Source organism: Prionailurus bengalensis, chromosome B3, assembly GCF_016509475.1.
Source record: "Prionailurus bengalensis isolate Pbe53 chromosome B3, Fcat_Pben_1.1_paternal_pri, whole genome shotgun sequence".
Lineage (NCBI taxonomy): Eukaryota > Metazoa > Chordata > Mammalia > Carnivora > Felidae > Prionailurus > Prionailurus bengalensis.
This window is the reverse complement of record NC_057355.1, coordinates 144,609,578-145,135,780: the sequence shown is the minus strand read 5'-3', so window position 1 is coordinate 145,135,780 and position 526,203 is coordinate 144,609,578. Positions and strand designations below refer to the sequence as shown.

General features: G+C 50.9%; 9 protein-coding genes, 5 long non-coding RNA genes, 2 other non-coding genes and 1 pseudogene across 37 annotated transcripts; 6 read left to right on the top strand and 11 right to left on the bottom strand.

Moving 5' to 3' along the window:
* Positions 1 to 43,265: 43,265 nt before the first annotated feature.
* Positions 43,266 to 47,449, bottom strand: LOC122469571. Of its 2 annotated transcripts, none has more exons than XR_006293536.1 (3): positions 45,502 to 47,449; positions 43,640 to 45,267; positions 43,266 to 43,362 (listed from the first exon to the last, which is right to left on the bottom strand). It is a non-coding gene; the product is annotated as an uncharacterized LOC122469571 (long non-coding RNA). The 2 variants fall into 2 exon arrangements; XR_006293537.1 differs by having other exon boundaries at positions 45,545 to 47,449.
* A 12,763-nt stretch (positions 47,450 to 60,212) lies between these two features.
* On the top strand, positions 60,213 to 67,164 carry ANKRD9 (ankyrin repeat domain 9). 2 transcript variants are annotated; one of them, XR_006293535.1, is made up of 4 exons: positions 60,249 to 60,449; positions 61,463 to 61,534; positions 61,997 to 64,166; positions 66,480 to 67,164. XR_006293535.1 is itself a non-coding variant. In XM_043557058.1 (3 exons), exon 3 carries the CDS (start codon positions 62,062 to 62,064, stop codon positions 63,022 to 63,024), a length of 963 nt encoding a protein of 320 aa, XP_043412993.1. In that variant the 5' UTR covers positions 60,213 to 60,449; positions 61,463 to 61,534; positions 61,997 to 62,061; the 3' UTR covers positions 63,025 to 67,164. The 2 variants fall into 2 exon arrangements, 1 of the variants encoding a protein (XP_043412993.1); XM_043557058.1 differs by having other exon boundaries at positions 60,213 to 60,449; positions 61,997 to 67,164.
* A 1,777-nt stretch (positions 67,165 to 68,941) lies between these two features.
* TECPR2 (tectonin beta-propeller repeat containing 2) lies at positions 68,942 to 176,350 on the bottom strand. Of its 3 annotated transcripts, XM_043557056.1 has the most exons (21): positions 176,233 to 176,331; positions 164,324 to 164,419; positions 162,412 to 162,702; positions 147,130 to 147,258; positions 146,616 to 146,747; positions 143,276 to 143,433; positions 133,687 to 133,999; positions 131,751 to 131,883; positions 128,487 to 128,801; positions 126,735 to 127,717; positions 124,988 to 125,171; positions 122,035 to 122,208; positions 119,708 to 119,888; positions 118,425 to 118,566; positions 115,584 to 115,824; positions 114,769 to 114,858; positions 112,981 to 113,214; positions 104,935 to 105,083; positions 71,641 to 71,782; positions 71,086 to 71,235; positions 68,942 to 70,760 (listed from the first exon to the last, which is right to left on the bottom strand). In XM_043557056.1, exons 3-21 carry the CDS (start codon positions 162,628 to 162,630, stop codon positions 70,609 to 70,611), a joined length of 4,221 nt encoding a protein of 1,406 aa, XP_043412991.1. In that variant the 5' UTR covers positions 162,631 to 162,702; positions 164,324 to 164,419; positions 176,233 to 176,331; the 3' UTR covers positions 68,942 to 70,608. The 3 variants fall into 3 exon arrangements, with proteins under 3 accessions (XP_043412991.1, XP_043412990.1, XP_043412992.1); XM_043557055.1 differs by lacking the exon at positions 164,324 to 164,419 and having other exon boundaries at positions 176,233 to 176,350; XM_043557057.1 differs by lacking the exons at positions 68,942 to 70,760; positions 71,086 to 71,235; positions 71,641 to 71,782; positions 104,935 to 105,083; positions 164,324 to 164,419 and adding an exon at positions 112,024 to 112,283 and having other exon boundaries at positions 176,233 to 176,350.
* TRNAQ-CUG lies at positions 102,834 to 102,906 on the bottom strand. Its single transcript has one exon. It is a non-coding gene; the product is annotated as a tRNA-Gln (tRNA).
* Positions 176,351 to 176,386: 36 nt separating the features above from the next.
* Positions 176,387 to 200,100, top strand: LOC122469570 (cyclin dependent kinase 2 interacting protein). Its single transcript, XM_043557059.1, has 5 exons — positions 176,387 to 176,495; positions 187,901 to 188,069; positions 190,932 to 191,061; positions 198,064 to 198,193; positions 199,621 to 200,100. The coding sequence occupies exons 1-5, from the start codon at positions 176,489 to 176,491 to the stop codon at positions 199,821 to 199,823; spliced, it is 639 nt and encodes a 212-aa protein (XP_043412994.1). The 5' UTR covers positions 176,387 to 176,488; the 3' UTR covers positions 199,824 to 200,100.
* Positions 200,101 to 203,762: 3,662 nt separating this feature from the next.
* ZNF839 (zinc finger protein 839) lies at positions 203,763 to 220,576 on the bottom strand. The gene is made up of 8 exons (XM_043557054.1): positions 220,236 to 220,576; positions 214,022 to 214,825; positions 211,095 to 211,334; positions 209,341 to 209,433; positions 208,549 to 208,698; positions 205,692 to 205,838; positions 205,462 to 205,555; positions 203,763 to 204,769 (listed from the first exon to the last, which is right to left on the bottom strand). The coding sequence occupies exons 1-8, from the start codon at positions 220,536 to 220,538 to the stop codon at positions 203,901 to 203,903; spliced, it is 2,700 nt and encodes an 899-aa protein (XP_043412989.1). The 5' UTR covers positions 220,539 to 220,576; the 3' UTR covers positions 203,763 to 203,900.
* A 3,221-nt stretch (positions 220,577 to 223,797) lies between these two features.
* On the bottom strand, positions 223,798 to 223,871 carry TRNAI-AAU. The gene has a single exon. It is a non-coding gene; the product is annotated as a tRNA-Ile (tRNA).
* A 2,458-nt stretch (positions 223,872 to 226,329) lies between these two features.
* On the bottom strand, positions 226,330 to 234,137 carry LOC122469565. Its single transcript, XR_006293533.1, has 3 exons — positions 233,937 to 234,137; positions 227,159 to 227,323; positions 226,330 to 226,771 (listed from the first exon to the last, which is right to left on the bottom strand). It is a non-coding gene; the product is annotated as an uncharacterized LOC122469565 (long non-coding RNA).
* On the bottom strand, positions 232,454 to 233,266 carry LOC122469564 (annotated as a pseudogene).
* A 93-nt stretch (positions 234,138 to 234,230) lies between the features above and the next one.
* Positions 234,231 to 304,046, top strand: MOK (MOK protein kinase). 7 transcript variants are annotated; one of them, XR_006293526.1, is made up of 14 exons: positions 234,231 to 234,469; positions 257,199 to 257,313; positions 270,410 to 270,499; positions 272,053 to 272,123; positions 281,582 to 281,660; positions 281,787 to 281,835; positions 288,360 to 288,538; positions 290,056 to 290,157; positions 291,146 to 291,319; positions 291,842 to 291,956; positions 293,363 to 293,563; positions 293,648 to 293,978; positions 294,231 to 294,398; positions 301,347 to 304,046. XR_006293526.1 is itself a non-coding variant. In XM_043557053.1 (12 exons), exons 1-12 carry the CDS (start codon positions 234,463 to 234,465, stop codon positions 293,726 to 293,728), a joined length of 1,263 nt encoding a protein of 420 aa, XP_043412988.1. In that variant the 5' UTR covers positions 234,231 to 234,462; the 3' UTR covers positions 293,729 to 294,197. The 7 variants fall into 7 exon arrangements, 1 of the variants encoding a protein (XP_043412988.1); XR_006293525.1 differs by having other exon boundaries at positions 298,289 to 304,046; XR_006293524.1 differs by having other exon boundaries at positions 294,231 to 304,046.
* WDR20 (WD repeat domain 20) lies at positions 297,678 to 362,794 on the bottom strand. 8 transcript variants are annotated; one of them, XM_043557045.1, is made up of 4 exons: positions 362,477 to 362,775; positions 320,733 to 320,915; positions 308,151 to 309,410; positions 297,678 to 298,516 (listed from the first exon to the last, which is right to left on the bottom strand). In XM_043557045.1, the coding sequence occupies exons 1-4, from the start codon at positions 362,723 to 362,725 to the stop codon at positions 298,463 to 298,465; spliced, it is 1,746 nt and encodes a 581-aa protein (XP_043412980.1). In that variant the 5' UTR covers positions 362,726 to 362,775; the 3' UTR covers positions 297,678 to 298,462. The 8 variants fall into 8 exon arrangements, with proteins under 8 accessions (XP_043412980.1, XP_043412982.1, XP_043412984.1 ...); XM_043557047.1 differs by lacking the exon at positions 362,477 to 362,775 and adding an exon at positions 322,328 to 322,518; XM_043557049.1 differs by lacking the exon at positions 362,477 to 362,775 and adding an exon at positions 321,315 to 321,369.
* Positions 362,795 to 362,854: 60 nt separating this feature from the next.
* Positions 362,855 to 391,986, top strand: LOC122469562. Its single transcript, XR_006293530.1, has 2 exons — positions 362,855 to 363,075; positions 388,646 to 391,986. It is a non-coding gene; the product is annotated as an uncharacterized LOC122469562 (long non-coding RNA).
* Positions 369,993 to 373,474, bottom strand: LOC122469563. Of its 2 annotated transcripts, none has more exons than XR_006293531.1 (3): positions 373,365 to 373,474; positions 371,962 to 372,113; positions 369,993 to 370,258 (listed from the first exon to the last, which is right to left on the bottom strand). It is a non-coding gene; the product is annotated as an uncharacterized LOC122469563 (long non-coding RNA). The 2 variants fall into 2 exon arrangements; XR_006293532.1 differs by having other exon boundaries at positions 373,361 to 373,469.
* Positions 391,987 to 399,226: 7,240 nt separating the features above from the next.
* Positions 399,227 to 406,199, bottom strand: LOC122468126 (basic proline-rich protein-like). The gene is made up of 2 exons (XM_043554560.1): positions 405,435 to 406,199; positions 399,227 to 399,427 (listed from the first exon to the last, which is right to left on the bottom strand). Exons 1-2 carry the CDS (start codon positions 406,197 to 406,199, stop codon positions 399,227 to 399,229), a joined length of 966 nt encoding a protein of 321 aa, XP_043410495.1.
* HSP90AA1 (heat shock protein 90 alpha family class A member 1) lies at positions 405,678 to 411,546 on the top strand. Its single transcript, XM_043557044.1, has 11 exons — positions 405,678 to 405,883; positions 406,268 to 406,429; positions 406,524 to 406,890; positions 407,251 to 407,384; positions 407,675 to 407,995; positions 408,203 to 408,368; positions 408,525 to 408,715; positions 408,830 to 408,977; positions 409,212 to 409,480; positions 409,873 to 410,206; positions 410,356 to 411,546. The coding sequence occupies exons 2-11, from the start codon at positions 406,268 to 406,270 to the stop codon at positions 410,463 to 410,465; spliced, it is 2,202 nt and encodes a 733-aa protein (XP_043412979.1). The 5' UTR covers positions 405,678 to 405,883; the 3' UTR covers positions 410,466 to 411,546.
* A 12,500-nt stretch (positions 411,547 to 424,046) lies between these two features.
* LOC122469557 lies at positions 424,047 to 438,215 on the top strand. Of its 4 annotated transcripts, none has more exons than XR_006293523.1 (7): positions 424,047 to 424,173; positions 425,145 to 425,214; positions 432,568 to 432,654; positions 433,436 to 433,566; positions 434,280 to 434,330; positions 436,742 to 437,281; positions 438,100 to 438,215. It is a non-coding gene; the product is annotated as an uncharacterized LOC122469557 (long non-coding RNA). The 4 variants fall into 4 exon arrangements; XR_006293520.1 differs by having other exon boundaries at positions 424,048 to 424,173; positions 432,568 to 432,627; positions 438,103 to 438,215; XR_006293521.1 differs by having other exon boundaries at positions 424,048 to 424,173; positions 438,103 to 438,215.
* A 1,241-nt stretch (positions 438,216 to 439,456) lies between these two features.
* On the bottom strand, positions 439,457 to 516,967 carry DYNC1H1 (dynein cytoplasmic 1 heavy chain 1). Its single transcript, XM_043557043.1, has 78 exons — positions 516,486 to 516,967; positions 507,892 to 507,979; positions 505,575 to 505,748; positions 505,084 to 505,339; positions 504,509 to 504,695; positions 502,648 to 502,919; positions 502,329 to 502,556; positions 493,849 to 494,925; positions 493,013 to 493,192; positions 491,415 to 491,564; positions 489,046 to 489,192; positions 486,439 to 486,579; positions 485,912 to 486,088; positions 485,664 to 485,774; positions 485,459 to 485,578; positions 484,728 to 484,967; positions 478,000 to 478,155; positions 477,759 to 477,872; positions 477,206 to 477,316; positions 476,920 to 477,129; positions 476,596 to 476,742; positions 476,222 to 476,388; positions 475,949 to 476,122; positions 474,843 to 475,008; positions 474,573 to 474,761; positions 474,286 to 474,480; positions 473,377 to 473,659; positions 473,052 to 473,152; positions 472,362 to 472,521; positions 471,070 to 471,313; positions 470,712 to 470,895; positions 470,212 to 470,424; positions 469,232 to 469,470; positions 468,904 to 469,060; positions 466,948 to 467,175; positions 466,241 to 466,471; positions 465,827 to 465,967; positions 465,166 to 465,399; positions 464,869 to 465,075; positions 464,669 to 464,790; positions 464,010 to 464,175; positions 462,898 to 463,061; positions 459,662 to 459,791; positions 457,980 to 458,113; positions 457,431 to 457,545; positions 457,168 to 457,329; positions 456,872 to 457,086; positions 456,565 to 456,769; positions 455,133 to 455,306; positions 454,900 to 455,019; positions 454,636 to 454,756; positions 453,329 to 453,524; positions 452,886 to 453,003; positions 452,582 to 452,797; positions 451,766 to 451,978; positions 451,528 to 451,655; positions 449,780 to 449,933; positions 448,967 to 449,113; positions 448,722 to 448,872; positions 447,971 to 448,224; positions 447,752 to 447,886; positions 447,568 to 447,662; positions 447,221 to 447,395; positions 446,983 to 447,058; positions 446,258 to 446,418; positions 445,949 to 446,060; positions 445,786 to 445,846; positions 445,575 to 445,698; positions 445,340 to 445,453; positions 444,277 to 444,447; positions 443,878 to 444,095; positions 443,680 to 443,783; positions 441,860 to 442,071; positions 441,330 to 441,483; positions 440,585 to 440,727; positions 440,300 to 440,468; positions 440,029 to 440,156; positions 439,457 to 439,808 (listed from the first exon to the last, which is right to left on the bottom strand). Exons 1-78 carry the CDS (start codon positions 516,739 to 516,741, stop codon positions 439,680 to 439,682), a joined length of 13,941 nt encoding a protein of 4,646 aa, XP_043412978.1. The 5' UTR covers positions 516,742 to 516,967; the 3' UTR covers positions 439,457 to 439,679.
* Positions 516,968 to 526,203: the final 9,236 nt, after the last annotated feature.

Below are 526,203 nucleotides of genomic sequence, written 5' to 3'. Positions count from 1 at the left end.
AGACATCCCTGCCTGAAGTGTGATCACCCACCAGCCCGGGGGCTGCTTTACCGCTGGATGGGGGTTTGGGGGGAGCGTGGGACTCCCCTGGAAGTCCTCGTCAGTCCCACCTCCACCACCCCCCCCCCCGCAAACAGCGCGCTGCTCCTGCATAATTAGGAGACAAGAGAAGGTCTATAAATAATTTTTTTAATGCAACGGATAGCTTTTAAGTTACTTTTAAGTTGCTTCAAACCTGAGCTGTATAAGGGGACAGTTTACACCAGCTCAAGATATAAATAGCTACAGGGAGAAATCTGGAGTTTTATGTTTTTAAAACCTTAATAAGCAGAGTGTTCTCTAACACATTTTATGCAGGATGAACCATCGTTATTAACTTCAATGATGTGACCACGATCACTTCTGCCTCAATGGCTAGGAGCCCTCCTGGAGGAGGAGCCGGCTGGCACCAAGTTCAGGGTCTCATCTCCAGGACTCCCCTTAAAAGGATGCCCCTCTCATTGGAGCACCCCAGGCGGTACAGATGTGTGCCCTTGGGATACTCCTCCACCAGCTGGCCTGGGTAGGGTCCAGACGGCAAAGCCCAGGGTTAGGAACCAGAGGAGGCATTCTGGGGCTGGGCCACCTGGCTGAGGGCCTCTGTGACTCATCTGGAGGTGAGCACTGTGTAAGGAATGAGGTTAACACCACTCTGCCCTGCTCACTTGGTGTCCTATGAAGTTCTACCATCAGACCCTGGAATGATTAGCCTACAACAGCGCAAAGGTGATATTGAGTCATTTATTAGGGCAGCAAGGACAGCATGACACGGGTCATGAGTGCCACCCACCAAACCCCAAGGTTGGGCTACTTCCTGGCTGTGGTTACATCTTTGGACTATCCAACCATTCACTTTTTTCAACAAATATTAACCCCTAAGTTACTTCAACATATGCCAGGCCCCTTTCTAGTTTGAACCCAAAGCCACATGGATACCATACTGACCTTGACCCTCCCAGCTTCCTCATCTGAAAAACACAGATAATAGTTAACTACTTCCTGGCCTAATGGATTTTTATAGAGTCCACCTCCCCGGCCCTGATCTTCCTCCACCGTAGGGAACCCTGCAATTTTATGAAAAGACCCTTCCTGCCCCTACCTATTGTGTGGGATATCCACGCGACTCTTGAGATTGGGAATTTGTGACCTCAGACTTCAAACTGGCCCGCCACACAGTCAGCAGCCCGACCATGTTTTTCAGTGACACTCTCTCCCACTCTCTGAGACCCATATATCCCCACCTTCTCTCCTTTCCTTATACCTCCCACAGCTCCTCTGCCCTCCGCCCTCACTCGGAGCCAATGACCTCTCCTTATTCTTCAGCGAGAAATCTGAGGCCATCAAATGGCATCTCTCTCCTCTTCTGGCCTCCAGACTGGCCCAAGTCCCCACCTACCACCACCCCCCCCCGCCGCCCCCCCCTCCCCGCCTCCGCTTTAGTCTCTCCCACTGTGATCTTGATCTCAGGCACCCACTTCCCACTGCCCTCCCCTTGCTGGTCTCCTGTGCCCTCAAGCTCTCTCTTTCCCCTGAGTCAGCATTTTCCAAAGAAAGGGAATAACTCTCCCTTGCTCCCAAGTCCCATGAACCTCCTCCCCATTTCTTTACTAACCCCACAGAAACCTCCAAAGATGTGTCTATACCTGCCTTCTCCACCCCCTTCCTTCCTTCCTAGTCTTTCCTTACCCCACCCTAGGAAGGCTGTGTCCCTACTCTTAATTCTTGCTGAGGTCACTCACAACCTCCAGGCTGCTGAAGCCAGCAATCATTTCCTGGTGTCCCTGAGCTCTTCTTCCACAGCACCTGAGTCCACTACTCCATCTTCTGGAAACTCCCTGACCTTTCTAGACCTCAGGATGCCTGGTTCTCCTACCCCACAGGCCACTCCCTTCCGGTCCCCTTGCAACCTCCATCCCCTCCCTGGTTCCAGGCTCTGTGCATGATGCGTAGCAGGTGCTCATTAAAAATGTGTTGAGTGAAAGGTGGATGATAGAGGAGACAGAGTGCTGTTGGTGCACAGAGCAGGAGCCAATCCCGGTGAGGGGAAGATTCCTGAAACAAGAGAGAGGTCTGACCAACACTTGATACAAGCCCTACAAGAGGGGGAAAGGCCTTTGAATTTTATCAGCCCGGCATCTCCCCAGCATAAGCTCCTCCCCAACATCCTCCTTCAGGAGTTTGGCTGGGGGGGGGGCGGGGGTGGGGGGAAGAACCTGACAAGCACGTGACCCAGGCCTGGCTAATCAGACCTCCCCAGCCCCTTGGCTGCGGTGAGTGCCTCAGGCATTGGCACATGACCGAGCCAGGCCAATCACTGCCCTTTCCAGAACTTTTTCAGACCCTCTTAGGAGAAAGCCTGTCTCTAAGACCCAGAAAAGCTTGGAGCCTCTCGGAGAGGACCTTGATTGGAGCAGGTGGGCCAGGTTCCCAGGACTTGTGCTCAGGCGCCCTGTGGTATGTGGCCCGGGCTAGTCTAGGCCCTGCTCAAGGGAGCAACCCCTCCCCAACCAGCCTGTGGAAAGAGGAGAGCTGAGGCCTGATGGGAAGTTTTGAATTCTTCTCCCTACACCCTATCAACCAGGCCTAAAATGCTGCCCTTTAAAGTTGAGCATTTGGGGGCACCTGCGTGGCTTAGTTAAGTGTCTGACTTCAGCTCAGATCGTGATCTCGCCGTCTGAGTTCAAGCCCCGCATCGGGCTCTGTGCTGACAGCTCAGAGCCTGAAGCCTGCTTCAGATTCTGTGTCTCCCTACTCTCTGCCCCTCCCCTGCTTGCGCTGTCTCTCTCTCTCTCAAAAAATAAACAGTAAAAAAAAAAAAAAAACCTTTTTCAATAAAAAAAAATTTTTTTAGGTTGAGTATTTTGAGTTTCTGTTAGAACTTAAAGATTCTTGGTACAAATAACTGGGCATTAACCTGGTGCAAAACAAGGAAAGAATATGTAAGCAGAGGAAACAACACCCTCCCCCTCCCTTGTGAAAGACTTACTGATAATAGCTGGTCTTGAGGGTGTACCTGTGTGCCCGGTTCTTCACTCAGCCTTGAAATCCTGCACTGATTCAATCAGCCCACTAAGCCCATCAGGTGAACACACTTATGACTGGTTCCATGCCTTGCAGGTAAGCAAACTGAGGCACCTAGGGGTCAAGTCATCCGGCCAGTGAAGGATCCCGCACTTCTCAGCCACACAGCTGTGCAGCCTCGCCTTGTTAGAAAATTCTGCTAGGTGAGAGATAGCTTCCCCAAGCCTAGACCCAGGCAGAGGACAAAGGGAACTGGAGCTGGGGTGGCAGGAAAACAGCCCAGAAGCCAATCCTGGGAGGGTTTAACCCATCAAGACTATTCAGAAACTGAGACTCGGGGCACCTGGGTGGCTCAGCCGGTTACGCGTCCGACTTTGGCTCAGGTCATGATTTCACAGTTCATGGGTTCGAGCCCTGCTTTGGGCTCTGTGCTGACCACTCACAGCCCGGAGCCTGCTTTGGATTCCGTGTCTCCCTCTCTCTCTGCCCCTCCCCTGCTCATGCTCTGTCTCTCTCTGTCTCTCTCTCAAAAATAAATAAACCTTCGGGGCGCCTGGGTGGCGCCGTGGGTTAAGTGTCCGACTTCAGTCAGGTCACGATCTCGCGGTCGGGGAGTTCGAGCCCCGCGTCAGGCTCTGGGCTGATGGCTCAGAGCCTGGAGCCTGTTTCCGATTCTGTGTCTCCCTCTCTCTCTGCCCCTCCCCCGTTCATGCTCTGTCTCTCTCTGTCCCAAAAATAATAAAATAAAAACGTTGAAAAAAAAATAAACCTTTAAAAAAAAAACCTGAGACTTGAGGCAGGAATTTTAGCCATCCCAGGAGTTCTTAGCTGGCAGTCTGTGGATAGAATTCAGGGGGACTGTGAACCTGGGAGGATAATTATGAACCTTTAGCTGAAATCCAACATTTTCTTCAGTTATGAATGTAGGTGGTATTAGCAATGGCTGTGACTCTGACACTCATAGAATTCATGGTACTGTTTCATCACATTACAATTGTTGGAAAGAGCTCAGAATAGAATGTACACTCATCTCCCAAATCACAGAGACGTTAGACCCACCTCCAGATCTTGTTACTTGATGTGTTCATAACTCAACAAATAAATCAGGATGGATCATACACCTAACTGTAACAGCTAAAACTATAAAACTCTTAGGAGAAAACACAGGAGCAAGTCTTTGTGTCCTTGAGTTAGGCAAAGGCTTCTTAAATGCATTCTGAAAGCATAAGGAACAAAAGAAGTATATAAATCAGATTTCATCAAAATTTAAAATGTTTGTGTTGCAAACAATACCATCAAGAAAGTGGAAAGACAGTCCACATGATGGGAGAAAATATTTGCAAATCACACCTGGTAAGAGACTTCATCACGAATGTATAAAGAACTCTCACAGCTCAACAATAAAAAGACAACCTCATTTTAAAATGAGTGAAGTGGGGTGCCTGGGTGGCTCAGCGGGTTGAGTGGCCGACTTCAGCTCAGGTCACGATCTCACGGTTCGTGAGTTCGAGCCCTGCGTCGGGCTCTGTGCTGACGGCTCAGAGCCTGGAGCCTGTTTCAGATTCTGTGTCTCCCCCTCTCTCTCTGACCCTCCGCCACTCGTGCTCTGTCTCTCTTGCTCTCAAAAAATAAATGAAACATAAAAATAAATAAAATGAGCGAAGTATCTGAACAGACATATCTCGAAAGAAGATGCATGAATGGCCAATAAGCACATGAAAAGATGTTCAACATCAGCTATCAGGGAAGTGAAAATCACAACTCCTGTGAGATGCCACTTCATACCCACCAGGATGGCTATAATAAAAAAAGAGATAATAACAAGTGTTAGTGAGGATGTTGAGAAATTGGAGCCCTCACACACTGCTGCTGGGAATGTGAAATCGTACGGCCACTTTGGAAAACAGTCTGCCGTTCCTCAAAAAGTTAAATACAGAAAACAATAGGGGAAAAAAAGTTAAATATAGAGTTACTATATGACCCAGCAATTCCACTGCCAGATATCTAATCAAAACAATCAGGGGCGCCTGGGTGGCGCAGTCGGTTAAGCGTCCGACTTCAGCCAGGTCACGATCTCGCGGTCCGTGAGTTCCAGCCCCGCGTCGGGCTCTGGGCTGATGGCTCAGAGCCTGGAGCCTGTTTCCGATTCTGTGTCTCCCTCTCTCTCTGCCCCTCCCCCGTTCATGCTCTGTCTCTCTCTGTCCCCCAAAAAATAAATAAACGTTGAAAAAAACTAAAAAAAAAAAATTAAAAAAAAAACCAATCAAAACTAGGGGCACCTCGGTGGCTCAGTTGGTTGAGTGTCTGACTTCGGCTCAGGTCATGATCTCACGGTCCGTGAGTTCGAGCCCCACGTAGGACTCTGTGCTGACAGCAGCTCAGAGCCTGCAACCTGCTTCGGATTCTGTGTCTCCTTCTCTCTGCCCCTCCCCCACTCACGCTCTCTCTGTCTCTCTCAAAAATAAAATAAAAACATTTAAAAAATTGTAACGAGGGGCGCCTGGGTGGCTCAGTCGGTTGAGGGGCCAACTTCGGCTCAGGTCATGATCTCGCGGTCTGTGGGTTCGAGCCCCGCGTCGGGCTCTGTGCTGACAGCTCAGAGCCTGGAGCCTGTTCCAGATTCTGTGTCTCCCTCTCTCTGACCCTCCCCTGTTCATGCTCTGTCTCTCTCTGTCTCAAAAATAAATAAACGTTAAAAAAAAAATTAAAAAAAAAATTGTAACGAAAGACCACATTATATCTGATCACCTTTCTATGAAATGTCCAGAACAGGCAAATGCAAAGAGAAGGAAAGATTATTGGTTTCCAGGGGCTGGAGGAATAGGGCAATAGGAAGTGACTGTTGATGGGTACGGGGCTTCTTTTTGAGGTGATGGAACATTCTAGAATTGATAGTGGTAATGGTTTTGCAGCTCTGTGAATACACTAAAAACGACTGAACTGTATAGTTTAAATGGGTAAATTGTATGGTATATGAATCCTATCCCAATGAAGTAGAGATGATTAAGCAACAAAGGGGAATTGGGAGGAAGGAAACACAGAGAATACATCACAGGTATCCTGGCGTTCCTACAGATTTTGTTTTGTTTGCACCCCTCGTGTGCAGGGGGAGGCTGGGAGAGCCTCCCTTCAGGGCCTGGACATCTCCCCATCTGGCTCCACCACGGCCTCCTTGGGTGCTGCTGGCTTCACCAGGTGACCACAGGACGGCCACTCGAGGACCCTCATCCCACAGACCTCTGTTTGGCCAGGTCCCCATTGTGCAGTTACGGGAGGAGAGACCGGAGCCGGAGTCTGTCGGCAGGGCAGGACTCGGGAAGGGAAGCAGACCCGGGCCCTTTCCGGCCCAGGCCACCCCACTCTTTATTGAAATACCACCTGGAAGCTTTTACTCTTTGCCTGAGAAGCCCCCCCCCCCCCAGAGGACTTGGGGGGTAGCTGCAGGCCTGGGGTAAGGGTGAGGCCTCCCAGGGTGGCTCCCTCAAGGGGCCACATGCACATGGAAGGACCAGCAGAGACAGACCCCCACCCCAGGCCTCAAAGGTGGCCAAGGCAATGGAGCACCCGGGTGGCTCAGTCAGTTGAGTGTCTGACTTTGGCTCAGGTCATGATCTCTCCGTTCTTGAGTTCAAGCCCCGCATTGGGCACTGTGCTGACAGCTCGGAGCCTAGAGCCCGCTTCAGATTCTGTCTCTCTCTCTCTCTCTGTCCCTTCCCCACTCATGCTCTCTCTCTCTCTCTCACACACACTCTCAAATAAGCATTAAAAAAAATTTTTTTAATAAAAAGTGCACTTAAAAGCACGGGCTCCCAAATGAAACAAACAGAATAAGATGAAAAAAAAAAAAATGTGGCCAAGGCAAGTCTCCACATGGAGGCCACGGTCCCCTGGCCCCAGGTCTGTGTCTACAGTCCCATCCTGGAGACCTCTGCCTCCACAGGGCTGCCCAGGAGATGCTCCCCTTACCAGGCTGTGTACCCTCCATGGTCAGCTCACAGGCCACCTTCTCCGAGCGCTCTTCTGACCTCTGTGACCACCTCAGGCCCTGTCCCAGCCCATCTGGCACTAATCACGATGGCAATGACCGATGGGTGGCACTTGCCCTCCCCCTGGAAACTAAGCTCCATGAGGCTGCACCTGTGGCCCACGGTGTCTGGGATCCGGGCTCGGCACGGAGCCTCACGCACGCGCAGGGGCTCATCAAATCACCACTGCTGACTTGGTCGTGGGGTCAGCCCGGGACACCTAAACGACACCGAGCCAGAGCATAAACATATCGCTGGGGACAGACACGGGGCCTGGCTCTGGCTTCCCAGGTAGCCCTGTGGCTGACAGAGGCCGGCTGGCAGGCTGTCTTCTGGCCGCACCCGGGCGTTTAGACCCTCAGAGAGAAACCGCCTTCCAGCCTGCGGTTTCCATTGTGAGGACCCACCCCTTACCCACAGGAGTGACGGCGGGAGTGACAGCCCCCCTCCCCCACAGGACAGCAGATGAGAGAAGGCCGACCATAGATTCCCCTTGAGACACAGCAGAGACGGACGGTCCTGGCAGGTGGGGGAGGGGGGTGGGCCCGTGCTGAGAGGTCTGTTAACGTACAGTCCTGGGGACAGGTCACCGCCACTGGGCCAGGCTCAGGAGAGCCACGTGTCTGGCCCCCACCTCCAGCAGCCCGCCTCCCTCCCTCCTCCCTCCCCGCCGCCCCCCTCTCAGCCTTATCTCCATGACAGTTACAGCCCTCTTTGTCCCCTTAACACTCCCTCACTAGACTCCACCCTGGCACAGGGGCCAGCTGTCTGTCTGCCCAGGTCTGTCCTGCTCAGGGTGTGCTTCAGTCCCTGGCCGGTGGCTGGCCTCGGGGACAGTACACCTGTGTCCCCCTTATGGCGCCAGCGGGGGTGCTGCTGGGGGAGACGCAGGTGGAGGCAAGGCCCGCTGAGCCTCTGTGGCCACTGGCGTGAGAAGGGCTGTCGTGACCCGAGGGGCCACCCCCAGAGTCACTGTCCTTCCTCTCTTGCTGCCCTCACGGCTAGCTCACCGGCATCTTCCCCTGCTGGCCCGGCACACGGGGGGCCTCAGTGCAGGTGGCTTCTGGATGGGTGTCCCGGGAGGGAGGCGTCCTTTGAAGGGGTGGGGGGCAAAGTGAGGGACATCAGAGCCCTTTCACCAAATGCCCCGCATTTTCTGAGCAAAGACCGAGGCCGGCCCCGCTCGGTCACCTGGCCACGGCCCTCTCCTCTGGGAGGCCTCCCTGCCCCTACTTCCCCTCCGAGGAGGGCATGAGGCCCGTCCCAAAGGGCTGCTTCGGAAACCTCAGAAGTTCTTAGAAGGAAAGGAAAGATGGTGGTAGAGCCTATCCATTTACCCTCAGTCCCGCCCGGGGCCCACAGAACCAGAACAGACAGAGACAGCGGAAGGACAGACAACGGCAGCAAACCCCGGAAGCCCAGATGGCCGCGTGGTCACCGACCCCCGCCCGGGAGGAAGGCTGGCTGACGGCGAAGCTGACTGCACGACCCCCCCCAAAAGCACCCACGAGCCCCTTTTGCGGCTCCTGCCCATGCTGTGGGCGCCGACCCCGCCCCTCTGCGCTGCGACGCGGCTACCTGCTTCTTCCTATCCCACTTAACCATCCTCAAGGCCGCCTGATGAAGCAGGGTGGGGACTGTCCAACTCAGAACCGGCCAAGAATGGGGGACCGAGTCCTGACAAGAAACGAACCACGCCCGACACAGGCTGCGTCATGGATGACCTTGACCCGATGCGATGCCGCAGGAATGGAACCGGCCCCACGAGGTCACACGGGGTCTGGCTCCACTTCCGCGAAATGTCCAGAGTAGGCAAATCCACAGAGGCAGAAGCTAGCTTTGTGGTCGTCAGGCCCTGGCGGGGACAAATAGGAGTCATGTGTAATGGGTACGCGCGGTCTTGTCCGACCGTTGACGACGAAGTTCTACAACCAGACAGCAGACGTGGTGACCCAGCCCTGTGAATGTCCTAAACGCCACTGCACTGGACATTTCAAAATGGTTACAATGGCGAATTTTGTTACGTGGATTTTGAACACACACACACACACACACACACACACACAGGCACGCACAAAGAACGGAGGGATCCAAGTTGGAACTCAGCCTTCCAATTCAATGCAGGAGCCCACCCACAGGGGATGCTGGGCCGTAATGGGTAGCTTAGGGTGACCCTGAACCTAGACACAGCCTCACACCCTGCACTCTGTCCCCTGGCATTCCCGCCCGCCGCTCTTGTCTAAAGGACACGCCCTGGATTCTTGGGTGGTGGCCCAAGGTCCCGGAGGAGGCAGTGGTCTGGGATGGAGGGGCCTGAGCACCCCCGTGGCTTTTGTGACGATGTGGAAATCGGCGTCTGGGCCGAGCCCCCCTAGGTGCTGCCCTGTGCGGGACAGAGGGATGCTGCCGTCATGGTCCCAGCCCCAGGCCTCTGCTCTCGTTCACCCCTCAGTGACCTCAGGCGGGCTCCTGGCTTTAAAGAACGCCTCGACTCCAGTGACTCCCGAATCTGTGTCATCTCCAGCCGGGACTCACCCTCAAGCCCAGCCACCAGCTCCGGTCCGCCCAGAGTTGTCCCACGGGCACCACACACGTCACAACACTGAGCCCACCCCGGGCCCCATCTCGGGGACACGTCCCCTCTTCTCCCACATGCTTGTGCCAAAACCCAGAGGAATCGTGGCTTCTCTCTCTCACACTCCACATCCAACGTCCACTCTGCCACGGAAACATGTGGAAACCAGCCCCTCTCCTTCTTCCACTGCCTGCACCCTGCTGTGACCCCGTCACCTCTCACCCGGGCCCGTCTGCCTCTGCCATTGACTCATGAGCACCAGAGGGACATGGTTAAAGCAGAAAACAGATCATGTCATTCCCCTGTTCTAAATCTTCCAGTGGCTCCCACCTTACTCAGAATGAAAACACAGGCTTTCCGGTGGTTTACAAGGCCCTCCGCAGCAGGCCCCTGTGACCTGTCGGACACCGTCTTGTCATCTCATCTTCTCTGTGTCACCATCCAGCTCTGGCACCACTGGCCTTCCTGCTGATCCTCAAACAAACCAAGCATCCCCAGACCACAGGGCCTTTGCACCTGCTGTCCTCTGTGCTAGGAATCCTTTTCTCCAAAAATCTGCTGGGCTCACTCCTCACCTCCTTCAGACCCTGACTCAGATCTTACCTTCTCAGTGAGTCACCCTGACCACTCTCTCGAAGAAGGCCACGCCCCTCAACCCAACACCCTTTATTTTTCCTTTGCACGCTCCCGCAGCTAGCCTACCTTATTGATTTGTACTGTCTGACTCCCTCTTAGGACGGCAGCCCCTTGAGGGCAGGGATTCCTGTCTGTTTTGTTCACAGTTGTTCCTCCAGAGCCCAGAGAAGTACAGGGCACACACCAGGCTTCCATAAATATCTGAAGAGTGAATGAGCCAGTTTAGGGTAGGACACGAGGCCCAGAGGGCAGAGTGTTGCAGCTGTGGCTGGCGGCACCAGGGATTCCTCCGGGCCTGTCTCCCGAGCTCCCAGATCCTTCTAGCTCACGGTGCTTGTTATTTTTGTTAGTATCCGCCCGAATGGAAGACAGAGTGTTCTCACAGCATCTACTTGCTGAGAAGGCAAATATTCAAAAATACTTTGACAATGACATTCTCCAGTTCCCCGAGGCTGTGTGAGATGCCAAGAATGATGTGACTAATTAGCGGCACCAACTCCCCGCACGTCCTGGCATCTGTGTCTCCCAGGGACAGGGCACGGTGGCCGGGACTCTCTGATGCTGCAGGGGAGTGTCTGGGTGGGACCCTTGGGGAAGAATCCAGTGGAGCCCCAGCCTGGGCCAGGACCGGCCTGCCTCCGGCTGCCTGAGAGCCCCTGAGCCCATCCCTGACACTTGCTGGCCTCAGTTTCCCCACTTGGAAAACGAGGGGGCCTTCCGGCTCGGATTCAGGCCCAAATGTCATCTGCCACAGGGAGCTCGATGTCCAGTTCCTAGAGAACAGGGGGCACGGCGCGTGCGGACGATGCCACGGTTTGCTGTGGTTCTTTCAGAACAACCTCGCAGAGATCCAAGCCGCTCCCATCCACACCCCGCTTCAGGCCTCTGCACCCTTCACGCCAGTGCCGCACACCTAGGGTGCCCAAGTTGCGCCAGGGGCCGGGGACACGGAAACGGGCCAGCTCTCTGCAAGCCTGTGCCCTCCCCCTCCTGGCCTTCACCACCCCCGCGGTGCCTAGCACATATCAATACCCACTAACGAGACTTCTGTGCCGTCAGCATCATCCTTCAAGACTGCCTCTCTGCTCTTCACATGTCCTTCGAGACAAGGCTTTATTTGGCCCTTTAGAGCAAACCCAGGAGGCCCCCACTGCAAGGGTCGTTGCTCCCATTTGACAGATGTGGAAGGTGAGGCCCCAGGAGGAAAAGGCCCTCGCAGGAAGTTGAAAGGCAGAACCCGAACTTGAACGTGGGCCTTCCAATGGCTTGTTCAGGACTCTCATCTGGACACTCCAAGGAATGCCTCAAAAGCCAGGAAGGGCCCTCGCCCCAAATAGTAATACTATTAAGCCACTCTTCTGCTCAAGAACCCCCAAGGCTCCCTACTGTTGAACTACACCAAGCCTCCCTTCCCTAGCATCACCCTGAAAACCCATGTATCATGTCCCCCTCCCATCCAGCTGCGAGCGGACTAACCTCCCGGAACTTGCGTGTTCCAAGCCCGTTCCCCCCGTCAGCATCTTTGACCAGGCCACCGAGTCCCGTTCCCTTCACTCGTCAGCAGCCCTGACCCCATGAGGGTCTCCCTCCCTTGGGCCTAGAGATCAGAATTCTGGAGGGACCCGTCCTCTAGAAGCTCACCTCATGGACTACCTGGAAACAAACACATTTATGAGAATTCAGAGGGGCGCCTGGTGGCTCAGTCTGTTAAGCATCCGACTCTTGATTTCGGCTCAGGTCGTGATCTCACGTTTGGTGAGTTTGAGCCCCACATCGGGCTCTGTGTTGACAGCATAGAAACTGCTTGGGATTTTCTCGCCCCCTCTCTTTCTGACACGAGATAATTCCATGAAATTCAAGTGTCAGTACCTACAAATAACCTCATATTGGCACACAGCCACACCCATTTGTTTACATATTACATTGGCGGCCTTTGCAATAAAACAGCAGAGCCCAGGGGTGCCTGGATGGCTCAGTTGGCTCGGTGTCCGACTTTGGCTCGGGTCATGATCTCATGGTTGGTGGGTTCGGGCCCCGCGTCGGGCTCTGTGCTGGCATCTCGGAGCCTGGAGCCTACTTCGGATTCTGTGTCTCTCTCTCTCTGCCCCTCCCTTGCTCGCGCTCTCTCTCTGTCTCTCAAAAATAAATAAAAATGTTTTTAAAATTTTTTGAAAAAAAAACAACAGCAGAGCCTAGTAGTTTCTCTATGTGGCTCACAAAACCTAAAATATATACTAGGTAGTACTTTTCCAAAATCTGCCCTCCCTGCTCTAGGAAGTGCACCAGCCACCAGCCAAGGCAGCTCTTCCCAAAGGGGGTTCCAGGGAATGCTCATCCCATGAGAAGCTCTAGGAGAAAAGAGTTCTCCAGTTGAGTAAGTCTGGGCTGCTCTGTCTGCTGCATCCCACTCCCCGCCCCCCAGAACGGGACAGTGAACCACAGCACAGTAAACGCACTGAGAAGTCCTGCAGGAAAGAACATCATTTCACTCCTATGAGTCATTAAGAGTGTTTACTCCTTGCAGACACATGGGAGGATTGCACATGTCCTTGGAGCTAGGTAGGCTGGGAGACTCCTTTTGCCACTGAAACGTGAGTGGAAGTGACACGCATCATCTCTGGGTGGAGCTCTAAGAGCAGGTGACTTAACCCTTCCTCTTTCTCTCCCCCCTTGCATGGCAACCAGTGAAGCCACATCCGCCTGAATCCTGGAGTGAGAGGAGAGACCCAGCCATGGTAGACACAGAGCGAGAGCAAGAAAATGACCCTTAGTTATTTCACCATTAAAAAATGCATGGTAACGGGGCGCCTGGGTGGCTCAGTCGGTTGAGCGTCCGACTTCAGCTCAGGTCATGATCTCACAGTTCATGGGTTCAAGCCCCGCGTCAGGCTCTGTGCTGACAGCTCGGAGCCTGGAGCCTGCTTCGGATTTTGTGTTCCCCTCTCTCTGCCCCTCCCCCGCTCATGCTCTGTCTCTGTCTCTCAAAAATAAATAAACATAGAAAAAAAAAATTTTTTTTAAGTGATGGGTTGGGGAGGGGCACTGGGGTGGCTCAGTTGGTGGAGAGTGTGCCTCTTTTTTTAATTTTTTTTTTTAATGTTTATTTATTTCTGAGAGAGACAGAGACAGAACGCAAGCGGGTTGGGGCAGAGAGAGAGGAAGGCATAGAATCCGAAGCAGGCTCCACCTCTGAGCTGCCAGCACAGAGCCTGACGCGGGGCTCGAACCCACAAGCCGCGAGATCATGACCTGAGCCGAGGTCGGACGCTCAACTGACTGCAGCGCCCAGGCGTCCCGAGAGTGTGACTCTTGATCTCCGGGTTGTGAGTTCACACCCCATGTTGGATGCAGAGATTACTTAAAAATAAAATCTTAAAAAAAAAAAAAAGCATATGCCACAATCTATTTTTTTTAACACGGGCACCTGGGTGCCTCAGTTGAGCATCTGACTCTTGATTTTGGCTCAGGTCATGATCCCAGGCTTATGGGATTGAGCCCTACACCCAGGTCAGTGCTGAGCATGGAGCCTGCTTAGAAATTTCCCCCCCCCTTCTCTCTCTTTGCCCCTTTCCCCTGTTCTGTCTCATAAGCGCACTCTCTCTCTCTCTCTCTCTAAAAAGAAATCTTTAAAAAAAAAAGTGAAACAGAGTTACCATAAGACCCAGAAATTTTCCTCCTAGGTATACCCTCTAGAGGAATGAAAACATGTCCAGGGGCGCCTGGGGCGGGGGGGGGGGGGGGGGGGCTCAGTCCGTTAAAGGACTGACACTTGGTTTTGGCTCAGGTCATGATGTCATGATTCGTGGGTTCAAGCCCTGCATCGGACTCTGTGCTGACAGTGCAGAGCCTGTTTGGGATTCTCTCTCTCTGCCCCTCCCCCGCTTGATCTCTCTCTCTCTCTCAAAATAAATTAATAAATTATAAAAAAAAAGGAAACTCGGGCGCCTGGGTAGTTCAGTCGGTTAAGCGTCCAACTTTGGCTCAGGTCATGATCTCCTGGTTTGTGAGTTCAAGCCAGGCATCGGGCTGTGGTAACAGCTCAGAGCCTAGAGACTGCTTCGGATTCTGTGTCTCCCTCTCTCTCTGCCCCTCCTCAGTTTGCGCTCTGTCTCTTTCTCTCAAAAATAAATAAACATTAAAAAAAAAAAAAGAAACTCAGAATCTATTTTAAAAAAGAGAGAAGACATATGTTCACATAACATTTATATGTGTTTACACTGTATATATGTGTGTATGTAACTTGTATGCAAATAGTCATAACAGCATTTTTCATAATAACTAAAAAGTAGAAATAACTGAATGTGCCTCAACTCACAAATGGATGAAGACAATGTGGTCTATTCATATGATGGCACATCATTCGATCATGAAAAGAGACGAAGCATTGATACAGGCTATAGAGTGGTTGAACTCGAAAACATTACACTAAGGAAGTCAGTCAGAGGAAGACAAATATTGTATGATTTCACTCAGGTGGAATTTAAGAAACAAAACACATGAACATAGGGGAAGGGAAGGAAAAATAAGATTAAAAGAGAGAGGGAGACAAACCATAAGAGACTCTTAAATACGGAGAACAAACTGAGGGTTGCTGGAGGGGAGGTGGGGGGGGCTGGGCTAAGTGGGTGCCGGGCACCAAGGAGGGCACCTGTTGGGATGCAAGTGATGAATCACTGGGTTCTATTCCGAGACCAATACTACACTATATGCTAACTAACTTGGATTTAAATAAAATTAAAAACAAACAAATTAATTAATTAATTTAAAAAATTTTTTAAATAAAACATTATGCTAAGGGAAAGCGTTTAGTCACAAACAGCCATGTATGATTGCATTTATATGAAGTGTCCAGAATAGACAAATCTATACAGGCAGGAGGACTGGTGCTTGCTGGGGGCTGGGGGAGTAGGGAAAATAGACAGTGATTGCTAATGGGTACAACGATTCTTTCTGACGATGAAAATGTTCTCAAATGGTGATGGCTGCCCAGCCACTGGATCATACATTTTATTTATTTATTTATTTATTTTTAATTTATTTTTAATGCTTATTCATATTTGAGAGACAGAAAGAAACAGAGTGTGAGTGGGGGAGGGGCAGAGAGAGAGGGGGACACAGAATCCCAAGCAGGCTCCAGGCTCCCAGCTGTCAGCACAGAGCCCGACGCGGGGCTCGAACCCACGAACCGTGAGATCATGACCTGAGCCGAAGTCAGACCCTTAACCGCCTGAGCCACCCAGGTGCTCCTGTATCATACATTTTAAACGGGTGGATTTTATGGTATGGAAATTATATCTCAATAAAGCTATTATATAAAAAAAAAAATCTGTAGGCAATAGTTTAAAAACAGATTCTGGGGGCACCTGGCTGGCGCAGTCAGTAGAGCATGGAACTCTTTTTTTATTTTATTATAAACCAGATTCGTTATTTCTTTTTTCTTTTTCTTTTTTTAATACATTGAAGTTGGTTAACATACAGTGTAGTCTTGGTTTTAGCAACTCTGGATTTCAGGGTTGTAAGTTTGAACCCCACACTGGGTATAGAGATTACTTAAAAATAAAATCTTAAAAAAAAAAAAAAAAAAAGGTTCTGAGCCTGTTACTGTCACGTATCCTAGCCCAGGCTACGTGACGTTACTTAGAAAGAGGAAGTGCTTGCCCAGACCACACAGATCACAGGGAGCAGGGCTGGCCGCTGGTCCCTGGCCTCATTCCCCGCTTGGTGGGTCCTGGGCCCCGAGTTGCCCAGTGCTCTGAGAGAGCTTCCGAGTGAGTGGGCAGGCAGCCCCCCTGTACCCCACCTGTCCCTCCCTGGAGGACAGCTGTGGCTTCTGAGAGAAACTGCCTGGCAGTTGCTACGCAGGGGACAGCTGAATCCCTAAACACAATTGCAGCCTTGATCGAATCCAGATGATCTCCCAGTGGACCAAAGACACGGAGCCCCCCTCCCTCAGGCTGTGGGAATCTGGGGCTGTGGGAATCTGAGCCCCACCCCCAGAGCCCCTCCTGAGGCACTTTCGCCGGGACAGGTGGGCCCACCTCCCTGGTGGCCCCAGTCCTGAGCTCAGGCCTCCTGCTCTCTTCCATTCGTTCACTCGTCCATTCATTTGTTCCTTCATCAAGTGGCTGCTCCGTGCAATCCCGGGCTGGGCGCCGGGGCCAGCGCTGCATTGACCCGCAAACCCGCTGGTCCCGGAGGCCCCTGCGCCACTCACTCACCTTCCAGCAGACCCTCCAGTCCAGCCCCCAAGTTAGGCGACAAGGGTCCACCTCCGCTCCCAACATTCCATGACTCGGACTCCCGGCCACTTCTAGACTCCTCTGCCGGGCACTGGAGGCCCCGCCGGGTTCTCCTACGTGCGCCTGGAGCTCCTGAAAAAGGAACCTGATCCCAATTGTTCCCAGAACGGGCCCTGCACCAGCCCACACAGTCCTGTCTCTTTTTGGGTTCACTGCATTCCCCCAGCTAGTCCTGCTGGTTGGTCCAAGCCCTGACTGCTGGGGGGTAGGCAAGGGTGGGGAGGGGAGAGCAGAGAGGCCCCTGGCTCTGCCTCTGCCTCTGCCTCTGCCTCTGCCTCTGCCTCTGTCTCTGGCTGGGGCGGGGCGGGCTGAGAGGAAGTCAAGGTGGTAACCAAGGCTCTCCAGGCGGAGGGGCCCGCCCAGCTGAGCACTTGCTAAGTGCTTCCATGGATAACCCACTGAGCCCATGGGGCATCACCCGGGCCTGACCGGCTTTGTGCACAGGAGTGACCTGAACCCAGAGGGAGAAGTGACCCGCTTAGGGTCCCAGGGTGACAAAGTGGCAGAGCAGGGACTCGAACCTAGGGCGCCAAGACCCTAGAGCTGCCCTACTGACTCTCAGAACCACCCTCCCTCACCTGGGGGACCGCTCCGGCTGAGGCCCCAGCTCTGGTGGCACCAGAGGCCTCGGGACCCATCATTTACCACCGCAGGGCCTCAGTCTCCCCTGTGCACAACGGGGAGGATGAACTTGGGCTTTTTTGTATGCAGACGACCCTCCCTATTGATTGTTCTGCAAATATGCCAGGCCAGGGTCACCTGTGCCAGCCAGTCTGAGCATTGGGACCTAGGACACAGACACAGTTCCCAACCAGAATGTCCTCTACAGGCTGTCGGGGGAAACAGACCAGTAAAGAGACAGTGCCAGTGAGGCGGGTAAGGGTGCTGTTGGTCAGCACAGGGACTGGAGGAGGGGACAAGTGAACTGAAAGGTAAAGCACAACTAGAGGTTTGCCAGACAGATGAGAGGGAAGGGCATTCCAGGCGCTGGAAGAGCGTGCGCAAAGCCTCTGGCCTCGGACACCCTGCAGCAGAGAGAGGCACGCCCACTCTCGGTCTCCAGGGCAGCATTGCCAATGACCTGCCGGTGGGTTCCTGAGTTCCTGAGACCCGGAAGAGCCGGGTTAGCCTGGGCACAGAGGTCCAACTGGACACCCTGGGATCACACAGCAGGCAGGGCCCCGCAGGTGTCCGCCCAGCTCACAGCTGTTTCTAATCTGTTCCAGGGAGTCCTTCCACGGAAAACACGTGCTGCCTGAGGTTTAGAACACAAGTTCATTAGAGGGCTTCTTCCTGGGAATAAGTGTGAGTCTCCTAATTGCCCGACACACTCCCCTGGATCGGCCCATTCTCCTTTTATGCCTTGCCTGCCGGGAGACTCATAGCTACTTCTGAGGCCCAGTTACCTATCATTAATGCCCAGGGATTGGTAAACGCATGTCTCCCCACATTCTTGATTGTTCAATATTATCTATTCCAATTGTTACGAGTTGATTGCTTCTGACTTTCTGTAGGTTGTTGCTAATTCTCTCTGGAAGAGAGAGTGGTTTAAATCACAGATTAGGCAGAAGGGAAACCCAGCATATACTTGACCCCTGTGAACGGATCCTGGGAGGTGTGGCTGCGCAGGAAGGAGGGGGTGCTGGAGGCCCCCCGCCACCCTTGCCATCGTCCCGTTGAGTCCGCCGGCCTCAGTCCTGGGAACTTAGCAAAGTCTGTCTCGGGGAGACCTATCTCCCTGCCACTGGCGAGAGGTGGAGGCCCGCTTGCTGGGCCTGTGCTCCTGGCTGGGTGCCCTCCTGCTGCTTCAATCCTGGCTGGAGAACACTCTCACCACAGAGCCCGCCCCGACCACCAGGGCCTAGTGTGAGCGGGGCGGGCAGGGCCGCACTGTGGGTATGTCCTGAACGTCCACAGTGATTCCAAAGCGAGGTCTCCTTCACAACTGGCACCAGAGCGTGTGGACCTTTTAGCCTCGGTACGTGCAGGGCAGCTGGCCTTACTGGTAGGGCAGGGCTTGGGGGCCCAGGGCTGCCCCCAGTGAGGAAGAGAACCCCCATCCCAGGAAAATCGGGCTAAGGATCTCTGAACTGTAAGGAGGGGTTGGCTGGAGCACATTGCAGGGCCCTCCTCTTCCCCAGCAGGCCCTGCCCCCCGCCCCCACACGCACCCCATGCGCTGGGTGAGGCTCTTTGATGAGCTGACCCATCCCTGGCAGGGCTGCCCCCAAAGCCCCCCGCGCCTCCTGCCCCTGGGTTGGGCGGGAGTGTGGCGTCCAAGGGGCCCCCAGAGCCTCACAGTCAGCTCCTCGCACATTGCAAGCAGCGTTCGGGGCGGGATAGGATGTGAAGGAACTTGGAACGACAAGCCAGGACGCAGGGGGCCCGAGGGCTGCGAGCTGGGGGGCATCGAAGGGCAGGAGGGCACTCGCCGTCCGACACAGTTTGTCTACATCTTGGGCCGCTACAGCTGGCTGTGCTTCCTGGGCAGAGCATACAGCCTGGGCAGGACCTAGCTCAGGTCGCTCGCAGGGAGGACGTCACCTCTGGCAGAGCGCCCGGTGCTCTCGCTGAGCCCATCCGTTCCCTGAGCAGGGCTGGCTGGGCCTTTGTTATCACCCCCAAGTGACCGGTCACTTTTCCCTACCCTGTTAGGAACGGCCTCTCCTCTCCCCTCTCGGTCCCCATCCCCCTCACTCAGAATCCCCACACACTGGGAGGAGCTGGGATCGCCCCTGAGTGTCTGTCCAGTAAGGAGATCACTCCCTGGGGAGCTGGCTGACCCTGGACCTGGCTTGCTTTTCTTGGTCCTGGGACTGTGGGCTCTGGGGTCCCAACCCTCACGGTGACCTGGCCCCTGCCTTGGAGTCTGGCCCAACGAGGCTGAGCACAGAAGGACAGTACTTTCCACCTGCAGACACTCCTCAGGTGCCTGAGGCACAGCCCCAGGGGGGACCCAGGGTCCCATGGCACCTCCGACCAGGTGACGGTGGCTGGACCGACGTCTTGGAGATCCTAGGGCTGGGGGAGGCTGGAGTCTAAACCTCTGTTCATCCTCTTTTACAGATGGGGAAACTGAGGCCAAGCTTGTGGTAGAGAGATGACGGTGTCCCCCAGCCTGTGACTGCAGATGAACTGGGCTCTTGGGAAGGAGGTGGGTGGCCAGGCAGGGCCTTGCCTACCCACCAGGAGGGGAGGGCAGTGAGGGCTTCTTCCACCATGACTTTATCGCCTGGTCCTGTCGGGGACCCTTGGGTTGTGGCAGATCCCAGAAGCAGAGCCAGGCCAAGAGAGGGGCATCATCCCCGTCACTCCCCAGCGCGCCCCCCCCCCCCCCCCCGAAGCCTGGCCCCAACCTGGAAGGGGCCACCCTGGGCCTCAGCAGGTGCCAGGTGACCCTCCCACCCCTCCCCACCAGCCAGGCCTTTGTCTGGAGGGAGGAGCCTGGGCCCCTCAGAAGTCAGCACACGCCCCAGGCCCCCCACTTGCTAGGACCTTCAGATCTATTTTTGCTGAGAGAAGAGGCGAAAGGAAAGAAAAGAACAGGCACACCCAGCAAGAAATCAAGAAGCTATTGCAGCTCCTGGGACCCTGCCCCATTGTCCAGATAAGGAAACTGAGGCCCAGAGAGAGAGAGGGCCAAGGCCACCGGAAGGCCAGGGCTCACAGTGAGGCTTCCATGGGGTCCCTCCCCAGGCTACTTTGCCGGTGTCCTTTGTCTCCCATGGTCACCATGGCTACAGCTCCCTGCTGGTGCTGATGGTGGAATTCTGGGAGGGATTTCTCCGCTGGGCAGCAAGGCAGGTGGGAAGTCGCTGCCAGCAGAGTGAGAGCGTCCGTTCTAAGGTCACCTGCAGGCCAGGCTCAGTCTCCCAGCCAGGCAAATGGGCACACTGCAAAGGAACAGCTGAGAATGTACCTCGGGTGGAGATCCCTGGTGGGGGTGAGAACAGGACTCAGGCCCAGGTGGCTGAGTGTCCTTGGGCTGGGCCGTCCCCCGCCTTTCCCCACCCCATTCCCCCGCCCAGGGCACGGGAGTGTGATTCCAACTACTTGCTAGCGACTGTCATTATTCTGAATAAAACGTGGTGACGTGGTTCGAGTTGATTCATTCATCCGATGCCCCAGGAGCGGTGTGTGGGGGGCAGGCCGGGGCAGGGCCAGGCCGAGGTCCGACTAGACTAGACGGAGGCGGCCCACACCAGCTGAGCTTGTAGGAAGCTGCTGGAAGAACATTTCCCGCCCACCCTCACCGAGCAGCTTGGGGGGGGGGGGGGCGTCTGGAGGCCAGGAGTCTGGCACCCTCTGCCTGGCTGAGAGAAAGCCCTCTCTCAGGACGACCCTGCAGAGCAACCCAGCCGCGGGCCGGGCTGCAGCCTCCAGGAAGCCCACCGGCCTCGGTTTAATGCTCTGCTGTTGCCACCGTGAAATTACTAATTTTTAAAAAAAAATTTTTTTTTAACGTTTATTTATTTTTGAGGCAGAGAGAGACAGAGCATGAACGGGGGAGGGTCAGAGAGAGAGGGAGACACAGAATCGGAAACAGGCTCCAGGCTCTGAGCTGTCAGCACAGAGCTCGACGCGGGGCTCGAACTCATGGACCGCGAGATCGTGACCTGAGCCGAAGTCGGACGCTGAACCGACTGAGCCACCCGGGCGCCCCTGAAATTACTAATTTTTAAAAATGTTTATTTTGAAAGAGAGAGAGAGAGAGAGAGTACAGGCATGTGAGTGGGCAGGAGCAGGGGGAGGGGGAGAGGGAGGGGGAGGGGGAGCTGAAGAGGGACAGGGCCAGGGCCAGGGGGAGGGCCAGGGGGAGGGAGAGGGAATCCCAAGCAGGCTTTGTGCTGACAGTCCCTCCCCCAACACGGGCTCCAACTCAGGAACCCTGAGATCCTGACCTGAACGGAAATCAAGAGTCCCACGCTTAACTGACTGAGCTACCCGGGAGCCCCAATTCCTCACTTCTGGACAAGGAGACCTGAAATTTCATCTTACGTTGGGCCCCACAAATTATGTAGCTGGGCCTGCCACAGAGCAACACAGGGTTTGTTGCTTAATCCTGTTTTTGGGTTGTGTTAAAAATATACATAAAATTTACCATTTTATTATTTGTTTTTAATTTTAAGTTTTATTTATTTATTTTGAGAAAGACACAGACAGCTTGAGCAGGGGAGGGGCAGAGAGAGAGGGAGAGAGAGAGAATCCCAAGCAGGCTCCACGCTGCCAGCACGGAGCCAGACTCAGAGCTCGAACCCGTGAACCGTGAGATCATGACCTGAGCCGAAGTTGGCTGCTTCACCGCCTGAGCCACCCAGGCACCCCATTTATTTATTTATTTGAGCCCTGATTCGGGGCTTAAACTCAGAAGCCGAGACCATGACCTGAGCCAAAGTCAGACACAACCCACTGAGCCACCCAGGCGCCCCTGACATTCTCTCCTCTTAAACAGCAACTCCCCAGCTCCCTCACCCCCAGCCCTCGGTACCCACCACTCCACTTTCTGTCTTTAAGAATTTGACCACTCCAGCGATCACACATCATTTGTCCTTTTGCGACTGGCTTATTTCAATTAGTGTAATATCCTTAAGGCCCATCCATGTAGTAGCACCTGTCAGAATTCCCTTCTTTGTTAAGGCTGAATAGATTCCACCGTGTGGATAGACCACATGTTGTTTATCCAATGATGTGTCGATGGACATTTGGGTTGTTTCCATCTTGAGGCTGCTGTGAATAATGCTATGAACACGGGTGTGCAAACACCTGTTCATGTCCCTGCTTTCAATTCTTTTGGGTGCATACCCAGAAACGGGATTTCTGGGTCATACAGGTTTCTAACGGAAGGAGGGTTTTCTGTAGAGAATGCTTTGATCCGATGGGGCAGTCAAGACACTCGCTGGCTGGGTGGCCCCATAGTTGGAGCAGGGACTGGGGACGGAAGTCCAGCTGTGAACTCAGGCCTGCCACGTGCTGGCTTCAGACTGGGGAGCCATCACTCAGTACTTCGTGACCTCAGGTGTAAATGGGGACCACTGTACCAGAACTCGCACACTAACTAGTGTGCCAGACCCTGGGGCAGTGCACGGTAAGGGTGCAATGGTCGTTAGTGTTAGCCCTGGAGAGGCGCCTTCGGGAAAGAGACGCTGCAGCCTTGAGGAGCTCGCGCGCTCGGAACCGGGAAGCGGCTGCCGGGCGGTCCTCCATCGGGAAGGGGATGGGGCCTCCCCTCCCCCAACCCCCAAGCCCTCTCCCCTTCCAGGCTCACCTAGCGCAGTGCCCGCTCGGGGAGCTCTCTCTCTCTGGCCCACGTAAGCACTCGGTTTTCAAAACTGGGGACACCTGCAAGCATCCCCTCAACACCTCCCTCCAGAATCCGGCGTGAAAAGCTGCTGGGGACACGGCTGATGCACAAGGGGGTGGCATATCGGGGGGTACAGCAGCGCTGCCCCCTCTTGCAGAACCAGAAAGCAAAACTGTGAGCACAGGGTTAACAGGCAGTGGGGGGGGGGGAGGGTGGCTGTTGGGTGCCATGCGGGCGGCGGTGGCCCCTCAGTGCCAGGCCCGTGAGTTTTATTTGCTCCACTCTGCTTTCTGCATATGGAAGACCTCACAGCCGTTCACGATGTCCACTCCGCTCAAGGGGAGATGGGGGCAGGAGGAGACGGCTGCAGAGGTGGCCGTGGGAGTGACCTCAGCTCCAGGACGAGGGAGCCTTCATTGAACGAGTCAGGAACAGGGCGTCAGCCAATCAGCGGGAAGGATTTCTGAGCCCACCGATGGGATCAGGAGACTCCCCAGCGCGCTTCTGGGCAGTTCTGGCCCTTCTAGACTTGCTCAGGAGGGCTTTTCCGGGAGAAAGCCAGCGGACTACCCTTCACAGCCTGGAGCCCAGCCCCAGCCTCAGCTGACACTACCCTCCCTTGCCCTCAGCATTAATTCTTCTCACTCATTCATTCAGTGGAAATCTACGAGGCGTCAGGCACGGGGGTACGTCACGGAACAAGACGGGTGGGCAAAGAGCTCACCTCCAGAGGCACTCAGGCCACAAGGGCCCCAGTTCTCCCCGAGCACCTCATGACCCTCCTACCTGAGTCCTTGCTCCTGGAATTGTCTCCCTCACCTCTTTTGTTACCTTCTGTCACCCTCACCACCAAACTTCCGCAAAGCGGTCTCCCCGCCTCGCCAGCGTGGTGGGGTTCTCTTTGCAGACATCTGTATTTTCCTGCCCCTCTTCTCCACTGATGTGAGCACAGTCAGGATAGTGGGCCGCTGATTCACTAAGTAGGCCGCGAAATCAATTGTTGGAACAACCGGCATTTTCTTCCCTTTGTGCAAAATTAGCAGGCAGCGCGACGCCCCCACTTAGAGTATCTGGTTCTATACGTTTTGACCAACGCACGCCTCAGTCACCACGTAGAGCATTTCCGTGGCTCCCAAATGTGCCTGAGGCCCCTCCCTGTCGGTCCCCCCGCTGCAGGCAACCGCCGATTCGCTTTCTGTCGCCAGAGATTAACTCCGCCTGTTCTAGGACTTCGCGTAAATGGAATCATCCGGTGTGCCTTGGTTGAACGCGGATCCTGTCACTCCGTGTGCTGTCTCTGAAGTTCATGCCCGGTGCCGTGCGTGTCTGTAGCCTGTGCATTTTCACTGCATGGCGGGTTCCCTCTTACAAATGCAGCCCACGTGAAAAAAAAAAAATTAAAAAAAAAAAAAGAAAGAAAGAAAGAAAGAAAGAAAGAAAGAAAGAAAGAAAGAAAACCGACTTCAGCCAGGTCACGATCTCACGGTCCAGGAGTTCGAGCCCCGCGTCGAGCTCTGGGCTGATGGCTCAGAGCCTGGAGCCTGTTTCCGATTCTGTGTCTCCCTCTCTCTCTGCCCCTCCCCCGTTCATGCTCTGTCTCTCTCTGTCCCAAAAATAAATAAACGTTGAAAAAAAAATTTTTTTTAAAACAAATGCAGCCCACATGTTTATCCAGTCACCAGGTGTTGGCCGATCGGGTTGTTTCCAGCTGGGGGCAATCACGAAGAAGGCAACCAGCGTCTTAAAAAATGAAATAAGTTACTCTAGACCGTGGTGTTTTTCTTTTAATTTTACTTGTATTTGAGAGAGAGAGAGAGAGAGAGAGAGAGCGCACACACACATACCCACGAGCGGGGGAGGGGCAGAGAGAGAGGGAGAAAACGCTAAGTAGGTCCCAAGCCCAGCGTGGAGTCCGATGTGGGGCTCGATCTCAGGACAGTGAGACCATGACCTCAGCTGAAACCAAGAGTCAGACACGTAGCCGACTGAGTCACCCAGGCGCCCCCAGACCGCGGTATTTTGTAAGAGGAAGCGCTATTCGTGTTGTAATTGAATGTGTGTATCCAGGATGCCAGACAGAATGCAGTTCTTCCCGAGGCCCCGGTGGGCATGCTCCGGGAGGCCAGGGGTACCAGGTGACGCTGGTCTAGGGTGTGTGGGGATCTGCACGAGAGCCCAGCTGGCCAAGAGTGGGAGTGGGTATGGTGGTCCATGCCTAGAAAGAGACACGATCTCAGTTTGTGAATTCGAGCCCCCCATCGGGCTCTGCGCCGACAGCAAGGAGCCTGCTTGGGATTCTCTCTCCCTCTCTCTCTGTGCCTCCTTGCCCCCTCAAAATAAATAATAAAAAAAAAATTTTTAACAAACTTAAAAAAAAAAAAAAACGAAAGGAAGAGGTGAAAGGCTCCAGGAAGGAGCCCAGATACCCACTAAGGCATCAGACTTGGTGTCACCCCTTGTCTCTGGAAACACACCCGTGTCAAAATCAGGTTCCCCAACAGAATAGCAAACGGGACGTCCCCAAGAAGAGGAGAGGGCACTTGGCCTGGGCCATCCCAGAGCTGAGGAAGCTCCCAGGCATGCAAGGCAGGAATGAGCCGAGTTATTAGTTAACAGCCTTGTCCCTCCAAAGTGGGGGCTGCCAGGCCCATTATTTGGTTGAGGAAACTGAGGCTTGGAGGTGAGGCCCTGCCACAGGAGGGGCTGGAGCCACAGGGTAGGCAGCCCAGACCCAAATTTTGCCCCACACCCCCCTCCGCTTCCCTTCATAGTCCAGCGTAGTCACCCCTCCTCTGGGAGGGCCCCCAACTGCTCTCTCTGTCCTCCCCAGCTGTCCCCTGCCCCCTCTCCTGTGATAGGTGGGCTGAAGTCAGCTCCATATTGCAGATAAGGAAACTGAGGCCCAGAGGGGTTAAACAAGTTGCCCAAGGCCACTTAAAAAAATTTTTTTTTAATGTTTCTTTACTTTTGAGAGAAAGAGGGACAAAGTGTGAGCAGGGGAGGGGCAGCGAGAGAGAGGGAGACACAGAATCCCAAGCAGGCTCCAGGCTCTAAGCTGTCAGCACAGAGCCTGACGCGGGGCTCGAACTCACGGACCGTGAGATCCTGACCTGAGCCGAAGTCGGACACTTCACTGACTGAGCCCCTCAGGTGCCCCGGGCCACTCTAAAGTATGTGCAAGGAGGAAGTGGTAAAGCCAGAGTCACCCTCCAGCCTCTGTGCTCTAGGCAGTATCTCGTCCGGTGCCCAGCCCCAGACGCAGCCCTGCCCTTAGTGGTTGCCAAGCACTGAGGAACCCCCAGAAATCCTTTCTACCCCCACCCCTCACTGCCCGTCCTCTTCCCCACCTCCCTCCACTACACCCTCACCCTCCTCAAGCATTCGGGCCACTCTCCTGCTGGGCCTGGGACTCTAGCCTGTGACAGGCGTTCCTAGCTGGACCCGGGCTCCCAGGGCAGGCTCCTCCCCGACAAGGGGAGCACAAGAAAGCCTGGCACAGTGCGCAGAGGTGTCCCGTCTGCAGCTGAGCTAATAAGAGCAAAACCCTACACCCAGTCTGGACACCCACTCCTGGGTACCGGGGGCACCCAGTGGGGCTGTCCAGGCACCGCTGGGCCTCCTGGGAAAGGAGTCAGGTGGCTCTCCCTGTGTGCCTCGGCCAAGGAAAGAGCGCCCAGACAGGTGCCTAAGTGAATGAAGCAGGATGCAGACCTTGGGTCCAGAGTGAGAGAGACCTCTGTGTGGGAGAGACGGAGGGGGCCGGATGGGGGAGGGGCCAGGTCAACGGGGGCCAGAAGGACAGGAGCAGAGGTCGCTGTTGCTGGGTGATGCTTTCCCAAGACATCTCATGCCTCCACCCCACCCCCGTTTTTACCAGAAGCATTTATTCCTCAGATAAAAACAAATTCTACATAATCTCCTGAATTTAAAACCAAACCAGACCACCCTGAAGCCTTCAGCATCTTTCCAAGCCATGTCTCTGGAGAGGTGGGGTAGGGGGCATCTCTCACGGGCCTGTGGTTCCTCCCCCATCCCTCGGCTGGGATCCCGAACCCCCCCCCCCAAACCAGGGTCTTCCTCAATCCTCCCTGCCCCTCCAGTTCTGGGCTTCCACATCCCCAACAGTCACCTGTTATTGGATTCTCCCTGGGCAGCTCTGGTTACCACATTCCCTCCTCAGTGGGTGTTCCCCCCTGGATCCCTGGGGCCCCTTCCCCCAGGTTAAGGAGAGGCTCAGGAGAGCTCAGGACCCCGGGGGACTTCGCTGTTCACTCTTAGGGATTTTTTTCCCCCTCCACCCTTATCTCCTTCTCTTTTCATTGATTAATGTGCATTTTTATCCAAGCAACTTAACAGTACCAAGTATATGCACATGATATGCACAGAACTTGAAAAGATAAACAGGCCTAATAAAGATCGGCAGCCCCTCCCCAACAGCCCCACGCCCCGTCCTCCCCCCCAACAACCACACTCAACTCTTCTGGCTTTTTCTGGATTTTATCTCCATGTTTATAAACAACGCGCTTGTGCTGCTGTTACTTGATTTACCAGTTTGAACCATTATCTCTTGACTCCCTTTTACAGAAGATAAGGGTGTAGCTCTCTCAGAGCCCTCCCTGCAAGGCACCCACAAGCATGCTCTCCCTGTGTCCCCTCCCATTACCAAAGTGTAACAATTGGCGAAACCGGTATTGAGTTGTCTCATATAACGATTATGTAAATATCATTTGCTACTAAGCCGAGTAATGTACTGCGGTATGTTTCCTTTCTCGTTTAACTTTTAGTTTTGTTTTTTTTTTTTTAATTTTTTTTCAACGTTTATTTATTTTTGGGACAGAGAGAGACAGAGCATGAACGGGGGAGGGGCAGAGAGAGAGGGAGACACAGAATTGGAAACAGGCTCCAGGCTCCGAGCCATCAGCCCAGAGCCCGACGCGGGGCTCGAACTCACAGACCGCGAGATCGTGACCTGGCTGAAGTCGGACGCTTAACCGACTGCGCCACCCAGGCGCCCCAACTTTTAGTTTTTCGTGAAGTTAATAATTAGCTTTCTTTAAGCCGCTTCAAAAATAGCCCCCAAAGATCCCACCATCACGTGCTCACACCCTTTTGTAGCCACACTGGGGGTGGACTCTGCTGAGAGGCCCACGTGGCAAGGAGGACACGTGGCCTCTGGTAGCTGGGGGCAGCCACTGGTCAATAGTCAGCAAGAAACTGAAGACAGCAGTTGACTGCAGTCCCAGACTGAAGTCCCAGGCAGCAGGGATCTGAATTCCAGCAACAATTTCAGTGAGCTTGGATATAGCTCCTTCCCCAGTCGAGCCTCAGATAAGACTGCAGTCCCAGCAGGCACCCAGCAGGCACCCAGCAGCCTTGTGAGATCCTAAACAGAGGACCCAGAGAAGTCATGCCCAGACTCCTGGCCCACACAAACTGTAAGATAAATTAATCAGCAATAGATAATTAATAGCTTTCTTTGTATCCATCTCTAAGATCTCCCAGGGCTTCAACAATCTCCAGGTGCTGTCGACCGCTCATCCCAGAATCTGTCCTCACCCCTGTCCTGCTCATCCCAGAATCTGTCCTCACCCCTGTCCCAAGGCTTCCTCCCCAGGAACCCCCCTCCCGCAGCAATCCATGCTGGGGCATTCTCTGGGGCCTGCAACACAGCTAGTGTTGACCTGGGTTTCCCCTTTGCCTCTTTCTTCCATCGGATCCCCGTCTCCAGGATCCCACGTCTTTCTCTTTCTCAGTTTCCTTGTTTTGCTAGGGAACGTCCTCCGGCAGCTTGGCGCCTGGAAGATTGATGGGTACAATCTCTGCACACCTGAAAAGCTCTTCATCCAACCTCACGTTTTGTGATGGCTTAGTTAGGTACAGAATTTCAAGTTGCACGCGGCCTTTCACACCTCTCCTCCCAGGACCCCTGGACTTGCACTGTAGCACTCCTGGGCTCATCCTCTACGTGGGTTGGTTTCTTCTTTTCCTGTCTTCTATTTCTTTGTCATTCAAGTCTCCTCTTCAGGGGATTTCCCCCTCTTTCCCCCACCCTTTATTTTGACTATCAACTTTTACATTTCACAAGCTCTTTGCTCCATTAAAACAAATATCATTCTAGGGGCACCAGGGTGACTCAATGGGTTAAGCATCCGAGTCTTGATTTCAGCTCAGGTTGTGATCTCACAGTTCGTGGGTCTGAGTCCCGTGTTGGGCTCTGTGTTGACAGCACAAAGCCTGCTTGGGATTCTGTCCCTCTCTGCCTCTCTCTCTCTCTCTCTCTCAGAAATCAATAAATAAACATTCTATATATATATATATATACACACACACACATATACTTCTGGAATGTATATATATTTTTTTGAATGTTTATTTTACATATGTGTGTGTGTGTGTGCGCGCGCACATGTGTGTGTGTGTGTAAAATTCTGGTTTAATGTCCTCTCTGAGGAATTGGGGTTTGACATTTGCTGCTGCTCCCAGAATCAGCTTTTTTCATCCCACTTCTTTTTCTCTTTGTTTTGGTCTCTGTCCTTCCCACTGGAGGGGTTTCTCTCCGGCTTGGTGAGCCTTGGCTGCCACTAACACCAGAGTGGGGCATTGGACAGGCCAGTCGGAATTCCTGTGTGTGAAAGAACTCCCTGCTGAGTTGTCAGGCATCCAGGCAGCTTTTCTGATGGGTGTACCAGTCAGCTTTGCTAAATTATGCTGCATTAACAAACAGCCCCCAAATCCCAGGGGCACGCACAACAAAGGCTTATTTTCACTTGTTATATGATGTCCGCAGGCATCTCCGGCTCTGCCCCGTGTGCCATTTGTGTCCTGGGACGTAGGCTCAAAGAAGTGCCTGCATCCAGGACGCACTCTTCTGAGGCAGAGGGAAAAGGGTAAAGGTGGGGCCACATGTCACTTCCACTCTATTTTCATTCGCCAAAGGAAGTTACGTGGCCTTTACAGCCGGGGGTAGTGAGTCATCTGGAAACTTCCAGGGGTGATGCTATTGGGTCTTCCTAGAAGTCCCATCCAGTCTTTTGCCTGGGGATGCGTGAGTGGTTCTTGGAGCAGGAGTGTTCCAGGAGCAGGGCAGGGAAGAGATGGGTTACTCCAGCGCCTTTTCCTGCCCCACACTCATGCCTGCCTCTGCCATACCTGATGCCCTGATTCTGGAATCTCACAACAGGAGGATGGGTGGAAACAGGAAGCAGATGACCTACCCAGCTGAGCAGCTGGAGGACTGGGGAGCGTATTCGTTCTCTATGCTGTATAACAAATCACCCCAAATCAGGCACCCTAAAACAGCACACACTTATTATTTCATAGTCCAACTGAGATGGTCCTCAGTTCGGGGTCTCACGTGGCTGGGGTCAAGGTGCCATCACATGCTCATCTGGAGGGTCAGCCGGGGAAAAATCTGCTTCTAACCTCATTTGGCTGCTGGAGCAGGATTTATGTCCCCATGGCTGTGTGACCGAGGGACCTGGCTTCTTGTCGACAGGAGACTCTCAGTCGTATCTTAGACAGAGGCATGACAGCTCATCACCTGTGCCATATTCTGTTGGTTGAAGACAAATCCCAGGTCCTGCCTACACTCGGGGGGAGGGATTCACGTGTGCGTGTGCGTGTGTGTGTGAACATCGAAGGCAGGAAATCACTGAGGTTACCTTGGGGTCTGGCTACCACGGGGTCTGTCTTCTGACCCCACCTGGCCTCCCACAGTGTCCAGCCCAGCCCCATCAGTTTCCGCTGGTACGTGGGTGTTTTTCTCGCGCCCGGGGAGGCCCAGCGCTGCTTCCTCTCCTCTGCTGAGTCCGGCCAGTTTCTGTCTTCCTCATCCATGGTCATCTCTTCTCTCATTGATGCCTCTTTTTATTCTTTGCCATCATTTTTATGAAGTTTCCAGAGGAAACAGACATAAGCCCAAGGTTGATTCGCCTCTTTTAACCTCTCACTCTGTCCCCCCCCTCCCTAGCCCACCCCGCACCCCTGCCGACAGCCTCAGCTTTGATGTGGTCTTCCCTGCCCCTCCCCCGCCCATCCTCCACCCTCGCCTCCTGCAACCACCACGTACACGCAAACACTGGAGGCTCTCTGCTCCTCATCTGCACCTTAGCAGGCTCAGAGAGAGACAGACAGACAGATGGGCAGACAGACTCCAGATTCTCTATACTCAAGTTCTGATCAGGGGATCCCAGGCACACTGTGCTCTTTCCTGACTCTGTGCCTTTGCACATGCTGTTCCCTCTCTCTCTGAAACTCCTCCAGCCCCCAGCCCTGCCTCCTGGCATGTTCTCTGGCGGTGCCTACTCCTCTGCAGCCTGGGAGCCCTCCCCTGGGAAGCCCTGTCTAAGTGGTACAGGCAGAACTGGTGCCCTTTGTCCCGATCTGTCCGTCACAGCCAGGATCTTACTGCTGTCTACAAACATCTGCAAAATGGGTGTTGCACCGGTTCCCCTCACCAGCGTCCCCTCGCGTCCCCAAAGCCACACCGGGCTGGGAAGGCATCCTTGAAGTGTTGCAGGATGAAGCAAGAAACTCTTTCCTTCCCAAGCTGGCAGAGCCCTGGGAAGGCACCGAGGTCAGAGGGATCCGCTAAAATCCTAATGGCCACACTTTTCCCCCAGCTTAAAAACCCATGCATGGCTGCTCAGTGCTGCTGGGCTAAAATCCAAAGGCCTGCGTGACCCACAATGCTCCGTGGCACTCAGTCTCTGCTCTAGGCCCCCACCTCATTTTTCTTTCAAGGGAGCCAGAGTCTCCCCGGCGTCCAGACTAATTGCTTAGCACGCTTTTCTTTCTCTCCACCTGCAGCCCCTTCACATATCCTGGCACCTCGCAGGTCTGTCAGTGGCTCCTTCTCAGGGAATCTCTGTGATATGCCCCTCCCCTGAGTTCTGTGGCACGGATCACCTCTGTGAGGTATGTCTTCCCTCGTGGGGCAGGGCTGTGTCTGTGTCATCCCAGGACATGTCCTGAGGCTATCTCAGAGAATAGGTGCTGAATGAATGAAGGACTCTGAAAACTGTGATGGCAGTACCCACCCTTCAGGTTTAGGGTAAACAGACAAACTGAGTCAGGTGAGGACCTGACGACCCTAACCAGCCAGAAGCCAAAAAGCCAAGGGGAGATAAGTCAAGTAAGGACCCAGCCTCAGACCCAACCCCGGGACTGTGACACCAGGCTGCTCACCCCTCCCTTTTCCATCCCCCGCCCCCCCCCCCATGAGCTCCCGGACAGAGGCAGCTGCAGGGTCATCAGGACCCCTTCCCCCCCACTGCTGGGCGGAGTGCTTTCCCCAAACCAGTAGAGGAGATGCTGATTTCCAGGCTCAGAGCGGGGAGAATAACGGACCACTCACCGCGCGGGAAGCCTGCAGGGTGGCTGGGTGGGGTTCCCCTCCCGGGAAACCAGGCCCCTCCTATCTGAAGACGGGTGGAAGTGGGCAGAGGAGGCCTCGGGATGAACCCAGTGGAGCAGGAGAAGCCCTCGGGCCCGGGAGGTCCAGGCCCGGAGAGCTCTCACAGGCCACTGAGCCCAGAGCGCGAGTGCCAAAGAAATCGAGGCTGCAGGCCTGCCGTGCTCCACGCCCCTCAGTGGTCCAGCCCAGGCAGCGGGGCTGGGGACCCGGAGAATGGAGCGGTCAGGAGTAGGCCCTCCCCATCGTGTGGCCAGGGCATTGAACAGAGGACCCACTCCCGGCTGGGCGGTGAGTCACTAAGAGGAGAGAAGGTTTCCGGAGAAGGTGGGCCTCTCGACCCCCAAGAGTGTGTGGGGAGGGAGGGCGGGAGAGGAGGGAAACCACATGCACAGGAAACGACACTGGAAGTCAGGCTCCTGGTCATGGCACTGCCTGACCCCATTTGCCGCCCGTTGAATGGGCCAACAGTCCTCCTCCCCAACTGGCCAGGGGGCAGTTGCAGGAAGAGTTGGAGGCCAGCCAGAGAGAGGGGGCGGGCAGCCTGGCTGCGGGAGGAGTTTACAGGGCGAGGCCAGGGTTTGAAAAGCAATCGGATTAATCCTCTCCATCAGGGTTCAGGGGCAGGGTTCAAAGTTCCCACTTAATCTCCTGGGGTGGGGGGGGGGGGGCGCACGCTCAATGGGCTGGGGGAGCCCGATGCCCGCGGGTCCCCGAAGGCGCAGAGCCTTAAGTCCACAGACTGCGCCTGCGCACACGACACCCTCACCCGCAAGCCAAGGGGGCGTCGAAACCGGCAGCCCGGTCCCTCGGCTGTGCGGCATTGTCCCCCAGGCCAGGCTGGAGCAGGTGACGCGATGGCGGGCGTCCTTACGGAGGAAAACCCCTTGGGGGGAGGGCGACCGAGGGCCCCCGGGCCTGGGTTCGAAGACCTCGGAGGCCGCTGAGCCGCGCTGAGCCTCCCTCCCTTGGAGGAGACCCGGGACGATGATGACACCTGCTGCGCCCGGCCCCGCGGTAGTGGCTCTGGGGGTGGAGTCCAGGCTCCAGAAATCTTTGGGGATTTGTCTCGGTCCGTTTGGTTGTGTTTTCTGAGTTTTCCCCCGCGACTGCGTAGCTGTTGCTATGGGACCACAGAGCGCCCTCGCCAGGCCCGCGGCCGGGACTCGGCCCGCGGGCGCTGCGATCGGCCCATTCCCCCGACGCCAGAACCGAGGCTCGCGGAGCGGGCGCGCTTCGGCTGCGCGCCCGCTGCGCAGTGGGGACCCCCGTGGCGGGGAGGGAGCCCCGCGGCTTCCGATTTCTCTCCGCCCCCTTCCCCCAGCACCGCGCAGATGTTCTCCCGCGGGGTCTCTCGGGCCTAGTTTCAGGGGCCCTTGGCGGGTTCCAGGGAGCCGGCATGGGCCGCCCGCGGCGCCGTCAGCACCCGGCGAGGTTAGCGAGCAGCGGGCCGGGCTGGGCGGATGGGCCAGGAGGGCCTCGAGGCTCGGTGGGGAGAGGGGGGGCTTATGCCAGGCGCCCCTACAGGCCGCGCCTCTGCCCTCCTCCCAGCCCCCGCCGCAGAGCACAGAGCCGCTTCCTGTTCCAACCCGGGAAACTGAGGCCCAGAGAGGTTACGTTGCTTTTTGAGCCGAGCCTTGAAAGCTGGGAGAGACGTGGGCATTTGGAAGAGGGGAGGGCTGCTTGGTGGGCAGGGGAACGACTTGGGCATGGCCTGGAGGTGGCCAGGGTGCCGGGGGTGCAGGGGGCTGCGCAGTGAGCGGGGTCCGGCCGGATGGTGAGGGCCCAGCAGACGATTCCATCTGCCCAAGGGTCCTGGAGGTTTAGCCGAGCCTCTGGATCGCTGGATGGTCAGGTGGAATCGAGGAGAGCAGCGAGGAGGATGCCCAGTGTTTGCTGGAGAGATTTTGAGGCTGGTCAGGAGGCGCTGGGAGGACCCCCCGGGAGGAGGCCAGGCCTCCCGGAGGCCGCGGCGCCTGGCGAGTGCTGGGAAGTGGGTTTGGGGGAGAAATGAAATATCTGTATTTGATGGGGGCGGGGGAGGGGAGCTGGATTCTTGCAGCTGTGTCTGCACAAATCCCTCAACGGCGCGCTCGAAAGGGCTGGGAATGGTTAGGAGGCGTGGTGGGCTCCCTGCAGGAGGAGGTGACTGGCAGGGTGACAGCGCGGCCTGAGGGGCTGGGTCGCTCCCCGGAAGCCGGGCGGCAGGGGCTCAGGACTGAGGACCGCCAGCAGGGCGCCGGGCAAACGGGTTGGACCGGCCGAGGAGGGGGCACAGCCCCTGGGTGTGGCAAGCTTGAGGAGCTCCGGACTCGCCGCCTCGGGGCTGGTGACCTGGGAGGCCACATCCGGGGCGTCAGCCTGGGCGGGGTCTGGGGCGGTGCCGGCCCCCGCTGGGAGAGCAGGGGGCGTGGCCACAGCCGGGCCCCGGGCCCCACCCCACCCCCCACCCAGCCGTCCCAAAAGGGAACCTTGGCCCCCTCCGTCAGCCTTTGTCCCCACGCCCCCTCAACAACTGTCCCGTCCCCTCTGCCTTTCCACAGCCGCGCTGCTCCCCAGCGATGCCCCCCCCGTCCCCGCGGCAGCCTCTCTTGGGGGGTCTCCCTCATCCTCACTCTGCCCTCTCCTCCCGTGCTTCCCCACCGCCCCAATGAAGCAGAGGCCACCGTGGCCACGTTGGCCACCCTTAGCCACCCTTGCACAGAGCCCTCTGTCTGCAGCCACTGTTCCTGGAGGTGAGCTCCCCTCCCCATGATTCATCAGTCCCCTCCCCATGCCAGGCGAAGGGCACCCAGAGTGCCGGTTCTGACCCCTCTGCTTCCTGAACTTCAGCCCCAAACCTCCGCTGCGGGGGGGGGGGGGGGGGGGGGGGGCTTGTTGCCTACGTCTTGCGGCTCCTCTGGCACACGGTGCCCAACCCAGATGCCCAGCCCCGCCTCCTCCTTGGGCTCAAACCATGTGGATTTGAATCCCAGCCAGCTCCAGCCCTTACTGGCTGTGGGATTTGAGAATAACCTACTTTCTCTCGACGTGCCCCATAAAGTGGGGATAATAGCAGTGCCCACCTCCTAGGGTGGCATTGAGTCAACGGACAGTTCTTGGAACGGTGCCTGGCACAGCGTCAGCGTTCAGCCACCAGTGTGTTTCATTCTAAGGAGAAGACCCCTTCCTTCCCCGGCTCAATCCCGGCGTCCCTGGGAGGTGGCGGTAGGCAGGCTCCAAGGAGGCCCTCCGCCGCCCCTGCCATCCCACCTCCGGTATTCACACCCTGGTGTGATCCGTGCCCTTTGAGTGTGACTGGGAAGTGATATCTGTGGCTGGTGGACAGAAAACGGCTGCAGCGATGGAACTGTCACTTCTAAGACTAGGTTATAAAAAGACGGGCATGTGCGGGGGGGGGGGGGGGGGGGGGGCTCGCTGTCCCTCTCGCTCTGGTTCTGGGGAGAGCCAGCCATGCCCTGAGCAGCCCTACGGAGAGGACCTGAGGCCACCAGCAGCCGGGTGGGTGAGCATGGAGGCATATCTGAGCTTCAGGAGCCTTCCGGAATGTTCCGTGTTTCCCTGAGTGTACAATCGTCTCGTCTATACTAAACTCAACAGCAATTTTTCGAATGGATTTACTTTTAACAAACATTTCCAAAACCTCAACTTAGTGTTCATGGACACGGTGACCATCTGGCACTCATATTTTGGCAGTTTGTGTACTAGTCAGTTAAAGGACCCCCATTAATATGTTTGACGATATAAAGAGGTTGGGGAACAAGCGATGGGTAGAGCAGAAGCCAGCAGGCATGGGGGGGGCAGTTCCTGGCTTGGAGTGGGGTGGAGGAGAGGCTTAAAGGTTCCAGGAGCTCCTTGAAAGTGTACCCACTTTGGGGTGCCTGGGTGGCTCAGTCTGTTGAGCCTCTGACTCTTGATCTCAGCTCAGGTCATGATCTCAGGGTTTGTAGGTTTGAGCACCCCCCCCCCCCCCCCGTCAGGCTGCGTCTGGCAGCGCAGAGCCTGCTTGAGATTCTCTCCCTCCCTCTCTCTGTCCCTCCCCTGCTCCCTCTGTCTCTTAAAATAAATAAACCTAAGAAAGAAAGAAAAGAAGGAAGAAAAGGAAGGAAGGAAGGGAAAGAGAAGAAAGAAAGAAAGGAAGAAAGAAAAGAGTATCCCCTCCATTGGCACGGATGGGTACGTCTGGGTTGTGCAAAGGGTCAGTAGCACCTGTCGGATATTTTCCCATGTGCTTTGTGATTGCATGGAGTGGCCTTGATCAGTGATCCCATAAGTACCACTGGGCTAAGAAAGCTTCTGCTGCACTGTCAGTGTTTAATTACCTACAGGTGCTATGGTCTTTCCAGTTTCCGGGCCTTTAATGGCTAAATGTGGAGAATATCCCTGCCAACCCCACCCCACCCCCTTTGCCTCCTCTCCCATCAGTCACCAAGTCTCCTCGGCTGTGCCTCCTAGATGTCTCCTGGGTCCCTTCCCCCCCCCACGCCCCCAGGAGCTCTGTGCCTCCCAGCTCTGCTCCTGTGGGAAGGCCAGCCCGAAGTGGACTGTCCCTACCCCCTGGGCAGCCGGAGAGGATCTCCTGCTCCCCCCTCCATGCACCCCTGCCCCCCACTTCTCACCAAAAAGCCCCCTCCTGCCCTTTGAACTCCCACCTTCCCACCTCACCTGGCCCCCCCACCCCCCCTCCGGGTGCCTTTCCAAGCCAGGCCCTTGCTTGCCACCTGCTCCCTATCAGTCAGACCGCTCAGAGCCCGGGGCTCTGCTCCTACCAGTCAGACCGCTCGCTCGTCCTCTGCGTCCTCTTGTCCTAGTTGTAGAAAGGGGACAGCGATGGCTGTCCTTGCCCTGCCCTGGGTTGTTGGCAGGATCGGAGAAGAGAGATGAAAGGACTGTGTGATGAACTCATCATCTTTGTTATTATTTATTATCGTTGTTGTTATAACCACTTAGAAACAGGATGCTCAGGACCACAGAATGGCTATTAAGAGAGGCCAGAAATGGGCAAAAAGTCACCTGGCCCTTCTCCAGAGTGGCAGGGAGGGGTGCAGTGGCCTGGGGTTCAAGGCCCTGCCGGTCAGCTTCCGGTGGGAGGAGGCTGCGGGGCCAACTCTCCCTTCTCAGACCCAGCAGACACAGTGCCTAAGGCCGCCATACTTTTAGAGGCCCGTGAAATGCTTCCATTTTGTTTAAAATCAGGAAGAAATGGAAATTTTAGGGTGAAGAAAATGTTTTATTCATCTTTATACCAATGCGATCATAAAATAAAACTTTCATACATTAAGAAAAACTTTTTTTAATGTTTATTTATTTTTGAGAGAGACACAGCGTGAGCAGGGGAGGGGAGGAAGAGAGACACAGAATCTGAAGCAGGCTCCAGGCTCAGAGCCTGATGCGAGGCTCACGAACTCACAAACTCACGAACAGTGAGATCATGACCTGAGCTGAAGTCGGACGCTTAACCGACTGAGCCACCCAGGCGCCCCTCACACATTTTTTAAAGTTTGTTTATTTTGAGAGAGAAAGAGCGAGCCCGTGGGCGTGTGAACACAGAAGGGGGGAGGAGCAGAGAGAGAGAGAGAGAGAGAGAGATAATCCCAAGCAGGCTCCACGGTATCAGTGCAGAGCCTGACTCGGGGCTGGATCTCATGGCGATGAGATCATGATCTGAGCTGAAATCAAGAGTTGGATGCTTAGCCGACTGAGCCACCCAGATGCCCCAGGACTTTTGTATTTTTCATGGAGGAAGGAGCCCAGGAAGGTAAAATGCCTTGGGCACATGAAAGTCAAATGCAGCCCGGGCCCTGGGTCCTTGGTCCTGGGTTCCAGACAAGGTTTTCATATTGTGAGCCTCAGTTTGCTCACCGCCAGAGTGGGTGTGATTATACAAGCCATGTGAGAATCGGTGAGCGGATGAAGGCTGGGTGCTGGGCTCGGGGTTCCTCCATCCATTGTCTAGTGGGGTCTCTGTTGTTCTGCACTTGAGACAGCATAAGAGAGGCAGGCAAGGTCTAGGCCTCGTGCAGCTTAAAGGGGGCAAAAGGAACGTAGGGTGAGAGGCAGCCGATACAAGGAAACGTTTGAAGAAGACAAGACTGGCTGAAGACACCCTTTTCTTCCTTTTCCGCTGGGGAAACAGAAGTTGGGGAGCTCCGGCGCCCCCAGTGGGGCAAGCTGCCCAGGAAGGAGCAGAGAGGGGCGAGGGAGAGGAGCCTCCCCAAATCCTATCAGCAGCCCCGCGGCCTGGGCTGAGCGCTTTCCCTGCATCTCTGTGATGTGGGGGCAGGTAACCCACCTGCCTTGGGTGGAGTGGAGGGGGGGGGAGCTGGCGCCCAGAGAGGGAAGGTGGTGGGTGAGGGGCTCCATGCGAGGACTGCCTTCCAGGCTGGGACGCGGCCCCTCCCTCTCAGGGCGTGTGTGGCTCCACCCGGAAGATGCTCGGAGGAATTTCAGACACCCTGATGAAAGGGGCGTGGGGATATTAGGGGCAGGCTTCCAGGTATCCTGGTGTGTGTGTGTGTGTGTGTGTGTGTGAGTGACAGAGATTTTTTCATCCAGGGGAACATCTCCAGCTCACGCCCTCCCCTCCCCACCCCCCCCCCACGCCCCAGACAGATGCACAAATACGCCCTAGCAGTTGTCACCCAAGACGCCCCACCGACATGCGGGCATACACTTAGGCCCCGCCCGGTGACACGCGTACACGACCCGTGGACAGACGCGTGGCCGGTGGAACGAATGCTCCAACCCTCTCGTTTTTGGCCTCCTCCATTCTGAAGTCGGACACCACCCGCCTGAGCGCCGCAGCCGCCCCCAGCCCCCAGTCCCTCCTCAGTGCAGCCTGGGAGTGTGCAGGGGACAGGACCTTCGGGGCAGCCCTGCACCCCTCTGGGCCCTAGCGCCCTTCCTAGTCTGTGGGGAGAGTCGTGGTATGGATGGGGGGGGGGGCGAGAGGTGGGCCGAGGGGGCATTAGGAGGGAGCACCGGTGACCTCGGAGGAGGACGGGACCCCGGCCAACCACCGCTGCGGGCTCCCTTCACGCTAATGGTTGAAAAGAAGGTGGCGGGGAGACCTTGCTGAAGTACAGTCTCCAAAGTGTGTCTGGAAACTCCTTCAGGCCCTCAGATGCCAGGGGTGCGGAGTGGGGGCGGGGGGGGGGGTGGACGGCTGAATGCCTCTGGGCCTCAGTTTCTCCCAGGAAGACAGGCCAGAGGAGCTTTGAGGACGAGGGTGGGGTCAGGCGTGTGCTTCCCTGCCTGGCCCCTGGGCTGTGGGCGTTCTTGGCAGGAGCCGCGGCTCTGGAGGAGGAGCCAGATGGGGGAGGGAAGCAGCCAGCTCGGGGGAAGGAGGAGAACCAGCCCGTCCTCCCAACGCAGGGAGGCCGGACCCACGTGGAGCCCGCTCATCGCTGATGGAAGAGGGAATGGGGTGGTCTCAGGTCTCGGGTGGTGGCCTACCCCTCTCTGGCCTCCGCGGCCCCTCCTGGGACAGATCGCCCCCCATCTCTCAAAGGCCTGGGCCTGTCTCCACTTCAGTAAATGGAGGGGCTTCTGATCCCGCCCACCAGCTGGGGGGCACTTGGGTCCACTGGTCTCCAGAGGCCGCCCCTCCAGCCACTACTCTCACCTCCTCCCCGGGTCGCCAGAGGGGTTGCCAAGACCCTGGACCCGGGAGGCCAGGCGGAAGGGAGCATCTTCCCAAGGAATCTTGGGTTTCCTTCCCTGGGACCTCCCAGTCTCCAGCCCTGGGTGAGTCCTGCCATCCGCGGGGGCTGAACCCCGTCCTGGAGTCTCCTTTCGTTGCCTTGTGACGTCACCAGGAGGGAGGGACGTCCCCATCTATGGATGAGGAAATGGAGCCCCACAAGCTCACCCACCCAGCCGTCTCAGAACAGGACGGTAGACTCCTTGGGGATACCCGGGCCCGGGGCCCCATGAATCATCTGCCCCAGGCGGAGGCAGGCAGGGTCCTTGGCGGCCCAGGACCCAGGCCTCTGGGGCTGCCCTGGGTCCGGTTTGCTCACTGCTCCAGCCCCCTCATGCTCAGTGGCTGCTGATGCCGATGGAAGGAGACATCCCCACCCCCACCCCTCTGGGCTGTGTGAGAAGCCGGGCCAGGAACCCTGTACACACCTAGGCTGGGGCACCTGGGGAACTGGCACATGCCCAGCCTCCAGACAGCCACGGTCACGGGCAATAGCACACGCCCAGGGCCCGTGCCGGGCCAGAGCGGGTGCTGCACCCCAGATGTCTCTGTAGGCCCTGGGAGGAGCTTCCTTGACTAGAGCGTTGTGATATCCTAACTGATCCTGGACCCCACAGAGCCTCGATGAGCCCCAAATTGGGGCTGAGGCCCGTCCCAGAGGAGGGGATCTGAGCCCCCAGGGACGGGCCTCACTAGGCTGGCCTCCCGGCATAGTCCCACCCTGGGGCCTGAGGGTCTACACGACATAAGATTGGGGAACCGAGGAAGCCCCAGCATTTTACAAGTCCCCAAGGCTCAGTCTCCAGACTGTGTTGGGGACCAGCTGACACCAGCCTGGTGTGTGTGGCCTGCCCAGGCCCTCCTTCCCCGCAGAGGCCAGGTGGCCTTGGGAGTGTGGAGGAGAGAATTTGGCTGGAGCCAAGAAATTCAAAGGGGTGGGGCTGGAGGCTGGCATTTAAACATCTGGAACCTTCTGCAAAATCGAGCTCCACTGGTGCACCGGGCTCTGGGAACTAGCCCTCCCACCCCCAGTGGCGGAAGGCTGGGCAGGCAACGCAGGCCACGGGAGGGCTGCGGCCGGACCCGAGGGCAGGTCCTGCCCATGGCCTGTTTCTTCATGGGTGTCCTGAGGGCTCCACATTGGCCCGGATGGCCCAAGGTCGCCCTGGACCCCACCTGACCTCCTGGGCCAGTCCCTCCCCACAGCCCATTCCTCCGGGCCCAGACTCCTTCTGTCCCCCCCACCAGCCGGGTCCTGCACACCGCCCCACCTCCACGTATTCACACGTCCTGCCTTCGTTGGGGCTCTGCCAGCTGCCAGCCAGCAAGGCTCTGCCTCCCCGTCCTGCCCCCCACCCCCATCCGTCCTTCAGATTTCCTCCCACATTACGGCCTGGTATTCATAGCAGCCAGAGCTATGGGTCCCGACCGCCTGTCACCTGCCATCTCCCCCACTGAAGCGGGCACCCCCTGAGGGCCAGGCGGGCCCTAGAAGCTCCCCTCTGGGAGCTGAGGACGTGGCACCAGGGGCTGCCCAGCGAGTGCTTGTGGAAAGCAGGAAAGTCTGAACGGATAGAAACACACAAATCAACAGATGTCATTCACAGCCTCACAAGAATCCCAGTTATCCCCGGTTTACCGATGAAGTGAGCTCAGAAAGGGTGAGTGACTTGTCCAAAGCTGCACAGCCTGGAAATGGCAGAACTGATTTGAAGCCCGGTCGATGGGCCTTGAGCCCTGGGCCTCCCTCCGTGGACCCCCTGGGACCCTGACAAGATGCAGGTGGAGACACTGTGGCCCTCACAGCCAGCCTGACACAGAGGGGAACGGAGAGACGCCGGGTCCTGCCCTGGGAGGAGGGCAGCCGGGCTGCTTCCTCTCCCGCCTGAGGGAGGAAGTCGTCCTCATCAGGAACCCATGGAGAGAGGGGTTCAGATACCAAGAGAGCAGACTGGGCCTGGGCCTGGGCGCGCTGACACCGCGGAGGCCCCTGAGGGTCTCGGTCCGGGGCCGGCCGGGGGCAGGAGTGGACGGTGGCCCCAGGCCTGGCAGCCCCAAGAGGAGGACTGTGTTGGCTTCCCGGTGCTCGAGCCCCAAGCAGCGCCCTGAGGCGTTCCAGTGTTTACTCCGGCCCTGGAGGCTCTCCACAGCAGTTGAGGCTTCAGGGATCAGAGGGACCCCAGAAGCCTGGGGCCAGCCCCGCCCCCCTCAGGGCTTGGGCTCGGTACCACGGGGAGGGTGGGAGGGATCCCAGAGGGCAGGAAGGCCGGGCGGGGCCTTCTAAACAAGCCTCACCACCCCACCCTCTGCTGTCTCTGCCTCGCCAGGAGAAGCCAAGGCTGTCTGCCCTGTGGCCCGTGCCCTCAGCCATAAAGCAAGAATCCCTCATATTTCCTGTCATTGTCACTGATCATACTCAGTGCTGATCACACTGATCGCCTTCACTGAGCACTTACTTCGGCTGCCCTGAGGCCTGTTATAAAGCCTCTCGCTTCACCTCACAACTCCTGGGTTTGCAGATAAGGAATACGAGGCCCAGAGAGGTTATGCGACTCGTTGGTGGTCACACAGCTGGTAGGTGTGAGACTCGGATTTGAGCAAAGCTTGTCTGACCCAGAATCCTGCGCTTCACCACTAAGGACACATGTCTTTTGTATGAAACAGCTTGAGCCCCATCTCGAAATAGACTGTCCTTCTTGCCCCCTGGCTCAGTCCTCCAGTAAAAGCAAGCCCCCCATGGGGGCTTCCTCAGGCCGGGAGAAAGACGGGGAAATCCGCTCTGTCACAGGCACACACTTCCCTGCTGCCTGACTGCTGGGGCCACTTCACAGAGGTGGGGGCCGAAGGGACAGGAAGGGAGCGGGGTGGGGACCTCACGTGCTGACTGCCTGTATATGCCCTTTGCTTCCAGACACGTTCCCCCGCGCCCAGCCCCAGGCCTGGATCACAGCAGGGAAAAGAAAGCCATAGAAGGAGTTTCGAGGAAAAGAACATGCTATCCTCTCCTCCCTGTCCCTGTCCCTCTCCACCAGGCCTCCATGTCCCTTCCCCATAGAATCCACCCCCGGTTTGGGTGCCCTATCCTTGCCACCTCTGTGGCCTTTGTGTCTGTCGCCTCAGCTGCCTCTCGTCTCAGAGGACCTGGGCCACCCCCTGCAGGCCCCTGTCACCTCGTCCTCCTCCCAGCCCGCCCACCCTGTCTCCGGGACTGCTTCTCTTCTTTGTCTGTTAGGTTCCAGGCACATTCCAGCTCATCTTGTGGACACTTCCAGGCTGTGACAGTCAGCTTGCAGGTGGAAAATCAATCATCACGTCGAACGCTCGTGGCGATCTGTAAACCTGGGAACCAGCAACTTTAAAACAGGATCATCTTCTGTCCTTGGTTTTAGCCTCCCTGGGCTCCCTGCTGCAAGGTCACAAAATGTCCGGGCACGGAGACATGCCTTCCTGTACCCCCATGGGAGACACCACCCTACACCCCCAGACAGGAGCTCAGAGAGGTGAAGGGACTTGCCCAAGGGCACACAGCTCGTTGGTGGTTGTAGCAGAGACTGCTCACTGTCCTCCAGGTTCCTGTCCCCACCCCACCACCTCCCGTGGTCCAAGGGATTAGAACCCCTGCTACGTTACCTGGACATTTGCTGCTCAGAATCAAGATACTTCCTAGTCTCCATTATACTTAGGTGTGCCATGTGACTAAATTTTGGCCTGGATGTAAAGATAGTGTTTGACATCAGGAAAGGTTCTTAAAGGGCAAGACACACCCTACTCCCCTTTCTCCTTCTGCTGCCTGTAATGCAGATCTAATGGCAGGAGCGTTAGCAGCCATTTGGGACCATGAGGTGATGATGTTGGAAATGAAGACTGCACGGCAGAGCCACAGTATACAAGGAGCTCAGGGTCCTGGCACCGTGACACTGCTTGCCGCACGAGCCCCGGCCACCTGTAAACGTCTTGAGAGTACAAGAAAACGAAACTTTCATCTTTCTCGGCCACTGTTGTTTGGGGTTTTCTTCCGGGTCTGTTTGACTTAGTCCAATGCTCTTCTGTCTCAAGGGGCCTTCTGTAAGGAGGCCCAAAGAGGAACGATGAGGTCTTGGTGCAGTGCAGCCCTGGGGGTCATGACTGGACACCTCATGGGGGGGGGCGGGGCCTCAAATGGTTTTTAGTAGCTTAATCGCTCGTCAGGGGGGGTCTTACTGAGGAGCCCAACAACAGCCCTCCTTAGAGAAGAAGGGAGTCCCACCTGCTCAGCCTCCCCTGTGGGTCCTAGAGCTCCTGAGCACACAGAGCGTCTGCCAGGGCTATCCTCTCAGAAGCACCTTCCTGTCCCCCTCACCCTGGGGTGGCCAGGTCCCCGTGTGTCAGATGGACAGACTGATGGAAGGGTGCAGGGACTCAGCCTGGGAGGCACAAAGGACCACTACCCCCAGGGGCCGGGGCGGTGCCTCTGTCATCCCTGGGGCGCCCCAGGCTCCAGCGCCTCAGGGTGTTGCTGCACCCCTCTTTAGGCCCTCTCCCTGCCGGGGCAAGTGAGAGAAGCAGCGGGCGTTCTCTCTCCCAGACACTGCCTGGTGATGGCTGGGTGGCCGGGATCAGGGTCAAGTCCAGAGAAGCAGGAGGCGCCGGGGCCACAGGGCACCCCCCCTTAATGCAGGCTGGCTGGGTCTGAGGACCCAGAGGGGGTCTCACGGAACCAAACAAGAGGGTTTGATGTCACAGGAGTGACATCAAATTCGGGCCAGCAGGAGGTGAGAGTGGAGTTTCTTGCAGACACAGAGTGCAGGGACAGACCGTGTCTGGGAGACTCGGAAAGGAGAGAGAGTCTTTGCTTGGACTCTGGGGTTTTTCCTGAGGACTGTGGTCCTGTGCACACGTCTTCTCAGGCATCCAGGAACAAAGGCGAGTGTTTAGAGGTCCTCTGTAAGGCACTAATGCCCCGGAGCCAGGGGTCTCGGTGGCTCAGTGGTCTTGGGAATGATGCCCAACCTGGTCACTCCTTAGATGTTATCTGTTGTGCTGGAAAATTCCAAAGAAATCATTAACTCCTTGACCTTTCTAAGGAAGACATATATTATCTGTCCTAAAAGGCATGTGTAAGGCAGGGTGTGGGGCCCAGCCAGAATAGAGGCAGCAAAGGGCGCCTGGGTGGCTCAGTCGGTTAAGCATCTGACTCTTAGATATCTCAGTGTAAGTCTTGATCTCAGGGTTGTGAATCCAAGCCGCGTGTTGGCCTCTGCAGTGGGCGTGAAGTATACCTAAAAGATGGAGGCACAAAAAAGCAGTCTTTTCGGGGGTCTCTTCACTTTTCCTGTGTCACACTTAACTACTTCCCCCCTTTTCGTTCTGTGCATACGGGCCCCTGGCCTCTCTGGGCTTCAGCTCTGCCTCTGCCACATGGGCACATGGCTCCCTGCCCTGCCTGCCCCCTCCCACCCTGCTGTGACTCAGATAACAAATGAGCGGGACCTTGGGGCGTTCATATTGCCAACCTGGGGGGCTTGGGAGGCAGCCACAGAGGACACGCGTGCCGACCTGTTCCAGCGGACTTATCCTTTCATTTGGTGAGTCGTCGTGAAGCACGTCACAAGATGGGGTGGTACTTTCTCCCCAAAGTGGCAGATGGAACATAACCTTCTCGAACTTTTCCACCAATGTTTCCTTAATTGTGGGGGCCAGGGAACTCAGAAGATGGGACGGATGCCAGCCCGAAGTCCCTGGGTTTACTGAAGAATCCATACGGGTGTTGTGCTCTGCCCCTTTACTATGGGGATGAGGTAATGAAGTTGAGTAATGAAGACGTAAGATTTTATCCATTGGCTTGCTTCCCCACCTCCCACCCCAGATGTCTGAGTAAACCTAATGCTCTGGGGGCTGATCCACGTCTGTCTTGGGGCTCCTCTCCACACACTCACTCACCCACTCCTAGTTGAGAAACACAGTTGTAGGAGAGTGTGAGTTTTGTGGTCAGAGTGACTGGTTTCCGGTCCTGGCTCTGAGGTTATCAGCTGTGTGACCCTGAGCATGTCACTTAACCTCTCTGAGCCTCCTTTTCCTTTCTGCTTTCACTCTCTAGTGAGGCCACAGTGGGGATGGGGTAGGGCCAGTGGTCGGGATGCTGTGTCCTTCCCTGGGACAGAGCAGACCCCCAAGAACCTTAAAGAGGATCTGTTGGAGGGCTTTGCACTGCACAGGGGCACCGTGTCTGTCCGAAGCCGTCTCAGGCAGACTTGGGAATCTGGAAAAGCAGCATCACTGTGGCTACAGTGAACAGCCCCTGCCCTCTACTCCCTGCTTCCCGGAAGAGGAGCCTCTGGGAGGCCGCTAGGAGGGGGTACTGCCCGGCTGTGAGGCTTCTCTCCAGGAGGCCATGGAACATTCAGGTCCTCCCCCCACCTCCTGTGGCCCTGAATTCCAAGCCCGTAAGGCCCCGCAGGACAGTTTGCCCGGCCACTCGAGTCTTGAGCGTTCTCACTGGCCACTGTGATGTCTCTTTGCAGGTAAGTGAAGTGCCCAGATTTCACTCACTGGCCTCAAGGCCCAGCTGCATGAGGCTATTCTGGCCAGGCCCACGCAAGCCCGCCCAGGAGACAAATACTTCTGGTCGGAAGGTGCAGGGGCCTTCCAGGTAGTCTTGGTGTGTAGATCCCCGTGCAGGATGAGCTCTTGGGTGCATGGAGGCATTTCGGTTTTCTTTTTGTTTTTTGTTTTTTTAAATCGTGGCAAAATGCACAAACATAAAATTTACCATTCAGCCATTTTTAGGTGCACAGTTCTGTGGTATTCATTACATTCACGCTGTCGTGCAACCACCTCCAACACTTTTTCATCCTCCCAAACCGAAAGTCCGTCCTCATTAAATAAGAACTCGGCTGTCCCCCTCCCCCCAGCCCTTCCCCCCCCCCCCCCATCCCATTCTACTTTGTGTCTCTGAATTTGACGATCTCCTATGAGTGAATGACACGGTACTTGTCCTTCTGTGACTGGCCGGTAGCACTCAGCATCCTGTCCTCGAGGCCCTTGCTGTAGCAGGTGTCAGCGTTTTCTTCCTTGTTAAGACTGAGTGATGTTCCACTGTATGGACAGACCACGTTTTGTTTGCTGATGGACCCCTGGGTTTTCCACCTTCTGCCAGGAACGTGAGTGTGCAGAAGAGGACCACGATCTTGATGGCGGAGACTTCAGGTTACACGGACTGGAGCAAACAGCGCGTGCACCACCACACGTCACGAGCGTCTGTGCTCAGTGCGCAGCGGAAGTGATACGGGCGACACCGGTCCAGGTGGACGGTGGACGGCCGTGTGGGTTTGAGAAAGTCTGAACCGGGTCAGGTGGACGCCCGCGCCAGGCCTCCCTCCCGGCCTCTCCCCCTCCCAGGCCCGGGGGCCTCATCCCGGCTCGCCCTCCTCCGGGTCCCCAGCCAGGGCTGCCGGAAGCCAGCCCACGCAAGGCCCAGTGTGGCATCTGACTGGCTCCGTTCTCACCAGGCCATTCCTGATTGGTCTCTGCTCAGCCTATGGATGGGCTCAGCTTGGTCAGGTGTCCATACCTGGTCCAATCAGCGTCGGGGAGGCCAGGCCTTCCCTGGGCGGGGGCTGTGGCTCTGCCTGGAGTTCAACCGGGGTCCTGGGGCTTTTCCAGGTGGAACCTGGGCACCTGCTGCTTTAACAACCTACGCTAGTGTTGTGTTAGGGGCTGCCGGGAGGGGCCTGGAGGATGAAGGTCAAGGTCTGAGCCGACTGACCTTTGAACCCCAAGCTTGAGTCTAACCAACGGGCGTCGGTGTGGCGGCGGAGCAGTCCCGTCCCTGGGCGAGCCCCACAGGCGTCCCGTCCAACAAGGCATCTGAGTCTTGGCGCTCGCGGAGTTGGTTGGTGTGGGATGGGAGTGGGGGTGTGTTTTGGGGGGTCCCAGGAGCTCCCCAGGCTCTGCTCTTCTGCTGGGCAGCCTGTGCCCTCCTGCCAGCGCCTCTTTTCTCAGGGATCCCCGACAGTGAGGACTACAGCTCCTGTGCTTCTTTTGACCTCTGGTCAAAAGAGGGGTGTCCTCTTTGGGGTCTAGGACTCTCTGCACCGACTCTTCGGTGAGTGTCTGCGAACAGGGGCCTGTGTTTGCTTCCAGGCTCAAGTCGGTGCGACCCTGTCCCCACACGGGGCGGGGGAGGAGGGAGAGGGGGCGGGGCCTGGGGAGGCCGTTCCCGCCCCACCCCCAGGCACACAGTCTGCCTACCTCTCCCAGCCGGATCTTCCCTCCCCCGAAGTGTGTGCCAGGGGGCTGAGCCCCCACCCCAGAAGAGGAGCGGCCCCTAATTGTGCATGACTAATTGCCCGCTTCACCTGTGCAGCTGGGCGCCCCCCCCCCCCCCCCCCCGCCCTGGGCCCTGAGCTTGTTGGTGGAAGGAAAACGGATTTCCCCAGTTCGGCAGACTTGGGGGGGGGGGAGTGAACCTACTGTGGTTTGGAGCATTTATCATTCACAACAGGCCTCATTCCCTCAAGGAGGGTTTTCGGTAAACAACTCAGAAGACACTCCTCCTACTCAGCCGGGGCTCCTGCCCTAAGGGAAGCAGCTACACTGGGCCCCAGGGTTTGGGGCAGAAACCTGGAAAGGCTCAGGTCGCCTGCCCCCAGCACCAGCAGGCGCTCAGCTGAGCCACAGGCCACTCCCTAGGCCCAGCCAGCCCTCCATCCTTTTTCTAAGAACTATATTGGCGTATAATTCATACACCATGAAATCCCCCCCAGGTGTAAGGGCACATCTCAGTGCTTTTCAGTAAGTTTATGGACTTGGGCTCCCCCACCCACCCCAGCACAATCCAGGTGTAGACCATTTCCATCAGCCGCACAAAACTCCTTGTGCCTCTTTGAGGTCAGTCCCTGCTCCCATCTCCAGCCCCAGGCGACCACCCATCTATTCTCCTTGCTTGTAGATTTGCTTTCCGTACACTTCCTGTCAATGGAACCTTACAACATGTAGTCTTTTGTGTTTGGTTTCTTGCTTCTTAAAAAACTTGATTTTGGGGCGCCTGGGTGGCGCAGTCAGTTAAGCGTCCGACTTCGGCCAGGTCACCATCTCGCGGTCCGTGAGTTCGAGCCCCGCGTCGGGCTCTGGGCTGATGGCTCAGAGCCTGGAGCCTGTTTCTGATTCTGTGCCTCCCTCTCTCTCTGCCCCTCCCCCGTTCATGCTCTGTCTCTCTCTGTCCCAAAAATAAATAAATGTTGAAAAAAAAATTAAAAAAACAACAACTTGATTTTATGGTCATAAGAACACCCCCTTAACACAATTTTCCGTGTAAGATGCATTATTGCGGACTATAGGTGCGTTTGGTTTCTTTTCCTTCCCATCATGTTCCTGAGGTTTCTCTACGTGGCACGGATCAGTCGCTCGTTCCTTTTTATTGCTGACTAATTTTTCATTGTGTGGACGGGCCACAGTTTATTGATCGGTTCAACGTGAACGTGTGTTTCCATTTTTTTTTTTTTTTTTCTCTTAAGACTACTGCTGCTATGAATGTGTACAGATCTGTGTGTGGGCCTGTTTTCATTTCTCTCGGGCGGATACGCAGCAGTGGGACTGCCGTGTCTTACAGTAGTAAGTGTGAGAAACTGCTTTCCAGCGTGGCCACACCATTTACAGTCCCACCTACGGTGTGTGAGCGGCCGTGCTCCACCTCCCCGCCACTGATTGGGTGTGGTCGGTCTTTTTATTGTTGGACTCCCTAATAGGTGTGTGGTGGTGTTTCATTGTGGCTTTAACTTGCATTTCCTAACGACCGGAGCCTCCTTTCATGTTGGCCTGTTGGTCTTCTGTGTATCTTCCTTGGTGACGTGTCTTTTCAAATCTTTTCCCCTTTTAAAAAATTGGGTCATGGGGGCGCCTGGCTGGCTCAGTCAGTAGAGCGTGTGGTTCTTGATCTTGGTGTCATGAGTTCGAGCCCCCATTGGGTGTAGAGATTACTTAAAAATAAAATATTGGTGTTCCTGGATGGCTCAGTTGGTTGAGCATTCAACTCTTGATTATGGCCCGGGTCATGATCTCACAGTTTGTGAGTTCGAGCCCCGAGTTGGGGTCTGCACTGACAGCATGGCACCCGCTTGGGGTTCTCTCTCTCCCTCTCTCTCTCTCTGCCCCTCCCCTCTCTCTCTCTCTAAGTAAATAAACATTTAAACAAATAAACAAGATCTTAAAAAAAATGGGTCTTGTGTCTTATTAAGTTCCAAGAATTCTTGATATATTCTGGATAAATAGATGATTTGCAACTGTTCTATTCAGTTTGTGGTATCATCAATGGTATCTTTTGAAGTGCAAATGTTTCAATTTTTATAAAGTCCCATTTGTCAGTTTTTTTCTTTTATAGAAAAATAAGACCTCTTTGCCTACCACCAAAGTCACGGAGATGGTCTCCCAAATTCCTGACTTTCCCTTAGTTTCCCTCTCTCCCCTCCCCTTGCTTCTTAGGTCTGACAATGCCACTTCCTTGGTTTTTTCCTCTCCCTCTCAGGCACCCCCCTTTCGTCCCCCTCTCAACCCGCTTTCGTCCCCTTTTAGCAGTGTTTTGTTTTGCTTGTTAATTCTTAAATCAGGTCATACTCCCCAAGGACAGGGATGTTTTTCTGTTCATTGCGGAGTCCCAAGTGCCTAGAACGGTGCCTGGCATACGGTAGGTACTCAGTAGATCGATGTAGGATTCAGTCATATTGTTCCTCGGGAGAAAAGTCCAACCGTATTGTCCAGGCCTAGAAGGCCCAACGTGACCTGGCCCTGTGCCCCCTGCCCCCCCCCCCCCCCAGTCTTCTCTCTAATCCTCAAGTGTGCCAAGCTCACTCCCAAATCAAGGCCTCTGCTACAATTGTTCCCTCTGCCTGGAATTCATTTCCCTCTGCCTTCCTCAAGGCTGACTCCTTCTGTCCATCAGAGCTCAGCCTAAATGTCACCTTCTCTGAGAAGTCCTCCCTGACCACCTCATCTAAAGCAGCTGCCCCATCTGCCACGTTGCATCACACTATCCCATCACCCTGCTTTCATTGTCCACGGAGCATCATCTCCAACGAAAAAATTTCCCAGTTACTATTTTTACATAGTGGTTGGTTATTCTCCAGTCTCTGTGGGTCCCAGGACAGAAGCAGGGAGGAGAACAGAGTTCCTGCCCTGTTTTGGTCAAGCCCTTCCTCCTCCGGGATCCTTACTTGGTTATTCTGGCCCCTGAAGGTTCACTGCCTCCTGTGTCTTCACTATGTTCCCACTGGTGACTTTGGTGGCCCCTTGCAACATCTCATTCCACATTAACTCTGGGCTTGGCCATGTCACTTGTTCCGGCCAATGAAATGTTAGCAGCTGTGATGGAAGTAGAGGGTGGATAAGTCTTGCATGTTGGGGCTTGTTCTCTGTGGAACCTAGTTGCCATGATGTGAGGAAGGCTATGATAGCCACGTGGAGTGGCCAAGTAGAGGAGAGCCAAAGAATCTGGGAGGACAGCCCATGCTGGCAGCAAGCTGAGCTCCTAGCCGACAGCTCACATCAGCTGCAGCCATGTAGGTGAAGCCACCTTGGATGTTTTGCCCAAGTTGAGCCTCCAGCTAATTGTAGCTGTATAAACGACTCAGCTGATGGCACATAAAGCAAAAGAACGATCCAGTCAGAGAATTGTGAGAAATAAGAAATCATTGTTGTTTCAAGCCACTGTTGTGGGATTGTTTGTTACACAGCAGTAGATAGCTGATACACTTGTGCAAGTCTCATTTGTCTCTCAGGGTTCACTGGCCTAACTGCAGCCCACTCTCCTTCCCCACCCCCAGTCCATCATTCTTGGAGACGGGCCGTTCTCCCAATCACCTCCCTCTTTGGGGCCAGGAAGCCCCTCCCAGATATTACTGAGCTGTCACCTCACCAGTCCAGTTCTGTGTTCCCTCCATAATGGGCATCAAGAAAAGCCTAGGGCTTTAGTGACACTTGGCAAGGCCCTCCCCACTCTCAGGGACTGCAGCTTCCCATTGGGCAAAGGGTGGCAGAGTAAGGGAAGACTCCCTGGGGATCCCTGATCTCCCCGTGCAGACAGCACTAGACCCTCAGTGGGCTCCCCCCAGTCGTGTCCTTGGGGGGGGGGGAGGGTCCCCGCAGTGGGATTAGAGAACAGGCTTGGGGCACAGTGACATGAGGGGTGGCCCACCAGCGGATGGCTGGGTTCCCTGCCAGCGGTTTCCCAGCTGTGCGTCCTGTGGCCAGGGACTCAGACCTCTCTGGTCTCGGTGTGTGCATCTATCACAGGGGCCGGGTATGTTGAACCCTGGGCCGGTCTGGCACTCGGGAGACCCATAAAAGTTCACCTGGGAAGGGCAGGGAAAGGGGCCAGGGACGGGAATCGCGGGAGCCCCTGGAGGGCGTAGTCCGGCCGCTGGCTAGGTGGACGACATTCCCGGTGAAGGGAACAGCCAATGCGAAGGTGTGTTCCCTGCGGGGCAGGTGAGGCTGTGCCTGCAGGCCGCAGGAGCTCAGAAGCCGGGCTGGGGACCTCGAGGCTGTCTCCCGGGAGGGAAAGGGGGCAGGGGGCAGGGGACAGCGCTCGTCCCCACTCCCCAGACCCGGAAACCGCAGCGCCGCCCGGCCTCTTCCGCTCCGGGAGGGCCGCCCTCCTCACGCGGCCCCCCGCGGGGTCCACGGGCTCCAGGCTGGGGGAGGCGCGGGGAGAGGAAACCGGCCCGCCCCACCCCCCGCCCAGCCGCTTCTGGCCCCTCCTCTCCCGATCCGCCCCGCCCTCCACGCCCCGGGACTTCCGATTGGCGGGTCAGGGCACCCTCCCCCCGAGCCCCGCCCTGCAGGGGCTACCCTGGAGGGCGGGGCGGGGCGGGGAAGCCGCGCGGGTGCCCGAGGGGCAGCTCCGGGTGTGGAGTGGGCAGGATCGCGGCTATTTTACGGCGAAGACTGAGGCCCAGAATGGAAAGAGGCTTGCGGAGGCCACATAGCGAATGGCGAGCGGGGTGAGGTGTCGGGGGTGGAGACCCAAGCCCGTGGACCCCGCCGCCGGGTAAGGGCGCTCAGACGTCCTTGCGCCCGGGCGACCTGGCCCCACACCCTGGCTGGGCCTGGACCGGCTTCAGGCTGCGAAGACGCGCGCGGCCGCCAGGGGACGGTGTCGGCCCGCGCTGGGCGCTGGGGGGCGCCGGTAGGGCGGGACCGCACCGGGGCCTGCTCTGGTCCCCTGCTCCGACAGGGAAACTGAGGCGGAGCCCACACTGGCTCCGGCCGGTGCCTGGCCCCCTCCTCAAGGCCGCAGAGCGGGGTCCGGTGGGGGACTCACCTTTTCAAGCTCTGCGGCCAGTGGGTGCAGCGAAACAAGTCACCGTCCCCTCCCTCCATACACCTGCTTTGGCGCCTTGCCGAGTGGCTCCGCTTCCCCGAATTTGTTTCCTTTTCGAGGCACGGAGAGAAAAGGTTTCTTTGGACGGATCCAGGCCCCCACGGCTGGAGGGGTCTTGGGAAGGTGGGGAGTGTTCCCAGGCTCTGCTGGCACACAAGGGCCGCTGTTAAGACAGCTGTGTGACCTGGGCCAGGCCTGGCGCTGGGGCCTCAGTATCCCCTTCTCCCTCACTTCACTGCAAGCCAGAACTCTTTTTATTATTATTATTATTATCATTATTATTATTATTTTAATGTTTGTTTTTGAGACGGAGACAGAATGTGAGCAGGGGGCAGGGGCAGAGAGAGAGGGAGACACAGAATCCGAAGCAGGCTCCGGGCTCCATGCTGTCAGCACAGAGCCCCACGCTGGGCTCAAACCCATAGACGGAGAGATCATGACCTGAGCCAAAGTCAGATGCTTAACTGACTGAACCACTCAGGTGCCCCCCCCCCCCCTTTTAATGTTCTATGGGGAAGGGCAGAGGGAGAGAGAGAGAGAATCCCAGAATCCCAAGCCGGCTCCACACCATCAGAGCAAAACCCCGTCACGAGGGGCTGGATTCCACCAACCATGAGATCATGACCTGAGCTGAAACCATGAGCCAAAACCAAGAGTCAGACACTTAACCCATTGAGCCAACCAGGCACCCCGCAAGCCAGAACTCTCTACCCAAGAGGGATGGTGGGGGGGCTGTCTTAGCCTGGTCCACTTTGGCTGTGCTTGTCCCCATGGCCCTGGGTGTTCAGCTTGCTGCCACTTCCCAGGGCGGCCCAGAGGGCTTAGCCACATACTTCTTGGCCCTTAGGGGGCACTGTCGCTTCCCAAGGTCACACAGCCTGGCAGCTGTCCTGTGCCCTTGCACTGGCGGGGGAGGGAGGACAAGCTTGGCCTTCTGCCTTCCCCACTGCTTTCTGTGCCTGCCAACCTCCCCTCCTGCCACTTTTGCTGTCCCCAGGGCAGCTGGAGGAGGCCTCCATCTGAGGAGCGTGGTCTGTGTCCCACGGTCTGCACTTGGGCTGGGCCTCTCTGTTGAGTCTCCCCCTTGTGCTTAGGGCTTCCTAGTGGCCAGGACTCTGGTGCAGCCCAGATGAATCACGGACTTCCTGCTCCCAGCCCTCCAGGGCACCTCAGGCATCACTCCCCACAGCCAACCAGGCTAGGCTCCCACACCTGCCTGCTCCCCCCACCGTGGGGTGTCCTGACCTCATCCACCCACCTAACTCCTTCTCCACTTAGTCATCAGCATTTATGGGGCACCCACCGCCCTCCTGCAGGGGCAGGCGGGGCCCTCCCTGTGGTCTGACAGAGGAGAAGCCCCCAGGAGTGCAGGACAGTGAGGTAGGCACCCAAAGAGGCTGGGGGGGGGGGGGCTCCTTTAGTCAGGTGACACCTGAAATGGGTCCACATGGACTTCTGGGGACTGGCCATCCAGGCCAGAGGGAACAGCATGAGCAAGGGCTGGAGTGGGGTGGGCAGCCTGACCTGGGAGGTGGGCTGGAGCAGTGCAGACGCATGGGGTCAGAGTGGACACCGGTCCTTGACTGATGACGCAAGAGGGTACAGGTGACTCCTCCCGGAAGCCTCTCCTGCCCACTCACGTCTGGTCCTCAGAACAGGCTCTAAGGGCCCGTTTGTTGGATAAACTAATGAGTGAAGCTGCTTAGAAGTGCTGGCTGACTGCCCGACTCCCCTGGCCAGGGATGGAGGGCCCCTGACCCACCACCCCAACCTGCATCTGAGGCCTCCCATTCTGTGAGTGGGAGAGACTTCTAGGAGGAGGGGGCCGCAGCCTCATCAGCCTGGAACTCATGAAACCAAAGCCTTCTCTTCTTGGGACAACACAAAGCTTATACGTTCCATCTCTGTGGGCAAAGCTCTGTCCCCTTGAGCCTCAGTTTCCCCGCCTGCAAAGTGGGCTGATGATCCAACCTACCTTGCTGGGTAAGTCAATGAGATAATGGCCATGAGATAGCAGTTTGCCAATGGAAACTGCCTCTCTAAAAACTTAGCTTGGGGTGCCTGGCTAGCCCAGCCAGTAGAGTGTGTGACTCTTGACCTCAGGGTTGTGAGTTTAAGCCCCTCGTTGGGCTTAGAGGATATTTAAAGAAAATAAATAAATAAATAAATAAATAAATAAATAAATAAATAAATCTTACCTTAATTGCACAAATGATATCTGAATATGTGCCCCTCATGAAAGATTCAAACCACAAAGAAGGTCCTGAGAATAAGAACTAAAAGGGTCCCTTCCTCCTTCTTGCCGATTCTCTCCCCAAGAGACACTGCTGGCAAGAGATCAATGTGTGGCTTCCAGCACTTTCCAAACAATATGTATGCTTTTTCTGTTAACATTTTTGTGTTGAAATATTTACAAAGGAATCCTAACAGCTCAGTTTTGGAGGCTAACTCGGTGCCAGGCAGAGCTGTGTCCTATGAGAGCTCCATACCCCTCAGGACGGCTCTCTGTGGCAGATTCTCTCCACTTGACGAATGAGGAGCTCAGGCTCTTTGCTCTTGACTGTGGCTGCGTGGTACTGACATGTGCATTAGTCATATGGTAGCTGTGTGATTAACCTTCGAAACCAGGACCTGTTGACAGAGAAGGCGACACTTATAATTATGCTGGTATGACAGCTACTGTCCCAGGTAAGTAAAGAGTCAGGACTTTCTCACGTGCTGGGCCCTGCCTCCAACTGGCTTGTGCCAAAGAGAGAATTTATCAGCTCATTTAATGTGAAAGTTCAAAATCCAGCATGGCCAGATCCAGAGATCCTACAAAGACCCAGGGATGCCACAGAAACTGTCTCCCTGGGGATGGAGAGGGGAAGAGTGAAGTCTGGGGCATGTGAGGGAGTTGGTCCCTAGGCCCCAGGCTCACACAATCCTTTCCACAAGCCCAGCAGAAGAGCAGGGACCAGCTGCTGTGTGGCAGAAACCAGAGCTGGGAAGGGTACATCATGATTATTTTAGCCATTCCCTTTTGGACACTTAGGTGTTTTCCAGGTTTTCATTGTTAAAAATGCAGCAGGCACCCTACCTTCTTGTTACTTGGTAGTCACCTGTATTCTCTCCCAAGATGTACCTCTGAAATAGACATAAGATATAAAATTAAGGCTAAATTCTTTCATAAGACTTTAAAGAAGTAAGCAAGTGAACAAAACCCACAGTAGTGGAATTTGTTGGCGTGTGGGCAAGTACTTACCTGGGATAAGATAGCTAACCAAAAGGTTGCTGGACCCAAGTGCCTTTGGAGTGCCCTCCCCACCTCTGCATGAGAGTGAAGGCCTGATTCTTCACCCTGACAATATAGGCTGTTACTGGCCACTTCAGTTTTGGCCAGCAGGCATTACAAGAGGTTGTACCTTTGCTGATTTCTTACAGAACTGAGTATCTTCATGTGTTTGTTGGCCAGCGTGTGAATTGCCTATTCATACTGCTTGCCCATTTTCCTCCTGGGTTAACCTTTCTCACTGGGTTGCAGGAGATCTTTACACATTCTGAATGTCACTCCTTCGCCATGTATGTTGGACTCTTTGGTTCCAGGGTATCACTTGTCTTCGCTTAGTTGTATCCTGTCTTTGGTCTGTACTGGCATCTCATGTTGAGCCTTGAAAGACTGGTTGGATGGGGTGGAGAGCTCTGTGGGCGACCTTGAACGCCAGGGCAGGTGGGGACAAGCCCAGCTGTCCAAGGGGAGAAGCTGGAGGGGGAGGAGCAAGCACCCATGGAACAGGCCCCTGGAGACTAGGTGGGCTTTGGCCCAGCACAGCTAGTTGAAGTCAGGAGAGGACCCAGGGGTGGTGGTGGCAGGGGGTAGGGTCTCCCTATCCTCTTTCCTGGTCCTGGCCACTTCCCATACTTCCCTCTGCTTTCTCAAGGTCCTGGCCCTTGCCCAATCCTGCCCCTTGGAACAGCTTCCTTTTGAGATCTGAAAATCCACCTGACTCATTTCACAGATAAGAAACTGGAGCTCAGACAGGTGGAGTTACTCAGCCTATGGTCCCACAGTTGGTGAATAGCTGATTAGAAGCTGGCGTGCTTACGGGCGCCTGTGTGGCTCAGTGGGTGAAGCGGCTGGCTTCGGCTCAGGTCGTGATCTCGCGGTCTGTGAGTTTGAGCCCCACGTCGGGCTCTGTGCTGACAGCCTGGACCCTGCTTCGGATTCTGTGTCTCCCTCTTTCTGCCCTTCCCCTGCTCGTACTCTGTCTGCCTCTCGAAAATCAATAAACATTAAAAAAACAAAAAACAGCCAGCATGTTTGGCACCAACCTCCTCCTCCAGGGAGCACTCCCTACCTTCCTCCCTCTACCTGTAACACACACCCTGAACGGCTCTCCTCACTACCTGGGCACACCCAGATGCCTGTCCTGTGGGACAAGTTCTTCCAGGACAGAGGGGAGTGGGGCTTGGGATGGGTTCCAGAGGAAACACTACAGTGTTAAAAGTCAAACCCCATACCAAGACAGCTGTGCTGGTGAGCACTCCCACTCCCTGCTGAGGGCATCCAGGACTGGGCAGGGTAGCCCCTCTCCACCCCAGGCCTCCGTCTCTTCATCTTCCATCCACTCCCCTCTGCCCCAGCCGCCCTCCACCCCCTCCAAGTCCATCTTCCCTTCCTGAGGGAAGCTGCCCCTCTGCACCCTGTTCGAACTGTTCCTGAAGCAGCCTTATAGGGCAGCCGAGCACCTGGCATTAAAGGGCTGACGTGGAGGGGCACGCCCTGTCCCTGCGTCCAGGCCCCAGCACGGTCCCCAAGTAGACATAGGCAGGATGTTCACAGCCAGAAGCTCTGCGAGACCACACGTGTGCCAGGCACAGGGGACAGCTCCCACCAGCAGAAGATGCCTCGGCGACCCAGAGCAGCATGTACCCCAGAGGGTGAGTCTGAAAGTAACCTTGGGAGGAGAGAGCAAGGCGCTGGCAGTGAGGGCTGATTGGTGCCATGATGGACGGTGTTACAATGTCAGCTCCCACCGTGGGAAAGACCCGGGGCTGGCAGGGGGTGGGCAGGATGGGCACACGGGCCTTCAGAGTTACCCACCTGTTATTTCTTCAAATGGACCGTGGTTCCCAGGCATTCATTATGATTATTTTCATATGCCTGAAATAATTCACTAACCAACTGACCTCCAAACCCTTTCTGCCGTCACTTCCAAATCCTCCGGACAAACCCAAGCTACCTGCCCCAGCATTCAAGGACATATGTACCTTGGCCCCTCCTGACTGACATCTCCAGCCTTCTTCAGCCACTCCCAGACCTTTGCTCCAACTGTTCCTCAGCGGGGGAATGCCTTTCCTCTGCCCACCCGGTCTTTCTGGCTAATCATGTGGACAGGAAGCTTCTAAGTGGTGGAGATATGGGGTCAGACATGACCTTTTAGAAAGAGGCCTTTAGGAACCCCAGTGAAGAAGACAAATTGAAGGGAAAGGCAAGGAGGGCAGCCAGGGCTGGAGAGAGACTTGCCCTGAGGCCAGCTGCACACCCTGGCACCTGCGGCCGATACCCTTACAACCTGACTCCACTGGTAGTCCTGGAGATGACATGAGCTCTCAACTCCAGCCCTGAAAAAGGATGAGGACGAGGAAGCAAGGGGCCCAAGCTCTGAGCCACAGGTAGTTCACCTCGGGCACCACTTCCCTAGGAAGCTCTCACTCCCAGGGTCTGGGGCCTCCAGAGGGCAAACAGTCAACCCCAGGATCTCCATTCACTTTGCCCCTCCCCCCATCATACTCAGAGACGTCCAGAATGGGAAAGCTGGGAGAAAATGCAGGGAAACTGAGGGCCTAGAGAGAGGAGCAGGGGAAAGCCTAGGCGAGGCAGGTGGATCCCACATTCCCGGGTCAATGACCTACTTTCTCTAAATCTGGTGGTCGCCCTGGACCCCAAGAGCTTCACTGCGGGCCTATGAGATCACACCCCCCCTAGGTGGGGCAGTGTTTCAGATGGGGGCATCTGGTGGGGTCTCAGCATGACCTTGGGTGCCCGCATGTGTGGCACCCCAAACCTTGGACCCTTCGTGGAGAGTCTGGGGCAGCTGGGGCCCAATCCACCACCATGTCTGAAGAAAAGTAGGCGAAGCACCTGGTTTCCCTTCTGGCTGCTCCTCACTTGGGAGGCCACCTCCCTGCGAGCCTCAATTTCCTGGCCTGTGAATGGGGGGGGGGTCATAGTTTCCACCGCTACCGATTGTGAAAATGAAGTGAAATCAAGTATGTTTAGCACTGAGATTGGCACACAGTCCGCGCTCATTCATAGCTGCCTGCATCCATTGGACCGTCCCCTGGGAACGTCAGCCTAGAGCAGGGGCTCCCGATGCCCCGACCCTGGCCTGGCAGAACGCAGTTGGGTCCCTTAGGAGGAGTCAGAGCTCCTGCCCTTTGACCCCTCAAAGGGGACTGATGGGAAACAGCTCCGGAGGTCTCCCTCAAGGTCACAGAGGGTTACTGGGGAGGTGGAATAGGACTTCTGGGGTGACGAGGGAAGTCACACTCCAGGGAGCCGGAGCGCCTACGCGCGCGCCGGGACCCACCCCGCAAATCGGCCCAATAATCCTCCCGTTCCCGGGCCGCCGGGGGGCCTTTCCTCGCCCGCAGCTCGGGTTTCCGGGAGCCCCGCCCCGCATCGGCCTGTGCCAGCCCCGCCCCCCCGCGCGCCCGCAAGTTTCTCCCAACTTTTCCGCGGGTCTGGCCGGGCGCCCCGCCCACCGGCAGGTGACGTAACAATGGTGCAGCGTGGCGACCAATGGGCGGCGGCGGGGGCCGGCAGTGCGGGCCAATGGCTGCGGAGGACGGTCCCGCGGTCCTACCGGGCTCCGACCGCACTGCGCCGCCCGCCGCCCGCCCGCCGCCGGCGCCGCCGCCCAGCGATCCGGCCGCGGCGGCTCAGACCGCGGCTGCGGCGGGCGCGGGCGGCGGCGGCTTCCTCTCGCCCGCCCGTCTTGGGACCTTTGCCTGCGCGCCTACCCTCGGGGTAACAGCGCGCGCTTCGGCCCTCAGCGGGACGGGGACTGGGACGTCAGGCCCAAGGCCCTGCTGTCCCCCACGGTGAGTCCCCCGCCTACCCCCGGCCCGCTCGGCGCGCAGCCCCAGCCCCGGGTGCTCTCCCCTGGCCGCCGCCCCCTCGTGTCCCCTGGGCATATGCACACGCAGGTGCAGCCCTCGCTGCTCTGGCCACCGGTCGGCAAACACCCTGGCCTCGACCCCCGCGACCCGCGGCCGCCAGGAGGGGACGGGGAGGAGCTGGCGGGCGGCCCCGGGCGTACAGCCCTGCCTTCGGTGGCCCAACCCCCCCATTCACGGAGCCGCGGCTGTGACTCGCTGCCCAGTGACGTGGGGCGGCCCAACTTTACGTAACCCGCCTGGCGCCCCACGGGTATCCACACAGGGGTACATACACCTGGGACGCAGAGTCCCAGGCTTGAGGGGGGGGGCTGTTTCGGGCATGGTGCCCCCCAAAGAGCACTGCGGCTGTAGCCCACTCCCCAGAGTGTTCGTCTCTGTAACTTAGTTACCCAGTGTGTGTGGACGCGGCCTGTGCGCTGACCCAGGCCCCTTGTGACCAACAGCTTACCCTTGAGAGAAAGCAGTGGGGAGCTTGGACCAGGGTCAGGAGTCAAGAGACCAGGGCTCAGTTTGGGGCCGGGGGCTCAGCGGGCAAGGTCAGGCAGGGCTCAAGCTGGGCTCCCTGTGGGTTGGGGGCTCCCCCCCACCCCCATTTCTGGAATGAGCCCAAAATGGGAGGCAGGAAATCTTGGTTCTAGGCTTGGCTGTACCATGACTTGCTGACTGACCTTGGACAAGCTTGTCTCTTGCTGGAAAATGGAATGACAGTACCTGCTTCATCTAGTAGTTGGGAAGATCAAGAGAAGTTGCAGACCTGGAGGGGATTTGCTGTAAAGCGTTGTGCATACCCGTTTCTAGGTTGATTTCGTTGCGGCCTCCTCCCAGCAGCTAGGGTTGATGATATCCAGTAAACATCATGTTTGGGTGGAAGGCTCCACCCCAGCTCACCCAGCTGGGGCTCACAACTTCCATTTCTCCCACCCCCTTTTTTACAGATGAGGAAGTTGAGGCTCAGAGAAAGAGAGTGATATATACTCAACGTCCTGTGATCAGAGTGCAGGAACCAGGTAGGTCTGGGTCTAGAACTCTGTCCCTGTCTGGGACGGGGGGGAGGCCCTAGGGGCTCCCACCTGTGGTCAGGGGTCAGAGGATAGGGTCATGGTTAGGTGGAGCTTGGCTCAGCTGGAGAGGTGGGCTCCAACTTTCCTGCCCCCCAACCTGGTCTTTTCTGTTTGGGGTTGGATGCACCTGGTGAGCCTAGTCAGCCAGGTCAGCAGGTCTCTGGGCTGAAAGAGGTGGGGAGGTGGGTTTTCGGCGTGGCCTTGATGGCGGGTGGGGCTCTGAGGGTAGGGGGAATGGAAGGGCATCCCTAGCAGAGGTGCCGGAGAACAAGACACTTTAAGGGAGGGAGAGCAGAGGCATCTAGATCAAGGATGCGGGAGGTGGGTCGGGACCTAGCAGAGAAGGGCCCCTCCTAAGCAGCAGGCAACCTCGAGCTTTGGAGCCTCACCGCGATCCCCTCCCCGCAGGTGCAGGTGGTCAGCTGCCGCCGGGCCCATGCCGTGAGGCCGGGAGGCCGGCGTCCGCCACCAGCATGCCGTGGGACGCGCGGCGGCCCGGGGGCGGCGCGGACGGCGGGCCGGAGGGCGCAGGCGCGGCGCGCTCACGGGCGCAGAAGCAGTGTCGCAAGTCGTCGTTCGCCTTCTACCAGGCCGTCCGCGACCTGCTGCCGGTGTGGCTGCTCGAGGACATGCGCGCCAGCGAGGCCTTCCACTGGGACGAGCGCGGCCGCGCCGCCGCTTACTCGCCCTCCGAGGCTCTGCTCTACGCGCTCGTGCACGACCACCAGGCGTACGCGCACTACCTGCTGGCCACGTTCCCGCGGCGCGCGCTCGCGCCGCCCAGCGCCGGCTTCCGCTGCTGCGCGGCTCCCGGGCCGCACGTGGCGCTGGCCGTGCGCTACAACCGCGTGGGCATCCTGCGCCGCATCCTGCGCACCGTGCGCGACTTCCCGCCCGAGGAGCGCACGCGCGTGCTCGACCGGCGCGGCTGCAGCCGCGTGGAGGGTGGTGGCACGGCGCTGCACGCGGCCTGCGAGCTGGCGCGCCCCGAGTGCCTCTTCCTGCTGCTTGGCCACGGCGCGTCACCCGGCCTGCGCGACGGCGGCGGCCTCACGCCTCTTGAGCTGCTGCTGCGCCAGCTGGGCCGCGACGCCGGGGCCCCCAGTGCCGCCGCTGCCGCCGCCGGGGCGCCCGCCTCTGCGCCCGGGGAGCCGCGCCAGCGCCGCCTGCTGCTGCTCGACCTGCTGGCGCTGTACACGCCCGCGGGCGCCGCCGGCCCTGCCCGCCGGGAGCTGCTGGGCGACCGGCCGCGCTGGCAGCGGCTGCTGGGCGAGGACAAGTTCCAGTGGCTGGCGGGCCTGGCGCCGCCCTCGCTCTTCGTGCGCGCCATGCAGGTGCTGGTCACCGCCATCTCGCCTGGACGCTTCCCCGAGGCCCTGGACGAGCTGCCGCTGCCGCCCTTCCTGCAGCCGCTGGACCTCACGGGCAAGGGCTAGACCTCGGCGGGGAGGGGGGTGGGGCTGGTCGTTGGATTTTTGGAAATACTATTTTTCAGAGCGTTGTACCCAGCACTTTACATATATTGATCTCTGTATAGGAGAATCTCTGCTTCGTATGTTGCACGCGCTGCAGGCTGGGCCTTGATGGTCAGGTGGGCCCCCGGCTGCGGGTTTCTGGGGTCCGGCTGAGCCCAGCTCCCCGCCTCCCTCCCTTTTTGCAAGGGTACAGGAGTCACGTGACTCCTAGAGCCAGGCCCTACCCTCTGCTCACTGTCCAGCCCCTGAAGCTTTCGATGTTGATGTAGAGCCTCCAGGACCAAGTGTCCCAGAGGGAGTGACAGCTGAGCTGAGCAGGAATTGGGCAGGGGCTGTGGGTGTGGACCGACGTGCCTGAGCTGGGGACAGCATGTTCGAGGGCCTAGAGGCCAAGAGAGCAGGTCCTGTGAGGTTCTGGGAAAGAGGTCCTCTGTGCAGTGGGCATATAGGGCCTTGCGAACTCCTGTGTGGGGCAGAGGAGGACGGGAAGGCTTGCTGTGCTGGCGTGGGGGGAGGCGTGATCCAGGCTGTGCTCCCACTTCTCCCGCGTCCCCTCCTTGGATATCCCTGTGACACCTCCCCCCAGAACTGGCGTATCCGGGCCTGGGCTTGTCCGTCTTCCCTGATGAGTAGCAGGCACCAAGTCCCCCGCTCCTGCTTTCCTCTCCTCTGCCAGGAAGCCTCCGGTGCCTCAAGCCCCTGTTCCCCGCCTCCCTCCACCCTGTCTTCTGGTGGTATTAGATGTGCCTTCCTCCGGGCCTGACCTGGGTCCGGACCTTGGTGTGGGATCCCAGGTGTTCCCCTGGCCCAGTCCCCAGAGGGTGACTGGGTGGCTGTGGCTCCCAGTGGGGCAAGCGCTCTTGCCGCAGCTAATGGAGCTGGCTTCTGTAGGAAGGTTCTGAAGAAGATTGTTAATGGATGTGCCGCCATCCTTCAGGACAAATGGACTGATGGACAAGCCTGGTCCGTGCCCTAAGGAGCGTCAAGGCCAGGGAGGATGGCCAGGCCGTTCGGCCCCGGGGAGTTCCGCTGGGCTATGAAATCCAAGCTGCGTGGCTCGGGCTGGAGGGCCACGATGTCCTGCCAGGAGGAGACGGCTAAAGGTCTGCCGGATGGCGGGGAGGAGGGGAGAAGGGAGGGGTGCACAGCCCAGGGGCTGATCCTAGATGGCAGGTGGGAGTGAGGGCTCCTCCCTTCCTGCTGTGTGTCCTGGGGGTCAGTTCAGTAGTTTCTCTGAAGGTTGACACTTGGGGGCAGTGGATACTAATATCTCTCCCAGCTCAGAACCGGGGGCATCAGGAACCCCTGGCTCTAGGTGGTCCCAGGTCCTCCCACCAGGGATGCCATTGTGGGGGAGAGTGCATTGCCTTTGGGGGCGCATGAAGGTGGAGACTAGGGTGGCCCAGAGGAGCAGGTCGCAGTGGCTTCCGGGCGGCGGGCCTGTGGAGGCGTTGGGGCGATTCTTGGTGCCCGGATGCCCCAGCAGCTTCTAGAAGGCCTAGGCACCTGAAAGGGAAAGGTTTGCAGCCTTCTCCCCCGTCTCCCCAGGCCCAGCTCCATCTTCTGTGGGGTGAGCCCTCCTGGGCCCCTCTTGCCTTACACACTATATTACGGCTGCCCTTTTGAGGTCCCTGGGCTAGGACTGGGGTGAGGCAGAGGTGGGGGAGCTGCCTTGCCTCAGGACTCCCCGGGAGGCCATGGAAGGGGCACCCCACAGAACCCGTTGTCAGGCATGCAGGAGGCGCGACCTGGGCTCGTTCTGGAGTGGGTGGCGGGATCATCATGGGCCCTGCCGCCTGGGGGCCCAGCCTGAGCACGCGTGTTCAGGGGAAGTTCTGTGGCCCACGGGGAGTGGTTTGCTTTGAAGGTGACCAGCAGGCAGCTCTTGGTGGGACTGAGCGGCAGCTGTGGGGACCTTCCATCACTTGCGGGGTGACTTTGGGGCCCACCGGAGGCCCCTTATGCCCTGGAGGGCTGAGATGGCAGGAGGAGGGTATCCCAGGGCGTTAGCCCTTGGTGTCCTCACCGTGGGTGGGCGGGACGGGGTCCGGGAGGGTAATGGAGTTGACACTGCTTGGAGCCGCAGGGAAGGCTGAGGGAGTCGAGGTCAGCCAGCGTCCCAGCCGTGTGGCAGCAGTGGGGCCTGATTGCCGGCACAGCTGCCCCTGTGGCGCCGGGGACGCCTGGCTCGGGGCACGGCAGGCATCACTGAGCAGAGGCCCCAGAGAGGTGGTGGAGGGTGATAAGGAGAGCCTCGGGGCTATCTGGTGGCCGCCGCTGGCCAGAGGGAGGGCAGGAGGCTGGGCAGGAAGTCCCTAGTGTTGGGCTTATCAGTCCCTGGGACCCTCCAGCCCTAGCAAGGACAGCCAGGTCGGTGGGGGCCATGTGCACCGAGCGCTGGGGAGGGCCAGAGTCCGTCAGGCCCCGCCCAGGTGTCCCTTGGCAGACGGGGACTCTGCTCGGTCTTGGCACGTTGCCTTGATGGCTTCTCTGAAGCAACTGCTCTGCCCAGAACAAGGCCCACTTTTCTCTGGGGTGAAGCACACTGGTTCGTTTGGCCCACTCATTCCGGTCTAAGGAGGTTTGACTGTGGCCAGTCCTGCCCCCGACCATGCCCACCCATCGGCCCAGTGACTCCCAATCTGGTGGAGCTCAGGGGCCAGAATCTTTACCCCAGACGCCTGCCAGGGAGGACACAGGAGGCGGGGCCACGAACCGGAAAGGCACACCGTGGGACCGCCCTGCTGTCGGGGTGGCCTGGGGGAGGCGGCTGTGAGGGCAGCGAGGGCCTTGCTCTGCCCCTCCTCTGGCTGTGGGGACGTGACTCCACGCAAGGGCCGCGCTACATGCGGACTCCATCCTGGTATTACCTCGATGCAGATTACTCTGGTGTCCCTTCCTCTCCATGCCTCACCAACTGTCAGCGACTGTACTGGGAAGAGTTTCCTGAATTCCCGCCGGTCCTGTTCAGAACAGGGATGCTTCCCGGGGAGCCGGGAAGGAAGGAAACCCTCGTGGTCAGGGACGGCCACATGCAGTGTTTGCACCTGTTCCCGCCCTGGCCCCACTGTGCTTGTGTCCTGCTACCTTTTCTTTCTTTCTTTTTTTTTTTTTTTTAAAAGGAAAGAGCGTCCCACTTTTTTTTTTTAAGTTTATTTAGAGAGAGAGACAGGGAGAGAGAATCCCAAGCAGACCTCACACTGTCAGCGAGGAGCCCGATGTGGGGCTCGAACTCACAAACTGCGAGATCATGACCTGAGCTGAAGTCGGACGCTTAACTGACAGCCACCCAGGATCCCCTTGTCCTGCTACATTTTTAAATGGAGCATGACTGACAGACGATAGATGCACAGAGGTTATTTTTTCTTAAAGATGAAAAGAGGCCTTTTCTTTTTCTTTTTTTTCTTTTTAAGTAGGCTCTACGCCCAATGTGGGGCTTGAACTCACGACCTCGAGATCAAGAGTCTCATGCTCTTCCCGCCGAGCCGGCCAGGTGCCCTGAGACGCACAGACTTTAAATGTATAGTCTGAGGAGTTCTGACAGAGGTCTACACGTGTAACCACCACCTTGATCAGGACAGAGGTGAAGACCGAGATTTCTGTCTTAAGTGATTTTTAAAAAGAATTTCTGCTTATAGAACTCACACTGGAGGCAGAACACTGGGACTGCAGAGAAATCCAGGGCAGGGCCCGGCAGGGTTTCCTCACGGAAACATTGTCCTGCTCGCCCTCCATTGTCTGGCTGCCAAAAAAGGGGGCCAGCTGCCTGCCACCAGCCCACCGACCAACCACTACGAGCATGTGGGTGTATTTTCTTCCAGTTTTTTCTATGCATGTATATAAATATATTAAAATTATTTTCTATGCATATTTTTTACATACATGACATCAGATCGCTTAAATAATTAAGTACTTTTAAACTTACTGTAGTCTAAGCACTTTCCTATATTGTAAAATGCTTTGTAAATGACTTCTCAGGAGCCTTTGGTGTTTACTTGGTGATATTTGATTCAGCTAGTGTTGACAGCATAAGGAGTTAATGTTGGCACTTTTTAAAATGTGAATTTTATTTATTTTGAAATAAATAATACATTTACATGGCTTGAAATTCAAAAGATACAAACCCACCAAAGGTTAGAAGGGTGCGAATACCTGTGCGTTGTATTATTTCCCTCTCCCTTCTCTCTCTCTCCCCCCATGTATCTGCAACACCACGTTATTACACACGGAAGACCTGTGGCATTGATGTGGCCAAGCCCTGGCCCGTTTCCTCCGGGACACGTGCCTCTAACAGCCACACAGGAGGCCGCGCTGGAAGCTGCCCCTGGAGGTCAGCGGTTCGCATCACGCAATGATAAAATGGCCTGTGTTATACACTTCCCCCCAATTTAGGATTTGGTCCCGAGGACAGGATTCCGGAAGTGGAGTTTGTGGGTTTGCAAGTTTGAAGATTGCTCCGCGTGCGCCCCGCCTGGGTGCCAGGGGTTAAGCTAAGCGACACGCTTTCATCTGGGTCCGTACGAGAGCCATAGGTCCTCCGACTGGCGTGTACAAGTGTTTAAGGTACATTGTCATCGTCTGTGATGCCACAATTGTTTCCCCTTTTAATCTTTTGTGGGGTTTTAAATTTATCACATTTTAATATTTTGAGGAAATCAAATCTGTATACTTACTTCTCCTCTGTGGCTTTTCCCATCACTTTGGAGTCTAGAAAGCCTTTGCCATCCAGAAATCGGATACTGTTTTCCCCCTAGCTTTAAGATTCGTTAATCCATTTAATGGCTATTTTGTCCAGATAACGAGGCAGTGGTCCACATCAGCGGTGACCGCACCCGCCTGTCCCCTCTTCTACGACATGCCCCCACCGTGCCAACTCCTGGCAGGCCTGGGCAGCTGTGTCCCTGGCCTGCCCTCCCACGCCACGCTTACACCGCCTGCTGCTGTCATCGCTCTTGGCAGCCCCCACCTATTTCTTCCCCCGACAGTGAGGCGGCCTCATGCAGCACTGGTCTGGGGTTCCACAGAGCTGGGCTCCGATCCCAGCGGCCCCTGTGTGACCTCCAGCAAGTCAAGGAACCCGAGTGTCCCTGAGACTGACGGTATCTCTCTCAGGGGGCTCTGGTGGGACACGAAGCGGCTCAGGGGCCCCCGGGCGCACATCTGGCAGTCGGGGACCCTTGTGGGCACAGACACTGTTCTGGGACTTCCTCCCTGCCTCCCTCCAGCAGAACACGCCAGGGAGGGTTCTGACAGCCTGACTTAAGCCCACCAGTTCCTTTGGAGAGGACTCCTGTCTTTGCACGATGTACTTAGTCTTCCATCGGGAGGGTCGGCCGAGTCTTCCTTCATTCAAGCTTTGTTTGACATCCGTGAAGCGTGACATTCCCTGACACGAGTCCGACATTTCCTGTTCAGGTCTTTCCCGGCACACCATGTGTCCTGCTGCCGTTACGAACGTGCTCTCTTCCCATGCGCGGGCTCCCGGCAGCGCACTGCGGCAATTTGCTATTGTTTCTTGGATGGAGGCTCGGGAGCCCCTCCAGAGCCTGGCCACAGCAGCCCGGCCTCAGCGGGCCTCCGTGCGGAGACAGTCCCGCGCTCCGCCTCCCCTGAGGGTGTCCTTCCCAGGGGCTGCCGGGGGTACGTGTACCTCTGGAGCGACGGTTCGGTCAGGACGGCCGCCCCGGGGAACCTGGTACGCATTTGCACACCAAGCAGGCCACGCGATGGCATCCGCCACGCTCTCCTGGCAGGGGGGGCTGGGCTGGCGAACGCCGTCCGTCCGTCGGCAGAGGCTTCCGGCACCCGTGGGCGGGTCACCCCCGTGAGTGCCCACCAGGGGTCCCTTCTCACGGCTCAAACACCAGACTCGACCACATTTGGAAAAAGTCTAGTTTATTGCACTGTCTCAAAGCACAACTAAAATTTAAACCGGAAAGAAAAACCGTACAAAGCACTGAAGCTAAAAGTAGTTTCAAAGTATCAAACTAGACTCGGGTTTAATTGCACTAAAGTCCCGTGGGCTTAGGAGAGCTCTGCCATCTGAGAGGAGCCGGACAAGGCACAACAGACACACAGGAGCCGCAGCCAGCCTGGGCCGGCCTCTGCCGTCCCCCAACCTTTCCGTTTAAAGTAAGGGTTCTATAAAAGTGAAGTGGGATCTGGGATTTCAGCCTCCTGCCCTCGTTTAGACCTGGAACGCCTCCATCTTCGCGGCTGGCTGGTCCTGTCAGGGAACGTATTTTATCGCTCTTCACCTGTGGCCTGGGGCTCCCGGACACACTTGCTTAGTAGACAACAGGCATCGAGTAACTAGGCCCTGGGCCAAAGGCAAGCTAAAAACAGCAGCGAGGCTGGAGGCCCGCTCCCGAGCTGGGTCTGGGAGGGGGAGGGGGTGGGGGAGGGGGAGGGGGTGGGGGGGGCTCGGGGCGGGGCGCACGGCCGGGCCCCAAGCCCCGTGGCCCAGCGGCCGGCGGGCAGAGGGGGCCCCGTAGGCGGAGCCCACGGACCGACGGCCGGCGCGGCCACGGTGGGCCCAGTTTGAACCTTCCGGGGTGATCAACCCGATGCCCGCCTCTCGGGGCCAGCCGGCGGGTCCCGTGACGGCCCTGCGCGTTGAGGACACGCGGAGGGGGACGCCCGCTCTCTGTGACGCTGCAGCTGGGGACAGCGCGGGCTCAGGCAAACCACGCAAAGGAACGAAGGGCCCTTCCAGTGGTTTCAGAAAAGACGTTTCTCCTCTAAATTTGTCAGAGTTGATCTCAAATGAGGTATCTTATGCAGGTTTGTAATACAACGAACGAAAAAGGCAATAATTAGTAGACTCATCCTGTGAGGATGCTTCTGGTCTTTACGATGCCCGCCAGCAGCATTAGTTAAATACGAGTCTAGAGACGTTTCTCGGTTACTAACGTGGCTGGGCTCCCCCACGTCCGGCCGCCCCTACCTGGGCCTCCGCTGCCTTGGAAACGCGCGCACCTCTCCCACCGCGTCTTGTCCACCCGCCTTTACCGTTTGGGCTGAAGCGTGTTCTCCACGAGGCGGCCGGGGGGGCGTGGGCGGCGTGCGCGTGCGTGCGTGTGCGCGTGCCGCATCCGGGCACAGCCCAGCACCCCGCCTCTCAGACGCGGCCCCGGTGCCCCAAGCGGGGCGTCCGGCGCGGAGCGTGTGCCGGAGCCCGCGTCCCCGTGGTGGCAACGAAGCGGTCGCCAGGCCACCCCCCCCCCCCCCCCCCCCCCCCCGCGGTCAGAGAGTGCCGACCTCCGGCTCCGTTTCGCACTGGGCCCGCCGCGGCCGGAGGAGGACAGAGCAAGAGCTCAGAGGCGCTGCCGCTCTGGCCACGGCTCCGGGCCGCTCGGCTGAGGCCGTGGCTTCTGGAACAAGACGGAAACAAACACGGACGAGAGCAAGCGTGGGCCGTCCGACCCGGCCCCACCTGGCCGGCCGAGAGCCGGTGAGGCGCGGCCGAGAGCGAGCGCCACCACCGCACCGCGTCCGCTGCGCGTGCCGCCTTCCTCCCTCCTGAGCGGCCCCGCCCCCGCTCCTTCAGATGACCTCCCACTCGTCCTCCAGGTCCTCGGGGTGGGGGGTGGGGGCGTGGCCGCCGTGGGCGCCGTGGGCGTGGCTGAAGGTCTTGGTCAGCCGCTGGAGGAGGTAGCCTGGGGGGCCCACTGCCCACAGCTCGTCCGACGAGGTCACTGCAGGGGACGAGAGCCGGCCACACGCTCGTCAGTCAGCGGGCCCGGATGGGGGACACACGCGGAGAGGGGGCCGCTCCGCCATCCCGACCCGTGCCCCGGTTTCCTCAGCTCGAAAGCGGGCGGCCCAGCACCCTGTGCTCCTCCTGGGAGACTCTGGCCAGCCAGGTGCCAGGCGCCCTCCCCCTGGTGTGACCCCCGGCCCTCTGGAGAGCGAGCCCGGCGGGGGCAGCCTCTGGTGGGGCCCCTGCTGACACTGCCCGCGGGAGCCTCGGACCCAGGGAGAGCCGCGCAGCCCCGAGCCCCGCGGAGCCCGGGCACCTGCCTGTGAAACACGACACGTTTCCGGGAATCTTCTTCCAGTAGTCTCCGGCAGGGTTTTTGTCGGTGACGCCGTACCGCCGGGCGAGATCGCCGTTGGGGCAGCGGGCCCACACGGTCCTGGTGCTCAGGGCCAGCTGGCAGGCTTGCAGCCCTGCAGGCCAACAGCGTGTCCATCTGTCCGCATCCCTGCTGTGACAGGACAGACCGCCCCCTCCCCCCACTGGGCCCCGTGGAGCAGGGCGGCCCCGCGGTGACCGTGCCCGGCGCCTGCCGAGGGAGAGCAGCCCCACCGGCAGAGCCCGCGGAGCTGCTGGGAGCCCGGGGCCACAGGACAGAAGGGTCCCGGCCGGGCGGAAACGATCCTCCCGGACAGGACTCGGCGGTGAGGGGGCTGGCCGGGTCCCTCAAACAAGGAATGTTCCGCTAGTGGCTTGCCGGTCACCTGCCTCAGCACAGCAGCGGAGAGGAGACAAAGTTGCTGCGTGGGGGGCAGCCTGCCGGGCGGACCAGGGGCCCGTGTGAGGGGACGGCCGGGACCCCCCTGCCTCGTCTCTACCTGGCACGTGCTCCCAGTCGGTCCCCACCGGCATCTCTTCGGTGATCCCCGCCCGGACGTGGACGTTCCACCTGCTGTCGAGTGCCCACAGCATCTGGTCGTTGGGGCTGGAGTGCAGGCTCACCAGCGTGACCCCAGCAGGCTGCAGGCAGGAAGGGGCTTTCCTCAGGGAAGGAGGCGGCGGGACATGTTATTTTTGGAGCCGGGCCGGGAGGTTTGGAGCCTGACTCGGGGCAGGAGGTGCAGGGGAAGCCGAGCGGGCCCCGTCCTGCCTCCGAGCACGGCCTCACGGGGAGAGGCGCCAGCCCCGCCACGGCAGGCGAGCCCATGCCGAGGGACCGCCCACCCGACCAGGAGCCCCAGCTCGTCAGCACAGCAGGTCCCGAGGGACAGAGAGGCAGGAGAAGGAAGGGCCGCAGGCAGCGCACACGGGGACCTGGGCTGGGACGGTGGCAACAGAAGAGCACCGTGTCGCCCCCGTCCACATCCCTGCCCGGCAGCAGGTGACGCGGGGGAAGGAAGGCCAGCTCTGGGGAAACGCGTGCTGAAGGATCCGGGCCTGCGAGGGCCCTCCAAGGACGCGCGCTCGGGCACACGCGCACAGCTTCGTGCTCAGAGGTGAGGCGACCGTGGCAAAGTGCTCACGGTGGCTGAATCTGGACTGAAGGGTCTATGGGACTTTATTGAAATATGCCTGCAGGGCTTCTCTTGGCCTGAAGATTTTTCAAGGTAAAAAGTTTAATTAAAAAAATTATAGAAACAAGAACACCAAAATACGCCATTGCTGCCGTGGGCACGACAGAGGTGCGTGGGGAGGAGGCCCCAGGATGGGCCCAGGGTCTCCCCACTCCCTGAGCCCTTGCTTCTGCTCTGCTTTTTGTCCGGACGGGACACGAGGAGGGCGAGGCTGATGGTGACACAGCTGCTGTTAGCGTCCCAGGAAATGGGGACTGGCAGGCAAGGCCAGTGACCCTGTCCCCTCACCCCTGCCGCTCTGACGTGGGAAGATGAGACCCTTCTCGTCAGGCTCTCTCAAGGTCACACTAGACACTGGGTCGAGAGCCGGCACAGGCCCGGCCCTCGGTGGCCTCATGACCAGTGTCAGCTGAGAACAGGCCATCATTTAATCCCTGCTGTCTCTTCTGTAAGCCCCATGCCTGCTAAGGGCCCATCCAGAGCCACCCACCTGGCCTGGTCCAGGCGCAGCCCTGGGTCCTGACGAGCGACAGGAGGGCTCCTCTTGGCGCCAGCTGTCCTCTGATGTGTCCCCTCAGGCAGTGACGTCCCTGGCCTAGCTGGTTTCTCGTCTGAGTGGACACGATGCCGGCCTGCCCTACCCCTCGGTCAACCTGTGTCCATATGCCACATCTCCTGGTCCCTTGTCCACTTTTCATGGGACAAGAGTAAGTCCCCTCAGCGTCCTGTTTACCACCCACTGATCTGCTCTGGTTCGTCCCGGGGCTGCCCACCCCTCAGCTAGATGCCTCTCTGCCTGTGAGGACACAGCTGTCTGTGTCCACAGAGAGGCCACAGAGAGCCACGGAGAGGCTGTAGGGTCCCAGCCTCTCATCACTGGTGAGGACCAAACCCTAGGGTCTGGCTGTTGTCCCTCTACCAACCCGACACTGCCCATTTTCCTGGACCTCTTGGTGGTCCCTGCTCTCTCCCTTGGTCTTAAGCCTGCCTTCCTGGTCAGCCTCGACTGGAACCGAATCACTGATCCAGGGGACACTCACAGCCTCTTCTGCTTTGTGCTTCCCCCCTCCTGGCTGTGGTGACCCCACTATGCCTCACGCCCAAGCCTCACCCACACGGTGGGCTTCCCGCTGTCACGCTGACATCACATAGCTGCCAATCCAGCCGGCAGGCGCCCTCGGGGCATGTGGGCAGAGGGGGCTCGCCTTGCTCCCCTTGCCCCATCGAGGTGGTCGGGGGGCTCCGGGCCTCTGCCATCACTCACCACCCTGCCGTACTCTCGGCTCCCGCAGCTCTGGGCAGGAACTTCCTAACCCCTGGATTAAGGAATGGATGAAACACCGTCCAAAGACGCAGGGGCACCAGGTCCCCAGTGGCTCAGCTCCTGGGAGGCCAGGGACACACGGAGGACGGCAAAGAGGGGGGCACAGCAGCCACTCTCTAGAGAGCCACCCGCCACCGGGAGCCCCGGCACCTGCCCTGCCTGCTGCTGGGCCCCTGGGAGAACACCCAGGGCTTGCAGAATTGGGGGTCCTGCAGCTGCTGTGGGCGCGCTTCGAGAGACGGGGAACCTCCCACCTCCCCTCAACCGGGACCCGACTCTGGCCACTCCAGACTCTCTCACATGGAGCCCACAGGCGCACGAACAACCACTCGCTCCAGCCTTGCACCAGGGGCCATCTGTCCACTGGGAGCGTTCCAGGGAGAATGGGCATTAGTCGTAAGACTCCTATTAGCAAAGGGCTCCCTCTTCGGCCGCATGCGAGGGAACCCTGGCTCAGCTTGTCAGGCCTGAGGACACGGGCCTGGGGAATCTCGGGTAGCAGGGCAGACTGGGCCGACTGTACAGGGGAAGGGAATCAGGCAGGAAACATAAAAGGCTCTGGAGGCTAGTTTCAGATAAGGACAGGTGCTATCAAGAAGCAGAAGGCACAGAGGTGCTTGGGTGGCTCAGCCAGTTAAGCATGTGACATCAGCTCAGGTCTGATCTCATGGTTCATGAGTTTGAGCCCCGAGTCGGGCTCTGTGCTGACAGCTCGGAGCCCGGAGTCGGTTTCGGATTCTGTTTCCTTCTCTGTCTGCCCCTCCCCAGCTTGCGCTCTGTCTCTCTCTCTCAAAAATAAACATTAAAAAAAATTTTTTTTAACTTTCCCTCAAAAAAAAAAAAAAAAAAGAAGAAATAAAAGGAGCACTGTGATGGGGGAGGTGGCCCCATGACTGTGATGGCCAGGTAAGGAGGTAGCCTGAAGGTCACACACAAGCTGAGGGCCAAGGGGCCAGCATGTGAGGCTCGGGGGGGGAAGTGTGTGGGGGGTGGGGGTGGGGAGGGTGGTTTGTGCAATTTACTCTACAAGCTTTTAGTGACTGTGCTAACCAAACCGGTCCCTGCAGCAGGCCAGGTGGCCGAGATGTCACTGGGCAGGCACAACCCCAGACAACAGTCACCAGCGTAAATACGAGAGGTACGTAAAACCCCGAGTCACCTCCAAACGCCAAACCCGAGATGCATGGGTGAGCTGAGAGGGACCCCCCCCCCGCCATTTCCCGTGCCTACTGGAAAGCCGGGAGGGGCCGGCGGGGCTGTGGGCTGGGGCTGGACCCCTGGGACCACACACAATGCCACAGAGCGTGCCCAGGCCTGCCCTGCTCCGGGCTCTGCAAGTGCTGTGTGTACGAGAGTCCAGTGCGCTTGGGCATTTATACCAGGTTACCCCCGCCCCCCGGGCAGCACAGACACCTGTCTGCTCAGCGTGGTTGGATCCACATTTTTTTGCCATGAAACCCCCTTTTACCTACAACATCTATTTCCATCCCATGATCTGGGCTTCCCTTTGGGAAGTGTTGCTCTAGGCCAAGCCCCATCCCGCCCCCATTCCACGGAGAACGAAGGCACTCCAGGGAGGGGAGGGAGAGGCAGGGGCCAAGCGGAGGGAACAGGACTGTGTTCTCATGGCATTTGTAGAGGCACCGCACACAGCCCCACCCACGTCCCGAGTCGTGGCCCCACTGAGACACAGGGTCTGTCCCCTCTCCTGGAATCTGGCCTGTGACTTCTTTAACCAATAAGACATGGCAGAAGCAACTCGATGGCAGGTCTGAACCAGGTCCGGGAGCAGCGACCTAGTGGCTCTTCCCACAAGAGCCCCGCGGCGTGAGAAGCAGGCTATGCAGAGGCCGCACAGAGGTGGAGGCGAGCACGGGCCCTCCAGGCCCAGCCCTGGTGGCACCCAGAGGAGCCGTCCCCGCAGACCGCCTGCTTCTGAGGCGTAACAATAATAAATGACTGTTAAAAGCCCCTAACTTTTGGGGTGGTGTCTGTGGACAAGCAGAATGGAAGACAGAGAAGGCTGTGATGGGCCAGGGAACAGGGAAGAAAGAAGCGGGGTGTCACGACGGGGAAAGAACAAGAGAGGGTGGGTGGAGAGGCCCCCGGGAAAGAGGCAGGAGGGCGAGGACAGGGAGAAAGGCCACACGAAGGCCAGGCTTTGCATCGTCTCTCCCTCCGACTCGGGCTCTGCGATCTCTCACACGTCTTTGGGGGGCCCTCAGCTCCCCCTGCTCCAGGGCCTGGCCGTCGACAGCTCTCCCTCCTGCCTCTACCCTGCGCCTGCACCCACCCTGTCCATCCTTCTGGGGTCCTGCGGGCCCGCCCGCCTTCCTGCATTTCTCCCACAGAATGCACTGGGGGTTCCCCTCGTGGCCCAGGCTCAGCCTGAGTCCGCACCCCTCTGCGCCCCGTCATCACCCCCTTCCCGCCCGCTCTCCCTCCGCACACCCTCCTTCACCTGGCAAGCCCTGAGCCTCACAGCCCGGCCTGGTGACGTCCACCTGCCTGAAGGTGCGTGCTGCTCCCTGCCTGCCGCTGAAACGCCATCCAAGCCAAGCTCTTGGCTTGCTCTCATCCAATAAAGGGACAACTTTTTATCGAAGGACCACACGCACCCAAAAAAGCACACAAATCCTAAGTGTGTGGCTCGATGGGTTTTCATAATCTGAGCACAGCCGGGTAACCACACCCAGATCTGGAAGCAGAACACGAGTCTGAGTGTCTATCCAGTCACCACCCTCCCTGCTCTGCAGACCCCACACGGGACTTGAACCTCCCATGGAGCGGGTGGCTCAGAAGCTGCATGTGAAAAAGGTAATGGCACTCCCCAGCTGGCCCCCCCCACCCCCCGAAGGTGGAGGCCTTCCCACAGGGCAGCCCAGGGAGGCCATGGGGAGAGGGAGGGACGTAGGCCAGTTCTCAAGGGCAGAGGAGCGTAAGTAGGCAGAATAAAGCACACACAGATGCCGGGAACTGCACATTGAAAGAGGAAGGGCAACCCATCCCTATGCACATACCCTGTGAAGTCAACCATCCTGCAGCATTTCCCACACTGGGTCCCACGGAACACCCCGCCACCCCCGCCGGATGCTCATGCTGCCTGAGGTCTCGGATCAGCTGTCTCCTGCACACCTCCATCTGGGGCCACACAGTCATTTGTTCCAAAAACAGCACCTTCAGTGCACTGGGCCCTGTGTTAGGCACTGGGGAAACCTCAAGTACAGACAAATTACACACCCCTGGCCCCAGGAGCTTCCATTTTACTAGGAGGGCTGGGCAAGGCATAACTCACCAATGCAGTAACAGAGGGGGTGGCGAGGAGAGCCCTGGGGCGTGAGGGGTGGGTGACCAGGAAGGTTCCCTGAGCCGGTCACCCCGGGAAGGCGGGCCAGGCAGGCCCGGCAAGCGCAGAGCCTGGAGGGGAGCAGGAGGTGAGGTGGCTGGAGTCCAGGGACGGAGCAGGAAGAGGTCAGAGGGCGTCAGGGCCGTGGGCTGAGGGAGGAAGTGGACTTTGTGCTGAGTGAGGTGAGAAGCCACTAGAAAGTTCGGAAAACGGGAGTAACATGAGGTGACTCTGGCTGACCTGGAACCCGGGTGAGAGATGGCCGGGCCCAGGGACGGTGGTGGGGGCCTCAGAGCAGGCCTGGAAGGCACAGGCCACAGAGTCTGCTGGAGGACGGGCCGTGTCATGCCGGGACGGGGCCGCTCCGCTTATCTGGGCCCCGTCAGAGCAGGAGCGGGGCCACCGTGCGTTGATAGACATAAACATGAACACACGCGGCTGCTGAGTCAGAGACAGAAGACAGGGAGAGGCCTCGAGTGAAAGAAGCCGACGGCCCTTTCCCAGAGAGGAAAGCAAAGGCTTGAGACGCTGGCGGGATGGGGGGACGGCCCGTGGGCCGCTGAGTGCGAGCGCCTGCGAGGGCCGCACGGACAAGCGGGACAGGCAGGACGCGTGCTAGTGCCACAGCCAGCGCACATCCCTGGGACGAAAGAAAATGACCTCACTCTCTCGGGGGAGATGGTTTCAGACAGGTAGTTCCCAGGGGGAACCAGTGCAGGGTCCCGGGAGCTGGGGCGCCCGTGTCTTCCCGCCCAACGAGCCGTAGCCCGCTCCCCTGCGGCTGGCCCACGGCGTCTCGCCCCGTCACCCACTTCAGCAGGCTCCCTGGACCTTTGCCGGATTTACTTTATGGGCTCAGTTTTGTTTTTTTTTTTTTAAGTAATTGTTACCTTTGGGTTTGTTCTTTTTTTTTTTTTAAATTTTTAAATATTTATTTTTTGGGGGGGAGAGAGAGAGAGAGAGAGGGAGAGAGAGAGAGAGAGAGGGAGAGAGGCAGAGAGGGAGAGAGAGGGAGGATGAGCGGGGGAGGGGCAGAGAGAGAAGGAGACACAGAATCCAAAGCAGGCTCCAGGCTCTGAGCCGTCAGCACAGAGTCCGATGCGGGGCTGGAACTCAAGAACCTCGAGATCATGACCTGAGCTGAAGTTGCTTAACCACCTGAGCCACCCAGGCGCCCCAGGTTTGTTCGTTTGCTGACTGTTTCAATCTTTTTAAATTGAAGTATAATTAACATACTGACAATGTCACATTAGTTTCAGGTGCACAGCATACTGATTCAACAACTCCATACACCCCCCAGTGCTCCCGACGCCAAGTACAGTCACCATCTGTCACCAAACAGCACGATTACAACATTGTCGACTATACTCCCTATGCTGTGCTTTTCGTCTCTGAGACTTATACTGTTCATTTCTTTGAAAAGCACTGATGAAAGCGGGGCGCCCACACCCGGGTGGCTGGAGTGCGTGCCTCTTGGGCCTTCCTCTCGAGGCTTCTGGCTGAGCCTGGGCCCTCGGGTTCACTGGCTGCGTCGCTGTGAGAGGGACTCACAGCACCCTCCGGTCGGCACCGCAAAATCCGGGACTAAGTGAGCCCGCGCCCGTGAATGGACAAAACCGAGCACACGGGAGGCTTTCGGACAGAGCGGGCATTGCTCAGGGCCCCTGCCACCACCCAGTGAAGAAAACAAACTCCCAACCACTAGGCCATACCCTCCCACAGGCTCCTTAGAGAGACGCGGAAAACAAGTAAAAAGGACTTGTAAAAAGCGATCGAGGACACTTAATTGTTAATACTTAGATATATTTTTAGCTTTTTTCCCCATGTAAAGCTCTCTATTTAAAAACAGTTTTTTTAACGTTTATTATTGAGAGACAGAGAGAGACAGAGCATGAGCAGGGGAGGGGGAGACACAGAATCCAAAGCAGGCTCCAGGTTCCAGGCTCTCTGTCAAGCACGGAGCCTGAAGTGGGGCTGGAACTCACAAACCACGAGATCATGACCTAAGCTGAAGTTGGACGCTCAACCGACTGAGCCACCCAGGCGCCCCTAGCTCTTTATTTTAAAGAAAAATCTGGCTTATGTTATTTTGTGTTCTGCTTTTGGCTCAGTTCACAATATAAGATGCCTTTCCCCAGGGCCGCCACCGCTGTGACTCCAACAGCTGTCACCTGGGGCGGTGGGGGGGGGGGGGGGTGCTTCTTGAAAACCAAGGCTGAACATCACTGAGGTGCTCTCAGGAGCATCTGTAACTGAGTCCTTCTGGTGCCCAGTCTGGGTGGGGGTGGGAGTGGGGATGAGGGCTCCAGGGAAACTTCTGTAACTGCCAGGATGATAAAGAAGTGGTCAGCAGGAAGGGCTGGGCACTGGTATTAAGCATGACTCAGGGATCAGGAGGAATACAGAGTGAGGTCATTAGCAGTCCCCAGAGACCTGGCGGGGGACTGGGAGTGGCCTGGGGCCCTAGAACCAGACTGCAAAGGGGTACGAAGTGAGAAGAGGACTAAGCCTGTGACAGAGGGCCTGGAAGGCACAGGAGGAAGCAGAGGGCAGGGGAGAGGGCTGCTGAGCCTCCAGGAGGGGAAGGGAGAGGGGATGAGGAAGACCAAGTGATGTCCTGGAGTCACTGGAGGAGGGGGAGGGCTCAGGGCATGGGCCCAGTCCAATCCTAGAGTCTCCTCAGTGGAGGACCTCTTCCTTTAGCACGGGCCTGGTCACAGGGAGGGAGGGGACCGTGCGGAAGAACCGCCAGGCCCCCATCCCCCCCAGCCGCACGGGCCCCCACCATCTTCTACGACACTGGGGCCGTGGCCCTGACAAGGTACGCCTTTTTTTCCTGAAGGACGAACAGAAGAATGTCTGTGGAAGTGGACAGAAAGGAGGTTCTGGAAACTCACTAATCGGCACCGGCCAGGCTGCCAGCCAGGCACTCAGCCCCCTACCCATCCATCTAACCCGTCGTCCACCTATCACCACGCGCCCACCTAGCCCTCATGTCTCCACCACACTCATGCCAATCACCAGCCCACTCACCACCCAGCCTCCACCCAGCCTCCAGCAGAGATTCGCCCGGACATATCTACCACGTGCCAGGCACTGTGCTTGGTGCTAGGGATTAATTTTCTTGGCTCCGGGATATTAAAGTCTGGTGAGAGACACATCAGTAACCAAACAGTCCCACAAAAACACATAAGACCGCAACCGTGAGGGGTTCTGAGAACATACGACGTGGTCAGGCGGAGGCCAGGAGGGCAGGGGAGAGCGTGCCCGGCGGAGTGAGAGCACAGGGAAGGAAGGCGCGACGGGGCGGACGCTGGACCAGGCGGCTGGAGTCGGAAAGGCGGGGCGGCACCACACAGGGCCGGTCTCACAAATTGCAGGGAGGTCTGCTGGCACCCGGGGCTCGCAGACTGAAGGTGTTCGGAGAGAGAAGGCAGAAGATGTGCCTGCGGGCAGATGGTAAGAAATAAGACGCACCTACAAAAGTTTTCCCAGCTGCACGGAGGACTCCAAGGGGGGGCACAGCATGCTGGCCTCTTCGTGAGAAGGGCGAAGGTGGGGGCAGGACGGAAAAGACAGGCGCCTGCCTAGGGTGACACGGGGGGGCAGAGGGTTCCACAGACGTCGCCTGCCCTCTGCCACCACTCCGAGAGCTCCTGAATACGGCCCGAGACATGCGGTTTCACAAAAGGCAACCGGGACGAGCCCCAACAACCCTCCTCCCCGTGGGAGAGCAGGACCAAAATGCCAGATGGGGGTGAACAGGAAGCGGCACAGGCCATTTTGAAACCAGGAAACTTGTTTCTGCTGAACCCAAGTCCTCCAGAGGGAAGGTGAGGAAGGCCAGGCCTCGTGGTTCTTAAACCTTACAGTCTCCAGGATTTGTGTGTGGGGCTTATTAAATGGCACATTCCTTACTACTCAGCCATAAAAAAGAATGAAATCTTGCCATTTGCAACGACATGGATGGAGCTGGAGAGTATTATGCTAAGCAAAATAAGTCAGTCAGAGAAAGACATATGATCTCACTCGTGTGTGGAATTTAAGAAGCAAAACAAATGAGTAAAGGGGGAAAAAAAAGAGAGGCAAACCAAGAAACAGACTCTCAACTACAGAGAACACACTGACGGTTACCAGAGGGGAGGTGGGGGGACGGGTGAAACGGGACAGGGGTGAAGGAGGGCACCTGTGACGAGCCCTGGGTGACGCATGGAAGGGTGCCGAATCACAATATTGTACACGTGAAACCAGTATAACGTTGTGTGTTAACTATACTGGAATTAAAACTAAAACTTAATCAAATGAATGAATAAATGAATGAACGGACAAATGAATGAACGAACAAATAAACAAACGTCATGTTCCTGGGCTTGGGGCCAGCCTTTCCGCATGAGACCTTGGGTCTAGGGCTCAGAAATGACCTTAAAAAAAAACGTTTTTTAAATGTTTATTCATTTTTGAGAGACAGAGACAGAGACAGAGCTTGAGTGGGGGAGGGGCAGAGAGGGAGGGAGACCCAGAATCGGAAGCAGGCTCCAGGCTCTGAGCTGTCAGCACAGAGCCCGACGTGGGGCTCGAACTCACGAACCGCGGGATCGTGACCTGAGCCGAAGTCGGACGCTCAACCGACTGAGCCACCCAGGCGCCCCAGAAATGACCTTTTAAACCAGCACCCCAGGTAATTCTGTTCAGGGTATCTGTGGGTTACCTTCTACGATGCTCTGCACTCTGTCAAGAAGAAGGCAAGACTACACTACCCAGAGTGGTCTGCAGATTTTACTGCGATCTCTGTCAAAATCTCAGCTGTTATTTCGGCAGGAATGGAAAAGCTGTTCCTAAAATTCATACAGAATTGTGAGGGACCCCGAACAGTTAAAATCATCTTGAAAAAGACAATTTTGGAAGACTCACACTCCCTGATTTCAAAACTATGATGAAGCCACAGTATTCAAAGTGTGGTCCCGGCCGAAGGACGGGCATATACACGCGTCAGTGGAGCAGAACTGCGAGTTCAGAAAACAGTCCACGCAGTCAAGTGATTTTCGCCAAGACCGCCAACATCATTCAACGAGAGCACAGCCCTTTCAACAAATGGTGCCGACACAACCGGACTGAACACATTCAAAAGAAGGAGGCCGGACCTGACCTCACGTCACATACAAAATGATCTTCAAGGGGCTCAGAAATAAATGTAAGAGCTAAACGTGGCAATCGTTTCTTAGAGATGACACCAAAGGCACGAGCAACAAAAAGAGAAAAGGCAAAATGGACCTCATTAAAATTAAGAACTTTTGTCTATCAAAGGACACCATTAAGAAAGTGAAAAGACAGCCCACACGATGGGAGAAATATCTGCAAGTCCCATGTCTGATAAGGGTCTCGTGTCCAGAATAAAGAAAGAGCTCTTCAACCAACAACAAGAACACAAACAACCCCATTCAACAGGCAAAGGACTTGAACAACGTTTCTCTGAAGAAATACAAATGGCCCACGAGAACACGAAACGATGACCGGCGTTAGTCATTAGGGAAACGCGAACGGCAATTGCGCAGCACCATGCCACACGCACCAGGATGGCGAGAAAGGAAAATGGAAAAGAGCCGAGAGGCGCCGATGTGGAGAAACGCCCCCTGCGGGAGGGAATGCCAAGTGGTGCAGCCGCCGGGGAGAACAGTTTGGCAGGTTAACCTCCAAAGCTTAAACAGAGTTACCCTACGAGCCGGAAATCCCATTCCCAGATACGTGCCAAAGAGCTGGGTCGGGCGTTCAAACGAAAACCACACGAATGGCCAGAGCAACCGTCACGGCAGCCACGGAAGCTGGAAGCCACCCAGGCGTCCGCCGCCCGACGAGCGGACAAACGGAATGTGGTCTAGCCATACCGTGGAGTGTCACTGAGCCGTGAAAGGGCGGAGGCACCGGTGACGTGGATGCACCTTGAAAACACGATGCTCTGGGAAAGAAGGCAATTGCAAAAGGCCGCTTATCATGTTAAGCCCCTCGCTATGAGATGTCTAGAAGAGGAAAATCCATACGTGGAGAAAGCAGATGAGTGGTCGCCAGGGGCTAGGGGAAGGGGGGCTGGAGAGTGGCCGCTCCCGGGTAGAGGGTTTCCTCAAAACCTGATGAAAACCTTCTGGAACTAGACGTTGATGAAGGTTGCACAACATTATGAATGTGCTAAATGCCACTAATGGTAACTTTCACGTTATGTGCAGTTTACCACATGTTTTTTTTTTTAAAGCAAAAGCTGGGGCGCCTGGGTGGCTCAGTTGACGTCCAACTTCGGCTCAGGTCACGATCTCACGGTTTGTGCGTCTGAGCCCTGCTTTGGGCTCTGTGCTGACAGCTCAGAGCCCGGAGCCTGCTTTGGATTCCGTGTCTCCCCATCTCTCTGCCCCTCTCTGCTCACACTCTGTCTCTCTCTCTCAAAAATAAACATTAAGGAAAAGAAAAAAAGAAAAAGTTGACAAGCCTCGGTTTTGCTGATGTACTATGGTTTTGCAAAACATTATCCCTGGGGAAGCTGGGGAAATGGTACTCGGATCTCTATTATTTCTTACAAATGCATGTGAATCTGCAATTATCTCAATAAAAATTTCAGTTAAAAAAAAGAAGTAGGCAAGCTAAAATGCTGGCTTATTCATATTCAAAACTTCATAAAAATGAAAAAAAAAATAAAGATTGCAAATATAAAATGGAGTAAATAAGGAATTTAAGATTTAAGAATCATTTGGAAATGCTAAAGACTATATATAGCTTCGGTGTCCTTCCAAAGGCTGTGAGCGTGTGAGTATGCGTCCCTGCTCCTGCTTATTTTTGTCTTCTAGAGAGGAGTTACAGGACAGGCGTGGGGAGAGAGCCGCACCCCCTCACTGGAAGTACCCAGGGATTTAATTACAGCCACCAACAGGCTTTGATACTGACAAATCAAAGGGCTGCTCGGGGCCGTAAAGTTTCCCTTGAACAAGACCTCACAGGAAAAAAGAAAACGAGCTGCTGTCCTACGTTCTCAAAGGATAAACGCCCCTTACTAATTATTAGGAGTAAGAACGCATTTTATTTATTCCACGCCACCAGCGTTACAGAATAAACCACTGCCCTTTCCCAGTAGTCGAGAAATCCTACAGGCAGAACTTGCTGTATGCACTGAGACCCTGGCCAGGCCCTCGGTGCAAGTGGAGGAGCCATTTTCGTGTGACGGACCATCCCGCCCTCCCGGGGCCCACAGGGACTGTTCTCAGGTTAAGGGCTTCACCTTAGTAGTCAAGTGCAAAGAAATACTTCTCAGCTTAGGGGCGCCGGGGTGGCTCAGTCGGCTGAACGTCCGACTCTCGATTTCAGCTCAAGTCATGATCTCACGGTTCATGGGTTCGAGCTCCCACATCAGGCTCTGTGCTGACAGCACAGCACCTGCTTCAGATTCTGTCTCCCTTTCTCCCTGCCCCTTCTCCGCTTGCGCACACACTCTCTCTCTCAAAAATAAACATTAAAAAAAATTCAAAAAAATAAAATAAATACTTCTCAGCTTAGATAGTGTGAGCTAGAAGAAATGAGACAGGTTCTGTGCTTCCTGGAACGGACACAAGCTCGTTTTTGAGTTATATACAGTATTTGTTAGCTCTGATCCGAACTTTCTCATCTGGTACATTCCCCCAAGAACTGGGACTCCAGCCACTGGATTCTCCCAAGAACTGGCACTCTAGACCACAGTCCTGGGAGAAATGGCTCTGGTGACCAGAGACAGTGTTAAGACTGCAGCCCATGATTCTGCTGCCCGCTGCCTGTACCTCTGCCAGTGGAAGCCAACGGCAGGGATAAGTGTGACCCAGGAGGCATCCACACTCTCACCCGGCAACTCGCTGCAGAGTTGGGTTTCCATCCAATTTTACGGGTCCGTGAGCTCCCTGAAGGCAGGACCGTGCCTGCCTGCCCGGTGCCCGGGCTCGGCGCCTGGCACACAGGAGCCTCCTTCCGAGCAGTCGTTCTTTGTGTGAAGGCACCCGGCCCCAGCCCCATGGTGCGCTGCCTAGACTGCTCCCGGGGCCTCCTCGGGGGGCTGTGTGCACCCTCACCAGCAGGCAGCACCCCCTGGCCCCACACCACTGGGGCTACGTCACCCCCCCTTCTCAGCCTGTCCACATGACCTTACCCGGCCCCCACCGGGAGTGTGCATCAGAGCCCTCCCTGCTCTGCAAAGCCCAGCCTGCAAACTGCCTGCTGCAAGAACCTTCTGACAGACGGCCCGCCCCATCGGCCAGCCCTAAGGGGCCCCCATCCAACACGCCCCCCACACTTCACTCCTCTGGCCTGGGCAGGCGCAGAGGGAACTGGACAAGCTTTCCTCTTCACAGCCTACAGCGCTCCACACGTCACCGCGTGTCACAGAGCCCCTGCCCAGGAACTGTTCATGAACTTGGCATTCTGGGGACAGACAGCAAGCCCCTGGCAGAGGGGGAGGGCAGTGCAGCTAACTCCAGGCTCCACAGAAACAATGCCTCTTGCTAACAAAGACTCTGGCTTTTCTGTTTAAGGGCTCACTCCAACGATTTTAGGCTGGAAGGGACCTGGGAGGCCAGTGTAACCTCATATTCTGGGCAAGCAAACTGATAATGAAATCCGTGCTGAAGGTCAGGGTGAGGGCCTACGGCGGAGCTGCTCCCAGAGCGCAGGGGTCTGGGGCTCAGGTCAGGGTTCTCTACGCTTCTGGCAGGTGTGCCTCTACCCTAAGGAGTGCTCACACGTGTGTGCACATGCCACACACACACACACAGTCGCTCGCACACGCGTGCTCGCACGTGCGCCCGCACCCGTCCCTCAGCCAGAATGGAAATAAACCCAGGGTAAGAGGAAAAAAACCTGAAAGTTTCGCAGCCAAAGGAAGTATTCTTCTAGACAGATCACTTAGGTGCGGGCCTTATGAGGACCCGGATAAAATTCAGCGGGAACGTTTCGGGAACACGGAGGCACACTGATCAGAGAGCCAGCACGGCAGTGGCCCACCGGAAGACGCCCCGAGAGGGCACAAACCCTGCCGCCACACCATCCAGACATCCCTTCGCTTCCCGACACCTGTCTCAGCGAGCCGCGTCTGCGCTGTGTGGGTGGACCCCACTCTTCCTGGGGCCCGCACTGCTGCAGTGAGGCCGTTGGGCCCGTCTGCTCCCCAGCCGCGTGGCTCCCGCGGTCTTGCTCTGACTTGTGTGCTTGCTTTCGGTCTTCTGCGTCCTCCCCTGTTGCAGATGCTCTCCCTGCGTCTGGTCTGTTCCTTCTAAGCTCAGATAGGCTTGAAAACCAGACACCGACGTTAACAGGCCCCGATTTAAAGCACCAGCAGACTCTCGAGGCGGCTGAGGGCCGGAGCCTGCTGTCTTTTGCCTCAGACTCCGCTGTGACCCAGGACCGATCCCCCTGCCCCTCGGGCTCTGGGTCCTCAGCCGGAGAGGGAGCCATGCGAGCTGCCACGCTCCTGACTCTGGGTTTGCGAGCTCTGAGGCCGGGGCACAGCTGACTCGGGCTGCCGTGGGGCCCGCTGTGCCGAGCCCTCTGTCCTCACTGCCTCAGGGACGTGAGATCTTCCACCCGAGGCCTGCAGAGCCCACGCATCACGGGCAGTTTCACGGGAGCAGCTCTGCTGCTATTTGTTGCACAAATAGGGCTTAAGTGTAAGATTTTATTTGAAGAATGAGTTCCACTGCTAAAAATGCTTGGAAACTGCTGTCCTAGCTAAGTGAGGCTACCAGAGGCTGGTTCTGAGTTCCAGACGGGAGAAGAGCTCCCCTGATCCTCTCTTCTGGCCGGCCGACTGCAAAGCCAGAGGCCCTCTCCCCCGTGACTCCTGCACCGGCTCCAGCGACTTCCCACACCCCCTCTGCATCCGGTTGGAAGTGTGGCTTGGAGTTCAGTAAACCCAGCATCCGCTGGCAGCAGGGGGATGTGCAAATGAATCCAAAGTGCTCGGGGACAGGCATCCTGGACAGGGCTCATGTTCTGTTCCTCCTGGGAGGGGGCTGGTGACACCGACCGTGGCTGCTCTTCCTATCCACCACTCGAAGCCCTGTCAGACACCAGCCTGACGACTGTGCTGTGGTAAGCATCAAGGGCTCCAAGCCGTAGTAATGCAAGAAGGCTGTGGGAACTTGATTCCAGCTGCACGGGTCCCCACGTGTCTCTGAGAGCTGACGTCCCGGCAGCCACTCAAAGGAATGCCCGGTCCCGCGTAGCAGCTTCCGGGCCCAGCCCTCCGGAGGAGTGATGCCGGGACGGGAAAGGTCCCTGGAGGCCCTTCCTGATGCTCACAGCTGTATGGGGCACACGCCTGTCAGGCTGGGACATGGGAAATGGTCCCTGGGTCCGTGTTTTCACCAGCAGTCACATGTATGTTGGAGACGGACAAGGGGGCTTCGCGGGTCCGGGCCGCCCACGGTACCTGGCAGTCCTTTATGGGGAATCGCAGCCTTCCAGAATGAGAAAGGCTGAGACTTGGCTATCCCAGAAAACAGTAACATTTCTTAGCAACGGTGTTTGAGGAGGGGAGCTCAAACACAAGCCCTGTTCAAAGGAGCTACGGGAGCAAGGACAACATGGAGGAGAAAAGAAAGAAAGTGGCCCAAAATTTAGTCTTTCTCAAACTGGGGCTGTTGTGTCCAACGGCATGGGACACCATGAGTGGAGGCCTCCCGCCTGCACTTGTGGGCGGCTCTGCTGAGTCCCCCCCCAAGCCGGGACGTATAAAGGGAGCCCCACCCACCCCTGAGCACCACTCAGATTTCTGAGGGCTCAGGAGAGGGGACGGGGGACGTGGGCATCCCGAGGGCTGGAGCAGAGCAGAGAACCTCCCCCCGGGTTCTCAGCAGCAGGTATGTGAGAATCCGCCTCGGAGCTTCAAAACCCACAGCCTCCTGGGCCGTGGCAGCAGGGTGAACGCACTCCCTCTGCAACACACGGCAGGCGGCCTGTCACCCTGGAGTTAGGAACGCGTGCAGGGAGCAGGAACGACCTTAGTGGGGCAGGAAGGCCGACAGCAACTGACCGCGGGGACCCCGGCAAAACAGCCGAGCCGGGCCACCATGCGGGGCAGGGCGCCCAGGGAACAAGCTCCTGGCGCGCTCGCAGGGCGCCCAGCGGCGTGTGCCCCACTCTCAGAACCAAGACCGCCAGCATCTAAGGCAAGCCTCTGCCATGGAGAAGACGAGACAGACGCAGAGAACAGGCAACTCTGGGGCATGGAGACCACAGAGGAGAGGAAACTTCAAAAACCTCCTCGGAGGGGAGCGAAAGCAGGCTCGACAGCAGGAAACAGCGACAGGGACTTCCAGGAACTGAAAACGAGACCACAACATCATCCGACGGACAGACTGCAGGCTAGAGCTGAGAATGTCTTCTAGAAAGTAGGACAAAAGTGTAGGAAGAAAAAACGGGAGAGAAAGGGAAGAAAAGTGGGGCCAGTTTAGGAAAGCCCCCGGCACGTAAGCAGGAACCCCAGAGAGCACAGAGAATGAGACAGGCAGAGGCAGGAAGCCGATGGCCAGAGGGCAGCAGGTCACAAACTCCAGGCTCATTAGCACAGAGGCTGAACTAGGCCCTCCCCGGGGCATATCACTATCTGTTCTGGGAACACTGGGAACAAAGAGATCTTACAAACTTCTAGAGAGAAAGGCAGGTCAGATATCAAGGATCAGGGATCAAAACGGCTCAGACTTCTCAACAGCAATGCTGGACAGCAGGAGATGGTGGAGGAAACCCTTCGAAATTCTACAAGAAGACAGTTTCCAACCCAGGCTGCTCTGCTCAGCCAAGGCCAACTGCCAGTTGGGCCAAAGACTTTCAAGTTATGTACCATGAGCCATTCTCAGGAACTGACGGGAGGATGAAGCTCACCAAAACAAAGGAAGAGGAAGACAGGGGGTCTAGGAGAGAGAGGACCCAACATGGAAGGCAGGGTTGAAGGGCAATCCCAGGTGGACTGGGTGACCAGGCCAGACGGGGGCCGGCCAAAGCCTCCAGGAGACACCTCTCCAAGAGGAGGAACTGGGTGGCACCTGATGTGCCCTCGAGCACGGACAGTGGAGATAACTGGCAGAGCCTGGGGCTGGATATGTAAAACCAAGATGGAAAATCATGACCATGAGCAAGTCCAGGGACAAGAGAGTCGTCCAGACAGGAAACGTAGTGGAGGCTCCTTGTGAGGAGCACATCCCCTTCCCCAGGCACTGTGTGGATGCTGGCACTGTGGCAGGCAGGCGGGCGGGGGCGCTAGATCATGAACTGCTCTGCATCCTCCTCTCCCAGCAGGGAGTCAACTGAAAACAGAACTAGAAGGATCCAGAAACCGCTCCCTAGGCAGTCATTCAGGGATATGAAGCTACAAGAAAGCGGCTCCCAGAGAGGGGAGAGTGGGTGGGGAGGCGTGTTTCTTGTAGCACACCCTGTGGGCCCAGCTGACGCGTTAACTTCTGCACTTATGTGTGTGATGTTGATTAAAAGCAACCAACTGAGGGGCGCCTGGGTGGCGCAGTCGGTTAAGCGTCCGACTTCAGCCAGGTCACGATCTCGCGGTCCGTGAGTTCGAGCCCCGCGTCGGGCTCTGGGCTGATGGCTCGGAGCCTGGAGCCTGTTTCCGATTCTGTGTCTCCCTCTCTCTCTGCCCCTCCCCCGTTCATGCTCTGTCTGTCTCTGTCCCAAAAATAAATAAACGTTGGGAAAAAAAAAATTAAAAAAAAAAAAAAAAAGCAACCAACTGAGACGTCTGAGCCCCACTCCAGACCTGCTGCGTTCACCTCCAGGGGAGGTACCTATGTGTGGACCTCTGAATACATGCCTCCAGATGGTCCTCAGGGGGAGAGGACTCTCCACTTTACTGGTCACGAAATGAAGGGCCAGTGAGTTTGGGCAACTCTCCCAAGGTCAGTTGGTCTCATGGAAAAAAAGAAGTATTCGTTCAGGTTCTTTTGATTTCAGGAACCGGGCTCTGGCTCTGGTGGGGACGGTCCTGGCTGGCGGGGCTCTGGCGGCTTCCCGCCCTGTCTGTCCAAGGCACTCGTGTGCCCGCCAGCTGGGAGTGAAGGCCCCTGCAGCACGGCGGACACAGCACTGCTGGCTCGGCAGGACCTGGGCGGGGTCACCACCAGGGCCAGCAGGTACACGCAGCGGGGGCCGATCCAGTCACCGAGGGAACGCCCGGACCGCGACGTCGCTCGGCTTCCTTTACCCAAAAACACTGGTGTCAGGAGCTCCACCTGTATTCTGCCTCAGCCTTGGATCGCACGGTGCGCACAGCAGACCCACCGACGGACCACACAACTTCCACGGCTCACGGCTCCCCTTCCTCATTCGGCTCCTGCCCAAACCTGGGCCAGTGGACGTCCCGAGCCCTCCCTTTACGTGATACCTTTCCTGCCTCGTATGCTCCCAGGTCTCATTTGGGTGATACCAGTATTTGGTGCTGAGAAGCACAAGACACACGGTCCCCAACCACGAACTGTCCTGTGCGAAGCTTTTCCCTCCTCAGAGACACCAGGCCAAACCCGTGACTGGTCAGTCACTGGAAATGCCCACCATCTCAGGGCCCAGTTCGAAGACTGCACCGTCCACGGGAACCACGGATGGCGACCGTGGGTGATCGGTGTTTCGTGGTCGCTCTCATAACCTGTGGCACCCTCTTTTTTTGGCCATTTATCGCCGATCTCACCAGCAGAGACATCTCCATGCACGTTCATTCCCTCTGCAACACCCAACACAACGTAGTGACTGCCTTCCTGTTTGTTTGTTTCCTTACTGTTCGACACAGTTTTTGGACAGCTCACAGAGGTATGACGGACACACTTAAAATGCACACATTTAAAGTGTCCAACCTGAAAAGTGACATTTGTGTGCACTCAAGAGACCATCCCCACGCTGCTTGACCCTCCCAACCAACCCCGCAGCCCTCACCAATCCCCAAGCAACCACTGCTCTCTGTTACAAAAGTCCGCATTCTCTAAGTTTTACATAAATTAATCATACAACATGCACTCTTTTCTGTCTGGCTTCTTCCCTCAACAAAATTATTTCATCAGATCTGGAAACCCTTTGGCCGTATTTTTTCTGGTATTTTTCCTGTCACCTCGTCCCTCTTTTGCCTCAGGACTGGGCTGCATTTGAACCAGGCCACATGAGGCTGTCCCATGCTCAGTTGGCTCCGAGTTTTTTCCCAGTCTTTTTTTCTCTCTGTGACATAGTTTGGATTTTTTTGAAAAAAATGTTAATGATTATTTTTGAGGCGGGGGGAGAGAGGGAGGAGAGGACCAGAGAGAGAGGAAGACACAGAATCCAAAGCAGGCTCCAGGCTCTGAGCTGTCAGCACAGAGCCTGACATGGGGCTTGAACCCACGAACCGTGAGATCGTGACCTGAGCAGAAGTCGGATGTTTACCCAACTGAGCCACCCAGGTGCCCACCCCCTCCTTGAAAAAAAAAATTTTTTTTTTTTTTAATTGGATGGTTTTATTCCTGTGTCTTTGAGTTCCTCAATCTTTTCTTCTGCAAAGTCTACACAGTCACTAATGTCATACAGGGTATTTTAAATCTCAGACATTATAATTTTTATCCCTGCAAGTTTGATCTAGGTCTTTTTTTTATAGTTCCCCTTTTTCTACTTAATGTATGCAATCTTTCCCCCAGTTTCTGGAACATAAAGAGTAAAATTATAACACCTGTTTTAATCCCTGCCTATGAATTTTATCATCTGTATCCTTTCTGGGTCAGTTTCCATTGGTAGATTTACCTCCCTTCACTGTAGGCGATATTTTCCTGTTTCTCTGCCTGCCTGGTGAGTTCTGATTGGATTTAAGATCATATGAATTTTACCTTGTTGGTGCTGGATGTTTTCATGATTTATAAATACTCTTGAGCTTTGTTCTGGGATGCTGCTAATTTACTTAGAAACAGTTTGATCCTTCTAGATCTTGGTTTTTTAATTTTATTTTATTTGAGAGAAAGAGAAAGAGAGCGAGTGAGTGAGAAGGCTGGAGAGAGAGAGAGAGAGCTAGAGAATCCCAAGCAGGCTTCATGCTCAGCACGGAGCCCAACTCGGGGCTCGATCCCACAACCCTGGGATCATGCCCCAAGCCAAAATCAAGAGTCGGATGCTCAATGGAGTTACCCAGGCACCCCTAGGTCTTGCTTTTAAGCTCTGGTCACCAGTATTAGAATTATATTCAGTACAGGGCTGATTTTGCCCCATCACTGGGGCCACATGCTCTTGGGATATGACCCAATTAAGGATAGCTAGGGCTCAGGAGGTTTTGCACTTGGGATGGTGAGATCAGGAACTACTCCTGCCTCTGCCGAGTTCCCAGGCATGTCCCCTCTGATGTTTACAGGTGGCTCTCTCGCTGGCCCCGCGTTGTTTCCTCACACATGTGTTTCTGCGCATGAGCCCCTGTGGGGCCTCTGCAGCTCTCTAGTCCTCCCCCAAGTTCCCGCCTCCTCGGCCTCTCACCTTCCCAGAGCTATGCCCTCAACTCAAGGGGCAGGCTGCGCTCTGCTAGCCCCTACCTGGGGTCCCCCTGCCCATGCAACAGCCTGGCAACTATAGGGGTCACCTCGTTTGTTTCCTATTTGTCAGGGACCACTGTTCTTTGTTGTCTGATGTCCAATGTCTTGAAAACCACTGTTTCAATATAATTTGTCTGGAATTTTTGTTGTTTCAGGCAGGAGGGTAAACCTGGTTCCTATTGCTCTGTTTTGATTGGAAGCAGAAGTCCACGTAACTGGTCTAAAGCTTCCTATTCACTTCCAAGTGATGACTCCTGTGGTTACGTGGCCTGTGCCTACCGTGTGCACGCACTGTGCAAGGTATTTTAACTCAAGAGGGCTGTGTCAGCTGTCTGTCTTGCTAGAAGATGAGCATTTGAAAGACAATATTCTAGAGCTCATTCAGTCTTCACAGAGGTCAGACCACGTGCGAGGCAGCAGGTGTCTGAGACAGCGTGAGCACGTAGGTGGAAGGACGTGAGAGGGAGATCATGCTCCCTGCTGGGACGAAACAGGGATTTCAGAGGGAGGCAATATTACTCATTACTATGCCCACATAACTTGGGTCCCCTGAGTCCCTACTCTGGGAGGTATTTCCTCCACACAGAGAAGTATTTTGAAGGACTGGTTTAGGTTTGTTTTTTTTTTTGCTATCCTGATTCTGCTGGAAAGTAAAGGAGATGAATTACCAGTTACTTCATACACGGGATCGAATCTCCCCTACCCAAGCATTATTATGGCAATTTTGGAACGTACAGAAAACCCAAAAGACTTCTACAGGAAACACCCCCACGCTCACTACCAGTAACACTTCACCGTGCGTGCCTCTTCATGTGTCCACATGTCTATCTACCCAGCAAACCATCTTGTTCTGGATGTGCTTCAAAGAGAGCTGCAGACATCAGCAGTTTCCCCTGGATACTTCAACATGCAAATCATCAACTAAAGCCAGTATTTGTTTACAGCTTTCTCTTGAGGTAAAGTTAACACACAGCAGGTGTACGAACCATAGTTTGACAATGGTCATCCCTGGGGAAGCAGCCTCAAGCCGCTGGCAGCCATCCACCCTCCCACCCCGGCCCCCCAGGCAACCACGGATGCGATTCCTGCCATCGAGATCCATCTGTCCGACCCGTCCCAGGATTTCATACAACTGGAGCCATACAGGAGGTACCGTCTGTCATTGGCCTGTCGCTCAAGACAACAGCGATGGGGCGGGCTCCTCTGCGATGCTGCGATCACTCCTTTTTATCCTGTCACCCAGTTCCAGCCGGTGCTGCGGTCCCCACCACCACCCTACAGTGCAGGGCTGTGGACCGAGGGCCCTGGTTCAGGCTTCACAGCAGGTTGTCCGGTGCTGCAGCCTGTGCGTCCCCTCCCTGCAAAGCATCTGCGCCATGAGAGGGTCTGATGGAGGGTGACTGCCTGCTTGGGACCGGGTCCCCCATTCCAGCTTCTCTTCCATCCCTGCCTTTGGCCACGGCCTGACTCATACAAAATCTTTCCTGCCAGGAGCGGAGGTGTCTGGTGGAAATTTTAGGAACATGCCAACCTGTTTCCCAAATGAGGCCCACAGTCCTGGGATCCAGGCCAGCACTGCAGGTGGGACCTGGGCCCTAGGCCCCAGGGCTGACCATCACTCAAGGCACCAGGCATGAATGCGGAGACAGGGCCTGGTGACTGCCGGCACCCTTTCCCCTGCCCTTGACATCCAAGCTGCCAGGGAGTGGAGGGGAGCCCTGCCCCACCCCAGGGGTGCTGTCTCCCCCTTGCTGACCAGGCCCATCTGACTTCTGCAACGCACCCCCCCCCCCCCCCCGCCGCCATTATGCTGCAGCCTTGCAACCACACCGTCGCAGGGAACTGTGGCACCGCCTCGAGCAGGCTCCTTCCTGAAACAGCCTGACCAGGCCACTCGGCCTGGCCCTAAGCTCTGTGGTGGCCGGGCATGGGGACAGGCCCCCTCTGGTCCAGCGCAACGGTGCCTCTCTGGTCACGCTCACGTGTCACGGTTCATTCGGCGGGCAACCCCTTCTGTCCAGTCTGCCAGCCCCGGTCACGTCCCCGCACCAGCACTGTCTCTGTGAGAGGCTCCTGGCCACCTTGGAGCTGGCCGCCCCCTCCTCCCAGCTCACGCAAGCTCTGTGAGCACAGGGCTGGCGTCCTGCATGAGGACAAGGCTGAGGACTCTGGGCAGAGTCACTGAGCCCCCGAGCCCTGGGACCTTACTTCGTCCGGCTTGTCCTCTCCTCACCTGCAGAATGGGGAGGCTGGGCTATGAGTCTTCCAGGCCCCAAATCCTTTGTGTGTGGGTGCGGGGGTGGGGGTGGGGGGTGGAAAGATCCCCAGGGATGCAGATTTATATGGGCCAGCGATGTCTGCGGGGGCGTCCTGGAGCAGAGGGGCTGCGCCTGACTCACAAAGTCTGGGTCCCTCTGTATAATACCCCTAATTCTCTCCGACTACAAAACAGATTTCCTGCCCGTCAGAGGAAAATACAGACAACAGAGAAAACTATTATCATCACTCATAATCCCTGGATCAAAAAGAGCAATCCCTGCTGTAGTTTTTTCTAGGTATTTAGTGGGATTTTATCATTTTGTGTTTTTGTTTCTTACCAAATCGGTACCGCACGGCCTTTCTGAGCCTTGTGAGCACAGCAGACACAGACCTCAGTCCGTGGGTGTGTGTGAGGGGCCCTGGGTGCTGCTGCCGGGAGGGGCAGGGCACCCTCGGGGCCACACAGGGGGCACAGCACAGGAAGCTGGACACCACCTCTGGGAAGCGGCGAAGACCAGCTCCAAAGCCGCTAGGGCCACGGCTCCACCTGGAATGATTCTCCTTAGCGGTACCTGCCAGAACATGATTTTAAACGGCCTTTCAAAGTACATCCTCGATTGTTTATAATAACCGTCACTGGCATAATTTGCTAAGTGGGCTCTTTTACCACAAGGCCGGTGCCGCACCCGCTTCACCCACCGTTCACAGCTTCGCCGTGTGAACAGAACACAGTCAAGTTCACGCTGACCGCTAGAGACGGTGTTAACAACCGGTAGCTTTGGGAACATGTTTGATTGTTTCCCAAGACTGAGCCTTATTCAGACTATTCAGAGTTGTGAAGTACTCACTCCAGAAGTAGGACACGTTCATCGCCAGATTTTCAGCAAAGGGAAGGAAAAACTCAGTCATGATAGCGCGCTACACCCAGACGTCACCATTTCCTCCGCTGTGCCTTTGCAGAGTTTTCAGTGTACGCATCATCGTTGTTTCAACTTCAACAGAACCACTGAACGTGTCTGTAACTGACATTTTACTCAGCAACGTGCTAGGATATGAGCATTTCTCGGTGGGAATAAAAGCTCTTCTGTGAAGCGACGTGGAAGACTTGTGGCGGATTTCCCTGAATAAACGCATCGCAGTTCAGCTCCGCTCCGTCACAGCAAATCTCACAGAGCAGAGACCTCCTGGACACGAAGCACGTAACTGGCAATGTCTTTTCTTCTCCTTATCGAACACAGGGGCTCCGCGTGCTGGCCTGGCGTGTGGAGCTCTGTGCCCTTGTCCCAGAGCGCAGAGCATGACCGCTCTCATTGCCATGGGGGCAGTGGGGGGACAGGCCGTGCTGCGGAGGCCCCAGCTGGGGGTGGGGCTAACTTGCTGAATGGTCTTGTGTTAGCACCAGACGGGGCCAAATCCCCCGCCTCCCAAATGAGATGACAGGGACCTGGTTTCATTATCCCCAAGGCCTCCTAACAATTTTATTTCAGGAGACATCGGCCATCGATCAGAACACCCCAAAACTCTTAGGAGCAGGTGCTCAGCTGTACCCACAGAGCTTGGCTTTGGGGCGTGGATGCCCCCCTTCTCCCACCATCCGTCCCCGGCTGAGTGACCTGTACCAGGTCGGTGGGTGTCACCAGGTGGTGAAAGGGGTGAGAGTGTCATCGGGGCTACTTAGCCGTGCCTTCAGTCAGGGGTCAGGACGACGAAAACTCCTCTAACGGCTCTCCACTCTGCTGTCCTGAACTGACATTTCTTCTTTTTTTTTTAAGTCTGTTTATTGATTTTGAGAGAGAGAGCACACGTGTGTGTGTGCACGAGCTGGGGAGGGGCATAGAGCAAGCGGGACAGAGGACCCAAAGCGGGGTCTGCACCGTCAGCACAGAGCCCGATGTGGGGCTTAAACCCACAAACCATGAGATCACGGCATGAGGCGAAATCAAGAGCCAGACGCTCAACCGACTGAGCCACCCAGGCGCCCCTAATGCTAACCCTTCTCGAATGAAAGTCTTCCTATTGTCAGGTGTGAACTTGCCGGTGCGTAAGTTCTCGGCGCTTAAGGTTACATGCAGTTACACATCCCCACTGGCAGCTTGTGGGCAGAGAATCCTTAGGAGTATTATCTGTATCATGCTTGTATACTTATTTTATGTTTTTGTTGTTCATACAGACAAAAATACCTGAAGCAGCTGAATTTAAAATAAAAGTTTTAAAAGTTACTCTGGCCATTGGCCAGACCTATCAGTCTTGGTTTCCCAAGTCTCTCTCTTTTCCTGGCGGAGTAAATGACCCCTGCAAACGGGTGAGCAGTCCACACAGGAAGGGTGGGCTGGGCGGGCCTAAGCCCCACGTGAGGCTGGGGACCCCAGGTCAGTGAAGGGTGGAGTCTGCTCAGGAGGCAGAGGCGACCTGGGGGTGGAGGGGAGCGAGTGATGCAGTAAAGAAGACTGGCCTGAAAGAAGAGGCGGGGCCAAACTAGGGTGGGGACAGCAGGATGCTGCCCTTCCTTTACCAGGGCCGTCGGTGCCCACGGTACCACGAAATGTCACATCACCCACTGAGCTTGGTTTAGTGCTCCCTCTACCTTGGACAGAACATTCTCCAACTAAAGCAAAAATGCTAAAAAAAAAAAAAAAATCCTAAAAACAACTATAAATATTTCTCCAAATCCTTCCATATGTTAGTAAGTCTGAACACTGAGTCATTTGTTTTGAGCACTTTGTTAAACTTCACCCCAAAACTACTACAGCAGGGAGGCTTTTACCAGAGACGAAAGCGGGAAGCAAATAGCATAAGTGCTGCTGATCTCAGAGGATTTCCGTTGCTTCACTTCATCGTGTCCTTTAGCAGCTATTACCTGTACCCCCCCCACCGTTTCCACTGCAAACACATCCTACATGCAGACCAAGAAGGTCAAGTGGAGGAACGAACTGAAGAAAAAAAAATACAGTAGGAAGAGGCTGACTATGATCGAAATACGTAAACTCCATTTATACTCCAATACTGGGATTCAACCAAATTGTCCTCTTTTTTTTTTTAATTTTTACTGTTTATTTTTGAGAGAGAGAGTGAGTGCATGAGTGGGGGAGGGGCCGAAAGGGAGGGAGACACGGAATCCAAAGCAGGCTCCAGGCTCTGAGCTGTCAGCACAGAGCCTGACGTGGGGCTCGAACCCACGAACTGTGAGATTGGGCTTAACAACTGAGCCCCCCACGTGCCCCATTTTCCTGACTTTCCAAACCCTGTTAGTGAAGCCTCACCTCCCTACTGCCACACTCATCTCCTCGGGACCTCTACAGCTGCAGGACGTGGGGGCCTTCGTCTGGAAACACCGCCTGTGAGGTCACAGAGCCTCAGGCACACCACCGCGATCGCGGCTCTGGGCCCAGGCTCGGTCCCCACACCGAGTTGGGGTGACACACACCTGGATTCCAGCTCTGCCACAGGAGAGCCGTGAGGCCTCCGGCAACTTTCTGCTCCTCCCTGAGCCGGGGTTTCCCACACGGGCACACGAACGATCACGGGGATGTTGTGAGGACGGGTGGCCCGAGGTGAGCACCCAGCAACGGGGCTCGTGGTCACCTCGATCTCTGTAGCTGAGCGGTCGGTCGGTCCCAGCTGCCCGGGGGAAGCAGTCCCTGCAGGCTGTAACAGCATGGCGGGCCTGGGTCCCCGTGGAGACTTGGTCACTTGCTAGGGTTGGGGGCCACACAGTCACTCAACTCTCCCGAGTACATGCGTCGTCCTCTGCCAAGGGGCGGGGATTGCTCCTGACTTGTACGTCCCGCACTAAAGACAGGACTCCGGCAAGTCAGGGCTGGAAAGGGCGTTGAATAAAAGCCTGCGCAGATGTAAAGTCTGATTTTTTTTCCCACAGGAACCAATTTGAAAAGCATTTTGTATCTTCCAATTCCACAGAAAGCGAATCTTTTCCCCAGCACTTAAAGCTAACTGAGTCAGAAAATGTGGCTCCGTTCAGCGGAACCACTTGGAATAGTTAGTGTTTCGCAGCCCATTTAGCAATCACTACTTTATTCAGAGCACGGCTTTGAGGCCCTTTCATGTGAATTTGCTCCATTTGGCCATTTTCCTGGGTACAGCTGTTGATCACTTTCGTCAATAGAGCACTCCAAGTACAGCTTTCTCTCCCCAATTTGAGCTCTGCTTCCCAGAGGCTGTTCTAGAATCTAGACGGAGAAAGAAAGGACAATGTGCAGGTTCCCACAGTCTTTGATGTAACTCAGCCAGGTACCCGAGTGGCCCATGATGGCTGCAGACAGGTGCCCAGCTGGGGGCCAGGCTGGCTGGAGCCTACCACTGTCAGCAGCTCACTGCCTGGCCCTGCTCTCTAACATCCCGGCCTATGGCTTGAAGGGAGAAGCCTGAGGCAAGGCACAAGTGTGCTCCGACCGGCTCGACACCGTCCTCCACCACCACACGTCCCACAGACCTCGCTCTGCCCCTCAGCAGCCCTTTGCTGACCCTGGCGTGGCTCCGTGCTGGGACTCTGCAAACCTATGCCTTCTCCAGGCACACAATAAATGTGACAAATAACGCTTGGAAATCTCAAAAGAATATCACTAGCAAGCAAAACACTGTGCACAACAAGCTGTAGGAGAACAAAGATTAGAGTGAAAACAGATGAAGTAAAGAACAGAAAAACAATAGAGAAAACTCAACAAAACTGAAAGATTTTTTTTTTTTGAGAAAGAGGGAAAGAGAGAGGGTGCAATTGAGTGAGGGGCAGAAAGAGAGGGAGAGAAGCGGGGCACACCTGAAGTAGGACTGAAACTCATGAACCGTGAGATCATGACCTGAGCTGAAGGAAGTCAGACACTTAACAGCTGAGCCACCCAGGCGCCCCCAAAAGATGTTTTTTGAAAAGACCAACAAAGTTGACAAACTTTGAGCTATACTAACAAAAAAAGAGGGAAGACTCAAACTACTAAAATCAGAAATGAAAGAGGAGACAGAACTACCAACCTTAGAGAAATAGAAATGATGATACGGGACTGCTATCAACAACTGGGCACCAATAAAGTAGGTAATGTAGATGAAATGAACAAATTTCTAGAAAGGCAGAAACTACTCAAACTGAATCAAGAAGAAACAAAATCCTGAATAGACTTAAAACAAGTAAAGAGACTGAATTAGTAATCAAAACACATCTCACAAAGAAAAGCCCAAGCTTACAATGAGGAGCTGTAAGAATGCTTTAAGAATAATCAGCACTAACCCTTCAGGAACTCTTCCAAAATATAGAAGAGAAAGAAACACTTCTCAACTCATTCTAAGAGGCCAGCATTACCCTGATAGCGAAACCAGACAAACACATGACAAGAAAAGAAAACCAAAGACCAATCTCTCTCATGAATAAGGACACAAAAATCCCTGACAAAATACTAGCAGACCAAATACAGCAACATATGCAAGAGATTACATATCATGACCAACTGGGATTTATCCCAGAAACAAAAGGTTCAACATACAAAAGTTAGTCAATATAACATATCATATTAATAAAGGAGAAAACACACATGATCATCTCAATAGATACAGAAAAGGCACTTGACAATAACTAACATTCTTTCGTGGAAAAAAAAAAACATTCAACAAACTAGGAATAAAGGGAACTTACTCAGTCTGAAAAGGGCATCTGTAAAAAATGTGCAGTTCATATCATTAGTTAACAGTGAAAGACTAGATGCTTTCCCCCTATGATCAGGAACACAACGAGCGTGTCTACTCCCGCCACTTTTACTCAACATCGTACAGAAGGTTCTAGTCAGGGTAATTAAGCAAGAAAAGAAATATGGGGCGCCTGGGTAGCTCAGTTGGTTAAACGTCCAACTTTGGCTCACGTCATGATCTCACTGTGTGGATTCAAGCCCCACGTCAGGCTCTGTGCTGACAACTCACAGCCTGGAGCCTGCTTTGGATTCTGTGTCTCCCTCTCTCTCTCTGCCCCTGCCCTGCTTGTGCTCTGTCTCTCTCTCAAAAATAAATAAGCATTGATGGAAGGAAGGAAGGAAGGAAGGAAGGAAGGAAGGAAGGAAGGAAGAAAAGGCATCCAGATAGGAAAAGAAGTAAAATTATCTCTCTTTGTAGATGACATGATTTTGTACATCAGAAATCCTAAGGAATCCACAAAAAAGTTATTAGAACTAAAATAAGTTTAGCAAGGTTTCCAGATACAAAATCAATATACAGAAACTTATACTAGCAATGAACAAACTGAAAATGGAATTAAGAAAACAATTCCGGGGTGCCTGGCTGGCTTAGTCAGTTAAGCATCTGACTTCGGCTCAGGTCACGATCTTGTGATTTGTGAGTTTGAGCCCCACATCAGGATCTGTGCTGACAGCTCAGAGCCTGGAGCCTGCTTTGGATTCTGTGTGTGTGTCTCTCTCTCTGCCCCTCCCCAGCTTGTGCACTCCTGCACACACACACTCTCTCTCTCTCTCAAAAATAAATAAGCATTTAAAAAAATTCCATTTATAGTAGTATTAAAAAGAGTAAATGACTTAGAAATACATTTAACAAAAGTAGTTAAAAACACATACTCTGAAAACCACAAAACTGCTGAAAGAAATTAAAGAAGATCTAAATAAACGAAAAGACAGCCCATGTTCATGGATTGGAAGATTTAATACTATGAAGATGGCAATGCTTCCCCAAGTGATCTACAGATTCAACACAATTCCTATAAAAATGTTAGCATTTTTTTTTGCAGAAATTGGCAAACTGATCCTAAAATTCATATGGATGTGCAAAGGACCAGAGTAGAAAAAAAACAGTATTTTTAAAAAAGTTTGTATTATTTATTTATTTTGAGAGAGATAAACAGAGAAAGTGGGAGAGGGCGGAGAGAGAAGGAGAGAGAGAGACCCAAGCAGGCTCCACACTGCCAGTGTAGAGCCCAAGGCAGGGCTCAAACCCACGAACTGTGAAATCATGACCTGAGCTGAAATCAAGAGTTGGATGCTTAACTGCTGAGCCACCCAGGTACCCCCAAAACAATCTTGAAAAAGAAAAATCACTTCCTGATTTCAAAATGTACAACAAAGCTAAGTAATCAGGACAATGTGGTACCGGCCTGATGACGGACATACAGATCACTGAAATAGAACTAAAGTAAAAAAGTCCTTCCAGGGGCGCCTGGGTGGCGCAGTCGGTTAAGCGTCCGACTTCAGCCAGGTCACGATCTCGCGGTCCGGGAGTTCGAGCCCCGCGTCGGGCTCTGGGCTGATGGCTCGGAGCCTGGAGCCTGTTTCCGATTCTGTGTCTCCCTCTCTCTCTGCCCCTCCTCCATTCATGCTCTGTCTCTCTCTGTCCCAAAAATAAATAAATGTTGAAAAAAAAAATTAAAAAAAAAAAGTCCTTCCATTTATGATGAATTGATTTTGACAGCCCTTCATGATAATTGAATCAAAAAGAACAAATGGTGCTGGTATAATTGGATATTCATGTGTATAGGAATGAATTTGGACACCCACCTTGTACCCTATATGAAAATTAACTGAAAATAAATCAAACATCTAAATGTAAGGGCTAGAACTGTAAGATGTCTAAAAGAAAATACAGATGCAAATCTTCAAGACCTTGGATCAGGCAACAGTTAGCACATAACTCACCGAAAGCATATGTAAATCATGTATCTGATAAGGGTCTAGAACCCAGAATACCTACAGAACTCTTATAACTCAAGAATTTAAAGATAAATAGCTCAGTTGACAAATGAGCAAAGAATCTGAATACACAGTTCTCCAAAGAAGATATACAAAGGACCGGTAAGTGCGTGAAAAGATCTTCAACATCATTAGTCATTTAGGGAAATGCAAGTCAAAACCACGAGATGCCATTTTTACGCCTACTAGGATGGCTAGAAGAAAAACATCGGGCAAGAAAAACTTTTTGGCAAGGATGTGGAGAAATGAGAACTCTAATACATTACTGGTGGAAGGCAAAATGACGCAGTCACTGTGGAAATCAGCTCGTCCGTTTATTCAATTTTATTTTTAAGTAATCTCTACGCCCAATGTGGGGCTCGAACCCACAATCCCGAGATCCAGAGACACATGCTCTACCGACTGAGCCAGCCAGGTGCCCCAGTTCCTTAAACATTTAAATGTACATTCACCATCTGACCCTGCAATTCCCTTTAAAGGTATCCACACGTTCTATTGAATGGAAAATGTAAGTCCACACAAACACTTGTACATGAAGTATTATTCACGGCAGCCCACACGTGGGAACACCCTGAGCGTCCACCAACCGATGAACAGATAAACTACACATCTATCCACATGACGAAATATTAGTCACGAAAGGGAACGAAGCACTGATACATGCTACAATGTGCTACAGTACTTGAAAACACGACGCTAAGCGAAAGATGGCAGAGAAGGCCACTTATCGTACGATTCCATTATATGAACAGACAGATCCAGAATAGGCAAAGGCATAAAAATAGAAGGGAGATTAGTGGCTGAGGGGGTGGGGGTTCCAGAAGAGGATATGGGCTACCTACCCACCCTACCATTACTACTCATGGGTATGTGCTTTCTTTTTGGGGTGATGAGAAAGTTCTGGAACAGGGTAGTAGTAAGTGTTGCTCAACTTCCTGAATATACTAAAACCCCCTGAATTTCACACTATGAAAGGGTGAACTGTAACTCTTAAAAGAAATAATATAAAGCTCTTAGAAAAAAAAAAGGAATGTGCTAACAGCGACGTACCAAAGGGCTCAGGCAACAAGAGGGTGCCTTGCGTAAAGAGAACTTCAGAACGCCAACGAAGCGAGCCGCACGCTGGCTTGTCTCTGCTCATCACTGTGCACAGGCAGCGCTCAGCAAGGCCAGTGATGACAAACTCCCCTCTGCCGGATGACCTGCTCCCGCTGCGCCACTGCGTGCAGAGAAGTGAGCCCGCATCCTCGTTCATCATATGTCACCTCACGTCTGCACAGCGCTTTCTGATTCACAAGGTGCCATCGGACATTATTCTACCCACCCTCCCCTTAACTCCATGAGGGAGGAACATCTACCAGTGGGGACGCGGGGCCTCTGTGGCCAGGACCTCGAACTCCAACACGACCTCTGGTCCAACCATAGGGCCTCCCGGCACACACCCCGTGTCTCCTGGGAGGACTGGAGGTCCTCAGAGATGGCCCTGCAACTTGCCCCTCGACTTTTGTCACTCTGTCCCTGGGGGTTGATGATGCACAAAACATAGATAGTCATGAACGCGGGCCTTTACCCAAACACCTGATTTCCTGCCTGTCCCCATTTAAGCACTCTTCTGTTTAAGGACTAACCACTGTCCCGTTGCTGCCTCTGCAAATGGCAACATCATGTTTTTTCCAACAAATTCACAAAATAGGGCCTAGCAGGAGTTGGAGCAGATAAGTCACGAAATCACAGACCTCTAAGTATACGTTTTAACAGAAATAAACCTAGTATAACAACCAGGCCCGTTAGATCTTTAAAGGCAATTAAATAGTGCACTAAAATCAGACCCCTGCTTCTGTTATCAATGGTGGAAGAGTCAAGTAGAAAAGAAAAACACTGGGAACATACGGTAAGCTGAAATGCCGTGGGGGTGGTGACGGGACACAGAACTCAACAAGCCAGGAGAAGTACTCACAAGGTGCTGACAAGATCTGAGTGGCTTTTATTTTCTTTGCCGTACTTCTGGGTACTGCTTGATTTTATTCTATTTATTTATATATTTATTAGTACTCTCTACATCCAACTTGGGGCTTGAACTCATGATCTCGAGATCAAGGGCTGCATACGCACTGGACTGAGCCAGCCAGACGCCCCTGATTTTATTTTTTTAAAACACAACGTTCGTTTTGTAAAAAGTCAAGATATTTTTATTTTGAGAAGAAAAAAACCTGAAGTGTTGGCTCAGATCATCTCTAACGATGCATTCGGCTCTAAATTCCGCGCCTGGGAGAGACGGGTGAGCGCGGGCTGGGGGCGCGCCTTGCTCCCCGGACATGTGCCTCCGCCCCCGCTTGCTGGGGCGCGCACGCAGGCGGGGGTGGTCCCCTCCCCGGCACAGTGATCCGGCAGCTCCAGCTCCCGGCTTTACGAGGGGCAGCCTGGTGTCAGTTAGGGTTGGCTTACCTGGACAGGCGGCTCAATCATTATCCAGGCCGGAAGCATCAGACTGGGATTGAGAGGCTGGGTTCCTACTCGGAAGTAAACTCCGCCCCTGGAATCACAGGCCCAGATGTGCTGATTTCCACACGCCAGGCTTGTCAGTTTTATAGGTCCTGCAGGCAAATGAAGGAAAAGGCCACACGCTAATTGCTTTTGTAAAATGACGAATCCTTCACTTAAACCTATGGACTTTGATTTATCCTTCAAAGAAAGAGGTGAGGCTGCTCTTGCGGCTGACCCTGTGGTCTGAGAACGCCACAGCTCAGGGGCATTTCTGAGGCCTCTGGCCGCCCTGCCACCGGCCAGGCGCCACTCCGCAGGCTCTCTGGCACCGGGCGGGGCAGTCAGCATGCCGCCGGCACCGGGCCCCGGGGCCGATAAACGCAGGGTTAGTCCCTGCGTGAGCCCCGTCGCTAGCTTCATCACATCCGTGCACAGCACCAGCAAATTCTGCATCTGGGGAGAGGGCGCCCCTCTTTATCAGGAAATCTGGACCCGAATGAGAATTAATAATGAACTAAGCCCCCTAGAATCTTCATTTTTCTTTCTACATTTCTCCTTATTGATTAAACCAATTTTAAGAGGAAGGGAAATGGGAGGAGGCTCTCAAGAGAAATTACACTTGATTGATGGTCTATGTGGCCAAAAGCACAGCCTGGTTACAGCCTTGGGACAAGGTGCGGCTAAGTGCGGGATGCCTCAATCCAAAGCCTGCAATGGAGCAGTGGCACGCAGTGATTATCGGCTCAGTCTCAGGAGGCCGTCAGGACTCAGACACCGAGACATTTGCCCAAGGTCCCAGGGTGAGACTGTGGCTAAGCCGGGAGGCAAAGGTCTGAACCCAGGCCAGCTCAGCTCCTCCATACCAGCTACCCGACCGCGGGGACTCTGGTGAGCCCACAGATCTGACGTGTTCTGATCCGTCGGTTTTGACGGATGAACATACCCAGGTAACCGTGTCTTGTCTAGTTAGAGCACATTTTCATCCCCCAGAAAGTTCCCTTGGGCCCCTTCGAGTCAGTCCCCTCCCCTGAGGCACCCAAGGGTTACTAGTCTGGTCTAGAGGTCCATAAAAACAACCACAGGTATGCGGTCTCTGGGGTCTGGCCTCTTTGACTCAGTGAACCGTGGGCAGGATTCACACGCAGTGTTGCTTCTCAGGTTGCTGAATGTTGCTCGGCTGCCTGTCGACAACAAGGTTTACCCGGCCACCCAGCCACCCGGTCACCCAGTGAGCACACTCGGGCCACGCCCACTTCTTGCTATCAGGAGTAAAGTCGCTATGGAAGACTTTTTGTGGACGCGTTGTTTTTCTTGAATGGTACCTAGGAGTGGAAGTGCAAGGTTGTGGGGTAGGCTTTCATTTGCCATTCTTTTTTTAAATTTTTTAATGTTTACTTTTGAGAGAGACAGACAGAGTACAAGTGGGGGACGGGCAGAGAGAGAGGGAGACACAGAATCCGGAGCAGGCTCCAGGCTCTGAGTTGTCAGCACAGAGCCCGACGTGGGGATCGAACTCACAGACTGAGAGATCATGACCTGAGCCGAAGGTGGATGCTTAACCGAATGAACCACCCAGGCGCCCCTCCATTTGCCATTCTGCACGCCCACCAGCAGTGCAGGCCGGCTGCCCACACCCTCGCCAGCACTTGGTGTTGGCACCCTTTCCATGTCGGCCATTCTGGGTGTGAAGAGGTCATTTGTCATGGTTTTAATTTGCATTTCCCTGATAACTAGTGATGCTGAGACTCTTCTAATGTGCTTATGGGGTATATCTTCTTTTGAGAAGTACCCGTTCGAGTCTTTTGCTCATTTTTCAAATTTAATGGTTTGTCTTTTGATGACCGAGTTAGAGGATTTCCTTGTTTATTCTGGATACGAGTCTTTTGTCAGATATACGCATTAGGAGTCTTTTCTCCCAGTCTGTGGCTTGCCTTCTCATTTTCTTGACAGTGTTTTTTGCTGAGTTTTTAAATCTGATGGGTCATCTTGGCTTTAAAGCAGGGGGAAAAGGTGGTGCAGCTACGTTCAGTGGCAGGGCTCCTGTCGGTCAGCTCATAGCTGTCCCTGGTATCAGACGGCAGACCATGTTTCTGCACTAAAACATACGACACCGATCCTGCGTGTGGACATCTTGTCGGGTGGCTTCAGCTATGACACCAGCTTAAAAGTATGAACTGACCACTACACGAAAAAGTCTCAGTATTCCTTTGTGCATATCCTACAGATGGTTTTTCTTATACTGAGATAAACTTTATTTCTTCCTTCCTTAATCTTTTATGGAATGTCTTACCAGGGAGTTCAGATAGACTCCCTAGGGCTCTAACATTACATGGTGAAAGATTCGTACCGATCAAAATAAAGTACCTTCAGCAGTAAATTACAGAAATAGCTGAGAAACGAAGGCTAATTTTAAAATGCTAAATGTGGGGCGCCTGGGTGGCGCAGTCGGTTAAACGTCCGACTTCAGCCAGGTCACGATCTCGCGGTCCGTGAGTTCGAGCCCCGCGTCAGGCTCTGGGCTGATGGCTCGGAGCCTGGAGCCTGTTTCCGATTCTGTGTCTCCCTCTCTCTCTGCCCCTCCCCCATTCATGCTCTGTCTCTCTCTGTCCCAAAAATAAATAAAAAACGTTGAAAAAAAATTTTTAAATGCTAAATGAAAATTAATTTTATGCCGGAGTCTTCCACCTACCCTAATAGGAAGTCAAGGCAGTAGCTGATGGTGACAACGGTTACACGGTGACAAAGCCGCACCGGGCCAGCAGCTCAGTTAGCAGTGACTATCAACACCGCCAACAGAATACGCAGTTCACACGTTAGGAATATTCTTTCAGAACAAAAGTAAAGGCTGCTAGAATATACATGTCAGTAAATACAATGGCTTATCCTGAAGACACAGGTCAAAGAAGAAAACGTTTAACAGAAGGCTTTTCTGCAGTTTTCTACCTCACAGAGGGGTCCCCCAGGCTGCCTGAATACAGAAGGTTTAGGAGACTGCTCTGCAGAGAAGGTCAGGACAGGTGGTGGGGACTACGGCCCTCCCACGGAACCTCCGTGGTTCCCCTGCAGGCCCTTCCAGTTGGGCAGGACCTCATCGTTAGCATGGACAGCGGGCTGTGGGCAGAAGCCGTCCCCTGCTGTAGTGACCATGACGGCGAGGCCACAGCCCTCACTGCAGCAGAGGACACAGTCCTAGAGACTGAGAGCCAACTTTGTGGTGGCAGGAAAGCAACATTCACGGTGTTAAGTTGCTGATACCTCGGGACTGTTATTACGCTAGCAGCCTGATGAACACAGACACGCTATCATTTTCTTGCCTTTCCCGCTTTGTTTTTTCTTGCATTTAAAATAAGTTTGAATTACTTTCTTCAACAGAGGAGACATTTCCCTTTAGGATTACTTTTAAACATATATTTTAGAACAAAAAGTGGCATTCATTTGGTGTTTTACTATTTATAAAATGCTTTTCTGCATAAACTACTGCCTACCATAATCCTATTTGTAACCTAAAGGCAAAAACTGACACTAAATATTTCCTCATTAAATGCTATGCCCAGATGAATCAAATTACAAGTTGCATTAGTTTGCTGACATTCCAGTGCCCGACATAATGCATATTTATGTGTACTGAGAAATGAAATGTTGTGAACATCTTAAATACCTGCTAAATGATGCAAATTTTCTTCCCCAAACTAGGATTGTAATAAATTGCAAAATTCCATTTTCAGTCTCTAAAACTGGGTTCAGTAGCCAGACATCTAAGAATTCTCTTAATTCAATCTCAAAAGTAGCAACTGACCTGGTAATTTGAATAGGGGCAGAAGAGTGATGTTATGTCTTTAGAAAGAAATTAAAGGTAGGAATCACATTCATGACTTGATACTTTGCTAAAGTCATCCTTGAAACTGAAATTTCTGCTTCCAGTGTCACGGCTGGTTACGTTCCAGACTTTACAAAAAGCTGGTGCTGCCGGTGTGAGGAGGGCTGGATCACACTGTCAACACTGGGAAGACGGGCTTTCACTTTCCATGTTCGTAATGTCAGAATACTTATAAAAAAGAGGCCAAAACTGAAGAGAGGGACACAGATAAATCGCAGCCTGACCAAGCTGGTGGCAGCTTGGAGGTGGATGAACTCATTAACGGTGAGGAAGGACATCTTTGTACCTGGCTGTTAGGCAGTTTTGCGATGATCAGTATCAAGGCCAAAGACAGGATCCAAACTCATATCCCAGAATTACTTAGAAATGGGGCTTACCAGTAATAACCACTTTCCCTGACGCCCTAATTTCCTGCTGTGCATGGATGTGGCCAAGCACATGGTCCTCCTCTGTGTGCAAACGCCACAGGGTCAGGCTACAAAGGCCGCCATCCAGAGCAGGCGCAGAGCGCTCAGGGTGTGCGGTGGGAAAGCATCCTGAGGGGAGCACTGACTGAAGAAAGCTTGGGGCAGGGCGGGGGACAGTCTCGGGCCCGAAGCAGAGGCAGAGGAAGGAAAGAGCAGGGAGGACATTCTAGGCCGTGGCAAGACAAGCATGGCCCGTGCACCAAGGGACAATGACTGGTGGCTGGAGGGACCACTGCACGGGGCCCGTGCAAGGAAGGCTGGGCCAGGCTGCGATGGCCCCCAGTGCCACCCTGACGCCGGGGCAGTGTGGAGCTGTTTGGTGTTGAGGGTCCACCCCTGGAGCTGTCTGGGGAAGACGGATCTGGCAAGCGAGGGGGGGTGGGGTGGGCGCGGTTCCTGCAGGAGAACAGGCGTTGAGGAGGGGCCTCTGACCCTGACAGTGCTGGGAGAGAAGCAAGGATCAGGGCCTAGGAGACCCTCTGAGGTAGACGGAAGAGACACTGCTGATGTGCTGGCCGCAGACAGCCACAGAGGAGTCTGCCTTTTCCAGAAGAATTTAATGGGAGCAGAGGAGTGAAATCAGGAAAAAGGGTACATTGGGGAGAGAGGAGTTTCATCCTCAGACAAAGTCCTCACACGCAGTCATACTCCTGCAGAGGCTGTGCTTCCTTTCATTGCTGTGAGCACCCGCCACGGCCAACTTGTAAAGGAACAATCCAGGCGAGCAATTCAAGGCAGGACTGGTACCCAGATCACCACACTTTCTATTTCCTACTATTCCATGCGTGCTGCCCAATGACAGCCTTCCAAGGACACTCGCACGTCAGGCTCAGGGCAGGGAGCACACACTTGAACTCGAAATCTGCATCCCCCTGTTTAAATGATAAACCGCCTGACTCACCTGTTTGTCCCACAGGCTACGCAGACCACACCTGGAGAGAGCCCAGTAACATAGCACCTGGTGGTCTGTGCCAACCTTTCACCGCCCCCTACCCCCCACCCCCTCACCTTGGCACAGCAGGAGGCCGGCACCACTCCCACATCATCATGCCCACCTCCCCTGCCCCAACATGCCGTCTACCAATTCAGGACTGCATTCTCCTACATTCAAAAAATGATAAAAGGATTCTCTGTCCATCATTTCAGTGTCTGCTGGCAACCCAGATGAAGAAACAAAATCTAGAGCTCAGACCAAGAAAGGCACCAGGCACCAGGCACATGGCTGGACTCCCCCCGACCAGCCTACGGCGTGACGCAGCTAACGTTGGCTCGACAAGGACCCTGTGCAGGACACCTGCCCGAGAAGCTCACATTTATGCAGGATGCTTCCCCACATCACCTGTCTGTGGTGGGGACGGCTGTTCCCATTAGGGAGGGGAGGAATCGAGGTCCAAAGGGAACCCATCAGTTCGCCCAGGGTCCCAGAGCCTGCTCAGGGCGAGTTCTCTTAAACTGAGCCTCAATCCCTGCAAAGCTGAGCTTCTCCTCTCTGGAAAGAATGGCCGCCGCCCCAGCGAAGCTCACATGGGCACCTCAGAGACCTGCGATCGTGCAGCTGGTGCCAGGAGGACTGCACTGCCCCGGAAGGGAGGCGGGAGCTGTGGGTGCCTGGCGGCCTCGGGCAGAGCCAGTCCCGCCAGCACAGCCTGGCACAGTGCCATCCGCCCCGCATTCACTCCAGCGTGACGGCATCCTCTGAGGGACTCGGGGTGGGGGTGGGGGGATGCTGTGGGGAGACAGCTCTGCCCTCACCTGGCCTGTGCAGAAGAGCAAGGCCTCCCACAGTCTTCGGGATCCAGTGGTGGCAGGACACAAATCGTGCCCTGGCCTCCTCCAGAAGGAGCTGGTAACATCTCCCAGACTGGTCTGGCCGGGGCTGCTAGAGAAAGGCTCAGGCCAGTAGGATCTCTGAACAGCAGCAAGGTTTCTGAGGGCAGGTAGGAGGGCCACCCGTCACCAGCACTCAGGGCCATAAGCAGCCACAGCCTGGTCTGTCAGTCACCGTCGGTAATGGTGGCTGGCAAACTCTCAAAAGCTGGAAGGTGATGGCCCCGGTGCTGGGATTAGGTTCAAACGACAGGGTATGAGGCCAAAAGCATAAGTCATCAAAATGACCCTGGAACATTCCTATTTTTAGTATACATGCTGCTGAAGGGAGCATGACCCTGGAAAATTCTTAGCTTTAGAACAGAGTTTGCTTCCTCAATTGAGAGCCAACCTGCCTCTTTAGTTGACGTGGATGGTATTTGGGGGTCTTGTTGGACAGAAGAATAATGACCCCTCTATATGGCACCTTGCAGGGGCCACTCGGGCTGAGACCAGTGGAGGCCCAGCCTGTTTCATGGGAGGGTGAGAGGCCCCCGGCAGCCGGAGACACAGCAGGGGGCTGCTGGGGAGGCAGGCAGGCAATGGGGCCTCCCTTGCTTTTTTCTTCTTTCTCCTTCTCTTTGCATATGTATTATACATATATATATACACAAACTGTATTATATATTTTATTATATATAATATATAGATTTTAATATCAAATACATATCAAATACATATTATATGTATAATATACAAACATATCTCAATGTATATTTTTTAATGTAAGATATTATATATATATATATATATATAATATAAATATACTTTAAGCAAACTCTAAGCCCAATGTGGGGCTTGAACTTACGACTTGGAGACACAGTCGATGCTCTACCAACTGAGTCGGCCAGGCACCCCTCTCCTTTTTTTGTAATGAGTACATGTGGTTGAATTCTCAAATATTAAATGCCGGTACAATTCAAGTTTACCACCTACCAAACAAAAAACGCTGGTTGTCTGTTGACCAAGATGGGAAAGCGTATGGCGGGCGAGTGTCCCTAAGGCTCATGTGGACCTTCTGGGGGAGCAGCCTCCACCTTCAGACAAGTCTCTACTGTCAGACGAGCCACACGTAAGCTGCTGGTCGATCAAGAAGATGCCTGGAGAATAACCTAATGTTGTGGGCTCACTCTATCATCTTGCTTCTTGGAATACAAATGACTTATTTATAAACGGCATCGTGCGCCCCGCAGCCCTCGAGGGGAGGCTCAAGAGAAGAGCCACAGTCAGGAGACGCACGTCATCCCCTCAGTCTGCCCGAGAAAGAAAGGACACCCGCTCGTGGGACTCTATTCTAGCTGCAGAAGAGACAGGCACACGGGTGCTGACGCAAGACCTGAAGGACACAAAGCCACGCGCCACGCTGAGTGGGAGCGCCAAGTTCTGGTGGCAAAACCCGCTCTGAGCAGGCGCCCCTTCTGGGCTCTGCAAGCACCGCAAAGCTGGAAGGGGTGAGGAGGCTCCCTGTAAAAGGACGAGGCCCATTTAATCTGCACGAGGGGCTAATCAATGTCCTAAAATCCAGGAACTTACACAATGTACTATAAGAATTCACACAAACTGAGAGGTGCCCGTGTGGCTCAGTCGGTTAAGCGTCCGACTCTTGATTTTGGCTCAGGTCGTGATCTCAGGGTGTGTGGCATCGAGCCCTGCGTCAGGATCTGCGCTGACAGCGTGGAGCCTGCTTGGGACTCTCTCTCTCCTTCCCCCACCTGTCTGTCCTTCCCCGGCTTTCTGTCTCCAGTAAGTAAACATTAAAAGCCAAAGAATTCCCACAAGTTGACCACCGGGGCCTACCTAGCTGGGAAAGGTCCAGCCTCGTCCAGTGCATGCCTGTGGGGCAGCTCTTGGACAGCGTCCGGATGAACACCTGGCCGAGGCTGTCCAGGGCCCACAGGGCGTCCTGGCAGGCGGCGTAAGCCCTCATCTCGGCGTCGGGAGGCAGCTGCACCGTGGAGGGGCGGGACTGAGCGTTCTGGGCGCTGACGCTGCACAGGTCCTTGCTGCTCTGGCACAGCCACAAGGAACTTCCTGCGGAAAAGGTTCATGTTCGTCACTGGAGAAACGCACAAGGCACCCCGGCCTCTGGGCAGGCGACACCCGACAGCTCCCAGCGCGGCTGCGCAGCAGGCTCGCTCTGTGTGCTCTACATCAGAGGTCAGAGGCGCACCCCGTGGCCAGCCAGTTAAGAGACAAGCCTGAGATGTTCTAAAGGGAGGAAAGAAAGCAGGGCTTATGAGATCTGATAAGGGCTACAAAGTGGGCTCAGTGGCTCCGACCTCGGACGTTCTGTAAGGGCCGGAGAGTCTTTGATTTGGCTGTGCCTGGCGCTCTGGAGGGAGGGACGGCAGCGATTCCTCAGAAGGACGCAACCAAAGCTCCCCTAGTCTTGTCTTGGTGGAGGGGGTGGGCGGGCAGGGAGGCTTGGGAAGCCGGAGGGCCTCCTCTCCTCCCCAGCCTCTCCTCAAAAATTCACCCTCTCTTCCTCCCCACCATTTGTACAGTCCTTCAGGCTTAACAGGTTCAGTTTAAAATGCAGACAACCTCTGGGAAAGTCAGAACCTCCGTGAGAACATATTGTCTAAAACCTGTGGCCAGATAGGTTTAAGAATTCAAGTATTTTTGGGTTTTGAATACCTAAGGTGTTGGGCATGCCACAAATTTACGTAACAGCCTCAGGGAGCCAGGCAGCCACGAAACGCAGTACTGTTCCTGCCACAGGCCTAATTGGTGGCAGAAATAAGCAGCCTCACGTCGGGTTCAGGTCAGGTTTTGTTGCCAAATGAATTTGTGCCAATCTCAGGAGAGAACCCATGCTTTTCGGAGCTTACAGATTTCAGAACTGTGGTCAGAGCGATCAGGCAAGAAAACATTTTACTGTACAGACAAGTTAGCCAGATCCTAGTGGGACTAACGGCTTGACTCCCCAGCCGTCTTGTCTGGACCACAGGCCTCTCGGCATCTGCCCGTCCCGCCCCCGGGGCGATCCTAGAAGGAGCCTTCTGCCACCTCCCAGCGGGGCTACCTGACTGCCCGGGCTCTCAGCTCCCTGGGCAGCTGCACTGCCTCTCCCACCTCCAAACCCCGCGCTCTGGGAGGGAGGGGCGCCCTGAGTGGAGTTGCAGGAGGTCTGCCTCTGCAGGGGAGGCCTGCCCCAACACGGCACAACTAGCCGGAGGCTGAAAACCAGACTGAAAGAGGTTACCGGGAGGTGACGGAAGACTTCCCAAGGGGAAACGGGAAGACACCCAGAGAACCCTGGTGCCCGCTGGCTGCAGTGCTCTGGGCCCTGACATGTCGCTGGGAGTCTCCAGCTGTGGCTCTGGTGGGACACCAATTGCTTCTCTCCTTTGAAATGGCGTTTTGCCTGTGGACTCACTCGATATCCCCACACTAGACCCTGTCTCCTGGTCAGGCCTATCCAGCTTCGGGGGCCTTGGCTCAGCTGACAAGGGATGCTTGTCCGTGAAGCCACTGTACCATCTCTGAGGCCTACCCAGCCACACGCCATTGCAGCAAGGCCATGGTCAGACCATGGCTTTCACCTTGCAACAGCCAACCCATGCACTACATTTCTCAACCAACCTTCCTTTGTGGGAGCAGTGGAAGCCAGCACAAAGGCCCATTTTGTTGCAGAAGCTGTCCCTCGGGGAACAACATTATTCCAGTAAGTGCCTAGAAGGAATACGAAGTGTGTTAAAGAAAGAAGAAAACACACACACACACACCAAAGCTCTGGTTCGGGACAACTGGTTTTCAAACCTCTTACAGCTAATTCTAGAGTGCCCTTAGATTAGGAGGTCCACACCAGTGCTGTGAGGCCAGTCCCTTGTTTTCCTTTCTATGCTGACAAGCAGAGCCCAGTCCTGCCAGGGTCAGGTGGGCGGGCGGGCAGGTGAGATGTGTAGAGGGAGGTGAGCTGGAAAAAATGCACAAAGCTGGGCTTCACTCATAGAAACGAAGTCCTCGTGGGTACACGTGGATTCTTAACGACACTCACAGATCTCATCAGAGCCTTCATTCCCTACAGTGAAAGAACTTTTCCTCTAGTAAATGGACTATTCTGTCTTACTGAGCACTGTAGTTTGGGTGCGCTTTTTCATTTGAATGTGAAATTATGAACATAAAAATGAGCTCCATCTGCCGTTTCTATATCATCACAGATTCCCAGTAGAAACTGATCACACACCAGCCAAATGCTGGTACCCAAGTTGCAGGAACGACAGGTTAAAAAAAAAGGAAACTGATACAAAGCATAAAGAACGCCTCCGTTACAAACACTTCACACACTGGCACCAAATTATCTTCTGAAGTTGAGATCTTAAAGCTTTTGTTTCAATGCTGGCTTTAAAGTGAAGCTGCCAATCAAGTCAACGTAAAAAGACAAGTAATTCACCCACCGATGAGATTTCCTTTAGCGACATGGAATTCGTTCTTGCCTGAGGAGATCCAGACGCCACTGTTGTTGACCCCGAGAAGGCTTGGCTGGCACTGAAGCTGCTGAGACCAAAAGGCCATGCGCAGTTTATCCGCCACCTTTTCGACGGGCACCTGGGCTGCGGTGGCCACCGAATGAGTGGCATGGATTATGGTCTGGAATAAGCTGCACTGGTCGAACACCACGTAGTCTGTGATGCTCACCTGGAGGGGACGGAAAGACACCCTGCTCTCAGCGGTCACAAGCGCCCTCCCCCTGTGCACGGACAGTGAGGCTCGGCCCTCGTGCGGCAATACCTGACACACGTGTGCACGTGTCCACTGTGTCAGCACCGAAGCAAGGCCGGCAGGACGCGACCAGACCACCAGCTGTAGCTAATTCTGAGGGTCGGATTTAGAGGGATGGCAGAAAACGTCCCCTTCTGTTTTCTACGTTTTCATAGGATATGGACCGTCACAACAGCATGTATTACTGTTGTGATTACCTGTGGCCCCCTCAGGCCCCCAAAGCCTTTTATTCTAATCAGTGAGAATGGGTGATTTTGCTTTCAAAGTTAGGTATTTCCAACAGACAACAGTGTGCGGTCCTCAGAATCACAACACGGGTTAAATGAGGTATTGTAAGTAGGGTTACGGTCTAAACTAGGACTGTCAGTTATTACACCAGTTCAACAGCACGAGCTGGGACTGCCCTGGACGTGAAGGGCACACCCTGGTTCACGTGTGCAAGCTGCTTCTCTGACATTCCCGAAAGACACTCTCCAGGGCGCCTCTGGGGAGAGCCTCTCCCTGTTCGGCAGCTCTGGTTGTGAGAAAGTTCTTTCTAAGATGGTCAAAATCTGATTCCGTGTGACTCTCATGTATACGTCTGCCCCCGTCGGGCTGGATTATAGAGAATGTCCTACTCCTAGGACAGCCTTGTGCAGGCCACGTTCCCAGGTCACACACAATCGAGTGAAAGGGATGTCATTTATCATAGGGAACTTAATTTATAATAAACAAAACCAAACAAAAAGGGAATTACCACAACACTCGGTACTTAAGTGTACAAATCTGTTTTTTTTTAAATCCATGAAAGGATGAGCCGCCGCCCTAACTGAAGTTTAAGTGAACATCAGACCACATCAGGACCCCGCGGCCCCACTTCCTACTGTCGGTAAGCGCTCCGCCGGCCCGGCTGGGTGGTCTCCATCGCAGCCCACAGAACGCTGGGCACCCAGCTCCGGGGTTCACGACACACACTGCTGTGTGCCGGCCCAGCGAGCTCTGTTCTTCCTTGGGAGTGCACACGCCAAGGCCACGCAGCAAGTCGGTGACAGACTGCCTTAGCACCCCACGCTTGCAGATAAGCAAGATGCATATTAAAAAAAAGAAAGGTTTAGCAGCCAAACATAAAGCTGGCTCTAGAGCTACAGAGAAATCAGTCTTACGGTAATTAGAATAACTACGCTTCCAAATACCTCGTAGAGGATTCTGTCAAATTAAAGTTCTCTAAAGATAAGGTTCTCAATATTATGGTAAATGGTATCTAACTTTCTTTAGGTTATTTAAAAATGGAATTGGGTACATACATACATGAGAGACAGTGTGTGTGTGTGTGTGTGTGTGTGTGTGTGTGTGTGTATAACCATACAATACAGTTACAAGCATGGAGAGGATATTTTGAAATCATTTGTACGACCTCTCAGGTAGTATCTGGCATATCAAATTAGAGACATACGTACACATACACTTATTCATTAAATAGCAAACACAACTTATTTTTCATATTCTCATTCAAAAGACCTAAGCGCCACTAATGAAAGAACTGCCTTCAACACAGCAAGTCTGAGGCAACAATAAAACCTGAACCTGGTTTTATTTTGCAACCCGACTGGGTGGCTCAGTCGGTTAAGCGTCTGACTTTGGCTCGGGTCATGATCTCGCACTTCGTGGGATCGGGTCTCATGTCGAGGTCTGTGCTGACAGCTCAGAGCCTGGATCCTCTGCTTCAGATTCTGGGTCTCCCTCTCTCTCTGCCCCTCCCCTGCTCATGTTCTGGCTTGCTCTCTCTCAAAAAATTAAATAAACATTAAAAAAATTTTTTTAAACCTGAACCAGTGGAGACAAACACTGAAGAGACATTGCTTATTTTTCAACTGCTGAGGGTCAGAACAACCTTGCCGATGGGAGCAGGAGGCGGGGGGAGCGGGGGGGAGGGCAGCTACAGTTACACTGAACGGTACCAAAGAGGGGAAGGGACAACTTCTTTGAAAATACGTTCTAGGCCACTCTGGCTGTGACTGAGTCACAAAAAGTTAGCTTGCTTATACCCTACTATGATGCAGAGTGTTTCCTTTTCTGGGAACACGTGGGAACATTCTCCTTTCTTTGTTGAAACACTGCCTGCTTAGAGGCCTTGAGAGCAACCGGAGAGAGATGAATTCGAATTGCAGCTTGGGTTTCCAAACCCACCGTCTAGCTCTTCCTAAACATCATCATTACCTAGGTCTTCCCTGGGCTTGTTTAGCACGTGAGGATAAATTGCTAAGCAACACCGAAACAAAAAAAGAAACAATAAACAAAGCCTGTAAATTTAAGCGAAGAGAGCTTTGTAAGTTATCTCCTACAACGAAAAGCCCTTGATATTTCTAATGTGCTCAAATGCAGTGAAGTTTAACTCATCAAGGAGTAAAGAGTGAGTGTTCTTAATTCGGTCCAACCTTCCCAGTCTCTTTACGGAGAAGACAAGGGCTATAAACGGGGAGCAGAGCTCCCAACCCGGGGAGACACTCTGGCCAGTGGCCCTGGAGCTGAGTACCTACTTGCCACCAATGGTCGTCATCTCCCTGAGGCTTCTTGGAAACGATGCCGGTCCTGAACCACAGGTTTCCTCGGATGTCCAGGGCCCACAGAGTCTGCTGGTCCCCGAGGGTTATACAGACAGGCTCCAAAGCCTGCCTTTCACTGGGAACGGGAGAGAACACGGGAGTCAGCACCCACACTCCAAGCGCCCAGCGTGACTAGGAACGTGGCAATCAAGTGTCTCCTGGCTGGGTCTGGACCCCACCCACAAGTTCCAAGGACAGAAGGTCCGGTTTTGAGTCACATTACTGTGCAGTGTATGTTGTTTAAATGTGTGGCAGCTTCTGAAAGACATACTGAAGACCCGACCTGGCAGGGACGAGAAAATACCCTACAAGAAAAGAATGCAGGCACCTAAGGGACGCGAGGCCTGGAGCCCCACACCCTCCACTGCTCCTTCCTGCACAATCTAGCGAGCGGAGGCGCCCCCCATGTGCCAGGCTGTGCTGGGCGGCAGCAGCTGGGCACACGCCGTCTCGCTGCAGGCGGTGCCCTTCTCCCTCGTGCCCCTCTGGTGAAGCCCTCACCAGCTTCGAGGCTCAGCCGGGCTGCACTCCCGGTTTAGGACCATCTACGCTAACTGGCATCAGTCGGTTACGTGGCTCCCCGGGAGCAGGAGCCCTGGGAGGGGAGGGCTCGGGGCAGACCCCCTCAAGCGCCCAGCCCAGCCCGAGGGAGGCTCCCAGGAGCTACCTGCTCAAGTTTACTGGGCTGCTAGGTTCACACCAAGGGCATCCTAGTCTCATTTTTCTAATCAGCAACACGATTTGATGGTCTGCAAATAAAATTTTGAGTGGTACAAGTGACCCAACGAATTAAAATTCAGAGACTGATTACCACGGACTAGGATGATAATAAAGAAAAACATCTGGCCCTAAACCGTTGAGATTGTAAACAGAAACCACCCGACAGCCCTGGGCGGTGCCGAACAGGGACTGTCATGAGAGACTTGGGATGCCGTGATGCTCGGGGTTACACAAGAGGGCAGCAGCATTTCAAAAAACTGAGCTCTGACCCGACGCCCAGTCTGCCAGGCAGCGGCAGGCACAGGGCGTCTCCAAGGTCAGGCTGCCGACACTGGCTCCTGAGAATTCCAGAGAATGCTATCCCCGCAGAGAGCTCCAGAGAAGCAGCCTTGGCCAGGACGGGCTCACATGGGTGCCTCAAGGGGAGTCGAGCAGACAAAGAACCGAGGGTGCGACAAGCGAGCCGATGGAGAGGCCTCTGCTCTTCCTGCGGATACCTGACGATGTCACATTTCCACTGCTCCCCTTCAGGACAGAAGCTGCTCACGCCCTCCCGATACAGGAGGGCCCTCTGCTCTGTCAGCGCCCACACCACGCTGTTTCGGGCTGTGATCTGGGACAGTGGGTATGGACAGTCGACCTTCACGGCTCTGGCACAGGGGCGATCCACACTGAGACCTGCCAGGGAGACAGACAGGAAGCCCCCCAACACACAATCAGGATTTCACACCTCATTTGTATTCTGTCGCCTGCTTCTTTTCCTTTCTTCGGTATTTTGCCTGTTCTTTTGTAATAAGTACTTTGTCTTTCTAAGGGTCAGTCAACAAAAAATGGCGAAATTGTGCTTAAGTATGGCGTCTCTCTGAAGTGTTTGCAGACGCGCTTTGAAAACTGAAGCGGGGGGGGGGGGGGGCGCCTGGGTGGCTCAGTCGGTTGAGCGTCCGACTTCGGCTCAGGTTATGATCTCACAGTCCATGGTTTAGAGCCCTGAGTCAGGCTCTGTGCTGACAGCTTAGAGCCTGGAGCCTGTTTCTTCAGATTCTGTGTCTCCCTCTCTCTCTGCCCCTCCCCTGTTCATGCTCTGGCGCTCTCTCTCTCAAAAATAAATAAACATTAAAAAAAAAAAAAAAAAGAAAACTGAAGGAATAACAGCTCGGAATCCCGGCGTCCCAAAGTATCTTACGAAGTCTGGAAAGAACAAGAAGGCCCAGAGCAGGAGAGCGGCCAGAGGCTGAGCCAGGAGGCCCGGGCCCGGAGCAGCACCGCTCCCGAGGCCCTCCCATGCTTTGCGGCCATGCCCCTCAGAGCATCTGGGTGAGCGAGCTGCTCTGGCAGCCGCTGGCGACGGCGGGGCTCCGAGGCCTCTGCCCCTCCTCTGACCCTCCGTGGAGCAGCTCTGACAAGGCAGTGGCCCTCTCCCTGCTCTCACCTAGTTGGCGGGAGTGGGGGTGGGGGGACCCTAGATGGAAGGCAAGGCCACGGCAGGGACAGAGCTCAGGGTCCCTGACTCCCCGGCCGGGGCTCTTGCCCCCACCTCCTTGTAGCCTGTCTCACGAGCCTGGAGCCCGTCCTCAGGAGCTGGCAGAGCAGCTGGTAACCAAAAGCCCATCCTCCGTGGCGTCGGCCTGCGATGAGTTCTCGCTGCTTGAGGGTGCGCCCCGCCTAATCGCAGAAGCACCCCGTGTACCACGTCCCTGGCAGCACGTCTCGTCCTTGACCAGGAGAGTCACCTGCGGGTCTTCCTACACCACAGACACTCAGGCCAGCCGCAGGGACTAATGCGGTAGGTCTGGTCCGCCACTCCCAACCCCAGGCCACAAGCACTCCGTTCCCCACCAGGAACGAAACTCAAATGCCCTTGGAAACTGGATACGCCTTTGCCTTTCCAGAGCTCTCTGCACTTGAAGGGAGACACAGGAACTAGGATGGAGAGAGCGGGACCGGCAGGTGGCCCAGAAGCTGGCAAGGCTGACCACCAGGGCTCAGGCAGCAGCTTCTCGGGGATGCTGGCCCTCCCACATGCGACAGAGAGCCACAGGTGCAAAGGCTTTCAATCTCAGAGAGTCATCCCTGGCTGACGGCTCACAGCAGATTAAAACATTCTCTCCAAATCAGCAATATTAAACGGTCAGAAGACCGATCTTTACGTAAATCCACTATGGCCTCCTGACGACCAAAAAAGAGCTCCGTGCCCCATATCCTTTGCAGATGCCGGCAAATCACACTGCCTTTGGAAACTCACAGACCGTTTTGCTGACAGGACACCAACACTCACTCTTGTTACACTTGGTGTTTAATAAGCAAGTCTCCCTGTGTCTCCTGCAGCAGCTCAAGGTTCCCGCAGGGCAGTTTATTAGGACGAAGTTGAACTGCTACTTTGATCAAATTCTCTCTCAGTGTTTCTTCCAGACCCACATGTGAACAAGTATACAGAAGCAGGCCTTGACCTGGCTGAAAAAAATCCAGCCATAACCTAAAGGAAAAAAGGACTGTAATGTCATTTTCCTTCCCGCTAAGATTCGATATTGTAGCACGTGTGACAGGCAACGCTTGGCCAGAAGGAGAAAAATCTGTTTCTGTATCTCACTAATTAATCCTATTAATCTTTGCCTTAAATTTGTCCTGGGCTGAATGTGAGTCAATAGCGGGAAACTGCTAATTTATTCCAATGACAAATACTGTCTTTCCACAAATGCTTTAATTTACATTGATTTTTAGCTCCTTAGTCATTGCGACCGTTCTAAGCATGTCCCTAACAAAGTGAAGGACGGCAGGAAGCAATTACCCCCAAGCCGCCGGGTGCTGGAGCACAGCCTCCAGTTACCTGTCTGCAGGTATAGGTCTCCGTTCGTCCTGATGATCCAGGCCGTGTCATCGCTCAGGGCCACAAAAACCGCCTGGGGCAGCGCTTCGTACCAGTGCCGCTTTCCCTTGATGGTCACTTTTCCACAAGCAAAAGCTCGGTTAGATTTCTGTTCAATCTTCCAGAGGAGGGCGCCTGCGGAAATACAAATGCTATTCACTATCCAGTAAATGTTGTGACTCACACAAAAAACTTCACTCTGGTTGTGTCGGGAGAGAGACTTCTAAAACCGCTCTCTCCCTTCTGCTTCTACCCCAACTGGGGGAAGGGCCCGCAGCGCCAAGGATGAGCCTTTGGCCACCACCCACCAGCCACGTGGCTTCGGGCATCGAGTCGCCTGGCGTCCCTGTGCCTCATTTTCTCATCCATTCCTTACGGGGCTGCTAGGGAGACTGGAGGTGAGAACATATCGATGACACGGCAGAGCCGGGCAGTGGTAGTGCTGACGCGGTTACCTTAGGAGGCACAACTGGTGGCACAACCAGAGGTTGTGCCAGAGGTTGAAAAGTCCCACAGGGACACAAAGGAGGCATTTCTGGATCAGCTAAGGGGATAAGATGCACGGAAAAGAAGCATTTGAGCTGGGCTATCCTTTTTCACTCAGAAAGGGATTCTGAGACACAGAGGTGAAGAAGGCCCTTGGGTGGCTTAGTTGGTTCAACGTCCGACTTCGGCTCAGGTCGTGATCTTGTGGTTCATGGGTTGGAGTCCCGCATCGGGATCTCTGCTGTCAGTGCAGAGCCTGCTTGAGATCCTCTGTCCCTCTCTCTCTCCCTCTCTCTCTCTCTCTCTCTCCCTCTCCCTCTCCCTCTCTCACACACACACACTGGAATATTATTTGCCAATCAAAAAGAAAGAAATCTTGCCATTTGTGACAATGTGGATGGAGCTAGAATGTATTCGCTAAGCAAAATCAGTTAGAGAGACAAAAGTATATGATTTCACTCATATATGAAACTCAAGAAACAAAACAGATGGACATAGGGGAAGGGAAGGAAAAATAAGATAAAAACAGAGAGGGAGACAGACAGTAAGAGACTCAACTACAGAGAACAAACTGAGGGTGGGGATGGGCATTAAGGAGGACACTTGTGGGGATGAGCACTGGGTGTTACACGTAAGTGATGAATCATTCAAGTTTATTCCTGAAATACAATTGAAAGAAAAGAAAAGAAAAAGAAAAGACATGAAGAAGGGGAGGGAAGAAGGAAGGTGTTCTATGTGGACGGAGGGTGTAGCACAGGCCAGGCAGCCACGTGTAAGAAACCACCAGGGAATCAGCAGAGCACAGCCAGGCCAGACCAGAGGGTCTGACAGTAAGAGCTGAGGTAAGAGCAGAAAAGCAGGACAGACGGCCGAGCCCGGAGCACACCCTGGACGCCACGGGGCTCGGTGCCCCCTGAAGACTGCAGGGCCCCTCACTCCAGACACTGAGCTGGTGGAGACAGAACTCTCCCTAGGTCAACGAGGGCCTGAACGTTTTGGAAACACAAAGTAGTCGACCGAATCAGGACAGGACCAAAGCTTTTAGATGGCTGGGGAGATGAACCCAGAAGTGAGTGACAGAGAAAGAATGAAAATGCACAGTTATATAAGGCCCGCTAACAAAATACACTATTGTCTCAGCCACTAAGGAAAAATAATTTTCAAATGAGCAAAGAGCTAAAAGAAAGCAACCTTGAACAAACTAGTATTTTAAACAGTGACCTGGAAAGGGTCAAAGGAAATCCAGCTGAAAGCATACTAAAGTTACAGAGGAGGAGTCAAAGACCACGGAGTACGTTTTGTCTGATTTCTATTCTACTGTCTCACTTCTCCTCCTCCTCTTCCTCCTCCTCCTCCTTTTTTTTTTTTTTTAAATAGGCTTCATGCCCAGTACAGTGCTCAATGTGGGGCTCCAACTCACAACCCTGAGATCAAGACCTGAGCTGACAGGTCATTATCTCACGGTTCGTGGGTTCAGGCCCTGCTTCGGGCTCTGTGCTGACAATGCAGAGCCTGCTTGGGATTCTCCCTCTCTCTGCCTCTCCCCCGCTCATGAACACTCTCTCTCAAAATAAACAAACATTAAAAAAAAAAAAAGACCTGAACTGAAATCAAGGGTCAGACACTTAACAGACTGAGCCACCCAGGCATCCCTCCAATGTCTGACTTCTATTCCAATGTCCCAACAATAAGTTCGTTACTATGAGGCAAATGCATAGAAATACTTCTATTCTACCTACCTACCCCCTAATAGGTGAAGTGGCCAACATTATGACGCAACAGATGAGCAAATGATTCTAGACAGGTAGGGGAAGTACAGGCTGAAAGTCTGGTCGAACCTCATTCAGGAAACGTCTGCTATGGTTCACTAAAAATGGTTAGCCTAAGTACGGCTTGTGAGAATGAACACATTTTTCTTCTACAGTCAGGGAGTAGATTATTTGGCTAAAGCATACACATCGCTCATTAAAAAATAATTTCTAGGAAGGAAACCAAATGATCTGAACATATCCAACACATCCACAGGCCCACCTTCATTAGTTCAGTTGCGTTAAAGCAACAATAGGAAACACATTTTATTTTTCAATCAGCCCAAAGCCCTTCATTTTTGAAACATATTTTTTTATAAGAGGTATGTTAATCTCTCAAAAATACTCCCCAAATTCAAGCTATTTGTATAGCTTATAAAAACAATTTCATGTGTCACCATTGCAATTAATAGACAAAACAAAAATTCAAACTAGACATCCATTTACTCTATTTGTTAACTGATGTCAAATGGAGTGACCCCTGTTCTGCGGGAGAAACCCCCCCAAACCTGCAGGAACGGGAGGAACGGGACGGTCTGCCGAAGGGATGGGGCCGCTGCAGGGCCCACTGTGTGCGAGGCGGGCTGCAGGGGTGCCAGCAGGGAGCCGGGGAGGCCGACCTGAGGGTGAGACTGCCACCTGCTGGACAGCGTCTTCGAACTTCTGCCAGCGTAGCCCGGCGCCTGGCAGCGCGCTGCAGAACAGGCCGCCTTTGTAGTCCAGGCACCAGATGTACTTCTCGGAGACCGCCAGGCTGAGTATGCCGTAGCCGGGGCCAGAGTACCCCATCCAGCTCTCTGCAAACTGACAAGGACAGAGCCTGGTGAGTTCTGTGGCAGAGGACAGAGCGGCGCTGTCGTGCTCTCATCAGCAGGCCAAGCATGCAGGGCGTCCTTCAGCTCGCAGGGCCGAGGAGCTCCGAGAAGACAGGCGGGGACCCGCTGTCTTTGGGCCGTGCTCGAAGAGAGGCAAGCGCTCTGAAATGGGAGTTGCCGTCCCCTACTGGGACCCCACAGCGTCCCCGGCTAACACCGTGTCATCCGAGAACACCTTCCTAACGCGGTGCTTTGCGCACAGGCGTACCGCGCTTTATACAACGTGCGTGCAAATTGCTATTTCGTGCCTCCGATCCTTGCAGATACGCTACCTAGTGTTTTAAATACGGTCCCCATCGCTGGACATGGGGCACACCGTGTGGCTGATGGAAATCTGGCCAAGATGCTCAGCCTGGCAGAATTTTGTAGACCAATAGTTTGGCTGCTTGGATTCTTTTTAAAAATCGAAGCTAAATGAAGTCGTTGTAGTTTGACAGTTTTCTGAAACTGCAGAAGAAATCGATGTACCTGCACAATCACTTGAATATGCAAGTCAACTGCTTCACAGAGAATGGCGCCCGACCCTTGCCAATCTGGCCCTGCGCCCCGTGACAAGTCTTTCTCAACCTCCTCCCCAACGAGCCACAAAATTTCTGGGCTTTTCCAGCTACTGGGATGGGGGGAAGACTGTCAGCAGGTGGGGGAGAAGTCCTCCGAGTGCCAGGTTCCCGATCACCCAGGGGAGGGCTCTTCTAGAGTTCTGGCCTAGAATCCCAACAGCCTGCCCTCCCAGGACGTCGTCTGCCTGGCTGGCGCCTCGCAGCCTCCCAGAGCCCCGCCCTGTGCTCTCCTCCATCGGCCCAGAGTCTCGCTCAGCTGAGACGATCGGCATGTATGTCTGCCTCCTCAAGACTCTGAGATCCCAAGTGGCCGTCCACGTGCCGCGGGGCCTGCAGCCGAGGGCTCTCGTGAGGGGGTGGGCGCAGGCGGGACCGAGGGGAAGGTCTAACCTTTCAGCATTGGTCTCAGAGCAAGCAAGCGGGACGTTTCATTCTGAAGGTGGGACGGCACAGAGGCTGGGAGACGGTCCCGGCGCCAGCCCTGCGCTCCGCTTGCTATGGGACCCGTGCAAGCCGTTTAACCGGGTTGCGGTTCCCTCCGCTGTAAAACGGGGACCACGGCAGCGCTACCTTCACGGCTTGTTTCGTTTTTAGAGTAAACGAGGTGGACTCATAAAGTGCTTAGCGGTGCCCAGCAGGCGGCGAGAGCCGCCCAAACGATACACATATCGGCATCGAGGGAATCCAGTGGTACATCTGGGGAAAGCACACCTAAGTTCACACTCGTAATCTGTGCCTCACAACTACTCAGCAGGAAAAGCCACAATACGTGGTTAGTTTTGAAACCAAATACATTGAATAGGAATTATCTGCTAAGAAAAGCAAGCACTTTAAAGAAATCTCCTTATGTAGGATGACCGAGAGTCCCCCTCCTTAACCGCGCGCATCGTCGGGTGGACCCACAGGAAACTGGCCACCACAAACCCACATACCTGATCTGACTTTAGCAGCCCGGTGTCTTCTGTGCCGGGCTGGCTCAGGTCCTGCAGGGAGCGACTACCCCCGAGCTCAGTCACGCTCGTCTCCGAAGAAGAGGAAGGCAACCCTTGGGCATAGATGTCCTCCTCGTCGCTGGACGTTAACACCTGGTCCCGGGAAGGCTGCTCCAGCCGCGGCTCACGGGTGCGAGTCGCCAGGGCAGAGACCGGGGGAGTCCGCCGTCCTCCCGCACTCCCCAGGTCACGTTCCGAGGCCGCCATTTCCTTTAGGCCTGTGTCACTGTCAGTGACAGCGTGCCAGGGAGATGAGCCGAGGTGGCCGGGGGCCTCCACGTGCGTTAGGAAGCCCTGCCCCTTGCCGGGCCCCTCGGCACCGCCTTCGCCAACTCTGGTTCCCGGCAGCCGCTGCTCCGCCTGGGGGGCCCAGCTGAGGCTTGAAGGCACCGGGGGTGAGTCTAGGAAGGGGGCTTCAGAAAAAGTGCTTTGGGGGTCATCGGGCTCCATGTCCCCTGCTTCCCGGGCCTGTTCTCGCCAGGGTGACTGTCTGCTATTCAGTCCCTCGTCTGCGGGGCAAGGCTCCTCTCTGAGGTCGGTAACATCACTGCCTTCCACAGCCTCTCTCAGCTCCAAGAGTGAAGTCCACACTCCCCTGTGTGGCTCCATCTCGTCTGCATGGTTCCATCGTGGGCTTTCAGGTCTACTGTCACGCCCTTCATTCAGTATGTCAGGGGCAGGCTCAGGCACCTCCAGGACACTGAACGCTTCAGGGTCATTATTCTCCTGCAGGACACCATTCACCTCTCCGCTGAGGTTACTCTCCCGGTCAGGAGACTCTGTGCTCGAGCGATCCACAATGCTGCCCAAACTTGAGGTCACGGACAGCAGGTCTGTGCTCAAGGACTGGGGACTGTCACCCGGAAACTCACAGCAGGGAGTTGACTCAAGGGAACTGTGGCAGGCACTCCGGCTTCCACCTTCTAATTTAAAATAAGAACGTTTAAGATGACGGATGACTCTGCATAAATGGTAAGAGACTAAAAAACAAAATTTTGGCTCAAGAAAAAATGCATCTTAAACGACGGATACCTAAGTGAAGTACGAATTATCCTAACGCAGAGGTGTTTTAAATGGACGCAACTGTCAGACAGGCTGATGGGCTCTGTGGCCTCGCTTAAGAAATGTTAAGGGGAAAAAACAAAGGAACAGATGGACTGCAGATCAACTGTTTAAAATGATGAAAACGCTCAGCAGTCCGATACCTGTCCTTCGATACTGCAGTATCTGTAGCTGGGGAGGCCTAACAGGAACCAAGGAGCACAGAGTTAAACGAGTTCTCTGTTAGATCGCACGTCTGTAACACAGCCAACCCCAAACGTAGTGATCCCTCTGCCTCCATGACTTTCCTTCCACCCGGGTTCACAGACTCTGGTCTAACACATGGCATGTGTAGATAGATCCAAATTTTTACCTGAATATTGAGAAGTGGAACCCCAGGGCCAGCAAGCAGGGCGGTAAGTACGCGGGTGCACGTTACAGGATTTAAACCTCGCGGAGGCGCTTTAGTGTGCGTGGCGCTCTTTTGCAACTTATGAAATACTTCACGGCAAAGCCCCTCCACAGAGGGGGACACGTGATGGCCGTAGACCCTCCCTGCCTCCCCTCACCCGAGTGGGCAGGCGCTCGCTCCGTGAGGGCAGCACCCCCTACGTGAGCAGGAGCCAGTGCGTGCGGTGCCACAGGCCGTACCTGACTTCTTCTTCCTCTTCTTTCTCACTTTCAGCGGCTTCACCACGAGCTCCTGCTCAAACTCTTCTGAGCTGATCACGCTGAATCTCTGTGAGGCGGGCTGGCCACCCCTCCCCGGCTCTGGCGCCGCCTGGAGCCCGGAGCCACTGTCGGTGGAGTTGAGAGAACTGCTCCTGCTCCGTGGCTCGCTGGCCACGGAGCTGGCCACGGAAGAGCCCCTGAGCCTCGTCTCAGAAACCGTGGCCCCCGACGGCTTCTCCGCGCGCTGCCCGGACACCTGCTCTGCGCACCCGGACGTCTCCAGGCTGTCTCGCGCTGGGAAAGGAGGGGTGGGTTTTACTACTGGTTACAAGAAAGTCGACGTGCTCTCGTTCAGGTGTGCTAACCCTGCTGAACACCAGCCTGCCGAAGTCTGAGAAACTAACGAAACTAAAAGAATCGCACGGAAGATTCCAACAAACGGTTCTGGGCTCCAGGAAGCGCACGTACCCAAATCAGGAAAAGGATTCCCCACAGCTGCCTTTTGTAAATAACTCAAGAGTCCGGGAACGCCACTAAGTATACAGCATTCCTCACGTCAATTCACAAAGAATTTATAAAGAAGAGAAATGGGCTTAGTGATATCCCATACTTAGACCACGCCCTAATATACTACTACTCGAGAGGCACTTGAAAAACACACGTGTACCTCTAATCCTATTTCTTAACCGACTGAGCCACCCAGGTGCCCTCCTCTAATCCTATTTCTTGAAATTCAAGGAGTGAAGGTGATTTCCTGCTAGCACCAAGTCAGGATGGAGAAGTACGTTAACAAGGCAGCGTCCAGAGCAAGCAGAGAGCAGCATCCTTCTCAACACGACACCAGAGTCACTGTGGCCAGAAGGGTTCCAGCCACACGACTAGGGACCACTTTACCCGTTCAGCCACCTGTTTGTGACCGAGTACGCACGATGTGCCCGACACCGTTCTGGGGCCATCAACCAGACAGACGGGAATCCCCGTCCTCTTGTGAGGGTCGTCGGGGGCAGACTGTCGGTTGTGGCGTGCACACTGGGGGCTGACAGGGAGGGTTCTGCTCCGCGTGAAGCCCGGGCAGGGAAGCGACTTGTCAAAGAGCACGCAGGTTGATGGCAGGTCTGGGTCCAGAGTTCCCCTGTCAATACAGCAGCCACTGCCACATGCAGCTATTTCCCGTCAAAACCAAATAAAATTTAAAATTCTGTGGCACTCACGTGTGGGCAGCGGCCACCTACCGGTCAGCGCAGATACAGACCATGTTCATTGCTGTGAGAGAGTCCTGCCGGAAGGCAGTGGTCTAGAGCTTACTTGTCCCCAGGGGCCACGCTGCCCCTGACGACACTGACGACGCCAGCTCAGAAACTCAAAAGTCAGAACTTACGCACTTTCCACGACTAGAATTTGGAGTATTTATGCCGACTCACCCTCTGACTTAAGAGGTAATTCACTTGCCGCCCCAGCCCCACCCGGCCATCTCTTAAGAGATGGTTAATTTGGGGCCAAGACAGCCCTTATGACACTCATCTTTTCGAGAGGTAAATATGTGGCTAACGAGACGCTGTTTGGTACAATTTCCTACTCGCTACAGTTTGTACTCTAAACATTACGAAAAGAGATGAGGCTGGAGTAAGGCTTCAGCCAGGCCTGCCAGCATGGGGTCCAGTGGCCTGCCCCCCAGGGCTCCTCTTCCCCCCCTTGCTCCGCTCTGGAAGGCCTGGGGTTTGCGACCCGCCCACCCGCTTCGGTCCAGGACCTCCACTCCCTCGCTTGCAGGGACTCAGATGTGAGCTCATGTGAGCTCATGCTGGCGAGAGAAGTAACAGCAAAGATGCCCCTGAGGCCAGGACACCGCAAGGCCGTGGCTACAGCAAAGGGGCCCCATTTCTGACCAGCGCGCAAGGCAGGAGGAAGAGGAGAAACACTGGCAGAAGCAGAAATCAGAAGACATGCTGATTGGCTTGGGGCTTGTCACTTACCCCCCTAGTCCTTGGTTTTCTAATCTGTGAAATGGGGACACCACGAATTAACAAATACTCAGGGTCTTCTTTCTACGTGCCATGTGCTGTGCAGGCCCACAAAGCGCAGTCACAAGATCCTTGCAACCAAAAAGTTTACTATTTTGTGGGGTAAGGTACACAGTAAGTGAACGGCTCCATGGTCAGAAGGGCAGGAGGGAGCTCCCTGGGCACTCAAGTGAAGAGAGGGCTGACTTAACTGAAGCACTTGGGGAAAGTTTCAAAAATGCAGGAATCCCTGACCTGGGTCTTCAATAAGGAGTGGGGAGAGTGCAGGGAGCACCATCCTGTCAGAAGCGGGCCACGTCCTGGAGCACCACACACCTAGCGTTCGGGCCTGCTAAGTGCCGGGTGAGTGGGAGAGGGCAAGTCTCGGAGATGGCTGGCAGCTGGAGGACGGGGTGCCCTGCAGGCCACCTCATCAACGGTGGCCACAGGAGTGCGGTGAGCAAGGAGGGGACGAGGCCGCTCCAACCCCGGGGAGGAAGGGGGCCTGGCTGGGGAGGGGGAACTGCATCTTCCTAAGTCCCAGTCTCCTCGTCTATGAAACCAGTACCTTCCATGTTGTTCTCAGGACCTTATAAGGCCAGGAATGCTGTGTGCTTAGCGGTCTCTGGAACACAGGGAGAACAAGGCGAGTGACAGAGACAGGACAAGGACAGAGAGGAGAGCAGAGTGGAGGAAGGGGGGGGTGGGGCCCACACCACTGTCGTCACCGTCAGGAACAAGCTTGCTGATGAGCCCCAAACCAGCGAAGTGTGTGTGAGAACGTGTGTGACAATTCACTCGTTAGAACCTGGGCTTGTATGAACTACAGAAAAAGGTCAAAAGCAGAGAGAATAATCAAGGCGATAAGAAGAACTGTGTTAAGGGCAAAGGATATGTCCCAGATAACAGATTTAAATGTTCTAAAATCTTGGCAAATCCCTATCTTCTGAAGTACTAATCCCACACGCCGTCCAAACACCAGAGAGCAGTCATGTGGGTGCTGTGCTCTCCCTCCTCGCCCAGCCTCCCACCCTCCAGACCCACGGAGCCACTCTACCAAACGGGAGGCTGTGTGACGGGAGCCTTGAAATAGGTAAGCTTCAAGGAAAGTCTCGTAAACCGTATTTTAAGAAGCACAGGAAACCCTCCAAATACCTGTTTAGAAAAAGCGAAGTGATGGGAGGGTTTGTAAATTGTAAACTACAATTACGTACACACAGTACATTTTATGACAAATACAAACCTATTGATGCCAGTCCTTCAGGTCTGCTTGAAATTCTTATAATGTTCCTATCTCCCTTTAAGAAAAATATTTCATTTTCTGTGCAGGAAACAGACACGATATCACCAGATCCTTCCAAACCAGCAATTGTAGCCTGTCCAAAAAAGGAAAGAAAAGAAAAGAAAAGAAAATCACACAACCAGGCAACAGTAATAGCTGAAAACACACAAACATGTGCAGGAGTCCTACGAAGTCAAATGACAACTGTGCTTTGTTATGGCCACTTTCTGAAACTTCTGAAGAGTAATTCGAAGCAGGGGCCCCTGGCTGGCTCTGTCAGGGGAGCTCAGGACTCTGGGTCTCAGGGTGGTAAGTTCAAACCCCACGTTGGGTGTAGAGATTAAATTAAAAAAAGAGTAATTCAGGGGCGCCTGGGTGGCTCAGTCGGTTAAGCGTCCGACTTCAGCTCAGGTCACGATCTCACGGTCCGTGGGTTCGAGCCCCGCGTCGGGCTCTGGGCTGATGGCTCAGAGCCTGGAGCCTGCTTCTGATTCTGTGTCTCCCTCTCTCTCTGCCCCTCCCCTGTTCATGCTCTGTCTCTCTCTGTCTCAAAAATAAATAAACATTAAAAAAAATTAAAAAAAAAAAAAAAGAGTAATTCAGAGCCAAAGTAGGTAATATCTGACAGGTACGTGACAGTCACCTTGCCGGTAAACTCACGAGACCGAGCGGGTTGTCTGCCCCACCTCTCAGCCACTCGGAACCGCGTCCCACCTGCACCCGACCCCCTTGGACGTGGAGCTCAGCCTCCTTGGCTGGACCTGCCCGTCAGCCTCCCACAACTGCCCTGGGCTGTGGTACAGGGGCCCCGAGTGGAACGGGCCAGTCCAAACCCCAGCCTTGTTCCTCCATGACGCCATGGCCTCTGCTCAGACTCCTTTCCTGACTCTTGTTCCCTGGGAGAGTTCCAACTCGATTCAGACACCACCTCCTTGGGTAACGGACCCCGGCGAGCTCAGCCTCAGTGGCCCTGCCCTGCCCAGGACTCATCACAGCTCACAGCACTCTGGACAAACGTCCACGGGCACGTCACTCCTGGGCTGCAGTGATGAGCTGCCTGGGCTAGACCCCTACTGTGTGTGCTCCTGTGGGAGAGACTCATGTGCACTGCACTTCACAGCTCTGGACGAACGGGGGGCGGGGAGAGGCCCTGATGCCACCTGGGATGTCCAGAGCCTGCAATAAGTTTTAAAAATTCTCTTTTCAGCCAACAATATAAACAAGAGGCCATTCAGTGTAGAGAGAAAAGCGTCTAAATTCTTTGTTAATGTTTAATAACCCTGAGGAATAGCTAAAAACGTGCCCTTAGTTTGAAAGACTCTGACGGCAGCCATAACGCGCACACAGACAGACCCTTTGTCTCCGTTTCTCTACGTCTAAAATGAAGTTAACTGCACCTGTTGGAAAAAGCACCGGGGGGGAGGGCTCAGAAGAAAGGAACTGATGTGTAATCACCAAACGTTTCGACCCCACTAACTACTAAGTGTGTATCAAGTTCCTAGAGTACCCGGAGAAAGAAGAAAACTGAAGTTGTCTGTACGTGAAGAATACAAAAATGCCTTTCAAAGTGCTCCTTAGGAAGAGAAACCAACTCAGGGCAAAAAGGCAGCTTGGTGGCCCCAACCCAACTAACTCTGCCCTGAAGTTCCAGGTGAGGAAGTTCCAGGTAGGGCAGACAAGACTCCTGCTTAGAGGCAGAACAGCTAGAAGATTCTACCAAAACCAAACATTTCTTCAAATCTACAAAATAATCAGACCATCACTTGATTTCCTTAACTGACTCAATGGAAAAAAGTAAAGCATTAGGATCAATATTGTTCCTTCTATCATCCTGAGAGACAGTCTGTGGATGAACATCCTACAGACACCAAAGCTGTGGTGCGATCACGTCACTCACCTGGTTGACGGTGTCTAGAAGGTAAATGCTATATTCATTCCAACTCAACACCCAGCCTTCTTGGAAGAAACATGAAACGAGCCCCAGATGCTTCTCAGGTAAGCTGCAACTTCCCCTGTTGGAGGATTCCAGACGCGGGTACAGTTCGAAAGGCTTGACTCCTCCGGCAAAGACATCTTTTAAGATAAACGTGGCTTGAACAGTCCCATGGATGTCTGCCTTCCAGAGCCGGAGCCCAGGCCGTGACGCATACAAAGTCAGATCACTTTGCTTACAGAGCCCTGGTATAAAACAAGCTCCAAATTTCCCAGTGCTGAAATTACAAGAAAAAAAAAAAAAAAAAAAAAAACAGAAAAAAAAACAAATATGAACTGATTTAAAGCCATGGTTGTCAACCCTTGATATCAACTGTAATAAGAATTTTTTGGCTAAGCCCAAACAAGATTAATGTCTTTTCAGAACCTCTTCTATGTTTTGTTGTTGTTGTTGTTGTTTTTGTTTTGTTGTTGTTAATGGAACCATATTGTCATCTCTGCCCACAGAGGACAAGGTCTCTGTATCATACTTCCTGCAACCCCCTCAGAACTGTGTACCCAGTACTGTTAAGCCAGTATCCCGATTCATGGCGACTATTATGGTGCCAGGCCCCAGGCTCTGTCTCCACCCTCTGGCTCAATCCTCACCACGGCCCTGTGTGGCGAACAGTACAGCTCCTGTGTCCAAGAAAAGGAAACTGAAGCAGATGCGGACAAATCCAGGTCTGACTATCCTCCCCTTGTTCGGAAATTCTGTTCCTTTCAATGTCTGATTGCTGTACTCACTCCCACATCCCAATGAATGAGCATCACGCCTACAACTGAGTCTAAACCCATCATAGGAACCTGCTTCTCTTCTGGTCCCCAGGCGTGGTATTTTTTCTCTATTTTTAAAATTATGGGGGCACCTGGGTGGCTCAGTTGGTGAAGCATCCAACTTTGGCTCAGGTCATGATCTCACAGCTCGTGGGTTCGAGCCCACATCAGGCCCTGTGCTGACAGCCCGGAGCCTGGAGCCTGTTTTGGATCCTGTGTCTCCTTCTCCCCCTGCCCCTTCCCCACTCATGCTCTGTCTCTCTCTCTCAAAAATAAATAAACATTAAAAAAATTTTTTTAGGGGCGCCTGGGTGGCGCAGTCGGTTAAGCGTCCGACTTCAGCCAGGTCACGATCTCGCGGTCCGTGAGTTCCAGCCCCGCGTCAGGCTCTGGGCTGATGGCTCAGAGCCTGGAGCCTGTTTCCGATTCTGTGTCTCCCTCTCTCTCTGCCCCTCCCCCGTTCATGCTCTGTCTCTCTCTGACCCAAAAATAAATAAACGTTGGAAAAAAAAAATTTTTAATTATGAAATACCTAACACAAAAGAATATATGCTTTATATATGTTTTATTGTGTATATCATATATATAAATTATATATATATACTATGTTACATATATGTATTTATAGGTACATAAACGTTATGAAGTCTAATAAATGAAGTGCACACCTGGGAATTTATCCCTCAACTTCAGAAATAAATCATCAGCGATGTTCTCTCATGTTCCTAAAAAAGTTCCTGCCCCTCTGTTCCCCAGGTATGACCACTAGACTGAATTTTGTGTTTATTATTCCCTTACTTTTACTGACAGTTTAACCACATACCTATGTATTCCTAAACACTATGAAATTTACAATTTCATTTGTATAAAAACAGTATGATGCCATTTGTATACTTTTGCAACTTGCTTTTTTTTTAAGTTTATTTATTTATTTTGAAACAGAGAGAGAGAGAGAGAGAGAGAGGGCACAAATGAGTAGAAGAGGGGCAGAGAGAAGGAGAGAGACAATCCCAAGCAGGTTCTGTGCTGTCAGCACAGAGCCCCATGTGGGGCTCAATCACACAACCTGGGATCATGATCTGAGCGGAAATCACGAGGTGGATGCTCAACCGACTGAGCCATCCAGGAGCCCCTTAACATTATATTTTTAAGGTTTATCTTTACTGATAAAAAGCTACACCTCATTCATTCTGACTGCTACACAGTAGTCCGCAAGTTATTTATTCACTTTCTTGCTGATGAGCATTTGCATTATTTCTACATTTTTATTTTAAACAGTAGTGCCCTGAGCATTTTCGCACAGACCTCCTAGTGCACAGGTATAAGAGTCTGTCAAGGACCTTTCAGAGACGGAACCACTGCTCTGTTGGGTAACTGCTGGGTTTCTGGATAAGAACAAATTCAGGTTTGGAAGACAATTTCAAACTTTTTTCAACGTGATTATACCAACCTATGTTTCCACCAGTAATCCTGAAGTTCTTTTTTTTTTTTTTTTTTTAAAGATCCTATTTTTTAAGTAATCTCTATACTGAACGTGGGGCTCAAACTCACAACCCTGGGATCAAGAGTTATACGCTTCCCTAATTGGGCCACCCAGGCACCCCTCTTGAGTTCTCACTGTCCCTCGACTTTGCCTGATCTCAGGCTCCTGCCAGACCTGAAAGTTTAAGAGTTTCAGTCCAGGGGCGCTGCGTGGCTCAGTCAGTTGAGCGTCCAACTCCTGATTTTGGCTCAGGTCATGATCCCAGGTTTGTGAGGTTGAGCTCTGTGTCAGGCTCTGTGCTGACCATGGAGTGTGCTTGGGATTCTGTCTCCCTCCCTCTGCCCCTCTCCCCCACTCATTCTCTCTCTCTCTCTCTCTAAAAGAAATAACAAATTTAAAAAAAAGTTTCAGGGGCACCTGGGTGGCTCAGTCGGTTAAGCATCCAACTTCGGCTCAGGTCATGATCTGACAACTTGTGGGTTCGAGCCCCGCGTCAGGCTCTGTGCTGACAGCTCAGAGCCTGGTGCCTGCTTCGGATTCTGTGTCCCCCTCTCTCTCTCTCTGCTCTTCCTCCACCTGTGTGCTCATGCGCTCTTTCTCTGAAAAATGAATAACCATTACAAAGAAAAAAAAAGTTTCAGTCCAGCCCTGAGTCCTGCTGATCCTCTCTCCAAAACGCTTCCAATTTTTTTTTTTAACATTTATTTATTTTGAGAGCGAGAGGGCGTGCACATACAGGAGGGAGAGAGAATCCTAAGCAGGCTCTGTGCTGTCAGCAAGGAGCCTGACCCGGGGCTCGAACTCATAAACCGTGAGACCATGACCTGAGCCGAAAGAAATCAAGAGTTGGATGTTTAACCTACTAAGCCACCCAGGCGCCCTTGTACGTCTCTGATTTTCAACAGGAGAAAGAGCACTGGCTCTAGATTGACAGCTGGGCTCAATTTCTAGCCCTGACATAGGATTGCCATGTGGTTGCAACCTTCCTGGCTCTCAGTTTCCTAATCTGTAAACCAGGGGTCATTCCCCCCATCTCAAAGGTTAAGTGAGGATTAAGTGACACAATCTCTGAAGGCACAAAAGCACTGCTGGTGACACTATGTCTCACCAATGCTCACCAGCCACCCACAGGGCTACAGGGACCCACAGCCGGGAGCTACCTGTGGGTCCATCCGTGTCCCCACTGCGTGCTCCTTACCTATGTGCTCCCTACGCTCTCCTCACCCTCCCTGCACACAGCAGAGCCCTGTGGGGTGCCACCGTGTGGCCCTCCTGAGGGGCTGTCCCCAGAGCGCATCCCACACAGCCACACAGATAAACCTATCTGGACATTTCTCTGCACTTCAGTATCCCCCTAGGTCCCTCTGGCTCCGGTAACTCAATCCTTCTGGACGAGGTCCAAGGAGGACATCGAATATCAAGTTTACTTTGAAACAAAGATTGTTAGATTAGCCAAGAGTGTTCTACCCTGTAGATCATTCATGGACAGTGCTAAAATCGGCATCGTGCTCGATTACTGCCTTTGGTGGATCTGTTCTGGAAAGATTCACTAAATAGACCCAAACGAGTTCTACGGAACATCCCGTAATGTCTTCCTCTTGCCCTTCCCGTCAAATCAATTTCTACTTGGTGATCCAACTGTTAACTGTTTTACTTCTATTTATAGGTCCTCTGAAAAATCTCTTGTCACTCCCATTTTGATTTGCTCACCTTAGGTCACTCATGCACTCATTTTAACAAACGCGTGGGGAGTTCCTGCGTTACGTAAGACCCAGTGCTGGGGGCAACATGAAAGGCGAAGGAGGCGAGACCCTGCCCGTGTCTGCGAACACGCCGTGGCAGACGGGCACGTGTGCAGGAACTGCCGTGCGGGCACCTGGCTGGCGCTGTATCCGAGTGAGGCTCAAAGGGCAGCCCCACAGTCCAGATGGGACGTGACCTGCCCGGGGCACGAGAGGGCCAAACCCCGGACTACCACCCGGCTGAGGGGCGGGCGGGCCCTCTGGGGGAAGGAACATGCCGACGGGGTCCTGGTGGGCGGCTGGCTGGCTCTGAGGAACTGCTACATGTGGTGAGTGAGCCGAGGGAAGGCAGTGAAGTTGGAGACAACCGGCTAGAGGGAGGGGAGAGTCGTCCTAAACCGCTGGCTTGGCCGCCATCTACCCACTCGTGGTTCCGATTCTGCAGCACCTGATGTCATTCTGGATGGGTCCCTCAGACTCCAACCTTTAAGGTCTAGGCATCGCGGGGTTCTAAAATCATAACTAAGTTAACCTACCTACTTAATTCTGGTGGAGGTCATTTCTAGAAAAATCACTGATGACTTTAAAAACCACTTTAATTCCCTTTATGAGCCACATTAATATGAAAAGGGTGTTTTTTATGTTTTTTTAAGTTTATTTATTTTGAGAGAGAGTATGCATGAGTGGGGGAGGGGCAAGGAGAAAGACAGAGAGAGAATCCCCCGCGGTCTCCACCCTGTCGGCACAGAGCCCGATGCGGGGCTAAAACCCACGAACCGTGAGATCGTGACCTGAGCCGGAATCAAGAGTCGGACACCCAACAGAGCCCCCCCAGGCACCCCTGAAAGGAGTGTTCTCTAACGTGATGTATAATTTATGGTGCCAGAGACCTGAAATGCTGAGCGTGGACAGAGGACCTGACACAGGACAAAGAAAATCTAAGATGGGTGACACAAGGCTCCGTGGCCAACTGCCCACAGACCGTCACACGGGCACGAGGGTGGGGACCCTGCTCCAGAACTTGATGCTGGCTCTGCAGGGGCACGCACTCCACGTGACTGCAACGTGCAGGGGCCCCGACGACCGGACGGTCCCCGTGTGAAACAGTGCAACACAGACCTGGAGATAAACCCTGAGGACAGCAGAGACACAACACGCTCGGGGCCGACTGGGGTCTCTGAGATCTTCTGGGCGTAACATGTGTCTTACCTGGTCTGGTCTGAGGGGGGTCGCCACCTCCATCCGAAGAGCACAACCCCACCCCCGCTGAGGTTCCCTGCCTGTAAGTGTACCTGTGCCCACGCCCTGCTCCCTGCCGAGAACACCCGGCCCCATCCAAGCCCCGCGCCCTCTGGGGTGGCCCGCCAGCGGGCTCCAGGGAGGCCACGACAGGTGCCAACATCTCAACCTCCGTGCCGGCCTGTGCCAGCCACCCGGCACCGGCCTCATGGTCCATCTCTACAAACCTCCCACCAGACCCGCTCCCCACCAGGCGCCCCTTACGCCGTGTGTGTTCCCTCTGACAAAAACCAGCTGTCTCCGCACACGGCTATCCTGGTCCCTCCGGGCCCTCCAGCCCCTCCAGGCCCCGGCCTCTCTCATAAGCAAGGCCGCGTGCAGCCACCAGGCTGCCAAATCCGAAGGTCTGTCTCAGGCCATCTCTCGGGCTGTCAGCAGCTCTGACGGCCCCGTGACACTCCCCCCGCGTAGCCCCCAACTTCTCCCTCCCCTGACTGCCCTCCTCCAGTTGTCATCACGCCGGGGGGGGGGGGGGGGGGGGGGGGGGGGGGGGCTCTAACTGCCGCCCTCATGCTACGGGCTCCCAAGCGTGCGCCTGCCCTCCACCTGCCCCTCCGGCTCTCCACAGGGAGGAAGACTGTGCCACCTCGTCCACAACACTGTTCTGGCCTCTCCCCCAGGCCCTGCCCCCCACCCCCCCACCCGACCCACGGCTCAGGCCGCAGCCTCTGGCTGATCTCTTTCTCTCACTACCCCCCCCCCCCCCGGTCAGCTCTGCCCTGCGAGCATTCCCAGCACCCCGCCCTGGCCTGAGCCCCGGACTGCCCCCCTGAGCCACCACTCTTGCCCCTCCCAGGACAGCGCGGGTGACTTGTCCTGGTCGGAGCCGTTCACAGGGGCCAGCGTGCCAGAAGAAAGCGGCCCCCTGGTGAGGCCCCAAAGCCTGCCGCATGGGGTCCCGCCTGGGCCCCTCCTCTGCTCCACACACACCTGGCCTTGCTGCTCCCCAAACCCTCGGGTGCCTGGCGCGTGCACTGCTCCTGCTTCTCGCCGAGGTCCTCTCGTGAGTCCTCCTGCCCTTCCTTCGGGAGTCTGCCCCGGTCCCCACCACCCCTGCTGCGTATCCACAACACATGGCCGTGTCCCCTGCTCCCTCCTCTCTGGCCCATATGCTCTAGTCCAAATCTAGTCCGATTTATTACTACGAACATTCTAGAACACATTTAATGTCAGCCTCCCACCCCAGGAACGGGAGCCCCGAGAGTAGAGCCTTTCCCTGTTCACAACTGTCTCCTCAGACCGAGAAAGGTGCTGGCCACAGCAGAGACTTGGTAAGGATTTTTTAATGTCAAGTGAACACACAATGTCCCTACGTAAACACCCGATGTCAGAGGTCTCGGTGTCACCTGTAGGTAATGACTGAATTTTTGTCTCTGGCTGAGACCCGTATATGTCCCTCCTCACCGTGACTCCCACTTGGCGACCTAACAAGCACCTCCAACTCAACAGAACGGAAGTCTAGACTGCAAGCCCAGGCTCCCCGCGGTGCGCCCACCGCCGCTGCCTCACTGCCGTAGCCAGAAGCACCGAAATCTATTCTTTTCTTCCCCTTGCCCCTCTACCCAATCCACCGTCCAGCCCCGTGCTTCCTATCTCCGAATTACGGCTCCCCGCTGACGGCCACCACCAGGGGCCAGCCTCCACGTCTGCTCCTCACCGTCCCCCTCCTGCCCATCTCCGATGAAGTCTCCACACAGAACCAGGGTGAGCTCCAAGAGGTTGCTCAGGTTGCTAATGTCCTGCCTAAAGCACTTCAATGGCTTTCTGTCATGCCCAGAATAACTCGGGCGACAGCATGTGGTCCCTCCGGCCCCCGGCCCCGAGCTGGCTCAGGGCCTCCTTTGCCATCTCATTTTACACCTGCACCTCTCCACGGTCACCCCGGGCCCCCCCGGCTCCACAAACATTGCTCCCTGGCCCAATCTGAGGCCTCGGCATGTTCCGCTCCCTGAGACCAGAATGCTCTTCCACCGGCCCTTCCCACGCTTGACGCTTCGGCTCCAATGGCGCTTCTCCACAGAAGCCCTTCCCGACTGTTCTAAAGAGCATGCCACCCCCACCTGTGATGCTTCACCCTGACTGATCCACAATGTCCACAGCGTGCATTGTAGCCTACACATCCGTCCTGCTGGAGGGGGGACACGTGTCCCCTCACTCACATTCATCCTGCCGGGGCGTGGCGACATGTCTGTCCCCTGGCTCGCTGCCGTCCACCGCACGCTGCTGCCCGGCAGGCACGCACCCAACACCTGCTGACTGAAACCCTGCTTCCGGAGGGTAGACACAGCAGATGCCCTTTCTGGACTACAATCTAAAATAGCACCCAACAGGGGCACCTGGGTGGCTCAGTCGGTTGAGCATCAGACTTCAGCTCAGGTCACGATCTCATGGTTTGTGGGTTCGAGCCCCACATCAGGATCTGTGCTGACAGCTCAGAGCCTGGAGCCTGCTTCAGGTTCTGTGTCTCCCTCTCTCTCTGCCCCTCCCCTGCTCATTCTCTCTCTCTCTCTTAAAAATAAAACATTAAAAAATTAAAAAGAACACTAACTTAAAAAAAAAAAAGCTTAAGAAAATAATAAAATAGCACACAACAGAAAAACAAGCCTGTAAACAGCTTTTCCATTTATTCTGTGTTATCCCCACTTCTCTAAGGCTCAGGGAAATATACTTCCCCGAGAGAAAAGGAACACATTTGTTGGTGTCTGCAGCCTGGGACAGGGCCTGGCCCAGGCCAGAAGACCTGACTACTCACAGGCACCAGGAGGGGCTCATGGAGAGTGGCTTGTGTTTCCACACAAGAGGCTAGAAGGCCAGGTTTTAGGAGAAACACTATTGGCTTATCCATGTGAAAAGTGACTGGTCTTTATCTCTCTTTATACTCCACTACCCTTCCAAAAAGACACGATAAAGTAGGACCCTGATGATGAACCAGGACAGGACGCGAAGCAGAAGAGGGGGACGCTGGCAGAGGGAAAGGCAAGATGAAGACGTGCACAACCACGGGGCCCAAGCTCCAAATTCTACTGTGCTTACGCTTCCAGGGGCTGTTAACAGGGACATTATGGTTACAGAAAGGGCAAACTGTTGACAGAATCGAGCGGGTATTCAGCACAGAAAACAGAAGCCAAAGGAAGGCATGACCAGATCTTTTATGAGCTAAGGGCTATCATGCTCCAACCGTCCGACCTCCCCTTCTCCGGGCCATCGTCACCAGCACAGCTGTCACCACCAGCCTCCGTGGGCCCTCCCTCGAGGGCACGGCCAATGTCACCACGTCTCCTCGTCAGCCTGCTCTCCATACTCCCCAGCCCACCTGCCACCCTGCCCCTCTGATTCTCAGATAGCAACAGTGCCCCTTTACCAGGACCATCTCCAAATCCTGCCACCCGATTTATAAGCTGCCGGCCCCCGCCCCCTCCTGCTGCCCCCACTCGGCTCTCCGTCCCTCTCTGCTCAGAATGAGGGGGTGGCCCCACCACTCTATCCAGCCCCTCCTCACTGACCCCACCGCCACACAAACCAGGCCCCGAGCTCTACAAGAGTGTTTCCGGCAGGGAGGTCACCCATGCGCTCGGCTGCCTCTTCCCGCACGGCTGGTAGGCGGCTGGACTTGGCCTAGCCCTTCTCCCCCTGTCCTTCCAGGTGGCAGGTAAACGGAGGGGACGAGCTCTCAGCCTGGCAGCCTCCCCTCCAGAGCCTCCCCACTCCTCTTGGCCAGTTCCACTCCTCCCTCGCTCACTCCCTCAGGAAGTCTGCTGTCACCCCCAGGCCCGGGAGGAGCTTGACAGCACCCCTCACAGCTCCACAGTAGGTGACACCGCTGCTAACAACTTTCCCGCTGAGTTTCTCAAGCATCCGTGACGGCGGGCTCACATCCGCCTCGTCTACCAGTTACCCCCGACCCGGCACAGCCCATACAGTGCAGAGGGGACCGTCACCCCTCCTGTGGCGGACCCAGAGCAGACCACCTCGGAGACTTTCCGGATTCTGGCGCTCGAGGCAGAGTGGCCATGCCTGCAGGTCCCTGCAGCAGATGAGAGGGATGAGCTTTCCCCATCTGATGCTGGCACAGGCGGCCAAGCAGGTTAGGGACCCGTCGGGGGACCCCAGGCTTAGAGCCACTGTGGGCTTGCCTAGGGTAACCTAGGCAAGGTGAACTAGGAAAACTTAAGGCCCCTCTGTAACCGCCACGCTGGGGCATGTGTGACGCTCACCTTTTCCTTGGTTGTGTTCCAATCTGCTTGACAGACTTCTCTTCCGTGTAAAAAAGCAGGCTTCTTTGTAGTGTAGACACGAGCAGAACTTTCTGGCTATAATCCAGCTGCACAATTGAAGATGGCTCTTCTAACACCAAATGGGAGTTACAGACGCCCTGTGGGAGAGGTCAGTTAAACCCAACTCAATGTGGAGTCAATTTACACCTTAAAATGTATGCTGTTCATTCCCAACAGATTCAATGTCAACCCACTATGATGAAATTATTTGGAAAAGTTCTTACTAATGAGAAAACAATGTCAACACCTACCTCAGGTTCCATCAAGTTTGACAAGAAACATTTAAAGATTTTGTATAATTTCTTTTAAAATGTTTTCAGGGGAGCATTCAAAGAAGAGTCCATAAAGGCCAAAGCGGAAACGTATTGCACTAGGACTATTGTTGACACTAATAGAATACAACAGGACTTTCCATAAGATTATTTGTGACAACTATCACCTAAGGTCACAAGACACTCATCCCCCCAAAGAGCTCAAAGCAATTTTGGGGACATTATATCCTTGCCAACTGAAAGGGTCATAAAAAACAGATGAAACTGAAATGGTGGTAAATATATTGAAGAACAAAGTAAAATTTTAGAAGGCATTTTACTGCTAACACAAACTCTAATTCTTGGTGTCAAAAGTCTGTTTCTATATGTTACTTTTCTCCTGAACCAGTTTCTTCAATTGAGTAAGAAAAACTGATGCTCTATCGCAGAACTTTTGGGGGCGGGAGAGAAAAGCAGCAATCAGATTTACTGGTATAATTTACATACAATAAAATTTACCTGCTCAAGATACACAATCCTATGGATTTTGGCAAACACATACAGTCCTATAACCACCGACACCATAACGATAGAGAGATTCTCATTCTCCCCGGACACTGAGTGCTTTTAAAGCAGATTTTCCGGGCGCCTGGGTGGCTCAGTCGGTTGAGCGACTGATTTCTGCTCAGGTCATGATCTCATGGTTTGTGAGTTCAAGCCCCGCGTTGGGCTCTGTGCTGATAGAACCTGGAGCCTGCTTCAGATTCTGTGTCTCCCTCTCTCTCTGCCCCTCCCCCTCTGTCTCTCTCTGTCTCAGAAATAAATAAACATTAAAAAAAAAAGCAGATTTTCCTCTACATTTGTCGTTACATAAACTGTAGCTTTTCAGTTTTTGATTTATGATGGAACTCAATTCATTGTATTAATTTTGCAAAATCGCACACACTCCCATACCTATTTATGTAAATCTCTTTGTACTTTATCTTAAAAAAAAAAAAAAAAAAAACTACCAGAACCTATCAATAAAGCTGGGGAAAAAAGTTCTCAGTGTGACAAGGATACTGTTTTCTGCATGTGGCTTTCTCTCTACTTCCTGAAATGCAGGCTCACGAGCTGTGCTGCCTGAAAGCCTCAACAGAAGGGAGGTACGACACAGGGACCCTTAATAACCTAAGGCTTTCCTGCAGAACAGGTTCTCAAAGTATGGTCTGCAGTCCTCAAGGGTCCCTAAGACCCTTTCAAAGGGTCTGCAAGGTCAACATTATCTTCATTATAACGCTAGGTTGCATCTGTCTTTTTCATTGAGCTGACATTTGCTCTGACACAAAAGCCACGGTGGGCAGAACGGGGCACTGACCCCACTATCTGTCACTGTGCCCTCCACCACCACGCACTCATGACAAAAACGCGCGTTTCACTGAAGACGGGCTCTGTGGCAGAACAATTATAACTGCACCACATCCTTGCTCGTGGGTACGCACGGCTTTGTATTTTGTGTGACAGAGTGGCCCGGCTGCTGCATCCTGAGGTTCTCTGGTTCTCTCAAGGAAAAGCACTTGTTCGACTCTAAAAGCTGTGAGCTCAACCAGGGGCTTCCCCCACCCCACCCCCACAGGACACCATTTTACCGGACATACTAGAATTACTCAAACTTGGGTATTTGGCAGACATTTTCAAGATGGACCAAACGGAGCTTGTCACTTTAATGACAATGAGTAATAGTGTGCGTTACTGACAATAAATATCAAGTTTTCAACTGAGGATTAGAATTGAAAACTTTAGGGGTGCCTGGGTGGCTCAGTCGGTTAAGCGTCCGACTTCGGCTCAGGTCACGATCTCATGGTCCGTGAGTTCGAGCCCCGCGTCGGGCTCTGGGCTGATGGCTCAGAGCCTGGAGCCTGCTTCCGATTCTGTGTCTCCCTCTCTCTCTACCCCTCCCCCGTTCATGCTCTGTCTCTGTCTCAAAAATAAATAAAAACGTTAAAAAAAAAATTAAAAAAAAAAAAAAAAGATTTGAAAACTTTATCCACACTTGTGAACTTGACCAATTCCCAGTAGCTAAAGGCTTTTCTGATCAGGATGATCATGATATTAACAAAGATGCCTTCTCTGATATTATATAATCAAAATTGACACATTTGAAAAGATCTGCGTCCCTCAGTAGATCAACTGACTGAGCCACCCAGACGCCCCTGGGGTCCTCCTTTTAAGCGTGTAGAAGGGTCCTGAGACCAAAAACTTCAAGAACTACTGCTAGAGAAAACTTGTAACAGGGCAGTCTTGGATCAGAGGGACTAAACGCCAGTTGGCCAGTAATTGCTAAATTTCTACAATGCGCGAGGAACGCCCAGTCTCGCGGGGCCCGGTCTGTGTGTCCCTCGCGTGACGAGGTGAAGCACAGGGGCGCACAGAGCCACACACGCGGCGGGAAAGGCGTGGGCTTTAGAGCAGAAACTCAGTGTGGAACCCGCGGGGGACCCAGGGCTGGTGACTGGGTCACGGAGCCTGGGGTTCTTCATCTCCTGACCGGAGCCGAGCACACACGGCTCAGGATGAAACAAAACAGCAGACACGCGGGCTGGGCCCTCCTCCTCCTCTGCCACGCCCTCCCACGTGAGGGGCGGGGCCCGGGCGGGGCTTGGCCAGGGGCGGAGCTCTCCACCCAGAAGGCACTGACCTCTGTCCAGTCCACAGTTATGATTACGCAATGCTTCCCGCGGCTCCTACACACCCTTCTGGGAGACCAGAATGACATGGCGTCTTTTTCTCAGGACCCTTCCACATGCTTAGACACAGGAGGATGAACACTGTGAAGGAAGGCTCCAGTGGAGACAAAGGCCAACCCTTTAGTCACAGGAGGGGAAGCTTAGAAAAGTGGGAGACGTCCTTGAAGGCAAACGTTACAAAATAATCGTTGACATTATGAAGGGGCAATGACTGAGGATGCAAACTGTTTGACTAAAATGTAATTATGGATATAATTTCTCCGAATATAAGAAGGCCAAAAATATTTCTGGAAACAATTTTACCTGGTCTAGATCCAGAGAAGAATAGACAATTTTCCCTTTGTCATCTCCAGAGAACAATTTCATTCCATTGGGGCTCCAAGCCAGAGCTGTTATGCTATTTTTGTGAATACCGGTGACATCAAATCTCCGAAGCTAGGAACGAACGATAAAAATGCACACAAGAAAGAAAAGATGTGAGATGGGGCTCGTGGCCAAGGGATTATACAGTCCCTCCTACCTATGGAGAAGCTGGTTTTCCCAACCTTGTTGTCCACGCAAAACCCTGCACAAGGTTCCATCTGGGTATTTATTTTAAAACTGATAGAGGATGGCCAGAGAATATTAAGCAAAATTTAAATTACCCAAATGTGCATTCTGCCAAGCATCCTATCAAGAACAAAAATGGTATCTGATTATAAAGAGCATAGGGTTAAGCTTTTCTGAGCGTGTGTTTTCTGGGCAGATGAGTTTTCATTTTAAAATCCACGAGGAACTGGCCAAGAAGTTAAGAAATGCTAAAGTGACTCGTACTTACTTGTTTATTTCTCCCTGGCAAGGAAGACACAAGCTGAAAAACAGCAACTCTCCCAGAGGCTGTGCCCGCGGCCACGAGGTCGTCGAAGCAGGCCAGCAGCTTCACCACTGTGATGGGTTCCGTTTTCCCCTAAGAGAGCAAATGTTAAAGACAAATGGACCTGTAACCAGGCTGGCTTCCGAAATGCCAACATTACCCGTGAAGGCAGAAGGAGGCGGAAGCTTCATCAGGCTGCAGCCTATACAAAGTCCTGATTGAAAATGTATACAACTCAGAAAAACAATGACATCTGTTAAACCCTCCTTTTTGTTTCTAGATCTTTATTACTTTTTAAGTTTATTTATTTTGAGAGAGAGGGGGAAAAAAAAAAAAAGCAAGAGCAGGGGAGGGGCAGAGAGAGAAAGAGAACGAGAATCCCAAGCAGGCTCTTTGCTGACAGCTGTGGGCCCGATGTGAGACTTGAACTCCACGTACCATGAGATCATGACCTGAGCCAGAGTTGGACACTTAAATAACTGAGCCACCCAGGTGCCCCTCTAGGTTTTTAATCTTTGAAATGACAAATTAAAAAACTACATTTCTAATGAAGGAAATGCTGATCAATTGAGTGTGAATATTCTAAGTACTGATCAAGAGAGTACCAGGGGCTTGGAGAGCTGTTTCCTGCCCAGAACAGGAATCTGGAGTAAGAAGAGCTTATCTACCCCAGATCCAAGCTCTGCTTTCTTCTCTTAACATGGACAAGTCATTCAATCACTGCAGTTGACGGTCTGCCTGCAGCACAGGCTTGCTGCACGGATCCAGGAGGCGATGCATCTGAAATTTGTTCTTAGATCAATAATCAAATTAAGTAACGCTAACTCAAACTTAATACATTGCTATACTTAAAAGCACATGTACAAGGGGCGCCTGGGTGGCTCAGTCGGTTAAGCGTCTGACTTCAGTTCAGGTCATGATCTCACAGTTCGGGAGTTCGAGCCCTGCGTTGGGCTCTGTGCTGACAGCTCGGAGCCTGGAGCCTGGAGCCTGGAGCCTGCTTTGGATTCTGTGTCTCCCTCTCTCTCTCTCCCCCAAATAAATAACAAAAAATTAACAAAAAAAGCACACGTACAAGCACTGCACACAGATACTCAAGGCTTCCAGGCCCACTGAGTGAAACCATTCATTCAGAAAACTCACGCAACCATTTGACCCCGCTAAGATATACGGCAAGAGCTCCAATAAAACACTTTGATCCCTATATTTGGATGCAGTAATTTACATGGTATTCAATCTATCAAATGTGGAGGTATACCCTCCACATTCAGGGTACGGAGTCAGCTGCTATGGTAACATAAACTGAAGTAGGTCGCAGTCCCGCCCTCTCAAAGCTGAGCTGTGGCAATGAGCCGGGCACATGAAAAGCCGCCTACAGCCAGTGGGGGTGATGATGACTGCGCTCGCTTTCATCTGGTACTTTACAGCTTTCAGGGTATTCTCAGGGGCTCTAAATATATCTGATGAGATCGTGATGTAGGGGAAGGGCTTTGGATCTTAAGCTATAGGAAGGCAAAGGGGAGCCCAGGAAGATTCCTGACTTTGCCAGTGTATGGTCAGAAGTGTCTCTGATAACCCTGATCGGGTGTAGCACAGAAGGAGGAGGAAGTGCGACCAGGCGGCGAGAGCAGCCGGGGGCCTTTTGCCATAGTTTGGGCCGGAGGCCGGAGGTCATATGTGCCTCGTGGAGAGAAGTGGCAAGCTGAACGGGCAGGAAGGCAGTAAACCCTGATGGAGAAAGAAGACTCTGTTAAGACCTGTTTGCCATGATGCCAGCAACAAGGAGAATAGCACAACGGCTCTGAGCATTCTGAGCCAGGCAACCCGGTAAGCGCTTCGCGTGCATTACCTCCTTGATTCCTCACGCATCCGTGAGGGCAGGTGCTGTGGTTTTCTTCGTTTGACAAAGGTTAAGTGGTTTGTGTAAGGACATAGCACCGGAGGAGTCAAGAGTTGGGATTCACGCCTAAGTGTGACCGGAGGCCCTGCCTCGCTGCTCTCTGCACTGAGTGGGAATCCGCAGGCCCCGCAGATGGGAGGCTCGGGAGGCTTGGCAGGCTTGTGGAGAAGAAGGAAAATAAAGGGACTTTATCATCTGCGGCATGGAAAACACGAGTGCTGATGCCGTGAGCAGAATCCACTGGCGCTGCTCTGAGGGAAGACAGTGCCAGAACATGCTTTAGACGTGGACAGTGTTGACATGGCAGCAGGCTGGTGAAGAGAATGCTGTCCTGCGAATTCGTAATTATTAGCACTGCCACCACATCAGGAATCAAGATCCCTTATTGGAGATCTTGCCGTGTCATAGCACAAAGCAGTGGTGTAATTTTTCTGAATGAGTGGTTTCAAAATAAAAATCATCGTTCAGATGGGCTGGAAGCCTGAGTATCTATGTGCGATGCATGTACAGATGCTTTTTAATAAACTAACATTGTGACTTAACGCTATTTAATATGACCGTTAGTAAGTGTTACAGTTCTTAAGAACCAAAGTATCGCAAGAATCAGAATATCAATACTTAGCTATACTTTAGATAGAAACAAAATACGAGGCTTCAACTTCCTATGGTATGAGTGTAGCTATTCTGAAAAACGTTCCTCTCCAAACATCTAGAAATGCTGAGTAAGATACACAAAACACCCTTTTAAATGCATAGCTGATCTCTAGGAAGTAAAAATCAACAGAGGCCAAAGCCGATAAGAATACGGTCAAACCAGAACAGAAGGCAGCCCTGAAGCTATGGGCTGCCTCAGAACTGTCTGACCAACACCAAGAGCCTCGGTTTCCTGAGCTGAACAGGGCTAAATGCGGACAAGGCTTCAGGCCAGATGAGGTGGGAGCTGGAACGGCCATCCCCTGCAAAAGCCCCTGAAGACCCCCTGAAGGCCTAACCATCAAAGTGTAAACTAGGGAAAAATCAATTTGCTGGCAAATGGAGCTGACAAGGAACTCTGTCTTCTCTCAGACATTGGCTAGAGTGAATAAAAGAGAAGAATGTTCCCCAAGAATCTGTCACCACCAGCCTGCCCTATTCAGCATCTGAGTTTGAATTTATCTTCTGTTTCCACTCAAAAAGAGCTCCATGCCAGGCAGTTGACCTGAAGTGCATCTATGTTAGCTGCACGCCAAGAGGCCTGGCAGAGGGAGTCTAAACCCCATCTGTGGGACACAGTCTCGACCCAGGTCCCTCAGATTCACACATATTAGGACCAGTCACAGAGCTTCTAATTAGAAACCACCATGGGAAAAAGGCCCCATGAAGAAGAATCAACTAAAAAAACACAGTAACAGGGACTCCTGGGTGGCTCAGTCGGTTAAGCGTCTGACTTCGGCTCAGGTCATGGTCTCACGGTTTGTGAGTTTGAGCCCCATGTTGGGCTCTGTGCTGACACCTTGGAGCCTGGAGCCTGCTTCGGATTCTGGGTCTCCCTCTCTCTCTCTCTCTGCCCCGCCCCTGCACTCTCTCTCTCTCTCTCTTTCTCTCAAAAGTAAATAAACATGAAAAAAATAATTTTTTAACACAATAACAGAATTGTACAACCTTTTGCCTCCACCCAAGTACAGCATTTAGATCGAAGAGACCCAGAGCATAAAAGAAATATGCTTAACATTTTAAAGAAATACATACAGAATTTAAAACATAATAGTAACCTACTATCGGAAATAGAAATGAAAGAGTCAAAAGAAATTAAAATCTTAATGGGTGATTAAATAGCAGATTAGTCAGAGCTGAAAGAAAATTATTGAACTAGATGACAGATCTGTGCCACGTAGAGAGAGGAAAAGATAAGAAACATGAAAGAGCAGAGTCCTAGGGGACAGAATCCAAAGATCCATCTAATTGGGATGCCAGAAGAAAAGACGATAACAGAAGGCAACATCTTCAGAGATAAGGGCTAAAAGTTACCCAGAATTGATGAAAGACCCGTGTCCTCAGGAGCACAAGCCTTGAAAAAGTTTAACAGAAAGAAATCCACATATACACACTGTGTAGTGAAACGCTAAAACCTCAGATGCTGAGAAGATATTAATAGGTCAGAAAAAAGGGCAAATGACCAGATATGAGTAATTATTAAAAACCAAACTTCTCGGGGCACCTGGCTGGCTGAGTTGGTAGAGTGTGTGACTCTCGATTTTGGGGTTGTGAGTTCAAGCCCCATGTTGGGTGTAGAGAGTGCTTGAAAATAAAATGTTTAGGGGCACCTGGGTGGTTCAGTTGGTTAAGCGTCTGACTCTTGGTTTTGGTTCAGGTCATGGTCTCCTGGTGGTGAGATCGAGCCCCTCATTGGGCTCCATGCTGTGCATGCAGCCTGCTTAAGATCCTCCTTCTCCCTCTCGTCCTGCCCCTCCCCTGCACACGTACATGCACGTGCATGCTCACTCTCAAAAAAAAAAAAGAAAATTCTTTAAAAAAAACAAAACTTCTCAACAGAAACAATGGAGACCAGAAGACAATGGAAGATCATCTTCAAAGTGCTAAGATAGAAAAACTGTTAGCTTTGAATAGAGATCTGTTTAAACAACTTAGAGACACAGAGACATTCAGACAAGCAAAAAATCAAGAGTACGAGACATTTACGTTTAGATGAGAAAGGCCAGAGACATCTAAGAAAACTAAAGGCCAAAAACAAAACAAAACAAAACAAAACAAAACCTTATAGGCTAATATCCCTCATGAATATAGATACAAAAAAAAAAAAAAACCGTAATAAAATATTACCGAAAGGAAGATAGCAAGATTTTAAAAAGGATAATACATCATTACACAGTGGGGTTTACAGAAGTAATACACATTTGGATTAACAATCAAACTCAATACATGTAATATGCCATATTAATAGAATAAAGAAGAAAATCATGTTATCATCTCAACAGATTCAGAAAAAAATATGACAAACTTCCATACTCATTCATGACTAAAAAACTCTCGGAAAACTAGGAACAGAATTAAGTAGAAACAAAAAGCATCTATGAGGAATCTACAGCTAATGCATGTACACGTCAAGGCAAAGATGTCCATTCTTACTGTGGACATTGTACCAGAGGTCCCAGCCAGTGCAGTCACTCAAGTAAAAAAAAAAAAAAAAAAAAAGCAAAGGCATACACATTGGCAAAAATGAAGTAAAATGCTTCCTGCACAGGCAGAAGTGATCACCTGTGTAGAAAACCCTAAGAAATCTATAAAATACGATGGAAGTAAAATACACATTAATCAATTCTATTTCCATATGTCGGCGACACAAAATCTGCAAGTAAAATAAACTGTTGAATAGTTCTTGTTATTTGTGAAGTGATGGTACATTACTTGAGGGTAGACGGAGAGAAGTTAAAGGACACATGTTGTAAATCCTAGAAAAACTGCTAAGAAAGAAAAGCGGGAGGGCCTAACAAGCCATAGTGGACATAAAATAGAAACATGAAAAAATAATTAGTCTGAAAGACAGCAGGAAAAAAAAATAAACAAAACAAGATAATAAAGAACAGGTGGGATAAGCAGAACACAATTACCAAGATGGCAGACCTAACTGATGGCTCTCAACTGGGGACAAGTCTGTCCCCCAGCCTGTCCATGGGACATGTGACAGTTTCTGGAGGTTGCTGCAATTGGAGGTGATACAAACGCCATCTGGTAGGCAGAAAGCAGGGATGCTGCTAAACACCTACAATACCCAGGAGAGCACCCCAGACCAAGGTGTCAGTAGCTGTCAGGCCGAGAAACTGACTTAAACCCAACCATATCAATAATTACATTCAATATAAATGGCCTAAATATGCCAATTATCAGGCCGTCTGGCTGGCTCAGTCGGTAGGGCTTGCGACTCTCAATCTCAGGGTCGTGAGCTCAATCCTCATGCTGGGCATAAAGATTACTTAAAAAGAAAAAAAAAGCAGGGGCGCCTGAGTGGCTTAGTTGGTTAAACATCTGGCTTCAGCTCGGGTCATGATCTCGCAGTTCATGAGTTTGAGCCTCACATCTGCACTGTAAGCACAGAGCCTGCTCGGGATTCTCTCTCCCTCTCCCCACCCCCCTCTCTGCCCCTCCCCTACTTGTGTACGCTCTCTCTCTCTCTCTCTCTCTCTCTCTCTCAAAATAAATAAACTTAAAAGAAACTAGAGATTGTTAAACTGAATAAAAAAGTAAGACCTGACTTCATGTTATCTTCAAGAAATGCACTTTAGTTATAAAGGCACAGATAAACTAAAGGTAAGAATGGAAAAAGATATACCAGGCAAACTCTGATTGTAAGCAAGCAGGAGAGGCTATACCACCACCCAAGTAGACAAGGAATATCACCAGAGATAAAAAAGAGATACTACATAGTGATAAAAGGATCTATTCAATAAATAGACAACACTCCTAAATGTCTAAGTACCAAACAATAGAGCTTTAAAAACATTTTTTTTTCAGCTTTTATTTATTTTTGGGACAGAGAGAGACAGAGCATGAACGGGGGAGGGGCAGAGAGAGAGGGAGACACAGAATCTGAAACAGGCTCCAGGCTCTGAGCCATCAGCCCAGAGCCTGATGTGGGGCTCGAACCCACGGACCGCGAGATCGTGACCTGGCTGAAGTCGGACGCTTAACCAACTGCGCCACCCAGGCGCCCCAACAATAGAGCTTTAAAATGCACGAAACAACAACCTGACTATATTGAATACCACTGAACTATATACACTTAAAAATGGAAAAATGATAAATTTTATGTTCTGTATGTTTTACCACAATTTTTAAAAATACGTGAAGCAGAAACGGACAGAAAGACAAATGCACTATTTCTGTGGATGGATTCAACCCTCCCGTCATGGTAACTGACGGAAGCAGGCTATCGAAGGCCCGGAAGACCGAACCACACCGTTGCGTTAGCACGAGTCTGCCAAAAAGCAGGACCTGCCAGCAGAAGCAGACACGCGCGACATCTATCTGGGCAAACCCAGCCGGAAGAGGCGGCGAGAACTGTCAACTCACAGTGCAGGTCTGCGACCGAGATGGAGACAAGGGAAGGAAAGGGAGTTGCACAGGCTAATCTCCAACCGCAGTGCAGTTCTAGAAAGTTGTGGCCTTGCCATCAGGAACCCCCAAGCCAGAGTCACTTGTCAGGAGTCACCAGCTTCATGGGCGTAGGTGTGCCTTGTGTCCCAGCTGCACCCAGTCACAGGCCGGGAGCGCCAGTGGGAAGCGTGGCTCTGGGTGGGCACAGCGGCAGGCTCAGGGCCCCCCAGTTACATACACCCCCGCAGGGAGAGAGGGTAATTGAGATGAGGCTATCACCAAGTGCCACACAGAATAAAAAGACACAGGTGGAGAAAATATTCGAGGCTTGTTTTTCACGACTGGATCAGGATACACAAAACCTGTTTTAGAAAACGGAAGGCACAAAGCCACCATCCATCTTTTTAAACAGTATTTCTATTTCATAAAGCCAATCCTTCATTTAAGATATTATTTAAAAATGGGATTTTTACAGGGGCGCCTGCGTGGCTCAGTCGGTTAAGCGTCCAGCTTCGGCTGGGGTCATCTTGCAGTTTGTGAGTTCGAGCCCCACGTCAGGCTCTGTGCTGACAGCTCAGAGCCTGGAGTCTGCTTTGGATTCTGTGTCTCCCCCTCTCTCTCTGCCCCTCCCCCACTCACGCTCTGTCTCTCTCTCTCTCAAAATAAACATTAAAAAATAAAATAAATAAATGCATTGCTGATTTACAATGAGATGCACGCTGAAGATTAAGCAATCGTGTTTACTGATGGCTTCACTGTGCTTGTCGTGTGGACATGAACGACGTGTCCCTTTCAGGGGCTCTCACGGTCCAGGAAAAGGACAAGACCCATCAACACATACAGGAATCAAGCATTACTGTCACTGACACACAGGTACGGGGGGGGGGGGGTCACAGGAAGGACATGGTCAGCTCCGACGGGTATGAGGGGCAGGGCGGACAAGACTGCTGCCTTCACGATGCCAGTTGGCTGAATCCCAAGTGCCTCGTGGCATGGGAGTCTCTCGTTTCCATTTCTACAATGATGAAATATGTTCACATATACAAGACTACATACGACATGACTGTAGACAACTGCTTAGATGGTCATAAAATGAATGTCCACGGAGTCCCGACCCAGCCTGGAAAAGGGAACGTCGAGGGCACCTTTGAAGCCCTCTGGGCCCTTCTCCCTACCTGCATACCCTCATGCCACCAAAACCACTATCCTGGAATGGGAATTTATCCCCTTGCTTTTCACAGCTTCATCACATGTGCACGTGCCCTTACGCACTACGGTGCACACACGTGCCCAACACAGACTCAGACTGGTGAGCCAGCACGTGGAGGTTCTGGCCCTCAACCTTCCTGACTCAGAAACTCAGTTTTTTCAGTGTCCTATTGTGTTCAGTGCCCAGGGTGGTTGCCTTGTGGGCATCTCATGCACAAGAAGTTAAAGTTTAAGCCAAAAAGCCAGTTTATTACTTTATAAAGAACTAACGGTGACACAAACCAGAATGCTCACGTATGTAGGACCTGTACATTCTTCCCCACTGGCTGATGCGCATGGGCAGCAAGTCTCAGTCAAAAGCTGCTTGGCTAGCAGGGAGCAATTTCTGAGCAAGCCATGGTAAGCTTTAGGGCCGGCCATGCCAAGGGGGTCTCAGCTCTCAAAGGGACTCCCAGCTGCACGGGTAATTCGGCCCGATTTTTCCCAAGTTACCCAGCAGACTATACGCTCTCTTCCTGCCGTCACATCCTCTTTTCTTCTTCTTTTTTTTAAGTTTATTTATTTTGAGAGAGAGAGGATGAGCAGAGGAGGGGCGGGAGGGGGGTGGGTGGGCAGAGGATCTGAAACGGGCTCCGTGCTGACAGCACAGAGCCCAATGCGGGGCTAACCTGGGTCAAAGTCGGACGCTTAAGCGACTGAGCCACTCAGGTACCCCTCCTTTTTTCTTTTGATGTAGGGACAGTTCAGTCTTATTCTGGCCTGGGAGTCACTCTTCTGTCTCTTTAAGGAGACTCTGTCCATTTCAGGGCTCATCTATTGTATGCTGACTCTTAGATTTCCCTCCTTTCCAACTTCCCAGGAGCACTTCTTGTTGCCTTGTGGCAACTTAACCCCCCTCAAAATGGAAATCTAGCGATAAAAAAATTTAAGAAGAGACTGATTTGAAAGAAGCCAGTGATGATTTTCTGAACAAACACTTCACCACCAGGGTAGCATTCCACCAACCTCCTCAGGCTCCTTGGCAGGCGGTTTTCCCTTCATACACAGGACAAAACTGTACGAAGGGGAAGCGTTCTTTGCGAGTGAGCTCATGGGAGCTGTGAAATGTGACAAGGCTTTCTTCATGAGTGTCTCTCGATACGCCAAAGCTTAACCTTTAGGAGAAACTGCTAGCATATCAAATAATAGATCGAAAATACCTAGAAACATTTAAGAAGACTCTAGTAAGATATTCATCAAATTCAAAAGAATTGTTTCACTTTTATCCTTCTTTTACTAACACAGAACCACAGTTTAAAGTTTAAATATTTCCATAACTATTTGATGATCCAAAAGTTAAATCAAAGCATCCCCTTTTCTGGAATAATTTCCTTAATTCCATAGGGCAAATTGGAGTAGGGAACATCCACTGGACTTGAAGGAAGTCCCTAGGGCCCGGGACACCACCACTAGAGAAATCTTAGAGACAGAAGGCAGATTACCTACAAAGGAAAACAATTCGACGGCCAGCAGGGGTCCCAGCAGTGGAGATGATGATATAATACCTTTAAAGTGTTGAGACAAAATAAACATCTGAAGTGAGGTAGGGATCTAGTTTCACTTTCCCCCAAATACTCATATCCAAATGTCCCACACCATTTAGTAGAACAACCTTGTAACAGCATCTTTGCAAAACCTCAAGCGATCATATATGCATGGATTTTCTGGGTTCTCTGTTCTATTCTTTTCGATCTGATCTCTCTATCTATTCTTGTGCTAACAACCACAATCAGCTTAATTACTGAAGGTTTATAAGCCTTGCTAACCCAGTAGAGCAACCCCTCCCATCTTGTTCTTTTGCCATTAGTATCTTGACTCTTCTTGAGTCATTACAATTGCAAATACAATTTTAAATTACCATTAGTTAATGAGTTGAAGCAATCCATGCTGAGGATACCAGTGAAACCCTATACCGCAATGCTACTGACATGCCAGAATTTAGATCATAGGATCCTAATTAGTCAGTTAAGCATCCAACTCTTGATTTCAGCTCAGGTCATGATCTCAAGGTCTGTGGGATCAAGTCCCAAGTCGGGCTCTGTGCGGGGCATGGAGTCTGCCTAAGATCCTCTCTCCCTCTCCTTCTGCCCCTACCCTGTTTTCTCTCACGTGCATGAACTCATGCACTCTCTCTGTTGAAATAAATGAGTAAACTTAAAAAAAAATATATATATATGTATGTATGTATGTATGTATGTATATACATATATATACACACACACATACTTGGTAAAAGTCAAGGAAACATTCATAACATTCTGAAGCATGAGTTTCCTGACTGGAAAACATCACAGACATGTTCCCATGCTCAGGCCTCTCCTTCCTTCCACTGGGAATATTCTGCCCCCGCTGTAACAGCACGTCCATCATGCTGCTCACTGTCTTTGGGTCTCCATTCAGCTGTCACCGGTCAGCGAGCCCTTCCCTGAACTTCCTATTTAAAATTGCAACGCCCCGCGCTGCAGCTCCTCACCCCCTCCTCTGCTTTATTCTCCCCTCAGACCCCCTTCTTGTTCGTCTGTGTGTTGGCGGCTCCGGCTCCCCACTAGACTCCGAGTCCCCTGAGGGCAGGGGCCTTGCCTGCCCTGTTCTGTGCCTCTCCAGGACCTCAAGCGGGCCTAGCACACGGTGAGCACTGGGTACTTTTTTCTTTTTTAATGTTTATTTATTTTTGAAGGAGAAAGAAACAGAGTGTGTGTGTTGGGGGGGTGGGGGAGGGGAGCGGTGCAGACAGAGAGGGAGACGCAGAATCCCAAGCAGGCTCCAGGCTCCGAGCTGTCGGCACAGAGCCCGATGCGGGACTCGAACTCACACACCGCGAGATCATGACCTGAGCCGAAGTGGGACGCTCAACCGACGGAGCCACCCAGGTGTCCCCGCACTGGGTACTTATTGAATGAACTCCTGGACACCCAAGTGCAGACAAGCTGCAGAAGTGAGAACCAGGTAGTGCAGAGACTGCTCCGGGGGCGAATCCGTGGAATTTCCGCCATTCACCGAATGCTAAGAAGAGAGGCTACACAGTTACTTTCCAAAGAGAAACTCAGAAGCTCAGGTCAACTTACCGTTCCGGTCTGTTCTTACGTATTTCACACCCGTACATTTAACAAGTTTATAACAGTTTTATACTCGTTATTAGCTCCTCACAGTTTCTTGTGTTTTGGCACGAGCTAGAAGAACTTCTTGTGTCTCCATCTGCCCTCTCCCACTAACTCGTGTAGGAAAAAAGGTTTCCAAAAGTATTATTCTTGAGAACACACGACAGGCTGTATTTAGCACATATAAGGTCTGCTTTCCTTCTTTAGAAACATCATCTTTCATCCATGCCATACGTGGGTTCATGAGAGGGTAGACTAACTTTTATTTTTATTTACCTTCCTATAAAATCTTAGATTTCCCCTAAATGAAACTAGTTGATGCGTCTCTCAATTTTCACTTGGAAATTCCAGAGACTCTGAATCTGGTTTCCACTGTCTTCCAAATCCAGACTTTTGTGGAGGCCCTGTCTTCTCTCATAGGAAGTGAGCGTAATGGTCAGGCAACCAGCTGTGTGGCGTGGAGCGGGAATCTTACCATTTCTTTATTTGAAAAACATGGGAATCGTGCCAAATTATTCTAAGACCTAGCCAGCTCTGAAGACAAAAATGACCAGAACAACAAAACAGTTCATCCATCTCTAGGATCACGTAGCTAAGAACCGACAGCCAACACTCAAAACGGAGCTTTGTGTTGTTGTGTTGATGCAAGTAAATACGGGGGCGCCTGGGTGGCTCGGTCAGTTGAGCGTCCAACTCTTGCTTTTGGCTCAGGAGGTCGTGCTCTCACAGTTTGTGAGGTAGAGCCCCACGTTGGGCTCCGTGCTGACAGCACACAGCCTACTTGGGATTCTCTCTCTCCCCCTCTCTCTGCCCGTCCCTCGCTCACTCTCTCTGTCGAAAATAAACTTCAAAAACATTAAAAAAAAAAAAAAAAACCCAAAACAAGGAAATAGGAAAACATTCTTGTTACCAAAAAATTCGAATGATTCCACCGCATTTAAAGAAAACAAAAAGATACTTCTTCACACCCCCTCCCTTAGCCTACCCCATTCTCAGGCCCCACAGAGATTTAGAGAATCATGATGGAGAGTCAGGAGTGCTCCTGCAGACCTTTTCCCGAATGTTTTACAGACGGATATTTAGCTTTCTTTTCCCACCCCAGTATTCTGATTCCAAATTCCGTGTTCTTTCCAAAACGGAATTTTTATTTTGCACTTCCTTTGTGATTTTCCACAATTGCGGGTTTGTATTCTATACCAAATGGGTGCTTGAAAAATGTTTTGGATACTTGGGGCTGTCAAGTTTGGATTTTGGCCCCAGTAAAATACATTTTTTTCTGATCCCTCCGTCAGAGAAAGCCAGCGGACGTATACATATAATATATGACTTTTCCTGGAGTCCCCTCTTCATCTGCTGGTTCCAAGAATTTGTACTTGATTCTCCCAAACTCTGGGCACCCCTGGTGCTAGGACATCACCTTCCTTCAAAGCTCATGGGGCTCATCATAGGATAAAGAGAAAGCTAATTCTAGGTAAAACTATAAAACTGGCGGTCAAGGGTAACTGTAGTTTCATTCCGGGGAACATTACACTCGCTTTTCTCTAAGTTTTTGTGAGTTTGGTGGTGAACTTTAAAAAACAGTCATATAATTATATTTTAAAAAGGACAATACAATGGTATCAATAAGCCACATGTGTTTTATAACAGAGAACTGGGTTGAAATGCAACCCGAGTAAAGGGTCTGAATTCACACTTGGCCCCTAGCCCACACAGCCCACAAGGGTCCCAGAGCTGACCCTGCCCCAGAAGCAGGTTCCAGCCTACAGTCCCATGTGCGAGGCCCCACCCGCCTTTCTGGCCTTAACCCACGCTGCTCCATATCCTTGCCCTGTGTTCCACTTCCATCCAAATACACTTTCTGGAACACACACTCACACGCGCGCGCGCGCGCTCCAACCCTACACCTTAATGCCAAAGATGACCTAGCAGTGAATTAAAACCTAAGGGGCTAGCAAATGTACCCTGCAGTGTTAGAGGTCAGAAGAGCAGGCACCCGCGAGAGGAGTACTGACTGGCAGCCAGCGCTGGGAGTCTACTGGACTGCTGAAGACCTTCTGCATCTTGATCTAGGGATCACACGGCTGTACAACTAGGCTAATTCACCAAGTTGTACATTTGAAATTTGTACGCTTTATGTCAAGTACACTTCAACTAAAAAGTGAGAAAACAGAGTGAAACAGAGAACCAAAGTCTGCTCTACTTTAAACTTGTTGAGACACGTTTTATGACCCAGAATATGGTCTCAGTGAATGTTCCACGTTTACTTACGAGGAACACACCCTCATCTGCTGTTGGGTGGAACGTTCTGTAAATGTCAATGAGACAATGTCAGCTGATGGTGTCACTCAGCTCTTCTATATTTCTATATCCTTGAGAGACGAGTGCTGAAGTCTCCAACTAGAATTGTGGATTTCTTGGTTTTTCAGTTATGAGACTTTTTGCTCCGTCTATTGTGGAGTTTGCTTGTTAAGGTACATACATTTAAGGCTGCTGTGTCTTTTCCAACGGAATGGCTCTCTTTAACCCTAGTTATTTCTTTGCTCAGACTACTTTGATATTCACATCGCCACTCCAACTTTCTTTTAATTAGCATTTACATGACATACCTTTTTCCATCCTTTTAATTTTGTTTAATGTTTATTCATTTCTGAACAACAGAGAGAGAGACAGAGCACAAGCAGGGGTGGGGCGGAGAGAGAGGGGGACACAGAATCTGAAGCAGGCTCCAGGCTCTGAGCTGTCAGCGCAGAGCCCAACGCAGAGCTTGAACTCACGGACCACAAGATCGTGACCTGAGCTGAAGTCGGACGCTTAACAGACTGAGCCACCCAGGCGCCCCCATCCTTTTAATTTTTAATTGAGTTTCTTATGAACAATATATAGTTGGTTCATAATTTTTTCCTCCATTCCAGTAACTTCTTTTAATTGATAAGTACAGATCATTTCCACTTTTTAATCAGGTCTATCATTTTGTTTTCTTTTTTCTTTTTTTACTGTTTATTTCTTTTGAGAGAGAGAGAGACAGAGTATGAGTGGGAAAGGGGCAGAGAGAGAGGGAGACACAGAACCTGAAGCAGGCTCCAGGCTCCGAGCTGTCAGCACAGAGCCTGACGCAGGACTCGAACCCACGAAATGTAAGATCATGACCTGAGCCGAAGTTGGACGCCCAACTGACTGAGCCACCCAGGCACTCCTAAACACAAAAGTCTTGTCTAAAGACGTCCATAAAAGCCCACTAACTACAGGAATAGTAGAGCCACACCAGGACATGAGGGAGAAGCCATAACTCAGTCACCTTGGGAGTCTCTCACAAAAGCCACGTACTCAATAAACCACAGATATCGACTAAGTAGGTGAATTTGACGATGATGTGTCAATATTTATTTAGTGCCTACCAGCATCTACAATACACAGACATGCAATGCCTGAAGTCAACCAACATAGAACAGAGGTTGGCTGAGATTCTAACAGCAATGTTCTATAAGGAGAGATCTTATTTCAGGTGTACCTGTTTGGGTAGCTAGCCAATACTGATACTAGTCCTTTCTTCATAATAATTTCAGCACAATAACTAGAGATCATTTAACCGAGTCAGTCAAGGTACCCTGAGAAACAAAAATATGTAGAAGAAAGTACCAACTTCCAAAGTTTTCTATTACATATTAACACTAAAATGTTCTCTTTTAAAGTGGTGCTAAACTTCTAGAGGCAGGGGGAAAAAAGTAAAAACAAAAACAAACCAACGTCTTTAGTTATATTCCACTTCAATTAAAGATGGTTTTCAAGTAGTGTTTGGGTGAGATACTAAGGCCAAATCGGAAGTCAATTACCCCATCCTAGGAGACACGAGTGTGTCCAACGTCGGCCATGCCTCTTGCATACTAAGGAGTAAAGAAAAGCAAGACTCACCTCAAAGTTGTACTTCTTCATCTGGTTGAAGTGTCTGCAGTACAGATAGAGCATGCCGATGCTGCTTCCCACCGCGATGTAGTCCCCATTGGTGTCGAGAGCTGTGAGGTAGACCACGACGGACCGGAAACCCTTCTGGACCTTTGTGGGAATGGCATTGAGGAGATAGTACAAAGGGCAGAACTCTCTGAAGGTAACCGGTTCTGATACTGATGCCATGGCCGAGGTTTCCGCAGATGATCTTCAGGCAGGAAAAGGAACGTTTGATTGGCATCTGGGGAAACCTGGGGGCTAAAGAACAAGGCGTTGTAATTCTTTCAACGTCTGGTCACGCCAAAGAGAAGTCATGTTTAACGGTGGGTGCAAGGAACTTGCAGGTGGGGAAAAATTACAGCTGCGGCTTATTTCAACGGAGAAAGTAAACCAGGTGTCATTAAGATCACTTCGAGCATTGGGGCGCCTGGGTGGCTCAGTCGGTTAAGCCACCGACTTCGGCTCAGGTCACGATCTCGCAGTCCGTGAGTTCAAGCCCCGCGTCGGGCTCTGTGCTGACAGCTCAGAGCCTGGAGCCTGTTTCAGATTCTGTGTCTCCCTCTCTCTGACCCTCCCCCGTTCATGCTCTGTCTCTCTCTGTCTCAAAAATAAATAAACGTTAAAAAAAAAAAAAAAGATCACTTCGAGCACTTTAATTCAATGTGCACGTCAATATGTACTGGCCTCTATAATTTATACTGTGATAATAAATACCACGGAGAAACAGAAAGAATATTAGAAACAGTTCTTATTCTCGAGCAGTTTATGATCTAGCCAGGCAGGCAAAAGAAACAGTGAAGACACACAAAACCACATGTGATTGGGTGCGAAGCTGTAGGTCTTGATAAGAGGGACAGAGTAGTGGGAAAGGCTTCACTGGAAACATCCTGAAGTACAAAGCTCATGAGGATGGACAGAACATGAAGAGAAAGAGGAAAGCCATTGTCCCAGGAGGACAACGAACAAGTCCTGGTGTGGAAATACACTCGCTGTGCCCAGACAGCAGAGAAGCACGTCCCCCAGCTGGATGCCTGCAGCCCCCTCGATGCTCAGAGCCTCCGCGATGCACCTGCTCCACCCTGACACCCGTACCTCTTGGCACTCTGAGTTCAAAGCCTCCTGCAATAAAGAGACTCAGTCCTTACACAGTGTGTTGTCATTTATGAAGGGTTCAGCCCCTCATTTACTCCTTGTCCCACCTGTGAGATCAGTGGCGTCACCTCCAACTTTGAGGAGAAGGGCCTGAGGACCCAAGGGTCACAAGACTTGCCCGTGACCACAAAGCCGAGACCTGAGTCCAGGTGTTCTCGCTCCAGGTCCTGAGTCTTTCCAGTTGCGCCATCACAGCTCTGACAGACAAGCAGCAGCTACAGGCGGTGCCCGATCCTGATTAGAGCTGGAAGGGCATATTCTAGTCCTTCAGTTCTACGGAGACTTTAAGCCCCTCTAGGAAGAACTTGTTAGGATGCCGGATTTGCGGTCTGCTGAACTGTGGCTTTTTGATTTCTATAAAGCTGACTGACCAACTTCAAGTTCTCTTATAACGAAACTCACACCCAACTCATTCTCACCCAGGGGCCCCAACACTGGGCTGTCCCTCCCACCTGGAATGCTCTTTCTCCAGGTGTCACTCAGATTTTGCTTCTTCTCAGCATATGGGTGTCTGCTAAAATGTCCCCTTATCCACGAGGTCCCACCTGACCACCCCCTACAGTGTGCTTCCTACCACCACCACCAAGCCCTCTCTGGTCCCCTCTCTCTGCTTTACTTGCTCACACTTCTTCTGCCTTCTCTTTTGACTGGCCGTCTCTGCCTGACCCCCTCTACCATCACTGGTCTGTAAGGCCCACAAGAGCAGGGCCACATCTGCCTCACTCACCTCTGTAGCCCCCAGCACCTCGAACAGGATCAGGCATATCAGAGGCACTCAGTAAGTATTTACTGAATGGATGAATGAGTTGTGTACGAGGAAAATCTGCAAGGAAGGAAGGAGTGACAAGAGTGGAAGACCAACAAAATAATCACTTTTTCTCCAATCTTGCCTCAACTCACTGCAGGAATAATACCCCCCTGGATCTCTATGGCATACCAGTGATCCAAGCATTTTCAGATTCCTGTTTCATTTGATAATCACAATAGTCAATACGAAGAAGCAAGCAGTGTAATTTGTGAGAGCTCCCCTAATGGTAATAATAAGAATCACATCCCTCTGTGATGGTTAAGAAAATTGACTGGGGCCCCTGGGTGGCTCAGTTAGTTGAGCAGCTGACTCTTGATTTCGGCTCAGGTCATGATCCCAGGGTTATGGGATCGAGCCCCATGTTGGACTCTGCGCTGAGCATGGAGCCTGCTCGAGATATTCTCTCTCTCTCTCTCTCTCTCTCTCTCTGGGCACCTGGGTGGCTCAGCCAGCTAAGCATCTGACTCTTGATTTTGGCTCAGGTCATGATCTCACAGTTCATGGGTTCGAGCCCTGAGTTGGGCTCTGTGCCGACAGAGTGAAGCCTGCTTGGGATTGTTTCCCTCTCTATCTGTCAAAATAAACAAACATTAAATATATATATATATATATATATATATATATATATATTCTCTCTCTCTGCCCCTCTCCCCCTCTCGTGCGTGCTCTGTCCCTCTCTAAATTTCCTTTTTAATCTTAAAAAAAAAAGAAAGAAAACTGACTGATACATCCCTTTGTAGCAGAGGTTGAAGCTCTGGGAGGTTCCAAAACGTGCCCAAGCTCACATAGCTTCAGTGCATGTGCCGCTGAAGTGAGCACACACATAGCTTTAAATGGCTGACGCAACAGGCATCTGGATGGTGAATGCTGTGCCGTCCATACAGCAGCACGGTTCATAAACCTATAACCAGGCAAGGGCAAGACTAATCCTTGATTTATGCAAGTACTCCAGAAAGGTGCGCGAGACTCAGATGATGCAGGAATCAAATGAAAATGAAATGGCCTCATGCACTCAAGTGAAAACAGTTGCTGACAGATACCACGGGAAAGGAGGTAGATCGCTTAAGGACATGGGACAATAATCCAAAATGCAAAGAATGACAACAGCAATAGCACTAATCGCTAATGCTATTACTTCATAGAAACTATCCTTAGCACACTAACCCATTAAATCCTCGCCAAATCAGGACCACTGTTATCTCCATTGTACAGATGAGGACACTGTTGCTATTTCAACAATCTTTCCATCTTCAAGCGTAAGGCAGCATAGGAGCAGTTAAAGGCTTTGTTTCCTTGATGGGCGTGTACATGCGAACACACTGAGAAGCCATAATTTATACAAAGTTTTTAAAATGAAAATTTTTTTTAAACAGTTATAAATGTTCACCATCAAAAAATTGAGGGGTGCCTAAGTGGCTCAGTCAGTTCAGTGTCCAACTCTTGACTTTGGCTCAGGTCAGGATCCCACAGTGGTGGGATTGAGCCCCACGTTGGGCTCTGTGCTGAAGGTGGAGCCTACTTAAGATTCTTCTCTCTCTCTTTCTCTCTCTCTGTCCCTCTCATCTCCCCACCCCCAGCTCGAAGGCACGCACACTCTATCTCAAATTAACAAAAAAAATTGAGGGGCGCCTGGGTGGCTCAGTCGGTTAAGTGTCCAACTCTTCGTTTCAGCTCATGCCATCATCTCATGGTTCATGGGTTCGAGCCCCGCATCGGGCTCTGCGCTGACAGCGCAGAACCTGCTTGGGATTCTCTGTCTCCCTCTCTGCCCCTCCCCCCTTCTCTCAAAACAAACTTTAAAATTTTTGAAGTATGGAAAATTACAAAGAACTAAATAAATGGCATTACTAATCCCATTGTACGGGGGTGCCCAGGTGGCTCAGTCGGTTGAGTGTCGACTTTGGCTCGGGTCATGATCTCACGGCTGGTGAGTTGAGTCCTGCGTCGGGGAGTCCGTGCTGACAGCTCAGAGCCTGGAACCTGCTTGGGATTCTGTGTGTCCCTCTCTCTCTGCCCCTCCCCCGCTCACGCTCTGTCTCTCTCTCTCTCTCTCAAAAATAAATAATAAAACATTAAAAAAAAATAATCCCATCGTACAGAGACATGCTATATCTACAGGTAGTGACAGACACACATGTGCAGACACACACAGTTTTTCACTTTATAAACCAGAAGCATTTGCCATTTCATTAAATATTCCGCCAGAACACGATTTTTAATCTGTACAGAAAAGCTGCAGCGAACACACTACATGCATAAACCAAAATTTTCCGAACCAAAATGTTCTAATTTCTGCTTTAGCGGACGAGACCTCCTCGGAAGCAAGTGGAAGGACTAAGCACTTCACAAACGTCAGCTAGTACTATTTCCTCCTTTCAAAGCCATTTTCCTCAAAGCAGCTCTGTCAAATTTAAAAATTCATTCCCTTGATCTGATACCATTCACTTGTCGGCTCCGTAATCTCCATACGAAGGGATCTGAGACCGCGGCCTGGTTAGAAGGGGCCGGACGATTTGCCTCGAAACTCATCTGCAGGGCAGGTACACTATTCTAGCTGGGATTATACGTTTACTTGCGGTGGCTTAGGAGGTATTCGTGGAAGGACAGAGTCCCCGGAATCATCTCTTTGGCGCAATCAACGATAACACTATCAACTTCAAAAATGTGTAAGGATCCCTTCACTTGCAGGCCCCGGCACAGATTAAAAATTATCACAATTCTGTGCCAGATAATGGGCAGTATAATCAAATTTGGAATCAATTTTGGGGGCTGAAATCCTAGCATTCGTGCCTGACTTCTCCCTCTCCTCCACCCCCAGAGCAACCCCTCACCTCGTTCCATCAACTCCACTGCCTAACCTACCTCACACCTGGCCCCTTCTCACCAGCTGTGGCCATGCCCAGGAGGAAGCCATCACGTGTCTCACCTGGGCCTCTGCGACATTCTTCTAATGCCTGCTCTCCTGCTCCCACAGCTGCCCTCTAGAACCTAAGCTCACACACAGCAGTGGGAACGAACTCTGTGACTTCATCGGAACTAAAAACGTTCGTGCTCCAAAAAACACCGCCAAGACACTGAAAAGACTACTCACAGAATTAGGAAAAATATCTGTTAATCACATATCTCATAATGTATTTGTATCCAGAACATATAGAGAACTCTTAAAAATCAATAACAAAAAAGACAATTCTTAAATGGACAAAGGATCCGAATACATGTTTCTCCAAAGAAGACATAAAAGTGGCCAATAATTTGGGGCACCTGGGGGGCTCAGTCAGTTGAGCATCTGACTTCAGCTCAGGTCATGATCTCACAGTTTGTGAGTTCAAGTCCCGTGTTGGGCTCTCTGCTGTCAGCCCAGAACCCGCTTCGGATCCTCTGTCCCCCTCTCTCTGCATCTACCCTGGTTGCACTCTCTCTCTCTCTAAAATAAATAAACATTTAAAAAGTGGCCAAGAAGCACAACAAAGATGCTCACCATCATTAATCATCAGGGAAATGCAAAATGAAACCACAATGAAACATCACTTTAAACACTAGGATGGCTATAATAATAATAAAAAAAGATATGTGTTAATAAGAATGTGAAGAAACTGAAACCCTCATACGTTGCTGGTAGAAAATAAAATGATGCAGCCACTATGAAAGGCTCTAGCAGCTCTTCAAAGGTTAAACAGAGTTACCACATGACCCAGCAATTCTACTCCTAGTTGTATATCCAGGAGAAATGAAAACATATGTCTACTAAAAATTTGTCCACAAATGTTCATAATATTACCTTCATAATAGTAAAAATTTAAAACAACACCAATTGTCCATCAAAACAACAGTATATCCACACCATGGAATATTATTCAGCAATAAAAAGGAATGAAGTTCTGATCCATGCATAACATGATGAACCTTGAAAACATGATGCTAAGTGAAAGAAGCCAGACACACAAGACCACATATTGATTCCACTTATATGAAATGCCCAGAATAAGCAAACCTAAAGAGACAGAAAGTAAATCAGTGACAGCCTAGGGCTGGAAGAAGATGGGAATGTGGGTGGAGGTGACCATTAAATGGTATGGGGTTTCTTTTTAGAATGACGACAAAACTCTACAACTGGTTGTAGTGATGATTCCATATCTCCACGAATACACTAAAAACCACTGAACTATATACTTTATTTTTTAAATACTTTGCACAAATTTTTCTTAAAGTTTATTATTTTGTGAGAGAGAGAGCAAGCGGGGAAGGGGCAGAGAGAGAAGGAGAGACAGGATCTCAAGGAGGCTCCACACTGTCCACACAGAGTCCCATGTGGGGCTCAAACCCACGAACCGTGAGATCATGACCTGAGCCAAAACCAAGAGTCAGATGCTTAACCAACTGAGCCACCCAGGCACCCCAACTTGTACACTTTAAATGGGTAAATTATATGGCATGTAAATTATACCTCAATAAAATTATTGCAAAAAAGAAGAAAAAGAAGGAACAGCTCTCCAACACCTATTCATCCTAAAAACTTCAGTAAACTAGGAATAGAGAGAAATTTCCTCAAGTGGACAAGGAATACCTATAAAAAAACAACAGCTAATAGCACACTTAACGGTGAGAAACTCAAAGCTTCCCCACTGTGATCAGGTGCAAGGGAAGGAGCTCCCTATCTCACCACTCCTTTTCAACATCACACTGGAAGTCCTAGCCAATGCAATAAGACAAGAAAAAGACATAAAAGATAGAGTAGAAAAGAATAATACTGTCTTTGCAGATGACATAATCATCTATGTAGAAAGCCTGAAAGAATCAACAAAAAACTGAAACTAATAAGCAATCATAGCAAGGTGATGATACAAGCTTAACATACAAAGGCCAACTGCTTTCCTATATACCAGCAATGAACAAGTGGAATTTGAAATTAAAAACACAATTCCATTTATATTAGCATTCCCCCAAATGAAATACTTATGCCTAAATCTAACAAAATACATATAAGATCAATATGAAGAAAACTACAAAACTCTCACGAACAAAATCAGAGAACCAAATAAACGGAAAGATACCCCATGTTCATGGGTAGGAAGATTTGAAACTGTCCAGATGTCAACTCTTCCCAGCTTGATTTACAGTTGGGAATGCAATCTAAATCAAAGTCCAGGCAAATTATGTTGTGGTTATCGACAAAACTATTTTAAATTTACACGGAGAAGCAAAGAACCAGAATAGCCACGAGCCAACACAATACTGAAGAAGAACAAAGCTAGAGGACGATACTCCCCGGCTGCCAAACATACTCTAGAGCTATAGTAATCAAGGCAGTGTGGTATTGGCAGAACAAATAAATCAACAGAACAAAATACAGAGCCCAGAAACAGACCTGCCCGAATATAATTAACTGATCCCTGACAAAGGAGCCAAGGCAATGCAATGGGGCACATGTTGTCTTTTCAACAAACAGCGCTGGAACAAGCAGACGTCCACATGCAAAAAACAAAGAAAGAAGGAAGGAAGGAAGGAGAAAAAGAAAGAAAGAGAAAAAGAAAGAAAAAAAGAAAAAAAGCAATATAGATACAGAGCTTATACCCTTCACAAAAATTAACTCAAAATGGATCACAGGCTTAAATGTAAAACACAAAACTATAGGGGCACCTGGGTGGCTCAGTCGGTTAAGCGACTGACTTTGGCTCAGGTCATGATCTCACGGTTTGTGGGTTCAAGCCCCGTGTCGGGCTCTGTGCTGACAGCTCGGAGCCCAGAGCCTGCTTCTGATTCTGTGTCTCCCTCTCTCTCTGCTCCTCCCCCGCTCACATGCTGTCTCTCTCTCAAAAATAAATGAAGATTAAAAAAAAATTTTTTTTTAAACACAAAACTATAAAACTCCTACAAAATAACACAGGACAAAACCTGGACAACGCTGAGTATGGTGATGACATTTTATTTTATTTTACTTCACTTTAAGTAGGCTCCATGCCCAGTGTGGAGCCCCATGCAGGGCTTGAGTTCATGACCCTTGAGATCAAGACCTGAGCTGACATCAAGAGTTGGACGCTGAACTGATTGAGCTACCCAGGCATCCCATGGTGATGACATTTTTAGATACAACACTAAAGGTATGATCCAAGGAAGAAATAACTGATAAGCTAGACTTCATTAAAACTAAAAAATTCTGCAAAAGAAAATGTCAAGAGAATGAGAAGACAAACCACAGACTGGAAGAAAAGATTTGCAAAAGACACATTTGATAAAGGACTGTTACCCAAACCATATGAAGAACTCTTAAAACTCAACAATAAGAAAACAAACAACCAGGTTAAAAAATGGACCAAAGACCTAATAAGACACCTCACCAAAGAAGATCTACAGATGGCAAACAGGCACATGAAAAGATGTTCCACATCATATGTCATCAGGGAAATGCAAATTAAAATAAGATACATGTGGGGCACCTGGGTGGCTCAGTCGGTTGAGCTTCTGACTCTCGATTTTGGTCCAGGTCATAATCACAGACAGGGTCCTAGGATCAGGCTCCACACTGACTGCTTAAGAGTCACTCACTCGCCCTCTCCCTCTGCCCCTCTCCCCCACTCGTGCACTCTCTAAAATAAAGAAAAAAATTTTAATTAAAAAAAAAAGAGATGCACGCCTATTAGAACAGCTAAAATCCAGAACACTGACAACACCAGATACTGGTGAGGATGGTCCAACAGGGACTCTCATTCATTGCTGGTGGGAATGCGAAATGGTACGATCACTCTGGAAGACCATCTGGTGGTTTTTTTACAAAACTAAACATAACCTGGGGCACCTAGCTGGCTCAATCCATACGGCATGCAACTCTTGCTCTTGGGATCGTGAGTTTGAGCCCCATGTTAGGCATAGAACCTACTTAAAAAAAAAAAACTAAACATAATCTTATGATATGATCCAGCACTTAGATACCTTGGTATTCACCTAAAGGAGCTGAAAACTTACGTTCACACACAGACCTTTACTCAGATATCTATGGCAGCTTTACTCATAATTGTCAAAAGTTGCAAGCAGCTAAGATATCCTTTAGTAGGTGCATGTATAAATCAACTGTGGTCCATTCAGAAGACAGAATGTTATTCGGCGCTAAAAATACATGGGCTATTAAATCATGAAAAGACAGAAAGGAACCTTAAATGCGTATTAATGAAAGAAGCCAATCTGAAAAGGCCACATCCTCTATTATTCCAACTATGTAACATTCTGGAAAAGGCAAAACACTATGGAGACAGTTAGAAGATCAGTGGTTGTCAGGGGTGGCGGGGGAGGGGATGAAAAAACAAAAGCACAAGATTTTTAGGGCAGTGAAAATACTGATACCATAAGGGCAGATACGTGCCATTTTACATTTGTCCAAACCCACAGAATGTACACCACCAAAAGGGAGTCCTAAAGTAAACTACGGACTCTGGCTGATTATGATGTGTGTGCGGAGTTTCATCAATTGTAACGAACGTCCCACTCTGGTGGGGGATGCTGACAACGGGGGAGGCGGTGTGAGTGCAGGGACAGGGGTATATAAAGTATTTCTGTACCTTCTCTTCAACTCTGCCGTGAACCTGAAACTGCTCTGGAAAAATAAAGTCTTTCTTTTTTTAATGTTTATTTATTTATCTTGAGAGAAAGAGCATGTGCACGAGCGGGAGGGGGATCAAGAGTTGGAAGACACCCAGGTGCGCCCCCCCCTTTCAAGTTTCTTTTTTTTTTTGACATTTTATTTATTTTTGGGAGAGAGAGAGTGTGTGTGTGTGATTGGAGAGGGGCAGAGAGAGAGGGAAACACAGAATCTGAAGCAGGCTCCAGGCTCCGAGCTGTCAGCACAGAGCCCGACGCGAGGCTCGAACCCACAAACAACGAGATCATGACCTGAGCCGAAGTCGGCCGCTTACCCGACTGAGCCACCCAGGCACCCCAACGCCCCCCTTTTTAAAAAGAGTTCTCTGAAAGAGAAGTGGGTGCATCTCATACAACCCATCCCATTCAAAATCCTTCAGGGGTCCCCCAAGGCTCAAATAACCAAATGCCTTTCGGTGGCCTCATCAGGTTCTGTGCCGCCAGCCTTCCTGGCTCCCCCATCACATCCCCATCCCTCCCCACCTGGCCACCAAGCTCTTGCGGCACTGGCCCCCTCTGTCCCTCCTCAGGCCTCTATCCCCTCTACTCCAATGATCCTTTATCTGACCCCACAAACCTTGCCTTCGCAAGGCCCTCCCTGGGCAGATGGCTTGTAGTCCCTCCACCCCTCTTCCCTGTCCTGTCACCTTGTGTACGTCCTTCGTGATTCTCATCGCAACCTTCACTTTACCTGCTAAGCAGTTCAATGATCTCTCATGAAAATATATGCAACAAATGTAAACCCCAGTACAGTACCTAACAATATCTTTGGCACAGAGCAGATATTCAGTAAAGATTTGCTGATTGAATAAATAAGACGTTAATTTCAGGTCTTACTGCAAAATAATATTCTCAATCCAATCTTTTTTTTTTTTAATGTTTACTTTTTGAGAGAGAGACAGAGAATGAGCAAGGGAGGGCAAAGAAAGAGAGGGAGACACAGAATCCGAAGCAGGATCCAGGCTCCAAGCTGTCAGCATAGAGCCTGACGCCAGGCTCGAACTCACAGACCGTGAGATCATGACCCGAGCTGAAGTCGGACGCTTCACTGACTGAGCCATCCAGGCGCCCCTTAACCCAATCTTTAAAATCAATAATGCTTCCTTGGTCACAAATATTTCCATTAAAAGTACAAAACATCACTCTACAACATTCTTCCAGTGAGGATGCTTCTCCCCACAATGGCACCTACCATCAACCCCATACACTGGAAGGGTGTCAGGCGCTCTCCATGCTGACTGACAGCAAGCACCCTGATGCCACCTTGGTGGGCCGCTTTTCAAAACTGGAGCAAGGACTACAATGTACAGTCTACACCATTCACTCAGTACAGGAACCCTGCACTGCCAGAGCACTCCACAACTCAGATGCTTTAAGGACTGTCTCCAAAATCTCCAGGAAGACAATTAGTATCCCTGTTGTACAATCTATTTTCGAAGTCTGGCTACAGCATCCATCACTCCTTCAAGTGTTAAAATCTCATGGCTGAGCACAATGGGAATGAAGTCATTTATCTCCCAGACGAATGTCACTGCCCCGCTGCCGTGCCTGTTGGCTGGCTGGCCGGTGCACACAGGCTATAGCCTCACGGAAGCGTGGAAGGAGAACATTTTTTTTTTTTTAACTTTTTTTTAACGTTTATTTATTTTTGAGACAGAGAGAGACAGAGCATGAACGGGGGAGGGGCAGAGAGAGAGGGAGACACAGAGTCGGAACCAGGCTCCAGGCTCTGAGCCATCAGCCCAGAGCCTGACGCGGGGCTCGAACTCCCGGACCGCGAGATCGTGACCTGGCTGAAGTCGGACGCTTAACCGACTGAGCCACCCAGGCGCCCCGAACATTTTTTACAAAGATGTGTATCTAGCCTGGTGCCAGGCTTCCCTTCCTTCCACACACTCTACCCCGCAGCTGCAATGAGCTTCCCAGCACAGGCCCTGAACACACCAGGACCTGTTCGTCTTTGCAAAGGCCTCTTCCTCCCTTCCCGCCCCCCCCCACTTCCCCCCCACACACACACCCTGTAAGAACTCGTTCTCCCCTGGGAAACCTTCACAGCCTCTAACAGTTGGTCTTTCTCTGCTTTCGGAGAACACTGAGCACCTCGTCATCACACGGCACCTCATCTTTAGTTGTCTAGCTTCTTTCCTGGATTCTTTCTTCAGCCACATCCTTCTAGTCTACACACCTTGTGGTGCTTCGAAAGACCACTGGCGCATGGTACAATCAGCACTCGACACCTATTTGTAAACTAAGCTCTCAGAGCCCGAAGCCAGGATCCCCTAAGCATGATATTCCAAAACATAAGACCATTCTACCTCAGCGACACCCACCATCATGCAAAAACTCGTTGGTCTCTGAAGTCCAGGTCTTAGTGAACCCGACTACACACGTCGAACAACAGCTCACGTCTACCTCGGCAGAGCTGGGAACGCTTCCCTCCTGATTCTACCAAGCTCCTTGTGCTTCACTGTATCCAGAAATCTCTCCAGGATTGACACCAAAGCTCGTTTTCCTTATGTGTATAACTGTTACCTGATCGGCCCTTCACTTTTCCAAGTTCAATCGACTGCTCCTCCTGACGCCTGCTACCTTCCTTTTTTCCCCACGAAGTTCCAGTAGCCGTTCTGTCCAAACTACACGAAAGCTAATATAAAATAACCTTCCTCAAACCTGAAGTGTTACCTTTCTAAAATGGAAAGCAGATCCAGAAGAAGACAATCTTCTATTGAAAATGACGATGTGGCTACAAAATAACTTAAACCCAACAGAAGCTACTGGCTAGTCACTCCTCCAGGAGGACTATCCTTATCCCAACTTCCCCACCATGGTCTCGGGTAAAGCAGTCCCTATACCCGCACCTGCTGGTTCTCCAACTAGAAAGCTCCCTGAGGGTAGGGACTAGAACCACAGCATCCCTAGAGCCTGGTACGTGGCAGGCATACAAGGGACTCAAATAATACCTGCTGAATGAACCAACAAGGGATGTAAGTTGGGTTATCCAAAAAAACAAAAAACAAAAAAAAACCCCCACAAGGTCAGAGGCTTATCGAGGTGCACTCTGCTGGGTGTAAGAAAATACAAACAGCCTTGCAGCTTAGGAGACCGGGAGACACTGGTGACGACACAGAATACAGGGGCTTTCCTCCCAGGTTCTGCTCCCAGTGGGTTTACAGGAAGGGAGCCAACCCCAAGTGCAACTCATCCCTCCAGCAGGTAAGGCAAATGTGCACCCAGGCTGGGAACCCACATTCTGCCAACAGATGGAATAGAAGGAACGGGATAAAATTCCTGAATCTCAGCGGGAAAGTGAGGAAGAAAGGGCAGGAAAGAGAAACGGGAGGACAGCATGTGGGTAACTCAGCAGGGGCTACCCTTTACTGAAATGTATCAGGTGCCAGCCAGGCTCCGTGCTTAGCGCTTTACCCGCACGAACCCGCTGGATCCTCCCACCGAGACAGAGGTAGAAACTATTATCATCTCCGTTTTACAGATGATGAAACTGCAGCCTAGCGAGGTGGTATCACTTGCCCCGAGCACACAGCTAGGAAGGGGCAGTGCTGTGACCTGAACCCGGGTCTCACTCCACGGTACCCCATTCTTTACGTCGCAGGACCTATTCTGCCTCCCAGACCCTCAAACAGGACTGAGGAAGGAGTCCTTCATTTACCCATTTAACGAACACCTACTGAGCACCTAGTAGGTGTGTGCCAAGGTCTGTGCCGGCAGTGCTGGCGCGCGGAGGAAGGCACCGGACTGACAGGGTCGGGGGACAGAACGCAACGTCAATCACGAGACAGCGGCGCTGGGAGCCGCGGGCCGGCAGGCAGAGGGACGAGGGACGAGGGACGAGGGTGCGGCAGAGGGAGGGAAGGCGCGGAGTGGGAGGAGCGAGGGCCCGGGGATGGGGCCGGCCGGCCAGCGGGGCCGAGGACGTGTGGGCGACCACCGCTCCCCTCCGGGGACCGCTGGCTTCTGCCAGACCAGCCTGGCGCCTCGAGTGTTGTGGCATTCGGGCTCGGCCACCCGCCGGGGCGACGCGGGGGCCGGGAACGGGGGCGAGATGGGCAATGCGACCCTGAGGCGCCGAGGCGAGCGAAGGGAGGCCTGGGGGAGGTGTGAGCGGCGGCGGGGAGGCCGAGGAAGGGGCGCGGGCCGGGAGGCGGGGGCAGTGGGGCCCACGGCGGCGTCGCCGGACTCACCTCCCGCGACGGCCCCTCCGGACTCGTCGGTCCGGCTCGGCCGGAGGAGGCGGGGACGGACTCCGGGCCGCGGGGGCTGCCGGGAGCCCGTTCCCTGGGCAACCGGGCCGACACTGCCGAGCGACAGCCGGAAGCTGAGCGGCGGAGCCACAAGTGGCAGCAGGCCAGCTAGCTGAGCGCGGCGGAAGAGACGTCGGCGCGCTTCCGGCGGGCGTGGGCGGGGCTTCGGGCTCCTTCCCGGGATATCTGCGGACGCATGGCAGGTGCGTGCGACGGGCCAGCTCCCCGGGGCAAGGGAGGGTGTGAGAGTCACGGCTTGGCTCGCGGCCTGGGCCGGAGGCTGGGAGCTTCCCGGCCTGAATGGGGGTCCCTGCCTTGGCCCAGCCCAGCCCAGCCCGCTGGCCCCGCGCAGGCTCCGCGGTCGGCCCGGGAGCCCGTCAGTTTTGCCGCGCCTCAGTTTTGTCACACGTGGAACTACTTGATGTATGCAAAGGAGTGTCGGCTGATCCAGATACCAAATTGTGATTCTCATTACAAACTAGAATTAGCGGAGCACATTGGGTGTCAAGCCTTGCATGCCCAGCTGCTCCCAAAACCTTCCCCTGAATTCCCCTCAGGATTACCGGTCACAGAGCTTTTTTGCTCATAATAAAAGCTGTCATTCAGCGAGTGCTCACCATGTGCCAAGTCGTGTCCTTAGTGCTTTATGGGGGTCAGCTCATTTGAGCCTTACAGCGATCCCATGTAGTAATGTGAACAGATTGGGAGCTGAGGCCCTGGAGGGATAAGTGAGGCAGCCACTGTGCTTTATCTCACTCTGCTCTGTGCTGGGACTCCGATTACTGGTCTCTTTACCTACTAGCCTGAGTTTCTTGAAGTTAGAACTTTGTCTTAGGTTCCTAAATCTGTGCTGGTGTGGAGCAGAGAATGAATCAGATGTCCTCACCCTCAAAGAGTCCCTACTGGAGAAGAGTAACCCTTAGCAGATTATAGTACAGGTGGTAAAAACTATTTCCCCATTTAACACAGGCTATTCGGCACCTACTATGTGCCGGGGTTCTGAGAGGGAACAAGACGCAGTCACTATCCAGTGTGCTTACAGTCTAGCAGGGAACATAGATATCACACAAGCAAATACACCACACTAGTGAGTGCCGGTGATAACGAAGAATAGGTTGTTTTCAGACATCTAGTGCAATGACTCCTGGAGGCAACCCAACCTGGGAGATCCAGAAAGATTTCTTTGTGGAAGGAGGGACTTTCTGGAAGCCTAAATCAGATCATGTCACTTTCCTACTCCCAAGTTTATTGTTTACTTTCCACTGCCTTGGAATACATCTAAACTCTATCTTGGTCTGTAAGGTTCCAGTTGCTTGACTGCCCCCTCACCTACCAGCCCCCCCACGCCATTCCATTCTAGGTGATGTGGGGTGATCAAGTACAACAGTCGAGAAAGAATCTTGAGATGTTGTATGGTGCAATTGTAAGTTTATGTAAGTAACATGGGGTCAGGACCCCTGGGGCGGAAAGGGCTGCGCTTTTTGCTGTATGAAGCTGGTAGTTGGTCAAGGGGGAGGAGACATGGAGGGAGTGTTTTGTCCTAAGTGTTTCTTTGAATTTCTACTCATAAAACTGCTTTCACAAGATTTCTCTGGCGTTTCTTAGTTTGATACTGTCAGTGAGATTTACAGGCAGTCATGAGATGCTTTAAGAAGGTAGCAGCCAGCGCATATTGGATCGTTGATGAACTATCCTTGCTGGTTAGCCTTCTGGGCTAAAGGTGAACATTTTTCTGCTTCCATTTCTCATCATAGCCACACTGCTCTTTCTCAATTTTTCAGACTCACCAGGCTCATTCTCAGATAGGACCCTTGCTGTTGACCTCTCATCCTTCAGATCCCAGCCTAAATGACACCTCTTCAAGGGCTCACCCTAACACAAGACCCCATTTTCTTTTCCTTTTTTTTTTTTTTAAGTTTATTTATTTATTTTGAGAGCGTGAGAGAGAATAAGCAGGGAAGGGGCAGAGAGAAGGAGAGACAGGATCCCAAGCAGGATCCGTGCCATCAGGGTGGCCGATGTGGGGCTCAGACTCACAAACTGTGAGATCAGGAGCCAAGATCGAGAGGCAGTTGCTTAACTGACTGAGCCACCCAAACACCACCGATTCCCCATTTTCTTTTCTATATGACACTCACCATGGTCTAAATTGATCATGGTCATCTAGTTGTCTATTATCCACTTCCTGCTTGGAAAGTAAGTTCCATGAAAATAGTCCTGGTAGGTCTCATTCAGTCACTTCATCCCCCATGTTTGGCATATTGTTGGTACTCACTAATGTTGGTTAGTCATATAAGTAAAAAATAAAAGAAAAACCAGTATGATATTTAAATAAGCAGAGGATTGGGGCGTCTGGGTGGCTCAGTCGGTTCAGCGTCCAACTCTTGATCTCAGCGCAGGTCATGATCTCACAGTTTATGAGATCAAACCCCACATTGGGCTCCACACTGGGCATGGAGCCTGCTTAAGATTCTCTCTCTCCCTCTCTCTCTCTCAAAAAAAAAAAAAAAAAAAAAAGAAAGAAAGAAAGAAAGAAAAATAAGCAGAGCCTTCGGGATACTAAGCCAAGGGTATGGGGACACACACAGACAGGAAAAATATTCTAGGTCAACGTCAGAACTTGCACAGAGCTAGCACTGAGGCATAGAGAGCAAGCAGGAAGAAGCTGGAGAAGTCGTAGACAGGACTTGCGTAACAGGCTGTGCTATTGTGGTTTATAATAAGTAAATATTTGGTCTTTGTCCTGTTCTTGGCACAGAGCTAAAACCCTTGGCATCACCGAAAGTGTGAGAGTGATGTCTTTTGTCATGTTAATGCCGTGACTTTTGGAAAGCCCCTAGGTGACCTTCGGTTGGGGGCTGCTTGCCCCAGCCCACCCCTGTGAACTGGTCTTGTGATTAAAAGGTTGGAACTTTCGGGCCCCTCTCTCTCCCCTGCCCACCCCGTAGGGAAGAGGGTCAACACCCAATGATTTAATCAGCCATGCCTATGTAATGAAGCCTCCATAACAGCCCAAAAGGATGGGATTGGGGGCAACTCCAGGTTGGTGAACATGGTGAGTACTGTGCTTGGAGAGCATGGAAACTTTCCACATACCTTGCCCTATTCATCTCTTCCATCTGGCTATTTCTTTCTTTTTTTCTTTTTTTTTAATGTTTATTTACTTTTGAGAGAGAGAGATAGAGCAGGAGTGGAGGGGGAGAGCAGAGAGAGAGGGAGATCCAGAATCCCGAAGCAGGCTCCAGGCTCTGAGCTGTCAACACAGAGCCTGATGCCCGGGCCCACAAACTGATTCAAAGTCAGCTACTTAACCAATTGAGCCACCCAGGCGCCCCTCATCTGACTATTTCTGATGGAAGAAAATATAGATATAAATTTGCCCTTCAACTAAGACCATAAATGTGTTCCCTTTAAACAAAGCAAAGAGCAATTTTATTTAAGTTAAAAAAAAAAAGAATTTAGTCAGCCATAGCAAAGGAATTACAGTTTGGGACAGGCCAGCTATGGCGAACTATAGGCAAGTTCAAAGAGACAAAGGGAAGGTCAGCTTTCATTAGGTTTTAGGAGGAAATTGAGGAGAGTTGTTGTAAACCAAAGTTTATAGGACAACAAGAGTTGGCAGCTGTGGTCGTTTCTGCACCGTGGTTTTGCTCTTGGCTACAGGCAGTGGTTAGTGCATTATTGCTAGGGCAGGGAGGGATCTTCCTTCCTTTTCTTAAAAGCAGGAGACAAATTTCCTATGTGAAATATGCCCTCCCTTGTTGAGATCATTCTTATCTTCCTTGTTCCTGCTGGTTGTGCAGGTTGCAGCAAGTGGTGCCCCCTCTCCAGGGCTTCCTGACCCCATTTTAAATGAGGTTTCCTGGGGCATCTGGGTAGCTCAGTCAGTAGAGCATATGTCTCTTGATCTAGGGGTCATGGGTTCAAACCCCCCACATTGGGTGTAGACCTTACTTTCAAAAAAAGAATCTTATCACTAAATGAGGTTTCCTTTATTTTCACACTTCCCCCTTTTGATCAAGATCTTTGTTCAGTAGCATCACTTATCGAGAATCAGGTTTTCTTAGATGCCTGGATGGTTCTGTCAGTTAAACATCCAACTCCTTTTTTTTAAATTGTCTTTTATTTTTTTAATTTATTAAAAAAATTTTTTTTAATGTTTATTTATCACTGAGAGACAAAGAGAGAGCATGAGCATGCGAGGGGCAGAGAGAGGGGAAGACACAGAATCTGAAGCAGGTTCCAGGATCCGAGCTGTCAGCACAGAGCCTGACGCGGGGCTCAAACTCACAAACCGTGAGATCATGACCTAAGCCCAAGTCGGATGCCTAACTGACTGAGCCACCCAGGTGCCCCTTTAATTTATTTTTTAATATTTATTTTTGAGACAGAAAGAGTACAAGTGGAGGAGGGGCAGAGAGAGGGAGACACAGAAATCTGAAGCAGGCTTCAGGCTCTGAGCTGTCAGTATAGAGCCTGATGTGGGGCCCGAACCCACCAACTGTGAGATCATGACCTGAGCCGAAGTCAGGGTACCCAACCAACTGAGCCACTCAGGCACCCCTAAACATCCAACTCTTGATTTCACCTCAGGTCATGATCCCAGGGTTGTGGGATCCAGCCCCAAGTCGGGCCCTGTGCTGAGCTTAGAGCCTGCTTAAGATTCTCTCTCTCTCTTCCTCTGCCCCTACCCTACTCTTGAACACACACTCTCTCTTTCAAAAATAAATAAATAAATTTTAAAAAATAAAAATAAAATAAAATGACTACTGGCAGTGCCTTTGGCCAACATGGTTAGAGGGCCTGTGCAGATTTTGCCAATTACATGTTTATGATGCCAGTTCAACTAGCCCTGTGGATTGAGAGTGGTAAGCATAGTGAAAGTGTTGTAAAACCAGACGAATAGCACAGACTGGTCGCATCACCCGACCAGTGAAATGAGATCCTTAGTCACTATGAAGTTCAAGGGTGGGTCTCCAGGTAAGGATGATCTTTTCTTAAATTTTTTTTTTTAAACATTTTATTATTTTTGAGACAGAGAGAGAGAGAGCATGAACAGGGGAGGGTCAGAGAAAGAGGGAGACACAGAATCTGAAACAGGCTCCAGGCTCTGAGCTGTCAGCACAGAGCCCGACGCGGGGCTCGAACTCACGGACCGCAAGATCGTGACCTGGCTGAAGTCGGACGCTTAACCGACTGCGCCACCCAGGCGCCCCAAGGATGATCTTTTCTTATAGAATTTTAGCTGCTGGGGTGCCTGGGTGGCTCAGTCAGTTAAGCATCTGACTTCAGCTCAGGTCATGATCCCATGGCTCATGGGTTCGAGCCCTGCGTCGGGCTCCGTGCTGACATCTTGGAGCCTGGAGCCTGGTTCGGATTCTGTGTCTCCGTCTCTCTCTGCTCCTTTCCCGCCTGTGCTCTCTCTCTAAATAAATAAATTTTTTTTTAAAAAAGAATTTTAACTGCAGAAGAGGCAGTATGCTTCCTACAAGGAAAAACCTCAGTCCAGTAAGAAAACATACAACCCGTGGCTAAAACATTTGTATCCTTGAGACTGGGGGCGGGGGGGGAAGCTGAATAAAATCCACTTGCCAAACCTCGGATGGTCCATTGGGCAATTAAAATGCCCAGGGGCGGTGTGGACAGGTTGTCCAGCATTGCAATTTGGTGCAGGTGGGACGAGCAGAGCAGGTGCTTTATGGCCTTATCACCTTGCCCATAGTATTGATTTACAGAGGTCATTTTATCAGCGCAGCAATGGCTGCACACACAGCGGTCAGTAATGGGAATTTTAGAGTCTCTGGCAGGACTGGATTGCTGTTCGGCCCAAACTCTAGTTTGCACAGGGAAGGCAACAGGGGTCCCGGGACTGTCTCCTCACTGGCCTGAGCCAAAAGGGTGGTGATAGGAATGGCTCTGTGGCAAGGGACAGAGCCTGGTGCCACATGGCCTGTTGGCCGGAATGCCCTGTGGAGTCGATGGTGGTCCCTGTGTTGGGGGTGAGTCCCCCAAGGGAATTCCCTTCCTTTTCATATATAAATGGAAAAAAGGGAAGTGGATAATTGGGGTGTCCAAGAGCAGGATGTTTATTGGGGTTTCTTTTAAGGTATTAAAAGCCAAGTCATCCTGGGGTGCGTGGGTGGCTCAGTCAGTTAAGCGTCAGACTTCAGCTCAGGTCATGATCTCGCAGTTCGAGAGTTCGAGCCCCACGTTGGGCTCTGTGCTGCCAGCTCAGAGCCTGGAGCCTGCTTCGGATTCTGTGTCTCCGTCTCTCTCTGACCCTTCCCCACTTGCATTCTTTCTCTCTCTGTCTCTCTCTCTCTCTCAAAAATAAATAACATTTAAAAAAGCCAAGTCATCCTGACCTTCCCAAATAATGGGGTCAGGGATCCAGTTCTAATAATAGCCAGTCAACCTGAGAAAACCCCATTAACACGCTTAGTTTTAGGTTTTGGGAAGCTCAGAATGCAGTGAAGGCTACCTAAATCCAAATGTGGACCTTGTTTCAACTTCAGATGCCCTAAATATTGAACCTGGGTTTGAACTAACTGCAATTTTCCCTTTAAGACTGCATGTTCTTTTAAGGCTAAAGGTTTCAACAGGTGGATGCTGTCCTCCTGTGGGGAGGCTTGGGAAAAGGCGGAGGAAGCACGTCCCGTAGATATTGTCACAAGACGGCGCCTCCAGAAAACCTCGTGTCATCTAAGTCAGCTCTCGGGGTTCGTGAAGAACCCTGGGTCGTGACTGTCCTGGTGTCCTGCTGTCCCACCCAGGCGAAGCAGAGAGATTGGCTGGCCTTATCCACAGACATGCTGAAGAAGGTGCTCTGTAAACTGGTCACCGTGAAAAATTTGCTTTCGGTAGGGATAGAGGCTAATAAGAGTGTGGGGATTAGGACAAGAGGGTGGTGAGGGAGGTCGGTGTTATTTATGGCTTGGGGTTCTTGGACAGACCTCCCTCCTCAGCCACTGGGTCTTCTTACGGGTAAAATAGGGGTGTCGCTGGCCCTACCACAGGGGATGAGACCCCGAGCCTCCTGATGTTCCGTTAGCATCTAACTGCCCTCAGAGTGTCTTTGTTTACAGTGCTTCCGTTAATTCCGGGGAGAGGCTCTGAGGGGTCTGTTGGGATCTTAATGGGAGGCGTGCTGTGGATCCTGCCGGGAGCAGTGGAGGATTTTGCCCATACGGAGGGCGGTAGTTGGTCCAGGAGGATCATACGGCTGGTGTCCTCGGAATCGGCTCCAGTGCGGTCGGCGACTGAGCAAATAAAAGATGTTGAAGGGTCACGGGATTCACCAGGTTGGCTATTTTGGTTGCCACTGTCGGATTCTAGAATTCCTTCCCCCTTCCGGGAGAAAGAGATCCCAGCGTACTTCTCTACGAAATTTGGGCCCGGTGAGTGTACAGAGGCCGAGGAACTAAGGAGAAAAGGTGGGCATCTCTTAGAGGGCCTGGGCAAGAGAGACCAGGTTCAGAGACGGGACCCTTTCGAGGTTTACTAGAGACCCTCCCCTCCCACTTGAAGGGTGTTAGCACTCCGAGGCGGGGGCTGCTTGCCAGTAGCGGGGTTGAGCACTGAGTGTAGCTCTCGCGTCCGTAAGGACAGAGAGACCTTCATTCCCAAGGATCTGGAAAGGCTGGTCAGAGGGTGGAAGGCGGCTGGAGCTCTTAAGTGTCCAGCGGTCTTTTTCCAATGGCCTGGCTTTTTACAATATCGGTAAAGATCGGGACGCTTTTAGTTTTGCTTAGGGGCCTCCATTTGTCGGAGTTGAAAATTATGGACCACACGGTTCTTCGTTTTTGTTGAATCACCCAGGGTGCAGGCGAGCCGGCTGGCTACTTTAACTGGGTCTGCAGTGGACAAGCTTCCCATTCCGTCCCGGCCCTCTTAACTAGAAAGGGAAGATCCCAGCTCAGCCCATTAATGAACACAGAGTTAAAAACTGCCCAAGTGGATTCAATGTTTAAAGGAAGACCAGAATTTTCTTTAAAAACAATTTGGAGCCAGCTATTATAATCCTCCATAGACAGGTTCATTGGGCTTTTGGATATAAGCCTGAATCTTACCGTATTCAGCAGTTTGGGGGAAAGTCCTAGGAATTAACTCGGAAAGTCATTTAGCAACCGCAGGAGCTCAATCATATAGCAAGGCCAGGGATAGTACCCCATCTGTGCTTCTAGACTCTCTCTGTGTAGCTGGGGCACAGAGGTGCACGAACACCTGCCTCCAGGGCTTGACCGCTCCCTGCGGGGTTCGACCACTCCCTGCTGACAAAATCCAAAGACCCGAGAAAGGAGTGGTGAGGACACAAGACAGGAGTGTATTTCTCGGCAAAGCCAGGAAGACAGCAGTCTAATGTCTCAAAGACTGTCTCCCAAGTGCTGAAAATACTTGCAGATTTATATAAGGAAAGTGTGGGGCAGGGGGTCGGTGGGTGTGAGCAGGTGGGCAGTGAAGGTCAGGTCCGTCATTGTCGTGGGATCAGTCATGAGGGGTCTTGCTGGCTTGGGGCAATCCTCATTGCTTGAGGGGCAAGTTCTGGTTCCCATCGCCGGGTACTTTGTCAGCTGGCTCTTTTGCCTGAGTTAAGAGATAAGCTGGAAAGAATTTAATCATTTAGGAAGTAAAAGACTGAAGTCAGATTGGAGGTAATCCTCATTCATCGGGATTATCCCAATGGGCAGTGTTCATCCAGGGCTCGGACTGGCCCTCAACAAGTGTGTGAAATAGTTGATACGAATCTGAGAAACTGGGTTGATAACTTTGAATAACCGTATTAAATAACTCAGCGAATCTATGAGGATCTGTGAAGATTGTCGGCAAATCTGAGATTCCCAAATCTCACTTTGAGAAAGTCTTTTTTATTTTTTCTTAGAGAGAGAAGAGAGAGAGGGAACACGAGCAGGGGAGAGCAGCAGAGGGGGAGAGAGAGAGGGAGGGAGGGAGGGAGGGAGGGGGAGAGAGAGAGAGAGAGAGAGAGAGAGAGAGAGAGAGAGAGAGAGAATCTTAAGCAGGCTCCACGCTCAGCAGTGGGCCCAATGTGGGGCTCGATCCCACGACCCTGAGATTGTGACCTGAGCTGAAATCAAGAGTGGGATGCTCAACCAACTGAGCCACCAGGCGCCCAAGAAAGTCTTTGACTATGGGTCGTAATTCAGCTTTTGTCCAGGGAACATGAGAAATTGGGAATTTAGCATTTGGATCCTCAGAGGGTCTGACTTTCATGGGCAGATTTTAGTAAGTTTAGGAGAAGAAGAAATGGGGAGAGGTCCAGAGAGAAAGGGAGGAGGTTCAGACAGAGGATTGAATGAGGAAGTGGAGGGTATAAAGGAGGGGGGCCATGTTGGAGGGAAAGAGGAAGGTGGCTGTTGGCTTTGCGTACGTAAGATGGCCATCATGTGCTCTAAGACTAAGAGGCCTCAGAAGACTTTTGCCTTCTTTCAATTGTTTGTTCCACTTGGTTAATTTGGGATTGGTATTTTATAAAGAGGCGACTTGAGAGTCCTGAATATGTTTATAAACCTTCAGGTACTCATTAAAATAGGCATCCCTCGTAGGCTGCTTAATCTTAGACTGAGAGCTTTCTAATTAGGTTCTGAGAAAAGTTGGGGAGATCAAGAGGTCGCCATCATGGCCAATGAAGTTTTAACTTCTCATGGGGCGCCTGGGTGGCTCATCTGGTTAAGTGCCTGACTCTTGATCTCAGCTTGGGTCTTGATCTCAGGGTTATGAGCTCAAGTCCCGCATTGGGCCTCATGCTGGGCGTGAAGCCTACTTAAAAAAAAAATAGTACCCAGCGTGATGAGCACCGAGTGATGTGTGGAATTGTTCAGTCATTATCTTGTACACCTCCAACTAATATAACACTGTTAATATATTTGAGAATAAATAAGGGGCGCCTGGGTGTCTCAGTCGGTTAAGCATCCGACTTTAGCTCAGGTCCTGATCTCGCAGTTCGTGAGTTCTAGCCCCACGTTGGGCTCTATGCTGACAGCTCAGAGCCCGGAACCTGCTTTGGATTCTGTGTCTCCCTCTCTCTTTGCCCCTCCCCTGCTCATGCTCTCTCTCTCAAAAATTAAAATAAACACTAAAAAAATTAAATTAAATTAAATTAAATTAATGAATAAGCACACGAAGAGGGAAGAGCTTTAAACATAAGATCAGCTGGGGTCCCACAGGGAGGACCCTTCTGAGAGAATGTAGAGAATCAAGATCCCATTACTCAAAATCTGAGGTTTGGAAAATGAGCGAGTACTTTAAACAGATCCCGAATTAAGTGGAACGCTCCACCAAAGGGAGAAACTCAAAATCTGAGAGACTCTGAAGGAGTTAGCACAATGGTGCCCTGCAGATGACTCCCTGCAGCCTGAGGGTGATCGTCCCCTGGGGTCATCTCCTTTGGCCCCCAGTGTAACCACAAAGCAATATTAACTTTAAACAGAGCAAAGAATCACTTTTTGTAAAAAAAAAAAAAAAAAAAGAAAAAGAAAAAGAAAGGAAAGGAAAGGAATTGCAATTCGGGACAAGCAAGCTATGGTGAATAGTGGGCAAGTCGGAAGAGATCAGGTTGCTTTTTTTTTTTTTTAATTTTTTTGAATCATTAAAAAAAATTTTTTTAATGTTTATTTTTGAGAGAGACGGAGCATGAGTTGGGGAGGGGCAGAAAGAGAGGGAAACACAGAATTCGAAGCAGGATCCAGGCTCCAAGCTGTCAGCACAGAGCCGGACGCAGGGCTCAAACCCACGAGCTGTGAGATCGTGACCTGAGTGGAAGTCTCATGCTTAACCAACTGAGCCACCCAGGCGCCCCTTAATTTTTTTTTGATGTTTACTTTTTTTTTTTTTCAACGTTTATTTATTTTTGCGACAGAGACAGAGCATGAACCGGGGAGGGGCAGAGAGAGAGGGAGACACAGAATCGGAAACAGGCTCCAGGCTCTGAGCCAACAGCCCAGAGCCTGACGCGGGGCTCGAACTCGCGGACCGCGAGATCGTGACCTGGCTGAAGTCGGACGCTTAACCGACTGCGCCACCCAGGCGCCCCTGATGTTTACTTTTGAGAGAGAGAGAGAGAGAGAGAGACAGAGCATGAGGAGGGGACGGGCAGAGAGAGAGGGAGACACAGAATCTGAAGCAGGCTCCAGTCTCCAAGCTGTCAGCACAGACCCCACGCAGGACTCAAACCCTCAGGCCATGAGATCATGACCTGAGCCGAAGTCGAAGTCGGATGCTTACCCGCATGAGCCCCCCCGGAAAGGTCAGCTTTAATTAGGTTTTAGGGGGAAGTGGGGGAGTGTGGAACACAAGTTCCTTGGAGAAAAACACGTGTTTGAGGTTCTCATTGGCTGCAAGTGGTGGTTGGGGCACTGTTGCTGAACGGGGAGGGATCTTTCTCTCGAAAGCAGATAATGAGATTCCTGTGCGGAAAATACCCTCCCTCGTCATAATAATTCTTGCCTTCCTTCTTCCTGCTGGCTGGCCTGCAGCTAGTCATGTACGCACGACAGCTCGCCTTTCAGGGCCTCCCGACCCCGTTTTAAATGAGGTTCATTTTATTTCTTTTCACAGATTTCATGATAATTATGTTTCTTTTACTCCCCATCAGGAAATGCTCTCGGAAGTATAACGCCCAGAAAACCTGTCTTATCTGTCAGTGCAAGAAAAATTAAGGACAATGCAGCTGATTGGCATAACTTGATCCTGAAATGGGAAAACCTCAATGACACAGGTTTTGCTACTGCAAATAATATTGCCAACCTGAAAATCAGTTTATGGTAAGTGCATCCAGAGCTCCTCATGCTCTAAGTGCTTCACCCTGGGACTCTTTTTTTTTTTTTTCTTTATGTCTGTTTTATTTTGAGAGACAGCGTATGCACGCACAAGTTGGGGGAGGAGCAGGGGAAGAGAGAGAGCGAGCGAGAGAGAGAGAGAGAGAGAGAGAATCCCAAGCAGGCTCTGCACTGTCAGCACAGAGCCTGACATGGGACTCGTTCCGACAAACTATGAGATCGTCACCTGAGCCGAAATCAAGAGTTGGATGCTTAGTCAACTGAGCCACTGAGGTGCCTCCCACCCTAGGAGTCTTTTTTTTTCTTTTTTTTTTTATGTTTGTTTATTTTTGAGAGAGCATGAACTGGAAAGGTGCAGAGAGAGAGGGAGACACAGAATCCGAAGCAGGCTCCAGGCTCCAAGCTGTCAGCACAGAGCCTGACGAGGGGCTCAAACCCATGAACCATGAGATCATGATGTGAAGTGAGGTCGATGCTCAACCGACTGAGCCACCCAGGCGGCCCCCTCGAGTCTCTTAGGGTTGCAAATGTAGTCTTTATCAACATGCATAAATAAATTATTTTAAGAAAAAGAGCAAGGAGCAAAATGACGTATGCACATATAAACTGTATATGTCCATTTTAAGTACAAAATTATGCTACATATTATTCATGGTTATGTACGTATATAAAAGTATAAAAACGGATTGGAAGGACACAGGCCCAGTCATGAAGCTCACACCTTCTAAGATGAATGAGCGTTGGGTGGGAGATCAGTAGAACTTTGACTTCATAACAATGCACTTTGTTTCTGTGATGTTGTGATTTATACTAAGACATATCTGTTCGGTCTCCGTCCCTGTTCCTGGCACGTGGCTCCTAAAACCCTGCTGATTCCCTAACGGGTGAGAGCTTTTGTCCTCCAGAATGATCCAGGTGGAAGGAATGTCCTGTTATTCCTAACGCGTTCTTCCCAAACCCCCTGAGTTAATGTTAGGGAGGTGACTTCCGGAAAGCCCCCTGGGAACCAACCAGGGGATCAGAGGGCATGACTTTTCAGCTCCACTCAGGGAGGGGCGAGGGACTGGAGGTTAAGTCAGTTGCCAGCGGCCGATGATTTAATCAATCGTGCCCACGTAACGAATCTTCCATAAAACCCCAAAAAGACAGAGGTTTGGAGAGCTTCTGGTTTGGTGAATAGTAACACTTCCGCGTGCCAGAAGGGTGGTACCCAGGCTCCGCGGGGACCGAAGCCTCGTGCTCAGGACCCTTCTGGACCTCACCCCATAAACCTCTTCATCGGGCTGTTCCTTCATATCCTTCAATATCCTTTGTAATAACCCAGCAACCTAGTAAGTAAACCGTTTTCCTGAGTTCTGTGAGCCGCTCCAGCAAATCCTAAAGATCCAAGGGGGCGGGTCATGGGAACCTCTTACTTATAACCCATTGGTCAGAAGCACAAGTAACAAACAACATGGACTTGTAGTTGGTGTCTGAAGTCGAGCAGGGACAGTCTTGTGGGGCCGAGCGTTGACCTGTGGGGGTCAGAGGCTGTCTCCAGGTAGATAGTGTCTAAATGGAGTTAAATTGTGGGGAGCCCCGCTGGTGTGGAGCACCCCACTCCCCACCTTTGGTGACCATGTGTCAGAAGTCAGCTGGAGGATGGGGAGTAGAGGAGACACAGGAGTGTATTTTTCCTTAGCAGTTTTTTTCTTTTCTTTTTCATAAGTTTATTATTTTGAGAACGAGTGGGGTGGGGCAGAGAGAGAGAGAGGGAGAGAATCCCAAGCAGGCTCCATGCTGTCAGCATGGAGCCCGCCATGGGGCCCGAACCCGCAAACTATGAGATCATGACCTGAGCCAAAATCAAAAGTTGGACACTTAACTGACGGAGCCACCCAGGCCCCCTCCTTAGCAATTCCTTTAAAAAAGACAGGAGTCGTTGGGGTGCCTGGGTGGCGCAGTCGGTTAAGCGTCCGACTTCAGCCAGGTCACGATCTCGCGGTCCGTGAGTTTGAGCCCTGCGTCAGGCTCTGGGCGGATGGCTCGGAGCCTGGAGCCTGTTTCCGATTCTGTGCCTCCCTCTCTCTCTGCCCCTCCCCCGTTCATGCTCTGTCTCTCTCTGTCCCAAAAATAAATAAAAACGTTGAAGAAAAAAAAAAAAAAGACAGGAGTCATGAAAAAAAAAATGCTGGCAGTTACCACTTCCGACTGGGAGATTAGTTTCATTATTTTCTCCTACATGTATATTTTTTATTTCTCAGAGTTAGGATTCTCTGTTCCTCTGTCATCATCCACGGACCAGAGTTGAGAGTCTCTGGGCCCGGCCTGTCCCCCTGGCTCTCGCCAGTCCCCGGCGCACGTCATGCGCCCTGGCCCTCCGCTGCCTTCCCCCCTCTTCCTGCCGAGGTCCACTCAGCAAGAACCAGCGGTTCACCTTCCTGCATAAGGCGCTCTCTGATATTGTCTCTTCTAGTTTCGTGTTTAGTTTTTTCCTGGAAGTGTGGTGACCCCACGAGCTAATTTCATGCCCCATAGGCCACAGCATTCAGTTTACCAAACGATTTCCAGACAGCGAACTCTGGGAAAACGGTCATGTCTCTTTTGTCCGTGTACATCGAGCACGGACTCCCCTGGGCCAAGCGTACCACGGGGCTGCATTCAGCCGACTTACTCCAGTGCAAAACTGGTGGACGTGTTCCTCGTGGACAACAGTGATAAGTAAACATACGTCACAATGACACGAAATAACACCTGTACCAAATGCCTGACACAGTTGCGTGGATATAGCACTTTTTGGGTTTGCCGTAATGAGATGAGGTGCCTTTCAGAGAGTACCGTGTTCCCCCTCTTTTCCATCTTGTCCAGGAGTGAGGACAAGACAGAGCTACAGAGCAGCAGCCCGGCTTGCGGGGAAAAGGCGGGAAGGACGCTTCCGGAATATAGCAAGGAGCTAGAGATGCTGTGTGAGGAGCTGCAGACCACCTTCAACGCTTTGGTGAGATCCAGAACCCCTGACCACCTGTGCTTACAGTCCCCGAATCCCAGGGGTGTATCTCGGAAGGTGTGGACGCTGTGGGAGATGCTCTCCTCTAGACACTTGCTTTTTCCTCCTCAGCCTTCTCCATTGGTGTCTTCTTCCTGCCCCCTAAATCTCGACGCTCCCCAAGGTGCTGTCCTAGACCTTCATTCTTTCAGCCCTGTGTGATGTCCTCTGGCTCTTTTGCCTGAGTTAGGAGATAAACTCGAAAGAAGAACATAATTGTTCAGAAAGTACAGACTGAGGTCAGAATGGAGGTAGTTGAAGTCTGTCAGCATGGCCGTGTTCCAATAAAACTTTATTTATGGACACTGAAACTTTAATATATCCTTTTCGTGTATCATAGAATATTCTTTTTACATTTTATTTCAACCGTTTGAAACTATAAAACCCATTCTTAGCTCTTGGACCGCATGAAAGTAGGGTGTGGGCTGGATTTGGCCCGTGAGCCCTAGTTTAACACATGATAAATGCTCTTTAATGTCTGTTTAATGAATTAATGCCTGAGTTCCCGTGCCCACCGTACCTGCCCCCAAATGTACACAGCTCCCATCTCCATACTGGAACTGGAGTAACTAGAACTTACCTACGAACATAGAAAATCGTTATGTATGAACTGTATTTGATGGAGGTGTTTCTGATACGTAACGTGATTCCTTGCCCATTAAACAGGAATATGTGGGGTATAATTGTCTTTCCTTGAGATACCGCTTGTTCAGATTTAGGGTTCCAACTATTATAAAGCTATCAGTTTAGAAGAATTTCTCAGGAAAGAAACACTATCCTCTCATATCAAATCAATTGCAAGATGCGTTACGGTTTCAGAAGCAGTGAAATGAGAAAATAATGGTAAGTTGAGGACACTTTGGCAAGGTGGTCTTTTCTTTGTGATTGAAATCAGTACTGTCTTCGGGATATTTAGGATGCTTATGGGGCTACATAGCAAACAGTCTCCTAAAGGATTCGGTTTTTGTAACTGTCCTGTTTGCCTTCTCTTCGCCGTGGGGTGGTGCTGTGGTGAGAAGCAGATAACCAGACAGGCGTCAGCGACTTGGTGTTGACCCCCACTCACAGGAAGGCGGGAGGATGAGGGCTGTGGGCTCTGTGAGATCTGCTTTCTTCATCGTATCCGTGCTGTGTCTCTGGCAGACGAGGTCTCGACGCAGCTCCGGGGCCAGTGGGGAATTAACCCAGGCAGAATGAGCCATCGAAACCTAAAAGTAGTAAGTTATGCCAAACCGCCCACTTATTTTGTTTGTTTCTTCCCAAATTAACCCATTTGATCATGGCAAATATTTTTGCTGGAACAAAAAAGCAGGCGCACATATTGTCCCTGAAAGAGAAGGAACCGCGTGGCTGAGTTCTGGTGTTGAAATCATTTCAACAGCCAAAGAGCTAGACGCGTAATGCTTGGTTAGGTGCACTTCAGCCCCGATGGCCTCGTGGTCTGTCGTTTCGATGCACCCCCACCTCGCTCCATAGCCTCCTCGTCCCTCGTTCCCTCCCTGAGATGTCACAGGATCTCAAAGCTATGTTAGAATGAGAAACACTTCCAACACTTACTAATGTGACTTTTATAAAATGTAAAACGATCTGAAAAGATTTTGTTTTTAAATTTTTTCTTTTTTAACGTTTATTTATTTTTGAGACAGAGAGAGACAGAGCATGAACGGGGGAGGGGCAGAGAGAGAGGGAGACACAGAATCGGAAGCAGGCTCCAGGCTCCGAGCCATCAGCCCAGAGCCTGACGCGGGGCTTGAACTCACGGACCGCGAGATCGTGACCTGAGTTGAAGTCGGACGCTCAACCGACTGAGCCACCCAGGCGCCCCAAGGATTTTGTTTTTAAATGCCACTTGGGTCTTGTTAGCGCACATTCTCATTTAGAACTGTATCCAGAAGCACATTAGGAAAAAGTTTGGGAAGGGGAGGGTGTGATTGGTTTTGTTTATCCGTCCTTGGTTCTCCCCATTCTTCTTTTTTTTTTTATGTTAATTTTTAATTTTGAGAGAGACAGAGCGTGAGCGGGGGAGGGGCAGGGAGAGAGGGAGAGACAGAATCCGAAGCAGGCTCCAGGCTCTGAGCCGTCAGCACAGAGCCCGACACAGGGCTCGAACTCGGGAACCACAAGATCATGACCTGAGCCAAAGTCGGCTGCTCAACCGACTGAGCCACCCAGGCACGCTTGGTTCTCTGCATTCTTAAGGGGCAGGCTGGTGCCCCGGGACCCCTTTTTCAGCCCCACTCACTTGCACTGAGGAGAGACTGGGAAGACATTAGCAGGGAGAGTTAAGGTCCAGAAAACCCAGCCAGCAGGCTCGATGGACGGAGCAGCAGCAGATGAGACGTGGAGAGCCTTGCCCTTGGTCCCCGGGACCTGCGGCACGGGTCCGCGTGAAAGTAGCCGCTGGGTTATAGGTGAGCGCATGCGCGTGGTCAGCCAAGTTCCCGAGATCTTCAGAGGAAGGCTGGGCTGTGTCTGTGACAGCCAGGAAAATGATGGGCCCACCCGTCCACGTGGACCGAGAGACCATGGATGCGCGTTCAGAGTGTCCTGATGGGGATCTGAGCGGCGCTGGCCTCGTCAGACAGGAGTAATTGGAGGAATTGGAGTTTTCACCCACAAAAGGAGGAACCCGTAGACTAAACAGCTGCCATGAAAGCCAGAAGCCACCCCAAGGGAAGGAAGCCGTACGCTGGTTTCCTGAGGCCTCTAAGGGGCCCGGGGAGACCCCGCTGGGATTGGCAGAAGCTTTGGCTCCCACCAGAGAACAATATGGCAGGTCCTGTCCAGAGCTGGGGGTGCTGTGTCCCGTCACTGGAAATGAGCCCCTCAAAGGCTGTATGATTACAAGGACCATGGAGGAATTAACCCCTGGGTGGAACTAGATCCGCGTACGCACGTGTCCTCCATTCTCACGTCTGCGTCACAGTTTGTATCAACCCCATGCTCTTTAGTTACTTAACATTTGCCTATAATACAATCAAAATCATGTTAAAAAGACATTAGCTGAATATGGCTTCCCCATCAAAGTCTTTGAGCCTGGGGCTTACCTTCTTTTTCCTAAAAAAGGAAGGATTATTTCCATAGAAGGCAAGTGTGAGTGACGGGGAGGGTCATCCTGGCCCAAGCCAGTCACCAGAACAGGAAGACCGGCCTCGTGGTGCAGGGTCATGAATGCCACAGCTGGGCGAGTGGCCTCGGGAAGAGGTAGGCCCCTGGTCTCTATGGTCTCCCCAAGCCACAGGGTCCTGAGACAGTGAATTTATTCTGTATGTTTTTTATTAACACTTTATCTTTTAGGACAGTTTCAGATTTACAGAAAGCTTGAGCAGATAGTAGGGAGAGTTCCCATAAACGATCCCCTGCCTGCACCCTGTTTCATACATTACTGTCCTGCGTTTCACAAATTTCATTTGTATGCTACCTACGTTGTAGTTCATGAGCCAGGATTGAACGTTGTTAGTCAATGAAGGCTGTAGTCTGTTCACATTTCTTTTGTTTTTTCCCTAACGTTCTCTTTCCATCCTGGGAGCCCTTCCCGGACGCCACAGTAAATGGAGTCATCATGTCTCTTTAGACTCCTCTTGGCTGTGACAGTCTCACAGACTTCCCTGTTTTTTATTATTTTTTTAAGTTTATTTATTTTGAGAGAGAGAGAGAGAGAGAGCACAAGCCGGGGAGGGGCAGAGAGAGAGGGAGAGAGAGAGAATCCCAAGCAGGCTCTGCACCGTCAGCCCAGAACCCGATGCAGGGCCCAAACTCACGAATTGTAAGATCGTGACCTGAGCTGAGATCAAGAGTGAGAGGCTCAACGGATTGAGCCAGCCAGGCTCCCCTTCCCTTGTTTTTTATAACATTGACAGTTTTGAGGAGTACTGGTCAGGTGTGTTACAGCTGGACTTCAGTTAGAATCCGTCTGATGTCTTTCTCACGGTTTGATCAGGGTTGTGGGTTCTTTGGAAGAAACCGCAGAGATGAGGTTCTGTTCTCACCGCATCCTGTCAAGGGCATGGACGGCGACCATGACGCAGCACGATGGGTGTTGACCTTGATCAGCTGTCTGGGGTGTGGTCAGGTTTCTCCTCTGTAAAACTCAGTCCTCCCTCCCCCCCCCCCCCACTGTCCTCTCTAGAAGGAAGTCACTGCAGCCCACGCTTGAGGAATGAGAAATTCTGCCTCACCTCCTCAAGGGTGGAACATGTGCATGGATTATGTGGGCATTGGAGAGTTGTCTGTTGTCCCCCACCTGCTAATTACTGGATCACTTGTTTCTGGCAGTGTGGACTCGTGTTCATTTGCTTTCCACTTGGGGCTGTAGCACAGAAGCACCGCTTTCCTTTGTGCCTTGAGTTGTTCCTGCTTTGGCCACCAGGGGTTCAGTTGGCTCCTGTGTCCCTTTGACATGCTTCCATCGTTGTGAGTTTTCGGTTTTGGTCTTTTTGAACACTTCCTTACTCTCCAGCCTTCCAGGATGTTCTGGGCCCATCTCATGTATTTCCTGCCTCGGTCCCAGGATCAGCCATTTCTCCAAGGAGCCCTGGTGCCTCCCACTGGAGGAACCAAGATCGGGGCGCTGGCGTCAGGCACTGAAATTCTCTGCTCCAGTGAATTTATTCTAGTTTGAAGTGGTTTGGAAATAAGTTCTCATTCTATGTCCAAAAGCAAAAAGCTGGTGTCATAAGGGTGATAATGTTATTTTTCCTGCTCTACTCCAGCTTTTTAGAATGTTTTCCCAGACTCGGCTTTTAAATGTCTTTAAGGAATCTGACCTCGGTGGGGGACTTTGAGACACCCCTTGTCCTAAGCTGGATGAACATTCTGGAGTTTGGTCTGTGGGAGGAGGTGGACTGAGGTGGAGCTGGGGGATGGGCCGCCACTCATGCCCTGGAGGCTCAGGGCTGCCCACCGCACATCTCCCTTGACTCTGTCAATGACCGAGCTGAGCGTGGGCACCGCCGACCTAGCATCAGACCCCCAGGATTGTCGTCGCCCGCTCTCCTGATCATGTATAAGCTTTTCTTTGAATTGGGTGGCAACAGGGAGCTGCTGAAGGACACAGAGACCACGGGATGGCATGTCAGGAGACGGGGGGGGCGGGGGGGGGGGAGGGGGGGAGGCGTGGCTTGAGGTGCTGGCTTTGACCTTCTCTAGTTCGGCAACCCTGAGAATTGTCCCTTCTGTAATGCAGAAGTGCTGAGTCCTACCTCTTGGGGTTGGGCCAGGTGAAATACCGAACCTCAAAAGATTGGGGAAAGGCGTGCAGTCCTTTAAGAATGAACGGTAGCAGAGCTCGGTGCACATCACTTCGGGTGTGACTGGAGGGCAGCTGCAGGGCCAAGTGCAAGGAATTACGATTTTGATGATTTACGTATCTGTTCGTATTTACGCGCGTACATAAAGATAAGCGTACGTAGGAATTAGAAATGTGGTCTTAAATCTGAAGTCTTAGTTACTTTGCCCCTTACCTAACAGAGCCTTCGATAGCCCCAACTGGGTGCTTCACACACACTAACTTAGTCCTCCTAACCGCCACGTGAGAGCAGGCACTTCGTCAGAGCGCTCTGTGCTGGCTCAGCTGAGCAGTGGTGACGGGCCCGTGTCCTCGGCCACTGCCCTGCACACGACGCGGTGAGGGAGCTTCCTGCAGAGCCCCTCCACCCCACCCCGAGGCACCATCAATGTCAAGTCCTCCCCATTTCCTTCCCGTGTGAAGCGTGCAGCTCTGTGATGATGGTTTTATAAGCAAGGAAACAGCCTCAAGCTTTCAGTATACTCAAAGGCAGTTAATAAAAGTCAGAAATATGGGAATGCAAGCTGGTGCAGCCACTCTGGAAAACAGTATGGAGGTTCCTCAAAAAACTAAAAATAGAACTGCCCTACGACCCAGCAATGGCACTACTAGGCATTTATCCACGGGATACGGGTGTGCTGTTTCGAAGGGGCACACGCACCCCCATGTTTATAGCAGCCCTGTCGACAATAGCCAAAGTATGGAAAGAGCCCAAATGTCCATCGACGGATGAATGGATAAAGAAGATGTGGTGTGTATATATATACACACACACACACACACACACACACACACACACACAGTGGAGTGTTACTCGGCAATCAAAAAGAATGAAATCTTGCCATTTGCAACTATGTGGATGGAACTGGAGGGTATTATGCTAAGTGAAATGAGTCAGTCAGAGAAAGACAAAAATCGTATGACTTCACTCATATGAGGACTTTAAGAGACAAAACCGATCAACATAAGGGAAGGGAAGCAAAAATAATATAAAAACAGGGAGGGGGGACAAAACATCAGAGACTCATAAATATGGAGAACAAACTGAGGGTTACAGGAGGGGTTGTGGGAGGGGTTGTGGGAGGGGGATGGGCTAAATGGGTCAGGGGCACTAAGGAATCTACTCCTGAAATCATTGTTGCACTAGATGCTAACTAATTGGGATGTAAATTTTTAAAAATAAAAAATAAAATTTAAAAAAAATCACAAAAGTGACCTTAAAAAAATAAATTTCAAAATGACCCCTAAAAAAAATTAATTGATTAATTAAGTAAAATAAATAAATAAAAGTCAGAAATAAACTCATTTACTGCCTTTTGTCCTCTCAGCCCATAAAGGCAGAACCTGACTTGAGATTCCTCCAGGTCTTTGGTGCAAAAACATTCGTGCCTTCGGAAATCTCGGTGAAGTGGGACACAGCAAGCTGTCTCTTTCCGGCACCAGAAACCCAGGGTTTATTTTGAAGTCGTCCAACTGAATGAAATCGTAGCAACTGCCTACCTCCATATCTCTCCCTGGAAATTTGCTGCACGTGGAGTTTCCAGTGTTGAGTTACTGGACTTTGGGTCTCACCAGACTTACACTTCTTAGCTTGGAAATCTTATGGAATCAGAGACTAGAGTAGATTTCAAATAATGTTCTCATATTCCCAATTAATATCTTTTCAGGCCAAAATACAGACGAAAATGGAAAAGCTGTCTTCAACTACCAAGGGAATTTGTGAACTAGAAAACTACCATTATGGACACGAGAGGCAGCGCCCCCTCCTGTTTCACACGTGGCCCACAGCCCAGTTTTGTAAGTAGTTCTTTCTGAGTTGATTCTCAGGAGTTGAAATTAGGAGAGTATCTGTGTTATTTATTTTTTTAACATGTATTTTTGAGAGAGACAGAGTGTGAGCGGGGGAATGGGCAGAGAGGGGGAGACACAGAATCCGAAGCAGGATCCAGGCTCTGAGCTGTCAGCACAGAACCCGACGTGAGGCTAGAACTCGGGACTGGCGAGATCATGACCTCGGCCGAAGTCAGACGCCCGACCAACTGAGCCACCCAGGCACCCTGAGAGTATCTGTGTTATTTCAATCTGGTACTTGAAGAGGCTGACAGGCTTTGAAATTCAATTCGAGAGTGTCCATTGGAAGGGAAGGAGGTTGGGGGCATCTTAAAATGGGCTTCTTGGCTCTAATAATCAGCAAAGAATGTTAAACATAATTAGAGACACATGAAGCCAGTTACCCTTATTAGCCCCTTAAAGCCAATGGGTCGAGGCACTCAGCTGGCTCAGTCAGAGCATGAGACACTTTGATCTCAGAGTCGTGAGATCAAGCTCCATGTTGGGCATAGAGATTACTTAATAAAAAAAATAACCTCAACAACAACAACAACAAAATGGGTGGAATCAATTCCACCTCCTCTGCAGAGGCAGAATTTTCTTCCTTTTGAAGAAGGAAAGAGCTTTTTGGGTTTTAAGTTAAAACATAAGTTGAGGGGCACCTGGGTAGCTCAGTTAATTAAACGTCCAACTGTTGATTTCAGCTCAGGTCATGATCTCATGCTTTGACACATTGAGCCCCGTGTCAGACTCTGTGCTGGCAGCATGGAGCCTGCTTAGGATTCTCTCTCCCTCCCTCCCTCCCTTCCTCACTGCCCCTCCTATGCTTGTGCGTGCTCCCTCTCTCTCTCTCTCTCTCTCTCAAAAATGAATAAACTTAAATTAAAATAAAATAAAAGATAAATTGAGGTCAGTTCAGCCAGCCCCATGGAAGAAAAGTAGTGGGAGCATGGAATCCATTACTTAAATAAGTTCCATGAGATCACGATTACCTTTAGCTTTGTTGGTTCAAAACAAGGGCCTAGCCATGTGATGCCGATCTGAGACCTCACTTTCAAATGAGGAAGAAAAGGGTAAAACCATTGACCTGTGATGTGTTACTGGAATATTACCAGTTTGAGGTGAACCTCCTGTTCATAATCCTCGCAGGAAGTGAAGAGTTGAGCAGAAAAGGTTATACTTGTTAATTTCATGAACCTTCTCGCGCTATCTGATCCTGCTAGTCTGCACGAGCCAGAGTGATAAATACCCACAGGTTCCTTCTTTATCTCGGGGCTCCTGCCGAGGCTGGCATTCGAGGAGGAGCTTTCCAGAGCAGTGCCTCCCCCACCCCCACCCCGGGCAGGAGCACTGCCGCGCGTTTCTCTTCTAAAGGAGACAGACGTTCGTTTCAGACGAGGTTTCCCGCAAGCTGTCCGACATGTACCGGAAGGAGCTTCTCCTGAAACGCACCATCACCGAAGAGCTTGCGCACGCCGTGGACCGCGACCTCACCCTGAGCTACCTGTCAATGTGGCTGCACCAGCCCTACGTGGAGACCGACAGCAGGCTGCTTCTGGAAAGCATGCTGCTCGAAACGGGGCACCGAGCACTGTGACCTGCCGACACGGCCCGGCCCGAGCCTCCGGGCTCCGGGCCCCTGGCCGCTTCTGTGGCCGCCACGGTGGACGGTCTTTCACGGGAGGCCCCGTGCTGCACCCCGGGAGCTTGCCCTGTGCGGTGCTGTGGCCGCCCGGCGACCCTAGGGTCTCCAGGTCGGACCATCTCTGCAGCTCCCGGTGGCCTCTCCAGACACTCTCCAGACACGCTCAACGCGTGCCTACTGGGAATCTGGCACCCGAGAGGATTCTACAGGAAATAAATGAGTTCCTCAAGACGATTGAGTTATCTTGTTTTTGTAACTTAGGTGTATTTCACATACCATTTAGATAGAAAACCCCTCGTTTAGTATTCTCGGTACCTCTCTGTATTACTTAAATTTTGATGACGTTGCATTCGTTTTGTAATTACAACCAATGTTTAGAATACCATAGAGGTGGGGCGCCTGGGTGGCTCAGTCGGTTAAACGTCTGACTTCGGCTCAGGTCATGATCTAGCGGTCTGCGAGTTCGAGCCCCACATCGGGCTCTATGCTGACAGCTGGAGCCTGGAGCCCGCTTCTAGTTCTGCGTCTCCTTCTGGCCCTGACCCTCCCCTACTCACACTCTGTCTCTGTCTCTCTCAAAAATAAACATTTAAAAAGCCATTTTTAGAATACCATAGAATTAACTGAGTAAAGACGGCATCGGCAAAACTACCTACAAAAAAAGTTGCCTGAAAAATAAAACAAAACGCATTGCCTGTATTTGCATACTGAGGATGTGACAGGCCACTCGGTTCCTCGGGCACAAGTTCTAGAGTCTGACAACATTACAACATGTGCAACCAAATACGGGGGGCTCCATCCTACCATCTGCTTCCCAGAAACAAATGGAAGAAGCTTCACGCTACGGCGTGGATGTGACACATGATCTGGGGTGTATCCTCATCTGACTGATGCCCCCACGCCCCAGAAACAAGTGCTTCCCAGGGACAGAGAAAATACCGGGGACAGGGACTTAGTTTGGGAGAAAGTGGGGCTACCTGGCTGTGCAAACTGACACATCAAGAGCGCTGAAAGGCAACGTTCCTGGGGTGCCCCGGGGGGCTCGGTCGGCTAAGCCTCTGACTTGGCTTCAGGTCATGATCTCGTGTTTCATGGGTTCGAGCCCTGCATCGGGCTCCCCCTCGTCGGGCTCTGTGCTGACACCTCGGGGCCTGGAGCCTCCTTCAGGTTCTGTGTCTCCCTCTCTCTCTGCCCCTCCCCCACTCGCTCTCTCAAAATAAATAAACTTTTAAAAATAAATAAGTAAAAAATAAGAAATAGCAAAAAAAAGAAAAAGAAAAAAAGAAAGCCAAGCAAATGAAAAAACCCAAGGCCGTTCTCTCTAGGGAAAATGAAAGCTGCCGGCAAAGTCCGTGTCATCCTAGCGCGTCACCAGACTCAGCAGTGAGCGGCATCTATCCTTCAACGTGAGCATTAAATTCTGACTGAACGCTTGTGACATACGGACACTAGTGGGGGGGAGCGGGGGAGGCGTGCGAGCCCTGTCCCGTGTCTCACAAGGAAATAGCCCATGGATACCATCGACCGCGAATAAATCAAGAAAGCGGAGAGACGTAATTTAGACACACGGAGGGGAATCACCAGAAAGGAGAAGGTGCTGGTCTTGGCTGAAGGGGCAGAGGGCTGAGGCCGGGCCAGCAGTGCTTGGCACGGGCCTTCCGGTAGCTTCCGGCATTTCAAGCTACGTGCTTACTATTCCCCCAGATGAAAATAGACATTCTTCTTTAAAATGTAGACCTCAGAGGACATCGAGGTCCGGCTCGTCCTCGGCCCCTCTTCTGATTCAACGCTCCCCACTCCCCCCCCCCCCGCTCCCATGACCCCTGGGGAGGCCAAGGCAGAAGAGCCTGACTGGGGTGGGGGCGGGGGGAGGGGAGGTGGCTGCAGGGCCCTCATGCCGTCCAGGGAACAGAGAAAAAAGGGACTTTGCTTCATTGCATTTAGTAGTGACAACAGTTGAACAGGAACTTGTAGGTGTAAGTGCTGAAAACACGTCCTCACTGAGGGTCCACACCAGCCCCCGGGGGAGTCGCTTGGGTGGTATCTGTCCCTGAGTCTGTGATCTGACACCTCTTCACTCCTGCCCCTAATCTGAGCATCTCGAGTTACAAGTACTGTGTATGCAGAAGAAAATTCTTTGCGAGAAAAGAAAATGTCCATTTGTTTTCTATGTAATAAAGTTACGTCTGCTGAGGTGGCGCTGTGATGTAGAAGCTGTTTTACACATCTGCCCGCTCGGGGACCTCGTGAGCGCTGCCCTGGCGGGTACAGCACAGGTATCCCAGAGCAAAGGCCTGTCGGCCCCTCAATGGAGCACGACCAGCAGGTCAAATTAATGTCAAATTAATGAGCATCCAATGAGAAAGAATGAAATATGGCCTTTTGTAGCAACGTGGATGGAACTGGAGAGTGTGATGCTAAGTGAAATAAGCCATACAGAGAAAGACAGATACCATATGGTTTCACTCTTATGTGAATCCTGAGAAACTTAACAGAAACCCATGGGGGAGGGGAAGGAAAAAAAAAAAAAGAGGTTAGAGTGGAAGAGAGCCAAAGCATAAGAGACTCTTAAAAACTGAGAACAAACTGAGGGTTGATGGAGGGTGGGAGGGAGGGGAGGGTGGGTGATGGGTATTGAGGAGGGCACCTTTTGGGATAAGCACTGGGTGTTGTATGGAAACCAATTTGACAATAAATTTCATATATTGAAAAAAAAATTAATGAGCATCCTGGGGGACCTGGGGGGCTCAGGTCATGACCTGGAGGTCCGTGGGTTCAAGCCCCGCATCGGGCTCGCTGCTGACAGCACACAGCCTGCTTCAGATCCTCGGTCTCCCTCTCCCTCTGCCTCCTCCCTCTCCCACTGCCCGGTTTTCTCTCTCAAAATAAACTTAAAAAAAAATTAATGAGCATACTGCCAGGGCCCCTGTGTTTCCAGCTCTGTTCAGCGGAATGAGGATGTTTAACTCCATTAGTTAAATTTACCATCCACTTATAGTAGCACATCCACAATGGTGAAATTAAGATGTGCTGGGATGTTCCGTAATATCCTATAAATTGAAACTAAATTTGTATTTAAAGGGCCTGGGTCCAGACCACGGACCACGGGGCCAGGTTGGACTCAGTCTGTTGCATTAGGTGCCTGACGAGGGTTCTGAACGATTCCCAGGCAGGAGGCTCGGTCCCCACTCCAGGGCCCCAGGACGGGACTCGCTCCGGGCTCCTGAGAAACGCTCGAGGCCGCAGGACATACCGTGGCTTGCTCGTTGCTGGCTGCTGTGTCCTGGGACACCGCCCTTCTCTGTCAAACCGGCTCTGAGATCAAGCGAGAAGACAGGAAGATAGATGGCTGGGGACGAGGCCCGCGTCTGCACAGCAGGGCCCGGGGGTGGGGGATAGCCCGGATCCCCGGCACTGCCTGCTCGGGGTCCCTCCTGACAGTCTCCCTGGGGGAGAGGACACCTGTGCCGTCTGAAGGTGGACAAATCACCTTCCTTTTTCGCTCCGCAGAACAAAGCCAAGGAAAACATTCAAAAGAGAAGAGACCTTAACAGGTGACTTTGTGAGCGAGACCCCAGAGGACTGGGGCTCTGACCTCAGCTGCCCCCTGCGGTGGGCCCCTCATGCATTAAGTACAAGCAGAAACGATTTTCTTTCCTACTTCCCGGGGGTGGGGGCAGGATGGCGAACTTAGTTCCTTAATAAACCCAGATGTGGCGGGAAAGCAGCACATCACCCAGGAGAGAAGGGGACATGGTTCTGGGGGAGCAAGGTGGCAAGTAACAGTGTCGTGGTGCTAACTGTGGGTCGTCTCTAAGGCTGGCTGCGTCAGGGGATCGCTCTGCCATCAGCACGAAGGCAAGCAAGATACAGAAGAAGGTAGACAGACAGTCAAGTAAAAAGACATCATTCTTTATAAATAAGATGTTCATTTGTGTCTGTATTCACAGTAGAAAAATACACATTACTTCACATAGACCTTCTTTGGATAAAACACACACACGTCCAGGACTGAGGTCCGGCTCTGCTTCACTGTGAGGGCTCTGCCTCCGTGGTTTCTAGAGGGACCCCTTCCGGGGGGGCTGTCTGCAGGGCAGGCCCCTCCATACCGGCCACTATGACAACATCTTCCTCCCCGGACACCACGGAACCCGGATGGGACAAGATCAAGCCATCGGAAGTCTGAATAAATATCTGTTCCTGTCCCTGAGACAAAAATTCATGGCACCCATTGGTGATTTCAAAAGCCACGGCTTCTCCAGCAGCAACAATGCTCTCCAGTTCTCTCTGGTCAGCGTGCGCCTCAGGCCCCGCGGGGAAGTGGTCCACACCCCCTGCATGGCTTCCCTGGCCACCATCGGTGGGCAGCGACCCAGCCTGGGCCGGCTGAGGCCCCGGCTCGGGCACGGTCCTGGGGACGCAGTCAGCTGGCCCCACGTCCACAGACAAAACCCTCTCCAGCAGAGGGCCGGCAGCCTCTGGAAACAGGACGTCGCTGGGGCCAGACCGTGGGCCTTTCCAGAGGCAGCCATGCCTCTCAAGGTCTCCAGGCCCGGAAGGCGGCAGGGATGCCACCCCTCCAGGGAACATCAGGGTCCTGCAGAGATCCCCGCTGCCCAGGCTGTTTCCAGTTCCGTTCCAGTCTGCGGAGCGTTCCTGAGCATTCTCTCCAGGGAGGGCTGGCCCGCACCCCTGTGTGTGCGTCCCGGGCTCTCCTGACTGAGGACACAGACTCAGCCCACTGACGTTCTCGCACGAGAGAGCAGGAGCCCCACACCCGCTCTTGGCCTCGGGGTCAGCAAATGCCTGCAGCTGCCGGCCCGCTCGACCAGACACCGGCGCCGTGTGGCTTCCTTCCGGACGGTGAGGGGCGTTCCCGCTCGCTGGAGGGGCAGGACCTAAACAGTTCAAGAGAAACAGGTAAGCGTCCACGTGCCGTGACACGGCCTGCTCACTGCGCTCGCTATCCAAGACCAGCAGGTCCAGATTAACTTCCTGGCAGAACGCGTGGACACGTAAACTCTCCTTGCTACTCGGGACTGGCAGCTTCCAAGTGTGGGTGAAGTTCAGAGGCGATACTGATTAGTCAGGTGAGGGGAGCCGTGTGGCCAACAGGGGCCCGGGTTTCCACTGCTCTCCCTGAATAAAGCTGCCCTCCCCTGCGGCAGAATTCAGTCGTAAGTTCTAAAGAGCAGAATGCCTCTTTCCATTGGAGACTTGAGGGTCAAGCAGGGTATCGGGCAGTTTTAGGAAGCAGCAGAACCATTCTCAGTGCGCTGTAGGCTCGGGGTCTGGTTGAGAGGTTCTGGTTCGAACAGAATAAAGACCAGAGGAGGGCTTGTTTCCAGGGTTAAACCTCAGCCGGCACTTACAGCCAGGCCCCAGACATGGGCTCTTCGTTTCAATAAGGGATTCGAGAGAGCCTCACAGACCTCGAGAGTTACAGGGAACGAGAGAGAACCACAGGACCCCGGGAGGTGGGGATAAGACTTGAGAGAAACCAGGTTCTCTTCAATCCGGCCACAGGGGCACCCGGGAGTGAGAAGCAGGCCTGGGAGGCGCGGGGCGCACACCACGGGGAGCGCTTTACCCTGGTTGGCGGCTGGGGCTCCGCCGTCAGTGGTGTCCTGGGGCAGAGGGTCTCTTCTGGTCTTCTTCACCCAGGCCGGCGCCCCGTCCGCAGTCTGCGAAGAGGACACCCAGGGAGCTGAGCCTAGGAGGGAGCGGGCAGGCTCGCACCGCTCCTCCCCGGAAGACAGCGCCGTGGGCTGCAGTCAAAGCGCCGAAACTCGGCACCGCACCCCCTTCGACGGCACCCACCTCGTTTCCCCGCTTCTGCTGGCCGGCCTCCTCCAGCTCGGCCCGGGGGTCCCGGCCCGTGTCCCCGCTGGTGCGCTGCGCTGGGACGCACTCTGTGCGCGCTTCCCGCCTCCTCAGGAATTCTGTGATTCCTAAAGACTCGGCCACCTGAGGAGGGAGGGCGACAGAGAGGAGCTGCGCTCAGCAGCACGTCGACAGTAATGGCAGGGCCGAGGCGCGTCCGAGAGGGGCCGCCCGAACGACGGGAGAAACAAAGACACGTGAGAAGTTCCGTGGAACAGCTGGGGAGAAAACGGGTCCTATCAGAACCAGAAGGTTCTGTGTTAGCACGGTGCAGAGCAGACCCCAAAGGGGTTTTTCTTTTTTAATTCACTACGCTGTCCTCAGTGTCGTCGGCAGTCAGACGGCATCGGACACCGGAGTGACTGCTCGCCTCCTGTTCTCCTGTTTTTGATTTCCACTGGAACCGGCAGAAAACAATCCCACCCATTCCAGAACGATATCTCCTCTTGCAGGCAGTGGACAGGGTGAGGGTCTGGGAGTCTGAGGGTCATGTGGGGCCCCGGCTTCTGTGCTCCCGGAATCTTCCTGGTCCTGTGAGGGGGCTGCAGCTGCCCTGGGGGCATTCTGTGAAGCAACAGCTGTCACTGTTTACACGTGAACACAGGAAGGGACCACGGAGCAGGAGGGGAGGAGGCAGGGAAGGAGGGGCAGCAGATCAAGGTCTGAGCAGAGGACAGGCAGCCCCTCGAGTTCAGTGCCTCCCAGCCTGTCTGTGTCCCCTTGCAAGCTAAGCCACGGTCTGTGCCCCTAGGAGGCCGTGGCTCGGCCTGAACTGCCTGCGAGTGTGGGTCCTGACAGGCGTGCACAGCAGCTGTGTGTGTCCAGTCCGCCCTGTGACAGGAGGACACCCACACCTGCCGAGCTCACAGTTTAAAAAACACGTGACTCTTGGGGCGCCTGGATGGCTCAGTCGGTTATGCATCCGACTCTTGATTTCGGCCCAGGTCCCGAGCTCACAGTTGGTGGGTTCGAGCCTCACGTCGGGCTCTGCACTGACAGCACGGAACCCACCTGCGATTCTCTCTCTCCCTCTCTCTGCCCCTCCTCTGCCAGCACATACTCTCTCTCTCTCTAAATAAATACATAAGCTTTACTAAATAAATGTTGCATTTGTATAAAACTAATGACCAAACCCCTCCCCCCCCCCAAAAAAAAGAACAAAAACAAAACAACCCTCGTTCTGTCAGAGTGTGGATCAAGACTTCTTGCTACGGAAGTAACCTAGTCTGCGTGACGCTAACCCTAAGAACAGGGGAAGGGGGGCAGACCCATGACCAGGTGAATGAAATCTTAAGAGCAGCTGAAGCAACACGGCCCAAGTGTTCCTTATGGTTGTGAAAGAGGGCTGTGGCTGCCCCTTCCTGCCCTCAGACGCACTAGTGGGGCTCTCCTTTCCAGGGTCCCCTGGCTCAGGCAGCAGACCCTGAGGGCAAAGCGTACCCTGATGGGAACCGAAACTACCCCCTCCAGCAGTAAGGACTGCCCTGACCCAGAAAGACCCCTCCCATGATTGACCCCAACACAATGATCCATTTAACCTTCACCGCCCACCAGCAGGTTCCCGCCCCCGCTGCCCCACATTTTCCTTCTCTAAACCTGCAAGTATTTTCAGTAGTTTAGAGACAGTCTCTGAGACACGAGTGTGGCCCAGCTACCATTGTACAAGTATGCTTTTAAATAAACAAGCATTACTTAAAAGCATGGCATCACTCAGTGCTCCATTTCAAGGTGGGCCTGAGACCTGGGGGCCTGGCCGGCACGGACCCCTGAATGATGTGGCCACGTGGGGCACGCTAAGCCCAGCAAAGGGTTTTATCCCAAACAAGTAAAACCACATCAGTTCAAACCAGATTTCTACCCAGGACCCAGGACCCAGTACAGCCAGAGGCAACTTGATGGAGACAATGACAGGGGAATGAGAACTGTGTCTAAACAGCCACGGACGGGATCTATGGTCACCGTCCCCCAGCCCGCAGTAAGCACTGCAGTCACCACTGAGTGAGACTGTTCTGGACCTTTCAAGGTTCAGTCAGCCCGTCCGCATTCCTGAGTTTTCTGAAACAAGCACCGTTTGCTTTTATATTAAAAAAAATGTGGGGGGAGGGGGGGTGCCTGAGTGGTTCAGTCAGTTAAGTGGCCGACTTCAGCTCAGGTCATGATCTCACTGTTTATGAGTTCGAGCTCTGTGTCGGGCTTGTACTGACAGCTCAGAGCCTAGAGCCTGGAGCCTGCTTCAGATTCTGTGTCTCCCTCTCTCTCTGTTCCTCCCCTACTCACACTCTGTCTCTCTCAAAAAATAAACATTAAAAAAAATGTCGGGCGCCCAGCAGCCTCAGTTGGTTGGTTAAGCTTCCAACTCTTGATTTCAGCTCAGGTCATGATGTCATGGTTCATGAGTTCGAGCCCCGCATTTGGCTTAGGATTCTCTTTCTCTCTCTCTCTCTCTCTCTCTCTCTCTCTCTCTCTCTCTGCCCCTCCCACACGCGCGCTCTCTCTCTCTCTCAAAATAAATAAACTAAAATAAAACAGTCATTTGGTGGGAAAAAGAGCTGAAAAGCAGTGGACTATGAAGATGTCACTACTGAAAACAGGCTCCTCAGGGGTGCCTGTCTGGCTCAGTCAGTGGAGCAAGCGACTCCCGACCTCGGGGTCATGAGTTCCAGCCCCACATTGGGCATAGAGGTTACTTTAAAAAAAATAAATAAGTAAAAATAACAACATTCTCCTCTTTACACGGATATCCTTCTTTGAGCAAATCTAAAGGCAAAACTTTTTTCCCAGGTGAGACTGTTACCTTGTCGTTGCTTATTTCCAGAGGCTCCTGGGAACACAGACCAGAACCACTGAGGTAATCTTGGCACATTTTCTTAACCCTTTTATGCAACTCTTCAAATTCCTTATACACAGCTGGGAACAAAGGTTTTGCTAGATGACCTGTCTCAACCTTTGTGAAGATAAAGGTGACAAGAAATGTTTAAACCAGAGGCAACGAAATGACAAATACAGGGGCTTGGAGGCGGGAAGGATATGAGCTTGTCAGGCCGGCCGTGGACCATCATCTCCTCCGCTCGCCAGTGACAGCCCACATGTGCCCGGCCCCGGACGGGGCCACAGAGCAGACCACCTCCAGGGTGACAGCCGCAGGGGGACTGTGGGCCGGAGCCCCGAAGAAGGGGTCGCAGGAAGGGGAGACCGAAAGGTCCTGGGGACCGGCTGGCAAGGCAGGAAGGGCCCGGGCCTTCACTCCTCCCGGGAGCTGTGCTGGCGCCTCTCCGAGTCAGAGTGGGCTCACCAGGGAGGAGGTGCCCGAGAGGAAGGTGACGGGGGCTGGGGGCCGGCCCTGCTTTGCTGCCACCACCTTCTTGCCTCCCACATGAGGTTAAAACAGGCAAGGGGGTCCTTGAGCAGCCTCTGGGAGACCTGGCCGAGCAGGCACCAGTGGGGCCGGCAGGCTCCCCTCAGCTCTGTCCCGGAGGAGGGACACGATTCCAAACGGCCCGGCTCGTTCTAAAACAAATGCGAAGGATGTCTTTCAAAATAACTTCAAATAGGCCGTGCGTCCTCTAGACACGCTCAGGAGACTCACCTTCATCAGAAGAAACTCGTACACGGTCACCACCTGAGCCAGCTGAGGCAGCACCAGGTCCACGAGAGCCTCTCGGTCACACTGCTGGAGAAACTGCCAGAAGAAAGCATTTAACAGCTTCAAAAGCCCCAAAATAATCCCCAGCAGCCAAAAAGTTGGCGCCGAAGAGTATAAAAGACCTAAAGTTCCCCCAAATCGCAGTGATTAAGCGACTCTCTAACATTCTGTTTGTTAACGATCTCACTCGTTGATCCGTTAACAAAGTCTGTGGCCAATTCTGGAATCAAAGTTTGACTCCCCTGGGACGGCTGAGCTTAGAGGGGGTACCAGGTCCTGGAGAAGGAACGGTGTTCCCTGCTCTCCGGGGGCACCAACTAGTGCCCGAGATGAAAATGCAAACAAGCGTGGGGCAGCCTGCGGTTGGGAGACCACCGCCAAAGGACAGGCCAAAGAAGAGGAGGCCCCGAGGTGAATGCAGGGGTGGGGGGTGTGGGGAGAGGGGTGTGGGGAGGGCACAGTCCTCAGGACTAGGGGAGGAGCATGAATGACTGTGGGTTCCCAGTTGGGTGCAGGGCAGACCCCCGGGCAAGTTAGACAGGAAGCGGGCTTGGGGGCTCCCCTTGGAAGGGGAGGGCGGGGGAGGTACAGGCCGGGCCGCCCCGTGGGAGCGCTGAGGCTCAGGAGCCAAGTGAATTAGCAGGTACAGGAAGTACGTGGTGTCCGCGAGGGAGGATGGCCTGAGAAACCAGACGGAGGAGGTCACCCAGGGCGGCAATGACGTGGGCGGGGAAGGGACCAGTCTCAGAGACAGGAAGTCTTAAGAGGCACAGGGAGCTCACGAACCATTCGGGTTCGTCGTCTGTTAGGTGGAGATAATGATTATGGAACCAATGAAATGAAGTAAACCTGGAACTTAGCACCGGGGCAGGGCGGGGAGCGTGGCCGAGCTGCTGTGCACAGTGCTCAATAGATGGCGGTATTTCAAGTGTTAATGACTGAATCGAGTCGAGGACCACCTTCCCTCCTGCTCCTAAAATCTGTCATCCAGGATCAATCGACAAGCCCAATGAGAGGAAAGCGAAGTCACTGGGTTTAAACTTCCAGCCAGAATATGTAAGCTCATGACGCTTTCTAGGAAAGCTTCCTCACCGAGAACCTCTCGTCCCCTTGTGTGTGACTCTGGAGGCCCTGGTTCCCTGGTGGCCACTCTGAGAGCAGCTGTCTCGCTCACTCACTACTTCACACTCTCTTTGCTCCTGTTCACTTCTTTAAGACACGCAGCTGGCCGTTACCAGGCAAATAAATGCCTCCGAGCCAAAGACAGTCGGGATGAATTTAGGGTCCCACTTTTCTAAATCAGTCCCCTTAAATTCACCAAGCTTACTTTCAAGGGACTGGAATGGAGATTCCAGGGTTCAAAACCTGAAACATGATTTTGTACCTTAAAATTTTGTACAGAAAAATAGAAACTGCCTGTTTCCTCAACTGCTTATATGAAAACATAGCTTACGATCATTCCCAAACGTGTAACGGCAGGCAGCCCGAAAGCCCTCTTGTTATTCCAAACCGGTAAACCTAGAATTATTTCAGGTAACACTGTTCCTGAAGTTATTACACACTTCGTCCAAATACGTTTCAGGCGAACTATTTCGTTGCTCTGGGTGTTTTACTTTTGACTCAGAAACCTACCAGCGGATTGCCACACGCCATGCCAAAGACACGGGTTTCGAGAACAGGGTCTAAGAGCCACGCACCTCCTTGAGCCGGGCTCTGGCCGCCGAGGCGCTCTGTGCACCTGCCACACAGGCACCGGCGTGCCCACGCGGGTGAGCGGCTCCGCCTCGCCCAAGGACGGCCTCGCTGGCCTCTGCAGGGGCTGCTGCGAACTCGATTCGTCTAGGGCCTGGGTGTCTCTCTGATCCCACGAAGGCCGAATAATTTCCATCTTCTGGTTCAGACACCAAGGCGTCTTCGACTTCTACAGACTGGCTATTCTAGAGAGCGTTACGCGCCCAAAACAGAAATGAAAGAATCATACTTTATACGCCATAGTGACAACCCTAGAGCCAAACAGTGTCACGTCAAAAGCAAAGAACTTGAGAAATTATTTCTTCTCTGCATTATCAAGACACATTAACTATAATCGACGCACCTTAAACTTTCCCAACAGAGTTCCTTGTTGCGACATCTGGTATTAGCCAGCCGGTAAGTCTGGGTTGGCCAGCCGTAACCCTGGATGTTGCCCAAAATGAAACAGGAGACTTCTCTGACACCACCGTCATCTTAAAACTGAACCTGAAGTTCGGTCATTCATACCTTACGCGTGACTTTTAAAAATTGTATTATTTTTTATCAGGTATATTTCGAATACCATGACACTCATACTTTGAACATCTATAGTTCAGATTTTCATGCGCTGACAAGGGTGTGTAACCATCACCACCATCTAATCCCAAAACATGTTCATACTCCCCCCTGCAAAAGAACCCCTGTACCCGTCAGCATCATTCATTCTTCCCTGCCCCCAGGCCCTGGGAGCTGCTAGTCTACTCTCTGTCTCGTGGATTTGCACGGCTTTTGGACAGACTCTTGGATCTGACGCCAGCTACTTCCTCACTCGGTGCCAACCCCCCTCTGAAAACGGGAACAGTGCACCTGCATCTCCCAGGACTGCTGGAACCTTAAATGGACTCAAGGAACACACTTCACGTGGCAGCCGGCACAAAGTAAGTCCCCTGAACTCTTACAGAATTTTCCCTCTACGTCTTCACTAGTGGAGCTGCAGGAGCAACGCCAGGTCTGTCTGTGGCCCTAGGTGCCGTGAGTCTGCTCACGGGAAAGGACAGGAGAGACACAGGCCTGCGTGTCCCTCCCCACCGCAGCAGCTGGAGGCACCCCTCCCACGCAGTCTGGACAGCCACCATGCCCGAGGCCAGGCACTCGGTGCATGCACTCGGGGACTCTGGAATCTACACGCTGCTTCTGCCGTGGGGTCGCATTTCATCACTGGAGGGAGTAGGACGTGCCGGTCAACCCGAGACACTCCCGCACACACCTGTTGTCCCTTGGAATTGTGAATAGTGCCCCTCTCACTCTCAGAATGTCCTGGTTTGGATGACGAACTATAAGTCACCGTGGTCCCATTTCAACTTCAGAAAGTAGAGAGAGAGGGGCACCTGGGTGGCTCAGTCGGTTGAGCGTCTGACGCTTGATTTCGGCTCAAGTCACGATCTCAGTTCGTGAGTTTGAGCCCCGAGTCAGTATCTGCCCTGACAGTGAGGAGCCTGCTTGCAATCCTCCCTCTCTCTCTCTCCCCCTCCCTGCTCACACGTTCTCTCTCTTTCTCTCAAAAATAAATAAATATTAAAAAGAAAAAAGAAAGGTAGAGAGGTTTCTCAAAAGTTGGGGTTTTACCAGCCATGAGGAGTGCAGAACCTTCCCCAACAAGGCAGCCTACAGTGTGGGCTTTGAAGTCAGAAGACCTCAACCTCAGTCTCGTTCCCACCTGGCAGAGTCCTAGGTGTGCCCCGACGGGATGCCCACCATCCTCTGAGCCCCATGCACTTGTCTTGCACCTGACTTTCGGGGCTCTCACAGGATGGAGAAGACTTACAACCCTCCCGCCTCAAGGAGGCGTGCAATCAACAGTATATTGTTGGTGTCCGTGTTACTAGTACTCAGGCTAACGCTACAGGGGAGAGAGTACTTCTGAATCCTCACACGGGGCTGTTCCGTGGTTCCTGCCACTAGACCTCAGTACAGATAAGCCGGGCCCAGACAAGATCTGTTCAGGCCCCGAGGAACCCATCTGTAAGCCAAAGCGGCCACCAGCCTCACCCCTCCTTCAGGAACCCCCGTCCCGCTGCAGGGAATGAGGTGGCCGGAGCAGACAGGCTCTCGTTAACAACATCTTCCGAGTCACTAAAATCACAAACTCCCAGCGACGGCCGAGTCGGTTCCAGTGCTGGTTTGTCTAACATTTCAGGAACTGCAAATATAATTGCCTAGCCAGAAGCACAGACACAAATAAAAGCCAACACAAGTCAAAGGAGAAGGAAGCAGGGAGGTTCAAGCGAAGCAGGTGAGGGTGACCACAGAGGTCTGCCGTTCGTTCAAGTGATCCGTCCGCATTGCGTAAATACCTGACCGCTCGTATGCGGCACGCGAGGGCGCAGGACACGTTTAGGAACCTGAAATCGCTGTCCCTCAACTGTGGCGTGGTGGTGCAAAGTCAGAGTGGCTTCGACCTGCCTTGTCTGCTTGTGAGTTTCCAAAGGGGCAAGACGCGAAGACGGCATGTCGCTCGCTGCTGACACTCCAGGAAGCGCCCCGGGACCACCGCTCCCAACTGAGACCTTTCTCAGGGCCCGCTGTGACTTCAGCAGCAAGACAGGAGTGCTCTGCGGCTCGCGTCGCTGACCAGAGCTAGAGAATTTGCGGCTATGTTCCCCTCGAACACGCCCAATGAGGCTGGCGAGTACCCCACACAGAGGGTGCACGGTGCCTTGCTGGTCGGGCGGCCGTACAGACCGGGGGCGGGGGGGGGGGGGGGGCGGGGGTGTCTCAGAGCCCCTGCCGTGACCTTGGACCTACTTGAGCCTTCACCTGAACCCCCATCAGATACCATAAAGCCTCACTTCGGGATGGGCAGGAAGGACACGGTCACCAGTAGAAACATTACCTGCAGGCCACACGGTGGTGACTGGGCCCCTTCCTCACCCAGAAGAGCTGACGTGCGCAGCCCCGGGGACGGTAGGCTAGCCGTCCTGCCCTCGGCGCAGCCTCGGGTCGTGCTCCCGTTGGCCTTCTCAGACAGAGACACCTCCGGTTCTGGGTGGCCGTGGCCTGGATTGAGTTTAAGATGCCGGGCCAGGCCCCCTTTTCCTATGTAGGACTTCTCACACGTCTGACACTTGAAAGTCTTGGGCCTCAGGGAACAGCTCGACAGGTCAAACAGCGCCCGCTTTCCCCTCTGGTCATCGTCGTCTTCCACACTCAGCTCTGAGTAATCGTCAGAATCTGACAAGCGACCGTCAGCCAGGTCCTCCGTCTTGATGAACTTATAATCTTTGACTTTATACTTGGGCGGTCGAGATATCCGTCCAGAACGCGTCTTCACTTTTAAAGATTTTTTTAGCTTCTCCGTGTGTTTTGTGTGCAAGCTGGAAATAAAGAAATTCGCTGAACCGGGTGAAACAGATGTCACCGCCGGTGGGTCAGACGCTGACGGAGGGGCCGGCGTGGCGCCCGGTCCTTGCGGAGCCACCAGCTGCAGGGCGGGCAGTGGCCTCTGTACAAACACCCGAATCGGAGGGGAGTTACTCGGGAAGCGCGGCTGTGCCCGGAGCCCCAGCACGCCGGGCGCCCCCCTGGGCGGCTGGCTCAGCCCGGCTGTCCTGGGCTGGAGGGTGGCCAGTGGGGGCGTCGGCCTTTCCTGGTCTGTCATTTCTGCAGATATTACCTTGACACAAATGGCTTCCAGTTGCTTAAGGAGAGAAAGAGAAAAGCGTTAGGCTTATCAACGGTTCTACAATTTTGCTCTCAATTGTATTATCACACGTGTTTCTAAATTATAAAATCCATCTTATATGTGAGTCTATTTAACGTACCTGTACTGTTTCTAGTGATACACTTGACCTCACATCCATATGTGCATGTGGAAATATTTGCATAAACAAATTAAAAGTTCATGAAACCACTTAACATATCTATACAAATGCCTTCTGATAGGATCTATCCTACATTGTTTTTTGTTTATTTATTTTTGAGACAGAGAGAGACAGAGCATGAACAGGGGAGGGGCAGAGAGAGGGAGACACAGAATCCAAAATGGGCTCCAGGCTCTGAGCTGTCAGCACAGAGCCCGACGCGGGGCTCGAACCCACAGACCGTGAGATCATGACCTGAGCGAAGTCGGACGCTTAACCGACTGAGCCACCCAGGCGCCCCTCCTATGTTGTTTTTTAAAAAAATACTAGTCAAGGGGCGCCTGGGTGGCTCAGTTAAGTGTCTGACTTTGGCTCAGATCATGACCTCCTGGTTCATGAGTTTGAGCCCTGCATGGGGGTCTGTGCTGACAGCTCAGAGCCTGGAGTCTGTTCAGATTCTGTGTTTCCCTCTCTCTCTGACCCTCCTCTGCTTGCTCATGGGCTCTCTCTCTCTCTCTCAAAAATAAACATTTAATAAATAAATAAATAACTAAATAAATGTAGTCACAATCTACTAAATTGATTTCATGAACTAATAAGAAATATCCTTCTTTACAGTAGGTTTGTATTTACTTGGAATTCTTAGTACTCTAACCCGGATTCGGTTTAATACATATGCTCTTTTTTTTTTTCTTTTTCAATTTTTCATGAAATCCTAGAAACAAAAAAGCCATAAGGAGCAATGTGACACAGGTTCCCACCACCTGCCTTAAAACATGCAGCACTTCCCTCTGAGGTGAAGCTCTGTGCTGTTCTCCCAGCCTGCGTGCCTTCCTGAGGGCTATTTGTCATTCACACGCATTTTTATATTACCTACGGAGCTACCCCCCAAAATATGCACTTCGGTTTTGGCGTGTTTTTAAACTTCACGTAAGCGTACATGACCTGCTGCAAGCGGGTGCAGCGTTTTCAGGTGTGTTACTTCCTGTCCGGCTTGTGAAATTCATCCACACCGCGGTGTGTAGCTCTCATTTCCTCTGCAGTCTGAGAACACTCTCCCGTTGACGGGCAAGTGTCCCTAACCTCGCGCTCTTGTCTGCGTGTAACCTTCGTGGGTGTCTGTGTGCACGTGTGTGAGTTTCTCCAGGGCACATACCTGGGAGCGGGATGCTATCTTCAACAACTTTTTAACATCTAAGAAAGCGTTCAGTGCATGGACTTCCTGATGTGGCAATTCTGCTTCTTGGGTTCCATAAGAAACACTGGCATAGGTACAACGATGTAGGTCTTGGGAGGGTCAAGGCAGCACGGTCTGCAAGAGCAAACCGCCCACCGAAGGGGAGGGCTGCCCTCGACAATATTCCACAGATAATGACTGAGCAGTTACTATGTGCCAGACACAATGTTAGGTATACACCTGTCATGGGCTCAGGGGAGGCAGCAAGACACAAGGCTCATGGCCTCACGCTGCAAAAACGATCAGCATCAGGGAGCCTGGGCGGCTCAGTCAGTTGAGCGTCCAACTTTGGCTTAGGTCATGATCTCATGGATTGTGGGTTCGAACCCCGCGTCGGGCTCTGTGCTGACAGCTCAGAGCCTGGAACCTGCTTCGGATTCTGTGTCTCCCTCTCTCTCTGCCCCTCCCCCACTTGTGCTCTCTCTAAAAAATAAATTAAAATTTTAAAAAATTAAAGAAAGGAAGAAAGAAAGAAAGAAAGAAAGAAAGAAAGAAAGAAAGAAAGAAAGAAAGAAAGAATCAGTATCCTTCTCCAGAGAGGAAAGAAAGATGAACCTCATCATCCAGAGCAGGTTTTCCCAGCCTGGGCACAAGTGACATTTCAGACCATTAATTCTTTATTGTGGTGGCCATCCTGTGACTGCAGGATGTTGAGCAGTGTCCCTGCCTCCACCTACTAGATGCCGGTAGCACGCCCTCTCTTGGGACAAAAATGTCTCCAGACACTGCCAAGTGCCCCCAGCCAAGAACCACTGATTTGGGGCCACCAACAGGCCCTCTTTGGACTCGACCCCACACCAAGTGGGGGGTCAATACAAGCGTCACACGGAGCAGAATGAAAACTCCCACCGAAACCACGCGGGAGTACATGTGTCTGTGTGTGTGTTCCACATGTACCACAAACAGCAGACACAATCCACTAGGTACACAGCTGGTGCCCTGAGGCCCCTGAGGGCCAGTCCTGGGCCACCTGTGAATCAAATGACAACTATCTTTTAATAATCACAGTTGTTTCACTTACTACCATTTAGAATGTCTAAGCTCTTAGGATATGACCAGATAATGCCGTTAAACACACACACACACACACACACACACACACACACACACCCCAAATCCTACTGTTTTAGGAATACTTCAGTGGCAAAACTGGTCTAATTTTTAAATCGGCTCCCCACGAGTTTACCAGGTGGGTATCATGCTTGATACTTTGGTATATGTTTATTTCACTCAGCAAACTTGTACAAGGTATCTCCGTGTGCCAACACCTACACAGAAGCAGGCCAATGTGGGTGAGGGGGTGGGTGACATAGGTGAAGGGGATTAAGAGGTATAAACTTCCAGTTATAAAATAAGTAAGTCATGGAGGTGAAGAGCACAGCGTAGGAAGTGTAGTCGATAACGTTGTAATCACATTGTACGGTGCCAGATGGTGACTGCACTTACTGTGGTAAACACTGAATAATGCCCAGGCTTCTGGAATCGTGACCTTGTACACCTGAAGCTAATATAATACTGTATGTCAACTATACTTCAGTTAGAAAAAAAAAAAAACAAAAAACATTAGCCAAGTCCTAGCCTCACTGAGGAAGAGGGCAGTTCCCCCCCCCCCCCCACCATGCCTCAGTCACCTGCAGACCTGCCGAGTCAGGACCTCCCACCCCGCAATCTGTACTTTGAAAAGCTCCACTGCTGATCTGGAAGGCAGACTAGGTTCCCTAAGGAATGCAGACAGGAAACAATGACACCACGGGGCAGCAGGTGCGATACGAGAGGCAGGAGGCAGGAACAGCCTGGTGGGGGCGTGGGGGAGGGTCTGGCTTCCCAGAAGAGACCCGAGAAGGCCGGATGGAATTTTGGCCAGGTGGACAGGTAGTCTGACGTGCAAGGAAAAAATGAGCGAATGCACAGACGCATGAAAAAGGGCACAGCATATTGGAAGAAATTGGGAGTGTTTCTGTGGTGCAGGAACGGGGAGCATGGGAGGGATGCGAGCCCAAATCCGACCCACGGGAGTGCGTCCACTGGGTCTGTGCCTTCCGATCCGCACCACCCTCCCCGCAGAGAACCACGAGACCGGGGTCCTCTAAATGCACACTCCGCCCTCCCCCCAACACTGCCTGTCCCCTTCCATATTTTCAACTGGGACCCACACTTCCATCTCTTCAACTAAGTCATTTCTGATCCCCTCAGCCCAAAATCAGTTCTCCCTTTCTCTAAGTGCATCGGTCCTTTATCTCTAGTTTTCCGACCTCGATGAGAAGTTACCTGAGTCACGTTTTCCCTCATTGGTTAGATCATAACCTCCTTGGGTGCAAGGAACACACGTGGTTTGCCTCGGTGGCCCCCGTGGCACAGCTGGGGCTGACTCGACAGCCAACTTACATTATTGTGAGTGCGGGCAGAATTTATGTCATCCCAATTAGATCAGCCACAGAATACGGTCGTGCTGCTTAATGCTGATTAAGGTCGCTTGCATTTGACGGGAAATGTCACTTTTGGACTCTTCAAGCTGCCACACCAAACCCAAAGAGCTGGGGTCACCTTCAACAGGTGCTGGAGTGGGAGAACCCTGGGCAAAGTCACCCCGCCTCTCGGAGCTTGTTCCTTATCTGTAAAGTGCTGATACGAACACTTCTGTGCACTTGCCCGGAAGTAAGCCCCCTGTGGTGCCAGGCATGGAGTAGACGCTCTGTACACAGCAGCCACCATCACCCGTCTCTCTCTTTTTTTAATGTTTCTTTATTTGGGGGGAGGAGCAGGCAGAGAGAGAGGGAGACACAGAATCTGAAGCAGGCTCCAGGCTCCGGGCTGTGGAACTCAACGACCGGGAGATCATGACCTGAGCGGAAGCCGGACACTTAACAGACTGAGCCACCCAAACAGCAGCCACCGTCGCCCTTCTGACTCCGCCTGTGTGGGAGTCCGAGCTAGAAAGCTCATCCAATGTGAATAAGGGAACCAAAGCCCAAAGAGGTTGGGTTACTCAAGGTCACACCTCTAGGAAGGAGTTTGGGCAGATTCATAGCTGTCTTCTCAAACTTTGGCGAGACACCTGTCCAGTCCTGACCCCCAACCCGGTACAACTCCCGGCGGCCAAAATCACTCGGTTAAGAAAACAAAACAAAACAAACAAAAAACAACGAAGACTGTTGATTCTATCCTCTCTCTCTGTCTCCTAGTGGAAGCGGCATCTCTCTGGCAACTCTGGGCCGAGAAGCGCTAGTGTCACGTGCAACCCCAGTTCTGAAAGGGGATGTGGCTTTACAGACGACAGGAAGGACCTCTGGCTGCAGGAGCTCCCCCTGACCCCCTGGGCTTGGATGAGCAGGCTCTGGTCTCCACTCCCCCAGTAACCAAGAGCTGCGGGCCCCAGGAGGTAGTAACGCGGCCAAATGACGGGGTGTCGCATGCGGAGTGCTCTCACGTATCTCCCTCGTTCAGCGCGCGGCAGGCGCCGTGCCGGGCACCGGCTACAAATCCGGGCACGACCCCCCAGGGTGCCAAGTCCCGCCCCAGACCGCTCTACTGTGTGCTCAGTTCTGCCCCAAGCCCCCGAGTTGGCAGTCGCCGCCCTCCCCACTGGTTCCTTTTCATCCGTCCACGCCTCGGCTCCGGCGTCAGGCCTGAGGGCTCCTCGCTCTAAAGCAGCGTCCCCCGCCCCCGCCGCGTCTCTGCCTCTCGCCCTGCACGGAGGGTGTGCGAGGCCGCGCTTGCGCCGAGGCCAGCGCCTGGAAGCCAGCGAGCGCTCGACGGACGCCGAGTGAACGGACGCAGGCCTGCGCGAGGGGCCGGGCGGCACGGAGGCCGCGGGCAGCTCTCGAAGGCGGGACCGCGGCCCAGCAGGCGCGTCGCAGGAGCTGCAGACGCTGGCGCGGTGACCGCTCAGTGTGGGCCTCCCGGAGCTCTCGGGCGCGAGACGCCGAGGAGAGGACGCCGCCTCTCCTGCCGCGCCGCTGCCCGGCCCCGCTCCGGGCCTCGGTTTCCCCACGTCCCTCCCGGCGCCTCACCTGGGGCGGCAGCAGGCGCGGCGGGCGCGGGGGCTGGGCGCCGGGGCCCCGCTGCAAGGCGGCCTGCTGCGCCGCGTCCCGCAGCCGTCGCGCCGCGTCCTGCGGGACGAAGGGCGGCGGCGGCGGCGGCCGTTCGGCCGGCGGCTGCGCCTTCGTCACCTGCTCCAGGACCCGCCGCAGCTGCTCGGGGTCCAGCGGGGCCACGCGCGAGGCGCTGCCGCCGGGGCCGGGGGGAGCCTGGCCGCCCCCGCCGCCGCCCCCATCCTCGCTGCCGTCCTCGGCCTCCGGCTCCGCGTCCGCCATGGCCGCCGAGACCGGGACTCGAACCCGCGTCGCCGAGCGACGGCGGCTCAAATGTGCGTCACCTGGGAAGAGCGGGGGACTACGAGTGCCCCGCAGGCCAAGACACCTTGGAAGGCGACCGCAACTGGTCAAGCCGGGCGGTGGGCGGGGCCTGGGTTGGCTCCGCCCCGTCGCCGCTTCGCCAAGGACAGAATGGGCCTGATTTTCCTCTCCCTTGTCACTGATGTATTTAATTTTCAGGTGTCGCTCCTCCAGGAGCTATCCAGGGCCTCCCAGGCGGAGGTCTCCGGAGTTCCAGAGCCCCTTAGCCTGTCCAAAAGTTCACACTATCCAAAAGTTCTCGACGTCATGTGCACTAGAGTGCATTAGTCCCACGTTCTGCTTAATATAGATCCAGCAGGGGATCCAAAGTGTGCTCCCCTTTTTTAAAATAATGAGTTTTATTTTATTTATTTTTAAATGTTTATTTATTTTGAGACAGAAAGAGGGCGCGGGCGGGGGAGGGGCAGAGAGAGGGGGAGAGACGATCCCAAGCAGGCTCTGGGCTGTCAGCGTGAAGAACCAGAGGCAGGGCTCAATCTCCTGAATCCTGAGATCGTGACCTGAGCGGATAACGACTGAGCCACCCAGGCGCCCGTATTTTATTTTTTTAAATAGGCTCCACACCCAACCTGGGGCTTGACCTCACCGCCCGAAGATCAAGAGTCGCAGCTCCACCACCCGAGGCAGCCAGGCGCCCCTGAGGTGCGCATTTGTAACAAATGTGCGCCCTCAATTGTTCCCAGGTCGATACATCCACCCATACTGGATGCACCTTAGGGGCCAAGATGATGTATTACACAGTGCTCAGCACAAGCGCCAGCTCAGATCAGGGAATGAATGATGCATGGATGAATGTGACCGAAGGAAGGAAGGAAGGAAGGAAGGAAGGAAGGAAGGAAGGAAGGAAGGAAGGACCTCCCCACCCCCACACTTCAGTCCCAGCCATCATAGCTCTACCACTCCCTCTTCTTCAGCCCAACCTTTCCATTCCCCCTCCTCTTCACTCTACTGGCTCTGTGCATCCTTCCCATCCAGTCTTGTAGCTGCTCGTGTATGTGTGTTTCTCAGCTCCCCTCCCCAGAGAGGACAGTAGGGCCATTGGTCAACAGTTATTAAGCATCTGCTGGGTAAGTCACCGTGCTTGCCTTGGGACCGTCCTGCCCTCTGCATACAGTCCAGGCAGCAGCAGGAGGAGGAGGAAACTGGCGTTTACGGTATAATATGATGAGTGCCTTGATGCCCATAAAAGGGGGGAGCCTGGGGAGCCAGGCTGATGTCCGCGAAGGTTCTGGTAGACTTTCTGATCATTTTTCTCTCCACGCGGTCATCATCATCATAGTCAATACTCACGCTGGATTCACTAAGCTCCCAACAGTGTTCTAACAATTCATTAATAGCCTCACTAAGGAGTGGCCAGAGGAGAGATCAAATTTGTGGAATTTGTTTCAATTCCTTAATCCTTCTTTCTTTAACTTTGAAATAAGACCTTCTCGTTCTCACATCCTCAGATGTCAGAAAGGTCCTCTCTGACCCCTAAGCCAAGAACTGCCCTCTTCATTTAGAACAGAGTACTCCATTTCATCATGTTTTTGAGCCTGTTGGGGGAGAGGAGATTTTTCTTCTATGCTCTTAGGTTCAGTCCTTAGGGGCCTGTGAATTAAGGTGACAAAAGACGGATTAACAAAAGAAAAGACAAAATTTAATCATGCATTTTTATTAATGTACCTACGGAATTCACATAAAAATGTGACTCATAGAGAAAGTTAGACGTGGGACCTATATACCATCTTAATAGGAGAAGAGAAGCGGGGGAAGGGCACTCGTGGAAAAACGAATGCCTTTTAAGAAAGATAAATGGACCCTTACCAGAGTAGATGGGAGATATGACAGCTTTGTGACAATGCCTGTATGGGTGTGATTCCAACTGCTCTCCTGTGACAAGAATCCACCTTTCCTGATCGGTCCCAGGGAAGGGAATTTATGACAAATGAATCCTTCTGAATTTTTTGGGAAGGCTCTACTTTTAGGCAGATAAGACTTTTCAGTTCAAATGCCTCCTGCTCAAAATAATTTTTATGCCACACAGGTGTATTCTGGACCCCTTCCAGCCTTGTTTGGGACAGTGTGCTGCTCTGAGGACAGCAATCTCAGCTGGCTCCTCTTCTGCCAGGTCCCTGCATCTAACAAGGTACCCAACACAGATATCCAAGGTGTGACGTCCAAACGGTCTATACTCAGTGTCAAGAGCCCCAGGTTCTCCTTCCTCTTTGGAAGAACAAGGGTCCCATCGCTGGCATTTAATGAGTGGTTTCACTACACACTGAGCACTTGCCAAGGGCTTTATGACTCTGGTCTACGGACTTGAGCTGTTACTGAGTTATACCAGAGCTTAAACACATATGTGAGAAAAAGAGTGAATGTTTAGCAGATGTTCTCATTGGATACTTTTCAAACATGGCTAGAGCTCCTACTAGACCCTGATATAAGATGGCATTAGCCCTAAAATAACTGGCTTTTGTGTTAAACCACACATGCCTGAATACTCGCGGAGACTTGAACCACAAGTGAGAAATTCACCCGGTTGCCTTCTGGCTGCAAATGGCAGAACCAAGAGGAAAAAATATGGAGCCTAAGAGCTCTCTGAAAAGGAAGAAAGTAGCAAGAGAAGGTTTCCAGATGCTTCCACAACTGTGTCTCACTAAAGACATGACAGGTGTTGGCTGGTCATTGGCTCCATGGGGGTTGGGGATTGTGTCTTCTACTGTTCTGCTTCTAGAATGGTGAAGGACCTGCAGTAGGAAGGCGCTCCCTAAGCATTTGTGGAATGAATTAAGTCCAGACCCCGATTTTCAATTCTAAGAACTCCATGAAAATCGGGGACTCCACCGACAGTCCTCAGAAGCTCTGCATTAGGAAACAACTGGCAGCGGCATCTGAGAGCATCCTAAACAAACAAACAAACAAACAAACAAACCAAGGACAGCTGCTGGTGCGCACAGCGGGCGGGGACTTGGAGGGACGAACTTGCGCGGGATCCTGCCCCTTTCTCCCCAGTGGCTGCCTGAGCCAACTTCGGTGCCGAATCCAGAACGATTCTGCGGCTCTTCGCTCACAGCCCTGGAAAGCCATGTTTAAACAAACAAAAAATAATAATAACAATAAATAAAATGAAGTAAAAAAGAAAAGGGGGGGGAAGCGGAGAAAAAGCTCCTCTTTGTGGCCCGTACGGGGATCGAACCCGCGACCTTGGCGTTATTAGCACCACGCTCTAACCAACTGAGCTAACCGGCCACTTGGCGTTTGGGCGCCTCCGTCAAATCTATGAGGTTTCTACGCCTGCGCGGGGCCGCCGGCGGACTTCGAGCCTTCAACTCTCTCTGCAACTGTCGTCATTCCCGCTGTCATCCCTATTGGCCAGAAGAAAACACAGAGCCTCTTTAAAGAGAATAAAGTGGCTCCTTACCACGAATCGAAGGTTTTCACGGGGGGAATGCAAATTATACATGGGATGCTTGGCTCAGGGGTAGGATTTTCAAACACTGCAACTCAATGCTTTTTTTATGTATCTCGAGAATCCTTCCGGCGTGGAAACTTCGTGTATCAAGAGCTTTGGTGTGGCTAAATAAAGCTTAGAGAATGCAGAAAACCAGACAGAGAACAAAAGAACCACCGAATCCCCACCGCCCCAAAACAACGGCAGCGTTGGTCGGTATCGTTCCTGACAATCCTTTTTCACTGCACTGGCTTATTTAAAAGTATATATTTGGCATTCAGTTCGACCTTGTTAAAAAAGAATATGATCTTTTATCTTACTTTTTTGTACTTAATATTCTATCATTATCATACCCCTAAGCAATTGCAAATGCCATTTTTAAATGTTTCCTTAGGTGGATACGCCATTGTTCCCCCCCCACGCCCCCCGCCCTTTTTTCGATGTCTGGCAAATGTCTTCATTTTGCCCTCTCTTGTTAACTAGCACATGATTAAATCATGAAGCAGTTGCTGGGTGGGCAACCGGTAGTACCCACTCCAAAGGGTTAGTGTCTGAAAAGATACTGTCCCCCGGGGCGCTTTTTGGTCTCTGAGTCCCTGACCTCCTGTGCTCTGGGAATAGGAGAAGGGAGCCCCAGCTTTTCACATTGTCCCTCTGGTCCGATTACTCAAAAAAAAAAAAAAAAAAAAAAGGCGGATTATCATCAACGTCCCTTCTTGCAAACAGCGGAAGCCCAGTCTAGCTGATCTTAACAGAACAGATGTTATTAAAAGGGAGGTGTTGAGTCAGGTTTAGTCAACACCTACTCATTAAGCCTGGCAGTGCCCTAACCACAGGGAATCAGCTGTGAGCCAAGCAGACCTGATCCTGTCCTCACCAAGCCCACAGTTTAGCAAAGACAGGTGCTAAGTTAGTATGGGTGGAGACACTTAGGCATCACGCTGAGTGTAGGTAAACAGTGCCGGGGGTGGAAGTTTGGGGCAGGTTTTTGAAGACTGGGAAACTTGACTGCATTCTGAAGGCCAAGGATGGGCAAGCATAGGCCCAAACAGGTAGAGCGCTCCGGGCAAAGTGAAGTGTCTGCAACCCTGTCCATTTTGCTTGTCGCTGAATGTCCCGCGCCTAGCACACTCTCTGGAATAATAGGAGTGTAATTAATAGGAGTCAGGGGCGCCTGGCTGGCTCAGTCAGGAGGGCATGTGACTCTTGATCTTGGGGTCATGAGCTTGAGCCCTGCATGCGGGGTAGATTATACTTAAATAATAATAATAAATAGGAGTCAGATGAATGAATGAGCTAATTGCAAAATCACATTTTAAAACATATCAGATCAAGTACTTTCTCTGTTCAAACCCTCCCCTCCTGGCTCAGCCCTGCTCGGGCTGCCAGATTTAGCAGCCCTAAATAATTTAGTGTATGTCCCAGACAATATGTAGTTGTTTATCTCCATAAACACCTTAAGTTCACCTTTAACTGCCCATCCTGTGCCTACGTGGCAACCCCACACGCAGAATAACACCCATCCGAAAGACCCCGACCTAACCTGCTCCCCTTCCCGGTGCCCCCTGACACAGCCCCATCACCCTCCTTCCTGGATCTTGCTCACCAGGCCACGCTCCTGCCCTGGGGCTTCTACACTTCTGTTCCCTCTTCCTGGACCCTCTTCCCCCAGACACTGCCAAGGCTCTCTCCCTCGTGTCCTCATGTCTATGCGTAAATGTCACATATTCAGCGAGGCTTCCCTGACCCCCCTGTTTAAAATCGCAACCCTCATTCAGAATTCCCTGCTTTTTCCTGCTTCATATTTCGTCCGGAGCTTTCTTAATTTCGTGACTGCAGGAGGGCAGCAACTTGTATTTTGCACCTGCAGCACCTAGAAGTGACTGGCACATAGTAGATGGTCGATCCAGGTTTGTCGAAGTTGACAGATCATCCCTTAGAGGTCTAGCCCTGACACAAGCCAGGCAGAATTGAGGGCTCGTTTCCTGAGAGGGAGGGCTCCAATACCCCCGGGGCAGAGGGAGCCGGCGTGCCCACGGTGGGGGAGACGCAGTGACTGAACGCAGACGGTAGGGGGCACCCGAGACCTAGGCGTCCGCTGAGCACCTGGCCGCCAGCGCGCCTCCTACCCCGGGTGTGTGCGGACTCTGGATGTCTCCTGCCAATTCGGACTCCATCTTACAGTTCCTGCAAGACAAACAGGTCCTAGTTTTGATTCTTTGAGTTAGGAAAATGCAGACTCATACATGACCAGCACCAGGTGATGCTGGGTTATTATTCAGGTTTTTCAGTGTCTGAGGGGTGCTTTTGTGCATGCAGCTTGGATTCTAAATAGTCCATTTGCTTTAAACCCAACTGGTAAAATTCGTCATTGTTTATAAATTGGAAACTTCGGTATGAACATAAAGACATACTGTATTCGTTTCCCAGGGTTGCATCAATAAAACACAAACTGGATGACTTAAGAGAAACGTATTCTCTCAAGTTCTGGAAGCCAGAAGTCCAAGACCAAGGTGTCCTCAGTGTTGGTTCCTTCCAAGGGCTCTGAGGAAGAATCTGTTCCGTGCCTCTCTCTCCTCTCTCTCCCAGCTTCTGGTGGTTTGTTAGCAATCTTCGGTGTTCTTTTGCTCGTGGAAACCACACTCTGATCTTGGCCTCCATCACCACATTCGTGGATCTCAAGTTCCCGGAAGAGTGCCTGGTGCAAGGTCAATTTGTTGAATTAACGTTAAATTCATTGTGTGTTAAGTTCATTCTGTTAGACCTTTTGATTCAGAAACATGCCCTTCCATTCTTTTTTTTAAAATGTTTATTATTTGAGAGAGAGAGAGAGAGAGAGAGAGAGAGAGCACGAGTGGGGGAGGGGCAGAGAGAGAGGGAGACAGAATCCGAAGCAGGCTCCAGGCTCCGAGCTGTCAGCACAGAGCCCGACACGGGGCTTGAACTCACAGACTGTGAGGTCATGACCTGAGCTGAAGTCGGCTGCCCAACCGACTGAGCCACCCAGGTGCCCCATGCCCTTCCATTCTTGGCAACATTTCAGAGGAAGAATGTTTCCAAGGGAGATTTGATAATTTCCTCTTACCTTTTTCTGGAACACCATTCTTCAGAGGTCAAAACTTCGGGGTTGAATCTCTAACTTTCTTCTCTTTTCTTTGGTCCAGGCCTAGGTCTCTTGTCTATTTCCTGAACAATTTCCTTGAACTGTCTTCCAACCTTCTTTTTATAGTTTTTATTTTGACTTGGAGCCCTGGAGCACACAGACAAGGACAGAGCAAAACACTTTGAATGTTGAAGCTGAATTCTTGCCAATCAATTCTGGAAAAAAAGAAAGCAAGCAAGCAGGGGCGGGGTGGGGAGGCAGGAATAAAATGCTTCATTGTACAATATGTACTATGTCAAAACTGTTAGACAACACAAAGGAAAAATAGACAAACATAAGGATTTTTCAGATGTTGCTTCTAATTTGCTACAACAAATTAGTTGGTTCCAGAGACTTTTTAAAAATGTCCTTTCTTAAAGCATGTACATTAATTGCAAAGCTTTAAAAAAGGTCTCTTTTAGATGCAAGGGAGCTGTAGAAGCACAGGGAGTTGGAAGTTACAGATCTGGGTCTGAGCCCAGGATGGCCACTGGCGAGTGGGTGACTTTGGCAAAGGTCTCTCTGGGTCTCCACCAACAGGCCACCTGGGTTTCTACAACCTCATCAGGCTACCTGCTTAATTCCTCCCCATCAACGGTTAAAGTTTGTCCTGGATGTTCAACAATCATTGAAAATCAGGCTCGCCCTTGTCAGAAAAGGAGTGACAGTAGGTGACAGTGGATGATGCCTTTTGATTAGTCAACATTTACTGAGCATGTGGGCAAAAATCAAGCAGTATTGTATAGTGTCACAGACATCTGACTTCATCTGCACAACCGCCCTTTGGAGCGGGTACTTTTAACCCCATGCTACAGAAATGAGAAAACGGTGGTCCAGTGATTGGACTGGGGTTCCCTGGTGTGATTTTCCTCTCTATGACTTTAAGGGCTGAATTTTACTTCTTTCCGTTCTCCTCTTAGGAAACCTCTTCTTAAGCTTTATAAGATATCTGGTGTTCCAAATGCCTTCTTCTCAGAGATGTGCATAGACTCTCTGAGTCGGAAGTTTATCTATTTTTGTGTTCACATCACACATTACACCGTGACCTTATTTATGGTGCTTGGTTAGTTACCATTCTTCGTGTTAATTTGAGTGGCCAATATTCTTGTGCTCTTTATTTCATATCCCTGTTAGCTTCGTTTCCTCTGAGATATATTTATTATTTTCTAAAATGAATCTAATTTCTAATATCTTCAGGTGGATTTGCATCTGCCCACCTTACCAGTGTTAACACATTGGACATTTCCATCATCTCTAATTTTTCTAACTTCTGCCTATTTCCTGGTTGGAACACTTATTAAGATGCTCAGCAGAAGAACACATATCTTTTATTAAAATTTTTTTTTAATTTTTAATGTTTATTTTTGAGAGAGAAAGAAAGAGAGAGAGAGAGAGAGACACCGGGTGTGGGGGGGTGGCAGAGAGAGGGAGACACATTATCCGAAGCAGGCTTCAGGCTCTGAGCTGTCAACACAGAGCCTGATGTGGGGCTCAAACCCACAAACCGGGAGATCATGACCTGAGCCATAGTCAGACGCTTAACCGACTGAGCCCGCCAGGCGCCCCAGGGCACATAACTTTTAAACACAGCCTCATGGCTGAATCTCTTGACATTGGAAAATAGGGAAAAGCTAATGCCAGGATACGGGCTGAACTGTGCAAGGAACAGTTTTAGAATGAACCAAAAAGCTCCAGTGGCTGTCATTAGGTAGTGTTCGAGCAGTTTCCAAGGTGGAGCTCTAAGGTACAGGGTGGTTCCATTTTGCAAGCATCCTTTGAGTATGTCGTAGAGCCTGGCTGCTGTCTCTGTGTGCTGGACAGGTGAAGGGCTCGTGACCCATTGTTTCTTAGCGGTCAATTCTTCTCCTTGTCATTTAGGGCACGAGTGGTCCAGGGAAGCAGGTGACCAGGCCACACAGACATAAACCAAGAAGACCGACGCCCAGGTGTGGTGTTTGAGAATGTTTCAATAGGGAGACATGGGTCCACAGCAATTGCTTTTTTTGAAGTAGCGTTTCCTAGTCTGTTTAGAATTTAAAAAGAGCGAGGAATTATCTAGGCCAGTGGTTCTCAAACTATGGTCACTGGTGCAGCAGCAGCATCACCTGGGATCCTGTTAGAGATGCAAATTATTGAGCCCCACCCCAGAATTACAGGCGAGAAATTTTGGGAGCGGGGCGTGGCAACCTGGGTTCAACAAATCACAATCACCCGAAGGCAGGTGATTTTGGGTGCCGCTAAAGCTTAAGAACCACTGCTCTAGGCAAAACCTTTCACAAGTCCCCCTTCTGTAAACTTCCTGCTAAGGTACCCCATTTGTGTCCTTTGATCTTTCATTCTGGAGGCCCTTTCCCTCCTCTCCCGGGCGTTCACACACCAGGTGCAGGCTGCATGCCAGGGTGGTGGGCTGGACCAGCTGGTGAGGGTTGAAGTCCAGCCGCCCCTGCGTGCCTGGGTAAGCACACTGGTCTTTACAGTGTCACTACCCGGAGCCACTTGTCCATGATGAAAATGAGCAGAAGATCCCGCGGCCATGGCAATCAGAAACAATAGGGCTGGGGCTCACCTGCCAAAATGCATTCACCTGTTCATCTATTTAACAGGAACTCAGTGACTATCCGGTAACATCCTTTGCCTGCGGGGAAGATAAAAGGTGGGCGGCCCAAGGAGCTTAGAACCTAAGGGGCAGAAGAAGCATACGAAAAGAGGGGCGCCTGGGTGGCTCAGCTGCTTAAGTGTCTGCCTTTGGCTCAGGTCATGATCTCCCAGGCTGTGGGTTCAAGCCTTTCGTCGGGTTCTGTGCTGACAGCTCAAAGCCTGGAGCCCACCTCGGATTCTGTGCCTCCCTCTCTCTGCCCCTCCCCTGCTTGCACCTTCTCTCTCTGAAAAAAATAAACATTAAAAAGAAAAAAAAGAAGCGTATGAAAGAGACAGAAAGATAAATGTGACAAAGTCCCAAGATAAAGGGAAAGGCCACAAGGAGACAGGGAGAGATCAAATCCCAGTGCCTACAGGAATTAGATGTGGGTTTTCAGAGCTAACAAAGATAGCACCATTAACAGCAGCACCAGCAAAAAGCACCCTTCGTGGTTTTTTCAATTTATTTTGAGATAAAATTCACATACCATTCTTTTTTTAAAGTGTATTTATTTGAGAGAGACAGAGAGAGCATGAGCAGGGGAGGGGCGGACACAGAGAATCCCAAGCAGAATCGAGAATCCCCTCGACATCAGCACAGAGCCCAAGGTGAGGCTCAGCCCCACAAACCGTGAGATCACGAGCTGACCTGAGATCAAGAGTCCGATGCTCAACTGACTGAAGCACCCAGGTGCCCCCACCTATCATTCTTAACCATTTAATATGTACAATTCAGTAATTATTACAACGTTGTGCAACCATCACCACAGTCGAACTCCAGAACATTGTCATCACCACAGAAAGAAACCCTGTCTCCATGAGCAGTCCTTCCCCTCTCCCTCCCCCAGCCCTCGGGCAACCACTAATCTACTTTCTGTCTCTACGGGCTTTGCCTATTCTGGACGTTTCCGATAAATGGAATCATACAATACACACGTGGCTTTTAGTGTGTGGCTTCTTTCACTTAGCATCATGTGGCTGCTTAACGGGAGCAGGGCTTCCTTCTGGGGTGATGAGGCTATTTCCGAACTAGATAGAGGTGATGGTTGCACAACACCGTGAGTGTACTAAATGTCGCACCTTAAAGCGGTTAATTCTATGTCATGTGAACTTGACTCGGCTTTTTAAAAAGAAGTTAAAGGGGCGCCTGGGTGGCTCAGTCGGTTAAGCGTCCGACTTCAGCTCAGGTCACGATCTCACGGTCCGTGAGTTCGAGCCCCGCGTCGGGCTCTGGGCTGATGGCTCAGAGCCTGGAGCCTGCTTCTGATTCTGTGTCTCCCTCTCTCTCTGACCCTCCCCCGTTCATGCTCTGTCTCTCTCTGTCTCAAAAATAAATAAACGTTAAAAAAAAAATTAAAAAAAAAAAAAGAAGTTAAAGATTTCAGAGTAGATGCCCTTGACCCCAAAGCTCCACTTTAGGACTTTCTCCTCTGGGTACACATGGACATATAGGAAATTATGTATTTACAGGGTTGATCACTGCAGCAGTGTTTGAAAGATGGGGCTAATAATAATATATTAATGTAAATTATAATTTTGTTAATTAAATACATGTCAAGTATATTTAAAACGTTATTTGAGGAAGAAGAAATAACTTTCTAAACCAAAATGATTTCAGGCCCAAAGATGTGAAAGGAAGATAGGATGGGCAAAGGTGTGGGCCTGAAGATTTCAGGTGGGGGGAGATTGTGTATGGGGTGAGAAATGTGGATTTATCTTACAAATGACAGGCACCTGTAGAGACTTGGTCAGCCTAGGGCTGGAAGGAGGCTGGAACCCGCGAAAGGTAAGGTGGGTAGAAAAAGGAGCAGGGAGGGGCGCCTGGGTGGCGCAGTCGGTTAAGCGTCCGACTTCAGCCAGGTCACGATCTTGCGGTCCGTGAGTTCGAGCCCCGCGTCAGGCTCTGGGCTGATGGCTCAGAGCCTGGAGCCTGTTTCCGATTCTGTGTCTCCCTCTCTCTCTGCCCCTCCCCCGTTCATGCTCTGTCTCTCTCTGTCCCAAAAATAAATAAAAACATTAAAAAAAAAAAAAAAGAAAAAGGAGCAGGGGTGTGCAGGAAACTGAGGTGTCTTGCGGGGCGGGGAGGAAGAGAATATTGAGGGTAGAGTGCACCCGGGCAGGTGGTTTGCCCCCTGCTGAGGTGGGATCCAGAGGGCAGGGGGCAGGTGAAAGTGGCCTAGGCCAACAGTGGAAGCATTCGGGGCTCATGTGCAGTGGCTTAGAGAGGAGAAAGCTGCCAGCCAATGGAGAAGAGATTATGTCCTCAGGGGAGGACAGCAGAAAAGGATTGGGAACCATACAGAAGTTAAAAATTGCACATTGTTATGTATTGATCTTTTCCTGAGTGGCTTCTTTTTTTTTTTTTCTATTGTAACAGTGTGTGTTTTTGTTTTTGTTTTTAACATTTATTCTTGAGAGACAGAGAGAGAGCACAAGTTGGGGAGGGGCAGAGAGAGAGGGGGACACAGAATCCGAAGCAGGCTCCAGGCTCTGAGCTGTCAGCACAGAGCCCGATGCAGGGCTTGAACGCACAAACTGTGAGATCATGACCTCAGCCAAAGTCGGAGGCTTAACCGACTGAGCCACCCAGGCGCCCCCATAACAGTTTTTATTAAATGTCGTATATAAGATTACTTTGTTCCTGTGTCTTTTTCATTGTTTCTTCCTTATATCTGCCCCTTTCCTTTCCAACTTGGTGAGACGTGGCTTTGCATTCAAGGGTATTTTTGGGTCTTTGTCCAGTTTCAGTCTAGTGATGACCACCTCGCTGGGTGGATGCCCACGTGGACAGTCGTGCCATTTGCCTTCTCTCGCTGTACTCGTTCAGTGTAGATGACGTGAATTTCTTCCTGTAAGCCTGGACGACTTTGCCAATTTGCCGACCTTTGTCGTGTCCTCACCCAACCTGTACTTCATCATCCTTCCGGATGGGCATGGATCCAAGGTAGTACTTCTGTCTCAGCTCTTTGGAAAGAGGGGAAGACATAAATTTCCTGCGAATGTGGGAAGGTGCACTGAAATGCCGGGTATGGTTCTTGCTCCGGTCAGAAGTCACGAACGGATTGAACTTCATTTTGGTTGCAGTCGGCAGGCCGCCGTTCCAGCGATGGTAGCAAAGGGGAAGAGATGAATGGCTTCTTAATCTTTGTAGACATCCTGTGTCCATGCAAGTGTGGGGGGCGGGGGAGGGAATTCAGGTATAGATCTTTCTGTGTTGGCACAGTATTTTTGGAGAATTATTTCACATCAGTCCACAATTAAATTATCGATGCCTTATGACCTATCAACTCCAACAGAAACAGGCATATGTGTGCTCAAAGATACACACAAGGGTATTTTCTGAAGTATTGTTCGTAATAGTAAAAATAAGAAACATAAATAGGGAAATGGTTAAAAAATGAGAGTATATCCATACTGTGGAATATTGTGCATCAGTTAAAAAAGCACAGGGGAGCTCTCCATGTCCTAACATTAAAAGATGACTACGGTTTATTAAGTGGGGGAAATAAAAGCAAATTATAGAAGGATACCCATGATTTTCAATTGTGGGGAAAGTCTGTCCAAATTCATGCACAGAAATTCCCAAAAGATGCCACTCAACTGTTGCCAGTGGTTACTTCTGGGGAGGATGGGGAGTGAGAAGGATATAAATGCTTGGAAGGGATTATTTCAAATTTTACTTGATATATTTCTGTATTTTGGTTCCCCCCCCCCCAAAGGACACGTTTTACTTCTTCAATTTCAAAAAGTAATTGGAAAACATAGGAATACCTGACCTAAGGGAGTAGTTGTGGGGATGAAAAAAGCAAATACATGACAATGAGCTTCATAAAGCGCTACACCGGTACACACAGTTGTTATTTTTAGCGCACTGTGAGTTTCCGGAGGGCTAGTCACCTTTCGGTTATCAAGTCACCCTATTTGCACAGAGTTTATTCACATATTCATTCCTTCAACTTTACACTGCAATATAAGTGTCAGGAAGTCAGGGACCCTGTCCACACTGCCCTCCTTTATAATCCCAAAGCCTGCAACAGTACCCTGGGCTCAATAAACGCTTGCTGAATTAAAAAGAGAAACTTACAAATGAACCTCTGTGTTCCAGACTAGATAGCAGATGATCAAGCGCAGGATGAGACGGCAAGGAACAGGTATCAACTGACAGTTATTTAGCGCGTCCCCAGCCCAGTTCCAGCAATAGGTATCACATGGCTAAATTCTCAGGCAGGCTGGGAATAGCGATCCCGGAAGGTCGCCTACACTCAGAGGCGGAGAATTGCTTACCAAAAGCGGCGAGGGAGGTTGCTTAGCAACCAGACTAAGGAGGCGGGCCGCACTGCGCACGCGTACACTTTGGACCGACCCATGCGGACGTGGTGTTTTGCGCACGCGCGGGAGGCGGCCTCGGGGCGTCCGGGGCCTGATGGTTGCTAGGGTGACAGCGATACAACATGGCGGCCGGATCCTAACGCTCTCTGTCGAGGAGCCAGCGCAGAGGTCCTGGTTCGGGACCCTGCCCCAGAGGAGTGGAAGCCAGGGGGCCTCCCTTTCTGCCCCTTTCTCCTCCGCCCAGTGTCGGCAAGGGCTTGTCGTCGGCTTCCGCATCCAGGATGAAGAGTGAGCGGGGCCGGGGAGGGGCGGGGACGCGAGGGCGAACGGCGGGGGTCGGGGGGTTGGGAGGGCACGAAGGGTCAGGGTCTGGTCACCAGGATGGTGGGTCCACTCGGCAGGCCGGGAAGGCGCAGCGTGTGGGGACCCCGAACCTCCCTGGGCTGTCAGAAGCCGGCGCCCCCGGGGTTCGAGGCGGGCTTGGGGGCGGTGGGGTCTCAGAGCGACCCCAGCCCCAGGGAGGTCCCAGCCCCAGCCCTCCCAGGCATATTTTGGTGTGGAGGTTATGTAACAAGTTTTGAAGGTTTTGTTGTTGTTGCACGCTGGACTGAAACTGGGATTCTTGAACATTCGGCAGTAAGGTAGTGAGCGGTTACTGTGTGGCTTTCTGCCCTTTAATGACATCGGTTTAGGGGAAAATGAGAGGAAAGATGGGCTATTTTATTTTTTGGGTCAAACAGTAGTGTTTTTACTGGAACTATTTTTATAGGGATTTTGAAACAACCTTTTGGGGAAAGTGTTACTGGAAGTTGGGAAATGAAGTGGTCGTCCTAGAAAATGTAACGGTGAAAATTTTACCTATGCTTGGATTTGTGGATTATGAGTAACTGAACTGCAACCAACTTGGATGGGCTTTTTTTTTTTTTTTTACACATTACTGTACAGATCTGTATTTCTGCTAGAGGTATGGAAAAATTCGGACCTCCTTTGCTGTGAAAAGATTTAATTACGTATACTTGCAATGTGAAATTTGCATTGTACCCTAAGTGTCCATTGGTAATTGATTATGGCATAAATTGTGAAACAAAGATATTTAAAATAATTTACCCCATTCATACTTTACAAGACATTCTTATTTTCTTTGGGGCTATTGTTCACAGGTTTTTCTTTTTCATTAATGCACCCAAAGCTGTAGTTAGAACACAAGGCCTACAAAAGGCTTTATTTACATTTTATAGTGTGGACTCATATACACATATTTGTTTCCTTTTTTCCTTCCCAACTATTTACTGTCAGAATTTTGAATCTGTATGAAAGTTGCAAGAAGAATTCATTGACTGTTTATAAATCTATCACCTAAATGCACCATTTTGCCTTTTGTGTGCCTGCTTACTTGCACACTCTAAATTATGTACAGTGTTTATTTCGCTGAGCGTTTTGAGTTAGTGCACATCAGTCCTTTTCACCACTAATAATTCAGCGGGTATCTACTAAGAACAGTGACATTTTACATAATCACAGTACAAACAGCATCTTGGTATATATAGTACTCTTATCCAATATGCAGCCTATATTTCAAATTTTCCCAGTTATCCCAATAACATCCATTATAGGTGTTTTTTATTTTTTCTGGCATCTAATCAAAAAGCACAAATCGCATTTTGTTGTCATATCTCTTTGGCCTCCTTTAAACTGGCACACTGTTCTGCCTTCTGTGTCTTTCATGAGATTTTTTTTAAGAATTCAGGCCATGGATTTTGCAGAATGTCCTTCAATTTGGATTTATCTGATTGTTTCCTCATGATTAGCTTTAGCTTAAATATTTTGGTCAAAAATACGTCAGAGGTGAGGTTGTGTCTCTGTCAGTGTGTCTCCAGTTTTGTTGAAGTTAGGTTTGATCATTTGATCATTCCATTTATTCACTTTGGCCTCTTAGACCTTTCCTGCCCCGGTGCTAGAGGTTACCACTCTTACAGTTTCACGTAAGTCTCTCTATGTCTGTTTATATAAATGTGTACCTGTATATGTAATGTAATCTGTATCAGCATATGTAAATGTGTCCATCCCCCCCTTTTGCTTATTTTTAATAAGAATTTATTCTTTTCAAAGTTATTTATTTTGAGAGAGAGAGAGAGCACGCACACAAGTGGGAAAGGGGGACAGATGATCCAAAGCGGGCTCTGTGCTGACAGCAGAGAGCCTGATGCGGGGCTCAAACTCACGAAGCAAACTGTGAGATCATGACCTGAGCCGGGGGTCAGACACGTAACCAACTGAGACACCCAGGTGCTCCAAGATTTTAGTTTTAAGTAATCTCTATACCCAACGTGGGGCTTGAACTCACAACCCTGAGAACTTACAACCCTGAGTCACAGGCCCTACTGACTGAGCCAGCCAGGTGCCCCCATCCCCCCTTTTTAACGTTAATGCTGGCCTTATATATTGTATACTCTAACAATAAATAACACATATTATACATAAAACATTTTATTTATTTATTTTTTAAAGTTTATTTATTTTTGAGAGAGAGAGAGAGAGAGCGAGCACCGGCAGAGAAAGAGAAGGAAGGAGAGAATCCCAAGCAAGCTTCGCACCATCAGTGCAGAGCCCGACACAGGACTTGAACTCACAAACTGTGAGATCATGACCTGGGCTGAAATCAGGAGTTGGATGCTTAACTGACTGAGCCACGCAGGTGCCCCTCATATAAACATTTTATGTATGTAAATACTTGCATTTTTTAAATGTCCTTTAAACCTTTGGGTGTTTGTTTTTTGTCTTTTTTTTTTTTTTTTTTTTTTTAGTGTAGTGGGTATTATTTGATACGTTCTTTTAAATGGCCATGTTGGTAGTGTTCAATTAGTTGGCTTAGTGTTACATCTTTATTCTTCTACTTTAAAATCCAGTCTGAGTACTGGTGAAACCTGTTGTCACGTGGGTGTACATCCTGATCAATTCAATGCTTGACAAATATGTAACGATGGAGAAAAAAGATTCCAGAACAGGAAGTCACAGAGACAGAGTCATGGAAGTAGAATGAATAGGAGAAGTGAGTAATGGTGAAATTGGACTCCTAGCCTGGGGTCAGAGTGGGGCCAGGAACGCTAGGTCATCATGTTGGTCTTCATTTTATGGTTTTCTACGTGTATTTTCTACCTTGTTTTCTAGGCAAGGCCCACGTGTTTAGGGATGTATTATTGAGCATTCTGGGAAGGTGGCCTTCTTATTGTTTTGCATCATGTGCAGTTGTAGGGAGCAGGGAGTAACACAGGAAAGTTGTTATGAGCATGGGCTTAAGAGCCAGGCAGACATGGCGGTCTCCCGCAGGTTACTGACCTTTCTTTCTTCATTATTCTGGTTATTTGTTGCTTCCTGACAAATCACCCCAACTCGGTGGCTGGCGATACCAACAAACTCATCTCTCGTGGTCCTGTGGGTGGCCTGGGCTCAGCTAGGCGGGCCTCACTTGGGTCCTCTCCTGCAGCCGCAGCTGGATTGTGGCTGGGGCTGGAGTCCTCTCCGAAGTTTGCCACTCTCGTGTCTGGCGGCTGACGCTGGCTGTCCCCTGGGACCTTCCCGTGGCCTGTCAGCCGGAACGCTACCGCCTCCACGTGCCTTGACCTTCCTCGCGGGGTGGCACTTGGGTTCTGAGGATCAGCGTCCCAAGGGTGCGAGGTGGGAGCAGCATGACCTTCTCTGACCTAGCCTCGGGAATGTCATAGCGTCCCCTCCGCATCCGCCAGAGTTGAGCGTAGAGAACGCAGATCGCACCTCTTGATGGAGGAGTGGCATAGGTACGTGCTAAGACGAGCTTGTGGCATGCGCTATCTAGAAGCTCCCACCTTTGGAAAATAAAATCCTCCACACTTAGATGGATAGATTGATGTAGAAGACTTGCATTTTAAGTAATCTCTACACCCCGCGTGGGGCTTGAGTTCACGACCCGGAGATCAAGAGTCGTGCACTCCACCCACTGAGCCAACCAGGCGCTCCTCCACACTCCGTCTAGCCTGGTTAGTATAAACCTGTTTGTGCCTGTTTAGCGTAAGAATACCTATTTTATAGGGTCATTTCAAAGATTAAATGAGATCGGCTGTGTGAAGCTCACAGCGTAGTGTCTGGTAAGTGATAATTATAAGTGAGTTCTTATTTGCTCTCCCGGTGGATGAAAGCAGGGGTGTAGAAGGGGAAAGAATGACAGATCCTTGCTTGGAAGAAATTTACTGTTATCTAACGTAGTGCAAGTGCCCATTTTTTTTTACTGTCTGAACGTTTCAATGGATTATTCAAAACATACCTATAAAAGGAGAAAAAAACCCTATGTGTTCTGAAGGCAGTCACCATTTTCCTATTATATCACAGAGAATTTTTAAAATTATCTGTTGTTATTGCAGACGCTTCGGCTTCGTGTCCCTCATAAATGTATTTTTATAGAACCAAAGTCGCAGGAAACCTCAAATACTCTTGTGTCACTCTCCCTTCCTAGTGCGCCTCTCTAAATAGATGCATCAACTAGGGGCGCCTGGGTGGCTCGGTCGGTTAGGCGTCCGACTTTTGGCTCAGGTCACGATCTCGCGGTCCGTGGGTTCGAGCCCCGCGTCGGGCTCTGTGCTGACAGCTCGGAGCCTGGAGCCTATTTCAGATTCTGTGTCTCCCTCTCTCTGTGACCCTCCCCCGTTCATGCTCTGTCTCTCTCTGTCTCAAAAATAAATAAACGTTAAAATAGATGCATCAACTAGCAACTTTTTATTTTTTCTCTTTAAATTAAAACAAAATTAAGTAAAAGTAATACTGGCTTTGTGATACACCGAAACAGTGAAAGGTTTGAAGTTAGTCTTGGGACCCTCCTCTGCTTGACAGAGTCAGTCCTGGTTAACATTTCCCCAGATGTACTTCCACAAATCTTTGCATATTGTGTGTGTGTGTGTGTGTGTACATATACAGATACATAGGTGTACGTACATAGATGCATGTATCTGTATATGTATGTGTGAATATGTGTGTGTCTCTTAAACAGATGCCTCACACTATATGGGATTGTAGTAAATATGTTTCAGTGTAGCTTTCTAGGATGATTCTTCAATGACGATGTTTGAACATTGTTTTGTTTTGTTTTTTTTTTGTAATTCTTCATGTTTACCAGTGGCATACATTCCTAGCAGTCGACTTACTGGGTTAAAGGCTGCAATTTGAGTGAAAAATTTTTATGGGTTTATGAATAATTTTGTGTCCTTTTGTGTTTTCGTGATGTTCGGTAATTCAGGTCACAGTTTTCTTTACTACACCAAGTAATTAATTGGGTACAGCCCTCTTCCTTGATTCCTGACCTTGTTTTAGTAATTTGGCTTGAGTTACTTAATCTCTCAAAGAGAGTGGAAATTAGAAGCCGAACCCCCTTCCTTCCAACTCTAGTTGAGAGTTGTGCTCCGTAATTAACCTTCCCCAATTATTTTCATCCCTCCACTGGCGAAGCCCCATAGCTGATGCCTATCACCTGCCTTGATTAAGATCTTTAGAAGCAGTGCTTAAAATACAAATGTTTGGATTTGAGCATGATGAGTGTCCCTTTTCACAAAAAGTGAATTTGACCTCCACTTTCATGCGTTAAATAGGCTTAAATTCCACTTAAACAAACAAGACTTGGTTTAATAAAAATGAATAGAATCTTAATTAATGCCAACAGCCTCATCTACCTTCCTCTTTCTGCCCTTTCAGGCAGCTATATCAGGTAATTCCTCTTTGTCCTTGAGGCCGGGTGGTTTTGGGGTTTTTTTGGTGACTGTTTATTTTGTCTATTCCCCTTAATGTGGGGCAGGATTTTTTGGGTTTTTTTGTTTTTTTTCCTAGCACAGCCCGGTGTTGGGCTTTGTGTATTCTTAATGTCCCTCATCTAAATTAAAGGCCTGTGAAAATACGCCAGATCCTGCTGGAGAGAATAGGAAGATACGTTTCCTAGGTTTTCTTTCTTTTTTTTTTTTTTCCATAAAGGTGGTTCTCTTTTTTCTCTCCTCTGCGTTTCATTCTTGATTTACACCCAGCCTTTCTATTGAAGGGGTCGTGGGGGAAATAAGTGACCTTTTATCCCCCATGGCCATCTCCGGAGCCTGGATTCTGCTTATCACCTGCTCATCGTGATGGGCTGGAGCCGGCTTGGGATGTTGGCACACGTTCCGAGTTTGTACTTAAGCCACTTTCAAGCAAACAGTTGACTGGTTTTGTTCTGTTCTGTTCTGTTTTAAGTAAGTCTATTTAACCTGTCCGTGATGAAATACAAACTGGAGTTTATCGTGTAAAACTTCCCTTCCCTTCTCAAATCGAATACCTCAGGCCACAGCCTGACTTTAAAGTCACTGGTTTTCTTCCTCCCTCCCGGAAGCTTCCCGTCTGTCTCCCTTTAAACTGCTACCGTAGTCTCAAGACAGTTCGTTTTGAGCTCGTGTTTCTTTTGGCGGTTAGCCGAGTTCCCTGATTTCTGAAAGTTCTCGAGAATGCCCATGCCCGTACACACTTAAAGAAATATGTATTCACTGTGAACATTGAAAAATATAGAAAAGAATAATGAGGAGGATTAAAGTCATCACTGATCCCACCCAGACACAGGTGCTTTAAAATATTTGACATATTTATATCCGTTCTTTTTCTTGCATGTATATGTATTTGCACGATGGTTACCATCCTTTCTTCACTTGACACTAAATTATGCCTGAACATTTCCCTATATCATTAAATGTTAGTTGAAAGCATCATTTCTTTTAATGGTTATTTTTGAGAGAGAGAGCATAAGCGGGGGAGGGGCAGAGAGAGAGAGAGGGAGACAGAATCAGAAGCAGGCTCCAGGCTCTGAGGGGTCAGCGCAGAGCCCGACGCGGGGCTCGAACTCATGACCTGAGAGATCATCACCTGAGCCAGAGTCAAATGCTTAGCTAACTGAGCCACCCAGGCAACCCCAAAGCATCATTTCAGCTTGCGGCTGAAAGTATTATTAGATCATTCCTTGATATTAGATATTTAAGTTTTTAGCATTCTTACTGGTGTGGCACCATGAAGAACATCTCTGTCTATAAATTTTGTGTCTCTGTTGGTACCTTGGGGTAGAATCTGGAAGTGGAATTGCTGAGCCAAAGGATATGGGCTCTTTTCTTTCTAATATCTCTTTCCTACTTAAACAAGTAATTTGTGTTTACTGCAGGATATTCACACATACGGAATGATTCCTCAGAAAGTGAGAGTCTGCCACATACCCTTTCCCCAGGAAGCCCGTCGTCTCTGGGCAAGGTAGCAGATGTTCTCGGTGGTCTTGCTGTTCGCATTCCCTTCCCCATTAGTTGTGCCGTCACATGGCCACTGCCCCACCACAGCCTTGTCCCCTGTGTGGAATACACATGTTGCGGACCTCTGCCAGTTTGACAGATGGAACGGTCTCTTATTTAAAAAGGGGGGGTGGGCTCCTGGGGAGTTCAGTTGGTTGGACGTCCGACTCTTGATTTCGGCTCGGGTCATGATCCCAGGGTGTGAGGTCGAGCCCTGCGTCGGGCTCTGCACTGCGCATGGAGCCTGCTTGAGATTCTCTTTCTCTCTCCCTCTGCCCCTCCCCTGCTCGCTCGCTCGCTGTCTCTGTCTCTCTTTCAAAAAAAAAAAAAAAGGCAGCTCTTTTTGTTTTCCTCTAAGTGTCAATAGTTTTCCCTACTGGCTACTTTTATCCTTTTTTTTTTTTTTAATTAAAAAAATGTTTAAATGTATGTTTATTTTTGAGAGAGAGAGAAGGGGAGGGGCAGAGAGAGAGAGAGAGGGAGACACAGAATCTGAAGCAGGCTCCAGTCTCTGAGCTGTCAGCACAGGGCCCGACTCTGGGCTCAAACTCAAGAACCGCGAGATCATGACCTGAGCCGAAGTTGGACTCTTAACCCACTGAGCCACCGAGGCACCCCGAGCCACTTTTATCTTTTAAGTGAATCATCTTATGCTCTTTTGCCCATTTTCTTTGAAAGATACTAGTATTTTTTTGTAACTTGTCTTTACAATTAAATATATTAGCTATTCTCATATTTGTTGCACGTATTTTCTCAGATCACGGTTTGCCTTTACATTTTGTTAAGTTTTTGACGTAAACGTGTTAAAACATGTGGCTAGGTTCACCTCTGTATCTTCCTTCTTTGTCAGTTCATTGAACTTCTGTGTGAAAGTCCCTCCCCTTCTGGAGGGCTGGTAAATACACAGATGCATTTTTTTTTAAGTTTATTTATTTTTGAGAGAGACAGAGCATGAGCGGACGAGGGGCAGAGAGGGGAAGAATCCTGAGCAGTCTCTGCGTGGTCGGTGCGCAGAGCCCAACGTGGGGCTAAACCCATGAGACCGCGATCTATGTATGACCTGAGCTGAAACCAAAAGTCCGACACTCAACCAACTGAGCCGCCCAGGTGCCCCACAAATGCTTGCTTGCTTGCTTGCTTTTTCTTTCTTTCTGAGAGAGAGCAAGCGAGCACGAGCGGGGAAGAGAGACAGAGGGAGAGAGATGGCCATACCATTTTTCATCCCCATTATCCGCATATGAGAGATCTGTTGAGTCCCCATCTTCATGTGGCACTTGGCACTTCCAGCCTTTTTGATTTTAGCCATTCTGGTGGATGTGCTTGAACAGGTTTTAAGAGCTAGTTGTTGGAGCACCTGGGTGGCTCAGTCGGTGGAGCGGCCAGCTCTTGATTTCAGCTCAGGTCATGAGCTTAAGCCCCCAGTTGGGCTCAGCGTGGAACACGCAGCCTGCCTGGGATTCCTTCTCTCTCTGCCCCTCCCCTGCTTGTGCACGCAACGCTTTCTCTCTCAAACTTAAAACAGAAAAAAAAAAAAAAAAAGGAAAAAAAACCCTAGTTATTCCCACTTTGTAAAACAAGCATCTAACGTTGTAAAAGGCACGAAGCTACCGCTCAGTGCAGGTGACACCAGGGAATACCGAGTGACCAGATTGCCTGATGGACTGACTGTATCGGAAATTTGAAAGTTACCAGACGGTACTCGGTGGTCGTGAGGGTTATGGCACTCACAGCTGGAGTTCGTGCTTTCGCTGCCCCTCACACCAAGATTGTGTCCCTATATCATTGGCACCGGGGCTCCCAGACTCTGCCTTTCTCATGGACCTTGTTAGCCAAGCCAGTTATTCTGAAAATGAGCTCTTGCCAAGGTCAGTCCTCTTATAAGTGCATCGGAGTGACTTCGTCGGCACCTTGTGATAGTGTTCTGCTCATGGGAGACAGCAGGGGCAGTGTGGTCAGGAAAGGGCTTCTGGAGTCAGACTCCCCGGGTTGAAAGCCCTGCCCTACCGCTTACTGATGTGACTTCGGGCAGGCTGCTTGACCTCATTTGTAAGATAGGGCTAATGGGGTGCCCTATTGCGTGGGATTGTTGAGATGATTTAGTGTAAAATGGTGTCTGGCACCTGGTGCTCAGATTTGGTGTTTAATAAACATGAATAAATACCATTCCGTAAAAGGCATCGAGGCTTCTTGGAGAAATGGCTAGTCCTAGGACTGAGACAGGGAGCACACAAGATTCCGTGGTACCAGAAAGTAAGAAAATACTCAAAAACAAACGGATCCTTTGTTGATGGGGGCGTGTCAAAGGGACCCAGGAACCAGCCGGATGGGCACCCGGTGGTCAAAGCTGGAGCATCTTGAGCAACACAATAAATAGTTTTGGATTCTCCCAAAGTATGAAATAAGTGTTTGTGGGTCCATACTGATATCAAGTATTACCTAAGTAAATGACAACAGACAAGCTCCCATGTGGAAGAATTCCAAATGACTTATGTGGGCGCTCCACCCTCAAGAAGGGAAGCATTATTTCTCACTCAAAGTGTAGGATCTCACGGTGACTTTTCCCAAAGAGTACAGTACAGAGGGGGTGGGGAGAAAGTCACTTTGCCGCGGAGTAACGGACAGACACTACCCCGGCCTGGTGATCCGGGTCAACATCACCGGTGACAAGCCGTGTTGCTAGCATGGGCCCTAGATTGATGTGCTCAAATGGACCACAGCACTTCGATCTTCTTCCCCAAACCCATAACCCAAGTCTAATCAGAAGAAAACAGCAAATTCCGGTAGAAGGTCATGTTACAAAATACCTGACCAGTACTCTTCAAAACTGTCGATGTCACAAGACAAGAAAAGCCTGAGGAACTGTCACAGCCACCAGGGGTCTAAGGAGATACAACTGATGTAAAGTGCTGTCCTAGATGGGATCCTGGACAGAAAGAGGATATGGGGTAAAAGCTAAGGAAATCTGAATAAAGCATGACCTTTAGTTAATCATAATGTATCAATACGGGTTTATTAATTGTGCCAAATGTAAGATGTTAATTATAGGGAAACCGGACATGAAGAATATGGGAATTCTCTTTATCATCTTTACAATTTTTCCATAAATCTAAAATTACTCTGAATTTAAAAGTTTATTTTTTAAAAGCGGTGCTTGCCATATGGTCAGCGCTATGACCAACGTTAGCTATGATCACCTAGCTTGGTTTTGTTTGTTTTTTACGTTTTCTGGGACCTGGTTGTGGGTAAGGCTGAATTTACCTTACGCATCATTCCTTGGCATGTAAGTGGGAGAAACATATTGTAAAAGACAGCTTATTTGAGGACTGTGAAACTTTTAGAAGGTAGTTGAAGGAGCCTTCCGGCCACCTTATCCTTATCTTTTTAATCTCACTGGTGCATGTATACGGATGGCCTGACTTGGGAAAGGAGGTAACCTAAGGGACATCGGGTCTCTCTCAGCGTGATTGCAGATACCTGGCATTTAAAGATGGAGGTGGATAGAAAAGGATTGGTTGCCAGTTAGCCAATAGTAGTAATTTTGTGATTCGCTGGTCAGTGAAGTTCCCCCTGCAGAGTGTGTCCAGGGGACTCTAGAAATAGTAGATTAAGAGGCATATGAACAGGCATTGTCTCTGTTCATTTGTTGAGTATGTGTAGGGCACAAAGAGAATAGATTGTGGACCTTGCCTTTAAGGAGTCCGTGGCTTTCCTGGGAGAAGGTGCAAAGTGGAACATGAGTTCTGGAAGAGAGGACAGGGTGCATACAGAAGGAGGGAAAGACATTTGCTTTGAGGCCCTCCAGGTGGGTCCTGGGAGATCAGAATCTAAAGTACTACGTACTCAATATTATGCACACGTACTTACTAATCTGACCTTTAATATTATCTAAATGTGGGGGTGGCTCTTCCTCTCTCCCTCTCTTTTATAAAAGAAAAGGCCTCAAAATTAGGGACATGGGGGCGTACTGTAAGTCCACAAGGTGAGGGATTGTGTCTTATCGATCTTTGTGTCTGCAGTGCATGGCTGGTGCTAATAAGTCTTGGTTGACATCCACAATGATTTAGTCATACTGCCAGGGATGTTTAACTCATTTAGGCCGAAGTGTGGCATACATGGCTTTGGGGCAGGGGGTTCCCAAACCACCCTTAGGTTCTGTGATTTGCTAGGAGGACTCACGGGACTCAGGATCTAGTTTTACTCATGGCTGTGATTTCCTGCAACGGGAGCCTATAGAACAAGATTGACAAAGGAAAGAGGGGCATGTGGCAAAGTCTAGAGGAAACAAGGCACAAGCTTCCAAGAGTCCTCTCCTGGTGGAGTCACACAGAACTCGCTTAATCCTCCAGCAGCACGCCGTGACAACAGATGTGAAACATTTTCTATCAAGGAAGCTCATTAGAGACCTAGGGTTTTTACTGGGAGCTGATAATGTAGGCATCCTCTTCCCAGCACATAACAAAATTCCAGACTCCCAGAAGGAAAGCAGATTCAGCATAAACCAAGTTCATGAACAGTTGAGGCACAGTGAGCCATCGTTTAGAGGCATATCGTTTAGAGAATGTGGGAACTCTCCCGAAATCCAGGTTCCCAGATGGCAGCCAAGGGCCAGCCTTACAAGCAGACCTTTTCTCTTTTTTTTTCTTTAAGTTTTTAAGTCCGGTTAGTTAAGTGTAATATTAGTTTCAGGTGTACAATATGGTGATTCAGCACTTTCATACATCACCTGTGCTCATCACAGGTGCACTCCTTAATCCCCATTCCGTTTTACCCATTCCCCGGCACCCACCTCCCCTCTGATAACCATCAATTTGTTCTCTATAGAGAAGGGTCTGTTTCTTGGTTTGTCTTTCTCTCTTTTCCTTTTGTTCATTTGTTTCTTAAATTCCACCTATGAGTGAAATCATGTGGTATTTATCTATCTCTGAGTGACTTCTTTCACTTAGCGTTATATTCTCTAGCTCCATCCACATTGTTGCAAATGACAACATTTCATTCTGTCTTATGGCTGAATAATATTCTGTTACATGTATATATCACCTCTTCTTTATCCTAAATTCATCAATCCGTGGACACTTGGGCCGCTTCCATATCTCGGCTATGGTAAATCATGCTGCTGTAAGCATAGGGGTGCATGTATCCTTTTATTTATTTATTTATTTATTTATTTATTTATTTATTTATTTAATTTATTTTAAATGTTTATTTTTGAGAGAGAGAGAGAGAGATCAGAAGAGAGGCAGAGAGGGAGACAGAGTATCCTAAGCAGGGTACACAGTGCAAAGCCATGAGATCATGACCTGAGCTGAAATCAAGACTCGGACGCTTAGCCATCTGAGCCACCCAGGCTCCCTTCCTTTTAAATTTGTGTTTTTGTATTCTTTGGGTGAACACTCAATAGTGTGATTGCTGGATCGTAGGGTAGCTCTATTTTTAACTTTTTGAGGAACCTGCACACTGTTTTCTAGAGTGGCTGTACCAGTTTGCCTTCCCACCAACAGTGCAGGAGGGTTCCTTTCTCTCCACATCTCCAACACCTGTTGTTTCTTGTGTTGTTGAGTTTAACCATTCTGCCAGGTGTAAAGTGATGTCTCATTGTGGCTTTGATTTGTATTTCCCTGGTGATGAATGATGATGAGCATCTTTTCATGTGTCTGTTGGCCATCTGTATGTCTTCTTTGGCAAAGTGTCTGTTCATGTCTTCTGCCCATTTTTGTTTTTACTTTTTAAAATATTTATTTATTTTTAAGAAAGAGAAAGGCAGGGAGGGGCAAAGAGAGGTAGACAGAGATTCCCAGGCAGGCCCCACACTGTCAGCACAGAGCTGGATGCGGGGCTCCAACTCACAAATGGTGAGATCATGACCTGAGCCGAAATCAAGAGTCAGATGCTTAGCCAACTGAGCCACCCAGGCACCCGTCTTCTGCCCATTTTTAAATTGAATTATTTGTGTTTTGGGTATTGAATTTTATAAGTCCTTTATATATTTTGGATGTTAACCCATTATTGGATATGCCATTTGCAAGTATCTTCAACCCGTTCTGTACATTGCCTTCTCGTTGTTGATTGTTTCCTTTGCTCTGCAGGGCAAGCAAACCTTTCCGAGGAGAGTAATTTTAGGCCTGCCATGTGAACTCTTTTCTGCCCAATAATAGACTGTGTTTCCTTTTAGGGAAATTTATGGGCGTTATGGCCTAGTCTGTCTAAGAGAAAGATTTGTGTTCTTAAGCAGCACCTGTTCCTTGACTGGTAAAAGTGGGGCTAGGTAGGTCAGAATGGGCTCTTCCTGCAGGCAGAAGGACGTATTACTCAATGAAAGGATCGAACTGGTTGAATTTTACCACAAAGTTTGGAGGCTCCTCAAGAGATTTGTCAAATTGTTCATATAAAGTTCCAAACTTGGACACAGTAGAGGTAAGCTTACAGGGTCTGTATTTGGGTCAGTTTGCTTTGAAGGAGCTTCTCAGGAGATACCTTTTTTGTCTGGTTCCAGGACTTCGTGGGCAGGTCCCTGTTTCAGAGGGGCCCTGGGGTTTAGTTAAGCTGTGGCTGTCCAGCAAGTTACAGCTTCTGTTTTTTGTTGGGAGGAATCTGACACCTCTGTCCTGAAGACTCCACTGGGGACAGTCCCCTGTCTTTTTTTTTTTTTTTTAAAGTAGTCTCCACACCCAATGTGGGGCTCGAACTCACAACCCTAAGGTCAAGAGTCACATGCTCTACTGACTGAGCCAGCCAGGTGCCCCTGTCCTCTTTCTTTAGCCAACTTCTCTTAGAAGGGCGGTGGGAAGAACTGTAAAAACTGGCAGAATGGTTTTGAAATCCTGCCTTGCTGGGAGCTAGATCAGTTAGTGTTTTTTGTTCAAGGAAGACTTGGACAAAAGGAATTCTAATAACTTAGTTTACAGATCTTCAGTTTGGGGATCTTGAGCAGCCTTGGGGCTGTTAACTGCCATGTTTTGGACATAAACCTGGTTATGTACCCCACCTCCCCTCCCCACTGCCCTTCCTTACCCTGGAGACTCCCCACGTATTCAAGGAATCCTGCAGTCAAACATGGTTCTCCTTATTTAACCCCGCATTTCCTAACTTTCATTGCTCATGAAACCTTCTTTTGTGGAATACCCATTAGGATTTGAGAGGTACTAGTGTTTTGTGGAACTCCATTTGGAAAATGCTAGTCTAACGACAATATCCTCAGGTATTTCTCCCTGCTGTTATGCAGGGAGGCTCTTTGTGGTCTGGTGGCCCACCCTTTTCTTTCTTGTAACGCAGGCCAGTTGTGAGACTTGGCTTCTGTCATGGTCTTTTGCTGCACATTGGCTTTTCGTGTGCAGATTTCCTTATCTACTAATGGAATAGTCTTAATACTAAAATAATAATAGTCCATTGCCCGAAGCTTGCTTTATTTTTGCTGTTGTTTGTTTGTTTCTGCCTTGGTGTAATATAATGCCAGGACCAAGTTGACCCTTGAACTACACAGGTTTGAACTGTGTGGATCCACTTACATATATGAAGTGAACATGCCCATGTAACCTGTGCCAAGATCAGAAACAGCATTACCAGGATCCTGAGAGCTCCCTTGGGTCCATTCCAATCACACCGCCTCCCAAGGGTAACCGCTGTTCTGACTTCTAATGCCACGGATTTGTTTTAACATTTTTATTGAGATATAAAATACATACTATAAAGTTCACACATTTAAAGTGTACAATTCAGGGATGCCTAGGTGGCGCAGTTGGTTAAGTGTCCAACTCTAACTCAAGTCACGATTTCACAGATCACGAGTTCAAGCCCTGCATCGGGCTCTCTGCTGTCAGCACAGAGCCTGCTTCGGATCTTCTGTCCCTCCTGTGTGCACGCATGTGCTTATGTGCTCTCACTCTCTCGAAAATAAATAAATGTTAAAAAAAATAATAAAGGGGCGCCTGGGTAGCGCAGTCGGTTAAGCGTCCGACTTCAGCCAGGTCACGATCTCGCGGTCCGTGAGTTCGAGCCCCGCGTCAGGCTCTGGGCTGATGGGTCAGAGCCCGGAGCCTGTTTCCGATTCTGTGTCTCCCTCTCTCTCTGCCCCTCCCCCATTCATGCTCTGTCTCTCTCTGTCCCAAAAATAAATAAACGTTGAAAAAAAAATAAAAAAAATAATAAAGCGTACAGTTCGGTGATTTTAGGTTTTTTGTTTTTTACTGAGTTGTGCAACACCCAACATAATAATCTGTTAAAACGTTTTCATCCCCCACCCAAATCTGTACCCTGTGTCTGTGGATTTGTGTATTCTGGCCATTTCATGTAAACGGCCTTTTGTGTCTGGCTTCTCTTATCATATCGTTTTCTAGGTTCGTCCATGATGTAGCTTGTGGCAGGATGTCGTGCCTTTCTGTGGCTGGATCATATTCCGCTGTGTGCGTAGACCATATTTTGTGTATCCGTTCTTTAGCCGACGGACATACGAGTCGCTTGCATCTTTGGCTATCACGAACAAGGCTTCCGTGGACATTTGCGTACAGGTTATTATTTGGACCGAATTGTCCATTTCTCTTGAGTGTGAGAATTGCTGGGTCGTGGGGTAACTGTGTAACACCTTGAAGAATTGCCAGCCTGTTTTCCACAGTGCTGAACTGTCCTCCACGGCGGCCGCACCCTTTGACGTTTCCACCAGCAGCGTACCAGAGCTCTGCCTTCTCCACATCCTGACCAACGCTCGTCATTTTCTTACTTTTTGATTCTAGCCATTCTGATGGGTGTGGAATGGCATCTTATGTTCTGTTATTTTGAATTTCCTTGTAAATTTTATTTCATAGATTGCCATTTGCTTTAAGACTGTATTAAATAAATGCTTGGTTTTTAATTTATCTATTTATCTATCTATCTATCTATCTATCTATCTATCTATTTATTTTTAATCTATCGTCCTTAAAGGAACCATGAGGAAAATACAGCATTATCCCTTGAATTATTTTTACAAGCAGAATACAAATAAAGTATAATGTAAAAAGCGTAGGTGGTTCTACGGTGAAAGGTGAGTCTCCTTTCTCCTCCTATCCTCCAGCCTTCTAGACTTCCTCCCCTGTGAGGTCACCACTTGGCACTTTCTTATGTTCCTTCTAGTTCCTTCTATGTATAGATGAGCATCAATATGTCTGCGTGTTTTAGTTTTTCATTGCTGCTGTAACAAACTATCACAAACTCAGTGGCTTAAAACAACACAAATTTATGAGGGTCTGGAGGCCGGAAGTCTGAAGTGAGTCTCACTGAACTAAAATCAAGCTTCTGGAGGCTCTGAAGGAGCACCCGTTTCCTGGCCTTTTCTGGCTTCTAGAGACCACCTGTGTTCCTCAACTCGTCGCCTCTTCCACTTCTTCAAAGTCAGCACTGTCACACCTTCTAGTCTCTGACTCTGTCCCTGTGCCTCCTTCAGCTCACCGCGCTTGTGACTACATTGGGCCCACCTGAGAAGTTTAGGAACCTTTCCTTAAGGTCGGCTCACTGGCAACCTTAACAGTTCCTTCTGCAATCTTTAAAATTTTTGTTAAAGTTTATTTATTTTGAGAGAGAGAGCGTGCACACACAGGTGAGAGAGGGGCAGAGAGAGGGAGAGAGGGGCTCTGTCAGCACAGAGCCCAATGTGGGATCGATCCCGAGAACCGTGAGATCGTGACCTGGGCCGAAACCGAGAGCCAGACGCTCAGCGGATGAGCCCCCTCCCCCGCCCGGCGCCCCTCCTCCCGCAACCTGAGCTCCCTCCTGCCACGCAGACTGACGTTCACAGGTCCCAGGGCCACGGACACTGTTGGGGAGCCATTCTGCTGGCACCGTGCGAATACTTCCCTTTCTTTCATTTTGGTTTTTTTGCAAACGTTAACACAGTTGACGTGTTGTTCCATAATCTGTCTTTTCGTTGACACTCCATCTCCAAAGGTTCTTCCCCGTCACAAGCTACAGAGCTACCTCACTCCTGTTGTCTGCTGTATAACATTCCTGCATGTGGCTTTTTCGTAATTCATTTAACCATTAAAAAGAGCATTTCCTCAGGTTTTACGTTTTTATGTAGTCAAACATATGCGTCTCTTCAGAGTGACCGCTTACATTATTATGCTTAGAAAACGTCTTTCCTTTAATGGAAAAAAAACGTTTTCCTTAGATTGAAAAAATATCAGTGTCACCTCACCTGTGTACTCTGGGGCTGCCGCAACAAATTACTGCCAGTTGGGTGGCGTCAATCCAGCAGGAATGTCTTCTCTCCCAGTTCTGGAGCCGGAAGTCTGAAATCAAGGTGTCGGCAGGACCGTGCTTCCTCGGGAGGCTGCAGGGGCGGGTCCTCCCTGGCCCCTTCTGGCAGCTTCCAGCAGCTTCCAGAGCTCTGGCTCCGTCTTCACATGGCCTCCCCTTTTGTGTCTATGTGTGTGTGTCTCTCTCTCTCTCTCTTTTTTTTTATTGTGGTGAAAACAATGACATGAGCTCTACTTTCTTAACACGCTTTTATGTTTATGGTGCTGCAAACTGTGCACCCATTGTTACACAACAATCTCCAGAACCTTTTTATCTTGCATGACTCTGACTCTGTACCCATTGAGTCACAATTCCCCGTTTCTGCCTCCCTCCCGCGCCTGGCCACCACCATTCCGCTCTCTCTGTGTGTCTCTTACAAGTACACTTGCCATTGGATTCAGGGTCCATGTGGATATCCAGGATGTTCCCACGTCAAGACCCTTAACTTAATTACACCTGCAGAGACTTTCCTGTTACTGAGCTAACAGTCGGGGATGGCAGGGGTTGGGATGAGGGCGTGTCTTTCGGGGTCCACCATTCAACTCTGTACTCTTCGTGCTTTGTATCTCCTTCCCTAGAAATCATCTTTGGAAAAGAAATCTTTGTGAGAAGCTTTCGCAGCTGTCTCTTCGGTCATTCCCTTCAGGAGTTGTTGACTGTCTAACATGCGCACAGGAGTTCTAGGTTCTTATTTCTTCCCGTGGCTGTCAACTACCGTGCAGTATGTGGTAGTTTGAATGGGAATAACATGGTTAGGTGCTGTTCTTGGGGAAAGGCATTTTTTTCCAATTTCTGCAACTATGTAATTACAAATAGGATTTTCTCATTTTGCATGACCTGAAGCTAAGATACTTGAAAACGTACACTGAAATTAATATTTGGAGTAAGATTGAAAAGTAGCATTAAAATCAATATTGCATATATATGAATAATTATACGTAGGAATAATACCACACCAGATACTGCGTATCAGTAAAACCAGTTGTTTGTAACAACACTCTAATGAACTGTGAGGCAAAACAGTTTGCCAGCTCCCTGAGCTTCCCAAAAGTTCTTGCAAGACTTATCCATCCTGTGTCTGCTTGTTCAAAAAGTGCTGGGCCAGGGGCGCCTGGGGGGCTCAGTCGGTTGAGTGTCCGACTCTTGATTTCACTCAGGTCATGGTCTCACAGTTTGTGAGTTCGAGCCCTGCATCGGGCTCTGTGCTGCCAGCATGGGGGCTGCTTGGGATTCTCTCCCTCCCTCTTTCTCTCCTTCTCTCTGTCCCTTCCCTGCTTGTTCTCTCTCTCTCTCTTTCTCTCTCTCCCTCCCTCCCTCTCTCAAAATAAATAAATTAAAAAAGAAAAAAGTGCTTGGCCATTGGCCTGGTTCCTCTCCTGTAAAGCAGCCCATTGCTGTGCAGGTGTCCTCTGGGCCCATCAGGTCACCGCCATGAGACTTCGGGGCAGGGAAACCAACGTAAATATGCTGATGCTCCCCCGCCTCGTTGCACCATGAGTCATAAGGTCCTTTGTCTCTGATCCCAAAAGCTGTGTCTTTTGCCAGCACTCGTGACAGTCACAGGCTAACTTTGTAACTTGTGAGTAGGTAAAATCTCAGACAGATACGAACTTGTTCTGAAAATTTGGTGTAGGTTGAATTTTTGTAACTAAAGTCATTGAATATTTATTTAAAAGGTGATTTTTTAAACAAGTAGTCTCTACACCCAACGTGGGGCTTGAACTCACTACCCCGAGATCAGGAGTTGCAGGCTCTACTGACTAGGCCGGCCAGATGCTCCAAAGAGATGATTTTTTAAGGTGAAATTTCACAAATACAAACTCTCAAGAGTCTATTGTTCTGTTTGTTTTATAAATTGTGATATTTATATATCAAGTATGTTAGGGCAATACTAGGTGCTGTCATGGATAAATAAAAACCCCCAGATCTCAGGGGCTTTACATAAGAAAGTTGTGTTTCCTGTTCATGCGAAGTCCTGTGTGGGTGTTCCCCGTTGGGAGTCTTTCCTGGGGGCTTTTCCATCATCTTTATCTGCTGAGGTTTCCGGGGATCATTTCTGTCCTGGCTAGTCAGGGGCATGAACCTGCCAGGTCACATGGGGGAGGTCTTCTTTTTCCTTTCTTCCCCCTCCTGACTCTCTTTGTGGCATCCCTGCAGCGACCACCACTGCCTCTTTCATACTTTTTTTTTTTTTTTAGATTTTATTTTTTTTTAAATAATCTCTACATTCAATGCGGTGCTCGAACCCACAGCCCAGAGATCAAGAGTCGCTTGCTCCACTGACTGAGCCAGCCAGGCACTCCTGTTTTCACTTTTTTATTTTTTAATTTTATCTCACTTGTTTATTTCGAGAGAGCCCATGAGCGGGGCAGAGGGGCACAGGGGAGAAAGAGAGAATCTCAAGCAGGCTTCACGCTCGGTGCAGAGCCCCACTTGGGGCTCGATCTCACGACCCTGGGATCATGACCTGAGCCGAAATCAGGAGTCGGACACTCAACCACCTGGGCGCCCCTTTGTTTTTTTATTCTCACTTTTTATTATGGAAAATTTCAAGCATGCCAGGAGTAGAGGAAATAATATAGTGAACCCTCATGTGTATCTGTCACCTAGTTTCAACAGTGGTAACATTTTGCTGTTGTTACCCCCACCACTTTTTTTTTTTTTTCTGGAGCTTTTAGTTTTTATTATTGCTTTTTAATAAAATGGTGCTCTCATTATGGAAAATATCTAACTTAGTGGGACACTTGTAACCTTTCCCCTGAGAGAGAGAGAGCCATTAAGTGTATTGTCTTTAAGGAAATCATCTGTGTCATTCTTTTAAATATATTCCGTTGTATGGATAAACTACACGTAAGTTATCTAGTTCTATATTGGGGGGCATCAGTTTTTCCCTGTGAAATAATGTTGAACTAACATCCTCGGATACATACATACTTGAACAAGTATTTCTTCCAGGGTAGGTTCTACAGTAGCAGTTGCTGTGTCAAAGGGTATGAATGTCATATGGATTTAATACATGTTGTCAAATTGCACTCTGAATGACCGTCCCAGTGTACATTTGCAGCAGTGGCAAATGGGAATGTGTAGGAGCATTTTCCTTTTAAAAAATTTTTTAACGTTTATTTTTCAGAGGGGAGAGAGTGCGCGCATGAGCCGGGGAAGGGCAGAGAGAGGGAGACAGAGGATCCGAAGCCAACAGCACAGAGCCCAATGGGGGGCTCAAACGCGTGAACCGTGAGATCATGACCTGAGCCAAAGTTGAATGCTTAACTGGCTGAGCCACCCAGGCGCCCCCCATGTTTCTTTTTTTTTTTTTAAAGTAGATTCCGTGCCCATCGTGAGCCCAATGTGGGGCTTGAACTCATGACCCCGAGATCACAAGTGGGACGCTTAACCGACTGAACCCTGAGCCACCCCAGCACCCCCCACTTTTTTTTCCAGGAGCATTTTTTGTTTTTAATTTTTTTTTCAACGTTTATTTATTTTTGGGACAGAGAGACACAGAGCATGAACAGGGGAGGGGCAGAGAGAGGGGGAGACACAGAATCGGAAACAGGCTCCAGGCTCTGAGCCATCAGCCCAGAGCCCGACGCGGGGCTCGAACTCCCGGACCGCGAGATCGTGACCTGGCTGAAGTCGGACGCTTAACCGACTGCGCCACCCAGGCGCCCCGTCCAGGAGCATTTTAAAGTAATCCCAGGCCTCTTACCATTTCACCTGGCAACACTACAGTATTTCTTGTTAACAAGTAAGGACTTTTTTCCTTTGTAAACGCATAATTTCTGAAAAACACCACTTCTAAAAAAAAGAGTGTCTTTTGTTGTTGCTTTTGAACAAACCAGAATTCACACAGGCATTACGAAGAGAGGCATTGAGGATGGCCTTCTTTGGAGTTGTGCTGTTTTAAAAGCCTGCTCTGTGCTTAGGTAGGTTTGGGACCCAGAGGGGACAGACAGGCTTCTTTTGGCCCAGGTCTGTTGAATAGGTTTCTGATCTGTTTGCTTCCGGGCAGCTCCACACTGAAGGTTGTTTTCGAGACGTAGTTCCAAAGCTTGCCCTATTTCTTCTTGGCCCCACTTTCTGCATCTCTGCCTCCGTCTCCGGGACCTCCCTCGAGGCTGTCTGCAACCAGGGCCCGGCTGAGATGTCAGCGCAAGGAAGAACCATTTGTGTGACCGGGCAGTCTCAACATGACTGTACGACGTTATTCTCCTATTATTTGGGCTGCAGAAGCTTTTCATCGCAGTTAGACTTTGCCTTTCTGGGTTTTTCTCATTCCTTCCGTTGCTTCTTGAAAAGGAGCGTTTCTCTCCTGAGCTCATTGTCGTCTGGAAGGAATGTGCTCAGGCAGTCAGTGGTATCCAACACAGCCCACAGCCCTGCCCCTTCCACCTTCCAGAGGCCTGCGGGCCCGGGGGACCCTGCTCTGGCGCCAGGCTTTCCAGCGCCCCAGCCTGCTGCCTGCCGCCGGACTGCATTTCGGTTTTAGATTTTTGTTCCCAGCAGCACCTCATCTCAAGATCCCCATTTCTGCGTCTGTCAGAGTTCAGCCAGGAAAACAGAAACTGTTCTGGGTCTTTCAGATACTGTGGGATTTTACATAGTGAATCAGAGGCTGTGCCGAGGTGATGGTGGGTGGCAGGGGGCAGCCGGGCCGGGAAGCTGCTGTCAGATTTCAGGAAATCGGGCCGTGCCGCAGATCAGCTGGGCCTCCTGTGGGCTGGGAGGCTGATTTTCAGGAGGATGCTCGGAGGCTGCCCAGGTGCACCTGCTAGAGAGCCCGCCTCCGCTGCTCCGGCTGTCTGTCTGTCCAGTTCTTGCAGGGTGGCCCGGCGTCTCGCCACGGGCTCCAGAGTACAGGGGCAGCGGTACTCAGGGCCCACACGTAGCCTAGCTTCTTTTTTGTTTCTCAGCATGAGAAAATCCTGTTTATTCTTGTCCCCCGTTTTATTGAGAAAGAATTGGCACACAGCTTAAGGCGCACAGCACAGTGGTTTGATTTACGGATGTTGTGAAATGATTACCGTGATGAGTTCAGCTAACATCCATCTTCTCGTATTAGATACGATAAAAAGAGAAAGGGAAACAGCTTTCTCCTTGTGACCGGGACTCTCCGGACCTAATCTCTTAACGACTCTCCTGTGTGGCGGACGGCAGTGTTGGCTGTAGTCAGTGATCGTGTCACATGTTCCGTCCCTGGCACCTATTTATCTCATAACTGGACGTTTGCACCTCTTGGTCGTCATCTCCAGTCCCCGCCCCTGCCGGCTTCCCTGGAACCGAGGGGAGCACTGAACGCTGGACACCATGAAAGAACCGTGCTCAGCCTGTCGGTGTTGGGTTATCGTGTGGGTTAAAAAAAAAAAAAAAGACCGCCATCTGGAAGTTGAGTACACAATACATGCATAAATACGTTTTCTTTGTGTGATTCTTTTTATTTGTAGACTATAAAGCAATTGGCAAAATAGGAGAGGGAACGTTTTCCGAAGTTACGAAGCTGCAGAGCCTGAGAGACGGAAGCTACTACGCGTGTAAGCAAATGAAACAGCGCTTTGAAAGGTAGGCGGTCAGAGACCTGTTTAAGACTAAATACAGCTCTGGGTTCCGCAGTGGGGGGCTGGTACTCACGCAGTGACAGGTAAGAGACGATCAGCTTTCTTTGGGCAGAGGATTACGGGCTAACTTGAGGTTTATGACACTAGGTTTTATTCGTGTCCGGCCTTGCTGTAACACCAGTGACCAGGGGTCACAGAACATTTAAATTGTAAAAGCGTGCCTCACTTTCAACAGCCTCTGTGTTCCTGAAAGTCGTATGTTGGACTTTTATAAATGAAACCTGTCACGACATCGTAGAGGCACTTGTGGTTTCATTAGTCCTGAGTTCGTTAACCTATTGAGAAACAATTTCCAGATCAGGTTGGGGAACTCTGTTCCCTGACACTGATCCATTGCTGCTCGTGGAGAGGGGAGCTGGCTTGTTCTGGGTTCATCACTTGGGGGACCGCTGTGGCTTTGCCCTCAGAGCGGTCTCTCGAATCCCTCAAGTTTGCAGCTTCTAACGGGTCAGACGCCAGGTGTGATTAGGAAGCTCTGTTGGGACAGTGAAGCCGATGCCACCTCACTGCAGCTGTGGAACTTTCAGTGAAGAGGTTCGAAGCTCAGCCTTTTTTTTTTTTTTTTTTTTTTTTAATATATCAAAGGAATCGAAGTCTCTAAATATTAAAAGCAAGTTGAAAAGGGGCGCCTGGGTGGCTCAGTCGGTTGCACGTCCGACTTCGGCTCAGGTCATGATCTCACGGTCCGTGAGTTCGAGCCCCATGTCAGGCTCTGTGCTGACGGCTCCGAGCCTGGAGCCTGTTTCGGATTCTGTGTCTGCCCCTCCCCTGCTCATGCTCTCTCTCTGCCCTAAAAATAAATATAAAAACATTAAAATTTTTTTTAAATAAATAAATAAAAGCAAGATGTAAAAAAAGAGTCCTTCCCCCACATTGACACAGAGCCTTCTGAAGTGTTTCAGGGTATCAACCTTGATTTCGAACTCTTGGCATAAAAAATTACTTCTCAGATCAGAACGGAGTACAGGGCAGTTCGCCATGTCAGAAGGTCTGAGAACAGTATTGTGATCTTCACGACATCCGCACGGGGCGTGTGGGACCGTCCCTGGTTTGCGAGCACACGAGGAGAGGTGCTTAGAGATCGGAAGTAGCTTGACAGCTGTCACTCTAGGTCACTAGGTGGGCAGAGGCATATTTGAATCCAGATCTTACGAAGCCAAACTCCTCCTTCTCCCCTGCCCTGTGCGGTCATTTACCTGCTGCTGTTGAGACTCTGAAGTCACTGGGTCTCCAGCCCTTCCTCTGTGTGTTCTGCATCCTCTGGGTCTCTTGATCTTTTCCCTCCTCCGTCTTTACCTGTGAACGACTCGTGATGGGAATTTGACGTGCAGCGTGCTGATTATCCCACATGTAAAGAGCAGACTTCCTTAAACAGCCAGCTTTCAGAGATGCCACAAACACAGAGTAGCAGAGAAAGGACTTTGAGCAGCGGGACGTGACACGTGCACCTTAGGAGAGGCCTGGAGTCCCCATCGGGTTCCGCTGTCAGGCTCGGGGTGGATGTGTACTTGCAACAGGGCTCGCTCACCCCTGTCTTGTGAGGAGGTAGATATGAAACGTGGACCAGACAGACAGCCTGCTGACCTGAGGCCTTCCTGCGACCGTTGCTGCGTCGGGGTGACGTGCTGGCCGTCAGGAGGAATCACAGCCAGTCACGGGTGTGCCTTCACGAGAGTCGAGAGATCTCTGTAACGCATCGTAGAAAGGTTGCATCAAAGAACAGGGACGTGGTTTCCTGGCGGTGAAGCGCAGTCTGGATCCACCACCTACCAGGTCCCTGGCACACCGAGTGCCTCATCCACTGAACCTTGGCCTCCTTGTCGTGAGGTGCTTGACGACTAAATGAGGGAATGAAGGGAAAGTTGGGAGCAAAGCGGGGGCACGCGGCAAATGTTCGATAGATGGTAGCCTTCCTTACTGTATGTGCGGTCATTTGTTGGATTTCAGAAACAATTAATGCTCTTTGTCTTAACTTTAAAAGTGGTTGATGGGGCACCTGGGTGGCTCAGTCGGTTGAGCGCCCGACTTTGGCTCGGGTCACGATCTCACGGTTGGTGAGTTCGAGCTCCACGTCGGGCTCGCTGCTGTCAGCACGGAGCCCGCTTTGGATCCTCTGTCTCCCTCTCTCTCTGCCCCTCCCCCACTTGCGCTCTCTCAAAAGTAAATAAAACATTTAAAAAAATTAAGAAAGTAAAAGTGGTTGATTGGAACATATATTGTTCTTTTAAAAACTCATAAAAGTAAAGGTTTTTAATACAATGCCACTGAGTCAGTGTTACTTTTTAAATTTTGTTTTGTTTTACTTGTTTGTTTGTTTAGTAATCTTTACACTTAATGTGGGGCTTGAACTCACAAACCCAAGATCAAGAGTCCTATGCTCCACTGACAGAGCCAACCAGGCACCCCGGAGTTACTTTCTGTAAAGTTTGTGTACGTATCGGGAATTACGAACAGGCTTTAGTGTATTATTTTTTTAAATATTTATTTATTTTGAAAGGGAGGGTGGGGAAGCATGAGTGGGGAAGGGGCAGAGAGAGAGGGAGACAGCGAATCCCAAGCAGGCTCCGCGCTGTCAGCACAGACCCTGGCGGGGCTCAATCTCACAAACCATGAGGTCATGACCTGGGGAACAGGCTTTAGTTTCTGTTGTATAAATAACAATTTCACATATTGGCTTTATTTAAAAGGAAGTACATTTACTCCGGCTAGTGGTATTTTGTCGCTGTTTGAGGTACGGAATCCGTGATAGAGTCTCAGGCTAGTTTTGATAGGTATCTGCCAGCCTGTGTAATTCAAACCTAAGAGGAAGTGGACTCTGGGTTTATTCACGTGAGTTCTGATTTGCTCTTGATACATAGGTTCAAACCTATAGAAGATTATAATCCAATACTGCCATTATTTATCTAATAATTGTTCCTGCTTAGATTCTTCCAGCTGCGGCTCTGGGGAGCTCCTTCAGGTTGGCGCCTATGTTCTTTTGACATGCCCCATCCTTTTTATCTTTTTTCCTTTTTTAACACTTTCATTTCTTCAGATCCTGAAGGCTCATCTTGTATTTTTCCTCCCCTAGAATCATCCATTTCTCCAAGGAGCCCTGGTTCCTTTCATTGGAGAAAGGTATTTATTTTTAAAAAAAAATTTTTTTTTTCAACGTTTATTTATTTTGGGGACAGAGAGAGACAGAGCATGAATGGGGGAGGGGCAGAGAGAGAGGGAGACACAGAATTGGAAGCAGGCTCCAGGCTCCGAGCCATCAGCCCAGAGCCCGACGCGGGGCTCGAACTCATGGACCGCGAGATCATGACCTGGCTGAAGTCGGACGCTCAACCGACTGCGCCACCCAGGCGCCCCCTGAGAAAGGTATTTAGAAAACGAGATCTTGGCACCAGGCCAAGTAGGCTCATTCCTACTGGGAAGTCAGTCCCCCTAGACTCAGCAGACAGACCTAGTATGTGCGTGTATGATCCATATGTACACACATCTCTCTTTTTCTCTCTCCACCCTCTCATCTATCTCGTCGGGTAAGCATGAGTCCATACCGATAAATAAATGAGTGAATAAATAAATTGGGATGAGGGGACAATTCTTTACAGAAGGATTCCAGTTAATAAATATAGAAGGAATGAGGGAAATAGAAAATCCTCATTAGAATAACAGTGGTAATTTCTACAGGCAAGATAAACTGAGGAACCCTGAAATTAGTAGGTGAAGCTTGGAAGAGAACAGGGTTTCTGCAGAGCCTCCAGTGGTTCCCCCTAACTATTAATTAACGTGGTGGTTCTAGCATATGTCCATACATTATTTGATATCCCTTCCTTCAGGAGGTGGGGCTTACTTTCCTTGCCTTTGAGTGTGGGCTGCACTTGTTCCTAAAGGACAGAAAATAGGAAGGGAAAGTTAGTAACTTTACAATGAAAAACCCGGAAGGTACCACCTTAACTAAATGATTAACACCATCAGTAATAAGCCAGATAGGTGTCATGTACTTCCTGATACAATGGGATTGAAAAAGCACACATATCACCTCCATCGTGTTCTTTCCTGAAGATCCATAATCTCCGCTTACTTATGAGAATACATCAGCCCAGCCCAAATTAAGGGGCATTCTGCAGAATACCTGCTTGCTACTCCTTAAAACTGTGAAGGTAATGAAAAACAAAGACATGAACCGTCACAGACTAGAGGGTGAGTAAGGGAACATGACATCTTAATTGCAATGAGGTATCCTTCACCCTGGGAGAGAAAAAGACATTCCCGGGGAAACGGGAAATCCAAATAAAGTGTCTAATTAATAGAACTGTACCAATGTTAATTTTTTAGTTTTGATAAATGTTGTGTAAGGTGTTAACATGAAAAGAAGCTGGGTTACAATAGAGAGCTGTACTATCTTGATAACCCTTGTTAGTCTAAAATGATTTGAGGATGCCCAGGTGGCTCTGTCAGTTAAGCATCCGACTTGATATTGGCTCAGGTCATGATCTCACGCTTCATGGGACTGAGTCCTACATTGGGCTCCTCGCTGAACACAAAGCCTGCTTGGGATTCTCTCCCTCTCTGCCCTTCCCCCACTTGCACGTGCATTCTCTCTTTCTCTCTCTCTCAAAACAAATAAATAAACTTAATAAAATGGTTATGGGGCACCTGGGTGGCTCGGTGGGTTGAGCTTCCAACTTTGGCTCAGGTCGTGATCTCACAGTTCGTGGGTTCGAGCCCCACATCAGGATCTATGCTGACAGCTCAGAGCCTGGAACCTGCTTCGGGTTCTGTGTCTCCCTCTCCCTCTGCCCCTCCCTCGCTCACACTCTGTTTCCCTCTCAAAAGTAAAATAAAACACTTAAAAAATGAAGCAAAAAATCAAACAAAAATAACCATAAGTGACCTGGAATGACTCATATTGTTCCTAAGCTCCCTCCATTCTTATTTCTGACTTATAGGAAGAAATGACTCTATAGTTTCTAGAAGAAAGACAGCTGCTTTTGGGGTCGTTTCTAGGAAGGAGATTGCTAATAATTTGTTGGATGTTCCAGGGTCGCTGATACTTGGTCCACAAGTTTAATGTTGTTCTTCTGTTTTTTAACCATGAAAATCATATTTCTAGCTTTTGGAGTTCTGGAATATCTATCACCATTATTAAACAGCTTAATCTTATTCAGTTGAAGAAGAATTTTAGGTTCTTTAAAATCCATTTCTTTTTTTTTTTTTATTTTTTAAATTTTTTTTTTTTTTCAACGTTTATTTATTTTGGGGACAGAGAGAGACAGAGCATGAACGGGGGAGGGTCAGAGAGAGAGGGAGACACAGAATCGGAAACAGGCTCCAGGCTCTGAGCCATCAGCCCAGAGCCCGACGCGGGGCTCGAACTCCCGGACCGCGAGATCGTGACCTGGCCGAAGTCGGACGCTTAACCGACTGCGCCACCCAGGCGCCCCTAAAATCCATTTCTGCTCATGTATCACTGTCTAAGTAAATCCTCAAAGTCACCTCGCACAGTCGTGTGGGTGGCATGAGAAACGAGAAGCGGTAACAGGAAAATCAGGCTGAGTCACACGGGCAGAGTGAGGCTGGTATTTGGAGCTGCTGACTCCCACCTCTTCCAAGTTTTACTTCCTTTCCCTCCCTTTCCCTCTTACTGAAATAGCAACGGACAGCGTTTGCAGTAATAGTGGCTAGCGTGAAGTGCAGGTAGGGTCACACAAGCCGGGTCTTTAGTGCCGTGGCAGGAAGGGTCCTTTCGGCTCATGAGGACGGTTTTCCTCCAGAGTCACTCAAAGCCTCGGTTCGGGGATAGCGAGTTACTGGCCAGAGGCCTGCGGTGCGGCCCAGGCCTCCCGATCCCTGTTTTGGTCTGTCTTCCCAGTGGTCCCCACCTGCACTCACAAGCACAACAGTTCATTAGAGCCCTCCCCCACCCCCACCCCACCCCCACCCCCACTTTCTTTTTCTTTTTGCTACGATTGTACTCTGTATTCTGCGCATAGAAACACTGTAAAGAAATGGAATGAGTCTCTTTTAAAAAGAAATTCCATCTTGAGCTGTGTAGGCTCTTGCTTTGTATCCCGAAGGAGTAAGACTGACACATACGTGCTACTCGTGGTCAGCACAGGGTCAGGGCCCAGGCTCTGAAGGTAGAACAGCTCTCCCACGGTTAGTTCTGTGACCTGGGATGGTTCCCCACTCCCTCGGTGCCTCAGTTGCTTTGTACCAGGTAGATGTCTCCCCGGGCTCGACCTCACGGGAGCCTCGCGAGGGTTGACCTGAGGCAGGTGGGCACCCCGCACAGTGCTGGTGCCGCGATCCAGCCATCGACCGACCTGCCATACGACAGTGCGGGTGAGCGGGGCTTGAAACCTTCTGAAAACCGAAGTGGGGTGCTAACGGCAATCCTGATGAAGAGGACAGCGGCCGGTCACCACGTGTCTGGCGCCATGCCCAGCCCTGGGTGAGCTGCGGACGTGCGGCATTTAGTCCTCGCGGCAGCCCTGCGAGAAAGATGCTGTCGTTGTCTTCTTTCAGACGAGGGAAGCGCGGCTGGAGAGCCGAGTTCTCTCACCTGCCCGGTGTCACCCAGCTGGCCAGCAGTAGGGCCCAGCGTGGGACCCGGGTCTGTGTGGGGCCAAGGCCTGCGTTCTCTCCAGTGCTCTTAATGCCGTGCGGCCGTCCGGTCTTGACTTGGTACGTGGTTTTTCTCAAGTCCCATCACTGCCTGGTCTTCAAATTACTTTTACCAAAATAAAGTCTGCTTTGTGAGGTTATAAATAAAGGCAAAGGCAGCAATCCATGAGTCACTTTAAGAGCTTTTAGTTAATAATATGATCATAGAAAATCTTAACAAAGTAAACGGAACAGTGTGATGAACCCCAGGTACCCAGCAGCCGGAATCAACAGGCCTGTGATTTTGATTCGTGTGCACGTTTACCCGGTCCTTCCCCACTTGCTTGTTAGCATACGGGGCTTTTTCTTGAAAGGCAAAATTTGCATCCGTTACAACGCACATTTCTTTACTGTCTAATATTCTGGAAAACAGATGTTCTCGTGTAATTAAGAGATGGAACACTTCTGTCACCTAGGAAGCTCCTTTGTGACAGTTCTCCACCCCCATCCCAGGCTGCCACTATTGCGGGTTTTTTCCTTTGTCCTCTTGTAGAAATTCGTATTAAATGGAATCTTGAATGTGGTCCCGAGACCAGCTCTGTCGGGTCAGCGTGGACTCTCGGAGGTTCATCTGCACTGTTGCACCCACAGTCGATACCTTTTTACGGCTGAGCCGCACGCACTGTGACCTCAGCACCCTTTGCGTGTCCATTCTCCCGGTGACGGGCTTTGCTGTCGTTTTGGTTTGGGGCTGCTGGCGGTAAAGCTGCCGTGAGAACTCATGCACAAGCCTGCCTGGGATGTGTGTCTTCGTTCTTCCTTAGGCAATCGCCTAGAACAGCATCTCTGGATCAGAGGGTGGGTGTATGTTTAAAAGAAACTGCCAAGCCTTTTCTCGAAGCGATTACACCTGTTTGCATCCCCACCAGCAGGGAAGGAGAGTTCCAGGTGCTCTGTACCCCCACCAGCGTGCGGTGGCGTCCGTGTTAAGTTGTAGCCGTCCTGGTGAACGCCGTGGCCTCTTCCTGTGGTTAGTTTGCTCTTTGCTGACAGCCGGTGGCGAAGAATGCTGACTCGTGTGCTTATCGGCCATTCGTGTACCTTCTTTCTTGAAACGTGTCAGAGTATTTCTTTCCTAAACATTTGAAATCATTCACCTGTGAAATCTCTGGGCCTAGAAGGTTTCTTCGTGGGGGGGCCCCCCTCCACCCCCCCCCCGGCCCCATAACGTTGGTCACAGCGTCACTTGTAGTGGCGACGAGCTGGAAACGGAACGAAGGAGTGGGGCAGGTGGGGCGTCATGGTACGTCTGCACCATGGGATGTTGAAGAATCAGAACCATGCCAAATGATACAGGGTCCTCGTAGGTTTTTTTTATTTTTTTTTATTTAAAAAAAAAAAAAATTTTTTTTATTTAAAAAAAAAAATTTTTTTTTTTTTAACGTTTATTTTCGAGACAGGGAGAGACAGAACATGAACAGGGGAGGGTCAGAGAGAGGGAGACACAGAATATGAAGCAGGCTTCAGGCTCTGAGCTGTCAGCACAGAGCCCGACGCGGGGCTAGAACTCACGGACCGCGAGATCATGATCTGAGCCCAAGTCGGCCGCCTAACCGACTGAGCCACCCAGGCGCCCCTTCGTAGGTTTTTTTTAAAGCTCCATTGAGATGTAATTTACATGTCATCAAATCCACCCATGGTAGGAGCAGTTTAGGAAATTTATGCAGGTGTCCAGCTGCCGCCACGATCCCATCTAAGAGCACTTCCGTCAGCCATGAGGAGGCCCTTGGTAACAAATTCCATTTCTTTGGGAAACATGCGGCTATTTTGGTTTTCAGGTTTGTGTCACATTTGGTAATTGTGTTTCTCAAGGACTTTGTCTATTTAAGTTGTCATATTTCTTGGCATACAGTTGTTCGTGTTACCCCCTTTTGGCTTTTTAACATCTAACTGTAGTTATATCGTCTCTTTCACTCCTGATATCGGTTGGCAGTGTTGGTGTTTTATGTCATTTTTTCCTCCATTGGTCTTGCCAGGGGTTTATCAGTTTTATGAATCTTTTCAAAGAATCGTTGTTAATTTCCTCTGTTGTTTGTTTGTTTTCTGTGCCATTGATTTCTGTTCTTCCATTATTGCTTTTCTTCTACTTTGGTTTAATTTAGTGTTCTTATTCTGCTGTCTAAAGGTGAAAACTTAGATAATTGGTTTGTAACTATTTCTTCCTTTCCAACATAAGCATTTAAAGCCATAAATACACTTCTAAGCCCTGTTTTCCTGCATCCTATACATTTTGATATGTTGTGCTTTCTTGTTGTTTGGCTTAAATGTTTTCTAACTTCCCTTGTGATTTCTTCTTTACCTGTGGTTTATTTACAAGTGTGTTGCTTAATTTGCAGGTGTTTGGGATTTTTCTAGCTAACTTACTATCATTGATTTCTAGTTTACGCCCATTGTAGTCAGAGAACAACATGTTCTGGAAGTCTTTGTATTTGGAAATTTATCGAGATTTATCTTTGGGTCCAGATATTCATCTGAGTGGAGAGCATATTCTAGCTCTAGGTGTTAAGTAATAGGTGTTATGTAAAAGCTCGTTAGGTCAAGGTGGTTAACAGTGCTGTTAGGATCTTGGATCTCTTTACTGGTTTTCTGAATGACTGTTGTGTCATTCAGTTGTGTCTCAGTTGTGTCTCAGTTGTGTAGAGAGTATTGAAACTTCCAACCCTTTCTTCTTTCTTCTGTCAGTTTTCACTTGTGTATTGAAGCTTTCTTACTTAGCACACACACGTTTGTAACTGTCATGCCTTTTTGATGTATTGTCCCATCACTATGAAAGCATTATAGATAGTAATCATCTTTATTTAGGGGCACCTGGGTGACTCATTCGGTGAAGCGTCCGACTTCAGCCCAGGTCATGATCTCGCGGTCCGTGAGTTCGAGCCCCGTGTCGGGCTCTGGGCTGACGGCTCAGAGCCTGGAGCCTGCTTCCGATTCCGTGTTTCCCTCTCTCTCTGCCCCTCCCCCATTCATGCTCTGTCTCTCTCTGTCTCAAAAATAAACGCTAAAAAAAATTAAAGAAGTAATAATCTTTGTTTTGAAGTCTAGTTTGTCTAATATTAATATACCCACTTCTTCCCCTTCAGCTTAGGGACTTTCTTCCTGCAGACTGGATTGGTTAGATAAACTTTTCTGTAAAACCCTTCCAATAAAATGAAGTGTTGACATTGGAAAATTAATATTTTTTATTCTTTAAAGACTTGGACCCGGTAATATCATTTTTCCAGTTGTGGAAAAACGCACGTATGGGGGATCTTGTCTCTTCCTTTTGGAGCAGAGGCTGCCTGCACTCCTCTGTGTCCAGGTCCTCGATCGCTTCGGTCTCCAGCAGGACAGTGAAAACGAACAAAACCCTGAATGTCACCTGACCACAAAATTCGAAGCAACTTCAAGGCGCAGAAAAGTGGTTAATTCCAATTGTTAGATATTTTTCATGATTTTTAAAAGAACAGGGTTTATTTGTATTTTAGTAAAACGAAATATTGTTGGGGCACCTGGGTGGCTCAGTCAGTTGAGCGTCTGACTCTTGATTTCAGCTCAGGCCATGGTCCCAGGATCGTGGGATCAAGCCCTGTGTTGCGCTCTGCTCTGAGTGTGGAGCCTGCTTGAGATATTCTCTCTCTCTCTCTCTCTCTCTCCCTCCCTCCCTCTCTTTTCCCCCCTCCCCCCAATAAAATTTAATAAAATATTGTTATTTGAACAAAGCTAGTGATACTTAGATGAAAATGTCTTTTTAAATGTATTAGTTCATTATTTCTGAGAGAAATGTCTGTGGAGACACGAAAGAATTATGTCTGCAATAAGCAATCATGTGTTTCAGGGTATGAGAACAGGTTTTCATATTAAAGCTGAGCAGAGTGGATACTTGTTCGTCTCAATGCCCAGGCTGTTTGACCCTCCAGTTCGGAAAACTTATTTTATCCTATAGGGTGTTCGGAAATCAGAGCTGTTGCCGGCTCCACTGGGTTTCCCAGCCTTGGTACTGCTGACATTCGGGCCCAGGTTATTACTTATTGTGGGGCCTGTCCTGGGCCCCGTGGGATACTGAGCATCAACCCCGGCTGCTGCCACTGAATGCCAAATGGAACAGTATGTTACAGAACCTGTGACAGCTAACGGCGTCCCAGACATTGTCAAACATCCCCTGGGGGGCAAGGTCCCTCCCCCATGAGAGCCACTGACCTACGGCATGCCAGGGGTAGAGGCATGACAGGCACAGGCATCGGGTGGAGGTGGGGTCTCCAGCAACCTAGCCCTGAGTCAGGAGACCCCCCCACAAGGTGCGGGACCTCGAAGAGGGGCTCAGTGGTCTCCTCCAGTGCAGACCCCAGGGAGAGGGATTAAACGAGGCTCTTCCATCGGTTGCCCATGTGCCCCCACAAGAGTGTTTCACTTGATCTTTCTTTCTTCCTATTGCCTGATTGGTATCTTTGTTCACCTCCCCTGTCCGAAGGAAAAAAGGTATTCCTATCACGCCACTCAAAGGATGGTCTGGAGCGGTGTGTTCTCTGGAACCCTCGTTCTAAGGGTTGGTGACTAGATAGTTTGTAAGAAGTGATCCTAGGGCAAAAAAGTTTGGGAAATGTTGGTTTCAATAAAGGTAAACTTCTATGGGATTTTTTAACGTATATTTATTTTTGAGAGAGAGAGAGAGAGAGAGAGAGAGAGCAAGCATGAGTGGGGGAGGGGCAGAGAGAGAGGGAGACACAGAAACCGAAGCAGGCGCCAGGCTCCGAGCTGTCAGCGCAGAGCCCGACGCGGGGCTCGACCTTACAAACCGCGAGATCGTGACCTGAGCCGAAGTTGAACACAAACCGACTGAGCCTCCCAGGCGCCCCAATTTGTAGGATTTTTGAAAACTTTTCAACAGTAAAATCAACAGTAGTTTATGGCTTTCCAAAAGGGGCTGGAGTGGGCCTATCTCAAACTTTCTGAGCGTGAAGTTTCTTGATAAAGCATTTTCTAGAGGAAGAATGTTCTATGGGACATATTTGGGAAGCATTGTTCTAAAGGCATCTAGGGGAGGCCGTGATGCTGGCGAGGAGCAGGTGGTGGGGTAGGCACTAAGCTGACAGAGTGGAGAGCGTCATGATCTGGTCTCTGCACACGCCAGGCCGAACATGGCCTGGAACAGCGGAAGACTCCTACTCTGGGTAGTAACCGGCTATCCTGAGCCTCTTGAGTGCTGACCCTTCCCACCTTCACCCTACACCTGGCCCTTGGCCGGCACTCCCCAGACCTCTCCTCTCTCCAGAGCTAAAAGGTTAGTGCCTGGTTCAACAGGGGCCCCCTCTGTAGGACCTTGTGCCAGCACGGTGGGCTCTGTCTTTTCTGGTTGGTTGTTGACTGTGATGCACAAGTTGCTAACATTTTGCATATGTCGTCCTGGGTGTGAGGGAAGCAACAGGGGAAAGTAAATGAAAAAGAGTCTAAAACTTGTAGTCAGAAATATCCTTACACTCAGACTATTCAGGCTTTTCTCATATACCAGGCTCCCATTTGTTGGCTGGCACGAGACTTAACATATTCACACTGATTTAAGACAGTAATAATACACTATTGGGTATAACTGCTCTTTGAAGAACCAGACAAAATGCTGAGCTTTACACTGTATATTAAAAGTTGGCAGAACAGAGTTTTGGCAGTTCAAAGGAAGAAGACTATTCCCACAGTTAGCTCCTTTCAGAGCCGAGGCCATGGAAGTCTCTGGTGGATCTAGTCATTTGATTGGACGTGACCACGACCACGACCGTGACCGTGGACCCGTCCGGGGGGACGGTTATCTCTTGGAAGCGGTCTCTGGAGTGTGGTGACAGCCAGCCCATCCCCATCTGCTTCCGTCCCACTCACATTGGCGAGGTTTGGGATGTAAACGGCGTCTGGCAGACCCGTCTTCGTAAAGAAGAGCTGGCGGTAGGTAAGTCACACCTGCCGAGGGAACGCCAGCCGCCAGCAACGAAAGTGAGAAAATATACGGCTTTCATGAAAGATAACGAAGATTAGCGTGTTCGTGGAAATTTGAGATGGGTATTTTCAGGGGGTATTTCTGTTGCTCAATTGGTTAGTTCCCATAAACTGATTAATAGGAAATTCTAATGTTTGTTTCCATGTTTACTAATTATAAAAGAAACCACTAAGGTATTCTTTCAGGAGCTTCGATGGGAAAATTCGCATAAATGTCCAAAGCCATAAGAACCTTGTTTTTTATCAGATGGTGCAGAACGAGACATGTTGAACGTCACCTGCTGGCGGGAGAAATAATGAGTCGATGAACTTGCTTGAAATATGTGTGAGGTTCTCAGTTGTGATCATGGGTAATAAATAATGATTGAATAACCCCAATCTGAGGCTGACTTGAATTATGAATTAGTTATTTATTTTTACCCACGCAATAGTATCGAGCAAGTGAACAGTCTACGGGAGATACAAGCACTGAGGCGCCTGAACCCACACCCGAACATCCTCACGTTGCACGAAGTGGTTTTGTAAGTATTCCTGGGGCTTTACAGTGACCTGCATTTGATGACAATGATCAAATCTCTTTTTAAGGAAGAAAACTGTGGGAGACATTTGAAATATTTGCTTTGTAGCTCAGGGAGTAATGATTCTCATTTTATCTTAAGTCACGTATTTATGTGGACAAACGTGTGTCTGATTCCTAATGTGGAAATACCTTCGTTTAGGTGATTCCCTATCATAAAAGTGGACAGAATTCAAACGATTCCTCTCCCGTAGCTCAGTGAGGCTTCCTTGTAGGCAGTGGCCTGTGCATCCGAGGCCTCGAGTGTGAGTTATGGGCAAATGGGAAAGCACTGTGGTCCTACATCAGGGATTGTCATGTGTCAGGGATTGTCCCTGCCGGCTGTCATGTCTGCACCGTGTCAGGTAGCGTGACCCCCCCCCGCACCTTACTATGGTTGCTGTAATTTGGGGGACTTGTCACTTGTGTTCTAATTATAGATTAGTCTCCTTACGTGAGGCTCACCTACCCATCAGGAAGGCAGGGCACACCTCACCTGCGGGTGCCGGCAGTTCCGCACTGCCCTTCTGGACTCTGAGCCGGGAACTCGGACCCAGGGTTCTGGAACTTGCCTTTCTGTGCGCCCTGAGAAGGTGCACGCTCCGTGAAGCTCTCCGCGGCGCTCCAGGCCGCTTTAAAACCAGCCGGGACACTACGGTCTCTGACGAAGTGCAGTGGGTTTTCATCAGGGAAGAGAGCAGTTTGAAACTCAAAGTGGAATGTCTTGTCATAGCCGCGTGGCCTCCTGGCCTGGAGCCCGCAGTGCGCACTGGTCACAACACCGCCCACTGCACGCCGCGTCCTGGGCACTCTCCGGGCCTGCGTGTGCGCCCCCCTCCAGGCAGCCCCTCTGGAGGCGACCTGACTAGTAGGGTCTGGAGTGACACGTGCTCCTCTACCGAGGGCTCAGGGGCCTTCAAACAGGGCAGTGTCAGCTCCAGAGAAGCTGGCAGCCCGGCCAGAGGCCTCGGTCCCCACCCCGTGCAAGGCCTGGACCCCACCTGGGCTTGGGGTGACCCGTCTTCCTCCCTTTTCCCCTGACTGGTTTGTGGATTTTTGTGTCCCCATCATAATTTATCCCAGGTACATGGAAGAATCTAGGTAAGTTAGAACTAAATAAATTTGCAGTCACGGAGCATGAATTAAATTCTTTCTCCTCTGTTTTGCTTAGCCGACTCTCGACCTCCTTTCTCCTTTCTGCCAGTAGTTAGTTCTATATTTTTAAGACACATCTCATTAAAAAGGGGGGAAGCATTTGGAATTTTTGCTTAAAGTGGGATTTTACTGTTATTTTATTATATTTTATTTTATTTTTACTGTTATTTTAAATTAATTTTAAATTAATTGACTGAAATAATTGACTGAAAATCGCAACTTCTGTTTCAGTCACTATGCCCCAGGCTTTGAGGCGGGAGGGCTTTATGTTTACCAGAAATGTGCACAAATGAATTAAATATTTGATGATAGTTTCTGATTAAGACAAGAAAAACATTTTTAAAAACCTGATTTCTTCTTCAGCGACAGAAAATCTGGTTCTCTTGCACTAATATGTGAACTTATGGACATGAATATTTATGAGCTAATACGAGGTACGTAGAATAATTTGAAGCTAATCTAAGATCTTCTTCTAAAGCCTGTCGTCCACATATGCTTTGTTTTAGTTCTGAAAACCCTCAGTCACCTCTTGGGAGGTATTTTTCTGGCAGTCTCGTCTCCTCAACACAGGGCGGTCAGGGAGAAGTAAAGCCATCTAGGTCCAGGCTGGCAGGTGACACGGGTGCTCAGGCCTTCCTCACCTCAGGTCCCTGCAGGGGGCGCTGTGCCGCTCCAGAGGTCACTCTGGTGGCTCTGCTCAAAATAAGGCAAGGCTTGTCCCCCAAGAGCCTCCCTCGGCCGAGAGGCGACCCTCTTCCATTCAGATCCTTATAACGTCTTTCTGCTCATTACTTTCCTCTGAACGGCAGAGCTCCATTCGGGAAAGCACGGCGCCCGAGCCGGCCTCAGTCAGGGCCAGTTTGGGCGGCTGATAGAGGGCACCTGAAGGAACACGGAGGCGATGGTTGGTCCGCGTTCAGCAAATATCCCTGGGGGTCCGACTGCACAGTCGCGTTAGATGTCAGGACAAATGAGCCTCGTGGCTGTCCCTGAGAGAGCACAGAAAGCGTGGCATCTTACCGACCGATCACGCGGTGCCGATCGGACGAATGAGAGCAGATTTGCCTTGCGTTATGTGAGTGACTGTTTGTGGCTTGAAAGAACCATTTAAAAAGCGCCGTATCATCCTAAACGAGTCAGGCCAGCCCAAAGGTGGTATGGAAAGCGGCAGGTAGCATTTTTGAGATCAGGAAGCTATTTTTGCGATGAGGGCGACCCTGGTGTGGAAGAAACACACGAAGAGTCGGAATAAAACGGTGATGAAGTCAGAATGTGGGGAAAAGCGTCGTCATCAAATTAGTAGGTCCTCTATGCGATTTGACATGTGTGCTTTAGTAGCTCACTAACAAAATAAATAGTAGCAATAGGCAAGCTTTCCTACACCCACAGAAGTTGATGAAGAGCTTTTGGACCTTTTCGAGAAAGTGGGAGATCGCCTTTTGTCCGGGCATGTGTGGTATTTCCTGTGTTACAAACCTGGTGTATTTTATTCATAGGTAAGCCCATCCCCTCGGGGACCTGTTTCATTGCGTTTTGAGTACAATGCTAACAAGGTTGCCAGGTTTCTCAGTATAGAACCCATTCGGAATAGAGCCATTGGCTGGAAGGAGCTTCTAGAATTCGGCCCACCAGCAGTAACGGGAAGCGACAGGCGACAGTCCCACAACGGGGGATGAAACTGAAAATATAAAACGGGAGGTCAACGACAGCAGCGCCCCCGCGGCTGAGCGCAGTCTGGGCAGCCGGAAGACCCCAGACGCCCCAAGACGGGTTAGAGAATGCGCAGCCGCGGGCTGGACTGCGGTAAGCCTACCGCGCCGGTAAACGTGATGGATACAGCAGGGAAAGTGAAGAAAAGATTTAAAAGAGCTTCCCAGGTAAAGGATCACAATAGAGCAGAGTTTCACTTTCAAAGAGTAAACCTTATTGATCTGGAAACTCCGCTTGTTAAGCATCGATTCCAAATAGTCTGGATCCACGAGGTGGTGCTCAGGATTACATTTTCTCCTGCGTCCTGTGGGACGTGGATTGTTCACTCTGCTCCTCCCCGTACATCTGTCTGCCAGAGTGTCAGGACGGGGTCCCCAGTACAGTCAAGACAAACAACCACCAAACTTCATTATTTCGTTATGTGAACCAACATTTTGCTTTTTTTTCTCATTAAAAAAATTTTTTTTAATGTTTATTTTTGAGAGAGTGAGAGAGAGACACAGTGCGAGCGGGGGAGGGGCAGAGAGAGAGGGAGACACAGAATCCGAAGCAGACTCCAGGCTCTGAGCTGTCTGCACAGAGGCCAACACAGGGCTTGAACTCATGGACTGCAAGATCATGACCTGAGCGGAAGTCGGAGGCTTAACCGACTGAGCCTCCCAGGTGCCCCTGATTATCCCCATTTTAAAGATGGAGAAATGGAGGCACGGGGAGATAAGTACCTTGTCCGAGGTTATGGACACGTAGTAGACACGGAGTTTGGACTCAGCCTGTTCCAGAGTGCGTGTTCTCAGCCACCACACATCCAGCCTCTTGACAACCCTCTTTGGTTGGCACTGTTATCATCTACACTTTACGGACAAGGAGACCGAGGTTTCAAGGATTAAGTGGTAACCACCACACCCCACTGCTCCTCTGGGTCTCTACTGCTGGCCCCGGCTCAGTGCCTCAAATGAATGGGCGCCTGCTAACAATTTGTTGTTATTGATGGTCACAGCGGTTTATTGAAACCTGAGTCGGTCACGAAAGCTTTTTCTACTAGAGTGACAATTCATTTTACTGAAATGACTGCTCTCCTGGATGATGAGAATGTTGAGTAGCACCGTCAGACGAGGAAGAACCAGCTAATGGCACAAGAGAAGGATCGCCAGTCTTGGCTGGATTGTCTGCTTATATGCACGGCAGCGTGCAAGGTCGGGCAGAGGCAGAGGAGAAGAACAGAAGACGCTTTTTTGATAAACAGTGTAGAGTCTGTTGAAGAGAGAAGAGAAACTATATGAAGGTCAAAATCATTAGAGGCGAATTGCTGGGGAAATTTTCTCTTTACCCAGTGGGTGTCAGATGAGGCGGAGATGACTGGGCTTTACCCGGAAGATTGGGGGGAGTAGGCAAATGCAGGCGAGGGTGTCTCATTCACTGCTACATGCTATGCACTGCTCTGGAGGTGGACCCAGTGGGGAACACGACAGACACGGTCCCATCCACGTGGGCTCACGCTCAGGAAGACGGAGACACTGAACAAGTAAAGAAATGATCAAGAAGGAGATCAAGACAGGATAAGTGTTACGAGTGAATAAAACAGGTCCCGTGTGAGATTGATGGGGACAGAGTGTTCCAGACAGAGACGAGTAGTGCAAAGGTCCTGAGGCCACTGTGAGGTTAGGAGGCCAGTGTGGCTGGAGCACTAGGAAGGAAGTTAGAAATGAGGTAGGTAGGGGCCAGGAGGCAGGGAGGGCCGGGGTAAGAATTCACGTCATTCTAAGTTCAGTGGGAAGCTTTAGTGGGTTTTAAGTGTTTATTTAATTTTGAGAGAGAGCAAGCAAGCACGAGAGGGGCAGAGAGAGGGGGAGAGAGAATCCCAAGCAGTGTCCATGCTATCAGCGCAGAGCCGACAATGGGCTCAATCCCACGAACTGCGAGATCATGACTTGAGCCAAAATCAATAGCCGGACACTCAATCGACCGAGCCACCTCGGCGTCCCACATTGACGGGTTTTAAAGCAGGGAAGAAGCATCTTTTTTTTTTTTAATTTTTTTTTTAACGTTTTATTTATTTTTGAGACAGAGAGAGACAGAGCATGAATGGGGGAGGGGCAGAGAGAGAGGGAGACACAGAATCGGAAACAGGCTCCAGGCTCTGAGCCATCAGCCCAGAGCCTGACGCGGGGCTCGAACTCACGGACCACGAGATCGTGACCTGAGCCGAAGTCGGACGTTTAACCGACTGAGCCACCCAGGCGCCCCAAATAGGGAAGAAGCATCTTTTGATTGGGGTTTAGACCAGTGTTTCTAAAACTATAGTCGAAGACCGGTTGTTTGTTCGTTTGCTTTTTCCCAGTGTGTTGTGGACCGGACTTTTGTAAAATACATAAAAATTAATTACCGGAAAAACAGTCATGTGCTTGGATGTCACAGCGGCGTTGAATTGCTGTACAAGTTTCCGGTCACTCTTAGTTTTTGCCGTCTCCTCCTAAACCAGAGACAAACAGCCCCGGACTGGTATCAGTTCACAGACTGTGCTTTTTAGAAGCACTTTTCTGGATTCTGTTTAAAGAATGAACAGGCCACCGGAGGATGTACCTTCCCATTGCAGACAGCAGCCTCTGTTCTGGCCAGTGTAACCCCAGGGGACCCAAGTGACACGGATGGCTTGCCGGGAGGACTGAAGAAACGCTTGGGGCGTGGCCTCCAGGGAGGAGCTCCCAAAAAATGACTCTGCAGGATTGGGCTGCCCCGGGTGCTGCTGCCTCTGCCACAGACAGGATGCCCCAAACGAAGGAGCCACTGCTGCTGCTCCGGGCTCTAGAACCAGGCCACCTTTGCCCGGGCAGGAGGCGCCCTCCGCCAAGATCCGCACTCAGAGCGGATGCTCTCCCTCCTCTCGTCTGTCCCTGGAACTCGGGCCTGAGTCCTGTTTCTCGAGCGGTCTGGTCCGACGGACGCAGAAGCCAGTCACATCTGGAAGTCCCAGCCACGAGCGTGCTTGGCCCGCGAGGTGGCGGTTGGGATGGGTCTGTGTTGTGGTGGGGAGACAGGCAAAGAGATGGCAAAGGTATTGTGCCCGCTGCTCCCTTGGGAAGAACTGTCACGGAGCTGTCCACTCGGGGAGGGCGTGGCTGGCGCCCCGGGGCACCAGCCACACCGCCGGCGATCCTGCCGTCCTGGCTGGTTTATTCGGGCGCACTGTGCTTACGGCGCCGGACATCTGCCACCTGCAGCAGGGGAGGGCTGTCTTGGAGTTTATAAGGAAAGACTGGATAAGACTGTAACCTGGTTATGGAGGCATCTATTATTTTGTTAGTTTTTTAAGTTTTTATTTATTTAGCTCATCTCTGCACCCACGTGGGGCTCGAACTCACAGCCCCAAGATCAAGAGCGGCTTGCTTTTCTGCCCGAGCCAGCCAGGCGCCCGTAGGGGCATCTAGTATTTTAATGCATTGTATCTGATTCTGTTCTTGTTCTTGTTCTTCTCCTTCTTTTTTAAACTGTTTGAAGTTAAACGACCGTGCTTTTGTGAGTGGCTACCGCCTCCGGTGCCGGCCTGGAGCCGTGGGTGGCTGCTCCTTCACCTCGCCTTGCCCCCTCTGTCACAGCTCCCTCCTGTCTCCTTGATCTCCCACGTGACGCCTGACATGCGTCCGCTCCCCTGGTGCTTGTCCGACTGTCCGCCGGGGCATTTGCTCTCTGGCGGTGGGGCCCTTGCCGGCTCCGTCACGGGTGTCCTCTCAGTGCCCGGCCCTGCTCCCGGTGTGGCTCGGTGTGTCGTCCACCTGGGTGACGTTCACAGGCACTGAGTGTCGTAGGTTGTTGTTATTGCCAGGAGCACGTGCCGTGCAGCTCGTGTGCGGCTCGTTCACACACAGAAGAGATGGTTTATTGTAAAACCTCGGATTTCCTGCAGGAAGCTCAGTCAGGCCTCTTGGGAGGTGGGGCCAGGAAAGGTCCGGCTGCCGAGGCCACCACTGACCGTCTCGGAGCCACGTGGTCCTCTGCCCCTCCTCCTCTGCGTGTCCCTCTCCTCTTGGCAGACTTGGCCACTCAGACCCTGAGACCCTCCACTGGCGGCAGACGGGCCAGGCCCAGAAAGCCGAGTCATTGGCCACCTCCTGGAGTGCCGGCTGTTCCAGGTCCAGTGAGCTGGCCTTGTCCCCTTAGGGTTATGCCTTTTATTTTTTAATTTTTTTTCTTAACATTTATTTATTTTTGAGAGAGAGAGAGAGAGAGACAGCACGAGCAGGGGAAGGGAAAAGAGAGAGGGAGGCACAGAATCCGAAGCAGGCTCCATCCGAGCTGTCAGCACAGAGCCCGACGCGGGGCTCAAGCTCACGAGCTGTGAGATCATGACCTGGGCCGAAGTTGGACGCTCAACCGACTGAGCCACCCACGCGCCCCAGGGTTATACCTTGTAGAGGCTGTGGGTGGGGCAGGGACCTTGAAATAAATCCGTGACGTTGGGGAATGAACCAAGTGGGAAAGAGCAAGGCAGGTTCGATTTGACTGCAAACATAGCATCACAGTTCCACGAACAGCTTGGGCGGTGTGCCTTATTACGATTCTTATTAAGAACTACTTTGCCTGACATTACAGTGTCAGATCAATTCACTTGTATTTTTATACTTCATCGATCTGACCCACTGATTGTAAGATGCAGAATTTGTAGAGGAAACGTTGCCTACCAACTGTGACACGTAGCTTTCTTATCTACTCAGAGCAGTTTTAGTTCTGTGCTTACTAAAAGAGCTCTTGGGATCTATTTAGACTTTCCCGCGTATATAAAAAGGAAAGTTGAAGTGAAGTAGATCTGTTTTGGCATTCCTAACACTTCTTGAAACATTCTGACACCGTGATCGACGCCTTTGTTTTCCTTAAGCTCTCGGTCTCTATGCCATTCAGACAGGGTGTGAGTGATACCGCATTTTTGTCTCCTGAATTTTCTTCCAAGCCCATGTCACCATCCTGTTAGTTGTGATGCTGTTGCTTCTGGGGAGCGTGGCTCGAGTTGTGGCTGTGCGGACACAGCACAGGTGTCCCCTGTCCTGTGTATTTAACGATGGTGGGTCCAGGTCAGGCCCGTGAGCCTCGGTCCTTGTCTGTGAAATGGGAATAAACCTAGTGTCTCTTGGGATTGTTGTGAGGAGCAGATAAGATAATGTGCCGCGTTTAGGGCAGGGGCCACTGCACAGTCTTCAGTAAACACGGATCGCCGTCATCCGCGTCGTCCACGATCACGTTAGCAGCGCGAAGTGTGCGTGCATCTGACCCTCCCACCCCAGGCGCTTGCCTCCCTTGTAGAGGCGAGGAGGTGGGATTCCACAGAAGTTCCAGCACTTGCTTAAGATGAGCCGGGCAGAACTAGGGGGCTCATCCTTGCGTTTTGCCAGGGACGGTTCGGGCTCCGCCGAGTCCGACATCCCACCCGCTACCTGCTGCATTTGCCCGTGCCCTGCTGGGCCCCGCTACGTGCCTCCAAGCCTGGCCGGGATAGCCAGGCACAGGCCGGCGGATGGGGTCTCTTGTGGGACGGGGCGCGTGCGGCATGTTCTGTTACGATGCGGACCACCCTGGTGGCCGTGTCCCTTCCACTCGTACCGGCAGCGAATGCCAGAGTTCGTTATTGTGCTCACAGAAACATTTTCTACAGTATTGATATGGTATATGACACTCTTTAGAATCTTTTGTTAGAGTTTGTTTTGAGAGAGAGAGAATCTGAAATGGGCTCTGTGCTATTAGTGGGGCTCGAATTCACGAACTGCGAGATCATGACCTGAGCCAAAATCAGCTGCTTAACCGACTGAGCCATCCCGGCGCCCCATTTAGAATCTTCTTAATGAGGCTATTTGGATAAAAAAAAAAAAAAAAAAACAAACAGCTGGCAAAAATGAACTCGGTCGGGACGGCGCGGTGTGTTTGTTGGTGGTCAGTAAGGCTCCCACGGGAACTTCCGAGTGGTTTATTAATTGTACCATCTCCGTTTGTTTCAAGATGTTTGAGAACAAGAATCTGTTAGGAACCCAATACAGTCTCGGGCCGGGAAGGTTTAGGATCTTGTTTTTGAAAAACCGTTGTAGAGAACGGATAGTCAGCCTGCTCCTGGTCAAGGGGGTGGATTCCGATGGTTCCGAGCACCATCCCACTCCCACGGTTCACGCTGCGCCTCCCTCCCTCAGGAGGCCCCTTAGGTAGGCGGGGATTCTCATAGCGGGGTGGGGGGCAGGGCTATGAACAGTGGTGGCCGGGGGACAACGAGGAAAGGGAGGGTGAGCCCCTAAAGAGGGCTCTTCTGCTGGGGGCTGAGGGCAGCCGAGAAATGCAGATTCCTGGCCCATGTCTCTGGTTTTGAGATTCATCAGGTCTGGGTTTGGAGCTGTGAGTCGCCATTTTAAAGCATCCCTAGGTGGTTATGAAGATGCGGTGGGTTAGACTTTCCCCAAAAGATTCCACTTTGCTGAGGGCGAGTTCGGATAACTGTCCTGACAAGTTTATGCCGGAAGATCTGGGCGTGTGGGCGAGGCTGGAAGGGAGCTCCCGGGGATAGAACCGCATGAGCGCAGGCGTGTAGCAGGAGAGTGAGGCAGGGACACAAGCATCTGCAGGTGAACTTGGCTGGCTGGGGCGTTCGGCAAGCGAGAGGGGTGTGGTGGAGTGTGGCTCCCGAAGTGAGGACCCAGGCCTGGCAGCTGCACCTGGGAGCATGTTCAGAAGGCAGTTTTGGGGGGCCCCATCACCCACCTGCTGAGCCTAGGGGTGGGGTGGGGGCATTCTGTGTCTTCACAGGCCCCCGGGGTATTCAGATCCTCCTGAAGCCTGGGGGCCCCTGGTTGGGAGGGTAGGGGGTCCTGAGTGCCGAGCTAATTCAGCGGGCTGTGAGAGCCCCCCCCCCCCCAGGACGAGAACTAAATTTCAGGAAGCTTCGTCCAGTAGCACATGTGATGAAGAATGGAAATGTTGCTTTCTTTTCATCTTCATACAGCTGAGAATTTAATATAAAGTTACAGAATTACTCAAGCTAGGGGAAGACGACCAAGTCTTAGTTTAATTCTTTTAAACTCTAGAAAGTGGGTGATAAATTATGTGAAACAGAATAAAAAGGTTACAATATTATATGAGAGAATTAATTGTACTTAGACATTTTGTAATTTAAATTACTTTCTATTAGCATAAACATTTTTGTCTAGTTATGAGAGAAACAGAATAAATTTATTTGACATTAGAAATGGCAAACTTAAGACCAAAAATGTCAAATGGGATGTGTGCTCACAGAGGGAAAGTGGTTTTCTGGATTGTTAGGCCGGAACAGTCGTGTTTCCGATTTAAAACTTAACGAGGGGCGCCTGGATGGCTTGGTCTTAAGAGTCTGACTCCTCATTTTGGCTCAGGTCATGATCTCAGGGTTCTTGAGTTCGAGCCCTGCATCAGGCTCTGTGCCTGCTTGGGATATTCTCTCTCTCTCTCCCCCAAAATAAATAAATATTAAAAAAAAAAAAAACTTAAAACATACACTTTTGAAATTGAAATCAAGTAAAATGTGACATCGTCTGGACCAAGGATAACTGATGCTGGCGTGCGTGTGGTATTAAGAGTTGTAGAACATAAAACCTGCCGGCAGGCCTGGTGAGCAGGTGCGTGGATGGCCGAGCGGGCTGGGGCAGCGGAGCTGTGCCAGGAGACGCCAGATGGCGGCTGCTCTTTGTCAGAGAAGAGTGCGCTATGAAATTCAAAGCAGTCGTGGGTCTTGGATTAAAAACGCGCTTCTGTTGAACTGAGGTCTTTCCCCCTATAAAATGGAAATCTCCGTTCAGACCGGAAGCCGAGGAAAACACTGGAGTTTCAAGCGACCCCTGACACCTCACAGTTGGCATGAAGGAGAGCGTGTCCTGGAAGGCCCACCCGGGAGGCTCGGCCCCAGGGGTATCAGACCAAACTACTCTGCTGCTTATGGCTTGGTTCTGTTCTTGCGGTAACCAGAATGCGCGCATGCGGGGTTTCCCATGAAATCATGCCCGCGAGTAGAATTTTGAGCGGTGCGTTTCATATGTATGCTCCGTACTTCTGGAAATTACTTCAGGTTATTTGTTGGATTCTCATACATCATTGAATAAAATGGTGGGATTCTATTTTTGTCTTCAAGAAGTGAGGTATGTACCGTTGGTAACTGTCTTTGGCTACTTCCTTGGCCGCACAGGGAGAAGACACCCATTACCGGAGAAGAGAATTACGTGCTATATGTACCAGTTATGTAAATCCCTTGATCACATGCACAGGTACGCTCTTAGGGACTTGGCAGCTCTCAGATTAAGAAAATGTATCAACATTCATTTAAAAGCACCATGTAAAAGAATTTGAATGAGGTGCAACTAATTCTGTCCTTCCTTTTATATTGCATGCAGAAATGGAATATTTCACAGAGATGTGAAACCAGAAAATATATTAATAAAGGTAAGAACTTCTATATGAAAAACTGATCTCAGAATAAACGTAGAATGTGAAACCTTTTTACTAGATAGGCTTTCAGCCCCAGATACCTGGGCACCATGTTATGTTTTGTTTTGTTTTGTTTTGCTCCCAGTTTGGAAAAAATGGTTTGTTTAATAAGTGCCATCAATGTAACCATACATCTGGAAGGAAGAAATCTTAGGCACTCTTACTATATGCAAAAATAAACCTCCAGGGGCCCCCGGCTGGCTCAGTCGGTAGAACATGGGACTCTCGATCTCAGAGTCGTGAATTCGAGCCCCACGTTGGGCGTAGAGATTACTTAAAAAAATAGGACCACCAACCAGGCATGTCATAGTCAAATTCACAAAATACTCAGGCAAGGAAAGAATCATGAAAGCAGCAAGGGAAAAACGTCCTTAACCTACACGGAAAGACAGAGCAGGTTCACAGCAGACCTATCCACAGAAACTTGGCAGGCCAGAGAGGAGTGGCAGGATATATTCAGTGTACTGAATTGGAAAAATATGCAGCCAAGAATTCTTTATCCAGCAAGGCTGTCATTCAAAATAGGAGAGGGGCACCTGGGTGGCTCAGTCGGTTAAGCGTCCGACTTCGGCTCAGGTCATGATCTTGCGGTCTGTGAGTTCGAGCCCCGCGTCGGGCTCTGTGCAGACAGCTCAGAGCCTGGAGCCTGTTTCAGATTCTGTGTCTCCCTCTTTCTCTGCCCTTCCCCTGCTCATGCTCTATGTCTCTCTGTCTCAGAAATAAATAAACATTAAAAAAAAAAGAGATTAAAAGTTTCCCAGACAAAAATTAAAGGAGTTCATGACCACTAAACCAGCCCTGCAAAAATTTTAAAGGGGACTCTCTGAGGGGAGAAAAGACACATACATACATACATACATACATACATACATACCAAAAGCAACAAAGACTAGAAAGGACCAGAGAACACCACCAGAAACTCCCAACTATACAAGCAACATAATGGCAATAAATTCATATCTTTCAGTACTCACTCCAAACGTTAGTGGACTCAATGCCCCAATCAAAAGACATAGGGTAACAATGGATAAGAAAACAAGATCCATCTATATGCTGTTTACAAGAGACCCACTTTAGACCTAAAGACACCTTCAGATTGAAAATAAGGGGATGGAGAACCATCTGTCATGCTAATGGTTGACAAAAGAAAGCCAGAGTAGCCATACTTATATCAGACAATCTAGACTTTAAAATAAAGACTGTATCAAGAGATGCAGAAGGGCATTATATCATAATCAAGGGGTCTATCCACCAAGAAGACCTAACAGTTGTAAACATTTATGCACCAAATGTGAGAGCACCCAAATATATAAATCAATTAATCACAAACATAAAGAAACTCATCGATAGTAATACCATAATAGTGGGAGACTTCAACACCCCACTCAAGGCAATGGACAGATCATCTAATCAAAAAATCAACAAGGAAACAATGGCTTTGAATGACACACTGGACCAGATGGACTTAACAGATATATTCAGAACATTTCATCCTAAAGCAGCGGACTATACATTCTTCTCCAGTGCACATGGAACGTTCTCCAGAATAGACCACATACTGGGACACAGGTCAGCCCTCAACAAGTACAAAAAGATCGAGATCATACTGTGCATATTTTCAGACCACGATGCTATGAAACTCAAAATCAACCACAAGAAAAAATTTGGAAAGGTAACAAATACTTGGAGACTAAAGAACATCCTACTAAAGAATGAATGGGCTAACCAAGAAGTTAAAGAGGAAGTTAAAAAGTATATGGAAGTCAATGAAAATGATAACACCACAGCCCCAAACCTCTGGGATGCAGCAAAGGTGGTCATAAGAGGAAAGTATATAGCAATCCAGGCCTTCCTAAAGAAGGAAGAAAGATCTCAGATACACAACCTAACCTTACACCTTAAGGAGATGGAAAAAAAAAAAACCAACCCAGCAAATAAAAGCCAAAACCAGCAGAAGACAGGAAATAATAAAGATTGGAGCAGAAATCAATGCTATTGAAACAAACAAACAAACAAAAAAACCAGTAGAACAGATCAATGAAACCAGAAGCTGGTTCTTTGAAAGAATTAACAAAATGGATAAATCCCTACCCAGTTTGATCAAAAAGAAAAAGGATAGGACCCAAATAAATAAAATCAAGAATGAAAGAGGAGAGATCACAACCAGCACAGCAGAAATAAAAACAATAATAAAAGAATATTATGAGCAATCATATGCTAATAAAATGGGCAATCCGGAAGAAATGGACAAATTCCTAGAAACATACACTGCCAAAACTGAAACAGGAAGAAATAGAAAATTTGAACAGACCCATAACCAGTAAGGAAATTGAATTAGTAATCAAAAATCTCCCAAAAAACCAGAGTCCAGGGCCAGATGGCTTTCCAGGGGAATTCTACCAAACATTTAAGGAAGAGTTACCACCTATTCTCTTGAAGCCATTCCAAAAAATAGAAATGGAAGGAAAACTTCCAAACTCTTTCTATGAAGCCAGCATTACCTTGATTCCAAAACCAGACAAAGATCCCACTAAAAAGAAGAACTGTAGACCAATTTCCATGATGTACATGGATGCAAAAATCCTCAACAAGGTATTAGCCAACCGGATCCAACAATACATTAAAAAAATTATTCACCGCGACCAAGTGGGATTTATACCTTGGATGCAGGGCTGGTTCAGTATCCACAAAACAATCAATGTAATTCATCACATCAATAAAAGAAAGGACAAGAACCACATGATCCTCTCAATAGATGCAGAGAAAGCATTTGACAAAATACAGTATCCTTTCTTGATGAAAACCCTCAAGAAAGTAAGGATAGAAAGATCATACCTCGACATCGTAAAAGCCACAAATGAGAGACACAATGCTAATATCATCCTCAATGGGGAGAAACTGAGAACTTCCCCCCTAAGGTCAGGAGTAAGACCGGGATGTCCACTCTCGCTGCTGTTATTCAACATAGTATTGGAAAGCTTAGCCTCAGCAGTCAGGCAACACAAAGAAATAAAAGGCATCCAGATAGGCCAGGAAGAGGTCAAACTTTCACTCTTTGCAGATGACATGATACTCTATATGGAAAACCCAAAGGATTCCACCAAAAAACTGCTAGAATTGATTGATGAATTCAGCAAAGTTGCAGGATATAAAATCAACGCACAGAAATTGGTTGCATTCCTGTACACCAACAATGAAGCAACAGAAAGAGAAATCAAGGAATCAATCCCATTTACAACTGCACCAAAAACCATAAAGTACCTAGGAATAAACCTAACCAAAGCGGTGAAAAATCTATACACTGAAAACTATAGAAAGCTTATAAAAGAAATTGAAGAAGACACAACAAAATCGAAAAATATTCCATGCTCCTGGATACGAAGAACAAATATTGTTAAAATGTCAATACTACCCAAAGCAGTCTGTGCAGTCTACATATTCAGTGCAATACCTATCAAAATAACACCAGCATTCTTCACAGAACTAGAACAAACAATCCTAAAATGTGTATGGAACCAGAAAAGACCCCGAATAGCCAAAGCAATCTTGAAAAAGGAAACCAAAGCAGGAGGCATCACGATCCCGGACTTCAAGCTGTATTATAAAGCTGTAATCATCAAGACAGTATGGTACTGGCACAAAAACAGACACTCAGATCAATGGAACAGAGTAGAGAACCCAGAAATGGACCCACAAATGTATGGCCAACTAATCTTTGACAAAGCAGGAAAGAATATCCAGTGGAATAAAGACAGTCTCCTTAGCAAATGGTGTTGGGAAAACTGGATAGTGACATGCAGAAGAATGAACCTGGACCACTTTCTTACACCAGACGCAAAAATAAACTCAAAATGGATGAATGACCTAAATGTAAGACAGGAAGACATCAAAATCCTCAAGGAGAAAGCAGGCAAAAACCTCTTTGACCTCCGCCGCAGCAACTTCTTACTCAACACGTCTCCAGGGGAAAGGGAGACAAAAGCAAAAATGAACTATTGGGACCTCATCAAAATAAAAAGCTTCTGCACTGCGAAGGAAACAATCAGCAAAACTAAAAGGCAACTGACGGAATGGGAGAAGATATTTGCAAATGACGCATCAGATAAAGGGTTAGTATCCAAAATCTATAAAAAACTTATCAAACTCAACACCCAAAAAATAATCCAGTGAAGAAATGGGCAGAAGACATGAATAGACACTTCTCCAAAGAAGACATCCAGATGGCCAACCGGCACGAGAAACACTGCTCAACATCACTCATCATCAGGCAAATACCAATCCAAATCACAAGGAGATACCACCTCACACCTGTCAGGATGGCTAACATGAACAGCTCAGGCAACAACAGATGTTGGCGAGGATGCAGAGAAAGAGGATCTCTTTTGCACCGCTGGTGGGAATGCCAGCTGGTGTAGCCACTCTGGAAAACAGTGTGGAGGTTCCTCAAAAAGTTAAGAATAGAACTCTGTGACCCAGCAACTGCACTACTAGGTATTTATCCACGGGATACAGGTGTGCTGTTTCAAAGGGGCACATGCACCCCCATGTTTATAGCAGCCCTATCGACAATAGGCAAAGTCTGGAAAGAGCCCAAATGTCCACCTATGGATAAATGGATAAAGAAGATGTGGTATATATATATACACGATGGAGTATTACTTGGCAATCAAAAAGAATGAAATCTGGCCATTTCCAACTACGTGGATGGAACCGGAGGGTATTATGCTAAGCGAAATTAGCCAGTCGGAGAAAGACAAGTATCATATGACCTCACTCGTATGAGGACTTTAAGACACAGAACAGATGAACGTAAGGGAAGGGAAGCAAAAATAATATAAAAACAGGGAGGGGGACAAAGCATAAGAGACTCCTAAATATGGAGAACAGAGGGGTTGTGGGAGGGGGGATGGGCTGAATGGGGGAGGGGCAGGAAGGAATCTACTCCTGAAATCCTTGTTGCACTGTATGCTAACGAATTTGGATGTAAATTAAAAAGAAAAAAATAAACCGCATTGAGATGATCACTCCAAACACCGTGCGTGTAAAAGAAGAGGCAGGATTCACGCTCGGGTCTGTCTCAGTCCATAGCCACTTCGACCACACGTATTTAAAGTGTACGGCCTGGGAAGTCTGGGCAGACGTGTGCACCCGTGAAGCCATCATCACAGTCAAGCTAGCAAACAGATCTCTTGCCCCTAAAAGTTTCCTCACGCCCCTTGGTCCTCCCTCCTGTCCTTTGTCCCCAGGCAAAGACTTTTTGTCATAATAAATTAGTTTGCACTTTCTAGAATGTTCTCTAAGTGGAATTGTATAGTATGTGCTCTTTTCTGACCTGGATTTTCCCCTCAGCATCGCCATTTTGGAGTCCGTCCGTGCTGTGGTACCAGTGCCACGGTTCCAGGCACTTTTGAAACGGTCCCGTGGTTCTTGGCTGATCTTTTCTGGTTTTGCCATTGTTTTCTCTCTTTGCATTTCAGTTTGGGAAGTTTCTGTTGGCATATCTTCTGGCTCCCTGCTTCTTTCCTTGGCTGTCTAGTCTATTGAGCTTGTAAGTCACTTTTTATTTGTTAACGGTGTTTTTTATTTCTAGTACTTCCTTTTGATTCTTTCTTAGAGTTTCCATCTCTCTGCTTGCATTTCCCATCTGAGCTTGCATGTTGTCTGCTTTTTCCACTAGAGCCCTTAACAGATTACTCATAGTGATTTTAAATTCCCTGACTGGTAATTCTAAAATCCTTAAATCTGTGCTCTCTCTGAAACTGGTTCTGACGCTTGCTTTCTCTCTTCAGACTGTTTTCTCTTGCCTCTTAACATGCCTTACGATTTTTGTTGGAAGTCCAACATGATCCACTGGGGAATGGGATCAGTTGAAAGGCCGCCGGAATGAGGTTTCGTGGTAACCTGGGTAGGAAACGTGCCCGCGTTTAATGTTTGCCGGAGGTTTGTAGGTACCAGAGGCTCCAAGTGCATTACCAGCCTCTAGTTTATCAGCTGAACGTGTGAGGGGTAAGCAGAATGGAAGAGGTGTCCCGAAGAGGGTCTACCCAGTCTGTCTGACCTGCTCCCAAGAGCTCTTCGCTCCAGAGAACTGGCCCCAACCCTGCTCCCCTCCCCCTCCCCCAACAGGGAAAACAAAGCTGCCAGCAGGGCTAACTTCGCAGCTAGAGTCACGATCGGGTGACACGATACGGTGTTTAATTCATTTGTAGACTCGCGCGGTGACTTAACGTTTCCCCAAACCTGTAGACGTCCGGAAATAGTCGTCAGACACAGGTAGGATGTCTGGAAACGCGTCCCACTGAGCAGAGACCCCACTCTCTTATCTGTCACAGGCACTCTCAGGTGCTTATAAAGTAATTTCTTTTCACGAGCTAGTTGCAATGCTGGTAATTTTCCTGTTGGTGCATAAACACTTGAAATGGTCTGTGGTACAGCAGCGGCTTGAGACGTCACTTGTCCCCGCCTTTCTCCCCTTGCAGCAGGACGTCCTGAAATTAGGGGACTTTGGGTCCTGCCGGAGCGTCTACTCCAAGCAGCCGTATACCGAGTACATCTCCACGCGCTGGTACCGCGCCCCGGAGTGCCTCCTCACCGACGGCTTCTACACCTACAAGATGGATCTGTGGAGCGCAGGCTGTGTGCTCTACGAGATCGCCAGGTAGGCCCGAGGCCCGCCTCGCGTCTGAGGACTCCCGCCCGGTGCCCCCCTCCCCGCCCCCCCCCCCAGTGAACCTTCCCGAACAGGTTGCCTGGCGAGGCCCGGCCAGCCCAATGGCGTCATGCCGGTGCCTTCCTTCACCAAACAGATTTTGCAGTCATCCTGCTCACGTGACTGGTGTTAACCTGACGGAAAACGTCGCAGGCTTTCCTTTCACTTTGCGGCAAATACTCTCCTCGTCTGCTTCTCACAAAGTACAAACTACCGTCAGTCAGCTCTTCCCTGAGGTCGGTGGGCCTCCTGACTCGGCCTCATCGTGGAGTGACTGACGCTCAGAAGCAGAGTGGAGGGCGCTTCCTGCCAGCTGGCGGGGCCTGCCGTGTGGGCAGCAGCCCTGCTCCCGGGGCCTTCCCTGAGAGAGACAGTCCACCGAGTAGGATGCTCTGGCCGCAAGCGTGAGGGTGGGCCGCTTTGCGGCACGGCTGGATTCCAGAAAGCCCCGTCCTCACCATCCTCCCGGCCTCCCCGGCCCCCTCTCCCCCAGCCTCGGGGCCTCACCGCTGGATGGAGCAGCGGCCCGGGAGAAGGGAAGGGGCTGGTCTCCCCCAGAGGTGAGGAGGGCGTGGGGTTGAAGAGGCCCAGGGAGGGGCAGGGTGGTGCCCACGTGCTCCGAGCGGATCGCGAAGCACGAGCAGGTGCGTTTAAGGTCGGGTGACGTGCATCATAGGCGGGGACCCGAGTCATCGGTTGCCGCCTGCCCAGCTGACCACTTGGTGAATACAGACACACACGTCCTTCAGGATGTACCTGTTGATAATCGGCTTGGTGATTTTGGAAAGCCGAGTGGCGATTTCACTGATGCTAAAAGTACTGACGGTCCTTTCCGCTGTGCTGAGATCCCTTGAATTAATCCGAAAGGATGTTGAGGGACTTCGGTGTCGAGAACGTGACGGCTGCTCATCCGCCGAGCGAGGGGCGGCCCGTGGGGAGACCGCCGTTCTGCCTCCCGCCCCATCTCAGAGCCACCTGCCCGCGCAGAAGTGGCCCCGGTGCCCAAGCCGCGCTAGTAAACCCTCCGCCGCGGCCCGTCCTGCGAACTGAACTCACTTACAGAAGCCTAAATTCTTTCATCCGCGATTCCCAAATCCATAAAATCGCTGAAAACCAAAACGTTTCTTGGACTTCATCTGTCAACAAAACCGGACCTGACCCACCATGAATTTTTGTCGAGAAAGCCCCTGGGACGCGAGACTTGAGGTTAGGTGTCCCGGTGTGAACATTCCTGTTTCGCTGCAGAGATCCCAGGGGTACGGAGGGGAACGTGGCCGTGTCTTAAGAGTGTCACCCGCTCACTGTAAAGGAGAAACAGGCCGGAGCAGTCCCATGCACAGGGTGCCATGCGGCTTTCGAGTCCTCGGGTTTCTGTGGGAGCTGGCTGCCCCACAAAGGGGGTCGCTGGGATGAGGTGGCCCCGGCCCGTCCTGACCGCAGCTCCGCCCTGCCTCCCCCTCCCCCAGCCTTCAGCCCCTCTTCCCCGGAGCCAACGAGCTGGACCAGATCTCAAAAATCCACGACATCATCGGCACACCTGCGGAGAAGACTCTCACCAAGTTCAAACAGTAAGTGCGTGGGCGCCCCGGGGCCCCAAGTGGACCTGCCCCCTGCGGGGGCTGCCGGGGGGGAGCCAGTGGGGTGGGGGGGCGGACCGGGCCCCACCTCTGCTGCCCTCGTGGCTCCTCCGTCCGCCTGGGTCCCCGCAGCCGCTGAAGGGGCCCCAGGTCGGGCTGGTGTGAGCACCGAGCCGCTCGGAGCCGTCTCCCCCCACCCCGGGGGTCCCGCCAGGGTGCCCCTCCCTAGGTGCCGCGGGAGATGCTCCTGGCCTCGCTGAGGGCCTGGCCATCGGGTCCCGTCCTCTGAATGTTGACCCAGGACCCAGGGACCTCTGGGTGGAGAGGGATGCCACGTGCAGGCGGTGCGCAGTGAGCACTCTGTGACCGTCACCCAGAGCTGCCAGCCACACTGACGCCCACGCCGGCACTGGTTGCTGAATCCGGGGAGCCGGGGGCCTCCGAGGGGGAGCCCTGTGGGCTGAGGGGGTGGGCAGCTCCTGGGCCCTTGGAAGGCGAGGAGGTGACAACTAGTTTGAATTCTTCCTTTTTCTGCTTATAAACTTTACGTCATTTTTCTCAGGTGGGCACGTGCTCTGAGTCTTTTGGGGGGAAAGTCGTTTTCTCACACTGATAGCATAACAGATTTCACAACCCCTGCCCTGTTTTTAAAAAGGTAGACTTTACTTTTGTAGAGCGGTTTTTGGTTCGCCGCAGAACTTAGCGGAAGGTACAGAGAGTTCCCTTGCACCCCGCTGGGGCACACGCGGCTTCCCCCTGCGCAAACCTCAGCCAGAGTCCATAAGCCTCCGGTGACACATCATTGTCGCCTCCGCAGCTCGTGTGAGGGGCCCCTGGGCTGTTGCACTTTCTCTGGGTTTGGACCATGGTTCGGTCCCGCCCCCTTCTCCGTGCGGGTCCCTGTAGGATCATGACGACGGCTGGCCAGGTGCTCTACATAATGGCATGATCGTTTGTTGTCATTGGGCTTTCAATACAGGTCGAGAGCTATGAGTTTTGATTTTCCTTTTAAAAAGGGATCAGGAATACCTCTACTGACAGCCAATCTGTCCCCGAAATGCCTCTCCCTCCTGCACGCGATGGTGGCCTACGACCCCGACGAGAGAATCGCTGCCCATCAGGCCCTGCAGCACCCCTACTTCCAGGACCAGAGGTGGGCCTCCGTGGGCCTCCGTGTGGTAGGCGGAGCTGGCTGTGGAGACCCGGGGGGCGCGTGGTGGGGCAGCTGGGTCCGGGAACAGCTCCGTCCTGAACTCGGGGGCCCCGGGAACATACCCCTCGACCTTTTCTGGAGCGGCCTCAGCGACTCCACAGCAGGGTCTAAGGGGGGCGGTTCTGTGGCTGCGCTGTGGCTGGTGCCCGGGCTCCGGGAGGGGCCCGGTGCACGGCCGTGTCGCCCGGGGGATCTCGCCGTAAGGCTTGGGGGTGCCGGCACTGGAGTACCTGCCCGAGGGCGTCCAACTCTGCTCCTCCCTGTGCTCCCTGACCCAGACCTCCCGGGGGGCAGGGCCCACGCGCACGGGGCCCTCTCCTCTCCCAGCCCAGAGACCGGCAGGCCGACACAGAGGACGGAAAAGGCTCCCGGAACGGTTGACGTGGAGGAGGCGGTGACGAGGCGGAATGGTCGTGCTGCGCACGTGCTCAGGGGCCACTCCCCTCTCTTCCTTCCCCACAGGGCAGCGGAGAAGCAGGCTCTGGCCAGCCACAGGAAGTCCGTCTTCTCAGAGCGCCCCGTGGCTCCGGAACTACTCCTTAACGGCTGGCAGATTTCAAAGGAGGGCAGGAAACAGGTACTAAGTGAAGTCGGGGAGCTGGAAATGGTCTCGGTAGCTGGGACCCGATGCCCTCAGGTGGCCTGCGTCCCCGCGGAAGACACCGCCCTCGGCAGGTGCAGGGAGCCGGGCTCCGGTCGTGCCTGGCCTTTCCGTCCCGCTGGCCGAGGGGAGACGGCGGGTGCGGCACCCCGTGTGCACAGGCCTGGCGAGGTGGGACTGTCCCACGCGTGGGTGCCAGGTTCTCTGCCCATGCACTCTGCCGCTGTCATCTGCCTGTGCCCCCTGACCAGCACAGGGCACAGGCCACACTGACCCAGGTGACCCAGCTGGCGAGTGACCGGCCCCAGCCACCACGCGGCCTCAGACGTCCACGCGGGTGCAGCGGGTCCGGGTGAGCACCGGTCTGGGCCCGGATCGGTCGCTTTAGAAACGGCACCTTCCTCTTGCAGTCTTGTCGTCCTCAGGTGCCCCACGTGGCCCCAGCTCTCGGCTCCCTGGTCCCACGTTCTGGGCTGGCCCCGCGCTTCGTGAGGACCGTGCCCTCCGTCGCTCACCCCAGCATTTACTGAGCGTCGGTACGTGCGAGGAGCCGAGGCCACGGGTGTGGCTGCCGCCAGGAGGCTTTCTGGAATTCTAGGCTGCTGCCTGATGCTCCCCCGTGGTGCACGGGCCGAGTTGTTCAGACCCGGTCTCCCGGTCTTTCCCCCCAGACCTGCTTTTCTCCCCAGGCCTTCCCTTTACGTGGGGGAGGCATCCCCCTCTCGGCAGCTCCCCCCTCCACCTGAGCCTCCCTCATTTCACCTGCCAGCTGCTGTCCCTGCTCTGCCCTTCCCTCCTGGCCAGACACCTGTCGGCACTCCCGAGGGCTGCGCGTGTCTACAGGGGCCGTGCGGTAATAAGCCTTCCCAGCTTTGTGGGCCGTAAGGCCCTGTCACAACCGCCCTCTTTTCTCTGGTGCCGTGGATGATCCGTAAATGAACGGTGGGGCTGTGTTCCAATAGGACAATCTCCACTGAGACGGGAATTTCCTATAGTTGTGACATGCCGTGAAGTTGTTTTCAGCTTTTGAAAAATGTAAAAAAAATTCTTAGCACGTGAGCCACACGAAAGCAAGGCCGCGGGCAGATGTGGTCATCGTCAGGGAGTTGGAGTGGGGACCCTGGAGCTGCGTCACCGGCTCAGCCCAGGCTAGCGCAGGGCCGGCCGGCCTTGACGACTCGGCGCGGAGGCCCTGCCGCCCCCTGCTGGGCACGGTGACCAGCCCTGTCACTTGGGGGGCTGGGGGTCTAGTCACCCCGTGGTCAAACCTCTGGGTCAAGTTAGATTAGGCCAAAGTCGTGCAAAAGAGCCCCTGTTGTATTTCCCGATTTCCATAAGGGGGACACCATTGCACGTTCAACGGGCCTGTGTTTTGTTTCAAGAAACCGTCCCTAAAGTCAGAGGAGGACCCTCCCACGAGACAGGGACCCGCCTGCCTGATGCAACTGCCCAAACTGAAGCTTTCGGGAGTGACCGAACTGGCCTCGTACCCCAGCCCCGCGCTGCACTCCGTGTTTGGACCCGGAGCGAACAGCAGAGTCCCGGTGCCGAGGCCCCTGAAGTTTGTCGGCACAAACCAGAAGGTAGCCCGTCTCGCTAGCGTCCCGCCGCTCGCCGCCCCGGGCCCGTCCCGGCCTCCGCTCAGCGTCTGCCCTTTCCTCTGACAGGCAGACCCGCAGAAGGACGTGAAGCCTAACCTGAAACAGTGTCGTCTGCCCTCGATAGGGAGGAGAGGCGGCCGCTACTGAGCAGCGCGCGCCGGTGGCCTGCCGGGGGCGCGGAACCAGGTGCGGCTGGGCCGCGGCGATCGCCTCTGAGCCTTGGGTGGAGGGCTCCGGGGAGAGCCCCGTCCCCCTCGCGGAGCCTGGCGCCCCGAGAGCGATGCCCCGCTGGCCAGCCGGAGCCCGGGATCTGCACCCCGAGAGCGGCTGTGCTGTGTTCCTGCCGAATGCGTTCGTCAGACCACCTCATTCGGGGCTTTGGTTTCATTCTCGTAACGTAAGAACTGGGGGTGGAGAATATTTTGTAATTTTTTATCTGAATCCGAAGAGAAATCCGAATTTGTATTATGTATTTAGGCTCGGTGTCGCCGTGGCTGTGTGCACGGCGCCTTCAGGACATCGCCGACGGCGCTGGGCGCGTGACGGCGTTAGACTGTGCTGTCGGAGCTTTATTAAAGAATAAGTGTTACGACATTTGAACACTTCCTGACTTTAACACGTGTCCTGACCAGCTGTCTCTCTGCTTTAGGTTTTGTGAGCATATTTGGGGAATTTATTTTGTTGGGAAGACCGGTACGGCTTAATTTTGTTGCGCTTGAAAAGCCCGTAAGGAGTAAACGCAGGCCTGGCCTGGGTGCCGAGGCAGGGAGGCCGCCCAGCAGGAGGCTCGTCGGCGCAGGCTTCACGGCTTCCTCCCGTGAGTAGAGCGCGCTGCTCCCCTGTGGGAACGATGCCTTCTTTCTTCGTCCCCACAGACTTGCGACGTTAAAAAAAGAAAAAGAGCAAATTTCCCAGGTTAGTTTCAGTCTTCTTGTTCCCTCTTTTGAGACAAGTCTGTGACAGGCTGGTCATCGTCAGGGAGGTAGAGTGGGGAGTGGGGACCCTGGAGCTGCGTCACCGGCTCAGCCCAGGCTAGCGCAGGGCCAGCCGGCCTTGACGACGGAGGCCCTGCCGCCCCCTGCTGGGCACGGTGACCAGCCCTGTCACTTGGGGGGCTGGGAGTCTAGTCACCACGCGGTCAAACCTCTTGGTCACGTCCTCTCTGGTGGCCACCGCCTCTGGACCCGAGTCACAGGTGGTGGAGCAGGGCCCGGCCTCACAGGACAGTCGGCAGGTGGACGCGGCAGCCGCGGGAGGGGCGGGTGTGCGAGGCAGGGGGGGTGCGGGCCGAAGGGGGGCAGAGGCGCCCAGGAAGGGCAGAGTCAAGACCAGAAACAAGACTTGGGGGATGTTGAGAGCTGGGTGCACATGGCGAGGGGTCGAAAAGAGCTTCCTTTGACCCCATTTAACACCCTGGCGGGCTGTCCGATGCCCTGCTGTGCGGGCGGGCAGGGCACCGTTCTGCCTCTGCGGGAGGATCCGGGAGTTCCGAGGCCCGAGGGAGCTGAGGCAGGGAGGCCGGGGAGACGGGAGCGGGAGCCGGGATCGCAGAGGGCCCCGCTGTGGGTGAGCCCAGGCGGGAGGCGCCGGGGAAGCAGGCCCCCAAGGGCCAGCGGCTCAGCAGGGACGGGCTCCTGTCCTCGAGGACTGGCTCCACGGCAGTCCTCCAGAGTAAGGAAAACTCTTACCCCCTTTAAGGGTGTAAAATTTGAGGGGAAAATCTTTAACGTTCTCCCGCATGACTTTCTGAGAAAGCAAACTTGCCCCTCCCCACGGAGGGCCTCTCGGGCCAGGCCCCTGTGGGGTGTGACCTGTCCACCAAATGAAGCTCTTTTGGCTCAACGTTGGTCTCTGGAATAAAAGTGCCGTGAAGCAGCCACACCAGGCCCCAGGGTGGCCACGGCTGGCCCAGCCCCGCGCCAGAGCGACTCCCCCGTCCCGCAGATTCGGAGCGCGGGAAGGTGCTGCCGGCCGCGCTGGGGCGTCCCGCACCCCCTGGGTGCCCGCACGCAGCGGCCCGCTCTCGGCCCAGTGGTGGGCATGGGAGGCCGCGTCCGCCTCCGCTCACTCGCGACTGGGCAGGCGCTGAGGGAGGCCGCCTGAGCCTTTGCAGGCAACGCTATTAAAGGGCTCCCGGGCACAGGAGTTGTCGCCGCGGGGCCCCAGGAGGGAAGTGGGGTGGAAGTCCTGCCCCAGCACCCCGTCCACCTGGCTCACCCGCTCCCAGCCCGAGAGGGGACCCCTGGGGCGCGGGCACACACAGCCGAGGTGCGGCCAGCCGTGCCGGTCCAAGGGTTCTGATTCTGACAGCCCTGAGCGGCACAGTCCTGCTTGTGGAGGAGCAAAAGCAGAGGCGATGCCACCGAAGCGACCTGGGCTCTGCTGCCCCCGCTGCTGGGGACACCCCTGGGCGTGCGCCGTTTCCTCCGGCCGGGCCACGTGGCCGGCCCGCAAGCTCGCTGCAGGGCCGAGGGCTGAGCTAGAGTCTCCCTGGAACGCCTTCCTCCCCTCAGCTTCCCTGAGACCGGTCCCCACACTCGGAGAGTGTGCTCACCAGCTCCAGAAGCATCGGAAAGCTCGAGGCAAGAAGGGAAAGCAAGTACAAAGCGGATCAGGCCGGCCAGGCCTACGCCCAGCCCGCCTCCTTCCCTGGCGTGTGAGAGCGTGACGGGCCGGAGTCTGGCCCGAGTGCCACGTGTCCAGGGCCCGCTGCACGTCCCTGGTGGCGGTGCCAGCGTGTGGCAGTCACGAGGCAGTCCGGTTTTGGAAGCCAGCTTGGACCACGGGGCCAGGAGCCGACGTTGGGACACGGCTGGCTGTTGACTCCAGAGCCCGACCGAAGGGTGACCACAGACGGTGGACCGAGCAAGGCCTGCCCACTTGGAGGGCCGTGACCCGTGGGGCCGGTGAAAGCCGGGCAGCACGGCCAGGCCCTCTGACCGTGCCCGAATTTTAACAGTTGTCCTGGGCCCAGCCAGCCTCCACCTGTCCCTTCACAGGAAGAGGAGACGACCCCGGGGGGGGGGGGGGGGGTCACAAGAGGAACTCTGGACTTCATTTTCCAAGACGGCCCTTGGTGACCCTGCGGCAGTCCGTGGGCCTCGTGCGTCTCTGGACCTGCGGGGCTGGGGTTCTGTGCGTCACCGACAGCGCCTGGAAACCAGCGCTTTGACCAAGAGGACAGACGCCAACTCTCTGGGACGTGCTGTTTTAATGCGCAGGTCGTACCGGATGTACAGGATACATAAATCGATTGTCTCACTTAAAACAACAGGGTGTCCGTGCTTCCTGGTGTTCACCTTCCCCAAAGTGCACGTCCCTGGGACCCAGAGGCTCCGTGAGCAGCTGTACCGGGCCTCTCCTCTGAGAAGCAGCCACGGCCTGGGGTGAAGCATCGGTCCTGTCGCTGCGCTCGCAGAAACGATGAAAACAGAGTGCACGTCTCGAAGGGCGTACGCTTTTCTCCCTAAGTCGTGTGGGCAGTGGCCCAGACTAATGTGCTCGCTTAGAGAGAGGCGAGTCACACGCTCCTGGTTTACGGCCACACCAAATAAAAATGCCTTCAGGGGGTGCAGCTGCGTAGGGCTTTTTAAAGCTGAGAATGTTCTGCCTGGCCGCTGCACTTCACCGCAGTTCTCTCGCCTGTGGAGTCGACGAGTGCTTGTGGCGCGACCTCCGCGCGGAGCCGTTCCTGAGCCGGTTTCCACCAAACACAAATCCCGCACGGTCCCGGGGCCCTCAGTCCCCGCGGAGAACGGAGCCCTCCACGCTCCCCAGAGGCCGACGGACGGACGAGCGCTCACGGGCTTCCAATGACAACAGCCGGGCCTTAGAGCAGGAAGGAAAGAACGATTCGCCGGAGCCCGTCCACACATGCGCAGGCACCCACGACGGCCGTGACAGTGAGCCTGAAGCCGGGGCCGCGGAACTCTCCAGCTGAGCCGCGCTCGCTCGAGCGGCCCGTCCTGGCCGGGGCACCGCCAGCAGAGAGGGAGGGCTTCCGGGAACGTGGTGGAAAAAGGGGTAATTTTATACCAAACTTTAATTGAACAAAAGGTTACATTAAAAATGGAGCCGACTTGACAAAAGATAAACAAATGGTGTATTCAAGGTAGTTTTAATATTAATATTTTTTTCATGAATTAGAAATATCGCTCTTAAATTGATGAAAATTACTGGTGAAGTAACCACGTCCCCCAGAAGCAGAATTCCATTATTTGTACATATAATACAGAGCCAGACTACACTGGAAACAACAGTATTAAAATAAATGTTAAGATTAAAAAGCATCTATACACCCTGGAGGGCCGTGAGTCCGTGAGACCCATATTTAAAGTCATTTCCTAACAGCAGTGAACTATTTTAAGTGCAAACGACTCGTGAAGATCTCAGATCGCAGCATCCACCGTCCTGAATGGCAGATTCCCATCAGAAGGTGACAACTTTCACGAGTGCCCTCCGGGTTGCCTTCTGACCACCTAAGTATAAAGACATCAGTGCAAAACCAGAGTGAAGTGCTATTTGTAAGAGTTGAGTTTAAGGGGATTTCTTGTCCAAGAAACATTTTACACTATGTATGTATATACTATATATATATATATATGTATGGATACACACACACACACACATATATATATATGAGATTTTAATTACATTGAACTTTTGAGTAAAAAGCAAGAAAATCCCATTTCTTATTTTTTACTGCAGCCCCACAAGAACGATTTAAAAATGGCAACGGCTTCTTTGGGTGAGTGGCAGAGAAGGCGGTTTCGAGCGGGCCCCGAGGGTCTTCCCACGACTCCGGGTGACAGCTGCCTCCGCGAGTGTCCGCGCCCGGGGCTCCCGCCTCCGTCCGTCGCTCCCTCAGGACCGCGTGGGTCACTATACTACAGTTCCACCTGGAGAGCTGGCCTGGTTTTGGGATGACAATAAGCCCTGCAAACAAAGCAGTTTACATTAATCCAGCAAAACACGGGGCAGCCAAGAAAGCCACACTCCTCCGCCAGCCGGCTCGCGTGACCAGAGTTACCCTGTCGGCCTGTCGGCCAGTGTCCTCTGTCCTCTACTTCATTGTCATTCATGTCATTGTGTGACATTCCTAACTAATCAGGAGCCACTGAACCCGGCCCCTGCCTGGCTGTCCTCCGGTGGGCAGGGCTGGCCCGGGGTCCCCGGCACGTCGTGGGCCCGAAGGCGAGGGGCGGCCGGCCGCCACCCTCCCCAGAGGCCGCGGCTCACGGCCACGGCGAGGTCCCTGTTGGCGCCCACGGCCATGGCCACCCCACCTGCACACCCGGCCCCGCGAGCCGGTCGGCGCGCTCTGGTTGGGGTGCGACGGTGGTGCCGCCCCCCCATCCCCGGCTTTAGCACCAGCGTGGACTCGGCCGGTGGACAGAGAAGGATCTGGGCCACGGGTGGGGAGGCCCAGAAGGCGGCCCACACCCGCGCTGTGGCGGCTCGGGGAACAGGGTGCAGGAGGTGGTGTGTGTGCCACGGGGCGGCCCCTCCCCGCAGGCGGGAGGCCTCTGGACTCCACGTGTGAGCGGGGCCGCGGCCGAGAGCTAACCGTGGGCGTGGGTGCGCGTGTGTGCTCATCACGGAGTTCCGTCACAGGCTGGCGGGCGACCGTCACGGAGAAGTTTCAGGTCACAAGAGGGCAACGCTGAAGCTACGGCTTTTCGGCTCTGTGAACACACGCTTACGCTGTCCCCCAAAATGCTTCCGTCCGTGACTCGTGGACCCACGACGAGCCTTGAACTCCACACAACCGCGGCTGTGTTTCCACCCACTGCACTTGTGCGGACACCCCGGGGCCGCGCCCACACCTGGCCGGAGGGAAGCCGGGCAAGTCGCTGGCCCCCCCCTGCTCACGCCTCGTTTCTTCAGACTGCCCCCCCCCCCCCCCCCCCGTGACTCTGGACACGATCAGGAAGCCAAGGGCCAACAGGGTGTGACAACCGAGCCCCACGCAGGGTGTCCGGGAGCACAGCCTGGTCTGATGCGCCCCCCCGTGTTTCCCGCTCACGCCCATCAAGGGGCCGCGGGACAGACGGCTCAGCACACCCGACCTCGGGCCGCCGCTGACCGGGGCCGCCTCCCAGCCTCCACGGAGCGGCGGGGAGGCCGGCAAGGCCCGACGCCCTCTCGGTGGCGACGTGAGGAAACCTTTAACACAAGGATGCGCCGCCTCCCTCGTCAAGGTGTCAGGTGATTCCGACTAACAGAGTGGTTTCCGGGAGCTACGGGGTGTCCTGGACAGCTTGTCAAGTCTACAAAATAAAGACCTCGCTTTTCTCTCCAAACCAGAGAAAAGTACTCCGCTCCTCCCGCCAATGGGAGAACCACGATCCGGTCTGGGGACAGAGCCACACACCCTGCTCAGCGGTGGCTGCACTTATTTAAATACCAAGGACACTCTGAGAAAGGCCCCCCCCCCCCCCACACACACACACACATTAGGGAAGGTGTTATCTCTAGACCGGCCTGGTCCAACACAAGGTCAAGGCAAGCCACGTGTGAAATTTAAAATTCCAGTAGCACATTTAACAAGTGAGAAAAAGGTGAAACTATATATTTAACCTAATATATCCCATGTTATTTCAACACAGAATCAATTTAAAAATTACGAATGACGGACTTGATGTTATTTTCTCCCACAAAGCCTTTGAGGCGGGCGCTGTAGCACATCTCCGTTCGGCCCGGCCCCGTTCCCGGTGCTCTGTGGCCACAGGTGGCCCTCGACGACAGGCTGTGGTGCCGAGCGCGGGCCTGGCCGCCCAACGCCACCCCCTCCACCGCCCGCCCCACGCCTTAGCCTCTCTCTAGTTGTGGGTGTGCAGTTCCCGTGGAGGGCGGGTGCTAAGGCACGGAGGTGGCCGGGGGCCCCGGCTTCCTGGGCCTGAAGTCAGCAGGGACACGGCGCCTCCACTGGCTGACCATCTCCTCTCCCCCGAGATGCCGCCTCGTCCTTGGGGCCCGGCAGGGAGGCCCGCTCTCCTCTCCCCCTAGGCGACACACGCACACACACACATACACACACATACACACACACACTCATTCTCCGGCTTCCGTTGGCTGAAGCCTCAACCCCACAGGAACGACCCCCTGCGGCCCCGCGGTCCGTGAGGCCCAGGCTCGAAACAGACCGTGAAGGTTAGCTAAGCGAGCGACCACCCCAACGCCACCCCTCCTCACAACAACCCTCTACTGCCACATGTCCAGGGAGCGGCAGGGTCCGGATACCAGGGTTATGAGCCCTTCCGATGTCAACCCTGGTGAACGAATCTTTAATAACGGACACGGTGCAGCAGTGCGCGCCAGGGACCCACCCCCAGGGTGCCGCCCCTCGGGTACCGAGCTGGCGAGCAGCCCGGGATGCCAGGCCCGGCTGTGGGTGACAGACCCGAGGGCTCCCTGGAGCCCTCAACCAGAGCAGAGGGAGAAGGGACAGAAAGGCGGAAGCAGGACCACCGGCGGGCCACCCGGGCCCCGCCCAGGGAGCCCCGAACCCCGGGGTGCAGGTGCTTCTGGTGTGCGGGTGAGGGTCCGTGACGTTCCTCGGAGGGCGCGTCTGACACAGGCAGCGGGCGAGGGCCGGTCTCGCCACCGGCAGCGGGAGGTCAGTGGGACGCAGACCCGCACCCGTTCGCCTCCTACAGATGGAACTCGCTTTGCCGTGATGGACAGCAGAGGCACCGGGGAAAGACTGCCGCTCAGACAGAAATTCAACGTCAAGCTCACCTTCTCTCTGGACGCCGTGCTTTAGTTTAAAGGTTACTGGGGACAAAGAGAAAGATGGAGAACACACACAGGCCCCCAACAGAGACCAGACCACTCTCAGGAGGGAGGCCAGCTGCCATCGTCACTTAAGAACAGTTTGGGGCGCATCCCGGCGGAGGGGGGGTCCCCGGACCCACCATCCGTGGCAGACGCACAGTGGCCCTGCCGCCCGGTCTGCCTGCTCCCGAGGCCGGCTTGCACTTCACTGCGTCCTCACTGGTTATTTTCACGGGGAGGGGACAGCAAAGACCAGGCCCGGTTTAGAGACAGCCGTGCCCGTCTGGCCTGCCCGACGACCTTGCCGTGTCGGTGTCCTCAGCGGTGTGGGGACCAGTTTCACGAACGGCAAGTCTGCCCTGGCCCAGACCCCGAGAATCTGCCTAACACCCTATCGGGCCCCAGGAAGGAAGCGGTTACCGGAATAGTGACAATCCGGAGTCTAATATTTACTAGGCCGTCCCGCCGTCACCAGACTTGCCGTTTTATTGCTGCTAGAGATCTCACTCGAAAATTAAGCGAGGAGATACTCCAGCTCTTGGTCACACAGAGACTAAGAGGCAGATGCCATTTGTAAATTGATGTCCTTTTACAGATGGCACGGGCACAGGGAGAAATCTCAGCAGGCTAACTTCTTCCAGAACTCCCGAGCCACACACCCCTCTTGCCTGACCCTCCACGAGACCCTCACGGCTCGCATGACCCAAGCGCTGCATGAAGAGCCCGTGGAAGCCTGGTGGAGCCGAAGCCCCAGACCGCACGGCCAGGGTCAGGGGTGGGCACAGCACAGCCCTGGTTCCCCGTGAGGGTGACCCCCCCCCCCCAGGGCCCCTCGTGGCCCCCGACCCACTGCTCACTTTGGGCCTGGGGCCTTGGCTCCTGCTGGGCAGGAAACAGACCCTGTCCCTGTGGTAGCCTTGACCTGCCCAACGACAGGTCACATCGGGGGTGACAATTTCCCCCAGGGAGACCACTCGGCCTGATGCCTCAAGAGAAACTCACCCGGAGAAAATGATGCTCTTTTCAGACATCCGGGCAAAAGGCTTTCTTGGGGCACAAGCATGTCGGGGCAGCTCAGAACTCTGCCTGGGGGAAAAGCACCCCCTTCCTATGGCACGAGGAGGGGGCGCTCTTGTGTACCCTAAAAGCGCCTCTGGCTGGAGTCGCTTCAAGAGGGTCTCAGCCACCCTGGCCCCCACCCAGAGCGAGATGCTCGTCTGGAGGCCACCAGCACTCAAGGAGGGGAGGGGACCGGGCGCCTCCAGAGGCTCTGTCCCTTGCAGGAGACCACGGGTCCACAATCAACGGTTTCTTCCCACAGGCAGACACACGGGAGGATGGAGTATTTTTTCAAGGCACAGACTATTTTTAAAAGATTAAAATGTCGTGTGTGTCTTTCTCAACTTGCTGTCAACCTCGCAGCGTTTAGGGCCGAAAAGCTACTCCCCGCTAAGGGAAAAACACGCTGTTGCTGTCGGGAGATCAGGTCGGCCGCTTGAGGGCGGACGAGCGACAGGCTCGTCTGCGCTGGCAGCTTAGCGTGAGAGGCGAAGTGCACGACACTTCGCGCCGGGCGCTCGGGAGGACGGCACCGTCAGAGGGTTCGGGGTCCAGCCCCCGGAGCGCGCGGAGAGGCAGCCCGGAGGGAGCTCCGGGCCCGAGCGTCTCCTGTCAAGGAGCAGCCCCGGGGCCCGAGCAGGTGACCTCCCACAGCCTCCGGGGCCCTTGCAGATCCAGGCTGGAGTCCGGCCTCGAGGGGCTCAGGGCCAGAGAGGCCGGGGTGCAGCTGGGGGGCCCGGGGCAGGGGGAGGACACCTCCCTGCAGGACGAGGCGAACCGCTGACTCTTCCCACCCCACGTGGGCCGGGCGTCTCCGGAAGGACGGCTCCACGGCGGCCACGAGGCCTCAGGCGGGCCACGTGAGACGAGGAGGAAGACGAGGACAGCCCGGGACAGGAGCTCCTCCAGGAGCCAGCCCGCCTCGGTGCCCCCAGCTACTGGCCAGGGGACCCAACGGGACGCCCGACGCCGAGCCGCTGGCGGCCCAGGCCGCCCCCTCGCGCGCCCGCGCCGTCGCCGAGAACCTTCACCCGGCGCGGCCGAGGAGTCCGTCGGCACCTCTGCCGCTCGGAGCAGTGAGTCTCCAGTCACGAAGACGCGGAACTGGGCGGAGGTGTGGGAACTCCCGTGGCTGTTGGAGCTCTCGACATGAACAAGCACCGAGAAACTTCCTTCTCCGGCCAGCTGGGACTGCCGTACAGCCTTGCTGTGGAAGTGACCACTGGAAACTGTCCACGCGTCCGGTGTTGGCACGCGTTTACGGACAGAGGGCCCCCGAGCGCCTGGGGACACGCGTGGGCGGGGAGGCCCCGGCCGCGACGGGGACGAGGGAACAGCTAAGACCCAAGACAGTGCCACACAAACACCGTTTTCTTAACATGAGAAATCACCAATACTGCCATGAAAGCCTCATTAATTACTGTAACAGTTAAGAACTTAACTTACCAGCATGTCATGTTAGGAAGCCTCTTCATCAAATTTATTTGTCAAGAAGTTAGATGAAAACGTAACAAAGGACACAAATTTCACTTCTGATTTTCATTAAACGTAAATAATCATACAATTTTATACGATGCCACCTAACACAGCAGTCCTTAATAAACTTAGGTATACAGAAATAAAAAACGCAGGAAATTCTTCCTTTACCCTTTGAGAGGCAGCAGCTGGAGTGTGACCGAGGTACCAGGGGGACTGTCCCCTCCACAGGGTCGGGGGAGGGTGCATTTTCTTACGGCTCAGAACCTGGGCTCTGAACCCAAGTGCTTTTCAACGCAAGCCCTGGACCCCGTTCTCCAGCCTGCCATCGGCGCTCGCGGGCCATCACCGGGCTCACGGCGCTGAGCCCCCTGACGACCCGAACACATGACAGTCCCAAGCAGCCCAGTGCGACCGGCGTGCTGACGGGGGGCCTCGCCAATCGGTCCCTGATGTGCCCCCGGGACGGCTGACCCTGCCAGGTTACTTATCAAGCCCACCACACGCACGTGGAGGCTCCCTGCTGAGGGAGGACACCCCGACAGTGGGCGCAGCCCACACGACGGGACAGTGGCTCAGAGGCCAGGAGGGGCGGGGCCGTGCCGAGCCCTCGGGCGCAGAGCGGGACGCTGCGTTCCGCGCCTCTCTCCCGGAAGAGCCCGGGGAACTCTGCTGCTAGGTCTTTCTCGGGTTCCCTCCCCGGCCCTCCCTGACCCTTAGGCTTTCCCCCCTCACCCTCTGAGCTTCCCCAACAAAGAACCGAACGTCTCCCTCCCAAGGCGAGAGGGGAGCCCCGTACGCGGTGCAGCCGTCTGACCGAGCAGCTCCACCGATTTCTGCACAAACTCAGTATCTGACGAGGGTCTTAACGATTCAGTGGAGGAACCGGGGGTGCGGCTGCCCGGCTACCCGCCAGCTGGGACTCGGGTCCCCCGGGACGTGTGTGCAGGCCCGCAGACAGGTGGAGCCTCGAGGCGCTTCGCTCTCCCCTTTCCCGTCAGAGGCGCGGACGCTCAGTTCCAGGCAATGGCGCACAGAACATTTCAAAAACGCTAGAAGCTTCAATCAGCACATGAGACAAAATTAGGATTCTTTACCACTATTTAAGTGAATGTAGAACCCAAAGTTACTGATTGTTTTTCCGGAGTCTGCCCACTGCCTCTGACACATCTGCTTTTAGAAGAAGGCAGCGTTTTCCAAAGGCTTCTCTCTCCAGCCCTCGAAGGGATTTTAACCCCCCTGCCCCTGAGTAAGGGAGGATCTCAGAGAAGGGCTGGGGTGGCCGGGGGGGCTCGGAAGCCACAGCACGGCAGGCTGGAGAGAGGCGAGCCGGGGCAGGGCAGGCAGCAAGGACCACGCACGATAGGAAAGCTGTGCTGGCCAAGCAGTAACGGCCTCCTCTTGCCAAAGGCTGTTCTATTCCAGAAGTTGGGTGAGAAAAGATATTCTTGCTCAGGATAATGTTTAAGCAAAAACACCTGAAACAGTTTCAGTGCGGAGGCTCCAAGTTTGGTGCGGAGGCTCCAAGTTTGGTGCGGAAACTACAAAATCACCCCAGGGCCACCGTGGAAGCAGCTTGGCCCTGGGCCCTACACACCTGAGATCAGGACCCCGGGGGCCCCCCTCCCCGCACCCCACAGCTGCAGGAGTCATCGTGGGAAGCCAGTCTAAGGGAGGCCCGCCCCTCCAAGCGCCCCCTCCGCCAGCGGCCAGCAGCTCTACTCCTGCTCCTCCGGATTGCAGGAAAGGGGGTGGGTGTCACAAGAGCGGGCCATGCGGCACTCCCCAGCTCCTGACATCCAGCAAGTCCCCGGAGAGGGGACCCCAGGAACTGGAAGAACAAGATTGTGACCAAGCCCCAAATCCCAAACTGTGACAGGACCATGGTCTTTAACACTGGGTGGGGGGAGGGGGTTGGGGAGAGAAACACCACGGGCTCCTATGAGCACATGTTGAGGCCTGATTTTAAGGAAACCATACTCTCCACCTCTTGGCTCTCCTGCCCCCGACTCCCACCGACAGACTCCGCCTGGGTCGCCCAGCAGGGCCCCCCCGAGCCGTCCCTCCCTTACCGCAGCCCGTGCAGCTAAGGGTGCCAGGGGGTGAAAGGGATCAGAGAGTGCCCGGTCCCCAGAAAGCGCACCCATCACGGCTTTGGAGCGATGCCCTCAGAACCAGGTCAGCATAAGCTTCCCCACGAAGGCTACTTACCTGGGACCAGCCACTCGTTACCTGGGCCAAATACAAGTCCTGAATTTTGAAACTGCATACTCAATGCCTCAGAAGCATTTGAAATGAAATCTCCAGAACGATGTAAAACCACACTTGAAGTGCTGGCTACGAATCTCTCCATCCGACAGCCTGATTTCGCTTCCGAACTTGAAACCGTCCCCAAGGCCGGCTGACTTTGCTAACCTTAGGTCAGTTAACATTTAGGAACAGAGGACCGTATCTTACAAGCCAACGGGACACGAACATATACCCGGGGACACGACGCACAAACGGCAGGGGCGAGATGCCCCCGGCCGGCCAGCAGGCTTCTCGCGGGGCAGAGCACTGCCATTGGTAACAGAAACCCCTCGCATTCAAGGGGCAGGGTGGGTAGAGCGGATGGCCCCTGCGGGAGGCGCGGGGGGAGGCAAGCAGGCCCGGGAAGCGGGGGCCCGGGGAAGGTGGGGACGGGCTGCGGGAGGAGCACACAGAGCCGCTGCTCCGGCACCAGAGCTGGGCGCTGCAGAGACAGGAAAGCCCCCCCGGTGTCTGCTTCGCTGAATCGCAGCCACTACTCAAACCGGTGTCAACGAGCAGCATCTCTAGGCTTCATCACAAAGGTGTGCAACACAGAAAACAAACCGAAACGACCAAAGTAAGTTAACAAACGAGATAACCGCCATCTTGAACCTAAGACACGCAGCTCAAAGAACCGGGTCCTCCAGGTGAAACTGGAACTTGCAACTCCTCGCACACGTGATCGGGACCACGGGCGTGAGAACCCGAGACTGCAGCGCCCGGGCAGAAGCAGCTCGGGGTCCCCCGGAGGGAAGCGCCCACGGCCGCTCCCACGGCTCCCGAGCAGCCACGAGGCCACCAGGGCCAGGGGTGAGGCCCTCCGGCAGGAAGCCACTGAGGACAGAGCCCAAGCGGAGCCACGACAGCCGTCCAGTAAGAAGAGAAGGGGGCAACCTGCACTCTGGGCGGGAAAACAAAACCCAGACCAGCGCCCCCTCTGGAAGTGCCTGGAATCTTCACAAAACGGGGCTGCGGAGTCTGTCCTGGGCCAGGGTCGTGCCTTTTTGACCAAAAAACATCGTCAAACAACAACGACAACAAAACCCACACACACACGAGAAAACAAAAAAACAAAACAAAACAACAACAAAAAAAACCACAAAAGAAACCAAAACCGCCTTTCCCTTGTTGGAAAAAAAAACATAAGCAAAACGCATCCAACGTGAAGGGTCTCGGCTTCTGTGGCAACAGGCATTTGTGACCACTGCTGCTGGCGCCCTCGGCCCACGGTCCCCGGGACAGCCAGGCTCGGAGGAGTGTGGGGTTTTGTTTAGTGCACAGATTCTCAATCAAAGTGCTACAAACTGCTTCTTTGAAAAAAGATGTTTATTAATAAACAATTTTAATTGTCATAAAATGACTAAAATGGGTTTTAAAAATTAAGGCTCTTCTCTTTCTGTGGATTGCCAGAACAATGTAAAAATAATATCAATCAACCCTGCTGAATGCTTTGTTCCTAAAGTTAAATTTCATAGATTCCTAAACATTTTATGATTAAGATAAAAACTGGCCTATAAATGACAATTAATGGCCGCCCATACTGAACACACACTCCGATCAGGTGTACAACATTCTAATTGAGTAGTTAAGCAAAAATATTCCAGTTAAAGCAGAAATTTTAATTTTAGCATTGAAAGTCATTGTTCCCCACACGGTCATGATTTTCCTAAAATCGAAGTCGTCTAATACAGGAACGCTAACCTTGGGACTCTATATATTCCCAGGAGGGTGACTGACTTGGCTGGCAATTAGTTTGATTATATTTTTTTAAACGTTCTAAGTTGAATTATCAAATGATTCAGAATTACATGGCATGCAGTATCCAAAATTATGGCTCTGATGCATTTAGATTTACATTAAGAGTACGAAGTGCCATTCACATTCATTGTACACCCCACCCTCCCGCAAGAAAAAAATCACTACCTATTCGAGTTCTAGATCTGGTGCAGCATTAAGGATTAAAACTTACCACTTTACCAGGCCTTCCCCATGTGCAAATAAATCCCTCCTGACAAGCAGTGACTAGACAGTCTTCAAGAAAAATTAACACAGTCAGTCTTTCGTGTGCTATCTTTTTACAGATGAGCGGCTCTAACAAGGGAACGTCTTCCATCCGAGGACACAGGGGCGTCCCCAGGGTTTTAGCGGGGTCCGTTTTGGTTTTAGTAACCAGGTTCAGTTTGTCGCTGCTCTTGCTGGAAATGTGTCCCATGCTATGGTTTCGCTTGTGGTCTTTCTCGTGGTGCCTGTCCTTCCGGTCGTGCAGGGAGAGTGTCGCGAATTTGCTGACCCCGGAAGCGATGGCCCCGTCGGCCACGCTGCTCTTGCTGCCGGCGCTGGAGACGGTGGAATGCGGGAGGCTGTTGGAGCGGGGCAGGGGCGGGGGCGCGGAGTTGCCGGGCGTCGTGACGCTGTTCCCAGTGCTGCCGGCGGGAGGGCTCGTGGCGTTCATGACATTTGTGTGTGTCCTTGCTCTCGAGAGCGGCTGGTGGGGGAAAAGGATGTCTTCCGTGAGGTCCCAGAGGCAGAGCTGCGTGTCCTGGCCCACGGAGCCGAACCGGTACGTGACGCTGACGGGGCGGCTCTCAGCCGAGTTCCGTTTCGACAGCCTGGACTGCGTGCTATTGGCTCGATCTCTGCCGAAATGGAGGAGGTCCTGGAAGTCCTCGTCGCTGCCACTAAACTCCATGGGGTCGCTCTCTTCCACGCTAGTGGTATAGGGGTCAAACGCCACAACACTGACCCAGGATTTGTGCCCGTGGCCTCTAGCTATCACTCGGCAGTCTACGAAAGACCAGACCGTCACCAGGTCGTCCTCGCCCCCCGTCACGATGTACTTGCCGTCCGGGCTCCAGCACACACACAGCAGGCCCCCGAAGTAGCTCTTCATTGTGCCGTGCAACTCCACCGAGTCGAAGTTGAACACCCGCAGGAACCCGTCCTGGCTCACACACGCCAAGAACTTGCCGTCTGGGGAGAAAGCAAACTCGTTGAGGGCCCCCTCGCCCACCGTCCACTTAAGGAGAGGGTTCCTCGTGGATTTGCTCTTGCAAGTGTGCACGGCAAAGCTCTCGCCCTGCTTCAGAAGCTGGTAGTGGGGGGCTGTGGTACCACAAGTGTGCTCCACATTATACAAGTACATGTTCCCACTGGCGTGGGCTACTAGGAAAAGGCTTTCCGAACCGGGAACCCATTTGACACAGGTTACGCGTGACTTGTCTATTAGTCTCTGTGAAGACAAAGGAGAACAAGTTATCACAATGGAGCAGCTTTAACGGTCTACTTTTCCAGCAAGAAACGTGTCTGCTTCTCGGTGAGAAGGGAAGTCCGTCCAGGCACTGCACTCTCTATCCCGCGGTCGGCCAAGCCAGCGAAGAGCATCGGGGCCCCTTGTGAATTACTCTCTAGAATCGCGCTGGGGCGTTAGGCCACTGGCTTTCGCTGAGGGAGTCAGTCATTCCACACACACTGTCGAGAGCCTACTCTGAGCCACACACTGTACCAGGCGCTGGGACACACTGGTCACAGGGCCAGCCCCCGGGCAACTTTCGTTTCTTAGGCTAGGAGCGTCTGAATCTGTGATTCCTGGCACCTACACACAGCATCCTCTCTACGAAGACCCCCGGGAAAATCTCGCGGTCCTCACAGCGGGGAGCGCTACGCCTCCTGGCCCCTCTGCGTCTTACGGCGGCGATGTAAGTCATGTGCTGACTACACCTGCCCCCCTGCTGTGGCCGCTCCAGGGTGGGCAGTCCCTGTGCAGCCACTGGCAACAGCACACGGGACTTCAACGCACACTTCCTGGGCTCCACCTCAGCCCTGGCTTCACTGAAACTTCCTCACTCCCAGTCGCTGTCCTGTGTGCCTCTTTATAAGTACTTCCTCCAAATCTTCTCTGGAACAGGGTGGTGTTTAAAAAAACAAACAGACGATCGATTCAGGAGTATGTGCCTGCCCACTGCCGCTCTGCTCCGTGCTAATTTCTGCTCCACTGACCAGCCGTTCCTTTAAAAAGCACACATCGGGAGTCCGGCCTTTAAAACCAGAGAACAAAAGGCCAGAGTAAAAACCACCCCAAGGCACAAGAAGCGCGCGCTGCCCGGCTGGCGGACCTGGCCGCGGGGCTCACGGTGCCCCTCTCCGGGGCGCCCGGTCCCCGATCACATCACCAGAAACCATCCACAAGTGCCTAAGACTCCCACGTTTGTAGACACTCCTGCCAAACATTCCCGGCACCCGTCCCCCCGGGAGCCCAGCAGACCCCGGTGAGTGGAACGTACCGCTTCACCCAGCGGCCGGGACTCCCAGCCCGAGCCTCAGGGCCGACGCAAACCGCCCTCCCTCCCCCGCCATCTGCCTGGCGCGCACATCCTGCGTGCGCAGCCTCTTACAGAAAATCACAGAACGTGAAATAACCTGTTGTCTTCACAGAAGAGATGAATGAACCCTGCAAGCTGCCACAGATTACTAGACCACACAAGGGGAGAGGAGGGAGGCCTGGCCCCGCACAGCACGCGGGGCCCGGGGGGTCGGGCAGGGGCCACCGAGCGGCAGGTGACGCTGCTTACTGCCCCGGGGTGGGAGCCGCAGGACGGCCCGGCCGGCCCCCTTAATTAACACAGACGCACAAGCTGGCCTCGGGGACACAGCCGACGTTCTCGTCCCTCTTTCCCTTCCTACCCGCCCCCAAAAGGCGCCTGACCTACTCCGACGCGGGCAACCTGAAAGCCCAGCGACCACTCTGGCAGGGTCTCCCTTAGGCCTTCACTGCTTCTCCGCAAGAGGCTCCAGAGGTGACTCCGGGGCCCTCCCCACCCACCGGACCCTGCTGTACCCACCGGGCCCGGGCTGCCCCGGCAGGCCTCAGGCCGCCGTGGCCCTCAGCCCCTGGGGTGGCGGCCCGGTCAGGCGGTCGGGCGGGGGCTGCAGCGCCGACTCGGGCCGCCGTCCTTCCCCCGACCCCACGGCTCTCGGTTCCTGCACCTCACGCGTCACCACAGCCAGATGGCGGTCCTGCCCGCACAACGCCTCTGCCGCTCTCTCCTGTGTGGAAATTTTAAAGGACAGACTTAAAAACTTCCAGCACTGTGCTCAGGAGAACATCTCGTGTGCCGCTTAAAGAGACACAACCAAAATAACTCGTGAGAATTCCAACTCGTAATACTGTCCAACAAACGTGAGGCGTGAAGGGAGATAGTTCCAGCACCACGGTTACAGCAAAGGTTCCTGGGAGGACAGAACCCACGTAGAGCTTTCATTCCCGACTGAAAGGGGGCACGGGGACGAGTGCCAGCAGACCTGTGGGCGCAGCTGACGGACACACCGCGGAGCCTCCACTCTGCGCCCGCCGGGCGTCTGAGCACACACGGGCCCCAGCACCTGCGAGTCCGGCCCAGCAGCGCAGGCGACCGCGAACCGCGACAAGCCAAGGTCCCCGGCGCCAGCTCGAAGGCGGAAGGGGCGCTCCCTAGCAGGTCACGTGCTCAAGCGCGGGGAAAGCACGGGCCTCGAGGGGCGGTCCCCGGGTCTCCTCCACGTCTGGGGCACGCCGGACCGCGGTGCCGACCTCCCACTGGAGGATCTCCTCTGCGTGCCGGGCACCGGTAAGGAAGGGGCTCCGCACACACGCTCTTTCACCTCAAAACTACCCTGCGAGCTCAGCTTTCGCTTTGTTTGAATAGGTGACACATTCGCAGTGCACACGAAAGTCTGCCGGAGAAAGCCTTACTCACGTCCCCCTCCTCCGTTCCAGAGCACCTGTCCCCAAGTCACTGTTACTAAGCTTCCTGCTTCTTTCTCCAGAGCGTCTGCGTCCACGGACAAGGCCGATGTGGATGTGCTCAGTACCGTGTCTGTCCATCTGTCTGTGCTGGTACAAAGCTTCCGGGGAGCCTGGGTGGCTCGGTCGGTTAAGCGTCCAACTTCAGCTCAGGTCACGATCTCGCGGTTTGTGGGTTCGAGCCCCACGTCGGGCTCCGTGCTGACAGCTGGGAGCCTGGAGTCTGCTTCCGATTCCGTGTCTCCCTCTCTCTCTGCCCCTCCCCCACACATGCTCTGTCTCTCTCAAAAATAAACATTAAAAAAATGTAAAAAGGAAAAAGGACAGCGTCCTCATTCCCTCCTACAGCTGCAGAGTATTCAATGATATGGCTGCACTGACAGACGTGCGTGTCGCAGTGGATGACCCCGCATACATGGCAGTTTTCACGGGTATGCGCATACATGCAGGGTGAACCCCAGTAAAACAGCTGGGTTAAAAGGTATATACATCTATGATTTTCACAGATACTGCCAAATCGCCTTCCACGGAGGACAGAACCCTGTATTTTCATCCGCAATGTAAGAGCACCGTTTCCCCACAGAAAGGCGATGTTCTCCCCGGACTGCCCACCAGGAGACAGAGGCGCACAGAGGTCAGGTAACCTCCCTGCCTGCTGTCCCATTCACTCGCCCACTCACCCGTTCATTCGCTCGCTCGTTCACTCACTCATTCATTCACCACCCTCTTCTTCTTCACTGAATGCATTCATGCCGGGCACGGACACAGCACCGATTAAAACAGACGGACATTCCTTCCTGTGTGGCATTTACGTCCGAGTGGGAGGGGAAGACCGTGAGACCCGCAAGATCTGATGGTGCCGAGTGCTGTGGAGAAAAACAGAGCAAGGAGAGGAGACACGGTGCCGATGGGGAGGAGGTCACAGCGACTTCCATTTCCGGCAGGAGCAGGAGGGCCTGGCGGGACTCTGTCCGGCGGTGAGGGCTGGCTGCAGGCTGCCAGGTGCAGTGGGAGACTGGGAGCAGGGACAGGCAGCGAACCCAGCCCCGGGCATCCGAGGGAAAGAAGGGAACCAGGGCAGGTTGGACAGACCGGGCAGGGTGGGGTGCCGTCTCCCGTGCCACCCACAGGCATCGACTAAGGCTAGGGCCAACGCCCGCCGGTGCCCAGAAACAGGACACGAACCCACCTGGGACGCACAGCCGGGGAGGGAGGCACACTCTAGGCCTAGCTAGCGGAGTCCCTGAATTTAAACAGCTCTGGTTATTATTTGGTTTGGGTTTAACAAAAAAGGAAGAGAAGAGAAAGCATTTTACTCCTTTTTTTCAAATTAAGAAACAAATACCTGGAACGTTTTATTCGATAAATACAAAGAACAAAGCCCGGTCGCTACACCGTAAAGGTGTATTTTCGCTCCTGAAAATGTCTAGTGAAAAAGGGAAAGAATTTTAGCGCTCCATGCTAAGGAACGGGACTACCCTGTTGGATTCTCCAGTATCGATGGGGCCCTGATCTGGACACGCACAGGGAGGAAACCCCTCAGTAGAAGCCGGGCCCTTCTGAAGAGTTCCTGAGCACAGTTGGGACAAGAAGGACCACATGGAGAGTGGCTCGGGACGGAGCAGTCCGGGTCAGTCTGGGGACATGAGTGGCACCTGTTTTGGCTGGAGCCCTGAGCTGCAGGGAATGAGGTCTGCCACTGGAACCAGGGCTCAGGATGGTGAAGTCTCAGGCTAAAGGGCTTTGGGCCATGACCTTAAAGCCCTGGGAGCTTGAAGTGTTCTGAAGTGAGATGTGCTGTGTGTGTAAAATAGACACTGGGTTCTGAAAACTTGAAAAACTATGGAAACTATCTCATTCGTAATTTCATATTGCCTAATGTTGAAATAATATTTGGACTATACAGAGAAAACAAAATCCGAATTTCACCTATTTTTAACTTATTTAACGTGCTCCTAGAAAACAGAAGATTGACTCTGTGGCTGTGTTTCTACTGACAGTGAGGCTGCAAGACAGCGAGGAAGTGAAGGCTTCTGAAGAGGAAAGCGATGGGACAAAGAGAAACTGTCCCACTGTCCCTGGCAGAAGGTACAGCATGGAAGACGGAGGGCGGGGGGGGGGGGGGGGGGGGGGGTGGGAGAGAGGAACCAGTTAGGAGGCTGTGACAACCGTGTGTGGACAAAAAGGTCTTGAACTGGATGGTGGCAGCATGGCAGGATGGGCTGTTTAACAATGGACTAGGCTGGAGGCAGCAGGAGGTACGGGGAGAAGCGGGTATGACTGCTGCTGGGCTTGGAGCCTGAGCGACTGGGCCACAAAAAGAAGGATGGGATTGGGGTCATGCTGGGAGAAATCAAAGTGTCCCCATCCAGTGGGCAAGGAAGACCAGGAAAGCAGCTGAGAACAGGCAGAGCCGCATCTGTGGCATCCCAGGATCCCCAAGGAAGGATCCCCAAGCACGGAGGAAGAGGAGAGGGTGACGCTCTGCAAAAAACCCGCTTCTGCAGGACAAAAGCAGAAGGAAAATCAGAGAAATGCAGGAAATCAGAGAGGAAAGGGCTGGTGCTGAGTGGCTGCCCCAGGCCAGGAGCTCAGCAGAACCACAATGTTCCTCCATCATGTGACAAAGTCTCTGAGGTTGGCTCTATCTACACACCAGGAAGGGAGGCCCGGAAGGAGGCCGTGACTCCAGCAGGGCCCAGGCAGGCAGGCAGAGCAGGAGCAGGGAGGCTTCCTTAGAGAACACGGGGAGTTCTGAGTCTGAGGGACCAGGGAGAGGAGTAGGCAGGATCCAGACTGCAGAGGAGAAGCCCAGGGGACACTGACAAGTGGCGGAGGAAAAAGAGTGGAGGAGAGTGTGAGCCCCATTCCAGCACACCAGCAGAGGGAGGATGGAGCGGGGCAGGTGTTCGGGGAGGGGGCCGAGGGCAGGGAGGCGGCAGGGAGACTCAGACAGTCTCTGGTAGGTCACCTGGACCGGCCGCTGGGTTTCCATTAAAGAGTCAAATTCTAGAACACTCCAGGCCAATTTCTGCTTCAATAAAAAGCCAAACACAAAATCTGCAGATCCACAGGCTGTCTATGTGTGCCACAGAAGTGGGCTCCCACACCCTCACCTCCCCCCAGTGTTCGCCAGCAGCCCTGCACAATCCCCACCTGAATTCCGAGGAAACCGTCCCCTTTCTGATATGAATCCAGTAAAACTCAACCACCAAAACTAGCATCGCTAATGGCATTAACAGACTAGATTTTCTAACTATGATAAACTAGTTAAAAGGAAGCACGAATAAAAATCAATCTGTAACCACATAAGGTATCACTGCTAAAAGCACTTCGTTATCTTTTCGTTTTTTTCTACTACTATCAACATGACAAGCAGGAGAAAATTATTTGGGGGGCAATGGGTGTGAATTTTAGAATGCAGATACTCATTTATAACAAAAATACTAAAGCAAACGATTCAAAAACCACAGCAGCTGCTGGAAAAGCCATAATGTAGCCACAAGGAAAATTGGCGGCTAAGGGCTTTGCTGATGCAAATGCATTTAAGGAGAGCTGCTTCCCTCAGGAAGCATGAGGAAAGGGTACTTCAAAGCCACCTAAAAGGTGATCAGATGTCACTTTATCTACGTGAAAGCTTTAAGGAGCTGATCGATCGTTAGGCGCTCATTTCCTTCCTCTGGTTAAAAAAAGCAACACCAAAAACAAAGCGACCAACATACCCACAACCACTCTTTTGTCCCCGAAGTGGACAGATGGCTGCAAGGCTCGGCCTGGCTCTGCCCTCCCGGGGATGCTGGGTGTCCCAACGAGAGAGAAGACGTGGCCTCGCCTCCAGTGGGCCCTTCAGTTGGACCACGCCTAAAGGCCACAGGAGCACGGACCCACCCAGTTGACGGCCCTCGCCTTGCATGAGAGGGAGCAAAGCGAAGACAAAAGGGTCTCACTACGTGTCAGCAACGACAGAAGCCACGATGACAAGCACGGGTGGGGTTTTACGTCTCACACATCTTACCCGACAATCAAAACATACTTGAAGATCCTCTGAAGTTACTACTCTCTGGATACACCCCTGAAATGATGAGAATTTCTAGAAAGACAAACAAGTCTGGGTTCATCATCACACACAAAGTGATACCATAACCACTAGCAGTAAAAAGCGAACCCCCAGCCCTTCCAGGTGCTTCACAAGAGGCTGAATGCTCCCGGGGTGGGAGGGTGGGGGGCTCTGCTCCCCAGGAGCCTGTGTAGGGAAGGCACACTCCGCGGTCTGGGAGCGCAGCGGATGTGCCCCGTACGCCCAGCAGAGGCCCACAGGCATAGCGCACACACAGCGCCACAAACAGAAACCCAGGAGCCACGGAGAGACTGGAGAAGCAGACCTGCAGACACCGCTCCCCCAGGGTGGCTGAAAAGGACGGCGCTCCCTCTCTTCTGGGCTGAACGGGTATGGAGGCCGGGCCCTGTGGCGGGACAGGGACGCTGGCGGGGTGAAGGGAGGAGGGCTCACCTCTCTGATCAACTGGCCAGACTGGGAGGAGGCGGTCACGGACATCTCTGATGATGGAAGGTGTGAATCTAACAGTCTCACCTCATGAAAACAATAAAAACTACAAAGACGATGAGGTTGACGATGTGTGCTGGGAATTACAGGTGACGCTTCCTGTCTTCTCTGCACCTCGATAAGCAAGCATTTACAGTATTTTTCATTTTTTGAGTGAATGGGGGGGGGGGAATCACCTTTTAAGATATACTTGATTCCTAGATAGAAATTTTCATCTACTTTTAATGTCGGGTGGATTTCTAGACTCTAACTCCATTCCATCCATCCATCTACCCGTCCAAACATGTGTGATATTTTCGTGTGCCGGGAACCTGTGGGAAGGAGGCGAAGGTGGAATCGTCAGTACCGCGGCGTGCGCGTGAGTACACGTACGTGCAACGGGCAGCCGCGCGAAACATTCTGGTGAGCCGCACGCGGGACCAGCGTGATAAGCTGCTCCGCCGCACACACACTCATCCTCTGCCTGGGTGGTCCTGGAAAGGGACTCTTTCCCCCTTTGAAACTGCTGGTATCTCACCTCCCAAGAGGCCCCTCCTTCCAACCCCGGGCGGAAGGTGCTCCCGGGACTCCTCTCTACCTGCAAAGTCTACTGAGCGCCCACCAAGGGCTCCCTCTCTGAGCCCTTTGCGAATCATCTTGCCCTCACCACACCTCCAGGGGGGGTCTGTCCTTCCCGTCCTCCCGGTGAGGAGAGGTGAGGTCAACAGTGAGGCTCCAGGCTCCGTGTTCCCGGCCGCCGGGCCAACCCCAAGTTGTAGGGAAACACACCAACCGCTGAAAGCACTCCTCTGGAGGCAGCGTGACGGGGGCCAGGGTCTGGGAGGACACAGTCCCTGGCACTCTTCACTCTCACTACGCCTTCACCACAGAACTTTCATCTAATCTCAGGGACGTGAGGGCTATTTACAAGCCCAACTCCCGAATTTCTGCCTCTAGTTTTGGGCCCCAGGCCCACGTATCTAATAGCTAGAGGCCTTTGAAGCTTATTAAATACAGACTGGGCCTCCGCTCCCCCAAACCTGCTCCTTCCCAAGCTTACCCGGCATATGGATGACAGCCAGACCCCTCCCCGTGCTCCCGCCTTGGAAGTCGGGCTCCAAGCAGCAGCCTCGGTAATCTTCCAACCCGCCCCCCACCCCCTGCCGGCCCTGTGCCCCTGCTTCACTCCGTGGGCTCGTGCGCCCCAGCCGGAGCACACCTGGGCCCCGGCCTACGTGGCACAGCCCTGGGGTCTCGCCCTCCCCGGGCACCCTGGGAGCGGCTCTCCTGTGCCCAGTCTCTTTCCTCCACCAGGGCCCCCACCTGCCCTGCCTCCCGCGGGGACGCTCTGTCTCCAGTTCTGTACCTAGAGCACAGCACCTCCCACCAGAGATGCTCTCCCCCGCCCCATTTACAGCGGTCTCCGGCTCCTCTCCCTCCTCCGGCCTCTCTCAGGCCTCTGCCTCCCCACACATCATCACACATCAGCACTTGACCTAAGTGTGCGTGAGGGGTGGCCGTAGGGCAGGCCCAGAGTGGGCACGTGGTAAGCAACCCAGGTCTGCCGATGGGACGGGACATGGCCACCGCTCTCGTTCAAAAACCCCAGCTCACACCGGAACGGGTCCCGGCCTCCCGCTGGCCGCGCTACCCTCATTCTCCCCAACCCAACCCGAGTGCTGGCAGGCGTTCTAAAGGACACATTTGACACGGGCACTCCCTTGATTAAAAGCCCGAAGCTACCCCTACAGCCTCCAGCGTCAGATCCACATTTCTCGGCGTGTCAGGACTTTGACCATCTGGTTCCGATTTCTCTGTTGGCTCCGACTCTCTGAGGCCCTCGTGCTGAGTTGGTCACTCCTGGTCACCCAGCACTCCTCAGCACACCAAGCTGTTTTCTCCAGCTGTGAAGGCCTCTCTCACACTTTCCCAATTCCTATGCTTCTTTCAAGACCCAGAAGAAGTGTCACCTTCTGGAAGTCTTCTAGACTTCCTCCATCGAACTTAACTTTTGCCTTATCTCAGGATACTTGATACATGCTAAAGAATACAGTTAACACATATCCCTTGGCACACGTCCCAGTACCCTGTCCGTCCACCTCACTAAACTGGCAGCTCCTAGGAGCACAAGGGTTTGCCTGTCTGGCGACCACACGCGGTGGGGCTTACAGTGTGTGACCAGGGAGCCCTCGTGGAAGTGATTTCCAGTTCCAACTCTAGCGTCAACTCACTGCCTGCCTGGGACAACTCACTTACCTTCTCTTGGATTGTCCTTGTCTGTAAAGGGCAGCAGCTACCCGACTGACGGCGCGGAGGACAAACGTGAGCCGCCCCCAAACCTCTAAATCTTACACCATGGCCTCTGAGAGGACACGCCTCTGACGACCCTGCTCTTACACATCCTGACCGAAACCTGATGAGAATGGTATCCGCACAGCCAAAGAACTTCCTTACTGTGAAAGCCAATCAAATCTCAGCCTCAAGCTATAAACGCCAAGTTGGCATTTAAGCACACACAGCCCAAGCATTCTCAACAGCCATTTTTCACATGAAACAGAAGACCAGTAGGGGAAAACTGAGGCTTCGATTGCTGTGTGAGGAGCTGCTTCCTAGCCTGCGATCCCTCCGCTGTCCAGAGCAGGGGACGGATGCGGCCGATGCCCTCAGGGCCCTGAGCCTCCCACCTCCCCCGTGATGACACACAAGCCCTTCTTGTTCTCTCAGTGGCATCCTGTGCCATCCTCAGCCAGAGCATCCCCCGACCTCGTTTAACCAACAGCCCTTTAGGTGGCTGTAATCTCTCCTCCTTGTGTCCCCCACCCAGACACAAACCAAATTCAATTTCTGGTGGCAGGTGCAGAGAAGGCCGGCTGCTCCCCGCCAATGGCCACCAAAAAAAAAAAAAAAAACAGAACAAAAAATAAAACAACAACAACAAAACCATTCGGCTAGTAAGAGATCACTTCCCCAGGTACTATTAATAAAATACGTCGGTCAATAAAACCATTTTCTACTTAAGACTTTTAAACACAGAGAATCGGAGTAAATACTGCTCTTCTATAGTTCTGTCAGTCCATATGGCAAGTCCCGTCTCCAGTCAACTCAGATGAAACCAGAAGCGGAGATGGCGTGGTTCACAAGATCTCGCCGAATCCGCTGGCGATGCCAGACAGAGACGGTGGATGGGGACCGGCGGGGGTGGACAGCGGCATGCCGTGACAACTACAAAAGAATCCGAATTTTAACTGCAACTTTGCGTCAAATTGAATATTCCTGCCCACAAAGAATTATTTCTTATAAACCAGAATCCATAATGCACTTCTGTTCCAAGTTAATGACAGCAAAACCAGGCAACCGTGCAAAACCACCTGTCCTTCCTGAGGGATCCCAGGTGACCTGACCCTCGCACATCAGGGTTGAGGGGACAAGTTAACGCAGCGGACCCGGGGCCTCTACGTCAGCAAGCCCACTGTATCTTTTCCATTTGCCGGGAGAGTCACACTGAAGAACATCGAATCTGCAATGGCAACTCTTGGGGCCAAAAGGCCACTCCGGTAGCTTTAACAAACAGAATCTATCTGGCAACTTCTATCTGCCATGTTTAACAGTTCTGACATGTTCCTGAACACACGGCTCCTTCCAGAGCAAAACTGGAGATACTAGAAACCCAGCACATGCTGTAACACTGGCAAAAGCTGTGTCATGTGATCCAATTTTAAGTGCCAGGACTTCAAACTATGTCAAAGGTGATTTTACAGCAAATATTTAAGAGAAAAAAAACTACTCGTTAGCCAAACACGTGTCAAACACAGACACAAAAGGCTGGGCTACAATTTAAGCAGCCTAAGGAATTATTATCAGGTTCTTTGATCTGCATGAAATTTTCTGGTGATGTGAACAAGGTCTGGAGTTCTGTATTTTCTTATTTAAATGATAAAACACCAAGTATCAGCTTCATCCCTGCCCCCATTATGAAAGAGTTTCAAAGCACCTGCTCTAGACACCTGAGCACGCTCCATAAAAAAAACGCATAAAACCATTATCCCAAGGAAGAACAGGTAGAATTCAACGAGTTAATTCACCACATTTGAAAGGGTAACACTAGGTAGGACGGCTGAAAGAGTGAGAAATGGGCTTGGCCCAATGTGGAAACGAAGGCCCACTGCCCTTGGTAAGAATGTGTAAATTCTTAAAGGGATTCTTAACGGCTAAGACAGGGTGCTACTTACTTCCTCATTAAATAGTTTGCTAGTTTCTTTTTTGATTGGATCTATAAGCTGGACTTGGCCTGCGGAAAAGCCCACTAGGAGAGAGACACTTTCTGCTGTGGCTGTTAGGTGGTTGAAGTCATGACAAGTAGGCTGTGTTCCTTTGTATATCCTTTTATCTATTGGTTTACTCAAGTCAGCAGCCTGGAGGAGAAAGAGAAAAATACATACGGTAAACAGCACATTGAGATGAGAAATCTAACAGTTACACTATCTTATACTCTATTATGATGTTCAATCTTAAAAACAAAGGTATTTAAAAAAATTTTTTTTCAGTTTTCAGCATTTTGTAAAAGCACTTTCACACACATTAGCCAATTTGATAACGTTAGACTCTTTACAACTATTACTTTCACGACTCATTCTTCTTTAAATCTCTTTAACAAAGACTCCTGGACTTCAGGAGGGAAAATCCTTGAGATGCTAAATTCAGATTTGTAAAATGCATTCATTCCAAGCATTTTCTAACAGAGTACCTCTAACCACATAAAAACTCAGCTTGCAAATAGATCTATAGCATCTAAACGCTCATTGGTGAGTTACCTGTAGCCCAGGGGTTCTCAAAGTGTGGTCCCCAGGCCAGCGGTGGCAGCAGCAGCATCACCTGGAAACTCAGAAATGCAAATTCTCAAGCCCCACCCCAGACCAAATGAATCAGAAACTAGAGGGGTGGGCCCAGCAAGCCTTCCAGGTGATTCCGATGCCCACTCAGATTTGAGAATCACTGCTGCAGCCAATTATAAGCAAGAGCCTTCTTACTGGGTCACGGTCCCTCTTCTGTATTAGCTTTTGGGTTCCTTTCATTTATTGAGCCCACACTCGAGGTGCATGACACACATCGCCTTTTACCCTTACGATGATCATTCAGAGCAGAGAATACTGCCCCATGTTACAGAGAGAAAACAAGCTTAGGGAGGTTCGTAACTCAGCCACGGTCACCATACCTACCTAAGTAAGTGGCTAGATGTAGAACCCTGGTCTGTTTGACCATAAAGGACATGGGAGGAACACACACCCAACACACCCCAAAGTCAGAAGCAAATGACTTCTAACTTGGACCAAAAGTGATTTTTCATTGCACCTCCCCCTCAATCCCTAAAAGTACGACTTTTTTCCTTCACGAGAAATGCTCCATGCCATCTAATACGCTGGGCTGATATTGTGGAAATAAAGGACACCACCCTCCAGTCTTAGTTGAAAGTCACAGGCGCAGACAACTAGGTTGCTGAGCGTGTCCTCTGACACGACCACTCCGGCCCTGGGCACTGCTCTGGGGCCATGGCCCCGGCTGTCTGCTGACCAACCCCTGTGCTAGGCTCTAAAGATTTCTTTCTTCCAAAGGGGCCTGTGCCACTGTGCTGCGTAGTCTAATGTTTCATTTTTTCAAATAACACACATAAATACTGAGTAGAAAGGAGGACCTCAAAATTATAGGCATCTTTGAGCAAACTCGAAACCCCAACATCGGGAAGTCTGGACCAAGTGGAACAGGAACTCTAAGAGCACAGGGCAAAGGAACGAAGATACATGCCATGCGGACACTCTCCCAGCCTCACCTCAGTTAAAACGGAGATGAGAATCTCTGTTCTACCAACCTCATGGGATGGTCTGGAGGATGAAATAAGAGAATATATACATGAAAGAGCCCTGCAAAGTGTAACATAAAGACACAAAACACAAGGAAGAGCTGACTTTGCAGCAAGGAGGAAAAGGGGCCAGCGGGGCTGGGAGTCAGCATGGAGGTGGGCTGGCGGCCGTGCTCAGCAGAGGGCTGAGGGCTGCAGAGGCCGAGAAAGCCACCACCCCCCCAGACAGGGACAGGGTGCCTGTGGGAAGCCACCCCCGGGCTGGACCCTAAAGGCAGGGAAAAAGCAGCTAGGCTAAGGGAACACGGCAAATCATTCCAGAGCAAAGGGGTATCAGCAAACGTCAGAAGTGCCCAAAACAGAAAGTGAAAAACCACTGGCAGCCAGTGACAAAAAACAAATCTGAAATAGGAACGATTAAGTTGCTACATGATCTCTATATCAGCAGGTATAACTCTTTGGGAATTTTTTTTTTTTTTTTAGAGCTTGCTTTGGGAACTTCCCCCTTCAAGAATATATCTAAAATTATGCCCAAAACTATAAAAATCAGTTCAAAGGCAAGCCAAAAACTGACAGAGAAAACATACTACTGTTTAATGCTCATACATGAGCAAAAGAACACACACTGGCTCTCAGGGACAACAGAGGAAGTGAAAGCTCTGGACTGGATGTTCCAAGTATCATCACTAGTACAGAATCGCCCTTACAGATCCCTCACAGTAACCACATCAGCCTCAGTTCTTGGGAGACTTATTTTACATCCCCGCCTCCCACCAAGGAACTCTACTGAAAAGACGTCATCTGGAATTAGATCATATGTGCACAAACGCCTCAAGTATTTTAAATGCCAACTGAAACACTTCTACTCTTAAATGGTGTAAATACTCCCCAAACGTCTTATTTACTAATTTGCTTAACAATTTTCTTCCTAGATCACTGCTTTCAAAGTGTACCAGTCTGTGAACAGTTTACCTGTCTGCAGTCAAGATTGAGCACAGAAATTAAGAATAAACATTTAGGGGCACCTGGGTGGCTCACTCGGTTGAGCATCCGACTTCGGCTCAGGTCATGATCTCACAGTTCGTGAGTTCGAGCCCCGCGTCGGGCTCCGTGCTGACAGCTCAGAGCCTGGAGCCTGCTTCGGATTCTGTGTCTCGCTCTCTCTCTGCCCCTCCCCTGCTCATGTTCTGTCTCTTTCTGTCTTTCAAAAATAAATAAACATTAAAAACAATTTTTTTTCAAAAAAAAGAACATTTAGAAACTTTTTATGGCAATCAGGGTAATTTTGTATCTGTCGACTCTAATAAAAAAATTAGAATTTATACTCTGCACATCTTTTTCAATTCTGTTTTCCAGTAATTTTGTTTTTATTTTTAGAAAAGTATCAGTTCCAATGGATTGGAAATTTTTAAAATTGGTCCTTCAACACTGGTGAAAGGCACTGTTCTAGAAGGCACAAAAGTAGACGCAGGCCCAAGAAACAGTCAGAACACCTCTTACCTGAGGTCACTCCCGTCCCCACCCCCCACGGCACCCATCGTACTAGAACCAGAACAGCACAACCCGCCAGGCAACATGGCGCCTACCGCAAGCAGGGATTACCGCGGAGCCTCAAGTGACCGCTGGGCCTGTACCCACCCATAAGGATCCGCCACTGGGGCCTGAGCCCTCTGGAGCCCAACCCCAGAGCGAGGAAAGTCAGGTTACTGGAACCTGCCTTCGTTCAAACCGTGCCACCATCTGTGACTCATCTTGTCCTTCTTCAGCCAATCCTCAAGTTCCCTTTTCCCACTGATGTGCTTACTGGTGGCCTATTTCTTCTTCCTCCTCTTCCCCTCTTCTTTGGGGATGGCGGGGCGGGGCGGGGGCAGGGGGGGGGGCGGGGGGGGAGGGCGGTGAGCTCACACACCTTTTTAGTAGTGGCAGTAACTACCTGAGTGGGCCACACCTCTTCTGCACAGGGTCATCAGTCCCTGACAGGTGGCTTCCCTGGCAGACGCAGTCTGGCAAGAGAAAGAACCCGGACTCTGGAGCCAGGCAGGCTCCCCTCTGGGCGGCCAGGAGGCCTGGGGCAAGGTGCTCCCTTCCTCTCCGAGAAGAAAGCCCCCTGACAACGGATCTGAGGCACAGAGCATGCGCACACAACTCAGCCGCTAGCCGCCTCTATGAATCTGCCCCTGTCAGGTCCCACCTCTCTGGTCAGACCCTTCAGGAGCTTCTCACCTTCCATCACACCAGAGTGTGGAAGGCCGGACACGACTTCCGCCTGCGGAACACTCCCTGGGCCCCGGCAGCCCCACTTCACATCTGTAGTCTCAGCCACCCCTCCCGGGGAGGGGGCAGGAACTGCTGCAGGAATATTCCGGCCCCAGGGCCTGGTGGGGCAGGTCCTGAGGGTGCTGCAGGCTCACGGCCCCTCTTTCTTGGCGGCCCCTCTCTCTTGGCTTCGGGAGGCCGCCCCGCTGGTTGCAGCTGGGGAATTTCACCCAGTGGTCCAAGCCCCCCACCTCCAACAGGCTTCTTCCCAACTACCATTCTTTGGGTTGGCTCCTTCCTCCGAACTCTCAAGTACTTAATTTGTTCCACAGAATTTAGTATTTAATCACTTACACTATTACAGTATTGTTTCATGTCCATTATCATTGATTACAATAAAATTACAATTACAATAAAAATTATAATAAAAACTCCCTTAAGGAGAACTTCTTCATTAAGTAGTTACCACTGTATTATTCCATAAAATCAGTTTTTGTGTTGCAGCTTTCTGGCGACTTCTGCACAGATAAGTTATCGACACTTGAGATGTTTTTAATGTATCTGCATCCTAATTACTGCCAGTTACCTGAATTCTTAAACATGAACTTACAGTGCAACATAGTTAAAAATCTTACCGATTTTAAGAATTAGATCACACTTGGTTACTCAGCCCCAACAGAGCATCCCGTCTGTCACAAATGCTCAGTGTCTGCTACCTGCATAAAAGTGCAACGATCTCCCTTTTTCAGGGGTGAGATTAAATCCTACCCATGCTCATTTGTTTCTGCGTAAGGAGTCATTGATTACAAATAATTTGTCAGTGTCTCATTCTCAACAGGAAAGTTTTCAATGATGGCTTAAGAATTCCTACTACAGACACGAGCTGCTCATCAAAATCCTCGATCAAGAAGTACACACTAAAATGTCACGCTTCCCTTTCCAGTATCACAAAGGTCTGCAGAAGCAGCCCTTTTATTCCGGCTCACATCTGCACCCCAGACCCCCCCCCCCACCCGGCCTGCTGGGGAACGCCCCGCAAAAGGAAAGCCCCCACAGGCTCAGCGGGCCTACTCGCCACTGTCAGGGTCCCGCACCCTGGCCCAGCCCTTAGAGGAACTCCGAGAAGGCATGTGGGCCTGCGCGGAGCCCCCTTCATGGCAACCTGCTACTTGACCCTCCTGAGCGCCCAGAAGCATTTTATGTGGTATGGAAAATATCTCCGGTTTTGAAAAGTGCACGTCAGAATATTATACACGGGAGGTGGCAGTGTTGCTAATCAAGGCGGGCTTTGATTTTCCCACATTTGATATTCTCCCTCCCCATCTGAGAACCACCTCAGGGAGAATTAGTCCCACAGAACTTGCCAGAAGAGAGACCCTCCACCCATTTCTGCACATCCAACTCATCCCACACACTACGCCAGATTCATCTTCGTGAAGCCTTCGGTCACCCTCCCATTTCAAACCTCCGTGGCTCTGCCCCGGCGCTGGCTAAACCCCTTGGCCTGGCACCCACGGGCCTCACTGCCGTGGCCTCATCACCCCCACGCCCTCCAGAGGTACTTGTTCACACGCTGCCTGTCCTCTTTACACCTTCTGGCCTTTCCTCACACCCCTTCCTTCGCTCAGAATACCTTCCCCATGCACAGCGTCCATACAATCCTGCTCACGGCGGCCCCAGTGTCCTGACCTCCTCATCTCACCTCTGGGGAGCACGCTTTCGCCTGACCTTCCCCGACCGCCATCACTACGGGCCACATGCATCGGCTGTAATGTTAACTGCATTCCATACACCGTGTAAGTCCAGCTCCTTTTAAAAGCAAAAAAAGTCAGGAGGCTGCTGAGTCACTGAAGGCCCAAATGAATTGGTCGAAAATAGCCGGAGCAGCCCCGGTGACACAAAGGTCTCCGTTACGCCATTTAAAAGTCAGAAGAGGGGCGCCTGGGTGGCACAGTCGGTTAAGCGTCCGACTTCAGCCAGGTCACGATCTTGCGGTCCGTGAGTTCGAGCCCCGCGTCAGGCTCTGGGCTGATGGCTCAGAGCCTGGAGCCTGTTTCCGATTCTGTGTCTCCCTCTCTCTCTGACCCTCCCCCGTTCATGCTCTGTCTCTCTCTGTCCCCAAAATAAATAAACGTTGAAAAAAAAAAAATTTTAGGGGCGCCTGGGTGGCGCAGTCGGTTAAGCGTCCGACTTCAGCCAGGTCACGATCTCGCGGTCCGTGAGTTCGAGCCCCGCGTCGGGCTCTGGGCTGATGGCTCGGAGCCTGGAGCCTGTTTCCGATTCTGTGTCTCCCTCTCTCTCTGCCCCTCCCCCGTTCATGCTCTGTCTCTCTCTGTCCCAAAAATAAATAAATGTTGAAAAAAAAAATTAAAAAAAAAAAGAGGTACAAACCTCCAATTATAAAAAAAAAAAAAAAGAAAAAAAAAATTTTAAAAGTCAGAAGAGAACTGACACCATGCTTTCTATGATCATTCCTCTTGACCGCATCTCAGACGACCAAAACAGGAACCAGAGATGAACAAGGGACAACTTCCCAGGGCCACAAAGGATCACCTACTTGGAAAGAAGGAACATTTGGAGTCCTATCTCAAGACCTGGGATCCAAAACAAGCCAGATTACAGACTGTTCCAGTTTTCCTGGGGGGTGGAGGCTTGGGGTCTCCAGGGTCTGCGGCTGGACCACACCTAGCTGGGCATCCTGGGCGACGCGTGGGGAAGTGGAGGAGCCCTCCGAGTCCCAGATGCGGATAAATGCAACTCCAGCCACTCAGAACTGAGGTAGATTCACTTTGTGAATAAAGCTCAAAGTACTCTTTAACCAAAGCGCTCTTCCCCACAGTGGAAAATACCCCGGGCTCTGACAGAAACACCACAGTGATTTTCAAACGTCCTCACTGCCCCCCTGCCCGGAAGCAGACCCCCACCCAATCCACCTTTCTCATGGTTTCTTCAGCTCAACAGCTACTCCCAAAATATCTGCATAATTGAGTGGTACTTAAAGAGTTATCTAGCACGGACTTAAAATATGTATCGGGGCAGTAAGAAGTCAACCAGGTTTGGGATCTCTTCTCCCAACAGGAGGAAAGTGTCAATCATCTGTACAGTTTCAGTGTTTCAAAAAGGACAGAAACTTATCTGCCTCCTTCACCGCTCTATCTCCAACACCTAATAGAGGGCGTGGGGTGTAAACAGTATCATTAATATCTACTGCAGAAATGAAACAATTCTAAAAGCGGAAGGAAAAACTTCCACAGCCAGAAGTACATAAAAGCAAATATGTGGGGGTGCCTGGGTGGCTCAGTCGGTTAAGCATCCGACTTTGGCTCAGGTCACGGTCTCGCGGTTTACAGGTTCGAGCCCCACACTGGGCTCTCTGCTGTCAGCACGGAGCCTGCTTTGGATTCTCTGTCCCCTCCTCTCTCTGCCCCTCCCCAGCATGCCCGGTCTCTCTCAAAAATAAACAAACACTTATGGGAGGTAAAAAAAAAAAAAAAAAAAAAAAAGCAAATGTGTGGTCTGCTGCTGACCAAACTCCCAACCAACAACTAACGTCTTCTTGGGTGCCCGTCTGTGAAAGAAAACAATCTCCGTGAGCAAATATCAGTGCGTCACTGTCCGGCTTGCAAAGCACCTCTGCGCGTCGGTTCTTTTGGCCCTCCTTACGCATCTGTGTGCCGGGGACTCCTGCCCCTGCATTTTATAAGGAGGCAAACAGAATCTGCAGTCAAGACGAGGCGGAGTCCGGCCCCTGTGCTCCTGGCCACGGGGCGCCGACGGGCAGCTGACGAGGCACCGTCTGAGGCCGCACCTAGATCTGCAACCCCATCACTCGCCCGGGTGGGAATCAGACACCCCAGCCTTGATCGGTGTGGCCCAGACTCCAGGGCTCCCTTCTCAGTGCATCCACCCCGCAGGGCTGTTTCGTTCACAGGAGGGAACAGGCTAGAGTCGTGCCTGGCACTTCAAAGGCACTTGAGAAAAGTTAGTTCTCTTTTCAACTCACGTTTCTCCTTGTGCATATGTGAGGATTTGCTGCCGACCACAGACAGGCTTTGAAAACCCTCATCGTTCACTAATACCTTCAAAGAAGTATACAGAAGGAAAACAGGGTTCTTTCTGCCCTAAATTTCCTGGACAAAGACAACAGGAGAAGCCAAGTTTAGGGCATGGTCTCCTTTCTACGGAATTTCCCCAACAAGACAGCACCTTCCCTTTCGTAGCTTCCGTGCCTCCTCCCTCCTCTAACAGCACATGCCCACGTGACGTCCGACCCCTCCCCGTTACTAAAAACAAACAAAATGCCGGGTGACACCTGCTAGCAGGCTTCCGCTGGGCTCCGACCCTGGAAGGGGCGCCCAGAGCCCCCACCTCAGACCTGCCCTGTGGGCACGGCCACGGCCACGGCCGGGTCGGAGAACGTGGAGGGAGAGAGCCGGGAAGGCCAGCGGGCCGGACGTCCTCAGAATACAGGCAAATGAGGCGTAAAAGGTGAGGGGCACCACCCTTACGTCATTCCAGAACGGGAAGAGTCGCCCACTCACAAAACGCACAAGATACGCTCACTGAACTTTCACAGCGACAATCTGTGGCGCGGCTTCCCGGTCTCCAGAGAAACGCTTCCCACAGGGGCAGGGAAGGCTCCCTCTCCGGAGGGAGGTCAGCGGAGCAGGTCAGCAGGGCGCAGGGCGGGGCAGGGGTGCCGCGAGGAGGAAGCAGGACGGGATTACTTGGCGCATCTTCTCCCCTGGCCCGGCACTGCCGTCAAGGACCTGCTGAAACAGCAAGCGTCTGTTGTCATCCCGTGTCATTTTCCCCAAGGCAGCCTGTCACCCAAAAACCGACTCCCCTACCCTCGGATGATTTCTCAAAGATGAACTGAACAAGCCGCCGAACCACCACTTCTTCGCCAACTCTCCAAGTTCTCGAGCCGAACGCCACGCTCAGGTCAAGGCTCTTCCGTGGTGTTGAGATTCTACAAATGGCTGCCGCCGCTTAGGCTAATGGAACACGGATTTCTTCGTTAAAGAAAAACCACGAATCGACATCAGCTGAATTCAGTTTGCCCACATGCTAACACCAGATCTCATCACATTAAAATGCTGACATACACAAATGACCTATTTTTTATTAAACCCTCTGTTAAATATGCACAAAATATGCACTCCTATTCCTGAGGGAATACCAACACCTCAAATGGAAGAAAAGGCAAGGTGTTTTATTTCTGCAAAAGATACTCACTTCAAATTCTCAGAAAATACTTTTTTTTTTTTTTAAGTTTCCCCTTAAAGGGGCTTGGCGGAGAATCCTTGGACCTAAGGCGTTGCGACACTGGGAAACTGCAGGCCCCTCGGAGGCAGTGGGTACTTCCTATGTGCCGCTCAACGCCTGCCGCGCTATCTTCCTAACACCGAGGCCATCCACGAGCTTGTGGTGCTTGGCACGGCACCAAGAGGATTTTTAAATTTTCCGATTCAGGTTGCTTTGTAACCTAAGCAGCAATCTGCAGAGGAACTCCCATTCTAAGTCAGAAATACCCGAAATCCCCAACTGTCTAGAGGCCCTGCAACCTTCCAGCTCCCATTTCCTCATCCTACTGAGACACTGAGGCCCAAGGAAGGGTGGTGGTCTGCCCGACGTTTCCCAGAGCGTAGAACTGTGCTTTTAGCCCCAAACTGCTATTTTTCCAATCACCCAATCTCAGTTGGAACAATGAACTACTGAATCTGTAACAGACGAATTTTTCTTTTAATTGGCACCGATGTGCTCTAGTAATTATATATCAAATGACAGCACTCTGGAGCCAGTGCGATGCCGTGTTTCCAAACAGAAAGCAAGAAAGCTAAAGAGAATGAACAAACACTAAACTTCTCTTACACCATGGAGATGAGCTGCTAAAAGCCGTGGCCAAAACATTCTATTTGGCCTCTGTGATTCAAAGACTTCGTCTCTAATCAGCCAGAGCTCAGATGAAGGGAGTAGCCTCAGATCAGTGGAGCAGGGGAGAGCTGACCTGCCCTCAACACCAGCACCAGGAAAAGTTCCAACCTCTCCTTCATCTACCGTTTTACAGCGTCACCGGAACTACGCGCTCGGCACTTGTGCTCAGTCACTTGTCAGGGATGTCTTATCTATCCCCAGCTAATGCAAAGCTTTGAGGGCGTAACTTTCTCATAGGCCACCTCAGTAACAGCCACTCAGACGTTTCTGATGGTTTTTCCCTGCCACATTAGAAAAAGCCCCTCCAGGCACCTGGAATGTACCATTGGCCAAGCAGCGCAACAGCAGCCTGTTTCAAGACGTGGACCAGCAAAACTGGCACCTACAGGAACGTGGAGAGGCTGGCCTCCCCTCACCACTGCAGGAGCATAAGCTGGCAGAGCCTTTATGCAGGGCAACTTGGCAACACGTAGCAAATGCCTCCCTTCCTCTAACCACAAATTGAGCTCCTAGGAATGCATCCTTAGCCTATCTCTCAAGTACATAATTTGTAGTAGCCCCCAACTGGCCCAACATAAATGTCCATCTATAGGAGGCTAGATAAAGAGCGGGCTAACCATGGAATGCAACTACACTGAGAACAAATGTGGATAAACCTCAAAAAATATACTAAATGAAGCCAAATATAAATGAAGCATATAATAATTCCATTTATATAAAGTTCAAAAATAAGGAAAACTAATCTGCGATGCTAGAAGTGAGAACAGTGGGTACCCTTGAAGAGCGTGGGGAAGGGGCCATAGGGCTGGTTGGCCAGGAATGCTGTTCCTTAAATCTGGGATTGATTCTGCTTTGTGACAAATTAACACAGCTTTACACTTAACACACTTCTTTCTTTATGCTATTCCTGAATTAAAAAAATTTTAATGAGCAAACACATGTACAAAGACAGCCAGTTCAACTCTGTTTACACTGAAACATTATTAACATCTTGTGTGTTCCAAAAAGGAAATTGGTAAATATGTCATGTAGCCATTTAAAGTGAAGATATTTACTTACTAGCAAAGAAGGATGTTATATGCTTTATTAAGTGGAAAAATGAAACAATAAAAAATAGGATTCTAAAGACAAAAAAAATTGCAAAGACATCTTAAAATCGTATTCATACTGTAATCACATTGTTAGTAATAACAGTATATCGTTATTTCGAATATACCTTGTAGAAGCAAGCTGATTATGTGAATGTCATAGGAGCTGAGACTTTGCACATAAGAGGTATAAGTGTAAAATCATTCATCTTAAATTTGACTAGGAGGGGCACCCGAGTGGCTCAGTCGGTTAAGCGTCCGACTTCAGCTCAGGTCATGATCTCATGGTTTGTGGGTTCGAGCCCCACGTCAGGCTCTGTGCTGACAGCTCGGAGCCTGGAGCCTGCTTCGGATTCTGTGTCTCCTTCTCTCTCTGCTCCTTCCCCTCCCCTCACCCTCGCCCTCTCTCTCTCTCAAAAATGAATAAACCTTTTCAAAAAATTGACTAGGAAAGACCAATAGAAAACTGTGTGTGTGTGTTTTCTTTAAAAAAAAAAAAAAAAAAAAAAAAAAAAAGGCATTTTCTAGCTGTGTGCAATAAAAGGGTATAGATGCAATGACCAAATAGCAACTTCTGGTGCCTAGACTCTGCCTTGAACAGTATTTGCCACTTAAAGTCACCAAGGCTCCCAGAACCTGATACCAGGTATGGGGCAAAAAATGAACGTGGAACATCTTTTTGTACCTCTGGGCAAGAAAGCTATCAAAGACTACAAAAGCTGGGCCCAAAAGACTTAGGGGGCAAGGCAGAGGGGCTACCATTACACAAAGATGGGACGGTTCAAACATCAAAATGAGGGGTACCCAGCTGGCCGAGTCGGTAGAGCACGTGACCCTTGATCCTGGGGTTGCAAGTTTGAACCCCACATTGGTTGGAGATTACTTTTAAAAAAATACATCAAAATAATACTGCAGAATTTTCATGGAATAAAGTAAGAATCTGAGTTTATACTGATATCAATAAATGGAGAAAAGAAAGCTCTTCCTTAGACTAACACCTAACAAACGTAGGAGGAAAGAATAATGGAGTCTGAAAATCACCATTTACAACTATGATAGTAACACAATAACAAGTGGTTCAGCCAAAATCAATGAATGCTACAACTAGTGGATAAAGGTTTAATGAGAAACAGGATACTTACATAGTCTCAAAGTGTCCCCTCACAAATTACCTCTCAATTACAAAGAGAAAAATGGAACTTTACAACAGATTAATTTAGTAAATACAGCTTTAATCAGGTTAACATTAATTTGCCCACTAATACTGGGGCAAATCAGTATCATGTGCCTCTTGACATGCTGCCCTGGGATGAGCACAACAACATCAGTTTTGTGGTATTTCTCCCCAAAATGCAGCCCATGAATCTAATCATGAAAAAAAAAAAAAAATCAGACAAATCCAAACTGAGAGGGATTCTACAAAATAACTGAACTCTTAAAAATGTCAAGATCATGGTAACAAAGAAAAGGCTAAGGAACAGGTCCAGACTAAACAAGACTAAAGAGCTTGCAACTAACTGCTGTGTGTGAACTTGGACGGGACCCCAACCAGGAAAAAATGACTTTTAAAAGACAGCACTAGGGTGGGGCGCCTGGGTGGCTCAGTCGGTTAAGCACCAGACCAGCTCAGGTCATGATCTCACAGTTTGTGGGTTCGAGCCCCACATCAGGCTCTGTGCTGACAGCTCGGAGCCTGGAGCCTGCTTTGGATTCTGTGTCTCCCTCTCTCTCTCTCCCCCTCCCCTGCTTGTGCTCTGTGTGTGTCTCTCTCTCTCAGAAGTAAACAAACATTTTTAGAAAAACATTTTTTTTTTTTTTAAACAGCACTAGGGTAACTGGTGAAAAAAAATTTAATGTTTATTTATTTTGAAAGAGTGTGCATATTGATGCGAGCAGGGGAGGGACAGAGAGAGGCAGGGAGAGAGAGAAAGTGGGGCGGGGGGGGGGGGGAGAGGGGGGGAAGGGAAGGGGGAATCCCAAGCAGGCTCCATGCTGCCAGTGCAGAGCCTGATACAGGGCTCAAACTCATGAACCATGAGATCATGACCTGAGGGGAAACCAAGAGTCACATGCGTAACCAACTGAGCCACCCAGGTGCCCCGTAACTGGTGAAATTTTAATGTGAACTGTTGATTAGATAAGAGGAATGCATCAATGTTATATTCCTGATTTTGATAAATGTACTATGGTTATGTGAGTGACAATTCTTGTTCTGGGGATAGAAATGGACATGATGTCTACAAGCCAGTCTCAAACGATATGTTTTACATACACAGAGGGGCAGGGGGAGAGAGGGAGGGGAGCATACAAATGATAAAACAAATGGGCAAATTTTAAACAATTAGTCAGTCTGGGTGACAGGCATATAGGAGTTCTTTGCGCTGTTCTTGTCACTTTTCTGTAAGTGTGAAATTATAGCAACGTAATTTTTACAAAAGAGAGACTTAAGAGGTATGTATACTAAATGTAATGTGTGGTCCTTGTTTGGAAATATAGGTGAGTAAGCCAACTAAAAACATCTTTTTGTGGTAGTGGCCACATGAATCTACACATGGGATATGACGGCACAGAAGCAACCAACCACACACACACAGACACACACACACAGACACACACACACACACACACACACACACACTCACGCTAGTGCATCTGAAACTGGTGAAATCCAAAAGAGCTCTGAGGACTATACCAACGGCGATTTCCTGATACTGATATGTACTATAGTTATGCAGAATACTACCCCTGAGGAAAACTGGATGAAGGGTACATGAGACCTCCATGCATAGTTCTTGCAACTTCCTGTGAATATAGAATCATTTCAAATTAAAAAACTAAAAATAAATTAATAAAAAGATCCTTATGAATCAAGAAACCGTGAAGAATATTTATGAATCTGTCAAAGAACAGACTATATTCAAATGTAAATTTTTAACGTGTGAAAATGTAGTTTCATTTCTTAGAACAGTCCACGTATCATAGAAAAAATACAGAAGAGAGGATGCTTGGAATTTGCTTTAAAATAATGCAGTAAAGCAGGAGCTTGGGTGGTTCAGTCAGCGGAGCATCTGACTGGCTACGGTCATGATCTCAAGGGCTGTGAGTTCGAGCCCAGCATCGAGTTTACCACCGTCAGCACAGAGCCCGCTTCTGATCCTCTGTTCCCCACTCTCTGCCCCTCCCCTGCTCGCTCTTTCTCAAAAACAAATGAGTATTTTTTAAAAAGTAATGCAGTAAGGGCAACAGAATCGATTAAGTGAGACTAGTCATATGCTGACAAATGGCAAAGCTGGGAGACAGGTGGACGGAAGTTCATTATACCATCCTCCCGACTCTTGTGTAAGTTTGAAATTTTTCATAATTAAAAAAGGATTCCTTTTAGAATATACATTTATATGCGTATAGTTGCAAAGAAAGCAATTCAAATAGATACTCATCAAACTATGAAACGTGGTTATTAAAAGGTTAGGGGTAGTATTTAGGTGATAATTTTTTACCTATCTTGATTTCTAACTTTTCATCAATAATTATATATTACTTGCGCAATTTCTTAAATAGAAAAAGGAAAAAAACCCACAGGCCAAAAAAACCACTAAAACTTTCAAAATTATCTTAAGTGGCTTAAAAGCATGTCATGGCCTAGTGCAGGGTCACAGAAAAATATGTGCCTTTGTGAATAGTAAAATTCACCATAAAAGAAATCTTACTGTGACACCAAGTAAATGCATGAATGGGATGATATATCACCAACAGGTGATGATATATTTTGAACTAGGCAAATCATAAGTTTCACGTCAGTTGGGACCGCTGGAATATGTTATTAATGTTTCTGTGGCACCAATGATGTCACTCAATGAAATGAGAAAGGACAGGAAAATTCTTTAAAGGAGCCAATCATTCAGAGGACAAATAAGCAGGCCATGGCTGGTTCTACTGTTTCACTCTTCGAATAGTACCGCAGCGTTAGAAGGGCTCACTGCGCGCTCCTAATTTGCTACTGTGGCAAATAAAGTAACTTTTCCCAGAGGCTTCTTTGGGAAATCCAATCTGTTCCAAGTCTATCTCCTAACTTTTTCCCTACTGTAGATTCATAATTGAGTCCCCATCTTTCTCACAAGAATTGAACTGAGAACTCATCATCAATCCCAAGCTCTTCTAAAGATTCTAGGAAAACCCAATCCTAAATTATCCTCAATCCAGAAGAAATAGCTGAAAGAGTAACTCAGTGGAATTTGCTTTTCTGCATTCAGTAATATTTTAGCACTTAAAAGCTAAAATCTCTGAGGCCTGAAATAAAACTGGTAGGCTCAATAGGGACAGTATCGTATGCATAGTCTCAAAGGGGACAGCAGTGTATTTTAAATGTGGGTTACCAGGCCAACCAGCTTGGAACTGATTAAGAAGTGCCACAGTGAGGGCAGAAATCAACCATAACCCGAAAGTTAACATTTGGCAACAACTGCACTTTTGCTTCACTCCATTTGTCATTCACTATCTCATGTTATCAAATACATAATTAAAAATGTGCAACTATTAGGGACGCCTGGGTGGCTCAGTCGGCTGAAGGTCGGACTTCGGCTCAAGTCATGATCTTGAGATCCTTGAGTTCGAGTCCTGCATCAAGCTCTGTGCTGACAGCTCAGAGCCTGGAGCCTCTTCAGATTCTGTGTCACCCTCTCTCTCTGCCCCTCCCCAGCTTGCGGTCTCTCTCAAAAATAAACACTAAAACAAATTTTAATGTGCAATATTAGCTTTAAAAATTAAATATAAAGCTATTCACAAAGAAATGGATTGCTTATGGATTGAAGCAATCCATTTCCCAGTGTGAGTAATTTTGTAATAGATCTCCATATACAGTGGTCTCATATGAATGTTGGTTAACGTTCAGTCTCATATTCATGGAATCAGAGGACAGAGATAAAAGTGGAGCTTTTAAAAAAGCCACATTTGCTCCCAAGATGTTGCAACTTAAGGGGCGCCTGGGTGACTCAGCTGGTTAAGGGTCCGACTTCGGCTCAGGTTATGATCTCACAGTTCAGGAGTGCTGACAGCTCAGAGCCTGGAACCTGGTTCAGATTCTGTGTCCCTCTCTCTCTCAAATATGACTAAACATTAAAAAAAATTGTAATAAGTTAAAATAAAAAGATGCTGCAACTTAAAACCAAAGATGTAAGCTGCCTAAAATCATAAATCGATTCACCCAGCAGCTACACTTGGAGCTCTGCTCCTATTGGCTGTAAGTGGGCTATACCCAGTAAACTCGGGGAGAGCATAGGGTAACCTAACCCAATGCCCTCACTTCTGTCTCCTCTCCTTTCACCTGTGGCATTCCTGCTTCTACATCAAACAGTAACTAGCTGTCAGAACTTGAAATTCTATTATTTATAACACAGAGTAGAGAAATACAGAAGACTCTGCAAAGCTCACGAAGCTTAGCATAAACCCAATGACGCTCATTTAGCTGGCGCAAAGCTCACAGGTAAGTCCGGACCACTGCCAGCCTTCTCTTGGCTAAGAAGGGAATAGCTTGCTTGATAATTCACGGTTTCAAGCCGGCCGTGTCCTGGGCAACCGAGGCCAAAGCCCACTACCACAGCTCCTTCCAAACTTCCTGACTGCCTTCCGGAAAGTCTTCCCTCTGCAGCAGAGTCAAATGCCCGATGAGAAAGCTCTGGCCAGCAGGGACGCGCGCCAACGCAGAAAGGATGGCGGGACAGGCGGGAGCCCTTGGCGAGGCTGCAGATGCTGACAGCCAAAGAAACGCCCGCCCGCAGCTCAGCCTGACGGCGCGTGTGGTCACAATGAAGGCTGAGGCTCCAAACACCAGCAGGTCCTATAAGCAGCACCTGCGGCTACAGACCAAAAGACAGTCTCTCGGGTGGTACTTCGAAATCTAAAGAGACACAGAACAACGTAACACCCATTTCCAAGTGTCTTATTGTCTACAGCAAGTCCAAGTGCTGTACTGTTCTCACAAGTCCTTGGACCTCAAGCCACATGCATGAAGGTCAGGCAGCAAGACCATGGCCGACCCAGGGCCCCAAAGGAGGAGGAGCATGGCAAAGCACAGAGAGCCAGCCAGGGCCTGTCCCCGGACAAGACGAGGCCGCTGTTCAGGCCCCGCAGTGTCCCAGGCCAGAAGGCCACCTGCCATCATTTTAGGACACGTTCTGCCTGAGTCCCCGGCAAACACCTCAATTAACTAACATTTTTAAAGGACCTGAGTTATTTGTCTGTGAGAGCTCACATGTCAATCCCATCCTCCACATAGTCCTAACCTGGAAAAACAAAAACGTGGAACAGTCCACCATTTCAAAGTGCAGAGTAAAAACGTTTTAGAGAAAAATCTGGTTGGAAACCTACATTACATTCTGAAGAGCAGTTAAGCGCACAGACTGTGGAGCTAAGACGGCTGGGTCGGACTCAGCTCCTGCTGTTCCCAGCCCTATGAGCTCAGACTGGTTATTTGCCTCTCCACACTACTGTTTCCACAAAATGGGAAAATAAGGGTAACGAAAGAGTTCCACCACGTATAGAGGGCTAAGGAGTTAAAACGTGTAAGTGGTTAGAGTGGCAACACAAAGTGCTCATGTAAGTACGAGCTAAGTAAGTAACATCAATTTACATCTGCTAAATGCAATCAATAATAGTGAGTTAGCAAGGAAACAAGCATTTGATTCCTCACAGGCATTTTATTTTTTTAATGCTTATTTTTTTAATGTTCATTTTTGAGAGAGAGAGAGACAAAGCATGAGCAGGGAGGGGCAGAGAGAGAGGGAGACACAGAATCTGAAAACAGGCTCCAGGCTCTGAGATGTCGGCACAGAGCCCGACGTGGGGCTGGAACCCGTGAACCACGAGATCATGACCTGCTCTGAAGTCAGACACTCAACCAACTGAGACACCCAGACGCCCCATAATGTTTATTTATTTTTTTTTTAATTATTTTTTTTTAACGTTTATTTATTTTTGAGACAGAGAGAGACAGAGCATGAATGGGGGAGGGGCAGAGAGAGAGGGAGACACAGAATCGGAAACAGGCTCCAGGCTCTGAGCCGTCAGCACAGAGCCCGACGCGGGGCTCGAACTCCCGGACCGCGAGATCGTGACCTGGCTGAAGTCGGACGCTTAACCGACTGCGCCACCCAGGCGCCCCTGTTTATTTATTTTTGAGAAAGAGTCAGAGGAGCACAAGCAGGGCAGGAGGGAGAGAGAGAATCCCAAGCAGGCTCCACACTGTCAGTGCAGAGCCTGATATGGGTCTCAAACTCACCAAAAGGGAGATGGCGACCTGAGCCGTGATCAAGTATCGGCTGCTCAGCCGACTGAGCCACCAGGCGTCCCTGATTCCTCATATCTTTAAAGATAAAGGTATTTTCCTAGTTAGTTGCCTCTCCAAAAATGTGTGTCAGTGCTGGGGGTAAGAAGTGGAGGAGGTCAGAGAGGTAAAAAAGAGCACAGAGAACCTAAATGACAAGCCCTGTCCCTTCACCAGAAATGACAACTGTGCCCTGGGTCAAGAAGTGCTCACTCTGATAACCTGTTCACTTTCATACATGGCTGGACCAAAGCAGAGCCAGCAAAATTACATTTCTCAGTCCATTAAGATTTTACCAAAATTCAGTGCAACATAATTTTTGAAAGTTGTAAAAATTAAGTTCAGAGGCCAGAACTGTGTGGTACCTCAATGAAAGTACAGGTTAATTTCTGACACAAAACTACCCGTGGCACATTACAATGTGATGGTCAGGTACGTGAATGTGTAGAGCCTGGACTATGACGTCAAAGGCTCTCTCACCTGCTTCTCTGACAGACAGTAAGCGAATGAATGTTAGAAAAAGGAAATAAAATGCTTCCATTTTTTTTTTTAATTTTTTTTTTCAACGTTCATTTATTTTTGGGACAGAGAGAGACAGAGCATGAACGGGGGAGGGGCAGAGAGAGAGGGAGACCCAGAATCGGAAACAGGCTCCAGGCTCCGAGCCATCAGCCCAGAGCCCGACGCGGGGCTTGAACTCCCGGACCGCGAGATCATGACCTGGCTGAAGTCGGACGCTTAACCGACTGCGCCACCCAGGCGCCCCAAATGCTTCCCTTTAAAACAAAAAAGCTGATAGGCTGTTGTTCAGTAGAGTAATACAATGAGCATGCCCGACTGGCTCAGTTGGTGGAGTGTGGGACTCTTAATCTTGCAGTCGTGAGTTCAAGCCCCACGTTAGGAGCAGAGATTGCTTAAAAACAAATTCTAGACACACAGACAAAGAAAGAAAGAAAGAAAGAAAGAAAGAAAGAAAGAAAGAAAGAAAGAAAGAAGGAAAGAAAGAGAAAGAAAGAAAAGAAAAGAAAAGAAAGAAAGGAGGGAGAGAGGGAGGGAAGGAGGGAGGGAAGGAAGGAAGGAAGGAAGAAAGAAGAAAAAGGAAGGAAGGAAGAAGGAAGGAAGAAAAAGAAAGAAAGAAAGAACATAATGAGGGAAATCCAGAAATATGGGTATTACAATCATTTGTTACGTGCCCAGATGACAGCCATGTAGTCACACGCACTCTTTGGGGAAAAGGATTTGTAGGAAAGACAGTGTGCGTGCTAGGAAGGACACTGGCTTTGGAGTCTGACAGATCGCCCGTGCCGCTTACCAGCTGTGTGGCCTTGGCACGTGACCTCATTCCTCAGCGTCTCCCTTCGCCTCTAAAGTAGGAAACACCACTACCTATTTTACGAAGCATCTGAGGATGTGAAAGCGCCCAGCTGAATGCCAGCAGAGTACGTGTTCAATACACAGTAGCTGTAATGATACACAAATTAATCAACAGCTATTAACGCAATCTATATGTTAAACAGCCAAGAAGCTTTCACGGAGGGTTTACTGTAAGGAGAGCCTCAAATCACATGCCATAAAGCAGTGGCTCTCACACCTCAGCACACCGGTCACTGGCTAGTTAACCAGATTGCTGGGCCTCACCCCCAGCGTTTCTGGGTCAGCTGGGGGAGCCAGGGCCCTGCAATCTGCCTTCCCACGAGCTCTGAAGAGGTGCTGACGTGGCTGGCTGAACACCTCCCAGAAGAGAACCACCGCTCCAAGGGTAGGGAGAAGGAAGAGGGGCCTGACAGTTTCTGTAAAGGTAAGAAGTCCAATACCTAGGCAATGGGATGGCTGAGCAGAAAGGCATAAGGCGGCACTGTGAAGAAAACCAAGACAGACAGACAGACAGACAGACAAAGCAGGGACATCAAGGTCAGCTTGGCCAATTAGCATCTCTGGGAGAATCTCATCGCAAGAACTGAGAGATTTTGAAGAAGCCATTCAAAGGCTAACTTTCTTACGAGGCTCAGCTCGTATTTGGTGGTTTGAGTAAAATGAGCCATTATGCATCCTGGGAAAGTTAGCCACATGCATCCTGGGAAAACGACAACTGCAAGCAGGGATGGGACAGTAGGTAAGGCCAGGCTAAGTGGCACGGAAACGGAAAGAGCAAAAGCAGTGAAGGTCCGTTGCTGACTGTGATACAGGTGATCCTGAAGCACCTTTATCCCAACAGCCAGGACCTTTAGAACGTACATTCTACAAGATGGTGGTCCACGAAAGGGTCTACCAGCTAGGAGAATCAAGCCCCATCAGGGCCTACTATTTATTAATTTGGTGTTACCAGGCATTAATCAGGGGAGCTAAGAGACCGCAAACATAATTCACTCAAATAAGAGAGGAAAACCTTGTATCTCCTCAGTTACCGAACGTGTTCCCTAAGTATAGTGCCTGATGTTAGCTGTCACTGCACCTGTTATTACTATCTGATTTTTATTTGCCAGAGGAAAAGTCTACAAAATTTGTTTTAAAACAATGCTCACGGATAGACTGTATCTCAATCAACACTTTTAGGTCAATAGTGATAAGATAAAGAGAAACATAACTTAAAATGAAAAAACACACAGGACATCATGGCCCACTGGTCTACATCACTCGAAGTTCAGAGAAAACTGCTGACAGATTATTTTCCATAAAAGACAGGAGAGATCAGGAAATCCTAAGATTGTTCCGGGGGAAAGAAAAGAGTTTGAAACCCTATTCCATATCTTATACCAGAATAAATTTCAGCAATATCAAAGATATATCAAATATAAACAATGAAACCTCAGAAGTACAAGAAGAAACCATGAGGATCTTTAAAAATAAAATTAGGAAGGTTAACTGGGACCCAAAACCCACAGCCATAAGATAACAGACTAATACATTTGTCTATGAAAACAAAAATAATTCTACCCAAGAAAAACCACCATGAGCAAAATGAGAACACAACTGACAAATGGAACCAAATGCTGCCACTCCAACTACAGATTAAGGGCTAATTTACATAAAAGGACCAAAATCCTAGTTGAAAAATGGATATAGGTCATAGACAACTCACAGAAAAGGCATATACTTGAAACTATTGTAGCATTATATGTAACCTATATTTCAATTAAAAGAAAAATAAAAGATACAAGTTAGCTATGCAGGAAAAAAATACAAATGCCTCTTACGTACATGAAGTGACGCTTAATTCACAGTTCAAGAAACGCCGAACTACAGTGTTACACTATTTTTCATCTGCCAAATTGGCAAAGATCAGATAATAGTATGTTGTGCCTGAAGTATTAATTGGAACAACTTGTGGGAGGCAAGGTAACTGTATCTATCAAAATTACAAACCCACATGTCCTTTGACCCAGCAATTCCACTCAGGAATTTACTCCTTGCAGGTACTAGCAACACGGCAAAATGATATATGCACAGGTTATTTATTGCAGCATAGTCTGTAATAGCTAAATCTGGAAACAACTTCAATGTCCAACCAAAGGGGAAGTATTGTACATTTTGTACATTCGTACAATGGGATATTGTGCAGCTATTGGCAAAATAAAGAAGCTCTTTACACACTGACAAAGAATAATCCTCAAAATGCATTTTATAAAACAAACCAACAAAAAAACAAGGTGCAAAACTGCGCCGATACTAAAGTTTACATTTTTAAAAGAAGGGAGGAATAGAGTATGCCTGAGATTCTTTGTGTAGGACCAGGGGTCATCTCTGGAAATATACACAGGAACTTCACAATGGTTACTTCTGAGCAGGGTAACAGGGCGGCTAGGGACAGGTTATGAGAGACTTTTCACTGCAGGCCATTTGAATTTTGAATCATGTGAATATTACATTTTATTTTATTATTTTATAGAGAGGGTGCAAATGAGTGAGGGGTGGGGGACAGGGGGAGAGAGAGAATATCCCATGAGGGGCAGAAAAAGAGATGGGAGGGGGGGGGGGGGGAGGGGGAGGGGGAGGGGGAGGGGGGGAGAGAGAGAGAGAGAGAGAGAGAGAGAGAGAGAGAGAGAAGCAGGACTCACCCGAGCTGGGGCATGAGCTTGCCCGAAGTGGTGCACGAGTGCGCCCAACGAGGGACTCGAACTCACGAACCGTGAGATCATGACCTGAGCCCAAGTCAGATGCTTAGCCGTAACCGACTGAGCCACCTAGGCGCCCACTATTTTCAAGTAGGCTTCATGCCCAGTGCATGATTTGAACTCATGACGCTGAGGATCGAGACCTGACACAGGATCAAGAGGCGGACGCTTAACTGACTGAGCCACCCACCCTGGCGCCCCTAGGTTACCTATTTTAAAAGTAAAATGTGCCTGGGGGCCCCTGCTGGCTCAGAGGGTAGAACATGTGACTCTTTTTTTTTTTTTTTAACGTTTATTTTTGAGAGAGAGAGAGAGAGAGAGAGCGAGCATGCACGCACAGAGAGAAAAAGGCTCTGCGCTGACAGCTGACAGCAGAGAGCCAGATACAAGGCTCAAACTCACAAACCACAAGATCATGACCTGAGCTGAAGTCGGACACTCAACCGACTGAGCCACCAGGAGCCCCAAAACATGTGCCTCTTGATCTCAGGGTCGTGAGTTCAAGCCCTACCCTGGGCATGGAGCCTACTTCAAAAAAGAAAAAAAAGAAAAAAAAAAACACAAAAAGAAAAGAAAAGAAAATACGCTTATGAGAAGTCATATTACCTACATCCTAAATGAAGATTTTCAAACTACGTCACTTGAGATAACAAATCTCTTTCACCATCCATTCAAAGTTTACCGAGTTCTGTCTGCGCCAAGCACCGTGTCAGGTGCTGGAGCCTCAGCAGCAAAGACAGTAAACCCTCCTCTCGTGGGCTTTAGAAGAGGACAGTCAGCGGACAAGTCACCCGTGAGCATCAGAGAACGGTAGGGACGGGGAAGGGGAGTCGGGAGACCAAGGGGGCAAGGGTGACTGCAGCACACTTCGGGCAGGGTAACAGAAAGCTTCTTTGACAGGCTCGTGTTTGGGTAGAGCTGTGAAGAAGCGGGGGAGGCAGCCCTGTGGCTGGCCCGGGAAAGTAAGCATGTGACTGAGGGTCGCTGGGCTCCTCCTCAAGGAACAGAATGGAGGGAGTAAGGGCGGGTAAGGTAGCAAACCACACCAGGGGCTTGGGAGAGGGAAGGCACCAGATCCTAATGATGAAAAAGCATCAGAAACTGTTCAGCATTGGAAAAACTGATCTGACCTATATATTGTGTTAAACATCAGAAGAGACCGTGAGAAGCAGGGAGCCCACTGAGAAACCACCCCAGTAATAACCCAAGTGAGGAGTGATGCTTCCTTACACTGGGGGAGGCAAGGGTGGAGGTGGGAAGTGATCAGATTCTGGACGTATCTTAAGTCAGGGCCAAAAGCCTTCACCACTGAAGGTCTGGACACTGAGAAAAAGAAAGCAGTCACCGGTGACTCCAAGTTAGCCCAAGCAACTTTCTACAACGACCTAATAGGTTCATCTAAAAAGAACAAAGCTCAGCTACTCTAGGTTATCAACACCATCAACAAGACGCAATGCTTATCTGCAAACCAAACTAGGGAGCTGCAGGAGATTTTAAAATTGAAAAAGAATCCATACCTGGGTTCATTCTCTAAATACTTAATGAGCACCCACCCCTGCAGGGACCTAAATTATGCTTAAAATACGTAACTGAGCACCAAAAATGGACTGGCAGAAAAAAGCAACAAAATACTAACCGCTGCTGGACATGGGATTTTTTTTCTTCTTTGAATTTTCTACCGTAAACATACCCTACTTTGAGCTGCAGGGGGAATAACTTTCCTTTTTAGTGCCACCAACGAAGGACAAATTCTTACAGGGCGAACTTAATAGTTTGATTGGCAAACTTTTCTTCCAAGAAGACTTTTAAAACTGAACAGATTTCTCGGTTTTCTTTCATGCCTCCATCGGTTGCCAGTGCTAAGGGAAGGTGTATGGGGAAAACTGTTTGGGAGAAGGGGGGGAAAGAGGAACAAGGGAGAAACGGGGTACACACAACAGCTGGCTGTTCTTTAAATGCAGTAGCTCACAAAACACAAACGAGACAGATCAGAGATTACTTTGTTTAAGAACATTTAACCCAATACCAACCACGTACAAGACAATATGCTCGACAATACTAATGTTCCCACCGTCCAGAAACAAACGACGGTCACTTACACATTTCTCCATTCATTCGGATACTCACAGAGCGCCTATAACGTATCAAAAGCACAAGCCAGCAGTGAACTGGAGAAAATCAGCCCTCCTCAGCTGGCAATCTGGCTTAGGGGGTGGGGAGAGAGGAAGGACACTAAACTTCAAATTCAAGTTACTCCGTTATTGCCAAGACACGTGCTAGAGAGACGAGCTGGTGGACGATAGGAGGAGACCTGCCCTAGTCCAGAGGTCAGGGTAAGAGGCCTGGCACAAACCACACACAGGAGCTCCGATGTGCAGGAGCGGGAATTACGCAGTGAAGGGGAAAGGGGATGGGGAGTGGAAGGGCCCCCACACAAGGGAGCCAGCACAGAAGAATCTGTGGCAAGGGGGTAAGGAGGCCTGGTTAAAGACACGAAGAGGAAAGCAGTACGTCAGAAAGACACAGTGAAAGGAAACGAGGATGGAAGGAAAGCAAGGGCCAGCTCGATCAGGGCCCCGCAGGCCACGTCAACCACTTTGTTCTCAATGTTGAAAGCAACTCAAACCACTGAAAGATCTTATTAGGCTGGAGTGATGAACAGATTCACTTTTAATTTAATGTTTTAATATGCTTTATTTTTTAATGTTTATTTGTTTTGAGAGAGAGCGAGGGTGTGTGTGTGTGTGTGTGTGTGTGTGTGTGTGTGTGTGTCTGCGCGCATGCGCGCGCGCGCAGGGGAGAGGCAGAGAGAGATTGAGACTCCCAAGCAGGCTCTGTGCCATCAGCACAAAGCACGACGTGGGGCTTGAACTCATAAACCATGAGATCATGACCTGAGCTGAAATCAAGAGTCAGACACTTAAACACCTGAGCCACCCAGGCGCCCCCAGATTCGCTTTTTAAAGATCACACTGGCTCCTGTGTAGAGAATGAGTTAGAGCGGAGCACGGGCACAGCAGAAGACGAGTCAGAGCGGCTGGTGCTCAGGGGAGGCACCATGAGGGCAGTGAAGGTGTATTTCAGAAGTAAAAATCAATCAGGACTCCGGGGGCATCCAGCTGGCTCAGTCAGAAGAGCATGTGACTCTTGGTCTCTAGGGTTGTGAGTTTGAGCCCCACATTGGGTGTGAGGTGTACGGGGAAAAAAAAAAAAAACAACTTAAAGAAAAAAATCCACTGGGGCGCCTGGGTAGCTCAGTTGGTTAAGCATCCGATTTCAGCTCATGGGTTCAGGTCATGATCTCACAGGTCATGGGTTCGAGCCCTGCACCAGGCTCCGTGCTGACAGTGTGGAGCCTGCTTAGGATTCTCTCTCTCTCTCTCTCTCTCTCTCTCTCTCTCTCTCTCTCTCTCTCTCTCTGCCCCTCCCCTGCTCATACTTTTTTTTTCTCTCTCTCAAAAATAAATAAACTTAAAAAAAAAAATCAACCGAGATTCCTGACAGAGGGAAAGCGGGTAGGGGAGAGAGGGAGGCAGAGAAGAAAGTGCCAAAGACAATAATGAAATAGAAAATATTTAAAAGGACACATTGAAAACAAAAACTATGTAAGTTAAAAATAAGGAATAGAAAGACATTCCATGCAAATACTAACAAAAATAAACTGATTTTCCAATCCTCAAAACAGAATTTTGGGCAAAATTAGACATGATCAAGAGTACAATATGCCAACACAAAGAACAATCTACAAAGATTAACAATTCTGAATTTAAAAAAGCAAAAAGTGGGGCGCATAGACAGCTCAGTCAGTTGAGCGTCTGACTTCGGCTCAGGTCATGATCTCACGGTCTGTGGGTTCGAGCCCCACATCGGGCTCTGGAGCCTGCTTCGGATTCTGTGTCTCCCTCTCCCCCTCCCTGCTCACACTCTGTCTCTCTCTGTCTCTCAAAAATAAACAAAAAGAAAATTCAAAAAAGCAAAAAGTGATAGAGAAATTGACAAGTCCAGAATCAGAGATACTTATCACATCAGAAACTGGTAGTCAAAAAAGTTGTAGGGGCGCCTGGGTGGCTCAGTCGGTTAAGCGTCCGACTTCAGCTCAGGTCACGATCTCGCGGTCCGTGAGTTCGAGCCCCGCGTCGGGCTCTGGGCTGATGGCTCAGAGCCTGGAGCCTGTTTCCGATTCTGTGTCTCCCTCTCTCTCTGCCCCTCCCCCGTTCATGCTCTGTCTCTCTCTGTCTCAAAAATAAAAAATAAAACATTAAAAAAAAAAATTAAAAAAAAAAAAAAGTTGTAAAAATACAAACACTGCGAACGGCATTAAAAACTTAAACACACACACATACACACACATGCACACACAGACATGTCATCTTGGCCTAACAAAGAGAATATACATTCTTTTAAAACGCATGGAAAACATTTTAGCTGGACCAAAGAAAAGTCTCATCACATTTCAAATAGCGAATATCAATAAACATATTTTAGGACCATACAATGCAAATAAATTGATCAATAACAAAATTAAACACCATGAATAAACTAAAAAGTGCCTGCTTAGAAATTCAAGGGTTAAAGAGGGACTAAAAATTGAAATAACAAAATATCCAGATCTTAATAACAATGACATCACCATATATCTAACATACAGAAGACTGCTAAAGCAATACTGAGAAGGAATCCTACAGTTTTGAGCACATCATTAAAAATAAAGGCTAGGGGCACCTGACTGGCTCGGTGGATTAAGCCTCCGACTTCGGCTCAGGTCGTGCTCTCTCGGTTTGTGGGTTCGAGCCCCGTGTCGGGGTCTGTACTGGTGGCGGGGAGCCTGCTTGGGATACTCTCCCCCCACCCCCCGCCCCTTCCCCACTTGTGTGCGTGCGCTCGCTCTCTGTCAAAATAAAATAAACTTTTTGAAAAAGGGCTAAAAACCTATGTTGTCAAATCAGAAAGCTAGAAAAAGAGCAAACCTAAAGAAAGCAGACAGGAAATACAGATTACAACAGATTCACAAACAGTAGCTGAGTATTTGAAACAAAATCTTAGTTGACAGACTCTTGTAACTCTGTTCTGGGAAGAATTAAAATATGAACAAGAGGGCAAAGCCCAGCTAGTGCCTGGGCCCCAGAGCAGGTCACAGCTCTGCAGAGGAGGGGAGCACACTTCCAACCCAGTCATGGCCACATCCACAATCGCCAACAGACGGTCCAGACAACGAAAGGCAACAGGAACAGGAGAAGGAACTGGCAAAAGTCACCATCAAGAAGGAAGGTCTGGGATCTGGAGCCGATGGTGACAGAGCAGGAGCTTTGCCAGAGCACATACCTGCCACTGGATTAATTTACTGCAGTAAGCACTTTTTCCTTTGGGGAAGGGGGGGAAAGACATAAACAATTTTAGAAAACAGAGAGACTTAGAATAGGAGAGAGCAAGGAAAAGCGAACAGGGCCCAGTTCAAGGTGAGGTAGGTGGGGAAGAAAAAACTGGCAAAGGGGATGAAGTAGTGGCCAGAGAGGCGCGGGTCAAAAAGGGAGAAAGTGTCAGGGCACCTGGGTGGCTCAGTTGGTTGGGTGTCCGACTTGATTTTGGCTCAGGTCATGATCTCACTGTTTGTGGGATTGAGCTTCCCCCTTCCCCCCCCCCCCCATCATGCTCTGTGCCGACAGCACGAAGCCTGTTTGGGATTCTCTCTCTCTCTCTCTCTCTCTCTCTCTCTCTCTCTCTCTGCCCCTCCCCCACTCATACTCATGCACTCTCTAAATAAATAAACTTTTTAAGAAGTTTCTTTAAAAGAAATAGTAAAAAAAATAAAAATAAAAAAAAATAATAAAGCGGGAGCCAAGGTCACACTGGAGCAGGACAATGTTTCTAACTGAACTAGTAACTTAGGGCTGAAGCCCATTCAGCCCCCACTAAGACCTGGGGCACCACTATGGAAGTCCGTGCCCCAGGTGGACTGGAGGAGGTGGCTGGAGGTGGATGAGGAAGCCAAGGTGCCCCAGGCGCTGTGCAGCGGACGCAAAACCTCCCCAGAGGACGCCAGGACCGGAGTGGGAAGGAAGGCTGGGAGGCAGGGACTAAAGCCTTCAACGAGCAGAGGCGGCCACGAGGAAGGAGGAGAAAAGCAGAAGAGTCTAAAGGGCAGAGCCTTCGGAGGGACACCAGGAGTGGCAAATGGACCGTGCAGCAGTCAGGACCCTGCCTTTCCGGCTCTACCTGCGCCCCACTTTCGGAGCAAGCTGAGCTAATCCCGACCTCGGTCCTGCTAGCACACGCACACCTGCTCCAAGATCCGGAGGAAAGAAAAGCACGATGTCAGGAGTTGTACAGTTTCCCATGATTAAGTGGGAAGAAGGAAAAGGGACTGCAAGGGACAGCATGAGCAATTCTGCTTGGGACACGAGCACAAGGAAGATGCAGCTTCCAAACAAAGCTAGCTCCCGATGATCAAAGCTCTAGCCACAGCCTCCTCTTGGAAAAGCCCAGAGGAACAGCACAAGATTCGAGGTTGGGACTAATTTCTAAGGAGCCTCTCAACAAAAGCAAAAGGAGTCGGCAATCCGGCCTCTGCGAGCTTTGGTAACGAACAGCGACCATATTTGGCTTGTGACAGGGATTTTAAAAGATCATCTCATTTATTCAAATAAATCCTCAGAGGACTACAATCTCAACGAATTCGTTCATTTAAAATCGACACAATGTGCCTATTATGTACAGGCTCTGTGATGGAAATGGGTGAATAAGATGGCTTCTGCCCTCAAGATTGCACAATCCAGTGGGGGAGACAGAGATTCAAACAAAAAATTCCAAATTGTATGAAAAAGTGGAAGGGCATTCATAGCAGTCAAACAGCAAGAGCAAAGGAAAGAGAGGTTTCTTTTTTTTTTTTTTTTAATGTTTATTTATTTTGGGGGGGGTGGGGAGCAGAGAGAGGGAGAGAATCCCAAGCAGGCTTCATGCTCTCAGTACAGAGCCTGATGCAGGGCTCGAACCCACGAACCGTGAGATCAGGACTTGAGCAGAAATCAAGGCGGATGCTTAACGACTGAGCCCCCTGGCTGCCCCTAGGAAGGAGGTTTCTCAACTGCGCAGGAGTACAACGCAGCCCGGCCATCCTCCAACTGCAGTGCGTTGCCTTCCCCACTGTATTCCTGCATCTCGCCAGGAGCTCAAGGAAAAATCTGTTCCATCTGGGTCCCTGACACCTGAGCCGGTGTGAGACACTCAGTGTAGTCTGCACCTCTTGGTTGCCTACCCAGTACCTCTGTGTAGATCTGTTCTCCTGTCTGCTATCTACTCGCAGCTCCAGAGTGGGCTCCAGGGAAATCAGGGCATGAGAGAATCCAATCCCCTTGCCAGAAGTCACTCGGTACATACCTCCCTGGCCATGGGAATGGGCTGGTAATCCAGTCTGGGGCAAAAGGTCAAAGAGGAGGTTTGCCAGCGGCCTCAACGAAACAACCTTTCTCACTCTCCTGAGAAAATGTTCACTCTCATCCTGGATACTGGCTCTCGTTCTGGACCATGTGTTACAGAAATGTGAAGCCTGGACCTCTACCACCGTTTTGCCACTGAGGCCAGGCTGACACAAAGTGGAAGGCAGAGCCAAGAGAGTCTCAGCCAAACTGAGCTGGCACCTGAAGTCCACCTCACCCCTAGAATTTTCAACACAAGCCAATGCATCCCCTTTAAAGTTGAAACACCTTGTTGGAGCTGGGTTTCCTGTTACTCGTAAACCAAATCATACCTAACATATTTGAAGTATATTAAGTCATAGAAGCTACCAGCAAATCACCATCCACCAGCTCCTGTTACAGCACATTTCAATGTTTATCTCTTGCTCCTACAAAAGTCTTTGTTAAACCGAATTCTCAAATATTAAAATGTAAATCTCTTCCCTCATCATCAAACTTTGGAGGACAACTAGTTTATCTATAAAAATTTACTTGAAAAATTTACAAATGTAACCACAAAAAGGATGAAAATTATTCAAGGTAAAAACAAATACACACACACTCACCCCTAAGCAAAGTTACAAGACCGATGACAAATGAAAGAAAAAACATCTGTAATTCGTATCACAAAGGCTAATCTCCCTAATATACATAAAGAACTCCTTTTTTAAAAACTTAAGGTACCCAACAACCAAACAGAAACATGAGCAAGGGATATGAGACAGTCTGTAGAAAAAGAAATACATTCAATTCTTAATATATAGAAAGATGCTCAAGCACTCTCATCACATGGGAAAAACAAAAACAATACAAATTTCTCCCCTATCAGATCGAATGCAAGTTCGACAACGTGCCCTGTTGGTGAGGCTGTGGTAAAACAGGTATTCTCATGTGGGAGTACAAAATGATACAACCCCTCCCTGGGGACGGTGATTTGATGATACATGTCAAAAATGCATAAGGGGGCGCCTGGGTGGCTCAGTCGGTGCACAAAGCATCCGACTTTGGCTCAGGTCATGATCTCAAGGTTCCTGAGTTTGAGCCCCGCACCAGGCTCTGTGCTAACAGTCCAGAGCCTGGAACCTGCTTCGGATTCTGTGTCTCCCTCTCTAACCCTCCCCTCTTGCCCTCTGTCTCTCTCAAAAATAAATAATAAACATTAAAAAAAAAACTTTTTTAATATGTAGGCATCAACCCTCTGCCCCAGCAGTACCTCCTCTGGAAATACATCCTGTTAATATACCTGCCTACGTGCAAAATAATATACATGCAAAGTTATTTACTGCAGTGTTATTTGTAATAACAATAATTAAAAAAAGATAGTGATATGTATCCATAGCACAGAATAAAAAGCAATTATAAAAAAAGAGTGAAGAAGCCCTCTATTTACAAATATGGTAAGCTCTCCAATGTATGTATAATTAAGTGGAAAAAACTGAGACACAAAATACCATAGTGTGCTCCCTCAATTTCTTCTCTCCTCAAACGTCATCTTATTCTTAAAGCAACAGAAGGACGAGTCAAAAACAAATACAATGATTATAGGCAGAGGGAGAGAGCTTTGCAGGGAGAACAGAAATGGAAGCTAAGCATCTCTGAACAGAAACTGTTGTACAGTTTTGATGCTGGAAGCACATAAAAGTCTTCCGTAATTAAAACATAAAATTAAATTTTTTCTAATAGATTTATTGAAGTATAATTAATATACAAGGAATTGCGCATGTTAAATGTACACAGTTTGAGTTTAGACAGATGCACACACCCATGATACCATCACCATAACCAAGGTAACAGACACGCCCAACACCTCCCAAAGTTTCCTCATGTCCCTTCGTTTTTGTTTTTGTGGTAAGAACACTTAACATTCTACCCTCTTAAATTCTGCAGGGCACAATACCATGTTGTTAACCATAGGCACTGCTGTAGAGCAGATCTTTAGAATCTATTCATCTAGCATTAACTGAAACTTACACAAAATTAAATTTAAAAACAATCCCTCATGTTCGAAAACTGGACTGTGGTAACCGTTGTGCAGCTTGGTAGATTCACTAAAAATCACTGAATTATACACTTGAAATAGATGGCAGGAAGGTACAATAATCTGACTGAGAACTAAAGGAAGCCAGTAAACACCAATGTCTCTCCAACTTCAGTGAGCACACGAACTACCCGGAGACCCTCTAGGAATGCAGAGTTTGGTTCAGTAAGTCTGGCATGAGGCCTAATTCTGTACTTCCCAGAGGCTCCCAGGTGATGACGCGGATGGTGCTGGTCTGTGCACCACACTCTGAGGCTGTCCAAGCTGCCAACTAGAGGAGCTTGGCTTTAAGAAGTAGTTGAGAAATTGGGGCAGTAGCTCCCGGAGGCAAAGGACAGGTACCAAGTGGGCGGGGGCCAGAAAAGGCCTTTTCTTCCCTTTTGCTGTCGGCGCTGATCGAGTCCGGGTTAGAACGGACAGTGAGTGCGAGGGGGTTATAATGACTAGCCACAGCATTTAAGATAGGAGTCTGCTGGAGAGAGTGGCAGTGTAGCAGGAGCCAAAATCTCTGAGACATGATGGGAAGTGATGAGGGTCCAACGAGGGACGGGGTTGATACAATCCGATGACCCGAGTGCCGAAAGGACAGTGTGCTAGGAGTCCCACAGGAGGACCAGATACTAATGTAGTACGTTACCTCAGAAGTAGTACCAAAAGAAAGAATACACGTTAAAAAAAATCATTTTAAAAATCATACTAAGAGTTCCAGAAGCTAGGATATAGCCAACATTTGGATGATCATCAAGAAAGAAAATAATCGGGGTGCCTGGGTGGCTCAGTCGGTTAAGCGGCCGACTTAGGCTCAGGTCATGATCTCGAGGTCCGTGAGTTCGAGCCCCGCGTCAGGCTCTGGGCTGATGGCTCAGAGCCTGGAGCCTGTTTCAGATTCTGTGTCTCCCTCTCTCTCTGACCCTCCCCCATTCATACTCTCTCTCTCTGTCTCAAAAATAAATAAACGTTAAAAAAAATTTTTTTAAACAGTTAGTTATACAAAAGTTTCTTCAGGTCACGTAACAAGCTCTAGTGCAGATCCACTAACCACTGTAACTTCGGAGTAGTGATGACTGTGACATCTATCCACCTGCAACAACTATAATGTGATACGCAAACACCTGTGATTTTCACTGGTGATAAAGTCACAAGTCTGTTACATTGCCTCTGTGATTTGCTGACTAAATCCACAACTGGAAGGACACATTCGAATTCGGTTACAGTTTTTGCCCATCTAGGTTGATACATCCCCTAAATTCTACTCAGATTAGGCAGCACTAATAAGTGAATAGTGTGCACGTCTCAGCACTACTTACTCGCCCATCTCACCACTGGATGGTAGGCACTTGAGGCCAAGGACTACGTCTTACTTGTCTTTGGGTCTACAGGTCCGATACATGTTAGCTGGATGAGTAAGTCATTTTCTATTCCACTGGACTGTGAGCTCCTTGATGGCAGAGCTTCTGTCTCAACAACACAGAGCAACCACTCAAATCTTGATAGAATGAATGAGTGTGTATCTTATCTCCTTGGTCGGACGATAATCCTCTCAAGGTCAGGGATCATGTCTCCTACTTCTTTGATTTCCCATAGTCCAGTGTACTGCTTTTCACACAAAACCACTCAAATATTTGTTAAATGAGACATTAAGACGGCGCCTCTGAAATGAAGATCAAAGTAAGTAAAGAGAAGGAGCACCTGTACCAGTTCTGCTGTAGCAGGGAAACACGGGCAGTGCAGCAGTGAGGCCGGACTGCACCAACCAAAGGAAAGACTGAGCCAGGCCGCAGAGCTCATCTGCAATGTGGCTGCTTGAGAAGACGCGAAAACATTCCTATTCTTACTTGTAAAACACAAAAACCTTGTAAGTTCCTTCTTAATCTTGCTTCTTTCTTAGGCTGCTTCTTTCTTACAAAATCTTGCCTCTTTCTTGTAAGATCCACATTTTCCTACTGCTACAAAATAAAAACATAGCAGAGATTGACTTGGCATGTTTTTAGTACAATATACCCTACTTTTTAAAAATCCTTATTACAAAAGAGAATGCAAAACAGGGCTCAATTTACAAATTACCAATTGGCAGAGGAGCTGTGAAGTTGAGAAAAATGCTAAAAGGTAAGAGCGATCACCAGCTCAACCTCAACCAGAAATGAAGATGAAGCATTTCTGAAGTTACAACTACGAAGATGCAAGTTTTAAAATTTACAAAAATGCGATCTATATGCACTTCAGGGCAAATCATCTGTTTGAAATCCAACCCAATATTCTTCTCCATCTAGGCAGAAAAACACTTCTCCACCTCACCTTTACTCCCGAACTCCACTTGGTATCTGCATTGCTTATACCATGTGCACAGCACAACCTTCCACTTTGTAATCCAATTATCAGCACAAAAAGACAAGCTCCTCACTCACAGACGGAAGGGTCTTCCTTCACCTTCACAACACCCGCAACAGACACCAGTACCTTGTACATAACAGGTCTGCAATAAACTCTTCATTAATGAGGATTTTTTCCAAAGCCAGACATACCTTGCACTGTATTATAAAAAAACAGACGCTGGGGCACCTATGTGGCTCAATCCAACCCCTGATTTTGGCTCAAGTCATGATCTCAGGCTCTGCATTGACAGTACAGAGCCTGCTTGGGATTCTCTCTCTCTCCCTCTCTCTCTGCTCCTCCCCGGCTCTCTCTCTCTCAAAAGAAATAAACTTTAAAAAATAATAAATAAATAAATCTTAAAAAAAAAAACACAAAGATGCCAAATTTTCAGAGAATAAGGTAACTCGTCACTGACAATTTAAAATGTCCTGGGGTGCCTGGATGGCTCAGTCAGTTAAGCAATCGACTTTGACTTAGGTCATGATCTCCCAATTTGTGAGTTTGAGCCCCATGTTGGGCTCTGTGCTGACAGCTCAGAGCCTGGAGCCTTGCTTGGGATTCTGTCTCCCTCTCTCTGCCCCTCCCCCACTCTCACTTGCTCACGCGTGCTCTCTCTCAAAAATAAAAATAAACATTAAAAAGATAGTAATTAATGATAAATAAACAAAATGTCCTGAAAATTGGGGTGCCTGGGTGGCTCAGTTGGTTACGTGTTCAACTTCAGCTCAGGTCATGATCTTACAGGGTTCGTGGTTTCGAGTCCCGCATCGGGCTCTGTGCTGACAGCTCAGAGCCTGAAGCCTGCTTTGGATTCTGTGTCTCCCTCTCTCTCTGTTCCTCCCCCACTCATGCTCTGTCTCTCTCTCCTTCAAAAGTAAAAAACATTAAAAAAATAATTAAAAAAATAAATTTAAAAAGGGGGGGGCACATGGGTGGCTTAGTCACTTAAGCGTCAGACTTCAGCTCAGGTCATGATCTCATAGCTAGCTGGTGGGGTTGAGCCCCTCCAGGCTCTGTGCTGACAGCTTGGAGCCTGGAGCCTGCTTCAGATTCTGTGTCTCCCTCTCTCGCTCTGCCCCTCCCCTGCTAGCTCTCTTTCTCTCTCTTGAAAGTAAACATTTAAATAAACAAATAAAAATAAAATCTCCTGAAAATCAAAACAGAATGTCTACCAACTGAAGTTATTTCTGCTTTTGAAGTTTTTTCCTACATAACCAAATAGGGCCACATTTCATATTTCTTCACAAACTAATCTCACTGAAATATAAATAAAATTGTTCTCTAAGATATCAGATTACAAAAATCTTCACATTTATTTTTAAAACAAGGTTCTTAGGCATATAGCCAAACTAGTCAGTGATAAAATCCACTGTTTTGATTCTTGCTCAAGTTTTCTACCAAAGCACAATAAATACTTAAATAAATGAAGTCACTAGATTAATTCAATGATAATAAACATAGGTGACAAGTTTCTTAAGGGCAGAGACTTCGTCTAAACCCAGCATCTAGAGGAGCACCTCCTATCTGCTAAGCGTGCCCCACAACTATTTACTAAAACAATGACACTCATGACTATCTCATGGGTCTCTAGGACACATTCTGAGAGCTGCTTACCATCGGTCATATCCACCCATTCTGTCTTTCAAAAATCTCATCATCATCCTCTTCTTCAAGGTCAACAGAACCAAAGAATCATATGAAAGTTTCTCTAGCCTGTTCTAAGAGACAAATTAAGATGCTTCCCTTCAGTATATAAGATTTGATAGTCAAGTAAGTATCAGTATTTCAGAAGACATTAAGTAGCCCTTGATGGGAAAAAAACCTACGGTTTCCAATTTCACATGTGCCCCACTAAATTAAGCGCAACACTTCTCAAAGTAAATTTGATATAAAAAGCTTTGGTCTCCTAAGCCTCTTTCTAAACTAGAAATGGAGAGAGCAGAGAGATGTGAAAATTACAAATGGAGGGAAGGGTGTGAACATGACCTTCTCTGGAGCAGTCCAGTATCTAAAACTAGTCTGTGGAAAAAACCTTTAAAAGGCTTCTAGCTCACCCTCCCACACAGAGCATGAATCCCTCAGTCACCAACAGGTGCTCCTACAGTCTTTGAGAAAGAGACAGACTATCTCCCACACAGAATGCTCATTCTCTCCCAAGCCAACCCATTGCACTCCTGGACAACTCTCACTCTGAAAATATTCTAGCTGTTATTAAATGACTCTTCTGGCCAAAGCTTCACATCAACACAGTGAGTACTTTTCTCGCATAAACACCTAGAATCACAACGTGTTCAACTTGCTTTCACAACACACCCCACACTCCTCAATTCTCATTAAAGAAGTAGGCAATGATTCCAAGACATGAAGACATCTTCCCAATAAAAAGATGCATTTATTTTCATTAAAAAACTATTGAACACAGACTCCTACAACCTTCAGAGTTGAAAAGACCTTGAAAGCCATCCAATTCTACTCTTCCCCCCTTCCCCTCCCCCCCCCCCCCCCCCCCCCCCCCATTGTAGGAATAGCTTCAGTAACACTTCTGGGCAGCACATTTGTGGCCTGGAATCTTAAGATAGGAGGGGAAAAGTAAGTCTCTTTGATTTGAATGTTAAGGAGTTCTGAGTATAGTTTTTACAAGTTGTCTGTTAGTACGTAGATTTGTTAGGTAATGTGGTTTGACAGAAGTAGATCAAAAGTAATCTGTGTCATTTGGTTACTTTCCATTACTTCATGGTCTCTTGCTACACAATTTCCCAGTTGTAAGAAAGCTAAATTTGTTACCTACTAACAATAATTTTCAAAGTCTTTTTTAAACTGTGAGCCACGAGGCGCCTGGGTGGCTTAGTCAGTTAAGCTTCTATTCTTGATATCGGTTCAGGTCATAATCTCATGGTCGTGAGATTGAGCCCCACGTTGGGCTCTGTGGTGAGTGTGGAGCCTACTGGGGATTCCCCCTCCTCCAGCGCCCCCCCCCACCCTCTCTGTCTCTCTCTGTACCTTCCTTGCTCATTCTCTCTCTCTCAAAATAAATACATAAGCTTAAAAAAAAAAGAAAAAAAAAGATGTCAGCCACTAAAAATACCCATTTGGGAGCCCAAAATTAAATAGGCTTTTTAGCTTGTAAAAATCTTTTTTAAAGTATGGCACAGATGGACATAGATATTTTATTCAGTCATTCACTCAACAAATAAATAGTTAGAGCCTACTTTATGGTGGACACCGTGCTGGGCACTAGGAAAACAGTGAAAGCAGAAAAGACAAGATCTCTCTTCTGAGAGAGCTTTGTTTATAGAGAGACAGATTATAACCCAGAGAATTACAAATTGAGAAAAGTGCTAGAAAGGCAAAGTTCAGGATGTTATGAGAACATGTAATAAGGAAAACTGATCCAGCCTGGGAATTCAAAGCAGGATATACTATGGAAGTGATGTCTAAACTGAGATCTGAATGGTTGCCATTCATATTTATGTAAAATTGGATCTCATAAAATGAAAGGGTTGGTCCAATAAGCCCAGCTACCTTCGGCATCTTTATAAAACCTTCTCTTAAAAAAAAGAAAAGAAAAAAAGGGAAGGCTAGCACTCAATAAAAAGGTGTAAAGGCCAGTAGCTGACAATTCTTTGGAGAGGGGCAGGGTCTTGCTCTACTGCAGATCCCCCATCTAGAATAATTATCATCATAGTAGTCCCTCAAATCTTTGTTGAGGTGATTAGGGTCAGGATTAAATCAGTGCTCATATTATCTTCAGTTAAGCAAAATAACTTCACAAAACTACATCTCCGCACACAAGAACTCCACTGCAAACTTCAACTGCAAAAAGAAGACGCTTTCTTGTACCTCACAGGATTGCTATCAAGATTCGAAGAGATAATATATGGCAAAATGCTGGGGTAGATCTTGCAGTGCTCGGAGGCCATGGCATCCGCGTGATCAAAAAGCTTGATCGGTCCCTTCTCACTACGACAGTTCTTTAGATTCAGCTATGCTTCATCTTCCTGACCATGAGAAAGAAAAAAAACAAAACTGTAACACAGGTTTGCACTCCCTCTCTAGCCTTGGCTTCCTCAGAGAGGGGGAGACTGCAAAAGCTGAAGGTCCCATTTAGCTCTACAAACTGACCTGTAAATCTATTTAAAGGGCCAAGAATACACTCCTCAGTTCAGATTTGAGATGACCTCGTCAACCACTCCATTCCCCCACAACTCCATACTTCCTTTTAGGAATGGCAGCACACAGCTAGTGATTTAAGTATTCAAAGACCTATTTTCCACTTATTTCACATGCAGATTTAAGCCGAATGTATGTTTCCAAATTAGACCTTCCGAATGATCCGACTGATTGTTGTAAAACTTTGTACGCCCCAATTTAAAAAAATGAATAAAAACAGTCAAAATGACCAACTGTAAGAACAGAGTTATAACTCCTATCTGAGTAGGAAATTATCTGCTCTATTTTAAAATCAGAAAAGACAGGGATGCCTGGGTGGTTCAGTCGGTTGAGCATCCAACTCTTGATTTCTGTTCAGGTCGTGATCCCAGAGTTGTGGGAACAAGTCCCTCAAGGGACCAAGCATGGAGTCTGCTTAAGATATTCTCTCTCTCTCTCTCTCTCTCTCTCCCCCCCTTCCCTCTCTCTCTCTTCCCGCTCCCCCCCCCCTTGCACATGCACCGCATGCTCTCTCAATATAAAAAAATTTTTTTAATTTAAAAAATCAGAAAAGACAATCTCAAAAACAATCACACACTCAGAAATAACAGTAAGTAAATGCAAACGCATTCATGGAAAACAGTTTTAGAAAATCATGATGACTAGAAGAGAATGGAAATGTCCACCATATAATGCTACGTTACTGCATGAAAATTAAATTTCACAAAAAGTCATAGAGCTCACATAAATTATGCAGCTAGAGGCAAATCTACATGTTTAAGATTTGTCTTATTTAAAATCATTTTGGGGTGTGGTTTTGAAAAGCTCTCCTAGGGGCGCCCGGGTGGCTTAGTCGGTTAAGGGTCTAACTTCAGCTCAGGTCATGATCTGGTGGTTTGTGAGTTCGAGCCCCGCGTCGGCTCTGTGCTGACAGCTTGGAGCCTACAGCCTGCTTCAGATTCTGTGTCTCCCTCTCTCTCTCTGTCCCTCCTCCATTTGCGTGCTCTATCAAAAATAAACAAACATTAAAAAAAAAAAATTAAACCTTGGGGCACCCGGGTGGTTCAGTTGGTGAAGCGTCCGACTTCAGCTCAGGTCATGATCTCATGGTGAGTTCAAGCCCCATGTCAGGCTCTGTGCTGACAGCTCAGAGCCTGGAGCCTGTTTCAGATTCTGTGTCTCCCTCTCTCTCTGCTCCTCCCCTGCTCGTGCTCTGTCTCTCTCTCTCAAAAATAAATAAACATAAAAAACATTTTTTTAAAAATTACACCTTGGAAAGCCCTCCTAGTTTTAACCTTCATCGAATAGCATCCAGCTAAGAGAACACAACTGTGATACTTTCAAGCAAGAGAGCTGTTCTGATGATGCAAACCACAGCCGCCAGATCCAGATAAGGTTTGCCACCAGAATGCTTCAGAAATAATACACTTCAAAGAAAAAGAAAAAAAAAAAAAAAAAGGTAACACTGACACTAGTAATTGCTGGTAAATTCAGCGGTTAAGCATTTTTAAAATTTTACATGAATTTTAGTAACTTAAATTCTAAACTTATTTCCACAGAAAAAGTTGATCTTTCAGTCCTAGTATCAATGTCAAGATAGCAGCTTCCCATTTGACAGTTACTTTAAAAAAAAAACAAAACCAAAAACATTTATTATTTATTTACTCAGAGAGAGAGAGAGAGAGACAGAGAGAGCATGCGAGCACACAGGGGCAGGCCAGAGAGGGAGAGAGAGAATTCCAAGCAGGCTCTGGCCTGACGTGCGGCTCAAACTCATGAACCACGAGATCATGACCTGAGCTCAAGTCAGACACTCAACCAACTGAGCCCCCCAGGTGCCCCTGACATTACTCTTAACGCTTATTTTAACTATATTTTACACCTGCTGAGGGTTTCAGGCTTTGAAGCTCATTACAGTTATAGTATAAATTACAATGTGAGTGCTGCCATGTTCTCTTTTTAAAGAGGTGCGGATAGAAGTTAAAGAACTCATCCAAGGTCACCCAACAAGTCAGCAAAAAAAGTTGAGAGGAAGCCTAAAAGTTTAGCTCCTAGACTACTAACTACTTGACGCTTTCTCAATTCCAAAAGAGAAAAAATGAAGTCAAGCGATTTACCTTCAGCAATACCAAACCTCAAACACAGTAGAACACATCACAAACGCTAACCAAAAAGATGCACCCTGGCCAAATGAGAAAACTTGCTACAACAGGACACCACCCTCCTTTCCCTAGGTCTTGAGAAACCAAGCAAACGTACTGCTTCTGGATACATTACATCTTAGAGAACGTCCACTCTTCAGTGCGTACGATTTGCTTTCACACTAACCAAACACTTAAAAATTAATCTCTTACCACCTTTATCCATGCTTACGTGCTGTGGGACGCATCGGTGTCCTTATTCTCCCAAAAGTCAAGTCAAAGACCACAAATCTCAAAGGTAAGCAGTTCTCAGGGAGAACACAGCCAATAAAGGAAAGGCTCTAATAAAGTTGCTCCTTTTGAAGAGATCTTTTTAAAGGATGATTACATGCTTCACAAAATTCATGTGAAGTCGCCGGTCAAGAAAAAAAGTGATTCTTGTAAAGTAGCTTTTAAGGCATATCCCTCCCTCTTTGGGACATAGTCTGACTTGCTGGACAAGAACAATCTGGGCACGCTCACACAGAACACCCATGAGCCAGCCTGGTTCATGAAAACATCCTTTCGACCTCCCAACTGTAGTACTCAGTCCTTCCCATACCATAAGGGCCAAGATGACCCTCTTTAACAGTCTCTCGGGAGAAGGCGCCCCGGCGGAGAAAGTGACAGCCGTCCTCCTTCTGATGTTTTCGGAAAGAGTCTTAACACCAGCAGAGGCTCCTAGGAAGTGTCAGTGCGGTCGGTAGCAGGTGGAGTAGCCCTTAGTGCCGAGCAGCTCCTTTCCGACCTAGTCTCAAGCCCTCCGCTGCCGCCCGGATTCCGCCTTCCAGACCTTCCCCAGCCGCCCCGCGCCCCCATTCTCCAGCCCAGAGCGAGACACACAACTCCCGGGAGGCGAGGCAGCCTAAGCAGACAAGACGGCCACCCCACCTCTTCCGGGGACTCGCAGGCCCGCTCCCTGGCAGTGTCAGAGCCTGACGGACCCTGCCAGAGAGAAAGCAACTGTCCCCTTCTGGGGCCTCCCAGGCGGAACCCCGTGCCCCACGGCCCCTTTCCGCCGCCCCCACCCCTCTGAAACCCCACCTTCCTTATTCGTGAATCCCCCTTCCTCAGGAGCACCCCAGTGGAGTTACCGGCCCACTCAAAAGTAAGAGCGACCGCCACCCCTACCGGTCACCCTGGGCCCCGCTGTCACCGCCCTGCTCCTGGCCTCCGCCCACGCCCCTGGCGGGCCCCGGTGACGCCTGGGTCGGTACCTTGCGGACCCCCTTGTAGATGTAGAAGTAGAGCTCCCGGCCCACATTGAAGCAGAGGCGGTCGCCGTTGCCAGACTGGTCGTTGAGGTTTACGAAGGAGACGCGGACGGGGTTGGATCCCTGCGAGTTGAAGGGCACCCGGTTGGGCCGGCTGTACTCCGAGTGCGGCAGCAGCTTGTACAGACCTTCCCGAGTGGTGAATTGGGTCTTAATCTCGTTCATCTCCTTCCCTCCTCCCTCCGTCGCCATCTTGGAAAGCAGCGTTCATCCTGCCCTAAGTGCCCGGATCACGCCCACCGCGCAGGCGCCGTGCTGGGCTCTCGCTCTTTACCCCCCCCCCCCTCCCCCGCCTCTTCCTCCGGGCCCCTCCCACCCGCGAGCCGGCCCCGCGGAGGCCGGCCGAGGGGCAGGGGCGGGCTTGTTTACGGCCGGACTGCGCAGGCGTGCTCACCTGGCGCGCTCGGCGCGCCGGGGCGTCCGGAGGCCCCTCCCCCGGGCGAGGCCCCCGGCCAGTTCCGCTGTCGCGCAGGTGAGGGAGGCTAGGACCGGAGGTCGTGCTAGCCGTGCCGCCGCCCCCGCCTCCCCCCGGGGCTGAGCCGGTAAGCCGATGCCGCGGCGGGGCTGCGGCCGGGAGCGCCGAGGTGAACTGGGGCGACCTCCTCAGCGGCCTCCGGCCATGCCCTGAGGGGACCCGGGACCCGGGGGAGCGGAGGGAGGCGGCCGCCGCCCCAGGCGGGCTCCGCACGTGGGGTGCCGGGAGCAAGGCGCGGGAGCCCCGACTCTCTGGCCGGGGGTGGTGGGGAGGGTGCGGGGACGCCCCGAGGCTGGGGGGGGGGCCCGTCCCCCAGGGCCTGCCCTCGGCTCCCCGCACGGCCCCCGGGACGCCCCTGTGCACCTCCCGGAGTCAGTTTCCGAGAAGGTACCGCGGTGGCTCGGTTTCCCGCTTCCCCACCTTCCTTTAAGCGGGCAGGGGGAGAGCGCCCTGGGCGGGCGTAGGCGCCGCGGGTGTATTTTTGCAAGGCCGGTATCTGGGTACCTGCCTGTGGAGAGCACTGGCTAATTTTAAGGAGAAGAGGTTGTGTAGACACTTCTGTTTCTGGAGTTTGTCTTCAGCGGGTGTTTAGAGAACAGGGGGAGGGGCGGGCCGGGCCGGGCAGGGGCTTTTCCGAGCCAGGGACCGAATCGAAGCCGGAGTCACTTGACTTGCTCGATAGCTTTTAAGAAAGTTAGAGACCATTGATTAAAAAGGAAAACAAGGCTCAGGTGGGATCTGCGAGATTGTGACCTCGGCGTGGGTGTGGGCACACACCGTGCGAGGCCCGGATGTGGGAGGGCAGGCACACGTGGGGAGCCTTCCACGGTCGCTGCCGTATACCTGCGTTTCTTGGCCTGTTGCGCTGGAATATGAAAGTTTCTAAAGCGACAGAAACTTCCCGGGAGAATTGCGGGGGGTCGGAAGCCAACATTTGGTACACCAAGAATGAAGTGTTTCTTTAAATTCAAATCGGAGCTGGAGGGTCGCAAAATTAGTGCATGAAGGGACGTTCTGCAGTAAAAGAGCCTAAATCGCAAGCATCTGTTACAACGCAAGGCGATGGCAGTGGAAACTGCCATGATGTAATAATGCATTTGACACTAACATCCTGTGTCCTTCGTACGTGTTGGCAAAAGAAAAAAAAAAAAAAAAACACTGGAGCAAAATCCTGCTTGTTTAATAAGAGACCCCTAAAATAGCTGAAAGTTCGGGTTGTAATTGTTTTGATATTATCTGCCTTTCTCTGAAAGGCAAATAAATGTCAAGAGTCTTTTAAAATACCAGGATAGGGGCGCCTGGGTGGCGCAGTCGGTTGGGCGTCCGACTTCAGCCAGGTCACGATCTCGTGGTCCCTGAGTTCGAGCCCCGCGTCAGGCTCTGGGCTGATGGCTCAGAGCCTGGAGCCTGTTTCCGATTCTGTGTCTCCCTCTCTCTCTGCCCCTCCCCCGTTCATGCTCTGTCTCTCTCTGTCCCAAAAATAAATAAACGTTGGAAAAAAAATTTTTTTTAATACCAGGATAAGCACTGTGGTCACCGTGGATTTATCCCAATTTCCTATAACTGTGATTTTGTATTAAAAATATGTATTTATGATGATCACCTTGAGGGATGGGGACATCCTGAATCCTCTAAAAATAATTCAGCTGTGTTCCCTAGTTTTTGAGGGGGAATAAGACATGATACTTTTTAGAGGGGAAAAAAGAAACTCGGCAAGCAAAAATTAAGACCAGAAAAATCTCATTAGCCTTCAATTAACCACAGTTAACCTCAGTTAATCATAATACCTGTATGCCTCAGGTATTCGATTAAGGTTTTATGCTATAAGGTTTTATTTGATAAGGCTTTATGTGACATATTTTATTGTCACAGTAATAATAGGCTGTCCCCCTTTGTCCCATTCAGAGCCTTTGGATAATCTCTATTCTTAGCATTTTTTTTTCCTCTTGTAGTTTCCCCCACACACGCTGAAGGATTCAATAAATAACACCCAGATTTATATAAGTGGGCCTGACCTAAATAAAGTTCATTTCTCATTTTCACTTTCAAGCCAGGCATTTCTGAATGGGTTGGTGCCTCGGATTCCTCCGTCCCGAAACTTTGTCGGTTCCCTTTGCATTTCCTCAAACTGGAATTATTATATAACGGCTTCATGAATGATTTCCCAGTTTTACATTCTTTCTCAACTTTTCTCCATTTATAAACAGCTACCAAATTTTCCTGAAACAATGCTTTAGATGTTATGTTCTCGTGTCAGCGACTTGCACCAACCATATTAAGCCATACACCACGCAACTCACAGCCTATTTTTAGTATTACATTAATTCCCCCACTGCAGTCAAACTTCTGCCTTCACCCATAGCTCTTTCTCTTGCTTAGAAAGCCCTTCCTTTCTTCTTCATACTCTGTTCTTCAAGAACTAGTTAAGTCTCATCGTCAAGCCTTTCCAAGCCTAAAAGCCACAGGGGCACCTGGGTGGCTCAGTCGGTTGGTCGTCCAACTTCAGCTCAGGTCATGATCTCACGGGTTTGTGAGTTCAAGCCCACGTCAGGCTTTGTGCTGACAGCACCGAGTCTGCTTGGGATTCTCCCTCTCTCTCTGCCCCTTCTCTGAGCGTGTGCATGCTCGCTCTGTCTCTTAAAAAAAAAAAAAAAAATCCATTTGCTTAGACCAAGGGAAGCAAGACTGGAAGGGGGAGGTCACTTTGGAGTCTAATTGTAGTAATCCAGGCCAAGGACAGTGGAAGCTTGGACTAGGGATGATAGCAGTTGAGATTCAGAGAGATTAGAGGATCCTAGATAGATTCTGAAGGTAAAGCCAGTAGGATTTCCCAACAGAGCAGATGGGATCTGTGGAAGAAATGGAAGGAGTCCAGAATGACTCCAAGGTAAACATAAGCAACCGGAGAGTGGAAATGCCATGAACTGAAATGAGAAGACTGTAGAGGAGCAGGTTTCTAGCAGAAGCTCAGGAGTTCAATTTTGGACGTGTCGGGTATGTCTGCTAAGCATTTGAGGGAAGTGTCTAGGAGGCAATTGAATAATCAAGTGTGGAGACAAGTCTGAGCTGCTGGCATGCATTTGGCAGTCATTAGCTGAAAGGTGGTATTTAAAGCCTGGGTCCCATCACCAAGACAGTGAGTGTGACATCGGGGCAGACCTGGAGGTATGGTGGGTGTGGAGGAAGAGGAGGAATATTTGTGGATGTCTTAAAGCATGGCTTTTGTGTGTGTGCGCAGGTGCATGCAACTTAATACAGACAGAATATTCAGAATATTCACTTCAGGTCCAATATGTCATTGTTTTTCAGATTCAGAGATTTAATCCATGAAAATTCTGAAAAGCATGTTTGTTTTTTAAACTTTGAGGAGAATGAGAAGGGGCGCCTGGGTGGCTCAGTCAGTGAAGTGTCCGACTTCAGGTCACGATCTCGCTGTTCATGGGTTCGAGCCCTGCGTTGGGCTCTGTGCTGACAGCTCGGAGCCTGGAGCCTGTTTCAGATTCTGTGTCTCCCCCTCTCTCTGCCCCTCCCCCACTTATGCTCTCTGTCTCAAAAATAAACATTTTGGGGCGCCTGGGTGGCGCAGTCGGTTGGGCGTCCGACTTCAGCCAGGTCATGATCTCGCGGTCCGTGAGTTCGAGCCCCGCGTCAGGCTCTGGGCTGACAGCTCGGAGCCTGGAGCCTGTTTCAGATTCTGTCTCCCCCCCTCTCTCTGCCCCTCCCCCACTTATGCTCTCTGTCTCAAAAATAAACATTTTGGGGCGCCTGGGTGGCGCAGTCGGTTGGGCGTCCGACTTCAGCCAGGTCATGATCTCGCGGTCCGTGAGTTCGAGCCCCGCGTCAGGCTCTGGGCTGATGGCTCAGAGCCTGGAGCCTGTTTCCGATTCTGTGTCTCCCTCTCTCTCTGCCCCTCTCCGGTTCATGCTCTGTTTCTCTCTGTCCCAAAAATAAATAAAAACGTTGAAAAAAAAAAAACATAGTATCCTTCACATACCAGCTTACTTTCTAAAGCCTCAGATTTGCAGAATGGTAAAACCGACACACAGGATTACTAAATTATGATATGATTTGATATAAATTGATCTTGCACAAAGCATCTTATTCTTTATTCAGTAATCATCATGAAGTAATACAGTACTTAATATTTCACACGTATCTTGAACTAAAAGTGCTTTTCAAAGATCTTTTAGAGTCTTCAAATTCCATTTTGTGGGAGTCCGGGCGTTACGCTAAGTACTTACACATGCTGTCATGTTCATGCATAACCTTATAAAGTAGGTACTATTTATCCTCTTCTTACAAGTATGAAAAGTGAGAGGGTAATGAAATGACTCGTCCAAGTCACTACCGTAGAGCTAGGTAGCTAGCAGAAGTAAAATTTGAATTCAGGTCTCATAAGAGAAACATCTTGGAATAAAATAACAACATACTAGTTTCTGAACTGTACTAAAAGGGGAAGAATAGCAATTCAAGTGGAGCAAACATGTATTTTTTTTTTTTTCTTTTAACTCAAAACTAGAAAAACTAGGGGCACTTGGGTGGCTCAGTCAGTTAAGTGCCTGACTTCGGTTCAGGTCATGATCTCCCAGTTCATGAGTTTGAGCCCCACATCCAGCTCTGTGCTGACAGCTCAGAGTCTGGAGTCTGCTTCGGATTCTCTGTCTCCCTTTCTCTCTGCCCCCTTCTCCACTTCTGCTCTGCCTCTCTCTCTCAAAAATAAATATTTAAAGGGGCGCCTGGGTGGCGCAGTCGGTTAAGCGTCCGGCTTCAGCCAGGTCACGATCTCGCGGTCCGTGAGTTCGAGCCCCGCGTCGGGCTCTGGGCTGATGGCTCGGAGCCTGGAGCCTGTTTCCGATTCTGTGTCTCCCTCTCTCTCTGCCCCTCCCCCGTTCATGCTCTGTCTCTCTCTGTCCCAAAAATAAATAAACGTTGAAAAAAAATTTAAAAAAATAAATAAATAAATAAATAAATAAATATTTTAAAAAAAATTTTTTTTAAAGAAAAAACCCACAGACTGGGAGAAAATATTTGCATATCATGTATCTGATAAGGTATTTGTATACATAGATCTCCTACAATTCAGAGAGCAAATAATCTAATTTTAAAATGGACAAAGGACCTGAATATTTCTCCAAAGATATACAAATGGCCAGTAAGCCATTCATAAACATGAAAAGATACTCAACATCACTCAACAGAAATGCAAATAGAAACCACAGTCTGATCCCACTTTGCATCCACTGTGATAGTTAAAAAGACACATAATAAAAAGCGGTAAATATGTGGAGAAATTCAAAGCCTCGTATACTGCTGGTAGGAATGTAAAAACAGTGCAGGCACCTTAGAAAATAGTCTGGCATTCCTCAAAAGTTTGCCATATGACCCAGCAATCCCACTCTTAGGTATATACTCAAGTGAAAACACGTCCACACAAAAACTTGTACATGAGTATTTGTTGAAGCATTAGCCATAATAGCCAAAAAGCAAATGTCCACTAACTGATGACGGTATAAACAAAATGTGGTATATCTATGCAACGAAGTATTCAGCCATAAGAAGGAATAAAATACTGATGCATGCTGTAACATGGACAAACCTTGAAAAAGTGTGCCGAGCGAAAGAAGGCAGACATAGCCATGATTCCATTTATATGAAATGTCTATAGAGACAGAAAATGGGTTAGTGGTTGCCTAGAGGAGGGGAGGGTGAGGGAGAAATAGTGGTAATGGGTATGGGGTTTCTTTTTGGGGTGATGAAAATGTTCTACTTTTTTTTTTTTTTTTAATGTTTGTTTTTTGAGAGAGAGCAGGGAAGGGGCAGACAGAGGGAGACACAGAATCCGAAGCAGACTCCAGGCTACGAGCTGTCCACACAGCTAGTGCAGGGCTTGAACCCACAAACCACGAGATCATGATCTGAGCCGAAGTCAGATGCTTAACCGACTGAGCCACCCGGGCTGCCCAGTGTGTCAATACTGTCTGAGGTGATAGCGGCACAATCCTGAATATACTAAAAACCACTGATTTATACACTTCATAAACGGGTGAATTGTATGTGCTGTTAAACTAAAACCAGAACAAACTATACAGTGCCCACTTTATTTTTCAAACTGCTACATCACTAGAAACAAATACTTCGAGATTGTTTGAACATCTAACAAACAGAGCTATTGGGGTTCTGAATACCCAGAAAGTTTGAGAAGCTCTGCCATAAGGCATGAACCTCCCTCAGTTTCCAAGTTCAACCTGCATTTTTATCTCTGTCTGAATCTATTCTTGCTCTGCTCCTCAAGGATCAAAGGAAGAAGTATCTCTTTCCAAAACGAATTTCTCCACATGTTCTTGTACTCAGTCCCTCTTATCTCCTCCGGATGCCACCCTCCAGCAGTGTCTTACCCTGTCTCCCGGACAAGCTCTCCCACTGCACTGCTCCACTGCCTCCTTCCGTGCAGCGTAAACTGTTAAACTGAGCAAAAACAGTAGCAGCGAAGAGGGCCTGGGGGTCCGTTCTGCCTGAGAGTTTGGCAGGGGTGTGTCTCCGATTGGAAACACCTCTATCGCCCGTCTCCAGCCCCAGCCTTAGAAGATCCACGGCTGTCTCCCATCCCCTCATAAACAAGGCTCCACGTGTGCTGTTGTAATCGCCTTAGACCCTGGGGATAAGACTCAAAAGTGGGTTCCATCCCGTAGGAATAAAAGAAATTCTATAGCATAGTGATAAAAGAAGATATCTAGGAAGAAAACGAAAGCGTCGTTTGTCAGGAGGCTGTGACATTCTGTTACTCCCAGGCATAGAACCAGTGGGATTATTACTTAGAGTATTCTTAGCACTGCACCCAAATTAGGACATCGCTTTTTGTAGCTAGAACTTGTGGAGCTTTGTTTTTCATTGTGAAGCTTTTCCAGTTAGAGGTTCAGTTACAGACTTTCCAAGCAGCCCAGTAAACATTGTGGATTTTATCTCTTTAGAGATTAGACAAGGACATTCAAGTTTAATGACCTCATTTATAGTTTCTGACTTTTTCTGAGAACCTGAAGCAGGAAAGAGAGAAAAGGAGGTTTGGGGCGAAAAAAGAAGTGGGTATACTCTATGTGAAGAGAAAAAATTAACGTGCCGCTTACACATGATTAAGATGTGCTTCTCAGTCACCCCCCTGGAGACCTCTTGTCGACATTTTGGGACTGTTGAGACGGACCCAGTGAAGCTGAGTGATTCTAGTCACAGGTTTCAGTGACGTAGCAGTTGGGGGCCTGTGACAGAAAGGAAGATGCGTTTGTTAGCAATTCAGATTCCATTTTAGTAGTTACTGTTTGGGAAAGTAGAAATACGGTTTACGATACTGAAAAGATCTAGTCTAGGATGGGGTAGGGAGTGTTCTCCGAAAGATTGTCTTCAAAGAAGAATGTTTCTGTTATGAACCCAGTTAGACAGAGTTTGCTAACAGGAGGACCCAGTCTTCACTCTTTAGAACTGGAAGAATCCCCTGTTGTATCATGAGGCACATCGTAAATGCTCAACATGTACTGAGTTGAAGTTCTAGTTTTCTCCTCTTCCTCCTTGCTGATATCTTTGTGGGGTTTTTTCTTTCTCTCCCTGGTGTTTCTGTTTCTGCATGTTCCCTTACCGAGGTGGGGTACTTGTAGTTCCTCATACCTGTCACGCCTGCGCTCCTGTGCCTTTGCACAGTCTAGAGTCCCTTTCACCTGTGTTCATCAGAAGGGCCAGACTGCTGCCTCGTCCTTTAAGCCTTACCCGGCGGATTGCCTCTCTGCCTGGTTATCCCTCAGATTCCAGCTGGAAGGCTGCTTTCTCAGAAGGGCTTTGGCTGACACCCCAGCTCTGGGTTATGTCACCTTGCATCTTCTCAGCTTTGTTATCTCCTTTGCGAGACTTGTGTATTTAAGTAACATCCACCTCTGCCGGTGGACTTTAAGCTCTCTGAGAGCAGGGATCCCTTCTTTTCATTCAGCATTTTGTTTCTAGGTTGGGTACTGGCATTCAAGAGGTATTCTACATAGTTGCCAAGTGAATGACTCACCTTTGAGAAACATTCTCTAACTTTTAGCACTCACGTTAATACTTAACTTTATTATGACATTTGTTACATGGCTGTCTCATCTCACTAGATTGTTAGCTACACATGATTGCAGTTCACATACTTGAAAACATGCCCGTTCGTGCTTTTTCTCATACCTTACCCCTGAGGTGAAACTTTGCTTTAGGGTCACGTCACTTGTACTTTCAGAGAGTTCTGCTTCTAGTTTCTGTTGGCGGTGGGGCAGGGGGTAGTTCAGCCCCTTGCTTACTTTATGTATTTCGCTTTCAAGTAAATACCTATTTAGCATGCGCATTTTTCAGTCACCGCCTTAGCCCTAGCTCAGTCTATTTTCTTCTCTGCAAAGCCCCCATCCCCCCCAAACCAAAACATATTCTTGGAGAATAATCTTTAAGAGTCACGTTTCAATTTAGTAGGATAGAATATTGAATTTGCTGGAGAATTTTGCATAAGAATTATCAACTGAATATTGCAGCTTTAGATCTGCTTGTTGGGGTAAGAAAAGATCATGAAAGGTAATTGGTGCTCAGGACTGTTTAGTGGATAGAATATGAACCCAAAAAAGAGCATTGGACTTAAAGTCAAAAGACATGACATGAGTTCTCCTCATGATTCCATTATTGTGCTGAATGTGCTAGCCAGTGCACTAGGAAAAAGTTCAAAACGAAATTGCCGTAATTTATCTAGGACTATATATTGGAAAACCTAAGAGGATCAACTGAAAATCTCTTATTAAACAATAAGTGTAACAGGGTAGCAGGTTATAAAATTAATATGCAAACTTTGTCATGTGAAAATAGTAACAAATTTAGATATAACAAAAGTTCTATTTAAACTCATCATTGCTAAATATGACAAAACTCCTATCACAATGACACTATAAAATACAGGACTAACCTTACAGTTGCTCGTACCCATCATACAGACAACTGGGGGTCTTTAGTCTCATTGACAGCAGTGTGGATGGTGCCCCCTGGGGTTGGGTTGCACAGTGTCTCTGAATATACTTAGAAAGTTTTCAGAAACTACTTGAAAAAATCCTATAAAACCTGTAAAGAAACTAAAATAATTAAATGAAACACCTTGTTTTGGGGTGAGAAGACACAACACTGTAAAAATGCCAGCTCTTTCTGAATTAATGTACAAATTGAATGCAGTCCAAATCTAAACAGAATTTCCTTTAGAACCAGTCAAAACTATTCTAAATTTCATTTGGCAGAATAAGATATTGAGAATCATTGGAAATTCAGGGGGAAAAAAAGTGATATTGGGGGAGGACTTGCCTCCCAAATATTAAAATGTGTTATAAAGCCTCCTTAGCGAACACATCAATGCAGTGTAATGGAGAACAGAATTAGACCCCGATAAGAATGGGCTTATGGTAAAGATGGCAGGGTTAATTTAATAAAAGGTATTGGAACAGCCAACCAGCCGCTTATAATAAAATAAATAGAGGTTCCTACTTCTCTCCTTGTTCCAAAATAAACTCCAGATGGATCAAAGATTTAAATATAAAAAAATTAACCATAAGAATCTAAAAAGAAGCTACTTGAATAAGTATATTTGTGATCTTGAAATAGGGAAGGCTTTTCTAGACATAGCCCCAAACAAATAAGCCGAAGGATATTTTTATTCTGTAATTTGCATGGTACAAAATACCATTCAAAAAGACAACAAACTTGGAAAAAAAGATTTGTAACACATATGGCAAGTGCACAAAATCCCTAAACTTGAAAATACGTCTTTAAATCAGTTAGAAAGGAAACCTAACCCAGTGGAAAAAAATAGACAAAGGGCCTAGCAACCAGCTCACAAAAGTTGCATTTTTCAGGCTTTTTATTTCTGACTTCTGAGTTTCCTGTCCTGCCTAGAAAGAACTTCCCCACTCCAGGATGCTTAACTTTTCTTACGAAAGATACACAAATTAAAACTTTTTACTATCACATTGGAAAATATCAATTATCAGTATAAAATTGATAGTATTGCCACAGTTTTTGGTGTTTATAAAAGTATTAAGAAGGGTTGACAGGAATGTAAATTGATATTTGGAGGACAGTTTAGGAATGACTGTCAAAATATGTATTGTAGTTCCATCGACCTAACGACTCCAATTCTTAGGAATTTATCCGCACAAATGTACAAAGTTTATGTACACAAGGATTTGCACGAAGCATTGTTCCGTTTAATAGTGAAAAATTGGAAATTGCCTAAATACTCATCAGTAAACAATTAGATAAATTATGGAAATTCTGTACATTGCAGTTGTGAAAAAAAAAATGCATAAGGCCATACGTACTGACATAGAAAGAGTACGTGGGAGTTCATTGTGAGAAGTTAACACTTACATATACAGTGGTACCCATGGTTCTGCCTGCAGAGTTTCAGTCACCCGTGCTTAACTGGGGTTCCACGGCACGTGAGCCTCCTCCTGACTGTTGTCGGAAGGTCAGTAGTGGCCTCATGCTACGTCACAATGCCTGCGTTATTAACCTCGCTTCATCTCATCACATGGGGATTTTATCTCCTCACATCTCACCCAAAAGAGGAAGGATGAGTGCGATACATAAGGCATTTTGAGAGAGACCGGTTTCACATGTTCTATTGCAGTCGTATTTCATTATAGTGCTCTGTTTGGTCATTGTTAATCTCTCACTGTGCCTGCTTTGTAATAACTAAGCCTTATCATAGGTATGTATGTATAGGAAAAAAACAGTATATGTAGGGTTCAGTACTCTCTGTGGTTTCAGGCATGCACCGAGGGTCTTAGAATGTATCTCCCGTGGATAAAGGGGGACTCCTGTACCTATAGGGTTTTGTTAAGCCCAGAGTTTGAGAACTGACTATATGACTCACTTTTTAATTTTGGAGAGTTACTTCCCAGAATGTATTGTGCTGGAAATTATGATGTTCTATGCATGACATGTAAAGGCTCAAAAGACAAAGTGTATATAAAATCTCTTTTTAAACAGCAATACACCATATACACCATATATATGCCATATATATGGCAATCAAAAGTTGCTAAATTTGGATGACCTCCACGATTATCCACATTCTAACAAAGCTAATAGACCTATACATTTTTCCAAATGGACTTAATGTAATACTATTTTTTTTGGTCTTCATAAACAGTTCTTTAAGTTTTTAGGGGATAACAGACCCACTACAAAAACCCATGAAAGTTTTGGAGGAAAAGCTTTTCCTCCTCCTTTTTTGGAGGAGGAAAGCCATTCCTCAACCCAAATGCATATACCTGCCATATTTTATATATGAACTTTTAGGGTTTGATAAGACACTTCATCAAAACAATCCATGGACTCCTATAAACTTCAGTCTTCACAGTGAATAAAGAGGGAAACAGTTCAATGCTGCGATTGGCTTGTGACCACCCCCCCCCCCAACACACACACAAGGATATGTTAATGTTCTAACCCCTGGTTCTGTTAAATATGATCTTATTTAGAAATACCATCATTGCAAATGTATTTAAATTAAGATGATGTTTTTAAGGTAGGTCCTGAATCCATTATGATATCCTAATAAGGAAAAAGAGAGGCACCTGGGTGGCTCGGTCAGTTAAGCGTCCGACTTTGGCTTAGGTCATGATCTCACAGCTCGTGAATTCAAGCCCCACATCAGGCTCTATGCTGACAGCTTGCTTAGAGCCTGGAGCCTGCTTCGGATTCTGTGTCTCCTTCTCTCTGCCCCTCCCCCATTCACACTCTGTCTCTCTCAGTCTCAAAAATAAATTAAAATGTTTAAAAAAAAAAAAGGAGGAGGAGGAAAAAGATAGGGGTACCTGGGTGGCTCAGTCAGTTAAGCATCCAACTCTTGGTTTTGGCTTAGGTCATGATCCCACAGTTTGGTGAGTTCAAGCCCCACATCGGGCTCTGCACTGATAGCACGGAGCCTCCTTGGGTTCTCTGTCTCCCCCTCTCTGTCTGCCCCTGCACCACTTGCGCTGTCTCTGTCTCTCTCAAAATAAACAAAATTAAAAAAAAAAAAAAAGGAAAAGGACACACAAGACTCATGGTTGGGGGGAGGTGACACAGGTGATGACAGAAGTGCTGCTGCTGCAAGCCAGGGAACACCCAGAGTTGCCAGCACACCGCCAGAAGCAGGAAAAGACAGGAAGTTTCAGAGCGTGGCCCTGCGGACACCGTCACTCCAGACCCCTGGCTGCCAGAACCGTGAGGCCTTAAACATCTGTTTTAAGGCACCAACTTTGTGGTACTTTGTTACAGCGGCCCTAAGAAATATAATACAGATGCTATCGGCAAAAAGGATATCTAACGTGAACTTTAGGGGCACCTGGGTGGCTCAGTCGGTTAAGCATCTGACTTCGGTTCAGGTCATGATCTCACAGTTTGAGTTCCAGCCCCCCATCAGGCTCTCTGCTGTCAGCACAGAGTCCCCTTTGGATCCTCTGTCCCCATCTCTCTCTGCCCCTCCCCCACTCATTCTCTCCATCTCTCTCTCAAAAATAAACATTAAAATGAATTTTAGATATGCAAAATATGCCAATTGGGGGAAAAAAGGTAAAATTATTATTTGCAAATGATACTGTTTGCATAGAAAATGGAATAGAATGAATGGAGAAACTTCAAACAATAAGAGAATTTGCATATATTTTATATGTACAAGCTACAACTAGTTGGTGTATGGAAGGCTCCATTTACAATAGCCATGAATAAGATAAAACATCAAGGAATATATTCAGTAAGAACCGTAAGATCATGATCGTAAAAACTTTAAAATACTACACAAGGACTCAGAAGAACAACTAAACAAGTGGAACAGCCCACCGTGTTCTCGAATAGAAAGACTCAACATCACAAATGTATTCTTCCTAAATTAACCTATAAATTTAATGTGACTCCATTAAATTCCAAACCATGTTTGGAAAATAGGCAAGATGGTATCAGAGTTCAAGTGGAAAAAATAAAAAAGCTCTGAAAATTCTAAAAAGAATAAATGGAGAATCCACTCTATTAAGTATTAAAAGGTAAGAAAATACAATAAGTAGTGTAGTGCAGGCACGTGAATAGGTCAACAGAACAAGAATTTCAGAAATAAACCTAAATATACAAGAATTTTGTACATAAGTTGTTTCTTTTCCTAAAGTATTTATTTTAAGAGAATGGGACTCCCTAGCAGGCTCCACACTGTTAGCACGGAGCCCAAAGCAGGGCTCGAATTCATTGAGATCATGACCTGAGCCAAAGTCAAGAGTCAGACGCTCAACTGACTGAGCTACCCAAGGGCCCCGGTAATTATTTTGATGTTATTTAAAATGTGTAAGTAAAAGATGAATGTTTAATAAATAGGATTAGGACAACTGGGTAGCCATCTGAGGGAAAAAATCCAAATGAATGAAAGAATACAAAAAAAGAAAATAGGACCAATAAGGGGAGACTTCTTTTTTTAAGTTTTTTTTAATGTTTTGTTATTTTTGAGAGAAAGAGTGAGCAAACGAGCAAGCAGGTGGGGGGCAAAGAGAGAGGGAGACACAAGAATCCAAAGCAGGCTCCAGGCTCTGAGCTGTCCGCACGGAGCCCGACGCAGGGCTTGGACTCACATACTGTGAGGTCATGACCTGAGCCGAAGTCAGACACTTAACTGACTGAGCCACCCAGGCGCCCCAGGAGACATTTTTAATAATCTTGGAATGTAGAAAGTCTATCTCAATAAGACGCAGGGTGCGGAAGCCATAGAATAAGTTTGACCACACTGAAGAATATTTTCCTTTCTCAATACTTGGCAGATGCTACAGTCCCTGCTACCACGATGGCATTTTGGTCCCCCTCAAGGACCTTCCAGGGACCTTTCCCTCTAAAACAAAACAATAACACGGGGTGCCTGGGTGGCTCAGTCGGTTAAGCGGCCGACTTCAGCTCGGGGCACGATCTCGCGGTCTCTCGATCTCCTGAGTTCGAGCCCCGCGTCCGGCTCTGGGCGAATGGCTCAGGGCCTGGAGCCTGCTTCCGTTTCTGTGTGTCCCTCTCTCTCTGCCCCTCCCCCGTTCATGCTCTGTCTCTCTCTGTCTCAAAAATAAATAAAACGTTAAAAAAAAAATTAGTTAAAACAATAACAAAGTAAACAAAGGAATGTGTTTCAGCACAGGCCATTTTCTTCTACTTCTCCCCATGTTTCTAATACCCCCAAACTCAGCCATGATGAAGCTCAGGCGAGGCCCAAAGCCTTGCTAGCAGGGCAGTTCGGGAAGGGCAGGCACAGTGGAGGCTGGGGCTGCCTCCCTGGCTCTCCCCTGTCAGGGAAAGCAGGAGGCTGTAGGCAGCTGGTGGATGGAGGGGGCCCTGGCCCTGCTCCCATAGCAGCATCACCCAAGCCACACACTGGAAGCTCTCTGCTTCCTGCTCGGCTGCCCATCTCGCACCTTTATGTAAATTCTCTGACTCACCTTTGCATGGAAAATAAAAGGGCTTTGTTAAAAAAAAAAAAAAAAAGTTTTCCTTTCCAATAAACCACTATAAGCAAATTCAACAAACAAGAAACTGGGAACAAGTGAAGAGCTCCTGCAAATCAGTTAATGCAATGGGCAAAGGTTATGTGAGCAAACACTTAAGAGGGAAAAAAATGGAAACATGTCTCTCAACCATGAAAAGATGCTCAATCTCACACTTCAGAAAAATGTAAATTAAGATAACAGATAAAATATCTCCCACCTTTTTTCAAAGTCAAGAGGTTTGGGGCGCCTGGGTGGCGCAGTCGGTTAAGCGTCCGACTTCAGCCAGGTCACGATCTCGCGGTCCGTGAGTTCGAGCCCCGTGTCGGGCTCTGGGCTGATGGCTCAGAGCCTGGAGCCTGTTTCCGATTCTGTGTCTCCCTCTTTCTCTGCCCCTCCCCTGTTCATGCTCTGTCTCTCTCTGTCCCAAAAATAAAAATAAATGTTGAAAAAAAATTAAAAAAAAAAAAAAACAAAAAAAAAAAAACAAAAAAAACAAAGTCAAGAGGTTTGGTGACTACAAGGTATGAGGAAACATACTCATATATTGCTGGTGGTGGTATATATGATACAAGCTCAATAAAGAATAATTTGCCAGCGATTAAAACAAATCTAAAATGTATGCACTCTTGGGGCTTCTGGCTGGCTCAGTCCATTAAGCGTGTGATTTCAGCTTGGGTCATGATCTCGTGGTTCGTGAGTTCGAGCCCTGCATCCAGCTCTCTGTCAGCCCACTTTGGATCCTCTGTTCCCCTCTCTCTTTGCCCCTACTCTGCTCACGCTCTCTTGCTGTCTCTCAAAAATAAATGGACATTAAGAAAATAAAATGTACAGGCGTCTGGGTGGCTCGGTCGGTTAAGCGTCCAACTTCGGCTCAGGTCATGATCTCACAGTCCGTGAGTTCGAGCCCCACGTCAGGCTCTGTGCTGACAGCTAAGAGCCTGGAGCCTGTTTCAGATTCTGTGTCTCCCTCTCTCTGACCCTCCCCCGTTCATGCTCTGTCTCTCTCTGTCCAAAAATAAATAAACATTAAAAAAAATTTTTTTAAAGAAAAGAAAATGTATGTACTCTTGAATCCAGCAATTCCACTCCTTGGAGTTTATCCTCAGAAATCTAGATTTCTCATCCTAGCAGATATCTAACCCTTTATTTTCTGGAAAAGGCAAAACAAAAGAGTTTCTGTACAGGGGATACTAGGCTAAATTAAGGTCACAAGTAGTATCTTGAAAATGGGGATTAAGAGAGAGCATGTGATGACTGAATGCTGGGGTCCTCATCCTGTTTTCCTCACTAAGCCGTCACTGAAAACTAAATCTTACTCTCCATGCAGAAATTTTAAAAGATTCTTTTCTGGAAAGTCTGGCAATTCCCAAGATACCGACATAAGAGTTTGCCCAACAAATGGCCCATACAAAATACCCTACAGCGACCCCAAAGTCTCAAAGTCCTAAAAACCATATGCTCAGATCTTCCAAAAATGTTTTTTAGTCCCTGGCTCTTAATCATAAGCAGGCAACCAATGATTATCCAGACATCAGAGAAAAGCTTCTAAACATGAGTTTTAGAGATCAAAACAAATGAATGGGGAGCAGGAGGTTGGGGGGAAGGGGAGCAGTGTTGGAAAAAACAGGCAAGAAGATGAAAATTTTAAAACATGCTGACATTCTCAGGTAAGTACATATTACATCTATGAAACAAACAGGACATTTTTATAAGAAACTTTAGAAAATAAAAAAAACTTCGGGGCACCTGGGTGGCTCAGTCTTCTAAGTGCCCGACTTCCGCTCAGGTCATGATCTTGGGGTCCGTGAGTTTGAGCCCCGCGTTGGGCTCTGCTGACAGCTCAGAGCCTGAAGCCATTTCGGATTCTGTGTCTGCCCCTGCCCCACCACGTGCTCTGTGTCTCTCTCCTTCAAAAGTAAACACTAAAAAAAAATTTTTTTAAGAAAATAAAACCTCTTAGATGTTAAAAATGTAGGTAGCAGAAATAAAAACACTAGAAGGGTTGAAAAGGAAAATTGAGAAAGTCTCCCAGGAAGGGCAACCAGATAAATCCTAGGAGAAGGAGATAGAAAGAGTGCCACCCTGAGAGGTCCAGCATCCAAACACCGGAGGAGGAAATCGTCTACAGAATGTTCAAGAAAAATGTCCAGAACGGAAGGACACGGGTTTACAGAGCTAACGAGCCCACCAAGTACCCAGCAAAGTGGATGAAAATAAATGCATACGAGGCACAATGTTGTGAACTCTTTGAACACTTGGAATAAAGAGAAGATCCCATGAGCTGGCAGAGAGAGAAAACCTCACAAAGGATCAGAAATCAGAATGGCTTCAGACTTCTCAGCAACTACACCAAAAGCCAGAACTCTACCTAGAATATAAGCCCTTTGACTCTGTCTCTCTGTATCTTAGTCTCTGTTGTTCACAGATGTATCCCAAGTGCTTAGAGCACTGCCAGGCATGCGTTAGGTTCTCAATAAAAATTTGTTGAATGAAAGAGAACAGTGGAAAGATAATTCCAAAATTCTGAGGGAAAGTCTCTTCCAGCCTATAACTAAAGCCATCAATCAAGTGGATTGTTCATGACCTTGGACATGTAAGGTCTCAAACAGTTTACCCTCCATGTACCCTTTCCCAGGAAGGCATGAGAGGATATGCTCCACCAAAACAAGAAAGGCAAGCAGTACAGAAACAAGAGGGAAAGACATAGGGGACCCCTAGGAAGATGGTGATAATAGTTGTGCATCAGCTGTAATGGGCAGCCAGTTCAGATTGGAGCAGGTGCCAATGCCCACTGCCATTGTCGTACCATTTTGTCTAGGGACCGAGTGCCCTGGTTGTCCTGGCCCAGATCCTCATCTGTACTCGGTTTGCCTGGACCCTCTACTAATGAATTTCCTGCCCTCCCTTCCATTCCCTGCCACCAGCATTAACTAAGAGCCTTCATTTCACACCATAGAAATAATTCTACTCTGACCTACTCCTGAGCAGGAGTAGCAGAATGAACTAAGGAGCGGACAGTACAGCAGATCCCACTGCTCTTGCTACTATCCCTAAGAGACACAGTCCAGTCAAACGCTCCAGCTGTGGTGACCTCTGTGTTTCCCAGGTTTCATAACCTTGCTGCAGACGTTCTCCAAGACCACCCCCAAGTTCAGTGATATGCTAGGAGGACTCAAGGTTTTGCTTTATTACAGTGAATGGACACAAAATCAGTGAAGGAAAAGGCCATGGGCAAAGTCTAGAGGAAATCAGGTATGAGCCCGGAGTCTTCCAAGTGGAGTCACCCAGGACATGCTTAATTCCTCCCGCAACAAATTTGTGATAATCCATTAGAGACTTAGCACCAAGGGTTTTTATTGGAGGCCAGTCATACAGGCATATACCAAACTTCCACAGTCCCAGAAGGAAAGCAGGTGTTCAACATAAAAATGATATTTGCACAGTTTTTGCACAAAGGGCTACTCTTCCCATTTAGAGAATGATGGGAACACTTCTAAGATCCAAGTTCCCAGATACCAGCCATGGGCCAACCTTGCAAGCAAATAGACCTTTCTAAGGAGTGCGGTCTTGGGCCTGCTGTGTGAACTCTTCTGCACCATTGCCCACTGATCCTACCCAGAAGGGGTCCTGTAAGCAGTTAGGGAAGCAGAAGCTAGACTATGATGTAGCCCTCTAGTTATATTTTCCTGGAAGCCTTCATTTTGATAGTGGCAATGTTGCCTTTCCCTTAACACAAGTAGATATGTGCTTGCCATTTAGTTTTTTGTTTTGTTTACTGAAAGATCCTGTTAAGGTACACACAAAGGTGGTAAAACTAGAAAGGAAATCAAAGGAATGAGTGATGGGTTTTGTCTACCAAAACCCATTCTCCCCATCTCCCCTGGTTACAGAGTTGTAATTGAGCAGCATGTGGATGGCTGTATGACAAAAGTCTTGTTTGTGAGCCTAAGTAGAAGTGATGTGCTCCTTCTGGGTGTGGGTCTAAAACTCTAGGGTGCCTCTCCCATAATTTTTCTTTCCCTTTACTGCTGGCTGCCACCCAGAAGTGCCAATGACACAGCGTCAGCCACACAGACAGTATGACCGCTCAGAGCAGGAGCTGCCCCACCAACCTGGCCTGTTCCCATCAGTCTAAATGTGAAAAAGAAACACTTCATTTTCTAATGCAATATCTTTGAATATCTTTGCTACAGCACTTTATCTGCACCCTACCCCCCATCTAATACAAAATGGTAACACAAAAGACAAGATGGTAACTACCTTAGGGAGAGCTAAGACCTAGACTTTAGGGAGCTCCCAAGACCTAGTAATGTTTTGGGGTTTTTTAATTTATTTTGAGAGAGAAAGGGCACACGCAGGGGGCGGAGAGAGAATCCTAAGCAGGCTCTGCACTGTCAGTGCAGAGCCAGATGTGAGGTCTGAACTCACGAACCGTGAGATCATGACCTGAGCCGAAATCAAGAAGTGGGAAGTTCAACTGGCTGGGCCACCCAGACACCTCTAGGAATGCTCTTTCTTAGCCTGAGTGATAGGACACTGGTATTGGATTTATTCTTTTTAATCATACGTATGTATTTTATATACACTCTTGTGTGTTTATATGTATGTATGAATCATTCCACAATTTAAAAAGAAAGTTAAAAATACAATAATGATGAAAGGCACCTGGCTGGATCAGTTGGTAGAGCATATGACTGTTGATATTGAGGTCATGAGTTCAAGCCCCACATTGGGTATAGGATTTACTTTTTTTTTTTTTTAATTTTTTTTTCAACGTTTATTTATTTTTGGGACAGAGAGAGACAGAGCATGAACGGGGGAGGGGTAGAGAGAGAGGGAGACACAGAATCGGAAACAGGCTCCAGGCTCTGAGCCATCAGCCCAGAGCCTGACGCGGGGCTCGAACTCACGGACCTCGAGATCGTGACCTGGCTGAAGTCGGATGCTTAACCGACTGCGCCACCCAGGCGCCCCTAGGATTTACATTTAAAAAAAAAAAAAGTAGGGGCGCCTGGGTGGCTCAGCCGGTTAAGCATCCGACTTCGGCTCGGGTCATGATCTCGAGGTCCGTGAGTTCGAGCCCCGCGTCAGGCTCTGTGCTGACGGCTCAGAGCCTGGAGCCTGTTTCAGATTCTGTGTCTCCCTCTCTCTCTGACCCTCCCCTGTTCATGCTCTGTCTCTCTCTGTCTCAAAAATAAATAAACATTTTAAATAAATAAATAAATAAAAATAAAAAGTAAAAAAGAAATCCATTTGTGTAATAAAATTTAGATGAAATGCCCATTGTCCTACTAAAGTCAGGACAAGACCAGAATTTCCGCCTCTACCACCATTTAATATTGTACTGAAAGTATTAACCAAAGCAATCAGACAAGAGGAAGAAATCAGATGTATAAAAATTGGGAAAAAAGTAAAACTTTTGCTGTTTGTTGATGATATGATCAAGTACTTAGAAAATCCAACAGCATCAACCAAAAAGACTGCTATTAAGGAGTGACAAGGTATACAGTTATCTGCAGAAATCTTTATGCACACAAATACATAAACAGTACTTCAGCAACCATCCTCGTACATGTCCTCGTATGGACCCCTGTGAGCCTTTGCCTTTATACGTGCTCAGGAGCAAGATTGCTAGGTCAGAAGGTTCACAGAGTCTTCATTTGATTGAAACTGCCAGATGACTCTCCAGAACAGCTGCACCAGCTGACACGACCGCCGGCATCCCTGCCCATATTTGCCATGTGCCCCAGAGAACGTGCTTCTGCAAAACCACGAGCTAAAGCAAGAGAGAAGAAGACATGGGATCTAGGAAGTAAGGATTCTAACTGAGAAGAGCAGCAAAAGGAATCGCCCGGATGTGCAACAGGCCTAGGTTGGAGCAGAAGGATGGAAGGCTGTGAAAAGGAGGGGTCTAGGAAATTAATAGGTGATCCGTTGCATTTAAGTGTTCTGAAAATGTTACATTGATAGGTATTTGAAGGATCTGTTGGCGACTTTAGGAAAAATGTTCATATGAAACAAAACAATGCAAACATAAACGCAAGGCAATTACTGACGGAATAACTGGAAGTTATCCAAAAAGGGAGGCATGTAATGGTTGGGGTTGTAAATGGTAAAAGAGCTAAATCTGCATCCACCATAACAGGAAGTCAGTAGCATCTCTTGGTAATTTAAAAGTACCTGGGGGCACCTGGGTGGCTCAGTCGGTTAAGCATCGGACTCTTGGTTTCAGCTCAGATCATAATATCATGAGATCGAGCCCCACGTCATCAGCGTGGAGCCTGCTTGGGATTTTCTCTCTCCCTCTCTCTCTCTCCCTCCCCCTGCTTACACTCTCTCAAAATAAACATTAAAAAAAAAATTTTTAGGGGCGCCTGGGTGGCTCAGTCAGTTAAGCATCCAACTTTGGCTTAGGTCATGATATCGCTGTCTGTGAGTTCGAGCCCCGCGTCGGGCTCTGTGCTGACAGCTCAGAGCCTGGAGCCTGTTTCAGATTCTGTGTCTCCCTCTCTCTCTGACGCTCCCCGCATTCATGCTGTGTGTCTCTCTGTCTCAAAAATAAATAAGTGTTAAATAAAATCTTTAATAAAAATAAATTAAATAAATTTAAATCATAATAAGAACTATGAAGGTAATAAATTCTGAACATTCTGCTATATTCTAATAATCCTATAAGTTTGGAAAACAGATTCAAGACGGGTATTTATGATCCATGTAGTAGATTAGATTCAAGAACACTAGAACATGATTGATTAGATGTCTACATTGTCCACATGGACATAGATCAAGGCTATCATTAGAAAAATGTCCATCAATATCCTGAAGCTTACCAAGTTATATCCATTAAGTTAAATAAGTACAGCGTTCTGTGTGTCAAACATCCCTCAATAAAGTAGTTTAAATGTATATATCCTGAAACAGCTATTTAATAGCGATGCAGATTCACAGTATATATTCTACCAAAAATGTTAAAACAGATTCCGTTGAACTAGGAAGCATGTTCAATCTTTATATGACATTGGTAATAGAGGAGCATTAGATTTTGCCTTTGTACATCCAGAAAATATTTTAATCTGAATAATCTTTAGGAGTCCCCCAGGAATCTTATAATTATCCAGTTATCTCTATAGCTCTATGTGCCTTAAACCCAGAAAAAAACCCTGCAATAAGCATTAATAGTATTCCAGAATGGATGCGTAACTGGGAAGTAGGAGCTAAGTATGGTTATGTTGAATCTTTTTTTTTTTTTTTTTTAATTTTAAGTAGGCTCCACACCCAATGTGGGACTTGAACTCATGACCCTGAGATGAAGAGTTACATGCTCTATCGACTGAGCCAACCAGGTGCCCCTGGTTATGTTGAGTCTTACACCAACTTGATGAACCATTACTGGGAGTAGGTGAATTATCAGTCCCCGTAATAGTCCCCAATCCCTTTGCCATGGCCTCCAGGTCGTCGGGTCTTTCTCTACCCCTTCATTTCACACTTGGCCATGTGACTTGCTTTAGTCAATGTGAGTAAACATGATAGGAGCAGGGGCTTGAAATGTGCTTGTGAATGGGCATTTGGGCTTGCTCTCTTACACTCCAATAATCTGCCATGATTGGCAGAGGCAGAGCTTCCCTCTGACTTCAGCCCAGGTCCTAGAATGTGACTCATGGAACAGAGCTGTTCCATAGACCTGCAGCCTGAGGCCAAGCCACCCCAGCTAACTCTCATATGCATGGGCAAGAAATAAATGCTTATTGTATACTTCTGAGCTCCTGTAGTTTGTTACTCAGCATTATCGTATCAATAGCTGACTAATACATATTCCAAATTAATCTTTCCTATGATCTTACTGATACATGGCACAGAGCTGAAAAAGGAGGTTGTATTTTGGTCTCTAATAGTGTCACGGGTTGGGTTCTCCAGGAAGCAGATGCTGAGATGGAGTTAGGACTACAAAAGGTTTATTGAAGAATAACACCTGTGAAGGTGAGTGCCATCAGATGGCAGTGCGGACCTGGTAGAGTCCCAGCCAGCCCAGTAGTAGGAATCTAGAGCAGATTCCTTGATGGAGGGGTCCTGTGTCCGGTGGAAATGGCTAGACCCTTGTACTGCTGTCTGGCTGAGTCATTGACTAGGGACTGCCCATAAAGAGAGTGCCCTTAGCTACCACGTCTGGCCAATCATTGGCTGGGAGATGCCCCAGAAATCGTATGACCTCTGTTTAAAAGCCGAGATGGAGCTTGTCAGCTTAACCCCACTCCGTGCATCTGGGCAGCTGGTCCTTTCTAGAAGGGGATCTGAGCAGGCCATCTCCATGTTGCCACAAACAGCTTTAAGGTAGTACATGTATAAAAAGATAAGGAAAGGCATAGGAAGCTAATGAGCTGTTTGACAGCCTAGAAGTGTTTACGTCACCTATGATCCGGTCGTGCTGCCAGTTCCTTCAGACGGAAAACAGTACAGGACTCTTGGTGCTCTCTCCAAGTCCTTCTGCCCCAGTCCTTTGCATCTCCGTAAATGGCAGCACCAGCACTCCCATAGCTGCTCAAGTGAAAATCCTAGCTGTAAGGGCTCGGTCGGTTAAGCGTCTGACTCGTCATTTTGGCTCAAGTCACCATCTCACAGTCTGTGAGATCGAGCCCCACGTCCAGCTCTGTGCTAATAGCCTGCTTGGGATTCATATTCTCTCTCTCTCTCTCTCTCTCTCTCTCTCTCTCTCTCTCAATCTCTCTGCCCCTACCTCATGCCCTCTCTCGCTCTCTCTCTCTAAAAAACAAAAAACCTAGGTGTAAAGAAGAGCTTTTGGAAACAAAAAAGTATAATTGCTAACTTTAAAAATATGATCCTTATTGTAAATAGGCCATAATGAAAGATTATGGTGAAGTTACCACATTCACCAGAAGGCTGCTGCTGGCTTTCATGTACATTTTGTTGAAAGTACCAACTTGTTCTTTATGTCTTCTTCTGCCTTTTTGTTTCCTGTATGGCAGTGTCCTAATTCTCATAATCTTTATCTCTATGATTTTAAGTTTCATCATGTACTTTCCTTGGCTGTCATAACTTTTTCCTTATCTTCGCAATTTTGACCAAAAGAATTTTTTGTGTCCACTGTGATACAGTGATCATTGTAGTTTATATTTATAAGTATATTGTAATGTTGTAATGTTCTTAACTTTCTGTTCATCTTTTTTTCACTTCATGCGTTTTGCTTCCTGTAGCTTACCTTCTTATCATATTTGAATTTTGGTGTGATAAATAATTTGAAAAGAATAGAGGCGTCTGGATGGCTCAGTCAAGTGTCTGACTCTTGATTTCAGCTCAGGTGATGAATTCAAGCCCCGTATTAGACTCTGTGCTGACAGTGCGAGGCCTGCTTGGAATTCTCTCTCTCTCAAAATGAGTAAATAAGCTTAAACAAATTATTTGGAGGGGCGCCTGGGTGGCTCAGTTGGTCGAGCGTCCAACTTCAGCTCAGGTCATGACCTCACAGTCCGTGAGTTCGAGCCCCGCGTCGGGCTCTGTGCTGACGGCTCGGAGCCTGGAGCCTGGTTCAGATTCTGTGTCTCCCTCTCTCTGCCCCTCCCCTGCTCATGCTCTGTCTCTCCCTGTCTCAAAAATAAATAATTAAAAAATAATTTGGAAAGAATATATAAAATTGATCTGAAACTAAGACGTACAAATAACGATTCAAATGTGTTTCAACCACGGTGTTATATTGCACCACATTATTGTTACCAAACTGTTCTTATAATTCATACTTTGACATACTAATGAAAATGCGTGGGAGGTTTGTCACAGAGCACTTGTTTCTGAGGTTGTTTTGCTGCCTTTGGGACAGTTTAGCAGGCCAGAATTAATCAGACTAAGGTGCATCGGGCACCCAGGCTTGCATTCCAGTAGACTGGGATGTATAGAATGCAAGATTTGGCACACGGAGGTACTTGGCTACCTGCAGTATTGCTGCCGGTTTGTGCAGAGGACACAGGAATCGTGATCAAATCTATTTTATATAATTCCAAGCAGAAAAAATTGTGTGATGTGTTTATAGTTATGTTCACAGTGTTACTGAGTATATTCCTAACAAAAGGGATTTTTTTAAATTATTTTAGAGAGAGAGGGCAAGTGGGAGCAGGGGAGGGGAAGAGAGAGTGGGAGAGAGAGGGTGAGTGGGAGCGGGGGGGGGGGGGGCGCAGAGAGAGAGAGGGAAAGAGGGAATCCCAAGCAGACTCCACGCTCAGCTTAGAGCCCAACGTGGGGCTCAATCCCACATCCCTGGGATCATGACGAGCTGAAATCAAGAGTTGGACGCTGAACCGACTGAGCCCCCCAGGCCCCCCGAAAGAAGAGATCTTCCGTTCTGATTAGGCATTGGTAGAAACCCAATCCTCCACTTACATTCTCACACCATGGCAACTGGGAGAATTTTCCACCAGCTACCTCCTGGCTTCATGCATTTCAAACCTGCTCCCCCCCGCATCTCACACATGTCTGTCACCAGGCGCACTAGGACAGGTTCACTTCTCCTTGAAACCTCTGCCCCCACCCTTGACCACCCAGAGAAGCCACCGAGTCTTGTCAGCAACTGCCCACCACACCTAAACTAAGTGTAGCCATCTGATAGGAGTGGAAATGGAGCAGAAAGAGACGGGGGTGTTGGCCATTTGCAGTGAAATAGCTTAATGCTTCAGAATTTACAAAACCAGGAGCATATTGCTAGAACCTTCCAAGGGGCCCGGGCCAGTGAGGGACCCTCTGTGGCAGTCCTTCCCTTCTTAGTACCCACCCCACCCCCGACCCAGGGCCGTGACACCAGCTGCTCTCCAGAACGCACCAGCCCCCTGTTCTGCTCCCAATCGAACTCACTCCCACATCTGGCTCCCAGGACTTCCCTCTGGACCACCTTCCCTGCTTTCCACTCTGTCGTGTCCTCTTTCCCGCGAGTACTTCTGCGTCCTTCCCCAGACAGCCCTCGTGCCCGTCCGTCGCCGCTATCGGGCCTCCAGGATCCAAGCCCGCGACACAGCGATGGTGGCGAACCCACTGATCATTTTTGTTACCATTGCATTATTTTGAGTCAGATTTGCCTCTTTTTAACGTGTCACTGTGTTCTCCCTGTTTCAGATGAGAACCCTTCAGTCTGTGCCCACCTGTCTCATCAGCCCCCCTGGGCTCAGCCTCCCAGATTCATCAACAGCCGCCTCTGTCGGTGCCGCTCCAAGGGCCGGTGTGCGAGGACGCGCGTCGGCACCAGAACGGAAGTTCTGTCCATCACGGCGCACACCGAGGTCAGCCGACCGCCCTGCTGGCCAGCTTCACCAGCGAGGAAGCGCCATGTCCTGGGGCGAGGGGTCGGGTGGCAGTCCGTGAGTTGACAGCCCACAGGTCATACTTCAAGGGGGACACTGTCTCTGACGAGATGACTCGGGGTCTTAGGAGGTTTGTCAACAGTCTCTCGTGTCCCTGCCTGAGTTCAGAACTACTTGAGAGACATAGGAGCTAGACAGGTGGAGATAAAGCTATCAGCTTTCATACTGAAAAGCTGATTAGAAAGGAGGGCTGTGCATCTGTGGCCAAAGGGACTGTGAGTTCATCTCACCCGCCCTGAAGCAGGCCCCTCCTGAGGGCAGGATGCTGGCTCTGCAGGTGGGCAAGCAGAAGAGGAGTGATTCCATCCTCCTCCCAGACACCACCAGTCATTTCCTCTGGGAAAGGAGGAAAGGGAGCAAGGTGGGCTAAGAGACTAGAAGTGGACACAAGCCCGCAACCTGGATTCCATGCCTTTAAAGGGTCTGTGAAGTCCCTGAGATTGAATGGTGTGTGTGTGTGCGTGTGTGTGTGTGTGTGGTATTTCTCTTTAAAAAAATTTTTTAGTGTTTATTTATTTCAGAGAGATTGAGACAGAGTGTGAGCAGGAGAGGGCCAGAGAGAGGGAGACACAGAATCGGAAGCAGGCTCCAGGCTCCGAGCCGTCAGCACAGAGCCCAGTGCGGGGCTCGAACCCACGAACCGCGAGATCATGACCCGAGCCGCAGTCGGACACTTAACCGACTGAGCCACCCAGGCGCCCCATATGTGGTATTTTTCTAGAAAGCCTGCAGTAGATGTTGTAGGTCCTTGACCAGATAGATCCCTGTGACCCACCCCCAAGGGCTGCCATGAGTGTTCCTGTCTCCCCACTCCTTCGCTGAATCCTCCTTGCCCTAAAGGGAGTTCCTGGCCTGAGAGACGACACCTGCCCCCCACCAGGGGAAATTGACGGACTTGGAGGTACAGAGGCCACCTCTTGCCTCCAGATGGGAACAGCTCTAGTGCAGTTCACTTTCCAGGGCATCTCGGAGGTCAGGAGGAAGCTATTCTCCAGCTGAGGCCACCTCTTGCTGAGCTTTTGTCCCCTGCCAAGCCTGCTTTCCTCACGGCCCTTCTTGGGGCGCTCCCTCCATACATTACTTGTACAAGAGCCCTTGTCTCAGCCTCGGCTTCCAGGAACTTGACATGATTCAGAGTTCATGAGCTCTCATCAGATCCTGAAGGTGGTTTATGATCCTGCAGTGGGTCGAATGGTGGCCCCGTGACATCTGTGTCACCTTATTTGGGAAAAGGGTCTTTGCAGATGTAATTAAGGATCTTGAGATGAGATCATCCTGGATTAGCCAGGTGGACCCTAAATCCAATGACAAGTGTCCTTAAAGAGACAGGCAGAGGAGAGAGAGACACAGGCAGAGGCTACACACAGATGGAGGGAGGCCATAGCAAGAGACCGTAGCAGTGTAGCCACAAAGCTGAGGAAAACCTGGAGCAGGAGCAGCTGGAAGAGGCCAGAAAGGATCCTCCCTTAGCCTGAGTCTGGCCTCCAGCCCTGTGAGAGAATGCATGTCTTGTTTTAAGCCCCCAGTTTGTGATAATTCGTTTCAGCAGCCACAGGAAATCAATGCTTCCGAAAGGTTAAGAATTCCATATAGTTGTGGAAATGCCAGAAGTCCTTCCACGTGGAAAAACGACAGTGTGGCGTGGGGGTGCTGGTTGTTACCCTGCCCCCCACCCGCATCGGTCGCTTCCAGGGTCCCCATCCCCAGGCCCTCTGGAAGGACCGAGCTTGTCGGGAGCCTGAACGTTGCTGAAATGAAGGGGAGGGTATCTGCCTTCTCGCATCACCCCCTAGGCCGTGGATCTGCCCCTTTGTTCTTCTTGCTCTAAGAGTGACTGTAAAGGCCTTTTTTTTGTTTCCCTTGGGATTTCCAGCAAACCAGAGCATAGTCTTCCTGACAGTGTTTTTCAGGATCGTGTCATTTTCCAGGATTCATCTCTGATTATGCTTCCTTTCCTCTATATTTTGTTCATCCTCTCAAAAGAATTAGCTCAACAGGGAGCTCATGCCGGCACACTGGACTCCTCTATTACTTCTCTCTTTTTATCTCCATCATGATTATTCATGATTGTATAATCAGGATTTCTTTTTAAAGAAGCTCCTCACTTGATATTAGCTGACAGAACAAAAGGTTCTTGATTAAATGGTGGCTCTTTTCTGCCCACTGAAAGTCAAAAGCTAATGAAATACTTTGATCAAAATGAATTTTGATATCCATTCTATGAGAATAGCAAAAAAACTTCCAGAAGCAATTGAATGGCTGCATGGACCGGTGCTTTCAGAGGTCAAGAACCATCGTTCCGGAAGTCTGTTTCTAAACAAGGAACTGGAGAAGGTGAATCTCACGCCCGTGCGGTGGGGTGTAAATGACTCATGCCAGGCGCCTGGTTCACGGGCGTCTCCCCTTCTCCACCTGGACCCTTGCACCAGCTTTCTAATGGTCTCCCTGCGCCCAGGTTTGCAGTCCTCAAATCCCAGGTCCACCATCCTGCAAGATATACTACAACACTGATACCCATACCCTCTTCCCTGCCCCCCCACTGTCTCCTGTAGGACAGAGGCCACACTCCCCAAGGGCAGGCCCAGGCCTTCCAGACGGACCCTGCCTCCTGCACAGACCGCCTTCCCGCACAGCGTGCTGCTCCTGCCCCACGCTCCTCACCTTTATACCTCTGCACGAGTAGGGCCCCCGTCTGCATGCCCTGCCTCTGCCCTGACCAGATGGCCCTGACGACTCCGCTCAGGTGTCATTGTCATTGGAAAGTCTTCTCTGGCCCTCACTGTGCTCCCATAACACCCTGAGCCTATTTTTATCATAGCACTTACATCAGAGTTTACAGTTCCCTATTCTTGTGTCTGTCTCCCCAGCAGTGAGGTCCCAGGACAGGAAGTGGGTCTTCTGGATCTTGGAGTCCCCAGACCTAGATCAGTGTCTGTCAAATGAAGGTTGAATGAAATCTCTTGCCTCATAGAAGGAATACCAGGCATTTGCAATGCCTATTGTCCGTTCTTTCATCTGCCCTGTAAATTATTTTGGAAAGTTTGAAATACTTTCTTATGTTTGTTTTTATCCAGAATAAAAAGAAACTAGAAATTTTATAATTAAAAAAATCTGCTATTTTTTCATTATTTTTGTACATCCACTAAGTTCTAAAAATTATTTGAGGCAAATCATAATAGAAAAGCATTTAAGACACACCCCCACCAGAGACAGACTTGCACTTCTGCCTTGTTTCCCGGGACCAGGTCACGTGGCACCCTGCCGGCTTGGAGGCTGGAAAAGCAAGTAGTACAGTGTGTGTTCAGCTTCCCAGCGGTTCAGGGAGAGGCTGTTGGAAATGACTGCACAACCGAGAGTGTCTGCCACTGAATGTCAATAGCATTTAAGAGTCATTAATCAGATTCCTTTCTTATTCAACCCAGGAATCCTGCCTCCCTAGCAAATAAGGTTCGTCTATTCAGGTTGTAAGGCACTCTGAGCCTCTCTTAAGAAAAGAAAATCATTCTGAGGTCCTCCCCACACCCACCCACCAGACAGCAAACGCCTGGGAGCCCTGGTGCACCATTCAGAGCTCCTTTGGTTGCCAGAAACAGGAACACACACACACACACACACACACACACTCATCATAAACGAAACGGGTTACTGCCTCCCCCGACCGAGCCACGGGAGATGTGGGGGCAGGGGGGCTTCCCTGCCTGCATCTTCGAAAGCTTCTCACCAGCCATCTCTTCTCTCCACCTCTCCCTGGGGGCTTCAGTATAACCTTGAATATGAAAAGGAGCACATGTGCTCTTTCCCACCAATTCCAGCCGGAAGAGGCCCAGCGAAGGGCTCTGATGGGTCCGATTGCAGTCTGATCCTTTCCTGAACCGGTGGCCACAGCCAGGGGACGGGTGCCCACCCTGTGGGAGGGTGAGGTGCTAAGATGGGTCGCCCCACCGGAGTCACAGGCTAGGATGGGTCAGGAGTGCCCCGTGAGACCAAAGAACAAAGAGCAGGGAGGAACCAAAGAGCAGGGAGGAACAGGCACTGGGCACGTGGCAGCCGTCCACCCCGCCGGCCGGTGACCGGGGCCTCTGGGCCGCTCGGCAGAAACTCGGCCTGCTCGGGGCGGGAGGGCCCCCCCTGCTTATAGTGGCTTGTTCACGAGAACGGTTTTCTTCCTGATGAGAAGGGCAGCCCCTCCCGAGAGGCTCTTTGTAACGGTGCCGCTTCTGAGACCAAACCAGGCGGCACATTCACGTTGCCCCTGAGGACTGACTGCGTACCAGGCACTGTCCGTACTTCATCGAACTTCATCCCCAGAACACTCGCAGGAAGTAGGTACAATTACCCCCATTCGACTGATAGAGAGACTCTCACAAGGCAAGTGTGTGGCAGAGCCGGAATGTGAGCCGGGTTGGTTGATTCCGGGGCCCCTCGATACCGAGTAGAGCTCGTGATCTCCGGGGACTGACCCGCGCAGGCACTCGGCTCCCTGAAGTCTGCACGTGGCACAGCTATGTCACCTGCGCGGGGATCACGCCCACCCTGCGTGCGGACGCCCTGGGCATCGTCAGCTGCGCCCTCGTGTGATTCCAAGAGCAAAGAGCCTTGGGTTTCAGTCCGCTTGGCCCCTAAAATCCAGTGTGCGCCCCCACCCCATACAGAGTTCACAGAAGCACCGACACCCATTGCAGGCTGGCGGAGAATCTGTTGCATTTGGCTACAAAGAGGCCGCCTGTATGGCCCCGGTGAGGTGCCTTCCTGAGGGACTTTCAAGGGGGATTGCCCGGAGCCACCAACTTGAGAACCCAGCCGGAACCTTACGCCCTTCGGTGCAGCTTGCCTACATCATCAGAACAGCTGTGATGGAGCCTGGGAAAATAAACACGTCCTGGTTTTGGCTGCTGACCTTCTAGCCCGGACCGAGAGCCAGCGCCCGCCCCACAGCAGAAGTGCCACCTTCCTCAGTCCCTCGGGAGGCGGGTATGTGCCAAACAGCATCCGTGAAGTCACCCAGCCCCTTGATCGCGACAGTCTGCCTTTCAGACCCACGCTTGGATTCCCAAGTTGGCTTTCCAAGTAGGAAGAGAACACAGCATGTATTTCAGTCCACTTGATGGTTACAGGGAGAGTCTATGGAAGCCAGAGTGTGCCCTGCTGGGCCAGGTCCACGTTCATCCAGTGCCCCCTACAGGGCCTGGCACGCAGCAGGTGCTCAGTACAGGTGTTAGATCTATCTCTGCCTAATGGTGGGGGGTAGTCTCCTGCCACAAAGCCTCTCTCCCCCCTTCCTCCCAGCCAGTGTTTTGTGCTCTATCGCCAGCTTGGGTCCGGATGACTCGGTGGCCACGATCCCAAGGCAGGCCTCCAGTTTTGGCTTGAACTCTTTTCCTACTATGCCTAGAGAAATCCCGGCACCACCATCGCCAGGGTTGGCCTTACCTTTACCAGCAGATTGTTCCATGGCTCTGTGGGGTTTGTGTTGCCATCAGGGCTCTTGTTCACTGGCGCCCAGAGAAAGTCCTGACTCTTCCTCGGGCGTTGGGCGTGTGTTTCAGGATCCACCACTCCTCTCCCTGCTGTCGGTTCCTCCAGGTCCCCGGGCGCCACCCGCCGCGTCCTCAGGCTTCAGCTGGAGCTAAGGCAGAGGGACAGAGTTCTACGAGATCAGCCATTCCTGTCGTTGACATTGTTTTATATTGTTAATGGTCCATGGACCAAGGCTTGAAATTGTTTACATTGTTTTATATTGTTAATGGTACACGGACAAAGGCTTAAAATTAACTATTCTAAACTTTTCTACCTAAGGGCACCTTGGTGGCTCAGTCAGTTGAGCCTCCAACTTTTGATTTCCGCACAGGTCATGATTCCAGAGTCCTGGATGGAGCCCTATGTCAGCTGCGTGCTAAGCCTAGAGCCTGCTTAAGATATTCTCTCTCTCTCTCTCTCTCTCTCTCTCTCTCTCTCTCTCTCGGCACCTAAGTGGCTCAATTGGTTAAGCATCCAACTTTTTTTTTTTTTTATGTTTATTTATTTTTGAGAGAGCCGGAGAGGGGCAGAGAGAGAGACAGGGACAGAGGACTGGAGGTGGCCTCTACACTGACAGCAGAGAGCCCTATGCGGGGCTCCAATTCACAAACCGAACCATAAGATCATGACCTGAGCTCAAGTCAGACGCTTAACCTACTGAGCCACCCAGGCACCCTAAGCGTCCAACTCTTGATTTCAGCCCCGGTCATGATCTCACAGTTGGTGAATTTGAACCCCGCATCGGGCTCTGGGCTGACAGCTCAGAGCCTGCTTGGGATTCTCTCTCTCTCTCTCTCTCTCTCTCTGCTCCTCCCCCACTCGCTCTCTCAAATAAATAAACTTAAAAATTAAAGATGATACATGTGTGTGTCATGCAGAAAAAAGGAGTGGGACAAGAAAGCAGCAGGAGGGGGCAGTGACCCCAGTGTTGGGCGGTCTTGGAAGCAGAGGGACAGGCAGAGACTGACCTTCCCTTGGTCATCAGGGCGTTCACAGCTGCCAGCCAGGGCCACACCCAGGGCTCAGAACTAGAACGAGAGAAGGAGACACTAAAATACCGACCGGAAAGTTCTCATGGTTTGTGGGTGAGGACCCAGCGGTTTCCGGGGGACCCCCCCCCAATGTCAGGGTCTATTCGTCTTTGAAAGTAGTCCATTTATCTAGAGGGGAACTTCATGGGTCAGGAAACTGAGGCCCATAGAAATTAATCCCCCCAAGACCCCGGAGCCTGACAACAGAGCAGGGATTCAGATCTGTGCCCATAAAGGCAACAAGGTACCATTTGACAGCCACCAGACTGGCAAAAAAATGTTCAAATGGCACACCAGGTGATCGTGACAGTGGGTTGAGAGAGACTCATTTTCTGCTGGGAGTGTCAATTGATAACATCATTTTGAAAACAATTTGGCTGTATCTGCTAAAATCGATGCGTTCAATACCCAGCGAAACCAGAAAACATTACTAGAATATCCATAGCAGCACTGTTTACGATAGCAGAAGTCTGGAAACAACCCAGATGTCTAGCAACAGCACCGACGTACAAATTGTCGTGGAGCCCTGTGGTAGAATACTTTGCAGCAGGAGAGAGGAGTGGTGCACAAGTCAACATCGTGCCGAGAAAAAGAAGTCACAGAATACATGTGCTAACCAGGTCTTTATTTAAATTCAAACATCCATCACTTAAGGACACCCGTATGCATGTAGTGAAACAGTTCAACATTATCGATAATGTCTATATCTTAGGCAGGGTGGCCAACACGGCTGCTAATGCGGTCCCTCTTTATCATTGACACATGATCTGAATCCGGAGAGAACTCGCTGTGAGCCTGGCCCCCCCCCCCCCCACTGCTGCCATCCTTACTCAACAAGGACAAAAATTGGGACGTTCACGTTCACCAACAATTCTCTTTTAAAGGGGGAATTTTTATTTATTTTTTAATTCGTAATGTTTATTTTTGAGAAAGAGAGAGCGTGAGTGGGGGAGGGGCAGAGAGAGGGGGAGACACAGAATCTGAAGCAGGTTCCAGGCTCAGAGTCCGATGCGGGGTTCGAACCCACAGACTGTGAGATCATGACCTGAGCCGAAGTCGGACGCTCAACCGACTGAGCCACCCAGGCGCCCCAACGTTTATTTATTTTGAGGAGAGACGGACAGAGCATGAGCGGGGGAGGGGCAGAGAGAGAGGGAGACACAGAAACCAAAGCAGGCTCCAGGCTCTGAGCTGTCAGCACACAGCCCGATGTGGGGCTTGAACTCACAACCCTGAGACCAAGAGTCACTGTGCTCCACCGACTGAGCCAGCCAGGTGCCCCCATCCTGTCTTTCTAAATGACAGGCAGAGTTGCTGAAAGGGCTCTGAGTTTGTAGGCAGCTTATCATCTGCAGTTGTAGCGCTGCTCAGAGGAATTGTGAAGTAGCTTATAAATTTAGATCGTTCTCGTTATGTAGCCAGTAGCAGCTTGAACCCTGAACTTGGCTTTATGATTTGCCACCACACATTCGCTGAGACACAGTGAAGTAAAACATGTATATGCTTGTCTGCCCTAACTTTGGAGAAGGTACCAGGGGCTGCAATGTGTAAAGTTTCCAGTGACTCATTCATTGTGCACTTCTAGTGAATAATGCGCTTGGACCCCAGTCCATCTGTCCTCCAGTGAAAGAATTTAAAACCACATTAAGACAAGTGGTACCTGGTTCAACTGTCCCATCCCTACCCCCATTTTTCCAGATGAGGAAACTGAGGCTTCAAGAGGAGGACACTTGGGGTGCCTGGGTGGCTCGGTTGAGCATCCAACTCTTGATTTCGGCTCAGGTCGTGATCCCAGGGTCGTGGCATCGACCCCCAAGTTGGGCTCTGCGCGGAGCATGGATTCAGTCTCTCTCTCTCCTTCTGCCCCTCCCCCACTCACACGCTCTCTCTAATAAAAATAAAAAATTAGGAGCGCCTGGGTGGCTCAGTCGATTGAGCCACCAACTTCAGCTGAGCTCACAATCTCGCAGTTCTTGAGTTCGAGCCCTGCATTGGGCTCGCTGCTCTCAGTGCGGGGCGTGCTTCGGAGATCTGCTGCCCCACTCTCTCCCTCTGTTCCTCTCCTGCTCACACTCTCAAAAGTAAATAAACCTCTAGAAAAATATATAAAAATTAAAGTTAAAAAACAAAGAGAAGAGACGCCCCCAAATCAGGAGGAACAGAAGGACAAAGGAGCAGACACCTCTCCCGTGGGGTTCATAAAGGAGTGGGCTTCTCCAGGCAGGTGAATGGGAAGATCAAAGAGCCAAGGATGCTGGGGGGCAGGGAGCCACTTGATTGCAGCAGTTGGGGGTGAGGGGCGAAGCAGCAGGACCAGCTCTTGGAAGGCCTGATAAGCCCAGTTCAGGACCCTATAAGGGAGTCAGCGCTGAAAATGACAACCCCGTTTGTGGCAACGTGGGCAGACCAAGGTGCTCGCCACCTGGTCGGCTGGCCACATGGGCAGGATCCTTACAGGCAGATGACCCCTGCCTCACTGCAGACAGAAAGGAACTGTCAGCCAGGGATGTCATACCTGCTCATTCCCCCAGCCCCAATTTCGGTTTCTGACCCCACCCCACCCCACCCCGGGGGTATCAGAATCAACAGCCCCTCTGGGACCTGTCAGGGCCAGCTGGACCTGTCCTTCCACGGGCTGAGCTAGAAGCTGCATCCGGTGGGTCTCACCTCTGCCCTTGTGATAGAAGGGAGCAGGGGCTAGCTCCCTGATAGCCCCAGAGAGATCCACCCAAGGGAGATCGAGGAGAGGAGCAGGGAAGGCTGGACACAATAACTCTCCATGTTGGCACTCAGACTTTGCCTTTAAAGTCCTTTAAAGGGCCAGCCTTTCTTCGTGTGTGAGGTTTTAGTAGTGAAATACATGCAATTTTTTTTTCATTTCAGAAAACTGCCTCCTGTTTTCTTATAGACAGTTTCTTCCCTGCTCACTGAAAGGCTGGAAGCTTTGCCGTGAACTTTTCAGGGTGAGACATTAATGACGGTGATCCCGACTGGATCTCACATAATTCTCTTTCCTAATTATCTTGTTCGCGAGAAATAAAGAAACAAGAAATCCCTGAAAACGGAAGTCATTTCCAATTAGACCCCAAACAACCCATCAACTGGCCGGTAGATGGCGCCAAAGTGTAGTCACTGCCTTTGGGCCCAAGGGCTCTAACCTGGTGCCTTCAAACACGGACCCCTAGCCTTTCCTTTCCATACCCGGAAGGAAAGCTGTCTGCCCTCTCTGCAGCCCGGTCGGTGGGAGGATGGGGGGGGGGGGGGGGGAGGGGAGAGCGGGCAACGAGGTGAGGAAGACAAAGTCTCATTTTAATTCAGCCCCGTGGGAAGGGGAGGAGGTTTCTAGAGTGAATCTGGCCTGAAGGAGGGGATTTCCCAGCTGAGCTTGGTAGACACGTGCGTGTCCTGTGTCTACCTGGAGAAGAGAAGGGTCTGACAAGGAGAGCTGCTCTGAGGTTCCAGGCATGTTTGGGGGACGACTGAGAGTGGGCAGAGGAGCGTCTGGGAAGGAGGATCGGGGCCAGACCACCAAGTCCTTGCATTGCCGCAATACTCTCTTCGGTGAAGGTGTTTCACCTGAGGGCGATCATTTCGCCTAAGGGGGTCATTCCGGCTGCCTGTGGAGGCTGAGAGAATGGAGGAGGGCGGCTGGAACAGAACCAGAAAACGATGCAGCAACATATTCTTGCCCCTCCCCGCCTTCCTCTGCACCTGCTTCTCGGCTATAATCGTCCTCAATTCCGGGCCACCTGGTCAGGCTGACAGTGCTGCCTCCCCCTGGAGATGGTCTATGGGGGGAGAGGGGGTCCTGCAGCCAGCATTCCAGGCCCCAGAGCACCAAGGTCAGGTGCGGAGATGGGGAGGATGTGGGTCTCGGGCAGAGCGGCAAGGGGCCTGGAGGCGGCATGGGCTGGACAGCCCGGGGCGCGGGTCTTGAACGCCTGTGCAGGGGCTGGCTTGGTGCCCCGGGCCCCTTGGACATTTCCGCCCTGGGAGGTGGGCGGATGAGAACAGGAATGTGGAAGAGGTGAATCCAGCAAGAGCCAGCTAAGGGGGCCAGGGCTTGGAGGCTGAGGGACTGGGGCGGGGTGGGACCCTGAACATGGACGGAAAGGGCATTTTAAAGGAAAAATCCAGCCCACTTGGCAGCTGTCAGAATGTGGGGGCCGAGGGATGAGTCAAAGCTGACTCACAGGGTTTGAAGGTGAGTCAAGGGAAAGTGACGGTGCTTCCAGGAAGTTCGAGACCACGCCCATTCTTTGAGGCCTGAAGCAGTGGCCCAGACTGTCCCACTTGTCATTTGCATGTTTACAGTCTGTCCCTCCCCCACTAGAATGTAAGCCCCTGAAGGCTCGGCCTGAAACTCTTTGCCTGGGGGGTTGGGGGGGCTCATAGGGGGACTGGGAGGCCTGGTGGGGGCTGGTAGGGGGTCACACCGCACCCCCACCAACAGACGCAGCCTCCCCCTGTCGCTCCAAGTTCCCAGCTCTTCACTACACTGAGACCACCTCCTGGGGAAGGCCTTCCAAGCAGATCCAGCGGCCCTCCTTCCCATCCACCCCTCCTGCCACACTCCTGTTCAGCCCCCCAGTCCCGTTCGCTGGATGCCCATCCCCTCGGATGCCCCACAGCCGGTTCAGCCCAACATGGTGACACCAAACAGGCCACCTGCTGCTGTGGCCACTCCAGTGTCCCCCACGCGGGATCCCTCATGTGGGGTCCTGTGGGCTCCTTCACCTCCCCTGGACTGTTCTCTCGCAAGCCTGCCCGTGCCCACCCACCAGCTCGGGGGCTTCCGGCCCTACTCAGCTCTCCCTGGGCCTGACGTCCATGCACGTGGCAGAGTGGGACATCTGAATGCAGGCCCCTGGGGCAGTCGGGCCACGTTTCGAGTCCCCTGGCACAGTGCCCTGCGGGATCTGGCACCCACCTCTTGCTTCGGCTGCGACAGCCACCCTGCCCCCCCGCAGGCTGTGTCCCCCCTCCCACCCACCCCACAGAAAGGCTTTTCCAGCCTCCGTTTCCTTGTCTGCCTTCTCACTCCTCCCTAAGACTCCCGTCTTCCTTCTAGATTTCACTTCTGCAGACGCTGTTCTTTCCCAGATGCCCTCCCCCCTTCCCCCTCCAGCAGCTAACACCACTGTCAGTTCTCAGAGAAGCCTCGGGCAGTGTCCCCACACCCTCCCAGCACTCCTCGGTTTATAAATCTGTGTGTTCACCTGCCGATGGCCTCATGGCTGTCTCCACCACGCATGTAGTGATCCGACGTCACACCCACTGTATCCCAGGGCCTGGACACGGGCTTTCAGTAAACAGGCTTCAAATGGTGCTCGGGGCACCTGGGGGGCTCAGTCGGTTGAGTGTCCAACTCAGGCCATGATCTCACAGTTCGTGGGATCGAGCCCCACGTCTGGCTCTGTGCTGATGAGCATGGAGCCTGCTTGGGATTCTCCCTCTCCCTCTCTCTCCCCCTCCCCCACTTTCTTTTTCTCTCTTTCTCAAAATAAATTAAGAAAAAACAGACGGTTCTCATTGAACAACAGGACACTGTTTCCCCTGTCAAATGGCCACATTCTGCTGACACCAGTGGGAGAGGAGGGCAAGGGAAGGCTTGTCGCACCTCCCTCTGGTGACAGCGTGTGCAAACTGACAGGGAAGTTATCAACCCCATCTGGGACTTCCAGGAATGGCTGCCCAGGCCGGGCCTCCAAGGGCAGGTTAAAACTTGCCGGGAGAAGAATGGTTTGGGTACCAAAGTGCCCCCGGTTTTGTGGTTGGTCAGGGGGAAACTGGCGCGCTGTGTGGAAATCCACTTTAGGACCAACTCGAAAACATACGGCCTGGTCACTCCACGTCCCATCCTTTCACTTCCTGTGGGGCCGTGCTCTCAGCCCTCCCCTTCCCTCCCAAGCAGTGAGCCCAAATCCAGCAGATGGGGCCCAAGTGCAGGACAGCATCACCGTGACCTGGGGCTGTCTCCTCACTCCCCACTAAGAGAACGAACGGCGCATCATCCTTCAAGCATTCACTGCACGCCGGCCCTACGGGCTTTCCCAGCATCCTTCTGTGTCTTCACTGCGATCATCACTAATGTAGAGATGAGAAGACCGAAGCACAGAGAGGTTGGGCAGCTTGCTGAAAGTCACACAGCCAGTAAGGGGCAGGGACAGGGCTCATGGTCCAGAGGCAGACCTGCACTCACGCTCCTCCAAGTCAACTGTGTCTGTTTCCAAAGTATGAACCACTGAATTTCCCTAGATAACTCGATTCTGAACCTATCTCCTTGGTGTTTGCTACACAAGATCAACTCTTAAAAAACAGCGTTGTGACGCATAATCGACATGCAACAAACTGCATGTTAAGCACGACCTGATATGTTTCGACATACTTGTACACCTGTGCAACCGTGCTGCAAATCAGACCGTGAACAGGTGCCTCAGCCTTCCTCGGTGCACCTGTCCCCCTACCCCTGCCTTTGCCACCCCACCCCCACCCCCAGGGCAGCCACAGGTCTGCTTTCTGTCACTAAAGGTTGGCTTGCATTTTCTCAAGTTCCACCAGTGACTGGTACGTTTCCTTCAGTGTAATGACTTTCTATACAGAATATTTACCAGTATATGCCGTAATCTGGGTATAAAACAAGTCCCAATAAATTTGAAAGGATTTGTATCATGGAGACTATGTTCTTCGACCACGATGAAATGAAATACTAGAAATCAGCAACAACAAGATTTTTGGAAAACCTCCAAATATTTAGCAACTAACACATTTATAGATAATCTGTGGGTCAAAGAAGAAATCAAAGGGAAACTGAAAAGTTACTTATTTCGTGCAGTTACCATGTGCCAGGCCCTGTGCTGGGTCATTTCCCAAAACAGACTTTGCTCGCGTAAGGCTCACAACCCTACAAGCACAGTCTTCTCATGCCCATGTTACAGAGGCAGGCGTGTTACAGAGTCAGTGACTTGCCCAGGTCACATGGGCAGGTAGATTCAAGATCTGACACTTGAATCCAGAGCCCCTGGATCCAGAGTCCAGCATTCCAACAGAGTCTTGCGTTCCAGCTTAACAGAGGGACACCGGAGGGTTCAAGTGAAGAAAGAAAGTGGTCAGGTTCCCTGGACAGCAGATCACTTTGGGACCAGTTCCACAAATATTTAGGATGTGGATAGGTGATCAGAACCCAGAGGAGGGAGCAGGAGGAGACTGGGTGGAAAAGGAGGTGAGGGGGGCACGAGAGAGCAGGGGTCAGAGGACTGGCTGCAGTGGAGGAGCACACGCCACGCTGGGGAGGGGGGGGGTCTCACACTCTGAGAACCTATTTATACAGGGGATTGGGCCTGATAGGTAAGTCGGGATGGGAAGGGCCCCTGGGGAGATGGAGGTGACAGTCCACGGGGACATTACTCAGAAGAAAAAAAGAGGGAATGGTGTCCAGGCTTGCATTTTCTAAAGTTCCATCAGTGACTGGTAGGTTTCCTTCAGTGTAATGACTTGTGCGCAGCCCTGTGGGGGTAGTTCACAGTGAAGTTTAGAAAGGAGTGACAAGGAGCATGGGGGACCATAGGCTACAGGGTGGAGACAGGTGCAGTTAGGTGGCTATGGAGGTCTTTTCCACGAGCCACTGGTTGTGGTGACAGGGGTGAGGGGCTTGGGGAGGGAAGTGGACAACGGAGATGGAAAGCAGCAGACGGATTCGAGAGGCATTCAGGAGGCAGAAACGGCAGGGCTCACACCAGATCCCCATGGGGATGCTTGGGCGTTCTAGAAGGTGGTGGGATAGCCGGCTAGCTGAGTAGTGAGTCCCAGAAGACCAGCCAGGTGGGGCAGTGAGTGAGCTCAGTGTCCAGCTGTGGCACTAGAATGGTCCCGGCCCAGGCTTCTCTGTCATCATCTGCACAGAGGTCCTGTTCCAACAGCTCCAGAGAAAGGCCGGAGAGGGGGGCGGGGCAGCCAGCACGCTGTGGTGGAACTGAGGCAGAGATCCCCAGGGCAATGGGGGGTTGGTGTAACCTGTGGCCCAGAGGCCAAGAGGAGGCAGGAGGAGAAAGTTTTTTTACTTAGTAACTAAGGCAGTCAGGAGAGAGCTTGAAAAGGCAGGAGGATGTGGCAGGAGGGAGGGTTATTCAAGTTGGAATCAGCTGGGCAACAACGATCCCAGGAGTGACCTTGGGCTGAGTTCTGTGGAGCGGAGGCAGGTGAAGTCTCCAGAAACCGAGAATGTCATAGCTGGGGCCTTGAATGGCTCACCTACAAGAAACCTGAAACTTCCCCGGGGCTGTGACAGAAGTGGGGTGGAAAGGAAGAAGTGGGCTAGGTCTCCGGGTCGGGAGCAGGAGTGCCCCTGTTCGGTCCAGGTGGAGAGGGCTTTGGCACTGCAAGAGCCAGCCAGCTAACTGCCCCTCCTCCTTGTCTCCTCTCCCCTGCCCCCTCCCGGCCCAGGCTGCAGGGAAAACCCGGGCAAGAGCTCCCAGACACAGATGGGGGTCACAAATAACGTTTTACAAGGTGCCCCAGCAAATGCATAACAACCCCCGCCTCCCCTGACCACGTGGCTGGAAGTTTCCATTCTATTTTTTTAATGCCAGTCAAGACGCCCCTGCCTCGATTTCACACACCCGCGGTGGGTCTCAAGCCCCACTTTGAAAACCCCGTTCGGGGAAGAGTGGGTTTTCCGGGAAATGAGGAAGTGGAAGGAGAGTTCAGTCAGGTTTGTTTACAACGTAAGGAGCTTCCAGATTGTTCCCGGGGGAGGGTGAGGCCGGAGTGCTGGGAGGAGCTAGCGACAAAGGAGCCGAGGGCTGAGCTCTTTTTCTGGGACACACAGTGCTCCAGGCGGGGTCCTTCAAATCGGAAGCCACCTGGTATGGGCTTGGGTGGCGTCCAAGGGCCCCTCCACCCCAAGATTCTTATGACTCTCACCTGCCATTGTTCAAAATCCCTTAGGAATCCCCATTTAGAAATTGGCTTTGGGAGCAAGTTAGTCCCCCAAACCGCGAACTAGATACTTCATATGGATACCTCAAGTTACGTAAAACAGGCAATAAAGGGCTTTACAAAATTCTGGTGGGTGTACTGGGCGAGCACGCATTCGTTCACCGATCCGGAAACTCCAGACTAGTGTGAAGGACACCGTTTCAGGGCAAACCAAAAAGCAAGTAGAGGTGATGGGGATTAAGGAGGGCACTTGTGATGAGCCCTGGATATTGTAAGTGAAGAATCGCTAAATTCTGCTCAAACTAAAGGAAAAGAAAAAAAAAAAAAAAGGTAGAAAGCCCCAAGGGGTGGAGCATGGGTTTGGAGAAGCCAGGCCTAAGGGTCCATGTCAGCATTTCCCCCTGTGCACCGCGTAAGAAAAGGACCAGCCCCCGACCCCAGCCACGGCCTGCGTTTGGAGGTTCCAGGGCAACGGGGGAGAGGCAGGGGATGACCCTGTCACCTGCTGGTGTTCCTCGCTCCTCGTCCCACGGTCAGAACCGGGTCCCTGGAGTCCGACCAGGCTCCAGGGGCTCCCCTGGTCCACACAGACCCCCGCGTCGCTGGAGGCTCCCCTGCTTCAGGGCAGAAACGAGGGGTCGGCCTGGCCACCGCACGCACATGCCCCGGTCACCCCTCACACCTGTCAGGGACCAGCGCCTTGGCACCCCTTAACCAGGCTGTGGGTAGGGGGAGGGGCCTCCTCTGGCGGGCACCTGTTGCCCCACTTCCAGGACCGTGAACCCAGAGTCGCTGCCCCGGCCTTAGAGATGTGGCATGGGACTCCCGAACCCTCGGCCGTAGCCCCAGCCCCGAGCCTCTGATCACTGCCCCAGGCGTATACCTGCGGGCCGGACTCCTCTCTCCCCGAGACCCTGACCCCGGCCTCAGAGCCCTAGAACTGGCCCGGGGCCCCTGGTGGCTGGCGCCGAGGGTCCCGAAGCCTACACCGCTTGGGGACACCGTCTAAGAAGGGCAAATTACTTCTACAGACTTCAGAGAGGCAACGGCTGCGGATACCCGGTCCCGGGCCTGGGTGGCGCCACTGCGCCCGCGCGCGCCGAGCTCGCGGCGCACGCCCGGGGTGGAGGGGGCAGGGGCGCCGGCGGGAGGCAGGGCTGGGGGCGGTAGCCCCGGAAGGCGCCAGACCTTCGCGAGAATTCCGGGCTGCGCAGGCGCACGGAGACGGGCGCGGGGACGCGCGCGGCGGCCGTTGGGGGTGGAGCGCTCGGGGCGGGCCCGCGCGCGCCCGGGGGAGGGGCGGGGCCGTGGCCAGGGCGCAGGCGCAGGCGCGCGGCCGCGGCGGCGGTTGGGGAGGGTTCTTCCGGAAGGTTCGGGAGGCTTCTGGAAAAGGCGCCGCGCGCCGGGCGGGCCCGCGTCTATATAAAGGGAGCGCGGGGGCGGCGCGCCAGTTGCTTCTGCGTCCTGGTGCTGCGTCGTCGCGGAGCCCGTGTGGTCCTTTAGCCGAGGTGAGGGGGCGACTGGGGGGGTGCCTGTGGGGGGGGGCGGCGGGCGCGGAGGCGGCTCCCGGGGGGGTCCCCGGGCCCCGCGGGGCGGCGCGGCACTACTCTGGGCGGCGGAGGCCTCTGGCCTGCTGCGGCCTCGACCCCCGCCCGCGTACGAGGGCCCGGAGGCCCGGAGGGGCGGTGGGGAGGGCGCGCCGCGGGGACCCCCGCCCGGCCGCGGCCCCGGCGCTCCGGCTCCGGGTGGGGGTCCCCGCGGGCCTGCGGCGCCCGTTGGCGGCGTGCGCGCGGGCCTCGGCGTCGCAGCTGGAAATGAGGTCATCCTTTGTCGGCGGGCCGGGCCTCCCGGAGGCCTGTGGCGCCGCGTAACCGGCCCCGCGGCCTCTGCAGATGCCCGAGGAAACCCAGACCCAAGACCAGCCGATGGAGGAGGAGGAGGTGGAGACGTTCGCCTTCCAGGCGGAGATCGCCCAGTTGATGTCCCTGATCATCAACACTTTCTACTCGAATAAAGAGATTTTCCTGCGCGAGCTGATTTCCAACTCATCCGATGTGAGTGTTGGCTTGGGGAACGGGGTCGCGGTCCCCCTGTGTGCGTCCCACCCTCCGGGAGCTCTGTGCTCACCGGCATGTGTTTCTCTGATAGGCCCTGGACAAAATCAGATACGAGAGCTTGACTGATCCCAGCAAGTTAGATTCCGGGAAAGAGCTGCACATTAATCTCATTCCAAACAAGCAAGATCGAACCCTCACTATTGTGGATACCGGGATTGGCATGACCAAGGCCGATTTGATCAATAATCTCGGTACTATCGCCAAGTCTGGGACCAAAGCGTTCATGGAAGCTTTGCAGGCTGGCGCAGATATTTCTATGATCGGCCAGTTTGGTGTCGGGTTCTATTCTGCCTATTTGGTTGCCGAGAAAGTGACGGTGATCACCAAGCATAACGATGATGAGCAGTACGCCTGGGAGTCTTCTGCAGGAGGGTCGTTCACAGTCAGGACTGATACAGGTAGGCACCTGGTGGAATGATTTACTCGGTCACGCGGGGGAGGGTCGGGTGCTGTAGGAAGGGGGCCCTTGAAGATGCTGTGGAATTGGCAAAAATTCGTTGGCTTCTTTGGGAGCATGCCTGGTGAGCACATGATGGTGCGATGGTAGGGATCTGGTTACTGATGTTGCTGGGGCAAGGCAGTTAAACGCCCATGGGACGCCTTTCATCCACAGCAGTGTTAACCCCCTTTCCTAAACGTGCTCAGAAGCTGTTGGGTGTGGATGGCATTGGGAGCTGAATTGTGATTCCCCCCCCCCCCAACACTTTGGTTTGCCCATTCAGATTGAGGTGGAGTCCGCTTTTTTCCTTCCTTTACAGGTGAACCTATGGGTCGAGGAACAAAGGTTATCTTGCATCTGAAAGAAGACCAAACGGAATACCTGGAGGAAAGAAGAATAAAGGAGATTGTGAAGAAACACTCCCAGTTTATCGGCTATCCTATCACTCTCTTTGTGCGTGTCCTTGTTTTTTATGTAAAGTTAACAAACTAAGGTGGTTCTTGAATCTACTACTGAGGGAAAAATCCAAACTTGTGTTGACCCGGCTAGTCTGAAGTTCTGTTGTACTATTAAGGTACCCAGGATTGTTTAGGTAGCCGCGTTAAACGTTACTGAGTGGTTTTCTGGTTATTTAACCAAACCTTTGAGCGTGGCTGATTAATTTGGGCTTTGGTTATAAGCGCACACGCTCCATTTAGTTCCAGAATGCAAAAGGTGACGTGATCTCCCATGTTCTTTTGAAGGTGGAGAAGGAGCGGGATAAAGAGGTCAGTGATGACGAGGCTGAAGAAAAGGAAGAGAAAGAGGAAGAAAAAGAAAAGGAAGAGAAGGAGTCCGATGACAAGCCTGAAATAGAAGATGTTGGTTCCGATGAGGAGGAGGAAGAAAAGAAGGACGGAGACAAGAAGAAGAAGAAGAAGATCAAGGAGAAGTACATCGATCAAGAAGAACTGAACAAGACCAAACCCATTTGGACCAGAAACCCTGACGACATTACTAACGAAGAGTACGGAGAATTTTACAAGAGCTTGACCAACGACTGGGAGGATCACTTGGCAGTGAAGGTGAGTGTCAAAGTGCTTCAGAGCTGGTCTGCTTCTGCAGGTGGCTTGTCGGAACTTGTCAAATCGAGGGTCGTAGCTGAGCACTTGGCCATCCCAGCCCTTGACCTCTCTCTCTGGAAGTGCTTTCGGTTGTCGCCGCGAGGGTTCTAGTTGAAGTCAAAGTCGCTTGCGTCATTGCTTGATGGTTTGGCGTGTGTTTTGTTACAGCATTTTTCGGTCGAAGGACAGTTGGAATTCAGGGCCCTGCTTTTTGTCCCAAGACGTGCTCCCTTTGACCTGTTTGAAAACAGGAAGAAAAAGAACAACATCAAGCTGTACGTGCGCAGAGTTTTCATCATGGATAACTGCGAGGAGCTGATCCCGGAATACCTGAGTGAGTACCGAGGACGATCGGGTGTGAAGTCCGAGCGTGGGGACCTCTCCGCTCCGGGGCGTTGGTTCGGGCCTGTGGGGCAGGAAATCCCCTTCGGTTTTTGGGGTGTAGGAGTTTGTTGATTTTTGTCCCGGGGACGACTTTATTTTTTCCCAGATTTCATTAGAGGTGTGGTGGACTCCGAGGATCTTCCCCTGAACATTTCCCGGGAGATGTTGCAGCAGAGCAAGATCTTAAAAGTTATCCGCAAGAATTTGGTCAAAAAGTGCTTAGAACTCTTCACCGAACTGGCCGAAGACAAAGAGAACTACAAGAAGTTTTACGAGCAGTTCTCTAAGAACATTAAGGTTCGTGGAAAGAGCCTGATCCTTCCCAGCGGTAATCAGACCGGCTTCTCTGGTTCTCGGTGACTTTTTTTTTTTTTGACACGGAGGAGACTTGACGCGAACGTTGTCTTTCAGCTCGGAATCCACGAGGACTCCCAGAACCGGAAGAAGCTGTCGGAGCTGTTGCGCTACTACACGTCTGCCTCTGGTGACGAGATGGTGTCTCTCAAGGACTATTGCACCAGGATGAAGGAGAACCAGAAGCACATCTACTACATCACAGGTGAGCGAGCGGCGTGCCGTCGTGGCCTCGTTCCGGGCACCGCCTGGCGACCGTGGGTGTGTTCCCTAGGCTCGTGGGGTCCCGTGTCAACTCCTGGGTACTAACCGCGGCCAGACCACGTGCGCCACGTCTGTGGGCGCGTCTGTGGTTCGAGCTGACGAGACTGGGAAAAGTCCGGAGGAAGCGACACCGCTTCCTGTTAAGCGAAGGTGTAACTTTCTACTAATGCCCCAGGGGAGACCAAGGACCAGGTGGCAAACTCGGCCTTTGTGGAGCGTCTTCGGAAGCACGGTCTGGAGGTGATCTATATGATCGAGCCGATCGATGAGTACTGTGTCCAACAGCTGAAGGAATTTGAGGGGAAGACTTTAGTGTCCGTCACCAAAGAGGGCTTGGAACTTCCAGAAGATGAAGAAGAGAAAAAGAAACAGGAAGAGAAGAAGACAAAGTTTGAAAACCTGTGCAAGATCATGAAGGACATCTTGGAGAAAAAAGTGGAAAAGGTGGGTGAACGTGGTTTCCTTCTCCTTGGGTTTCCTAATTGTGGGCGTGATCTTGAAAGGCCCGTAGGTGTTTTTCAGGTTGTCCGAACATACGGCCCCTTTCTCCCAAGTTCCCTCGGCTTTTACACAAGTTGTGTTTTTACACTAGTTGTGTTCCACTAGGACACAAGTGGAAAATTAGGCCCATTAAATGAGCAGGAAGGCCCTCTACCGTCTTGAAGGAGCTAAAAGGTGTCAGGATGTGCAGGAAGAGGGTCGTGGGTACTTGGGTCTGCATGTGGTGTTTCGCATTTTGGGAATACAGTAGCGGGAGTCCCTTCGTCCGTTTTATGATAAAACTGTGGTAGAGGGACTTTTCTAGACCCAGTCCTCACTTGGCGTTTTCATTGCAGGTGGTTGTGTCCAACCGACTGGTGACCTCCCCGTGCTGCATTGTCACGAGCACGTACGGCTGGACGGCGAACATGGAGAGGATCATGAAGGCCCAGGCCCTAAGGGACAACTCCACCATGGGCTACATGGCAGCGAAGAAGCACCTGGAGATCAACCCCGACCACTCCATCATCGAGACTTTGCGGCAGAAGGCGGAGGCGGACAAGAACGACAAGTCCGTGAAAGACCTGGTCATCCTGCTCTACGAAACCGCGCTCCTGTCCTCCGGCTTCAGTCTGGAAGACCCACAGACACACGCTAACCGGATCTACAGGATGATCAAACTTGGTCTGGGTAAGCTTTGCCAGGCACCCTGTGTGAGAAACCCCTTAGGGTCCCCTGACAAAGAGGTCATCTCGCAAGAGCCCCCCTGAGAGTGGCGCCGGGCTGACGCCATGCGCCGGTTCGGGACCGTGTAACCTGAGGGTTTCCTTTCCGAAAAGGTATCGACGAAGATGACCCCACTGCCGACGACAGCAGTGCTGCGGTGACTGAGGAGATGCCACCCCTAGAAGGCGACGACGACACGTCGCGCATGGAAGAAGTCGACTGAGCACCGCCCTGAGGATTCCTTGTATATGTACTCGATGCTTTATCCCGTTCCCTCCGACGATCTATTTTCAAGGATGTTTTTCTTTATTTTTGTTAACGTTTTAAAAATCTGTAAGGCATGACGAGAGCTACTTACGGGGAAGATAAGATTTCTTTCTGTTCGAGTGTGATACTGTGATGCGTAGAAACTAAAGCCCGGGTAGTTGTTTTGTTTTTTTGGGTTTTTTTTTTTGTTTTTTGTTTTTTTTTTAGTGCCACGCTGGCTGCTCTTCCAGGACAAGGTAACGTTTGTCGCAAGGTGTACGTAACCTCCCGTGAACCGCGTGGTCTGAAGCGTTCGCGACAAGTGGATTCCCTAGTAAGACCAAACTCGTCTGTCACTGAAGTGTTCTGAGCTATACCTTGGTGTTTAAAAGAAAAATCTTGGTTGAAACAACTTTCACCTTCTAGGATTTACTTTCCAAATCTTCTGTCCCCTGTAGTTATTTGCTGCATGTACCAGGCCTCTAGAAACTAGCGTGTTAAACCGAACCAACTTGATGGGAGTAACTATAGGGCTCGTTTTCCAAAGAGAAGAGCGTTGTTTAGAGTAGCGAAATTCGAAGGCTGCTTAGGCGCGTTGTAAAGCTGTTGGGGAAGTAACTCCACAAGTTTCGTGAGTGGAAATGTAGTGCTCGAGACACATTCTGCTTTAAAAGGTTGTAACAAATACAAACAAGTTTAAAAAAAGCTCTGCGAAAATGTTTTGTGTGGGGAAGTGGGGTTCCAAGATACAGGGCGGCCCCGGGTTGTAAAAAATTGGGGTGCACACGTGCCTGCTGGGAGACGGAGGGCGGTGGTTGACGTTGCCGGCCTGAAGTCGTCTGTGACCTTCCCAGTGCGCGCTCAGGTGGCGGCTCTGGGGTCGGGAGCATATTCTGGAACCACACGGAAGAGAAGGGACCGTCACACAACACGCGTTCTGTGTCCCGTGTTACATTTCCTAATGACTCCTTTCTCCTTGGATTTTTACGTCCAAACGGCTTTTCTGTAGTGTTTGTAAGACCTGCCTTATGCCCTAAATATAGCTCCTTAATACCTCAGCCTTGTGTCTCCCGCGTTCTTTAGCAACTCTAATTCCATCCCATCTGAAATCCGCTTACTCTCTGGCTCTCCACTGAGCCTCCGGCGGGATGCGTGGAGGGTGGTCTCTGACCCCTGTGAGCAGCAGCAGGCGGGGTGGGGAGAACCGGCCGGGTCGGTGGGGTTCCCCGCCGGGAGCAGCAGGGACTAAATCAGCCTTCCGGTCCTAAAGCTGAGTGGTTTTGGTTTTGGCACGTGGGTGGTAGTGGGTCCACACGGGATTTGGGGGCGAAGATCACCTGCAGACCGTGACCGTGACGTAGAATCTAGGGGGATGGGCTGGGAGAGAACTTGGGGCGGTGGAAGGACAGCTGCTAAGTGCCAGGTGAACGGAAGTCACGTTCGATCCTTAAAATCCCCTGAGGTAGAGCTTCCTCTCCTCCCGCAAACGGGAGTTGCTTACATGGAGGGCTCAGTATCTGAGTCCAGGTTGATCCCCAAAGTTGTTTGGCTGTTCTGCATTTAGGGGAAGATGTTCCCAGTTAGGAGGGAGCGGAAGTGGCCGGTAGGAGGCCTTGAAGGGCAAGTTTCTCCCTAGTCTGGTAAGAAAGCTGAAGCCCGCAGGAAGAGGTGTTCGAGGGAATCCACAAAGGGAGAACCTGCGTGTAAGTGATCCAACTGAACGCCTCCTCCCTGGGTCACTGAGAAAGCGCTCAAGGCAGGTGTGTGCTGTGTCTAGAACCATCACCCAGTGACGCCATGTGGCACCCCCCCCCCCCCGAAGATGGGTGCTCCACGCGGCGGGGGAGATGCAGAGGTGGCCTCAAAATCCAGTGTTGCTTCACACCTTCCGGAACTGGTCCCATCTGAGGAAAGGTGAAGGCTTTTCCCAGGTTACGTGGCTATCTGATGCACAACCGGCAAGGACGCTACAAGGACGGAACCGGAACCATATGTGAATTTAAGCAAAACCCTAAGATAGGCGATCAACACACAGAAATCCGTTGAACTTAGCGTCAAGCTGTTGTTAACTCTTGAAAGACTCGGTAACAAGCTAAACAAATTTTACAAAGGTTTTGCAAGACTTGCCCACCAAACACTGCGGAGCGGAGAGAGGGAACGTTCGGCATTGGAAAACAATAGTAGGATGGGGTGCCTTGCTAGAAGTGTCCTACGTGAAAGAAGCCAGACAAAACTACATGGTCTGATTCTTTTTCACAAAGTTCTAGAAAAGGCAGGAGGTGGGTCAGCAGGGTGCTTAGGGCCAGAAGTCCTGGTGGGGGTTGACTACAGAGGGACAAGAGGGGACTTTGGGGGAGCGCTGGAAGTCCAGAAACCTGATGAGGTGATGACTGCATGACTATATTAAAATCCACCGACCTGAGGGGCGCCTGGGTGGCTCAGTTAAGCATCCAACTTCCCCTCAGGTCATGATCTCACGGTCCGTGGGTTTGAGCCCCGCGTTGGGCTCTGTGCTGACCGCTCAGAGCCTGGAGCCTGCTTCAGATTCTGTGTCTCCCTCTCTGTCCCTCCCCTGCTTGTGCTCTGTCTCTCTCAAAAATAAACTTAAAAAAAAATTTTTTTAATCCATTGAGTTGAAAATGGGTGAATTTTAACGGTGTCTTTTATTTAAATAGCAAATGAAAACAAGTATGGAAGGCAGTCTCATGGTGTTCAAAAGTGACCTTAAGCAAGTCACTGGGCCTCCCACACCTCTGAACTCATTTGTAAATTAGAAATAATAATGCCTGGGGGCGCCTGGGTGGCTCAGTAGGTTAAGCTTCTGACTTCGGCTCAGGTCATGTTGTCACGGTTGGTGGGTTCGAGCCCTGCGTGGGGCTCTGTGCTGACAGCTCAGAGCCTAAAGCCTGCTTTGGAATCTGTCGCCCTCTCTCTCTGCCCCCCTCCAGCTCACGTTCTGTCTCTCAAAAGTAAATACACATTTAAAAAAAGAAAAAACTGCCTGAAAGAAACCCCTGGCACTTTCTAGGTAGTGGGCTCAACAGGTGCCTGGTGAACAAGTGCTCAGTGACACGGCTTGTACTGGAAAGGACTCTCAGGGCCTTTCCTGCCAGTCCTACGAGGTCGCCTCGCTCAGGCTCCCTTCTGCCCCACGCTGCTGGGGGCTGTAATCGAGCCCCAGCCTGACCGAAGCCTCATGCCCTGCGGGAAGTTTTCTTCCACTGCTTTGCCCTCATTCTCTCTCCGTCTTCTCAGCTGTTAGGAATTCCTAGCAGGCACACGTTCATCAAGTTTGTATTGAGTCCCCACTAAGAACTAGCCCAGCATGGCTCGGTGGGCCACACACGAAAAGGGCGTCCTTGCAGAAGGCCAGCTGACCTATGGCGGCCACCGTGAAGGCCACGGCGTCTCCAGCTGAGGTACCAGCACAGCAAGGAGGGGCTCTGTGGTGGGAGCGGTCCTGCAGAAGCTTCTAGAAGAGGTTGACCGCTGACATAAAGCTGGACACTTGGTCTGGGGAAGGGACTCACACACACGGTCCTAGAGACAAGGAAGCTGGAGGGTGAAAAAGTGAGTGACTGTGGGCCTTGGACACCAGCCATTAGCCACGGCCTCAGACCGGGATCAGATGGAGACTCTGGCTGACAGCTGACCTGGTGGGAAGGCAGTAGCCCGTGGGCGGCCTCTTCAAAATAGCGGGGCCTGGGCCCACCCCTGGAGGAATGGCCTGAATACCAGGAAGTGGTAAGGCAGTTACGCCATCTTGTCCCTTGTGGTTGCCTGGTCTTCATCCCAGTGGCCCCTTACTCCATGCAAGCCCACCCCGTCCCACCCGCGGGGGAAGAGGTGCCAGGGGGCAGGCGCGCGGGGCCACCTGGGGGGACAGCACGAGAGTGAGAGCACGCCGACTGCCACTCGGTCGTCTCTGAGGACCGAGGACAGGGAGGCAAGTCCTCCAAAGATGGCAGTTCAGCGAGAGCCAGCTCAAGCTGTCCTGAGTTTGAATTAGCCACCTTTCTCTGTTTTGTTCACTATCTGCCCCAAATACGCACGACAGCGTGTGGCAGTCAAGTGTTTGCTAATAAACCAGCCAGAGCACTTCAGTTTACACGCACACGCTCAGTTTCCAATTTCTTCTATTTTTTCTTTTTATTCTGGGATTTCCTTTTTTTTCATGTTTATTTATTTTGAGAGAGAGAGCGAGCATGAGCAGGGGAGGGGCAGAGAGAGGGAGAGAGAATCCCAAGCAGGCTCCATGCTGTCAGCGCAGAGCCCGATGAGGGGCTCAGTCCCACCGATCGTGAGATCGTGACCTGAGCTGAAATCGAGTTGGATGCCTCGCTGACTGAGCCACCCAGGCGCCCCGGATTTGGGGGTTTCTTAGACACGTGCACAAGCAGAGAAAGAGAGAGTAACAAATGTTGGTGACGATGTGGAGAAATCGGGACCCTCCTGCACCGCCGCTGGGAATGTGAAACGGCGCTGCTCTGGAAAACAGTCTGGCAGTTTCCTTGAGAAGTTAAACAGAGACTTGCCGTTGGATCCAACGATTCCCCACTGCGTGTCCCCCCAGGAGAAATGAAAATGTTCACGAAAATGTCCACGCACGTTTTCGTAGCCTTAGAACAGCTAAAAGGTGGAAACAAACTAAATGTCCATCGACACAGGAACAGATAAACCAAGTGTGATCCGTACAATGGAAAATCGTTCCAGATATCGTATTATTGTCATAAAAAGGTATGTATGAAGTGCTGATCCATACCACAACATGGATGGAAGCTGACAACGTGCTAAGTGGAAGAAGCCAGTCACAAAAGGCCACATGTTTATTGTAGGATCCCACTGACACGAAATTTCCAGAACAGGCAAATGCATGGGGGCAGAAAGAAGGTGCATGGGTGCATGGGCTGGGGCTGCAGGGGAGGGCGGCTGAGGATGACCGCTGAGGACTAGAGAGTTTCTTTCTGAGGCGCTCCAAGTGTTCTAAAATTGATTTCAGTGGGGCACCTGGGTGGCTCAGTTGGTTGGGCGACCGACTTCGGTTCAGGTCATGATCTCGCGGTTCGTGGGTTCAAGCCCTGCGTCGGGCTCTGTGCTGACAGCTCAGAGCCTGGAGCCTGTTTCAGATTCTGAGTCTCCCCCTCTCTCTGCCCCTCCCCTGCTCATGCTCTGTGTCTGTCTCTCAATAATAAATACACGTTAAAAAATTTTTTAATTGATTACAGTGACGGTTGAATAACTGATTATACTCAAAAATCACTGAAGCATACGCTTTTTTTTTTTAATGTTTATTTTTGAGAGAGAGAGAGAGAGAGCACGAACTGGGGAGGAGCTGGGGACAGAGGATCCGAAGCGTGCTCTGAAGTGACAGCAGAGAGTCTGACGCGGGGCTCAAATTCACAAACCGTGAGATCATGACCTGAGCTGAAGTTGGACGTTCAACTGACCAAGCCACCCAGGTGACCCTGAAGTACACGCTTCAAATGGATGAATTGTACAGTATGTGAATTGGATCTCAATAAAGCTGTCATTTTGGGGTCGCCTGGGTGGCTTACTTGGTTAAACGTCCAGCTCTTGACTTCAGCGCAGGTCATGATCTCATGGTTCGAGGGTTCAAGCCCCGCATCAGGTTCTGTGCTGACGGCTCAGAGCCTGGAGCCTGCTTCTCTCTCTGCTCCTCCCCCGCTCATGCTCTGTCTCTCTCTGTCTCCAATAAATAAACATTAAAAACATTTTTTTAAATTTTTTTTTTCAACGTTTTTTTTATTTATTTTTTGGGACAGAGAGAGACAGAGCATGAACGGGGGAGGGGCAGAGAGAGAGGGAGACACAGAGTCGGAAACAGGCTCCAGGCTCTGAGCCATCAGCCCAGAGCCTGACATGGGGCTCGAACTCACAGACCGCGAGATCGTGACCTGGCTGAAGTTGGACGCTTAACCGACTGCACCACCCAGGTGCCCCCAAAACATTTTTTTTTAATGGTCAAAATGGCAAATTTTTTTAACACACACTGTTGACAGACCCCGGCTTCTTCCCACCCCGGCCACTCCGGTCAAAGAGCCCATCCAAAGCGTGTGACTGGCTGAGGCTCGTTATGCGGCTTGTCCCAGGGGCAAGGGAGGCTGGGACACAGGCCTCTGGCCTCCCGTGGTGGGACTGTCCCCAGAACAGCGGTGGGCAACTCAAAACTGCCGGCTGCCCCCTCTAGAGGCCTCCACGCGCCCCTTCACCCGGGACGGTCTTCGTGCCCCTCTGCACCAGGCAGGTGGCCTCCTTCACAAAAGCCCCTGCCACGCTCTCCCTTTCTCTCCGGCGTTTGTCCCCAGTGTCCCTTAAGGCTTCGTTGATGGTCTCGCCTTTCCACGGCCCCATCTGCCCACGAAGGAAGGCACGGGCCCCGTGTGCCCGCCGCCAGCCTGGCGCACCTGATACATACTTGTGGAGTGAATGGATAACCGGTAGATTTAACGGCTATTTCCCCCTTTCTGTGTCGACGGCAATTTGTGTAACTAATTCTGTACAACTCGGGAGGCTTTTTGTTCCCTTTTCCAAGCCTTCCAGATCTACTCAAACCTTTGAAAGTGTGATTACAGATTATTCTTCTATAGGAAGGAACATGGCTTCACCTCCCCGGGAGGAACATTCCAGGAGGCAGAGCTCTTAGTGAGTCACGGTATATTAATAGCACCATCAAACTCTGAACAAAGATTCCATGATGTTATTGCAAAGCCAGCAAGCTGAGCGTATTGTCTGCCAAGTGTATCTGTCTGCTCGGAACATACGTTAGCTTCTTACGGAAGTTCTTTAAGGCTTCAACACTTGACCAGTGACGTTCTAGGGCTTGAAATGTAGTCCAAAAACCAACACCGTGTGTGTTTTTTTTTTAATTCCAGGTTTAAAAATAACGAACAAATCAGAGTGAAGAAAGAAAAAAAGGATAAATCAGCTATCTGCTTTTTTTTTTAAGGTTTTATTTTTATTTTTAAAGTTATCTTGGGTCCCTGGGTGGCTCAGTTGGTTAAGCATCCAACTCTTGGTTTGGGCTCAGGTCAAGATCTCACGGTTGGCGAGTTCGAGCCCCGCATTGGGCTCCACGTGACAGTGCAGGGCCTACTTGGGATTTTTCTCTCTCCTCTCTCTCCCCATCCCCAACTGTCTCTGTCTCTCCCAAAATAAATCAATAAACTTAGATTTTTTTTTTAAATGTGTTTAAATAAATAAATAAATACATAAATAAATAAATGTAATCTCTACACCCAATGTGGGGCTCGAACTTCCAACTCCAAGGTCAAGATTGCATGTTCTCTCACTGAGCCAGCCAGGTGCCCCTCAGCTACCTGCTTTTTAAAATAGTTGAACCAGGGCGCCTGGGTGGCTCAGTCGGTTAAGCATCCGACTTCGGCTCGGGTCATGATCTCACGGCTTGTGAGTTTGAGCCCCGCATCGGGCTCTGGCCTGACAGCTCAGAGCCTGGAACCTGCTTCAGATTCTATGTCTCCCACTCTCTCTGCTCCTCCCCTGCTCATGCTCTGTCTGTCTCTCTCTCTCTCAAAAGTAAAAAAAAAAAAAAAAAAAAAAAAATTTTAAATAGTTGAACCGATGAAACCAATAAAACACTTAATATTTGAATTCCATTCATTGTGGATATAGCAAAGCACGCTATTTTGCAACTCCCCTACATCCTATGGATTCTTCTGTCTCAATGCCCTTCCTTAGCCTGGAAGTTCAGCAGACATGTGAGAAGGTCTCTGGTGATCACAAAAGGGGAACCGAATACAAGGAGGTACATTTTACACCCATCAGAATGGCAGAAATTTAAGTCAGACATCACCAAATTTTGGCTAGAGTCTGGCAAACGGGCACTCACGTGTAGCCCTGGTGGGAGTGTGAACGGATAATCACGCTGGAGAGCAATTTGGTGTCTCTAAGGAAGAACTTACTTCCCCTTCTTGGCTAGTGCTAGAGAAAGTCTTACCCACCTGCACAAGGGGAAATGTCCAAGAATGTTCTTTGCAAGACTGCAGTATGGAAACATTGGACATAGCCTAATTGTCCAATAAATGGGGACTCTCCTGGTAACTAGTTAATAGGAAATACAGGAGAGAGGGGGATAGAGGGACAAGCTAAACAACACTTTGAGAAAGCAGCCAGACAAAACCAGAAGATTCTGCAGGATATCTGGCCTGGTCTCTTCCATAAATCCATGCCATTAAAACAAACTAAAACAGCTCTAGGTTAGAAGAGACTTGAGGGATACAACCAGTCTTAGCCTACAGGCCAGGTGGTACCACGGGGCAGGGAGGCCGGGCATGCGATATGGCCCACTTGGGGAAGGTATTTCTACCTGGATGGTGGAGGCCGCGGGTGCTCCGGCATTCTTGCCCAGGGCTCCGGTTCCTCGGTGGGATTTCTATTTCCCTTCTTTTCTCCTTATTTTCTTAGTTCTTTCTTTTTGGCTCTACATATGTGACTTTCAAAGGTACAAGTAGATAGAATAGTATGGAAGCTCACGTGCCTATCATTGTCCAGTCAACGGATCATGGCCATTTGGGCCCATCCACACCGCAGGAACCCTCCGTCATCCACCCCCCCCCCAGGCTTTCTGAAGCAATTCCTGAATTTCATCGTATCCTTTATTTTTGTTACTTTTTATTTAAATTCTAGTTAGTTAACATATAGTGTAACAATGGCTTCAGGAATGGAATTTAATGATGCATCACTTACATATAACACCCAGTGCTCATCCCAACAAGTGCCCTCCTTAATGCCCATCCCCCATTTAGCCCATCCCCTCACCCAACACCCCACCAGCAGCCCTCAGTTCGTTCTCTGTATTTAAGAGCCTCTTATGGTTTGCCTCCCTCTTTCTCTTTATCTTATTTTTCCTTCTCTTCCCCGTGTTTATCGGTCTTTGTTTCTGAAATTCTACATATGAATGAAATGATACGATATTTGTCTTTCTCTGCCTGATTTATATCGTTTAGCATGATACCCTCTAGTTCCATCCACATTGTTGCAGATGTCAAGACTTCATTCTTTTTGATCGCTGAGTAATATTCTTTTGTGTGTGTGTGAATATACATATATATATTACATCCTCTTTGTCCATTCATCGGTTGATGGACATTTGGACTCTTTCCATCATTTGGCTATTGTTGATAGTGCTGCTATAAATTATGGGGTACATGTGCCCCTTCGAATTGGCATTTTTGTGTCCTTTGGATAAATACTTAGTTGTGCCAATGCTGGGTCATAAGGTGCCTCTAGTTTTAATTTTTGGCAGAACCTCCATACTGTTCTCCGGAGCGTTGCACCAGTTTGTATTCCTACCAACAAGGCAAAAATGCTCCCCCTTCTCCGCATCCTTGCTGTCATCGGTTGGTTCTTTTTTTTTTTTTTAACGTTTATTTATTTTTGAGACAGAGAGAGACAGAGCATGAACGGGGGAGGGTCAGAGAGAGAGGGAGACACAGAATCAGAAGCAGGCTCCAGGCTCTGAGCCATCAGCCCAGAGCCCGACGCGGGGCTCGAACTCATGGACCGTGAGATCGTGACCTGAGCTGAAGTCGAACGCTTAACTGGGCCACTGAGGCGCCCCCATCTGTTGGTTCTTGAGTTGTTCATTTTAGCCATCCTGACAGGTGTGAGGTGGTATCTCTCTGTGATTTGGATTGGTATTTCCCTGATGATGAGTGATGTTGAGCATCTTTTCATGCGTCTGTTGGCCATCTGGATGTCTTCTTTGGAAAAGTGTCTGTTCGTGTCTTTGGCCCATTTCTTCACTGGATTGTTTTTTGGGTGTTGAGCTTAATAAGTTCTTTATAGATTTTGGATCCTGACCCTTTATCTGATGTGTCATTTGCAAATATCTTCTCCCATTCCATCGGTTGCCTTTTAGTTTTGTTGATAATTTCCTTTGCTGTGCAGAAGCTTTTTATCTTGATGAGGTCCCAATAGTTCGTTTTTCCTTTTGTTTCCCCTCATCGTGCCATTTAATCTGTAAGTATTTCATCTTTTCCTTAACATACCTTTATAACTCAAACATACTCAAGGTACTTGGTCTACGATTAAATGCACAATTAAAAAGAAGACAGGAAGCCCATTCCACCACTTCTAGTCAACACTATACTGGAGGTTTGAGCCAGTGCAGTTAATCAAGATAAATAAATTTTTAAAAAATCCTGATTGGACAGGAAGGAGTAAAAATTATCTCTATTTGCAAATGACGTAATCTTGCATGTAGAAAACCCTAAGGAGAACACACACACACACACACACACACACCCTTATTAGAACAACCAGTTCAGCAAGGTTTTAGGATATGAAATCAATATACAAAAATTTATTGTATTTCTATATATTAACAATGAACAAACCAAAAATAAAATTAAGAAACAGCTCCACTGGGGCGCCTGGGTGACTCAGTTGGTTGAGCGTCCTACTTTGGCTTGGGTCATGATCTCACAGTTCATGAGTTCGAGCCCCGCGTTGAGCTCTGTGCTAACGGCTCTGAGCCTGGAGCCTGCTTCCAAGTCTGTGTCTCCCTCTCTCTCTGCCCCTCTCCTGCTCACGCTCTGTCTTTCTTTTTTTTTCAGCGTTTTTTTTTTTTATTTATTTTTGGGACAGAGAGAGACAGAGCATGAACGGGGGAGGGGCAGAGAGAGAGGGAGACACAGAATCGGAAACTGGCTCCAGGCTCTGAGCCATCAGCCCAGAGCCCGACGCGGGGCTCGAACTCCTGGACCGCGAGATCGTGACCTGGCTGAAGTTGGACGCTTAACCGACTGTGCCACCCAGGCGCCCCGCACGCTCTGTCTTTCAAAAATAAACAAATGTTAAAAAACAATCTAAAAAAGAAATATCTCCATTTAGAAAAGCATCAGAAAGAAGAAAATACTTAGCAATAAATTTAACAAAAGAAACACAAGATTTGCACACTGAAAGCTGTAAAACGTTGTTGAAAGACATGAAAAGACATCCTATGTTCATGGATTGGAAGTCATAATATTGTGTGTGTATTTTATTTTAGTGGACACACAGTGTTGCATTAGTTTTAGGTGGACCACGTAACAATTGGACAAGTCCATACATTATACTGGGCTCACAACAAGTGTAGCTGCCATCTGTCACTATGCAACACTATTCAATACCACTGACTATGGGGGGGGGGGGGGGGCGGGCCTGGGTGGCTCAGCCGGTTAAGCGTCCAACTTCGGCTCAGGTCATGCTCTTGTGGTTTGTGGGCTCGAGCCCCACGTCGGGCTCTGTGCTGACTGCTCAGAGCCTGGAGCCTGCTTCAGATTCTGTGTTTCCCTCTGCCTATCCCATGCTCATGTTCTGTCTCTGTTTCTCAGTAATAAATAAATGTTAAAAAAAATTTTTTTTTAAATGCCACTAACTATATTCCCGATGCTGTACATTTTGTCCCCTTGACTTATTCATTCCCTAATGGAAGCCTGTACCTCCCATTCCCCTTCCATTTGCCTGTCCCTCCACCCTTGTCCCCTCTGGTGAATATCAGTTTGTTTTCTGTATTTATGGATCTATTTCTTCTTTTTATTTTCATTTGTTTTATTTTTTAGATTCTACATGTAAGTGAAAATTGTTTGCAATTTCTCTCTTTCTATCTGACTTATTTCACTTTGCAAAGTATCCTCTAGGTCCATCCATTTTGTCATAAATGGCAAGATCTCGCTCCTGTTTATGGCTGAGTAATACCTAGTAACACTTCATTGGAATCTGACACATCATTGTATTTTTTTTTAGCTAAAAAAGTTGTTTTTAAGGTTTTTTTTAAATGTTTATTTACTTTTGACAGAAAGAGACAGACCATGAGTGGGGGAAGGGCAAAGAGAGAGGGAGACACAGAATCCGAAGCAGGCTCCAGGCTCCGAGCTGTCAGCACAGAGCTCGGCCTGGGGCTGGAACTCACGGACGTGAGATCATGACCTGAGCCGAAGTCGGACGCTCAACCGACTGAGCCACCCAGGTGCCCCTGTTTTTGAGGTTTTAAATTATTTATTTTGAGAGAGGCAGAGACGTGAGCAGGGGAGGGGCAGAGAGAAAGGAAGAGAGAGAATCCCAAGCAGGCTCTTCACTGTCAGTGCAGAGCCCAACAGGGGGCTCGAACCCACAACCATGAGATCCATGACCTGAGCCCCAAACCAAGAGTCCGATGCTTAACTGACTGAGCCACCCAGGCACCCCTTTCATTTTTTTAAATGTTTATTTATTTATTTATTTATTTATTTATTTATTTTTTTTTAAATTTTTTTTTTCTTAACGTTTTATTTATTTTTGAGACAGAGAGAGACAGAGCATGAACGGGGGTGGGCAGAGAGAGAGGGAGACACAGAATCGGAAGCAGGCTCCAGGCTCTGAGCCATCAGCCCAGAGCCCGACGCGGGGCTCGAACTCACGGACCGCGAGATCGTGACCTGAGCTGAAGTCGGACGCTTAACCGACTGCGCCACCCAGGCGCCCCAAATGTTTATTTATTTTTGAGAGAGAGAGAGACAGAGCATGAGCAGGGAAGGGGCAGAGAGAGGAGACACAGAATCGGAAGCAGGCTCCAGGCTCTGAGCTGACAGCACAGAGCCCGATGCGGGGCTCCAACCCACGAACCAGGAGATCATGACCAGAGCTGAAGCTGGAGGCTCAACTGACTGAGCCCCCCAGGTGCCCCTTTCATTGGGGTTTTGATTTGCATTTCCCTGGTGATTAGTGATGTTGAGCATCTGACATCATGTTGAGGTGGCAAAATACTACTCAAATCGACCTACGGATTCAACACAGTCCTTGTCAAAATCCCAGCTGGCTCGGGAGGGGGCCTGCCGCCTGAGTGGTTCAGTCAGTTGAGTATCCGTCTCTCCTCTGTTCTTGTATGTGCATGTACTCTCTCTCAAAATAAATAAACGTAAACAATTTTTTTAAATTACCAAAGAAGCTAGCGAGTTCACAGCTAACAGGATTTGCGGCGTATCCAGTTCCCCAATTCCTGTCATTCATTCAAAACATATGTTTGAGCGGTTACTGTGCCGGGCACCGTGGGGGAGGGGTGGGGGGAAGGGACCTTGGGATTGGAACCCTTAGGCGCATGGACTCGTGGGCCAGTAGAAATCCTTGGGCCACTTCCACACAGGCTGATCCGGCCGGCGGTGGGAACGCAGGGGAGGGGCTTGTAACTTCCGTGGTCCGGGAAGGCTTCCTGGAGGAGGCGCCAAACTCAGCTCCCCAGGTTTAAGGAAGCCAGAGGTGGGGGCGGGGTGAAGTCCGGGCTGGGGGTGGTTGGGGGAGGGGCTCGCGGCCCTCCTCAATCTGGGCGATGGGAAGTGGCCGCCGCCCGGGGCGGGAGCAGTCCTCGGGTACCGCCGGAGGGGGGCGGCGGGTGGGCGCGTTAAAAGGTTTGGACGTCATCCCGGGGCACAGGGGAGTCGCTCAAGATTTCGCGACAAAGCGATGTCCTCAGGAAGGCTTCCGTGGCCGCGAAGGGAGCGCGGGAGGGCGGCTCCGAGGCGCGGGGCGCAGGGGCGCGGGGGGCGGGGGTCTGGGCGGGGCGGGAGGGGCCGCTCGCCCCGTCGCCGCGGCGATGTCTGTGACGTCACACAGGTCCGGCCACAGCCCCCCGCCCCTTCGGGGCTCGGCGGTGACCACGCCGGGAACGAGATGGACAAGCCGTTCAGAAGGTGAGTCTGCGGTGCCCGCCCGCACGCCCCGCGCGCCCGACCCTCGAATTCCGACCTGGGCGGCACTGAAGGAGCCTCGCCCGGGCCCACCTGGGTGGCGAGCCCATTGCCGGTGGCCCCGACGACCGGAGGGACGACACGCCCTCGCTACGTCGGGGGCTCCTCTTCCCGTCCAGCCCCAGCCCCGGCAGGGGGGGCGCAGGTGCGGGGCGCAGGGGCCTGGCCGGGTGCGCCCTCCCCGCCGCTGCTGGCCCCGCAGGGGGCCGCTAGAGCCGCGTGGGCCCGGGTAGGACGCGGGTGGGCTTCCGCCAGCAAGAAGGGGCCGAGGCAGCTGGGTCCAGATCCTGCGGGGCGGGGGGGGGGGGTTCCGTGGGAGTGAGGACAGCCTTCCCTGGGGGGTTGGTGCCCCACCGCCTGGGTCGGGAGTCCTTGCCTTGGAGACCCCCACCCCCACTTTTTCCCCTTATGGAGGGGCAGCCAGTCTTCCAGGAGTCAGGCCTCCAGGGCAGTGAGAGCCTAGTGTGTGGTGAGGACGGAGGTGGGGGGGGGGGAAACCTCCATTTCCCCCCAGGCGTTACCTGTGAGGGGTTAAGAAGGGGTGCCTCCAGCCTTCTTCCAATGTGGGGAGGGGTGGGGGCCGGTGGGCGCTGGGCCATCTCTGCCCAGGGTCAGGGTCAGGGTGGGAGGGTGGCCCCGGGCTGACCCTGCTTTGCCCTCACGCATGAAACAGCTTGGTGGACATGTTCCCCTCCCCCTGCAAACCCACAGGAAAATTCTGGGTCACCGGGGAATTACCCTGGGGTTCGTCTGCAAAGCTACACAGTATTTCTCCAAAATGTCATCTTAACCCGTAGTTTCCTCGAGGGCAACCTGATTTAAAATAAGAAATAAAATCCCGAGGTCCTGTGCTCCAGGACCAGGAATTCTGTGAATTCCTTCAGTCTGAATAGCGGTTCTTATTTTGGCTGTAGAACTTGGTGATCTGATGGATTCTGATACAAGCCCAGGTGCTTTGGAGAGGTCGACTCGCAGATAAACAAGGTAGGGTGAGAATTGGCTTCATCTGAAACGTGTGTGTCCCCCCCTCCCCTCCCCCCTTTAAAGCTTGGTCAACATTGTCTGGAATGGGAATTGTGATTTTTTTTTTTTTAAGTCATCTTTGTGCTTAACGTGAGGCTTGAACTCATGACCCCAAGAGCAAGAGTCGCAGGCTTCATGGACTGAGCCAGCCAGGTGCCCTGGAGTTATAAGTTTTCGCCTTTTTTTCAGTTGGCGTAAGGAATATGAAAAAAAAAAAAAATCCACTGTCTTTCCTTTTTATTACAGCTCAGAATAATTGCACGAAAAAGTGGCCAAAGTAATATCAAGTATGGTAGGAAGGTGTCCATCATAAAATCTAACACTGAGGGAGGGGAAAAGGGAAAAAAAAAAACCAACCCCGGGGCACCTGGGTGACTCAGCTGGTTGAGTGTCTTGATATTGCGCTTTGTGAGTTCAAGCCCTACATTGGGCTCGCTGCTGTCAGTGCAGGGCTTGCTTGGGATCCTCTGTCCCCCTCTTTCTCTGTCCCCGCCCCACACTTGCACTCTCTCAAAAATAAGTAAATACTGAGTGTAACCGCTCAGTCGGTTAAGCGTCTGACTGTGGCTCAGGTCAGGATCTCACCGTCCATGAGTTCGAGCCCCGCATCGGGCTCTGTGCTGACAGCTCGGAGCCTGGAGCCTGCTTTGGATTCTGTGTCTCCCTCTCTCTCTGCCGCTCCCCTGCTCATGCTCTGTCTCTCTCTGTCTCAAAAATCAATCATTTAAAAAAGTTAAAAAAGGGGCGCCTGGGTGGTTCAGTCAGTTAAGCGGCCGACTTCGGCTCAGGTCATGATCTCGCAGTCCATGAGTTCAAGCCCCGCATCAGGCTCTGTGCTGACAGCTCGGAGCCTGGAGCCTGTTTCAGATTCTGTGTCGCCTTCTCTCTGACCCTTCCCCATTCATGCTCTGTCTCTCTCTGTCTCAAAAATAAATAAAAATAAACATTAAAAAAATTTTTTTAAAAAGTTTAAAAAAACATTAAAAAAAGAATACCTCTGTGATTTGTGTACCAAAGTACAGACCCTCATGCCCCCACCCCCCACCCCATCATTTAAAGGGTAGGACTAAGGAGGATAATTTTCAGTCTCTGACTTCACTTTCTTTTGTTATTAAAATTTTTTTTTCAAATATTTTTGAGAGACAGAGGGGAGGGGGACAGAGGATCTGAAGCAGGCTCTGTGCTGACAGCAGAGAGCCTAGTGTGGGGCTCGAACTCCCCAACGATCATGACCTGGGTTGAAGTCGGACCCTTAACCCACTGAGCCACCCAGACACTCCTCTGACTTCACTTGAGACTATTACACTTGAATGAATATTTCCTGAGCACTGACCCTGGCCCAGGGACTTGGGCATGGAGATAACGAAGCCACGCCTAACAGGCATGTGTCTAAAGGACGTAGAGTGTGGGGGCCGCCTGAGGGGCTTAGTTGGTCAAGTGTCCAGCTCATGGTTTTCGCTCAGGTCACGGTCTCATGGGCTCTGCTAACAACACGGAGCCTGCCTGGGATTCTTTCTCTCCCTCTCTCTGCCCCCCCCCCCAATAAATAAATAAATGTAGAAAAAAGGGACATAGAGTGTGTGTATGTGTATGTTTTGGGGGTAGTGGTGTTTATACTGTGAAGAGCAACCCTCAACAGCTTCCTGCTCTCCCAGGTTCCTGGGCCAGGAAGGGGGGCTCAGATGTTTGAAGTCTGGACCAGATCTTAGTTTCTTTCAAGCAGGTAGAAAATGAAGACAGAGCTTCCTGTGAAATGATAGACCATGTTACCACTGCCTACCTCCACCCGAATAAAGCCAATCCGCCTAGAAACCACTTTGGGGATGGGGCACCTGGGTGGCTAGGTTGATTAAGCATCCGACTTCGGCCCAGGTCATGATCTCACAGTTTGTGGGTTCGAGCCCCACATCGGGCCCTGTGCTGGCAGTTCAGAGCCTGGAACCTGCTTCGGATTCTGTCTCCCTCTCTCTCTGCTCCTCCCCTACTCATGCTCTGTCTCTCTCTGTCTCTCAAAAATAAATAAACATTAAAAAAATATCACTTTTGGGGATGTGGAGTTTGAGGATTCTTTCAGAACAAATTTTATTGCAAGGAAAGGGTGCCTGTTCTTGAACTAGAACTGTTGATATTAATGAATATTGTTAAGAGATAACTTAAAAATTTTTTAAATGTTTATTTTTGAGAGAGAGAGAGACAGAGCGTGAACAGGGCAAGGTCAGAGTGAGAGGGAGACACAGAATTTCAAGCAGGCTCCAGGCTCAAGCTATTAGCCCAGAGCCCGACGTAGGGCTCGAAACCACGAAGAATGAGATTGTGACCTGAGCCAAAGTTGGACGCTTCACCGACTGAGCCACCCACATGCCCCAAGAGACAACTTTTATTATTTTTGATTTATTTATTTATTTATTTTTAATTTTTTTAAACGTTTATTTATTTATTATTTATTATTTTTTTTTTAATTTTTTTTTCAACGTTTATTTATTTTGGGGACAGAGAGAGACAGAGCATGAACGGGGGAGGGGCAGAGAGAGAGGGAGACACAGAATCGGAAACAGGCTCCAGGCTCCGAGCCATCAGCCCAGAGCCCGACGCGGGGCTCGAACTCACGGACCGCGAGATCGTGACCTGGCTGAAGTCGGACGCTTAACCGACTGCGCCACCCAGGCGCCCCAAACGTTTATTTATTTTTGAGACAGAGCATGAGCGGCGGAGGGGCAGAGAGAGAGGGAGACACAGAATCTGAAACAGGCTCCAGGCTCTGGGCTGTCAGCACAGAGCCCCACGTGGGGCTCGAACTCACAGATGGCGAGATCATGACCTGAGCCGAAGTCGGCCGCTTAACCGACTGAGCCCCCTGGCGCCCCAAGAGACAACTTTTAAAATGTGTTTTTCCTTTAAAGCAGAAAAGCAAAATTTACTTCAGTACTGAGATCAACTTAGTGGCCAACTTAGAACAAACCCGGTCCGAATTCTGATGACCCCACCGTGCCTCTTGATGGTGGCGGATGAGGCCTCACCGTAATTTTTCCTCCTTTTTCCTTCATCTTGAGAATACACTCGCGGAACTCCTCTTGGCCGAGAGATCATTTTGCGTGTGTTCTCTTCCTCCTTCCTGCAGACCGGCGTGTCTGCCCCTAGGCCCCCCCTCGGGAGCTGGCTGTCTGGACCTCACTTTGCCTTTGTAGCCCCTGCTCCTGGACTCCAGGCAGGAACCTTCAGACCCAGCCTCATTCAGCTAGGGAGTGGGCCTGACCCCCCAGGGCCACGCTTCCTGGACGTGGCTCCAGGGGTGGAGTGACAAGGGGCTGGGGACAGGTCCTAGGGAGCTTGAAGCTAAGGTTAAGGAGTCCTGGGCCTGGACCGCCCCCTCTCCTGCCCCCCCCTCCCAGAGGAGGTCACCCTAGTCTCTGGGGCTTTGGATTGTTTGGGGGAGGTCTTGGCCCATCATTTTTTTTCTTCTTCCTGCCTTGTTGGCCAGCATTTAACCTTGTGATTAGAAAAATGTAAAAATGGCTCTTCATTCATTCATTCATTCATTAAAATTTTTTTATTTAAAAATTTTAAAATGCTTATTTTTGAGAGAGAGCACAGGCAGGGGAGGGGCAGAGAGAGAGGGAGACACAGAATCAGAAGCAGGCTCCAGGCTCCAAGCCGTCAGCCCAGAGCCCGATACGGGGCTCGAACCCACAAACCTCGAGATCATGACCTCGGCCAAAGTCGGCCGCTCAACCGACTGAGCCGCCCAGCCACCCCTTTGCTGTTTATTTTCCAGTGTTTTATTAGTACACTAAAACGTTCTATTTATAAAGCAAACATTGTAAAGCTTTGTTAGGAAAATTGGCCAAGCATTCAATTTGTAGCAAATGTCAAATTACCACGTTGACTCTTAGCCATCTGGCAGCTGGCAAATGGGAGCTGCTGTCTGGCCTGGGGCAGGGTGGCAGGTCTTGGTGGTGGTGTCACTGTAGCTACACTGGAGACCGCAGAAGCAGGGACACCTCTTGGAGGAAAATGCACCGCTGGGCGCCCGGGGGGCTCAGTCAGTTGAGCGGCCGACTCCAGCTCAGGTCACGATCTCACGGTTCCTGAGTTCAGGCCCCACGTGGGGCTCTGTGCTGACGGCTCGGAGCCTGGAGCCTGCTTCGGATTCTAGGTCTCCCTCTCTCTCTGCCCCTCCCCTGCTAGTGCTCTGTTTCTCAAAAATAGATAAACATTAAAATAAATTTTAAAAAGTAAAATTGTCCATGACCACCGGATATTAAAAATATGCACTTGGCCGGGGACGTAGCGGATGAGGGCGCCTGTGGGACGTGCACGCACACAGGCCTCCAGGAAATACCTGTTGAGCATCGACCCCGTGGTCAGTGCTGTGCCAGGCTCTGGGGACACGGCTGTGGACGGAGAAGCAAAAAGTCCAGGTGACGGCGTTCGAGTCGGTTGAAAGGGGCTGCCGATCCCAGAGAGAGAGCAGGAGGGCACGGAGATTGCTAGAGTGACCGGGACCAGGGAGAAAAATGCAGTGGTGGGTGTTGTGCGCCTGCGTGAGAAGAGGCGGCTTGAGCGGGAGGTTGGGATGTGAGCTGGGGGGCCTCTAGCGAGGCCTCGTGGGAGGGTGGCCTCAGCGGAAAGACAGGTTAGAAGTGAGGGGCTCAGCCCGTGAGGGGGGACCGCCAGCCGTGGAGGGGTGGACAAGAGGAGCTGGGAGGGACCGGGAGGCCACAGGGGGCAGGAGGGATACTGTGTGATGCCAGCCAAGCTCTAACAGCGTTGCTCTGGGGCGAGGAAGTGGGGAGAAGCAATGGGATTCTGGGCTCATCTGGAAGCTGGCTGATGAACGGGACGTGGGGTTTGGAAGGGAACGGGTCGGGGCGATGGGAAGACTGTAGCTTGAACAGCAAGATCAGCAGAGCGGCCTGTGCCGAGCCTGGAGGGCTGCGGTGGGGCAGGTTTGGGGAAGGTCAGCCGGCTGACCTTGGACAAATAAGTTGGGAGAACCTGTTAGAGATCCTGGCGAGGCCCGGCGGCAAGGCCCGGGCGTACGGAGCCGGGAGGTGGAGACCAGGGTCACCAGAGGCGGTGGGGGGGGGGAGGGCCTTGGGGCCAGGGACGTGGGTGCAGGTGCTCGTGTGTGCGCGTGAGTGGGCGCGTGTAGCTGGGCAGATACAGGGTGGGCAGCGGCACTGAGGGTTAGAGCTTAACCCCCAGGACTCGGTCGAAGGTAGGGATTTGGTGGCTCTCAGGGCAGAGGTGGTGACTTCTCAACTCTTCATTAGGAGATTTTCAAACATGCAGCCCAAGGGGACGGGCTGACGTTCTCGCAGCTTCTCGGCAGGAAGGCCTTTTTTAGGACAAGCCCAGCACCGTCAGCCTGCCTTAGGCCTCACGTGCTCCCCTGAAATCATGAGCCTCCCCCACCCCCGGGAGCTGTGGGGGGACAGGCAGCGGCAGCCCTTGGGGTAAAGGGCCGAGCCTCATAGCCCTTACATCCTGTGGACAGATCACGAGATAGAGTCCTGCCCCGCCACGTGGACAAGTGCGTAGAAAGGAGCCCGTGTGGGGGCGCCTGGGTGGCTCAGTCAGTTGAGCGTTTGACTCTTGATTTCGGCTCGGGTCGTGATCCCAGGGTCGAGATTGAGCCCCACCCACATCGGGCTCCCCACTGAGTGTGGAACCTGCTTAAGATTCTCTCCCTTTCTCTCTCTGCCCCTCCCCCACGTTTCTTTCTGTCTCTCTCTCTCTCTCTCTCAAAATAAACAAACATGTAGACATTAAAAAAAAGCCTGCATGTGGATCCACTCTGCATGTCCTGGGGACGCACAGGGTGGCCCACAGTCAGCATCTGGGGGACCTCGTGTATTTATTGTATGATGTTTAATGGTGTTTTTTTTTTTTTTTTAACCACACGCATGAAATACCTTTTTGTTAAAAAGTACGTAAGAAGCCCTTTAACACGGTGCCAACCAGCTGGTCTAGAAAACATGGGGTTGGCATTGACCCTGGCCTGTACCTCCGTCAGAGAAAGCGAGGAGGAAAGAGGGGTCTGGTTCCTCTACTTGTTATAATTTCACTTTCTTGGTACTTTTGTCTGCACTTGGCCTGGAGAGAGCACTGAGAAACAGGACGCGTTCCTTCGGAGTTCAAAGTTAAGTTGCTTTGGACATGTCACAGGGACACAGGAGTCAACGGAACGAGTTCCGGCCAAAACGGACTAAATCGCGTAGCATGTATGTAGTTATTCTTTTTAAATGTTTTAGTTTTTTCGGTAATCTCTACGCTGAACGTGGGGCCAGAACTCACAACCCCAAGATCAAGAGTCACATACTCTTGTCGTATTTATTATAACCCAAGTGTAATTGAGTAAATCAACAAGCAGGTAGAAAAATCTCCCACGCGGAGGGAGCTCCGTAGACGCTCCCTGTCTGCGCGGGGGCATGAATCTCCAGTCGTTGAGTGTGGTGGCCGGCGTGACCGTGTCCCAGGAGGGCCGGGAGGGAGAAACCCGACAGGTGCCGTGCCAGCCAGGTGGCCACGGCGAGGTCCCTGTAAAACTTCATGGTGACACCCGTGCGATGAGGGCACTGCCCCTCTGGGGGCGGCCTCCCCAAATCCACAGTCCTAGTGATTTCGGAAGAAAAACGTCAGCCGAATCCCCGTGGGGGGACATCTTACGAGACGGTCCTCAGAACCGTCCAGGTCATCAAAAGCGAGGAGAGCCTGAGGCGCTGTCACAGCCGAGAGGGGCCTAAGAGGATGTGGCCACTGAGTGGCCACTGGATGGAATGTAGTGTCCTGGGTGGGACCCGGGGGCAGAAAGAGGAGGCGAGGTGAAAGCTAATGACATCTGAAGGAAGTACAGATGGACTTCAGTTAATACTTAAAGAAATTGATTTTTTAAAAATATTTATTAACATTTATTTTTGAGAGACAAAGAGAGGCAGAGCATGAGCAGGGGAGGCGGGGAGAGAGAGAGAGAGAGAGAGAGAGAGAGAGAGACAGAATCTGAAGCAGGCTCCAGGCTCCGAGCTGTTTGTTAGCACAGAGCCCAACCCGAGGCTCGAACTCACCAACTGCGAGACCATGACCCGAGCTGAAGTCGGACGCTCAACCGACGGAGCCACCCAGACGCCCCTTAAAGAAATTGATTTTTGCTGGGAACCGTTCTAGCCTTGAAGATGCTAATGTGCCTTGTGCTTTAGGGTCTGTTTTTATCCTTTCCTGTTCCTCTGACCTTGGCCCGGAACTGGTGTGCCACGGAGCCCACTTTGGGAAGCTGGAGGTAGGCGTGCGTGTGGTGACTGTGGCGCTTCCCCTCAGGGCCTGGAGGTGCCTTCCCGCGAGGACTCTTGAAAGCCAGGGACATGAGACTCCGCGGAGGTAGGTTTGCAGCCCCTCGTGCTCTAGGTAAGTTGTTTTGTTTTTTGCTGTTCTCGCTCTTCTTTGGGTGCCTGTTGTTTTTTGAAAAAGTTGTTTTTTTAACAACCTCACACTTGGGAAAAGCTCTCTGACTCAGGTGGGTCAGTCCCCATCCCGGGCTCACGTTCTTCACCTGTTAAAGGGGGAGGAGGACATTTGAGCTGAGTGGGTGCCCCCCCAACAGTCTAGAACTTTCAGTGTCAATGAATGTGTGACATTCCCTTTTTTTTTTTGCCCCTAGATTTATCTGTGCTTTATTTCAAAAGAAATTGAAATTGTTGATAGTAGTTAGCGTAATAAAAATGAAAGCCTCAATTAAAGAATATATTTTCCTCGTAAAATAAGATATTCTTTTTTTGTTTCTTTTTTTTTAAATATGAAATTTGTCAAATTGGTTTCCATACTGAATGTGTGACATTTCCAATGAGCTTGTTAAGACCGAGCTTCTCGGGGCAAAGGGGCTTTCCCCTCACAGAGGCGAAGCCCACGGGCTACACTCCCCGCCACCAGCTGCCCGCGGGTTCCCTAAAACGCTTTCGCAAAACTCTAGATCTGTCTTGGGGAGGTAGCACCCACGGTGCAACCCAGCCCCGTTGGGACGCAGCTCTGGCTCTGACAAATGCGTCCTACAGAGTGACCGCCATCACAGCCGAGGCACACAGTCCCACAGCTCCGGAAGGTTCCCTCCTGCCCTTTTGTGGCCAAGCCCTCACCCGCCCCTGGCAACCAGTGACCTGTGCTTTGTCCCTGTGAACTTGATGTTTTGTAGCGAAGTGAAAAGCCCAGGCCCCGGCCATGGCTGGTCTGAGGTCCGGCCGGCCCGCCTGCATCAGGGCAGCGTTTGCTAGCACCAGGGCCGGCTTCCGGAAGAGGTGGAGGAACACACCCCATCGCTTCAAGGTGCTCCCCTGTTCGACGCCCCCTCCCCTGCTAGTGGACATGGGGGCAGGGCGGGGAGGGCGGGAGACCCCGTGTGCCCCAGACCAGGAACCCTTGCTCTGGGCCCGCACTCTCTGTGGAAATGGTATTCTCAGCGGTTCTTGGTAACATCTTTACGGGGCTTCTCTTCTCAAAAGCAGGGGTGTTCAATCTCCTGTCCTTTGGGAGTCTGTCGATGAGAAAAAGCAAGAGCTGCTTTCTCCCAGCAGCCTGGGATTAGCAAGGAGGGTTCTAGAATATCTGGTGCCAGCCCCGGGTTCTTCGAGGGACCCTGAGCAAGCAAGGCCTGGCTGTTGTCTGGGCCTCATCTGTAAAGGAAGGGGTTAGGATGGATGGTCTAGTATCTTCCATGATCTTCTGGCTTTGGGTTTAGAATAAGTTCCAGGGTTCTCTCTCCCTGGTTAAATCCAGCTGCTGAATTCGCCCTCTTGCCACATTCCTGGTTCTACTCTTCCTATTCATGGCGGCCCACGTTTGCATTTTAGTCCCTCAGACCAGGGAAGTCCTTCTTGTCCGCCCCCGAGGGCCGCCATCCGCCGAGTGTCCGGTGTGGCGGGACCCGCGGGCGTGGGTTCTCTCTGCCCCTTGCTCTTGAACGCTGAGCTGCTGTCCGCCTGCCTTCATCGAAAGGATTGTTCAGCACCGCCTGTCTTTGTTTCTTTAAATTTCCCCAGGCCAATCACAAAAAGAATCACATGGAGTTAATTGAAGGTATCTGGAGAGAGGTAGGTGATAGAATGGGCCAGCAGCCAGTCCCCTCACTTAGAGGACGGTGGAGCCCTCCCCAAATCCAAGTCCCCAGAACCAGCCACGGGCCGACCCTTCAAGGAGGACTTTGCAAGGAGAGTGGTTTGGGACCTGCTGTGTGTGCCCTTTTGTGGTTAAGAATGGAGTTACTATATGTGAGGAGGAGCTTCACTTTGATATTTAAATGGATGTTTCCTTTTTTTTCTCCACCCCCGCCCCCCCCCCAAAACATTTAAGTAAGAAAAAGACTCAAAGTAGTTTCCCTTGGAAGATTGACAAGGCCATAAGTTTGAGTAATTGCAATCTCAAAATTAATTAATCTCTACCCCCGGCGTGGGGTTCGAACTCACATCCTGGAGATCAAGAGTGGCACATTCTACCGGCTGGGGTAGATTAAATTCAATCGAAATTAAAATCAATCTCCATAATCAGTTCGGGGATGGTGAATATTTGGTCTCATGGTGCTTTGAGGCACCAGGTCATGCTGTCCTGCCGTTCTGACCCAAACCATTCTAGCCAGGGGATAAACGTCCTATCCCGGCATCCCTTGGTTTGTAAGTATGGATGCTGTTGGCTGATTTGCAGGCCGAGACCGTTAGCCTCCCCCACACGGGTACCCCCTCGGGCCTGGGCCTTGAGGCCATCGTGGGGGGTCCCACGATGCTGGCTTTGTGAACTCCAACAATTCTGAGCGGTCTCTGAATCTGAAATGATTACCGTTGCCTACAGACTATGCTGTTAGCTATTTTATTCCCTGTTTTGGGGACTCCGTAACAGCGTTGACTGTCCACAGAAGAAATGAGCTTTCTCGGGAGGTTTTCACCACCCAGGTGAGATGACCCCATGGGGGTCCCTGCATTGGCTCAGCCCCGGGGCCTTTTCTCAGGGTGTGATTGAAGCCCCGTCCGTGGTCAGTGAGAGGGGAACACCTCACCGGTCCTCACGGGGCCCTGGCGGAGCTGGGGGGGGGGGGGGTCAGCGCAGCGCTGGGAGTTACCAGGGGTGCAGCTCCCCACTGTCAGCGGGGGAAGTGACGATGGTCAGTCGCGGGGCCTTAGACTTTCCTGGAGACCCTTGCTGCCAGAGCCGCTTCGGCAGGAGGGTAAAAAGCTAGAGTAAGGAATAGGAAATTCGGGTACGAGGTCAGGTCAGAAATAGGAAATTCGGGTCAAGGAATTCGGGTACGAGGTTGGGTACACGCAGTGGAGCCGTGTGATAAGGGATCCAGAGAGTTACAAGGCCCCCTGAGCCAGCGGTCACAAAGAGGCGGCCAGCTGCTGACCTGCACACGTGGCCTTTGAGGACAGAGCGCGGGCACCTTTGAAAACCGTGACCACTGGACTTAAATGCTCATCTCAGCCCCTTTGGGCCGCCTTGGACAGCCCTTCGTGTGGGGGTGGTGGCTGGTGAGGGGCACGTGTCTGCACCCCTTGGTCAGGGAGCCTGAGGCAGGCAGGCCAGGAAAACGACTCTGGGAGGAAGTGAGCTCAGACAGCGCCCTCCCGGGCCCCTGGTGGTGTGGACCAGCCTGTGCACGGCACTGGGATAAGGGCTTTCAGTTATGGGGCTCAGATTGGGCCCCCAGTGATGGTGGACCCTCAGGCCTTTTGGATGCTATGGGGTATCTGTCTAATGCATTTTTTATTTTTAATTAAAAAAAATTTTTTTAATGTTTATTTTTCAGAGAAAGCGAGCGAGCAGGGGAGGGGCAAAGAGAGAGGGACACAGAATCTGAAGCAGGTGCCAGGCTCTGAGCTGTCAGCACAGAGCCTGACACGGGGCTTGAACCCACGAACTGTGAGATCATGACCTGAGCTGAAGTCAGATGCTTAACTGACTGAGCCACCCAGGCGCCCCAATTTTTTATTTTTTTAATGTTTATTTTTGAGAGTGAGTGCCAGCTGGGGAGGGGCAGGGAGAGAGGGGGACAGAGGATTCCAAGCGGCCTCGTGCTGTCAGCACAGACCCCAAGGCAGGGCTCAAACCTGTGAACCGAGAGATCGTGATCTGAGCCAAAGTCAGATGCTTACCCGGCTGAGCCACCCAGGTGCCCCTATTATTTATTTTTTTTTAAGTTTATTTATTCTGAGAGAGAGATCGAGTAGGGAAGGGGCAGAGAGAGGGAGAGACAAAGTCCCTCAGCGCAGAGCCCGACGCGGTGCTCGAACTCACAAACTGTGAGATCATGACTTGGGCCAAAATCGAGTCGGACGCTTAACTGATGGAGCCACCCGGGTGCCCGTCTAATGCATTTTTAACAATTGCAAGGCAGATATGCAAAATTTGCCACCGTCAGTGATGGAAAGAGGAACTTCTGCGCGTGACAAGTGTGTGGTGCTTTACCCTGGTAGAAATTGCTAATTGGCTCAGAAATAAATGATGTCGTCAGTTTTTAGATCCTTACGACGGCCAGTCTTCGGAAGATCCCCCCAGCCATTCTGTCTACAGTCTCAGCACCTGTTGTCCGGGCGACGTGACCTGTATTGTGCCTTCACACGCACCGACGTCCAGGAGTCCAGGAGAGGTCCGCGTAGAAGATCCTCTCGCCTCAAAAATCCCAGACCGCCTCCTCAAAGCTGCCAGCTGGGGCCCTGCGTCCCCGGAGGCCGACGACGTGGACATGTGGCCTGTCGAGGCCAGCGGCCCCGAGGCGCCAGGGTGGCCAGCCGGGCCGTCCGGAGCCCCAGAGGACCGGAGAATGACGGAGGAGGGGTGGCCCAGGGCAGCCGGTCCCCTCCTCCCCGCCGCGGAGCCCTCTGAGCCCGGCAGACACACGCAGGACAGGACCAGAGGGTCCCGGCCGCCTCCCAGACTTGGGAGTGAGAAGGACAAGGGGCCCAAGCTCATCCTCTTCAAGAGGAAACTGGAACTCTTACTGGCAGAGCCCGAGAAAAGGAAGAGGAAGAAGCAGTATGTGGCCTAGACCGAGGTGAGCGGAGTCGGCTCGGGAAGGAGGTGCCCGTTGGCCAAAGCCAACGCTGACGGACTTGTATCAATGGAACACTTGCCCTTTGTGTGTCTTAAACAATGAACACCTGGGTGCCCACCTGTTTGCTTACAAACGGGTTTCCGGTGGAGGAAAGGTCCTGTGTGACCCTCGTGGAACCCACTTCCCGAGTCCGAGCATTTCTTGACTTTTACTAAATATTGATGCATTGGTGGAACAATTTTTTTAAAAAACCCGAATTCGTGGTACCCGTTGTTCTCCCTGCTGGCGCATCTGCTGAGGGGGGTGGGGGAGTGGGGGATGGGGTGGACAGAGGAGGGGCTCTGGGGGTTGCTGACACAACAAGGTAAGAATATTTAGGATAACACACTGGTGGATTCTGGTGTGAACTGCCCACCCGGCACCTTGACCAGCTGCCTCGTGTCCCCGTTTCCGTTCCTCTGTCACTGTGTTCACAGAGGGTTTTCTGAGCAGTTGGTTTTGGCTGTTGACAGCGTCATGGTCTTGATGTGCTTTTTAAAATTTAATTTATAAATGTTTATTTTTGAGAGACCGGGGCAGAGAGAGGAGACAGAATCTGGAGCAGGGTCCGGACTCTGAGCTGTCGGCACAGAGCCCGACGTGGGGCTCGAACCCACGAACTTCGAGATCATGACCTGAGCCAACGTCGGACGCTTAACCGACTGAGCCACTCAGGCGCCCCCTTCTTGACGTGCCATTTGAAAACAATGGGGTGGCAGTGGCTCTCTTCCCCTTTCCCAGCTTCTGGGCGTTTGCTCACTGAGCCTTTTATTCCCCAGCAGGCATGAGCTGAGCACAAGCCTGGCGCCAGTGCCGGCTGGCCGCTGCCCACACGCCCCGGGACCCCCAGGACCGTGCTGTTCCCAAGTGCCAATAAAGGGAAGCCCGAGGAGAAGAGCGCCCGTTCCTGCGGGTGGGCGGGGCGCCGGGGTGCGAGGTGGGTAACGGGGGGCCGGCCCGGGCACAGGCGCGCCGCTGTCCCGGCTCCGGGGCCCTCTGGCCTGTGTGCCAGCGCTGCTCGCTAAGGATGAGTGGTGCCGTGGCCACTCTTCGGTCCGACCCTCCCGACTGGACGGTGAGTGGGTGGTCCCAGAGGCGGGGTCCACCCCCCCCCCCCCCGAGGCCCCCACAGGCCGGGCTTGCAGTGGGGCGAGGCTCAGAGGCCCTGGGGCCCGGGACGGTCACACTGGGCTTTCGGGGGCAGCAGGCAGGCGTCCAGTAGGCGCAGCGGCTCCCGCTCAGGGCCTCTGGACTGGCGTCCGGTCCTCCCTGTTCAGGAACTTGCTCTGTGCCGGGAGGGCACGGCTGCTCTCGTGCTTGGGACCCTCACCTGTGTGTGCTGGGTGGGCAGAGGAGGTAGGCAGGACAGATGCCCATGGCGGCCTTTCTGTGGGCTCCCCTCATCCGTCCTTGGGCCTGGTCCCAGCCTATAGCCCTGTTCGGGAATACCGCTGCAGAAAAACTAAAAAACCTTATTTATCGGTTCAGAGAAGAACCTTTAAAACGGACCTCAATTTTCAATCAAGTAGAACTTTGGACTGCAAGGTGGCTTTCCCAGGATCCCTGATAGACCATTCCAGAACCGGGTGGGGAGGAGACTGGTTGCCAAGCCCTGGGGATGTTTGGAGCCTGGCAGTTGCCCAGAAGAGGTCGGGTCGGCGTCAGGGGCAGGTGCCTAGGCACCCACTCAGACCCGGCTCCTCACCCGGCTGGTGGTTGAGCCCTGCTCACGGGGGGGACCAGCAGCAAGAATAGACTTTTGTGGTGGGGGGGGGGGGCCTGTGCTCAGGCTCAGCTGGTCGCTGATCAACCCTAGGAGCTGCCATAAGGCACTCAACCCAGTTTCACAAGGAGCCCACACGCATCACGTCCGGTGTGAACAGTGAGCAGTTCGTGGGAACCAGCTGCTTCCCTGGGGTGTGGGGGGGTAGACACGGGATGGGTGGAGGCTGCCTGGGGGCGTCGGGACCCTCACGTGACACAGAAACCACCCGAGGGGTTGTGAGCAGGCCCAAGCCTGCAGGGTGCTAAGTCAGGACGGCCAGAACTGCTCTAGGCACGGGGAGTTGTCCTGGTGTCTGCAACGGGCCCCCACTTTCCACGCCGGGAGGAGAGGGGGACAGAAGAGGCGAGAGCTGGATCGTGCTTAGTGTTTTATTCCCGAGCAAACCAGGCTACGGAGCCTCCCAGGCACACAGCCGAGTCCTTCCTCTTCCCACCGTCCCGTCCCTCAGCCTCCAGTCCGCTTCCTCCAACCTCGAACCAACGACTTTCCTGTGACAAGTCCACTCCTTCCGAACGGTTTAATGACGAAGAAACGTTAAATAGTTACTACAGAAAAGGGACCGGGAGTCGGGTTTCACTCCGTGCAGAGGACGGCGACGCCACGCTCGTAGAAGCTACGTGGATCCTCCTTGGTGGCGATCTCAAAATCGACCGTGAAGATGAGGTCCGCACGGGTGAAGTTCAGGTAGACGGGCAGGGTCACCTGGGGGAGAGGGCAGGGCCTTACTGCCGGCTTCGGGAGAGGCAGGACACCGCGGGCATGGTGGACAGTGGCCCTGGTGATGGGGCGGCTTGCCTCCGCGTGGCCCTGGGGTCCTAGTGACGAGCTGGCCCCGGGGGAAGGGGGGTGATGGCTGCACCTGATCACTCGCGGCTGTGCGCACGGCCCCTGCCAACCCCAGGGACAGGAAGGGGCCACTTACTACGTTAGCCTTTCTCTCTGCGTTGGTCTGCTTGAGCCAGCGCAGCTGCGTCAGAGGGAGGACCGTGGAGATGGCGTGGGACAGCGACAGCTTGTTGTTATTGCACGTGGCCCCCTGGAGCTTCAACCCTGCGGGGAGAAGTCAGGCCCTGTCACCCGTGGGAAAGGCTGCCGGAATCTGTGACACCGCGCCCGGCCCTGGCGTGCTGCCTCCCGCGACCTCAGACACGGACTGGGAGCCACACCGGCACCCAACCTGGACCCCGACTCACCCGTGACCCCAAAGCTGCAGGCATCGAGGGTGGCACTCTGGGACGTGGTGACGTTGACTTCCAGGCAGAGCTCCTCCAAGGACCAGCTGTTGGCCTGGGCCACGTACTGCCTGGTGGCGGTGATGTAGGCCTCGGGCACGAACAGGCCGCCCAGGCACACGTGGATGTTCTGCGGGAAGGAGGGGCCCCCGTGAGTGGCGAGCACCAGCCACAGGGGATCTGTGCCTGTCCCCGAGCGGCCCCGGGGCTGCCCCTCCCCCGCACCACTTAGGAGCCGCTCCCCACCTTCAGCTCCTTCGCGCCGCCAGACGCAGCCGCCAGAGAGATGTTCTGTAGCTGTTTGATCCTCTCGCTGAAGTCGGCCACCCACTGAATGACGGTCATGCCCGCGGGCACCGTGTAGTGGGACCAGCTCCGAGGCAAGATCCCTGCGAGCGAGGTGACCCAAGCTCGGTTCTCACATCCCCGGCACAGGTGCTCGGACCTGCCAGAGCTCGCCTGTTTCCCCAGCTGCGCCTGCGCACGAGCACTCCGCCCGCCCCCTCCCCACACCACGTCTCCTGTCCTGGCTGGGCCCGCACCACCTCTGCCCTGCTCAGTTCAGTGTGGCTGATGGGGTGTACATGGAGGACCCCAGTGGCCCCAAGGGACACCGCAGCTGCTAACCCCCATCACGGAAGGGGCTGGGCGTCACCGGCAGGTCAGGCTCTTGAGACATCTGGGTGCTCGCTCCCTGTATCCTTCACGTCCCCACTTTTCCTCTGTGGTGGCCACCCTCCTAAAGACGGTAAAGATCTGAGGGAACGTTCAGGGCCCAGCAAGTAGGAAAAACAAATTCTTGGGCCCTTCGAAGCCTGACCCCCAGCTGCCCTCACAGGGAGGTCTGTGCAGATGGCAACGTGTGCGAGGCCGGGCAGGACCTGCCGACGCCGGAGGGCAGCAGCCACCTGGCCCCGGTGCGCCCTGCTCGGCGCCCCGTGAGGTGGACGTGGGGGGCCGGGCCCCAGGGCACGCCCGGGAGGGCCAGTACCTTTGACCAGCTCGTTTATGAGCGTGCGCAGGTAGTTGGTCTGCTTCTTCTTCCCTTCACACACTTGGACGACGTCCGCAAGGTCCTGGCGAACATCCTGAAGTAGTTTAGCCCCCATCTTCACTTCTCTCTCAAAGAACCTGAACAAAGGGTCCTAAAATTGTTCAAAGACACGGGAAGGCCAGGGTGAAGGGGAGAGTCAGGGAGAGGCCCCCTCTCCCGTGGGAGGCAGGCCCGTCCACACCAGGTCCCCCGCGGGGAGCCCGGGAGCTCACGGCTTCGCCGGAGCTCGCCCTGGGCCCGGGCCTCGGGCGAAGCTGGTCGGAAGCCTGCCACGGGCTGGGCCCTGGAACCACTGGCCTAGCGTACCCGGACGGACTACCTCGTAGAGCGCTTCTGGCCAGCTTCACAGGGTCGCCCCCTCTCACCCGAACCTGGGCCCGGGGGCCCGCTGGGACTACACTGAGCTCCGTCCGTCCAGCCCTCCGGGGCCACAGCCGCCAAGGGGCAGCCCCGCCCACTGCCGGCACCTTGATGTTCTCCACCGTCCGCTTGAGGTGGCTCAGCGTCTGGGGGATGAGGTGCAGCCAGTTGGACGCGGTGGTGTGCAGGGTCCTCATCCAGGCGGGCCGGCCGTCGGACGTGGAGTCCGTCCTGGCCTTCTTCTCCGTCTCGGCGTAGGCCAGGTCATCCTCGTCCTCCAGCATCTGCATCTTCAGCATCTTGCTGATCATGTCCACGCCTGGGCCGTAAACCCACCGGTGACGGAGGGAGGGGGACGGGCGGGAGATCAGAGGAAGAAGGATTTGAATGCAGAGGCCACAGAACACGCCTACCCATGAGGTACGAGCGAGGACGCGTTTCTGAAGCTCAGAAAGCGGCCGGGCCAAAAGATGAGGTGGCAGATGCAGTGGAAAACTACCGCCACATCCGGTCACGGCTGCTGGGGCTGAACCAGCAGCCTGAGCGCCAAAGACGAGAGCGAGGCTGCTCGAAGACTCGGAGTTCACCGTGAGGCTGGCAGAGCCCCGACCGCGGCTGCAGAGGGGTGGGCTCTGGGGCATGCCAGGCGCCAGCCAGAAAGGCTACTGCGCTGCTAACTCCGTGTGCCCTGGGCCGTCTGCCCCCCTGCTCCACCTCGAACACCGGCCCCCGTCCCGTTAAAGCCTGGCCTCACCCCCGCCCTCACAGGGTCCCGGAGTGCTCGAAGTCCAGTTCCTGAGCGGCATTGAAGGCCGGACCAGAGGGGACAGGCCGGCACGGGCTCCCATGTGGGGTGGGCAGCAGCCAAGCCTTCAGCGCTACCTGAAGGTGGGACTGGGTGTGACCAGCAGAAGGCTGGAGTGACGGCGGGAGCTTGTTAGTACAGGGACAGGGAGGGCATTCCGGCCAGCCAGGGTGAGCGACAAATCCTACAAACCAGTCCCCTGGGTGTTAATACCCTACGTGATCTCATCTCCGTACAGGCTGTCGTACAACAGAGCACTCGGGCCCAACCCTGGACCTGCCAGGACCTGCCCTGCACCGAGGCCTTGAACTCGCACAGCAGGCCAGCGTCTCGTCTCGGTGGCTTACAGGACCTCTGCCGCCTCGTGGGGGTGGGGTAGCCTGGCATGCCTTCAAAGTTGTCCTCAGAGAGCAAGCCTGGTAAGTAGGGGTTCTTGTGCAGAGTGGGGAGATGGCCCGAAGGGAACTGTCTGATCCTGTCCCCTCAGCTAGCTGTGTGAGTTTGGGGAAATCACAAGTTCTTTCTGGGCCCGGTTCCCATAAAGAGAAGTCTGGGTTAGATCAGCCGTTCATAAGCTTGCAGACACAGCAGCTGCCCGGAGGGCTTGTTGGAGCAGGGGGCTGGGCCCCCACTTCCCACTGCGGAGGTCTGAGGCAGGTCCTGAGAATCTGCATTTCTAAGAAATTCCAGTGAGGTTAATGCTGCTGAGAACCATACTTTGAAAACCTCTGCGTTAGCTAGTTCTTGAATACTCTTGGGAACAAAAGGAGAAAGAAAAATCTTCTGAGAAGTATCCTGATAAAAACTAACGGTTTTAAAACTTCACATAATACCAGGTGTCTTTTGACTCTTTTAGGCAAAACAGAAGAAATCATGTCTGAATGTAAGCTGATGCCCTAGATGTAACTTCCAGACCTCATTGACCGAAACACCAAGTTTTGTCCAGACCGAGCCTAGACTGCAGGGGAGGCACCAGCTGGGACCCACTCCAGTTCCCGTGCCTCCCCAGGGACGGAGCCAGGAGGGGCCAGGATCGGAAGGGCCAGCGGAGGGAGGGGGCAGGCCGAGGCCTGAGGCCTGACCTGGTCGGCACAGGGAAGGGGCTGCCCGTGGGGTACCCACCCTGGGTAGTGAGCAGGACTCTCTCCGCGTTGTTGGGCAGGCCCAGCCAGGAGGGCGTCTGCGTGTCGGGGAGCAGCTCCACCCACTGCACAAACTCCTCTCGCCTAGAAAAGCAGCACGTTGGGAAATGCCACCCCGGGTGACGCCGGGGACTGCCAGGCACGGCTGGGGTCTGGGTCACAGGAGGTAGGCCCGTACCTGATGCCGTCGGGCATTTGAATGTCTTTGTGCCCGTCGACCTTGCAGGCCAGCTTAAATTCACTATCGAAACTCTTCGTCGTGAACAGACGCTCCAGGAAAGTGTTAAGCAGACGCTGATCGAACTCGTTGTCCACCCGCCCGCCGTAGATGGACTGGGCCATCAAGGTCTTCAGTGCGGACCACGGGATCTTGTCTGGCGAGATGTTCTGCCTGCCCTGTGTGAGGAAAGCTGGGTTTGTGGGGGCAGGTCGGAGGGGAACCGGCACACCGGGTCCCTCTGTTGGTGGCGCGAGTCCTTCCTCACACCCACATCGAACACGACCCCCACCGTCGGCCACCACAGCCGTGCGCGCTCCCGAGCGTCCCCTCCCATCTGACACGGCAGCCCGCACTTGCCTTTGCCGTGTCATCCAGCCACGTGTCTACCGTGTCGCAGGCCGACCGCAGGTCAGACTCCCCAAATTCATACTTCTTTGACCACCCCAGGGGTGCGTATCGTAAGCGTTCTTGGATGATGGCATGGAACCAGGCCAGCAGGAAGTATAAGCGAGCACGCTCATTGGGAGACTGGGTGAGGAAGGTTATCAAAGACGGAACCCTTAGAAAGCAACATCCTTTCCAAGAAAACAGTGCAGCTTCTCTAACAAAGTTTTAAGAAGAGCTTTTTGGGGGAGCCCAGGGGACTCAGTCCATTGAGCATCCGACTTGGGCTCAGGTCGTGATCTCGTGGTTCGTGGGTTCGAGCCCCACGATGGACTCTGTGCTGACAGCTCAGAGCCTGGAGCCTGCTTCCGATTCTGTGTCTCCCTCTCTCTCTGCCCCTCCCCCGCTTGTGCTCTGTCTCTCTTTCAAAAATAAAAAGAGCTTTTCACCCTGAACCACACTGAACTTTAGGGCTTCTGACGCAGTACCGTTAACACTAATACCATTGCCAGAAATGAAGTGCTACTTTTCCTGTTAATTAAGATGTAATCCAATAACGCTGTAAAGATAAATTATTCAACTGTAGAAAATGATACAGAAAACAAATCTAAAATGGCCAGAAAAGGGGGATTATAGCACAAAATGAAACAGTACTTCAGAATTCCTCTCCTCTGCCCACGAGCTTGGTCTTTGGAGCCTCGGAGGGCACTGCCCAGCCTCAGGGGACCATGGTCAGGAGTGCAGGATTCTCATTTACCCCGGACCTAAATCTGGGCTCTGGTTAGAGCTGCACTGGGGGCGTCTGCTCTCCTGGGAGCCTGGCCGTCACACCCTCACAACAGGACACCGTGCAGGCATACTTTTCAGTCTGTTCACAGGAAGGGAATTTTGCCTACAGTTAAGTAGTACAATTTCCAGGGTTATCAGCCATTCTGGTGTTTCTGGGAGACGTGGGGACCCACTTCCGAATTTGCTGAAGGGACCTGGTCTCCTGGGCTTGTCCGGAGAAAGTGCCCCAGGAGAAAGCGACGCTTACCTTGCAAATGCGGGAGACGGGGATGCTGCTGAATGTCCTCAGCATGTTGGCCTTCACCCCCGGGGGTGGCTCAAACACGAAGATGCGGCCTGCACGGAGCAGGTTCACGGGCACCTGAGGAAGACACTGTTCCTGTCAGTGCCCTGGTTAACTGTGTGCTTCGGCTCCACACACACACGATTTCAGGTCAGAAAGATGGCAAACCAGCACTCAGAGCAACATGCCGAGCACACACCTTGGGGTTAATCTCCATGGTGAGGAACAGCCGGAAGCAGGCGTGCGGCTGCAGGGAGTGAAGCTTCTTCTCCAGCTGCATCAACCACCCCGGGGCCAGGTGCACGTTCTTCAGCATCACCCACCTGCACGAAGCGAGAGCCACAGCTACACTTCACGTTTCTGCTCTGGATTCTTGGGAACCGAGGCTTTTTCAAACAAGACAGGCCTACCTGCCGGACTTGACGGCTGTATTGATGGCTTTATCTGCTTGGTTGAAGCCTTCGGCCGAGCCTGGTGCCAGAAAGCTTAGTGTCAGCACGGCAGGCTTGGACTTCAGTGTCCACCGTGAGTTCTGAGGGGCTTCAGCCCGAAAAACCCACCAAGTGCCCTTACCGATTGCGATTGAAGTGATCTGCGTGTTCTGTTCTGCTGCAAGGTCTTCGACGTGCCCGCTGGCGTCATACCCAGGCACAGAGCACATCAGGACAGGAGTATTCGGCTTTACCTGCAGATGCAGAGGTCAGCACTAAGACCGGGAGTCTGTGGAGAGGAGAGGCCTGTGGGGCGGGCCTTGCGAAGATTCCCCCGGCCCCAAGGTGCGGGGGCTGGGAGCCGGCCAGGGTGGGAGTCTAGCAGGTGAATGGCCCGACAAGACGGCGCCAGGTGAGGCCCCCCCGAGCCTGCTGGGAGCCAGAGCCGCACCTCTGTGTCCACGATGTGAGTCAGGTCAAGAGGCTGCTCCATGATGGACATGAAGGACTCCCCGAGGTTTGTGGAAACAAACATGTGGGCCATGGCCAGCAGGCGATCAGGGCGGAAAGCCTGAATCAGGAGCAGGCGGTGGATGGCGTGCCCGATGGGTGCTGGAACGAGGCATGTGGAGGGTTGTGGGGAGGACACGGCCCAGACTGCCCCGCTGGGACTGGTCTGGCTACAAGTCCCCGCTCGGATGACAGCTCAGAATCATGCCGCCACCTCTGGTCTTCTCTGCCCCAAGGAGAACTGCCACCCTCTCCTGTCTTCAGCGAAGCCCCTGGACACACCTGTGCTCACGTCTACCACATGGGCCTCTCTGTGGGCACGGTGGCAGTTACCAACTTCACGTGACTCCACTGCCAGCCCTGTCCCTGCTGCCCCGTGGCCGTGGACACCCTGCCCACTGGCCCGAGGCGGGCTAGCACAGGGCCTGGGGCACTACACTCAGAACTAGCCAATCTCTCCCTTAACATCGGGCAATGGTCTTCCTGTCTCTCTTGGTCTTTAAGCAAGAGTGGGAACACGAATTAGGACCTGAAGATTTTATACCGAGACACTTATTTTAGGAACTGGTGACTTTCTCGGAGGTGTCCCTTCACTCAGGCGGCAAAGCCCAATTTTACATTTGGGTCCAGAATGAAAACACCAGGGAGGCCTTGATGCGGGCTTACTTGAGGGGGCTTCTTCACTCCAGAGGTACGGGACCGTCTGCTCTGGGGAGCTGCTGTCCAACCAGATGCCGAATTGCTGTGGACACAACGGGAGAAGCGTCGCCACGGAGCACAGCCCGTTTTTGTGGGCAGAGAAGTTGGGATGAATACATCAGACGGCTGACGTGTGCGCACGACACATGCAATTCCTAACTGCCAACTTCCTGGGAAGAGGCTGGGACGCGTTCAGAACACTCACCTCGTCGGCCTGAACCTTTGCAATCAGATCTTTGAAGGCAGGGAGACAGCTCAACCTCACGACGGCCTCGGCCTGCTCCACGGTCAGGCCCTGGATCTTGGGCGTCGAGCCAGCACTCAGGACGATCTCCTTCCCTCTCAGGAAGTGCTGGAATTCGGCGTCGTAGGTGGGCTCCCTGGGAAGGGGGCAACGAGTTAGCAAGGGTCTCAGATTCACTTCTGCACTCACTAAAAGAGCGGTAACAGCAAAGACTTTTTTTCCTCTCTTTAAGCCCTTCAGATGCTAGCAGACAACCTACAAGATGACAGCGCCCTGCGGGGACAAGTGCAGCAGGGCGGCGGCCTTACCCGATGGTGCCCTTCAGTTTGATTCGGGCCAGCAGCATGGCGAAGGTGATGTGGTCCTGGTGCAGCATGCCTCTGGCCACCCGGTTGAACGCCACCTGGGGACAAGAGCGGGAGACGCTGCCGTCCCCGGAGAACGACCTCCCACCTTCCCTCCCTGGGGACAGCCAAGCGCCGGGCTCTCTACCTGGAAGAGGTCCTTTGTGATGATGGAGAGGCGCTGCGTGTGGTCTGTGATGCCCTTGAGGTTCGGGTTCTCGTACAAGACGTTGTGGTAAATGTCCAGGAAAAACTGGAGGGAGTACTGGTACAGGAAGTGGATCTGAAAGGAAGCAGCGGGCGACGGCCATTAGGCAGGAGGGCACAGAGCGAGCACCATCCCGCGGCGGGTGGCTCCCGCGGTCACCTGCTTCAGGGACTCCATGGTGAAGTAGATGCTGCTGCAGGCGGTGGACAGCGGCAGGTACTGCTGAGACACGGTCTCCACCTCCTGCATGACGATGTCCGTCTCCTCCACTTTCCTCGTCACCTCGGCCGCCTCTCTCTTGAGGTTCTCCAGGGTCGTTATGATGGTGTCGTCGTCCAAGATGCGTCCTTTCACCTCGTTCAGAGCTTGCAGCAGAGACTTCTCGAGCTGGCGTAAACGCAGCTGGAACTCTCCTGAAACGGTCACAACGTCCAGAGTCTGCACCGCTTGCTTCTTCCAGAAAGAGAACTCCCCTGAGTGTCTGAATAAACCTGACATGTTCTAGAACCTTAATTAAAATTTTAGCTCCAAGGGGTACCTGGGTGGCTCAGTCAGGTCACGATCTCACGGTTTGTGAGATCGAGCCCTGCGTCGATGGTGCGGAGCTGGCTTGGGATTCTCTCTCAAAATGAACTTGAAAACAGTACAAAAAAGGTTCAGCCCCCCCGCCCCTCCCTCAGGGGTGCCTGGGTGGTTCAGTCTTAAGGTTAAGCGTCTGACTCTTGATTTTGGCTCAAGTCATGATCCCACGGTTTGTGGGTTTGAGCCCCACGTCAAGCCCCTAGCACCGGCTTGGGGTTCTCGCTCTCTCCCCCTCTGTCTCAAAAATCAATAAACTTACAAAGAAAGAAAGGAAGTTCAGCCCCCAGCTTGCTCCAAGACTCCCAAAGCTACAGAGCCAGAAACGCACCTTGAAGCTTAAGAAGATCGGAACGCTTTTCGTCCACATCAGGCCTTTCTGCCTTAAGTACTTCATTCAAACACTGGCTCTGCAAGCTGCTGCGGGTGACCGTGAAGTTGACAAAGGTAACGCGGGAACACAGGTCTGGCGGAAACTCCACCTGCCACAAGGGTAAGAGAACAGTCCGCTTTGTCACCGGAGCTGCGACAGAGAGCGCCGCCGCAGATGTGAATCCCAAGTGCCCCGGTCCTTACGGTTGGATCTCGGGTGGACAGGAAGATGACAAATGATGGTGACAAGTCTATATCCTGGTCGCCGAGGGTAATCAGCACTCTCCCCCCAGTTCGCCGAACTTCGCGGTTCAGCACTGGATTCAAAACCGGATCGTAGCTTTCCACATCCTAGACGCACACACAGGAAGTTTCACGGTTGGGGTTTTACAACATGTATCTTCACCCAAATAACTGTTTTGACGCTGACCTAACCAGACGAACACACCGCAGAAGCTACCCAGCCGCTTAGACCTCCCCATCCAGTACGGCAGCCACCAGCACCTGTGACGGCCTGATTTAAATAAAAAATTCAGGGGCGCCTGGGTGGCGCAGTTGAGCGTCCGACTTCAGCCAGGTCACGATCTCGCGGTCCGTGAGTTCGAGCCCCGCGTCAGGCTCTGGGCTGATGGCTCAGAGCCTGGAGCCTGTTTCAGATTCTGTGTCTCCCTCTCTCTCTGCCCCTCCCCCGTTCATGCTCTGTCTCTCTCTGACCCAAAAATAAATAAACGTTGAAAAAAAAAAATTTAAATAAAAAATTCAGTTCCTTAAGCGTATTGGCCACACGTGTCTACCACCATCCTGGATGGCACAAAGCAGAACACTGCCATCAGTGCAGAAAGTTCTAGTGGACGGTGATGACACATAAACACTTTCTTTTGGATTCGCTTTTTACAGAACAATTGTAAAGCTTTTTTTTTTTCTGACATTAAAGGAAGTCTTACAAAGGTAAAAAACTACCCCTGTTCGCATCACGTAATCTAGTTTTGTTCCACGCCAACGGCCGGATGCACACACCTGCACCAGAAGGGGGTTCCCGAACCTCAGCGCACTCTCCAGGTTCTTGCGGAAGGCATCGTCTAAGAAGCTGGTGCGCGTGATCTTGCGGTCCTTGTACTCATTCATGATGAATTCTGTGGCCTGGCCAGAGGGGTCGATGATCAGCGGGTACCTGAGGGTGAGGCCACATGAGTGCAGGCTCGAGGAGCCCACAACGAGACGACGGGAAGGCTGTTCCCACTACTCGAGGGCAGCTTCCAGACAACCGTAACAAATCCTTGATGCCGAAGCCTACGGAAGCACTTCTGCAAGCAGCTAACAGAGTCACGCACTCTCTGGAGCAGGGCAGAGTCACAAGCTCTTTCTCCGCTGGGACACAGGTTCTTCTCTAAGCATCCAGCACGCGCTTTTCTCCAGGTGCCGAGTGCGCTCTGCTAGAATTACCATTCCGTGTACTACTGCCCTTCCAGAACCAATGCTCAGCAGCACCTACCGCTAACAGGTACAGACGGCTCAAGCCGCCAGGGACCCTGACAAATAGCAGACACAGCTTAATCCTCAGGAGAAGCCTATGAGAAGGTACTGAGAGCACGTCTGTTTTACACGTGAGGAAGACGGGGCACTAAGAGGCTACAGGGATTTGTCCAGAGTCACGTGCATGACCAATTAGTTTTTAAAAATCATAATGCACACAGGTGCTTGTACAAAATCCAGAAGCTACAAAAGGGCGTGCGGTGAGAAGAACCGCCTCCCTCCTCTGGCTTTTGTTACCAGTTTCTGACCTGTCTACTCGGGGAAGGGTCAGGTGTTTGCAGACACGTGTGTGCGTGGGCACGTGCGTCTGCGGGGATGCGGCACCCACTCCCCTTGCGCACGGTCTGCTGGAGCCTTCTCTGAACGCACACTCGGAAAGGCCTGGTCTGCAGGACCCCAGCCGTCCACTACGGCGGTGCACCGTAATTGCTTAACTGGCTCCTACTGAGGGGCACGGGAGGTGTTTTCAGTCTGTCAGTCACATTCTGTCCTGACACTTGTCATGCTTCACGTGGGCCAAGCTACTGTTGAATAAGCACATAGGGGTGTGTGTACTTCCCATTCAGGTGAATCCAGCTCTGCGCAGACCACACCGATGGACCGATAATCTCACCAGCACATCTGGCGAGACACGGAGCCGCTGGTGGGGCCTGAGGATTTGCTCCTAAAATCAAATGACACCTGCAAGGGGCTTCATCCTCTACGTGTCCCTGGGACCGTGAAAGACTTCAAGATGTGGAGATAAAGTCAGAAAACACTGACGGCGTCTGGCTTTAAGAGCTGCCACACAGGAGGGTCAAGCCTCAGGGCGTGTGGCCCTGTACGTGGGGTGGGCCCTGAGGACCCCCTGAGCCAGTGTCAAGCCTGCCCTCCCTGAAGTCACCCTCCACCTCTAACTCTGGCCTCCTTAAACCACAAACTGGGTGCCACTTTCTCCCTTAACTCTCTTTAGCTAAATATTTTCAGTTCTTGTAATATTTTTGTAATTATGTTTTTGTCGTCCACCCCGACACACAGCCCGCCAATCAGCTCTGAAAGGTGGCACGAGAGGCCTTCGCTGCAGAACAATTCGGGCGGTGGGGAAGCGGGGGTGGGATCAGAGACGAGCGCTGGGCCTGCCTGCGTGCTCGCCCGTTTCCAAGTTTCCCTTCATCTCCTCAAAGATGTATTCTGAAGAAACACAAAACCACGGGGTCGCCGCACATAAGTGCTCCCTGTGCACGAGCGCGTACCTGTTGAAGCGCTTCAGCATGATGGCGTTCTCCGTGCACAGGTCGTCAGCGGGTAGGGAGCTGGCTTGCCAGCGAAGGCGCTCGTCGGCGTTGGAGAGGTACTCGGTCCGCGCGATGTCTGTACGGAACTGAAAGTGAGGGCGGTTACCTTTCCTCCTCCAAGCTCCAGGCGCACTGTTTCCGGGCCAGCGTGGAAACGGCTGACCGGGCGCCAGGCCAGAACCCCATGGCCCGTTACCTGGATGTTGGCCTGCTGTAAGTGGTGGGACCACGTGGTGAACAGGTTCTGGCGCATCTGCTGGTCAAAGTAACCCGCGTAGGCGATGAACGCGGCCGACAAGAGGCAGTCCCCGGCGATGGTGGACATCTGGTTTTTGAAAGTTTCACTTGTTTTTTCCCATCGTTCACGTTCGGCGGACAAGCTCTTCAGGAGAGCAGTGCTCCGGTTGACCTACGGGGAAGATCCAACAGGATTTATACCAGAAAGTGAAAATTGGTTCCCCCCACAGGGCTCTGGGAGGGCTGTTCACAGGCCCAGAGGACAGAGGACCCAGCTCCTCCACGACTAAGGATGATACGGGCCTCAGAATCTAATCAGGCCTCAAGAGAGTGTAGAGAAGCAGGGGTAGCCTTGAGACACGTGCGTGAGTGGAGACGGGGCAGGGAGAGGGCCCGGGGTGGACAGAACAGCAGGTGGGGGTTGGCCTAGAGAGAAGAGACACTGCTGGCAGGAGAGGAGAATATTCCGGGGAGTCAGGAAGAGTGTGGGCATGACGATGGACACAGCAGTGAATGCAAGACTCGGACAACCATGTCCTTGGTGACCCCACAGGTTGGCTTCAGATCGCCCCCTGGTGTCCACCTGTCCTAATTAACGCAGCCCGGTGACCCAGGAGGCCAGCAGGCCCTCTGGGGACAGAGCTGGCTGGCAGACAAGAAGGCGGGCACACACGCGGGAACGTGTATGAGGCACCAGGAGCACCTCATGTCAGACCCCACGAAGAACTGAGAGGAGCCGGCAGAGAAGAGTGCGCCCGCCCGGCGACAAACTTACTTTCGCTTCGACAGCGGCCAGGTCTGCCTTGATGGCCTGGGCCTCCGAGATCAGGACTGCGTACTCCTCCTTGTAGCGGGCGATGCTGGCTTCCAAGTCCCGGATCATCTGTTCCACCTCGTTGGCCTTCTGCTGGTTGTCCTTAGCGTCGTCCTCCAGCTTCTGTAGCTCGTTGCGCAGGGGCTCCACCCGCTTTAACATGTCGGCGTAGTTGAGCTGAAAAAGGCAGACGGTAATTAACTCTTCCCGAGTGACGAGACTGGAGGGGACTTTTCCCACGGAAGCTCCCGGCCACGCCACTTACCTGCGCGATGGCCCATTTCACCATAGGGCCGCAGGCCAGGGAGGCCCGGTTGACAATCTCGTAGTTGTAGCTTGGATTGGACATATAGTTTTTCTTCATCTTCTCCCTTATGGCGTCGCTGCAAAAGAGGGATTGTGTTTCTAAGCACGTGTGGGGCAGAAGATTTTAAAGGCCAGTTCTCATCTGTTGCCCCAGTGACCACGGAGGATGAGCTGGACCACCCGTGTTCCGGGGGATGGTGGTCTCTGACCTTCCCGCCCCCACGCTCCGACGGGCGTCAGTGCCCAACGCCAGCTTTGAGTGAAATGGCTTAGAAGGCATTTGTGCAGTTGATGTAACGGATGCCACCTTCTGACACAACAGGCCACGGTGACAGGGCCGCGCGAAAGCAGGGAAACCTCTCAATGCCGGAGCGCTGTCTCCTGCTTCCTGGCGACGCTCACCTGATCTCCTCTGCGGAGAAGTTGACGATGGTGGGGATGAAGTTCTCCCTCATGATGATGGAGCGGATCTGCTTCCAGTCTGTGGTGCTCTCGCCCAGCAGCAGGCAGATGGACTCGAGCGCCAGCTTCACGGCGGCAGGGGGGTTGGCCATGGATCGCACCTCCACCAGGTGCTGCTTCTTTATCGACTTCACGGCTGGGCACCACGGTGGCAGGAGGGGCGGGAGGGCAAGCAGGTGAGGTGCGGTGGCACAGCAGAGCCGTGGCTCCGACGAGGAGGAGGCCACCGCTCAGAAGGCTGCAGCGAGCAGGACTTTCTGTCTTTAAACCCCCTGGAATAGCTGGCCTTTTAAATAACTCTGAAGCTCTCCCGGCACTAAAGGCCACACTGAACATTCCGTAAAAAGCAGGAAGCTGCCCTTTGGCGATGTCTCACGGGTCCCCGTTAGTTCCTTTACCCCCATAAAGACTTAAAACGTTGACACATTTCAATTATGTACTTACCTTACACAATTTAAGCAACAATATTTACATTCTGCCATAATCTAGAAGCTGTCTGCTTGGCTGGCTGAATATGTAGAATTAACAGCTCTAAAAAAAGGATGGCCGACGCCTTCTACAAGCTAAACTGCACTTTTTCCAGTCTGAACTTTTACTAAAACACTTTTTCACTGGTTACTCGGCAGTAAAAATTAAGTTCCCTTCGAAATTAGATTCTCAAGGAAAATCTATAGTTTGGATGGTGTAACAGGAAGAGCGCACGTTTGAAACAGGCGCTGATGGGCCGCGAGCGAGCAAGGCATTGGGCCGGATCCCGGCCCAGATCCTGGCCCAGGCGCTATGGTGTCCCGCAGGAGCCCGTGTCGATGAGGAATGGGCAGCGACTGCCATGGGTACGCAAATTAGCATTCGCTGGTCTGGCCAGAAAACGCGTAGATAACCCCAAGACGACACTACACACTTCAAGGCATTTCTGGGTGAAACTCCAGTCGGATTCATAAATAGCGTCTTCATGTAATTATTGTCAAATTAAAAAACAAACGTATTCACATAAAACATATTTTGTCAACTGTCTCCTACGAGAGGGGCTCGGCTCTGGTGGAAGCAGAGAGCCCCGTGGGGATTTGCTTTAAGGAATGAAGACCATCTTTGGTGTTTAGAAAAACCTTCAGGTATTTGCCAGTGATGCTTCCAGACACGCACGCGCCTCTGGGGGCAACCCGGGCACAGCCCCAAGCTGCACAGCCAGCCCCATGGACAGAAGATGCCCCTTCTAGAAAGCCAGACCCCCGACAGCTATGACGTACCATTCTGGGCCTCAATGACCGCAGGCTCCACCTTGTCGAGATCTTCTTTGACGCTCATCTGTTTGTCTGCGATGACTTCCTGCTGCTTGTGCAGCTGTTCCTGAATTTCTTGGCTCATCACCTGGTGAGAGGGACGGCTCAGCTACCGGTCCGCGCCGTGCTGCCGAGTGCGACCCGAGCAACGGTCCTCACTCCACTGGGCGCTCCGCCCCCACCCAGCAGTCTGAAGCCCACCCGGACGAGACCTCCACGCCCGGCAAGCACCTTTTTCTTCTCGGCCTCCTGCTGGTCCTTCACCATCTTCTTCAGCTTGTCATTGGCGGCCGCGTTCTTCACCTCCAGCTCCTGGCTCTTTATACGCAGGTCGCGCCGCAGCTCCTCCACCTGTGGGACGGGCGCCGCGTCAGGGGGACAGAGCCGCACAGAAATTTCCCGGAAAGGGGTCCTCACGCCAGCCCCCTGCCCGCAAGCAAAGCGAGCACCCGGGATGGACGTACCTGGTCGACAGTTTCCTTGATCTTCCTGAGCCCGACGTTCAAATGCATCTGCTGCTCCTCCAGCTCACTCCGCTTCTCGTGGAACAGGTTGGCGTAGTGGTTAATGAAGTCCAGGTAGTGGCGAGGTGTGATGGCCATCGTCCGGCCCCCTCGCTTTGCTAGCCGAGCATTAGCCTTTGAGAAGACAGTGAAATCTTTTCGCTCTCGAGGACGTTCTCTGCGATTTGCCCTCCAAACGCTAACTGCTCTGTAGGCTGCCGAGTGACCTGGGGCAGGGACCCAGCCCCGAGGAATCACCCTTGAGACGCACCGGGTGGCTCGGTGGGTCGAACATCTGACCCTCGGTCGCAGCTCAGGTCACGATCTCACGGTTTGTGAGACTGAGTCCCGCACCAGGCTCTGCACTGACAGCACGGAGCCTGCTTGGGATTCTCTTTCCCCCTCCCTCGCACACGTGCTCACTCTCTCTCAAAATAAACACACATGAGAAAAAAAGGAGTCACACTTGAGTTGGGGTCTCAGCTCAGCCTCCTACAAGATCTCAGGGAGCCCCGGGAACCCCTAAGCTCGCTCGTCAAACCTCTGATGACCCTGGCGACCTCACACGTGTACAGCTGGGGGGCACTGTGTAATGCCGTGCCTCCTAGGCCTTCTGCTTATTTTCCACGGACACCAAAGTAAGAGGTGGCACCAGGAAGAGGGCGAGAGGCGCGGCTCCGCGGGACCAGCTGCTCCGGCCTCTCCGGCCACGGCACGAGGACACGAGCCCAGCCAAGGAAGCCAGGGCAGGGCTACCTTCCAGAGGCAAGTGGAGGCAGCCTGCAGGTAATGGCAGGGGGTGGCAGGGTAGTGGTCGACTGGACGCCCACAGGCTCAGAGTGGTCTTTACGAATGCCTTTCAGATGGGAGCAGATGGGACTCTTCCATGATGAGGAGCCTAAAGCAAGGGACGGCAAACCCTGGCCAGTGGGCCAGACCTGGCCGCTGCCCATTTCTGCAGACGAAGTACTAGTGGCACACGGCCAAACCCACCCGTTTCCATGCGGGCCGTGCAGGCTCTGTGTATCAAGGCAGGGCCAAGCAGTCAAGAGACCCTCCTGGTCCACGAAGCCTCAAACATGAACTATCTGGCCTTTTACAGGAGAAGTATGCCAACCCCTGGCCTAGGATAAAGAACCAGGACCCGTGCACCTAGCGGCAACGAGAAAAGGAAAGCAGAGTAGAACGCTTTACGGAAGCAGAATCCACAGAGCAGCGAAGGTCAAGGATCTCAGGAGGTGCAGCCTGGTAAGTAGGAGGATGTGTCACCGAAAGAGTTAGCAGCGAGCAATGGCATTGTGCCTAATATGCAATACCCTAGGGTCTCGTCTTCATCGATTTACGTCAGTACGATGGTTAGTTTTGCTTTTTCCAGGACTTTGAAACAACCCACCTGGTGAAGAGTCTGATGAACAAATACACAGCTGTTTACAATCGCTTCCCGATGTGACGGTGGCTGTGGTAGTTTGTCATACACCAGCGGCATGTAATCAGGCACGATGTAATTCGGCTTCTCCAGGTCCATTTTACTCGTAAATTCCTTGCCCACTTGATACAGCGCTTCAGTGGACCAGTCCCCAAACCAGTTCAACACACACCTGCAAAAGATGCCCACGTCTCAAATAGCTCCCAAGAGCCAGGTCTGTCCCTTGAGAAGAAATCGGCTGTTGTAACCCAGAGCCGAGCACACGTTGGCCCACCTGTTGAAAAGTGCCGGGGAGGTGGCCGCGCGGTCCTTGAGCCCCTCCGAGGACGGGTTCATGGTGAAGACGACGTGGAGGTTGCGGATGACCTGGCTGGTGAACCATTTGTACAGTTCCTCGTGCGAGTCCAGCATCAGGCCCTCCTTCTGGGCCCCCTCTTTGCACTGGGTCATCAGAGTGGCGTACTCATCTCCTTCAAAGAGGCCGGGGACCTAACAGACGAGAGGGCGTTACGACTGACCGGCCCTGGGAAGCTGACACCACCACCCAACACCACGCAACGTGGCACGTACCTCCCCGTTGGCCAGAAGGGTATTCATTCGCTCCAGGAATCCAGAATCTAACACGTTGGATTCATCCATTATAAATGCTATCTTTTCGTTCTTACAGCCGGAACGCCTCAGCACCGTCCGAAGATCTTCATCGAAGTCTTCCCCGGTGTACTTTCTGTGCACCTGCGGAAGCAGTGGACAGGTTAGGTCCAATCTCATTCAGGGAGCCATGTGCGTGAGTCGGGAAACTGTCGCTGGGAGTAAGAGGCATCGACCAGACCCACCTTAATCTGGTACACACTCAAACCATTCATCCAGGCCACAAAACGGGACAGGGTGGTTTTTCCTGCTCCACTGACACCAATCAGAAGCAAGTGGCCTTGAGGCTGGCGGAATATCCTGACAGCATCAGAAAAGATAAAAGGGTTTTAGGCTCTGTTCTCCTTTTGACACTCGGGTCCTAAACTTTCTCAGGAGTTAACCTACAACATCTCTAAGGTATTTTAACTTAAATTGGTAAGTCAACCACTTGTTGAGCGACTGCTATTTGCCAGGCCTAGTGGGGGACATGGTCCTATCCTCCAGACACCCAGGTGGCACAAGGCAGAATCTAACAAGAGGTGTCAATCATGGCAGGAACAGACTATTAGCAGGAGCCGAGCGAGTGTGCGGGAGGCAGGTAAGGGACGGAGAAGCGGGACTTAGAAGGAAGGGGGGTTGCTTAGCTGAGAAGGCAGAGATGGAGGTGAGGGGAGGTCGGCTGGGAGGATCCCCTACCACTACGTGAACAGTGGCGTGGGTGAGCAGAGAGGCTGTAACGACAAAAAGCCCACCGGTCGATCCTGAGCACGTGGTCTAACACTTCATTGAACAGGACCAGAGGAACATCAAGTTCTTCTTCATAGAAGACTTTCAGCCTAGCCTTGACGTAATCTCTCAATTCTTCCTGGTCTACTGGGATGTAATCCTAGAAAAAAAGAATTAAGACCCAATTACTAAGAGAAATCATCTTCTGTATTATACCAGTCAATTACAATTCCAGGTGCCAAAAAACCTTTAAAATATACGAGAAGGTATCACTTACAACATAGCAACAAAAATGTAAGTTAGCTGGGACTCGATCTAAAACCAGGGGAAATCTTTGTAGAGAAAACTGAACGTCCCTGAAATACCTCATAGAAGGCCTGAATAAATGAAGAAGACAGAAACCATGACCGTGCAGGGATAAATGAACTGCTGTAAAAACGTCAGCTCCATCCAACTTGACAGAGAAAGTGAATACAATCCCAGCCACAAACAATCTCAGTGGTGGACAGTGGGGTGGTTTTAGCATAACTTGACAAGCCAATTCTAAACTTCATTTGCAAGAGGAAAGGGCCAAGGACAGTCAGGTCAAGATCGCCCTAAAGAAGAACCAGGTGTGAAGGCCTATCCTATCAGACTTCGTTGTCCTTATCTATCAAGGTCATGCAGTTTTGAGCACAAGGAGTGACAAACGAGCAACAGAGCAGGACAGAGCCTCTGAAACAGACCTGTGCAGGCAGGGAACCCATAATGACAGATTCTGCCAAGTAAGGGATCATCCAACAAATAGCGCTGGGTCAGGACGTCCCAGGGGAAAACTGGAAACAGACCTGTAGCTCACTCCACACACCCACACCCACACCCACACCCACACACACGGATTATGGGTTTAAATGACAGAACTCTGACAACATGTGCTTGTCAGAAGATACCATAAAGACGGCGACAGATGAGCCACTGGGAGAAGATGGTGCCTATAAATGAGAACGATTAGCATCTGGAGTCCAGAAACACACAGAAAATTCTAGCAACACCAAACCTGTCTTGCTATTTCTTGCTTCTGTGCCTTTGCTTCTGTCAGGCCCTCTCCCTGGCAAGCCCTTCTTGACAAAGGTGTACAAGCCCCTTTAGGAGCCAATATCAGGGTCAGCTCTACTGAGATCTCTCCAGACGGAGCTGTTTCCATCGGTCTCTCTCCCCCATTGGACTGTGCGCTCTCTACAAGATTTTCCTCATCCCTGTGCCTGAACTACCTGCTGAATGGAATGCACATTGAAACTACACCTTACTAAAAATCCTACTCTCTTTCAGAAAAAGAACAGCTCACAACTATTCTAGAAGCGTCAACTTTGTATAGTATAACAGTATAGGAAATGTTTTTACATGGATTATTCACAATTGGCTCATTTCTGGAGTGTGAGGGAAGTGAAAGCCAAGGGGAAGACTCCTTTTGCTGCAAACACGCCGAAGCCTGGCCCCTGACGGGTGGGACTGCATGGCTCTGGCAGCAACCATCTCATGGGATGAGAAACACACGGCCGGCCCGCCAGCCCCGGGCACACTCCGGGGACAGTCTACCGTAAGTTATCAGCATCGTGCCTGGAACCAATGATTTGCTTACAGGGTACTTTGGGAAAAAGGTCTGTTTGACAAGAAGAGGATTCTAACTGAAAGAGCAGAAGGAAGCATTTCTGAAATGACAACTTGTTACCTTTGACAGCCAGTTGCTGTACAAGATGGGCCGGCTCATCGCCTTCTCTTTGTCTATGTTGGGAAAGTGCTTCAGAGCAACCATATCGATGTTCTCGTCTGTCCAGCGCCTCTCCTCGTCCTCCACGAGTCTGTCGAAGAAGAGCCGTGTGTGTATCAATGCAAACAGGAGCCGTGCTGAGAGAACACCCCGTTTTGTTGGGGCTGTGGGCAACTCCAAGGGCTAGAATTAGCCTTTACCGGAAGTTTTCATTTTTCTCCCAATGGAAAAACCTAAGAATCTTAACTCCAGACAGCTTAAACAATTAAAAATGTTATTAAACATAAAACCCCTCAAACCTATGGCACCGTTACATTAAAAAAATTCCTCTAGGGGACGCCTGGCTGGCTCAGTTAGAACATGCGACCCTTAATGTGGGGGTCATGAGGGTGAGTGCCATGTTGGGTGTAGAGATTACTTAAAATACAAGTAAAAAAAAATTCCTCTAAAAGTGTTTAATCACATCGATTTACAACATGCCAACGTGATTCTAGTTTCTACGCTTGCCTAATACAAAGTTCCCAGGGTCACAGGGGAACAGGGGGACAGCCAACACACGCAGTGCCAGAGACCCAGGGCTTATAAAGGAAACCATGACGAAGCAGGTAAGACTGAACGAGTCCACATGGAAGGCCCGGTGGGGGGGGGTGTGTGGTGGCGAGCACCTCTTGTGAAGCTGAATGTGTGACACACTCAGGCTACCAGTTGCGGGTCACATAGTTAATGCAGCCAATTGGAATTTAATACAACTTCATCTCTGGCATTTTGGGAAATCTGTGAAATTATAGCTCAAATTTTTTCATTATTTAAAAAAAATTTTTTTTTAACATTTATTTTTGAGGCAGAGAGAAACAAAAAGCACAAGCAGGAAGGGGCAAAGAGAGAGAGAGAGAGAGAGAGAGAGAGGGAGACACAGAATCTGAAACAGGCTCCAGGCTGTCAGCACAGAGCCCCCAACACAGGGCTTGAACTCATGAGGCGTGAGATCATGACCTGAGCTGAAGTCGACACTTAACCGACTGAGCCACCCAGGCACCGCCCCCATCAAATTTCTTCATTATTAAAAAAGAGAGGGTTAAAAGTTTTTCTTGTTCTGTTTTGTTTTAAATAAAAAGAAGCTAACACGATGTTCCTTGCTCCCCTCCCCCACTTGCTTCGCTCATGCCGTGCACTGGGCTCTGGGGCGGGGCTGCTGTGTGACTCAGTGGACTCCCAGGAGCCCGGTGTGAGAGCCAGAGACCTACGATGAAGCAAGTTCTGAGACTCCTCGTGAGCTCAGGTGAGAAGAGCTGCCCAGAGGCAGGACTCACTGGTCTGGAGGTGCAGCCGCTGGACACACAAGTCCGTACCCTCGGTCTGGAGAGAGCCATCTGCCCTGGGTTCTCCCAGGAGTAACATTTTTTTTTTTTTTAATTTTTTTTTCAACGTTTATTTATTTTTGGGACAGAGAGAGACAGAGCATGAACGGGGGAGGGATAGAGAGAGAGGGAGACACAGAATCGGAAACAGGCTCCAGGCTCTGAGCCATCAGCCCAGAGCCCGACGCGGGGCTCGAACCCACGGACCGCAAGATCGTGACCTGGCTGAAGTCGGACGCTCAACCGACTGCGCCACCCAGGCGCCCCTCCCAGGAGTAACATTAACTGACCAACCACATAAACCTGGGACTGCGAGCGGCCAGAGGGACTATGTCCTCTGCATACGGCCACCTCACACTCACCCTGTGAGCGAGGGGACCTGCCCGGCCACAAGAGGCCTGACCTCCTGCACTGTTCTGAGCAGCCCGATTCACAGGCAGAACATTCCCCCAAAGAAAGGAAACTGTGGTGCTGTGTTAAATAGTAAATTAATTAAGAATTATTAAAAAATGTTTTTAAAATGGTTTTTATTTTTGAGAGAGAGAGCGCAAGCAGGGGACCGGCAGAGAAAGAGGGAGACACAGAATCTGAAGCAGGCTCCCGGCTCTGAGCTGTCAGTCTGTACAGAGCCTGATGTGGGGCCCAAACCCACGAACCGTGAGATCATGACCCGAGCGAGCCAAAGTCGGATGCTTAACCGACTGAGCCAAGAATTAATTTTTAGAAGTTTAGAACTAAAGTAACACAAATTTAACTTTTCCTCACCGATCTAAAATGAGCCTGAAAAACTATGCTAAAATACACAAAATATTAAAAAAAAAAATTAACAGGGCAGAAACTAGGAAAATTAAGAATCTACTGTAAAACGAAGACTGTACTGGACTCCAAAGAATGCAAGAAGTTGACTCTGGCTTAAAAACGTCAGTAATTTTCAAGATCCCTCAAGAGGTAAAGACCAACTTTCCACTGTGGTGTTTCCTGGGACTCAAACCACAAAACTTTTCATGGTCCACACTGATCACTACAGTCACGAGCAGCTCGTCCCAAAACTCAGAATCTACAAGGCAAGACCTGAGAAAAGAGGCCAACAGATAAAGAGACAGAGCTGCAAACCCTTTGATGTGAATAAAGTTCAAGGGTGAGGAGAGCTGGTTATGGAAACCACCTGCCAGGGAGTCGCTAGAAGGCATCTAATGGTGTTGTTGTTGTTTTTTTAAATGTTTATTTTTGGTAGACAGAACACAAGCAGGAGAGAAGAGAGAGGGAGACACAGAATCTGAAGCAGGCTTCAGGCTCCGAGCTGTCAGCACAGAGCCCGACGCAGGGCTCGAACCCACGGACTGCAAGGTCATGACTTGAGCTGAAGTCGGATGCCCAACCGACTGAGCCACCCAGGGGCTCCTACTTTTTTTTTTTTTTTTTTAAAGGAATCTCTATGCCAAGTGTGGGACTTGAACTCATGACCCCAAGATCAAGAGCTGCACGCTCTACCGACTGAGTCAGCCAGGTGCTCCTAGAAAGCGTTTAAATTCGCCAGAAAACTCCAGCTTGGACAAGGTTATGGGGCACAGGCATGAGAGTTACCGAGCTTAATGGAAGTGCCTCGCCCCCTACCTACCTACCCTTACTGGTGGTGGGCAGTCCCTGAGCCCTGACACCCATCATGCTGGGGGTGGCTGTGCTCAGACGCCAAGGCTGCCCTTGCCGCCTCTGCCCCTTTCCACCACCAACAGAGGCTGGCTCAAACTTGGGCAGGCCAGCCCTGCACACAGCCTAACTCGGAGGGCCATAAGCATCAGTGTAGGCGGAGCAAGGAGCTAACCGCATCCTTGGCCTTACCTGTCTTGGAAGAGACGGAGGGCTTCATGTGCCCAAATCCGAATGAGGCCTTCCACAGGCAGGGTTTCCAGAGGTCTCAGGGCCTCAAAGATCCCTCGTACCCACCTCGTCATCTCACGGGGTGAGTAGATATAGTGGGGCTGTGTGTCCTGAGTGAATCTCTCCTGCAGGTTCAGAAAAGTGGGAGGTATGTATAAATCCCTTAAAACACATGAAAAGTGGTTAAGAGATCAAGTGCTGTGTAACATTTTTATATTCAAAACAGACAACCTAAACCCTAGAAAATTTAAGGATGAATTAGTAGACAACGTTGGAACCACCGGACAACTATCTGGAACAAAGTTCCATCCAAGTTGCTCACTTTTATGTTAAAATTAATTCTATTTAACGAAACTACAACAATGCTCTTGTGAAAAGACTTTAAAGCATGTAATTCCTAAGTTCAGGGAAAGCCTTCCTAAGCATGATTTTAAAAGCAGGAACAAAGAAAAAAAAGATTTACACTTGATGACGTTAAAAATTCTGCAGGAAAAGTTGCAGTTCCACAGAACGAAAAGCAAACTAAATACCAGGAAGGGTACTGGACACTTCTGGACACTACTGGACGTGCAGGCAATCGGGGAGGAGCGGGGCGGCTGTGCCTGGTTGGGGGTGGGGGGTGGCCAGCAGCTCTCAGTGCCCCGGGAGGCACCGGAACCGGAAGGCATCCCAGATGCGCGAGTCCCAAGCAGGAGGGAGAACCACTTCCTTTCACCAGGCGGTTTGAAAGCGGTAATGAGGGTGGCGGACGGAGACGATGCTGGCGGCCACGTCGGTGGTCCAGCTGCCCGGAGAGCAGTTTGACAACACATCATTACAAATAACCACACGCACACCCATGGTTGTGCTGTAATAACAAGTGTCCGTGTCCTTTGAGAAACTGAGGAGCACACTACCGATTTTGTAAAAAATACTGTATGTAACGTGTGCAGACAAGGGCAACAAGAAAAAAAGGGAAACGTCTGCAGTCGTGGTACCTGGTAGAATGATTTGAGGACAGGCTCTGGGAAGTCCCGGCTCAACAAGAGCTCTAAATAAAGCTCCATCTTCTAGCAGCGCCCGACCCCGCGTACCTGAGACATGGTGTAGAACTCCACCATGGCGGCGGTGAGTGGCTCCGCGTACGTGCGCAGGGACGGGATGAGCCGCAGCATGGCCCGGTTGAAGGTGCCGTAGATCTGCGTCAGGGAGGCGGGTCCCGGGTAATCCACATACACGACCGGCACGTGGCGCAAGAATCTGCGTGAGGACGGCCGGCTCAGACTTCCCAGCTGATCAGCAGTGTGCCTGAGCGGAGAGTGCCCCGGCCCGGCCCGGGCCCAGACCCAGGGCTGCTTCCCGATCCACCCACACAGGCGTCACGTCCCCATTCGCGCAGATCACGCACAAACTGCTGGGGCCTGGGCGCCGACACTAACAGTAGGTGCAAAAAACTTTGAAAAAGAGCCAACCCCAAATGGGAAAATGACGCAGGCTGATACAGCCTCATCGTGGCCCCACAGACAGGTCTGGGGCAGTTAGCTCGTTACCACCCAGAGAGTCAGTGCTTTTATTTTTGAGTGTGTGTTCCAGTATTGCAGCACGGCACAAGGAGCCCAGGGGCCACCCTACGATAATCAGCATTTTGTTACCTTTTTACGACCAAAACCAGATTTCTGCTGTGCTACATTTAAAACAATCTTGGAACAGGGGTGTGTGTGAGGCCAGTGCTGTCTACGGAGCTGTGTGTTACCTGTGAGAGAGGGGCTTTCTTCCAGGATCCGTGGGTGGATTACAAGCCCCGACAAACTGGATCCTCTCCAGCTTCACCCACGTTTGATCTGAGGTTCGGTAAAAGCCTCCATGCTCCACCATCTGAGGGAAAGCGGGAGGGTCAGCACATCAATGGCAAATGTGAACGAGGTCAGTGGGGACTTGTGGATGTACACAAACCTGTCTGATGAAGGATATGACCCTCTGTGTCCCGTATTTATCCATGTCTGGCAAGTTGATCTCATCACAGAATAGCACCAGCCACTTTCCAAGTTGCACCGGGGCCAAAACCACACCGTTGGGGGTGCGTCTGTACTCGCAGTAGTGGTCAAAGGTCTTCAGCAGGAGCTCTGGAGTGGTAGCACTCGAGAAGTTAAGACCCACAACCTTTAGACGGAAGAGGCAAATCGACCGTTACAAGCGCCATCCCGTACGTGAGCGCCGAAAGGCCTGCTGCCCACCTCCCAGCCGCTTTACCTCCATGTCGGGCAAGGCCCGGAGGGCGCTAAAGAGGGTCATGGTCTTGCCAGACCCGGGGGGCCCGCACAGGACCAGCGGCTTGTGCTCAGCCAGCCAGGTGTACAAGAGGGCTTCGTGGCGGACGGTGTCCAGAGTTGGCACGACGACGTCAGGGGCCGCCACCTTGTGTGTCTCCACTTCAATCTGAGGCACCTTGGCCTGCCATGGCGACCATTCTCCGCTGATGGACACCTGCACCCAGAGAAGGGGTGCGGGTCACTCCGGGAGCCACACCCCGCACTTAGAGACTTGCTCACTTTCATATAAACCAGAACTGCTCTCCTTATGCCACATAAAGCAAAGGACAGTATCCTTTGATGAAACGGAAAGGTTAATGGGGCATCTGGGTGGCTCAGTCAGTTAAGTGTCCAACTCTTAGTTTCGGCTCAGGTCACGATCTCACAGGTCGCGAGGTCTGTGCCGACAGTGCACAGCCTGCTTGGGATTCTCTCTCTCCCCGTCTCTACCCCTCCCCCACTCACGCATGCGCTCTCTCTCAAAACAAATAAAGAAAAAAAAAAAAAGAAATAAAGATTAAGCTCATGGTGAGGTGTCTCCAGGACGAATTACACCAACATGTCAAGGTCAAGGCAGGGAGGCCACTCCTTCATGGACTTACTTCATAATCAATAATCGGTATGTTGGGTGCAGCGGGCAACGGCACCGTTGTGATTCTTCTGATGTATTCACCCAGCTCTGCTCTCATTTTCAGCCGACTATCTCCAGACAAGGACCAGAGTATGGCATAAACCAAATATCGCTATTTAAAGAGAGAACGGGATCCGTTTTTAAATAAAATTTCAACAATGAAGACATTTATGGCAACATTAACCTCGAAAAGAGTGGTTCCCAGTGTTCTTGGATCATGGACATGCTTGCACCTTTCTCGGCCCCCATGAAAGCCTGACCCTGTTCCCAGGGAAGAGAACACACCCAAGCAGGCACGTTGTCTCAGGAGGTTCGCAGACACAGAGGCCATCCGTGCCCCAGCCTCGTCGAGCCCCACTCTCCTGCAATGCAGGTGCTCGCTGACCTGAACGTAGCGCTCCAGCTGCTCGATCTGCATGGGGAAGTCGGGGTGGTTGGCGTTGTACTGGGCCACGTTGCGGCAGGCCTGGTGCAGCATGGAGAAGAGCGAGCCCAGGCAGCGGAGACGGGTCAGGTCCATGATGTGCTCCAGCTTGAAGGCGTGCTCCAGGGCCTTGGTGACCAGACCGTTGGACGTGAAGTACGGCTGCATGATTGTGGCCGCGTCCCTTTGGATCTGCAAGAAGCAGTAGATGATGTCTGTCATTTTGAAAAAACCCCGGAGATTTTCATATAGTCTAACCTAGGCCCGGGAGAGAGTCACGTGACCTGTAAACACACACACACACACACACACACACACACACACACACACACTTTTCTGGATAACCTTCAGTGATCAATCCTTAGTCCATCACTGTAATAGAAAAAGGCAGCTGTTCGTCAATTTGCAGAGAAAAGTCAGATAACTACAAGAACTCTTTAAGTTTCCTAAACGGGTCTTCACTTCGGCAGCTGATACTGCTTCTTCGTTAGGCACTGCCATACGACAACGCTGAGGGCCCAGCTTCCACAGATGAGCAGCACCACGGCCCCCCCTGGCCTCTAGACCCTCGGGGATGGAACACCTGACCTCACTGTGCGGGAAGCCCCTGCCCCCCGCCAGCTGCAGATCTGCCGCTGCACTTGGCAGAGCGGTGCCGGCCCTCGTACCTGCAGCATTGGGGAAGCCGCCTCCTCCCCCTCGTCCTCTTTGCCCTTGCGCCGGCGCTGGGCCTCGTCCTCCCCTTCGTCCAGCGGGATGCTACGCAGCCTGGCCAGGAAGTTGTTGAAGATCATGTCTGTGCTGAGAACGTCCTCACTAAACCAGACCATGCCGCAGCGGGACACCGTGGCCAGAGTGGCGTATTTCAAGTCCTGTACTTCAAACATTATTCGCACCTTGAAGAGAAAACACAGAGCAGGTTTAGTTTTGTAGGTTTGATAGAAACTGGGGTGTTAAAATTCTTTTACCTATACACACATCGAAAGAGCGATTAAATTAAATCTAGTTTCTCTGCACTTATTTCAAAAAGCAAAACCGTCTACGGCTGTCATCACTACAGCACCTACCAAAGGCCCTCCACAAGGACCTGGGTAGGAAGTGTGTGTGGTGGGGAGAAGAGCAGGTGAGCCCACAGGACCAGCCCTTGGTGGACACAAGACACAGCTCCGCTGGAAGGGGCATCAGCTGGGGATGTGCGCTAGCCTTACCCTGGGCCGGGCACGGCGACACGCTCCCTGCCTGGACCCACCGACCCTCACACCCATCCCTGGAGCCAGGCGCAGTGTCCCTGTTCCACAGATGGGGCTGGGTACCTCCCCCAGGTCCCACTGCTGGTAAGTGGAGCTGATATTCAAAGCAGACGGTCTGATTCCAGAGCCCTAACCTCAGCGCCGACACACCTCACAGGAGAGCAGTCTCATTCCAACGATAGTCAGGATCTACTGCCTAACGAGTTGTAACAGAGAGACCTGACGTGTCAAGACACAGGCGGAGCTAGGCGCACATTTCCAGACTGGCACTAGGCATCACTGGCTTGGCTTCTCAAGTGACGACAACCACTATTGCTGGCTCACAGGTTCATGATCACCAGGTGCTCCTGTGAAGCGACCGCCCCCTTTTTCTCACGCCCACCGCCGGTCCCTCGGCGAGTCCCGTCAGCATGAACTTTAAATGACACCACAACTCAGCAGCTCCCGTGCAGCCAGCTCGCCCGGCCTGCCCCACAGCTGTGCCTGGGCCACCTCGCAGCCTCTAGATGGTCCCCTTGCTCCCACACGTCCTCTTCAACTACTCTCCACCCGACAGTCAGGGATGTGATCCAGACTCCCAGGGCTCCCGACTCACCCAACGGGCAAGTGCCAGTCTTTACACTGCCCTGGGCCCAACCTGATCTGGCCCCTTTCGTCTCTGGTCCAGCGGCCTTTTCTCCCCTCGCTCCTCATACCCCAGTCAAACCCCCCTCTATCTGGAGGCCCACGGGACCGGCTCCCTCACATGCCAAACACTTCTAGGTGATGCCTCCGCGTCACCATCCCTGACCACGTACCCTCCGGCTCTCGCCAGCACCAACCACTGCCTTCCAGCTCATCTTCTCCTGAGCACTCGACACTGTCTACCTTGAGGGTCTGTTTTCCACATCAGACTGTACGCCCCAGGACAGCAAGGGCTTTTGTCTGTTTTTTTCCTGCTGGACCTTCAGTAGGATGCAAACCCATGCCAGGCCCACCCACGTTTCCTGATCTATCCAGTGATGTGTCCAGGACCTGGACCAAATGCCCGTTTCCAAGGGCTAGGCTGGAAAGCTTCCATGTCTAAGTTACTCATTTTACCACTTCCCAGATGTGCGAGAACTTCACAAATCCTACTGACAACCCCGTAACGCTGGGTTTGGAGCATTAACTGGGAATCACGGAGCGTGGTTAACATTCAGCAACAGTACAAAGTTCCTGTAAGTTCTATAGAAGTATTTCTCACTGGCCACGGGAATGGAAAAATCTAGCACAAGGAGACTCAGTCAACTCTGAAAACTATTTACACAACCGACCACTACACTGTGGAACCTGGAACCTGCCCTCTAGAGCACACAGGATATTTGGTCTGATACCCCACGAGAGGCCACTTACATTGGGCGGAAGGCTGAGACGCTCGCCATTTGGCAGAGTCAGAAGCTTGTTGTCATCCAGCACCGAGTTCAAGTTCTCCACCCACTCGGGGTCCACGTCGCCATCGAAGACAATCCACTGGCGCTTTTGTAGCTCGCCCCTCACGTTGTCTATGATCCTGGTTTGGAAGGATTTTGAAACAGCTTTTTGAGATTAGAAACGCTCACTCGGCAACAGTCTCCGCAGTGGCATTTTCATTCATTCAGTCTTTGGTTGGAAAAGTAACACCCGCTGTTAACAGAAGGACAGAGCACCCAGGTCCCGCTCGCTGGAATCAAGGTTAACTCACTTTCTCAGGACATGTGTGAACAGCCCATCCGTCCATTCCCTGGTGTTGGGGTCCAGGGTTCCATAAAGGTGGTCTTTGCTGATGGCTTTGGGGTCGATGATGTGGGCCACGCCCTCCACACCCTCGAGCCTCTCCAAAGCCTTCAGGAGAACACGCCAAGCCATGCTCTTCCCACTTCCCGAGGGGCCCACCATCATCAGGCCGTGGTTGATCTGGGTGATCTGGTAGAGCTGAAGGACCTGCAGAGCCAAAGACATCACATCCTGACCACTCCAGAGAAAGAACGAGAAGGTTCTTCAGCCCTTCTTCGTGGCAGCAAACAGGAGACATGTGCTAAAGGCCAGCAAGTGCTGCACTCGAGTTTTTAAAGCAGACATTATGTGGGCCGCACCGACAAAAAACATTTCAAGAAAGGTTTTAACTAAATTGTGGGGAGTTCTTTGTTAAGCCGGGAAGGCTGGGAGCCAGTGGAAGAGGGGGTGACTACCAACCTGCCTCAGAAGAGGCACAGAAGATCCCTTCTAGAGAGGGCAGAGACCCAACAGATGAGCCATCTGTGTGACCCAGCACAGCATCGCTCGCGCTCAGCAGGCAGCTTGTGTGATAATATACTTTTTAATCTCCCACAAGAACGAAATGGAGAATGCCACTAAGGACTATAAACCATGTGCCAATTAGCAGATTTACGTTCTTAATCTACGGTGTTGGGAAGTCTTGTAAGTAGAACTTTTATTGGTGTGAATACTTTCTGTTACGATCGCACACTCAGTCAGCATTTCCAGAGAACGAACCACACTACGTAAGTGAGGTTTTCAGCTAAATCGTTAGGTCTACGTCAAAGTTAAGAAAAAAGCCCCAACTCAAATCTTCATAAACCAGGGGATGTGCCTCCCTGGCCCTCGTGGTCAGGGCTCTATTAAGTGTGGCTTCTCCTAGTGGCTGCGGCTGCTGTGGCTGCACAGTGTGTGGGGGCCAGTTACCTTCTCGACCCACATTCCGCCGACTTCTTCTCCGTCTCCGTACGTCAGGTACATTTCCTGGCACACCTTCTTCAGCTCTTCTCGAAGCGCGGTCATTTCGCCCCGGTGGTACTGGACCCCGGGGAACACGTCTGACAGGAGGCTGAAGAGCAGCGGGATGTCTTCTGCCACCAGCTTGGGCACCATCGTCTCGCAGACGCTCTGTATCAGAATCTAACGGCGACAAAAGGACCGAGCCCTGAGTGGCGGGGAGCCTGGCTCGCACGGCCACTGCCGTATCCCCAGAAGGTACGGAAGACGTGGCTGTCGGTGACAGAGCGACTCAGCACGCTCCCGTGGTCCTCACTCAGTTCACCGCACCAATATCAATATCTTCCACACGCCCATCCCAGCACATGTGAATCACAACAGAACTCTCAGGCCACGGCTGGGAGGTTGAAAGGGTGAACTTGAATGCTAGTGTTTACGGTGTGAGTGATTCAAACAACACGTGTACAAACCTCCTGTTCAGGTAGATTTTCTGCAATTTCTCCTTCATCAACTGCTTCCCCTCGCTCTTCTTTCTCCCTCTTAATCTTCTGAATTCTCTCCCTCTTCACGTTTCCCGCACTAACCAGCACACTCTTCAAAGCTCGAAGACCAAAGTCATAGTGGCTCTGAGAGGAGAGCTGCTCGTCACATAGTCTGCAAGGGAAGAGCTCTACCTTGGAACAGTCCACTCTCAATAGCCACATAAGCAAACATCGAGAATCAGACACACACACTTGGGAAGACGTGCCACGATTGCAGAAATGACCCTTCAAGGGCACGTCTTGCACACGCTACTGACACGGCAACGGGTAAGTCTGGGGTACTCACTTGAAGAACGGGACGATTTTGTTGGCGAGGACCTCAGCAGTGCGGAAGCCCTGTGAGTACAGCATGACCTGGGCGATGAGCTGCCGGTCGGGCTTGGTCATGGCCAAGCTCCGGAAGAGCTTCTTCAGATTGTCGGGAAGGTTGGACCTGCCTGCGTAGCCGGGGTTCATGGTGATGAAGATGGCCATGTCTGGACTCACCTTCACCTGTTTGTTGAGCAGCTCACAAGTAATGGGGGCAGAGGCTGAAAATCAGAGAACAGGGTTGAGACTCGTGATGTTCGAGAGCGACACTAAAATCTCCCTAAAATCCCAGACAAAGCACCTGTTTCCCCGTTGGCCTCTAAAGCCCAAAGGCCGGGACCGCAGGGGAGCCCCTCTCTGGCCCTCCTACCAGCACGTCGGCCACCTTCATACACCTCACCTACACGAGAGCTCTGGGAACGTGGGACACGTCACCAGGGGCGGGGAGCGCATATTCTGTCGTGCATTGCTGTGTGTTACAAGATCAACGCAGGGATAGAAATGCGGCGCAATGGTAGGTGCGGATATAAAAACGTATCCATGCCACAGAGCTGACGGGCTCTGATCACGAAGACTGCCCTTTCAGGGGACTGACCAAAACCACCACCGCCCACAGCTGAACTTTATTCCTTGGAGAGAACACTGAGCACACGGGTACTGCTTTCTCAGACACTCCTTTTCCACTGAGGAGGTCTACAGGGCCTTTGGGAAGACAAGTTCCTATTATTGCAGGACAAAAGTGACCCCGCAAATTAACTGCATGTGCCCTGTCCGCCACAGGTGTCATTGCTTCCTCCAGCACGCACCCTGCCTCCGCCGGGCATGCCCGGCTTCGTGTGGCCCGAGGCAGGGGAAGCAGTCCTCAAGCCTCTCAGAAGGCCATCCTATGGTGACAGAGGGCGTGTTCCTAAAGCTCCCTGTGACAACACTCTGCCAACAGGCGGCAGCAAGGCTGGCTCTGTGGGCGTGCAGGGGGAGCAGGGAGAGCCCTCACCGGCCCAACACTCAGTGCGGGCGGACAGTGAGGGACGGAGCACAGGGACTCTCGCTCACCGGGGGAAGGACAGCTAGGGCTTTGGGCCGCTCTGGTCCGGAGAACGCAAACTGCTCGTGCAGTGCTATCCCGGGCCCCGCCGCCCTGCCTGCAATAGTGAGTCCTGGGAGCGAAGTGAAACTCTCACTCGTTTCCAATCACAGGTGTGACCCAGCCCCCGTGGACTCTCCTTCCACAGCCGCTAAGTAACGTGCAGAGGAAAAGGGAAGTCTCACTCTTATCGCAGTTGGGGTTGGAGTGCTCGCGCAGCGCTTCCTGAATGCACTGCACCTGCTGCGACACGGCTGACAGCATCCGCTCCTCCAGGCGGTTGAACTCGTCAAAGCAGCCCCACGCACCCACCTGGCAGAGCCCCACAAAGATCCGTCCCATTGCCTGAAACCGAACAAAGACAGGAGCTCAAACCACCTGCTTCGGGCGGGCTCCACGGCCCTGATCCGGCGGGACCTTGGGCTACCCCCCCCCCCCCCCCGGGTGGCTGTGAGCGTGACATCAGGTTCCCACGGGAGGTGCGGGGCCTGCACACAGAAGTGCTTCACTAACAATGGCGATGGTCTGTGTACAGACGTAGGGCATCACACCTTGTCTCCTCCTGTGCCGATTCCAAAGATAGAGCTGTTTTTACTCTGCCCCTTTTTGTTGATTAAAAAAATCTTTTCCATCATAGTTACTTATTCCCACACACAGACACTAACCGTCTCTTCCAGAAACAATGCAGCTCAAGTCAACACCGAAGCAGGTATGTCGGACACCCCACTCAAAACCACACCATCCCTGGGACTCAGAAGGCCAGACGGGCCGTGCCAAGCCGTGAGGCCAGGAGCCCTGAGAGGGGTCCAGGCGTGGTACTCCCCAGCTGCCCTCTCAGGCCGTTAGATTGTAGGTGGACTCAGAAATCTTCTCACCTGGAAATCAAAGGTTTCATCGCAGTTGAAGACCAAAACAAAGCGTCCAAGCTGATGGCCAAGAGCTTTGACGGACTCTGTCTTCCCAGTCCCGGCCGGCCCTATTGTTTGAAGAAGAGTGACTGAGTACTTGAGTCCACAGGGAGGTATCGTTAGCCTTACCCAGCTTGTTTACAAAATCAAAGGACGTGTAACAACTGCAGACAAATCTGAGGTTCTAGAACGTATGAGCTACGTAATTAAGAAATACATTTAAAATCGTTGATTTAATCTTTACAAATTGCATTTACTCTCTCCATCTGTCCAGGTCTGTGGAGTAACTTACCGAAAGGGGACCCCCCCAGCCTGGCCTCCAAGGCTTGTGTCATGGTCAAATAGCAGCGGTCGGTGAGGGGGGTCTGGACCAGCTTGTCCTGAACACCCAGGTACTCAAAACCATAATTAAATTTGGCATTTGCCATTTGGATCGACAACTGCTGTAGCACATCGGTTTGCTTAGGGTCGAAGTAAAAGCGCATCTGGCTGAGCCATTCGAAAGATTTGGCATTGTCAATCTTGCTTTTGATCAAGGAGCGTGTAACGTCCCTCTGGTGAACCAACTCTGTAATCTGAACACAGAGTCACTTATTAAGCCTTTGTCATAAACTGGAGTAGTGCAAGGACACTGCATTTCCTGGGCACGTGATCATTTAGCAGACTTTTGAGATTCAAGATCCAGTTGCAATAGCTTTCAGTGAATGTTCCAAATCCAAATTCCCTTCCAAAAACAGCACTGTCATTCCCACAATGAAATTACACAGAATCAAGAGCTGCAGCAAAACCAAACCATCAACAAACAAAAACACCCAACGTCAAGCGAAGACCTAACTAGCATGAAATGTGTCAGGAGAACAGCTGTCTCTGTCCCCAGTCTGTCCCCTCCAGGCTGGCCGCAACACTGGTGCAGGCACACCCGGGCGCCTCTCTGGGAAGGGGCTGACAAGCAAAGGCAAAAATCCTGGTCAAGGCTCCCCACCTCCCCTTCCCCAGGATGTGTACACATAACTCCCCTGCTCCCCCAAGGCTACCTTTCAACAGAGTAGAGCGATACCCACACCAGAGAGCTCACAAATGCACCACCTCCTTCTCTCCCTACCACCAGTAAGAGTGCTCCCAGGCGTGATCTCCGCTGACTGCCTGCACTGAAGGCAGGGCCTAACCGGTGAGGAGTGAGTCAGGCAGGCGCGGGACTAACCAAGTGCTCCAGCTTCCGCCTCCGCAGCGGTGGCTGCTCCATGAGGACTGAGTCGGCCAACACGTTGAGGGTGACCTCCACGTTGCTCAGCACGGAGTGCAAGGGTGCCGCGTCACCGCTTCCGCCGATGCTGCTCAGAGCTGTCTCCACGTTTTCAGACCAGGCTATCTGGGCTGACAAAACCACAAGCTGGGCCTGGAAGACAGGAGACACGAGACCCAAAGGATCGTCTTGGAGACCAGCCGGTGCATCCGCCTCTCCGCTGGCCCACTTCTACTACACGTTACCTGGTACTTATCAATCCAAGTGATGTAGGTGTTTGGGTCAATCGAAGTTGCTTTACCAAAAATCTCAACTTCTGTAACAGACTCAGCCAGAAGTTTAGCCAGTGTGACTCTCATCTCCTTTTCTACCAGCGTGAGCCACTCGTTGATTTTGGGATGTTCAGTAATCGACACAGGAGTTTTAAACATAACCTAAAATACGTATGATACAAGAATTAAGATGTACAAAGGCAGGAGAGAAGCATTCTAAGTTACAATCATAAACTTCACTACCTCCTCTCCTTCACGGGAGGAAATGCCCAAGACGACAGAGTTATCCTCGTTTAGGATGATGCTCGAAACGCCAGCAAACATTTTCTTGAAATGTTTCTGTAACTTAGCTACATTCTTACTGTTGCCAATGATTTCAAGCAAATCTTCATCACCCACAAAATAGAACCTAAAATTAAAATAGCATTCAAGTTGTAAAATGTCACATACACATAAATAAGGTGCATCAAAGTGGAGCTTCAAATTACAGGAAGGGAAACTAGACTTGGATGCTGATGGACAATCTCCAATCTAAACTAGGTCCGAGTTTCCTCCAGCCCTCAGCAAAGGACACACGTTTGTTGAACAAGCTACTGAAGAGGGATTCCATGCACTTCATGCCATTCATCTTACTTCATGAACGTATTTTTTTAAAGCCTGTTCAAGGGGCACCTAGGTAGCTTGAGTATCTGCTCTTGATTTTGGCTCGGGTCATGATCTCACCATTCGTAATACTGAGCCCTCCATCGGGCTCCGGGCTGACAGCAAGGAACCTGCTTGGGATTCTGTTTCCTTTCCTTGCTCTCTCTCTCTCTCTCTCAAAACAAACAAAATAAATAAAAGCCTGTTCAATTTACAGTAAGCAAACTATTCACAAAGGAAGAAATGCCGTTTGGAAAACAATCAGAGCTAAACTTTTAAGAGATGCAAGCTGCCTAAAAGGGTGGATAATAGTTTCAATGAAGCTTAATAAACAAACACAAGACAGAAAGTGAGGAATTATTTAACATTATAATTAGGAATACGGGTGCCTGGGTGACTCAGTCCGTTGTGTCCGAGCCCCGCGTGGGGCTCTGTGCTGGCAGCTCAGAGCCTGGAGCCTGCTTCGGATTCTGTGTCTCCCTCTCCCTCTCTGCTCCTCCCCCTGCCCTTTCACTCTCACACACACATGCTCTAAAATAAACATTTTTTAAAAAAAGGAATAAATGCGCGGAAAGGGAGTAACATTCATTTTGTTACTAGTAACAAAGCTTCTGATGTCAAAGTGACTAACACACAGACCCACAGGGGAGAGGGGAGGCTCCTGAACTTGGACTCGACTTCAGCGCAAGTCAAAGCAATCATCTTACCTGGGGAAAGAGGATCGCTCTCTTTCCAGGTATTCTCCCAATGCTTTCTGGATCTTTCCTAGCAGGTCTGCCAGTCTCTCCAGAGACCTCTGTACCCCCTGGATATTCAGAACATCCATTACAAGGGGAGACTTGGATACCTTTTTCATCAGAGCCAAAAACTCCGTGCTGATACTACGAATCAAATCAAAAGTGTCGTTAGCCTTTACGTGAAGAAGGGTCACCAGTCACACCTACCCCTCAGTTCCTTTGCACCCAAGCTGGAGGCCATACCTCTGGAACCGCTGGGTCTCCACCGGAAGCAGGTGCTTGATATCTGCGCTTCCCGTGAAGATGCCTTCCAGGTACACCCACCGCCTCTGCACGTCAATCCACACGTCAAAGAGAGCCATGATCCGATTCAGCTTATCTTCCCAGCTCAGGGCATCCTCTTCGAAAACCTAGTAGGCAGATGGGAAGCAGAGCCCAGCTGCTAAGCGATTCACTCATAGATAGGCCAAAGCTTAGTAAAAAAACTGCAGGTTATGTCAAGTTATTTGACTCACGCTTTAAAAAACAGGCTTCTGGTAACTGCCAGTCAAAAGTATTACAGAGAAATTTCAGGGGAAAGCCTGATCAGAGAGGGAAAGCCTGCCCAACAAGGGTACCTTGTAGTACGGAGAGAGCTTCATGGCGGAGACACTGTTGATGTGCTCTTTGACCTTGTTGAAGAGGTCATCCCAACCTCGGATCAAGCGACACTTGTTCTGGTAGTTAACCAAGTCTAACTCGTAAGTATTCCATACTTCTCTTATCTGAATTAAAACCAAAAAGGGGCACCTTATTAGTATGTGGGTGTTTGCCAGGTATACAAGCAACTAAGTGCTATGGGGACAAAAGGACCGCAGATGAAGCTCTTGTTTTTACACAGCTCAAACTGACCTCACAGCCTGAAATGTGACATAAATGGGGCTATCAGTCTATTTACTCACCTGCTTCAAAAATTCTTCCAAAGCCATCTCCCCTTGTGCCACAAGCAGCACATCCTTGACAATAGCTTCATTTTTCTGCAAGTCAACATCCCAGATTTGGCCAAGGGTTAGCTCAGAAACAACCCAGTTGACATGAAGTCTTTTCATCAGCTGCTTCCAATGGCGATCTTTGAGTGCTTCGGACTTCAGTTCAATCACCAGCATGTTTATCTGTGGAGAGAGCAAGCAAGGTTACCGTGCAGCCGTGTTCCTAACAGACACCACGACCCCAGCACCGAACCACTACCTTCAGGTAGCCTTTCAGAAGCCTCTGGACAAACTCATAGGATGCGTACTGCCGTAATCGGGCAGGGAAGTTTTTCAGCTGGTTCAGGAGGCCATCTAAATTTTGTCGAAGCTGTCAAGAGGAACACAAAATGATATTTAGTTTGCCAACATTTCTTTAAATGGTGAATTATCTTAAAAAATGTTTTCTGGGGGTGCCTGGGTGGCTCAGGAAATGAAGTGTGACTCTGACTGTGGCTCAGGTCATGATCTCACAGTTCATGAGTTCAAGCCCCGCATCGGGTGGAGCTGACAGGGTAGAGCCTGCTTGGAATTCTTCCTCCTTCTCTCTCTGTCCCTCCCCCGCTCATTCTTTGTATCTTTCTCAAAAATAAAAACAAAACTTAAAAAAAAAAATGGTTTCCAAACAAATTTTACATCAGTCCAGATAAATCCTAAATGACCATCATGTGACATTCTGAGGATGCACAATACAGTTCCCTGCCTGCGAAGCTCCTGAGTGGTCTACGACCATCAGCATATGAGGACACACACCACATCTCCTTTAGGTGTACCTTTCGAGGCTGGACGGAAACCCACGGCTGCTCCTTCATCTGATCAATCTGCTCCCAGACCTTGGAAAGTTCCGACCAAACGCCTTTGAGGTCCTGCAGTTCTTCTAAGGCCACCTGAAATCACGACAGTAGAACAGTGAGACTATGCATGCAGAAACCACCGCGGCTCTGGCAGAGCCCCTGACGCGGCCCTGGTCAAGGGCAGACTCAGGACGAGGAGCCCCACCCCCGCGGTCCGCACCTGGACGCGCTCTTCACTGCCGCTAAGCAGCCCCGTGTCGGTCAACTCCAGCGCCTCCTTGGCCTTCGCACACTTCTCCCGGTCGTCCTTCAGCCTGCCGAACTTTCCTTCGTATATGGTAAGAGCCTGAAGCGCCTCCTCTGGGCGGAGATTGCCCTGAAAGCGGTCAAAATGCACAATTGCAGGACGAGGTCCCAGGACAGGTGCATGCTTTGGGTCTGAAATGGTGGAAAGCACCTGCTGGGAGTCTGGAAATCTGTGATTCCCTGAACATGTCCACACATGTAAATCTTCAGCAAGATGTACACTTAAAGTTCATGTACATCACTGAGTGTTAACTTCTACTTCCATGTCTGAAGTCAATAAAGGTATGAAGGAGAAAGGTGGAGCACCTCTCCGTTTAGTCACTGTCTCACTGAGTGCCTTGGGAGACGGGAAGAGAGGAGTCAGGACAGACTGGGGCCTGGAGCAGGATGCTCCCGACCCGAGGGGACATGGCTCTCGGGCGGCTGCTGGCCACGCACTCCCGAGGCACACAGCTGTTACATCAGTTCCGCAGACAAGAATGAGAAATCAAGTAGTCCTCAGGGAAACGGCCTCCAGTTGACCATTAAAGTACTATTGGCTTACTCTTAATTTTAGTAACTTGAGAATGACTATATACAATATCATCAAAAATTTAAACTAGAACACATTACTAGCAAAAAATGGCAAGAAAACATATTCAAATTTTGGTGATCAGAATCTCGCCTGTTGATCAATACTTATTCTGCCTGAGCTACAGTGCCAGGATTAGTGACAGAGAAGATCTCCTTAAAACAGGAGCCCTTCCAGGCCCTGGACAGTGTATGACTTTAGTATTGTAGTGCTCACAGGTGCAGAGCACAAAACAAGCTTTTAAAACTCACAAGGGACAGAAAACTAGCCAAAATGACAAAACGGAAGAATTCTCCTCAAAAGAAATTCCAGAAAGAAGTGACAGCTAAAGAATTGGTCAAAAGCAACATAACTGAACAAGAATTTAGAATAACAGGCATAAAATTAATTGCTGGGCTTGAAAAAAACATAAAGCACAGAGAATCTACTGCTGCAGAGATCAAGGGACTAAAAAATAGTCATGATGAATTAAAAAATGCTATAAATGAGGTGCAAAATAAAATGGAGGTGGTCACACTGTGGACTGAAGAGACAGAGAAGAGAATAGGTGAATTAGAAGATAAAATTATGGGAAAAGAGAAAGCTGAGAAAAAGAAAAAAAAAATCCAGGATCATGAGGGGAGACTTCAAGAACTAAGTGATTCAATCAAACGGAACAATATCCGTATCATAGGAATTCCAGAAGAAGAGAGAGAAAGGCGCTCAAGATGTACTTAAACAAATCATAGCAGGGAACTTCCCCAATCTGGAGAATGGAAACAGGCATTGAAATCCAAGAGGCACAGAGAACTCCCTTCAGATGTAACTTGAATCGAACTTCTGCACAACATATAGTGAAACTGGCAAAATACAAGGATAAAGAGAATTCTGAAAGCAGCTAGGGATAAACGGGCCTTAACACACAAAGATAGACACATAAGGGTAGTAGCAGACCTATCTACTGAAACTTGGCAGGCCAGACAGGAATAGCACGAAATCTTCAATGTGATGAACAGGAAAAATATGCAGCCAAGAATACTTTATCCAGCAAGTCTGTCATTCAGGATAGGAGAGATAAAGGTCTTCCCAAACAAACAAAAACTGAAGGAATTCATCACCACTAAACCAGGCCCACAAGAGATCCTAAGAGGGACTCTGTGAGTGAAATGTTGCAAGGACCACAAAGTACCAGAGACATCACTACAAGCATGAAACTTACAGATAACATGATGACTCTAAACCCATATCTTTCAATAACAACACTGAATGTAAATGCACTAAATGCTCCAATCAAAAGACATAGGGTATCAGAATGGATAAAAAAAAACAAGACCCATCTATTTGCTGTCTACAAGAGACTCATTTTAGACCTGAGGACACCTTCAGATTGAAAGTGAGGGGATGGAGAACTATCTATCATGCTACTGGAAGTCAAAAGAAAGCAACAAACTAGACTTTCAATTAAAGGCTATAACAAGAGATGAAGAAGGGCATTATATAATAATTACACAGTCTATCCGTCAGGAAGAGCTAATAATTGTAAATGTCTATGCGCCGAATATGGGAGCCCCCAAATATATAAAACAATCACAAACATAAGCAACCTTATTGATAAGAACGTGGTAACTGAAGGGGACTTTAATACTCCACTTACAACAATGGACACATCATCTAGACAGAGAACCAGTAAAGAAACAATGGCCCTGAACGATACATTGGACCAGATGGACTTGACAGATATATTTAGAACTCTACATCCCAAAGCAGCAGAATATACTTTCTTCTCCTGTGCACATGGAACATTCTCCAAGATAGATCACACACTGGGTCATAAAACAGCCCTCAAAAATATAAAAGAATTGAGATTGTACCATGCACACTTTCAGATCACAATGCTATGAAACTTGAAAGCAACCACAGGAAAAAGTCTGGAAAACCTCTGAAAGCATGGAGGTAAAAGAACATCCTACTCAAGAATGAATGGGTCAACCAGGCAATTAGAGAAAAAATTAAAAAATATATGGAAACAAATGAAAATGAAAATACAACAATCCAAATGCTTTGGGATGCAGCGAAGGCAGTCCTGAGAGGAAAATACATTGCAATCCAAGCCTATCTCAAGAAACAAGAAAAATCCCAAATACAAAATCTAACAGCACACCTAAAGGAACCAGAAGCAGAACAGCAAAGACACCCCAAACCCAGCAGAAGGAAAAATAATAAAGAGCAGAGCAGAAATAAATAACATAGAATCCAAAAACAGTAGAATAGATCGATGAAACCAAGAGTTGGTTTTTTGAAAAAATAAAATTGATAAACCTCTAGCCAGGCTTCTCAAAAAGGGAGATGACTCAAACAGATAAAATCACGAACGAAAATGGATTTATCACAACCAATCCCTCAGAAATACAAGCAGGGAATACTATGAAAAATTATACACCAACAAACTGGACAATCTGGAAGAAATGGACAAATTCCCAAACACCCATACACTACCAAAACTCAAACGGGAAGAAATAAAGTTTGAACAGACCCATAACTAGGGAAGAAATTCAATCAGTTATCAAAAATCTCCCAACAAATAAGACTCCAGGACCAGCAGGCTTCCCTGGGGAATTCTACCAGACATTTAAAGCAGAGATAATACCTATCCTTCTCAAGCTGTTCCAAAAAACAGAAAGGGAAGGAAAACTTCCAGACTCATTCTATGAAGCCAGATTTACTTTGATTCCGAAACCAGACAGAGACCCAGCAGAAAAAGAGAACTACAGGCCAATATCCCTGATGAATATGGATGCAAAAATTCTCAACAAGATACTAGCAAATTGAATTCAACAGCATATAAAAAGAATTATTCACCATGATCAAGTGAGACTCATTCCTGGACTGCAGGGCTGGTTCAATATTTGCAAATCAATCAACATGATACATCACGTTAATGAAAGAAAAGAACCATATGATCCTGTCAATAGATGCAGAAAAAGCATTTGACAAAACACAGCATCCTTTCTTGATAAAAACCCTCAAGAAAGGAGGGACAGAAGGAACATACTTAAACATCATAAAAGCCACTTAAGAAAAGCCCACAGCTAATATCATCTTCAATGGGGAAAAACAGAACTTTCCCTCTGAAATCAGGAACACGACAGGGATGTCCGCTCTCACCACTGTTGTTCAACATAGTGTTGGAAGCCCTAGCATCAGCAATCAGACAACAAAGCGAAATCAAAGGCATCAAAATTGGCAAAGACGAAGTCAAACTTGCACTTTTCCCAGATGACATGATACTCTACACGGAAAACCTGACAGACTCCACCAATAGTCTGTTAGAACGGACACATGAATTCAGCAAAGTCGTAGGGTACAAAATCAATGTACAGAAATTGGCTGCATTCTTATACACCAATGATGAAGCAACAGAAAAATAAAGAAACTGATCCCATTCACAACTGCACCAAGAACCACAAAATACCTAGGAGGAAACCTAACCAAAGATGTAAAAGATCTGCATGCTGAAAACTATAGAAAGCTTATGAAGGAAACTGAAGAAGACACAAAGAAATGGAGAAACATTCTGTGCTCGTGGATTGGAAGAATATTGTTAAAATGTCAATACTACCCAAAGCTATCTACACATTCAATGCAATCCCAATCAAAATTGCACCAGCATTCTTCTCAAAGCTAGAACAAACAATCCTAAAATTTGTATGGAACCACAAAAGACCCCGAATAGCCAAAGTAATATTTGAAGAAAAAACCAAAGCAGGAGGCATCACAATCTCAGACTTTAGCCTCTACTACAAAGCTGTAATCATCAAGACAGCATGGTATTGGCACAAACACAGACACGTAGACCAATGGAATAGAATAGAGAACCCAGAATTGGACCCACTAATCTGGCCAACTAATCTTTGACAAAGCAGGAAAGGGCATCCAATGGAAAAAAGAGAGTCTCTTTAGCAAATGGTGCTGGGAGAACTGGACAGCAACATGTGGAAGAATGAAACCAGACCACTTTCTTACACCATACACAAAAATAAACTCAAAATGGATGAAGGACCTGAATGTGAGACAGGAAACCATCAAAACCCTAGAGGAGAAAGCTGGCAACAACCTCTTTGACCTCAGTCGTAGCAATTTCTCACTTGACACATCTCCAAAGGCAAGGGAATTAAAAGCAAAAATGAACTACTGGGACCTCATCAAGATAAAAAGCTTCTGCACTGCAAAGGAAACAATCAACAAAACTACGAGGCAATCGACAGAAAGGGAAAAGATATTTGCAAATGATGTATCAGATAAAGGCCTAGTATCCAAAATCTATAAAGAACTCACCAAACTCCACACCTGAAAAACAAATAATCCAGTGAAGAAATGGGCAGAAGACATGAACAGACACTTGTCCAAAGAAGACATCCAGATAGCAAACAGACACATGAAAAGATGCTCAATGTCACTCCTCATCAGGGAAATACAAATCAAAACCATGCTGAGATACCACCTCATACCGGTCAGCGTGGCTAAAATGAACAAATCAGGAGACTATAGATGCTGGAGAGGATGTGGAGAAACGGGAACCCTCTTGCACTGTTGGGTGGGAATGCAAACTGGGGCAGCTGCTCTGGAAAACAGTGTGGAGGTTCCTCAAAAAATTAAAAATAAAACTACCCTACGACCCAGCAATAGCACTACTAGGAATTTACCCAAGGGATACAGGAGTGCTGATTCATAGGGGCACATGTATCCCAATGTTTATAGCAGCACTTTCAACAATAGCCTAATTATGGAAAGAGCCTAAATGTCCATCAACTGACGAATGGATAAAGAAGATGTGGTTTATATATATCATGGAATACTACTTGGCAATGAGAAAGAATGACATATGGCCATTTGCAGCAACATGGATGGAACTAGAGAGTATTATGCTAAGTGACATAAGTCATACAGAGAAACACAGATACCTTATGTTTTCACTCGTATGTAGATATTGAGAAACGTAACAGAAGACCATGGGGGAGGGGAAGGGGAAAAAAAAGTTACAGAGAGGGAGGGAGGCAAACCATAAGAGATTCTTAAATACTGAAAACAAACAGCGTTGATGGGGGTTGGGAGGAGGGGAAAGTGGGTGATGGGCATTGAGGAGGGCACCTGTTGGGATGAGCACTGGGTGTTGTATGGAAACCAATTTGATGATAAATTATTTTAAAAAAAATAATAAAACAAGTACAAGACTCATGTAAAAAAACAAACAAAAAAAACACAGGCCCTTGAACCAAAACTGAACACAAAACAGGACCTTTGGATGCAGCATCACAGCCAGGGCTGAGGCAGCACAGAGCTCTACGGAGTAGATGGTGGGAGGCTAGACCTGTCACCAGCCCTGGTGTGGATCAGTGACACCCAAACTAGAAAACCAGATTGACACTCAAAGTCCCATGACTACCTTCCCCCTTCTCTTTACTGCCTATGTTTCTATGTATAAATAAATGACACTGAATTCTGCCCTGGAAAACCAGGTATGCTGTTATGTACTTGCTCGAGCCTCGCATTCGACGTCACCTCTGCCGGAAGTCCTCCCTCACCATCTGCCCTCCCTCCCTCAGGTCTTACCACCCCCCACCCCTTCCCCTCCCGGCAGCACACCCAACACCGCTCTCTCTCTCCCAGCTTTCGCCCTTCCCCACGGCACCTCGCACCACCTGACTCGAACACGCGTTTTCCTTGCTCGTTTCTCCCTGCGTCTCCCGCTGGAATGTGACTCCATGGGGATGGGGGCTCCTGTCCTTCCTGTTCACTGCTCCATCCCCACTGCACAGAACAGTTAGTGCTCAATAAAAGGATAGCTTAGGAACAAAAAACTTTTTTAAAACCACCTCATGATTTACATGCTCGTCATGAGGGGTTTCTGGGTGAGAAGAGATCTCCATTGGCTTTCACTTTTCAAAGAGACCACGTGCAAGTTTCAGTTACAAAAAGGAGGAGTCCTCATAAGTGGGGAAGCTAATCCACAGCAAAGCCTTTTTAAGTTTGGGCGAAAAGGCACCGAATCACGCTGTGGGCTCAGGGCAAACTGTGACGCTGGCGGGACTCACCGTGACAGGCTTGGTCTTCTCCCAGTCCGTCAGCAGGTCGGTGGTGCGGCTCTCCACGGCCCGGTCCTCCTGCACGATCTTCATCTGCAGGTTTGCCACCTGCTGCTGAATGGCAGAGTCCTTCCGCCGCATGATGTCGTTGAAGGCCCCCCACTCACCCTCTATGTTGTCGATGTAGAGCCAGGAGGGCGGGAACTGGAACCTCTGCTTCTCCAGCAGGCGCTGGCCATTGCGGTAGAGCTGCGCGAGTCAGAACACAGGTGGTTTTAGTTCTCGAATCACAGAGACTGTCGTCAGACTCCCACGTAAAGGGAAGACAGCGTGTGGCTACGGAACACACAACAACGTCTGCTCTTCTCCAGAAACCTTCCACGCCGAGAGCACGGCGCTCAGGGAGCAGCGGGGCCCAGGCCCGCCTGCAGCCGGGGGGCCCGGACAGGATTGAAGGCACGCTGGGCTGTGGTTCACCCCCTCCTTCCAAATTATAAACAGAACGCAAGTTTGAGGACTCGAAGAACAACCACTAAAGTAAAAGATTTTAAAAGGCAAAACACAGTGGACCTCAAACCTCGAGAGCTGTTTAAAATGCAGATCCCCAGGATGCCAGTGCCTGCCCTCAAGCAGCCCATCAGGTGGCTGTCAGGGAGATGGTGGTGGCTTGTAGGCACCTAATTTCTGATACCGTGCCTCACGAGGTGACGATGAGAATTTTAACTGTTCACGGAGCTCACCTCAACTTGTTTCTCAAACTGTTTTATCTTTCGTTTCAAAGACTGCACGTAGGTGATGAAGGTCACCGCGTCCGAGGTGCTGGCCGTGTCCACCGAGTGCTGCTCCAACTCCTGCCGTGACTGTGTGGAGAGAGCACAGGAATTCAACACAGAGCCGAGGGTTTGGCGGCAGACTCGCGACACGGCCAGGATCCCGCCTCCTCACCTTCGAGATCTGGGAATGGAATTCTGTCATGTTTGACCCGAGCATCTGCCCAAATTTGCTGAGAACCTCCTTATGCCAAGAGTCGTACTTCAAGTTCACCTTGGACTGCACCTGTGGGTGGACGAGCCGAGGACAGCAGATAGTCAGTCCCTCGCACCGGGGTGTTTACGCTTCCACGCGTCCTTGTCACCCACAGACGCTGTCTTGACAGCGACCTCCACCCCCTGCCCCGGGGGGACAGAGCTCACCTTGCCGTAATCTATGACGACTGGCCCAAACTCCTTCTTGGTTTCCGCATTGTCAAAAGTTCCTCGGGCCTTCCGTATTTGCACCAGGAGAGCCTGCCATTTGTTGAGATCTTCTCCGAGTCTGTTGTAGATGTTTTCGGCTTGCATGTCCCACAGGCACTGGTACTGAAGCCAGACCTGCAGGTGGACGGGAGGGTCAAATAGCACAGCTGGGCCTCTTACAGAATGTTCACACGCATTAGGTTCACGTCTCACTTGTTGTCAATACTGTCAGAAAAATTCACTTCAAGTTCTCCGAATTTTTATTTTAAAAAGGAATAACATTTATTGCTGTCTAAAATAATAGTTAATATTCTGTAAGATCTGTCCTACCATTCACTGGCTGCTTTAAAATAAGCAAGTGTCATCAATTACATCATATTAGACACACATTACATAGATTTCGGCTCCCGTGTTCATCAGACCTCATATTCACTATGTCTAAACACACTCTGCAATGTATTTCAACGAGACAGGGAGCTTCTCACCTTGACGTACTGCTCGACCTCAGTCACGATGCCCATGACCGCAGAGTAGGACTCTTCCAGGGCAACGGGGCCATCAGGCATCCGCGTTAAAGCATTCCGGTAGAATTTCTCTTCTTCAGTCAATTCGTAATGAACACCCACCTAAGCAAGCAGAACCAGAAGAAACACAAGCAGTGTGTACAAAGATGTTCATCTCAGAGCCACCTTTCGCTGAATTCAAACGAACCGAAGGAAGAGCCCGCTATACAAATGGCATTTGGAACATCTGCTTACCCCAGCCACAAGAAATCAGAGGCCTCCTCAACTCATCACCCAGTGAAGGGACATCAGATCAAGCACAAATTAGAAAATCCAAAAACCGCTACAGAGCACTTTGAGACCTATCTCATCTGAGAGCAGAACATAAAAGGCAATGTCCAAAGAATGGAGATTTCCATGACCAAATATTTACACCGACTTGGATGATGGAAGCGATGACACATGCATCGTTTCAATGATCTGAGTGCTGGCTATCTGCCAGGCACTGCTGTGGGCACAAGAAACAGACAAAAAACTCTGCTCACATGGGCTTACACTCTGTGGGAGGAGAGATACTTCTCAGCAGGTGAGAAGTACCACGGAGATAAAGCAGGAAAGAGGAGGGCTGGGAGTGTGGGGTTGGGGAAGATCAGGGAAGGCCTCACTGAGCAGGACCAGGAGAGGGAGGGAGTGAGCCCTGTCAGTATGTTGCTACTGGGGGTTCTGAGCAGGGAGGTCAGCAAGTGCAAAGGCCCAGGGGCAGGAGCCTGCCTGGAATGTGAAGAGAGCAAGAGGCCAGTGTGTCTGGCACAGAGCCAGCGAGGGAGACACTGGCACTCAAGTCAGAGAAGCAATGAGCAGCACATTACGTGGGGCCCAGCACTCTGCCATGGGACATGGGCTTTCATGGGGAGTGACATGAGAGGCCATCAACAGGCTCTGGGAAGAAGTGTTGGGACTGACATAAAATCTAAGACTTTGGCTGCTGTGCTGAAAACAGGTTTTAGCAGGGGGCAAAGGCAGACAGAGACCTGTCAGAAGGGAACTTTAAGAATCCAAGTGCGGGATGATGGTACCTTGGACCAGTGGGATCAGTGGACGTGGGAAAAAGAAGATCAGGGTTAATTCTGCAGATGGAAACAGTGGGAGGCAAGGGTGACACCTCAGCTTGGCCCTGAGCAGGCTGAAGGCAGAGAAAAGGAGTGGGGGTGGCAGCTAGTCTGAGGGAGGGGGTCAGACACACACTCAGTTTTCGCACCCACGAGTCTTGTGGAGATGGGTCTAGAGCTCAGGATAAAGGCCGGGCTGGAGGTATGAGCCCAGCTGTCCCATCTGGCCAGCAATGGACCAGGTGAGACAGGTGCTGGGGATGGAGAGTGCACTCAAACAGTAGGAGCCGGAAGAGAGAGAGCCAAGGAAGAGCCGCAGAGGACACTGGCCAGTGAGGTGGGAGGAAAACCAGGACAGCCAAGCGGAACAAGCATATCAAGCAGGCGGTGGAGGTGGGGGTGGGGTGCACACCGTCACATCCTGCCACTGCCACTTCTCAAGGGCTGAGAAGCCTGCCATAACAGCAGGGAAACGCCTGTGACCCTGATGCCTGAGGGGCTGGACCCAGAGCAGGTGTGCAGACGAGTTCTCTGTGTTTTCACCAGGGGGAGCTGAGAAGTAAGGTGGCTAGAGGGTGACAGGAGGCTCAGCAGAGGGAAGGTGAGCTGGGCCACAGAGCAGGGGCACGGGCTCCAGCGTAAGAGGGGCTGGCTTCTGTTTGGTTCAGTGTGGAGACAACAGGACAGCAGTGTGAACAGACACCTGACGAGAAATATCCTGCAGTCTGCACACTCCCAGAGCGAAAGGAATGGTTCATAGCTCGGTTCGGATTAGCTGGTCACCACCAAGGCTGAGTCTACAGGGGGCTTGCTACCACGAAAACACCTCAGAACTGAGCCTATGCTGCTTATATTCAAAGCTGAGACTTTCTAGAAGAGCCTGTTACAACAGAGGTTATGGAAATCTGCTTATTTGAAAACCACCAGTCTTATTTAGAAGTAATGTTGCTCAGACCAGGGACTAAACAGTCTTTTCAGTTTTCCTTTTGCTCCAAAAGCACATTATTATTATTGATACTCTTATTAAAGAGTATATCCGGGATTTGTTTTAAAATAGTCTGGTGGGGAGAAGGAGGAGGGAAAGGAATAAAAATTTAAATTGGCCACATGATAAACAAAGCAGGCTGATGTGAACTCATGAGATTCCCTCTACTTTTGTGTGTATCTACAAACTTGTATATTAAAAAGTGGGGGTGGGGAGAAAGAGGAATTAAAAGACGGGTTCATGGGGGGAATTGCTGAGAGACTACTGAAATCAGAACTGCAGATGCAACGATTTGGGAAAGCAGCCACGGGGGAAAAATGCCAAGTCACATAAGCCTTCCTCTAGCTTTCCCTTAGAATGCAGAGTCCCAAAGTCGGGAGTCTTGAAAGACATATGGAGAGCACCATTTCCAGGGATATGGAGGAGAGGTGGTGCCCCAGGGCCCTAGGGAGGCCTGGGCAGAGGCCATGTGGTGCGAGTCCCCGGAAGGCTCACCTGGTACCTCTGACTCTGGATCCTGGGCAGAGACAGCACAACCATCTTCCAGGCAAACATTTCCTGGTACAGCTTGTACCTGCACTCTTCGATGGGCGGGTTCAAATAGATGACCTGATTGGTTATCCTTAGCTCATGAACGACATTCTGCAAAGGGAAGATTTCATTTCTTACTCAAGTATCTATTTCGATAATAGGCTTTCATGCATTTGTGCCGCCAGAATCAGTATTCACAAGAAGGGTGATCATTTCTGGATTAAAAATCCAACGCTGAAGCATGGCACTGATGTACTAATAAATTACCGAACGCCTCCAGGGGCTACCTTCAATCAAACGGTACTGGATATACACGTACGTGATCGTCACTCAGTAATTCCCTCAAGTACAATCAGGTGCTAGGAAAGTTTAAATTCAAAATTGGGTAAAAAGTATACAAATTACAGCTTAGTTATTTTTATCATACAAAGCATTAGAATAATTTTAAATGAATTTTCTTGAAAGAAAGTACTTTCTCAAAGTAAAAAAAGTGGTTTTGATGCGTAATATTTTTCTCCCTCTGAATTATGAACCTACTTGAGTCTGAACCACGGGTCTGTTACTTTAATGGACGTCATGGTCTGCTGTAGCCCATGTGTGGGGTGCACGGCCCTCCCCAGAGGATAAGAAGCCAGAGGGCAGGCACTGCTTAGGCGCTTCCTGGATCCCCTGTGCGTAGGTGCTGAACACACAATGGGTGCTCAATGGCACCATCTGCTTTAATATGCGTGGTGATCTCTGGACATAATGACCTCAGGACCTCACAACCCTGTGTCACTGATGCAGCCACACGAGACTGGCATTAGCTGTCAGACATGCAGCACGGGCATAGGTTTAGGAGTCAAGGTGAGTCTGTGCCACCTGCCAGTGCCTGCTTTAAGCTGAGCAAGATTTCCACCTCCACCTCCACTGGGTAACTGCTCTGGCTTACACAGACCCATTTGCTTGTCTGCATCTCTGTATTTTAAAAAGTATGCTTTGGGAATAAATGTGCAATATTCAAAACCGAAAACATTTTTCAAGCATTAAGAGGAAAAAAAAAAAAAGAGAAGGTAACGTCTGGGTAGGAAAAAAGCAGCCAATTGTTTCTCCCACATCAAAGTTTTTACCTTTAGTTCTTTTAGACCTCTGTTTTGTGAGGTAGTCTTACTGGTAAATTGAACACAAATGCAATAAACTACCTAAAACAAATGTATGGCTTAATGAACTACTGTAAGGCAGACACTTTTGTAACTGATGCCCAGATTAGTAGACAGGACCTACTAGCAGAGCTTGAATTAACACACTTTTCTAGACAGCTTGCTGGGCTGCAGCTGGCCACTCCTTCACTCAAATGGGAAATGGGGGGCTTGGGGACCAAGAGTGCTGTCCTGCGTGGAGGCCACCGTGCTGGTACACTCTTCTATGACTGAGAAGATTGTGTGAAAACAGTGGCATTTTAGTGTCAGAGTCTGAATTTTCCTTGTACTGGGTTACACTCAGTACTTGAAATGGTTTCTTGGATGTATGCCTGGAAAGTAGAGATTTTTTTCCAGTGTAGTTTTTTTTCCAATTTCCATTAAAAAAATTTTTTTTGATGTTTATTTTTTAAAGACAGAGAGAGAGAGAGAGAGAGAGAGAGCGCGCGTGCGCGCGAGTGGGGGGAGGGGCAGAGAGAGAGGGAGACACAAAATCCCAAGCAGACTCCAGGCTCTGAGCTGTCAGCACAGAGCCCAACGCAGGGCTCAAACCCAGCGAACCATGAGATCATGACCTGAGCCAAGTCAGAAGCTTAACCGACTGAGCCTCCCAGGCACCCCCAAGTGTAGATTTTTTCTAAAATTTATTTCCCATTTAAAAAAAAATGTCTGTTTTTGAAATTATTTTAGACTTCCAGGAGAGTTGCAAAGAAAGTATGAAGAGTTTTCATGCACTCTTGACCAACTCTCTGTAATGTTAACATCTAACACGTGACCATTACCAAAACCAAGAAATTAACATTGATACAACACTAACTAAAATCCTGACTTCAGTCAGATCTCCCAGGACCCCACAACATAGTTACTCGTCACATGCCTTAACCCCTTCCAACCTGTGACATCTCTGTTCCTCCTTGTCTTTCTCTCACGACCTTGACACTTTGGAAGGGTACTGGTGAGGTGTTCTGTAAGGGATGTCTGACCTTTTCTCATGATTAGAACGAGTCTGGGAGGTGTGGGGACAAAGAGCACAGAGGGTGGGGTGGTATCTGTCAGGTTTCTCCACTGTAAAGTGGCTTTCTCATTGGTACTTTTCAAGGGGGAGAACCTTCTGTTCGATTTACTAGCAAATCGGACGCCATGGGAAATACTCACTTTAATCTTTGGCTCCCCACCAGGCTTGTGACTAACTTGTGGTGCGTCTGTATCCATGTCAACTTCTGCTTTATCTTCAGCTTGTCCAAGAAGCACCTGGGTCCAAGCTCTCAGGCCAGCTTGTAGGCGAACGCCCAGTATTCTTTCAATCTACAGGGAAAGTAGTGTCAGAAAACAGTGTCCTTCCAAAAGGCAGGTGGGCAAGCATGTCAGATAGAAAGCCGACGCTTCAGGTGGAGGATGACAGTTGCTACCACACCCTTCATCGCAGCCTGATCCCCCCCTCCCCCTCCTGTGCCTCTCCCAGACTCTGAGACCCTGACCTCCATCTGGGGGCTAACCTAACCACCAACCCTCTGATTTGTCAGGGACAAGGAGATGGATACAAATGCAGCGGATGTAGTCACAGTCTTGCTGTTCCCTCAACGTACTAGAAAATTTATAAAACAAAAGTAGTTTCTTGGTAGCCTCAGAGATAAAACTAGCAATCTATAATGCGGAGAATAAACCATTTTCTCTTTTATGAAGTTGACATATGACTGACATATAACATTCTATTAGCTTCAGATGAACATAATGATTTCATATTTATGTACATGGCGAAGTCACCACATACAGGTGACCATCTTCTTTTAACAAGCGAAGAAAAAAGTCTCGCTTGATCGAGAACGAGAGAAGTAAATTTCCTACGAACAGAACACCTATACATCTTTGCGCAGAGTCTGTCTTGGGCCACAAAACCATCCTGGGAATGCTGGAAGGGCAGCTGTGACAAAGCCCGAGACTTTCAGTAGATTCAGAAGAGTGGGTTTTGTTAATTTTCCCCGCCAGTGTTCCACGTGTGGATACACTGCACCTTTGTGGGTCACAGGCTTTCTCTTTAAAATGGATAACTAAGGTGCTTCAGAGCTGCCTAACCACCACCGCCCATGGAGCAGCTCCGTCATGAAATATCCCACTTCCCGGGATTCTCCACGGATGCTCTCTGATGTCCAGCAATGAGAAAGCCACATGTGGTGTTAAGTATGTTTCAAACACATGTGCACTTTAACCTCCCCGCAGACCCCTACAGGAGTGAGCCCCAATCCTCTACGAGAGGAATGAGGTGGTTACTGGGTATTTCCTTTTCTTTTTTTTTTTTAAAGTAAGCTCTAGGCCCAACGTGGGGCTTGAACTCATGACCCAGAGATCAAGAGTTGCATACCCTACGGACTGAGCCAGCCAGGCACCCCCAGGCATTTAAATTGGGTGCTCGAGAGGGGCAGAGTGTCAGAGAAGGATGCCTGGAGGGGAAGGCCAGGGAAGACGACCTTTATCAGGTGAGCAGGGAAGGGCAGGCAGGAAGCTGTCAGGTATTCAGAAGATAAAGAGAATCCCCCCACCTCACCGCCTCAACTTGGAATGGACAGGAGTATCGCTAGAACCACACAGCTCAGCTCTGTCATTACCTAAATGGGATTTCTGGAGGGGAAACTGGACCACTGATGGTAATTTCTATGGAAAAATACTTTTCAGTCACTAATGAACTTACAAAATAGGGTCCACCCTTATATTGCTAGTAGAAAAATGAAAACCAGGATAACACTCCCATCCCTCACCTCCATGTCAAGCTTATTGACCCAGATGGGCAAGTTGGAATAGGAGTGCAGGTTTAAGTCGTCCACGGCTTTCTGAACTCTGTTCAAGATCTCTGAGAAAGTCCTGTGATCATACATGCAAGTCTCCAGGGAACGGACTTCCAGGTCGATTTTTTCTTCTATTATTAGCAGATCATCCACCTAAAGGAAGGCACATTTATTATTTAAAACAGCCATTCACTCTATTCCTTTATGTTTGTGTACATTCTTCTCAGTGAACAAATATTCACGGTAAAGGAGTTCTTTCCATGAATAGCTAATCCTATCTGTTGGTGTAAGAACACTTATTCCCACTCCTGTGTTTCCACAGAGGGAAGGAAAACATGTGGAAATTAATCAAGGTCTCCCCCTTACTCCCTCCTGCTCACAGGAAGGGTGACCTCTGAATGAGAAGTCTGCTCCGCTCAGTGCCTTCTCTGTCGCAAGCGCCAGCCTGTAGGCCAGACGGCTTACGACCATCCGGCTATGCTAGGGTCTGGGAAGCAAATCTAGGTCTAGGGGGACTGACGGCCAGAGCCCCATTCTCCGCGTAGCTGTATCAGTAGTAAAGCTCTCATTTTGCTCCGTCAGACTCCCGTGTTCTTCATCTCTCCGCTGGTTTCTAAACTCAGTTACCTAACGGCCTTCCCAGAGCACCATCAAACAGCACAGTAAGTAAAAGGGCTTCCTCTCCCCTTCAGCTCACATGGCCCAATGCCACACACGTCAGGAAGGCCTTCTGTGAGAGAGCTACCAGGTGAACCGAGTGAGCTGTCTCCGCGTTCAGTTCATTCCCAGGGAACAGGAGATCGACACACCTTTTCCTGGAAGTTGAAGACGGTCTCCGCCAAGCGCTGCACGTAGGGGTCGAGCTTGTAGGATTCCCACACCAGCGCGATGCCCTCTGCGATCAGAGCCTGCACCTCCTTCTTCAAGCCGGCCACCAGAAGGGAAATGGTGTTGCGCTCCTCCACCTTCTCACAGGTCCGCTCGTAGGTGCGGACGCTCTCGATCAGCGAGATGGCAAATGGGTAGAGCTGGTTTGCTTGATGGGCCTTGTTCACAATCGCCAGCGGGACTCGGAAACCAAGCCACTTGAGATTTCGAACCTCCTTTGAAAGCGTGATGATCTCAGGAAGGAAGTTAACTTTCAGCTTAAGGACGTTTCCAGTTCGGCCGCGGACCCGGGTGCTTTCGATGGTAAAGATGCGCCCCGAGACGCCCAGGTTGCGCTGCTGCACCTTCCGGGCCCAGTCGTCGAAGATCTCCTGAGTGTTGAGCTTCATGCGGAAGCTGTCCCCATCCTGCTTCAGCTTCTGGCCCTCCACGTGGTTCTCCCAGCCCTTGCCCAGCACGTCCTCCACGCGCTTCATGTAGGCGCTCAGCTGGCGGTCGATCTGCTTCGCCCAGATGATGGAGCCCGACACCGGGGGCAGGTCGCGCACGTGGCTCATCTTACACGCCTGACTCTGTGGGTACTGGACCTTGAACTTGTCGTGGAGAGACTCAATGTCGTCTTTCACGCGCTGGATTAGCTGGGTCTGGTACTCGCGGATGGCCCCACGGATGTGAGGCCTGACGAACAGCGCGTTGAACCTGGAGAAAATCCTGAACATCTCGTTAGCGTTCTTGGCTGTGCCAAGCTGATCCCTAAGGCGAGCGGTGATCCGGGTCTCCACCCTGTCGATCCGCTCATCGTATCTCTTCATGGCAGCCTCCCAAGCTTCCGTGCCTTCCTTGGAGACGTCTAGCCCGTCCACTTCCTTGACGTTCTCGTACGCGAGGTTGACCTCCTCAATAGCATTCGCGTCTGCGGCATCAAAGAGAACCTCCGCCACTTTCATGTCCTGAGGCTCGGGGACTTCTCCTTGGTTCTGCTGTGCGACTGCCGTGACCTGAAAGAGGAGGATTCGTGACAGAAAGGTTGATGGCACAAAGACTGCCATCTGGCTGTGCACCCGGAGTGCAGCCAGTCCGCTCTGTAAGTTTTCAGCTTTTAGCCAAATGTTTTAGAACCACAACTCAACAAGACCACGAAAAATACCACAGAGTATATTCTAACTCTGCCCATAAAGATCTACTGACAATGTAGTTTTGGTGCCTGAGAAGCTAAAATAACATGTTAAAACCTGGGCTTTGAGTATTTGGCTCTTCAGTGTTTTGTCTACAATTAAAACTGCACTGAAAAGCTCAGGAATTCAGAGGAGAGCTATGTGCAAACTCGGTGTCCAACATAGTCTTCGTTTTTGATTTTTTTTTTTTTTTAAATGATTATCCAGGTTTATTTATTTAGAGAGAGGGAAAGAGAGAGAGCACACACGTGTATGCAGGGGAGAGGCAGAGAGAGAGAGAGAGAGACAGAGAGAGAGAGAGAGAGACAGAGAGAGAGAGAGAGAGAGAGAGAGACAGAGAGAATCCCAAGCAGGCTCCGCACTGTCCACGCAGAGCCTGATGCGAGGCTTGATCTCACAAACTGAGATCATGATATGAGCTGAGATCAAAAGTTGGACGCTTAACTGACTGAGTCACCTAGGTGCCCCTTCCTTTTGATTCTGAAAACTTTAATTATAATTCGTGGGTAAATACCTCAGCAGAGGGATAGATAGATAAACGCTCAGGAAGAGAGAAGAATCCCCCATTCCACTCCCTGAAGCCCCCCCTAGAGAGCAGAACAGAGCGTGAGCTTTACGTCAGGTGTCAGACTTCCACACATATCTCCTGCCCACACTCCCACCGAATTATAAAGCCAGGTGGGGGTCTTCATCTGGGTCCACAGATGTCTTGGATGAAATTCAGATGGTCTGGGAATTTGGGGGAAATTATCATCATTATTTTCACTAACCCCTAACTAAAATTTAGCATTTCCTATAATTATGAATACATACAACAGTCACACATAGTCCCTTGAGGTCCTGTGGCTTTGTCACCAATAAAGTGCTTCTTCACTATGTGTGTACCTTTTTTTTTTTTAATGTTTATTTTTGAAAGAGAGAGAGAGACAAAGTACGAGCAGGGGAGGGGCAGAAAAAAAGGGAGACACAGAATCTGAGGCAGGCTCCAGGTTCTGAGCTGTCAGCACAGAGCCCAACGTGGGGCTCAAACTCATGAGCTGTGGGATCATGACCTGCACCAAGGTCAGACGCCCAATCCACTGGGCCACCCATGTGCTCCTATATCTTGAAATCCTGCTTATGCTCATCACTTCAAAATTATGGCATTAATATGGCCCCTCACTAGATCTTGCTATTTTAAGTGTTCATGGAGGAGCACACAGATGACTAGATTTTATTAATTTAATTAATAAATTTCTAATTTATTGGTAATTGCTCCTTTGTAAACTCATACATTTTATTTTCTGCATTTAAAAACATTCTAAGTATTCCTAGTAACGGTAGTATGAGGGCAAAAACTGAACAAAATTATTCAAAGTAGTTTTTTCAGGACAATGGAGAAAAACCAAAGGCAGCCAACAAAGGCAGAAAACAGATGTGTTTTCTCATGACAAAGGGCTACCAAATCAGATAAATAACAGCTGTTGGCCTTCTTGCCCGGAGGTGTTCCCATCCCCAGCTCAGGCAGCGAAAACCTGCATTCTGCACTTTGAGGTGGGAGCAGAACAGCAATGTTTCAAGGGGAGATTCGGAAAATGGGAGAGCCTGAGAAGGGCCGGCGTAATAAATTATGGAGACCCTCGGGGAGCACTGTTAAGAATGGACAGTCTGGGGAGATTTACAACTTGCTGTCAACCGAGAATTTTATATCCAGAAACACGATCCTTCGAGTATGAAAATGAAATATTTTTCCTGATCGACAAAAAATGAGGGGATTTGTTGTCGGCAGACCTATGGAACAAGAAATACTATGAGAATTCCTTTAAACTAAAGGGAAGAGACACCAGACAGTAACTCAGGTCCACGAATGAATGAAGGGAACTAGACCAATGATAATATGTGCACAAATGTAAAAGACTATATGTATTACTTTTCTTCTTCTAATTTTTCTAAAATGAATGTGACTGTTTAAAACAAAACTTATGGGGCGCCTGGGTGGCTCAGTCGGTTGAGCATCCGACTTTGGCTCAGGTTATAATCTCACGGCTTCAGAGTTCCAGCCCCACTTTGAGCTCTGTGCGGACAGCTCAGAGCCTGGAGCCTGCTTCAGATTCTGTCTCCCTCTCTCTCTGCTCCTCCCCCACTCATGTTTTCTCTCTCTCTCTCTCTCTCTCTCTCTCAAAAATAAGTAAACATTAAAAAAATAAAAAATAAAACAAAACTTATAACACTGTATTGTTGGGTTTATAGCACATAAAGATGTAATATACATGACAAGGAAGAAACAGAGCTATAACGGTATGAGATTCCTATAGTTTACTGGAAGTAAGAGTGTATACATACCATGATAAAGATGTATACTGTAATCCCTATAGTATCACCAAGAAAGAAAATTCAAAGAAATAAAGCTACGAGTCTATAGAAGAATTAAAATAATATACTAAAAATAACACAAGAGGAGTGGGCAGAGAAATAGAGGAGCAAAAAGTGAGATAAGCAGGAAACAAATAGCAAATGGCAGCTCTGAATCCAACCATATCAATGACAACGTTAAATGTGAACAGACTACTAAACACTCCAATAAAAACATTCTGAGAACGTATTCATGCACATGTAAGTTTATCATTAATTTTACTGATATAAAGGGCATGTACCACATGACTTACAAATAAAAAGAAAATGTAAATGACTTCTTGAAATATGTACGCTAAGAAGTACATGGGAAAAAAGGGTTAAGAGACCCCAGGCTATCCACTCTCATCACTTTTGTTCAACACAGTTTTGGAAGTCCTAGCCTTAGCAATCACACAACAAAAAGAAATAAAAGGCAACCAAATCGGTAAGGAAGAAGTCAGACTTTCACTACTGGCAGACATCATGACATTCTATGTGCAAAATCCAAAAGATTCCACCAAAAAACTGCTAGAACTGATACACAAATTCAGCAAAGTCACAGAATATAAAATCAACATACAGAAATCAGTTGCATTTCTATACACCAGTAATGAAGTAGCAGAAAGCAGAAAGAGAATTCAAGGAATTAATCCTATTTATGATTGCACCGAAAACCATAAAATATACAGGAATAAACCTAACCAAAGAGGTAAAAGATCTGTACACTGAAAACTATACAAAGCTTAGGAGGGAAATTGAAGACGATACAAAGAAATGGCAAAACATTCCATGCTTATGGATCAGAAGAACAAATATTAAAATGTCAACACTGCCCAAAGCAATCTACACATTCAATGCAATCTCTATCAAAATAACATCAGCATTCTTCATAGAGCTAGAACAATCCAAAAAAAATTTTTTTTAACATTTATTTATTTTTGAGAGACGGAGAGAGACAGAGCATGAGCAGGGGAGGGGCAAAGAGAGAGTGGGAGACACAGAATCCAAACCAGGCTCCAGGCTCTGAGCTGTCAGCACAGGGCCCGATGTGGGGCTCGAACTCACAAACCACGAGATTGTGACCTGAGCCAAAGTCAGACGCTTAACCAACTGAGCCCACCCAGGCGCTGCAACAATATTAAAATTTGTATGGAATTAGGAAAGACCTTGAACAGCCAAAGCAATCCTGAAAAAGAAAACCAAAGCTGGAGGCATCACAGTTCCATACCTTAGGCTGTATTATAAAGCTGTCATCATCAAGACAGTATGGTACTGGCACAAAAACAGACACTCAGATCAATGGAACAGAATAGAGAACCCAGAAATGGACCCACAAACACATGGCCAATCTTTGACAAAGCAGGAAAGAATACCCAATGGAAAAAAGACAGTCTCTTCAGCAAATGGTGTTGGGAAAATTGGACAGTGACAAGCAGAAGAATGAACCTGGACCACTTTCTTATACCATACATGAAAATAAACTCAAAATGGATGAAAGACCTAAATGTAAGACAAGAAGCCATCACAATCCTAGAGAAGAAAACAGGCAACAACTGCCTGTTTTGACCTCAGCTGCAGCAACTTCTTACTAGACATGTCTCTGGAGGCAAGGGAAACAAAGGCAAAAATGAACTACTAGGACCTCATCAACATAAAAAGCTTCTGCACAGCAAAGTAAGCAACAAAACTAAAGGCAACTGACAAATTGGGAGAAGATATCTGCAAATGACATATGAGGTAAAGGATTAGTATCCAAAATCTGTAAAGAACTTATCAATCTCAACACCCAAAAAATAAACAATCCAATGAAGAAATGGGCAAAAGACATGAAAAGACACTTTTCCAAAGACATCCAGATGGTTAACAGACACATGAAAAGATGCTCAACATCACTCATCATCAGGGAAATACAAATCAAAACCACACTGAGATACCACCTCACCCCTGTCAGAATGGCTAACATTAACAACTCAGGCAACAACAGACGTTGGCGAGGATGCAGAGAAAGGGGAACACTTTTGTGCTGCTGGTGGGAACGCAAACTGGTGCAGCCGCTCTGGAAAACAGTGTGGAGGTCCCTCAAAAACTAAAAATAGAACTACCTTATGACCCAGCAACTCCACTACTAGGTGTTTATGCAAAGGATATAAAAATGTTAATTTGAGGGGGCACGTGCACCCCAATGTTTAGAGCAGCACTATCAACAATAACCAAATTATGGAAAGAGCCCAATGTCCATCGACTGATGAATAAGAATGTGGTGTATATATATATATATATATATATATATATATGTATATATGTGACAGAGTACTACTCAGACACAAAAAATAATGAATTGCCTCCATATGCAATGTGGATGGAGCTACCGTGTCTTATCCTAAGCAAAATAAGTCAGAGGAAAGTTAAATATCGTATGATTTCACTCATATGTGGAATTTCAGAAACAAAAACAGATGAACACAGGGGAAGGAAAGGAAAAATAAGACAAAAACAGAGAGGGAGGCAAATCATAAGAGCAAACTGAGGGTTGCTGGAGGGGAGGTGGGTCGGGGGATGGGCTAAATGGGCGATGGGTATTAAGGAGGGCACCTGTTGGGATGAGCACTGGGTGTTATACGTAAGAGATGGGTCACTAAATTCTATTCCTGAAATGGTTATTGCACTCTATGTTAACTAACTCGGATTTAGAAACAACAACAACAGACCTAGGCTAGAAGGAATCAGTACTAGAACCAAATCTCCCACATGTAAAATAAGGGGCTAACACTTAAAACCAGCACACACATCAGGAAGTGAGCACTAAGCAAAAAGATGCTGAGGATTCATTATTAACAGTGTACCCGGGGTATCTGCGTAGCTCGGTCGGTTGAGCGTCCGTTTTTGGCTCCGGTCATGATCCTGTGGTTCGTGAGTTCGGGCCCTGCGTTGGGCTCTCTGCTGTCAGCGCAGAGCCCGCTTCGGATCCTCTGTCCCCCTTTCTGCCCCTCCCCCACTCTCAAAAATAAATTAAAAAACGTGAAAAAAAAGATGTTCATTAAAAAACAAAACAAAACAAAACAAACCACAATGTACCCCAAATAGCAGGCACTCCTAATGCAGTGAATAAAGCTTCCTGGATGCCATGGTTTCTAGACTGGATCCCCCACCGTTTCACTACAAAAATTTTTCAACTGCAAGAGGGCTGAAAGAATGACAGACTGAACACCCAGATGCGCCCACCTAGAGTCTATAACATTGGCTATATATTGGCTTTGACATGTACTGGCTAACTTCTCAATCCCGTCTGCATATAATTGGCCCTTGAAAACACAGGTTTGAACTGTGGGTTCATTTACACGTGTTTTTTTTTAAATAACTTTTTTAATATTTATTTTTGAGAGAGAGAGAGACAGAGACAGAGTATGAGCGGGGTAGGTACAGAGAAAGAGAGAGAGAGAGAGAGGGAGACACAGAATGTGAAGCAGGCTCCAGGCTCTGAGCTATCGGCACAGAGCCCAATGTGGGGCTTAAACTCACAAACCATGAGATCATGACCTGAGCCACAGTCGGAAGCTCAAGCAACTGAGCCACCCAGGTGCCCCACACGGTTTTTTTCAATCCAGCACAGTATATTTTCTTTTTGTTATGGCTTTCTTAATAACATTTTTTTCCTCTAGCTTACTTTACTGTAAGAAAACAGTATATAACATATATGATATACAAAATATGTTAATCAGCCTTTTTTGTTATCAGTAAGGCTTCTGATCAACAGTAAGCTATCAGTAGTTTTTTGTTCTTGTTGTTGTTTTTGAAGATTTTAGTTTTAAGTAATCTCTGCACCCACTGTGGGGGTCGCATTAACAACCCTGAGATCAAGAGTTCTATGCTCCGCTGACTGAGCCAGCCAGGCGCCCCAACAGTTAACTTTTTAGGGAGACAAAAGCTACACGTAGATTTTCGAGAATACACAGGGAGTTGGCACCCTTAACCCCCATGGTGTTCAAGTGTCAAGTGTGGATCAGTCCACACTCTCTTTCTGCACTGGATTTTTTAAACTGGTTTTTAATGTTTATTTTTGAGAGAGAGAGACAGAGCATGAGCAGGGGAGGGGCAGAGAGAGAGAGGGAGACACAGGATCCGAAGCAGGTCCCAGGCTCCAGGCTGTCAGCACAGAGCCCGACACGGGGCTCGAACTCACGAACCGCGAAATCATGACCGGAGCTGAAGTCAGACGCTTTACCGACTGAGCCATCCAGGCACCCCATCTGGACTGGATTTTTTAAAGAAAAGAAATTGTTGAAGAAAAAAGAAAGGTGAATTGAGAAGAAAAAAAAAGCACGTCCAAAGAAAAGGAGTCATTCAATTCTTTCAATAAATCTCAGGTACAGGAAGGCCCAGCTGGCTCAGTCAGAAGAGCGTGCAACTCTTGATCTCAGGGTTGTAAACGTTTGAACCCCACGCTGGGTGTAGAGAGTACTTAAAAAATAAATTGTAAAAAATTAAAATAAATAGGTAAGTAAATCTCAGGCATATGCAATCATTATCTACATTTTGCAAATGAGGAATCTGGGAAAAGGGTTAAAAAACATGTCCAAGTCATACAGCTCGTTAAACGGTGGAATTAGGATTTAAAACCCAGGAAGCCTGGCTCCGGAATTCACGCATTTTGCAGGGAGGGAAGAACGGGAGGAGTAGTCAGACTGAAGGTACAGAATCCCTACATCAGCGACAGGACAGGGACAGGATGCAGAGGGAATACGCAGGCACCTGGTGCGAATCAGAGGGAGCAGCAGTTCATTAGCATTCTAAGAAAAAGAAAGAAGGGGTTCTAAAAACCACCCGTGGATGCAGTTTTAAAATGCGACACATACCTGTGGCCTCAGGACCCTGACAATGACAGCTCTCAGCTGTTCGTGCTGGCGTCGAAATTTCCTCATCTGGTCAAGGCGAGCCTGAAGCTTCCTGTGGGCAGGGTTGATTCGCCACACCATCTTTAGATTTTCTTCCCTTTTCCTTTTGACGATGTCTCTCAGTAACACCTGAAGCTTCTCGTATTCATCATCCCAAGTCTGAAAGACTTCAAAGCATGCGACCATAACCTAGGATATAATTTTAGAAAGGAGGCTTGTTATTACAGCCGTGTTTTCATCTCGGTGCCTGAGGCTGGTTTTCTGATATATTAAAACTTACTTTTTCAAATTCCTCATAAGCAACATGCATCAATTTTCTGGTGCCCAATACTTTGAGTAACTGAGAACTCAAGTCTCTTGAAATCGCTTCCACCAAACGCAGTGCCCTCTGAATGGGGTATTTTGTGTTTCGGATCTTTCTCAGATGGGTGAAAATGGCAACGAGAGCCTGCCTTATTTTGTCCAGCTCAGTGGCAGACAGTAAGTCGTTCAGAGGAAAATCCTTCATCAGGGGGTTATAGTCATTCACAGTCTCCAAAGCCTGTTTTAGACCTGGATTGACCAAGAAACAGTGAATGGTTTGCATGTAAGGTAACATAGGTATAACATAATGTTGTATGTCAATCACATCTTAATTTAAAGAAAGTGATACAATGAAGAGGCTACTGCTTACAGCTTAATACTGGGTAAGGAAACTGAAATACAGCCTCACGACGGAACACTTTCACGTTGCTGAAGATTCAGTGACACCGAAACCATTTATATTTGAAAAAAAGGAACATGTTATTAACAGGATGATCCTCTGTTAATTAACGGACGGTCTCACTGTTGCTTTTTTTTTTTTTTTTCAACGTTTATTTATTTTTGGGACAGAGAGAGACAGAGCATGAATGGGGGAGGGGCAGAGAGAGAGGGAGACACAGAATCGGAAACAGGCTCCAGGCTCTGAGCTGTCAGCCCAGAGCCCGACGCGGGGCTCGAATTCCCGGACCGCGAGATCGTGACCTGGCTGAAGTCGGACGCTTAACCGACTGCGCCACCCAGGCGCCCCTCACTGTTGCTTTTTTAAGAACATCAGTCAACTCATGCATACGTTAAAGGCCGCGGGTGATTTCTTTTCTTGCTTTCTATACCATCGAAATGTTCTATGAATAACATTAAGGTTAGAAGAACTACAGTGTTATCATCCTTAGGAACGCTAAAATGAAAATGTTACACCCACAGCTCAAGTGAAGGGAGTGTGTTACGGACACAGAATCACAGAAACACCTGGGTCCTAGTCTACTTTCTGACTCTTCTAACATTAAGATTAAAAAAAAAAAAAAAAAAAAAAAAAGGGAAGGAGTAAAAGTTTCAGAGGTATATCTAAATTTCAAGGCATAACCTTCAGCATTACTGAATGCTCAGGTAACATGTGCAATGTGACCAAAGCAACTAGAAGGTTTCTACCTAGAACCTCCTCTAACATTTCAAATGTGGGCAGCACGCCTTTTTTTGGAGGGGAAGGAAAAGAACACGACAACTACTGCAGCCCTGACTCCTTGCTCTAACATTCCCTGGTGGGCAGAGCTGGAGAGAAATGCCCAAACATGCCTGGTCATTCAAACAGTTGAGTGCCCAGAGTGTGCCAAGACAATGTCACTCACACTGCTGTCCATTCAGAAAAGTAAACTCGTCTTGGCCACTTTTCAGAACAGGGAGGAAGGCTGAACAGGGAAAAGGGGCAGGTAAAAGAGGAAGAGAAAGCCCCAACCAGCTCTCCTTCCACAGCCCTGTGGCCAAACAACTTCCGCTTAATGTCAACCGTCCCCCGGCCCGGACTGTCAAAAGCACACTTGACTTTATGCTAAAAAAGTACTGCTTACTCAAGAAACCAAGTAACTGAGAAGCAGGAGGGAAACTCCCAAGGCTCTCTACACTCAGGTCTAGAAATTGGCACATGTCCTCACGACTCCTGAAGGGGCAGGAAGGTATGTGGGAAAATTACTGTCATTACCTAGAACTGGGGGAAACGGAGACGAGATACGAGAGAGGAAACAGGGAAGATGGTCCATTCATTGATTTTCACTGAAATTATCAGTATGGTCTCACAAAAGCCAGATTAGTCTCTTACTGATCACATCATTAGTTCCAGCGTTTACCTGTGTCAGTGTCAAAACTGACAGTGGCATGGAAACGCTTGCCATGTTTCAAGATATCCAGAGTAAGTAGGACTTCTGGGCTCTCTCGTTTCTCCTGTATGCGGTACAGTGCACGTTCCAAGTTCAACCAAAAACTGATTTCCTGCAAGGCTGTTCCTGAGGCAGGGTCTCTATCCAGTTTGGTCACCTTTAAAGATAAATAACATTCAAGAGTATTCACTATTTTTAAATAAAAGTAGAAAAATATCATTAATTAAACTCATGCATTACAACTTGATTTTTGTATTTCAAGTAGATTTTCTTCCGTCAATTGTAAGTGGCTTAACTTGAAAGCAAAGGTATAAGAGAGCTGAAATCAACGCTCTCTCAGGGCGAACATTTAAATAACCACACTGTACCCTGACCGCTCTACCTGGGCCAACGTTAGCCCTCGGTTGGGCATTCCCAGGACAAAGGGGAGCACCGCTAACATCATCAGAGACTTTACCTCAATGACAAAAATGCAGGCCAGTTTCTGAGAGACATTAAAAAAGAGTGAAGTACTTTACATAATACATCCAACACCGTGCTCTTACTTTCTGAATTTCTCGGATCCAGCGGTTAACTCCTGATTGTAATTGATTGAGAAAAGTTGGGTCTTCGACCTTATCTCCAAAGTCTGTAACTTTTGGCTTTTCTCCACGCTCGTAACACTGTTTTGCAACATTTGTAATAATGGGATGAATTGGCAGGCTGATCTCTGGAATTTCAATATTCTGCTGCAAGTGAAGGAGCCCCATTTCAAGTTCTGCAATCTTTTTTTCAACTGAGGGAGCCATTTTATCACCATCCCTAAAAAAGTTAACAAAGACTCCAAACTTAGTGTGCTGTTGGTCTCCAAAGACCCTATTATTTTAAGTCTGTCAAACATTAATAATATGCATCTTATTAAAGCAAGAGATTTATGTCCTTTTGGAATATTAGCCTTGCCTTCCCAAGTCCCGAATTTTACATTATCTCTCGTGGTCTCCTGAGAACACTCAGGGAAATAGGACATTCAAACCAACAAAGGAAAAATGGTTTTTACCTGTCTGCCTTGCCAGACTCTCTGATATAGGACTTAAAGAAAGGAGCCACCGCATTGCTAATGAAAGAATGCAAGGTTTCATACGGTGAGTCTTCACTGAGTGTGAGGACCCGAAGCTGAGAAGACACTGGTTTGTCTGCATCAATTACTGGAGTGCGTTTAATGAATGCCAAGCTAAAAGAAAGCAAAAGAAGAAATTAGAACGAAGAGCCTCACTCCTAAATAGTTTTGGTAACTGTCGCCCTTTCTGTATCGCACACAAATTAAAAATTCATTTGAATGTTGTAATTTAAAAATCACGGTAAGAATAGATCAGATGGTCCCTTTTCTGACACTGAAATACATTGCTTACCTTTCTTTACTCGCTTATGTGAGAACAATCAATCGAATCAAGATTAAGGTTTTGGCACGTGACCATGAAACCAGGCAAAGTCAATCTGTCCCATATGTAAGGGTTGAGTTCATCATCTTGGCCTCACGCAAACGAACCTCTATAGCAACTGCAAGTTACAAGTCACGACATAATTAACTCTGATCTTATGCTAGCTGGTACCATTCGTTTATGGCATTAAGTCACACGTCGGCTTGAATAAACAAAAGCCACCCACAGGTTAAAGTGACAAGAGGGCATTCTGGGCCGCGCACGACCTGGCCTAAACCAACTCTTCCAGTTCTATCTCGTTATGTACCTTCTTCCTCACCCAAGACACAACTGAGAACAGATGTCCCGTTCTCTAAACATTATGCACCTCTGTGGCTTTGCTTAAGAAATCTACATTCAGCTGCTGAAATTCCAAGGAAACCTCAAAACCCAATTCCAGCATTACAACACTTTGGGGTCTCCCCTAACCAGAATCACTCTCTCCAATCTCCTTGTTTCATGGTATTCTGCACTTCTAAGATTTCGCCAAGCAGTACAGTCAGTTGTGTGTCTGCCAAGCCAATCTTCCTCCCAAAAGACCACAAGCTTCTTGGGAACCAAGTTTTCTCTGTATACCTACTGCCATATCTTACACGTAACAGGTGCTCAAAGGTAGTTAAATTAATAGTTTAAAAAAATAGCATTTGAGTTTTCTGTTCCCAGGCCAGTACTTTATACGTAACACTTTATATTATTCTAAAAAGTCACTGAAGTTTCCTGCGGTGACACACTGAAAAGGAAGACGTCTTAATAGCATCCCTGCCAACAATGTACAAACCGAAATCTAATCACCACTAGTCTGTGCTTATCAAAAATGTCAATGTCACGAAAGACACAGAGTTAGATTCTGGATCAAGGAAGTTACTAGAAGGGACATTATTGAGACAATTTGAATATACACAGTACATCAAGAATACTATTGTACCCATACTTCATGAATTTAAAACTTGTATGGAGGCTATGAATAGGAATATCCTTGTTCTTAAGACATACGCTAAAGTATTTAGGAATAAAGGAGCAGGTTGTCTATAACTAACTCTCAAATGGTTCAGCAAAGAAAACAATAGTGCAAACGGGGCGATGTTAACAACTGATATCTGATATCAACTATATATAGTTCATGCAACTCTTGTAAGCTTGAAATTATTAAAAATAAAAAGGTTTAAAAAGCAAACACAGTATAAATTAAGCATTTACATATTTAAATTTGGATATGTCTACTGGAGGGGCGCCTGGGTGGCGCAGTCGGTTAAGCGTCCGACTTCAGCCAGGTCACGATCTCGCGGTCCGTGAGTTCGAGCCCCGCGTCAGGCTCTGGGCTGACGGCTCAGAGCCTGGAGCCTGTTTCCGATTCTGTGTCTCCCTCTCTCTCTGCCCCACCCCCGTTCATGCTCTGTCTCTCTCTGTCCCAGAAATAAATAAACGTTGGATATGTCTACTGGAGTGTAAATTGGCACCGCTCTTCTAGAAGATTGGAAAGATCTGGTCACATGCATTAAAGATTTTAAGGACACACTGCATCTCAACCGGTAATGCTTTCTTTCTTTATACTAAGAAAAATCAGACCTCCACCTAAGAATCTTTACTAGGTGTTTACTAGTTATTTATAATAATGAAAATGCAGATATAATCTCAGAATTGTTATTATATACGTTAAATACATTTATGGGCTCAATACTAAAATGGATGCCATGACATAGCAATTAAAATAAGAATATTTTAGAGCTTATACTGACTTGAAAATCCTCTGAATTTCAATACGTGAACTCAAAGATACTGATTTAAAGAGGAGAAATCTTGAGTGTTTTCTTAATGTCTTCGTCTAAGTCAGTTAAGATCCATATTCACGTCTCACAAGCTTATAATACAAGACAACAGTGTATTCACTTTACTCACCTATTGGACTTAACTCCATAATGAATGTCTATGTTGATATTATAGGAAATGAATTCTTTTTCTTCTTCGCCTTCATCACCAACATCCTCTACAAATCATAATAAATACTGTATCAATTCAAGTCACCATTACCAATTTTTAATTTATCAAAAGCTTAGAGAATGATTAGCCTCACCCTACTGCAACCTGACATTGAAACACCCACATGACTTTTTCCTTCCTCCCCATTTTTTTCCGAATCCTGACCCAGGCACTTTGCCGTGCAATCCTGGGCAAGGTAGTGAACTCCCCGTACCTCTACTCCTTTTTCTGTAAGTCCAGCAGGCACTGGTGCACCTGGGGTGTTGGAGGTACCAGAGCAGGGTCTGGCCCTGGTAAGATAGCTCACCACCCCTCCCAGCAGTCTCACCCTCGCACTCCCAACACAGAAGGTGCTCTCCACTCTGTGCACTCCATTCATAACCCAACACTCACTACGTGACAGGTGTTTTATCAAATAGTTTAGGTATGTCACACATCTAACCCTCATGACAACCCCGTAAGGGTTGGCATGACTATTATTACCCATGCTTTCCAAGTAAGAAATTTAAGTAAATTGCCCTCAGACACCTGTCTGGAGAACTCAGAAGTTTGTGATTCCAAACCAGGGGTCCTCCCCAGTCCACGGCCTGCCCAGTCCCTCATCAAGCCCCACCCAGGGCAAACACCCGTCAAGAAAACCATTATGAAGGAATATCCCTGGGGTCACGGAGAGGCATTCACCCAGCCTCCCCTCTGCTCAGATACCACTTTTCAGAGCCTGCTCCGGGGCTGATGTATGGATGCATCTTACTCCCCTACTGTGAGCTCTTGTGGGCAGGGGCCATGCTAGACTCGGCTCTGCAAACACTAAGCACAGCAGTCATTTTATTTTTATTTTTTGATGTATGTGTTTATTTATTTTTGATAGAGAGCAAGGGAGGAGCAGAGAGAGGGAGAGAGAGAGAAAGTTCCAAGCAGGTTCCGTGCTGTCAGCATGCAGCCCAATGAGGGGCTCAGTCCCACCAACCATGAGATCATGGCCTGAGCCGAAATCAAGTTGATGCTCAACCAACTGAGCCACCCAGGAGGCTCATTATGCAGCGAGGCCATTTTGAAAAGTGTACTGGATGGGGGGGGGGGGGGGGAGGGCCACCTGGGTGGCTCAGTCGGTTGAATGTCCAACTTTGGCTCGGGTCATGATCTCATGGTCCATGAGTTCAAGCCCCACATCACCTGGGCTCACTGCTGTCAGTGCAAAGCCCACTTCAGATCCTCTGTAACCCTCCTCTCTATGCCCCTCCCCTGTTAGAGCACTCTCTCTCAAAAATAAACATAAACAAACAAACAAACTTACTGGAATTCAAGCTTAATGGAATAGTTAAGATAGCTCAAGATGCATGTAAACAAAATGTCTAAATAATTTAAAAACCACAATTGAGAAACTAAAATTTGTGGGGGGCCTGGGTGGCTCAGTCAGTTGGGTGTCTGACTCTTGGTCTCTGCTCAGGCCATGATCTCAAGGTTGGTGAGTTCGAGCCCCAGTGTGGAGCTTGCTTGTGATTCTGTCTCTCCCTTTCTCTCTGTTCCTCCCCTTCTCTCGGCCTCAAAATAAATACACTTAAAAAAAAGAAAACTTAAAACTTCAAAGAATTAGAAATAATCCAAACCTCTAGATCTAGTACTAATGCACTCGCTGCCTAAATGCTCCAGGTGAATTATCTTTGCAGCCACACGGAACTGCCTAAGCAAATGCCAAGGACAGGGAATGTGTGGAGTAGCGGCATCAGCAAAGTTACTACCTAAGGATTAACGTGATGTATGCAGTTCACCTCTACTTTGAAGTCATGATGTAATAGCAAAGGCAGCAGAGTTAGCTAAGTGATCTTAGAAAAGTCATGTTTCTTCCTCTGGGTTTCTTTTTTTTATTAAAAAATTGTTTTTAACGTTTATTTGTTTTCTGAGAGACAGAGCATGAGCATGAGCTGGGGAGGGGACAGAGAGAGAGGGGGAGTCCCAGATTCCGAAGCAGGCTCCAGGCTCTGAGCTGTCAGCACAGAGCCCGACGCGGGGCTCGAACTCACAAACCGTGAGATCACGACCTGAGCTGAAGTCGGATGCTTAACCGACCGAGCCACCCAGGCGCCCCTCTTCCTCTGGGTTTCAAATTCAACATGTAAAATGGGCAGAGTAGGGGGTGGAAATATGTGAAGGGGATTAAGAGTACACTTATTGTAAACACAGAATAGGGCACAGAATTGCTGAATCCCTGTATCGTACACCTGATAACACTGTACGTTAACTACACTGGAGCTGAAATGTAGAACAATAAAAAATAAATGCAACGGACAGCAGAGGGGGAGGGTGGGGTATCAGGAGGTCTATACAGGTTCTTTAAGCACCAAAAACTGAAAATCTGGGTATACAGGGTCTGAGCAAAAACTGTTTACTTCATTAGCTTTAAGGTGAAACAAATGCAAAGTTTATATTAGAAAATAAAAAATATTAGCATATCTGTCAAGAAGACAATAACTTCCAAAACATTACTTTTAGTATAATTTTAGGAAGGGAGAGGAGGTGGCAAAACAGTCTTGTACGCCAGGTAATGCCTAGCTGTTTTTTAAACCTGACTAACTTAGGGGGAAAATAAAAGAAACTAAATAAATCAATCTGGTTTAACTACCAAAATATGGATATACCACAAGATAGGATAGATCGTACTGCCTGAAACCAACCACACATATGATTGCCATCTCTAAAATCCAACCCATGAAACAGAGCATAAGTAAATACTCTCAAACTAAAATAATTGTCAGGGTGGTAGGATTATGAAATATTTCCTCTCTCAATTTTTTGAACGCTGTTCTAGGATTTATATAAAATATATATCGTCAAAATAGCATTCCAACAATATCTAGAAAATAAAAGTGATATTCAAAAATCAAAGGAAATTACTGACATAACTAAACACGCAACAGTGAATAATTTCTTTCTCTGATACAAGATTCACATCTATACAAAATAAAATCACACAGAAAACGTGTCAGCTGGATGCAGCATCTGGCCACACTGCCTGTACTTCCTAACACAGACAGGGTTAAAGGAAGCGGGCACCACGCCAGGTGATGAGTCACAGCCCAGCTCCGCCACGACACTGCTGGGAACGCCCAGCTCCCAGCCCCACACCAGGGCTACCGCAATGCGACAGAACCCCGCCTGAGCTCAGGAAGGCACGCCCAAAGACCCCGTCCTCACACAAGGGTATCCGATAGGCACCCTCTACTGCTTTGTTAAAACCCTAACTTCTCTTGATGATAATAATTTATGGAAATCATAGAAGACATTTTGGATTCGTTTTTTAATGCTTATTCTCCATAGAGATCAAACGCCCGATTCTTAGTAGAAAGAACTTATATCATTGTTTAATAAACTGCCAACAAATAATTAACCTTTTTGCCTCCCTGTAAATTATTACATCTTCCAAATAATAATAGTTTGACACTCTACTTCTGCCGAAACATTTTTTAAAATTGTTCAGACGAGGAAAGATCATGGATAATTCTTAACAACAAAGAAGCTATTAATCCTGCTATATTTAGAAGCTTACATACAAACATAATCTGCATATTTTAGCAGGCAATACTGCTTTCAGTAAAGTTTGAATCAGTTGCCTAATGCCGGGGAAGTTACTGGTTAATACACGATGGCCCAACACTGTACTGCCTGCTAATACGTTCCAAGAATCAAAGTACCAATACAGAAGTGCTGAGCTTTGCTACATGAGTTCCTTTGCTACAAGCTACATTAGTACATATTTAGTGACCTGTGCACGTGTCTCGGGTTAACTTCTGAGTTGTAGAGACGTTTAAAACATCAATTAGCACTAATCTGTGTATATTTCTACTGAAAGACTGGTTTAATGCAGTTCAAACCAAGAGTGATTTGTATCATTACGCTGTGATTAGGTGAGCATTATGTCTCATTTAACGAATATAAAAAGACGTGCACTCGATCATCTTAAGACTCACCCTTCCTCTCCTAGGGGGACCGGGTATGCTTCACAAAGGAAAAGGAGCACCGCAAACTGGTAAAGGCACAGGCGAGGCTGCCCCACTCCATGGGTCCGTGGTCACTCCCTCAATTCTCCCTGCCCTCCCACCCTCCCCCAGCCACAGGGCAAGCCTCGTCCCATCCAGCACAGGCAGCGGCTGTTTTCCTTGGCTCAAACTACCAGGCTACTTGTTACATGTTCCTGGTTCTGCTTATCTTTCATCTTCTTTTCCTCTTAAAATCCACAACATACAAGCACCACGTTATTTGGACTGATCACTGTCACACGTTCTCCCCCTTTTCTCTCACATGTTTGCTTCAGCTCCCCCTTTCCAGCGGCTGATGCTTTTTCCTGTCACCTCGACATCCATCACCCCTTCGTCCTCCTTCTCAGGGGCTGTGACTTCTTTGCCACGACCACCCCACGCTCTGGTGTGAGGCTCAGGGCATGGTGGGAAAGTCCGAGTTTTCTCTCGAACCTGAAGACTTCCATTCGGAACACCGTTAGAAACGTAAAGGGAGGGGGGCGCCTGGGTGGCTCAGTGGGTCGGGCGTGCTGAGTCTTGGTTTTGGCTCAGGTCATGATCTCGAGGCTTCTGGGTTCAAGTCCTGCATCAGGCTCTGCGCTGACAGTGTGGTGCCTGCTCGGGATTCTCATTCTCTCTCTCCCCCTCTCTCTGCCCCTCCCCGCACGCTGTCTCTTTCAAAATAAAATAAAAAAGAATAAACAAAAACTGAAATGTGAAGGGAGGGGCGGATCCCACATAACACTCCATGATGCCGGCAAACAGACTTTCCCTCCATCTTTACTTTTTAAGAAGAAGTGATGACGGTTTGTCCCCATGCTGCACATGATGTCACTTCCTATGCTACACTGCATTCAAACTTATCTTGGCTGCAGACTGGTTTGTCCTACAAAGGGTGCACACCTACAGCGTGACAGCACAGGACAGCAGGAACCCAGGCTGAGGGACAAGACAGCGTCGTGTCCCAGAAAATCCTTTCTGTTAATTTCTTAACCATTTTACTTTACCATTTGGAGGAATAAGCAAAGGCCAGAAATGAATAGTTTTTAGTCATCATTTCTTCATCCTTTAGGGAAATTAAGTCCACAGAAAAATAATTTTTAAAATCCGCAAAAACATTCCCCACGAAAACCTTCCACACTGCCATATCTCTAAGAAGATGAGTACTGCAAAAGGTTCCAGCTTTCTTTCACATTCTTGTTCCTAGCCATCTCTGCACTAACGAAGATGTAAAACCCCGAAATTACGTCTTTTAGGACAAACTGGAACCCCAACCTTAGGAGCAGTGACCAAAGGCAGTCACTGTTCTCAGTCTTAAAGCTCCAGGGTCCAAGGCTAAGACACCTGAGTGTAGACGAAACCCAAAACCCACAGCACCAGATCCGAGCCTGGTCACCAACAAGCTGGAGCCCGCAGACAATCCTGGCACCCCCAGCTGCAGGCTGAAGCGTCTCTCAACTGCTTCTACCTTTTTACCACCCAACCAAAAACGCACTTCAGGTGAAAACTGCTACAGAACATCATTAAATCTATAAAATGCCTATTAAGTGATGAGCACCTTTCTGGCTCTAATTTTAGAAGTACGCTAGGAAGAAAACAATTTCCTACAGGCCAGGAATTACAGACAAGAGGTTTCTGTTTTTGGGATCAGGAGCTGTAATTTGATATTCCTCTTCCCACTAACCCTCCAATCCTTTCACAGCAAAATAACTGTTAAAATTCACAACCTTTATTCTATACTTCAAGGAATACTGTACTCTAGCAGAAAAGTTTATAGCTAGCTGGGGTAGTTAAAAAATAGATATCTTCATATAAAAATGCTTCTGGAGCGCCTGGGTGGCTCAGTCGGTTAAGCATCTAACTTCGGCTCAGGTCATGATCTCAGGGTTTGGGAGCTCCACCCGCATCAGGCTCTGCACTGACATTTTGGAACCTGCCTGGGATTCTGTGTCTCCCCCTCTCTCTGCCCTTCCTCCACTCACGCATGTATTCTCTCTCTCTCTCAAAAAAAAAAAAAAAAAAAAAAAAAAACCATAAAAAAAAAGAAATAAAAAATGCGTCTATATTCAATTACAAGTGTTTGGAAAATTCTTTCTATAAAAAGGGGGAATAAAAAAAGGGAATAATAAAAGCAATTTCCCTGTTCACTACATCAGGACTTCATTCTTGTTGATGGTCTTTACTCCGTTTAAACAATTCAGATCTGTTTTCCACACTATAAAGCAAACCTACTTTTTCACTGCAACTAAGTACTGGATGCTCACATTTGATTAAATGTACAAAGGCTGATGCTAACTCAAAACTCACCCGGAAGACAGCCCTCCTTATCAAGTGCCCGGGTCTGTACTGATGTCTAAATACCTTATGCTAGTTTAGTCAGGATGCTAATAAGACTGATGGGACCATATACTCTCTCTTTAAATTTCTTAAGTGAAAAATAAATTAGAGACAGGTTGAATTATTGGAAGTATTTTTTATTTTTATACATACAGTAATGAGGTAGGATTTCAATTTTAGACACCCTCATTCCTTAGTCAACGCTCAAAAGTGCAAGTCATTATGGAGCCAAGATTTGGATGCTTGGACTGAAATATGAAAATATGCCATCGAGAAAACAGATGATCTGCACAAGAAAGCATACTACAGAAATAGGGCTTCCCAATAATTTTAGCAAAGTTTGGTTCCAACGTTTGAGAAAAGCCAATCTAGAAGCAAAAACTATTTTTTTTCCATAAAAAGAAACAGAGACCCAACGTAGAAATCACCAATTTTCATACATAAACTGCAATGAAAATACGATTAAGAATTGGTCAAGGTCAAACTACTCAAAATACAGTGATTTAACACAAATTAAGACACACTTTAATAAAATAATGTATATTCATTGAAAAATGACCACAAGGACAGATTCCAAAATGCTGACAGTGGTTATATCTGGGTCGAAGGACTCCGGGTGATTTTTTCGTTATCTGTACACTTTAAATTTTCTATCATGACTAAATACACACTCTTCCTGAAAAAGAGTAGGTGGGTGAAATTTTTTTTTTTTTTAACACTAGTGGTTTCCATGCTGGAAACATAACCCTAAACATAACAGAAAACCCTAAACAACATTAATAGTCTAAAAATACCTCGGAATGGCTCCTCTGCTTTGAACACTCCACGTGAATCTAAAACATATTCTTTCACACACTCTGACCCTCCCACCCTCCCACCCAAGCAGAAGCTACAATGAAGCCTCTCTCGAGTACCCAGAATAGCCTTTGAAAGAAACAAACTATCAGAAATAAACATTAGCATGGGCGTGGGGGTGGGGGGGTGGGGGAGGTCGGGAGACAGGTAGCGAGTTCTGTTCTTGACAGACCCGGACAGCGGGTCTTGGGACAGTACAGAGCCGCCCCGCAAACATTTTCACACGGTGGCCAGCCCCTCAGTACCAAGGTTAAATGTACCTGGACACCCCCGAGTTCCCAGACGGGCGGCGCCACACCCAAACTGTGCCGCCAGATCTTAGGGGTCCTAGTGAGTCCAGAAGCTCTCCCTGAAGACAAGCTCGATTCTCAAGACGAACCTAGCCGCCTTTGGGAAGGTCTCTATTTGAGGAGACCGCTGGAATGTGCAAGCCTTTTGCTCCCTGTCCCCAAGTGAGTCTCTCTTTAAAAAAAAAAAAAACCTGCAAACTAGACTCAAATGTTACAGGGTCATTAAGGATCACCTAAGTATTACAGTGACCCAAGGGTGTGATTAGAGAGACCCAGCAGTGTCCTGGCCACCGAGATGCTGAGTCTAGCCCGGGCAGAGGAGTCGGCTGGTGACTTTGGGCGCGTCACTTCGCCTGAGCCTGTTTGCTGGCGTGTGAAATGGGGCAATACGCCCAGGCGGCAGGGACGCGGTGCAGACCGAGAGGCAGCCCTGGGAGCGCGCATCCACCCTGAACAGGGATGCTCCGCGCCGGGCCCGGGCCGGCCCTGTCACTGCGTGGGCCTCAGCATCTGGCTCCGACAGGGCAGGGCCGGGACGCCCGCCCGCCAGGGCTCCCCCCCCCCCCCAGCTCCGACCCCTACCCCCAGGCTGCGCACGGCTCCGCGGGTCTGCCCCTGACACATCCCTCCCGAGGCCGGCCTGGCGAGGCCACAAATCGAAACCGAAAAGCTCATGTGACATTGGAGGCCGGGATGCGGCCTCCGCCCGCGCTCAGCCCGGGAGACGCTGTCTCCACCCAACTCGGCCATCTTGAGGCCCGAGCAGACAAAGCGATCCCATTGTTTTGGGTGACGGCTAGACAGGGAGCACCCTCGTCGTTCCCCGCGACCCGGAAGGGGGCACCCCCGCCACTCCCGCCTGGCAGGGGGTGTGGCGCCGGCCTCGCCGGGCGGCCTCTGGGCCCCATCCCGCGGGGCGTCTGCAGCCCCGAGGCCGCTCCCGCCCCGGCCGCGACCCTCCCCCCGGACCCCGACCCTGTCCCCCCCCCCCCCCGGGCCCCAACGCCCGGCCCCGCACCTTTGAGCGTGGAGCGCTCCACCAGGACCGTGTGGACCTGCGGGTCGGACAGGAACTTGCGCATCTGCTCCAGGGCGCTCTTCTCCTCCAGCGCCGCCTCGAGCGCGGCCGGCGCCTCGCCGCCATCCTCCAGCAGCAGAGGCACCAGCTTGCGCAGGTGCTTCTGCAGCACCGACACGTCGGCCACGTTCTGCACGGCCGACACCTCCAGGCCGGCCGAGCCGTCCTCGCCGCCGCCGCCGCCCGGCTCTGACATGGCGCCGCGCTCGGGACCCGCAGGGAGCGCTGGGCAGGCGGCCGCAGCTCCACACGAGAGCGAGCGCCGAGCCGGCGAGCGAGAGAAACGGGCACCGGAACCCGACCGTCCGCTAGCCGCGGCCGACTGAGGGGAGCGGACGCCGGCTCCGCCCTAAAGGCCGCCGCCCGCCGGTCCGCCCCGCCCGCGACCCGCCGCCTCAGCCACTAGCGCCCGCTCGCCGCCCCGGCGTCACGACGTTGCGCATGCGCGCGGGCGGGCCCCGGGGACGCCGCCGCGCAGCCTTCTGGGATCTGTAGTCCCCATGCTGGGCGCGTCCCGCGTTTCCCGCATCGCAGACCCTGGAGATGGGAACTTGGCTTGGCTCGTGGGCGGTATGGGGTGGTCAGGGACTGTATCTCTCTTGTTCGGTGCTGTGGCTGAACAGCACAGAGCCTGAGACGCTCCATAAATATTGAGTAAATGGTGTTAATGACGAGAGCTAACTTTTTTTTTTTTTTGAGCAGTTAGCCGGTGATCGACATTGCTCTAAGCATTTAGCCTATGTCCTCGCGTTGAACGGATGAATGACTACAATGTGTTAAGTGCTAAAATACTGTCATGACGTATGTGGTGTTAGATCTGCACGGAGAGAGGGAGAACGTTTTCAGAGGGGCACGAGACGAGGGGCGTGCCACATTGCTAGGCTGGAAAGGGGCGGTTTGGAAGGGGATATTCCCCGCAGAGGAACTAGCCTCTACAAAGACAGAGGAGCCTGAATGAAGGTTGCGGCTGGAGCCCTGGCTGCAGAGGCAATGTAAGGTAAAGCCAGGAGATGACATCTGAACGATGGGATAAAGCCAAGCTGGTATGGGTCCTGGCTGCTAATAACAAAATAATTCCCCCCAGGATGCTGTGATGACCTATGTGACAGCATCTATGTAGAACAGAGCTGCTCTGCTAGCAGCGGGGCGGCACTGTCATTCCATGGGCCTCAGCATCTGGGTCCTCATAAGGCAGGGGCTGAGATGCCTGCCGGCTAAAGCTCCCCCCCAACTCGCATCCACCTGGATCTCCTCCCTTACACGGAGATGACGAGGGCCAGAGTCCAGGCTGCCCACTCTCTTGGTTTAGAGATGACAGAGTTTCTTTTAAGGAGCATTAATTGGCCTTTGAAAGTTCAAACTCGTAACTTGCTTCTTAAATTGGGTGGAGGAAGGGAAGCCAAAGGTGTTATTTTTATATCCGAGTGCACAGTCACAGAGCTGAATCCTGATTGGTAGGATGATGATAGGATGATTTGATTCCCCCAAATCATCTTTGGAAAACTGGGAAACATACAATATGCTTATCCTTGCTCAATTACCCAATGCCAAGCCCCAGAGGCTGCTGGAACATGGAAACTAATCAGATGATTCTTGTCTCTAAGGGGCTCATGGAAGAGGGGACAGAGCAGTACCCCATCCTCCTGCCCTCCATCAGTCTACCCTTGTGTGATATGCCCACACAGATATAGATAACTTTCCAAGAAAAATACAAAACAACTAACTGCAACGAGTTTGTTCTGTGATCATAATGGTAACGAATAATAATAATGTCACCAACAGCTAACACTGAATGCGAGCACCCGCACCCCCACCCCTATGTCCTTTGGGGTAGGAACAGGAATGAAGAGGGAAATCTGTTAGGTGCAGGTTAGCGAACTCTGAATTGACCACACACCACCTGAGACCCAGAAATCCAGCAGCGACCTGGCAGACGGAGCGAGGCTGCTTGCAGCGTGCATGGTGAGTCAGCACCATTCAAAAGACCCCAGGAGACGCAGCCACTTGGGCATCCGAGACACTCAAACATCTGCAACCTGGCCCCGATCCAGGGCAACGGAGCAGCGGGCTTCGGATTTGCAGATAGGTTCAAAATTAAAAGTGTTTGTTATTTCCAAGAGGATGGAAATTGAAAGACTCTGAGCAAAGATTCATACATTGACCCAAAGTGCTGGCATTTCTGTTTTATAAAGATGTTTGCTGTGTTTAATATGTAATAAGAATGGTCAATGTTGATTGAGTGCTTACTGTACCCAGGGGGCTAAGCACTCTAAATTCCTTAACCCCTGGGCCGCCCCCAGGGCTGCAAGGGGAGGAGATTTCTTGTAACCATGCCCTTTTGGCCTGCTGGCACCGGACTCTGCCCCACCCCCACCGCCCCCACCAAATTCCAAGCTGCCCTTGGATTGGCGGCGGGGGTCCTCCCCCCAAGCCTGGCTTCTCCCACCCCTTGCTCCGTTAGGCGGCTCAGTTTCCCCCTGTCCTACTGCAGCAGAAGCTGCTTTCAATGGGCAGTGGGCACAGAAGGGCGGGGGAGCTGTTGGAAAGAGAATTAGTTCCAAGTTGATGGGGGATGACTGTGGCTGCTAGGCGACTTGTATTTTCTCAGAAATCGGGGATGAACTGTCTACACGGAGGAGATCGCGTCCATTCCCCATCCCTCTCTTTAAAGTACTGCACTGGGTGGCTCCTCGAGTCCCAGCTGGGGGCTCAGTACCATCCCTACCCAGCCTCTCTCCTCTCTCCTTCTCCCGACCCTGGGGTGGCACCGAGCCCCTCAGCGGAAGCCCCGCTGGCTCAGTACCTGCAGGCCCTGCGCCTGGGATCGCCCCTCCTCTCCCTAAATACCATCTAGGGCTTGCCCATTCATTCATTCATTCGTTCGTTCGTTCCATGTGCTCGGAATGCAGCAGGGCCCGGCCCAACGTGGGTGCTTGGTTAATGGCTGTGGGACCAACGCTTACCCCCGGGAACCGGGTGCTGGCGATGGCAGCAGCCTCCGGTCCACAGGGCACATTTTGGATTTTGACCTTCCAGCTGCTTTAACCCAGGCGGGCCCCGCCGTTCCGCGGCCAGAGCAGACTGCACCGCCCTTCGCTCACCGGGGAGGGGGAGGCTACAGGGCGCTTTTGGATGAGCTGGCCCCAGCACCCGCCCCCTTTCCGCCCGGGTTCGGTCCAGGGGGCCTCAAGGTGAAGCCGGGACCCGGCTGAGTCGCGGTCCCGGGGCGTGGGGGGGGGGGGGGGGGGGGGGGTAGGTAGGCAGCGCCTAGACCCAGCAAACGGTCTCTTGGTGCCCCCTAGTGGCGCGGAGGCGGACACACGCGCGCGCGCAAGGAGGCCCCTCCCCAGTCCCCGCGCCCGGGTCCTGGGGGCGCCACCGGGTTCACATTCCCAAGGTCACCCGGGTCACTTGCCCTTTGCTACAGAATGAGTAATGGCAGTGACCAGAGGCGAATGCCAGCCTGTGGCCTGGCCTGCATCCCGCCGCCCACTGGGAAGGTTAGAGAACTTTGTGTCTAAGGGCAGATTAGGGGTCACTCCTGCCTAGAGGTCGTCTGAGACCCCTGATGCTCCCCTGGGTGCTCTTCTCCAGAGGTACCCCACCCCTTTCCTCACCTAAGACCTGTGTCCCCAGACCAAGACCATGGCTCCCTGCGCGCCCTGGACCCCATCCCTTCTCACGGATATCACTTCTGAATTCTGTGGCTCCCAAACGCTCGCCCTCTCCCGCCTTGATCCTTCCCAGTGGTGCCCAACCTCCTCGAATGCATCCCTGCCTTAAAAAGAAAGACAATCCTGCCACGTTGCCTGCCCGCACCTCTCCATCTTTTGGCTCCAGCAAAATGCCTTGAAAATAAGCGTGGGTGGGGCTGCGGCTCACCCTGCCTTGACATAATGATCAAGAGCTCCCCGACATCCCTGGGCAAGTGCTGCTGTCCAAGTCACCAAAGGCCTCCGCGTGGCCAAATCCAGTGATCAGTCCTCGGTTCTCATCTTGCCGGACTGCTGGGCAGCTTTGATACAGCAGGGCCCTCTCCCCTCTAAATGTTTCCTTTACCTGGCCCTCCTCCAACACTAGGCTCCTTCTCAGTCTCCTTTGCTGGACCCCTCTCCTCTTCCACATCCCTAAAGGTTGGAGTGGCCCAATGCTGTCTTCAGACTGCTTTTGTGTCCTAACAAAGCTCCCCAAGTGACCTCCCTTAACCCCATGACATTCAACACGTCTATACACTGATAACTCCCAACCTTAGAAGCTCCATTTTGCTCCTGTTGGCGTGTTCTAGGAAATACCAATTAGGCCAGGTTGGTTGAGAGTGTTGTTCGGGTCTTCTACATCTTTACTGATTTTTTCTTTTTAAAATTTTTATTTAAAAAATTTTTTTTACATTTATTTATTTTTGAGAAACAGAGGGAGACAAAGCATGAGTCAGGGAGGGGCAGAGAGGGAAGGAGACACAGAATCTGAAGCAGGCTCCAGGCTCTGAGCAAGTGGTCAGCACAGAGCCTGATGTGGGGCTTGAACCCACAAACTGTGACATCATGACCTGAGCTGAAGTCGGACGCTCAACCGACTGAGCCACCCAGGTGCCCCTCTTTTTAACATTTTTAAATGATTATTTATTTTTGATAGAGAGAGGGAGAGAGCGAGTGGGGAAGGGTAGAGAGAGGGGGAGACACAGAATCCGAAGCAGGCTCCAGCTCCGAGCTGTCAGCACAGAGCCCGACGTGGGGCTTGAACCCACGAACCGTGAGATCACGACCTGAGCCAAAGTCGGACGCTCAACCAACTGAGCCACCCAGGTGCTCCCTTACTGATTTTCTATGTGGTTGTTCTACCCATTCCTAAGAGAGGTGCTGAAATGTCGGATTACAATTGTGCTTTTGTCTTTCTTCTCGCCGCTCAATCTGTTTTTTTTTGCTTCATGAATTTGAAGCTCTGTTATTACATGCATGAACATCTAGCATTGTTGGGTCCTTTTCATGAACTGACCCCTTTGTCATTTTGAAATGTCCCTCTAATCCTAGAAGTGTTACTTACCCTGTAATTTACTGACTTTAGCATAGCCACTTTGGCTTTCCTTTGGTCAGTGTTGACATCACCTGTTTTTTCCCATCCCTTACTTTTAACCGATTGGGGCCTTTGCATTTAAAGTGGGTTTCTTGGGGCACCTCGGTGGCTCAATCCGTTGAACGTCTGACTTGGGCTCAGGTCATGATCTCACAGTTCGCGGCTCCTCAGTGATCTCATGGTTCAAGCCACCATATCGGGCTCACTCTTCCACCAAAGAGCCCACTTCGGATTCTCTGTCCCCCTCTCTCTCTGCCCCTCTCCCACTCACGCTGTCTCTCTCTCTGTCTCTCAAAAATAAACATCAAAAATAAAGTGGGTTTCTTATAGGAAGCACATAGCTGTTCAATTTTTTATGTTTTTATTTTACTTTTAAGAGAGACACAGTAAGACCAGGGGAGGGGCAGAGAGAGACAGAGACAGAATCTGAAGCAGGCTCCAGGTTCTGAGCTGTCAGCACAGAGCCCCATGCAGGGCTCAAACTCATAGACTGCAAGATCATGACCTGAGCCGAAGTCAGACACCCAACCGACTGAGCCACCCAGGCGCCCCTGGTTTTTGCTTTTTAGAAACCCTATTGGCTAATTTCTATTCTTCCTTTGGGGTGATTATCGACATGGCTGCATTAAGTCACGATCTCGCTATGTGTTTCCATTTTCCCACCTGTTCTTTGTCCAGAACGGAACTCTTCCTTCCCCAAAGCCCCTGATCTCAGCAAACACCGCTCCCTCGCCCCTCTGCCCAGAGTGTCCCTTGGTGCCTCTCATATTCCCGCATGTCTCCATCTGGCCCGACAGCCCACTCTGCCATTCTCCCCAGATCATCTCCCAAATCTGACCTCTTCCTTCCTGCCGCACTGTGGCGCTGTGGGCTCTCGGTCAAACCCCTCTGGCCCTCCCCTGGGCGGCTGAAGAGCTGCCTGCAGGCCCTTGGGGAACATCTTTATAAACATAGGTCGGAGTGGCCGGTTCTCTGTGGCTTCACATCCCGCTTAGAGGGAGAACTGTCCTTGGCTTGCCCACTTAGGCTCTGAGTGATCTGGTCCTTGGCCTGCCCTTCAGACTCATCCCTCTGGCCGCCTTGGTGTGCTGACCTTCTGTTGTCCCTGACGACACCAGGCATGCCTCGGCCTGAGGGGCTTTCCCTTGTTCTAGAATGCTCTTCCTCCAGAGTCTTAAAGGGCTCATTCCTTCTCTTCATCAGCCTTCTGCTCAAGCATGACCCTTCAGAAGGGCCCTCTTTAACCACCTTCCCCACCACTCGCCCCTTTGTTTTCTTCAGGGCATGCTTCTCTGCACAGTACTATCTGTGCTCCTCACTCATGGTCTGTGCCCCTAATTAGAATGTGATTCCATGAGGTCAAGGGTTTTCTCTTGGTAATGGCAAATCTTAGTGCGTCTGTGCTTGGAACTGTGTCTTGCTTGCTGTGGGTGTGGAATAAACATCTGGGGCATAAGTAAGTAAACAGAGTACTTCTATTCACTCCAGATGAATTACCAGGTGATTCTAAAAGGGCAGAAATTAAAAAAAAAAGAAAAAAAAAGTATCACTCAGCAACTAAGTTACATGCACATCAAAGCCTAATTGTAAAGAAACTGTCACAGCTGATTTCTGTGATATTACAAATGTACACTAAGTGCCCACGTGTCACACCCACACGTCAATCCCCAGTCTAATTCAGGCCTTTGCAGTTTGTCTCATGATCGAAATGGAGCCGTGATGCATCCCTTCGTTTCCTCAAGACTTTGAGAAGAGGGGGCACAAATGCAAAGTTCTAGATGCATCCTCACGAAGACTCACTTGATGGGCTATCTGGGGATTTGGGAGGCCACCTGTTGTGGGTTGAAGTGTTTCCCAAAAGACGTGTTGAAGTCCTAATGCCTGGTGCTTGTGAATGTGACCTTGCTTGGATATTGAGGTCTTTGCAAATGTCATCAAGTTGAGATGAGGTCATTCTGGATGAGAGTGGGCCCTAAATCCAGTGACTGGTGTCCTTACAAGAAGAGGGAAACGTGGACCCAGACACATGACCCACACAGGGAGAGCACCATGTGAGGACGGAGGTGGAGATTGGAGTGATGGCTCTACAAGCAAGGACCCAAAAGGCTGCCAACAGCCACCAGGAGCCGGGAGGGAGGCATGGGGCAGTAAAGGTGATTCTGCAAGCGGAAATCCTGCAAAGCAATCTTGACAATTGTAGGGTATTGTGAATCCACTAGGAACCACCGAATTTTGGTGAATTGACGTTATGTGAATTTTATCTCAATAAAAACTGCTTTTATTTTATTTCTTTAAAAGTTTATTTATTTATTTGGGGGGGGGGTGGTGCAGAGAGAGAGAGAGAGGATCCCAAGCAGGTTGTGTGCTGTCAGCACAGAGCCTGACCAGGGCTCAATCTCATGAACCGTGAGATCATGACCTGAGTGGAAATCAAGAGTCGGACACTGAACCAACTGAGCCACCTAGGCATCCCAATAACATTTTCAAAAAAAATTTTTTTAACGTTTATTCATTTTTGAGAGACAGAGAGAGAGTGTGAGCAGGAAAGGGGCAGAGAGACAGACAGACATATCCGAAGCAGGCTCCAGGCTCCAGGCTGCCAGCACAGAGCCCGACGCGGGGCTCGAACTCACAAACCGTGAGACCATGACCTGAGCCGAAGTTGGGCACTTAACCGACCGAGCCCCCCAGGCGCCCCTCAATAACACTGTTTAAGTGGACATGGGGAGAGGAACAAAAATCAGTGGGAAAAGTGTGACCTCCATGATCTCCCAAACATGAGAAACTTTCCCATTGGTTAGAACTATGCAGGCAAATAGAAACGGTAAAGCTAATCTTTGCTGGGGACCCTCTAACTTTCAGAAGCATCGAGAATGAACGAGCTTCTTTCTTTGTTCGAAAGCAGCACAGATACTCAAATCAGAACGGCCTCGAGGAGATGAGCATCTCTGCGACGGTGTCCACACACAAGTTCGCGGGGCCGCCCCTGCTTGTACGGCACCTGATGCCACAGAACCATGCACTTGGAAGTGGTCAAGGTCGTAGATTTTAAACTATGTGTATTTGGGGCGCCTGGGTGGCTCTGACTTCGGCTCAGGTCATGACCTTGCGTTTGGGGCCTCGAGCCCCGCGTCGGGCTCTGTGCTGACAGCCGGGAGCCTGGAGCCTGCTTCGGATTCTGTGTCTCCTTCTCTCTCTGCCCCTCCCCTGCTCGCACTCTCATTCTGCCTCTCAAAAAATAAAACATTAAAAAAATAGAAAGTAAATAAATAAACTATGTGTATTTAGCCACGACTTAAAGGAGATACTTACCAGGAGCAGTATGAACAGCGCTCGCCTCTTCCGCTGTGACTTAGGACGTGCCGCGAGCATCCTTTCTGGACCTCTGTCGGTTGTCGCTGTCTGTTCCGCGTCGCGATGAGCTTCCAGCGCGGCCTTCGCACTCGCACTCGGGGCGACGCGAAACGTGTCGAGGGCTCCGTCGGCGTGGGGGCGTGGCCGGCGTCACTCCCGGGGGACATCGTCCTTCTCATCAAGTCGGCCTCACCAGGCCCCTCTGGCCGCAGCTCTTTCTTCCGGCCCCGTCGCTGCTGCACCTGGATTTGCCTCCAGTGTCCCCGCTTCCCGTCCTTGCCACTTTCTCACCTCTGTCGGTCGACTCCCGGCTTCGGTGACGCGTTTCCGCAGAGTAGCCAGTGTGTCCATCAGGGAAGGTGGCACGGCTCCCGACCTGGCTGGTGTCCGGGCGCTGAGTAACACGCGGTGACCGGTCACCCACGGGGCTTGGGAAGAAGCGCCAGATGGTCACTGATCAGGAGGCGCGGCTGTTGTTTATGTAGTGATTTGCAGGCTGGCGAGCTCAGGCAGTCTCTACCTGGTGCGGCGACTCAGTTAATACACAGGGTCACTGACACTTGAACTGTGTTGTTGAGGGACTGATGGTGTTTTCCTAGACTGTGGTAACTAAAGTTTCTGCATGTTGGAACCACGCGGAACAGGGGCTGCCTACAATGACGTTTCCAACCCCCCTTCCCACCTTGCCGCTCCTTGTCTCCATTCAAGGAGGAGCTGACCCCGGACCTGTAGTCCCAGGATGGAAGCAGAAGGTGCCTGTGGGTCTTTTGGACTTTGTTTCCCCCTCACCCCCCAAAGCCCAAGCCCTTCGGACAACAAAGGGGGGTGGAGGAGGAAGGCAGAACTGATGTGTCCCTTCTGGGCCAGTGTCCTGGAGAAGCCGGGTTGATGAAGCATCTTGGACCACAGGGAGACCACCCTGGTCTGGGGTGAGCAGAGGCAGGTGAGGGGGTCCCGGGCCTGCTGCCTCCAGTCGCCAGAGAGCAATGCAGGAGGGGTCTGGCACCCAGGTGACAGGATGCCAGGCAGGCTGGCCCAAGAGGGCCACATGCCCAGTGAGGCTGGGGACAGCGCCGAGGCGTGGGACCGGGGGGCTGCAATAGCCGTTATGGGCAGATAACCAGTGGCAGCAGGCTCCCCCACAGGGCCCTAACCCTGCAGGAGTCCTGACGTAGGAAGGGGGCAAGATCTGAAACTGATGGCCGTGATAGTGCCCATGGAATCGTGGAATGGG

Excerpts from the sequence above, each read along its gene's own strand:
- ANKRD9 (XM_043557058.1), top strand. The coding sequence starts at position 62,062 with ATGCCGTGGGACGCGCGGCGGCCCGGGGGCGGCGCGGACGGCGGGCCG.
- TECPR2 (XM_043557055.1), bottom strand. The coding sequence starts at position 162,630 with ATGGCATCAGTATCAGAACCGGTTACCTTCAGAGAGTTCTGCCCTTTG. Across the intron at positions 143,434-146,615 it reads CTTCTCTGGATCTAGACCAG|GGCGTCTGTAACTCCCATTT; the intron begins GTAAAATTGTTT and ends CCTCTCCCACAG. Across the intron at positions 118,567-119,707 it reads TGGAAATGTGACATCGTCAG|TGAAAGGCAGGCTTTGGAGC; the intron begins GTATCCGCAGGA and ends TCCCGTTCCCAG.
- LOC122469570 (XM_043557059.1), top strand. Across the intron at positions 191,062-198,063 it reads AGACCACCTTCAACGCTTTG|GCCAAAATACAGACGAAAAT; the intron begins GTGAGATCCAGA and ends ATATCTTTTCAG. Across the intron at positions 198,194-199,620 it reads GTGGCCCACAGCCCAGTTTT|ACGAGGTTTCCCGCAAGCTG; the intron begins GTAAGTAGTTCT and ends CGTTCGTTTCAG.
- ZNF839 (XM_043557054.1), bottom strand. The coding sequence starts at position 220,538 with ATGGCGGACGCGGAGCCGGAGGCCGAGGACGGCAGCGAGGATGGGGGC. Across the intron at positions 214,826-220,235 it reads CGCGCCTGCTGCCGCCCCAG|CAACTGGAAGCCATTTGTGT; the intron begins GTGAGGCGCCGG and ends TCTCTCCTTAAG. Across the intron at positions 205,839-208,548 it reads TGGAAATAAGCAACGACAAG|GTGGCCGAGTCTTTAGGAAT; the intron begins GTAACAGTCTCA and ends CTCCCTCCTCAG.
- MOK (XM_043557053.1), top strand. Across the intron at positions 281,836-288,359 it reads CAGAAAATATATTAATAAAG|CAGGACGTCCTGAAATTAGG; the intron begins GTAAGAACTTCT and ends CTCCCCTTGCAG. Across the intron at positions 291,320-291,841 it reads CCCTACTTCCAGGACCAGAG|GGCAGCGGAGAAGCAGGCTC; the intron begins GTGGGCCTCCGT and ends CCTTCCCCACAG.
- WDR20 (XM_043557045.1), bottom strand. The coding sequence starts at position 362,725 with ATGGCGACGGAGGGAGGAGGGAAGGAGATGAACGAGATTAAGACCCAA. Across the intron at positions 320,916-362,476 it reads TCTACAAGGGGGTCCGCAAG|GCTGCTGACTTGAGTAAACC; the intron begins GTACCGACCCAG and ends TTTCTCCTCCAG. Across the intron at positions 298,517-308,150 it reads GGGGAAGGCCTGGTAAAGTG|GGCTTATTGTCATCCCAAAA; the intron begins GTAAGTTTTAAT and ends CTTTGTTTGCAG.
- LOC122468126 (XM_043554560.1), bottom strand. The coding sequence starts at position 406,199 with ATGACCTCATTTCCAGCTGCGACGCCGAGGCCCGCGCGCACGCCGCCA. Across the intron at positions 399,428-405,434 it reads CCACCCAGGCCCGGGACCGG|GGCGGAAATGTCCAAGGGGC; the intron begins GTATCCGCAGCC and ends CCCACCTCCCAG.
- HSP90AA1 (XM_043557044.1), top strand. The coding sequence starts at position 406,268 with ATGCCCGAGGAAACCCAGACCCAAGACCAGCCGATGGAGGAGGAGGAG. Across the intron at positions 408,716-408,829 it reads AGTTCTCTAAGAACATTAAG|CTCGGAATCCACGAGGACTC; the intron begins GTTCGTGGAAAG and ends GTTGTCTTTCAG. Across the intron at positions 409,481-409,872 it reads TGGAGAAAAAAGTGGAAAAG|GTGGTTGTGTCCAACCGACT; the intron begins GTGGGTGAACGT and ends TTTTCATTGCAG.
- DYNC1H1 (XM_043557043.1), bottom strand. The coding sequence starts at position 516,741 with ATGTCAGAGCCGGGCGGCGGCGGCGGCGAGGACGGCTCGGCCGGCCTG. Across the intron at positions 502,557-502,647 it reads CTTATGAGGAATTTGAAAAA|GTTATGGTCGCATGCTTTGA; the intron begins GTAAGTTTTAAT and ends ATTATATCCTAG. Across the intron at positions 440,469-440,584 it reads GCGGCGCGAAGGAGCTGAAG|AACATCCACGTGTGCCTGGG; the intron begins GTGGGGAGCGGC and ends TCCTTCCCGCAG.